This window comes from Atractosteus spatula, chromosome 11 (assembly GCF_055471065.1).
Source record: "Atractosteus spatula isolate fAtrSpa1 chromosome 11, fAtrSpa1.hap1, whole genome shotgun sequence".
Classification (NCBI taxonomy): Eukaryota; Metazoa; Chordata; class Actinopteri; order Semionotiformes; family Lepisosteidae; genus Atractosteus; species Atractosteus spatula.
In genome coordinates, this window is record NC_142716.1 from 38,893,863 (window position 1) to 39,470,578 (window position 576,716).

A 576,716-nucleotide genomic window follows, 5' to 3' on the forward strand; every position below is an offset into this window, starting at 1 on the left:
AGTACATAAATAATTATTTTGAAATCAAAATTTAAAATTAGTTCATTTTTCTATTTTACTTCAGTATGAAAACCAATTAAATTCTGTACTGTTTGTTAAACGGGTTTTCTGAAGTAGTGGTGGTAGCTGAGTATATCCAGTTTTGTCGTCTGTTTGTCCAAAACTTTTTTGTATGCGAGTGACTTAGCTCCTGACAATTTTACACTCTTATGCTCTTCCACATAATTGAGCTTGTTTAATAAATAGAACAATTCCACCTTGTGACTAATCATAGATATTACATGTCCAAAACAGTACAGAGCTGATATAGAAATCAATCCCCTGAGTACAAAGTCACTTATTCTACTGAGGGTGAGGGTCTTTGCAGGCTGGAGTGTCTCCAAAAGCGCAGGGTGCACAGCAGGACTGAAAAATGTATGAAAATAAAGAGGAATGAATAAATCAAAGGTGATTTTAGGATTTGGGGTTTCCCGGTCCTGCTGCAAGCTCAAGGTTTTAAGATTCTGTTTCCCATGAACACTTGAACACCAAAAAAGTCTTAAAGCAAGTCCACACAGTAGGTTTCTAGCTAGGTTTCTTTCTATAGTACCCTTTTAACAGGGCTCTAGTTCAAGACTTAATGGTTCTAGTCTGTAAAAAACTGCATGTTATGGCTGCAAGAGTGAATGTCTCTGACTTGGGGTTAGACCGACATTCAATAAATTAGTCCTGCAGAAAAGCCTGCTTACGGATTTCATAAGAAATAGGATATCCCTCACCAACAGTGCAATTATGATCTTTGTCAACCAGCACATGAAGAAAAGACAAGTCTGACAAGCCTACCATTTTTCATCTGTACTTGAAAAAATAAGTTAAATCAAAGTGATTTATACTAACTTATTTACAAGATCAGCTTTAAAATTAATACTTGCTTATAAAAGGAACAGTTCATGACCAACATCCTTTGTTGTACAAACCAATATATATATAATGTACATTCGCATGTGAATTTTTACCCAGCATTTCATCAACTGTGAGAAAATGTGTTCAGATCACACAAGTCTTTTTTAAAAACAATATCCACAAAAGACAGAGCAGTAGAATGAAGGGCGGGGTTTGTAAAGACTATGATATTTAAATCAATGTACTCAAAAAAAACCCAAGTGCAGTGTAAAAGCTGATAGTCAGATCTTTTGTTTTCCAAAAGATAGCCAGATCATAATAAAAACAGTTACCATTTCATCCTGGGCAATACCATTCTGGAACATTGTTCCAGTTATATATCAGATCTGAACATCAGTGTGTCTGGGGAATTTCTGTCTAGCAATAATGCATTAATCTAAACCTACCCGTAGACAGTCAACAACCTGTTTCAGGGAATTCAGTGAATTTTTTATTAAAGTGTATTTACCTTTTCTCAAAACCCAGACAGTTTTTGTCTTAGCTTGGATAATACCTGCTTCAAGTATGAATCATTTACTCAGTGTTGGGAACTGACAGGTGTTTATCTGCTCTGTAATAACGAGGTGAGACAAGATTCACAGTCAAGGTCTTATATTCACAGTTAGACTGTCAGGCTTTTAAAATTGGCTGAAGAAGACCAGGACCCATCTCTCATTCATCAGGGGTCCTGTAAGAATAATGGTTTTGTAAAAGAGCTCAGGTGTTAGACAGGACATTTTGAATAAGCTATATGTCTATATTTGTCTAAAACCTGTGAGAGACCAGAAGATGAACATCTTCATTCACATGAGCTAATGCAATGGGGAGAGAACAATTACAATTGCCATCCATTCAAGTAAAATATAAAAGGGACAAACATAATATTTTAAGCACAACAGTTATAAGGTTGCCTGTACAATGCCAGAAAAATAAATGTAAACTGAGCATGGTCTTAAGAATGTGGCTTGATTACAACATGGGCTGCTTTAAAATAAAATATTCTAACATGAAGTAATAATTTCTACCAGTGTCATGAAGTTTTCATGTTTGTGAATAAATACATCTTCCAAACGTATAAAATCATTCCCCAAAATAAGTGATGCTTGATCAGCTGTACACACATCAGAACACAACAACTTCCATCTGCACAAAGTGAACAAACTAAAATATTAAACAACACTCAGCTTTGAACTGTGTTAATTTATTTTCATCTTACAGGCAACATTGCAAACAGACCTGTCTGGTTTTAGAAGTGTCAGGTTATTGTGGAACAAGCAACAGTTCTTAAACTTGAAATATAGCCTTTTTGGGTATAAAAGAATGGAGCTTAATGATATCCAATTAATCTTTACATGCCAAATACATTCTCCACTATAAGCACTGTAAACAAATTTGAGGAAAACACTAACCTTTTTAGCTGTTTAAAAATCTAAGCCCATTAATTTTAACATAACAGAAAAAGTCACTGGCTTTACCAGTTCATCAGTTATTCCATGAATTTTCACTTTATATTTCTTCCAAAAGTTATTTAACACACAAAAGAAAACCTAACTGCCAACTTAGTAATCCATAAACATGACCTACAAAATAAGGTTGACCTCTGTGCACCATTGCTGCTGTAATGCAGGGCTGCCCAGTCTTGAGTACTGGGGGGTTGCATTCCAGCAGCTTTTATAGGACTCTAAAACCAGAACATCTTGGGAACAGGGAAATATTGTTGAACTGGTCCAATTTAGTTAATCATCAATTGAGCTAGCAGGTTAATAGTCAAATTATCAAGAAATCTTCAAACACCCTCCATTAGCAGTAAAAGATATACCTGCTGTAGTGCACTTAAAGGAAGATCACACAATTTGGTATGGTTTGACATTTTACCGGTGGGGGGAGTCATGGTCATCAAGCTCACCCAAACAGCCCCCTGGTATGGCTAATGATATTCACTTCTTTAGTATTGTCTATCCAGGAGAGGATATTGTTAGGATACAGCAGGAAAAGCTTATTGAAAATGGGAGAGAGAAACCCCAATGTTTTAAAGTGCTTTATTGGACTGGAGTATTAACTCTTTCAATACTGCAAGCCCATGAAATTATATTTCATGCACAGTCCTCTGTGGCTATGAATAACATAATAACAGCAGGTCTTTCTAAGTGGTTTAAAAAGGGAGACATCTAAGAAAATGCACTTGGCAAGTACTGGCTCATCCTTGACAGTGTAATAATAGCCACTGTGAAAACTAGGCTCAGCGCAGGTTGATAACAAATGGATCAGATTCAAGAATTTTCATTCTACACATGCAGGCTGCCACTGAAAATTGTGGATCATTCCGTTAGGTTCATTTTAAGATACAATTCTATATATCAAGTCAGGGATTTAGAAGGATGTCTTATAATTTTCGGCCTCCTGAATAAGTTATGGGTTAGCATGAGCATGTTTCATAGTGAAAGAGTTAAGACTAAACTTGCTGCAGTGGTGCTTACAGTCAGTGTGCACCACAGCAGGACCCTGAGTTTGTGGGCAATCCCCTGCCCTGCGCGACTGATGACCAGCGTTAAGTCCTGCTGTGTCGAGTCACGTCCTGAGCTATGGTCAATTGTGGCTGTCCCCGCAGGGCTGTGGTGTCACCCCGTGCCCTCTGTCCTCCCCGCTGGCCCTCTTCTCACGTGCCAGGGCTCTGCAGGTGGCTCCAGTCTGCCTCGCTCTCACAGCGCTGGACTGTTTTGAAGAACCTGCTGATCAGACGCCTCGCTTCTTCTTTCACTGCAAACCAAAGAAGAGTAGTTTCTGTCACCTTCCCGTGTGGGAGACTCACTCAAGGCTGTTGGCATAATGAAGCATCGTGCTTTCTGGTGTGACAGATGCCCGTATAATCTCAGTTAGCACAATGCTGCGTGCCTGACCAGTTTTAGCTAGGTGGATCACGAAGTGGCTACCCACATGAGCTGCCTTCGCACAGATACGTGGCAGATATGATTCTTATTTTAACGTGTTAAAACATGTCACTGCTTGGCACCTTAGAAAGGGAATTCTTCAAGTTCTAAAACATCACATGTGTGAGAAGATATGACATGAAAGCCCAAAGACACCACAGCTCTCCACAGTCAAGTGAAAAGTACTACTTTATTTGAAAACAGTTCTGCTCGTCATTACTTTAAATCCATGAAAGTCCTAAAAGTTTCCTTCAAATATGTTAAAACTTTGTAATACATTTATTACAAATTATTAAAATGAAGTGCTTATTAAAAAATAATATTTTAACATACTAATTTATTGTGCATAATGCATGACACTTCTATTGAGCATTTACACTACCTTGACTTACTAAAGCACTTGTAAAGACGTCTTAACCATGACATCTCACACACTTTAGATTATGCTGCCAAAAAATAAAAAGAAGTACTACTGTTTTATTCTGTTATTTGAAAAAAAGTTTATGAATTAAATTTAGTTTTGTCTCATTGCCTGAAGGCTTATGTTCAAAAAGAAAGCTAACAGACATTGACCCTCTTACCATTCTTCTTCATTGGAGTCTTGCCTTCTGTCAGAAAGTGAGACAGGAATCGTGCAAATGCTTTGAACAGCTCCTGTAGGAAAAGACAAATTTATAGAATGCAAGAGACAGATACCAGCTAATATTAAAAGAGCATGAGTTGGTAATGAGATGCTTAATTATTTAAAAATAAATTTAGAATTGCTATTTTCTATAAACATGCACTGGGAACAAGGGTCTTGGCTCCAAGTGATCCTCACAGTAACCCCACTCAGCAATCACTGACTGCAAGAGTACTGCAGTGCCATCAATAAGGTTACACCATCATCAGTGACCAGCAAGGGTACAGTCAGCAGTGCAGCCAATCCCGATGGCACCAGGGAACTCCCACAGCTGGATATCCTGGTCACAGGTCGCCAATGCCATACTTTAGGATTTGTAAGGGATCCCAAAACTTAGAATTGGCTTAGAATTGTTTTTTTTAATTAACTTATAAATAAAAGTCAAAACTGCATTATTCTTTTGCGTATGATGTTAATGTGCTCAGGTCCATTGGGAACACAAAGAAATGGACAGCTTTAGTATCTGCTCCTGTATATACAAAGTGACTTTAGTATTAACACAGTCTTCTAAGACTAAAGTCACTACCATGATCTCGATGAACTGTGCTGTGCCACAGCATTTCTCAGAGCTGGAGTCTGTCGCCAGTTGCCATTACACTTCTCTTACCTTGGAGGCGAATTTGCCATCTTTGTAGAAGGGGGTCAGATATTTGACCACGATTTCAGCTGCCTCCTTGAGGGAGACCACAGGCTGTGGGGCCTGAGGCCCCCTCTCCTTTTGGACTATGTTAGGGTCAAAGGTAACCTTCTTCTTCAGGAGAGAGACCTTTGATTCTGGCTGGCCTGGGTCAGAGGGCAGTTCATCGGCACGGGTCCGCTTCGATGCAGGATTCTCAGAGTCCAGGCTTTCCTTAAAAGAAGAACCTGGTTATTTCTCTTCAACTAGGTTACTTCTGAAGTGTTTTTCCCTCAAGATGGGAGACTAAATCAATCCAAATGAAAGAGGATGCCAGCACCATTAGTGCCATGAGTACGAGAAAAGACAATAAGTGAAAACAATAAACTTCTGCCACATAAAAATTAGAAGTCTTAGATAACCAACATTTCTACACCAGTACTTAGCTGATTGTCAAAATTCCTGAGTTCAGATTGTCAAGATTCCAGTTTGGATCTTTTAAAGAATACAACTAAAAGTGGAAAGCTCTGAAACCCTTCACACGGTTAAAGTGTAATATTTGCTCCAATATTTGAGTTAAAAACAGTTTAAAAACAGATTATAATACAATAAGTCCCATATAAAGTTTTAATTTGGATATACATGTAACAATAAAGTGGTGGGTTTGGTTGGATAAGGTCTGAACATTCAAGCACATTTCTGAACACTGACTATCCCAAAAGACTGGTCCTCTGATACATGGGGTGAGAAAGTCCAGAAAAGTGATGCCACTTTAGCATTCTAAAATGTTGTGAGGAGCAAGTGAAGTCCTCAAGTCCCACTGCTGAGAATATCCTGATCCAGTAGTCTGGACCTCTCATACACAATCATACTAAAGTACAGGGTGGTGAGAAAATGAGATAACAAGACCTTGTTTGAGAGTGCTCATTTTAATATAGCCAGCCAACTTCTGTTCGAATCGGATCATGAAATTCATAACTGCACATGTGAAAATAAAAGAGTGCTTTGCAGTGGTGTTGCAAACCAGACCTCTCTAGTGAAGATTACCTTCTGTGAGCGGGACCTCTTCCCGGAGCTGACTGGGCTGCCTGTACTGTCCTCAGACTCTCTGTCACACAGATCACTATGTAGGACACATTACAGAAGAAGAAACAGGTTCATGTTCAGACAGCACTGGAAAAATTAGCAGATGAATTCAGAAAACTACAAACTCTATTACAATCCACAACTATTAAAACAAAAAAAAAACCCAGTTACAATCACACTTTTTTAAAATCAGGATCTGATGAAGATCCTAAAACATTGGAAAATGGAAAATCTAATTTAGCATGGAGTGGGTGGGAGTGGGAGTTTTCCCATAGGGAAAATCTTAAACTTAAAAAAGATATTTTATTGTTAAGATCAGAGTTTCCTTATTTACAGCTAACCGTTGCCGTTCACTGTCTATATGCAAGGACAGTGATGTGTATTCATCAGATCTGTGTATTCAATCACACATCACACATTACCATTAATAGTACTAAATTCCTCCAAACTGAAAAACAATACCTTGGAAAAATGGAAATACAGACAGAACTTTACATTACAGAAGCATGATGTATCCATAAAGCCTGTTAGCATCATGTAAGCCAATTTTTTTGTAATGTATTTTCATCAGTTCCCTAAAACCAACTTTACTTTCTCTTTAGTTGAGCTGTTGCCCAATGAATAAAATTAACCGTTCTGTTTGAATCCTACACCAATAACGTACTTCAGTGCTTGTCAGGTAACAGACATACCCTGATGGCTCCTGTGCTTCAGGGCCCAAGCTGTTCTCAGCTTTACCAGCACTGTCTTTAGATGAGGAGGCGTCTTCCCCATCCTCTTCTCGAGCCATGGTGGCAGGAGTCGTGAGAGATGGAGATGGGAATTGGTCCTCACAGCCACCCTTACTGTCCTGCCCATTCGGAAACTGTATTTGAGGAGGCTCCTCCTCCTCCTCCTTTGGAGCGTTCTCCTTCTTCTTGAAGAACTGGGAGATTTTCCGTGAGTCCTTTGCCGCCTCTGACAGTTTCTGCTGCTTCTTGGACACCTTGCCCTTCTTGGAGGGGCTGCTCACAGCTGGTCTGTCCCGTGGAGTTTTGGGCTGGGACACCTCCTGCCTGTCCCCTTTCCTGCCAGACCTTGATGTTTCTTCACTTCCGGACTCTCCCCGAGTGTCCTCTGGACTACAGAGTGCCTGCAACGTACAAGCTGAGGACTCCTGGGCCTTTTGACCCTCCTCAGCGACGCTGGCTTTCTGGGAGGTTCTCAGCAGCTCCGCAGCACTCTGGAAGGGGTTCGAGGCCCCCCGCACCCCCGCCCCCACACGTTTGGACTTCATCTGCAGAAGGGACACGTGGTTGCAGCTTCAAACAAATGGCACACTGGATGATGCCCAGATATTTTTAAACTTGAGAATTTCATGATCTGAGAATTATTATTAACCACAATTATTTTTTAGAATTTCGAATTGCCAGTTGGTTTGGTTGTATCTACCAAGTTTGAAACAGCGATTAGTGTGCTGTTGTACATCTTGGCTCGCAGGGCATTGACCCTTATTTCATGTGGCTATTACACAGTGTACAAGTACAACAAAATCCATGCTCTTTGTTCCCTGAAGCAGAACTGCAAGGCACATAAACTGTTAAAAACAGAAGCATTTCACACAAGTAAATTGACTTTATGAAGGTCATGCTAAATTCTATTTTTTTCCCCCAAATATTTTAGGGAATGTATGTGATTTGTTTTTCACCATCTTCAGAAGGTTACTACAGCCAGAGTCTATCCACACAGTGGGACTGAGAGCCACGCCTGCTCTCCCCATGAATGGGACACCAGGTCATCACAGGCCCGTGGAGAAAGAGGCCCTTAACTACAGGCACTCAATCATAGCCAGGACATCTTTGCACGCCAACAGGGAACAGGACCACAGGAGCACCTATCAAAAACCTATGCAAAAATGGGATGAACATGCCACCTCCACAACGGCAGCCACCTAAAGCCAGTATCAAACCAAAGACAGTGGAGACAGAAGTGCTGACATACACCATGCTTCCTCTTACTATTAACAGTTTAGTTAGATTAGGTATAATTTTGTTGATAAGGTTAGACATGTATAGCTTATTATCATTAGTATCATTTAATCATGATTCCATGTCCTTTAATGTTATTTTAATTTGTCCCTAATAAGTGATTACATGTCTCCAAACATCACGCAGCGTTTGTCCGTGAAGCTTTTATAAAGAAAACGAATGAAGCATGTCGATGGCTGATAATGTGGGTAAAGTGGGAGAGGGCATGAGTTTTACTCCAGTTTCACTGAAGAAGCATCAATCCCTTGCGATAAAGTGAGTCAGCCGGCATGTCTTACTGAATAGAGCTGGGAGGCCGGCACAAAGTTCTCTGAAGCTGCCACGGACTCTGGATCGTCTCTGGCTGTAGGGCGGTTTCTGTCACTCCCTTCGGCCAAGTCAGCAGGAGCCGTTGTTTTCTCCCCTTTCTTGATCTCTGTCACCTGAAATGACAGCAGAGGTGAGCTCACTGCACCAACACATCATTCCAAAATACCGACTAACAAAGAGGTCGGGTACATAGAATGTTTCAGCACCATAGTATACCACCCACCTTGCATTCAAAACAGTAGCTATTCCAGATCTCACCAACAGCCTCACCTACCTTCTTCAGCATGGTCGCCTTGTACAGATTGGCAGATTTGCTCAGTCTGAAGACTTCATACTCCATGTCGACAGCTGATGACTGGGGGTCGGAGCTGGAGAAGAGGACAGGTGCTGAGTCTCATGCTTCAGCTCAGAAGGGTAATAGTCAGTCTTGTCCAAAATACAGTAGTCACAATGTTAACTTACTGCAAGTTTTATTAGTTTCAAATGTGTATATAATTTATAAACCATTTTCACTGTATCTTGAGATGCGGTCTGAAACAAATAACAAAACAAAAAGGTTTGCACTGGTACTGAGTGCGAATGTGTCTTAGCATGCCAGTCTGATCATTCTTGTACCCACTAATGAATGTGTGCCAGAGTAGTTGCCCATTTATGTGTGAGTTGTATGTGCCATTGCTATGTGATGGGGTGCTTGGGTTACTGATTTGGACCACTATACCCTGAGTGGTGAGTGTCTGTAAACATAGTTTCTGACTGTTTTTGCTTGCCTTTGTATTTGTGTGTTCATGTTTGTGTGTCTCTTTCTGATTGTCATATGGCATGCATAGGACAGTGTATTTTAAATTTTAGCCAGTGTATCTTACAATATTATGTAATTATGTAATATTATGTTATAATCTATTTACATTATAAAATAGATGCACAAATAAAACGAAACAGAATAACTTCCCAGATGAAAAGGACTCAATTTAGTTGATAACAGTAAAGATTTTGTGAAAACATAGCTGGGATTAAGCTACCCAGAAACACTCAGAATCCTTATTCCCTGGAATCCCAGCTTCACAAGGTTCTGGGATAAACAAGCTTCTAGCAATCAATGAAAACGCATGGCCTGAATGACCTCCTCATGTTAGTCACACCTTACCTGCTGCAGGCTGCTGCCCTCTGGTGGCTGCTCAGTGCCTCCTCCAGCATGGCCAGACAGTGTTCCCTTGCCTGAAACACACAAGAGGCCGATGCTCAAACTCCCCTGCTTACACACTTAAACTTTGTAAGAAACGTTATAATGAAAATGGATCTGTGCACTTCTCATAGCATACAGCCTTTTAGCAGCTACTCAGCAGCAGATCAATCAGGGACTTGAAGCCACATATCCATTAAGAAAAATCACATTTATGGTTATAACACCTGCCAGTATGCAAATGTATTAGAATATTGCACTGCTCTGTTTTCTGTTTTTGCGTATGAAGCAAAACCTACTGTCATGAAAACAATTGTCTTCAGACTAGACAATTAAAATAAACATGCAATTCACAGATCTATTCGTGAAAGTAAAAGACAAAAATGCTTAACTAGGCAATACAAAATGTCAACTTTATTGTTCAAAACTTTGATGGAGGCCACTTTCACACCAGAAGATGGAATCAAGTTTCAATATTAGTACTCCAGTTCTGATGACAGGGCACAATTATGCATCAAAAGATGTTAATACCATCAAATATACTTTGAAGGAAGTTGACTGTTTTAAAACTCTCCATCGTTTTGAAGTAAAATGTAACAGTGAAGATCAATGAATGACACATCTTGAAGTGTTGAAGTAATCCTGACTCAGCAGAGCGGGAGGTAGCATGGCAGCTGGAGCTGCCTTCTGTGACCAGTTTACAAGCTCTCCCCATGGCTGTGGGAGTTGGAACCAGGAGGCTTCCTCACACCTTCCTCTTTTTGTCCCACATTGATAACACATCTTCTCAGGAACACTAGATCAGTCTACCTTTCATAGAGGACAACTGAAGTGTCCCTGTAGGTCTGGGTTGGTGCCCTGTGATGGACTGGTGTCATGTTCAAGTACAAGTTCTCAAGCTTGACTTATGGGATCAAAGTAACTCTTAAAACAAACAAATGGTGTTCAATTAATATGAATTACCACTAGATGTCACTCTTCCCAATGTTTACAGCTGTCAATAATTTAAAGTGGCTTACATTAGTTTGACATTAGTGGATCAAAAATATATAAATCTAGAATCTATACAGCTTCAATGATCAAGTATTAGAGTTCAAATCATGCTAATAACACACAGAAGGCACCCTAGGCCCGAATCGAACCCAGGACCTATGTGGCAGCAGCTCTAACCACCATATCATCCACTCTGTAAACTAATCTTAAAGAAAACTAAATGAAAATAAAAAATGGATAGATTTATCCTGCACATGTGTTTTGCGTAATTATCTTCACAAAAATTAAAAATTGTAGTCATATCTGCTCCTTCCAAGTGTGAGTAATATAACAGTGTAGAACACAGAAGGATTACTTTGAACAGACAAAACTTAACAAAAATCCATGTACACCATTTTACTGTTTTTGATTAAGAGTTCCTTTCTTTAATCATGTTTAATTAAGTGCAATAGCTATCGTATTATTCTGGAAATAAAATCAGAATACAAGTGAACCCTCCCTATAGTAGACCAATTCGTAACTACAGAGATAACACTGTGCACTACAATTGCACAGTGATGTGAGCGAATGCAGGGCTGAATCCGTCACTGTGCTGTGGCCTTACCTTCACTGTGAGCCGTGGGATTCTCTGGCAACTGGCTTCTCTCAGAGGGCAGTCTGGATCTGCAGGAGGAAACAGCGATTAGTCAGTCAGCACTTTAGAGCTTTCGCCAACACACACAGCCCGCCCAGCCTTCCCCCTGCATTGGCCTGGTTTCTGGTACAGGTTAAGTGATTCAGTTCATATAAGTGTTCTCTCAAGAGCCTATGTTATACAACTGCCATCTGTACCTCCAGAATTCAGTCTTGAATATGAAATTCACCAACAAGATGCTTTAATGATCCTTTTAGTCCTTTAATTCATTGTCCTATATCCCGGGGTGCAAAGATCATTATTTTAACATTTGCACCAGGTCCTGCATAGAGCCCAACTCACAGCTGCTATGTTCTGCTTTGACTGTGGCTCTTTTCTGCTTGGTGTTGGGTTCCAATTCTCCATAACAATTTCTCCATAACAAGGCTGCTCATTTTTCCATGAAATGTGGAAAAAAGCAAATTATTTTAAGAGACAAATCATGGGTTCAACTATGAGAGATATTAAGACCTGCAGATATTGTCCTCTAGAATGAGCCATTGCCCACCTGTCCCATAGTGTCGTAGAGGAGAGTGAGCACCAAACAGAGAAGCAAGTCAGCTCTTCTCTTACATACATCACTGCAAGCCCATAAGCATCTAAAAAGTCACAGGTGTTGTCTTTATGCTTTGAACTGTAAAGACCCTGCTGGATCAATGCCCACCCAACCCTAGAGTGCTCTGCCAGTTATACTTCGCTGCTTGGCAAACCCCACTCACTGTCAGCTAATGCCAGGATCCTGGGCTCAAACTAGCATCTGGTCTGCCGACTCTCAACCTGCACTATTAACAGGCACTGGCTGAAGCACTCTGGAGCCAGAGGCTGCTTGTTACAAAGCAGGGCAGGTAACAATGGCTGCATTGTGCTAACATGAGTAGGGCACTGACCTGGAGGGGCAAAGACTTCTTTCGTCTCCTTATCCTGAAGAGGAGTGAAAGACAGAGTGAAAAAGACAAGTGAAAAGGACGCTACCAATTATTACTTTTTCAGTCATTAAAGATCAGCCTCTTTGTTGCCAGAGATATAAACTTCCTTGGTATCACCTACAGCATCATTAAGAGCTACTGAAACAAAACACCTAATAAATGTTTTTCTGGAGTCACATTTTGTTTTACCCAATAAACACCAGCAATTTAATTTATTAAGAAGTAAATTCCTTCAGCATGAAAAAAAATGCACCGAGTAACATTTTACTTCAGAGCCCTTGCTGAAGTTAAAAAGTAAAAAAAATAACTTTAAAGTATGACCAGTTTGAGTTTCTTTTGAGGTAGCTGATATGCTGGGTATATATACCACGTGCTGATCCCTCACACCATTAAATGTGTAAAGCAGAATATAGGTCTACAGTGTACCTACCACAGAAACCAATGAGGCAAGTCACTCATACTGCAAAAACACCACCCGGTACTATTTTTTTTATAGCCAATTATTTTAAACAAGTGACAAGCCTTAATGCATATTAAGTGTACATTGTCTACATACAGGAAAGCAACATATTATTAGTGACATTTGTTCCAACACAAGCAAAAAACAACAATAAAGGCACAGCATAAAAAAAAATTTCAAGGTAAACAATACACATTAATACTACTAAGCAAATGAAGAAGTTCCAGTTAATATTTGAGGTTTTGTGACAGGTTAGGTTAGCCTGGGAGGCAGGGTGGCACTAGTTTGCTCACGCTATGCACCAACCAGTACTGACTACAGGGAGTGCAGAACCCATTTCAAGAGCTCAGCACTCGCCCTGCAGGGCTGGGATAGGGAATGAGCTGGAAAAACTCATAAAAGGAATTTAACTGGAAGAAAACTTGAGTCCTGCCAACAAGAAAGTTAACCTGGAAAAATTTGCATGCTCACACATGGAATTCAATTTTTGGATGACCCCTCAAAAAAAACAAAATAATTCTTCAAGGCGAAAGAGAGCTCCACAGGAAAAAAAAAACTTTTAAATGTATTTTTATTTTTCATTGAGGAATAAAACTCTACTTGTTTGGCTTGCTTATGGCAAAGAGTTTGCCTGATCCGTGCCTGATGTCACCATCAGGATGCTGCACATATCATATAACCCCCCCCCTGCCCCCTCTACCTGTGTACCATATAGAACAACAGTGATATCTGACATCTGTGACCCCCCAAAATAATTATCTGTTATTTTTTCTTTCTGGACTCAATACGTAGATCACAATATGCTTATACTTAGCATTTGTGGTGTTTAAAGTGCTGTGCACAGCATTCTGATGATAAAGTCACTAGAGACAAAAGTGTTCTTTTTTTCTTCCTCACATTTTGTGTAATGCGTTTCATTCCAAAGTGTTTAACAAATCAGTATGTCACACATGCAGAAGTCATACTGCACCAGCAGCCCCACTACACAGCAGATTAGGTGCTACTACTACTACTAGTAGTAGTAATACGAACGTGTCATCTCATTGATGACAATCATTGACATTTTTACATTTCATTAAAAACTGAGCTCTATGACATGATGAAGCAGAGAAATGACAGATGACATTTATACTAATAAAGAAATTGAGTGGTTTGAAATTAAATTTAAAGTTTTATAAAATAGCCTTAAGAACATAAGAGAGGCTGTAAACAAGATAATATCATACAGACGTATCTTAAGAGAAGTCAGTGTATTGGCTACAACAACAAGGCTCATTATTGCAACAGAGATCCGCCACAGCCCTATGTATACTCAAGTGCCTCCTGCTCTCTTCTGCATTGCAAGTGTCTGCATGGAACATGGTTCCTCTAAAATGAGTTTCACGGTTGATTTTGAGGAAAATGAAGATTTTTAATATTAAAGACAAGTAAAAACTCTTATTTTTCTCTGTTTAAGACTAGGAGGTTCAGTTCTTTCTATCAGTGTAGGCTATTCTTTTAAGCTCACAATATTTAAACGACTCTTACTAAAGCACTGCACGGCCTGAGCTTCCTTTGAATTGATTTGATGAAGGTCCATGAAAATGGCTGAAGTTCACTGTATAAGTGTAGGCTTTGCTTAATCTTGTCATGTGGGATATTCAAGGGTTTTTTTTTTAGATATACACAATAAATTAAAGCAAAGAATATACCAAAATACACTAATACATATATATATATATTGAGCTAATAAGAACTGGAAAACAGCCTCCTGATCTTGAGCCGCACATACTGTTTTAATATGTTTTTATTAAATATAAATCTGCTCTGCGACTTGATTCAGGTTTGGTATTTTAATACATCTACACTAATGTTATACAGACAATAGCTAGATGCCTAACCTTTTAAAATATGTACTTATAATGCCTTAAACACAGAAGTAAAACTATTTCTCTGAGGATAAAGTATTGAACTTGCATGCCAATAAACTGGTTCCATATCTGTTTTTTAAAGGCTGTTTTCATCCAAACACACAGCTGGCTTCCAGATGTCTTATACTTATAGTATTCAGGAGGTGGAGCCTGTGCTGTGTGTGTTTCATATTGATTGTGTGGTGGAGGCTTGAGACTTTCATAATCCTTCTCTGTTTCGCAACAACTATTTATTTTACTTCCGGTCACAAATGCAAGTCAGATTTACTGGAAAAAGAAGGGAAAACAAAGTGCAGGAGATGATTTTCCTGCTGTCTATCCCGACCCACTGCTAGATAGGACAAGGTGTAACAATTCCTGCAAAAAAACATGTTGATAAGAACCAGACAGTCATGGTAATACCTGGCTGTGTCATCTTCTGGTCTAGCACTACTGGTGTATGCAATTAAACCACCATTACTACATTAAAGAGTTTTCAAAAAGTATAAAACAGGCTTCAGTAATGAGCAGTTGAGAAAACAGAAAAGCTTCAAAGAGCAAATTCTATCCTTTGGTGCAAGGCATGTAACAAAAGAAATAGAAACGCACCAGCTGCATGACGTAGAAGTTTGTAATTTTACAGTAAAGTGATTATGTAATACGCAACTATTAGCTCTTTTGTATATCCACTTGCGTATTCTTCTTTTCTCATGACATACGATAGAATAACAGATTCAATTGATTGTGTTACTCGTTTACTTTTCTTTTGCTTGAATGAATTTGATGCTAAATTGTAATCAGCATTACACTGACTATCATTTTCATATGCATATTTGCAGGTATCCTCTGCTCTCAGTGCCAGTCCAGCCTTATTTCATATGGCATGTAAGGGAATCACAGACACTGTGCAGTGTCTCTCACCTTTCGCATACTCATCTGTTTCTTGAACAGGTCACTGAACTCTTTCTTGCGCCGATCTGATTCATCCTCCCCACTGCCCTCATAATCCTCGTCGTACCTGCCATAGACAGAGGGTCAGAGTTATCATCACATGAGACTCTTGCCAATTTATTAAAAGGCCTTTGCTACAGTAAGTACAGACGAGTCAGTAGTATGAACCAGGGCTTAGAACCGAAGGACTATAAGACAGGGAGACATTACAAGTTAACCAACTCGCAAGTCAAATACCAAATACCTCCCACCTTATTTTCCACACGTGTCCTCTGGAATGTGTTTCACTGTTGATTTTAAGTGTCTAAAGGGTGGATTTTCAGAATTTGGGATAACTAAATAAAAACCCTCATAGACGTCTTTGGTCAAGAATATAGATTTCATTCTTTTATCCAGTCACTGTAACAAATTCCTTTAATTATGGAAATATACCAAATCCCTCTGCTATGGACCAGTGTTAGAGATGCAATATTTTTTTTTATAAAGCTGCAAACAAAAATGTACACAATACTCACAATGTTTACTTAGAATAGTCTAATAAAGTAGGAACATGCAAAGTCTGGTGTTCAGTTTGGACAAATGTACTCACTGTTAAGGATGATCACTTTACCTAGATTACACAGCATTATTACACAGTTTCTAGATTAATCAACCCAGTTTATTTTCACTAGTTTACTTAAAAATTAATACATTCTGGTTAATTTCACAAGCACGTCAAAGGACACGCCCTTGAATTATAAGACTGGAAGCGTATTGTGAGCTGGACACCCTCAGAATGGAGCAATGACCAGTTTTGTTTAGGATGTGACAGCTCCATAAACATTTGAACTTGACGTCAGGCAAAAGTGAACACAGACCTCATCAATGCCTTCTATTTAAGTACAAAGATATGCCCCAAATGTCTGACCACTGAACCAGAAAGTCTTGCTTATCCACAAACAACTTAAGAGACATGGCAATTTAAGAATTTTGTCAGAGGAACATCTCCCTGCGTTCTGTAGACCTCAGGAGGAAACCGAGTTTCCTGCTCACCTCTCGAAGCCATAGCCCCGGCGGCCCCCAGCATAGAGCTCGGCATCAAATCCAAAGGCTCCTTTAGGCTCCCTGGCCTGGATGCAGGTCTTGCTGTTGAAGGTCAGGCTGTGGGCCATTTCCTGCTGCCGTCTCACTGCTGCTGGGTCTCGGCAGAAGTCACAGGACTTGTTGCAGCTGGGTCTCTCGTCCCCGAAGTACTGTGCAATAGAAGCATGGCGACACCTGCGAACAGAAAGCACAGGTAATACCAGGGACCTTAATCTTGCCACCTGTTTGCAACATTGGCTTTTTGGGGTTTCGTTTTCACTGTAGTTCTCATGTACATAATTCACATTGTTTCAGCTAAACAGAGGATCAGTAAAGACCAAGGTTTTTGGTTCGAATGCTTAAACTATACCTTCAAAAAGCTACATTTTTATACTGCATTTACAACAGTTACTCGCTCTAAGGTTGTAAAATAAAGGCATAAATGCCTGTATACAAAGTAAACCAGTATATATTTTACAATAATTAGCTAAAGGTGCTAATTAGTCTGTATTTGGGTCAAATACCTGGCCAGTTTGTGCTCGCGCAGGACAGAACTTTGGCAAACACTGCTTAACTTGCTTTAATTCTTTGCTTCAAAGGTAATTTTTAAGACCCACAAAAAGCAAAAACACAAGAGCTTCCTCTTTAAAAAACACATTTTTTTAAAGAAAAGGTTTAACGTCCTTCATGATACAGCACAAATGGAACCACAGTCGATGATGTGAATGAAAAACATAAAAATGTTCATTTCGGGATGAAAAACATCACACAAATGCAAGGATTCATTGTTTTGTTGCTAATATTGTTACTAGTCTGCCAACACAACCTAAGTTTCTTAAAGGTCCTCCATCCATGTACTGACTAGGCCCACCTTGGTTTTGCTTAACTTAGCAATCTGTTGAGACCAATTAATCTGGCAAGACTTTGATATCTTTAATAAATAACAAATTCCTGGATTACTAGGCAGGGCTGCATACAATGGTGATCACTGCTATTTTACAGCACCATACAGTACACCATACCACACCAGAAGAAGGCTCACGGCCTATTTTTCAGCATGGAATAAACCTATTACTTGTTCCTTTGCATCCTACACATGCTGATGCAGCTATCCACCTGAACTACTACAGCCTACACCTGCTGCAACCCACTATGCCTTCCTCCAAATCTTTTTCTAGATCTCTTCATCATACCTTTTCTTCCTCCCTGGGCCACTTGCCCACTTCTCTTACTAAACCAGCATTCCGTCTCTTCACAGCTATCTTTTCCAAGACCAGGCTTTCTAACCACCTTCTATTCCTTTACAGATGTCATCAACATAATATCATCCCTAAAGGATTTCGCTGACACCAGAAGAAGGCTCCACGGCCGAAACGTTGTGTTTTCTTTCTTCTTTTTTTCAGCATGGAATAAACCCATTACTTGTTCCTTTGCACCATACAGTACTGCCCATTGAGCAGAGCCTCCTACAACAAACCTATATCTCACTACTGTAACACAGCTCTATAAGATAAGATCAATTTATTGGCCATATACAATTTCTTATATTAGGAATATGTCTTTTATCGCATACTCCAACTTGCTCTCCATGAGACACACAGAAAGGGAGTCTAGCTTGGGGTCAGAGCGCAGGGTCAGCCATTTATATGGAACCCCTGGAGCAGTTGGGGTTAAGGGCTTTGCTCAGGAGCCCAACGGAGTAGGATTCCTCTGCCGGCCGCGGGATACGAACCGGCAACCTTCCAGCCACAGGCGCAGATCCTTAGCCACAGAGCTATACAGAAATCAAAAATAAGAAAAAAGTGCTAGATTTGTTATGTGCTGAGAAAATGTGACTCAAGTGTGTCAAAACCTACCTAACTTCATTTGAAATCTTTCACATCAGTTTTGGAGGGTGCTGATTTTTTTAAATTTGCAAAGGCATGTGTCTTGATCATTGTAATAAAGTGATTTGGTCAGTGTGCTTTTTTGTGTTTTATTCTTATAGGCACTCATTCATTGATCAAAAAAGCCAGAGGAGCAGTGACATTCAGAGTTTACTTACATCCCTCAGTAAGGATGTACTTGCTTAAAGTTCTTGATAAATGTGAATTCACTTTTTGTGAAAAGATTGATCATCTTACGTCTCACATTCACAAAGCTGCTCTAACATGTATGGAGTCAGTATCACAGGCACAGTTAATGTAAGACTTTACAGCCAACACTGCCAAACTGTCAGCTGAGAGTGCTTAAGGCGTCAAAGTCCAACGGACTCTGTGCAAAAATACAAATGTTCAAAACACGATCAGCGTAAGATACTGAACTGGATAGTACACATTTCAAAAATGTTTTTACATGAACAAAAGTTCCCAATCATACATTTCAAAGTTTTTCAAAACAAAACTAAGTCAACACTACTGAAAATTATATGCATAATGAAGTGGCAAGTATTCAAATTTAAACTCAACTACTTTTAACCCTTTATGGCCCAGTGAAGTGTTTTTCTCCTTTGCCTACCACAACGACAACAGGGATGGCAATCTCTTTTTGAATGGTACATTGTTCTTAATCACTGTATTGTCTTCTCTATCATCTACCTATTTAACATTTCCATTCCTTAGTCTTTTGAAATGTTCCCCTGTCTCCTAAGGGCCAAATGACAATGCACTTCAAACAGCAGAACTTCCCACAGATGCCCCATATCGCTTAGACTGAGAATGCCTCCCCTCCCACCCCCCAAAGTGTGTTAAAATGGATATCTTTCCCTGTTCCGATCTCAATGCGAAACTGGATAAAAAGCTAGAACCATCTTAATACTGTATTATAATTGTGGGCTTCTGGAACTACTGTTCTAAAGCAGCTTTTGCATATTTCCTTCTTTGCATCCACACCCAGAGAGGCACAAATAACAGACAGGAATGTCTTAGTTTTAACAAGACTGTAAACCTTAACACTGTTTGGAAGATAGTGATCGAGAACAGAGCGCTAGCAGGGGCACATCGTAGTGCAGGGCAACCTGCAATGAAGGGGTGTTTCAAAGTCAGCTGGCTGCAAACCAGTCCACACGAAGCACCCCTCCTTCCCCCCTCCCTCCGCCTCGCTTTCTGTAAAAAGAAACTCAGTCTCCACGGTGACCAGAAACCAAAAAAAAAAGGAAGATCCGGCAGTCTAGAGCAGCTGGCTTCAAGAGACGGAGAGAGAGAGTGAGAGAACGAGAGTAAAAGACAGAGAGAGGCACAGCAATGCACGCGCAAGAGAAGCACACAGAGAAGATAAACAACAAGAGAAAAGCAAGCCACTTTCTAAGAGGTAAGAAACTACTGCTCCTACGGAAAGATAGCTTGCACAGGGGCCCCAGAGTCCTCCTGAAAAGGGGTCTGCAGTCTCTGTGATAAGTTTTTGGACTTTTTAAAATACTGCTTAAAGCTTTGGACAAGTTGATGAAACTCTTAGCAAGACCAAGACTGTAAGAGAAATGCTTGTCTGGGAAATGTCTGTTATTAACGGTACTTCAGCATGCTCGGGTTTTACTTTTAGTAACAGTTGATTCCTGCTCTGCCAGGCTACAGTTAAGGAGGGTGCTGGATTTGTTCTTGCATTGCCTTAAATTTCTCCTGCACAAGCATTATTATTTGAGTCAGATTTGGTATAATTTATATCTCTGTTTTTTTATCCAAAATACTTTGAGATAACCATATATCAAGACATTATATATATTATGTTGCAGGAAGAGGACTTTGGCATTTGCCATCAGTCTTTTCCCCCCTTTAACTCTTAATGGCTGTTTTCTTCTTTAACATTTGTTCTTCCATGCGGCAGTTGTTTAGACGCTAATATCAATAATGTTTTAAGCACATGTCAAAATGTAAAACTTGCATTTGTGTAAGACTGCAATTAATGAAGGAGGGAGAAGCCATACAAAACCAAGCAAAACATATAAAACAGTCCAAAATCAATGTTTTAAAACAGGGATCAATTTAATCTGATGAGCCCTCCCATTGCATTTTCAAAACATTTTGTCCGTAATGTGCAAGTTCCCAAGGAATTAAAAAAAATAGAAGCAGAGGCACTATATTAAGAGTTTTGTTTTGCAATTCCCAGCTCAGGAATGCCTGAAGTGCTCTGCGTGTTTCAGTGACTAACAAAAGAGTCATAGAGGAAAGGCGAGAGTCTTTCTTTCTGGGAGCTGTAGCAAGTTCCTATGGGTCTCAGTGCCCCGTCACTGAACGGAGTGACAGTCAGCTGGGTGAGACCCTGGCACTGTCTGCTCCTCCACAGACACAATGGTACAGCTCACCAATTCACAGACAGGCATAAATCACAGTACACCCTACCCAAAGACCACATTCAGTGTGCAAACAAGCACAAGGCTGAGCTGAAAAAGTTCTAACTGCTTGAGACCAATGCTGAGGCTATTGTTGTAGCACCTATTTATACTCCTTGTTGAGCACAAACTGCCAGCTCAACAGTTTGTTTTGCTGTCTGTATGTCTTACAGAGGTAAACTTCAAAGTATACTTATCCAATATGTGCCATACAATGCACGTTCAAAACCCGTTTAAAAACCCGTTTGGCTCTGACCACAATACTTGATTATTTTAAAACTATTCTGCATGCATGGATGAATACATTAAGAAACAAACCGATGTAGAGGATCACAGAGTGGCTGTTTGAGTGTATTCAGTGTAGACTGTAAACAGATTTAATGGCAATAGTCCTTAGTACTTCCTTTTCTGTTCCCGACAGAACAATCTAAACCACTCTCACATAACAGGGTTCCAGATTTCAGAGCTATTGAAACATTGTGTGCTTGTCTGTACTTCCAAAACACCAGTGCTGATAAAAATGCCTCATGTCCTGCAGACACAGCACAGACTGTAACATGTCACTATTATAATACTAATTACCAATTTATTTGGCTGACATTTTTGTCCAAAGTGACATACACTTGCACCCATTTTTCCATCTGGGTATTTGAAATGGATCAATTTGGGTGAAGTATCTTGCACAAGGATACAACAGCCAGGTTTCACCTGGGATTTGAACCCAGAACCACCAAAGTCCAGCACCTTAACCACTGCTGTGCCAAATGCATCACACACAGACATACAGCAATGGGAGCTATCCACAACTCTACGGGCTCCTGCTTAAAGTGCATTCTGTGCAGAAGTAAGCAAAATCAGTGCAGCAAGAACCGGGCACAGTAATATAGATATTTAAAACAGTATACGTGAGAGGAAGGAAGGATCTGTTATCAAACTGTGGTGATGCATTAGGATTCCAATAAAGAGTGCACTGATTATGGTTAATGTCTAATTGTCTGGAGGTAACACTGCTGGGGTAAAAATGTGATTTACTGTAGAATTTACAGTGATTTACTGTAATTCAGACTTGTGGATACTCAATGGTCTCATCAAGCTGTGAGAGGATCTCCGACTTTAAGCAGAAAATAGTTAATCCAACTTCAACTCAAGCAGCTTTTTTCTGAAATGTATTAGCTACTGGTACAGGATGTAGTAAAATTAAGTATGGCTACTGTGAGTTCCCATGGGTTTTTACTATGTATAGTTATACTTCTTCAATGTATGGTACAAACTCATTTGTAAGGAATTGTCAATATGTAAATAAAATCAAGAACCTTGCAACTGAAAGATGTCAGAAGAGACGTGAAGACAATGGCACATGGGAACTTAATTGAAAAGCTGGTGTAAATAAAATAAGGGTTAAAGGTGCCTGTTGTTCAAAAAACAATAGTTTATAAATTCTAAATAGTAAGGGGGGGAGAAATTTTAAACCACCACTCTGTTGACTTAAAATTTAAGTCTCATTGTATCAGATTCTGGAATGTGACAACCAAGCCCTTCTCAAACATCTGCCACTATTGTGTTAAAAACTTCTTCCAGATCTGTCTGCCAAATCAACAAGGCCGCCTTTTCTGTCGGTGAAGCCCTTCTTAACCCAGCACTAATCAATCACACCACTACTTCAAATCACATCAAACTGACATAGAGCAGGAAATCTAATTCATGTAACCACAACTAGGCAGTTGAGGAAGCTTCATATAAAATACTCAAGCAGAAAACAATATTGACAAAGTCAATCCAACAAACTTCTAAATGTATTATTGAGAATAGGAAACACTAGGAGACTACCCACTATGTTTTTAAGGCATACACTACTTTAAATCAATATGAACCTATATAGATATAGCACACAAATCTATCTACATTTGGTTATAAGTAAAAATGGATAATTATTATCCTGCCCAGCACAAGAAGAAATTGTGATATATCTTTCTAAATATCAGAAAAAATAAATTACATAAATGGGCTATTATACATAATATATACAATTATTATTTTAAGATTATTTTGATCGCATGATGTCTTGGTCAATAGATTGCAGGCTTTTGAGAAATGAATGAGGGAATGCCTGTATCAAGGGTTCCAGTATAATGGATTGCAGTCTAACACGGTCTGCTGAACTGCTACCATCAGAGCAGCCCTCCACCTCTCTGCGCACAAGGGTGGCCCACTGTTGACCTGAACATTTCCTGAAATTCACTCCCAAACCCCCGCCAAGCCATTGTTTGCTGTTTGCTATAGATTAACCACCAGGGTTAATCTGGCAAGGCCTCCCACATTCTGTATTGGAGACAAAAGTGAAAAAGGTATTCTTTCAGCAGCAGTACAAAGGGAGGAAAGTTGGTCAACGGTCTACATTAGTTCAAAAGGACATAAGCATTCTCCAAATGCTCTACAACGTAACTTTCTGTGAAAGTCCTACAAATATGTTCCAATAATATGCAGATGCTGTATCTCACTTTCAAGGCAAAACAGTTTAAAGTTCAGTCTGATAAAATGAGTGGGACGTATTCGTTTTTAAACCGGAATAAAGGCACAAATGCTAAGGGTGACAAAGCAGTCCATCTTATTTGTAACATTACACTACTGGCTGTCAGCTATCAGGTTAGTTTATAATTTATTCATTGCAATGTGAGACATTGTGCCAATTGTTACAGACAGCTACGTATAGAGCTGGACAGGTACTACTCCTTGGCACTGAATAAGTACACCATATGAATGTCTTAAGTACAAATATATCATCAAAAATAACACTTAATTGCATAAAGCTAACAAGCTGTACATGTGTGAGGATCAACATGTGACCCATAGGCTACAACACTGCATCTTCCTGCCGAATATAAAGGAGTCAAGTCAAAGTGACTTATAATAATAAATAATAATACTTCTGTTCAAATGTCCGGAAAGCTGAAGACATCTAGGCAATCTCTTAAAATATTAAAACAGAATAAATTATGGACAATGTAAAGGCATCAGCAGTTATTGATAAGAGACATAGCCAACAACAAAGCTGTGGCACTGCATTCCCCATATGCTTTATATAGGACCAAGAAATTGTAGTTCATTTCTTATGGCAAAATCCAACAGCAACATCTACATTTAAAGCAAGAAAAACACACTATAAATAGAGCCACTTATTTGCTGCATTAATATACATCACCCTTTAATATTGCATTTTCTTTAAATAAGCACAAAATGTACTACAAACAGGAGTTAAAATCCATTTCTTCTCTTATCAGCAACTGAACCACACACTCATGCACAAATGCATGAAAAAAACATTAAAAACAGCTGAAGATATGTTGGTGGGATGTGTTCCAAACACTACAAACTGCGATTGGAAAACAGACATGCTGTGCTGAACTCTAATACAGGAAGGAAACTTGAGCTTAGCAAGTCTCTGCCCTCAACCAACTATTGCCAGTAAACTGGTTGTGAATATAGTGGCATCCATTTTAAGAAACAAACAAAGTTCACCTAAGAGTACATCAGAGCAGCTTTTTAGGAAAAGTTTAAGATGATTTCTGTGAGTAAATAATGCAGTCCTAGAAATGTTTTCTTATTTCTTGAATAGCCAGGCTATTTGAAGACCTAACCACTAAAGCTTTGCTGGTGAAGAAAAATTAGAGAACAAAGTAAAGATAAGACTTTAGAAGTGGGTTTGGGGCTACAAAAGTAGAGCTTGGTATTTACTGTAAAGCTGTAAGCACACAGTAGGAAAACAATGAGGAAGATACATCTGTGAGACTAATTTTTTCTTGCCTTGTACTAGAAGACTAGAAAACTAAAAGATCCTGGCTAGTGGCGACTTGGCACCCTGAACTGTCACAATATAAAAGAGAAAAATTGGATGCCAATTTTGGATCCTATTCCAATTTATTCAACTATTCCTCCATAATCTTACCACTTCTTCCAATTCAGGGTTGCCGGGGCCTATCAGGGCCAAAGCCTATCCCATGAAGCAACATGCACAAGGCACGGGTACACCCTGAACAGGACACTAGTCCAGCTCAGTCTAATCCAATTTAGAGACATTAGACAACATGAAGTTGGTCTGTGCTTGTATGCGAGATATTTTTGGCTTTTTTTTGGTGGACTTTGTAGCTCACAGCAGTAAAGATAAAACACGAGACAAACCCAAAGAAAAAGGCACATGTCAGCCTGGTAAATGTTATCTTCCTGTAATGACACAAGCAGTTACAGCAAAGACACATTAAGAGACAGGCATTGTACCCGCAGCTCTCTCAAGCCTAACCCCAAGCACTAGAGGGCCAGGAAACTGCTCTTCTCAAGCACAGATAAGTAACCCACAACTAACGGCACGTCTATTGCACTGCAGTGCCAAATTTTGAAAGCCTCAACTCCCAAGGCTCAGCGAGGCTTGGCTTCCCAACACAACTGTGGTCAGTTTATCACTTTAACTCTTTTCTACCACCAGTGATGCCCAGAATAGGCATTCAAGTTTGATTCTGTGAGGTACTCCGTGTGTGGTTCATTGGAAAGTGATGCACATGTGCACTGAAGCTTTCTGTTTTACCACAAAGGGAAAAATAATATTGACAGTGGTGTAGGGCCTGCAATGAAATTAAATAAAACCTAGCTAAAGGACACCACAAGCTAATAAAATGTTAGCTGGTTTCTTCTGCTAGAAGCCCAGAGATTGGAACAGCACAGACAGAAGGTACAATTGTCTTTTACTAACTGTTCATGTTAACAGTGCAGAACAGACGTCTACGGGGTTTTACATTAAAATATTAATAATTTAATATTATATTAAGATTGTACATACATTTTAGTATGGTCTCCTTTATACTACTGTTTACACTACGGTGTACAGTATTATAAACTGTTCACAATTTTGGGCACCATACTATAAAAAGACACTGTGGCTTTGTTGTGTGTTCAAAGACCGATCAGGATTGTCCCTAGGTTTAAAGAAAGGTCCTAAACTGACAGACGGAAGGAAATTAGTTGCTTTAGTCTCAACTATTAGCTACTCTCAACAATTGAAATGAAAATAACTTATTACACATGAGAGTTTGAAAAAACAAACACAATAGTACAAGCAACACAGAAACAGTTAAAATGAACATCCAGATCTCAAAATTACTATTACTATGAACTATTCACCCCCTGGTTTGCTCACACGAAGAATGAGTGCCTGAGAATTTCCCATAACAAGTATTATGAAACAGTCCGGTCTTACTCAGTAAAGACTTAAAGCACAGCAACAACTTTTCCAAAAGTGAAACAGGACACCAATGTAGAAAAGCTTCTCCATCCCAAAAAAAAGTAGACATAAAAAAAAACCCAATACAATTATCTGATTAAAAGACCCAGATCGTGTCAAGAGCAGCTCCCTTCATAACATTTCCCAGATCAGAAGCTGGTCTGTTAAGACCACTTGCTTACCTATGTGGTTCTTTAGTTTTTTTACATGTTTTTTTGTGTATTTTCACCTTTTTCAATCTGAATGTTCCTGCATAGTTAGACAAACCAAGGTATAGTGGACAAGCTATTCTGTTCTGGTTGGAAGTTGGAAATTGGTAAGCAAAAGCAGGAAGGGGCATGTATTGTTTTAATTATCGTACACTATCAAGCCCAGCCCCTAAAACAAAAGGTTTTTCTTCAGCAATTAAAAACACAGAATGTCTGAGATAAATGATTTGAAGAAAAATTTTTCTGGGGAAAAACACAATCTTTCAGTGTTTTAAGAGTCAGGCCAAAATTGAAATGATTGGAAAAAAAAGATCATGTAGGATAAAAAGTGGGAATACTGTACTCGTGTCAGGGACAGAAGATAAATGAGTAGTTTGACATTTCAAATGTGTATTTCAAGATAAATCACCTCGCCATTTCCAGCTGAGATGACAAAACCTGCCAACATTTCAGTGCAGTCGCAGATGGGGGTGGGAAAGTGACAGACACTCAGTGATGTCTCAGTGAGTTAGTTTCTGATTCAGTACCGGAGACACAAGTGTGAAAGTCAGCATAACACCAACGGCCACACAGGATCTATGGTCATAGTTACCATTAGGAACAGCAATACTGTACTTCAGATTTTGTTTGTTTCTGAAGTCTGAACCAGAACAAAGTCTGATATATTTATTTTGCTGTGACTTTTATAAGGAATATGCAGATTTCTGATAATGAATCACCATTTTATGAATTAAATCATCCAAATATATTTTATGTATTTTTGTTATATGTTTAACTGCATTATTTTCATATTATATAAAAACTTTCATGAAGATCTACCCAAATTTAAAATATTAGAATATGCACCAGCCTAGGAGATTTGCAAATTATTTCTCAGCACCATGTTGCTTGTCAAGTTTTGTTTAAAAATATCAAAGGTTGAGCAAAGTGAAATCCTGGTGGTTAAAATGTCGGATCAGCAACAAGGATTTTTTTCAAATGAAAACAGTCAATCCATCCTTGCAGCAGGACGTTTCTGATGGCTCTGATCAGGCAGTTAAGGCCACAATGTCCCTCATTTACATGAGTCGTGTTTCAGGTGACCAAAGTTGTCTGCATACACTGGGTAACCTGTATTCACACCTTCAGATGAAAAAATCAAATGAAAAAAAGTTCTGTAGACTGTCTGACAGTAACTGAATATAGTCCCAAATGTTTATAAATTGTTTTGCAGCTTTCTCTAGACTGATGAGCATCAACTACTCCTTTTTTCTGAGGTCTTCCACATCCTATTGGAACATTGCATAAAATGTTTTCAATATTCTGTGTGGTAACAACCAAACTCCAAGTTTATGATTATCACACAGGACAGGGTTTCCCAAACCCAGTCTTTGTCAACTTGTTTCCCCAAATATTGAACCACCTGATTGTAATTACCTTCTTAATTGTATTAAGAACAATATACTAAGAGCTCACATATTTCACATGCACAGATCACCTGATCATTTATCATTATTCTTTTTACTTAACATAACACTGTGGCTCAAAAAACTTTCAATTGGCAAATATTAACCCTTTTGGCTATTTCAAAAAATATTAAACAAGAGTATCTTGATAAGAAATTGTCAGCCATTCTACCTCTTTGTACAGTATCCATAAATAAAAGGGTGTTTTTAGTTCTTTATAGAATTATGAAATAAAGCAGGATTTTTCAGTCCAAGCAATTTAAAAAATCTTCAAGAACCAGATCCTTAAGTGTTTATGTAGTAAACACTACTGATCAATGCAGCAAATAAGGTGCAGCAGTAATAAAACACTACTGTGGAGTGGACTAGGAGGGCCACAAGTTGAGCAGACCTGGTTATAATCACAGAAGATATTATGCTACGTACATCATCTAACCAAACCATGTATGATTATCAGCATTCTATGTTTACCTTTGATCACCCCCTTAAGCTTTTGTATAGGGTACAAAATGCAGTCCCGATGCATACTTGCCACTGTCATTTCACACTCTGTGAATACGTACAGTAAACTACATATCAGTGTAGAGTGTCCCTCATGTTTGCTGAGATTTAAACATGTTGCTTCAAACCATTGAATTGCTAGATGGGGGAGCCAGCACTGAGGAACATACTGCAAACCTCAGCCTGTAATTTGTCCTGTAATAAGAAGGGAGAAAGGGAGGGGAACACTAGATGAACTGCTTGCATTTAGGAAGTTATTCAGGAAACCCGCACCATCAGTTCAGTCACACAGCTACACCCAAAGCCTATAAAGAAGTTTCATACATGAGTTGCATCCATGTGCTTTTCTGTAAGACCAGTAAACAATTTTATTAGCTGAAAACTGAAAAGTTTTAAACTGGTACTTGTATTTGTACCATACAGTAAAATGACCATGTAGCTCTAATTGACATCTTGGGTTCACAGACAATCATTCCATTGTTAATTGAATAGCCACAGCAGACCACTATTCAAATTTCCACAAATTTTCAACATTCCTGTGTAGGTTTAGCCATTAATACTGAATATAATAATAGCCTTAATTTTATATAGTAACTTCTGTGGTACTATACCAGTCTCAAGTTTCTTTACAATAAAACAAAACAAAACAGATGGGCATGCATAAAACAAAACAGTAAATAAACAAAATTAAATGTTAGAATATAAAGTTTTAAGTTTTAAGCTAAAGTTTTAAGATAATCAACTAAATAGAATGGAGGATAAGAGGATACATGTGGAAACTTTACAACTGATCACTTCATTGTCAGATTTGTGACACTGATATTTTACTGAAATTAAAAGGTTAGATCAGACGTTCCTGGTCAGTGAATTGAGACTCTGCTCCCCAGGAATTCCATGATTCTCCAGCAGACTGTATTCTGCTATGGCCAGTTATTCAAGCCTGTTTTTAACTTCACAACTATTTTTAACACAGAAATAACAGATCTCTTTTAAGCAATGCTCAGCCTCAGCATTTACTTAAAATAAACACTATGTTAGCATTAAAGAACAGCAAAGAGTGAGTGGAGAGAAGATAACTTCATTCAAATACACAGGTACTCATCCATCCATCCATTTTCTAACCACTTCAACCAGTTCAGTGTCGCGGGGGAGCTGCAGCCTATCCTATCCAGTCAAGCAACAGGCACTAGAAAGAGTACAGTATACCCTGGATCAGATGTCGGGCCATCACAGGGCAGACAGACACACATGCACTCACACCAGGGCCAATTTTCACAGAGGCCAATTAACCTACTCTATGTATATGTTTTTGGACTGTGGGAGCAAACCCATGCAAACAAAGAAAAACATACACACAGATTTGAGAATTGAGCCCAGGGCCCCACCGCTGTGACTTAGCAATGCTAAATACCTTTCTGCTGTGCTGCTATATTGGTACTCATTACAGGCCTAAATGATCTAATGAACCAGTTATTCTGCTTAAGTAAAAAGGCAGCTGCTGACTGCAGCTGTAGACTGAATGATCACTAAACACTGGGTAACTAATTTCTGAAACCTTGGTGCCACGAACATATGAAAATGAACTCAAATAAGGACATAAAGTTGTCAGCAGCAAATTTATCTGAAGCCATTTTTTCAGAGAAGCCTGAATATCACCTTTGAAAGAATGGCTGGGTAGTTTGTGCCAAACTACCAGAACCCTTTGTGAAAGGAAAGTTTCAAACCCACTACCCAGTAGTTTCCACTTGTGTTTCTGGCTTGTGTTTCACAGTTGAGTCTGAAGAAGTCTACCAGGCTGAATTTGCCAGCTCTTTTGAAGACTGAAAATTTAAAATACAGTAGGTTCCTGAACGTGTTATCTGTTCAAGACTAAAAAGTTATTTTAGCCTGTCAGTACACAACATTCTTGGGAACATACCCGACTGCTCTTTTTCCACAGCAACAATATATTTTTTATATTTTTACATTTATTTAGCTGACTTATCCACAGCAACATATATTTGCACCCATTTATACAGACAGGTACTTTACTGGAACGATTTGTGTGAAGTTCCTTGCTCAAGAGCACAACAGCAGGGATTCTGCTCTCACCTGGGATTTCATCCCACAACCTTCAAGGTACGAGTCCAGAACCAGAACTACAGTATGAGCTGCATGAGCATTTTAAATCCACCATGGAGAGCAAATATGGGATGGGTGGGGGTTCTCACAGTACGTTCACTCTATGCAATTATACCAAAAGGGGACATTTTTTATTATTTTATATTACTAGGTAATTCATGTCAGTTAAGAGCAAAATCCCATTATATTCTCAATAACATGCTACTACATATCTGGACACTGGCAATTTCCTATTCTTTTACCTGATTGTAGTGCACTATCGGAATGCTACTGTAGTGGTTATTCTTCCTCTGTGATACAGTATATCCACAGAGTCAAACGATATGAGGATTAGGTGACAGTAAAACAGGCCAGTCAAGCTGGAAATAGAAGTAGAGTGTCTGCTGTTTATGCAGCTGTGCTACAAGCTATATTTATAACCTTTTAGTGACCCTGTTGGGGTGACTTGTGCATTCTGGGGGCAGTTATCTGAATTCTCCTGGACTTTCCACAAGTGTTCTGGGAACCAGGCACTGCTGGTACATAAGAAAGACATTTTTAAAGAGAAAAATATTGCCCTCTCCGTCTTGCAGGTTTAGATCACAAATGACCCAAGATGCCACTGTTCATTTTAAACAAATGACTTTAGACTTCTAACTTGTCTAACTCCCCAGGGGCCAGGTTCAAACAGCATTTCAAGGTTGCAGCCTCTTGAACTAATTTTAAAAGCACTGAAAACATTAAATTAAAAAATATATATAATTTAATTTTCTGAACAGCTGAGCTGATGTTTAGAAGCAATATTGTCATAAAAAGCATTCAAAGAAGCTAATGTATTAAATTGGAGTTTTCCAGTAGTTGCAATCTATTTCTTTGACAGTGGATCCAGAAAAGCACCTTATCTTGCCAAGGCAGGAATGTCACTAACAGGCTGGAGGGGTGGTGTTAGGATAAGCAGGATAATTGCCGATTACTGCATTAACAGGTGGATTTTCTTCTAGTTTGCAGCCCGCAAGTGACAAGTGACAAGAACCAGAGGAATCCTGCTCTCCTGTCCAACGCTAGATCACCTATTTCCCTGTGAGGAGGGGTGTGGGTAGTCTGTCTAGCTGACTTATCAAGGCCCTGACAGCTGACAGCTCTGCCAGCATGTCTTGGAAAGAGGAGGTTGTCACCATGGCTCAGCGGGTGTGGACCAAGTTGCAGGGCCTACCTGAGGCCAATCCCTTGGATCTGGGAGCTTTCTTCATCCTGCTCCTCTTCATCCGTAAGGATAAACGAAAGGGCAAGGGGGGTAGCAGATGCTCACAATATTTAGGCATTGACAGTCAAGACACACTAGGAATGATGCCAGGCATTCACTATATTAGAGCAATTACCAGAGATTCCATAAAACATGTTTTCAAACAATCCCACTGGCTTTGGGTGGATGCTGCACATTGGTGGTGGTGGAGGGGAGTCCCCATTACCTGTAAAGCGCTTTGAGTGGAGTGTCCAGAAAAGCGCTATATAAGTGTAAGCAATTATTAATTATTATTATTATTTGCTTGAAAGCTGAGATTTATGATACAACAGCAGTGTCTAAATGATTATTATCATGATGTAGTTTCTAATATCAGAACGGGTTTGCTTCTGTTGTCATCAAAAACAGTTAGACAGAAAAACCTGGGGGTGTGAACAAGCCCTCCAGCACACGCTGTGCACACATGATGTGCAAACTTGAGAGAACACAACTCCTAAGATATTTTAAGGAGTAGTAACTGCAAACACAGTAGTGTCACATGTGCTAATCTATTTACTCCCTCATCTTAATTACCACAATTTAAAGCAGCATTATTATGGCTTATTTTAGATATCCACATAACTCCTACAATGCTTATAATAGTGGATAAGAAAAACAGATGTGGAGTTTGGAGACCCTGGACAATAATTCTGGACATCCTACATCCCTGCTGGGAATGTACATAGGCACAGATTAAATTATCCCAATGTACTTAAGAATAAGAAGCAGTTCATTGCTGACTTGCACTTGTATTCTTAATAAATATACTTTTTAACAAGTATCATTAGACTATGTAATAGTGCTGTCCTCACCTATCTTTTCAAAATTGAGACTCAGCCCGTTCTGTGAAATGAGTCCCTTGAATTATAACATATATTGGTTTCACAAAGGTTTTCTCAAGGAAAACAAAGAGACCCCAAAGACACCCCTAATACCATCTGATGTCTATAGATGATAAATTTAAATTAGTGTGAAACTTAAATACATTAATACTAATGATCAATGGCACAGGCCTTTACCTTCTTCCAGCTTAAGTGATGCACTTGATCAGCTTGTCCTCCTAGTTGTCAATATAAGAAGGTAAACTGTTCTCCAGCCATGCCAGCCATACTGAATCTGCAATGTTTTTTTTTCCCCAGTCACATTCATCATGATGTTTGTCCTGGCCTGCACGTACTGCTGCTGTGCCAAGCCCAAGCACCACGTCGCCAGAGTCAACCCCCTGCATGCCACCTGAGGACACCATTCACCTCCGCACTGCCCCTCCCGCAGCACAGCAGCCACACTGTACAGAGCCGCCTTCAGGTCAAAATGATCGCCTTACTTCCAGACGTCTGGCACCAGACAGAATAAAGCCACGTGGCATCCTCTACAACACTGTAGCTGGCTGCACTACAGTACTGCTAAAACAGCACCTTTCATCCCACTGCAATGTGGCCTAGAGACCACCCTGTACAGGCCGACCTACTGCAATCATCTTAACGCTCTGGCTCACCAAAAATATGGCAGAGCATACAGGGCAATAGGATTCTAGATATAATGTGGGAAAAATGCAACAAATCATAGTATTATGCATTATGCAAGCAGACAACAGCAGCAGGCTGACAAGAAGATACTGAGGGTATAAAGAGAAAATTGAAGAAACAATGCTGCAGATTTAGTAATGCACAAAAATGAATAAATGGTCTGAAAAAAGACCACGAGGACGAGCTGAATGGACGTATTATATGTTTGCAACTGTCCGAACATTCACTGCACTTGTCCACAATGATCATGGAGGGCCGCACCTGTTGTTTGACAATGTAGTGCACTGTGGCACGTTTATCAATGGACACGGTCCAAAGGGAATGGCCTATACTGTAACTCTCCAGCAAGCCACTGAGAAGACACTGTATTTTTAAGAATAGGTAGGAAAGCCTTTATAAGGATCCAAAAGGTTCTAAAGTTTAAAGTCCGGGCCCTCGTAAATGACAGTTTCATAATTTTCCCACAAAACAACACAGTTCTGTCAACAATCATGGTCACTTTTTCAAGATCTTGAACATGTCACTCTTTAGCACAACTATGTGTTCAATGTGAATTTGAAGGCACTGTCACTACAGTAAAAAACGGTTGCTGTCCTTCTGTAGTATGTTTTTAAAAGGCGTTTTCTGAACATGGATTTCATCTTCTATTTTCAAAGACTTTTCAAAGCTTGAAACTTTTCAGGACTCATGGGATACCTACCATTCTAAATACAAGCTAAGACACAAAATATTACTCCAACAGCATCTAAATCCTGGATACAAAGTCAATTATGCCTGCCATTACAAACAATAAGGAAGTGAGAAGCATAGGAATATTCTTCCATTTCTAGATTTTCAGTGACAGTGTCATCATTTAAATCAGATGCCACACAGCACTGTGCCCTTCAATTGTGCTGACTGCACTGCTGCCAGAAAATGGTCAGGCTCTTTTGGAAACTGGATCACAACAAAGTGTGGTGGATTTTTCAGCTTTCTGGAGGTACAAGATAAAATAAAAGTCCTTCTGTTCTGTTGTACTGAGGTCTTCAGTTTCTTCTGCCAGAAACCTTTAACAACTAAAACATACAGTATTGTCATGGAGCACAGCTTAATAGTGATGGACATATTCTGCTCCAACTGTGCACAGTAGGTCTCTTTACTCACCAGTGTGGATACAGCCAAGGCTTTCATCCAAGGACTAGGCATATCCTGGACTATAGCTGCCAGGACTCGCTGGATATGAAGGTAGCTCGGTAGTCCACAGTCCACACTTAAACACATCTAATGCATTCTCCTGGGTTTGTGAACAACACCTTTCAATACCCAGTTCCTGAATGCCACACCAGAATAAAATATACAAATTGCAGGAGTGACATGAATCAGACACATGGTTCACCCTTCACCACGCATCTCAGAGGAATAACAGAGACATGGGGCTTCACTGCTGTCTTACTGTATTTAACACAATAAGCTCTCCCATACGAGAATACTTTCATTACTTTATTGACTGAATGAGCAGCTCCACGAGCAGGAAATGTCAATCCAAAAGAATGCCGGGTTAATGATTACCATTACTGTATGTTGAACAGAACATAGAACAGTTTAAATTCACACAGACTCATGACCTTTGTGGCTCATCACTGTTCTGCTACACATGAAAATTATTTATAAAGCCCAAGAGTGCCTTATAGAGTGGAATTTATTTTAAAGAACTGAACCCCAGTTATAGCATCTTCCAATTTTTTGCTAGCTACTTTTACAACCAGCCCCAACGGTAATGACATTAATATTTAATCAATGAAATTGCTAAACCACTGCCATAAATTCACGGTTCAACAGATTATAAGGTACACTCGCTGAAACTGCCACCTGTAGATATTTTTTTAATGTGAAGTCACTGAATTTAAAACTGCCATAGTGCCTCTATGTTTCCCATTTAGGAGGGTTTCAGAAGAGGGATAATGTTGAACTGTCTCCTGTTTCAATAGCTTGTAATGCAGAGCAAAACAGGGCTGGACTGCCCTCTGCTGCCTATGAGTATGATTTCAGGCCTGTAAACCAGTAGCTTGCAGATGAAATGAACCGAGTGATTGCAGATTCCAAGTCTGTGAAGGGATTTTCATTCCAAATGGCCTGTTTTCACCAGTGTATTTAAATATAATGTAACTGCAGCACAGTATATTTATAACCAGAGCAGTTGTTACCTAGTACCCTTTAAGCACTTGCATAGGATTGCTTTTAAAGGTACTACATAAAAAAGGTTTTATTATCGTAGTAATAGTATGAGTAAACTGTTAGATTACACAGTGCAAATTACTGCACTTTTTAATTTGTGGTGCAATAAAGGATTTATTAACAGTTCTCATACATATTAAATATGTATTTTCAAAGTATTCTATGTCACTCAAACCAAAATCTCAGACAAAGTCTATCTCCATAAACCAAGTTGAATTAGTAAAAATGTACAATTATGGGACTTGAAAGGAAAATCAATGACAACAACCACAGAGCTAATAGGTACTATTAGCTAACAGATACCTAACAGGTACCTGGAGTGTCTTTGTGGACCTTACAAAATACATATCATCATGACAGGCAAACTGTGTGAAACAAGCCCCCTAGCCATATTGCTGAAACTGGATCCCTGGCTTCCTTCAAGAGCCCGCTGGATGAGATCCTCAGATCAGATAGCCACTAACAACCCAACGTGCTGGAGGGATTCCTTCTTTGTTACCTCTCTTTTGTTCTCACCAGCATTAATTTAACTCAGAGCTCAAGATAACCTGCTAAAGACAGTGTGCATGGATGACACTAGAATATTAGCAGGATGAACATAATATTATGCATACCTGCATATTTATCTATGGAATAGCTAAATCTCAAATACAGAATGCAAATAAAGTGTACAGCACCATGATGTTTCCCGTGTGTGAAAAGAACCAGGATCATTGGAATCTAAGTAGTGCCTTAATCATCTGAACCTTTTTCTCTTCTTGTACACTTTTTGATTAATAATCATAGATTACTTTAATGTTTTATTTGCTTTGTATTTAGCAAAAGAATACTGCATAAGAAAAGGTTTGTGGGAAATGAGAAAATACACATGTGAGAACCACTTTATACAACAATGTGCTAATAAAATTGGTAGTACGATGAGCATCAAGCTTTGTCTCAATGTTCCATTTTCTTTTACGTTCTTGCAATAAAGGTTAGATCCAAAAACTGTCTGAGCTTAAAGGAATAACAGAAATGATTGAAATCAGACTAGCAAAAACGCTCAGGTTAATAGATCTAGTTGAACTATTTTGGAACATAGAGGTTCAGGATCACCGGTATCACAACATGCAGACGATACAAGGGTCTGATTCATTTCTAACTGTACATTGTACAAAGCAGATCTGCACACAAGCAAGCCAACCTCCATACAACACAATCATTTCTCACAGTATTTTACAAGTTGTATAGAAAAAAACGATGGCATCTGCCTAGACACTATTAGAGTTTCAAAAACATTTAAAATCAGCAATGATGGGTCTGCTAAAGAGTGGCACAGTGGTTAGCACTGCGGGGCTCCATGGGGTGTTATCTGGCAGAGTTTGTATGTTCTCCCCATGTTATTGTGGGTTTCTTCCGGGTGTTCCAATTTTCTCCCAGAGTCCAAAGACATACTGGTAGGTTCATTGGCTTCTTGGAAAAATCGGAATGAGTATGTGTGAGTTTATTTTTGAGTGTGCCGTGTGATGGACAGGCATCCCGCCCAAGGTGTTGGTCTGCTTTGCACCTGTTTCATTTCCTGGAGAGGCCAATCCATAAATGTGAACTGTATTCCCTAAATGCGTGTGCGCAGTTGTCTAAATGCCGCACAGGGAGGGTTGAAGTCCACTGCCGTGTGGCTCTGAGGGCTGGTTTGTTCTGAAGAATTTAGATTGAAGAAGGTTAGAGCCAGAGCTGCACACGTCACATCATCAGCTCAGTGCATCATACTGAACTGTGTGACAATGTAAAAAATCCATAATGCTCAAATTGATTGAATCAACACTATTCAGCAGAACCTCCTGCAGCAACTGCTACACACATGCCAAGAAATTGTGTTGTATACTTCTGCATGCCAAGAAATTGTGTTGTATACTTCTGCAAGAGCTCTCTCTGAATCATGTGCCTTAGGTGGAGCTGTTTTCTGTACCATATCTCCTGCTTATCAACTTCTGATAAGGCAGCCCATACCTAACCACTGTTACAATACTTCCATTAACATAACACCCAGGTGCTTTTAGAGAAAAACTGCTGCCATCTCAGGTTTTCCCAGGATATACAAGATCAAAGACAACCAGACTTCATTAAGGAATCCCAAGAAGACATTCTGACAATTTAATGTTCTAGTCTGCATTTTACAGTAATTGTACATTACAAACTTGTGTAACTGCTGAGAAAACAGATCTATACTGATATATCAGTCTCCCAAAAAACAGACGAGAATTTTTACTTTCACCTTCATATTCAAAAAAGAGATCGCGTCAGCAATAGCAACTGGCCATAAAAAGGTAAGTACCCTGAAGCAGATTTAGCATTGTACATGGATTCAAACAACTGTAATAAGAATTCAAGGCAAAACCTTTGTAAAGAGATTCTGAATCACTGATAAAATACAATCCGGCATTGGACGAAGTTTAAAATCTAACAGTAAGCAAAGGCTTTATGTTTATATTTCTTATACTGCAATAAGTAAGTTTATCATCAAGTTTTTCTCATTCAAATACTGCACTTGGATTAGGTTGTTGCTTCAATTAATATTAATTGGTTAATACCAAAACTACAACACATGGATGATCAGGAGTGTGGGTTCATGAAAATATTAACCTGTGGTGTGAAATCTGTAACTGAAACCATGTTTTTCCAGATAAATAATATAGAATATTTTGGGTTCAGCAACAATTTCTTAAGCAACATTCAGCCATCCGGTTTCTCATATTGTGAACCACACAATTCCTGCAACTGAATTATTCTGTAGCAGAGGTGTGATGCAGCACTCCCTAAGAAAGCTCACAGGCAGGGCACAATCTAAAACATTTTAGACTGCTGTCCTACACTGTTGCATTAACTGGTGTAAAACAAAACTCAAGCCTGTTTGTGTCAGTATTTCATTCTCCCATGTTAGAACTCTTTTGCAGTGCCTACCTCTGTCAAAGCTTTGCGTCTTTGTGTCACTCTAGTACTCTCCTGCTGTGCCTGTGTCAGAGCCCTGTGCTCTTCTCCTGCTGTGCCTGTCTGTCACTTCGTGTGTCACGAGTCCTGAGCTCTGCCGCAGTGCCCATGTGTCATTTCCCAAAGTCAGCTCTGTGCTGTCCTGTGTCCTTGTGTCACTTCCATGTGCTCTCATGCTGTGCCTGTGTAACACTCCTGTGTCAGGGCCCTGTGCTCCGCTGCTATGCCTGCGTCACTCCTCTCCCCGTGCTCTCCTGTGTTCTGCAGTATGTTGGAGGACCATGTTCAGGAGGCCAAGACTCTGCTGGACAGGGTGTGGGAGCGTGTGCAGAGAGAGCCATGGGCAGCTGGAGGCTTGGCTGTCATTGCTGCCTTCATGGTGCTTTTCCTGGCTCTTGTGCTTTTCGCCTTCATATATGGCTGCTGCACCAAGCCACCCAAGAGGAGGAGGAGGAACAGGGATCTCTAACCATCCCACACAGATTATTCAGTACAAGCCTCTGCTATGGACAGAAGCACGTCTCTAAGGCTAAAGACCACTGACGGAGCTGCAAGAAGATGCAATTTCAAGATACCTCAGCAAAACTACATTTTCATTTCAACTACAATTCATTTCAATACAGGTTGCAGCAACTGGTGTCACAAAAGTGGATTTAGACTCCAATGTTTCAAAAATAGTGTTTAAATGTTGAATTAAACTGTTTAAGAATTTGATTTCATATAAATACTACTGCACAAAAGAAATCCTTTTCCAGACTGCCACAGTACGATAGAGCTGCTCATGAAACATAAACACTGCCACAAAGCTAAGGAAGATGAAACCCATCTCCAACAACAAGGCACACACATCACAAAAGTTGATCTACCCTGTTCTGTCACCAGTATTGCTAAACAACGATGGCTATTATTTGAGGAACTAGAAACATATTTCTAATGTTACTGGCAAGTACGGCATCACTCTAAAATCACAGACCTGTTGTAAACACTTCTTATTTGTCTTTCAGTTATTTAATAATAAATCAACATACCCATGAAATCAGGGTACGAGAATGCTTTGCTCCTTACATTCATCTTGTTTTGTTAAAGTATTTGGGAAACCCTCTGCCTTAATTTGATTTACTTATTTGTGGGGTTTACCCATTTTGTGCTTTGCCTGTCATTAATGAACCATATTGATGGTGTATACTATCAAATACAAATAGTTATCAGTTCAGAATGCAAATATACAGTATTAGTTAACCTAAGAATTACTGAGAAGACAATACTGTTCTCCAATTATCCTCTCTCTGTGGTGTTTCAAAACTTAATTTGTACAGTATACACATCATAAAATCATTTCACATTCAGCTTTAGGAAGCCCTTTCAAAAAGAGTTTGTTGTCTGGCACTAGTCCCAGACTAAAAAAAACATAGTCCACGTACTTGGATTTCCAATTAGCAATAAAATCTACAGAAGGGAAATAAGTTTGAGCCAAACATTTCCTTTGTCAAATTCAGGAAGCCCTTACTGAAGTGGCATCACTTACCCTGCCTGCTCACAGAAAGCCACCATGGCCTCAAAGTCCTTGATACTGGCATTATCATGTTCCTTCTTTGAGCCACGCACCTTCTACAGAAACAGGGAGAGAAGGACAATATCCTCAGACACCTACAATGTCTATTGCTCCTACAGGCCCACAGGACATTTTTCCCAGGTTTCGATTTTCATGATCCTCTCCAGCCATGTCATCATTCTATCTTGCACCACTGAATTCATAAACCCCCTTTCAGTTTTCCAATATTTGATTTGAAGGCAGGAGATTAAAAGAGTTAATACAGAGCAGAAATTAAATGAACCCCTGAGACAGTACATTAAGATTATAGTGATAAGACAGCTTGACTGCTGATGCACACCAGCTACTGCCATGCACACACAATAACCTCAATAACCCACCACATCTTGTGACACTGCCACGTTTAAAAAAACAATTCCACAGAGAAGACTAGAATTGCTCTGTTCCATTCAGGTACTCTTTATGAAAGATCAGGACCAGCTCTGAGTTACCTGGGTGCGAGCAATTTCTTTACTGATGAGGAAGGTCATCTTGTCTCGGTCTGAGGGGGAATAATAAATCCGGCAGCTGGAAGGTGCACCATCTCTGCCTGCGCGCCCCGACTCCTGGTAGTAGCCTGCCAGTGACTTGGCAATGTTCCAGTGGGCTACAAATCTAAAAACACACATGGCCTTTTCAAATCATATCAAACATGAAAATGTACATTTTTTTAAGCACTGAAAGGTTGTTACATCTCATCTGTGTTTGACACAATAGTAACACAAAGACTTGGCAACATGAACCATCTCTCTCATTCAGGGGCAGAGACCAAATGATGGGTGTCCAAAACCTCCAGAAGGTCGGTCTGCACTGACACTCACACACTTATGCTGGCCAGAGTGCATATGATGTTGAGCATTCTAACAATTCATCTCTCAGTAGAGGTGTGCTTGATTGTCATTCTCGAGACAGACATGAGACCGATGCATATTTGTACATACTTCAAAACTGCAAGGTTAAAAAAGCTTTACTAAAATATAGTAATACAAAAAGCCACAGGAAAACTGACATGCTAAGTATGAAGTATTTAACTTTTTCAAATGCAAAATCAATGGACATTTAAAGGGCTAATTAATAGGTTGACAAGAAGAATAGTCACACTGACCTGACATTGGCCTTGTCCACACCCATGCCAAAGCTGACGGTAGCCACAATGACTGGCACTTTGCCCTCCATCCACTCGTTTTGCACAGTTGTGCGGTCATCAGGTTTCAGGCCTGAAAATAATAATAATTCAATTCAATTAATTTTTATATAGCTCCTTTCACAACAAGATTGCCCCAAGGCTCTTAACAATGCAAGTAACCATACATTTTGTGAATACAGAAGAGCAGAAGACAACAGAGGAGAAGAACCAAAAACTCCTTAGTAATGAGAAAAAAAAACCTCTAGGGGTCCAAGGTCAACTGGCTGTCCAACCCCTTTGGGCAGGCTAACATTATAAAATTTAAAAAAAAGGAAATAAATTAATGAGAGTATTAATCCATCCATTATGTCTTCTTTATGTCAGTATGTCAGTGTTAGTAATTCCCTACACTTATAGAGCTTTTCTGGACACTCTGCTCAAATCACATTACAGGTAATGGGGACTCAACCTTCAGCCTAAGTGCACTAATACACTCATCACACATCAGCTATCAGTGGGGAAGACAACAGAGTAATGAAGGGAAATTTGGCCAGGACACCTGAGTAATACCCCTACTCATTTTGAAAATTGCCCTGGGATTTTTTAATGACCAAGGAGAGTCAGGACCTCAGTTTTATATCTCACCCGAAGGACAGCGCCTTTTTACAGAATAGTGTCCACTTCACTACAATATAGTGACCTACAAAGACCACAGGGTAAGCCCTCCCTGCTGGCCCGACTGACACCTCTTCCAGCAGCACCGTTAGCTTTTCCAGGAGGTCTCCCATGCAGGTACTGGCCAGGCTCACTCCTGCTTAGCTTCAGTGGGTTGCCAGTTGTGAGTTGCAGGGTGGGCGATATAGCTGCTGGCTGGCTTTTAGGCCTGATGAAAAGATCATCAGTTTTTTACGTTTTACTAAATTACCAGAATCCAACAAAAAAATCATAAGGACTATGGAAAATTAAAGTTGCTTCCATACCATTCCATTCATTTTTTCCAATAAAGTGGAAAATATTGTGCAGAATGGAGGAAAGAGATCTTGGTGGGAATCATGTGAAAACATGTACTGTATGTCTTTAAATAGTTTAGATACAAAACTCTTCTGTACTTCTTTGGGGAGATCCCCTAAATTTGAGCCCCTCGTACTGAGAAAGAGCAAATCATGAAACGATTACAATCAATGTTGAACAAAAGCCTTTTCTGTCGTAGAAATAACAAGTAGTTTGTTCTGTAACAGGCAAGGTCACTGATTTGGTAAATACCAGTAATAACTAAGTGTTACGGATAATCCACAGCTGAAACTATGAGCTTGTGAAAATGCAGATCCCACGCAGCTCTTGTGGACAGCCTCCTCACACATAACTAAGCCCAGGGATTTAGCCAAACAAAGGAACTTTGTACCGCACCTGCATGGTAAGGCTTAGCAGAGATTCCCTGGCAAGTGAGCTTGTAAGCCACTTCCTCACAACTCTCTCTGGTCCGACAATAAATAATTCCACAACCCTGAGGAGAAGAGAGACACACACAGATGGATTGGGAGTTGTGTTAGAGCTCACATCTCCAATTATAGAATGAAAAAGACAAAATCCAAAAAGCATGTCTAGGATGCTGATGAAAAAAGCCATAAAAACTGTTGTTTTCACATGGCAGACCAAATCAAATATCAAAGGCAATACACTGATTAGAATTCCTGGAGCTTTTCTGTGGTTTTAGGTTCCTGTTAACTGGACACTACTCACATCTCAACACTGAACAAAACCATTGCTCCACAAATCTTTCTTAGAGGACAAGCGCCTGCCTCTTAGCACCCGTGACGGAATTACCAACATTTTTTTCCACAATATTTTACAGTTAACACTACATTTATACTGAGCATCACAGGAAACTTATAATTTTGTGCATGTGCTGTATATTTTTAGGAAAATGAAGTCTATGGATTTTTACATGGATTTTGTATATTGATCATATTTGTCACAACATTTTGATTAACTGATAAAACTGATCAATGAGTCTGCATCTGTGTTACTGCCATTCAGAAGAATATGTTAATTTTTGCATATAAAAAGATCATATGATGGAGAGATCCAGGTGTGACAGTCTACGCAAGAGTCCCTAGTAATGTGTGGATAACTGCTCTCCAGACATGATTAATACTGAACATGAGTGGGCTGGCAAGACAGAAAAGGTGGTAAAGACACTGGATTTTAGGATTAAATGGAAGAGAGAGCGAGAGTGGGAGTAAAAATGAGAGAGCACGTCGGAGACAGAGGATGGAGAGGGGCTGAATTAGTGGACGAGAACAACTGAAAGGGATTGAGAAAATTAAGGAGTGATAGAATGATCGAATGATAATTACCCCAGCTGCAGTCTGGCATCCCAGGGCATTAGTACAGAAGACATGCAGGTGGGCAAAGGGGTCAGGGAGCAGGTCCCGGAAGATGACATCGTAGAACAGGTTGCTCCGGAAGACAGAGGTCTTGAAGGTGAGGGGTTGGCGCAGACAAAGGGAGTGTGCAATATCCTCCTGTACCCTCTGGTTCGCTGTGGCTGTGAGGGCCACGCAAGGCACCCCTGGCAAACGGTTGCGTAGTTCACCCAGCTTCAGGAAGCTGGGGCGGAAGTCGTGGCCCCACTGGGAGACACAGTGAGCCTCGTCCACCACCAGGTAGGACAGGAGGCCGCGGGAGAGCAGCGAGGCCAGGCAGGGCTGGAAGGATGGGGATGCTGCCATTTCCGGGGTGATGTACAGGAGCTTGAGGCGAGGGCTGTCACTCTCGAGGTCTGCCAGGACCTTCTTCCGCTCCTGCACTGAGGTTTTGGAGTTCATTGTGCAGCTAGCCACTTTCAGAGCCAGCAGGTGGTCTATCTGATCCTGTAAGAGAAGCAAGATAATAATATAGAAACAAACGTGTAATGGAGAAAGACGATATTGCTGGGTTTCTAAAAAAAAGAATATCTAACACTTGAAATGATGTGGATTTTGAAGTTAGGATCCTGGAAGGGACTGAGAAAGAAACAGCAAGCTCATTCCTCTCAATCAGTGCACCAGGACAAACGCTACACAGTGTTATTATTGTGCACAGCGTGATATTCTTAATTTTGGAAAGAAAATGTGCCTTTACAACGAAAGTAGTAATTGTTCATATCTCTGCCGTGTAGTTCTATCAAACTGGAAGTCAACATCATTACCTACGTCTAGTTAGGGCTAGTTACTATGTAGGACTATCTCTAGTTAATTTGATAGTAGCTGAAAGATCCAAGTATCTCTTCCAGTCACTTCTTAAAAGAAGCCAGGGCAGCTTGATCCAGACCTCCATAACCTTTTGTGTAAAGTGCTTTGTGTACTCGGTTACAAACATCCTTCCCAATAATGTCCACTTGTATCCTATGATTTGTGTTTCATCATTGATTCTGAAGATTTATAATGGATTAATTTTGTCAACACCTTTCAAGATTTTGAATACCTAAACCAGGCCCTCTAGAAATCTTCCACATTTAAGATTAAAACATTTTTAATCTTTCAGCCTGTCAGTACCGAACGTTCCTTTTAGTATATGAATGTATGTATTTGCCCTTCTCTGTACTGATTGAAGTGTAATAATATTTTTTGTAATGTGGTGACTTCAATTGTCCACACTATTCTAAATGAGGTCTTACTGTTAGGTACATTGTACAATGATGTAAAATGTATACTTTTAACTCTATATCCTAACATTTTGTTTGGCTCTTTATTCTTTCCCACAGAATCATTTTAGGATTCAGACAAATACATCAAGGTCAGTTCAGGGATTCCAGTTTGTTCATTTGTATGTTTTTGCTTAGATACAGATGAAGATTCCCAGGGTGTCAGCCATCTAGTTACCTGAATGAGTGCAATAAGAGGGGAGATGACCATGGTGATCCCTTTGGTCAGGACAGCTGGCAGCTGGTAGCAGAGGGACTTCCCAGCACCAGTGGGCATGCAAACAAACACATCCTTCTCTCCTGCAGAGCCAGAGTACAAAGTAAAGGATAAGTCACTACAGCACCCTTGAACCACTAAGAAGACCAAATTAAGTCCAACTGCTTTTTCACAACACTGCCACAAGGCCACTGTCAAGCCACCTCCTTTATAGTACAAGGTAACAGATACTTTCTCTGCATATGACTATATGTAGTCTCCAGTCTGACTACATATAGATCTGCATTTCAAAGTTTTCTACATCACACTTCATCTTCCATCTTAGTAATTATAATAAATGAAAGAAAAATGATTTCCAATTGAACTGCCAGAACAGAAGACTGCTTTTACAGAAGAGCTGTCTTGAATGCAAATAATAACATTGCAGTCAGCACCAATCCTGCTCAAAATGTGGTCTATCCCATCCATGCCTATATAGTTACACAAATAGCACACAGTTATATTTATCAGAATAATTGTCAATTGAAATAATTATTAGTTGGAGAAAATGTGAGCAGACTGGATTTGAAGGACCCTTACATTATTTCAGAAATTTTAATTATATTGCTAGGTATACAGTACTTGTGTTACGTTTTTAAATACACTTATTCACTTCTTGTCATATATGCTGCACTCATTACATTACAGCTAGCATTTAATACATTGAAAGATATTCTGGCCGTTCGTACATCTGCAGAGTCCTGTACAAACTGTACGGATTCTTCACTTCATATTGGCCTATATACAAGATCTTTTCTCTAGATAAACCTGAAAAGTCTCAAAACACTATAGAACGTGTATTTTACCTTCAGTACATCTTAATAAAATTAGTATGAAACATCTACTGACTAATGCTGACATAAAGGCAACAACCTGATTTAAAATTTAATATTTAAGAACCTGAATTAGCTGCTTAAATAATAATAGTCTTGTTTCAATCCCATACAGACCTTTCCAGTACAATTCACCAACTACAGTTTAGCTTTTATAATCACTGGATTACCCTGCAGCACCGCCCTGGTTGCCTTCTCCTGTAGCGATGATCGGAACGAGTCGAACCCAAACACATCCTTCAGAGTCCGGAGGATTTTGCAATTCGGGTTGATAGTGGGAGGGGCCGATGAGCTCTTCTTTTTAGCAGGATCCATTTCAAATTCCTTTGCATGCAATATTTGTTTTGGTTTATTTCTTATTCAATACATAAAGTTCTCCTTTCCCAAGTTAGATCATGTCTTTTCAAATGATAATACTTATCTGCCACAGCGAAATCATCGCCAGATAAAATGTATATTTGTCCCTCCAAAGGATTTTCTTATTTTTGTTAGAGGAACCAGATGACACAAAATACTGAAACTGATAGTACTGTAAGCTACCTTCACCATTTCACGGCCTACATTAGCTAAACACCTGTAGTTTTCGGAAACGAAACGAGAATGGTGGTTATCCCGTTACACTTTAAGCAAGAACTGACGTAACGACGGTATAAAAATGAATGAAAACCATACAAGCTATTTGCAGTGTGTTTTTTGTAAGTAATTATTAATTATAACAACAAACATTTCAAGCTATTGCAGTGTCAACAATTTAGAAAAAGTATAAAAATCTCCATTCATCACACACGCCGCGTCCAACTTTTTGTTTTCCAAACTTCTTAGGCGCTTTTAGATGACATCACGCCACGTAACCTGATGAAAAATCATCTCTCTCCCGCTTAATTTAATGTACGATAAACCATAGACATTTTAAAATATTTCTGATGTGCTTAGCCTACATTTATGTGACCCTTCACCTACTGAATCGTATTTAATCGTATCTAATTTAATACATTGTCTGGTGTTGCACATGCGCGAAGGACAACCTGTGTGACAGAGCAACTTGTGAGCTGTAGACTGTATTTGACAAAGCTTCCTTCTTGTGTCTTGATTTGAATCGATTCCGTGTTGAATGATTTGGGAAACCACGACCTCCTTCGCAACAAAATGATACAGCCTTGCAACTAGGTCAAGCCCTGGATTGCCTTTCCAGAGGCTTGCATTACTAAGTCTTTGTGCATCCACCCACTCACAGTCCTCGTTTTTTATGACACATACGTAAATTAATTTTACCGTAGAGGTAAATTAAGGAATAACCAAGGTGGTGAATGTGATAAATAGTTAATGTTTTGTAGGGACCTTTTCATTAATAATTCCTTACAAAATAAAAAAAATATTGATTATGTTATGTAGAAATTATGTAGTTCTTACAAATTTGGCATATCGCAAGGATTATTTGATAACAACAGCTATAGCAAACGTAATGTCTGCTAATGGTGATATTTTTTACCAGTTATTAATAATAATAATTGTCCTAGCATACATAAATGATTAAGTACAAAAGATCATATTTATTTACAACAAGCACACAGTAAAACAAGGGCCACGCACAAACTGGAAAAGCAACGCAATAGCTCCAGACTAAACGCAATAGGACAGACTGTACAGCATGTATAGTGGACTCCTGATACCAAGCAGAGACTAAGGCAGACTAAGGCTTTTTTTTGTCCGCATGGACTGGGAGCAGCATACAAACAACACTGCCAGCCTCACAGTCAAGGTCTAAATACTATGCCAAGCTAAGTGTATTTTGCTATAGACGAGCACAACCACTAACGTCCAGTCATTTACTGGTTGCTAGGAGCGAAGAAGCTAAGGTTTGCGAGTCCATACTGCAGATAGATGACGTTAACCAATGAGAAAAGTCTTATTTTTTAAGGCCAGCGGGGTGGCGCACAGTGATGACGCCTTTGGGGCGACCGGGAAGAACTGTGGTAAAGGCAATGGCGAGTGGAAAGAAAAGCACATTACTGTCGTCCTTAGCGGCTTACGAATCGGAACAGGAGTCAGATACAGAGAATGAGGAACCTGGTAAGGATCGAACTTCAGTGTGTCGGTGTTTTGGATCTGTTTGTGCGCTGCACTTTGAGGTTAACGTTTGTGATGTAGACGTAGCTGTGGCAATCGATTCACTTCGGTAGACAACACTGCAGCATGCTTCTTTTGTTTTTTCATTTATTCACTGTATGTATACCCCAAATAGGTTCTTAAACAGTGTAGAAAGCTGTACGAATTATTAAGAATTTAAATTTATTTGGAATTTCTGTTTTCAAGGAGTTAATTTTTTAGGATTCCAGAATTTATCTGGCCGACATACGGTAGTTTTCTTAAGGCCAAAACAGAAAAAAAACGTGATAATGAGATAATATATCTTAATATAACTTAAAAACGTCAAGACCTGAAAGCTGTTACAACATTTATATATTAGGCCTATGATCAGTGCAGTTTTTGCAACAGTGGAGAGTATGTTTATAAATAGCCTTCTACCAATTGTACGCAACCTCCTGAAAAAGTTATTATTCGTTTTGACATGAAGAAATTGTTTCAGAGACGTTACACCGGTGAGGTGTAGAATGTTCCAGCCTGCTGTTCTGGAATTTGAAAGTACCAAAAATAGCTTCTCTGTTCGAAAACCAACGTTGATTATGTCAGCGTAACTTACTTCCCAGATATGTTTCTACGACGCATCCCGTGTATAATTTTAGCATATACAGCACCTGTTCTGTTCCACACTGGAAAAAGATAGGTATGTTTAATAATAAAAACAGGAAATTTATATTAATAGCCAATGCATTTTCAAATGTAGTTCCGATTGCAAGTCAAGCTTCCTGGTTTCATGACACAAAGATAAAACCATTTTAGATTTAACAGTCCGCAGCGAATCCTGTCTGTTGTATGTCCTAGTTTGTTTGTGGTTGTCAGCAGTTATCTCAGGTTTTAGGCTAAAGCATACCTGGGAGAAACACAAATCTGACAGGACAGTTAGCATGCGAAGGAGGAGAAGCACATCTCCTGATAATCTTTCCACAAGCCTGCAGGTGCCCTGGAAGTAAGGAGAACAGGGGTCACTGCTGAAGAGATAGAGAGGCTTTACTAATCCCAGCCCCTCTTGTCACTTGGGAATCCTTATATTTCCTTACCCACTGTTATTAACTTGACATGGGTCTGAACCTGTGGCATCTGAGCTGTAGACTTCAGCCTGTGCTTGGAGCGGTCACCTTTTCCTGGTTTACCCATCTGGAGTGACTGTTCAAATTCTTTTCAGCCAGTTAATTACCACTTTTAAGATTTTAGAATTGCTTCCTAAATTATTCTGTATTTTAAACACAGCAGCTCTCTCAATTGTGATGTTTAATCCATTGTGTTTTACCTTATCCAAGATCTTAACTAACTGTACTTCAGGAGTTATTGCCTTAATGCTTTAGAATTGTAATTAAGCTTTAGATCTGCAGTTGGTGGTCCCTAGATGTCCTTCCAGTTAATTATGTCAGCGTTACTTACTTCCCAGAAATGTTTCTACAACACATCCCACCGTGTAATTTTAACCTTTACAGCACCTGTTCAGTTCCACACCAGAACACACCATTATTGAAAAAGATAGGTTAAATAAAAAACAAATCAGCCGTCTTCCTTTATGGTGAGAGAAAGACCTCTGTAGCTGGCAGTTCCAGAGCCTGAGTGCTTGTCTGTGTTTTCCAGACAGTCGCAAAGGACTCGTCTCAGCAGGATATGGAAAAAACAATGCCAGTTATATGGATGAAGAGGATCGGAGGGACTCTGGTGACGAGGACAGTGGAGACAGCTCCAGAAATTCGGTGAGTTAGCGGGAAGCACTGAAAATGCATGAAACCTTCAAACATCTGAGCAAAGAAAAAAAAATAATTTTCCTGAGGAAATAATTTAAAAAGATTAAAAACTAGCATGGGCGGAATGATTATGCTGTGCTATTGGATTGCTGTTGCATGACACAGGCTGAAGAAGTTGTGAATGTTTGCCATGAAATTAGCCTCAGTTACATGGTAACAACTATGTGATGGTAAATGATAGAAATTTGAGATAAGGAGAGCCGTCCCATTGGTAGTGAGGGATAATTACAAGCTTGGGTAATGTCATTAAAAACGGCTGAGAGTTTGAGGGAAATTGTGATTCAATGATCATTTGAACATTGAAAAGATAAACAAATGCAGCTTTTATAACCATCTCCTCCGAAAAGGAAAGAGGTAATATCTCTTGGATGCGTATATATCCTATATTCCAACCTTCTTTTACACTGTATTGATTTCCAAAACATGGGGATAGGTGGTGCATACCATCAGCAACCATAGACACTGGTTTCTCCTTTTAACAAGGGGTTTTCAAAGTATTCTATTTTTGCATTCCAAGAACCTTGTCTAAATGATAAAATATCCAGGGGTAATAATACTTTGTTCTGAATGTAGATGTATTGTTCACTTTCCTCTTAACCTTAAGAGAGTAAAAGATCAGTAGGAAGAATAAGAGTTTATTTTATAGAACTATCAGTTTATAGAAGAATCCTTTGGATCCTTCAAATTATAGAAAATGTTAGTTGAGGAATTCATGGCTTTTAGGTCTGTTCCGTTAAATCTTCATTATTATGCAATATATGATAGCAAAATAAGTTACTGGGGCAGATAGTTGAAGGTGGCTGTTCTCAGCCTGGGAGGGGGGCACTGTGAAAGTCTGGAGGAGAATGGGTTGGCAAGTAGTTGGGACAGAGATGTGGCAGCGCTTGAAACGTGACCTTGTCCAGCTCCTTTACAAGCAAAGCAGGTACCTCATAAAGAATGTGTGGTGGTTGCTAGGCGACCAAGTGAATCCTGTCTAGCCGTTCGCGTGAGAGATACGCTCTGTCCTTCGACTTGGGGCACAATCGGTGCAAGATGTGAACAAGTAGCCACATGCGCCTTTTTCATCTTATTTCAGGGCTACAGCTAAAATATTGGGCAGGGTGAAAGCAAAAACGCATTGCAGAAATGGGGCAGGAGTTGAAAAGGGCTCCGTCTCTGGTTTCAGGTAATTGAATCATAGGTGAGGGTGCTGTGGCCATGTCATCCTTCCTGTCACATCCTGCTGTGCTAAATAAACATTGATGACTGCCTCCACCAAGCTGAGTTGTCGTACCCTTGAGCGGGGCTTATGCTGGAATAGTCTGGTCATTGTAAACAACAATCTGTTCTTCATTGACATGGGTAAGGAAAGGATTACATTAAAATTAGAGGAAGCTGTGGTCAGAGTGCAAGGGCGAGCTGTTGAAAGACTGCTGAGAGTTGAGCAGGTACTTCTTCACTCTGGGGAAAGAGGGAATATGCTCGTTACTGCTACGTGATGTAAGGCAGAGAAATAGAACATGACATGAGGACCATCCCCATCACGCAGGGAGTCTCACAAGCAGCACACAGATCACATATGCTGAAATTGCAGCTGCTTAACATTTTGAAATGGCTGGTGGAACAGGTTTCCTCTTGCAGTCCCAAGACATTCTGGTTGGTTGATTGACTTCTGGGGAAATTAATCCTTGTGTGTGAATATGTTTGTGTCTGTCTATGAGTGCTTGCCTTATGCATTTAAAAGTGAAAGAAAGACTGAACATGAGCACTCAAAATCTTAGTTCTGAGTGTTTCCTCCTGCTCTCAGCTGTTGTTGATCATTCTCTATGCATCTTAGAACTAAGTCTTTTTCCAGCTTCTTAAGTCACCTGGTTTTAATGTTATGTAAAGTTTGAAGTATTCCACCAGTACTGATGCTCTAGACTCTGCATTTCAAACAAGCAGAAGAACAGCTGATTGTTCACTGCAGTGTTCAGGCTTGTCACTGACTGGGATATTGGATCCTAGGAGACAGCACTGGACACAAGTGTGTCAGTTAAGCACCAGCCTGAATGACATATTCTGTTCTGCTCTGTGCTGAACATTACAAACCATTCTGTGTGAGATTACATCACCTGAGACTTTTAATTAGAAAACTAATCCCCCATCCCCCTAACAACTCATTAAGAAAAGTTTTTAGTTGTGTTTTATTCTTCTCCTGTTCGTCCTCCAACTCTTTCATATATGATTAACTTAACTAGTGCAAAACCAAGACAGAATTTTAAAAAAAGATTCATATTATAAGCGCAAAAATGAACATGATGGGAGTACAGTGCTAAACACAGCAAAATCCCGCTCCCAGTGCCGAATTCCATGATTACAGCATGAAGGAAATTGGCAGCCCTGCATTTGTTTTGCCTTTGAAGAATTCAACTGAAGAACATGTTTCTGCCTCCAGCGCTGCTGGCATGATGCGCCCTCCCCTCCCACCCTGATGCCAGCACCCTCCCCTCCTTTAACCCTTTGCATTCTTGTCTTTATAGGAAGAGGACGATTCAGACCTCGATGGCCTTGACGCAGATGATGCAAAGGTATTTCAGCCCCCACCCCCTTGGAGTTTGCTGGGGTGGGGGAACTGTAGGAAGCTTATGGTCAGCTATAAAGAAAGAAAATATCGAATGTTGTCATTTACACAACAGGCTTCTTATTTGTTTTAGTATGCTATAACCATGGATAAGTCTATTCATTGTCCATTAGTCATTACACTATAAAGTTGTGGCATTGCACTGGTCTTCTGCTAATGTGGACTTTAATCCATTCATCCATTTTATAAGAGCTGATTGAGTGCAGAAACCAGTTAACCTAACAGTATGTCTTTGGACTGTGACAGGAAACCTACATGAACATACATAATCCATGCAGATAGCACCCCAGTAGCCAAACAAGTCTTTTCTTGAACAAAAAATCCATCTCCATTACATCGGTAGTGTTCCTTAATTATAGTACAGAAAAGGATACTGTTAATGCTTTATCTTTCTAGAAATACTGCCTTCTGAATGTTGTACACAATCTGACCGATAGGCGTTGCAGCAGCCAGTCTTGTGTTGCAAAGAGTTTAGAGTCAACAGGTGTGTCATTTGCAGTATGTGAAAGGAACAAGAACTAAGAACTTCTAATAGTTTTGATGACTTCAGATTATGGGCACAAATTAAATCACTTTGGCAGGCTGCTGTTGAGTATTGGTTTTATTAATGAGTAAACATTTCTGACCAAAAGAGATTGATCAGTCATCTCTGTTCCTATTGAGTCACAATTGCTTGATTTGATATCTGATTGTGTATCCTTGTGTCAGATCTCCACTGTGTTAACCCTGGCTGTAAACCTATTGTCCCAGCAGATGCACATCTTTGCAATAGACTGCTAGGGACGTGGTAATCTTTTTGCAATCGCCGTGATATGCCTATCCTTTGAACCAGCTGTCAAAACACATTTTAACTCTGAAGCAACACTTGACAACCCTCTATGCTGATATACAAGCTAATTAGTTATGCAAATTAAGCTGCAAGTGTTGAATATAAAATCAGTTACATGTTTAGCCTGTCAGCTAGGATAACCTTGAGCCTGTGTGGGTGGACAGTCATTATAATGATTTTTGTTAATTTGATTTAATGTTTTTATCTTTATAGCTGTTATAAATATATTTGCCAACATCCTCGTAGGTGAATCAAAGTAATACAAACAATTAACAGCAAATGAATTAAGTTATTTATTGCATGCAACTTAAAGTATTGGAGAGAGTTACAAATAGAAACTGGTGGTACATACTGTGTATATACAGAAGAAAATTTATTCTAAGGAATATACTAAGGGAAATATTTACATACTGTTAACTTGCAGTACATATAGTAGTACACCAGTTTGCTCTAGTAACAACCTAAAAGCGTCATGACCGATTATGGCTGGAATGAAGTCGGCCGTGTTTGTGGCAACCTGGCCGTTCCCTTGGGGAGCAGCAGGTTAAAGAAGCTGGTGGTGGTGAAGTGGATAATTGGACAGAGGAAGGAGGTGGTCATGTTTTTTTTTTTTAAAAAAGCTGGAATCCAGTTAATTTTGACCTAACACCATCCATTGGTTATTTTAATTTGTGACTTGGTTCACCTCTGTAACCTGGTAGCAATACATCAGCCCCCTGTTTCACTCTGCAAGCTGTTTTCAGTTCCCCCAAAGAGCAGTTCGCAAGACTCCCCAAACTTTGGGACTTAACATTTCCTTTTGTTGGATGCAGGTGGTTTTCATTGTTGACAACCTGCCGACATTCTGCACCTTTGCTTGTAACTTATCAATAGCACTACTTTCTCACATCAGCAAAATGGAAGACTCTCCTGCTTGCTTGTGAAGCTTAGAAAACTGCCAGCTGTCTTCTTTGAACCCACACAAGTACAGATATCTCGTCCTGCAACTCACCACTGGCAGCCCACTGAAGCTCACCAGGGGTGAGCATGGCCAGTTCCTGGATGGGAGACCTCCTGGGAAAAACTAAGGTTGCTGCTGGAAGGGGTGTTAGTGGGACCAGTAGGGGGTACTCATCCTGTGGCCTATGTGGGTCCTAATGCCCCAGTATAGTGATGGGGACACTATACTGTGAAAGGCGACATAGAACCAAGGTCCTGCAACACCATGGTCATTAAAAAGGTTTCTCAGATTGAGTAGGGGTATTAACCTTGGCATCCTGGACAAATTTTCCCCTGGCCTTTACCAATCATGCCTAATCCCCATCTATGAACTGGCTTCATCATTCTGTTCTCCTCCCCACTGATAATTGGTGTGTGGTGAGCGTAATGGCGCACTATGGCTGCTGTTTCATCATCCAGATGGGGACTACACATTGATGGTGGACTGGAGCCCCCATTACCTATAATGCACTTTGAATGGAGTGTCCAGAAAATATTATTATTATTATTATTATTATTATAACAAGTGAAGTTGCGTGGATTAATTGGTCACTTAAATGCAGCATCGTCACCTGTTCAAGAGCTAAAAACAATTATAAAGGTCTGGTAATTCAATTATTAGTTTAATTAAGAGTAGGAATGAGTAAATGGAGAAATCCGCACTGGAAGAGTCTTTGAAGATCAGGGTCAAGAATCACTGTTCTACCATCATTGCACAGTTCCTGATGCCTGGGCACAGCCTGTGTTCTGAGCAGAGACCTTTACCACTTGAGGCGCTTGAGAGCCCCGCCCGGCTTCTGTTGAAACATGCAGATCTTTTCTATTTTATCAGGGGATTAGGCACGAGCAGACACACAAAAAACAAATCGGTCGCCTAGAGAATCAGGTTTCCTGAGTGGGAGATTTCATTGCTCCCTCCCTGTGCAGGAAATGTATCAGGAAGTTGAGTGCCTAAAACAACAGGGAGGTGGCAGAGCGGGGCTGGGTGGGGGGCTAGAGGCAGTCCAATTGATACGCAAGGTCTTCTGTTGGCTTGAGTCCTATCTGGAGCCTGTTTTCTCAGACTGGGGATCTGCCTGTTAGCAGTTGGTGTCCTTGCCACCAAAATACAGAGGCTCTTCAGAACTGTAAAACATTCCCTAGGGTCAGTTTATAGATGAGATCAGTGTCTTCCTGATTTTTCTCTGTCACACTCATGATTGAATTAACCATTAGGTACTCCTCTCTCATTAATATTATACCTGTGTGAAGGTAGTGTTTAAAAGCTTATAGGTTTCACATCATAAAAGGCTCCTTCACAGGTATTGATCATTCAAACGCACCATTAAAAAAAAATGGTAAAAAAAGGTACTGTTCCTAATAAACTCCTACTGTCTTAACTAGTAAATACCAGCTTTTAAGTGGTTTGTAGTCCAATGGGATTGCCAAAGGTGGTCTTGCACGAGTTCAGACTGTCCATTAGTTTGTTCACGTTGCAAGTGTCCAGGAATCTATGAACGTCAGCTGAGAGTCCCCTGCTCAGGGCCTTTCCCAGCATTATTGCATGTCCTGTGTGCTCATGGTGTGTAAGGATGTTCTGAAGATGCATCTGTAATGGGTCCAGTTATACCGTGGTATGCTAAGGCCTTTGCCCCGTGGCTACGCACAGCAAAGAAAGGCACTTCTCTTTGGAATGTGCTTTGAAGAAATCAGCAGCCTGAGGCTGACCACATCTGTGCCTCTTCACCTTGCAGTGCACAAGGAGGTCAGGCTAAGTTAAAGTTGAGAAGCAACATGAGTTTCTACACAGCCAGACCTGCAGGCACATCTTTAGCCCAGGCAGGTGACATTACAGGGCAGCCTTTCATATTACAAGGTACAGTACTGAGGGGCGGAGCGGTGGCTCTGTGGCTGGAAGGTTTCTGGTTCGAATCCCGCAGCCGGCAGAGGAATCCTACTCCGTTGGGCCCCTGGGCAAGGCCCTTAACCCCAACTGCTCCAGGGGCGCTATACAATGGCTGACCCTGCGCTCAGACCCCAAGCTTCTCTCCCTGTCTGTGTGTCTGTGTCTCATGGAGCGCAAGCTGGGGTATGCGAAAAGATGAATTCCTAATGCAAGAAATTATATAGGGCTAATAAAGTGATGTTATGATGATGGGCCTGTCAGTTGGGATAAGACAAGGGACACAAGGGGGAGACAATGTGCAGTTTGTAACACACTGGCAAAACTGCTCAAATTGTAGCAGTGCAAGTATTCTCACTTTCTGGGCACAAACACGCAACAAACCAAATTCTACATCTGACATCGCAGTCAAATGCAATGATTTTGAGCTGATAAAGTGAAATTCAAATTTGAGGTTCTTAGCTACTGAAGATTGAAATATGCGTATTATTCAGGTTTGTTACTTCAAGGATGTCCTTATAATTTGTCACATCTTTGTAACAGGTTAAACTGTCGATCTCAGTATAATGTTATTTTCTAAAGAAATTGGGCTTGACGAAATAAACTGTCTGCAAGCAAGATTGATTTTAATTACCTTTTTTTTATTAAGTCAGCCTTGGGGAAAACATGCACAATGTGACAAGGTCAGTGCTACAACTAATTCATCAAGCTCCATCGCCTGATTCTCATTTTAAAAGTCTATTTGTATTTGCTAAGGTTACCAAGGTTATATGGGTTTATAGTCATTTGATTAATTTAAATGGAAAAAATTAGAAAAAGCAATTCTCCTAATTCTTTACATTCTGGGAACAGAATCACAGTATATTTATATAGCCCTGTAGTACGTAGATCAGTTTGCGGTTGAGAATATATTGAATCGATTTTCATTCTGCTTACTTCGGCATTATCTGCCTGTTAAAACCTATAAAGGAATAAGTAATAGGTTTATTCCATGCTGAAAAAAGAAGTAAGAGAACACAACGTTTCGGCTGTGGAGCCTTCTTCAGGTGTGAGCAGCTTCTTTTTACTAGGCAGGGCGGAATACAATGGTGATCGCTGCTATTTTACAGCACCATACAGTACACCATACCACACCATAAGAAGGCTCCACGGCCGAAACGTTGTTTTCTTTCTTCTTTTTTTCAGCATGGAATAAACCTATTACTTGTTCCTTTGCAGCCTTCACATGCCAACGCAGCTATCCACCTGTTAAAACCTATTGCCATCTAAGCAAAGTGAAATTAGCTGAGCTAACCACTAGAGGGAGACAGCATTCAGGGCAGCTTGACCTGTTGGTTAAGTGAAAAGGAAAGTTTTTTTTCTTAGTTAAGTCCTGAGAAACTTCTCACATCCGATATTCTTGATCAATTGTTTATTTTGACATATTAACTGATGTAAATTGTATAGCACAGATTTTCAGAAGACTTTCATATGGTTGAGTGGAACACTGCGCTTCAAGAGCTCTTGCACAAACTTGACTGAGAAATGCAGGACTGTTAGGTGCCCACATCATATCTCCAAGTACTGCCTGGCATTCTGGGCTCTCTGCTCTGCCCTGCCCTAGACTCCTGGCTGCAGTCCATTCAGTCCTGCCAGTACCACATTCTCATCTGCTGGCTTTTCCTGTGATAGGTTTCCTTGTGCAGAGCTGGAGCGGCAAATAAATCCTTTTCCCAGCCCTGCTGTCGTCTTAATGCCTCCACGCCGACATTAACCCTCTCCTGCACCCTGAGAGGCACATGGGGGCAGCAAAAAGATGCAGTTCAGTTCAGTAAGTGGGCAAGTGTTTCGTTTTCCTTGCATTTAAGCAGCCTAGCTATTCCAATCATGCGAAGACCTGCACTTCATTGCTGTATATCTGAAAAACAAAGCATGGATGTTGAAACATTTACCGTCCTGTTTTAAAAGACAAAATCAAGATTCCAGTACTTCCCCGTCGTGCTGATCTGTTGCGCCTGTTCTTCAGTTTTCAATGTGAATTTCCTCCGTCAGTGACATTTGAACCTTCTCCCAGGAGGCCCCATGTGTGTAACACTTAAAGCTTTTATGGTGAACTTTGCTGTATTTTAATCACAAAATGAACAGCTTGCAGTCTTTACACAACACGTTTTTAAGAAAATATATGCTGTTCAAAGTAATGACCTCAACCTTTCTGTATTAGTCCCCCACAACGCTGTCATTGCACCCAAATATGTATTGCTGTTTTTATCATGGTTCTATTTAGAGTATGGTATGTAACTGTGTTCCTTGTGATTCAGTCTCCCTGGATGTTTTATAGGAAATTATTTAATTTCTGCCAACCTCAGTGGTAAAGTAACAGCCAGCAGAAGATGCTTTAGTGTCAGCACTTTGCACAGTGCAGTAATCCCACAGTAGCAGATCTCTTAAATCTAAATCTTAATGCCAGCAGCACTGTACCAGTGAACCTAAGGCTAATTCTGCAGTTCTTTATGATGCAGGACATTGCTTGTTAGAATTGTGGCACTGGATAAATGGTTCTTTAAGAATGATTGGTGTTTTTGTAGCAATTTTTTCAGAGTTTTTGGGAGGTTTCTGAAAAACTGCTTCTTTCATGACGTTCTGGCAATGGGACCGCAGCCAATAGAAAATGTTGCATTTGTGCTTTTGGATATAGATTTTCTTGAGCAGTTTTTGGCAAAAAAATGTTATGCATACTTCCATCTTAAAAAAAAAAAAAGCTTTGTATTTGGCCAAACAACCAAGGGTTTTAAGAACTCATAGAACATGCATCAGTATCCATACATTGTTAATCTTCATTTACATGTATGTTACTAGTTATTTGTAAGGCTTTTATAAAAGTTTTTTAAAAGTCAGTGATGTTTTAATTCAACCTATCAACTCTTCATAGAGTGCAGTTTGTCCATTGTATAACACCTTATAGATAAAAACTATGAGACTGTGAGACTATTGATAACATGGGTAATTGTTCAATTTTCATTTGAGGTCAAAATATCACCTTTTTGAATTATCACTTTTAAAATTAGAAATAAATTTCCCTTCCCTTGATTGCTTTGGGTCGAAACAAGTGTTTTTACTGGGTAGAGGACAACAGCAAACTGGATTTTTAAAAATTAATAACAAGCCAATTAATAAACGCTTGTTTAAAACCTACAGCGTTTCTAGTTTGATGTACACATTAATATTGATTTGTTCCGAATTTTTTAAATACATTGTCACTCGGTAATAAACAAAAGCAACTCAAATGATTTTGTTACGTCACTGTCTGTATTTGTTCTCCAGTCGGGGCTTATCAAACATTTTTGCAGCCAGTTTGCTATTCCAGATATGTGCCACTCCTAGCTCACCATCTGATCTTCAGGATGAAGAAAAAAAGCAATCGACTTTGGAATTGTTGAAGGTTGCAGTGGTTGTGGAGGCAGCGCAATAGACAGATCTGTCTCTTCAGTCTCTTTAGCAGATTACATCTTCTAGCAGAAATTGGCTTGCAAAGCATTGGAGGTTTAGTGACCAAGCCTCTGTGGTCAGTATCAGAAGCCCTCTAAACATTTGTTGTTTCATTGCATGTTTTAACCTTTGTTCTATGACAATCCTCACACTTTTAAATATATTTTAATATGCATTGCATCTCCTAACTTAGGTGAGGATATTGTTTTCTTGTTTCACTCTGCTTAAATGTGGAGCCTTTAAGGGTGATATAATTATCATATAGAAAGTCTTTGTATTTTAATAGGTTATTTAATTCTAAAGTACATCAAGTGAAGTGAGCACAAATGTAGTGCCTATGAGCCATAAATTATTACATTTTGTTCTTTTGTCACCTAAAATCTTAATTGCTTTGCAGTTCATAAAGTCCTTTGTGGATCCTTGGTTCCTATTCAGAAATGTATTCTTAAATGTTTTTTTTTCTTTTCTTGTTATCTCTGTTTTTAAGAAAAATAGTTTATGGCACATTGTACCTCTTTCTAAATGTCTAACACACTGCATACGTCCCAAAGGTTAACAGAATTTCCAATTCTGCAATGGCTGCTGAGAACGAAAGTCTTGTTAAAAGTTAAACCACATTATATCCTCTAAAAAGGCAGTATTCTAGGACCCCTGTTCCTTAAGGGGTGCTGACATGGTGCACTTGTTGTTTCTTAAGAAAGTGTCAGTGTTGTTGTGTAGCTTTATTACAGCCACATTTACTCTTCTAATGCATTTGGTGTGAAGGACAACCCTTTCCAAACAATACTTGGACATGCTTGTTTGGTTGCTAGGTGACACAGGCAGCACTGGCATTGTGTACCGGTCAGGGTGTGTGAATGGGCAAACTGTTCCTCAGAGCTGTGCTCTTTGGTGCCCAGGGTCTTGGCAAGGAGTACCTTTTTAAAAGAGCACTTTGTGTAACTTAAAAAAAACACTGCCTGCTGCTATGAGATATATTCCTTCGGAAGAAGGTTTACAACAGGCTTTTTTTTTTGTTCTGGGGGGGGGTTGGCCCAGTAGAGGCTCTTGGGATCAAAGTCCTGCCTCAGAAAATGAAGTCTGTGTTTTCTTTTCACTGGCTAGGGGCTTTGACTCAGTCTTGATGACAAAGTAAGCTGGGTTCTCAGTGTCATGTACTTGTAGGCAATGCTGTTTTCCCCTCCCTGGTTTTAACCCTGCTGGGGAAAGAGGCCTCTTTGCCCTTCTGCTTCTGTAAACTTCAGACATGCTGACGCAGTCCTGTGCAGCCATGTGTGGGCTTGCCTAGAGGTAGTCCCATTCCCCAGGCCCAGCAGATTGGCGTCTGTGCAACAGGACACCTGGGAAGAGGCAATGAGGTTGATCCCAGGATGATGTTGGGAAAGGCACATCAGGTTGTTAATCAGGTTATTGTGCTGGCTGAGACGTGGACAAGTGTAACCACTTAAATATGATAAGGGATTTCTGTTACTGTGACAGTTTGCATTACCTAATCCACTTTTAATTAAAAAAACAAATATTTAGTCAGCAGATATAACACCGGTGTAATTTTAGGTTTTGTTACCTTATGGTATTGTCCGTTCATTTTAAGAGTATTCCAAACATTTTGCAGGATGGAGAAAAAAGTGTATTAAGTTGGCAAATTTTGATCATTAACCTTTCTACCTTTGCTGGGCTGAGAGGTTTCATGACTTGTGAAATTGTGTGCATTCTGCCTGTTTTGCTTACTGTAGGTTTATTGTAAAAGAAGGGCATCACACTTGATTTTCTTATAAATAATGAGGATTTTAGTGAACAGAATAACTGTGAAACACTTGTAATAAGAAAATATTATGTATCGCCCTACGGGTACCTTTAGCTTATCGAAAAGAAACTGTTAAGGTAAAGAAGAAAAAGGCCGATGTAAAACATGAGGCTTCAAAGTAATAAAACCAGTGCCATCCAGGTTCTGGATTCTCCTTGTTTTATATATTATTCCATGGAATTGTAGGAAAACCTAACTTCTCTTCATTTCGCTGTCTTCCAGGAGATTTCAGAAGGTGAAAAAAGGGACCCAAATGAGCTGGTTGGTGAGTCATCTTTAGTGAAGTTTATAAAGCTTAGTCGCAAACCTTTGGAGTTGCAATCTGTCGTTTTTAATCTGCCATCTGATGTCTGTTGTGTGAGACCTCTCTTTTTTCCTATTTGTTTTGGAGACGTATCCAAGCTCACTAGCTCTTGCTTCTTGTGAGATTTTCTGCAGGAGAGAAGATGAGTTGTAGTTGCTTAAAATTTGGCAATGTCTTTCAGCATGAAGTAGCTCACTTTTTTGTCATTCATCATAGACAACCTGAAAAAAACTCCTTCCAAAATGAGTGTCAACCTTCCTCACAATCTTTAGTTTTAATAGATTAAGGCAAATATTTGTTTTGACGCCACATGCCTTTAGTTCATGGCATGTCACGACTACCCATTGCTAGGATCATTAATCGACAAACAAAAAGACATTGTCTAGTGAGTATAATGTATTGGTATATATTACACTTAATAAATTATTGGGGGAGATGGAGGGTGTACATGCACTAGCACTACAAGAAACATCTGTGTTAAACTCATGCTCATCAAAAAACACGTGCCACCATAGTCCTGGTCAGGGAATAAAGTCAGACTTACATTAACTGCCTTATAGAACAATAATTGTGTTTTAAATGACCCAAGTCCAGTTGGCCATTGCGCTAGGTTTCTAGAAGGTAATTGGTCTGTGGATGTCATTCACGTAATTTCTTAAAAGCAGCGAGGGTACAACCTTCACCAATATGGCTGGATAATGTTTCAGACTCCCTCCACTCTTTGTGTAAAGAAGCGCTCTCTTTATTTTAAATTAACTATTTTTCTCCGCACATTTTGCCGAGTTGCCTGTTGTGCTACTGAGTGTGTTTGGCTTAACGCAGCCTTCTGTGCCAGGCCCTGCTTGCCAGAGAAAACCTAGCTGCCAGATACTTCCCATGTATACTGGATCAGATTTTCCCTGTTGGCATATTGCCCAGTGGGTGGTTTTCCTTCAGAAGATCATGCTGCTCACTGCATTACAATGTTGCTTTACAAGTGAGACAGACATCAGTTAAGCACTGTGAAGATTTAGGCGATTTTGATCTTGGTTCTTGGTCCAATATTGCGTCTTACATGTAACCTGATCCGGGGAATTTTCACAGTGAGTGAAGGTGAACAATCCAAGCCAGAGGTGCCATGAATTATTAGACTGTTGTCGTGAACCTCCTCCTCTTGCCTCCACATGTGCATGTGGGCAGTGGAGCTTACCTGTACCAGGTGGGGTCTGGCACTCCCCTTTTCTTGGCAGAGATCATGGATCAGCTTGAGGCTGGCATCTCTCCAGCATGCTGAAAGAGCGCAGACACAGACACCTATTGCTAAACCCAGGGAAAAAATATTTTTTAAAAGGGTCATTGGCACTCCAAAGAGCGATGCGTTTCAGATGCGTTCTAACATTTAATTCTGTTTTGTAGATTGTACTTGAACAATTGCACACTTGCTGCCTCTACCTGCTTTTTTAGTTAAAGCAGGATAAGGCTGCTGGGTCTTACGTATGAGAGAAGGAGAGGAAATACAAATGCAGCCTCCCCTAGTCTCCTCAGCAGTTTGAGATACAAAGCAGTACAGTCAAAAAGGTATCTCGGGTGAAGAGGAGTAGAGAGAGGAGCAGTACAGTCAAGCAGGCGTCCCGGGTGAAGAGGAGTAGAGAGAGGAGCAGTACAGTCAAGCAGGCGTCCCGGGTGAAGATTTCTATCTTTATCCTTTGACTTTGCCCTGGGTAACCTTATCTGTACCCTGGTACATGGAGTGAAATAGTGAAAACCAATTTTAGCCATAAAAACATCCTGATCCTTATGAGTTATCTTACTAACCAGTATTAAGTCCAATATATATGAATGTTTAGATAATTAACCAGGGCAGGAAAAGATGGAGGAGCCATGCCTGCAACATCACAGGAGAGATCCTAACAATGTGGAAGAATGATGGCTGCCAGACACCCTTGCAGCATTCTTTTTTCTAAATTCTGCACAGCGTCTCTCATACAGTGAGGTGCCTTGTTGGACAGCCTACTCTCGGTATCAAACCTGACAATCAAGAGAGAGAAAGCAGGAGAATTGGGCTGCACTTTGGATAAGGTTATATTACGCTACTTATCCTTCCAGCGATATGTTGTTTGTAATGGCCCACACAATTGGATCACTTCAAATCACAACAAAAAAAGAAAATTTTATTGGGTGCTGTCTGTTTACTTCAGCATTACATCAGTGTTGTGAACACATACCAGAAACTGGAATGTTTTAGATGCTGAACAGCTTTTTGAAGAAAAAAAAATTGGAATTCCTTTGCAAAGGTCTTAAGCAAAAGCCTGAAGATGTGCTTTGTTCGGCCAGACAAAGACTATGCTGAGTGCAGCGTTTTTTTTGCTGGGGTGTAATTGGTGCCTGCAGTCAGTCTTGTGGTCCACCATGTATGGGATCATTGTTTGGGGCACCAAGAAAGCAGGGCCCTGCCCAGACCACAGCACCCTAGGCTGGTCCTGTCACTGACTCATGCTAAATCCCAGATGATTTATTGTTTGGGAAAGGTATGGGATGGTATGGGGACTGCAGTCCTTACTCTTACTAATTCATGAGGTTGTTTTGCCCCTCAATGCCTTGCTAATTCACCTTTTTTAAATACAATTTCCCACCTCCTCATGACCAGGTGGCTGCCTGGTGTTTAATATATGTGAGAAATGTGTAGCTTTTTGGAATAAACTACTAATAATGCATACTTTAAGGCTGATTCAGGACTGCTGCCGAATGCGACTACATAATTCTCAAATTAAGCATACGTTTTTAAGGGCTGTGTTGGGAACTAATTTACAATAAAAATATTAATTATGAAGGAAATGAAAACTCTAGTTATGTAGTAACCTGTACTTGCTGCTGTCAACAGGAAAGGGAGTTGAGAAAACATTTCTTTAGCCTGTGTTAATGTGGTCCATGATGTTATGTGTAAGAGGTGCCCAGGTGAATACAAGCTTAAGCTTTAAGGTTTATGATGTAAGTAAACAAAACAGCACCTGAAATTGATTGTTTTTTTGAAGAGATAATGATGTGAATGTCGATGAATAGATAAAATTGCTTGGTAAATGTGATGGATATTTATTACAACGCTTCATATTAGCGTGGCTGACCTTGATATTGATATTTCTGATCAGTATGAATTTAAAATTAAATGGCCAGGTCTGGTTTCTTCTGTTGTTTCTTGTTTGTTCTAATACAACCCAATCTAAGTTGAATTAGCATGAAAGTTGTTGCAACATTAGAAAACACTTATTAAGCTTTGGATAAATTGTTCATTTACGGTACATACAGTATACAGCTTATATTTCTAAGAGATGTATGAGGTTACAAAGCAGTGTGTTGCTGTAGACACTATAGCAACACTCCTGGGAATACAACATATTTAAGAAACCCAGTACACATTCCTTTAACTTATAAATGCTGAACCCTTCTGAAGACGTGAGGACACCTGCTTCTTTATTCCACTAAGATATGCTTTACTTGAAAAACCCAACCAGAAGTTTTAGCCTTTTTGTAACTTCTGATGTGGAACATTTTTCTCTGAAAAACTGGTGTCTGACTTGCCTGGTCAAGAGAGGAGCAGTTTCCTGGCCCCTTGGGCTGCATTTCTCTTGCACAGCAGCGTTGAGTGCCGTTGCGGTTTTTGGGCATGTTTCAGAGATCTAGCATGAGCAGGGCTGTGCTCATCACAGAGTACGATGAAGCATAGCTGCAGGGCTCTGAGTCAGGCAAGGTGAGGCCTGACGCGGTCCTGCGAACACATCAGTCACGTCGCAGGGAGGGGCCCACAGGATGTTAATGCAATGTTTACCTGCGCAGCTGAGGAAGCTCCTTTGAGAGCCTGAGGGAACAGCAGTCCTGTCTGGACTGGTGCAGGGACAGCAGATGCGTACAAGCTGCGTTCGTCTCTTTCGGGAAAACAAACCAACCAGTGTAGCGCCCCGTGATGTCTACCAAGTCACGATGATCGCAGCACGAGAGGAAGCTGTTCACACAGAACATCCTTGTTTCCATATCTAATCTGTTCACCTTACCTCACCACCACACCCTAACTCTTGTGTTTGTAGCTTTGCCCTTATCTGAGTCTCCAGTACCTCATGATAAACTAGTTATTTAAAATGGATTTTCATTATATAACATGTATTATTACTGGTTACTGTGCTTCAGAGATTGAAATACTGAATTGCTTCCCTTCTTATTAGTCCTATGCAACTGTGAAAAAGGTTTAAAGTACAAAAACACCAGTAGCTCCATCAATGTGGCAGAAACGCTCTTGTCAATGGATGTTTGTGCTACACTTGAACTGTTAGGTTCAAGTTTTCTAACAGCAGCAGCTTCTCAAAGATGTGTATCTGTCAATTGGAAGCTGCAGTCAAAACCATCAGGGTCAGGGGGCCTTTCTTGATAAGGCGCCTTGGTGCATTATGTACTTAGATGTGTGCGTTTTTTAAATACAAGGGGCGTCTGCCACGCATCTAGATGTTTTATCCTGAGCCGTCCTTCTAAAGGGGCAGTCAGTGTTAGTTGCACGTGAGCTGAAGGAACAAGAGTACGACAAAGCACAGCTTTATCACAGCTGTACATGGTCCATTCTTGGTGGAAGAGAGTGTCACTGCTGAATAGTAAAAGCCCTGGAATTATGATAGCTCAGAAGAGCAAAGTCAATGTTTATCAATCTAAAGATACACTTGCACATTTCTAAGTCTTTAAAACTGAGATTAAGAACACTGTTTTGTAAAGGCAACATAAGAAATAGGATACTGGAATAAGATACCTGATTGAAATGGGCTTTTAGTTTACTAGCGTTGAGTAGCCACTGACCTTTAATTTCACAAGGAATTCAGTAAGTCTTAAGTCTGCTCCATGCTGTAGTACACAGTTATGTCATGCTTCTCACAATTAGGCTGGGAGAGAGGGGGTGATTCCTAACAATTGGATCAACGAATGCACATTCACTCGTTCTGGGTACCCAGATGCCCCGGGGATATCTGCCAGATCCCTGTCTTGTGGCGTCTGGATAAAAAGATTGGGACTGATGAAGTCATTTCTGTGCAAACTGTACAAAAGCCTTCTTGAGAGATATAATGACACGCAAAAATGTGAGGCCTTCAGTCACAAAGAGCTTGCTCCAGAGACAAGTCCCAACACTCCCTGGCAGCTCAGATTCAGTGCGGGGCAGATCAGTTGAAACACGTTTGCACAGCAGATTCCTCAGGCAGGAGCTCCACTCTGCTTTGCTTAGCTAGCTCCCGATGTTGTACCTTGTTCAGGAGAAATTCCAAATCCCAAATTTTCATTACCGCTTCAGCATCTGCTTTTATGTCTCAGAACTGGCTGCTACACACCTCCTTCTAAAGACGTGCAATTAGGCTACAGTTCTGTCTTTATTCATAGACTGTATTCACTTCATTTCCTGACCTGTGTCAGAACTGTAGCCTAATTGCACTTTTAGAAACAGTTTGAATTCACTCACCTCTATCCCAAGGCCTTTCTCTCTCCATTTGGCCACCTTCCTCTCCAGTGCTAACAGAGAGATTCTACTTTACTGTGATCCTTATTACTAAACAGTGCCTACCCTACCCAGGCAGCACTCTGCCAATTGTGCTTCTGCACTTCAGGGTTTCCCCTCACTGTCGGCTAGTGACCTGACCGAGCTGCAACCAGTGAGCGTAGCCTGCACTTGGAGGGAACACCTTTACTCGTAGCACCTCTCGGGAGCCCCCTAAAGGTCACCGATTTGTCGCTGATAGGATTTTATCCTGGTTGCTTCGGCAACGGCAACGTCCTCGGCAGTGGCAGAACTTTCCTTCTGTAACTCACCCAGCCCTCAGATCCCTGTTATAGTGAATTTCATATTCAGCTTGAAGTTTATGCCAGTGACTGTAGATGAATCCAATTATAAGTGTAGGTGGAGGTGTCTGATGTGGAAGCTATTCGTTGTATGTAAACCACTTCAAAACTTGCACTGCCCTAGATCCCACTGGCACGGTCCTCCGGATGTTTAGAAAGCGTCTACAGTGAAGCCTTGCTGCTTCCTCGATGAGCACGTAGCTCCCTAGTTTCAAAATTTCCAACCTGCACACCTGTAAATCTGTTTTCTAGGTTAAAAACACTTTGACGTTGTCGAGATAACGCCTTGTATTAACTCGGTCTCCCCTGGGTTTTTTTAAAATGTGTCGTACAAAAGTTTTAGATTCAGAAGTTACAATATACAATACATGTAGAAGTATCAACAGTGTATTTGTGTCTTTACTATTTCTACACCTTTGATTGTTGTAATACAGATTAGTGTGGTTGAGCAGAAATCAGGCTGATCACGTAATGAATGAATGTTCATATTGACGGCTTTTATCCGCACAACATAAATGATAATTAAATAGCCAGTTTGAAGTGTTGCATTAGCTAATCTATTACAGTTATTAAATGTAATACACTCATTGTCATGTTGAGTGAAAAGAGAAGAATAATACAGAGGAGTGGTTTCATTCCCAGTCTACTTTCCTTAAATGACTCCGCCCGACTGTCTCTCCCTCTCTGTGCCCTCCTCTGGCGAAGTGGATTCTGTTTCACAGTCCTGCACACAACAGCACCCCCAGGCAGGCAGAGAAAGAGAGGCTTTCCTCATTACACGCCACTGAGTAGAGCACAGGACCCCCCAACTCATTCCCAGACCTTCAAGGGCTTCATTCCCCTTCTCAATGTGTCTGTCTCTTTTTCCACTGTTGTAAAAGCACCTTTGATCGGTATTAATTCATTAACATTCTATCAGCTTCTGCTTAGATCACCCTGCGGAGAAATATTTTGGCATTTACTGACGTACATTAAGAAATAAATCACTTGGTATCGCCACATTTCCAGAATGTCCGCTTGTGTTAACCTAATTCAGACTTTCACTCCCTTAATTGCCGTAATTACTGACTCAAAATTACCGTCTGTAGGCAGTGATTGCAAAAACCCATAAAACTGAAAGGATCAGGGCATTGCAAACCATGATGGAGACCAATTGTGTAAATCATAGAAGAAAATAAGGAAAATACTTCAAGCTCCGTTTATAACTTCCTCACTCCTAAATAACCCGAAGGTCAGAAACTACATTAACCCAAAAGACTGACTGCAAGCCGTTTACTGCATGTACTGCATTGTAGAAATGATGTATTCGTGAAGCTTTTTCATGAACCATGTTAAAGACATTTGCCATTTTTTTTAATTTTACACACATTTTTTTCATACTTTGATTTTAATATACCAGTGATACATGAGTTGTGATCACTCATTAGAAGATTTCTTTTTTTCCCAGCATCCTTTTATCAGCCGAGGACTTCGGTTTAGCCAAAAAAGCCTCTCGCCAGATTGCGGACATCATCACAATGATCCTCATTTTTGTTGTTGTTTTGGCTCCGTTTTGCAGCTCAGTTCTCGGAGCGGGTGCGTAACATGTCCCCCGACGAAATCCGGATCCCCCCTGAGCCTCCAGGACGGTGCTCGAGCCACCTGCAGGTCAGTACGGAGCACCCATTGTTTCTGCACCTACCGAATTTGAAATCGCCTATTTTGTGTTTCCCGTATCTTGGCTCACGGCTGGTAACCCTGTTGACCACACGTGGGGGAGAAAGAGGAAGTGCTGGCAGACTCCTCTGACACTCCCACCTTCCAGCCAATTGCTTTTTAACACCTCACTGGCAACATGGCCCGCAACCAGAGGGGCAGTGCTGATTGGAGGTCTCTGATTGTTTTATGACATGGTACCTATCAAGATCTCAACTCCTCCTAGAACCAGTGTAGGGCACAAAGAAAGTCTCTGATCTTGGAGTCTTCTGTGCACCAGGCAGAGCAATCTGGAGAATTCTGCTCAGGCCTGTGCTTATCAGGCACAGTCTGCTTGTTGAGAATTTCCCATTGAGAAATCAGGTTTTCTTCCTTTAAATTGAGGTATAGAAGCTACACGGGAACTATTATTGTACCAGTTAACTATGTAAAATTTAGATTCTGAATGTGTTTTATCTGATTTGTGTTATTGTATGCCCATGTATCCTTTTGAGTCAAGTGATTTCAATGCTGTGAAAATCTTAAATGTTTTAAATCGGTTTCATTTGTTGAATAAATTAACTTATAAGCCTACTCTCCCATAACATTCCTGCATGATTGCTAAATTGTTTCATACTTTTTGTAATGCCAGCAGTAAGGACTATTATTTGAAGACTGATATGCTGTTATGACACATAACTAAAAATGATATCTCCCCCACAGCGGTGCAGAACATTTTCTAAACCGCTGTCACATAATTTTAAAGCTTCCTGCTTGTTTTATTGTCAGTGATGACTTAGTTTTATAAACATGGGTAATGTGAAGTGAATTTATATAGTTCAGGTGGGTAAAAAACACAACGTTTCGGCTGTGGAGCCTTCTTTAGGTGTCGGCTCACACCTGAAGAAGGCTCCACGGCCTAAACGTTGGTTTTTTTTCTTCTTTTTTTCAGCATGGAATAAACCTATTGCTTGTTCCTGTGAATTTATATAGTCTGTAAGAAAATGTCATGTAGGAATAATTTAAATTATTTATACATTTTCAAATATTTATTGAAATGTCATAACTGATTCTTAATGCATAGATAAAAAGTGAAACATTATAGCTGAATATTAATCATAGAATGGAAGACAAGTTTGATGTGCACACTCCGTTTCACACCTTCCTGTATGATATTTTGAAATATCAGCACGGTGGTTTGAAAGTTTTCTATATTATGTTAAATTATCTATATTAATGGTACTACACAGGTTTCATGAATTAGGGGTAATGTACAGAATCATAGAATGCTTGAAAAAAGCAGGAAGTTTAAATGTGTACAAGTATGCAAAAAAGATCTTAACAGCGGTTGATGAATATTCCATTCTGAGGTTCTGTATCATAGCCCTTAAGTTTCATTCAGTTTCAACAAGTCTATATCAAGAAAGCTATAATCAGATTGTTTTTCTAGGAAACTGCTTGTAGGCAAATATGTTTCCTTAGTTTGCTTTTTGAAAGTACGTGAATGCCTTAATGTTGTGTGGTCTGTAATTTACAAGTTTTAACGTGACTCAGAGCTACAGAAATACTGAAGTGCTTAGTCCAACAGAACAGTTCTGATCTTAATATTGATTTTTTTTTTTGTTCAACAGTTGATTCATTTCTGATTCATTAAATAAACAACTGTATCCTGTTTTGCGCAATATTAAAGCTTATGAAATATACTCTGATTATGCATAGTCATCAGATATTTGCATATCTTCCTGTTTTCAGAAAGCAAAAGACTAATACATACCAGAATTTATCACCTAGATTTGTTTTTTGAGTACAGCTATAGTTTTTAATTAATGGAAAGTGATGTTGTGCCAAATATTTGAATTCAGTGTTAGGATGTAAAACATCTGTTTTAAATGTTTTATTTAATAATGTGATAGCACTGTAAAATTATTGCCACAACTGTAGGATATCTTCAAGGTGCAAATTAATCTGTTACTGTTATTACAAAAGCATTAGTAATTACCAGGTAAAATTTTACTGTAAAATTTCTGCAAATTCTAAGGAAAAATAAATAATTGTAATACTTCACTATCGCATTAACAAATTACATAATGCTAATTTTGGTTTTATCAAAAACTTTAGTTTTTTTAAATTTCTAAAAAAATTTTGACATTGTACACAGTTTATTACTGTAATGGACAAATGTGTTAAAAACACTTTTACATACTCTATATAAAAAAAAATGTAATCTTTGTAGAGGTGGTAATAACTAACTACACTGTTTTTTCTACATTATACGTTTTCTAATCTTTGTTTTGCATTGAGAAGACAGAGGAGTGTGCCGACATCTGCATGAATCCTTGAGATCAGTACACTTGGCGTGCGATGTGTGTTCCGCCGCAGATGTACCCAGGCCAGACTAGCAGATTCCTCAGGATACAGCCATGATCTTAAGTGTGAGAAATTCAGATTGCACTGAGCTTTAAACTACCACAGCACAGATAAGCAAGAAGCAATAATGTGCGTCTGGCTGGCGGTGCCAAAGTGAGATTTACAGGCGCACTTTGTTCTAGAAACCAGGAATGCTATCAGGATTAGGCAATCTTTGATCTCTTTGCTATTCAGTTAAAGTCAGTGGTAAAGTCAGTCACTTCATATGTTATACTACTGAGGTGGTTGTGCTGAAGATCATAAATGTTTCATTAAAGGTGCTGATTTGGGATGGGTATTTACAGACCTGGTGACATCCAATGTTACGTTCTGCAGGATGGATTTTGTTTCTTACCTGCCTTTTAACAGAATTTTATCCAAATTCTAGTTGTAGGTCTTTTTAAATTGCACTGGTGCAGTGCCTGTACACTAAGTTTGAAGATAATTATTGCAGCTACCTATGTTTCACCAGTTATGGTTTTATGTCATAAAGACAATAAAATCAGTTTTTTTTAAGCATTGTTAAAAATATATATATAAGCTGCTGTTCTTATCTTTTGAGCAGCCACCTCTCTGTTGGGGTATTATTAATGTGTTTGTAGAATTCTGTAAAGACTAGTGTTCTTGATCTGTCACTAAATACATGCCATTACTGTGCCATTTGTCATAGCTCTGTTTTCTCCCCTAATCTCTGCAGAACTCAATTCTGTTTGAATCAATCAATCAAAGTTTTTTTTTATCAAATGCAAAACAATACAGCTTGCAGCAGTAGTTGCTGGCAATGACTTGTCTTTTCTGCGAGCTCACTGGGGGGTGTAAAAATCACAAAATAAAAGTGACAAAATAAGGTTACATAATAATACATAAGAGTGCAATAGAAATTGAATAAAAGAATCTCAGACAGAGCTCAGTATAGAGCTGCTACAGTATGTGTCCAGGGTGTATGCAACCAAGTAGTGCAGTATGCTGAATACAATGAAAACTGTATGTCCATGTAGCCATTACGGGTGATTTGCTGAAGTAACTGCAGCTTGGTTGTTTAGCAGTCTTATTGCCTGGAGGTAGAAGCTGTTCTGAAATCTGTTAGTCTTTGGCCGAATGCTTCGATACCGTCCACCGGACGGTAGGAGAGACTGGGGTCCTTGAGAATGGACCTGAACTTCTTAAGACATCTAGCTGAGTACGTATCCTGGATGTTTGGTAGCTCACAGTCGGTAATGAACTGCGCTTCCTAGGGAGCTTCTGCGAGAGCAGTATAGGAGAACACCTCAGTGTTATGACTTGGCGTAGCAATCTAATCTTTATGACTAATATCCTGTCAAAGATGAACAGGAACACCCATACAGAAAGGAAGGGCGGGTATAGGAATTGTTTTCGGAGTTTTGCAGTACAGAACTAGCAACTCCAAATTGTCATGGTTACCCTTCTAGCGGAGAAGTGTGCAGCAATTGAAATTTCCTGTTTTTTCAGTTCCCTGATGTTTTTGTTTCTATTGCTCCATATATATTCTTGAGTGATTCTTCTTCTGATCTATGTGCGCCTCTGATTAACTTCCCCTTCCACCCCGAGAGAGATCTTTCCATAGCTGAAGTCAGATCTTAAAGGAAGACGTTTGTTTGTTTTGATTAAATTTAGAATCAGCAATTGCTATTAGTCTCTTTCCGCTGCTGTTTGGCATCTCCATTTATATGCTGCGCTGCATCCTTCGTTCTGACACATGGGCACATGGCCCATTTTCTGAAGCTACACTGTGATTCACACTCATGCGAGTGCTGAGGTATCAGGGGGCAGACTGGACATTCCTTCTTATAGCAATGCAAACATGCAGGCGCCTGGCCAATGACTCTGGCCAAATGTGAGTCAAGCATGGCCAGTTCAGATCACAGTTGTGTGGTAATAACCTAGCTGAAGTTAAAGCCACTGCTCTGGTGTGCTGGTTATACCTTGCTCTGAACAAGAAGCTTGTGCAAATTGAGCTTCACAGGTGCCTGCAAAGGGTTTCAGTTTTAAATGATGCTGATCACTGCTTTAAATGTGCGTTATGTGTGTACTGTATGACAATTCTGGACCTTTCAGTTCAACTGTTGTAGATTTCCCTTTATGAATAAGAGGGAGAGCATTCCTTATCAAAGTGGGTACACATGGCTTTAAACCCAGTTAACCCCATTCATATTGCTCTTTTTAAAGATCACATAATCAGTCCATCTAGTATAGGTGCCTTTAAATTCAGTAAAGATTTTATTTTCATGTCCTCTGTTGCTCAGCCTAATGGAAGAGTGTAAAGGTACGAACCCTTTTCCTGTGGTCTGGAGGCATAAGACACGTGCACATTTTCGTCTTTGAAACTGTTTTGCCGACAAATACGACTTATTTGTTAACTCTGCAGGCAGATCACATTGGAACATTTCTGCAGTGAAATATCTGCTGCACAGCCTGTACTTATTTGCCCATACATCGTATCACATTAGTCATTACAGTCACTAGTGAGCAGGAAGGTACTGCATCACTTCATAATTCGCACAAATGCTTGCCCATGGTGACACCAGGGGATTGCACAAATGTTCATGATTTTGTGCTTAATTGGAAATTGGAAAATGTTTCTATACCATCAATGAATTTATTTTGTTACCAAGATTTACTAACCAGTCTGAGAAATTAGGACAGCAGTTCCCCTTTAACAAGGGAAGGAAGCTTTCTGTTCTTATATTTGGAAATATAAACTATTTAAAAGCTGGTAACGTTTAAAATTTGAGTGTTCCTGAGTGCTCAGAAGACAAAAATGCTGTTTTTAAAGCTAGCTTTTGAGGATAGTATTTCATATTTCTTAAAGAGGAGAATATTACGTATACCTAGAGATCTCTTGAGCTTGGCTGTCAAATATTGCCCTCGGGTATTAAAATCAGTGGAAGCACAATAGCCTCTTTCACAGCACCCTACCCAGAATGCAGTACCATGTTTGGGGTCAGCCTAGTGCAAACACTAACCTTGAAACTGCTGAAAGTTTTCTGCAGAAAACAAGAAGGTACCTAGCAATCTGGCATCTGTGTTGGGGGATCATGTCTGTAAGAAACCAAAAAAGCTGATTGTCCTGAAACAAATCCCTATCACAAGGGTGTGAATAGTCCAAAATACATGCTTTAGAGAGATGATGTCTCATTTTGTAAGGGGAACAAATTTAAATGATGAGGCATTAGTCCAGGAAACAGAGCAAGAAAATAATTCAAGCATAAGCTTTATGGCTTTATATGTATATACACAGGATGCCAGTAGACCTATCAGTCAAGAGAAAAGGCCACTGACTGTCATATAGATATAATTACAAACCAAAATCCTTCTAAAAATAACTGTTCAGTCATAGTTGTTGATATGTAGTTAATTTATTTATCTTATTGTCTTGCCCAGTTTGGATAGGAATGCCTACTAAACAACTTATTGTACGAATGTTTTTTAGTACAACACCGTTCCTCTCACAAGTATTAGGAACAAGGCAGCACAGCTTGTGAGGCTTGTCATGACCTCCGTGAAGGAGCTGCCAGTCCTCCAATCTCTGTAAATGTCTGCAGAGTAGTCTATCAAAACGAATGAATGGCTCACTGGGTGGGTGTCAGAGCAGCCTGTCATCAGCCTTGTAACGTAAAGGCTTCATGTAGACCTAAAGACACAAGTGGTGATACCAGTTTGGCTGGGTATGGAATAGAAAAATTGAGATTATACTTTTTTTAGAGATGTCTCAAGACTTTCTGATCATTTTAAAATTTGAATTGGTTATGAGTTTGAATTGGTGAGTTTCCTGCAGTGGTAAGTATTGCTGGCTTGCAGCACTTGGGCCCTGGGTTTAATTCTGGACCTGGGGTGCTGTCTGCGTGGAGTTTGTATGTTCTCCCTGTGTCTGCAGGGGTTTTCTCTGGGTACTCCCATTTCCTCCCACAATCAAGAAAACATACTGGTAGGTTAATTGGCTTCAAGGAAAATAGACATATGCACGCTCACACCAGGGTCGGTTTGCCTTGTGATGGACTCGTGTCATGTCCAGGGTGTATCCCGCCTTGCGATCATTGCTGGCCAATATAGGCTCCGGCTTCCCAGCAACCCTGAATTGGAAGAAGCGTGAGAAAATTGAACTCGCAGCAGAATGAAAGTGATGGTCTGCAGAGTCAGTGAGTCTCAGAACTGACCCTACATAAAATACAGTTCCTGAGATGTGAACACGAATACTGTGAGAATAAGTCTATAAAATTGTACTTCACAACTCACGGTTCAGCTGGTGCAGATAAACAGAAATGGGGGAGCAAAGATCTGGATTTATGATTTTGGCATTATGTGACTGTTTCTTTTTATGAGGAGATGTTTGCTGTAGATATCGGACCAAGCGTGGATTGTCGATTTTCTCCCTTCTTCAGTTGGCGGGCTTATAACTGCTCCCTATCTTCCAGGAGAAGATCCAGAAGCTGTATGAGCGGAAGCTTCATGGTGACTTCGACACCAATAGCCACATCCAGAATAAGAAGGAGTTCCGGAACCCCAGGTACCTGCTAATTACCATCTCTGCCAGCCCGTTTCCCAGCATGCCCTAGAAACCACATCATGTGAGACTGCTGCCCACTGATACAAGCACTGCATACACTATGTATTACTTGATCCGTTTTCATCTGAAAAGAAGTTTTGCACTTAATCAGAAACAGGATATTTGGCCTGAAGATACTTACATTGCCCTCTCTGTTGATTTTTGCCACCAAAGGGCTCATAATTCAGGGAAACATCCAGCAGCAGTTCTTCAGGTTTACATTCCAGTCGGGTCCCCACCCAGAACACACCACATGAGGAGGATTACAAACAATAGGTTGTCAGTTCACATCATCTTGCTGTCATGTTTTTGACAAAACTGCTTTTTAAAGTCTCTCCGGTAAAGGAAAAATCTAATTCTGATTCAATACAAACAGTTGTCAGAGACATTGTGTATTGCAGTATATACTTAAATACTCATGTTAGCAACATCTGATGTGCATCTTTCCTCATGGTCAAGGGCCTGGTTTCTGCTTTGTATTTGCAGTATTTATGAGAAGCTGATCCAGTACTGTGGCATTGATGAACTGGGCACAAACTACCCTAAGGTGAGGCATGTGGAGGTGATGCTGTCTCACTGTCAGCCCTTTCAAATCAGTTTTTTTTTTTATTTTGGCAACTCCTGCCACTTGTGAAGCAATGAAGAAAAAGTTTGGTCATTTGAGGTTGTGTGATGTGCTTAGAGTTTGGAGCTTTTTCATTCACAAGTGAATAATGTTTAATTGGCACTCCTTGTAATCTTGTAATGTGTTTGATTAAAATGAGTGTTGGATTGCTCATCTATTTTAGATGTTACATTTATCACAGAAAAATGTGGAAATGGGTTGTTCACCCATAGAAATGTGATGTTTTGTCATGGCTCTAATTTCAAACACAAACTTACATAGGCACGTATTCCTGACTTCATGGGGGCATTCAGTTTACTGTTCTACACTCCACTGAAACCAAACTCCCACACAGGGTGATGGACTTGAAACAAATAGTTCTTGCACTATTTAATGGTGTGTGGTTTCTAAAAAATAATCATTTACATTGTGAAGAAATCCCCACTTTGTCTCTCTGTCAGGAGTAGCAGTCTTTGAGGGGACATTCTCTCAGGTTTTCCACCAAAAACAAGGTGGTTTTCCAAAGCTGAGTAACTATATTATGTAAAAATTTTGACCTATTGAACTGACTGATAAGGTTTCAGGGTGAGCAATACTGTGTCTGTAGCTACACAAACTGTGCCAGATTCGTCATGTTCGTCTGGAGACTGTCGTTAAATGTCTTATCAGATCTGTGATATTCTGTTGAAATCAGTTGTACCACACATGACTCTGCAATGAGACCAACATTCAAGCATGTGCAGCCCCATGGTATCTGCAATTTTTTATTCTTCTCAAGTGTAGGTTTGTTATAAAGCTAATCCTCTGTAAAAAGTCAAGTGGGAGGTGGTTTATTTTGTGAACCTGTAAAACTATAGTTTTTTTTTGTTCTAAACGTTTTGCCATCTTAAAATGAGTTTTATGTCACTGGTTAGTGGTTTGGTTTGTGGTCAGTCTGAAACATTCACACGAGTACAGTATTACAAAAGTGCTTTTCTTTGGCTTTTCCTGTAATGGTTTCTCTTCTCACACAGGACATGTTTGACCCCCATGGTTGGTCAGAAGACTCTTACTATGAGGCTTTAGGTACAGTGTAACCTGTCCTATTTCTTGTTATTGTAGTGGTAAATTCAGATCTTTTCAGAGCAGTTATCTATTAATAGAGCAATTCCCTTCTCCCTGATTTTCAGGTATTTTTTTACAGTACCATTCAAGTTTAAATTAGTTTTGTGTCTGATTATACCTAATGCATAACACCTTAGTACCTGGGTATGTCTGAGTCTGTTGTTCCAGGTGAATTTCATTCTTATACTTCCATCACAAGCAAATTTAATCAATCCTTGCAGCTTGTTTATCTTGTTAGTGTTTTGGGACACTATTGCAAGACGTTTCATTAATCTTTTGATTATTGATTATAACGTTTCATTAATCCTTATTCTTTTTTAAAGGTCCTTATTTTATTTAAGGTGTTACAGTCTTGTTGATGCTCTGTCTCTCTTACCTGCAGCTAAAGCCCAGAAGGTTGAGATGGACAAGCTGGAAAAGGCCAAGAAGGAGCGCACAAAGGTGGGTGTCTCTCCTTCCCACCGCCTCTGTCCCTTGTGAGCATTTTTGGACCGGAATGTTTTCTGTTGTATGCACAGCAAAATCAGCCATCTTGTTCAATGACATGATCTCTCGCCAGCAGCCATATCACCCTGCAACTCACAACTGGCAGCCAACTGAAGCTCAGCAGGTGTGAGCCTGGGTACCTGGATGGGAGACCTGCTGGGAAAAACTAAGGTTGCTGCTGGAAGAGGTGTTAGTGGGGCCAGCAGGGGGCACTCACCCTGCGGTGTATGTGGGTCCTAAAGCCCCAGTATAGTGACGGGGACACTATACTGTAAAAAAGGTGCCGTCCTTCGGATGAGATGTAAAACCGAGGTCCTGATTCTCTGTGGTCATTAAAAATCCCAGGGTGTTTCTTGAAAAGAGTAGGGGTGTAACCCCGGTGTCCTGGCCAAATTTCCCATTGGCCTTTACCAATCATTGCTTCCTAATAATTCCCATTTATGAATTGGTTTCATTACTCTTTTCTCCTCCCCACTGATAGCTGATGTGTGGTGAGCGTTCTGGCGCACTATGGCTGCCGTCGCATCATCAAGGTGGGGCTGCACATTGGTGGTGGTGGAGGGGAGTCTCCATTACCTGTAAAATGCTTTGAGTGGAGTGTCCAGAAAAGTGCTATATAAGTGTAAGCAATTATTGTTAATTATTATTATCTGAAAATTGAGGAGAAATATTTGGATTACAAGAAACTTTTTCTTTTAAGTAGAAATGAATACTGAAGCTAGCATGTATCATTAAACTCTAAATTAAATTTAAAAAGTTCATATTCTGCCTTTTATTCATTAAATCGTTTAGAGAATCTCACAGCTTATCCTAGAATTTAAAAAAAACAAATAGGTTATGATCTTCAATATTCACCAAATTCAACTGGTTTAGTAATAGCTAGTAATAGCATTTTGTTATTTGTATATGTTGCCATGCTAAGTTTCTTCAAGCTGGAAATGTGCTAGTATGGCCTCTTATCCTCTTTATCTTTGGAATTTAGTGTAAAGCTGGTATTTGTGTCATAACTCACGCCTCCTGGGACTGCAGACTGACCGATTGTTCTGAGGCCCACTCTCCTCTTGGAGTGGCCAGTGCAGTGTAGTGCCCTGAAGCCCAACCCATGAATATCTCCCTGGAGCTTCTCACGAAACTGCCAAGCCTTTAGGAAAATCAAGTGTCCGTTATGTGTCATAATTGGAGCAGTGGGACTGACGATGACTAATCGCCTCAGAATGCTCTTGATCCGAAGCCTGCCCTTGTGAATTAGACTGTTGCAGTGAAGTACTAAACTGCGGTTTTCCCTCTTGCTGGTCACATCGGCCCAGATAAAAACAAAACTCATCTCCTTGGCCCATTAGGTGAATCTTGTATGAATCAAGTAATGCTCTCTTTATTGCCAAGTAAGTAGTTGTTGCTCAAAGACTGGCATGTACAAGCCCGTATTTATCACACCCTATTACCAGTTACACAGCAGTATCTCCTGATCTCCTGGAATTGGGATCATGGGTTTTAAAGGCAAAACGGTTGTGCTTGAAGAGGAGTTAATTGTAATTTGTATATGCATTGGATATTTGCATGGACCAGTTTGTTTTCTGTAAAAACAGAGCATTGAGCAGTTTTGCGAGCTTTAACAGCTTCCATATGCAATAAACAAAACTGATTAAAGCGATGCATGTATCAGAACAGAGAACATTAGTCTTCTGCTGGACATAGCTGTGATCTGCGAGCAATGTAGCAGCTATTCACGTGATAATTAATAGCAGCTCAGAGTATGGTATAGTAGGTTGAAAACTGCAGCCTCGCATTTAACTAGTTTTCATTTTCAAAAGTGGACTGAAAATTAACGGAAAGTCTCTTATCCTGCTGAGAGTTGCTGCCATTCAGGTAGAAGCATAGTTCATAAGACAGGACGCAGGACACAGCGTACATGTCAGTCCATTGGATGTCCATGGAGATACCATGGAAATAAAGGGCAAATCAGAGCAGCCAGTCAAACTCAGCCCAAATGTCTTTAATTGAAAGGAAAACACCACTTCACCGTGCTATCCCACTGCTTAAAATAATTTAAGTGTTTGTCCATTATTTTTTGCTATTAAACTATACTTAATTTTCAGTAATGTTTTAATTCAGTGAAGGGTAAGGTATTCCGGTTAATTCGTGTAAGAGACAGAGGGTGTCTGCGGAAGGTGGCTGGTGTTTAGTGCAGGTCTTGGACAGACTAGAATGGGTGAGAAATATGCCCTTTCATTTTCTGTTCGATAACTGTAATCTGGAATCTTAAGAAAGCACAGGGCTGCTTTCACCTGAGCCATGTCATTACCAGACTGTGACTGGGAATTCCCAAGTATCAGCCAAGTGCAGCCCAGACTGGCAGGCACAGGCCTTGGGCTGGTCAGGGTGTGCTCAGCTTTCTGCACAGCAGCAATCTTCAGGACCTGGCCAAGCACCTGAAAGCTTGTGGTGTTGTCTGTAAGAATCCCATCGCATCTATCACTGCTAGCCTTCTTGTAAATCACTATTCATGTGTCAAATGACAGGTCGACTAGAGAGCGAGCACAGGATCCCATCCTTCTCACACATATGGGAGTTACTGTGCTAAGCTGAGCAGCACATTTACACATTAGCAGTTTTTGAACTGTTCCCCTAAAATGTTGTGCTTCCGTGATTAAAGAGAATTAGATCAAGCTAGGCAGGATAACTAATTATTCAGTTCCATTTATGCTTTTCTTTCCTGAAAGATAGTGCTTGTGAACTGGCTTGGCAGGAACCAATCGCAAGTACAGAGTAAGAAAGTGCAGGTGAAAACAAAGGCTGGAGGTGTTCTGTGGGTAGCTCAGGCTGCACGCTCCATGCAGCGGAGTACTGACTTGGGTTCCAGGACAGTTTAGAAACTTCCTCTGCAAAACAGCCGTGAGGAGACAACTGCTTTGTTCATGAAGTCCGTAAAGTCATCTGCTTTACTCTTTACTCTCATTAAACGTGATGGGGCATGAGAGGACTTGTATCCATTAATCTGCTTTGAAACTCACTGGAATGACGGGACTTTTAGCACCACATTTAGACATATTAAGACTTTCTATATTGACACCAGGGTATCAGACTTTATTTTGTTGTCTGAGGGAAAGGCACAGGTCTCAGCAGGTTCCTAGTAACTGTTTTATATCAATACGATGTCATCCAAATTAAATGATAAACCCTGCCGCAGCAGGTTTCAACAGTTCCCCTATTAATGACATGCTGAGTCATCAGTTTGCTCACAGAGCTGTATAAGAGGGTGTTTAAACACCAGAGAACATTCCAGTTGATTAGTGATTAAAGCTTACATCTTCGGGTTAATAAAAGTGAACAGACTTCAAACCATGGGTGTGTCCTCACAAACAGAAGCACTTTATCTGATCCAAGGGATGCAAAAGATAATTGTTTGCAGAGTGTAAAATTCACCTCTTGGATGTCTTGTTGAACCACACTGAGAAAAGGGCGCTTGGCTGCAAGGCCTCTCGGCTTCTGCCCAGTCCATCAGCCACTGGCTGCAATAAATGTCCACTGGCTGCAGTATGTCTGACTGTGGGGAAAAATCATTTGGCAGTGGGACCTACAGATGTACACATGAAGCGGCTGAGTGTCTGCAGTGACAACAGTGAATTTTACAGATGTACGTATGACACAGCTGAGTGTCTGTAGTGATGACAGTGAATCTTACAGCTGTACAGGTGACACTCCTGAGTGTCTGCAGTGATGACAGTGAATCTTACAGATGTGACACCTGAGTGCCTACAGTGATGACAGTGAGTCCTACAGATATGACAGCTGAGTTTCTGTAGTGAAGACAGCGGGTTTTACAGATGAGACATAGCTGAGTGTCTACAGTGGCGACAGCGAGTCTTGCAGTTGTGTCTGCAGTGATGGCAATGGCTGTCTTTCAGATTGAGTTTGTGACGGGCACCAAGAAGGGAACCACCACCAGCTCCGCCTCCAGCACCACCAGCACTGCCAGCACCACCGCTGCAGGTACACGACTTTCTACATTATCACAAAAACATCTGTGATTCCTAAAATTTAACTTCAGTTTAAGGTTTCTGATGTATTGTTGATTGAGTAGCTGGATTAGATCCCTTGACTAGTTAGCAAGATAATGGGCTATGTTAGTCTGAAATAACCGAGTTTATATGCCTTAAAATCAATCCAGCATTATTGAGCCTTCCCTAGGAACCACAAACAAAATAATAGCAGCCACTTTAAGGTTGGTAGACTGTACTTGTTATGTAATTTCAGAAAAGGTGGTGAATGAAGTTTACAATTTAATACATAAACCAAGAGGTTTATTGTGGGGTACTGTCCTTGAATACAGATTTCCTTCACTCCTTTTACTACAGGATGTAGTGTCCTTTCAGTAGTGCTAGTTTTATGGATGGGTGTGAATTGATCACACTGTGTCATTATCTCAGATAACATTAATATCACCTTAAGATTATGCACAATGCCTTCCTCTCTTAACCCTTCCATTCGACACTTTTGTGAAAGTGATTTTTCTGTGCTGGCAAAAACGCAGGCTGATAACTGCTCCTCACCATTCTTTCTTTACAAGGAAGAAAAAATTCTCAATTTGATCTGCATTAAAAACTAAACAAATTGCATATATACATAATACATAACACAATAAATATGATACAATAAAAGTGAACTGCCTAATAAAATCGTCATAAAATTTTCCCATTTTAAAGAAGTGATTGCCATTCTGAAAAGGACATTCAAGTGTCTTTTTTGGATAATGATAAAGTAGGCCATAAGGCTTAACTAGCATGTTCCTGTAGAAATTCTCCCAGACCACAATCACACACACATTCTCCAGCAGCACAGCTGGTACCTTGGGTTTACATTAAATCAGTGGTGTCACTCGTCATCAGCATCAGCCTCCGACAACAGCAGTTTGTGTGCCAGTAGGATTTGTGCTTCTTTTAGGATTGTCTTTTGTGGGTCCCATTTCTGTAGAACATTTTTGTAATTATATCCATATATTTATTTTCTATAAATCCATCTTGTAAGTGTCTTTATCCCTCTCTTTCACTCTCTACAGAGGCCCAGAAGCGAAAGAGCAAGTGGGACTCGGCTGTGCCAGTGACCATCGCCCAGCCCACCATCCTCACCACCACTGCCACCCTCCCTGGCGTCGTCTCCGTCACCACCACCGCCAGTGGCACCAAGACCACGGTCATCTCTGCCGTGGGAACCATCCTCAAGAAGGCCAAGCAGTAAGGGGGCCTGAATCCCAGAGCGTTGGTGCGGACTAGCTTGCTGCTGATCCTGGTGAAAACTAAAGGAAATGTTCCCGTTCTTTCCCCTGTTCCCAGCTGGAGCACTGTGACAATCTGGAATCTTAACTCTGAACCTGCGCATGTCCTGAACTCCCATGGGAAAACTTCACGCTTTTTGCCTGATCTAGCTGCTGTGGTAGCAAGTCTTGATGGAAGTCGTAAAATAAAGGAAGTCTAAAGAGAAGGTCCGTGCTCTAGCTTCCACTGGTAGATCTGTGCCCTATTGCATAAAACACCTTAAACCTGAGGTCCCCAATGCGGCCACTGCATTCCAGCAGAATTTCAGAATCACTGGATCAAACTGTCTTGAGCCAGAGGAATGGGTAAATCGGTCCTGTTGAATCTGAAGCAGACCAATCTAACCTTTTCACTCAAGACTTCTGGAAAATCTGCTGGATTTCAGCCCTTGAGGAAAGAATAAGGGAACACCTGCAGTAATTTATTCCTCTTTAGGAAACATAAGTTTCCAGGTGTTGCACAGAGCAGTTGATGTCAAATTACCACAGGAATCCAGTTCATGAATCAACCAGATTAGTCTCAGTTGTTCTAGTAGGAAGTAGGGTGTAGACTATTAAGAGGAACTTAAAAGGTTTAGCTCCATATGTACATTAAAATTCTTTGTATTACCCCCAAAATATTTTTGTAGCATTCTACAACTTCAATTGCCAAGGCAAAATGGCAGTTGAACCTCTGCAGACCCAGGTAGACTGTTCGCGCTGTGATGTCTGATAGCTTCCATCGCCAGCTGTAATTTTTTCTGCTCTGCATTTGATGCTGTAATTTCTAAAGAACTGACAGAGAACTTCAGGTGACCACAGACACTGCGACAGCACTTTCCTGCTCTTGGGAACTTTTTATGACACAACTGTGAATCAGTCTTTTTATTCTTGTGTATATATATTGGGCTAAGTGGGAATAAAAGAGGAATCCTCATCAGTCTCACTCATCTTTTTCTTTTTGTATCTGTTTAGCTCTAGAAATATTCTGTGGTTTATTGAATTTGTTAACCTGGGTCTGATGGGTTTATGCTGATGCAGTAATGCTCTGTCATATCCCATTGTGTTTCTGTGGAGCATTCTTAGCTTTTCATGGGCTCAATTCCCTAAATCCTAGATATATAGTAATTATAACATTGCTGTGGAATTCTGAAACCCAATATTTATTACAGGGATGGTGCTAATTTCCAGCCCTGTCTTTCTTTTAAGAGCTAAAGAAACATCCAATTGCAGAAATGTCTAAATTGAGGGGTTCAGTTCGCTAAGCAATTAAAATCTCAGCGGGACTGGGGTTTAGAACAGGCATGATGCTCCAGGCCTAGTTGAAGGTGAGAATGTTATTAATACTACCATTTAACAGGACATGTTTTGTTACCAATAAGCAGAAAAGACAGACAAAATGCACTAGTAGATGGAATGTTTCCTCCTTTAAAAAGTCTTTCTGCTAAATTAAAAGGTATCCCCTTGTTTTTTATGTGTCCTGATTTGGTTAGTAGTGTGTTGATTCTCACCTGCTTGTCACTTCAGGTTGCCTATATTCTAGTGTGCTTGTTCACAAAGCCTGATCTTAGCCTGATGTGCCAGTGCTTGTGCCCCCTACAATCAAGAGCTTAGCATAAGATGTTTTTCCAGCTGTCTGACAGCCATGCAAAGTGCTGTTTTTGTGGTAAGAGATTGCCTAGATGCTGAGGCAGTGGGAACAGCATACACTAAGACCGTATTTGTAAATATAATACACATATACTGAAAGGTATGCTATTGTTGTGACAGGGGTACTGCTGTCAGTCAAATAAATACCCCCCTAAATCACCATCTTTTTTTTTCCTCCCAGTTAGGAGGTTTTATTCTAAGTATCACTGGGTTATTCACTTTTGTTACTATAGTTCATTTATAAAGTGGAACTTCGAGTTGAGAATTCCAAACTGGACGTGCAGAATGTATTGGCAAACTGCAGTGTTCAAAGCGACCAATGTGCAAGTGTTGGTTAATCATCAGCCTTTGAACCTCAGTGTTCTGAACTGCCTGTATCCAGTTTCATGATATTAAGGCTTTTCTGCCTTGTGGTCATGGAAATGTACTTGTCATGCCTGTACTCTTGTCTTTAGTGTACGTGCCCAAACCCTACCTCTGTTGAATGGCAACACATGCCTGGAATTTGCAGCATTTTAGCTGTAGGCATCATCTTTGACAAAGTAACAAATCCATGAGAAATCCTATCTCTATAAAACCTAAATCACAGGGTCCATTAAAACAAAACAGTTTTTCTGATTATGAGCTAACTAACAGCTGTGAAACTAGTGTCTGAAATCAGCCGGCCCTGTTGGAGTAAACCTTTGTGTTAAGTTACCTAGTTCAAATGAGAAAATGCTTGACTGAGACAAGTTAGTTTTATTTTTAAACCCTGAAGTAACTTCTCGAGAGGCTTTCAACAATGTACTTGATACATTTGTGATGTGATGTGATTTTATTTTGTTCTTCATACAGTAAGGAGCGTTCAAAACTGTGATGTTAGGAGCACAGGCATCTGCGAAGAGGGGAAAAAGGGACCTAGAGCCTAATGTAACAGCCAGTCAGCTCTATGACAGAAGGTGGGTAGAATTAGCACGGTGGGAGTTCTTTTCTCACTAATTACAACCTTTTGGTGAGAGTGTGGCTTGTGGAATGCATAGATATTTCTGCATAAGTTTTGTGACCCACCACAAAGAGAAAAGGCACAAGGGACCCTCCCCAAGAAGCAAAAAGTACGCAACAGGTGGGGTGAAGAAGATACAAGCAGCCCGCCCCCTCCCCTCCCTACTGCCAAAAAATCCCAGCTGGTAGATGCAGATGTTGCCACAATACTCCACCCATCTGACTGCAGGTGAGTTGTCTAGATATGATCTGACGTATTCCTGCCAGCCTGCACTCCACTCCACTGAGCACAAGCTCAGCCATATGCTGTCCAGGTGGACACTTGATTTACTCTGTCTCCCCTGCAGCTCCTGCTCACATCTGCTTCCCTTTAACGGGGTGTAAGAGACGCCGGGTTCTGAGGCAGCGAGGGTCGAGAGGCCATTTCGGCTGGAATCGGAGAGAAAGGCTCCTTCCCAGACTGCGTTGCAATTTTTTTTCTCCGTTTTATTGCTCGGAACATTAGGTTTTGATCTGAATTTTTCTTTTTTAATTCAGCATGATGTTGTTGAGCAATTAAAAAGTTCTTATTACTCCTCTGCAGTTTAGACTGGTCATGTCTTGCTGCTGCAGCCGCTGTGCTGCACTGGGAGAAGGAGGAACTTTGCATGCAGTCATCTGATGCCCAGATGTCCAAGCCGGTTTATCCTTTGACACTCTCCACAATGCCTTCGAGGAGAGTGAGCACTGATTACAGGTGATGCATCTTTCACTGATGACACTGCATGCTTGCAGGCTTTTTCCAAGGACTGTTATGCACAGCAGATCCAACAAAGACCTGGCTAACATTGTGGCCAGTGTAAGCCCACTTTTACATTGCTGCCTGTGGAATCCCAGCAGACATTGACTAATGCCTTAGCACAGGTTTGAACTGATGACATCCAGATAACAGAGCTAATATTGCACCCTTGCTGAGGGCCTTTAATCACTGGTCTCCAATTAATACATCAATAAGGGAAGAGGAACAACATCAGTGCAGTCTTCCTTTGGGTCTAGAAGGAATGTAAGAGTTTGGCTCTTTAAGTAGCATTGCCTGTATTTCTTTCCTTATGAATATGCTGGTCATTTTCTTCATTGTAAACTCTTGTACTGTAAGTCTCACATTAAGTTTAGAAATATTTATGTTTAAGAACATGTAGAGAAGTAAAATTTTATATTTTTCAGAATGCCACTCTGCCCTTTTAAAATCTACCTCTGTGGGGGGGGGGGAGGGCATAGGTGATAAAACCTGAACTCTTTAATTATTGAGCAATGCTAAAAGTCACTTGGAGGTTTAGTTTCTTAGTAATTCCTGTTAAGAACTGTAAACATATTAAAACAAGGTCATTAAGGGATTTGAGGACTTGTCCACTGATAAGGAAGAGAGATCACAGCGTATGGGAATGTCAGTAAACTTTGTGTACTGATGTGCCAGTGCATGAGCTGTTTTTTCACAGTGAAGCCATTGAGCAGAATTTTCAAATCCACTTTGACATTGAGTTCCCCAATATATTACAAAATTTGCACCCACCTATTACAATATTTGCACCAGAGCCCTTGCTGGTAGGTAATGGGGTTTAAGTCTTAAGTGAGGAAATTGTTCTTGTACAACCCAGAATGTTCAAGTATATCTGGTTTTATAAGTAGATACCACAATGTCTATAAAAGTTACGGGGTAAATGCAACACCTGTACATTACTGTGGCAAAAGCATTATCCCAAAATGATATCTTGATATCTACATCTCAGTTCCATTCCATTATTGCACTAGTATTACCTCCAGCTGAGACTGTGACTAAATGGTGGTGGTGGAGGGGAGTCCCCATTACCTGTAAAGCGCTTAGAGTGGAGTGTCCAGAAAAGCGCTATATAAGTGTAAGCAATTATTAATTATTATTATTATAAATACTTTCCTCCAGTTCCAACAATTTTCCATAGGATTGAGATGTAGGGATTGTTCTGGATTGGGCAATGGAAATTTGTTTCCTGCTCCCCAGATCAGTCAGGTATCACCATCATTGAAAGAGTCCATTCATTGGAAATATGAACAATCACCTGGCCAGTAGGTCACGGGACAAAGAAGCAAAGTCTGAGAGTTCATTAATGAATAAGCTGTTTCTAGAACCTAAAGATCCACCACAGCCACACTGTGTATTGGTGTGACGCACTGACACAGAGGAGCTGTGAGCTGCAGGCAACATGCCTGTTGTCACTGCCCTTGATCTGGTCCTACCCAGGAAATGTTACGTATGCAGTGCAATGCCAGACACATGGAGCAGACACGAACACATCATTATCTGATAAGCTGGCCTCGAGGCAGGATCTGCATCAGGTGAGCATACAGAAGACTGATATTTATGGTATTGAGGCTCACATACTACAGAAGTGCTGGATGATTGCTCTGTTTCAGTGAGTTTTAACAGGACATGTAATTTCAACATTGTGAGCTGCACTGCCCAATTTAGAAGGTACTGAGCAGACACATGGATTGGCGTGGGTGTACTGGGCAGTACAGTGGAATGGTGGGCAACACTACTGCTTTAAAAATTCTAGGGTCCTGGATTTGAGTCCAGCTTGAAGTGCCTGTCTGTCTGGAATCTGTTTCCCAAGTTATCCAGCGCTTATGCTGGTTAGTTTTGTAAATGTAGCATGTTTGCTGGCAATGAATAGTACACTATATGTCTCATAAACGTTGTCCCTTTCCACTGGGGGGTGGGGGTTCGAGTGGATGTCTCACTTGGGAGTTGTGTTTCTATTTTAACCAATGGTGGCTATGAGACTATCGAGAAATACAACCAGGTGACCGCAATGGGCTGAATGACCTCCTCCTGTTTGTGGTCAACCTGATTTATGGGCAAAGGCCAGCCCAGGCAGTGATTGATGACTGTGACTAGTCCTTCAGAGGATGAAAAGGATCAAGTACTTGATAAAAGTCAGTGACTTTCTAGTCCATTTTACTGCTGGTATTCCATATTGAGAAGAACTGAAGTGGAGCCACAGAGTGTGTTCCTTCCAGGCTGGGAGATGCCAGGTGACGCTTTACAATCACATGAACTGGAAGGCAATCAGCAGAAGCTGCATGATGATGGGCACCTCTGGCAAGGACTGTGCCATGCTTTGCTGTGATGGGAGAGTTTAGGATTGCCCTTTCACCTCTACCCGATGCTAATCTAATGCTATCTCTGCTTACAGTTGCCTCTTTACCCTCCATTCCTATATTCCTTCTTTGAAAGCAATGGGTTGTCGATGGCCACAGGCTTCAACACACATCTTCTCTATGTGGAATGGGATTTTTATTGGAGACGGCTGTTTGGCTTTGAGCTCTGCAAAACATTTTTAGATGGTAACTTTCCACTGGCCTCGTGCCAGATCAGATCCACCCTACGCCCAGCCCCTTGCCATTCCTGCACAATGGATAGCAGAAAAGAAATGTAGGGAAAAAATGGCACTTGAACAAACGGAACCTTTCTCCAGCAATGCCTGTCTTATCTGCTGCTCTCGGTTTTGTTGCACATTTTTTTCTCTCTGTTTTCCTTATTAGTTGGTTCCTCCCCATCATTTCTCTCTCTCCTCCTCCTCCATTCCTCCGTCTGTGCCCCAAGGTTCTGTACAAATGAAGATCTCTTGATATTTATCTGATAAAAAGGAGTGTTTTAATTTTTTATTTTCCCATTTTGCAAGCTGATGTTTTGAAGAGTTAGATAAGCCTATTTACTCCAAAATAATAGGATTCACATTTTTTGATGTAACACTCCAATATATTACTTAAATCTAATTTTTATTGCGGGACTAAAACAATTTGCTAACTTAAAAAATAAACAAGAAATGTGATACCATCAGAAATAATCATAAAATAATAATAAATCATCTGAAACCATCTTTTCAGTCTGTGGTACTTTTCATGGTTTAGGACTTCTAACTCTGGTAGAAAAAACTTGCTTTTCCTTTGAGTTTTTCCAGATGAATTAATTTAGAAGAACTTCTGACTTATAATGATGACCAGGAGACCCATTTATATAGCAGGGCATATAATAGAGGCTGTGGGTTCAAGTCTCCATTGAGAACTCTGTTGCTGTATGTTGAGTGAAGTGCTGTAGCCCAGTTGTCCCAGTCCACCCAGCTGTGTAAGTGGAGACCAGCATTGCTGGAGGTAATCCCTGTGATGGACCAATCTTGGTGGGTGTGTGGGGGGCTATGTACTCTCTAGTCTACTTAACACTACAGAGACCAAGATGAGCTCTTGTATGGATTTAACCTTTGACCTTATTACTTTGCTTGACGGTACCATAGCAATGTACCACCTTTCATCCACAGTCCTCTGATGTGGACTCCTCATCCTTAACTGCTACGGCTGTTGCCTTTAGTTAGTTTCCTTGGTTGCACAATGACAAAGATGGTGAACAGATGCTGAAACCAAGCTGAGATCCACCAGGTTTAAGCTCTTGAGATTGTGTTCTGCTTGGTTCATGCAAAGGATTTGGCTAGATCGTTGGGTGACATCCATCTGTCGCCAGGCCTCCTGTCTCACTACTGGCGTGGAAGCAGTTTGGGGAGTTTCCAGTTGGACATTTCAAACTGGGCTAAAAACTATAATGCAGATACTTGACTTTTGAATTAAAGAACACTAAAGAATTTAAAAAAAGACTTTTGGGCTTTCTTTTTTCATTTGCATGGTTTGATCTTACAATTAATTCTTCCAACTTGCATTCATCCAACTATCCATTCTTCATCTCAGAGCTTCAGATAACACCTTTTCTTCTCCGTTTCTTGCCTTTTCTGTTCTGTACTCCCGCCTCTCTCCAAAATGCCGCTGCGAGGGGCGCCTATTGCACTTGCAGTTTTTTTGGGAGTTGAACTCCAGCGCAGAAACAAAGCCTCACGAAGACCATTGAATGAGTTCAGTGATCTAAGAACGTGTCCGATTGTCATGGAAATTGTACTTCGGTTGCCCAGCGCAGAGGCCGGAGAGAGAGAGTGAGGGATTCAGGGAGAGCGCAGGCAGAGAGAGGCTGCAAACTTCAAACCGGTTTTGACCTTCCCCGAAGACAGGGCCATAATTCACGCTGACACAATGTAGATCCATCTTCCCCGCGGAAAGAATGCGTTTCCAGTGCCCCAGACACTTTAACTGGACGATTAGAATCGGGGTTTGTGAAAAACAGGACATCCTCCTGTGCAAGCCGTGAAGTAAGTTAATTTTTAAATATGCTAAACTGTAATCTCGACAACATTTGTTAATACCTTTGATTAAAAGTACGTTTTTTTTTAATCATGTCTTGAGAATTTCATGAGCTTTTAAAAATGCTAGCACTGCGTTATGTGATGCGCGCACTCTTCTGGAGAACGGTGTCAGAACTTTACCGCACAGGAGCGAAAGACGAATTGCATGATCACTTATTGTTTTTCTTGTTAAAAATGAAGAAGAAACTATTTTTCTGTTTTCTTTTTGTTTTCGAATACCGGGGAGGCTGGTGCAGCCGAATCCAATGTCAGCGCCAGGCGCACTATTCGAGCTGTTGTTCTTTAACGCACTGGAGTGAAACAAGTGGTTTTGAAAAATCTCACAGCATTGCCGCCTGTTTGCGTTTTTCTTCTAACGGTATTTACACCAATAATTTAACGATACAGTTCCATATTGCAAAGACATCATGTGTTTGCACGTTGCTGAATTGAAATGAATTGGTTTTGTGCCACTTGTGTATTATTTGTAGACATTATTATTATATTATTTTGTTGGTTTGTTGCTGCTGCTGCTATTCCTGCTGCCGTTACTTGGCTTATTACGATTAATAGCAACAATTTTTGCAGTTACACAGGAAAAAAATTAAATAGTCGTTCTATAATTATTAACAATTATTTGTCCTTTTAAAGTGTGTAGGACACAAGGGAGTGTGTAATAAAATACAGCACCGTCACAAAGCAAACCATGTAGATAGTGCTGTAGTTCTCTTAATGTTGGTCTTCTATTCTAAAATCCCCTAACGTTCGTTTAATGCTCAGTAGTCTCTATAATTTGAATTATTTACTACTGTGGCATTGAAAGTCTTGACGTCATTATTTTCTTCCTACGTAAACTGCAACATAATTCTTGCAATATTGTGCAATACCACCCTCCGCTAATTGTTAGGAGATTCGTGAATAATGATCTGATTTTATTTGAATAATACGCTCTGCGACTGGGTAGGGTGTGCTTCGCGCAATTTTAATGCTTTTGGTAGGTTTACATTATAAAGTCAAGCAATCACATTAAAACGGAGAAAACAAGTGTGAAAAGCTGAAATACCGAGGCACGGAAAGTGATTTGTAAAGAAGCCACTTGCAGAGAAACTTCGCTTGCTTGGGCTGAATGGCGATGGCTGAATCCGTACGTGTCTACAGTGCAGAAGTGTATTCCGCGCGCAGTCAGGGGAACTCTTCCGGAGAGCCTTTTAGACAAGCACTCAAGAACTGTGCGTGTGGTGTGCAGATTGAGATAAACAGAGTTGTGCACATAAAATGCGGTAGGATAATACGGGGGGAGATAACGAGCTACCTTAAAACAAATAAATAGGAAAGCGCGTGAATTTAATATTTTATCTAACATTTGGGGCAAGCATGGTGCCTCAGTGGTTAGCATTGCTACCGACCTTGCAATGGGTTCAGCTTCCCACCTGGGGTGCTATCTGCATGGGGTTTGTATGTTCTCCCAGGTAGCCCTGGAAGAGGACAAGGAAATTCATTAGAACACAGCCTGAAATGTGAGAGTCACTTGAGTCTGCAGGGAAGTGTGATGGGCTGTAGTTAATAAGACAAAGGCCCTGTTTGGGGAAATAAAACAAGTGCCTCACAGGGCTTTATTTAGGGAAGGATTGGTACTTCACTGCCTCGGGGGAGGGGGGCAGGGCTCTAGCTTTTATTTGTCTTGGAAAAAGAAATCCTTTCCCTTTCCAGTGTTTTTGATAAAAGCCCCCCTTTCCAGATTCCTCCATGTTGTTTGTGTTCCGTGCTGTAAAGCACTAGAATCTATCCTGCAGTTCGGTCACACTCGGAAGGTAACGTTTCCGTTACAGAAAGCCATTGTGTGCCATGAATAGAAATAGGGATTCTCGGTCCAACTCAAAGGCCCTAACAGCAATGACAAAGCATGGCTTTAAACATGACCTTTCTTATTCACGATGGTCTGGCCTTTTTCAATTTCTGTCCACCTAGTTTGTGTGGCGTCTTTGTGTTGCTCCAGAAATGAAACCAACTCCTGAGGCAGAGAGTTAAGCCATCACTATCACAGAAATAGACACCCGTCTGGAAACACTGTAGTGCATCATCCAGCTAGCCAGCACGGTAGTGACTTTCCAAGAGGACAGCTCCATCCATGCATTATCAGAAAACTTCTCAGTCTGGTGAGGGTGGCAGCTAGCCAGCGCCTATCATAGAAGCATAGGTCGCAAAGCAAACCTGAGAGCACACAAGAGCTCCACCCCTGGACGGACACCAGGGGCCAAAGAAAGGGACAATTTACATACTGTATACCAAATTGAAGCTAGCCAGCATGTCTAGGGAGGTGGGAGAGAATTGGAACACCTGGCAAAAACTCTATGTGAACACAGGGAGAACATGCAAACTCCACACACACAGATGACTGAAACCAGACTCTAACCCTGGACATTGAAGCTATGGGGCAGCAGTGCTCACCATCATGCCTAAGTCAGCAGCATGTTTGAATCGCAGGAGAGCCCTGAGATTGTTCTTGTCATTTCTGTTTCACAGATGAATAAGAATGTCAGAAGTGCTCGACAGGCAGTCTGATGTCTCTGCTTCTTGAGACCGTTACAGCTGCATGTTTTTAAAATGTCGAAAACTGTCATAACAATACACATGCAGCCACAGTGGGACAGTACATTGTTTTCTCTGTAAAGTACAGCACCAAAATGAATCAGTAGTGAGAAAATGTGATTTCACATTATGTGTATCAATAAACAATACTGTTTGCTGTCAGAGAAGAATCATTATCCATTGAGTCTGCACAACAACAGTACAGTTTTTTTCAGACCTTTTAAATCCATTCGGGGTTTCAAAAACAACCTTGAACAATTAAATAAGCCCCGTCATCCTCAAAGGTATTAAATCTAGAAGAGCTTTGGCTCACTACAGCAGAAGTGCGCAACAGGGAAGAAAGGATTACTGATTTGCACGGCTGTACCCTGTTCTCTGGGAATGAGTACGCTCCGCGTGCAAGTTTTCTGCCTCAGCGGCTGTGTGTGTTTTTGGCCGGGTGTGAGCAAGTGCATGTGTGTTAGTTTACCTCGCGGGCACGGTTTGTTCTGCCACTCCTTTTGGGTGTGGGGGGCAGGGCCACTGCCTGCTCCGGTCAAGCCCATGCAGGTGTGTCTCTCCGGGAGGAATGTGGACGCCCACTTCTTATCCTTTTTTTTTACGCAGAAGAGAGAGAGAGGCACCGGCAACTACTTGGGGGCTGCAGGTAAAAGCAGGCTGCGAGTTCAGGCCAAGGGAAGGATCAAATCGCCATGCTCTGCTGTCCAGGCCCTCTCCCTCTCTCTCTGTCTTTCTCACTCACGCAGCTCAGCGAGAAGGCAAAAAATCAATATTTGATGTGAGGGGCTGCTTAGAAAAGGAAAAAAAAGGACACAAAAAGAAAAAAATCAGACAAGTTTGTCTCAGGAGAAGAACTGGGAAGTTTTGACACTTGAGAGCAGGTGGATAAGCTGTTCTCCGGATAGCAAGGGAACAACTTCAGAGGAGATTCTTTCCTTTATCACTTCTCTTCCCCTGTGTACTGGACTTTGGGACAAGGATTGGGAAGCAGGACACTAAGAGGTTTGTGAGTTATTTAATCTGTAACCACGGTCACACTCTTCGGCTTCTTTCTTGTGTCTGTGCCCGGCCATGTGAGTGAGCACACCACCCTTCGCTGTGCCCTGCAGAGGTAGATTATGGCTTGCTATCTTTGGACTGTTCTAATGGCCCAAAGTTCTAAGCTGTATCCCCAACAAAGCCAGCATTGTTCACCTGATTAAGTGTTTGGCTTTGACAAGCTGTCCTCTGCTATTTTTCTTCCACTTCTCCCCCACCCTGCTGTTGATAGTTAGGTGTGTGCGCGAGAACAGTTTAGGACAGAAAGCATTAACTCTTTTCCACCCTCCAGCTCCCGTGCTGTGTGGTGGAATTTCATGTCCAAGGAGGCAGCTTATTATGGGAAGCACAGAGCATAGCATCTCCAAACACTGATGGTGTGATCATAAGCATACTAAAAATTAAGTTCTGCAGTCATTTGGGAATAATACTTGCTTTTGGCTGATGCTTTCGACTTTGGTGACTGACTGTTTAATAACATAATTGCTTTATTCATGTATGTGAAAAGGAGTATTAGATGCTTGAATGTAACTTCTCTTAAGCATATTGCTTAGTAATTTGCAATTAGTGTGATTAATAGGAACAGACTGTTATACATATTTTTGGCAGTATTTTACATACAGTATTTGTAGTGCTTTTCCGAGTACGAGTAATTTATATTATCTGAGGCTAAAAAGTGTGAAAATATATTAAACTGTATATACACTTTACTGGGAATGGAAGAACAAAAAGCTGAAATTAGAGACAAACATGCTTACACAAATTGTGGATGTATCATTCCTGTTGATATATGGTTTCAAAAGAGCAGGTAAACACACATATTTTGCTTGATATGTAGAGGTACATTTTCAATCTTTGAAACAAATAACTAATATTTACTTAAGCATGTTTCACTAAAGAGCTTTGCAGCAGTATCAGGGCTAATGAATGCTTACAGCTTACTGTATATGCAAGACTGAAAAACTTTATAATAGGTTAATGAAGGCTTTCCCTTGGAAAATGGGCAAACTCATTTACGCACTGGCTGTCTCAGGAATCAAAGGTTTGTAAATTGATCTGGAGCAGGAATTGTGCTGTGAGGCTCTAGTTTTAAGTTGGCAGCTGTGTTCAGTTAGATTTCTGCTTGTGGCTAAATCATACAGAGAGCAGATTAGAAACGGAAAATAGATTCTCCAAATTTGGGACCTCCTTGACATAGGATGCTTCATTTTTGATGACCTTTTCTAGGTTTTGCATAGCAAAACTCAGATGCTTTTCTTTTGAAGGTTCACTGTGATCAGGTAATCTGGAGTCCACAGTTGTCTCACATTCTGCCTATCCCTTTATTTCAGAGTTCGGCTGTAGATGTACTGTTCGTAGAACAGTATTGAAGAAAAATAGGATATCAACTTTCGAAATGGCAATATGGGCATATAACCAAGTTCAGTGTTCACATTTTGTCTTTAAGACGGCAACAACCAAATTAGTCAAATCTACTCTGTGTTTGTAAAAGCATCTTGGCTGTCTCATTTAGTAAGTTTGCAACCTGTGATTTTATAACTCAGTGAAAGGGAGTAGGCCAACTGCGCAGTAGATCCAGCGTTCATTACACAACGCTAGAAAGGTAGAAAGGTGAACCTGGAGAGGTAAAGGAGGTAAATGAGGTAGATATGGACAGTGGTAAAATGACCCTAATCTTATTCTTCATGAGTGTTAATCAACCAGTTGAGGTTCCCTTTCTGACCACAGGGTGGGCCTATAGTCCAGACACCCTGTGATGGAATATGGGTCATGTTATTAGAAGACTGAGATAGAATTGGTCAAGCACAGGACGGATAGCTTTCAGCTGCCCAGAGTATTCTGGGCTTTGCTGTGCTCAGAAGGCAGATGTTGTGAAGGGCAGAGAGGCACAGTGCCTTCACTTCCCCTGTGGACAGTTGGTTTACGAGCAATTAGCAATTCCAAGAATGGCCATCTTATAATTGTCAATGTAAAACAAAAAAAAGCTCAGATTACATCGAGGGTTCCTCTTGGATAACAATAGCACAGTGCTCGTGTTAATAATATATTGAAACTTCTAAAATGGAGGTGAATACTTTTTTCTGACATATCAATGCTCAGATTCAAGCTTGATTTAACAGAAAGTTTGTTTTAACGAAATTAAGATAACTTTGTTCAGTTCTGGTCCTGGGGTGCTATCTGTGTGGAGTTTGTATTTTGTCCCTGTGTTCTTGTGGGTTTCCTCTGGGGGCTCTGGTTTCCCCTCGCAGTCCTAAAACATACTGGTAGGTAAATTGGCTCCAGGGAAAATTGACCCTAGTGTGAGTGTGTGAGTGGCTCCCCCACAACCTTGAATTGGAAGAAGCAGTTAAAAAATTGATCGTTGAATGGAAGAACAGTTTTGTGAGCGGTCAAATAGCGAGCACATGACATTTCAGTTATTTGTGCATGTACATAGCTTAAATATTTCTGGTGTTAACCACAATGATTTGGCCTTGTTTGATGAGAAAACAAACATGACAAACTGCAGCTGGTTGAGTTTTCCTGATGTGCCACTCAATATATAAAAGAAATGCACCCACATCAGTGTAGGAAGATGCGTTTTCTGTAAGTTTTTAATTTCATCTGTGGTTTGCCTATCTTACAACAAGCATTAAATAAATAAAAATAATAAAAACTATAATAATCCAGCGATATCTTTTTACTATTTGACTAACGCCTTCTTCAAAGGCAGCTTTTGGGTGCCACAATAAAGGTTTTTTTAATTTTATTTGCACAATTAAAAGAATATAAATTCAGTTTGGGCATTCAGTAATAAAAAAAATCAGCTGCATTGTACACATTGCAGAATAAAAAAGATCACTACAGTACGCGAAGCTCAATAGGAACTACACTGAAATAAGAATAACACAGCACTAAATACACAGGGGTGGAGACACTAATCAGGCAGGGTCCAAGAAGAGCAGCAGAGCGGGAGTCTGATCTGTCACATTCCCACCACGGTCATTGCCAGACCACAGCACTGCATTACCACCCAGCCTGACACAATATCAGTGTTGTTCATCACAGAAGAGACAGGGCTGCGACCCTGCCCACCTCAGGATTGCTCTGCTCACAGGGGAATTCTATCTGCTCACTTGAAAGTCACATCCCAGTGCTGCCACATGATTCAGTTCCCTGGGGTCTCCCAGCAGAACATTATTTAAAATGAGTCATCGCGGTCTTTGAAACCAGACCCAAGGTGTTTTTTTTTGTGTGTGATGGCTGTTTATGTACCATTTCAAGGTGGAGCTGGTGTTTAGCTTAGTGTGGCACTGAACTCTGGGTTTCCTTTCATTGTGTGCTGCTTTCCCCCCTTTTCTCTCTTGATAAAAAAAGCAGGCTGACTGCTGGAAGAGAGAAAGTGAGTAACTGCTTATGTGATGCACAGTATAGAACAGTAAGGAAAACAGCAAGGGCCCTGTTAACTGTAGAAGAACGGCCCAATGACACAGTAATAGGGCTGAATTAAATCATATATGTTCTCAATTCCAAACTTCCTTCTTCAGCCAGACATTGAATAGGCTGTTATTCCTTGTTTTGTGATCATTTGTAAAGCACTGTAGAACAGGGGGTTCCAAACACTACTACATGGGGGACCCCTTTTTTGAATCCATTTTTATTACTTTGGGTGCCCATAGTTTATTAAAAACATTAAAAGTGGTACTGTAGGGAAATGCATAAATAAGCCTCAGTTTCCCTTAGTTTTGACCTAAGTGTTCTTTGAGATTAAGACAGATGCAGCTCAACACTGTATTCAATACTATAGATGAGGGAAAGAGTACTCATGTACATGATAGGATGTATAGGATTAACAGTAAGAAAATGGATGGAATTATATTATTTAATGTGTTTTACTCAACCTGACCTGCTATGAACAGTCTACATATTCCTGTATCTAAGAACAAACCTGATCACTGAGTGAGAGTTTTGGATTGGCTGGCATATCTGAGGACACAATGGGCTCTCCAGACCCCAGCTTAGTAACGACTACTGCAGGGGATTTTACTGTGATTCACAGTGCTGTCAGTGGTGCAGCCCAGCAGTAAATACACCTGTAATGGTTTGTGTGATATTTTGCAAAGCTTTGAAAAGTTTAGGAGGACGATCATTTTTTTTCTCTTCCAGTTTTTGTATCCTTTTGTTTGATGAGAAATTTTGAAAAACAAAATTGAATTTATTTGTAGACGCATTAAATTAATTTTATTGGATACATGCGCTACATTTTCTCTTTTCCTTGACTTCTATTTGAAAGGGAAGGCTATTATATAAATTCCACTGCTGTGTTAGAGTTGACCACTCTTGCCCTCTTGCACTCGTGTCTAATTTCTAGTCACACAGACTTTGATTAGCGAGAGTTTTGGGTTTCCACCAGTAATGACTGTTTGCGTAAAAAGTTTCGGTAATGAACAGGTTCCCTGTAAGAGTCTGCTGACAGTGTTGTTTATCATTTCCCAGCCACAGTTGAGTGTGACAAGCAGCCGCAAGTGTAGAATGCAGCTCAGTTTTATTGGTTTTGGTACCAGAACAATAACTTAGACACCTTAGAGAGGTGCCCTTGTTATCAATGCAGAAAAACAGTCATTCAAATCCGCCACAGTTTTGCATTCACACATTTCATCATTGCTTTGCCGAACCTGTGTACGTGCTTTGTGATAACCTGGTGTTGTTTCTGCTGAGGTTGTGAGTTGCTCTTCTGTGCAACTTATTATTTCAGCAAAAGAACATTTGAAAAAAAGCTTCTTCTCTTACTGACATGCTGAATAACAATAGGAATAATAATAAGAAAAAAATCTTTATATATACAGTAGTAACTTCATCCACCACTTAATTGTGAAAAATAATGATTACACAGAAATGGTGCTTTAAGCCATGTTTCATCTTAAAAGTGTAGAATAAGATGTTTACACTTACAAAGTCAATCCTTAATAATGGAAACAAAATCAGTCTGTGGCTCTTCCTCTTTCGTTATCTGTGGGTGCTGTTGGCAAGATTATTCCTAAGTCTGGGCCCCTACAGACAAACCAGCTTTCTACACCACGCAAGGAAATACAGGAAATTCATCAGCAAGTTATTTTCAGGCATCTCCTCCTATCACAGGGTCCTCGAAATTTCCAGGTGTAAATCCCACCCAGGTGTGAGTCGACAATGTGCTTTCATTGCTGACAAAATTGTAATGAAGTAGCAAAGAGTAATAATCAGCAATGAGACATTGCCAGGGGTAGCACTATGTGCAATATGATCAGGGATGGGTGATACTTGCTTTAATCAAGTTAAAGCAGCCTGTGATTAAAATGGGAGTGGGTGTGAACTTCCCGGTAATTGATAGATAAAAGTGGTTTCAAAAATGAATTGCTTATATTTATGGGTAACAAGTTTTGATTAGTGCTGAGTACCAAGTGCAAAAGCACCCTAAAAAAATTGAATGAAGCTGGTACAATTCAGAGGTAGATTTCCTTTTTACTGTTGGTCATGCCCTACTGGTAGAATCTGTACCCCCACATCCTGAGTCAGTGTTGAAGTTGTGTATCATCTCGGTGTTACAAAGATAAAGATAAAGCTGTAATGAACATGAATAAAAGGGAGTTCAGAGTCAGAGATCAGAAATGTCCTTGGTTGAGGTTTACACATCAAGGTACAGAGACAAATATTAGTGTTTTGTGTTTCCACACAGTGTGCCCAACTTGAAGGAGGTCTCTTAGTTACTGTAGGGTGTGGACCATAGTATAAACTATCTCTTTGCCCGTCTTCATGGGGTTAATGCTCCACACACAAAGGACATGTTAACTGATCAAATTCTTCCTATTTGGGTTGTTACAAATGTGTATAATGTGTATAACGTCTTTTTTTTGGGAATACAGTCATTTTGTCTGGACTGATCTCTTTATATAACTTTTAAAATAAAGACTTGGGTTTATGAGGGATTTGCTGTCCACTTGTCTTTGAGAAAACATGGTATTTTCCGATATTGCAAATTTAATTTCCTGTCCAAACCTGCAGCAGTCCTTTCTAATGTTTCTGTTTTCAAGCTCAAATTTGTCTTCCTGCCCTGGGCACCACATTGGCATTTTTTGCCAATGTGTTACAAATGTTGAGTTTCTGAAGTACTAAAAAGAATCTGAAAGGATCTCTTTACCACCTTAAAAAGTGAAGTTGAAAAATCTCGGCCACTAAATATGCATACTCTGTGTCTTAGGAAATAAAAGCAAATGTGCATAGCAAATGAAAGACTTGGAAAAGTATCCGTTGGCTGCAAGGCACACAGCAGTTATACAGTATTTCTCAAAATGTAATTAACCTGCAAGTTCATACAACCAACAGTGCTTTACATGCAAACCTCCAAAATGTGTGCTTCCTCTACCTCATTCAGATTTTTTAGGGTTCTGTTTCTCTCATTCTGGCATTCTTTCTTTATCTGAAACTCTGATGCTCTGCCAAGGGAAGGTTCTCGTGCTTCAAGAGTCCCTTTGTTTCAGTAACGAACGGCAGTACGAAGGAGCTCCTGCTGAGGTGGTGCTGAATGATAATCATCCATTATCAGAAAGTCACTTGCTCCTGGTAAGAGTCAGGGTAACTGGGTTGCTATAATACAACAACAAACTTTTCTACGACTTCTAATACAAAACATACGAATTATGTTGGTATGATAATAACTGCTAATAATAGTAGATGTTACAGTGGGGAGCTGTGTCAGCATGCACTGGCTGCAAAGGAACAAGTAAAGGTTAATTCCACGCTGAAAAACAGAACGAAAACAACACATCGACTGCCTTCTTTAGGTGTCACACCAGCTGAAACATTGTGTTTCTTCGCAACAATAATAGAAGTAGTGTAACTGAACATTTAATTCTCTCTCTCTTCCCTGTGTGTTGTAAATTACCGTATATAGTCAATTTTTTAAATACATTTTTTCAATGCCAATTTGCCAATTTTCACCCCATTAACACTTTAAACTTTTTGAACAGCTAATCCAAGAGCTTCTGCCTACTGTATGATTGCACTAACAAGTGCAGTTCTCTTAAATCTGTCATTGAGGGCTCACCTATTGGGGTGGAGCGGTGGCTTTGTGGCTAAGGATCTGCACCTGTGGCTGGAAGGTTGCTGGTTCAAATTCTGCAGCTGGCAGAGGAATCCTACTCTGTTGGGCTCCTGAGCAAGGCCCTTAACCCCAACTGCTCCAGGGGTGCTGTACAATGGCAGACTCTGTGTGCTGACCCCAGGCTCTCTCCCTTTCTGTCTGTCTTTGTCTCATGGAGAGCAAGCTGGGGTAAGTGAAAAGATCATTCCTACTGCAAGAAATTGTAAAGGGTTAATAGAGTGATGTTATTATTATTACCTCCAGACTAGATTAACATTTTATTGGCACTTCACCATGATACCCAGTTGCCATTCAGGGCTGGGCAGCCTGCTTCTCTGATGCCGGGGTAGCATGTGGATTTTCTGAAATGAAATACGAGCGAACAGCTTGTTTTTCTGCCTGGGAATTTGATTTCAGTGTTGATGCATGCCAGGTCACTCTCGCCCTCCAAAGACATTCCAGTCGGGTTGCTCAGGCCTGTGGGCACTTCCCTGCTTCATTTCAGACCTGTTATAATTGACACCTGACCTCCAAAAAAATGGTGCCTTTGCTTCAGGTGCTTTGAGCAATAAACTTGCAATGGAAAGCAGACAAGTAATAAAAGCAAAGAAAAAAAGGCATACCTTTTATGACACTGCAGTTCAAAAGGTCACGCTGCATCTCCATGTTGAAAAGTCTTTTTTACCTAACCCCCCATAATAGTGAGATTATAGCCTGTATTCTTATCAAAATGAGTGAAAAAGAGCTCCAGAACTGATGTGTGAAATTACCATTATTGCTGCGCCCCTCCTGTCTGATGACTGCGCGGTTTCTCTTTCAACTGGAGAGATGAAAGCAACCCGCTCCAACAGCACAGGTGGTTTAGATTTCATTGTAGTTTACAGAAGAATAGCAAGGTGTTTATGTAATGCAATGCAATCCGCGATTCTTCATTTGGTAAGACAATGGCAGAGGCAAGGTATTCGCTTGCTATTTCCCCATGAGAAAATCGTTTTACTGAGTTATCTGTGGTTATCTGCAACAAATTAAAAGAAACAAACTTTGATCACTGGTGAAAGGGCAGCCAATTGAATATGGGTGACTGTATAACAATATATTTCTCTCTACACATTTCCAGTAGAAAATAGTTTGGAAGTATTCTAAAATCTTTTAGAGTGCCAAAATAACAGCTAACATGAAGAAGTGGTTTTACAGACGTTTGTAAATCATGCATGGCACAGACTTTGTTATTCATTAACAACATAGACTTTAATTCTGAAACATGGGCACAGGAGCTGGGTTTGATAAAGAAAACCTTTTTTAGTCATTTGACATCAGTGATTGGAGAGATTAACATGCTATACTCTCGCCATGATGCTCCGTCTGCCAGTGCTTGAAGGCCCTGGCAGAACAGCCCCATTATACGAAAACATTCCAGCAGGATGGGGCAGAAATGAGTCTGAATATCAGAGTATCAAGGGGAAAGAAACTAAGAACACCTGATCTTAATGTAGCCAAAACAAAGTGAGAGCACCAGCCACCCCAGGGCATTCTTAGTGGAGGTGAGAGTGGCATTTATAGGGGCAGATTCATTCATTGTATTTCTTTTCGCTAGGCCACAAGACTTTACAGGCACTGTGTATGTCACTCTGTTATAGACCCATTTTACATTTTGAACTACAAGCAGCCGTTCATGACCTGACTCGCTTGAAGTGTGCTTGATGTTATGGAATGCAATCTACCCATTTTGAAAGAAAACATGTCCTTTTTAAAAATCATACACAGACCTGGAGGAACACGAGCATTGTGAACGTTCTGGTGGCCTATATCTGCACTGGTGTTTACGTGACTAAATAATACAGAGCTGATATATTTAAATAACTCCCTGATCTTGGTATTTTATTGCGCAAACTTTACTTTACTGAAATATCAATGTCTAATGCTCTGTTTAGAGTTCCAAATATACAGTGTACATTTTAACAATCTGCATCAATGGGCATTAGGCTTAAAGCAATTGTTTATATTTCAAAAGAGAGTTTAGCTAAAATTTCCTTTTTGCTGGTCTGCATTCTAAGGAAATTTTGGTGGGGAACATTTTGAGCTCTCAGCATGGAAAAGGGTTCTGTGGATGAGCAGCTGGCATTTTTACCTCATGTTTCAAAGCTGATCAGGCTTTGATTCCCTGGCTCTTACTGTCAGCAGAAACTGCCTTTTTTGTTTTCAGTGCTTATGCACTTGTTTCTAGTTAATTAGATAAGTAGTCCAATTAAGTAAGTGATAAGTGGGAAAGAATGAAAGTTAGGAGTCCCTGATGTTTGGCAGGAGCTTAGCTTTTCTCCCCAACAGTTTCAAGTGACCATTCCTGCAGGCTCCTGTTCTCCTTTCAGAACTGAGGAAATTAGCCACCTCCCTGATCTGCACGTACCCATCCGCCAGAGGCTGAATCAGGAAAATTGTAGACTGGTGGTGGACTTTAAAAAGGTCACACAATTTTAAAAAGCAGTATACTGTGTACTATGTTAGAATGAGAAGGTAGAATAATTCTTTACAAAGCTATATTTAAAAGACTCAAAGAGGGAGCTCGGGAGCTCCTGTATGTTGTGACACACTGTGAAAAACTTGCTGTGCTCTGGCATTAGTGGGCGAAACTGGCAAACCTGTATGAGTGTCTGTTCTTAACTGCAGGAGAGAGATGGAGAGATGGATTCTGCATCTCTCTGTGGGGATGGTCCTCCTCGCACTGCTCTGGACCACCAGTCACGCCAGCAGAGGTAAGACACAGCATTATACCCCTTCAATAAACTTGCACTATGTGTTTCTTAATGTTTCTGCAGCTTTTGGTACACACAAAATCTGTTCTGGTACAAGAACTCTGTAATATCTGCACCTGATATCGTATATTTCATATTTTTATGTGGTTTTGCCAGTTTTGCAATGATTTTAACATGCATTGTTCTGCGCTGGGCTCTGGGAATGTGGTAAAACTTTCTAAGGCATGTTTGCTATAGTACTGTACATCAAAACCAGTTAGTAGTTCTAAAGTCCTATATTAAATTTACCAAGAGAAACTTTCACAAAGGATTGCAAAGGAAAAGAAGCTATTCTATATTTCAAAATCTACTCCTTTTCTGCAATGCTTATAATACCAGCAGGGGCCCTCAGACTCAGGTTTCAATGTTTCTGACCTCTGACTGTCCTGGATCTTGTCTCTCCAGTCAATCACTGCCTGGCAGCTCGGGCCACCACCTGCACTCAGTGTATCCAGTCTGGGAAGGACTGCTCTTACTGTGCTGACGAGGTAGGACCTTCTGTCTCTGTGCTCTTGCAGCCTTCTCATTTCAACTGTCTCTATCGCTGCAGCTTAAACAGTTTTTAAGTGCTATAGACATGTTTGTGTTTGCATTTGGAATACAGCTTGCCTAAGCAGCTCAATAATTGCCACACTTTTCTAACACCTGAATCCATCAGAGCTCTGGCCAACTCATCATAGCGGGAGTTGATCTTTTTCAGTCTGATCGCTCAGTGCTTGAGAGCTCAGCTGTGTCTGTGTGTCAGGCCTGGGATACATGCGCACGCACCACTTTTTTCTCCAAGAATTCCCAAAAGGCAGGGTTGATACTTCCAAACTTTCCTTCCTTCTGCTATTTTTCCTTCACGTGCAACTCACATGATTCTGTGACTCACACCTCAACAGTGACCCCAGTGAGTCCATGGCATTGTGAACAGGAGCTCCAAAAGGTTCTATACCTGATACCTTAATGCTATTTTTGCCCTGTGGGCCTGCAGGCAGTGTGAAGCAAGCTCATCCTCACCCTGTGATCAGACTCGTACAAGGGAAGGGTTCATTAACATTTGTTGTTTTCAAATTGCCATCTAAAAAGGACAGAAATTCTCACATTCCACACAATATTGAAAGGACCTTTGATTTTAAATATATCTAAAAGCTTTTGTGCTAATGAGCATAAAAGCAAAGGCAAGAGATTAAAACAAAAACAAATTAAACATAAACCATCTTGTCAATTTTGCAGATTCTTTTCAAAAGGGCATTCCATAGCCTTGCTTCATAGTTACCAAAGGCCCTTCAATGATTTGATGTTAATGGTTTAATGTAATTTGATTTGATTGTAATGATTACTCACTTGAGACTGTTTTTGGCCTGTCTTGAGTGGGTCTAGAGTACCTACAGGTAATTCAGTACTGGAACCAATAGGCTAGTGCATGCTTGTGCACTTGCTTGTTACTGACTGTCCTTCTGTGTGTCTAGGAATTTAAACAGCCAAGATGTGATCTTTACAATAACCTGGATGCAGCAAGATGCCAGATGATTATGAGAGCTGAGAGTGAGATATCCGTCCAGAGAGTAAGTAAATACTCTTCCTGTCATTCAGTCTGTGCATCTAACACAAGATGTCTAGATCATTCACACTTCACTTCATAGCCTTCAATATCATATTACCAGACTGATTGCAATGCATGTTTCACAAGGAGTATTTATACCTGTTTCCATGGCCCTTTCTACTTTATTTGGTTTTTAGGGGTATGCTAATTCAGAAATAACAGAAAAAGACAAAATGAGGTGAACAAAATGCTCCAAATAGAGTGCTTGGCTTTTACAAAGACCAAGGAGAGCAAGGATTTTCCAAAGCATTATGACTCATTGAGCATTTGATAGTCTTGCTTTCTTTTGAAGGCTCCTTAGTTTTTCTTAGAAGCCCACGTACCCTTTTCAAAACGACAGGCTGTTTTAATGTGAATATCTAGAATTCTTTGTCAGTTCTCAGTATGTTAGTCTCTCCATTAATGTGTAGGGAAATGTTTCAGAATGCTGTAATGTTTGCCCTTGAACAATGTTTCAAATGCTCAGTCATGTAAAATATTCCACTGGGCTTTCTTCTGTTCACATCCTGATTTATTCAGTGTTTTCCATTTTCACTGCAGTGTATCCTTGTGAGCTGTGTGCTGCTCACTGTGTGCTGTAGTAGGTCTTATATAAATGTTTGGAACAAAAAATTAGCTGCTTAATCTATGTTTTACATGTAAACCATAAATAAACATACCCGTTTATGTAAACTGTTATAAGCTAGTCGTTCCTTACACATTACACATGTATTTCTAAACTTAATGTATTTTAAAAAAAAAGTGCTATTTTTATTTCTAATTTATGCGTTGACCATCTGTTTAGAATTGTCTTCTGCATCCTTATTTTAAGAGTCAAGGTAAATAGAAAGCTAATGCTCTCCAGACAAAAGGATATATGTGTGCTTGCCTACAGCTGTTGCCCATTTTCTGTCTTTTTATATACTGAGGTTTTATTCAAATTCCGTTTGACCTTGGTTTCAGCTGTAGTCAACATTATTCAAGTCATTGAACTGTATCCTGTGGAGTTCTTGTGGAGTCCGAATGTGAATGGGATTAAGCCATAGCTCTTAGATTTGTCAGAGTTCTAGCTAAGGAGCCTGGGCCCTGGCCCTGCCTGTCTCCTGGCAGAACATGAAGATCCAGACCAGCCTGAAGCAGTCCCAGGTGGCCCCCCAGCTCATGTCAATGCGGCTGCAACCTGGCGAGGAGCAGGAGGTGGAGCTGCACGTCTTCGAGCCCCTGCAGGCCCCCCTGGACCTCTACATCCTCATGGACTTCTCCAACTCCATGTCGGATGATCTGGACAACCTGAAGAAAATGGGAGACAGCCTGGGTGAGTGAGACTGTCAGGAAAGGCCCAGATAGCCCCAGGAATTCTCTGGAGTGTAACGACAATCCGTATAGGAATACATCTCATTTATGGCTTTCATTTGATCAACAGCAGCTTTAATGTCATCATTAACACCAACAATAAAAAAATAATAACATTGGATAGCAAAATACTTCAATTAAAGATAATAACATTTCATACCTGTCCTTTTCCATGGCAAAGTAATAGTTTGTGAAAGGGGTTTGTGATTTTTATGTATAATTTTGACTGTCCTCATTATGTATGAGAATGAGCTTTAAAATCCTGATAGTCTTGCTTCACTGCGTCCTTAACATTTTTAATGGTTACCTAATGGCAGATATTTTCTTTCTCAGCTAACGTGGTGAGGAACTTGTCTGAAGACTTTACCATTGGCTTTGGGAAGTTTGTAGACAAAGTCACAGAGCCCCAGACTGACATGAGACCCCAAAAGTAAGTACAACTCTGTACAGTTTGCAATGAGGACATACTGTATGGTTCACATTTGAATGCCAGCAATTAATCGAAAGATTTTGAGATGAATTCAAAACCAATGACAGCCATCACAAAGGAATTATCACATGATTTTCAGACACAAGTTTTGATCAGAAACGTTAGATTGTTTCAGTTTTGGGATGTTGAGATTTTGCAGTTTTCACATTATTTGCAATGGGCAAAATTGTATCGCACGCTATTTGATGCAAATGTCTGCCTGTGCTCTCCAGACTGAAGGAGCCTTGGCCGAACAGCGACCCTCCCTTCTCTTTCAAGAATGTCATTCGCCTGACGGGTTCTTCCGAAACGTTCAGGAAAGAGCTGCAGAAGGAGCGCATCTCTGGCAATCTGGATGCTCCAGAGGGAGGCTTTGATGCCATTCTGCAAACTGCTGTCTGCAAGGTACACTCACCAGGCTGGGCAATCCTATCATTATAATGAGAGTGAGCCCCTTCCAAACTGCTTAAGGGCTAGAAATGGAAAAGGCTTTATACCGAGTGATAATTTGGTTTTAATAATTGTGGTGAAATTATAGGGCCTCTCAGACCTCATTTGCTTATAATGATTTGGGTCTTACTTTTTTGTCTGAAAACAATCTTCCGATGATTAGATGATCAGATATTATCAGAGCACTTCAATTCTCAGTTCACAGGCAGGTTTCAAAGGAAGAGCTGGGAAAAGTGAGGTTAATCTGTTTGACCTCTTAAATCGAGCTGAGATTTAATTCTCTGTTTATTTCATGTCTGTCTGGCTGCCTGCCCAATTATTAGTGTCCCCATGTGCAGCTCTTCAGAAGCTGTTCTTCTTGGAAACAGCATTTAACAAGAAACTTAAAATGATAGACGCTTATTAACAGCATCAAGAATGCAATAATGGGAAAAACTCAGAAAGCCCAGTAATGATGATTTCTTACCTCTCATAGAACCATGAGCTTTGAACATTTTCCATGTTATTAGGAAAACAAAAGACATTTGTTTTGCAAACAGGAGGTGCACAATGGAGAATTCTCAGATTCCAGACTTTGTGCTTTAGCTGCAATGCAAGTCTCAATTACAGGTCGATAGATATAAAAGCTGGACTGATACTTGGTCCACAGATGGAGAGATGAGAGATACTGATGTAAGCTGAGACAGACACGTCAGTCATAACTCCTTCCTCTGCTTACATAGCACTGCTTTGCAAGATTAGGTAGCTTCTGGTAAACTATACCCCTCTAACCCCACAGAACCAGATTGGCTGGCGTGACAACAGTACCCACTTGCTGGTCTTCTCCACTGAGTCAGCCTTCCACTACGAGGCGGATGGCGGCAATGTCTTGGCTGGCATCCTTCCGCGGAATGATGAGGCCTGCCACCTTGATCGCTTTGGCTCTTACACCCACGACACCCTGCAGGACTACCCTTCTGTGCCCACGCTGGTGCGCCTGCTGGGAAAGCACAACATCATCCCCATCTTCGCTGTCACCAACTACTCATACTCCTACTATGATGTAAGTGGGACCATGTGTGTGATCCACATTAGAACAGAGTCAGGACCTATAGGGATGCTCCTAGGAATTCCACTCCCTAGCTACTAGATGGTGTGTGAGATTATAGACCCTTGCATAAGAGCCAACACTCCTATAAAAGAGGAGTGGATTGGGCAGTTCATGATTCTTATCTTATTCAGAATAAATGTGCATAGACAACAGTCAGGAGATGGCCATGTCGCTGCACCCTGACTTTGCAGACTGTGCACTGTGCAAGTAGAACTCCAGACACCTCAGGATTAATCTCTCCTCCCCTGCTTGCTAGTTTTAATGGTCTTTGGAGCTCTGCAGCTGAGTATGTGTTTGTGCACTCACACGGGTCATGTTTGTGCATATGGGCTGCTGCCGTGTCAAAAATTTTTGTACACACAGTACCCTAAACGGGCACATGTCTGGACACACCTGTACATTAGTTAATCTCTCAGGTGATGGCTTTTAGCTCAGGCACTAGCACAGTTGTTCATGACTTTTCACCCTCCTAGACTGGACTGGCCTCTTTAACATGTCGATTGCTGTCTTTGTTGTTTGCCTTACACAGAAGTTACATCGCTACTTTCCTGTGTCAGAAATTGGGGAGCTCAAGGAGGATTCCAGTAATATCCTTGATCTGTTACGGAATGCCTTTCAGGTAATGATTCAGTCTTTTGCTGACAGATGCTGTGTATGGCATTTGCACACATAGCTGAACCATTTCTCTAGTACATAAGATGAAAAGTTTTGGATTTACCATGCCATGGATTGCTGCCCATGATAGATGTTTTCAAAGTGCAGTGACATTCTTGCTTGCCTGCCTTGCTTACAATTCTTGCGCAATAACTTTGTGACACCTCTGTGCTGCTCCCTAGAATATTCGTTCCAAGATCAGCATCCGAGCAGAAGATGTGCCTAGAGCCTTGAGCACAGAAATCCTGTCCCAGAAGGCTCAAATCACAGAAACTGGCACCTTCAGGATCACACCCGGGGAAGAGGTAGGTTGGAAAGATCATACAATGGTTCTGGGGACACCATGCATAACATTTAACTGAGGTCACCCAATATACAATAACAAAGAGTAAACAAGTATCTCTCGGTGTTAATGGCCCTGCTAATATTGAGTCAAGCTGCAAGTGAGATGCCTGGATCACTCCCTCCAGCAGGACTGCTGAAGTTCAACTTTTCAGTGGGCATTTCTGCTATGTGTTATCCACAGGGCATCTTCAAGGTCCGTGTGAGGGCACAGCAGGAGGTGGAAGGTACCCACGTGTGTCAGCTTGCCCAGCAGGAGAGGGAGGGCAGCCTGCGTGTCAAACCCACCACCTTCAACACTGCTCTCAACATCAATGCAGGCATCGTGTGCAAGAAATGCAACTGTGAAGAGGTAATGGGGACAGGGACACTGTAAACAGAGGATTTTGGTATGAGGCTGGGGTTGGGGAGGGTGACACAACAGAAATTTAACACTGGCGTCATTTCGTCTTTCCAGACTCCTATAAAAAAAGCAGTGCGGTGCAACAGGAATGGGGATCTGGTGTGTGGAGTGTGCACATGTAACCCGGGCTGGTAAGAGCTCACATTACGTTGTGCTTTTGAAATCCCACGCTGCTTGTTCTCTGCCGTGTCCTGATTCGCTGCTTGTCTGGCATGTCCCCGACAGGAAGGGCCCGTACTGTAACTGCTCTGAGAGCAGCACCTCAGACGCCAGCAGCTGCATCAATCCCAAGACCAACAGGACGTGTTCTGACCGTGGGACATGTGTGTGCGGTGTCTGCATATGCTTCAACTCTGAGAAGAACCCCCTGGAGACCTACGAGGGCAATTTCTGCGAGTTTGACAGCTCCCAGTGCCCGCGGTTTGGAGGGTTCCTCTGCAACGGTGCGTGTGCCAGGCTGCGAGATGGGCAGTAGTGCAAAATTGCTACCTCAGTGAAGTTACTGCCTTCTCCCTTATACCCCTTCTAGTCTGGGGATACTTTTGTTTTTGTAAACCTGAAAAAAACAAGCTTTTTTTTTTCAAAACTCCATTCACAGATTTGCTTCCACTGTCAAAGAAGGAAACAAAAAAGTGTTTTTACTGCTGGGTTAACTCTTAAAAATTCTTGGCTTCATACACATGGAATTTCTTTATCGTATATAGTTCTGGTCAACACAACAAATACAGAAAATATTGATGCCTTAGCAAGGAAGTCTTTCCATAAGGTTTATTCTATAAATGTTAAAATATATCTAGATTATATCAACAGAGTGATGTCAGGACACTTACATGCCTAATTATGTTGATTTCAGATGTCAGAGTGCAGTCTTTGTTTATTTTTGATGAAGCACTTTTTTGTTTTGGGTTTTCAGTTATCACTCATTTTCCTGTGCTCAGGATCCTGAATGCTGATGCTATCTTGTGGGCTGTGCTTTTTTCGGCAGCGCAAGGCTCATTTTCCCTCCTTTGTCTCTGCAGGCCTTGGACGCTGTTTCATGGGTCAGTGTGCCTGTGATGAGGGCTGGGAAGGCTCGGCCTGCGAGTGTCCCAAGAGCAATGAAACCTGCATCGACAGCAAAGGAGTAAGAGCTCTGTCCCACTGCGTTACTGCAGCATGCAGAATCATTACAATATCGTTCTTGTCACACCTCAGAACTGTTTGTTTACTGAGTTTTGCATAAATAGGCGCAACACTTTATAATAAGTGGCTGCTTATGTTTGACTAAGAGTGAATGATGTTGAACAAAATCAGTAACTGGGGAATATATGAGCACTGCATTCTGGTGTGCTTTCCATTCATTTACATAACCGTTATATTACTAGTCCCCACCCCATTTTATCATCGTTTACTCCTGGTGAGGGTCACGGTGGTAACAGACTGAGCAGAGCACACCGGACTTCCCTTTGTCCAGCTACAGTCTTCAGCTCCTCCTGAGGGATTCTCAGGAGCTCCTGGGCAAACGAGAGATATAATCCCTCCAGCCTGTCTTGGGTCTGCCCCAGGTTCTCTTCCTGCTGGACCGTACCCAGTACACCTCCAGCCGGAGGTGCCCATGGGAGATCCTCACCAGATCCCCAATGAATTTCAAACTGTCTCCTCTTGATCTGGAGGAACAGTTACTCTACTCCAAGGTCCCCCCGGAATGCTGAGCTCCTAACTCTGTCACAAAGAGTAAGCCAGCTACCCTGCAGTGAAACCTCAGTTTTGCCACTTGTACCCACTATCTCATTGTTTTGGTCCCTACCAAAAGTGTATGACCGCAGGTGAGGTTAGGGACGTGGATCGATCATTGCTTGCCAAAATATGCTCTGGCTCCCCTGCAACCCTGAATTGGAAGAAGTGGTTCGACAGTGGGTTGATGAATTCACCCTTTTTTGTCCCACTATTATATTTTTACAAAGGCTCTGTCCAAAAGGTCTTTGGGCTCTGCCCAGCTATCCAGGGCAGGGAGTGATCGCATGTCTTGCACTCTCACCTCTCTCTGTACCAGGGGATCTGTAATGGCAGAGGAACGTGTCAGTGTGGCCGCTGCATATGTGACGATCCAGAGACATTCCCTGGTGCTACATGTGAGGCCAACTTTCAGGTAAGTGTTTGAAAATTACTTGCAAAGTGAAGAAATGATGGGGTCTATCGCGCCTGTCCTGTTCACCACATAGCCAGAAGCAGTTAAACCATATTTTGACACTCATCTTGGTTGGTCTTGGTTGGCGTGACTCAGGCAGGCCTTGCACGAGTAGTGGGCATAACAGACAGGTCATCATTTTTATCTGTGCAAAAAATCAGCAAAACATACCTTATTCTCTCAGAATTTTGGAATTCTGAGCAAGATGACCATTTCACTTACTGCTCTAACAAAGGAGCTTCTTCCATCACAGGGCTTTGTTGTACGGGACTTGGAAGATGTATATTAAGCTATTTTTCCATAACACAAACAAAAACTACCACAAAGTTGAAATGTGTGAACAGAAGAAAGCTATATATATTTGTACTGTGTAGGTACAGCTCTGTGAAGAACATAATCAAAAGAGACATTTCAGATGTGGTTCACATCAGATTTATTGAAATACCATATTATAAGAACATAAGAAGGGTTTCAAATGACAGTGGGCCAATCTGCCCTTCTCGCACTTTCAGTAGTTAGTAGTTACTAGAGATCCAAGTATCTCATGCAGCCATTTCCTGAAAGAAGCCAGAGTGCTGGGTAGCTTGTTCCCCACTCCCACCACCCTTTGGGTAAACCCTAGTTCCATAGTTTGAACTGGATCAAGACATGCTGTGTGATGTTAGTGAGAAACCTGAGGGGTGTGCCACTGTCCGCAGGCGCGCCTGGGGCTGTGTGAGAACAAGCGGAGCTGCGTCCAGTGCCAGGCCTGGAAAACCGGCGAGCTGAAGGGAAAGAAGTGCGAAGGCTGTCCCTTCAAGATCACCATGGTGGACGAGCTGAAGAAAAGTAAGGCCTCTTCACCCGTCTGTCTGGTCCTGTTGAGGATGAGTTGTTATTTCATAGCAGAACCATAGCAAGCATTAGGTTTTTTTGCACACTGGGTTTCAAGGTTTTGTGTACCTTTGTGTTGAATTACTGGGTGGTTAAAAGCAATAACAGTCAAATGTTTGTCATTTGGATTTAAAAACTCAGTTCTTTCAATGGAAAGGATTAGGGATATCTGAGGAGAACCATAGGGCTGATGGTCAGACAGTCTCACACCCATGCTCTGAAAAGGCTAGTTTTACAAATACGGTATGTGTCACAGTGAAACTGAAAATAACACCTGGGCCTAGATTATTCAATATTTTGCAAGCCATCAGGGGTCCATGGTGCAGCTGTAGGTCATTTACTGTGGCCCAGAACCCGAGTCTGGAGTGTAGAGGACTATGCCGTGTTCTCATGGTGGGGCTGGGAGGGAGAGAGCAGGCTTGACTGTGCTGTGTTTACAGAAGAGGAAGTGATTGAGACCTGCAGTTTCCGAGATGAGGATGATGACTGTACCTATGAATACACTGTGGACTATCTCCCCAACTCGAAAAACCTCAGCGATGTCCAGGTGCTGAAGAAAAAAGGTGAGGATCCTTCCCCTCACAGAGAGCACAACAGCAGCCATAAAGGACTGTTCAAAACTTTGGAGCTCCAAACTCAATTCCTCAAAACGATCAAAATCATATTCATGTTAGAAAATAAATTTATTCAATAAAGGAAAAGAGAAATTCAGTATGATCTTATTTTGAAAAAAACACCAGAAATCAATGGAAAATAAAATGCATTATTATGTCACACCAAAATTGAATTAAATGGTGGAGTAATGTTTCACCTCCGAGATGAGAAGGATGCTAGTGTCAGCTTTTTTAATTGGAGATTAATTGTGAGGCCAAGAGAGTGTCACCAAAATGTTATTAAGATCAGATGTCTGTTTTTTCGAAAAGTCTCTTAACCAAGATATCTTCAGTTTGCAATACAACACAAAACGGGTAAACTGAAGCATTTGGCACACATTTTTTCTCCTGTTCACAATATCTACCAGGGTAGATATTCCAGGTGGATTTATAGGTGCTGACACAATGTTTACCCTGAAGAATCCAACAGTCTTGTGGCTGGGGAGGTTGTCTACAGGGTTGCTGCTTGGATATCATTTAAACTGCCAGATTGTAGGGAATACTTCTTTGGATTTTGGAAATAAAACTTCATAATGCTTCAGATTTCTGAAACGAGGACAGCCCCCTCTGGGGAAAACCCAACTTCCTCTCCATGTGCTGTAGCTCCAGCCTGTATCAGATGGTTTTAGGGAGGCCTGAGACAGGGGTGGGTGATTGGGACGCTGCCCTGATGATGTGCCCAGTTGACAGATCTCGTTCTTGTTGTTGTGCGCAGAGTGTCCCCCTGGAGGCTTCCTCTGGCTCATCCCCCTCATCATGTTCCTCATGCTGCTCCTGGGTCTGCTGCTCCTCTGCTGCTGGAAGTACTGTGCCTGCTGCAAGGTAAAGAATGGACGCCGAGCGGGTACCTCCCTTCCCCTTTGAGTGTCTTCAGCTTGCTGTGCAATGATTGTACAGTATGTGTTACATCTGAGAGGTGCATCAGTCCTCCATCAGATAGATGCCTTAGCTCTGGTGCTTGCAGTGTGTGAGGAAGCCAGTAGCCGGACGCACCTCTTCTCACACTAACAGGGCACTGTAGCACTGAGCCAAGTGGAGTCCTAGAAATTGCAAAAAGGAATGAAGAGATTGTTTCAAACATTTTGTGTTTTTTGTCTCATTAAGGATAATTACACGAATTATTTAAAATACACATGAAATTGTATCAATTAATTCAGATCAAATACAGTGCTTCTTCTTTGTTTTCACACACTGATCTGCATATACTAAGCTGATAGTTATATCAGTGTGATTAAATGTATTTAATGTCGAAAAAAATAGGAAGATCTCTAGTCTCGTACTAATTTGTCTCTTTTTCTCTCAGGCATGCCTGGCTATGCTTCCATGCTGTGGGCGAGGTGAGTCTATTTGATGTGTCTATGAGTCTATTCTGATGAATTGTGCTACACTATGGAAAATCCCAATTCAGGATTCGAGAGTCTATTTTGGCAAACAACAGGCGTATGGGAAGCCAGTCCATTACAGACAGACACGAACATGGATGCACACACTCACACCAGGGTCAACTTTCCCAGAACTCAATTAACCTACCTAGTATGTTAACATACCTTCTGTAGTATGTTTTGGACTGTGGAAAGTAACTGGAGTACCTGGTGGAAACCCACATGAACACAGGGGGAGCATATAAACTCCTCGCATAGAGTGCCCCAGGTTCAGAACCCAGAGCCTCAGAGCTGCGAGGCAGCAATGTTGACCACTGTGAATTGTTTGGAAAGTGTCTAACAGGTGTTAATTTTTTTAAAGATGCATTTGTGATTTGTTTACAGTATATGTAATATGCCTATCCATTAAACTGGGATAATGTTCCTTAATTGTGGTGAGTTTCTTTCCCCAGTAAAGATCTTTGCACGTTGTGCAAATTACACTGTTTAACTTCTGCTTCTGATCAAGGACGCATGGTGGGCTTCAAAGAAGACCAATACATGTTGCGACAGAGTCTCCTGACCTCTGACCACCTGGACACCCCACTGGTGCGAACTGGACCCCCCAAGAGCACTGATGTGGTGCGCTGGAAAATCATGGATAATGTGCACCGCAGTGCCACTGCGCTCACACAGACCCTCAACTCCAAAGAGACCAGTGAGTCTAAGCCAGCTCTTTCAGCACCTCACCTGCTGCACAGCCTGGAGTGTCTGTGTGCCTACAGCGACTGTGGTCCCATATGGCTTAGTGGGAGTATACTGACTCATCAATGACAATAAATCGAACAAACAAGCACAAATAGGTCGAGCACCAGGGGGTCACTAAATGTTTTTGGAGGTTCCATTAATTAGCAGTTCAAATATTACACAGAATAAGTGGCACAAAATAAAGCAGAGTGGCAACAAAGTAATCCTGGAACTGGCACTCTGTCTTTCTTCAGCAGTCTTGTCTCTCTCTCTCTCCTTCTCTGTCCCTCACTCTCTGGCCAGCTCAGGGCAGTGTTAATGTGGTACAGTGTCTAATAACCCTTGCATCTGTATTGACCACTCTCCCTCCTACTTTATCTCTCTCCAGTCCAGTATCTTCTGTCCCTGCGCCTGACTCGTCTCTTCACAGAGAGCCTGTCTAGGCCTGACGCCAGAGACACGGACATGCTGCGTAGGGAGGTGGAGGAGAATGTGAGTAGCACCCCTGATATTAGTAAATCTGGCACTGTTGGACATTTTTTCATAAATATGGCTGATACTTGGCCAAGGTCTAGTACGTCCGGCTCCATCCCGCTCATGCCCATCACCCGGAGAAGAGTCACTGCTCCTCTGGATAGAGAACAGCCAGTTGTGCCCCTGGTGAGGATGCCCCTTGGGCGCCTCCTGCTGGGGGTGTACAGGGCACGACCCACCTTGAAGAGCCAGGGACATGCTGGAGGGACTCTATCTCTCAGCTGGTCTGGAAGGGCCTGGGAGTCTCCCAGGAGGATCTGGAGACTGTTGCTGGGGAAAGGGATGTCTAGTCTGCCCTGCTTGGCCTGTTACCACCACAACCTTCACCAGAAGATAGTGATAAGAAAGTGAATGGATAGCTAATTCATAGATAAATTTTGCTTAACAATCAAGCCAATCCAACACTGTGTCCTTCTATTAAAAAAAAGGCAATTAAAAAAGTCATCCTGGAGTCACACACTGATGCTTGAGTTTCTAACATGCTGTTAAACCCCCCAGACACAGAGGGTGTGGTTTGTGAGACTTGTCCATGAGTACTTAGTGGATGCCAACATCTCCCACTCAAAAGAAACATTTGCTACACAGACAGAAAAGGAGAATATAGGCCATGAAAGGAAGAGCATAGCTTTGTAATTTCACAGTTTGTAAAAAAATGTTGAGTTTATGCATTTTGGTTGTAGACCTACATCCAGATTTACCCTTGTAAAAAGGTGGACTTATAATACACAAACATCTATATTTGAAATAGCACTTATTCAAAATGGAACAATTTGGCAGCCAAGTTCAAACTAATATTTGGGGATCCCATCTGGATTTTATATTTACATCTTAACTAGGATGCTGATATTTGGATTCAGACACACATAAGACTGGCCTGTTGCAGACGTGATGTTTTTGGTAAAGGCGATTGGAGGGAATCATCCTGCGGCATTGGGATCGTGACGAGAGAAGAGGGGAGGGGATCAGAAATATGACGGATTCCCATGCCATCGTTTGCAGAAATCGCCAATAATTCTATTGGAACTTGTAGAGGCTGGCTATGGATGTTCCGCCCTCTGACATCTTACTTTGGTTCATTCACAGCTTAATGATGTCTACAAGCAGATTCCTGGAGTACAGAGGGTCCAAAAGACAAAATTCAGGTACAGCAGATAGTGCATGCAGTTACATCGAGTGGAAGTTCTCAACACGGGAAACCTCAACACATTGGTTTATGAGAAATTTATGTGAAATTCTCTTCAGCAGATCATGTGCCTCTGTTCTATGAGACTGGGGAACTGGTTGAAACAGACATCAAACTCATGCATTAGAAATTAGTGTTCGTGTACAGTATGTGTTCATCCTATTCTAAACATGATTATAGTAGGTTTACTGTATGTATAGAAATGCATAAATATTGCAAGGGATGGGGGCTGTGTTGGCTCAGAGCGCACAAGCAGCTGGAATTAAATACTGGCAAGGGAAAAGAGAGCTGTACTCATTACATCTGCATAAACCATCATTTAAACAGTTTAGGCTGAATGGGACTTAGCATCAGATATGTTCCATTGTCTTGCTGGTTGTAATACCACTTTCATTACAATAAGAGTCATAAAAGACAAACAAAAGTTTGATTTGCCTATTTCTTTGACACCTGGGACATGAAAGGCTGCAGAATGCCAGTCATGATGGAATAGGTTTTGCTACCAGGGGGTGTTTTTCTTATTTTTGAAAATGATGCATGCAACACTTTGAGGTTATCCGAATTGACACAGTAACCAGTCTGCTGTTGTCTTCAGTGATGCGCCTCTGCCGCAAGCACCAATGATCATCTTCTTTTGCATGGCATCCTGAGGAAAACACCTGTTCTAGCATTACGTTAAAGTCTGGTTCAATCATTATCCCTTCCGGTGCCATTTCCACTACTTCAGGGAGAAGGGCCCTGTACTGTGCTATAAACATAACGCTATTTTGATGGTGTAGTCTTAATATACGGTGAACAAAACAACTTCATGCACTTTTATCTTTCATCACAGAGTTATTCAGAATCCTATCTCACTTTCAAAGGTACATCTACCTGGAATAGGACACTGTGAAAGCTGTTATTTTTAATTACTTTCAGTTCTTTGAAATAACAGTGTGCATTTTGACCAAGACAAGGCTTTTATGGACTAATGTTTTCTCTGTGTTTTATGTTTCAGACTCCAACCAAATGCTGGTAAAAGGTAACCATTTTTTCTACTATCCATTTTACATATTTCCACTTGTTGTGGATGAGGTAGTGTACCATTAGCGACCTTCTAAATGCTGTTTTAGATAAATACAGATCTGACTGATCGTTAGATATTTTGTATGTAATTGTAACAGAAAGCTGTCATTGTCATTGTCATTAGACATATTAAAACCAGCTCCATAATTACTACATATAATTAATTAATCAAATAGTTGAAAAATCCAATAAAACACATTAGAAGTTCTACAATTTGAATATATAATTTTTCAGTGGTCCCAAGCAAAATCATTTAAAACCCTCTATTATGTCTTTTTAACTTAAAAAGAAGTAATCTTCACTTTCTACAATTTAAACAATTTCAGCATAGTAGGAGTCTGTAAAAGTGTGCAATTCAGCATGAGGTCGATCACTATGTCATGTGCCTTGTGTCTGATCCAGGCAGGACCACACTGTTGTGGATACAGTGCTCTCCGCACCACGGTCTGCCCAGCCTGAAATCGTCAGGCTCACGGAAAGACAGGTGCAGTTGGGCAGGTTCAGCGACTTGAAGGTGGTGCCCAATTACTACACCGTGGCTTCAGACAGAGGTGAGAGAGAGGATGCACACAGTTGTCAGTCCCACTGTTCTTGTGAATCTCTTTGGGTACTTGACAGTGATGAAAAAGACAAGTGAAAGAAGTTGTTGTTGCTGTGAGCCATGGGCTAGGTTTTGAATGGTTTTTGGTTTGTTCATTTTGTGTTGCTGTTCAATTTAAATAGTATATAAAATTATGAATTTACATAAAGTGCATGAGTTTAGTCCTCTTAATCTTAAGGCCTGCTGTTTGTGATGACTCTGTGGGTGTGTCTATTCTCAGACGCAACAGGATTGGTGGAGCTGCAGGAAGGGGTGGAGTCAGTGGATGTGCGCGTGCCGCTCTTTGTCAAGGATGAGGACGATGACAAGAAACAGCTGAGGGTGGAGGCGCTAGAGGTGCCATTGGGAATTGCTGAGATTGGACGCCGATTTGTCAATATCACCATCATCAAGGAACAGGGTACCTAGCATATTTCTGTGTTGTACTTTCCAGTCATGTAGTTTTCTTCATCATTTCCCAGATTCTCTCTTTTTTTCATTGTTTTTTTTATTTTCCTCTCTCCCTTTTCAGCTTACTTTGCTTTACCAAGTTTCTTTTTCTTTGCACTTGTCCCTCAACTAACCTTTCACCATCTTTCATTCTGTCCTACAATAATCGGTATGGTTTGTGATCTGCATCATGGTGTGACTTAATTTTAAGTCTTCTTAAATGACTCCCACTCTCTAAGAAGCCACAGCTGGGCACAAAACCTGACATGAGAGAAAAACAAAGGTTAAGGACAATTCCTGTTACTGCATTCTTAAAATCATGAACAGCTTTGCATAGCCGTAATGATTAAGAATTGATGGAAGTGGATATCGAACACGATTTGGATTTTCAGTCGAGACCTGAGCCAATCACATCAGTGATTTTGTGCCATCCAAAGTGTTGCAATGACGACGCGAGTCATTTCTCAGTCCAGCTGTGCTGCGGTGGTACAAGTTCAAACACAGCTGTCGTGTCTCCCCTGCAGCCAAGAGCATCTTCACCTTCCTGCAGCCGTCCTACACCTACAGTCGTCAGGACAAGGTGGCCAATATCCCTGTGAGCCGTGAGATCATTGAGGACGGGCACACCCAGGTCACCTACCGCACCCGGGACCTCACCGCCAAGGACCAGCGGGTAAGGGGCCTTGTGAGCTCAGTTAGCGCCTCTCGCCCATCTCGGGTGACGTTCTCATTGCTACCCCACGAGGGGAAAAGAAACCACTTATAGGAGCATAGTTTAGAAAAGTTTGAATCTTTACAAATAGATATTAAGAAAGATGTTAAAAATAGTAAATCACACATTGAAATTAAATTAGATTTTGAACACAGATGTGACAAAATAACATGTTTTAGAGACTTTTTCTGTCATCATTGCTACTGGCAACACAGTAACTGTTGTCATTGCCGTTAAAATAGTACGTAAGAATACCATCTGGCAGCATTCACTCATGTTGCTAACATAATTGAGGACCCCCCACTACACCAGAGAGCCAAGAATGAGTGACACCCCTTAACGCACTTGAGATGACATCAGAATTCTCTCCCCCTAAAAAAATGTTTTCGTCTATAGCTCTTTGTACAGTAGAAACCATTCATTTGGAGCCCTGATTGCATACATCATTTGGGATGTATTAGTTTTAGCTCTGTATGGATAGCATGTCTCAGCAGGCACTTCAACAGATGTGTTGAATTAGTTTGCAAATATGGTCAATTAGGTATCTCAATGGAGCAATAACTAAACAGCTGATGATTTCTTTTGTGTGCAGCTCTTCATGCTCTTGTGTTCTTCTGAAATGGACCCAGAAGTGGGAATAGTCCATACAAAGCCTAACTGTAAAATGTTTCTGTCTTAAACACCAGCCTGATTTGAAGTGTTGAAGGTCTTCCTGTGACCTGTTATTCCAGGATTATGTATTCACGGAGGGCGAGCTGACCTACAGGCCTGGAGAGACTCAAAAGACTGTGCCAGTGAAGCTGCTGGAGCTGACAGAGGCCGACTCCCTCCTGGGCGAGAAGCAGATCAAGCAGTTTGTCATGGACCTCAGCAATCCCCGGCAGGGCGCCAAACTGGGCCGCTACCCACGTACCACTGTAACCATCTCCGATGACCCCGGTAGGGCTTGCTGTACACCTGACTACCTGAGCCCACTTGTATTTTAGAGTGACAGTGCACATTGGGAACATTCCAGACATATCATAAGACTGCAGTACTCATTAGTGTGATAATGTTAAAATACTTATTGAGCGTAATATGTAGTGTAATATACAGTATAAGACTGCACACTGCACTAGGCAGTTCCAGTCTGTAGCCCATGATAAAGAATGAGGAAAGAGTTTATTAGCTGGTCAAGACCCAGAAAGGCTGGAGAGTAATCATTGTCATTCAGTTGTTATCTGCTTTTTCTAACTCTTACTGCTATCTGCTGAGTTACTGCTATCAAATTGAGAGTGATATTTTAATCACACTGCACAAAATCTAAAACTAGGTTTTTGCACAAAAACCTTTTTCAAAGTTAATCCAGGTACATATTTTCATATTTTCTCTCAATTTTAAACCTTCAGTTGAAGGCGTTTGAACTTGCTCTTTATGTGTTTATGGATGTCCCAAAACTGGAAGAAAATACTCATTTAGTGTAATATGTTTTCATTGTGTGTATACAAGGTAGCTCATAAAAACACACTGAAGAAAAATAATAAAGGTTTATTTAGTATTGAAGTCTATTCTAAAATATTTGAACCACCGATTGCTTTTAATTTTATATCTACCTAATTTGGGAGCCCAAATTGTTGACTTGATTCAGCTCGCTGCTACAAACCTGTTACTCTGAGACATGTGCTGTCAGGCCACTGGCTTCCTCACACACTGCAAAACCCGGAAACACCAGAGCTAAGGCATCTGATGGAGGACTGACGCAGCTCTCGCAGATAACACAATGCAAGCTGACAAGCTCCTGGCAGTCTGGCACTGCACCTGGCAATCTCTGCAACTGGCAATCATTGCACAGCAGGCTGAAGACACTCTGCCTTGGAAACTACGCCTCTCTTCGGGAGTCCCCATCAAAGACAGCTAAAATCAAAGCACTCCCTTGAATCACTCATCACTCAACCGCATCTTGATCTGCGACCAGATGCCTTTTCCACTTGAGTCGAAAACTGACTTTCGACTCACAGAAGCCCAGGCTGGTACGTTCAGCCCTGAAAATGTGTTTCCCCTTTGCAGAGCCCAGTGTGATGATGTTCAAGAAGAGCACCCAGGGCTTCACGACAGCTGACCAACTCTACACTATCCCTGTGATTCGAACGAGCAACCAAGAGGGCCCTGCCACGGTGTACTGGCGGACCCGCAAGGCTTCACGCTTTGAAATGTCCAGCCCCCTAAAGTTTGGCCCTGGAGAAACGGAGAAGAACGTTGTGATTGACCCGTGTATGCACCCCGGACCCATTAAACCTGAGATCTTCCAGCTAGAACTGTTTGACCCCAGCGCCAATGCGGTCATCGGGGAGAGGAAGACTACTCTTGTGTCCGTCGTGGAGCCGAGTAAGGCCAAACTGTCGACCAGCTCCATTTTCTTATTAGAGTCTAAGCTCACCTTAAGACGTGATTAAGAAGTACCGGGCAGTGATGATCAATAAAGACTGGAACAAACAGCCAAAACAGAGTGAACAGCCAGTTAAAGGGCATCTCTGAATGACTCATCTTCTATACAGTATATGCTTTATCAATTAAACTGGAGTAAAGCTTGTTGAACATGTCAATTTCAATATTGGATTCCCTGCAGCCCTGGAGTCTATGGATTTCTGAGCAACTGGGATTTTTAATTGGGGGGCATGACTTTGTCAACAGGGGCTGTTTCAGTCCCACCTCAGAATTAGGTCTAATTTACAAAATACCATTGTAGTGGTGATTTTCAGCCAACAGGACCAAGTGTCTGGAATTTCACATGTCGCTATAGCTTTTAAATCTGAGCCCAACGGAGTGTAGTGCAATGTGTTACCTTGTGTTTCTGTTGATACTAGCCTTAAACCACACAAATGAAAGTGGAAATGAGGGAACATAACTGCTTTTACCAGGTTAATTTTTTTAAAAAGTCATCCAGGAAGTGATAGAATATGTAACACATCAATTTCCCTACGGGATTAATAAAGTATTATCTATCTATCTAATATGTTCTGTGAGTGTATGTTAATTGCTGAGAGTTTGCGGTCAGTTCTTTTTCATGCAGGCCTGTTTGTTTCTCCAGGTGATGGTAGGCCCAGTGAGGTTCAGTTTTTCTCTCAGAATCTCCAGTCTCCAGGAGGACGCCTTGGTGCCCCCACCAAAGTTACTGCCAAGGCCACTAGTGCCAAGAGTATCCATCTGAACTGGACCCCTCCTCCTGGCAAGCCCAGCGGCTACAAGGTGAGATGCTCAGGATTGCAGGCTGTCTTCATGGAAGTGATCTCACTTTCTGGATGGATTGATCAGCCCTGTTAGTTCTTCCTGTTGTCAATGCTTTGGCAAAGTTTGGCTGTTGTTGTAATGGTGCCACTGTGTCCGTGTGTGCTGTCCAGGTGAAGTACTGGATCCAGGGTGACCCAGAGTCTGATGCCCAGGTCATTGATTGCAAGAGCCCGCAGGCAGATCTGACCGGCCTGTACCCCTACTGCGACTATGAGATGCGAGTGTGCGGCTACAACACTCTGGGCGAGGGGCGTTACTCTGATGTGGTGCAGTGCCAGACACTGGAGGACGGTGAGCATAAGAATGGAATCATGACCCTGTGGCTAAATGTTAAACCGCTCCCTGAAAAAATATTTGAATGAGGTTGCTCCCCACCAACCCTTAGTTTATTGCAATGCAGAAACACAGCCAACAAATAGCCTTACATTCCCTCTTAAGTATACATGCATGTTGTGTTTATCCCTTTTCTTATTGGAAGGGATCACAAAAGATTGATCTACAGGTCTTAGTTTGAGTCTCCCGTTTGACTAACAGCTGTTTCTGTTCTCTTCTCACAGTGCCGAGTGAGCCAGGTCGCCTGGCCTTCAATGTCATCAACCCGACTGTCACCCAGCTCAGCTGGGCAGAGCCTGCTGAGACCAATGGTGACATCACTGCCTATGAGGTCACCTACACGCCCATCAACGAGGACAGCAGTAAGACATAGTCACTCAGGCCAGCTCACTCACACAGACAGCAGAGTGGTGGAATCATTCAGCTGTTTATGAGAACAGCATCCAAAAGTGTTATGGAGATCTTGTGGAATGTTGCCCAGAAACATTTCTTCTTCTTCTTCTTTTCATCTTTATTTCTTTCCTGCTCTTATTCGTGGTATTGGTCCATTTAATATACTAACAACACTGTGTAGTAGGGATTTTATATAACAAAACACATTGTGCCGTAGTAAGGAGACTAGTTTAAGATCAAAGCTTCAGTTTATATATCATACAATTCAAAATAAAAATTCTGTGAAATTGAATTCTTATATCCAATAATATCTAAAAACATACACGGTTGCCTGTTTTTGAGCATTGCAGAGTGACTAATGTACATGAGCAGTCTGGTGTGACACCTGAGAACTGCAGAGTAACTCCTGAACAACTGTGGAGTGACTTTTGCAGTGTCATCACTGTAACTCCTGTTCCCACGCACTGCAGAGTGACTTTGACACTGTGGAATGACTCCTATACAGTAAGTACTGCGGAGTGACTCCTTGCCTTGTCTTGTAGAGCCCATGGGCCCCACAAAGAAGGTGAAGATCGACAGCCCCAAGAAGCGCATGTTACTTATCGAGAACCTGCAGAAGTGCCAGACCTACTGCTACACTGTCAAGGCCCGCAACAAGGCTGGCTGGGGCCCCACCAGGGAGGCCACCATTAACCTGGCCACGCAGCCCCCCAGACCCCTGTCCAGTGAGTCTGAAGCAGCAATGGGATTTTGTGTTTGTTAACTTTAAATTCTCTTTGTTCTATATGTCTATACAGAACAAAAAGTGTTAAATCCTCTTAAATTCTGGTGAAACCACACATATCTATTGTCAAAGGAACATAGCATTTTTTGCTGTAAAGAAAACTACTTTTTTTTGTCACTGTCAGGAGGATGGGCTTTGTTGTTTTCTTGTTTTGTCATTAAACAGTAGTACTCTATACCTCAGCCCACCTGTTATTAAAATAAATAAATGAACAAAAAAAGGCAGATGCCAAAGCCAAAAATGGCTTGAAAAACACAAGCACTAATGATGACTGAGTGACATTTTTTCTGAGGAAGGCCTGTTTTTTAGGGTTGTCAGCCTTAGTTGTTTGATCAAACTGTTGCTTATCCTCTCTCTCCGTCTCTCAGTCCCGATCATCCCAGACATCCCCATTGTCGACGCTGAAGCGGGCGAAGGTTATGATAGCTTCCTGATGTACAGCTCTGACGTCATGCGCTCTCCCGGGGGCAGCAAGCGCCCCAGCGTGTCCGACGAAGGTGGGTCCCTTGGATTTCCTCTCGGCTGGGTTGGGCGGGGTGCTGTACGCTGGTGAGTGATGGGGAAAGGCATTCAGTCTGAAGATGATCTGGAAAACAGGCTGGAAGCATTAAGAAATTTCTGTAAACAGTTCTTATGGTATTTACTCCATACTGTACCTTTTTTCGACAAACCAGCCTGTTTCTCATGGCTTGAGAGAGTTATCGCTTGTTTTTTAAGAAACTGCCCGGGTCTTCAAGATCAGATCATTCATAATCATGGTGAAGGAGGCTGATGATTACATCCATACACCCATTTTGTTAGCCACTTCTTCCACATCAGGGTGACAGGGAAGTAAGCAAAATGTACACATTGGATGGGACAGCAGACACACACACACCAGGGCCAGTTAACCTACAGTACCAGCATGCTTTTGAACAGTGAGAGGGACCCTATGAGAACACAGGGCGAACATACAAACTCCACATTGTTAACAGGTCTGGAATTGAACCCAGGGCCACATTGCTGCAAGGTAGCACTGCTATTCACTGCACCACAGTGCCTCCCCAATTGTTACATTGGACTTGGTCATCTAAAATCAGAAGATAGAGCCTAGAGTAAACAACATAAAAGCCAGATGATTATTACCAATATGGCTTGAATTTTTATACCCTGCTTTTTTTTAATGAATTGCAGAGACCTCTGAGCTTAATGACATGTGAGACATGTGAGACTCTTTACGGTGAATCTGAATTTGCTGCCAGGATGTTTATGAATGCAGTTTTGATTGAGCGAGAGGGGTTATGGATTTTTCATGAACATGAAAAATGATGATTAAAGTAAACTATCATTTAGTGATTTAGATCCCTAGAGGCTGTTAAAGAGTCCTCAATTAAAAAAAAAACATCAGTTATATTGTGTAATACTAGCTTCCTTGCATCATAATTGGTATTGATCAGTGTGGAGATGCCTAAAACAGGTTACAGTGGGTTTGCAATATTTTGTTACTGTAGCAGAGGTTAATGTCCATTTATGTAGGCAGTTATCCTTATTAAAAGAGCTACATTAAGAACTGGTTCCACCAACGTGAAAAAGCTTTTGCGGCACTGTACTGCTATATGAGAGTGTTTTTTCCCTGGGATATATAAAGCTTCTCTCTGGTTTGTGCTAGAATCTGTTTTTTAACGAATGTTTGCTTTGGTGCTCAACTGCTCCACAGAATGAAAATGCACTTCTATTTATAGGTATTTATGGACACATATCTTTTTCTTTTAGTCTCGTCCTACAATGGCAGTATGATTAGTCTGTCATGGTGGGCACTTCCTTGCCATGTTATTGAGACTGGTAACCTCTTTCTACTGGGCATTGCTAAGATTATTATAAAGGGGATCACAAAATGGGTCCCACAGACCACAGCATGGGTGTGAAGTCAAACGTCAGAGTGAAGTACCTGATGCAATAGCAAGGGGAGTCAGGTGGGCATGCTGCTTTAGGGCTCTGCAACAGTGGTGAGATGAAGGGGCACAGAATTGGCACAGAAAGCGAAAGAACCCATAAACTCAATGAGCATCCATGCACAACCGCACAATCCAACGAAGTGGTGGTGAAATTGTGATGCTGCATTTGATTTCCTGTACGTTGGTTGCAAAGTGTTTTTTCATTGTCCACCTTCCTGGGCCTGTCTGTAAGTACGGTTCACGTCCTGTCTGTCTGCCGGAATCTCCCACGTTTTGCTTTTATCTCTAATCTTCGGCTTGCACCTGCTTTACAGGGATCTGGATGATTAAGGTGCTGACAGTTCAGGAGAGCAGGAGAGAGGGCCAGCTGGGCTTTCCGCTCCCTCTTTGCATTTACGAGAGTTCCGGGATCTGGAATTCCGAAATCCCTCTTTTCCAAAAGCTTCGCTTTTCAGCATACAGCCAGCAAAGCTTGGCAAACTGCTTGTTGTGGGCACAATACGGGCATCACGTCACACCAGGCCAGCCCCCTCCCTCCCCCCACATCGTGAGCAGGGTATTCTCCTCTTTGGATGAAGGGAGGTGCTTCCATTGCCTTCCCCAACCACTGCCCCTTCCAGTCAGGAGTCCGCTTCCCCAGTTCTTGAGCTCAGCGACCAATCGCAGTGCTTGCATTGTCCCGAAAGGCTCGCGGTGGAAGTTTGTCCAGCTGGTTGGCGAGGACTTGGACCTGCGCAAGGTGTCCTGGAGGCTGCCAGCTGATGTCATCCCCCAGCGGTACAGCTCTGGCACAGAGGGCAGCACCGGTGACGAGCTTCCGCGCCCCTGCCGGGCCAGGACCCCGCTCCCACTGCAAGGTGAAGACCTGCACGCTAGACGCATGCCCACCTTCGCCCCCACCAGCCCTGTTGTCTGAAGCCTTGCAGAGCTCTGGTCCACTGTAGGTCCATTGTCATCCTGCACTCTGCACTTCCGGGATCTTCCCCTCTGCTCGTGCCTGCCACTGTAGGACGCTCTGCTGACATCAACTGACGATCCAGTTGATGATCTAGCTGCATACAGTACGTGCCAGTTCTGTGCCTACATCCCTGTTGTGTGCCCTTGCAGCAATGCCCAGAGAGGAATGAAGGTGGTTCTACTGCTTAATCCCTGACTGCAGCACACCAAACCCTGCAACCCCAAGCTGTGAGGCTTAGCGCAGGTGTAGTGGTGCTCTGCAAGAGGGCTCCCTTTGGCCTTCCATGTGATGGCTGTTCTCCTCTGATCAGACAGGGGATCATGTATTTTATTTAATTTCTGCAGAGTTTGTCAATGGAAAATGGGATCAGAGCTTCCTCTATCCCGGAGGAGCGGGCTCTCTGACACGCAACATCAGCACCACCAGCTACAACCAGAGCTCCCTGAGCCCCGGTTTCCGCAGTCCGGGCGGCACTATGACCATGGAGACCACAACCACCTACCTGCCCGGTCAAGGTGCGCATGCCTCCAGGGCTCTTTTGTTTCATGTTCTGTCTTTTTTACTTCGCAGGAGGATTGAGGCCTGTGTTCAGGGGAGGAGACTTCTCTCTTCATTAGCCAGTGAATTGCAGCCCTAATTCCAGGATAATGCTAGTCTTTCAACAATCAAAACCTCCATGACTTTGACCTTTTGTTTTCTCCATAGGTGTAAGGATAGATCTAACCTTAATTTAAAAAAAAAACAGTGAGGCTACACTGATTTCATTCATTTCAATGAAACTCAGCCCCGTGGGATCTGAGAAGAGCTTTTATATGCAGTGCATGCGGATTCACAAGTCCAATGGTCTGTTCAAACCAGTTAAAAGTGTGTTGCATTGGAACAATGAGGGAGGCATCAAGTCTTTGTCCTCATTTCTAATAAGTAATAACAGGATGAAGTAAAATTAGTCCCTAGACCAGGGTGTCTGAGGGTTTTAATTCCAACACAGCTCTTAATCAGATAATCTGACTTAACAGGACTACTTTAATATTGTCTCACAGCACATCAGGTGCTGCTGCTTAATAGAGGACCAGGACTGGACGTCTCTGCCCTAGACTGTATGCCTGCAGTACTGCAGCACTTCATAGCAATAGAGCCTAACAGACAACTCTGCAGCATTTTTTTAGAACAATTTCTTATAATTTAGCAGTACCACTGGTTTAGTCAGCAGTAGTGTGCAAATGTATTGAGCACTCCACTGCCTCTGTGTTTCATTTCATAGAAGAAAGCAAAGGAACATGAAGCAAAGATACAAATTGGAAAATCCATTTGACCTTTAACTGATTTATTTTGTCTAATTACGACAAGAAAAAAATCAAGTCCAGCAAAAATACTCAAATCAATATTTAGGTGCCTTAGGTGGCCATACTAAATATCACCATTTAAAGTAATTTGGGGCGCAGCTGTTTTTGGCTTTGAATTAGTGCTATATTAGAAGGATGAGTAAAAAGGTATTAATTTTTTGGTGATAATGAATAGTTATTATATCAATAAATGACATATTTTGTGGGTTTGTAATACATTTGCACCCATCTGTAATTGACACTTCAGGCATGTTAATTGGTACCCACTCTATGGTGTACACCCCACCGGTGGGTGTTGGTCATCGTCATGCTGTCTAAGAAAGCCACAAATCCCTGCAGTGACCAGTTTTGACCTGCTTTGCAATGAGAGAATTATAGGTGCATAAACCACAATACAGTCGCATGCAGCATTAACTCACGTAAAGAAAAAACTTTAATGAAGCTCTTGCTCAAAAAGAGTATGTGCAGTCACTGTAGGCACCCTCAGACTGGTGTCATAAACATGAATCACGAATCTATACTGTGCTTTGCTCATAACTGTGTTGTAACGTGTTTCTTGGCACGTGCTGCTTTTCCAGTGGGTTTTGCAGTGACATAAGCTTGTCTAGTGTCTATCAGTGTTTATGACAGCAAGTTTGACCTGATCCTTAGGTGAGCTTAAGAAAAGCTGTCCAGTACTGCTTAAAAACAGGAAGAGGTTAACCTATTAATCCCAAGATGACATTCCCTGCCTTTTTCCTCCATTTTGTTTTTAAATACCAATCATTAATAACAGGGAAAGCATCTGATAACCCAAATCATAAACTTAGGAGAAAGTCTGTGACTGCTAACTGTAATCACTCGTACTGTATGGCAGTGCTGTAGGAACTGAATCTCCATGTTTATGAGATATAAGAAAGTCTTCTCCATGGACACATATAGTATATCGGACAAACTACATACATTTAAGCTATAAGCAAAGAGATTCAGATTTTAGAGTCACTGTTTGCCAAATGGCCTAGAGAGTCCAGACTGAATAAGTCCAACCCTGGGCCCAACAGCACTCAAATAATAATATGGTGCCATTTGGGAAATCCCAGTCAAAGTGTGGCTAGTGACATGACCCAGGCTCAGTCCAGGCCATAGTGCTCAGCCTGTGCCCCGAAATGAACACCTTTAGTGGTTGAGGAACTCATTAACAACTTCTTAACTTATTACATGTCATTTTACTTGTTTTGACTTAGAATGTATATAAATGGAGTTTATAACGACAGTTCGGGAGGGATGACAACAACCAAGCTCAATCAGACTCAGCTGTCAGTAATTACCAATCGCTCCTGACAATCCATTCCTCTCCCAGTCGCTATAAATACCTACGAGATCTCTATCTCTCTCTCTTGCACATCTCTTGCATCCCACCTCCACCCCATCTCCACCTCTGCATGAAATTCTGTTTTATTTACAATATACAATCTGTTTTATTTACAAATTAATTATGAAAAATTGGCATGCCAATGATAGAGACTTAAATGCAAATCATCAAGGGAAACGCAGATCTGAACCTTAATAACTCTGCATCTGGTCACCCTGCATGGGGGTCCTGGTCTCCTTGTCCTGTGGCCGGGAGGCCAGTCCTCAGCCAAGCAGGTTAAGCCACAATTTCGCTCCAGGATGCTTTCATCTTGGGTGTTTGTCATTCCTCGTGAAATTGCAGAAGTCTCCTTGGAGGAGTGTGCGCCTCACCTGATAAGCTGCTGTGTGTTTCTACTGCTTGCTGGCTTTACCCTGAACAGTTCTGCTGGTCGTTCGTCTGCTACTGTTCTTAAAGTCTGCACAGGGCAGTCAGTCGTATCAGTCAGCAGTGTCAAGCTTGACTGTGCACTGTGCAATGCTACTGTAGTTGGCTTGGCACCACCACTCTCTCATGTCTCATCGTCTCACCTATAATTCTTAGGGGGTTCGCTCACGCGTAGACACGACGGGATGGTCCATGGAGGGGTCCGCACAGAGGAGGTGGTCCTCAGGAAGCGCTCCGAGATGAAGGGTTACTATGACAACGATGGTGTGCGAGACTCTATTGTCATGGTGGATGAGCCTGGCGGATTCTCAGACAGTCTAGGTACCAGTCCATTAATGACCCAAAGGGGAAGATTGCATGCAGGCTTTCTTTACTCTGCAGAGCCAGTCTGTGGACATCAGTGGGGTTAAAACAAAAGATTTCACAAACTGAGCCTCCAACATTTGTCGCTGACGTTCTGTTCCTGAAAGAAGACTTTCACAATATTGCCTTTAAGTTATTGTCTTCCAATTAACTGAGACATAACTAAACATTTTTTCAGAGAAAGGGTTCTTGTATTGTTATTTTGTGTGTAAGATAGCAGGTGTCTATTGGTTGAAGAAGATCTGCTATATTCTCTCTCTACTGTGTGAAATGGCTGCTTAGGGTCCACTCTGACCCTGTAGCAAGCATGCTTTTCTTTTCCTAAATGCATGGGATGTCCTGGCCTGTGGAACCCGCTGACCAAGCTGTGGGGTTATGGTGGCTTTTCTGGGGGGTACCCCTTGGATGTTAGCTCTTTAATATCTGACATTTTTACCTTTCCTGTGCAGGCATTTCTGGGTACAGCAAGAAGGTGGTAAACTACAACATCTCTCACAGCATGAGAGGTCGGACCCAGTCTGAAGATGTCAATGATGTCCTGCAGAATCTGGACATGGTGCTGCAAGGTGAGTCACTGTCACTGTCCAGTGCTTTCCAACACAAATGTACGCTTAAAGACAAATCTAGGCAAGGAGAGCTTTGTTGGTTTTGGCAATCCTATTTATACATTTTGTTTTCAGATTTGTTATCCTGGACTGGTTCTGAAGAACCACAGTGTGTGTAAATTTGTGTTGCACCAAAGCTCTCAATTAACTAGTTTAACATAATGGCTTTATTAATATAACAGAGGATATCTTTAGTGTGAAGATACCCAGAGAACTTTAAGTTTTCTATATGCTTCTCAGCCCTTCACCTCCATTCAGGGTTTTACTTATCCTGGCCTTGATAATGTGCCTTGCAATCTAAAGTGGATAGGGTTTTAAAATAACTGATCAGGGCCTCTGTGGATCAAAATGGTGATAAGTTAGGGAAACACTGTGCTACATACTGTATTGAAGAACACTGTGATTCATATTGTGTGTTGTCTTTGTCCAATTGAGGATGATTTCAAATAAAGGTTGTCAGTCTGGGGACAATGCATGTGACTCTCTCCACTGTATCTCTGCACAGACTCTAGGCTGCCCCCTGGTGTTCCTGACACGCCCACACGCCTGGTGTTCTCAGCTCTGGGCCCCACTGCCCTGAAGGTGAGCTGGCAGGAGCCGCATTGCGAGAAGGAAGTGCTGGGCTACTGCGTGCTGTACCAGCTGCTTAATGGAGGTAAGTGTAGGATGTCTCCTCAGTACATACAGTACAGGTAGAGTACACCCAGAATTACTGCACTTTCAAATAACATGTGGCAGAGTACCGTTATACAATACAGATTTACTAATCAAGTGTCATACACTTACAAGGCTCACTTGGAACTACAGCACACTAGTGTTCACAACAGCAGTTTAGCACTTACTGTGACCCATAACAACGGACATACTGTAGCAATGAAAAATAAGTAATATTGTGCAGGCCCACTAGTACACAAGTAAGACACATGCACATGCCACTTGCTTGTACACTCACTCTCCAACTGCTTACAGACACACCCCTCAGAGCTTTCAGATGACAGTGTTTTCAGATATGCAAGTCACTGACAGAGTCACCTAGCCATCATCCTCCACAGACCGATGCAACATATTCACGAAGAGTAAGATCACAGAAACTCACAGAAATGAGAAGAGGCTATCCAAACAAAAAAACATGTCCATGTGATCCAGGAGATGCATTGTTTGTGGCTTATTTTGTAGTGTTACAGTGAAGGCAGAATAAGAACTATTCAGTCACAATGGCAATATGTTAGGACCCAGCAATGCATATTTAAGCACTAGAAGGTAAATACCTTAATAGTACTTCAGTATGGATTCCTGGGTGTATTTCATAGAAGAGTGTAGTGAAAGATGCTGCAATCATAATAAAAGAACTGTGTATCATTTAATAGAATAGTGTAGTGAAACTATTGTATGATAAAATTATACATTCTTTTGTAGACCTTTAAAAAAGATAATCTTTTAAACAGCATAATATAGAAATAGGAAAATCAAATGAAAAGCAAATTCAGTGCAAATTTAATATAGTGAATTAGTGCAGGAGCCATTATGCCATTTCTTCAGTGCTCCAGTTCTTGGTAACTTGTTCTCCAGCCTGACTGCTGTCTCGGTGCACTGTGGCTGAAGCAGTGCTGTAGCTGGTGCTGGGTCTCACTGCGTCTATGTCTATGCTCCAGGGGACGTGAAGAGGATTGATGTGCCTAACCCGGCAGAGAACTCAGTGGTGGTGAAAGACCTGCTCCCCAACCACTCATACATCTTCAAAGTGAAGGCCCATAGTGAGGAGGGCTGGGGACCCGAGAGGGAGGGCGTCATCACCATTGAGTCTGCGGTCGACCCCAAGAGTCCATTAAGTCCTGTACCAGGTAATGACCAAACACAAACCCTGTGGAAACCCCCTAGTCCTGCCCAAGGGAATTACTGCATTCACAGTCACATGTCCAGTGACCCTAGACTTTAGAGGCCCTTAGGCTGAGATTGGCCCACCCTAGTCCTCAACACCTGGTAGTGGCAGGTGGTATAGGTCTCTTCAGATCATGTCTTGCTAGCAGTTCTGTTGATGAATTAAGACCTCAACTGAAACCCAAGACAGAAGACACTGTGGTCTTCAAAAATTGTATATGACCTTTCTAACACCAGTATTCCCAGTCTCTTGTTAAAGTTTTCTTCACTGCTTTATCAAAATATTAGAGAATACCCCTAAAAGCTTGTCCATCTCCGTTGCCAATTGCCGCAACAACGTCGCACCATTCATTTTTCTGGATGTTCATTCATAAACTGCTCAATGGGTTTCTCACAAGATGTGACATATGCCATCTGTCCTTTTGGTTGGTGCCAACAGCCACTGATGCTTGATTAGACACTTGATGCTTCTCAGAACTGGCACTAGAGGCACATGCAGTTATTCCACCCCTGAAGTCACTTATTGTACTGTACATAAACCCTGGTAAAAAGACCTGGTATGATGCTGTTTTCCTGTTATCATGGGACATGTGAGGACATGCAATGTCCCCCCCTGCATTGGACAGGATGGATTACTCACATGCCATTCTCTAATATTTTGGAGACTCATTTCCATGTTTCAACATGGCTGTAAATGCAGCCTATAACCCAGTTTAATTTCTTCTGTCTCTTTTGGAGTCAGAGGCCCGAACACACACTTTTGTTAATCCGTGTTGTCTGTATTTCCCAGGCTCCCCCTTCACATTGAGCACCCCAAGTGCCCCAGGCCCCCTGGTTTTCACAGCACTCAGCCCCGAGTCTCTGCAGCTGAGCTGGGAGAAGCCACGCAAGCCCAATGGAAGCATCCTTGGCTACATGGTGACCTGCGAACAACTGCATGGAGGGGGTGAGTTTCGTTTTGCCAAGGTTTTGTAGAGACTGTATCTCTCCACAACACCATAAAATGAATTTGCCCACTGTGGGTCATCAGGCTTGTATGATAATATTTACTCAGCTGCATATCAAGAAAGCTTTTTTCTATTAAAGTCTAAAGCACTGTGATTTTCCCTTTGATCTGCTTAACTGTTTCTAGGTTGTGCTGTTTAGTGTTTATTGACAAAGTTGTTTTCCTTCTCTCTGCCAGGAGACGTTCGGACTTTCCAGGTGAACGGTGACACTGCTGAGACCAGTCTGACGGTGCCCAACCTCAGTGAGAACGTGCCCTACAAGTTCAAAGTGCAGGCCAGAACCACGCAGGGCTTTGGTCCAGAAAGAGAAGGCATCATCACCATCGAATCGCAGGATGGAGGTACCTACTGCTCCTCAATGTCTTTTAGAAGACCCCCCTATATAGTAGATACCCAGTATTAGATTGGCGAGTTCTCTTTTTCAAGATTGATCTCTTTCAGATGTTTTCAACCCAAACGATTTTGTTGAAAAGAGTCTTTAGAAAACACATTAATACTTCTACATGGCTCGGTTTCTGCCAGGCATCCCAGGACACAGTCCTCATAGGTTCCAGAATTTTGCATCGATGGGTCATTCATTGCTACAGGCCTCTTCTGGTTTTGAACAGTATCTGGGAATATCAACGACTCCAGAATTCATTGAGTTCAGGGTATATCCAGTGATGTGATTAAAATCTAGTTGACAGCCTAGGGGTGGAGTGGTGGCTCTATGGCTAAGGATATGCACCTGTGGCTGGAAGGTTGCCAGTTCAAATCCCACAGCTGGGCCCCTGAGCAAGGCCCTTAACCTCAACTGCTCCAGGGGTGCTATACAATGGCTGACCCTGCACTCTGACCCCCAGCTTCTCTCCCTGTCTGTGTGTCTCAAGGAGAGCAAGCTGGGGTAAGCGAAAAGACAAACTCCTAATGCAATAAATTGTATATGGCTAATAAAGTGATCTTATCTTTTACATTTTCTTTTATTCTTTGTGCACAGACTGTATTCTTTTTCTTTCCAATCTTTGCTTACGCAGCAGTCTGGTAGTATTTTATTAACTTACATTGGTATTGTATTTAACTAACATTGGTAGTTTATTAACTTACATTGGTACCAAGCCATTCATTTACAGCGCCGTTAATGGCACAGTGGAAAAGATGACAACCTTCAAGGCCTAGAAACACTGAATAAGGTTGACCCTTACCCTAGTGAAGGCTTTATTATTGTAAATTTACAGAATATTTTGCAGCTTTTTATAGCCTAGTTCTCAATGATATATTGGGATTTTACCGTGCTTTGATGGTACTTTCCAACTTTTTTATTTGGTACATGGGTACAAGGGTAATCATATATCTAAAGAAAGAAATCTGCAGGAAGCTGAGAAGCTTGTGGATCTCTGTAGCAAAACAGATGGTTGATTGTCTGCCAAATAGTGATTATTAAAGTCTGCCCTGCAGTGCTGTGCCTGACCTGTCTCTCCCTCTACCTCCCAGGTAACTTCTCTCAGTTCAACAGCCAGCAGGTAATGAGGAGAGATGTCTTCAACATGCCTGGGGAAGTCACCACCAGGACCACCCACACAATGCTCAATGACCCCTACTTCTCAGGTGCGCACCTCTCAAATCCCAGTAGTGCTCCAAGGCAGATCTTGGGGTCTTGGTAATGGAGTAGTATGGAATAGTGAAGTCAGTGTGGTCCACACACCACACAGTATAGGGCTGGTTCTCCTGAATTAAGCATTATTTTCGGAGATGTTCAGTAAATTAATGAACCGCTGTGTTTTCTGTCCAGACGGCATGATGATGACCACGCAGCGCATGGAGACCAGTGGCACAGTGACCAGACAGATGACCAAAGAGGTGGTGAGCAGGAGCATGGTCTCTGGGACCAGCATGACCAAGAGAGTGGAGAACTTCTATGAGGCTTGAAGCCAGATTGGACAAACAGCTGAGGAACCACAGATTCACTCTGCCCTAAAGACATTACAGTAATGCGGCCTTCTTAAAGCTATTCTCCTAATCTTTTACATGCTATTACCATGACTTTGGACACGGCTCAGCAATGGGAGATTTGTGTCCCCCAACTTTTTTTTCCTCCCCTCCTTTTAAACTAGGAAGGTAATGGTTTTGACAGTGGCCTGGAAGAGCTACACCAAAACAAATCTGCAACCTCGTGTCTAGCCTTGGTTTCTTTGAATTGCACTGGACCTGCATGGGAAACGGAGAAAAAGTTCCAAGTTTCTTTAAGTGTAGCTGCATACGAGTGTAGCGTGAGCTCATGTTTGGTGGAAGTGGGCCTGTGAATCTGGTCAGGCTTTGTGCCAATGAACTCACAGGTTGGGGGCTTCTACTAATTGGTTCACAAAATGCCTACTTTCGATTGTTTGCTCTGACATGCAAGCTTCCCTGGCTACAGTTCACTGCTAATTGCAGCACCAGTATGTTGAACTCACATATATCTTACCATTGCTGATCTTGATAGACACGCTAAAGCACTTGGTATTAAAAGCAAAAGTACAGCACAGCACTTAATCCTCTTTTGAGATACCCTTGAATGAAACATTCACCATCAACCCCAATCAAAAGACAACAGTTAGGAAATATCATGTGTATGGCCAAACATTCCAAAGGTTTTTTGCGTGAAGGCCGAATTCTCAAATTGAGAATTTTACATCATGAAAGATAAGAGTTATATACATAAAATAATTTAACAGGATTGTTTATTAAAGTATTGATGATAGGGCTAATAATTACAAGATTGTAGTGCAAAGGTCTAAGATCAGTTATTATAACGATCAAGAGATCTTTTATTACAGTTAATCCTGAGATGTTAGAATAAGAATAATCCAAACAAAACAATTTTTAGCTATGTCTTTTTTTTAGACATCCAATGCATCAGATGTCTGTAACTTTGAATAAACCTTTTTATTAAAAGGGGAATCCTTCCTAGGATGTGGTATTATATAAGTCTGATTTTATTTTAGGCTTCCAGGTTTTTTTCAGAGTAACTTTTATATTTCCAAACAGAATTCAAAAAGTGCCTTTCAAAAACTAGAACTGAAAATAATGACAAAATAAAATTATTCCTGCATTTGTTTCCCTTTGTATATAAGGTCAAATGCTTCTATACCAATGTACAGCAAAATGCGAAGGCCAAAAATCTTTTTTGTAATATACATTTGCTTTGGTCGATTTCTTATTTTTATATATCTTTGGGTGCTTGGATTGTGTTCTTAATAGAGTAGGATTTAACTTATTTTTTACCATCATTTTGTACTAACACCTTTTATACGCTGTTCCGATTCTGTAGTCTGTCAGTTGTGTTGTGTCCAATATTAACAATCAATATATAAATGTGCCATTTATATAGACCTGGACTCTAATGTAACATTCAGCTTGCATGGTACTTGAAAACAGTAACTTTGGCAAACATGTTTCAGACGTAAGATTGTATACTTTTTTGTTGCTTTTATAACATTGGTTTTTGGTACCTCACAAAAATTTGGTAGTGATGCATGACAGTGTGGAGACATCAGTGGTATAGATTCATAACTTTAGAATAAGAAGACCACTTTCATTGCAAACATAAGGCAAAGTCCAGCTTCTAGTTTTCAATGGAAGGATTCAGGCTCCTCATTTGAATTTCCATTTAAACAAATATTTATAGCCATACCAACATTTTATAGGTGCCAAAACTAATGCAACATTTTTTTACAATAAGATTTATATATTCTACCCTATTACCTTAGTTCGATACACACTGGCTTTGGTTTTCATTAAATATATCTTATGTACTGCACTTAATAAAAATGATTATACACATCAGAGTTGAAGGACAAATTATTTTTCACATGAAACATGAAAAGTAAGAGAGTTTACCTGATCATGAGACAGAGGGCAATTGAAAACAAAGGTAAGGAGGCTTCCCAGTGACTCAACCAGTAAAGGTAATTGGGCTGAACCTTGTGAGCAGATGTGGTCAGTCGGAATGGTGCACAGCTGGCTGAGTGCCTTTTGGGTTTGGTTGGTTAGGCAGAAGGGCAGGGTTTCCTCTGCCCACTGCTCACAACACCCCCTGAGAGTGGCGTCTGTGACATATTTAGTAATATTTAGTGGGTGTCTGATTATAGAAAGTCTATGGGGGACAACATTCTCAAAATCTATAAAACCCTGTTAGTCTACCAACAGCCCAGTGTCAGAGATCTGATTCAATTCCTGATGTCTCTTGTTTACATTTTTAATGTACTATCCTAAGGACTTCACTGTTCTGAGTAATCAATTTCTTACAGGGTTTCCTGGATTTCTGCGTGAATGGTTTCTAAAAAGTGCTGCAAGCTTCATCTAAATCATAATAATAAATAAAGACAGTCTTATTTAACAAACACACATTTTACATTGTCATATCTTTATTGAACAAATGGTTTAAACAATCAAGGTCATTGATGGAAAAAGTATGTGAACCTCTAGGATAATGACATCTTGAAACGAGGGTAACTGGAGTCAGGTGTTCCAATCAATTCAGGTGTGGGTTTGACCTGCCCTGCCGTATTAAAAAAAATCACACAGGTTTGGTTACCTGCTCTTCACAACAGAATTCTGTAGAAGTACAATATGGCCCGGTCAAAAGATTTCAGAGGACGTCAAAAGAAGAGTTGTTGAAGCTCATAAGACTGGAAAGGGTTACAAAAGGATTTCTAAAGACTTCGGCCTCCATCAGTCCACAGTCAGGCAGACAGTTTACAAATGGAAGAAATTCACCACCGTTGCCACTCTCCCTAGGACAGGGCGTCCTACAAAGTTCAGTGCAAGGGCACGATCCTCAAACAGGTGACAAAGAACCCTAGGGTGACAGATAAGGATCGGCAGGCATCTCTTGCACTTGATAACGTCTGTGTTCATGAGTCTACCATAAGAAAAGCACTGAACAAGTATGGTGTTCATGGGAGGTTAGAACGGAGGTAACTACTGCTCTCCAAAAAAAACATTGCTGCCCATCTCAAGTTTGCTAAAGCCCACCTGCATGTTCCACAGCACTACTGGAACAATGTTCTGTGGACAGATAAGACAAAAGTTTAACTTTTTGGTATATGTACACAGTGTTATGTTTGGAGAAAAAACACAGCATACCAACACCAAAACCTCATCCCAACTGTGAAGCATGAAATTCTACAGCAGAATGTCACAGTGTCTGTCTGTGATCTAAAACTCAAAAGAAGTTGGGTCAGGCAACACGACAATGTTTCAAAACACAGGAGAAATCAACAACAGAGTGGCTGAAACAGAAGAAATTCCGTTTTAGTCAAGAGTCCTGACCTCAATCCCATTGAAATGCTGTGGCGTGATCTGAAGCAGGCCATTCAAGCAAAACATCCCAAAAATATACAGTACACAAACTGAAACAGTTTTGTATAGAGGAATGGGCCAAAATACCTCCTAACCACTGTGCAGGTCTGATCAGCAGCTACAGAAAGCGTTTGGTTGAGGTTATTGCCAATAAAGGAGGTTCCACTAGTTACCAAATATAACGGTTCACATACCTTTCTTCAATGACCTTGATTGTTTAAACCATTTGTTCAATAAAGATATGGCAATGTAAAATGTTGTGTGTGATGTTTGCTAAATAAGACTGTCTTTATTTATTGTTATGACTTAGATGAAGATCAGATCACATTTTAAGAGCCATTCATGCAGAAATCCAATTCCTAAGGGTTCACAAACATTTTCTCACAACTGTACTTGATCTCTGTTGTTTAACTATAATAAGTTCCAAACAGACCTAAAATTTTTACAGCTAACAAACCTTGAATATAATATTCTTTAAATTAGCTTTCGAACACCTTAAAAAATCCCTTGAAAATATAAGAGTACTTACTTTCCTGTTAAATTCTGGTTGGAGAACTAATCTTAAAAAAAACACAGGAAAAAAGGGACACAGCTTTAATTTCCTATATTTATTAATCACATAATGTGCATCATTATTGCAAGTTCCGGATTGTACAAGTCAGCAACAACATGACAATATTTTATTTCATTATAAGATAATACACAGCACAAGCTAATAGCACATTCTAGCTTGCGGGAATGAAGAATCATTCAGTAGCAGCAACAGTACAGGCAGTTAGCTGAAAGCATACTGGTTTTACAGTGGTCGATTATCAGTCTACTCTCAACAGATGCGTTTTCTTTTTCAATTCTTATCTGTAACAGGTGTTACAGCTCAGCCCCACAGACACTGGCCAGGGCAGAAGCAGTGTTCTTTTATGCCCGCAGACCTAATCACCAGGTCCTTTACCACCTCCACAGTGCCAAAGAGAGGGTAGAGTTTCTCTGTGAACGGCTCACTGTAGGTGTAGATGTGAGACCTGGTCTCCACATTGTAGAAGGAAAGCTGACCCTCCTTGTAGTCGAGATACATGCCCACCTTGCGGGGGATAAGGCTTGGAGGGAGAGGGGTGAAGGGCACCGTGAGGGCTTTTAGCTCGCTGCCTCTCTCCAGGCGGAGAGTGAGGTAGCCCGTGTCAGTGTTGAGGGACTTGAAGCCCTTCCTCAGGGCCGACTCCTTGGCCACCCCCAGCCTCCAGTCGCTCTCTCCCACCTCTACCTCCCAGTAGTGCCTCCCGGAGGTGAAGCCCTCCATCCCCACGGCACACCACCAGCCATCGAAGCGCTGGTGGTAGTTGGGCAGGTCCTTCCGCTCAAAGCCACACCTCATCCTCTTGTCATCCTGCGACAGGACAAGGTCTGGGTTTGCGGTATCAGGATCCAGAGTCACCTCAACTGGGGTGGATCAAGGGAGCTCATGTCAGTACCAAACCAACAGTGATGCACACTAAAGACTTCCATCTATCCATTTTCTAACCTCTTTAGTCAGTTCGTTCTTGAGGGGTAGCTGGAGCCTATCCCAGCAAGCAAGGGGCACAAGGCAGGATACACATTGGATGGGCGCCAGTCCATTGCAGGGTAGACATGCAGACATAAAGAGAGACATGCACACAGGGACAGTTTTCCCAGCAGCCATTTAAACTACGAGTTTGTTTTTGGACTGTGGGAGGAAACCAGAGAACCCACAGGAAACCCATACAAAGAGGAGGGGAGAACATAACACAAAGTATAAAACATAAAAACAGTATTAAGCAACTGATGTGCTCAGAGACATTTGGACAACAATAAACTGACACGACGAAGCCTAAGCTTTAATTAATAAGTGAAAATCTATTTAAACCATGTTATGCCTTTTGAAAATTTTAAAGACACATCACTATTAGGTACTTAAAATAAACTTGCCTAGGGTATTCAGAATAAACTCATTTAGATATTAAATATGTACCTGAAGCATCACAGATCCAGTTCCACACTGCAAGAGAAGACAAAGTCTGAATTAAATACTTGTTTAGTAAACATGATGTTGTCTGGCGCTAGGCAACACCACCTCCTGAAATGTGGATGGTCGGTTTTGACTGGTTAACCACATACCTGAGTGAGGAATGTATCTTGCAGCATCTATAAAGAGACAAGAGGCATACAGTTACTTCATTTTAAATGAGTTCCTTTTGATTCCTTTCCTAATTTTCACGTTCCATTTTTGTCTTTTCTCAGACGTTTATCTGTGCCGGCACATAAGACAAAATAAGACTGCTGGAATTCTACTGCATCACCCTTAAACTTTACAAACAATTCTGACCATGAAAAGAGTGTATTTCTGCAGGATGAAGTACACTGCTGAACCTTTGCACTAGAATATCTCAAATTATATTGCACAAGCAGTTTGATGAATAAGCAGTTTTGCATCCCAGCAAGAAATAAATTCAATAGTGATCTGGATCGTCAGTTTACAGCTATGAATGGGCTCAGATTTTAAAGAACACAGATTAAACAGATCTGTCTTGACAGTCATTAGGGAGATTACAAGCCAGTGTTTATGACTGTCATGAAGACTAATACAGCCACAGGGGAAAATAATGTTAAGGTTATTGAAACCTCTTTTTCAGAAATATTGCACCTGTAGTATAACTGGTTTTGGGACATTTTTTTATCTCTGTAACAGTCCATCCCCATTTCAGAATTTTGCCATGAACCCCCTTTCCAGAAATTCCCCTGACATTCACAGGGTCAGTATAGCAGCAAAGGTGCCATTTACTGCAGTGCTGTTAGCAGCTCTGTTGAAGTAGTGCAAAGGAATGGAAGGAACACATGATCTAGCGTCAGTCACTTTTGCGGAGAACAAGTTAAGAAGCATTTTAATACCAAGCCCTGTCAAATAAGGTCTACTATCACAACAATTCTTCCTTGTCAGGGATATAAATACTGCATCAACCATTTAAGTATAAATATTAGACCCCAAGAAAACTGCAAAAAGTCAAGGCAGTAGCACCATACTGCTACTCTTATCTGCATCATTCTGTAACAAGTGTTGCGTCTTAGGTCTATTAACTCTGTGTCATACAGCAGGCATCAGAATCTCGAATGGCCTTAGACAGAGGATTGTAGGCACCTGAAAAATGTGGTCTTGCGAAGAGACACACACAGTAGGACACACTTCTGGTCTTATGCTGCTTTACATTATGGTGGTAGATGTCTGGAACATGTTGTTAAAGCCTATTCCCTGGTCATCAAAGACTTGGTTTTGATGACATCCATTCATCCCTGATCTATCAGCAATTACTAGAGCGATCTCCACTCATTTGTAACCAATCAGCAGTGCACAGATGTTTAGTCACTTACCAATTTTTTGTGATCTCTGCTTCTTAGAAAGCCACAGCTGGGGAATTGATCCCTACAATACAATGTAGAGTGTCATTTATGCTTCTTTTATACATTACAAAATAAGCAGAATATGTATGAGTTACACTCTAGAACTGTTATATGTAGTAGAACCCTCACACCCAAAGAAGGCTCCACAGCCAAAAGGTTTTGTGTTTTCTTTCTTCTCTTTTCAGCATGGAATAAACCTATTACTTGTTCCTTTGCAGCCTGCGCATGCTGACACAGCTACCCACCTGTTATATGTAGACTGTGGATCTTATCATTTGTCTTAAAGTATTACATCAGAAGGAGTATACTACTAATTAAACATGATACAAGCAGATTTATATGGCAGGAGGATGAAAGGAAGCTTTTAGTGCAAAAGATGACTTGGACTTGACCAGGGGTAGGCAACCTAAGCTCCTCCATCCCTTTACTGCCAATCAATTGAAGATGCTGGAAGCAGTGATAGTCCTGAGTGGCTCATAGTTCTGCTAAAGACAGGAGAGGTCAGAGCTACCTACACCTGACTCAAGAACCACTGGTTACCGATTAACTTCCTTGATTTAGATCAGGGGTACAGAGACCCCCATGGATCCTCAAAGACCATCCAGGAGGTCCTCAGAAACATGGGGGAGCTTTCTACCTGGAAACTAGTAGGGTGAGAAATCAACACTCTTTAAAGAAACTATCTTAATTTTATTTCAGTGACACTTGCATGCAAATCCCAGATTCACTGTCAATGAGTTTGGGGTACAGTCGCCAGGGATATATCCTACCTTGTCCGTGCCCTCTCCCATCACAGCCCACAGCAGGAGCTCCATAGCCGACAACAGGCTGGGCAAGCGGCCACGTTTCCATTGAGTCTCCAGGTCTTCCAAAATCAGGAGCACTGGCTCACCTGGCCACATGCTCCGCTGCAGGGAGAGACAGGGAGACAGCTGGCTCAATCCAGACACACTGAGGTACAGAGTGACAGGGAGACAGTTGGACTCACAAAGACTGTTAGTTTTACACAGACTATCACAAACACACCACGCTGCAGGATAACAGAGAGAGAGAGCTAGCTATAATCACATCCCACGCTGTACTGCAAAGAAAAACCAGAGCAGTCAAAATCTCAAAGTCTCCAGGCACAATGTATAAGAGAAAATCTCAGCCCTGATCACATCTCAATTTGTCACCACTGAGAGAAATAAAGACAGTCACTTTAAACAATGAAGTGCCAAGAGAAAGAGAGTGAGTCACCCCCTTCCAATACCAGACTCCCACACAAACTGCACAACAGGGAGAGAGAACAGAGAAAGTGGGTCAGGCAATCACCCTTAATCAAAGGCTTTCACAACGCATTTCATAGACAGAACAGCCAGGGATAAGAAGGTTTAATCAGATTCACATACGGCTGCTGAAAGCAAACCTCAGCAACTGTTAGTAAATGACATGTACACCCTGCTTCAGATAGAAACAGAGATGTTTTTTATTTCAATCCATGTCAAAATACAAATTTCAGAAGAAATCAAAAATAGACACATTACATTTGCCATAAATATTTGGTAGCAGACACTCACATCCTGTAGATACAAGCCATGACAATACTGCCATAAATATGAATAGGTGCATTCCTATCTCTCAATGCCGTTCGTGTAGCATAAAATATCCTACGACTTCCCAGGGTACTGCTGACAACTTAATTTTATCTAGTAGTTGACTGGGAAGTATGCAGGATCAAATAGTGGTGCCCTTTAGCACTAACCTCCTCGGCTATAATAACATAAGATTCTGGTCATGAAGACAGAACAGCTGGCGCTGGAGAGATGTAAAGTATAATTGGATTAACTTTCTGTATATTATTGTGGATGAACAGTGAGGTTGGTGGTTTGAAGTTGAGTTTTGTTCTCATATATGAGACAAATTTCTTAAAATACACTCTGTGAATTATTTTCTTGAATCTACAGCTGCTTCCCTCAGCTGCCAGAATCCTCTTAACCTCCAACTTGGACGGAAAGCTAAACAGACATTTTCAACTTTCGTTCTGAAAGGGTTACATTTTTCATCTTCAGATCCGGCAAATTTTATTTTTATTAAGAGAAACTAACAGACTTTGTTTGCTTAATTATTTTCCTAGAACAGTGATTTGTGGGAGGAAAAAAAAATCACAGATAGTGAGGTTTATAGGGATGCTGAAGATAAGAAAAGGTTGCCGGAAACATGGGATCTACCTCAGGCTTTGCCTTCAGCTCTCTCATCCAGTCTAGGATGACTCTCTTGGCCGCCTCCATCTTGCACTCCTGCTGCTCCCACATCTGACGCTGGGGGTCGCCCTTCTCCGGCCAGCCATCTGTCTGCATTGGCCTCTGCTGCAACTCCACAGGCACAGAGACAAATCAGCACTGACTCCCCTCTCAGCTTCTCTACACTTTCGCCAAGTACCCGCTGGAGGTGTTTCAGAAACCAGACTGTAATCACCTCTTTCCTTAGTGACTTTTAACACCTTGACTTTTCTCCATTTCTTTATAAATCTACCAATCCAGTTTAGCTCTCCTGTACCCACTCTAGAGAGAATGACATGAGTGGGCATGGGGTCAAACTCTATAGATATGCCCACCTGCCAAGTCGTTCTATATACTACAGACTGGTCAGTGCCTGGAAGGACAGGCAACACTGATTGGAGGAGCAGCACGTCTCTCTCTGACATCAGTGCAAGGCTGCAAGCACGTGACATCGGACAGAAGTCTGTTTTACCTAGAAAGCTGAAAGGCTGGCTGCTTAATCCCTAGCAGCACTCTAATAGGGGAATCCTGGCCACAGCTGACCAGCGACATGACCCAGGCTTAAACACAAGATGTCTGGTCCATAGAATTCTGCCTGCATGGCTGCTGACAGAGAGCACCTTTACTCGTTGAACCCGTCAAGATCACTGTTATTTTGTTAAACACAGAAAGAACTCTCATTTCATTCCAAATTAAATACATATTCTCATGCAAGATGCTTCCTGTAAGATGCAGTTGGCCCCTCTTACCCATCTGAAATCACCGTCTGATTCAACAAGACACTGGACTTGCTACTTTTTACTGATACCCCATTCACGATTTAGGTAGCAATATATCACAGCCCCTAACACAGTTTTTACTGTTCTTCCAGAAGGAGTGTATGCCACACTCCTGTCTGAAAAGCACAGACCAGGGGAGCCCACATCCTGAAAATACTGAGAGACTGCAATTCACTGCTTTAGGTTTATTCTGTCAATTGGACTGTTCTGTATTCTAATCTGTTATGGAACTTTACAGTTATTCTCATCTCGAGCTATGTAGCTTGTAATATTAAATTTAAGTCTCTCTGGACAAAGACATCGGCCAAAGGATTGACATCACAGAATATACAATATCTCACCTAATCAGCCTCTACCCAGTCTGATTGTCCCACAGTACCTTGTTCTCCAGTACGGCAGCCCAGTCCAGGATGAATTTCTGGCACTCTGTGGGGGTCCAGATGTCCTCGCTCATCCAGATGTGCTTCAGCACATCTGAGCCCTGCATAGTGGATGCACAAAGACAATGACCAACAGTACGTAAAGCAGGCTTTTCTCTGGCCCCTTTCCTGTCTCAGCACCTGCTCTCCTGAAGTAGCCCACCAAGCTGAACTGAGAAAACAGACTGGTTCAATTACATAAATAAGTAGTTACATTATCTAATTAAGATCTAAGATAGAATAAAAGCTAACAGACTACTGTGACTCCAGAGGACTGGAATTGAAGAAAACTGCTCTAGCCCTAGATTACATATAAATCAATGTACCTATGAATAACCTAAAGGCAAGCGAGAATGCACATTTTTGGACTTGAAGAACAACATCATATAGTTTTTCTTTGTTCCACCTCAGCTCCTAATTATGTGAGGGAGCCAATAATTTATTTAATTGAACACACTTTAGCTTGGGCCACAGGAAGGTTTTGTACTAGCGCCAATAGCGAGCAATAGTGACAATAAACAAATTCCCTTGTGTGGCCCTGTACGAAACTGCACTGTTTCTGAGAGAAGCTGCTATTTGTGTTTTCACCGTTATATTTCTCCTTACTGTTTTCTGTGGCATCAACAAAAATCAAGCGAAAACACTCCCAAGCTGAACTGCTGTGGAATTGCTGGCATGGCTAAGTGTACATTAGAAAAATGTGTGCAGGCCACTGCTATTGATTCTTGACAAGTGCAGCAAGAAATCAGGGCAAAGCTGAAAGCAAACTTTAATTCATCTCCAGCTTAAAGAGGCCTTGAAAGAGTGCTGGCCTATGGACAGGAGCTCTGCCCCACTGCACCCCTGCATGGGAATCAGGGTGCGAAAGAACCTGCCTGCAGTGGCTGAGCACTGAGTGTGAGTGTGAGTGGCAAAAGGGCTGGCGCTGCCCTGGGTTTACCTGGCACACTCGGTTCAGCTCCCTGGCCAGCTCCATGACGAAGAGCTGGCACTCCACCAGCGGCTCTTTCTTCTCATGCCTTGCTTTCTTTCGAGAGTCCTGAGAAAAAGGGGGGGAGAAGAAAAGGAGTTCTGTTTTCTCGTGTTCAAAATGGGCCACACGTTCCACACCTCAGTGCGCAAACCAGAAGAAGAGTCTGGAAAAGACGGTGCCTTTGGATATCGGGTCTCTCTTGGCTCCTACAGTCCAGGAGAACCTAACTTAGCACCTCATTTACTCCTGAAGGACCACTGGCCTGGATTTCTCCATCCAAAATTTACTTCTCTCTTAGCAAACACATTTTTACTAATTCTACATTTTTCAAAATACTGTGTAAGAAATAAAAAATATCTGAACAACATGATCCCACACCCCTAGAAATAAAGAACCTCCAGATTCTTGTAAGGATGTTTTTTTTTTATAAATTCCAAACCCAGCTGCACTTTTAACTTCACCAATGCTGTACGACCGATGAGCTGAATCATGTAATGTACTGTAGACACTTATATTTGTACTGTGTATACCGTAAACAGAAATATTTTCTTACCTGTATCCACAAAATGGGCTCACCCAGACAGTAGACCATGGTGCAAAAAGGTTTGCTATTATGCTTCTTCAATGAACTTAAGTGAGTTTGTGCTTCACTTCATTGAATGCTTAATTAACATAATCAACTGCTCAAGCCAGATACTGTACGTACCTCTGCTTGTGTCCTGGAGCGAGGCTGTCTAAGATCCTTGCTCCTCTTGTTCACAACTATGAGCAGTTCCTTTTGTGCAAATACATGCAATGTAACAACAGCTCATTTATGCAATAAAATCTTGGTACATTGTCACATACTAAATACAGACACTTAAAAGACCCATGATGAATAGGACAAACATTCTAAAATAACAAACAGCTTCATCCAATTCAGGGTTGCAGCAAAGCCGGTTCCTATCCTGGCAAGCAAAGAGGGAAAGGCAGGATACACCATAAAATGGGATGTTAGTTCACTACAGGGTACACACAGACATAAGCACGCACACATATGCATACCAGGACCAAATTTCCCAGAAGCTAATTTTTCCAGAAGAACCCGAAAATCTGAAACCATGAGAACATACAAACTGCATGCAGATAGCACCCCGGGACTTGAACCCAAGGCACCAGCACTGGAGGCACCATGCCACCCACTGAAAGGAAATGATGTTAATCATTGCTGATTGAAAAACATCAGTAAAACCACTTGCTGCATTTATTTTCTCCCCCAATCCAAATATTAGAAATGAATCTGTAGCTTTCAATGCCTATTGAGTTTTCCCATGTGCTGTATTGCATGTATTTCACTTAATGAAGAGCAGTACGGCGCCCCTGGAGCAGTTGGGGTTAAGGGCCTTGCTCAGGGGCCCTACAGAGTAGGATTCCTCTGCCGGCCGTGGGATACGAACTGGTAACCTTTCAGCCACAGGCGCAGATCCTTAGCCACAGAGCCACCGCACCGCCCCAAAGGGGAATCATGCACTGAAGCCACTAGAAATATTTGGCAGCAGTGGGATTCGAACCCACATCCCCAAGGAGGCTGGAGCCTAATTCCAGTGCCTTAGACCACTCGACCATGTATCGGATGTTCATTTGGTATAGGTTGCCTGGCTGGGACAAGTTGGACCAGGCTCCCCTCTCACTTTCATGAGGAATGACCAAGGGTGCCACCACAAGGATGATGGGGTGGAGAACAGGCATGTGAGAATGTTTGGGGGGCGGGGGGGCTCAGAAGGTGAGATATTTATACACAGCAGAGCGGAAGTGGGCGCAATTAGGAATGTGATGTTTTCCCAAACTTCTCCTGTTTTATGAAATGCCATGAAGTGAAAATTTCAATGCAAAACTCCAGCGTTGCGTACCTTGAAGCGGGTCTTGAGGTTCTTGGCGGGCTCGATGAAGAACTGCAGGCACTCTTTCATCATCTTTGCGGGCCCGTGAGCTTCCTGGAGATAGAGAGGAGAAAACACACCACTCAGCAAAACCTCTCTTTACAAACCTTACAGAATTCAGTGCACTGGCGTCGAGTGCTGAACAGGCACCTAGAGCCTTCTCCACAGGCATGTAGCAAACTCCCCGCTGCATGTACTGTATCGTGGGTTATTCTGACACTGGAAAACTTGATGCAGTGTTTAGTTTTTGATTACATTCTAAACCAAAGTGTTCTGTAGAAGCACTTTGAGAAATCTGATCCATTTCTGTACAATTCTTATTACAAATCCATGCTTGGTTAATTATGATATTGACCAAAAGACTAATAATTGCGTGTAATATCCGTAACTTCTATTCCTCATTTAGTTTACACTTTATACCATCTATTTATACATTTTATTTAGACTTTTAATCTTGTTGTTCTTTTTCAAAATTGCCCCCCCCCAACACAGTCTTGTTTAGGTCATTGCATATCAAGTCAGTTTGAGATAGCTTACCCTGAATTTGTATCAAACCTCTGCCACATACTGTGGTCCCCAGCTTACCGTTTATGTTCATGGGAAAGTGTTTTGATCTTGTTATCTCTGCCCTCTGTTTTGATAATGTCATGATTACACTGACAGCATAGTGGCTGTGCATACCAGTACAAATAGTGGATAGAAAACATGATTTTTTAAGACTTCAGATCAAATGTGATGTATTTCACAGTGAAAAGAAATCACTAGATGAAGATATGGACATACATTTTCACAGGAACCTTCATGACAGACACACCGCTGAAGTCCTTGTTTGTCTACAGCAATTGCATGTATTGAGGACATGAACAGTCTGTAAAGACACCCAGGGCTCCCCAAAATCTTCTGATAAATCCCAAATCAGGGTTATTTTTCAAATTTCCTATTTTTATTATGTGATTATTCCATCATTCTACAGTATTTACGGATGATTTTAGGTAACAGGTAATAGCAATAGCTATATAATAAGGTTTGTTTCTGCTTCATCTATCCACTTAGAAATCTGGGTTTTAAGTTACAGCCAAGCCCCTTTGATGTGCTTGGAAACCGTTCATTTCATAATGCATTTGTGTGATACTAGCATGGCATGACTCCTGAGAAACTCAGTCTTGTTTCATGCAGATGTCTGAGTCACAGTGGCAGAGATTCAACCACTGTGAATGGCAATACTGACAGGTTCTTATGTTCTGATACAGCTCAGTCCCCTTGGCCAGAAAGCAAACAGCTTGCTTCTGCACAGCCAAGCTAGAGAGAAATCGACTCTCTTGAAAACACACGGGCACCGAGGGATCTGACACAGCAGCAGGCCATAATTTTTTTAACAGTGTCATCCTAACGTTCCACACCACTGAGTTGACTCAGCACAGCCAGCACAGAGCTCCTGGGACAGGCAGAATCTCTCAGCACAGTGTCGATCTCTTCTCTCCCGCACATCATGGAAAGATGAATGAGGGGGTAACTGGATGATAAGGATACACCCCCAAGTCCACCAGACCACACTGCCATTCCTCCACATGCTAAGAGTGACCCTTCACTCTGAAAGATGACAATTTAACAGCATGCACAATGGGTATTGGTAATGTTATTCCATACAAAAATTCATTTTCTGTACTCATGCACTATCTCCTTTTATATCCTTACACTCTACGTGTTGGTATCAAACCTACCCATTAAGTTTAAATTTCAAAACCTCATGCCTTTAGTTGTGTTTCCCTCTGCCCTCTGGTCACCAAGGCTAAAAAGACTTTTTCCCTTTGGTCTGACCTCATATCGTAGGAGTCCTGACCTTGAGACCTGGACTGACTCTGGCCGTTCAGTGATCAAACCATTCAACGCATCACTGCTTGCTTATGGAAGCAAAAAAGTAAATACGAATTCTTTGTCAACATATTTTACCTCTCTCATTTTCCATAGCAAAACAAATAAAAATATGGGTGATCACCTTGACATTCTGATTATGTCTCAAGGCCGGACAACTAACCAGACACCAAAAGTCTGGATAAGCACCTTTGGCCTGTTACATACAAGCCCTTATGGAAAATTTCCTCTTTGTTTTCCCCTTAATTGTTGCTGTCACGCAAAGAACTCAAACATACTGCGTCCAGAAAAGAAATGAAGGGAAAAGATGTCCATATTTAACACGTAATGAATTCAGTAGTTAGGTTCCTCTGTTTACCCTAAGTATTCTGAAACCACACACTGCACAGGTCAAATAGCAGTGTGATTAACAAAGGTCACGACCTTGGACTTGTGCAAGGAAGCAACTTCCTTACAGGTGGTGTGGACAAAAACTGCAAATCTTGGACTCCACCATCGGCATGAGCAACTTCCATCAAGTGGAAGTGGGATTCTTTCTGTTGTTCTGATGAGTGGGCAGCCCACGCCAGTGTCATGACACTCATGGCGTTCTGGTACATTCAGTACGGCCGACAGATGTCAAATCTTGAAATATGGAAGCTTTCAATAAATAGCCAGATGAGACCCTTGGATCAATTAGTCACTAGTAACCACCACAACCAAATGGATGTACTCATTGCTGAGATTTGAGTGATCTGAATAATTTGGATTGGTGCACAAGTCATGATTTGTTTCATTCCTGATGCAGTCTTTTACTGTGGGCTGTTGTGGACTTTTGTGGGCTTGGACACCAAGTGTATAGATAATATAGAAAAGTCGCATCTGTGACCTTGTGACAACCACACATATCCCTTATTTGAGAAAGGTGAGGTTGTTACAAGGCCACAGATGCAATGCACTGCAAAACCATGAGCATCCTCAATTCTTCCCTTATATTTAAATTCCTTTACTCCATATATTCCTTATGGGTACTCCTACTTGAAAACATCTCTAACATAAGGAAAATGGACAAAATTGTAACTATGAGGGACAAGTTTGGACTAGCTTGGAACACAGGTTAATCACCACCAACCCAATATAGAGGATTCCTGCAGGGCTGGAATTGCAGCAGTTTGTGAAGCTCATAGATAGCTCTCCTATATGTCTAAGCAGGAGATACCCCCCTGGGGATTGCAAATGCTGCTGTGTGGAAAGACCACCTGCTGACAGGGAAACACCTCTTAAGGTATTCAACTGGAAAGCAGGAGACTAGGAGATTAGAATTCCCATCCTGGGTAGGAAGCACACAAATTCTCAACAACAAGTCACAACTATTTTCATTATGGGTGCATATTGTATGTACAGTGTTAGAGAAATCTCCCTTGGCCTGGACTAACACTTAAGCCACTTAACATGCAACGTGTAACAAAACCATTCAATTAGCCTTAAAGTAAAGCTCTGCGGTATAAGATCTTTTCAGAACTGAAACATGTTCAGTTCAACAAAGGAAACGTTGTAAGCTTAATACTGGGTAGCTACTCTTAACAATACTTGCCTTCAGTAATTCCTAGCAAGTAACAGCCAGCAATTTTCCAACTATACGCTTGTCAATTCACTGCTGCTGGCTAATTTCATGGCAATTCAAGTTGGGGTTTTTTAACTGTGAAAACAATAGATTCCCAGATTTTCCACCAAGCAAATAAGATTTACAGTGAAAAATAAATATTTATAACATTTTCAGTTATCTCTACAATCCTGTTGATCAGAGCTCAGTTTTAATCAAACTGTTGAGTCGCCTTCCAGAATCAATTCACAATCTTAGCCAGAACCATTTGGTAAAAACCGGTCTGCTATCAATTACCAGGTTTCTACTGTTCACATACAAAGGTAAATATTTTTTTTTCAGCATTTAACCATCCATAGCAGACAACCTAAGCTCAGAAGAATGAAAAGCTAGCAGATATTATAGGTTGCCATTAAATCACAAATTTCTAAAAACCTGGAACTATTTGGTTGTGATCACCTGAATGGCTCATTTGTTAAGTAATTTACAGATCACTTGGAAGACATATCTGAATATCCTTAAAAGGACTGGAGTTCTTTTAATTGAACAAATCACTAGGCATACTTCAGATATCCTATTAGTTCCCAGCCTATCTTCAACAGATGAAAATTTCCAGAATTTCCACCACCAATTTAAAAACTCCACCTGTTCAGGAAACCAACTCCAGCCCAAGAAAGGATTTGCAAGCAATGCTCAATATTCCCCATTTCAAATAGGCAAAACCCCAAATTGATGTGCTGGTGCAAGGTGGTATGTAGAAAAACATTGCGTTTGTTATTTAAGTCACTTGAGAACACATTCTCACTTACAGTGTCAACCTGGACAGCCACTTGTACAGCAGGCACTTTACCGAAACAACTTGAGCAAAGTGCCTCAGACAAGAGTACAACAGCAGTGTCCCACCAGGGACAGAAAGCCACAACTTTCCACTCTGAAGTCCACAATCGCAACCGCTCCTCCACCATTTTTTAACCACTTCATCCAATTCAAGTTCATGGGAGACCTGGATCATATCCCAGCAAGTAACGGGCGGAAGGCAGGATAAACTTCAGTCCATCACAGGGCACATACAGTGCAGGCACAAACATTCACAGACTCACTCCAGGGCCAAATTTCCCAGAAGCCAATTAACCAACCAGTATGTCTTTGGAGAAGATAGTTCCTTGACCTCTGGGTTACGGGCCAAGCTCTCACTGTGCCACTCTGCTGTATGTCTTTGGATTGTGGGAAGAAACCTGAGCACTTAGAGAAAACCCAAGCAAACATGGGGAGAACATACAAAACACCATGCAGACAGCAACCCAGGGCACCAGCACTGCAGGCAGCAATGCTAACCACTGCACCACCAACACACCCTACACTACTGCCATGTTGGCTAATCACACAAACACAAACGTGTGATGCACTGAGATGCAAAGGTGTTAAATATCAATTCTCTGAACTTTGCTGCATTGTCATCAGAGTCCTAACCCAAGTGGGATATCACTATCTTAATTAATCCAAATTGTTAATTAACTGTAGGATTTTTAATATTTCTTTCAAGGTTCCCAAATGGTTTTTCTAATATTGTACTTTGCAGCAATGGTGCCTTTAAAAGTAACGAATAAGTAAAGGACTTTGCAGATCAAACACGTTCAGCTGAGGAAATAACTGACTATTCGAGTCAGAAAAGTCCAAAGAGTGAGAACACCCCTGCTCTTGGGAAAGAGTCTCTTTCATCAAAGAATGGGTTAAATTATTTGCACTATTTTGAAACAGAACATCAAAAATCGTTACATTTCAAAATAATAACAACCTTTAACTGCCAGTCTTTCAACGTTTGTCCGCAATCACACTTTGGCATAGTCTGCGTTAGCTTATAATGTCATGTTCAAATATTACCTCTTCCTCTAGGATAATCAATAACCCCTCACTCTTTCAATACCGCTGTTTATTAAACAGTGCGCTGAACTCAATCTCCCGCATACGAAACGGAATTAAGTGCAATGGAGAACTATGATTCGATTTCTCTTTAGTAAAAAAAAGCTTCACCTACTCCACCCGCTCAATTGTGTGGGTATGTGTCGGGAAAGGCGGTAGTGTCACAGTTTTAACTGTGAAATCATAAAGCGCAGGACTGTTGTTAATTTCAACATAATACATTTACAGTACTAAGGAATAGGAAGATATTCATTATGCCGGGGGTAGTAAATCAATTATATTTAGGTCAAAGAAAAACCGTGTTCACGCATTCCTTTTAATAATGCACTGATTTCTAAAATGACAAGACCCAGGTTAATACAAACCAGAAGGAATGCGTTTTTCAGCAATATCAGCACGAAGGCACGCGTCCAAAAGAAAATCAGCAAAGCGATACATCAGCCTGTTTCCTAATTCAGATCATATTATTTGGCGACATAGCACCCCTCACCAAAATGTCTAGACTGACAAAAGCAAGCATGCTTGTCTCCTGTAAAAACAGGAAAATATAAATACCTTTTTGTGACGCACCTTGAATCTAACACGACTATATAAACTCAACTCATTCGAACCCAGTTTTGGATTTTGGTTTGAAATCATTACAATATGCTACCGGGGAAACGGACTTCTAATCCGTAAATCAATCAAAATTAATCGTTATCATATGTGCGGCAGCTCTGCCCTCGCTATGGTGAAGTGATTATATGAGGTGACAAAATATTTTACAGTCACCGACTGATCTTGTTGGGCTGAAAATGAATTACTGCATTTTAAATGTCATCATAATGACTTGTAATTACTGTATCAATATTGCATGCAAAACACAGAACATACCTATATTAAGGAAAATGGAGAAAGTTCACGCACGACAAATTGCCGTGTTTAACTTACTTCAGCAACAGCTGTTTGGACCTGTACTTTGCAGTCCACAGGTGTTTCAAAAAGGCTGGTGAGATGCCTTCACCCGATGTCAAGCGCTGTGTGTATCTTTCTGCAGAATTCCTCTCTCTGACCTTGTTTACAAAGCAGCTCTACCGGAAAACCTGCCGAGCTTCGTGTAATTTCGTGCACGGGCGAAAATGGTCGAGGCGTGCGGCCATCTTTGTAGAGTATATCTCTACCAGCGAAAGGCAATGGTTGTCAGTACCTAAGCGGATATTTCTTAGCTTTAAATATGTTTTCCTAAATAAACTTATATTATAAAGCATTGTTTTACGTTTGAGGCCAGTATATTGAAATGAATTACCTTTCAGTAAAAAATAAGTCTCTATGGCATAGAATATGACTGCAGCTTTTCCACATTGTTGGTTTATTTTGGAAACTAAGTAGCATTTGGGTCGGGTTAGTAAGAGATCTCTAAAGTCATCCTTTTCGAGTGTATGGACCAGGGGCGTAGCCAGGAATTGATTTTTGGGTGGGCCTGTGCAAAAGTAATCAAACAGTAGAATTACCGGAAACATACATATATACTCTCTCTCTCTCTCTCACACACACACACAGAGGTTACGTAACAATTACGTAGGCTACCGAACGCTACTGTGCCACGGCGGACACACACAAAAAAACAATCAGTACCTACCTTTGTTGTGAGGTTTTGGCCTTCTAGACCAGAATTGAATATGGCAATAATCTTGTCACTGTCTAGAGAGTCGACAAATTCACGTTCAAATGACAGCTAGTTTGCAAAGATCTCTCATACGAGGACTTTGTCTTTAGCTAAAGAAAAGCTCATTTTCACTTGTTGCTTGTAACAGTTCTAAGTATTTCGTATGCATGTTTTTAGATTGTTCAGTAGTTTTACGATTTATTCTGAAGTTAATATTTTATTGCAAAAGACAAGATTCAAAATACGTCCGAAATATTGTATTTAAAATGCCATGCAGGGTTTACCTTGAGCTCCGTGAAGTTGGCCCCCCTTTCAGTTGTGGTCTTTTAATCAGTTGACCCCATATTTTGCAGCCTTTACGCGAATAAACACTTACATTTAGGGAGGAGTTACTATGTTAGTTCATTGGGTTAGGTGTTTTCTTTTAATTCTTAACCATGTTCTCGAAAATATATTGCTTGTGTACTCCTTTCATTGGTGAAGAGACACCAGTTTCCAAATTACCGCTGGTACAACACGAGAGCCCATATTCACGTTTTTAGGTATTAGTTTAAAGATCGATATAATTTAACATAAAAAAACAAAATTGAAAGCACGAGAATAATAATATAATGATCATAGACTTTACATTTCTATTCATTTTTTAAGTACAAAGCAGGAGGTGCTTCCCCTACCTGAAATATACGATTAAAATTGAATTGTTCCAATACCATGTATTCATTACAGAAAGCAACGGAGACAGTTATATTGCAAATAAAAATGTATTTATTTCGAAGAGTAACGGACATTGTGAATAAAAAAAGACGTTAAAAAATAAGCCGATGTAGTTAAAAGTAGAGCATTTGAAAAATAGATTATCATTGACTGTAAACAAGCAGATCCACCTGGCGCTGCTAGCTTGAACAGCTCTCAGACCTGTGAGTGGCTAAACCCCCGAACAGCTCGGGCCGCGATTGGGTGAAGAGTGAGAATCGATACTCTGATTGGGTAAAGCGCCACAGCGGAAGTTCCGAGAACATGTAGATACATATGTGATAGCTACCCACCTGAACTACTATGTGATAGATGTTCTTCTTGGTCCAAATACTGTAGCCCCGGTTTAACCGTGTGTGCTGTATGAGAACACTGGATATACAGTAACACATCCATTGGTTTCCCATTACTAATCAATCTAAGAGAAGTCGCACTGAGGTCAAAACTGAATAGCAGACAAAGAATGTCATGGCATCCACAGCGCGTTCACGACTCCGATAGCATGTCACGATTGGAGTGAGAGCATCACGATCACGTCGCGATACCCATTGCGACATTAAGTCTTATATATCGCGATATGACATACCCCGAAAAAACGCCCCGCGCCCATGTCGCGACATGAAGCCCGTATGTCGCGATATGACATACCCCGAAAAAAACGTCCCGCGTCCATGTCGCGACATGGAGTCCATATATCGCGATATGACAGAACCGGTCACGCCCATGTCGCGACATGAAGCCCGTATATCGCGATATGACATACCCCGAAAAAAACTCCCCGCGCCCATGTCGCGACATGGAGTCCATATATCGCGATATGACAGAACCGGTCACCCCCATGTCGCGACACAAAGCCCGTATATCGCGATATGACATACCCCGATAAAATGCCCCACCCCTATGTCGCAACATGGAGTCCCTATGTTGCGATAGGACATACCTTGACAGGATATGCTGACCCCATGTCACGACAAAGTCCATATATTGCGACACGTCCTATCTGGGTATATCATGTTCTGATATGAGACCTTTGTTGCGACAGCGGTGCCAGGGTGGCATGGAAGCAAGACGTGATATACACTGCCGCGATAAACGTGAGATATACATGGGGTCCCTATCATGACATGCTGCGGTGGTCTTGTTGCGATGGTATCTCACTGTTACGCGTTTGGCAACAGCGTGTCACGGTAGGGAAAGAAAAGGAAAACGTGCCTTACAAAATATAAACCATAGATCTTATAATCACGATGATTTTACATACATTACAACCATAGTTTTATGTCATAGATGGTTAACTTGTTGGCATGCGTCATGTCTTAGTATTATTCACATCTAAGGAGACTCATACGTTTATGGATATTGATCGTCTTTAAAATGTTAAGGGTAGAAGCTAAACTGTAACAGAGCGCTTGAACTCGGCAGACGGGGTCACTGCAGAGTCACGCGTTTACTGGTAAAACCGGTTTGGTTTTCCTACGACGTTGTAGGGGTTCGGAGTGACTTCACGACCCCGAAAAAACAAGGCGCTATATCTCGGAAACGAAAGCAACACAAACACTAATTTCAACAGCACAAACGTAGCACTTACGAATGAGGTGGGTTTAATGGTTTGTGCTGTCTATAGGGGTGCTAACTTCGCGAAGCTTTTACCTTGCCTTAAATATTCAGCGGACTTGCGCATAACATACCAGAAGAACGTGCATGCACGTATAGGTTTCAGAGGCTGGAGTAAATGCATTGCCACAAGGGTAATATCGAGTGAGGCGCCATGAGAATAAAAACTGCGAAGATATTAAAATATTAAGTTTGAAGATCTTGTTTGATCGTTCATGATGCTGTTAAACTTGTATGAAACCCACGTAATTAGTATTCTATTTTTGATGCCAAAAGACACCTAATTTGGAAATTCATAACTTCCCAGAAGACCTAACACTGAACTGTTATAATCGCATTACAGTGCTAAGCAATTCATCGTACCTTTAATTGCAAGAATAGTCTGCTAATAAAAGCGTCAAATACATACTTTGGATGTATTTTAGATCTGTAACGTCGTTCACTTAAATATTCTGCAGGGCATTTAGAGGCGATCTGAATAGTTATCTGTAAAATGCACACGCGCATCTATCCGTCAATATTATCTTAATGTTATTCATGCATTCCAAAACTTGTAATTTGTTTACAGGAGAAATTTTAGAACCTCTTCGTGCTTGACTCCTACAAGTCTAGCATGTATCGAGCTGCTACAAGCAAACGCGTGCACGTTGTATTCGGGAAGCCAGGCTGTACTCCTTAAAGCCCAAGATGCCTGTAGCATCTCATTTGTCTTATTTGTTTCGGGACTGGTCTGGTCATCTACAGGCGGCTTTTTGAAAATCTTAAATTACTTTGGACTGATTGGGTAGGTGGCTACGCCCCTGGTGTGGACCATTCAATTTCCAAACTATTCACAGACCACAACACACTAACTAGTTGTTTTTTTTCATTCTCATTTTCATTTAATTAAATATGGAAATTTAATGTAATTAATAATCAGCACTCAGTAAATACCCGTAATTTAAAGTCTTTAAACTGGGAAATACTTATTCACTACCTTAATAAACATATCCGAGAAATTGTCAGAAGTAAATCTGTGTTGAGTAACTTTCCTAATGAGATGGCTGGTGCTGTTCTCGCTGACCTTAGGTGTGAGTTAGAGCAGCGATCATTTGCACATCATATTTCCGCAGGTTGTGGTGCGGCTAAAAGTGGTGATGTGAGCCGGTAGGTGGCGCTCCTCCCCCTGTACCACAATTACTAAAGCAGTTCTCAGTGTGGTGGTAGGGGACACAAGACTGTAAGAGGTGGTGTGCTTCAGATTGTCACGGATGTCGGAAGGGACGAACCGTGGAGCGGCAGGAGAGCGGAAAAGGACCCTATGCGAAGCGTCGGAATGGGGAGTTAGCAGTGCAAAGAGTTCTGGAATAGCCGTACAGAAACCTATGCCCTCAGGCCACGGACTTAAATATATAGCCCCAAAGAAAGAGACACAGGAAGGACAGCAAAGCACAGGAAACTAGGGACAGGACAGGGTAGGAGTGCCCTCTGGCTGCAGAGGGTGTGACACAGATATAACTTCAACCTGTGATCATCACTTTGTTGTCTTTGCTGTTGCTTCAGAATGGCTGCCCTGCATCTCCCAAATGACTAACTCACTTTATTCGATTAGGCAAACAGATTATTTTCATATGAACAATTTAATTCTTCTTCTCAAGTTCTTTAGCTGTTGATTTTTGACAGATATTACACAAAACCACAGATATTGTAAGCTACCACAGAATATATATTTACTCCTAAAAGATTGTAAGTAAGTAGCTCAAATGACTCAAGTAGATACTGGTGATGTGACACAGATACATGTGGAAAACAATTTATTCCATCCATCTGTCTAAAACATTGGATAATCACATTCCATTTTAGCCTACACATTGGATTCTTAAAAATGGCTTGCTGTATTCTATAAAAAAAACATCTTAAAATTAAGATATTTTATCTTTTGTGGGGTTTTTTTTTGTGGAAGCTAAACGTTATGATCTCCCTGGAATTCTTATTCAAATGTCAGAATTAGTGGTGGACAGAGAATAATAATTTTATATATTTTCTTTTCAATCATCAAGGGCTTAACGTTTCAGTGTATGTGAGAATGGTAAGATTTCAAGTTATTTCGCATCCGCTTCCACAAGGGGGCGTTTCCTAGCACACAAAATTGAGATTGTAACTGCGTCTACTTTTCCGAAGCAGTCAGTCCGTCAATCATTTTCACCTTTTCGCGATGGATGAATATGAATATGATTGATTAAATTTTAAAATATATATATATTAAGCGAGCAGAGATGATGCTACTGGAACAATCTCGATTTGAAAGGTGTTTCCTCGGCTCTCTCCGCTCATGTCGGATTCTTCATCTCTCTCCCTGGTGTGCGACAGAGATGGTGTGTCCCGGTATGTAAACGGAGTTTGCGGAAGTGCGCCGGATAGTTGGCAAGAGTGACGGGCTGTGTGTTGGAGCGCATCTGGAAAGAGACCTTGCACACCGGTAGAGATGTCGCCGAAGGACCCCCTGCTCGGCACTCTCAAAGGTGGGGAATTCAGTGGACGTCGGAGAACGGTGGGAGAGACGTCATACTCCAGGGTCCGATTGTCCGGGTAGTGTAACCCCGTACTTCTTAACTACAGAATTCGATTTCTTTTTCTTTTCACCATGCGGGATCATTCTACTTGATTGCAGTTGAACTAGTATTAGATGGGTGTAAAGGATGCGCGTTTATAGAGAGACGTAAGAGAAGTAGCGCAAGCGGGTTGAGTTGAAAGAAGCACGGGAAGGCACAGGCTCAGGACCAAGATAACTACGGACTGGTACGGATAGACAGATGTGGTGTGTTGCGGGAAAACAGTCTTTCATATATAGACACCTGCAATTACGTGGCGTGGAAGAAAAAACTTAACTGATCAATGCGATTTTATAACACTTGGGGAAAAGCACTTACTTGTGTGCAGCAGTTCGCCTGGTGATTCACTCTGAACACCACAGCCCCTCCGCCCAGCTATCGCGGATCGGCTCTCGGACCTGTTGCGTTCCTACAGTTCCCAGCTCAATACCCGCATTTTTAATATGCGACTTTAGCCCGCATTTTAAGTGGCATTATAAGAAGTGCCGTTATAAATAGAGAACATAATAAAATTCCATTCAATTCAATTATATCATCGAAACATTCGGGACTTCTTTATCTTAGCGATTTTCAAGCTCTCAGCTGTACAGTAGCTGAATAATAGGGTACAGTATAATTAATTATTGCTGAAACACCGTGAAGTACTAGCATGTATTGCACTTATTTTCAAGCGAATGTGTTTGAGATAATATACGCAGATGTTGGTAATTACCGCTTTGGTGCCAATTCTACAGTGGCTGCGTTCAAAGATTTAAAGCATTTCTTCTGCTCGTCTTACTTAAGAACCCCCTGATGACGCATCGCAATAATACAGTTTGTCAAACTGGGGACCCAGGTGTCGATGCAGAGAGGCGTGAAACAAATATTAGACTGATGGAGTGTCTCTGTTTAGAACTATTTCCTCCTGCTGGTCGGTATTCTTAAAACTTTTATTCTTTAAGGCTTTAAGGCATACGGGAAGCAGAATCAGGCTGGCTTGGTAACAATACCAAAGAAAATCTTCTCCAGTTCCAGGTTTTCTCTAAACGGTGTTTGAGCTGAACATTACATAACAGCTTTCTTGTCTGTTCGAATCCAAATTGTTTCTTGAACATGATCATTCCACCAATATTGCCAGTACTAAATGGTTACTATTACTACAGTATAACTACAGCATGAATGTTGCAATGTCATTCTTTTGATTCTGTATTTGAGGAGTATAGCTTCAAAATTAGTGGAGATCTGGTGTGGGTGATAGTTTTCACCATGCTTTTCAGTTTTCAAAGAAAAGGCAACTTTGTTTGTCCTGAGTAGCATAAGGCCGTGAGGCATATGAGATGCAGGTGTAATGTGATGCAATAATTTTCTATTTAACTATCAAATTCCAAAGCTCAATAGTCATGTAAATAAGGTATGGGTGTAAATACATTATGCATTTGCTAAATGGTTTAGTGTCAAGTGCTGTACTAATGTACTGTTTATCTTGAGTTCCTGTCATCTCTCTTGAGAGCTGGGTTTGTATATATTGCAGTCTATGACATTGTTCTTGGCATTTTAAATAAATCTAATTCAAGTTAATGTCAAGTAGTAATTGACATTGGAGAAAAGCACAACTTCACATGTAACATGACATTGGGGTCAAACATCTCTATCTGTCCATTTTTAACCACTTATCCAGTATAGGGTTGAGGGGAGCAGGAGTCTATCCTGGCAAGCAACTGGCGCAAGATGGGATACACCCTGGATGGTTCACCAGTCCATTGGAGGGCATACACAGACACAGACAAACTCACCAGGATCAGTTTGACTAGAAGCCAGTTAACCTTCCAGTATGTCTTTGGACAGTGGGAGGAAACCAGAGCACCTGAAGGAAACCCACATGAACATGGAGAACATGCAAACTCCATGCTTATAGCACCCCAGGAATTGAACCCAAGGCTCCAGCTCTGCAAGGACGCAAAGCTAACTAGTATGCCACCATAAACTCTATTTCCCTCTCAATTCAATACTCCTGTTGTCCAGTCATTTTTCACAACAACATTGCCATGTGAAAAGGTTGCTTTTTCTTTCAGTCTTGTAGAGGAAATGATGACAAAAGATGGGTGAAAAAATATGGCATTATTCCTTCACTGTATGTTTGGGTAATCAATAACCCCTGCTCCAGACTGAGGTATTTTACAGACTGAAAAATCTGATATTTGTACCAGAGCCTGCTGTTGGTAAAACCTGAAATTTAAAAGAATTTTGTTTAGTGGGAATCCTTTCTCCATTCTGGTTGTGGATGTACATTATCCTTCTTCAACCAATTTCTGACGTTCATTTCTGAAATATGACTAACCAAGTCTTTGGTCTTGAAAGATCACGTGTCGGTGGCCTAATCAAAATCTCTATATATATTTTTACCTCAAAGCCCTCCTCTTTCTGTTGCAGAACAAATGCACATTTTGGATTCATCCCACAAAATTGCAGCACAGCTCAGCAGTTGTGACACCAAAAGACATTTAGCCTCCCTCAAGGGCATCACAGTAAAATCTTGCAACTACTTAAGCATGCAGTGCTTAGATAATTAGCTTTTATGTGGGGGAAAACACATGAATGGTACGTTCTTGCCAGCTGTGTTTCTATATGAGTGCTCCTCAGTGGCTATTGTCCAACAGGTTTTTCCAGACCTTGTTAAATCATCGAGACCTGGAGAGGGTTAAGCTTGTTTGGTTACAAGCAAATGTCAACCCATAAGAAAAAGTTGAAATCATTAGGTATCGGTGAGACAGTGGTGCAGTGGTTAGCGTTGCTGCTTCACAGTGCTGGGGCTTGGGTCAATTTCTGTTCCACAGGTATTATCTTAGTGTAATTTGTATGCTCTCCCTGTGTTTCCATGGGTTTCTTCTGGGTACCCTGGTTTCTTTCCACAGTCTTAAGACATGCCAGTACTTTAATTGCCTTCTGGCAAAATTGGCCCAGCTGTGAGGATGTGTGTATTTGTGTTTGGGTCTGTTTATGCTCTGAAATGGACTGGCATCCCATCCAGGGTGTATCCCATTGCTGGACAGAATCGACTCCAACCCCTTGCGACCCTGAATTGGATATAACGGTTATAAATTGGGAGGATGGATGGATCAATGCTTTGAAATATATTGCTCTAGGTTGCATCTTAAAGGGTTGATAAATATGCAACATCTTCTCTCTTGAGAGCTACTGTCAAGTTTGACACTATTGACTGCTGTCAAAAATGTGCACGTAAAGTATAACTTCAAGGCAGTGTAGAAAAAACGTCCGTATAGATTTAGATTTTGCAAACAAATGATTAGCTAACTAGCAACTCTAGTGGAAGAATGACAGGAAAGACCAGAGAGGGAAACTGCTTCATAATTGCTTTGATTCTAGATTTTATTAAGGAAATCTTAAATGTTTCAATTATAATAGTAATCTGCAAACTAAACTCTAAAATGTTTTTTTCTGAAGAAAGTACGAAATTGATTAAGCAAAGGTCTGGTATTGTCAGTGTGTTAGTGACTATTTAGTCAAAGACTAGTGTCAAGCTGTGGTAAAAATCCACAGGAACGTACTATATGTATGCGTTTGTTTCAGAGTATGCAATGGAGTAGGCTGAATTCTGGTTGTAGATGTACATAATGCTTCTTCAACCAATTCCTGACATTCATTTTTGTTAAGTGAGTTTAGTGTGTGTTGTGTGTGTTGCTTTTAGTGTGCATCCTGAACCTGCAGTCAGAGGGAGGAGCTGTGACAGACGAGAGCCCCCACCTGTCTTCCTGCTGCCAGCTGCTCGAGATCATCCTGCGCAAGGGCCTGCAACGTGAGTATGGACAGATAGGCCATCTGACCTCCTGACTCGTGGGATACATGATGGAATGATAAGCTGATGAACTTAAAGACTGCTAGCTGGCTGACTGGCTCTGACTGACACTATACCTGACTGACACTGGGTAACTGACACTATAACTGACTGACACTACAGTATATCTGACTGACACTGGTTGACGGACACTGGATGACTAACTGACACTGTGACTGACCAACACTGTTAGACTGACACTGACTGCTACTGGTTGATAGTGAAGGACAGCCTAACTGATAAAATGGACTGACTGACACCCTGGAAGAAAGTCTCATGGACTTATATTTCTTTTAAGAACATAATATTTGTTACAAACAAGAGGAAACCCTGTGTGTTAAGAGAGCCAGTGCTCTGTTGGTGATGTGCTGTTTCCGGTGTGTCCTCAGAGACAGTGCTGGGCCTAATCAGGAAAGACTACTGGCACTGGTTGGAGCAACTGCCCCAGCAGGATTCCTGTGGCAGGTAAACCCTGTTCTAATAAGACTAACTGCACACAGTCCACCTTTCCTCTAGCACTGCTACCTGTTGGAATTTACAGCATCAGATAACACAGAAGGTGTGCCCCCCACCCAATGTTTTTCTAATATTTCTTAGTGTATTTCAAATAAAAAAGACGCAGATCACTTTCTCTGTGAAGAGCAGTGAGAGAACAAATAGTTACTTAAACTGCTAAAGAAGTGCCTGAGTGTAGAGCAGGATTAACACCTCAGACTTGAAGGCCCAGATGGAGTAATGTACAAGTTTAATGTTTTAGTGCCCCAAAATATTATTGAGCTACTGTACATAAGACCACTTTTTTAGCTAACAGCCACTGTAAAACATCAGGAAACATCAGAGGGAGACTAGGGCATTTGGAATATCAGAAGATCTCTAAGACCTACCTTTTCAAGAGAGTCAGAGAAAGACAACACCCCAGTGTTTAAAGTATTTCAATGGTTGATTGGTAAGAAAGGAAGAATATTTAAGTTGGTTAAGAGAGACAGGTTGTCAGGTCCAGGTTTGCCTTTCTCCTTCCTCACAGCTCTAAACTTCAGGCTGTCGCATTGGATGTGCTTAATGCTGAGTCTTTGGTCTTAGTTTTTTGCTCATTTCCCCCAATATCCTTCTTTTCCTCCCTCTCACTTCAAGCCTGAGTGGCAAACAAGCAACAACACGACAGCAAGCACCTGAGAAAGTCATGAATGTGAGATGCATGTGTGGTGAGAACCACAGATCCACACTCTCTCTCTGTTGTTCCTAGACTGAGCCAACTCTCCATGGCCATAGAGAAGACGATCACCTGCAAAAAGGTCATAACCTCCCAGGGTAGGGGGCGGTATTTTCTGCGTCTGGCCTTAAACAGAAGGATTCTTGGAAATGTGGTTCAGCATCTCCTACACACTCCAAAGCTCTTAGAGGTGAGAACTACAGTTTGTGTGAGGATAGACTGTTAACAAACATATAAATCTCCTTGTCGGGGATCTTGTTTAGTTCTGTATTCCTTCATACTCAATGAATCTTTAAGAGGATTAGCATCTTCAAGTAGGGGGTTGAATCAGGAGCATAGCTTCACAGGTATATTATATTACTTTGCCTCTCAAAGTGTTCTCCTTCCCTTGGAGCTTTTTAACAGAATTTTCTAGAGCATAGCACAGTGCCAGTCAAATTCCAAGTTCCCTTTTTTTGATTTGTGTCCTTGAGATGTCTTCCTACGCTTGACCTGCATTAAATCAAAGCTTCACCTTTCTTTGAAATTGCACATTCCTAGTGCAGTCCCTGATGTAAGCTTTCAATTGGTTCCCTCACTAAAATGGTCCTTCAACAACCAGGACATGGGTTTGCAATTGCTGGACTTCAACATCTTCTGTTGCTATTTTTCCTTTCAAGGTTACATGCCAGACCTCTCTCCAGCTGTAGCAGAAACAGCTTGGTGTCAGGGAGTCTGCAGGCATTTCCAGCTGTTAAATTAAAACCCCGGCTTTTGTATTTGCCTGACTGGTCAAATTAAAGTGAGTCGATCTCCAACATGGCGTGATTCAAAGAAAAGACTTTGGCCTGCCTTGGTGAAGCTGAGCTCTCCCAGAAATTCAGAAATCTGTTTAATTTTAAACCAAGCTCTTAAGAAATGTGAAGGCTCATTTACTGTTTAGTTAAGTTACCACTTGTACTGGGTGTTTAGTGATTGGTGATTAAAACAAGTTTTTACTCAAAGACTGATGTTTTGCTCGCCTTCTTGGTACAGTGGTATGATCCTGCGGTATCCATCCTGAGGAATGAGGAGTTTATGGGTAAGTCTTTCTTCTTCTCTTCTACAATCCTGCAATCTTTAAACACCCTTCAAATCTGCTCACACTGTGTTTGTTCTTTCCAAGGGTTTTCCATTGACCCTAGTGTCTGAATCTGCTGGTTAACCATATTGGAGCCTTCTCTTGCGTAGTACAGGAATTTCAGCTAGAACATCCCAATCCTGATTATTCTGACCCCAGCTTCTCAGCTGGGTGTTGTGTGGATCTGGGAGGCTGTCTGACCTTGCAACCTGTCTTCCTAGAGCCCTTCTTGTCTCTGCTGCTGGTCCTGTCTGAGATGGAATTCTCTTTAAACATCCAGGTGAGTGTGGAGGAAATGTTGCAGTTTAGCTTTTGCCCCAAAAGTATTTTGATTGTGTCCATATATAATGAAAGATTATTGGCTTAGCAAGATGCCCTTATCCAGGGCAACATATAATGTATATGAAGTTTTACCTTAAAGTGAAATATAGTGACATGCAAGGAAAATAAAATGAATAGTCACAATTAAATCACAGGGCAACCACAATAATGTTTGGAGTGAAAAGCATGTGCCATGCAATCCTATAAAATGTAATGCTTAGAACTAAACAACCAGCACATACAGGCAGTTTGAGTACAAAGCAATAGGCACCCCTGTCACGACTTGTACATTCTCCCACAAGCGCCCTGGCATTCCCACGTGTACTAAATTCCACACACGCTCATCCAGGAACTAATTATCCAACCACGTCTCTCTCCCTTCAATATTTAAACACTCTTCACCGGCTTACCTACGCTCACTATTAAGAAGTCTTCCACAGCTTTCTCTTGTGCGAGCTACTATTCTCGTCCTGACTCCTTTGACTACACGACCTGGTTCTCCTACTTTTGACTTCACTCTTGCCTAATGACTTGGATTTGGAATCTTGGATTTACTTTTGCTCGAACTCCCTTCCTCATGGCTTCGCACAGGGGTCCAACAACTCACCCCTTTCAGAAATCCTGACAACCCCATGGTGTTGGGGTTGTTGGGGTTCCATGTTTCCAGTGAAGGTTATTGAAGGATGTGGTGAGAGCAGATAGGACACAGGAGCTGTCTTGTTCTGATTTGATTCCGAAAGCCATCCTGTCACTGAGGGCAGTGGGGAGAGAATGCATGGGCTCTGACTGTGGGTGAACAGAGAAATAGAGGGATACAGAAAAATCTAGTTAGAGAGGAGCAGCGAGAGGACCCATAGGGTGAGATAAGAGACAGGAGGTGGACAGGAGCAGTGCAGTTAAAGCAGGGAGCCAGGGGAGGGGCTGCAGTAATAGAGTGGCAGACAAAAACAGAGGAAGAGAAAAAGCAAAGTGAGCTAGTTCTGGTGCTAGTAGTCTAGGTGGAAGACTCCTGGGGCCTGGATTAGACACAGTGGAATGGCTGGTAGGGAAAAATGTAATTCTTCAACTATTGCTTGAGAAGAAGTGACAGGTGGATGACAGGGAAGTCCCGTAGTGTGATACAGGGGGTTTGGGCAGAGTAGGAAAGGAGCAGAGTGATTGATTCACGAGGAAAAGAGATGGAGAGGTCTGAAACGGGGACAGGAGGAAAGGAGGAAAAACAGGACGGGATGTCAGTTATATGATAAAAATGTGTCAACAGGCAACACACAAAGGAAGTGGGAAAGAACGCTTTTTTGATCAGAGCATTACATATCACTGAAACTCAGAGGTCCCAACCTGTGCAGTATGCCTGACACCAACACATTATAGCGATGCACTTTGTAGGCAAGATCAGAATTCTTCTAGACAGGATTTCAGATCATTCCTGGCTTGAAAAATGTAGGAGCCCCTGAGAGATTAGACACACTGGGATTCAAGTTTCTTCACTGTCCAGGATGCAGCAGATATATATCTAAATGTGTCATCGTTGCTCTGAGACCAAAACAACAATCTAAAATCTATTTAAAACCATTCAAAAATACTTGGACTGAATTTCTTACTATCATCTTTATTCACAAAACACACATGGCTTTGTAAGTGTTGATTACTGAAACTGTAGTCTTCCTTTTTTGTTTTTAACGTGTGTGAAGTGATGTATCCTCTTGTGATTACAGAATTCCAGTTTCCTAGATGAAAGCTGGATGTTGCCGGTAAGTTGAATTAAGAACATAGATTTCTGCACAAAGCTCTGCAGACATTGCTTGGGGTCTTGAATAAAGAAAAGGGAACGGCTTTGTAAATCACTGGGTTCTGCTATTTACATGGCATTAATCGTTTCTGGCTGTTTTATATCTTACAAAAATGTCATTTCCTTTTGCAATGTTACATTTCCAATGAAATGTGAAGGAATTACTAATGTGTAAGAATTTCCTTCTCCTAGTTTAAGTAAATAAGAATGGAGCCAATCTTCTAACCTGTGTCACATCAAATACCATGAAACACATTATATCATTTGTGAAGAGCAGATAAGAGACAATATGTATGTTGGCATCGAATCTGTATTGTCCTTGGCTTGACTTGGTGACTAAATAGCTGGTATATTTTGAAACAAAGTGTGGTGCTATGTTGATGAGGAGAAATGGGAGTTCCTTTGCTCTTAGACAGCCCACTCATCCTCCACCACACCCCACAAACTGATCTCTCAGCTTACTGCCTTTGCTGCTGACATTTTCTTACAAATCAGTCACGGTAGCTTGGCAAGTTGTCACTCAAGTGCCCTGGTGAACATGCTCAGTAAACCTGCCCCAGCGTATCTGACCAGTGATCTTGGCCCATTTCTGTCCAGTGAACCTGCCCTGTTTCTTCCTTCTGCTCACCAGTGAGAAAAGTGAGAGTCCAAGAAACATTCTGTTCCTTTTCCATAATGCTGTTTAAAATGGGGTGTAGCGTTGCTGTTAACAGCTGCTGTTAGGTGTGAGCGCGCGGTCGAAAGAGTGAGCTGCGGTCTCTTTGCCTTGCAGGTGTATGAAACGTATGAGACTGTGCCCTGTAGAGAGCTGGGGATGGTTTTGAGGTGAGTCTTTGCTCTCTGGAGTTAAAGCTTAAGTCACTTGTCATGCAACAGCCATGAGCATTAAAATTTCATCATGACAAAATGCCAAACTCGGTGAGCCCACACCTCATTAGCTGTTTCAACCCCTTTCTCTGATCCCAAAATCACATTGGAGCACAAATAACAATTGTGTCCTAATCTCCAGCTTCAGGATGCTAACATCTTTGCCCTAGTGTTAGCACTTTAGCTGGTGATCAAAATGTGTCCCCCAGAGTCGGCTTCTTAGTTAGCTGCAAGGTTGTTAAACCCAAAGTTTTTGATCAGTAAGGAATATGAAGAGTCCCAGGAATGTGACAGATTACTGATAGTAATATTAAAGGTGTGGACATACAGCTGGAAAATCAGGCAACTCGAAGCGATGAGGAAAGGCTTAGCTTTTGCTGCGCTGTTCTGTGCTTGGTGTTTTGCACTGACTGTTAGTACTTTGTCGAGGCAATTGCAAATAAGAGTTTGCTGAACATACACTACATTTTTCTTGCTCTATGATGCACCCAAGAAGGAAGAGAGCTAGTCAGATGCTGTCCTGCCCTAGGGATTTGCCTGGGACACACATGGGGCTCAAAGCAGTACAGTCAAATTTTGATTCCTGTCTTTCTTGCTCAACTTTGGATAGCAAATAAGGCTTCTGCTAGGGGGCATTAATGGGACACAAACAGGGTGTATAGAGGTGACATTTAAGGCTTTAAACCTATTAGGGAGATAGACAGCATGTACACCTGTGTGCCAGTGCCAACGTCATGACTCCCTCCTAAAATAAACTGAAAGAATGACAAAACCAGCAATAAAGGAGTAAAGGAGAGAAAGGTCCTGGAGCTTACATTTAAACTATGTCCATTGAAAATGTTAATGTTCTAATGTGGAAGTGTTCTGGGCTGTGGTTCACATAGCCACACATAGGTTTTTGTAGCAAGTACAAATACAAGTAACCATGCTAAACTGATTCTAGTGGCTAGTTGCTCTAGTCTCACCTGAAGAAGGCTCCACGGCCGAAACGTTGTGTGTTTTCTTTCTTCTTTTTTCAGCATGGAATAAACTTATTACTTGTTCCTAAACTGATTCTAATTGGGTTGGTTTTCTCCAGGCTTGGGGAATGGAACAAGGAGAACTGCCGTCTCTCATTGGAATTTACAGTTTGGCTGATCTAATCATCTGGACTCTCTCCACAGGGGGCGAAGTCTTTTTGTGCATAACTTTCTTCTCTAAATGAGTACCCTCTCAATTGCCTTTTTATGGGACAGAGATCTGGGCAGGGTGGATGTGTAGCACTGATTGGGGTTTAGTATGGAGTAATACTTCCTGTAGCTTTCTATAAATTTAGCTATCTGTTAATCATGTTGTTCATGTATGCAACAGCAATCCAGTGGTTCCAGATGCAGCGGCTCTGTCACTCATGGTGTATATGGTACTTACTGTACCTACACATGCTATGGGAGTGTGACAGATTGTTCTACAGGATGTGATTGTGCCTTAAGCTCCAGAATGGTTCTTCTCAACAAGAACTGAGTTCTTGCATGACAATTGGTCTCATTAGCAGAAAATATTTTTATGGAAAGACATATACCTTGTAGTCTATAGGCTAGTTTCCTATTGCAAAATGTTAGCCCTTTTATTGCATTAACTTCCTTTCCTATTTTTCAAGCATGCTTTTAACAACTCTAAAATGAAATCCCTTCAAAAATGTTTACTTTGTTACAATATACAATTAGTTGGTTGACTGAGATGGGTGTATACCTGCTGTACACTGCAGAGCAACATAAGCTGTAGCGCAAGCAGCAATGTGAGTAAGATCCTCAAACCCACCAAGGCTGTATGCACAGACCTGGCACAGCTGCTTGACTCCCCATCTTGGTGTGCTCTAGTATGTAGCACAGATGTGAGCATTGTTCTTTTCGCATGAAGATAAGGTGTCAACATAATCGTTTCCATAGAGAACTTGTTTCCGAGTTATTCAGAATTTCCTAAGGAGCAGCAAAGACATTGCAACAGAATTTGCTGAGCACTGAGGGAATCAAAGAGATGGATCTTTAAGAAACCCGTTAAAGAAATTGGTTACCTGTGATCCGTACATTGGGGGTGGGCAATGCCCTGATTCTGAACCTGCTCTTTAAGCTGTGACAATTAAAATGTGAAACCTCTTATTAAGACAGTCTAGCTGTATGGAGGTGGCTTGAGCACACAGTGTGATGCAGGCTGACATAAGTATTGTACTGTCCCTGTCCCTCTCTTTGTGGTCCAGGTACCTGGGGAAGCGAGTATTTGTTCTGGAGTTAGTGGAGGGCAGTCAGGCCCATGCGGATCATTTTGTGCGGCCTGGTGACATCATTGATGAGATCAATGGGGTTTCATTGCGGAACGCCTGTAATGGACAGGTAGGGTAGGAGCAGCCTCTGACGCAAATTCACCTTGTGTTTCACGTACCGCTGGTCTCACTTCAAGAGCGGTTCCATGGCAACTTATGTTAAATGAGCTAATTCAGTTTGGTGATATCTCATGTCACTGTATTTAGTAAATTATCTTTCAAACGTACTAAGTAATCAAGCATCTTCAGTCTTCCTAGACTGCCATTGTTGCAACAGCAGTTAGCGTGGTGTTAACCAAGAGGTTTCTTTTCATTTTTTTCTTTCACTTAGAATGTTCTTTCTCCCATTCCTTAAATATTTAACACAGTCTCACCCTGCCCTTCTCTTTCTCCTAACCCACAGAGCGTCTCTCCAAGGACCTCAATTCTAACTACTAACCCACAGAGCCACACTCCAGTCCCTCAGCTCTAAACCAGCACACTCTGCTTTCCTTCATTTCTCTCCCAGTCTGTCTGTCCTAATCATTAGTCCACATGTGCAGCCCCACAGACTGGCACACTTCTCCTTCCTCAGTCAGGTCATGTGTCCAGACCGCTCTGACTGTTGTGCCCCCTCTCTGTAGGCTGGCATTGTGTTACAGAGGCTGAAGGGCAAGCCCCTAACCCTTAAGCTGATCCGGTGGCTCAACTCCGATGGCACAGTGTACCGGCCCATGGTCAAGCTGCTGAAGGCCCTGCAGCAGGAGAACCCCAAATTCCAGTTGTACCCCAAATCGCAGGTTTCAATGGAGGAGGGGGCAACACAGTGCCTTCGGGATGGACGGTAAGGGAATGGGTGTTCTTTTGACTTTGTTATGTGATCAGATGTAAAAAAATTAAGAGTATTTCAGTGGCTGCTCAGGGACTATCTTGGCTGAAAGGGAGACTTTAATCAAAGCAGTTGATAGGTTTTGGAGAAATGAGCTGAATAAAGGACACAATCACAGCTTTCATTTTTCTCCCCCATTCTCAGGATTGTGTACATCGTGAAGTACCTGGGAAAAGCAGATGTAGGAGTGGTAACTATGTTTTTTTTCCTTCTTTTTTCTTTTTGAAGTAGCCATGTGCCACTAGCTTTTTACGTCTGCAGTAGGACCCCAGGTTAAGGTTGATGGAGTTTTGAGTAACTACCTTTTTTTGTTAATATCTATGTTGTTTATTTTTATAATCAATCAAAAAAGCAATTAGAAACAATAACATAACAAAACAATCCCACCTACAATGGCAACCCACAGAGGAGAAAAAAAAGCATTTAATCAAAAAGCCTACAGCTGCAAAAGTGATAGGAATAGAACATTTTAAGCCTCTTTAGAATGGATAAAACCATATTTTTGAAGCACATTTGTAAATAAATAATAATTGTAGCTTTTATAGCTTTTTTCATTCCAAATGATAACACTTTACTTATAACCAGGGAAACACATTATCTGCCACTAAAGTGCTGCCCCACCTGGGTGATACTGCTCAGCCATTGTGCAACAGCAGCCCCACTACACAGTACATCAGGAGGAGTGAGAAATTGTTTCACTGGTTGATTTATGAGGGAACTTTAGTAAGAGCAGATTGTGCATGCTCAGAGTAGAATTTAGCCTGAGGTTAGCCCCTCTGACCTTCTGAAAATAATTGTGGAATCTTTAATAAACCAGGAGATTCAGCAAAGCATCATAGTATGGTTTCCATAGAGGGTGGCTTAGAATTCTGTACTGTAGTTCATCATTTGACATGATTGTTGTGATCCATGGTTATTCATTCGTGACTCATTCCAACTGCCCCTGCACTAACACAAGGGCAGCGAGAACTATGCTTACACTCCTCCAACACGCCCACTGACTGTGCCAGTTGACACACTGCAAATTCTGGAGTGCCAGGAGAGTGCACACAGATTGGATGGGTAGTGTTATTACTCACTGATGTCACTGCAAGTTCACAGGTGCTCAAGAGTCAGGACTCGCTGTTGCATGATAAGCCAGGGAAGCCTGAGACTGTCTTGAGTCCATCCAAGCCTGGCTGTGCTCTTGTCAGCTAATGGCTCATAGAGGGCTCAACTTGTACTCTGAGTGAGCTCTTTTACCTGTGGAACTCTTGGCAGATCCAAGATAAGTGAGGTGATTTAAAGTAATATAATGCAACTGTATTACAGTACAGCCTATAAAGAAAAATACATTATGGTTGGTGTTTACCTAGCTATTGATTAAAATAAGAGGTGTGCACAGACGTACATGAAAAATACTGTACCCAAATACAAGACAGTATAAAGTTACTATGGGACTTACATTGAGAAATCACAGCAAATAAGTTGTTATTTGAATGGGTTATTGAATTTTGATTTAATATAATAAGAAACATTCAGTAAAACAAAGACTGCAAGTGAAGGCTCTTATTGTTCTCTGGTCTTGTGTAGTGTTAAGTAGTGCTGTGCTAGTGCTAGCTTTTCATAGGATACAAGACAGGCCGGTAGTGAAATCAGGAGATATAGTCAGGATAGTTTGTTTTGAGGTGGTGCTCAGAGATGAGGATTGGTTTATTGACACGGGGTGCTTTTTGGAGCCACTGTAGGTTTGATACAGAGTTGAAATCTGAAATCTCACCAGCTTGCAGGCACAACGGAGACAGGAGTGGTGAGAGGGGGACCGTGTGACATGACTTCTGTTTTTCAGTTTGGGGGGAAAGAAGTTCTGCAGCAAGGAATCCCTCTGGTCCTGGATCAGAAATTGCCAGGAAAGGTAAGGGCAGAGGGCAGAGGAACCAAACTACAGCCTCAATGGATCTCCACCATTTCTGAACGCTGCTCGATGCTGGGTTGCAGATTTTGGTTAGCAGAAAGGGGGCAGTGTGTGGATACATAGAGTGGCTGGATGGCAAACTCATGTATGCTGCTGTCAAGAGATGCCATTGATAAATAGGGGAGGACACGTGATTGTATTTTATGAAGATACCTGCTCTAAACCCTAGCATGCCTTAAGCATCAGAAGACAGGGAGAAGACAGATCTTGTGTTGTTGCTCTTTAAGAGCCATCTGCATTTTGAAGAGCAGCACAGTGAGCAGCAGGGATGGAAGGCGAACAACTCCTGCCCCCCTAAGACAGAGGAGCGTCCTGTCAGTGTGAGTCTTTTCTGGCACCATCATTTAGGGTGTGCACTTCAGTCCTCAGCTAGCCACAGCGCTGCTAACCAGGCACTGTGTCTGAGGACTTCAGTTCTCATTTGTGTTTTTTTTCCCTCTCTTTCTCATGCGCGATTAAAGAAGAGACTCTGGGTGTTAATTGGTAAGAAGTAATGGAAAGTAAAATCCAAAACCAGTTTCCACTAGAAAATTTCAGGAACAGAGAGTGAGAAAGTGGTAGTAAAGAAGAAACATAAGAAGAAATCCCACAAGAGCATCAGCTAATTTTCCCAATTTATTTTGGAATCCTAGCCTCTGGGGGGGGGGAAGGAATGGTGATGGAAGAGGAGGATAGATCTGGGTTTGGGATAGCCCAACACTGCCCCCTAGGGGGACATAGCTGTCATTGTCTTCTCTCCTTCCTTTTTCAGACCGTGCTGTTCGATTTGAAGGAGACCCACGTCATCTGCATAGAGAAGTCCTCCAAACAGGTGAGTGTCTCTGTGATCTCTCTGATCTTCAGTCCACTGACACACTGAGCTTTCCTCGCTGCAGCTGGTCACCATTTACCAAACTACAGTCACCTTCTCCTGATACAGACAGGACAGAAGAAATATTACTGACACAGGTCAGCACAGAAGTAATTTCTGCACATCATTGTTCTTTCCCAGCTCAGAAAATCTGTCTTGTGTGACATTCTTAGAACAACAGCAGTATTGTTGTAACATCTTGCGTAGGAAACAGAATCAAAGATTAGAAGAAGGAACAGAAAAAATGCTGAAAAGTAGACTGACCTTTGCCTGTGTCACTTAACCCTTAGTTGTCTAACTTACTTTTGCTACTCTTGGAGTGGTATCCTCAAGTAATATTTTAGTGCAGTCTGTATGGGTTCCTTTTGGCCGGTGCCAAACCATCTTTTAGATATAGTATACTACCATACCTGGCGTTTCTTGTGGCCTGTTAAAAGGAGTTTTCAAGTTATCATTCACTCATTCTAGACTCTGACTTTTCCCCTTCTTTGAAAAATTGAAAACTCAATTTACTTCCCTATCACAATTCTACCACATATTTTGCAGTGAAGTTACTATAGGACGTTTCATGTCCACATTTGGGATAAATATATGATCTGTCCAAAGATAAAAAAGTGCCAGAATGTCCATCTATGTCAGCAAACAAGCACACCCACTCCCCACCTCTAACAAACTCACTGCTACCTGCTGCCAATTCTTCATTTTACTTATTGGTTCCCTATAGCTTCTATTCATTTCTAACACATGCTCTTTTTTTGCAAGAACTCTATGGAGAGGCCTTTATAAATAAGTCCCAATGCTCTGCATCTTTCAATAACCTTGCCTACACTTAAGTCATCAAATATTTCCAGTCTGGAAACCCTTGTACTATTCCATTTCCAGGGTACAATTGGATGGTCTTTCTACAGCTTATCAAAATGACACGTCTTTATCCAGAATGCCTCTTCTGCATGTCCTGGTCATGTTGGTTTTGGTAGCTTTGGATCTGACTGGATGGCTATTGATCATGGCCCTGCATGAGCTGCACTACCTAAATGTTTTGATAACATTAATTTGTTCTGCACTATATAGTAAAATGTACAGAAAAAAGGTACATTTCTTTGTTATTTTTATCCATTATCTGAAAGTTTATTCAGAGTACCTTTTGTGTGCAGTATAGCTTTATGGCTGTTTGTGATGAGTTAAATTTTATCTATAGCTCCTGTAAAAAACCTAACCTAAATTTACCCCATTTATTTTTCCATGTTTAGAAAAACCTTAACTATTAAAGCGCTTTGAGAAGCTACCTTTAAAGGTTCTATATAAAATAAAGTTTGTTATTATTATAATATTACATCATATGTTCTATATCCCTTAGTCTTTGTTCATATGATTTCCTATCCTATTTCCAATCACAATATGGAATATTGTGCCAGGGGCCTGGGCACTCACTGCCACTGCTGGCCAAAGTAGGATTGACGTCTCCCAATAGCAACATGCTTGAATATATTTTCCAAGACAGTTTTTTAAATCCCCGGAAATTCAATTTCAATCCCCTGATATTCAAACTGTAAAGCTTGCAGAAGGAATATAGGATATGAAAGCACACAGAAATTGAAGTTAGGATAACTGTTCATTTGTTAAGGTTTCCTTGCTGTAGCCATTTCACTTTTAAGGATTGCTGAATTAGGTGTATTTATTAAAAATACAATACACCTGCTGGCCATTACAGCACACATAATATCCCTCATGGTGTGTTTACTGGAACATCCCTCTTGTCTTTAGAGAAACCAGTACAGTGTGCACACATACATTCAACTGTGTGGCCTAATTTAGGATTAGAGATGGGGGTACAATTCTTCAGTGTTCTGGTGCACAAAAGGTCATCCCAGTGGTCACAATGTCACACACATAAATAAATCCTTTTGCCTGTATAAAACCTGTTGAGTTACCTTAGCAAACTGTCTTCATCCTCTCTCTGCTCCCCCCAAACCCCCTCCACCACATCTGTCAGGAGCTCTTCCAGCACCATTACCCAGAGATCTCCTGCGTGGGGCGCTACAGTCGCTCGGACCAAACCATCTTCGCCTTCTGCGTGGCGTGAGTACTGACACTGCTCCTTCTGTTGGTCTTAAAAATCACTTCCTGTGATTTAATGTCTTGCTGTTCAACCAGCAGGATTGCACACGTGCTGCCAAGAAAATCGCAGTGCTGTTTACACTGTTATACAGTGCAAGAAGAGTGTTATGTGCCAGGGAAAAAAATGGTGCTCCTCAGTTTCAGGTCCTTAGGTACAAAAATGCCTCTTGAATGAGGCTATAAACACCAAATAAATTCCGTCACAAGCACTACAGAACAAGGTATAATGACATGAATACTCCTTTACAACCAGTCTATAACAAGACATAGTTTCAGCTGAAGGCAAGAGCAGAACTCTCTGGTAGAGATAAGTCTGAAAATTATGGACGACACGATTAAGGACTTCAGAACAGACAGGGACTTTCTACAGATACAGCTTAGTGTTTCTTGTGTGTTTTATAAGTTGCTATAGGGCTTTTATACAGTACACATTGCTTTATTGTGTTGTGTAGTCTGGATGAAAGAATTATGACAGCGTTTTTTCACCCCTTGAAGTAAGGATTTGCTGAGCTATTAGACGAGTGAAAAGCTTCCATGAGGTACTGCATTTGTCACTTGGGATCAGAGAATAGACTGACTCTTTCAATTAAGCATATATAATATATAATAGCTATATGATAGATGAGGATATGTGAAGCTTTTTTACCCTGAAACAAATCCAGTGTGAAAGAAATGAGAGAGAAATAAGTGCCTGCATATCTTTTTCAGGGTTTGAAGATAAACTCCACTGGGTTTCATTACAGGCTGGGGAGTACTTGTCTGTGTGGAATTTGAATGTTCTCCTTGTGTTTTTGTGGCTTTTCACTATCTGCTCTATTTTCCTCCTATCTCCCAGAGATATGCAGGGTTAGGTTGACTGTTTACTGAAAACGCCTTTTCCTATCGCAATGTTATACTTCTTGGAATGTGTTCCTAGGTCACTCAGTACTGGTTATGAGATAAGAATGAAATAGAATCAGATGAGATGGGTGGTCCAAACAGCCTTTTCTCTTATTTGGCCTTTCTAACATTCATTCATACTAAATCTTGGGGTAACCAATTTTCCTGAGTATCTAGGGACCCCTGGAGTGTCTCAAGGATTTGTGACCTTGGGCACATATCATTGGGGACCCCTGATGTAGAATGTATAAGTGTGAGGAACTATATGTAACATACATTCACCTTTTGATTGTAAACTTTAATCCTCCTGTTAGCAGTTCAGTTGTTGGCCATTTTTTATTTCACTATTCAGCTTTGTTACAGGAATGTGCATTCTGCATTCCTGGAACCAATACTTTTTTTTTGTTTTGAAGCAGCGTGGATACGTTCTTATTTGTTTCAGTCTTTATTAGTGTCTACAGACAGGCAAAGATACAAAGGGTCTTAGAACACAAGCCTTTGGAACATTTCACATACTACACTACTGAATTGTACCTCAGTTTTCCACTGTGCTTCACTGTGAATTAGACTTTCCAAATCTCCCTTTAGAAGGGGATCTGAAGGAATCCCACACAGTGATGCAAGTGTTGTTTCTGTCTGTGTGGTTGTCCTGAAGTGTGTCCAGCAGGCTGCAGTAGTAGCACACATTTGTGATTGGTTGAAAGCAGGTGCTGGCACATGTTGCAATTGGCTTCAGCCCGTGGCAGCTCAGCTCTGTGATTGGCTGTGTTGCAGAGATTGCCCAGAGACCCCAGAGGCCTGCTCTTTCAGCTGTGTGGTGATGCGGGCCAGTTCTGCCCAGGAGTGCGAGGAGATTGTAAATAGAATTGGTGAGTGCTAGTCTAACCTCCTACCAGTGTGCCATTGTAAGCCTGCCATACTATTTTGTACTTTTTACTACATTTACTGCACATTTACATTGCTTTTACAAAACTAAGCTGTTATTGCATTTTTTCTTTGTATCTTCAACCCAATGTCTTTCCTTTGCCTTATATTCAGTGGAGCATTTAGAAACCTCAGAGAAATAATAAAAATGTAGTAAAACTTGTTCATGAAAAACCAAACTACAAGATACAGTATGGTAAACCATAACAAGCATGGCTCTGTATTATAAAGCAATATGTGTTAAAAATGCGAAAGTAGTAGAAACAAAGAATCTGTAGGCAACAGGGTCAGGCTATGCACTGATAACATTTTGTAAACTGTCAAGGCAAAGAGAGATTGTGGGATGTAGTCTGTTTGCAGTCTTGAGTAAGTATAGTAGGAGAAAATGCTGTATAAAAAGTGCTTTTTATCTGATCATCTGAATGTTATTCAGAGTACCGTTTGTGTGCGGTATAGGTTTGTGGTTGTGTAAAATGCTGTATAAAAAGTGCTTCGCTATGATTTAACTTGTTTTCCCCGCTGACTAAATAAGTCTCACTGAGCTTCACCACACAGCATGATTTTAATATTTTAGTTTTACACAGATAACTCTCACACTTATTGGCAACCCGAAATTTACCATCATCACTCATTACAGTCTTACTACAAAGTACAAACAAGCCATCTAGCCTCTTCTGACTCAACCTGATGCATAAGAATTTAAGTATTTGCATCTGAGAGCAACATTTGTTTCTTGTCTTTATGCCTATGTAAGAGTATCGCACATACATCCTTTTGTAAGCACAAATTTATTGGTCACCATTCCTAAGACACTGTAGCATTTTGCACTTTTGTCAGACTTTTAAAACATTTTTCTGTATTTCTTTCTTATTTCTTCAGCTGCAGGTTTCAAGCACACAGAGTGGTTTGTGTGAGAGCAATCCATCACAACACACTGCTGGTCCAGCGCACTGCAGTGCAGGTGACAGGCATGACAATGACATTGGCCAGATGACAGTGGGCCTGGGTCCTCAATTCCAGTCCAACCTGGTCTCTCTCTGGTCTTTTGCTTCCTATGCAAAAGAAACCAAATGGTTTGACCATGTGTGTTATGGAAAATGTGTACATTGTCTTCACCTCTCCTGGTTCCTGTGGTAAAATTATGGGTTTTGTAGGAACTGGGAATTAATTATTACATGATAGCTCTAAATGGGGACAGGAAAATTAAAAACAAATGTTCTCTCTGATTAATTAACTTTCCTGATCTGTGTGTGTGAAAAAACATCAGGGCTGAGCTTTGAGTAATGGAGCCTGAACCTAGAACCAGTGCGCTAGCCCCAGTGACTGAAGGCAGACTTGAAATAGGAGGCTTCACTGTGGGCTTCTGTGGTTGGCCCAATGAAGTTCAATGGCTCAAATCTTGTTTTGTGGATCGATCTGCTGGAACCACCTGAAGAAAATGAGATTCTGTGGAGAACCAAGATCTACCCTTACAGTTTTTTTCCTGCAGGTTTTACCAGAAGATTGATGTATATTTAGGTGGTAGATTGAGATTAACCTATCCAGGTGGATTTTGTCTGGGAAAGAACGTGTCAGTGTAGTGACATCAAAAGTCACAAGGAGATAAAGGCTTCCACAATCCTCACTGTTTCCCTCAGTCAGTTATATATAACAAATAAATGTCTAAGGTGTTGATTAATGGTTATTATTCATCTTCACAGGGTACTGTTCTTAAAAACATCAGAGTATAGAACATCAGAGACATTTTAGCCAAGATGCAGTAAAATTTCAACTTTCAGCAACTCTTGTCTGTGAGTCAACATGAGATATTCATTTGTCCTCTTGTTTTGAAATATCCGCAGAAGACCATGAAATTCTTTAACCAAATGTACAACCAGCCTCAGAGAAGCTGATCGACAGAAAGCCTGGGTGCCCTTGGATTGTTCCATCTCATTTTGGGGGTGGTGGCTATATATGGACTTTTCTAAGTTTTCTAAATACTGTCACTGAGTGTTTGGTTATAAATGCTTCTAAAAATTAAACAGGTATCTTCATCTCTTCTAAATTTGGTCTCAAAACCCCCCTTTTTATTTTCAATAATTCATTACAGCAAGAAAAGCAGGGGTGATATCCGACATGCCTTGGCTGAATTTCAGGTGGGAGGATGGAATAGTGGTTTGGGGTCTGGACTTCAACCTAAAGTGTTGTGCATTCATATTCCAGGTGGGGTTACTGGTTCTGTGCCCGTGAACAAGGTACTTTACCAAGATTGCTCCAGCAACCCCAGCTATATAAACTTAAACTAAAGTTGATGCAAAAAAGGGACATTTTAAATTCCAGTTGTATTTGTTCTCAGCCTAAATGAATAATTTGCTTCACCTGGTGTGTTGTTGTGAGATGTTGGCTAGGTCTTGCTGTTGATGGTTTACCTTTTGCAGTATTTTTGGTTTGTGGGAGTATGATTGCTTACCTTGACACTTATTTGGAGATCATCATTGCCTAAGTATGGACACAAATGATGACACTGAGTTGGGATGGGTATTGCGGTATTTAACAGGAGATTCCAATTAGGCTGCACAGAGCGTGCTTATATATATAACAAAATTGGATAGAAGCACGTGTTCATAGGAGAGTAATGACACTCATTCCACAATTTTCTTAAGAACCAGTAAAGTAGTAAAGGTCCTAGCTGTATACAGTATAAGACGATGTTTGTGTAATTAATATTAGAAAAGCATTTGGCACATTATCCATGTAGCTCCTTTTTGTTGACCTGTTTCTGTAACATGTAGGTGTAACACTGTGTGCAAGAGGTCCTTCTGTTTATAACAGCATGTGCATTTAGGGAAGATGTTACTTTTAAACAGAAAACTGCAGGGACTATAACAGAGCCATGCCTTAACTGTTTCTTATTAAAATTCAGTTCCAACTGACAAAATTGTGAAACAAAAACAAGCCAGTAAATGGGTTTAATGCACTCAAATTATGTAGTCGTACATGCTAATTCATCCATAGAAATGTACATGTACCAAAACAGCAAAGCTCAAACATATTAATAAAGATAGAACAAACTAAACTCTACAGAGAGGCAATAAAAAAGCAACAGATAAGTATTGGAACCAATAAAATATTTTCCCTTATTAATGCCAGTCAGTATATGTTCTTTATTCAAAGGATTGAAGGATTGGTTGGTCTGCTATCAATAGCCATTTTAATGTCTAGCATACCCATGAACTCTGGCTAGGGGTGGAATTCTCTCTTAAAAACAGTTTACCACAGTATTGCTCCAGGCTGTATTCTCATTACACTCGATTTCCTTCTTAAATACAGGATCACTGTAGTGTTACTCCAGAATGTGTTCTTATTGGACTTGAGTTCTGTCCTAGATACAGAGGCATTGTTGTGTTACACCAGACTCTATTCTTCTTTGGCTGAAGATCATTGACTCTGCATCTTGGAGTGAACTGCAACACAGTTTTTACATTTCAGGTTTATAATGAATCGGCAATGATGAGTCCATTTTAAACCACAATGAATCCACCAAGGACACTAGAATGTGTACCACCTTCAATTTACATCACAAAAAAAGACGGAGTTTCAATATATACGTCATGCCATATTGCCATCATTGTCTGTCATTCAGAACAAAACTACCAGTGATGCAAAAGCATTGTAAACATGCTTTAGACCAAGCAAACTTGGCTACTATATTAGTTTTTTAAATGTTCATGAAACTAACACAGACAAGGCAACATGTTTTTTCAGATATTATTAAAGTATTGGAAAAAAGCCAACTAACTAAAATACACTCATATATTCAATTTCAAGTTTTGCATTCACTATTCACTATCATTTACATAGGTGGTTATTTTATGGTAAATCATACCTAAAAGAAAATTTTGAACAGGGCTTATATAATTGGAGGACTTACCGTGCCATAGTCCATGTCGTTGCCTGAACAGCTGATTTGACTAAGTACAATTGAATTGAATTTACCATATTTACTTTGAGATGGTTTTGGTGACAAATACTAATTAGTTGTTAGCTCTGCATGCAGATCATGTCGGAACATTTCTGGGGTGAAATGTCTGTGCACAACCTGTACTTATTTGATTGTACTTATTGAATCTCAACCAGAAATTTGTCAGTGGGACCAACATCAGTGTTTATTACCCATCTCTTGCCTAGTTGAATATCCCTTGGAAAGCAAACAGTTTGACTTGCTGCTGATCCTCTGTTTTGTGTGCGACCACTGTGTTCAGAACAATCAAATGCTCGACAGTGAGACATCCTTTAAAAAATGTACGCAAATTCAAAAAGACAAAAAAGGGTTCATTTTCTGAGGAAACTATGTTTTTCATCTGCTTCCAGTGACTAGTGAGCAGGAAGGGCCACTTTTATTTCACAATCTGTGCAAATTCTCACTCTCGCCTGTGGTGAAACCTGTGATTTGCGACAACATGGCGGCGATACTTTCACAAAGTTCACAATTTTGCACCTAGTTTGAAAGTTGCAAAATTTTGAAACTGTCAATGTATTTTGTCTTAGAAACAGATTCTTTAAAATTAGTCCACAGACAATATAAGGTTTCAGATACCGCTCATCTTTGCTTCACCAATTACTGCACTTCTAGGGACCTGATTCTGCCACTAAAGGAGTTGTGTGTCCATTAACTTTATGAAAAAGTGTTGTTGTTAAAATGCTGATCCAGCAGAAAACCTCTTCCCCGTGGGTCTAGAATGGCTGTACTGTGTTATACACCTGAGCCATTACAGTAACGAGCAGCAGTGAAAATGAGCAACTGCAGAGCACTAGACTGCAGATGGGGTGTTAGAGATCAAGCTGAACCCTGAAGGTCCTGTAAATTACTAATCATGAAAGAATTACTGTGAAAAGTCATTTCACCAAATTTTAATTGCTTATTGTGCAAAGTACGTGTTCCACAGACACACACAGTATTGAATGGCTGCTCGGATGCTTATCTATACAGAGAAAGCTCCCTTTCCCCTTTCTGTATGCATTGAGAGAATTCAAATTCAAAGATGTCCATTTCTGTTCTCGGTCTTGAGCTTTGGACTGAAGTTCCATCTAAGCTTCAACACTGACCAGTCCTTCAGTGTCATCCTCTTCTATGTGGTCAGGCTCAGTGCTGTTGCCCTGGCTTTCTGGTCTAGAACGGTTGCTCGGATATTCTTGCTTTCTGTTCTCATGGTCATTGCTGTCCGGTTCGGGCAGCTGGGCAGGTTGGCCGTAAGTCCTCTCAATTTCGTCCATTAGCTTCTCAAGGTCTTGGTCTGTGTCATTTGTGTCATCTGTGTCATCTGTCATTGCAGTTTCCTTCATCTGAGGAGCAGCCCTACTCCCATCCTTGCTGGGGCTGCCACCTTCATCCCAGGGGTCTTCATCAAGCTGCATAGGGAAAACACACAAATACATTCCTATAATTTCAATCCTTTTCAAAATCTAATCCTTGACACATAACTCAAAGTCCTGTCACCACAGGAAATCAGCATAATGATCTGTGCCTGCACTTAATCATTATAAATGGGATTGTATACAATACATGCTTGTGGTAAATGAAAAAACAGTTCTGCGACACCAGTGCTGTACCTTAATGAAATTCATAACCAATGTTTGGGAGGAAGATTAAATCCTAATCTTGCACATGTCACATGTCAGCTTGTCTACATATATAAGTCACACCCAGGTCTTCCCTTTGCGTATCTCTTTTGCATTCCCCTTACTTCCCCATCTACACCTTTGCAGCATCACCCTAGCTCAATCCTCAAATTAATGAGGGAGGTTGGGGATGCTTACTGTATCTTCACGGCTTGACTGCCATTTCCTCAGCTAAGCGAGTCACATTAATTATGTCAAAACTAATTCAGACCACAAAATATTAAATCCAAACCTTTGAAGGCACTTAGTTTAAAGACGCCAAAACATAATTAGTATTGTTAGCTAAAAATTTCAAAAAGGAACAAAAACACACAGGGTTAATAAGGTGTTCTCCAATGTATGTTGAATGAAATGTGGACTTCAACTATATTATAATATACTCGGCTCTAAAAATGTTTCATTACAAAAAAATCTCAGTTCAGGACATAAACGCTTGCCTCAACAGAGGTCCAATACTTATATGATCTGCATATTTTATAGCAGCACTTGATAAACTGTCAGTAGTTAATAAAGCATCAAGACCTCTAGGCTTTGCTTAAATTTTTGATTTGGTAAAAATCAAATGATATTTAATTCACTACTTTTGGGAAATGGTCTAATTAGAATGTCCATTTCCCATGCTTACAGAAGGTATTTTTGTGCATTAAACATTGACAGGATTTACTAAATTCTAACAAAGCTAAGAGTGTGTACCCTTCTTTTTTATATGTTTTGCATCCTCTATAAATAACAAGGAATTATACTCCAAAGAAGAGTCACCTAATATATTTCCTAGCTTAACAGGAATGCCTTACAGAAACTGGATAAAAGAGTCTTGATCTGAGAAAACCAGGAGGAGACGTATTGGAAAATCTCATAGGTTTTAACAAAATCAGTTCAATCGACCCTTTCATAATCATCAGTGAAACATAAGTCAGAGGACACCATTGGAAACTAAAGGAAAACACTTTTAAGACTGAGATCAGGAATCACATTTTTACAGTTATGTTGTTGAAACTTCTGCCCTGGTTTCCTACAAGAATTGGCCAGAATCAGCTACAAGCAGCCCGATGGCCCTAGATGGGCTAAGACCTCCCATTTGTAACCTTATGTTTTGCTAATTCACCTCATCCAGCAGCTGATCCAGCTCTTTGAGGAATTCCTCATTCTCTCTCTTTCTCTGTGCTGCTGTCATTTTGCTGCACAGGGCAATACCCCCACCGTCTCTGGCATCTGCGGCCCTCTGCTCTCTTTTCAATAAAGCGTCTGCCTGGACAGTGACAAAATACACTTCCTCAATCTACTCTGAACCCTGAGAAAAAAGATGAATCCAAAATCCAGCACTTGTAGGGGATGAGCAAATTATCCATGCATGTTCGCATTATTAACGTAGGTACATCAAAACTCAAATGCTATGACCATGATAATGTTTCTTTGTTCTTAGCTTTGATGCCAATGTCAGAAATTTGTCTACTGTCAATATTATTTTCTTCATGGCACTGGGGAACATTTCTTAATACTGGATGCTGAGACATTTGTACTTTAGTACTTTTTCTAAAAACATGAGTTTTTTTCATTCTTAATTAGAGTACAATAACCTGAAAAGTGTAAAGAAGAAATGTGACATATTTAACTAGAAGGCACAACTAAATTTAGAGAATGAGGGTCAGCATTTCTGTGATGGACTGGTCCGTTCAGGGTGGACCCTGCCTTGTGCCCATTATTTTATACACTCCAGCTAACCACAAGCCTGTATTGGATGAAGCGGTTACAAAATGGATGGATGGATGGATGTTGCATTTTTTCAGTGATGTCTGCTGTCAGCCTAAGCCTTTATACAGCAGTGGTGTCCTACAGACAAACAGCTTTGCTTGGTCTCCTGTATGTTTTTAGTTCTTTAAGACTTGGAAAGAAAACTATCCTATTGGTTGAGTAAGCTTTGGAGGGTCAGTCAGAAAAGGGCTGTGGATCTGATCCCTACAGAGCCATAGGGTTTCATCATCATGTATTTAATACCAAGACTATTTCTTTACTCAAAGGGTTGGGGAGTATGGGAAAAGCTACTCAGCCATGTTGGTGAAGATGATACCCTAGTTTTTTAAAAACAGCTGCATGAGATCCTTGAAATAGATTATCTACTAACTACCAAACAAGTTAGATGGGCCAAACGCCCTCCTCTCATAACCATTCTTATGTTCTTATTGGGGCTCTCATGGCCTTAATTAAACTGATTACTGGGTTATTGTGGGGCCAAGGCTAATTGGCTGGGGTGGAGATTTTTCCATGTTTTCTACAGCCAAGGAGGTAAAGAAAACACGAGTATTTGTTTGTGAATTTTGAGTTCTGGCTATCACTGTCACGAGCAATCACATTTCCATGAATTCCATTTTGATTCCATGCCAGGATGGTAAACAGGTCACAGAGTAAGAAGGCCTGCTAAGATGTATCCATTGTAATGGTACAACTTGTGAGTAACTGGATACAACATAGAACATTTACCAGGATTTCTGACTCTACGTCTCTAAATGGAGGTTCTGTGTTGTTTTATGTCTTTTAGCAAGGATTTTCCATTTGATGTTATGGAAAATCGAAATAGAAAATTGTTTGATGACAAGTCGTAGGTGAAGCCCTGCCTTAGGTAACATCATGCCACTAACAGACCCACAGGGAACTCTGGGATAGTATAGTTCTGGCCCTGGGCGGCTTTTTGTAAGAATAATGCAGTGTGGCATGTCTTCACAATAGTAACAGTACAATGGCTGCAGTGTGCTCACCAGGTAGAGAGAGTCCTCTCACCTCTTCCAATAGCTGGTCCATATCCGCAAGGAATTTCTCATCCTCCTGTGTCTCTTTCCCCTCTCGGTGGGTAACAGTCCTGATCCCTTCCTCTCTCACACTAACGTCTCTACCCCAGTGTTCAGTGTTAGCCTGGACAGTGAGAAAACTCACTTCTAACTGTTCAAATGCAGAAGTAGTGAGGCAGAGAACTGTAGTGAGGCAGATGGGGCACATTGACTTCATCTACAGTGTGTACTCTTTTAGAGAAGACTTTAGTTTTAGGTCTGCGAAATGTGCATTTTATAATAATTGTAAATGTAAAGTCACAGGGTCTCTTTAAACTTTGCTCATTCATTTCCACTGAACCACCCTCTATGGTTCAACCTTTGTAGTGCTGTAACTGTAATGTAGTGCTAAGAGTCCAGTAGCAGCTATGATGCAGAACTGTGCAATTTAGAATACCTTTGAGTAAGTGTGATTAATGCAGAGGCCAGTATTAAATTTCCGTGTGCAGCAAAAACTTTTTTCTTACTCTGAAAATGTATTGTTGGAAGTTAATTTCACTGTTTCGTACAAGAGGGTAGTCACAGGTTTTTTGCGGTCCAAATACAAATTCGTAAGGCAAATCATAGTATTTGTACGGACCGTCGTATACCGTGTATTTTCAATGTTCTGACTGTTCTGGCATTTCCAGTTTCTGACTCAGGACAAGGAAACAATATTAACAGCTCAGCTCGCCCTGCACTTTAGCTTGTAAGTCAAATCACAGCAGGTCTGGAAACACGTATTGAAGTCCGACAAATATCGAAGTTACGCCTCCAATTTTCAAAAAACAAGCGATCGAAGCAAAACACCACAGCCATCTATTACTTGTTGCAACAATTGTGGTATGTGTGTAATATACGGTATCTGTATATACATTCAATGTACGCAATATATCCATCCATGTTTGGATGAGGATCTTATCAACTCACTACCAAGCTAGATGTTTCGAAATACCTTTTGTTTGTAGCCTATTTACGTTAATTTTGTGTATGTGTGGGTAATATACGGTACAACGTTAGATACCTTCTTGATACCTTGAACCCCAATGCAACTTCTCCCATTTATATCTAGTTTAGTGGTATTGACAGGCTATGCGAAACCGTCATTTTTCTTAATTATCAGTTGCAATAAGCATTTTCTAAGAATAAGCTGTGCATTGGTTTAATTGTATTTGTTAGACTGTTGACTGTTGTTTTAAAAAATAATATAGTTTACTTCACAATGTCCCGTGTAGTTCACTGTCGCACATCAATTCGTGTTTATTAAAAACGAGAAGTTAACAGATTGAGCGGCGCTTTTGACTTTGAAGCAATCGCACCAGAGGTTAAAACCCGATACAATCTATACGTTTTTATATTAGTACTTCGGGGAGACAGGAAAACGTATTCTAAGCGCACATCTTTTGTTCAAATGTATGTGCTATTAACTTTTGACTGCTTGTATTGGTCACTAATATGGATGTTTATTCACAGTAAGGTCACTAAGTGGCGGTTTGCTCTTCGGTCCTGGTTTCGTTTCTTTGGCGGGACACCCAGAGTGGAGTTTCAATTCTCTCCCCATGGACGTCTTGGGTACTCCGGTTCCCTTCCCCATTTCAAAAACCCGCTTATATGGTAATGAACATCTCCAAATTGTGCTCTGCTTATGCAGGGATCGTTTCAAAATGCTACAACCTTGTATTCGATTAATTCTAGACCGTTATGGAAAACGATGGGTAAGGTAAAATTACTTACCCCAGTAGTTGAAATCGAATATTTTTTGTTGAACTTCCTCTCCATGTCTGTCAGAAGTATCCTTAGTTACATTCTTGTCAATACTATGAAATTGTTTACATTTGATCACGAAGATCACTTTTACAGGCTGACGTCACAGTACCTGCATGTCTGAACGTCATAATGGGCCAGCGTCTGCGTTTTAGCCTGTTTTGTAGGAAAATGTCATTTATCCAACATGCTACTGTGCGTTCAGGATAAACAAAACCTTTTGCAATTTAAAAAAAAGACATTAGTTTTGGAAAAAGAACGATCTTAATTAAGGATAAATTTCACCCTAGGCAAAAAAGGATTCTAGAACTTTTGTTCTGCAGATAATTACATTGTTCTTCCTGACATTGTACCATGACTTTAAATATAGAGTTAAGGTCAAGCTTAAAACTTAGGGACATCCCATCAGAGACCACTCAGCCCATCTTGGACCTTTGAACTGTGGGGAAGTGGTCACTATTGCTCCCTTGCAGTAGTGGTAACCACACTTCAATTCTAAAGCAGGGGCACTATGTGTGTGGAGTTCCTACATTTGCCCATGTTTTATCCAAGTGCATCAGCTTCCTCCTGCATTCCAAAACAGACTGGTAGGTGAACTGGCCCCCCATCTCTTGATGTATGCCCTGCAATAGGCTGGCATGGTGTCCAGGGTTTACTCACCCTTCTGGGTGAAGTTCCAGCTCCCTGTAACCCTGAACTGGATGAAGTATTAAAAAAAAGTTCCCCCCACAATATTTCAGATGGCCACAACAGTGCTTTATAGTATTAAAAAGACACCAGGCTACCATTCTAGCTCTTGGTCTCACTCTTAGCAAGTTGTGTACTGCAAACCATGTATACCAGCCCAGCAAAAGTGTCAAGGGAAGCCATATTGGTACAAGGAATTAAGACCAGAGCAATTCCCAGAAAATGGTCCCAATGCCAGCAACATCAGTTGCAATTGCAAAACCAGTTTGACTTCAAACACTGTGCCTGCCTTTCAAACTGGTTAGGTGTTACTCCAAGAAAAAGCAGAAAGACACCAAAATTCGCAAAGTCATTTAATACAAAGACTACTACAATGTGACAACAGAACATCATAAATAGTGTTAAACTGTAGCTGCCAAGGTTTACATAAAAAAAAAGAATACAAAAAGCAGGCTGGACTATTCAAGGTGCCTGCTTGCACACAATAACCATCTCAGTGACACAAGTAACCAGCCTCCCATTCTGTACAGGGAGGAACTAACTGGTCAGAGTGGGATTATTGCAAGTGAAAGGAGCTCGGCCATCAGGGATTAGAAGATCCAGCGTGTGCCGACAGCACCCACCACACACCAGCAGTACTCAATTCCTACCAAGCTCTTAAGATAGTGGAAGTTGCCACATTGGAAACTTTGCAATGTTTGAAAATCAACATAACTTTGGAGTTACATATTAAACTCAACAGATGAAAAAGGCAACAGCCAAAACTTCTTTAATACCAAAAATACAAATTCTGCCGATCTTGCTGCAGGTTCGACATGATCCAACAGCTCAGCTGCAACAAAAAAAAAAAAACAAAACAGCAGGGGGTTGATCCCCAGATCTGGGAGCCCCTCAATGACATCAATGCTGTTTATATTGCATATGAAAACTTCCAGCCTGTCACCAAGATCAGAACACCAAGAACCCAATAGAGCTCAGGGCATAAGTGGGCTCATGAGTTGTGGGGCTAGAACTGCTGGTTCTTGAGCAATTAACACAGTGGCACCCCTGAGCCAGGATAACCGCAATACTACAGCTTACAAGAAAAACCCAAAAGAAAAACCAAGCCCTCTGCTTCACAATCTAAGCAGTTTCATAGGAAAATAACTGAACTATGAAAATAATAGCACGGTTCTGTAATACAAATACCCAGTCAATTGAAACATTTACATGCCAATTAGTGTTACATGTTGGAACTTATGTAACCAACTGTAGCTGCCATATTCTCTTTAGGTGAGCAGGATATGCTGCCACACTGACCTAAACATTACAGGAACCAATCTGCCCAGAAGGCATCTGTGGAAAGTCATCTCACTGGTCTTAGGCGAGAATGCAGCATACTCCCCACTCCAAGATATCCCTACTAGTGCCAGAGCCACAGGCTGTACGCTCTCATCCTGAGTTAGATTTGTGGAATGACTTGACAATTAGTAAAAATCTTAAATTACTCCTTAAAAACTGGAAGGATAAAATAAGTGTCCACAAAAAGTGGTAAATAAGGTATGATACATGTTTCAGAGGCTAGGCATGAGGCTCTTCTCTAAGCCCTCTCGCCCCTTATCCTGCGGGCCAGCTGGATGTCTTTGGGCATGATGGTGACCCTCTTGGCATGGATGGCACACAGGTTGGTATCTTCAAACAGACCCACCAGGTATGCCTCACTGGCCTCCTGCAAAAAGCAAAAAGTTAATGCCAATTAACAGCTACAACAAGGGGAACCTTTTAGAAAGAGGACTACCCAAGGGCAGGGTTAACAATATCTCAAAGCACACTTATTGACAAGTAGCAGAGGTCTCCTTGCTACTAGTTAAAATGTGAAAATACCAGCATCTTAAATCTGCTCCTCAATAAAATAACTGGCAACTGTTGTCAGTATCGATAAACTGGCCTTTAAAAGATAGCAACAATGCACCCTAAATTCCTGAAGGTTCCCCCCCCCCCCCCCCATCACTACCAAATATGGTCATAAACCCTACCTGCAGGGCACCAATGGCAGCACTTTGGAAGCGCAGATCAGTCTTGAAGTCCTGAGCAATTTCTCTCACCAGACGCTGGAAAGGCAGTTTGCGGATCAGCAGCTCAGTGGATTTCTGGTAACGGCGGATCTCTCTCAGAGCCACGGTTCCTGGCCTGGGCAGAAAGGGGGGAAAAAATTGGCACAGAAGCTGGGCTTCCACAGAAATGGCAGTCAGTCCAAGTCAAAATCAAATCCTAGAATTAACTACTCCCCAGTCAGGCACAAAGCCAACCCACATGCCTGGTAGTCACAGCATCTGCCTGAATTTACATCTAGACGGACTGTCCTATTTGAAACTGGGAAGGGAGGGCCACTTTTTTTGTTCCCTTTAAAAAAAGGTTTAGCAATTCCTTTAGGGCTGGCAATTATTGATTTAGCAGCAGTGGTGGTGGTGTTTTTAAAAGATGAAATATTATAAACAGAGCACAACCGCTAATCTCGATATGGTTGAAAGGCTACATAACATATTTACCTTCCGTTATGAACAAGTTAACTTCAGTTGACAAAGCCTGAGGTAAAATAAAAAAACCTGTATAACCACTTTAATAATACTGAACAACAGGGGTGTGTGGAAGTTTTACCTGTAACGATGGGGTTTCTTCACTCCGCCAGTAGAGGGCGCACTCTTCCTAGCGGCCTTGGTGGCCAACTGTTTCCTCGGCGCCTTCCCTCCGGTGGATTTACGGGCGGTCTGCTTAGTACGGGCCATCTTCACTCACCTGGAAACGCGAACGTTACAACAGGTCACAAGAGTCTCCCGCGACCCATACAGGCATCCCCGGTTTTACACGTTTTTAAAAAAAAAACAAAAACGAGCAGCAGTTTTCAAAGCCACCGAACCTGTGGGAACTCGGCATACAAAGACGGTCAGCTCCCCCGTCTCCCCAGGGAGAGCTCCGCGCGGAAGTGTCGCTCGCTGGCTAGTCTAAAATGGATTCTTTCCAACGAGGGCAACAAGAGCCCGAATCGCAACAGCTGTAAAACGTGAAATCGTCCTCCCACGGCGGAGCGGGCTGCGGCTCCGGCAGGCGGCCGTGACCGCTGGGAGGCAACGCGCTCGAACAGCCCACATCCCCGCTTCCTCCCCGCCAGGCCTAGCTGCCGAGACCGCCCGCTTACATAATCGCACTGCGGTCTTTTGTCTCTCCCCATCCCCGCCTGAAGAGTTTTCTTCCTGCAAGTCTCCCTAACCGACTCGCTTAAAGCGTCGATTCCCCCCCCGGTAACTCCTCGTTATCGCGCAGACCTTGAGCCACCAAGCGGCGACACACTTCAGGCTCCGGGCATAGACCACCGTCCCTCCTTGTGCGTTATGAGGCCAAAGACCGTTGGCCAAAGCCTCGCTCCCGATCACCTTGTGGAGACCGAAAGAGACCGAGGGACCGGGATAGAGCCAGGTAGTGGAGATAATATCACCCCAATATTAACTACGGGGAACAACGACCTTCTCGACAGCAACATCTCGAGATCAAAATATCTGTTAAAAAATACGGAAAAACAGTACCTTTTCGCTGTACGATCCGCGACGTCTGTGCTGGGGAATTACTCCGAAAGCTCCACCTAAACTCTCCCACCCCGCGCTTCACAACACTGTCCTACCCCCCTCCTTCACTTTTGCCATTTATAGATCCAATGACGTCGTATCAAAAGTTTTTTTCTTCGCATTAGTCTTTCGCCGATTGGACGAAGGTGTGGAGACTCACAAGCAGATTGGATGAACTGATGACATCTGATTGGTTGTTCACGCTAATGTCCCATTGGCTTCCTGAATGAGGAACTGTGACCAATAAGAGCGTTCGCTACTGGAGCCTCACAGTTGTCATTTGGTTAATTTTATTCCTCTCCCATGTGGCTAAGCTAAACATAAACATTTTAGTTAATTTTGTTTCATCTGTAAAAAATAGACTGCTCCACACTTATTAATACGAAATCCTGCATCTTAGATTTGTATTTTGGGGATACAGTTTTTTAACATGCTCACCAAGATGGTTTCACTTATGGCACAACTAGTTTTTTAGCTATTCAAAACGACTGAAACAAAATGGCCAGTTTTAATGTTTTGTCCTTTAAAAATAGAGCTCCTGTTCCTGAGCGATGCAGCTTTAATCATTACTGCTTTATATCGTTACACGTGCAGTTAATACACTGTGCGTGGTAATTTGGAAAGATTCTCCTAAAAGAAACCAGACCTCTGCTTTTGAGAACAAAACCACAATGTTTCTAAAACGTGAACAATAAACATGGCTTCCAGACTTAAGCTTACACAGCACCAGACTGACCGCCATTCATTATTAAACGAAAATAGCTTTATATGTCACGTAAAAAGACAAAAGCTTTACAAATAACATGTTTTCTATTTTTAAATGCATTTAAATATAAAAAAACACAATTAAAGTTATGCAAATGCATTTTACATTAAAAGCTCATAACTCGTATAACAAAACGAACTGTGGAGCAGCGGATGGCTTGTCTGCGCCTGCTGTGCTTTAGTTTTGCCCGGTACACACATTACCCTCATCGCAAGACAATCCTGTCGGTGTTAAAGCTGCACTTGTGGGGTCTCCTTCCGTATTTTACTCCAGTATAGAACTAATAGAGGTCTTGAGAATTACTTTACAGACGTTAAAACGTTAACTGTGAAGGGGGGGGGGGGGAGCGACTGTTTGTTGACTGCTAAGATAAGGTGGGTTTAGTTTGGCTCTGTATGTCTCATCAACATCGTGAGGTGAGGGGAAGATGTTTTTGCACTTGGGCAAGATGCTTTCAATACATGTATATAGGAGTAAAAAACAACTAAATTGCATTACGTTTTCCTTCTCAGACATGTATAAATACAGTAAAATAAAGCCTGATTTAGACATTACCAAACCTATACAGTTGTAAAATGCAATATTCGCGCACTAAATTAAAGCAGCCTTCGTTTCTTTATCGATTGATTTCAGTTATTAACAAATATTCTTCCTGTAGTCCATACGAGCGAACGCTTGGACCCGGACACTACATCTCCCAAGGTCCCCAGCGGTAGCCCCCCGGTCTGTTTCCCGTTCCCCGTGCCAGGCGCAAGCGCACTTCGAGTAAGAATGCGGACCTCGACGTGTAGACAACAATAATAAAGGAAGAGTGGCGCTGAGAGAGAAGGGAATATGTCGAAAGGCCCCGCGCCAGCGAGCTCCTCCTCGGGGGCTATCGCCGCAGCTGGATCCGCCGCACCCACGACCTCCGCCTCCTCTGCAGCCGCAGGCTCGGCGTCTCCCGCCAGCGTGCTGCACGCACAACCCGAGAAACCGCAGCACTACACGTACGTAACACACCCTCACGTGCACGGACACGCGCAGGCCTCTCGCACCTGACGTGGCGCGGGGTGGGAGGGCTCGCGCGGGCGGTTCTATCCGGTTCGAACCGGTCCGGACCGAACCCGACTAGAACCGATTTGTTCTGAGTTCCCGGAGGTACCAGTTCCAGCCGGTGTGGTTCGGGAATGGGCGGGGAAACGATCTTAAAACGAATCTCATCAAGACGCCTTCCTTGAATTCGACATTGTTGTCATCTTTGTGCCCGTCTAGGTCTTTTTTAGCTGAAGGTTATGCTTATACCTAGTCAACACCGCGAACATATTTGCCGATTTGTTTCGGCGCTATTCTGTTTTTAACCGGTACTCTTTAGTGGGAGCAGTTGCAGAAATGTATTGATTTAAAACAGGCGTATGCTTATTACAATAAAATGTTTACCGTGAATTACCTATAATATATAGCATAATAATTCTGGGTCTTTATGTAAAATGCTGCTTTTTTCAAGCCCAGAGATACAACATAGTTCTGTACACCTGCACACCCGTAATCACTTATAGATTTCGTGAGTTTTTTGGTGCCCATTATTTTGAAGTTTGTTTTGTTTTCTCTCGACGTGCCTTATACGTCGAGAGAAATATACGTATATACGAGAGGAAATATTAAATATTTCAGAAGAAACGATGTTCACACTTAAGGGTATATACAGGAATTTAGTTTCATTCTCTTGTACCCCAATCTCCGGGTAAAGCAATCAAAGCACTTTCATCATGCTCCGTATTTAACGTCTCTGGTTTTCTTTAACTTGTGGGGATGGCTTCCATCGTTAGTATTAGTTTGTTACAGCCGGGTGACCAGTTCCTGCAGCACACTCACACCTGGGTACAGGTGCGCGCGCCCCCTCCTTCCCGCTTGCCCACATCAGTCGCGAGAGCCCCGGGCTACCAGGGTGCATCCGGGTTTCACAGCCTGACCTGGACCCAGAGGGGTGGTTTTGCTTAAGGTGGCACCTTACCGAAGCAGGCCTTTTGAGGGAAGGTATCAGTTTCGGCTCGACGTTTGTATCCATCGTGGCATCTCTTGAGTTGTTCAAAAAAAGAAGACCTATGCCCCACTTACTGTGCCACTGGAGAGAAGTTTGTACGCGTTTTTGTACGTGGTCTGGTCTCGCACACTGGTATCAATTTCAAAAGAGCTCAAATGCAGAGCCGTGTTTGTGGCTTGATTTGATTTTGAGCTGATATTGCTAGCGTCTTTGTTAATACTTGATTACTGTAATCGTCTATATTATCAGGTGTAATTATGTTTTTGTGTCTCCATGCCAAATATGTATTTATGCCATTTCTACAGCTCTTTTTTAAAAAAAACATCTTCCTTTCCAAAAAGATTGTCTTCAGTTAGAGTTTCCAGTATCGATGGAAATGCTGATATTTTGTAAAATTGTCCTGCCGAATTATATAGTTAAATAAACACAGTATAATGATAACAACAATAAAAAAAACATTATTATATATAAAGTCTTTCTTGGAACATCATTTTAAAGTGCAATTCAACATTTAAAAGAGATATAAACACATAACATGACAGTAAATTCAACATTTAAAAGCTGGATCATAAAATAGAGCAGTTCACCAATGCAGTCAGTAGCCAAACTACAGTATTCATACCATTAAAGGGGAGCAGCAACATTTAGGAATCATATTCTGAAATCCATAGGGAGCCAATGCAAAGAACACAAAATAGATGCTAATAGATGTTCAAATATTATAGGCCTTAAAAACTCAAGAATCTGAATTCTGAACCTGCATCAACATTTTAAGCACATTTGGATACACTAGACATACTGGTAGTTTAACTGCCTTCAGGTTAAATTGGCCCTGATGTGAGTGTCTGTCCTGTGATGGACTGGCATCCTGTCCAGGGTGTATCCTGCCTTGTGCCTGTTGCTTGCCAGGATAGGCTCTGGCTCCCCCAATTCACTGTACTGGATAAAAAATGGATGGGTGGATATGCCAGTATGTGCTGCATTGCAATAATCCAGCTTGATTTTGTCCAAACAAGTTTTGTGTGTGCACCACTGAACTTCTAGATCCTGATTTCACGGGCGCATTGCTGTTGCCGTTTCCCTCCTCCCATCTTTGCCCTCCTTGCTATTTCTCCCCTTCTCTGCCTGTCCCACTCTGTCCACCCCTCTGTCCCTCTCTCTCAGGTACCTGAAGGAGTTTCGGACAGAGCAGTGCCCCCTGTTTGTGCAGCACAAGTGCTCTCAGCACCGGCCCTTCACCTGCTTCAACTGGCACTTTGTCAACCAGCGCCGGCGCCGGCCGGTGCGCCGCCGCGACGGCACCTTCAGCTACAGCCCCGACATCTACTGCACCAAGTACGAGGAGAGCTCGGGGACCTGCCCCGAGGGGGACGAGTAAGTCTCCGTGCGGCTGCGGGCTCAGAGTCTCACGTTCTCTCGTGCATGAGGTCCTCATGTCTAGTTGAGTAACACGCCTGTGAGTTTTGTCTTTAGTGCTCCCGTCAGGAGGAGCTGTTAAACGTGTCTTAAGTGATCAGTGCAGCACAATCAGTTTCAAGCTGCTTAGCTCCTGGAGACACATTTTTTTAGAACCTGGATGCAACAAATTTGCCCTTAGTCTTGGTGTTTCAGTGGGAGCGGACTTTGGAGCAGGTTCATCCATGCAGTATTTCTTTAGAATTTAGAATTCTAAATAGAATAGTTTAGAATCATCAGTTGTTATCATCCCAGATGATGATTGGTGTAAATCCCAAAGAGGAAAGACTTAAGTGACCCTCACGCTTGGCTCAGAAATGCCACAAGTCAGCACTGTTCTCTGAAACTTGTGCTGCGTAGAAACATTCCCCCTTGCTAAATTGGTTGTTTATATAGCTGCAGAAGATTGCATGTTTGGAAAAATGTTTTTTTTTTATGAACTGAATATAGAAACTCATGTATTTAAAACAATAAACAAACAGGATTTATGTTCCTGCTCTCCCTTGGGTCTTAGTTGCCCCTTCCTGCACCGCACAGCGGGCGACACGGAGAGGCGCTACCACCTGCGCTACTACAAGACCGGCACCTGCATCCACGAGACCGACGCCAAGGGTCACTGCAGCAAGAACGGCCCCCACTGTGCCTTCGCTCACGGGCCGCAGGACCTGCGCACTCCTGTCTATGATATTAGGTACAGCGTACAGCAGATCCAGCACTGCGTGCAGCTCTGAAACTTCCAGATTCAGTGTCACACTGGACCCTTACTCTTTCACACGTTCAGCACCCCCCTATAGCCGTAGACAAAAAGCCTTGTGTCGTGTGTGCACACCAGTATAAAACTTGTGTCCATGTAAAGTTTCGGCATCTCTTAACTGCCCCAAATAGGATTATAACATAAAAACACAGAAACTAAATTAGGATTGTAAATCAGAGGTTTTCAGCCTCAGATCTGGAGACCGCCAGTCCAGCTGGTTTTATAGGTAACCATGATGTCAGTAATTTCTTAACATGTAGAAAGATTTTTGATCAATTAAACTTAAATGATGTAGAGATCATTTAGGTTGCAAATCTTAAAAAAAAACATACCTTTCAGTCCTCATGGATCAGAGTTTCTTTAAATTATAGTATCAGTGCTGTATGTAAAGACATTTAAACTGTCTGAAAGTTATGCAAAATTAAATAGCTAAAGCACAGAAGGGCTTATCTCTTGGCACCTCTTTTACGCAGAACCTCTCCAGCTTTTCCAGGTTGTGCTGGCTCTTTTTTATTCTGCGTGCTCCCTTCAGAACACTTGAATTTAATTGGCAGCTGGGTGCACCTAGGAATAGTACCTGCTATCTTTATGGACTTACTGGGCTTTAGCGAGCACAAGCTGTCAAAATCTTGGTTAGCCATCGTGTCCACAATCACCTAGACTGCAGGGGCTCTTGTGTTCAGAGTGCAGGTCCACTCAGGGACTGAAAAGTGAACGCAGTACTTTAGACAGTGTGTTGAGGTATATTGCTGGAACTTATGCCCTTAGTAGCCTCCCAGAAAAGGCCATGTGAGGTTCTGGAACAAATGAGTAGGGTTGAACGACCTTCTGCCTCTGCTCTTTCCCATGCTGCTACTCATTCTCTTGTTGTTCCCTCAGAGAGCTGCAAGCTATGGAGGCAGTGCAGAACGGGCAGGGCACCTCTGAAGGGGGCGGGGAGGGACAGCCTGGCATCGCTACCAGTTACGCCCTCATCGAGAAGATCCTGAGCGAGGAGCCTCGGTGGCAGGGTAAGACTGCTGCTCGACTGGAAAAGTCGAGGAGCCCAGAAGAGCTGTGCCTGGCACCTAAGTTCAGGCAAAAAAACCATTATAGTCCGTCATGACCATCGTCTGATCTAGGTTATATTTCTGATCACTTCTTACTGTCAAAGCTACTAGATAAGAACTATCTTTCTGTCCATAATTGCCTCAAATTAGAAATCTAAGCTGCAGAGAGTTTCAAAGCAGTGTTATAACAAAGGGGCAGACAGGTTGTCTTTCTCCACAGAGAACACCTACGTCCTCTCCCATTACAAGACGGAGCTGTGCAAGAAGCCCCCCCGCCTCTGTCGCCAAGGTTATGCCTGCCCCTACTACCACAACAGCAAGGACCGCCGCCGCAGCCCCCGCAAGCACAAGTACAGGTACTGCACAGGGGGGTCCTTTCAGAACTGTCTAGCCCTGTGTATCGCAAGATCTGCAGCCAGGCTACCAGACAGCCACAGTGTCTCCCGCTCCAGCTCCTGCTGAGCTCCTAATGACTGAATTGCAGTGTGTTTGTTAACTCATGTAGACTAATACAGTGTGTTTGGCGTGCCTTTACTCACTCATCCATTTCATGCTGTCTCTCTGTTAAACCTGCAGTACTGTGATTGTGTAAGACTAAGCTGGCAGACCCCAGGCCTGCACATAAGAAGGGTTTATTGTGGAATAGACTGCTACACCCACTGGCTCCCTGACTAAGGAGGATAAAAATCAAGCCATGAGTGCCTGCGGTGGTAATTGTGCTGGTGTCGTGGTATGTTTCAGAGTGCTGAGAGAGCTCTTTGTTTTCTCCCAGGTCCTTGCCCTGCCCTTCTGTGAAGCACAGTGACGAGTGGGGCGACCCCAGCAAGTGCGAGAGCGGCGACGGCTGCCAGTACTGCCACACGCGCACCGAGCAGCAGTTCCACCCCGAGGTAACGGCATGCCATCTGGACAGGGGGCATCGCGGGAGGGAGGGCAGCCCCAGAGACACAAACAGCAGCTGTGGTTTCCTTCCTACTTCCTGTTTATTCATGTGGCTGGGGCCTTTGTCAGGCGTGAATTATCGGGGCTACAACTGTAGAAAATGCAAAACATTTACATACACATATGTGTGTGTGATATGTACTTACACGTCTTTGTGTTAAGTTGGGAGTCCTCTCTTTAGTCCAATCTGTTCGTCTGTCCCTAAAGATTCCTTTTGCGGTTGTGTAGTGCTTTTTATCCCAGAGGATCTCAAAATTCCTTACATGTCGGAGTGGAACCACTTCATCTACCACTGAAGTACAGTACCCACCAGCCCCATTATGCAGCCGATCAGGTGGAGAAGTGAGAGATTTTTCAAGGGGGAATTACATGAAAACCAGGTTGCGCAAACCCACATGGGAATTTAGGCAAGACACTGTGGTTAACGGCACTGCTCTTGTAGACAGTGTCATGGGGAATTTAATGACCAAGCAATATGGATCTCTTTTTCACATCACATCTGACCAACCTGGTTTTCCCACGCAGATGGGAACACAAGAACTCTCAGGGACGTGTATTGATATTGAAACTTGTTTTTTTTCAAACTCATGTTACATTAAACTAACTGAAGACAGATTCACATTTTCATGCAAGTGCCATTGGGTTTGGTATCTTCTTGCAACATAAACTTTCGTAATGGAACAGCATGACAAATTAATATTACATATTTATTCTGATCAGGTACTCCATCTTTATAACATAATTAAACTACCGGCAACATTGATAAAACACTCAGGTCACCATTTGTGAGAATGTTTTCTTTTGTATATTTTTGTAATGCAATTTTAAATGTTTTAGTGAATTCAGACAATCAAGTATTTTGACACGGGGCAGGTGCAGCGGTGATGATTATGATGTCCCAGCTGCAGCAGGAGTGTCCTTGCCGAGGAGGGGATAACGGTTTTGTCTCTCCACAGATCTACAAGTCCACTAAGTGCAACGACATCCAGCAGTCTGGCAGCTGTCCTCGTGGGCCCTTCTGTGCCTTTGCCCATGTTGACCGTAGGTGGTTCTCTGCCCTCCTCCCCCACTGCCACATGTTACAGTTTGCAGAGTTGTAGCTCCATGAACTACCATCACTCCGGTTTCAGCTTGTCGCTGGGATACAGACCCGACTCCCGTAACGTAATGCTGGGCTTCACATTCCCATGACTCGGGACCTTGTTTCCTCTGCAGTTCGTTGCATCTGAACTCCATGCTTTTAATCTGGCTTTTGAAAACCTCAATTGAGCTGTTCTCTAAATTTAATTTTATATTCTTTTTCTGTTGTCCATGTTTTAAGAAACTCTGCTTTAATTATAATGTTTCCAAGATATTTGTCAATCAGAACTGCTGTTGAGAACTGCTGTGCTGGTGTATCCCACAGAGCCTAACTGCAGTGAGGAGGCCCAGCTGTCTTGCCCATCGCCCAGCTCCATGCCGGGCTCTGTGCCCCTCTTCCCCACTGGGGCAGTGGAGGAGTCAGGCCCGGGCAGTCCCAGCAGCGCCCACAGCACAGAGCTCCACGCTGTAAGATCTGTCACTTTGTCATTGTGGTGTTCACACAGGCTGTCGGGGATAAGATGGCAGTATCCTGAAGAGAACCCATTCGCAGGCTGTTCATTGTGTGAATATAGTCTGACTCTAGTTCCACACAGCCTTTGGAAGACATTTGATAAAATTATAAATACTTAACATGTAAAAAGCTACTAGTCCACTTTCACACTTCAGACTCAGTACTTGTGCTTGTTTAGGAAAAGGGATGTCCTTGTTTTCTGCAGATACTGTTTCCTTTTGTCCACTGAATGCAATATAGAGATAGTTGTTTCAGATCTGATTTGAGACTGCTTTGATTGAATGAGAGGTATCTTGAAAAATGTGAAACGCGTGCTGTAGGGCCCGTGGAGATGAAAGCCTGTTGGATTTTTTCTTTCAGGTCCTATCCAGTAGCTGTGGCACCATGAGCTCCTCTGTACTTTCTGCCTCAGAGCACAGTATGCTGGGAAGAGTGCTGTACCCAGAGTCTAGTAGCCTGGAGGCCCCTCTGTCCTGCTGGATGGGCAGCGGATATGGCAGAGCACCAGGGTTCGAGCGCGAAGACCAGGTCAGAAAAGACTAACGTGTAAAAAATGCTTGCAATCCCCAAACTTATTTATTATACTATTTATGCTTATTTATTTATGGCATTCCAGTGAACTGTTGCTCCAAGATAATCTGGCAGCATGCAGAAACATGAGTTTAGTAATTGACTAACTCAAGGAAGAATTGAAAGGGATTTTATATAGTAAGTGGCATTAATAACCAGTGTTTTTACTTCCAGTACTCATTTGTTGAATTTGTTTAATGCCTCTTAGTATATTTATTAATGTTAAGGTATATAGTGTAAAAAACACCTAGGATTTACTGTGCAAAGCTGAAGAGCCTTGCAATTGAATTCTAGCTCTTTATATTTTAGCACTGCAGTATTGTTGTAAGCAGAGTCTACTATAGAAGATTTAAAGAGCATTAGATGAGAATTCCAAACTAGAAAAGTATCAAAACTACACAGGTAGTTATATGCCTTTCCTTAGTTTTTGAAATGTCCTCAGTCATCCGGGTTGCTCTGGCAGTGTCTCATGTGTTTCCCTGCAGGCAAAGCAGAAACCTCATTCACTGGAACAGCGCAGCAGGGAGTCAATACAGGCACAAGGCAAACAGGTACTGATCACCCTCTCTCTCTTTTCCTGGTGTTCGCCTTCACCTACAGCTAAATTCATGCATTTGTCTTGAGTGAAACAGTTTCAAAGGCAGAATGATGCTGTTTCCTAGTTAACTGTTCTAAGTACTATAATATACCAAGTCGGTAGATTAAATTGTTGCTGTCTAGTGCATCCTGGTGTGGATTCATTCCCATCATTCAGTGTTCTTAGTCTTCAGCTAATTTACAGTAGTTGTGGTGAGTGGGTCAAGAACACATGAACAGGAGCACTGTAAAAGCTGTAGAGATCTTACAGATCCTCAAGGCAGTTTAAAGCTGAACATTCAAGATCATTTTCCTAGACAACTCTGAACCCATCACATATAAGACTGGGAAATGAGGAGAGTTCAGGTTCTTCTTTGATTTAATAATTTTCTCACAAGGCTCCCCTGTCAGTGCAACAGAAACAATCTGGGTTGGCCAGCTTTAACTTGCTCTTCAAGAGCACCCTTTATGAGGTTTGGACAAACTGGCTCCAAACCAGAGATGTACTCTTACACTATTTGACACAGGAAAATGTCATTCGTTGTTTTTCACTGGTTATTAAATTAGCTTCCAGCACACTGGCCTAACCATTTTCCATGCTAGAAGAGGGCAGTAGAATGTGGGATCAGTGTTTCAGATCAAAGCCTCCTCCTTTTTCTTTAAGCACAGCACAGCCCTGCCTTTCCACTGTAGTTGAAGTGGACAGTTGTGTTTGAACACAGCATGGTTCAATGTCAAGTATGAGAAAGAGCATACTGTAGTAATGTGTGTTGTCTCTCTCCCTACCCAGGACTTCATGGGGCTCCTCCCTGTGGGCAGCCCCCTCACTTCTAGTATCTCCTCCAGCATGACGTCCAGTCTGGCCACCACCCCACCAAGCCCTGCTCCCCCAGGCATCTCCTCAGGCATGAACGCCAATGCCTTGCCCTTCTACCCCACCAGCGATACTGTGGAGTCGGTCGTGGGTGAGCAGCACGTTCTCATGGGAGGAGCATGAGTTTGATAGGGTGGGCATGAACCTGACTACAGCAAGCTTGTCCTGGGGGCAGAGAGCAGGAGGAGAGGCCGGGTGTGGGGTGTCTGGTTTGGGTTTTGCTGTTTCCACTCCCCCAGTTTTCCCTTCATCATCCCCATATTTCAGGTGTTACAGTGAGGTTTGTCACGCTGCTTCAAGCTTTCATTTCATTCTCAGATCCACTTATTGATTTAACTCCTATATACAGCTAGGCAGGCATTACTTTAAAAGATTAAACTAAACTTAAGATAAGCGAAACAAAACTTTTTCCTCTAGAAGTTCCTACATCATACTACCTTGCTAAGCTGTTGCAGACTGGTCTAACTTTATTCACCCACTGAACAAAAAGAAAGCCGTTTCATGCTTACCATGTGAAAGATTCACTCCTCATTTAGTGGATTGTGACTGAACTACACAAATAGAGGAGTGCAGACTTGGGTGGTCCTGTTCACGCAAAAGCTCACAATGGTAGACAGGTGAGGTGCAGGAGACTTTATTGCAGAGTTCTTGCATTTGAAAGACTCCGTAGAATCCCTTTCTTTCTATATGCATTAGCTCTATCAGTGTGCCTTGATAGCTTATTAAGCCATCCATCACAACCCAGCCAGAATTAATACTGTGCTAGCCCTTTATAGAACGCAATTCACACAATGCACAATTAATTATATCCTTGCCAAAATGTGGACATTAACCCTTCAGTAATTTAAAAATTATCACACTGTGTGCCGAACTACAACTGTAAAAGGCCTTTTGGCGGCCTCTACTGTAATTCGGCTGCTATTACAGTACCTATATAGACCTGCCTGCTACACTCAAATATTGTTTTGCCATGCTTGTTCAGTTTGCTAACTAGCTGTGGTTAACTTTAAAACTGTAGTGTCCAGATGTTGTTTTTTATGTCACGCTTTGTAAAATAACTGAAATGTAGTCCTTATTTTATGATGATGCTCTGATGCTTTGTAAAATTCCCCATGTGTTCTACTGTATGTTTTATTCTCCCAATGTTTCTTGCTCTCCCATGAAGCTGCTTCTTTTGTAGGATACATCAATTGGAGTGGCAATAGATTTCAACATTTCATTAAAAGCTATGTGCGTCAGAGCCAAAGAAAGCTTCCTAATCAAGCAAACCCTTGTAACTTCATTAGGAAAATTGACCATAAATTCACAGAACACTTGGCAGTAAATACTAGGGAAACTGCTGATGTCTAAAAAGCAGTGCTTTCCTAAGGGTGTAAGGTATGCCCCCTTCCTGTTGCAGAATCAGCTCTGGATGACCTGGACCTGAATGACTTTGGCATGGCAGCACTGGAGAAGAGCCTGGACAGCGGTACTACAGTGCCCAGCGCAGGCATCATGCTCGGTAAGGTTGCATCCTGGGGAATTTGTTATATTCATCTTCGCACTGTGGCCGGCCTCCTAATAGGCGCTTACCAGTTTGTGAATCAGTTTTTCTTTCCAAATGTTTTTTATTAGACCCAATTTCAAAATATTTGTATAAAGAAAGCCATGCAAAATCTTATTTTATGATGATTTCTAAAGCTGTTAACTGTATCAGTTATTAAAAGAGTGTAGGGGAACTAGGACAAGGAACAGATTATCTACAATAGACATTGTTGTACACTATATTCAGTATAGTCGCTGCAGCCTTTTTTCTATCTTTTCCGATTCCTGAGTAACACGTTCTGCCATTTCTGTCCTGCAGGAGGCAGCTTGCTGCAGAGCTCAGCGCCGGTCAACATACCGGGCTCCCTCAGCAGCTCTGCCTCTTTCCACTCCACCTCTCCATCACCACCAATCGGAGCGCTTTCTTCCCACTTCCTGTCTTCCCACCTCCCACAGCCAGGTCAATCAGAGAGCACCTTCCTGGGAGCGTCACACAGCTCTCTGGGTAAGTGTTCTGTTCAGATGCAGAGGTGTGATTGGATCGATTGGCCTGCACCCCACTGTGGTGAATTCCTGCCATCATTAAAGGGTAGTCGGGGAAAACAGGATGCTTACACACTTCCCTAGAAGACAACAACTTCAGGCTAATTCTGAACTGTTATGAAATAGTTGATTGAGCCTCACAAAATAATAAGATTTTTTAAACTTTTGCCATTTTAAAGTGTAAAATGAATAAGAGCGTGTGCTAAGCAAACATGTATTAAAATTGTGGACTTTGGGGCAATAAAGTACATACAGAGTGACAGTAAAAATGCATTTATATAATGAGACATTACAAATTTAACAAATGGTATTGGTTCCAATTCCTAAGCATGCATCTGATATTGTTTTCACATGTGTCAGGAGCATTTCTGTCTAATTTTTTTCTAAAAAAACATGCCAAACTGAGTCCTGGGAGGCATGGTGACATGGTTGTTAGCACTGACCCATTCACAGCTCATGAGTCCTGGGTTTTTATTTGCAGTTCCATGTACTCCACATGGCCGTGTGGGTTTCCTTTTAATCCACTGATTTCTAAATTATTCTCTGTCTGCATTTGCGCGTGTGTTTGGTCTGTGATGGCCCGACGCCCTGTCCAGGGTTGGTCCTGTGGCTGTTGCCTGTCAATCTGGGCTCCAGCTCACCACAAAGTGTATTGGTCTAAGTGGGTATTAAAAATGGATGGATAACTGAGACCAATTGATAACAACAGGATTCACTTAGGTGTGCTAACTTGGCCCAGTAGGATCAGGATTTGCATTCATGATAATTTTCGTTTATCTCTTGTGGATAGGACTGATGTTAACACTCCCAGCTGTTGTGCAAGTTCTGTGTTCTCTATGTTTTCAGTGATTTTATCAATTTAATTGCTCCACTGTGCTCATTTTCTCCATATAATGGTCTGAATAGGTGCACTAACTTTCTGAGGTCCATATTAATTCATTATAAGGGGCTTAAAAAAGTTAAATTAATTCAGAGTGTCTGGATAATCCATGGACCGTTTTGAGGTGCCAAGAGGTGTTCTTTTTGATTTCCTGAACTTTGGTTGTAAAAATATCCACACAAGCTATAGATAAACTGCCTGATCCATTGACCTGAGGCCCTCATTCAGACATTTCTTGAAAAACAAGTGATATCAGCTTCAACTAAATATCTGGGTAGCCCATGCACCCAGTATGTAACAGTGTGCAACAACAGTCTTCTTTTTTGCGATTCCAAATGTTTCTTAGTTTCCATGTCTTCAGACCATGCTTTTTGAAGAAATGTGGTTCACATCTTTAACATTTTAGAAATGTTTTTTATGCAGGCACGGTGTACAGCGTAAAAACAGGGTGTATAATTTAATCTGATGGAATCCGTTTTTTTATCATCATAAACATGGGAATAAATCTTTCAGAGAAACTGATTAAGGGAACTACTAACATTGTTGTGTCTCCTGGACAGTTCAGTTAGGATTATTTTGTTGACTGGCCTAGAGTTCCATTGCTTATGTGAGTGAGAGGGGCCTGCTCTGGTTGTTGTCATCCCCACACTCGCAGTGAAGCAGCAACCCACTCAGGATGTCGCTCTCCCTGCAGGGCTGAATGGGATGAGCAGCAGTATCTGGGAGCACTTCCCACCAGGGCAGGGCTCGCCTGGCACCCCCCCAGCCTTGCTTTCGGGAGGGGGAGAGCTGGCCCGCCTGCGGCATGAGCTGGACGAGGCCCATGGTGCACTCAAACAGTGGCAGGAATCATGGAGGCAGGCCACCCAGGTAGGCACCGACTTTCCAGTGTGGAAGTGTGGGCATGCTGCTTCACTTGAATCAAAGGGTATCTCCCCAAGTGCTGCATTCTTTTCAATCATCTTGCAGTTCAGTTTCTTTTTGCCTTCTTCTGTCCTTCAGAGGGGAAGTCAACTTTCAGACACACATGCTTCTGATGTGGAGTACCCTCCTGATGTGACTCACTACTATTTTTACAGTCTTGCTAGTGCAGGGTTACATACTTCTGCATTGCTGAAGAACTCCAATAAGTCTTCTTAAAAGAAGCTGCAAGAATGACATTTCTGTTTCAGCTGTTGGTGTGTTCACCATCTACCCTGTTTCTTTGCAATGGGCAAAAGTATTGCACATGCTTTTAGATAATAGATAAATGTGAATTTTCTTAAAGTGCCCCATTATTCCACTTCTTCCACTTTTCCCCAAACGTTTTTCTGCCACCCCCTTCCTCCTGGCCTTTCTGCCTGTTCCAACGTCTGCCTCTCTCTGGCCCCCACCTCCCTCTGTCCCTCTGTCCCTCTGTCCCTCTGTCCCTCTGTCCCTCTGTCCCTCTGTCCCTCTGTCCCTCTGCTTCAGGCGTGTGAGATGTGGAAGAGCGAGGTGGGGGAGGCTCGGGAAGCGGCCCTTCGACTGGGACGGGAGGGGGCCCTGGCGCAGGAGCAGAGGGAGGCTGCCGAGCGGCAGTCCCAGCAGCTGGAGGAGGAGCTGGGGCGGATAGCAGGTGGGCAAGAGCCCCTGGCGCTGCATGGCTACTCGGGACTCAACAGCCTGCCCCTGGCCGCGCTCTACAGCCTGCAGGCGCAGCTGCTCAGCGCTTTGGAACGAGTGGAGCAGGTAATGTCAGCCTGATTACTGCATTGCCATGTTCTGTACATTTTGCTGTGGTCATGTTGTATAGTATACAGTAGCTGGCATCATTGGACAGTTCTGCACTGTATTGTGTCATGTTATTCAGCAGCTTATTCAGTTCTGTTGTACTAGAACATACATGGATCATGAACCAACCTTTTTTAGGACACTGCATGCGCTATTCAGTACAGCACCGAGCTGGGATTACAACACTGGATTATTGTGGTGCCTCTGTCCTAATGTGTATTTATATTTGCCTTGCAGGCTGTATTCCAGCAACAGAAGATGAAATGTCTGCGGTGCCAGGAGGGGGGACGGGTGACATTGCCGTGCCAGCATGGGGCATTGTGTGAGGCTTGCTCCTGCACTCAGGAATGCCCAGTGTGTGCCCCTCCCCGAACTCTGAGCCTGCAGTCCTGACTGCTCCTAAGACAGCCGGCTCCATGCTGGGCCGGAGAGTGACTGTCCTGTCATACTCCGGCCAGCGCAGATTCCAGCTGTGCAGTGGCACATCCTGTCACAAGCAGCGGCCAGCATTCCCTTTCTCACTGCAAAACCAACAAACATTTTCGTCTTTGTATTCTTTTTTCAGAATTTTTAATGGGTCTAAACGCAGACACATAATATCACCAGATTCATTGAAAGGAGATTGCATGAGAAGAATTGTGCTTTACCTCAAAATCATTAAATCTCAACATATCCACAGTATTGAACTGGTAGTAATCTGGATCCATTTGGTCAATCATTTTTCTGTGTAATGCATTGTTGCATTTTGTTATGTTTCATATTTTGTGAAAAGATCTGAGCATGAGAACAAGATTTCTAGATTAACTTGTTAAAAACTTTGTAAATATTTTTTTTCTGGTAACTTAAAGGTTTGAATTTATTGAAGTTCACACCTATGGAGATCAGTTGGTGTTCATCCTTTTGTCCATAGGGACATTTCTCATTGATTTGATCACTTTTACTGTTTTTTAGAATTACTTCTTTTTTTTCTTCCTCCATCCTCAATACTGGAATCTACAGTTCTTATTCAGATTCTTGTGGCTGCCTGAGTTTTGTTCTGCCTGAAGTGGTTAGGATAATTGAACCCTTTAATTGAACATTTTTTCTGGAAAAGGTGTGGGTGAACAAATCTTGTTCAAAGCACAGGCGTATTCCTGTATTCCAGCAAACGTACACCATAACGGCACATTCAAACCCACCTGCTTCAGGAAGACAGATAGCATGTATTCACCGTGTGACATTGCAACAGTGAAGCACTGAAAGGAGTTTAGGGAGCCCATCCAACAGCTGCAGCAACAGGGGGGCTGAAGTGAAGACTGACTGTAGTCCATTCAGACTTCTGAAGGTGTGGCAGATTTCTAACAAACATCTCTGAGGTCTCAGAGCAACAAGACTGCATTCCAGTCTGAGTTGTGGCCTTTACAGAGTGAGGCAGACAGCAGGCTTCTCTCCTGTGTGGCTAAGAATAATTAGTTTTAGAAGGATCTCTTATAAAATTGATATTGTTACCAGCTCCACTTAAAACCATTATGCTTGAATCATTTCATTCAGTACTGTTTCAGAGGTTCTCTTCTGGCACATGCTTCCTGACAGTGCAGCCCAGAGCTGAAGTGACCGAGTGTTCACTTGACCTCTAGATTGTAGCTCTCAAGACAGATCTGCATATTTACATCTCCTTACATGTTTTTATGCTTACTTCATATGGCAGATTTGCCTGTCTGGATTGTGAATGTGCCTGTATGTGAATGTCATTTTGTAGACAGGTCTTTACAGGGAGATAAAATAGGGACATTTAAGCCCTATGTAAACACTTCAAGATCTAGAATTAAAAGAGCTGTAACTTTCAGTCCTAGTTATACTTGTGTGTATGTGTCCACCTTTGCTAGGATGAGTGTATGACTTGATTCGTCAGGACGTTTTGAAAAAGGATAGGATTTTAAATTTTCCTTAAACTGAAAAAAAATTAAACTTAAAGTTTAATTAAAGTTAAAAATTAACCTTTACACATTCAATGAAATGAAAATTGGTGCTGAATTATTGCAGCAAAATTGTAACTGATTGTTGACTTTTTTGTGCCATGGATAGGACAGAGTGAGCAGATCTGCAAAGTTAGAGATCTGTTTTGGAGAGGCATTGTAAATTAGCTTTTTTTATAAAATGTATTTATAGTAAATAACCTTTTAACTGCGAAAAATAGTGAAACATAAAATATACTTTAGGAATGTTTTTTATCATTAATTATTTGCTGGTAATTAAGCAATAGGGCTCATTTAAGAGGTATAACGCTTAATATAAAAGTTAATTTCAATTGAATAAGTAATTTTAAAATCCTGTCCTATCTCAGTATCCAAGTATCCATTTGAATCATATGGTCACACCCATATGGTGTGATGCTCATATGCAAAGCTGCACTGATAGGTAATTGTGAGTTTTCTGAGAAGGGTGTAAGCAACTATGGAATTTGCACCTGGATGAATATGTAATGCAGAAGCACTTAATTAAAAAATGACGAAGGAGGAAGGGACATTTGAAAACGTGCTTTTTGCTCTCAGGTCTTAATTTGCTGGTTCTAATTAAATGCAAAATTGCATTTAATTAAAATAGTAATGGTCTTCTAATTAGACAGCCAACGTTTACACATCAATGTACAAGTTCTAGGACTGGCCTCAGCAGTTGATTATTTACAGCTCCACTTTGTAGACCAAATCCATATTTTTTCCTATGTAGCTCTAGGCCTAGGATTTTCACAACTTCACCCCACAACTGACCAGTTTCTGTTACCCAATGCCTTCTGACTCTAGTATAACTGAAAGCTGCCATCTGGTGTGGGTAGTGGGATTTACAGGTAGTGGGCGGTAGGTTTAACTTGATTTAATCAGTCATAGGAGGGTGCACTAAGCATGTAATCAGACGTCTTTGTTCTTTACTGCAGTCGTGCTGCAGTTTGCAAGATGGCTCGTCTTCTATTGAAAGACACAAATCAGAAAATCAGTAGGAAGTGCCCTTAACACTGTCTGGAGGAGACAAGATACTCCACTTGAATCTAGAAGAACCAGAGGCATTCTTTTCATTACTGAGCATGAGGTTATGTAGCTATGTATGAAATACTCTGCTTTACTTTACTTTAGCTAAACACTCTGTTGTTAAGAAGACCTATCAGTCTATGTCTATTTTTATTCCTCCCCAAACCTTTATACATGCTAATCTGTGATCTTTTTCTAATCTGTGTGTTTGTCCAGATGTTCATTAGACACACATATATTTCCTCTTTATGCAGGGAGTTTGAAAACTCTTTGCTGAGCAGTGCTAGAAACAAAATGGGCTCCAAGAGCAGAACTTGTTCAGAAATGGTTGGACTTTTTTGTAGAAGAAAATAAAATATATTTTTTGCTAATAAGCTTCTTCTGGGTCACGAGTGATATTTGAATCATTGTATTATCGATTGATGTTTGAATCCTTGTATTATCAGGTGATGAAACACCTTATGGTTTGCAGTCTAGCTAAATTAACCCTTGAACAGCCTGCTGGTGAATTGTTCTTTTTACAAAACTCTACATTTCTGCATTTTGATGTAAAGTAGAATTGCACATACTGACCCTAAAACCAGGGGCCAATGGATCAAAGTCTGTCCTCTGCTAGAGGTTTTACAGTCATGTTGTCTTATAAGATCCTCAGATCACTTTGCTACAAACACTTAAACTGCCAGGAAAAGGTTTCTGTATGCTTTTCACAAACCTACAAGAGATCTGTAGCTTGCAACAAACATTCCATGTATAGCACATATTTGATGTATGTTAGACTGAAATGCATTTTTGGATCTTTCCAAATGAATGTGGAGATAGTTTTGTTTACTGCCATTTGACCCCAATCCTAGACATTAAATTGGACTTCCAGATACAGTCAAATAAACCTTCTTTTGTACAGTCTGGAAATATAATTAACACTTCACTTCACACTTTTTTCAAAACTCACACCTGAGACCGGGGGGGGTGCTACTTTAAGAGTGGACAACCATTTTTTTTAATTTGCAAATTTGAAAATAAACGCAACCCTACCAATTACTAGAAATATTACTGTCTCAGCTTCTCAGACATGATGCCTGACTTCAAATGTAGTTTATCTGTCATTGCTTTTATTTAAATGTTACAGTAGGTTCTGCTACTTAAACCAATTTACAGCTTTTACAATTGTATCCCCTCAAGACCCTGATGCAGTGAAGAGATATTGCAAATGGTTGTGTATTTCTCACAGAACTCTAGTGAGCACAGAAGATCCAAGCCTTACGGACGTAACATGTCTGTAGTGCTGCGGTGCAAACATTTTCTTGGTGGGACACCTTTGTGACCTCACCTTAGCAACCTTTTCACACAAGAAATAACGACATCCAAGAATTAGATGCCTTTGTGAATTTTTAATTCGGGTATTTAGTTGTTGAGATTTTTGGTTCAAGCTGCTTAGCTAAGGGTCAGCCCCCTGACCAAAGGACAAATAGGCTGTTCAGGGGAACTCCAAAAGTGGAGATCAGTTGGAGGAGGGATATGAAAAATAAGATTTACTTAATATATATCTATAGCCTCAGGAAATGACGGTAGGAAAGATTATTATTTACAACAGCAGGCATGAAAGAGACCTGGTTGTCGTCATTCCTTCTGAACTTCAGTTAATATATCATAGCTTGTGTAGAGCAGTAATTTATTGTGGAGATACATCATCCTGATTTTTGCTATCAATGCATTTCGTTACCACTTAAAAATGGGGTTGGGATCCACTGTGTGAGGCATATACGTATGCTTTCCGTAAAAATTCAACAATAAACCCCAAAGATAACCTTTAGAGGTTTAAGAGATTTTGTGTTCTGTGGTGTGTACAATTTGGAGTAATAAATGAACAAGACTTTTCCGTACTTCAGCAGACATGTACAGTATCCATGAGTCTTGGTGGGTGGCTCACTTGCATGGCTGTAACACTAACACTAAGAAAACAAATACTTCACTGCATGAACAAATACACAGTAGCAACTGTATTACAACTGAGAAAATAATAAGTGAAGGATAATCTTCAGCTATTTTCATAAATCTAGCCTTTGTCTTAAAAAGTTGTTTTGTTCAGAAAATATACCCAGAATTATAAACTCAGCTGCAACTATCCCACTCCTATGCTATGTGGTCATGTATGATATTTGTGTACTCTTGTCCTGTAGCAACCTGGAGATCAGAGTATCATTACTAACCCACAGTGTGGCAGTATTAATGAAAAAAATTAATTGGATTTTTCACCTGACATGTAATCTTCCTTACACCCTTTTGCACAACTAAATTTGTCTTGTCATGGTCTTTTGGTCTGACTTTCAGAAAGCCTGAGATTTTTGTGAGGATAGAACAAACAGTGCTTTGGGCTTTTGATGGAAAACACAAAAATAAGGATCTTGCGGCCATACACAGTAAAGAATGTAGCAGCAGCCGCATAATGGGATATTATGCAGTTCAGATTAAATGGAAATCACTGCTTTAGGCTACCCTTACAGCACACATCCTGCCACTTAACAAAGCAGAAGTTTGATGATCACAGGAAAAAAAAAACATTTAAAGAATCATTATTAATAATTTCTCAGTACATTTTTGTTTGAAGGGGAAGGTGTACAGAATTCAATTTGCCTGACTGCTTTATTAGGTCAACCTGTGGGGGTTCTGGTTCTTTGGTTGAAAACTGCTAGGAGTTGTTGTAGTAGAAGAGACTTTCAGAAGCACCATCTGTGCAGCTGAAACTTGCAAGGATTTCCAAGTACAAGAACTGCAACAGGAATGGAGAGAACATGCTGATATATACTTCATCGCTGCAGATCAAGTCCACTTGGAAATCTCTGACATCGATGATTGCTTTGATAGTAAGTTGCTCCTCTGTTTTGGCTGAATTGGGAACCAGGGTACTGCTGCAGACGTAGAGGATCACTGAAGGTAGCATAGCTAGAGAAGAGATTTTGTACAGGGTTTGAACTGGACGACTTTCACTACAGGCATTGTTATATTTTTCAAAATCAGACAACAGTATACAATGCTTTACCTAGTTGAGGGAAATGTGTTTTTTGGAAAGATCTTTTGTCATTGAGAGTCTTGTATGTGGAGGGCAGGTCAGGGTGGTAGTCAAGTGAAAAGAGTAACAGGTTTTTTTTAGCAAAGGTTTTTTAACAGGACGAGCAGAAATCCATCTTACCTTTAAGTAGTTATAACACGGGAATCTACTCTTTGATGATTATTCCAACCACATGTTCTGGAATTATCCATAGTTTCAAGGTACTCTTTGGCCTATTAGTGTTTCTTACATGGTACAGGCATATTGTACATAAAGGCAACTGATATAGTCTCAGGACCAGGGTGTTATAGTCCATGGACCTCAGTAAAATGTTTTACCACTATAATATTAGAGTGTGCCATATATTGAAGAAACCTCACTAATTTTTTTTCTTTGCTTCTCATTGCAATGGGAAGAGTTGACTTTGTGTCCCTGCAAGTTTTGATCAATGTCCCTGAGCACACCCAATCTGAGAACCGCACTGGCAATTGGCTACTGATAGCACACAAGGCATCATCAATTTGATATCATTACTTTTCATAATGAACTAGGAAGGTTCTGTTTTAAGTTTGTGTTTTGCAACTGAAATTAAACATTGCTTAGTTGTAAACTAGCGAGTATCAAACAGTATGGGGGAGCATTTACAATATATCTTAGGAATGGAACTGTGCACAGCTGGTGCAGCCCAGACAGGATAAATGAGTTAGTATAGAGAAGGTTTGGTTGTGACAGGCATCAGAGTAAGGGCTTGGGTAGAACAATCTGGGTTATTAGATATGATAAAGCCTTTGATTTAAAAGAATTACAGTGTGACGGGAATGTAACACAAAGGAAATAATTAGAACAGGCAAGTAACTACCAATAAGACTCCTCTTCTGTAGATTCCCTAAGCCTACAGCAATATCTCTTCCAAACAAACCATGGGTCAATGCAGCACCAGGGTATCAGTCCTCTCAGAATCAGTGTTTTGTAATCCATCAGGTCAAATGGTGGAGAGTTGGGTCCAGGCCCTAATAAAGTGGTCAGGCAGTGAAAATGCAAAGTGTCCATTTTCAAGGGTCCAGTTCATTCAGTTGAATGTCTTGAAAATTACAGTGAAAAGAAAAAAAAAAGTGCCATGAAATAGTATTCAGTTGCTAAGTAATTGCATATTGAATTAAATTCCAGACATAAAGACATGTTCCATTTAATGACTAACAAAGGACAAGATTCATAGGATGACAACATTAACAATTTAAAATAGCTCTTACAATTTTGTCTGTGGAAATGGACTGAATTAGAGCTTGGAGCTAGGCCTATGTGAAGGTATATAAAGTAATGAAAAAAACTGGCTTAAGGAAGACGTGTCATTTCATGTGGTTTCTGTCTCCTTAGTGGAAACATCATTAATTTTGTTGAAATGGCAATTAAAAGCAGTAATTTGCCATTTATCCTGAAATTAGTAGTGGCAGATGAATTGAAGGTTAATTAATGTCACACCCGCCGAAAACACAGGCACCCCAGAAAAAAAGACAACAGATCTGGTGTTGTCGTGGGGTCCGTTCCTCCAGCAGCTCCTCACCTCTGCTCACACCTCCTTGGATTTCTTTTCTCTTTGCTTCCGTAGCTTCACGAAAGCCTGGGCATCTCGCTCTGACTTCCTCACCTCGAGCAGGCGCAGGATCTTATCTACTTTGGATCCGGAGAAATGAAACAGGAACACAGTAAAAAATGTGACGATGGCAGTAAAGGAAAAACAAGAGGTATAGGTACTTGGTCTATCTGTTGCCAAAGGCATGTTATTAGTGAATCAGAAATCTTAATGTCCGTGCTAAAATCTGTGTGTGATCTCTAGAAGCACATAACTATTATTCTAAAAATTTCTTTTTTGTCTTCACACATCTAGTGGTGGTGGAAAATTCCTCTTTCGTGGTCATTGCTAGGTTGTTGAGTGTAGGAGTTTAGAAGCTGAGCTGGAGACAATCAGTTTCAATAGAGCACTTGAAAGGGCAGGTGAAGTACTGCTCTGTGTTACTAGAATAATAACATCAACAACTTAAAACAATTTGTGAAAACAAATGCAATCATAAGATAATGATTTAAAAAAAAAAGATTTAAGCCTTGCAGTGAGCTAGCATTCAGGATTGTTTCCTAACCACAGTGGGTTCATTGAGATCAACACTCAATCAGGATGAACATCTAGCTTGACTTATACATTACACTGTAGAGCTCAGTAGGTTTGGGAACCTTGAAATTTGCTTTTGGGTGGTGCTGTTATTAATATGCTGAGGCAGCTGTCTGGGTAGGTTGAAAAGTGGAATGCCCTGTAGCCCTAAGAGTAGGAACAAGACCACTGGGAAACGCTGGGACAAGGTACCATTTGGTTTGGGGTGCATGAGTGGTAGTCGGATCTGAGGGGTGCCTGTCTGGTCCTGGGCACTCCCTATACCCGGAATCGCCCGTAGTGACAGGAAAGCCTCTCCCTCAAAGTCATCAGCACGCAGGGTGTCATGGTCCAGGACAGTGATTACAAGGCAGGCCCCTGCAGTGTGGCACTGCTCCACAGACACCAGGCTGGCACACAGAGAGAGAAGTGAGGAAGGAGGGTCATTAATCTAGCACCAGTTCAAAAACTAGAAATGCACCTGAGATCAGGCTGGTCTGATGGTCATCTTTTCTTTAATACAATCATTTCTAAATTTTCTGGTCAGTCCAGCATTTCTGGTGGAGCTTCATTGTCACATGCATTACAGGTTTTTTTAGAACAGTTCTCCAGCACTCTTAATGAACACATTGTGCCCAACACTTTCATTGTCATTATCATTAACTTCTCTGCTGGTGTGTGTTTGCGTTTCAGGGCTTCAGACAAACATTTCTAAATTATCTTGGATGAGAGCTCATACATATTGCTGAATGGTTTAATTCAGGAAATCAAGTTAAAGAAGAGATTCAGGCACAAACTTGACATGGTTTTGCTACAGTAACTCAGCACCATTCACACCCTTATGCAAAAGTATTTCTTCTACAGTCATCATATTGTAAATTAAATTAACACTCTTCATACTATCACCATTTTTCTGTTCAACATAATTTATCTTAGAATTAATCACGTCATAAGGAAATGGTCTATATTTCACATGGGCAAAATCTAAATTAATTAGATTAATTAGATCTCATGGTCCAAGAAACAGAGCACACTCAGATATTTTCTTGTCTGTTTGAGCAGGATTGGAACTGACTGTAAGAAGCTTCACCATTAATGATATCTGATTTTCCCGCTTTCCAAACCACTTATATTATGGTCCAGGTCCCTCTACACCTTGAATTCAGCATTGACTATTTGTAATAATAGTTTTCACCAATGATACAAAATGCAATGTGGTCTCAAAAAATGAAAAAAGGCTTATTTTACAACATGTTGAAATAGAAATGGGACTCGTACAATTCAAATGCCTCCTCGAAGAGCGGGTTGAGGTCACTCTTCTTGATCTTTGTACTCCTGGCCTCCACTTCTGGGAAGAGGTGCCGGGGTTCAAGGGACAGATGTACGAATGGGTCACTGGAGCCTGTCATTGGGAGGAAGGGACAATGTTTACGATTATTTGTTTGTCTGACGCACTTATCCAGAGCGATATACTTTAATACCCATCTACAGCACTTCTGAACATCTAAGTGAAACAATGTGCCGAAGAGCACATCAGGAGGGTCTCACCTGGAACCCACAACCTTCCAGTTATAAAAGTCCAGAGTACTAACAGCTACTCCTCACTCCTGCCTTAACCCATCCTGAAAATGGTCATACCATTGGAATCAAGGGGGATAAGGTTGACGGCGTTGAGGACCTCGATGTGAAGTCTCTGGTCTGATTTCTTGTAGGATCCTATCAGCGTCACAGCTCCATACTTCTCATTGGTGTAACTCTTCTGCAAAGAATCAGGAGAACATTTGTCATCCCACCCTGTGCTCCGCCTGTTAAATCTCAAGGCTTACTTGTGAAACGTGTAACAATTGTTGTAATATCATATGCATGTAATGATGGATTCTCCTAGATACTCAGTTTACCGGGGCTGACGTTTCAGAGAAGGGAGACTCTACCTCCCTGGACTTAACTGTTACACTAGGTGGTCTGTCTCGGAAGGATAACTGTGTCACTGGGATGAACCCTCAGATGTTGAATCAGGTGAATTAGGTGTATGCTTACACCTTCAAAAGTGCTCTGCAACTGTATATACCCTGCACTACATTCTGCATAAAAAACACTTGCATAAAATTGTGTACAGTAGCATAATTATTACACTCATTTACTGTGTTAGATACTTTGAGACCATAAGCCTGTATGATGGGCTGAGGACTAAGCTGTACTTTCACAGAGTAAATGATATCACTCACCTGCTCCCAGACCTTCTGCTCCAAGAATTTCTCTATGAGCTGCTGGGTACTTAAAGAGTGTAATGTAAGATGAGCCTTCAGTTCCTGAAGTAGAGAAAAAAGGTTGGTGAAATCCCACCACAGAATAGTGACCACCTGAGGCAGATGTACATCACAGATGTAGGAGTATGGTCCGCTAGAAAATGATACACTAGAATAGAACGGGGCTCACTGGAGACCACTCAGCCAGAATCTACAGTATATTGTTAATTCATCTCTTACAACCCATTTTTAGGAAATGGTCCAGTGGGTTATTTACCGCTGGGAGTTTTCTCCTTCCTAATACATCACACATTCAGGGGCAAAGTGCAGAGTACAGTTCCAAACACTTAACTAGAAGGACGTGGGTTGGAGTTCCTGCTACAGAGGCTGCTATTGCAGTCATGAGATATTTTACACTAAGATTGTTCCAGTTCATCCAGGTCATCAGATAAATGTGTACCAGTGGTCCTGGATATAACCTTTAGATGGAGGAAAGGAGAAATGCAAACTCTCGGTCTGCTTAATGCAACTGTAACGTGGATAAACACGGGCCAGATATACCTCAAGTAGAGAGTGAATATACTGGTGCTCAGACAGGTATAATGTCTGTGCAGGAACCTTACCTTGTATTCTGCAGTATGCAGGGTTCCAAGAGGCAGGCCGTTTCCTTCTGCATGAAAGCACTGCTCCAAGCACTGAAACACAGGCAAGCCAGTCACACATAGGCTGGAGCTCCTCAAATCAACACATCATAGCATATTTTTACAGCAGACACCTGATGGTTTGTACAATTCAATTGAAAATACTTTATTCATGCCCAAGGGGGGTAATTTAAGCAGCAAGCTATGCAACATACAAAACATAACAAATGAAACAACATTAATAAGAAATATATATATGAAAAACAAATGGACTATGAAAATGATTATGAACGTAACAGTGTGAAATATTTAAGAAGGTATTAAAGAAAATGCACATTGGTAGAGGGGCCTCTATCCAACAGGCATTGTAGTGATGAAGCTTATTTACATTAATTAGTGCAAGCTTGGTGGCCTCTGGAACAAAGCTATTTTTTCTTTCTATTTGTCTTGCACTTTGGACAGTGAAAACATTTTCATGAGGGAAAAAGGTTAAAAGACCGATGTAGGACGTTCGATGGGTCTTCAGTGATGGCATAGACCTTCCTCAGGGTCTGCTGGGCATACAGCTGTGCTGGGAGTCTTAAAGACTCACCAATGATTTAGGTGCTGAGGTTTACAACATTGTGAAGGTTTTTTTTTTTTGTCTTTTTACTGAATTAAGTCAACCAAAAGATAAATGAAATGATACTTTCAGTAAAAATATAAACATTGATAGAATTACTTTTGTACTCCAAAGGAAGTCCTCAGTTTTCAGTAAACATAGGTTTAACATTAAACACAGTGCCCAGATATTAATACAAGGCAAAGTACACCATGTTAGCCCCAGATATAGAGTATTTAGGATACAACTGAATGGTTCATTAACTGAATTTAATCTCATAAAAGACCAATCACACAACAAAATATTTCTGAAGCATTTGTTGTGGGTTTTGACATACAGTAAAGACATACAGTAAAAGCAGTCACTAAATTTGTAAGTGCAGTAACAAACTATTTACTGGTTCACGTCTAAGCCATCTTGAAACCTAATCTCGTGAAATATCATGAGTAACCTTACTTCTGGTTAGTAACTGATACAAGAGTTAGTACCACTATGGGTCTCCCACCCATTGGCAGTTTAACCATGATTTTCACTCAGAGTATCTAGCTAGGGGCTCCTGTGTGACTCACTATGTCCTGGAACTTAGACAGAGTGCAGTCTGAGCCTCTGGGCAATAACGCAACCTGACCGTGACTGGGATTTTCCTATCTGCAGCAGTGCACAATTGACCAAGCCTACTCAGCTCTGAGGTGTGTTTGTGATCCCTGTGGCAGGGACAGGTGCTTGTGAACATGAACTGTTTTCAGTGAGAGCTGCATGAGCCCTCTGCTCTATGCCTGGTCTTCTGCTACTCTACTCTGCACATTGCTTTTCATCCTTGCAGTGATGAGGGTCCCTGTGGGAGTTGTGCAGTAATTAGCCAGTAGACCCAAATAATTGCCATGTCCAGAAGAACAAAAGAAAGGTCATAAATGACAAGAAACCTAAAAAAATAATTCAGTCCATTAACTCTTTGGTTACTAGTAGCTAAGTAATATTAATGACCTCCTCCAGATGTATCTTTAAATAAGCCAGTGTATCAGCTATTAATTCTGAACATATATACATATATTCCAATTTCAGTTTTGCCAATGATTGTATCCACGGCTACTTCAATTAAAAAATACAACTGAATTATAACAATGGGAGGAGCAATTAATACGTTACACAGTCCAAACAAAGTAAACAGTCCAAAAAAACACAAAAAACAGTATTAATCTAGTGCAGTACAGTCACAGCATGAAATTGAATTTGTAGCCCATCTCATGAAATGCAGAGTTTACCTGCAGAGTATAATGTAGACGCTGGTAGAACTCCATCACACTATTCTGCTGCTGAGACACTTTGTCAATGATCTTGACAGAGTTGGCCCACAGAGGAGCCAGGAGGCTACAGGGAAGAGGACAGTGAGCAGCATTAGGTGGAAAGATTAATTGGTTCTGCAAGCACGGATTAATTTGCTCACTCCCAAAACTGATTTAGATAGCAGCAGAGGCTAATGCTTATGTATTCTGGTTATGCTCATAGCAGAGGCACAACACAAGTGGAGTTAATGCTTTGCATTAACACATTTTCATGACTGCATCAGAAATCCTGGCCTGTGGGGTCACTACACATTCATGACACAGAATCCATATGAATAGATCCCAGTAAGACAGTTTGTTTGAAATAACCTTTTTAAACATCAGCAATGAAGAATACGGATTCTGGATACTGGTTTAAAATAAACAAGTCTTTCTTTCAGACTTGCGGTTGTTTATTAAGTTACTTTGGAGTATTTTCTGTTTCCTCATCGCCCATGTGTTCATTCACAAGAATGAGCTTGTGAAAATATTCTAAATTCTCTTTGGTGTTGCATCATTTCAAAAAGCCCCATTGAAGGAGCACAAGGTTCTACTACTCATTTCCTCTTATTCAGGCTTTTAGTCTGTAGGAGAATAACATTTCATAAAAAGCAAGGCAGATAACATGAAAGAGCAAAGAATACAAGCCAATGTTTACCAAACCTAAACCTTCCCTCAGAGTCATGGATTTAGATACTAAAGCGTCCTCATGCGTTAACGTTTACCTCATGGTGTAAGCCATAAATTACATGCATATATTAAATGGATTATAAAGTCATATTATTTTCAAAATGCACAATTAAGTGCTGGATGGATCAGAAGCTTATACTCTTGCGGAGAAGGGCAAGGATTCTTATGAGCCCTACACTGGGTAAAGTCCATATAAAATCATGCAATATTCACATGCTGTTCAATTTTAATGAATTGTTGATGAATCTTAATACAGCATGCTCATAGTAGCCAGTACAAGCAGCTGTGTGATACTTCAGTGTGACTCCTGTACCTATTGAAGTTCTCCTGCACCAGGTTCTCATTCATGTAATGCAGCTCTTTCTCCAGATACCTCATCAGGGGCACAACAGCCTGTGGGACACAGAGCAAGAGAGTCACTCCCAGCCTTCCTGCTATAGTTGGTAGATCAGGAAAACAGTCACCGTTTTACAATTGAGAGGCAGGACACACTGTTAACATTCAGTGGCCTACTCTATGAGGCCCTCTAAAAAAATATAGAAGAGCAAGCAGATTAATGATGATCTGAAAGTTCCATAAAACACACAATAAAGGAACTGAAATTGTTTTCATAGTGAATTAAGATGTTTTAAACAAAGAAGTGAACTGCAGAGAACTGGTTCAAGATCAGAAATGAAATCAGTGTTTTCTGTTTATGTAATGCTATAAAAAGGCCTTACATCTTCTGTGCTTGATGAATATCTGCGGTGGGCAGCCATGTTGAGGATATGTTTCTCAATGTCTGCACGGAGCTGAAACAGAGAGAGGCGTGTGGAGGGCAAATAATGGGTGAGAAATCACAGAGGACCCTGATTTTACTGATGCACAAAGAATGGCGATAAAACAAATTGTATTGCATTCAAAATACATGACTGGTCACAACCCACACAGCCCACAATCACAGGTTTGTGACCCACCCAGCACCTAACAGTTTACATTAAAATATATACTGCCTTAAAATACATATAAAGAGGTATCTATTTTTATTTTACAGGAAAAAGGGAGAGGTCTGATGATATTAGATTTATTGGTTGAAATATTTTTTTTACTGTATCATTTTCACCATGAAGTAAGTATCTGTATATTTCTACTTGCAATCTGCGCAGATCTTTCATGTGGGCAAGGTGTATGCAAGTCCTTTCATGCATGTCTATTTATAATGCAGGCTGCTATAGGTTTTTAAGTTTTTTTTTTAGGTTTTTTGGACCCTCAGCTGTGAACTCAAGTGGGTGTGGCACCTGCTGCCCCAGCGTCTCCACGGCGGTGCGGATCTGCTTGCCCAGCACGCCCTGCGCGTGCTGCAGCTGGGAGGGCAGCGTGTTGTGGAACTGCTCCTCCCTGATCACGTGCTTCGTGGTCTCCCGCAGCCCGGCCCAGTTCAGCTGCTCGGGGAGCCTGTTCAGGATGGTCCTCAGGTGCTCCATGTTGTTGACCACCACACAGAGCTGCACCCAGTGTCCAGCGGCAGGGAGAGAAGGAGAAGGGAGGAAGACAGAAAGAGCATGGATTCCACAGATCAGATCGGTGCCATGTTTTTCAACACAAACAACGTAGTAATGTGTTTTACATCTCAACATCTGAAATATTCTTGCAGCCTAGCGAATCTAATTTAGTAGTATATAGTCTAATTGTCAACACTCTAGTCAGTAGGAAATCTTAGCTGTTTCAGTGGGTGATGCGATAGAACCCTAATCAGAAACAATTGTTAAGAAAAAAGACTGAGGACCACAATTCAAGTTTAGCTTATCAGAATGTTTAAAAACTACTGTACACCTGAAAACTGCACCCCCACAATCTTTCATGCAGCATGTTACAGCACACAGGATACTCAATCATTTTTAGACTGCACAGATTAACTGCCAATGGAATGTGACATGCTGATACTATTCTATTGAGCATGGCTCTTTGGAAAAGATATTCCAATGAGTTTACCCCTTTCAACATACTGGCACTTCTTTTTAACCACTTTGAAAACTGTATTCAATGCATATCTGCATACTGTATGTCCAAAACACAGCCAGCTAGAGCTTAACAGACCACCCCACTTGTTGCAGGCTATCTACTGTATGCACAACTGGATAAAAGCTATGAACAGCAGTAAGGCCACAGCTGCCATTAACAGCCTGACTACGCACAGCCAGTCAATACAGTTATGTCTGTAAAGGAAGGATTAAGGGGAAAACAGGAGACACTGGAGCCTTAGGCTGGCTCATACCTTGTTCACCGCATGGCTATGGTCTGACTTGTCAGAGAGCTCCTCAGCCCGTTGCTTGACCATCCTACAATATGTCAGTGCAATCTTGCATATGTCCTGGATTTAGAAACACAGACACATGGCACCCAGCCATCAGTCCACAAAAAGCTCACACAGATGAGTGTCTGCCACATTCAAAATTACAAAACTAATTTATACATGATTCATTTCCTTATCGCTCTTTTAAAATTATTTGGAATTCACGTTGTAGTTTTAGCCTTTACAGTATTACAGTAGCATTCACAATAAATTAGCATATTCTCATATAAAAGAGAATTTAGCTTGATAATAAAATGTACTCTCATCTTTCTTAAAACCATGACAAAAAACATAAAGGTGCAAAACTACCAGAGGACAACCTAGGAAATAGTTTTTTGTGTGCTTAAATAGTTTTAGCCCACTCTTGTGTTCCACATTTCTAGTGTAGGGGGACCTTGAGCACTAGTTTTTAGTTTATCACTGGTCTTATTTTACAGATTAACCTTTTATTTAGGATTGTTGATGACATATCTGAGAAAGAAACATCTGCGTAAGAGAGTCAGGTTCCTTATTTTGATCATCTAACTGGCAGTTACCTCAGTCAGTTTAACCATCAACATGAAGGCTTCTTCAGGATCTGGCCAGCTCAGATCATTCCACATCTGACTGATGGGTTGAAGACAGGCGGCCAAGTCCACTGCTGAGGAACTGTGTTTGATGGGGACAGAGCCATCCAGTAGGGGTTGGAGCTATAAGAGACACAGCAGCAAAACCTGCACTCAGAAAGCCACATAAATTGCAGTCATAGAGCAATTATCCGTCACACAATGCAGACCAGTTTGTGTTTTGGTAAAAAAGAAAGACATCAAGCTCAAGTCTGACACGCTCCATGGCTTCATTAACAGAGTGATAAGAGAGAAAGGAGCACGGAGTATACCAGTCTGAGGTTGTCAGTGAAGGGGAGAGTTGTCAGGTTATCAGAGAAGGGTGGAGTTGGAGTCTGGTGGAGGGATGGAGGTGAGAGGGTACCTGATCCACCTGTACTGCCCTCTGCACTCTCTCCAGTGTGGTGTTGTAGGCCTTGTTGAGCCAGTGAGGCAGTGCATCCCGGAACCTCACATGGAATTCTGTCAGAGCCAGCAGCTTCTCTCTGCAACAAAGTCAGATACACGTCTTACTTTACTCCAGATTTTACTTCAATTTTCTTTGCTTTATTTCTCCCCTTGGTTGGTTTTCTTTTTCTTCCTTGTCCCTGTTTGTCTGTCAGACTGAATGTGTTATTTTCAAGAGTGGATAAGGATGAAGGGAAACACCATTTACAGGGAGCTCCAGCTCCAGGTTGACTAACCTCTTCTGCAGAAAGGCCTTCTCTTTGTGGATGGCCTTGAGACTCAGGTAGAGGGGGTACAGTGTGTTGGCTAGCTGCTGGTCGATTTGACTTCCCAGACTGCTCAGCGTGTAATCGATCTCTGCTGCAATCTGCTCGTACAGAGGCACAAATATCATCACCAGGGCTTCATTTAAGTGCACTTTTCACAGAGGGCTCTTGTTTTGAAAAATAATTGATTTTAAAACACAAAAGCAAACACAGATAAACCACATTTAACCTGACCCATAGGGTCTGGGACCTATAGCATGGGATTTTTAACTAAAGACATTTGTGAAATTAAGTCAAAAGAGAGAGAAAAAAAACACTTCTACTTACCAAGGTGTCCTGTTCTATATAGACCACTGTAAAGACATCAAGTTGAACTGCGCTGTGAAAAGTGCAAGAGATTGTTTACACCCTGATGAGTTTTCATATTTATAAAATCTAATGTCTAGTGTACTCACTTTTGTTAGCTTATAGCTAGTGCAACAGAGTCATGTTCTGCAGGCTGCTGTCTGTCTGATATCACTCACAGCTGCTGTCACTGCTGTACAAATTACAGGCACTTCCATATAATTGCATTTTGCAACTGTGCTGCTCTTTTTTAACCTTTAAATGAACTATCTGCTGTTGTGAAATTAATGCCATTGGGGAAATAAGACTTTCAGATATGTTTTTTTGAATTGACGTCAGCTACAGGAAACTACAAAAGCAGCGAGGCATTCTCATGCACTTGCACAGATCAGATCATTGGTGTGATGACAAAATTCTGGCCATTGAAGCACCAGAACTGAAAGAAAACACATAAATAATGGACTTAAATAGGTCTTAAAAGCCTTACCATGAGGTAAATTCCAAAGGCCATATTAATAAAACACAGTTCACCAGCATGAACTTGATCCTGTTTTTGATTGGACTAAACGATCATAATGGTGCTGACAAAGCTTTTTGGTTTGTCTTTTTCAACTTACATTTAAGTTTTGTTTTTAATTATTATAGTAATTTTGTAATAGTACATGCATTGACCTGCAGTGCTTAAAATACATCTAACTTTTAGCTATATACATCTCATTTGCAATACCAATGAGTTTTCTTAAATATAAATAACAGAAAAGTGATAACTCTTCTCCACTTGCCAGTGACACAGTCATACCAATTTACATTACATGTGTAATTCTTTTTTATGTACTCGCTATTGTATTTGAGTGTAAAGTTTGGCATCCCTTGTAATTTAGGGATAAATTAAGCAAGACATTTATCTGAGTTGTTTATAAAGTAGTTTGTATGATGGAAACAACTCTGATCTTTGGGGGGTGAATGAATTCAAATGTTTATTTTGAATGGTTTGTAAGTAATTTTATTTTAACAAGTCATCAGATTCATTGATCGAAAATAAATTGCTCCATGTCTTTTGAGATGGATGATTCAATAGTTACTGGTCAGGTAAGCTTTGAAACCAGGAGTGGACACCTCTGCATTGGGTTATTTTGTGTCAAATCTGTCACATGTGCAGACATGTCAGACACACTGACAGCCCCACAAAACCAAACATCGCACAGGCAAGAGAGCAAATCTGCTGTGCAGATGTGTGACCTTGCAGCACCTTTCAAAGTCCAGAGAGTTACTTTTCCATAGCAGGTTCACTGCAAATCACCCGTTACACAAAAGTTGAAGGTCTTTATTTGTAGTGGTGGCTTCTTGCAGCACCCATCCGGATTGGGCAGACTGTGAACTTACATGTGAAAAAGTAATGGGAACGCTACCAGCTGCATGAATAATCACCTGATAAAGACTTTGTTCCACACATCTTTGTTGAGTTTCACATCTTCCTGCAGCTCGTTAACAAGGCCAGCTAGAGCTTTGATTGTCTCTCCAACATCCTGCAGAAAAAAGGCAAAGAGATGGAGAGATGGAGGGAGAGATGAACAAAGGGAAAAAAATGAGGACCTGGGTGAAGAGAAGGATAGTCACAGACAATGATGCTGGATAGAGGGTTTTGTACCGGATGAAGTTTGTGTTTTAGATTTTGTCCTTGGTCTGTTCCATAATCACCTGGTTTGGAATTAAATTCCTCACTGTGGCTTCCATGGTCTCATGGAAAGAAGACTGGACACTGCTTCTTATACTAGTTTCTGCAGGTACCAATATGTAAACAGTCACAGCATGGTTAAGTACAGTATATTGTATTATCTTGGAGACGTACACGGGTCTTTGCTGGACATCAAGGTCTTAAAAACTACTGGTAATTCCAAAATTGTGGTTAAAAATCAGCCAAAATTCCTGCCCTCTTCTCTTGTTCTTACCTTCATCATTGGCTGGTGCAAACCCTTCTTGATGATGAACCATTCCTGAGTACCCACCTACAAATAAGGAATAAATGCATTAGCGCCAGTGAGAAAAGATGCTGTCTATCAAGGGTGATATTAAAAAGTCTGGCACTTATGAGGCCCATTCATTCCTGTCTCATCACCGGTTGGGGACAGAGGATGAGTGTGGGTTAGCTTCTTCTCCCCCAAGATGGTATGAAAGCTATAGCTCCAAGGTGAGCTGATTGAAGCTCAGAATTGGAGGAAATCTGGCTTGACTAATCATCATTTTTTTCCCTCAAACATGTACTTTTCCCTAAGAACCTAAAAACACAAATATAAACATGATAAAAAATCTAAAGATTACCTGAACAGCTTTTGTCACCTCTTGCTGAAGATCAAAGGTGGATGGGTTAAGTTTCTGAAAGGCCTTGGTTTTGCATATCTGCACCATCACCCTGAAATAGGCAATATAAACTATCAGATGTTACCACATCTAATCTTCATACACCACTACTAATGTAATTGACTCTCCTCGCAGCTAAAATCTGTACCAGAATTGGTACTGTGCTATGTGTGGTCATGGAAAATGAAGCGGTCCAGATTCTGTGAATTACAATGTTGGAGGACAGTCCACAATGGGCCAGAGACATGTGGACATCACTTGTCCACAGGAGCCCCTCTCTCGAAGCCTACCTGAGCAGCGTGTGCAAGCGCTTGGTTGCTGTCGGTAGAAAGACGTCTCGGTATTTGGAGACAAGCGACAGTCCATACTGCAGGAAGTCATGGAGGGAGGCAGCCAGCTCCTGTTTCTATAGGAAACCATCACACACAATGAGATGACTGCTAAGATTGTAAAAAAGTTTGGAATTATACACATCTCAAAAGTGTGTGAAAGATAAAATCATCTTGTACTGTGCATGTAATGTCATCTACTTGCAAATGATGAGACCAGTCCGAACATAATAAAGGTTACAAATGTGAGGAGGCCTTTTGGCTTACTTGGTTGTTTTGTAACTCATTAATCTAAGCACCAGACCCAGACATTTCTTAAAGGATCCCAAGGAACCATGGTCAACATCGTGACTAGGAAGGTTTTTGTACTCGGAAGAACTTTCCAAATTCGGTCCTTCTCTCCTAGTGTCACTGTAGTCATTTCCTGGGTTAATCTTGAATGTTTTTAAGCTCTTGTATCAAGTCCCCATTTTAAGGACAACAGCGACCCAGAGATAAAAATCTCATTTGAAATTCACATTGCATAGCACAGTAACCTCATTACAGTTAGCTGTGACTTTCTTATGCAATTGTGTGATTGAAAGTAAGTCATCATCAATGTTCCCTCTAATTTCGAATGCCCTGTGGTTGCAAAAATATCAAGTTGTGCAATTGTTTTCCCCAGTGACAAAGACTTGTGCGCACTAAATGGAGTGTATATAAAATTGTAAACCTGAAATTATTTTATGTTAATATTTCTCGCAACGGAACATATATCAAATGATGACTTGTCGGAGTAGCAGTTGCTACCATTTCATCAAGCTTTTCCACTTTAAACGAACTTGCAGTTCTTTTGCGCTTAACGCCCTTCACCTCTTTCGACATAGTGAATCAATATTTTTAGTTTTTTAATAAAATATATTTGAAGTGAGTAGTACAAATTTGAAAACAATTAGTCTACGTTTCGACGATATCAACGTTCGACGATGCACACTGTGCAAACCGGAAAAGGAAAAGGCTGTTTATTGTGAAGCATAGAGATTCAAAAGACCGGGACAGCGACTCAACGAGTCTAGTCATGGAGATTGAGTGTGGACCGAGCATGAGAGGTGAGGTATGAGATTACGAGAGCATAGATATCGATGATATTGAGTAGCAATAATAATGCACACAGCCAAGTCTTCAGCCGGTCTCATGTGGTCAATTTCGCACTTTTCACTTGATGACCGTTTGTTTCATTATTATCATTTTTTAATTATGTTTTTTGTGCGCAGTTCAATTTCCTGTGTGCGGGCGCACACCCGCACATCTTAGAGGGAACATTGGTCATTATGGAATAAGGTAGATGACTGTAACAGCAGTTAAAGGTTCTCAGTGTTTTTTATATTTAAGGATTTTGATATTTAATTGTACTGTTTAATAGAAAATTTGGAAAAAGACCACTTATTTATAGTAAATTTATTAGTCATTCTGGGTAAATTTCACATCCATAAATCAAAATGGTCTAATAATACTCCCCTTTTTAGTACTTTTGAGGTGGAGCTGAAACACTATTTAAATTCTATAAAAAAAATGAGAAATAATAAAGCAAGGAAAACGTATGATATATGTAAAAATTACAATTTGATCACATCATTTACTTCATTTCCTCTGGTGGTTAAATGTTTTTTTTTCTGTTTGTGTTTTTTCTCTTGTACCTGTTTTTGATCCTCTGGTTATAGTTGTATTTGTAAATTCTTTATACGTTAAATAATTTTATTTTTTTAAAAAAAGGTTCTCAGTGGTGCTACCTGTAGAAAGGGAAGCTCCTGCTGCCCCCAGTGGTACTCAATGCTGGTGAGCTGCTGGAACAGCACTGTGGGGTCCAGCTCCAGTTTCTGATTGAGCTTGCTGTACGCCACCCACTTCCTGCAGAGAGAGGTGAGCTGCTGAAAAAGAGGCAGGTGCAGGAGATCGCGGAAATATATTGTGACTACATAAATAATTTTAAAAATGACAACAGAATTGATTTTCCGAATCTCCCCCAAATGGAAGCCTTTCAATGGAAAAAATAAACCGAGTAAAAACAAACAAACGGGTATATACTGCATGTGGTCATTAAGCATGAACTTTTAGCATTCCATAAAAAATAAAATATTTATTTTTGGTAGTACTTACGGAGAACTGATGAAGTTTTTTTTATTTGAAATACTTCATATAAATTTGTGGGTTAAGAATAAATTATTTTGATTTGAAATACATTTCTTTGATGCATTTTATTTGGTCTCTTTTTTTAATTGTCAGATATCTTTGCTTCAATATCATCTTCAGAAGCCAAGTGATGCCTTCCCAATTTAGCCCACTTTTACATGACTTTAAGTCAGTTACTGAATCTCCATACGCATTAGTACAAAAACTGACACCTTGTTGCAAGTTTTTATGTAGCAAATGACACAATTTAACCGTGCTGTTTGGTAAATGTCTCTTTCAGATCACTAATGTTGTGTTAACACCTAGGTTATTAACACTACTTCAAAATCCCTGGCTACGACCTCTGCCCAACACAAGATCTGAAGGTTGGTCGTTGCCTGTTGGTGATACTCACGCCAAGTCCTGCAAGAAGGGAGACAGATCGTTTTGAGTGGCATGGAGGTCCAGCAGCGTCTGTGCTGCCTTGCTGAGCTCTCCCTTCCATGTGGCACTGCCATCCTGTGTACCAAGAGACAAGTGAGAATAAGAAAAGGCTCCACTTCCAGAATAAACAGCTGGTCCTTCCCGTGGAAGCACTAAATGCTCTGCAGTTTTCTTCTTCAGCATCCCAGAAGACAGCTTGAGAAAAGCAAGGCACATTTGCAAATAGGAGTTAATGGGAATGAGACAGCGAGTGTTCAGCTTCCTTCAACCCTTCATGTGCCAGACTTCACAAGACTCATTTCCATTGCACTTTCCTCAAGGGCATTTTAAGGGCATTTTAAGGGCATTTTAAGTATAAGCATAACAAATACAGGTATTCCAGTGGCTATTGAATTTTTGCTTTTGCAGCTTCTTCCAGTCCATATAAACAATTTGCAACATTCTAAATCACTTTAGTATGTGTGTAAGCTCTAATTTTACAAGTTGGGTCCTAATGGGTCCTGAAATTTAAAACAACAATAATACCTGTGCTGTTATTAAACTAAGAGAACACTGAAGTTGAGGAAGCATTATTTGGTTCAGAAGTTCTCAAACCCCTGCCTGATTGAACTGCTGGGTTTCCTACATTGCAGCTGATCTGTTCCCTAGGTGCTGCAAGGAACAGCCACTTCTCAGCTCCACAAGAATAAAGGTAATCCACACAGCTCAGTCTGTGATTCTTTTGAGGATGGGTGAGCTCTGTAAACATCACAGTGAGCTTGGTGCCTACCTGTTTCTGGGAGATGTCATACTGGACAAACTGCTGAAGTATCCCACAGTAGTTGACATAGGCACTCCTCCCGGCGCTCAGTGCTCCATCTCTCTGTGAAGAACACAGCTGTTTAAAATGGATCTTAAGATGGACCAACGAGTTCCTTGTGGGAAATTTTTAGAACATCAATTCTTCATGGTTTTGCCAATCTTTGACTAGCTATTGCTTCCTACTCTTTCTATCATACTTTCCCAATCCTCTCTCTACTGTACTTTGGGTAAATGTGGTTGGTTCACAGTTTTTCTCTATACTTGACTTTGAATTAATCACAGTTGTGGCATTACGCTTGGGCATGTCCAGTGTGGAGGCAGGGCCCTGGATGAAGGGCGACGCCTCTCCTTTGTAGTCAAAGCTGTTCCGCTTACTGGACGATGAGCCACAGCTGTGAAGATCCTATAAGGGCACACTGGACACGCCCCGAAGGGACGAGCAGGGATACCCTTAGAAGGGGAGCATCTTTTTACCAGCAGTCCCGGAGGAGATTGTACTACGCGTAACGCGTCGTCATTTTTCTTTTTCTTTCATTTTTCCCTGTCCCGTCACGTATCTTCACCGGGGCAGGCAGACCTTTTTTACACACTGACTTTTTACTTTTGTTTTTGGCCTTACGCACTCTGCTATTCCAGACTGGACCCCGTTAAAGTCCAGTCTGGTCACCGCTGTGCTAGCGGTTCTTCTTTTTCCCAGGCTGGACCCCGTTGAACAGAGTAAGCCCAGCCCGTATATCGAAAGGCACATCTTTCTTTTTGCTTTCAGTTCTATTTTCCACCTTTTTAATGTTACTTTTTTATTCCTGCTAATCTCACACCGGCGCTTTTGTCCCTTAGTTAGGGGCGTCGACTTTTAGTGGTGTTCTTCACGGCTCCGCCCACTCCCACCCTGTTACCCGGTATATAAGTTAAAACCTTCTGAGGCATTTAAAATAACATCTAATAATATCCTAACCCAGCCATTGCATCTTTATTAGGAGCAGACATTTGAACTAATACATACTAATAACTATTAATGGCACAAAGAAAATAATGTGGGTTTGTTCATTGATGTGCAAAACGTTAATAATCCAAATGTAACTAATCAAAAGTGAAGCAATCCCATTGATCTGCTCATCTTGTGGAAGCAGAAAATGCTTCTTCTAGTATTTCAGGCAGCTATAAATCAGAAGAATCCTGAAAAAATCATTAAGAATGGCTTACTTCTTTGTGAATGAATTTGAGCTGCATATGGCACTTTCCTCTGTCAGGGTAAGTCTCTGTCCTGGGCTCCAGTGTGTACCATTCATCCTCAGTGTAGTGCAGGTTCTGAAGCAAAAGCATTATAGTGGTATTCTACATATCCTCTCATCCATCATTTTGATCATAATAGAGCATAGAAACACTTAAGAAAAAAACTGATGCAATCACTGGACTTTATAAAAGTAATTATTTGTTGTTCATAAATGTATAGATTTCAATATATTCTAGAAATGTTTCAACTAGTTAAAATCTAATTTACTTTTATATGTTCTAGGACAAATAGCTTTAATGCAGTTTTTGCTTTAAGATGTTTGGATTAAACACAAAAATGCATAATTCTAGCATAAACAGTGTCATTAAAAGGATGGCTACAGCACTTTGAGATGAATGACACTCATTAGGAGAAATGAAACACTCAATTTTTGATCTCTCACCTGCAGACTGAGCGCTACATTCCCCAGAAAATCATCTTGGCCCTTCTCTTTCTTTACTTCTTTAAGCATTCTGTACAGAGAGCAAGAGATCAGTCAACAACACCAGCTCAGGTATAACTTGTTACTAAGCTTGTTTGATGAGGGTTGGAGAATGTTCCACGGCACCTTTTAAATCCTTGAAAGTTGGTCCTGAACTCTTCCAGTTTCTGCCCCAATGTCACATCTTCATCTTTGTCCCTGTAGAATCAGCACACCTCTGTCAAATCCCTGCATTTAGATCCATCTCCTTCGACTACACACCCCGCTGCTGTTTTTCCAAAAACATTTCTCTGGTTTTATCCCATCTGGACTTTAAAGTCTATTATTAAATATCAGTAGAGGGAAGTAACATGATGTAAATGTTTCACTAATTGTTATTGCTTTGGCAACTCACAAATGCATCAGTCATGACAATCAAGCTATTTTATTTCAGAAGAGAGGGCAGAGAGAATAAAGACAGAGAAAAAGGAGAGATAGCTGAGTGAGGAGACAACTGAGTGGGATAAGAGATTAGAATGGACAGAGAAAAAAAGGCAATGGGACTTGGAAAGGTAGAGAAAAAAAGAAGAACAGAGAGGAAACTAAATAAACATAAGAGGGGTGAAAAAGGACTAGACTACAGGTTAGAGGGGATGTACAGTATGAAGACAAGGACCAGAAACAGAGGAGATGACATGAGATGGGTGAAGGGGGAAGAGAGATTGAGAAAGCTTTGAGGCTCACCACATTTCCATATGAAAGCTGGCTCTAGCAGCATCTGTGAATTCCCTAACAGACATTAAAGAAAACAGACATTAATGAAAGCTAAAAAGTCCTGCAAGTGTAAGCAGTGGAACCAATGTCTATCTCAGACATTCAAAAAATGTTGTTTTTACAAGTGGACATATTATTCAGATGCACCTTTAAGTTTACTGTAAGTAGTATTTGTGAGTTAGCTAATTTAAGGGTTTGAAGGTGATGTCTCCAATTCTTAGCCCTTTTGGGAACCTGGATGTTAAATGAGTTAGTTCAAAGCAGAGAAAGAGCCATATTGATTTACAGTGATCTCCTCCATACTCAATTGTCACATTTTCACTAAGGAAAGGTAGGCTCTCAATTTGACAAACTGACAAAGACTCCTAAACTAACAATTTAAAAGATTTCTCTGATGCTTTAAAATGTAACTTTTAAACACTTTTTTCCATTGATGACTGATACTGCATTGCCACCTGCTCCAGGAGTCAATGCCTCTAGTGGATGGGAGTTGTATTTCTTTGGATATTTTGCCCTCTATACAAAAGTGGAAAAGAGGAAAGAGTCTTGCTGTCTTTTTAGACTTTGCACCTGGAGCTGGTCACAAAGTATTGTCAGCCACAGTGAGTGGTCTTCTTTAAGGCTAACACGTTCTGTGTTTCTTTTCCAGAAAGAAAGAAAGAGGATTCAGAAGACATCAATAACTATATGGGAGGGTTCGTACAGGATGAAGGTCTCGTTCCAGTTGGGATTGAGAGTCTGTTTCTTGACCTCGGTTTGGTAGATCTCCTCATCTGGGATTGCATTTTTCACCACAGCTTTCTTGGGCTTGTGTAGGGTGGTGGTGTCCCCTTTTTTCTTGTTGTCAGATGCAACATCCTCAGTGCACATGATAGCCAGCATGCAGTATGGATCACTGAAGCCTGTAGAGAAAAGAAGAGTTTGGATGACTTCTGAGGCTAGAAACTCTTCCATTAAAGATTTGAGATTGAAAGGAGGAAGATTGGATAAATGGATCATCAATATAACAGTACTGATGTAAGAAATTTTATAAGATATTATCTTATAAAATGCACTGTTTTCATAGACATACACTGCCTTATCAAGATATTAGTGGTCCCAATCCTAGACCTGGAAACTCACACACCTGCTGGTTTTCATTCCATCCAATCTTAATGAGATAATTGAAGATGTATTTGATCTAAGAAGTTGCTTCAATTGAATATTTTCATTTTGTTTCTAGTCACAAGTTTGGGTTTTTATTTCACTTACAAAATGTAAGTTAAAGCTACCAACATGTTTAAGAGCTGGAAAAAAAACAGTTCATGTTAATCTTATTGCTATTAAGTCAATGAAGGGTTTGATCATGTACTTGAAGGCTCGGCTGGAACAAAAATCAAAAGGTGTGTGAGTCATTAGCTCACAAAAATGAACACCTTTCTTTTCTGGCACAATTTAAAATGGCTGTTTTGCTGATTTCAGAATTGCTTACCACTGACATCTTTTCCCAGAATGCCTTTAGCTTCCTTCACTGTGACCATAAGGCAGTTTACTGGAGGCTGTGGAAGGCATAGAAGGAATGATTGATACCTTGGAATAGATAATAAATTCCATACAAACAAATCATGCTTTTCAGTTTGGATTACAGGAGAGACAAAAACAAGACTCACTGCAAAAGTGCTTTGTCACTTTCTGCTTCTTCTTCATTCTTCAAAGAAAAGTGAACTTACATGAGGCAGCTACCATAATGCCAAAGGCAATCAGAAAGTTCAGCACTGCCATTGGAGAAATCCTATGTGTGGTCAGATAATGACGGAAACCAGCGATTTCTCTAAGTCCCAGCCTGAATTTACTGTGGAGATTGTAAAACTGTTAAAACCCCCAGGTGACATGTTTTAGTTTCTGAGGTGGCTCCTATCGACTTTTATTATGCTATTGCATTATGTGTTATGAGCAAAAAGCAATGCTTTTTGAGAACATGTGAACAAAAAAAAATCAGCCCTGTTAGATTGCCACCAAAGTTTTTTGGCACTTCTGGCAAGATGTTAAAAAGTCCACATTTAGCACACATTTTCTAAGTTCTGTTTTTTCATCATTCTTTACCTCTAGGCTCTCGACTTTTTGGAGCAGGCGATTATGTTCATCCTCTGTCATAGAAAAGGCCTAGATGGGGAGAAAACATTTTTCCAGTCAGTCTCACAGAGAGTTCTCACTGAATACTATGTCCAACATCAGATCCAAACATCCCCACTTTGGGAATTCAGGTAATGTTTGACAGACTTTTTAAATGTAGTACCACAACATCTCTCACTTTTGATAAAAGCAATTATTTTTCAATCCAGCATAATGTTAGAACTCTCATTCTACACTTTGAACATGAGGACAGCAGACACTCTCCTTATAACTATAATCTTTCTCTTGTCCTTAGAACATGTAGCTGAAATGTGATTGTGATAAGCTGGATGTGATGGCTCTCTAACACAACCCAAGACATCATAAATCAGTTTGATCTTGACACTTCCATGATGAAGTGCCTACAATGATGCTCCATAGTCCACCACTCCAAGAGAAAGACAGATCTGGATTTGAACACCAGATGGAGGTCACATGTCACAAATCCACTGACAGGACCAGAATGATCCACCAATGAGGAGTATGCCATATGGGAATAGTAACTTCACTTGGTGATGTGACAACCAAGGACTACCCCTGATAGCTTTAAACATATTTATACTTAAAAAGCATCTGCACAGCAGTCTGCAATGCTCTCTGAAATCCTGGCACATTGACTACAAAAAAAATAATTTTACTGCAACCATTGCTGTCTGACCTTGAACTGAAACAAACTTAACCGAAAGGAACTGCCGGGTTGACAAACTGTTTATAAACCACAATTCTGCCCAAGACTTCCTCTGCAACAAGAGAAGTTTTGTGACAAGCTCCAAATAGTAATTTTTCCCAATTAACAAAATTATATAGTGGGACACCACTGAATATCAATGACTTTTCAGTGCAGAAGCTACAAATATGGGCAAGCAGACTAAATTTCTAGGTTTTTTCACATTTACGTTTCAATCTGTGGCTGTGTTCCGAAATCTTGAAGCGAAGTGTATATTCCATTTAAGAAGCTGTCTTTAGCATGGGGCTAAGTGGAACTCTTCTCTCTTCTTCTCCTGTGCCAGCCAGACATTCTTTAGCACAGGCCCAGAGGCCATATAGTACTATCCATCCATCCATTTTCTAACTGCTTCTTCCAATTCAGGGTCATAGGCGAGCCAGAGCCTATCTCTTAAAACAACAAGAGCAAGGCAGGGTACAATCTAGATGGGACACCAGTCCAACGGAGGGCAGACATACTATACAGGCACGTACAGACTCAAGCTCAAGGGCCAGTTTTTTCTAGAAGCCAATTAATCTACCACTGTGCTTTTGGACTGTGGGGAGAACATATGAACTATTCTCAGGTAATTTGTATATCAGCAGAGTAATATACTGTATATTATATAATGTATATTCACTCTTGTATTGGTTTATTTGGCATGATTTACTATTGCATTAATTAAAGCATATATTGTATTTTTGTTCTGATTGACTGCAAGCCCAACAGGTTTCCACTGTTCCACTGAACACCCAAGCTCCCTGCAATCAACCAAGACAACAACTTGGCCTCTGCTCAACAAATTGCCTCTGAAACACATTTCTAGAATGGAGTGAACATTTCTTCTTACAGTGATCAAAACTCAGGACCTGCCACTAAACAGAGGTATTTGAACAGTGATGGTTCTTGAAGTGAGGAGAAGCAAGCTGTGCTTTATTACTTGGATTTAAGTGGGGGATTTTGCTACAATTAGGTGTGTGCTTAAAGAGGGTCAAGTGAGGATGAAGAAGTAATGTGGATTGTTCAGGAAACAGATATTCCCGTCTGATGCCAGGAATCTCATTTCGCCTGACTTGAAGCTCACATTGCTGTGGTTTTTGCAGCGTAGAATTGAAACTCCTACTGAAAGGCCCTTGTGTCTGCTCACCTGCTTGATGTACTGGACGAGGTCAGCTTCGTCCGAGACATGATGAGGCCTGGGTTTGCCCACTCTGTAGAGGATGGTGTACAACAGTTCTCTGTACAGGGGCTTCAGCTATGAAAAAGAGAGAATGGAGGAATAACAGATATAACTGAAAGGATATAATTGTCTTTATCATCAGCACAAATACTTGCAGATTTTTAGAAACCTTGTGTTAGAAATACTCTAAAACTACAGTATGTCCTGGTTACAGTATTTTGCAAAATCACCATGGGTTACAGAAACGGAATAGGAAACTGACAAGTAATTAATATCTTAATATGTTGCATATGGCAGTCAATGCCTTAAGGATTATTTGCAGTGCCACCGGACTGCAAAAATGCCAGTTAGGACCCACTTCTACAACCCTTGTTTGTGTGAGCCTTTACCTCCTGCTCTCTGTGTCTGCGTTCTGTCTCCTCAGGGTTCTCATCCTCCTTGTAGGCCTGAAGTGAACAGACAGAGTGATCATTTCAAAAAGGTATTGATATTAGGTCAGATTATAGTTTCAGGGTCGTGTGGGGATTATCTGGACCTGGAGTGTTATCTGCATGAAGTTCAACCCTGTATTCACAAGCATTTCCTCTAGTTACTCCAAGATTCCTCCCACACTCCAAAGACATACTGGCAGGTTAATTGGCTTCTGTGAAAATTGGCCTTGGTGTGAGTGTGTGTGTGTCTGAGTCTGTGTGTGCCCTGTGATAGATTGGCGTCCCATCCAGGGTGTATCCTGCCTAGTCTCCATTGCTTGCTGGGATAGGCTCCAGTCCCCCTTCAACCCTGTATTGGATGAACCGGTTAAAAATGAATAGACTGAAGTACCCCAGTATAAAGACCACTCCTTACAATGTAATTTGAGTCTCGGATGTGTCACTAGCCCTTTAAGGAAGGCATACCATTGACATAGCACTGCTAGGACTTGGTGTTTGGAGGTTTCTGTATCAATATGCTTTATTTTACATTGTAGTGTGTTCCACAGCATACTCCAAAATAAATGGAAATACTGCAGATTGCAAAATGTATCTTGACCAATATCTACAAATATCTTAGACATTTCAAAATGTATGATAACATTCACGGTTATTTTTGAATATAATATGTGTGACAGTAAATGCTAATATGTTTTGAAGAGACCAGAATGCTTCCTTGGTCTCCTGTTATTAGCTGTTTACAGAAAAAATATTTGCCAGAGGCATCAGTCTTGAGTTCATTGAAGCATTGATCTGCTCCTGATCCTGATCCTGAATGAGTATGGACTCTGAACATTAAAATCTACTTCTGATCTATCATCCTTAATGTGCTGGAGAAGACTTTGAGGTAGTCCAAAATTTGACTGTGTCCAGATGTGCACAAAAATGAATTACTTAACTCACAGCCCCATGTAAAGCATGTGTTATACAGTCAGTATGATTTAAAACGGACATAAATCCTCTAGATTGGTTGTTCTGCCATGGATGAAGTAACTGTGGTATATATAATATACCACAATATAGTCGCATTGGGATGGATTAGAAGGTCTGGTATTTGAATAGCCCTGTTTTAAAGTGTTATTATTTGGGTGACTTTTTCAACTTCCTGCTCAGGTGCTTCTAGACTTCCGCCTGCTGTGAAAGTATGTACCAGGGCTGCATTGCCATACAGGATTGACATCATCTGTTTTGAGCTTTTATGCTTACTTTCAGTTTCCTGGTCCTCCCTAATTTGCGGACATGGACTGGTGATCCTTGCTGGGGAGAGAGCAGATTGCAACTGGTCAATGGTTCAGATCTGACATCTTCTTTACTTCATATCTTTAAAGCAGGGCTCCTGCTTAAGGGCAATGTCCAGCAGCTACCACAGCTCTCCTTAAATCATAAATCTCACAAATCTCACAAATTCTCAAGGAGGGGGTTAATTGCACTAATTACAGGATAATGTGACCTATGTGACTGAAAACTAATTAAAACTATGTAAAAGCTGGACATTTACAATAGACACATTACTTCAGTGACTGGCTGGCTGAATTTTAAGCAGCTGCACCCATGAAGAGATGGGAAGACATGCAACTTGGAGTGTTTGGGACACTCTGATTCCTGGCATCTCCCCACCACACTGAAAGATCAAGCTCACCTCTTGCTTGCTGAGCCTGACAGCAGCTCGGTCCCTTTGTGGGGCCTGAAAGAAAACACCAAAAATATTTAAATTGGGCTGTATCCCACCATGAGCAGTAGTTGGCTTCTAATCTATGGTGGTGCCTTACATCTAGTAACTCTGAGAGAATATTTTAGCATCAACATCAGGATTACAACATTAGATGAAAGAAATAACATAATAAAGAATATGGTGTCCCGAGATCCATTAATGTGGATACAACCAGTTTTTCTGGTTGTATTCCGAGACGTGTAAACTTTTTCACATCAACTGAAGTACAAGAAGAACATAAAGATTGCAGGAGTGTTCAGGATTCGGAGAAAGTTTTATGAGAAATTCAAGCGATATTTCAGTCAAAATCTACAGGTACATAACTGTAAAGTGTGATGTAGCTTTCATGATGTAGCGTAGTGTGTTTATCGATGTAGCGTGATGCATTTTCACTTTCATGTACCTGTCGATCTCTCGGTTACATTTGCTATTACGTCTTATTTATTATAAGGCCTGTTGCCGTCTATAACGACAAACACCAATCCATCAATTAAGAATGATTTTAACACATGACAGATCATAACAAATTAATCCAGTCATCTGACTGTCATTGGGTACCCCGTTTACCCACTTGTGGTTTGCCTCTGTGCACGATTCAATCCTCCGTATTTTGATATCATTATCAGATGAACAATCAGGAGCTGAAAATCACTTTGGCACCACAGTACTGGAAATCCACACCTAAGTATTGGAAATAATGTGATTTCAGTAAATTTTTAAAAATGTTATTAAATTGTGTTTATACTTCTTTCCTTTGTACCTTTACCCTTCCTTCAATGTAGTTTACAGAGTAACACCTATAGTTTGTGGCACTATTTTGGCCCATTTAAAGGTACATAAGCACTTGGGAATTGTGCAGTTCATGGCATTTTCAACTGCACCTCAACCAAACACTTCAGAAATAGCGTAAAAACGTAACACACCACAGAATCTGTGCCTAGATTTTGAATATGAATCACCAACACACTGGTTTTACTAAATATTTCTTTCCAAGATTTTCAACACCGTCACAAGTGCAAAAACAAAATAAAAAACACAAAGTCAAGCAGCGTTCCACCACAACAGCTAAAATGACAAATGAATAATGTTTTTTCAGGTTCTCAAGGAAATTGATAGTGTAAACACAAAAGCCACACTGTAATTCTGGGCTGTTGGAAGGCCAAGGTCTGTGACCTTAAGACTCCTACTCTAATGTTTGTAAAACCACCACTATATAATTTTAATGTCAGGACTCTCATGTCATACATAACAGCACCACAATGTTTCTTCCCATTCATTACACAACATCCTATTGATTATTTTTGACCTGCATTATTTGTATTGAAATCTATGAATTACATCTTCTGACATGTACTATAGAGAGGACATTGTACAAAACAGGAATTACAACTACAGCATTCTTTTTTCAGGAGGTTACCTTGGCAACAGCATAGTTCAGGACTGGAGCACTGTGGAGCACTTTTATAGATCAGGGAAATAAAATAGCCTGTTGAGCAGCAATATCTTTTCTTTTAAGGTTTTCAATTGCTTTTGTGTGTCAATAAATAAAATGAAAAAGGCTGATGATGGCAGTGGCAAGCAGCTCCACTAGAATGAGACACACTCCAAGTCTCCTGTCAAAGTGCACTTTGGTATACATGTCACAGGATTCTGACATTGTCACCTTGGATTGACACACAGTAATTGTCTAGTGGTTACCTATGATTTGAATACACCTCCACTGTGTTCTACTACACTAGACTGAAATGCAATTTGGTACATTTGCCAGGGTGAGTGTAGATGTGGCGGGAAATATAACTTCCTATTCTCCTTGGTCTTTGTATAGGGTTTTTATTTTTGACAATACTTGTTGTCATTTTCATGGGAAATTGCCCCTGTTCCCATTTCCCCACAAACAGCCTCCTCCCTGCAGTGATGCTTGGCAAAAGCCCCATGCTGTGGTATGTCAAAAGCACAGGGTCAAGTCAAACCTTCACAAAACGTCTGGGAACATTGATCATCAGTGAGAATGTGGTGAGGGGCAACAAGCTCTGCTATTGATTCGGAAATGGGTTCCTGAAAAGACCCTGTTTTTTGAAGGTTTTGTCTGTCCGTTATGACAAAATACAAATTTACTTGCATTCTTTTTTTAATTGTTGAATTACAAATTAGTATTTCATTCATTTTCACCCTGCCATTTATTCACAGCTAAATGATCGTTCTGTTTTAAGAACTGTTGTCTGGCAATGGGATTACTGGTTTGTATAAGCATGTGTATGTAGATTTAATGTGCCCTTGGGGAACAGGATTTGCTATTGCATTATGTTTAATTTAGAAAGATCATATTTCTTAACCAATTCAGGATCACAGGGGAGCCAGAGTCTATCCTGGCAAGCAACAGGTGAAAGGCAGGATATACCCTGGACAGGATGCTGGTCCATTGCAGGGCACACACAGACATGTGCACACTCAAACCAGGGCCAATTTTCCCAGAAGCTAATTAACCTACCACTGTGGTTTTGGACCTGAAAGGAAATCAGAGCACCTGGAGGAAACCCATATGAACATGAGAAGAACATCCAGTGGCCCCAGTGCTGTGAGGAAGCAATGCAAATACTGTGTTGCCATGCTGCCCTAATTCAGGAACAAATGATATGTGTGATAGTTTATGTGTGTTTTCGCTGTAGGTCAAGTGACAGTTGCAATTGCAGACTCAGTGAAGAAAGCCCTAACGTCTTCTGCACCAGGATTGTAATACATCTGTGATTGTGTCCAAAAGACCAATGCCAGTCTATTTAGGTCCTCTGTGTGGTGTCTTCTTCAGCAAATCTGCAGTTTTGTTTGCTTTGTGGATTTGTATTGGAAATATGAGGTTGCCTGCAATATTGCTATGCATATATACTGTAGTATTATATTATTCATATAACATAGACAATGCATAAATTATATGAATAACATACCAAACTGGACTTAAGACTTTTCAGTTCCAGTTTAAAAGCAGAATAGCTGTGAATGTTATCTTCACCAAAACTCTAAAAGCTGTAAATATTAATTTCTCTTATTTACATTGATATCTGAATCTCTTTTTCTCAGAAACGTTTTTCTTGAAGTTATTCTTACCTGCAGTAAAGTGGCAATTGCTCCATCTGGAATACTTGAAATAAGGATGGCTAACTAAACAACCCCAAAAAGTGCAATGGGTTTTAACAAATCAGTTTTCATTCTCTGACACAGACCTATCAAAGAAGCCGTTACTGCTTTGCCAGAGCTCAGACTCGAGGACCTCATAGGAATATAAGTACTTTTCAGAGTCAAAGCAGATAGAAATGTCAGCAGCTCGTGTTTAGGAAGCTGAGAAGGGGAGATTCAGGGATGAATAGGAATTATAATCCACCATCCAGATTTTTCATGCAAACCTGTGAATTGTGTTTCAAGAGGCATATATTGTAGGAAAGACAACCTCTACAGAAAACATCCTCCACTGGCCTTTGACTGGCTATGAATTAATCAACATGTGCCTTATATTATTTGAATCTGCGAGTCTAGCAAAGCCATTTTCAGAGTCCACACTGAAACCATCAAGAGCTTTTGTCCAGCCTCAGTTGAAAAATATTATGTAAATATCTAAAGACAAATTGTTTGAGTTCTATTACAAGTATTTTGTAATCAGGGTTATTTTTCATACAGGGGTATGTGTAAACACCGGAATATGAGAAAGATTACAGACAAAAGGCAGCCATTTGGCTAATCTCACACATTTGGTTTCTGGTAGCTAAATGAGCTTCAACAGCATAGCAGAGCACCCTGTTCCATCGCACCTCATGTTTACCACCAAGAACACCATACAACATTGGCACAGACTTGATTGAAATGATGACCGAAGTAAAGCAAAACGGAAAACAAAGCTTGAGATGCCTTTGACCCTGGGAGGCTTCGAGTTCAAATGCTGTTTACATGCAAATTTTCCATGATTCACAAGGGAACACTTTCCTCTGCTGTATGAGTCTCTGATATCTGGTAATTTACCCACAAAAAAGTTGCTTTCAGAGGGATTACCACATGAGGAGACCATGTGATTCAAGACCTTGCAGCCTGATACACTCACCACATCCAGGTATTGGCTCTGTGTCATGAAAGTAGTTAAAGATCCCCACAGAAACAGGCCCAGTTTCCACTGATAACACAGCAGCGCAGGAGTGTATGAATGGATATAAGGAAAGGAACAATGTCAGCAATAAAATATAATTCTGGAAAAACTTAAACCTTGGATGGCCATGGGGCCTCTGTCTTTTTCCAGACAGGTGTTTCTTTAATTGGTTTAGTGACTTAGATAACTGGAGAAATATAAAACTTCTATTTGGCATACAATTTTTGTACCTTAAATCAAATGTTTTTCCTTGGATCATTAATAGAGTTATTTGTCCTAAGTGAGACAATATTTGCTTAATTTAAGGTGGGATCTTTTGTTGTAATAGATAAACAGAAAACTTGAGATGACAAAATATAAGTATGACTATCATATAAACTCATCAAGGGCAGTTCCATTTTCTTAAATGGGCTTTCAAAGGCAAGAATAAATATCTCTTGCTAGAGCGCATTTGTTAAATTAACAGAAGGTATGGCGAGCTATACATGAGAATGGATTTGTTAAAAACTACAACGTCATATGAAAAAATGCCGATACCGTATATATGCATTGTAGTAATGTATTGGGGCTTCAAAGCTAACATTTCTCAGCTGCCATTGCGTCTTCCTTTAACAACCACAACACCAGGGCAGCACCAGAAGAAAAAGCACACAAGCTTAAACAAATATAACACCATACAACAAACACACATACCTCAGTGTGAGACTGGATGTCGTGCGGCTGCTCCACTGCATCTTCAGACGGTTCCATCATTTTAATGATGGCCAGACCGCCGGTACAGGCACTTAGTTCTTGCGTCTCTTCAGAAAGTTCTGTAGTTACACAGCCTGTGAAGAACCGGAAGTCACTACTTCCTGTGCAACAAGTAGTGAAAATTAAACAGCGGAGCTTCTTTATTTGACTGTAAAGCAACTGTCTCTCCAACAGGGTGGGCAAATGATGGGTCTTCAGTCACCTACTGCACTCAGGGCTGCAAGACGGCTCTTTAGAACTGTGATGAGAGATGAAACTCATGCTTGATAACAGTGCTTTTTATCCATAATTCACTACAGAGAAATTTGTATGAATCTTGTTTTTCTAAAACAATGGCGTATATCTATAGGTGCAAGACAATATGCTAGCAGGAATTCCTTTTCACTGCAATTTGGGGTGTCATTGGTTTATATCTGCCGATGAAGCAAATGAGATCTAAATGTGTGCTGGGAAAAATTATTTAAAAGTTCCTATTGGTCATAGGAAAGATGTCTGCATGACTTAGACACCTTTGTGGAAAAGTGATGGAACATATTGTGGTAATACACAATGTACTACAACAAACTCATAAAGGCAACCATTCATAGTGCTGGTTAGGTCCAGTGGGCACTGTAGGTTCAAATCTGGGCTGCTGTTGATTTGAATCAGTCAGCTGTGACAGGAACATTTGGAATAGTGCCAATATCTTAACTAAACAGGCCAGGTGTCACTGCTGCTGGCTAGGTTTGGAGTTGGCTGGCATATCACCTTGATGGTCACCATGGTGACTTGGAAAGTGTTTAAGAGGTTGCAGCTCTGTGTGTGCTATTCATTACATCATTATGTCTGCCTTCCACATGTCAGGTCTGTGGTTCAAGGACAAAGCAGAATCTTTTTGACAGATTGCACCCTGGATGCATGTGTCTTCATCTCTCTTTGCACTTTCACACTGGGTATAACACTTAACACACACAGCTTATGTTTCTCATTTTTTTCTTAGCTGGCACCTTTATCTATGGTCTATATAGTCCATCCAACCATTCATTTTCTAACCACTTTATAGGTTGCTGGGGAGCCAGGGCCTATCCCAGAAATAATGGGTTCAAGGCAGGATATACCCTGAATAGGATGCCAATCCATTGCAGGGCACACACGGACAGAGACACGAACACAGTCATAATTGGCCAACACCCGGGCCAATTTTCCCAGAAGCCAAATAACCTACCAATTTACTGTCAATTAACTACCAAAAAAGCCATGCAGACACAAGGAGAAAATTCAAACTCCATGCAGATAGCACTGTTGGTGCAGAATTGAACCCAGAGCCCTAGCTCTGCGAAGCAGCAATGCTAACCACTGCTATTATCCCTGACAATCCCTGCCCATTACACACCATTGCTTGGGTAATCCTGATCAGCAGTCTCTGGACCACTTGTGATCAATCTGTGCTTGAAGACACTGTTGAGATTTTGATACTCTCAATATATACATATTCACTTTGGTTCCCTCTTGTATAATGTTTTTTTCAACACCACATTTTAGTCTATCTGCAAAACACAAAGCAAAAGAAGGAACAACTCAATCTAGAACTTTGTGATCTGGCTTCTTAATTGCACCCACTTGGGCACTGTGTGACTTTAATATTAATGATGTGATCGGAAGAGAGTATGCTGTGATATAATCAGGACTTTTGAAACCTCATTTATATATTTCTGTGGGATGCATTTATCTTACATCTGCCCATTTGTGTTGCTCATGAGTAATTCTGGGAACTCCAAAACTCTTGTGTGAGGCTCATATAGCAGTGGAAAAAGTGAGTGCAAAAAAACTGTTTTTCTGTGGTATAAGAGAGGCAAACAACAAAAACCATTCTTAGTACACGCTATTGCAAGATCCACTTTATGTGTATCACATCTTATATGACTCAAAAAATAAAGATTAATCCAAGAATCAATACAAGTTCATGACAGAGCTACCGACGCTGAAGCACAGTCTAAGATCTCTGGCAAGATGTCTCTTTAATATGAAAGGAATGGTCACAAAAAGCAAAATCCACTTTGCCCCGTCTTGAGCAGTGTGTTTTTATAGAACATTGCTTGAATCTGATCAAGCTACTTTCCACTTATCCATCAGTTATTGTTCTCTTCCTTCCAAGGTTTCATGAGGTCAGCTCAAATAAATGCAGGGGAAGGCTGACCTGTACACGGTCTCCTTCAGAAACAGGTCAGAGGCAACCACCATATTTTACAGTATGAGCAGCACCACACCTGCAGTGAAGTTAGGATTAAGTAGAAGAGGTTTTTTTGTTGTTTTCTTGAAAGGGTCAAAGGGCACAACAACAAATGATCACGCCTTCCAGGTACAACAAAAAAGGAAAGAGATACACTTCAACTGATGTCCTGAAAGGATTCTGGGTGTTAATTACACAAGGAAAACAAACAGGCAAGCTAAATCTGTCTGTGTGGCACATGTGACATACTCTGCTATTTGTCCTATGCAGGACCAACACCTGTAACACAAAAGTTTTGCCATCTGAAGATTATTTCTGCCAAATAAGATAGCCCTTTATCATAAGAAATTTAGACGACGTACGCATTTTTAAAGTCTGAAAACAGGAAACCAGTAAAGCCTTTCCAACACCCAAGTGATGTGAATAGATGATATAGTGCGGGGTAATACTAACTGTAGTACTGACTGAAGAAATTTAGGTAGCTCACTGAATTGAGAAAGTATGGAGCAAGATAAAAGCTTGGACATGACCCTCACTAGAACAAACAGATTGAAAGTGGATGGAAAAAAGTATACACTAAAATTTCGGCTAAAGTCAGATTATCTCTGTTCATCTGGTTAATGCTTTATCTATGAAAATTTACAGTTAAGATGCAATTGATTTATATCAGTATCTGAAACAATACAATACATAGTAGAATGACCACACTCGGGATACAAAATCAACCAAATGCAATTTACACACTCATTTATACTACTATTGTCAAATCAGTGCAGGCACAGAAACAGAATGTGAAGATTGCAGTGCTACATGCCAGAGAAGTTCAACAAAGAATGCGTGTGATGTGATCAAGAATGCATGTGATGTGATCTTCAGTTTGTTTAAAATACAGCTGCTAGAATTTTAATCAGTGCTTGTACTACAAGCACACCACTCTTTTTTGGCCTCCCTGCACTTACTGTAAAGTGTAAGATTGATTTTAAAATTATTTTTTTCATATACTGTACAAAGTCCTAAACAATATGACATACTGCTGTCTCAGTATTGAGTTATTCAACTCCATGCAAACAGCGTCACTCATTGAAATCTGCTTTACTGTGGGTCCCCATACACTGGGTGAGAAGACTTTTGCATTTACACAGCTAAACTGCAGAATGCTGTACTATGGCTGCACAAAACTCTCAGTCTCTTGTCCTTTTTGAAAAGCTTTTTAAAACCATATCTACATTATGTGCAAGTACATAGGAAAACAAACATGCAAACACAATAAAAAAAAACAAAATGATGATAAAGCTAGCTCACAGCTGGAGGGCAATGCAGATGTTGTCCAAAACAAAATGTATTCATATTAACCAGATATAGAGAGATCATACACGGTGCAGAAAATACGGTATATATAAAGTAAATAAGCGCAATTAGCAAATAACACTTAGTAGGTATAATAGATATGCTTTTATGAAGATATTTGAGTAGGGAGCTGTATCAGTGTCCAGGCAGCAAAATTGCAGCAAAAAGGGATTAATTCCACATTCAAAAACAGGAAGAAAAATGCTGTTGAACCTTTGTCAGGTGTCAACCATTGTGTTTTATCTTCCTTCCCACTCCTCACTATGGAATTAACCACTCGTGGTTACTCACAGAATTATCACTGAAATGACAAAATCTGTGTGTAGCAGGCACACTAACATTTCTGACACAGGCTACTTCATGACACGGATGACTATTTGCCATCTACAGAGTTGATGAACAGGGCATCTGCTGTGAAAGTTACAGGCTAGGAGTGTGTGTGGCCACCATGGGAAGCAATATTAGGGATGTATCTTTAACACCAGGTTGCACTTGGGTGTATCAGTCATGAATGATCAATTAATCAATATGATGACAAAAATAATTAAATCAATATCCAAAATTCATATACACTATTGATCTGAAACCATTCATGCATAAATAGAATTATGTTTCTTTTGATTCTCAGTACAGTATGTCTGATTTTCATGAGAGAGTGGGATCATTAGGGAAGTGGTATTTCCCAAAATAGCATTCTTTCTCAGACACAACAGTTCAGTGCTCAATTGTGTGTGATCTGCTACCAACCTCCTCTGACGAGTGGGTCTTCTCTGTCCTGATGCTTAAGAGTTGTCTGTCTGCTGGATTCAGTTCCAACTGGGCTTTTAATTACCAAGGCTTTTTGAATTGCTCACTTAACTACTTTCCTAACTGCTGACTTGTTTACATTATAATGGCCTAAAAAAGAAACTTTTAATTAACAAATCAACCTTCGCATTACCTGCACTGTACTAAGTTGGTATATATCTCACCTGAGGACGGTCCTACCAAGTGTTATGGAAAGTTATAGTTTCTGCATCATGGAGCTTGCCAAGAGATCCCATAGGACTCTGTGCTGGGCCCACTCCTCTCCTCTCTGGATACCTGCTCATTTTGCATCATCATACCCTCACATAGCTTCTCATATCTTTGCTCAGTTATTTCTGTACCAAACTCGATCAGTCTTTCCCACCCTCTGGCACACAGGTCTTCTCCTAGATCACAGTACATCTAGCAGACAATTCTTCCTGGATGACTCTGTTGAATTAGACTGATCTAATTCAAATTTAAGCTATGCCTTCACTTAATTGTGAGCTGTCTATAATATATCCTAAGCACAGCTCACCTGAATTGCAAGACTGCTAAGAAACCTGGTGCTGATGTAGTTCACACACTACATCTCATTCGTGATTCAGTCCTGCAGATTCCTCCTGTACAACATCCGGAGGATCAGTGCATAGCTAATCACTTACTCAACGCATCTCGTCCAGGTATGTTTCATACCAGGGCAAGACTGCAGCAGGCCATTCCCGCTCATACAGAATGCTGCAGCCTACCTAATGTTTAAGTCTTACCTTTCTGACAACAGTTTGTTAGCCTTGATGATTTTAAATCAGTTCAATTGTATTGTATATCTTCAAGACATTTGCTTAGTGTTGAATGAGCAGCTTGAGGTTTTGGTGATGTATGCAGGTAGATCTGAGTATCATCAGCATAACAGCAGAAGTCAACACCATATTTTCCGATAACCTAGCCTAAATGCAGCATGCAAATATTTAACATGTAAGGGTTTAAGATTGAGCCCTAAGGAACTCCAGACAGCATTAAGCTAGTGCAACATCCTAACACTCCATTAATGCAGTGGTTAGTGTTCTTTTGTTTTTGATTGATTGATACTTTACGCTAATGTTGCATATGCCCTTTGCATCTTGACCAGATGCAATTGTACGTCTCTTTTAAATTAAAGCATTCCCGATTGAACGTGACCAACTCCGCAAATTCCAGACGGCTGGCCATTGACTACAATATTACCACAGGAAAGCAATTTTAAAACCTGACTTCTGGTGTAGGGTTAATGTTCATTTCAAACCTCATGAATGGAGCTCCAAAGGAGATTAGTTGAGAAATGACTCCAATCAGAGAAAAGACTGGGTCATAGTGGACTGTGCCCAGAAAATCCTGTTGATCTTAAGGGCAAGAGAAATGTGCTGTTATTGCTGTGCAATGATGTTCCATGCAAATGTTTGCAGTAAGTAGCACATGCAAGATTATAATCTATCGAACCAGTCTCATTATCGCCCACTATGGCTGTGTGGTTGTGTAACCTCTATTCATTAGACATGTATGGGTGAAACACCAGCTTGCAAAACTCCTGTTTTTTGCCTACTTTGATATTGCACCTTCTTCTTGTGCAGCACATTCCCACTAAAATAGAACAGAATATCAAGCTGCTTCTGGTTTTGTACCTCATGTACACAGCATGGTGTGGTTGAAGCTTCTCAGTAAACAGAGTACTCTAGATGCTGGCTGATGAGGCAATGTACACTGTGTGATGCAGCTGACAGATGACTGGGAAAACACAGCTTTCGATTAAAGTAATCATCCTTTTTCCCCCCACTGTCACATGAAATTCTACCATCAGAAGGAATAAAAAAAGAGGTCCTGGTTCTCCTGCTTAAAGCAGTTTAACTTTGACCTTGGGATTGACTCTTGAGTGCACTAACCTTTCAAATGAAATGTAAAGACTTCAAGATGTAAAAGAGAAGTTTCCAAGCCACTCAAACAACAGGGGCCTTTATCCAGAGTGCAGTGTGAGTGTGATAAGGGGTGTAAGGGTAGTGTGACCTCGTGCCCTTACCCTGCTTTTTGGACGGAGGAAATGCAGTGGAAACAGAGGAGCAAAGCTGAACCACGAGTGCTATAGAGGACAAGATATTTCCTGTGCCAATAAGCCAAGCTGAATATCAACTGCCAACTGTCTGTTTTTAACAGTTTAATGCCCTGTCCTGGCTGGAGGTTTCCAGTGATGCACACATATCTAGCTTCTCATACGGTCAATTCCTACATCTTCCCTCGCAATTCAGTTAAAGGACGTGAGGTTAAGGAGAAAAAAAATATTAAATATCACAGCCTACCCATTTGTTTTAAAAACCCTTGGCAAAAAGTCCACAGGTTCTAAAGCGACTCTGCAAGCACTCGCGCTTTAACTTGCACTGTAGAACTGATCAGCTCATGTCACAGATCTTGATCTACAGCCTCAACTCGCCCATATTTCAGATAGCATGCTTTGGAGAGAGATATGTGAGTAAAAAAAGAAAATCCACATTCTGGCTTAGACACTTCATGCTTTTGAATCCTTCGATCAGGTCTCCAGCAAACTGGCACTAATATGGTGCCAAGGAGGACCTGGCCTTATCTACAGTACAGTCTACAGTTGTTGAAGAAATATGAAAGTAGGTCCCCCCACATGGTGTTGGAAATTAACTTGCAAAATGTAATAAATGTAAACTCTAATAAGTGCAACTCCCCCCCAAAATATTTTATGGTCTCACCCATCACCAAAATATCATGCTGGTCCTGCTACAGTGCCCTAACTAATGCCTGTAAGATCTGTGATAAGAGCAGCTGACATTCTCTCGAAGCAATTTTTAATCTTCTCACAACATGAAGACCAGATGTGAACACAGCCCACTGCTCTGTCCTCCTTCCTCAGCTCAGTGCTTCTGTATCCTGTCAGTTGTGTGTTTCAACACCTCCCAGGGCACTTCTGCTTTTAGGGTCAGCTGAGAGCAGGAGGCAGGGCCCAGTCACAAGTTTATAGTTGAAAGAGTAGACAGTCAAGCGCAGTCACTGCTCCAGAGCAGGCTGCCCGCACAATTCCAGCAGCACTCCAGGTGAATCTAGACTACGGATCTGAACAAGCTCCTTTCTTGGATGAGCCACTTGGTTATTCCATCTATCCATCTTTTAAAAGTTTCTTCCAAGTCACGGTCATAGGGGAGCCAGAACCTATAACAACAAGTAATAGGCAAAAGGCGGGATACACCCTGGAAGGGACGCCAGTCCATCGTTGGGAACACACACGGACACGCACACACTCAGACCTATGGCCAAGTTTCCTAGGAGCCACTTAATCATCCAGTATTTTTTTTGAGCACCGGAAGGAAACACACGTGAACACCGGGAGAATAAACAAACTCCACACAGACAGCAGATAGCACCCCAGGCCTGGAATTGAACCCTGGGTCCCAATACTGCGAGACAGCAATGCGATTCTGTTAGCTGCTCAGTTATCCCAATACTGCTCAATTTAAAGTGTGAATAACTTCAAGACATGTCATTCTAACCTGGCCTGAGAAAACACATACAGAAGCACAACCCTTTTAAGCCATACTTAAATTCCATTTCTGAAAACCCAGGCATACTGAAAAAAACATTGTTAATGAATATCCAACACAAATTTACAACAAATTTAAGTTTAATCTGTAGTATTTTCTGCACCTATTTCTAAACGAAAATCTACAAAATGTACATTGGTGTCCTCTGGTGGTCAAACATTAATTTGGGTCTTTGCTTCTGTGATACTGTATCAATGTTCTCATGACTGTCACTTCTTCTGATGATGCAGAGCTTCAGATGGTCACTTGGGCAAAGTGAATGACAAAAGATTTCCCGTGCCTAATAATTTTAACTTCTTTAACCATGACCATTTTTATGGCTTTTTTAATTCTCAATGCCTATGTACTTTAAATGTAAAGCTTTAAACCAGTTTTAAACAGCACAGTTGGGACCAAGAGTTTCACAATACCCCAGAATTTCCTTCTCCTGGCAACTACCATAGAAGAATGTGTCTTTATAAACAGTGCTGTTACTTTTCCAAAACACCTTTTCAAATAAATCCATTCTATAACACTTGCTTCAGAATAATACATTAAACTTTAAGAGTTCTGTAAATGCAGGAAACCATTTTGTATTAACGCAACCTCTGCAAGTGCAGTTGTTTTCCAGGTCCTTATGCCAATACTTGAGCTTTCCACCCACTTCACCAGAGCTTTTGCCCTTATGTTCAGTGTTACACCCACAGGCTAATATCTCCTGAAAGATTTGCTTTGGATTTAGTCTCTAGAGCCCAGGAGGACTGAAGTACTGCTGTGAATTCCAGCTTAGTGCGCCTAAAACAGGTTTTGCTGCTCAGCTTGCTTCTTTGTTGGAATCTGCTTTGAGGAGGCCATCGTGACCATTTGTCTTATTCAATAAAGCCTCTCCCATGGCTATAGCACTGGTCAAGTGATCACAGAGCGCATTAAGCGCCTCAGTGGATATGTCTTCCTTTGTCATGTCCACAATGATCTGAACTTGCTGCAGAATTTTTTCACGGATTCTCTCTCTTTCGTGAGCGCTGTGAGTGGCGTCTATCTTGCTAGGCTTGATTAAATGCGACGTGTGTCCCAAACAGCACTCAACACTCACTGTTTCATCAGCCCTCTTTACAGACACTTTCATGTAGGCGCTACACCGGCCTCCAATTTTGCAAGATCCCCGTAATTTCCTTAGCTGTTCGCCTTCTCCTTTTGCTTTGTAGTGGCCTGATCGATTGCAGTGAAACCACTGGATCTTCGCTTCCTGTGTGTGTTTCAAGCCCTTCACGGACTTCACAAATGAGGCACTGTCATTGACTTCCACATTGGCCTTCCACTGAAGAAAATCCTCATAGTCAGAAAAGCTCTTGATTTCAACTTTAAGTGCCTTTTGGTGAGTCTCATTCAGGTGTCGAATCAGCTCCTGTTGCCCGCTGCATCTAAGACAGTGGAGTAAACTGATGTGAGGTTACAAGTCTATCTTGGGAAACATTGTGGCTGTACAATGCAGATTTTGCATGAATCATATGCGGACAGAAGTCATGTCGCTGACGTCACTACCAAAGCTATGGGGGAGATGACAGTATTTTCATAAGCACAAAAGCTATATCTGCTGATCTTCAGTAATCTATAAGGTATAATAGGACATGTAAACCATTATGACTTGCTATTCCTGCACACAGTTTACCACTCCATGCATATAGCTAGAAGGTGCATGAATGTCTTGTGTAAGTTATCTTATCTAATGGAGACAATATTATCCTCCAATAAAAGAAGCAGTGTGGGGCAGTGGTTAGGGTGCTGGACTTAAACTAAAAGGTTTTGGATTTGAAGAGGGGACAGTAATTCTTAATGAAGGTAACTTCATTCATTCAGAGTGCTTCAATAAAAATACCCAGCTGTATAAATGTTAAGCAGCTTTAGATAAAATCCAAATAATATCATAACAGAATGGCTGCTCCTTCTGTTTATGTGAAAATACTATTGTTTTAACTCCAAATTTACAAGCAACAGGGACTAAAGACGTGAAGACCTAACTTCTGTCTGCAAGCTTAAATATGATGAAAAATTAAAACCTGGATTTTGATATTATTGAAAATAAAAAAACACCCTCACCCTTTTCAATTTCTTTAATTCCACATATACTTTAATAGACACTAAAATCAGACAATTGCTACTGGGTTGATTCAAATATAATTATTTTTTGCACCTGTGTAAAGTTTTTCTTCCCAAAGGATCTGAAAGTGGTTTTGTGGGAGGGGACTCGAATTATCCACCCCTGAACTGTAGCACCCACCTGGGTCATACCACGACAAGGCAGTTCATATGGGGAAATGAGAAACTGCTCATCTAATTGACATGAGGAGAGCCAGAATGTACAAACCCCAGAACCACGTTAACACCACCTGCTCTTCCCAGAAAGACCACGGAACATTAAATGGCCAAGAAATAAAGATTTCGGTTTAACGTCTCATCAAACAGACATCACCTCCTACAGCAATGCTTTGGAAATTCCAATTCAGAGAGAAGAACACCACCTAATGGTTAACAACACCAACTGCAACAGCAACCTGCTGTTCTCTGGGGGTTTTCCATCCCAGTTCTGACAAGCCCAAGTGAGGTTGGAGAGATTATGCATGGATTTCTGTGTGGCCAAGTAATCAAAGTCACTTCAATTTTGCTATCAAGTAAAAGTCATTGCTTTTTATTAAATATTTAATTAAAGAATTTCTTCCTCACCAATGAAATACATTACATTTCCTCCCGTGTACTGCTCATTAATTAATACCAAGTCTTGAAGCTGTTCTCTGCCTTCCCGAAATGACCACATCTATTAAGACCATTACTGCAAGCCAGTCCGTACTGCTGCAGCTGAAACGTGTTTCTAAATTACTCATAAAAAATAAATTCAGCAGTAACAATATTTCAAGTTTCTTGCAAAAGCTCATCATGTTACTCAAAGCACTGGATGGCCCTTGAGCAGTTATTTGCCTTTCAAGTTTTTTTTTTGTTTCCCCCCACAAACCTCTCAAATTTTCTGAATGTCTTAGAAACTCCACCTGTAATTGCTGCACTCTAGACATGCGATAGCACTCTTCTTCTCCCCATGAGCCCTGTCAGGGTGCTTCCGAAGCTTGTGTTTATAGAGGCAGTTGCGTGAACTCAGACAGACATGGCAGTAAGGACACAGGTATTCTTTCTTCCCTCCCTGAAATGAAATCACAGTACAATGTTACATGCGCATGCGTTGTGTGGCCAATTCCTTCCACGCCACAGCCAGTCTTGGACGATACAGGGGATGCAAGGGCCTCTGCACCCTGGACCTTATCCTTCAGGTACCAGCTGTCATCTGAGATATTGTGAGGCAAGTTTATTGCACATTAGATACATAAAACCTGCCATGGAATATGGGTGCTTTCCTAATGCTTCAAAAGTGAAGAATACATAATGCTACATGAGGAAAGTTCCAGATAAGGTGATAATGGGTGCATTTAATGTTACAGAAAGATAAGAACTTACCAAACACCTGAAAAACCTCCTAAATGCTCTACAGTGGCTTACCCACTTTGCCAGGATCCTATATGATTGGTTACAGTTTTAAAATCTTGCTCCCCACTACAGAAAATGTGAATGACTTTCTTGGATTAAAGCAATTCGCATTTTGTTCAAAGGCATCACCGTCTAATGGGAATTCTCAATGTGCTAAGAATGAATTGAAATGTGCATACTTTTAAAATTAATTTCCTATCGGCAAACATCCAATTTCTAACTGGTTTTCCACTGCAGGGTTGCCAGAGCCTATCCCGACAATTAACAGGCACAAGGCAGGGCACAGCCTGGAGGGGACGCTGGTCCATCACAGGGCACATAGAGACAAAAATGCACACAATCACACCAGGGCCAATGGTTCCAGAACCAATTAATCTACCATTATGTTTTCAGACTGTGGAACCAAACCAGATCAACAGGAGAAAACCCATGCGAACATACAAACTCAACACAGGTAGCAACCCATGTCCAGAATTGAACCCAGGGCCCCAATGCTGCAAGGCAGTAATGCTAACCAATGCAGCATCGTACTGCCGTATTGGCAATTATGTGCATTTTTTTGTATTAAGGGTCATTTAAGATGGTTCCAAGTAGCTCCATGACTGCTAAGAAATTTATGCTCCAATGTCAATAAAAGCTGGGGATCAACATTTCATTAGGATTTGACATATTTTTCATTGTAGTGAATGACAACATACAGATATCAGATGATCAAGACTGGAGCTGTGCTCATTAAATGGGTATAAATGAAATAACCCCCATACTAAGTCACTGGTGAGAATTAATCTAAAAACTGGATTAGAGCAGTCCACAATATCCTAAATAGAATGAGGTGATTCATGGAAAGAGATGATAGAGGCTTACCTGTGCTTTCTGAAAGGAAGCAGGTTTGGAAATCTCTGAGCCCGTGGATGCAACCAGAACAGCAGACCCAGAGGTCCCCGAGTCTGAGGATGAAGAGGAATTAAAGGAGCTACACATGAAGACACCACATAAACCACACCACACATAAAGGCATCAATATACCGGCTAGAGTAAAAATAGCGAATACATCCTCAGAGATTTTCTTCAGTGATTAAACGTTTTGTACTAATCTACAATTCATTCAGCTTGCCTCGACTTTAAGTCGTATTGTAGCAAAATTTCTAGCTCCTAGTGTGCCTTTATTATTTTCAACTACGATTCTCCCTCTTTCCCGGAGAAAAACTTGGAGCTGTCAGACATTTAGAGACGATTTCAACCCTTTTTGAAGGAAAGCAGAGAGGTAATACAATAAATGCATTGACTGACGTAACACAAACATGCACTTCTAATATTTCTATTCTAAGAGGGCAGCTTTACTATGCAAGGACCCTCCAGGACTGCAAAACTGCAAAACTTTGTTGTCTTTTATCGCTCTTGCCCGCCTCGATGGCTGGGAGCCAGAAAGCTGTATTGCAAACGCAAAACGTTTAACTATGCAAAGTAATTTAACATGACAAAAATAATCCAGAAGTCCATGGATTATGCAACGCACCTTCCTGCAATCCACTCGAAACAAATTGCAACATGTTGCAACCACAGTGTACCACTCTCTAGCCCTTTGAAACGAAGCGGCTTATCTTCCTTCATGCATTTACGGAACGTAAGACAGCCCGAGTGCTGACGTCAACAGTTAAAACCACGGATGCCAATCGGTAATGGGGTAATGCGCATGTTAGTTGCGCCAGCGCAGCAGCAACCGGAAGTATTGTTGTTGCGTCAAATTCGTCAGTGCTGCAGTAGTTCAGAGAGCGATCGAAAGTGGGACAGACACCCGAAAAGCGTAGAGAGGAGTTACACAAAATAGTGATCGCCGATATTAATGACAAGGCAGCGCCATGGCGCTAAACAAGAATAATTCAGACTCGGGGGGGGTGATCATCAACAACAGCGAAAGGTAACGGTGGAATGGATTTTATAGTTTAAAATAGATCAGTGAAGTGATGGTTTCAAACTACAGACCTGTTATTTGTTTTTACCTATCCTGTGTTGTCGCTAGCATTTTTGCAGCTTGTTTTTTTAATAGAAGTCTTCCTAGCATATTAAGGAATTGTCCGTAACACAATGACAGTTACGAAGTGCGGTTTAACATTGACTGGTTTAGCTGTAAATTCAGTTTCTTCCTCTGCCGGCGCCAGAATGTTTATCACTGCTGTTAATTATCTTAGTAGGTTCAGTTGTCCAAAATACAGGGGCCTTCCGTCGTGTGCCAGATGGGAAATCTTTCATTTTAAAGACTGAGTTTCGGGTTTTGCTGGAATGTTCCCTTACGGTTCAGTTTGGGTTAAACCCATTGTATTAATCTCCTTAGATCCTACGGAGATCGCTGGCAGGCAGACGGTTTCTCACGGTCGAACTTTGTTCGTCAGAATGGTGGCATACATTTTCGGTCATTTGGCAGGCATTCGCCACCAGGTTTTGTCATGAATACGCTTTAGGAGGATGACGTGATGTATATAACACGCCAGAAACAATACTTCCAAATGAGAAGAACTAATTTGCTCGCTTCTCCGTGTTATCCCACCAGAAAAGCGCTCTATCGGTTAACCAGTTAACCATATCTTTATGAACCGTATAATATTACCATCGCGTTGCGCTTTTAGATGTTCCGTAACAAACAATGTGTGTAGCAGACATTTTAAAGAATGGACAGTTTAACAATATGGTTTTACTGAGGTGTTTGCAGTAGTTACCTACTGTTATTGCTGTCAGGAAAAAAAAAACTGCTATGCAGGCAAAATACTGCCTTCATAATTTTGTTTTTTTAACATGCTTTCTTGCCAAATTCCTTATTACTCTAACTTCACTCTTTTACCCGTTCAGGATTAAAAATGACCAATAAAGTATTGTAATATGTTACCAGAATATCCCATTACAGAAGCCTAAGTGCTTCACCATGGAGAGTATTGAAGCTTACTTTTCTATGTGTTTTTGAGGAAGTAGTTAAAGAGTGTTAAATTGCTTCTATTTCTGTAGTTTAACATGCATGGTTACAGGTTACTCCATGGTTACAGTTTCACATAATTTGCTTGCTTTAAGTCTTCTTTCAAGAATGCTTTCCTTCTGAGACACAGAAGCACTTTGAGGCATTCTCTGTTTTGAGAGTGATACATTTAATCTCTGCTCTTCTGCTGTTTTCCCTTGGTTCACAGTGTCCTGATGACCTATGACCATGTGGAGCTGTCCTTCACTGACGCAGAAACATTGCCAGAGCCTTTTAGGAAGAGCAAAAAGGGAAGCATCTATCTGACCCCATACCGGGTGAGAGAGAGACTGTTAATCTCAGTAATCAATAATCACCATGGTGTAATAGCATTACAACTAATCACTCTTATAAGCATCCATTGAAGTGATGCAGAACTTTTTCAGGAGCTGTGAATATTGTTTAAGGTACACAGACTGCGTCTTCACGATTACTTTCCCTCTTGCAAATTTTCATAGTGGTTGCCTAAAATAGTTCCTTTCTCCTAACACTGCCTTTGGCCAGTGAAGGAGTGAAAAAGCAAGGGTGGCAGTCCATTGGCGTGACTATAGAATCTGTAGCCTCATTGGTAAATCAGTAGCTGAGTGAAGCAGTGCCCTTCTTCGACCATTGTTAACTCTGCACACCAACAGGAAAACCAAAAGCTTCAAGGCGTAGTGTGACGAAGGGGCTTGGGAAAGTGTATTATTGTATATAAAACAACTGCTCGACTTTCTTACATTCCTTTTAGAATCCGAATTTTGCTCCCCCCCCCCACAGAATCATTCTGCATAATCTTACAGAAGCAGTTAGATAGTGGTAGATCACAGGACTCCCTGAGTCATTGTTTCAAGGAAAGCCAAGAGAGTGTAAGGTAACTTAATCCCCCTGCTTGGGAAACCCCAGTCGCAGTCCGCTAGTGACATGACCTTGAACTTGTCTCATTCTGATCATAGCGCCCAACCTGTGCTCTTGGTTGAGCAACACCTACAACCTCTGGGATGGAGTGTCCTCATTAAAAATGCAAGAATACAGACTAATACTGAATGCTGGTGTGTCATAGGTGATCTTCCTGACCAAAGGCAAGGATCCCATGCAGTCCTTCATGATGCCATTTTATCTGATGAAGGGCTGTGAGGTGAAACAGCCAGTCCTGGGGGCCAACTACATCAAGGGCAATGTGAGCTCTGAGTCCGAAGGTAAGATGCTTGGGGAGGGCTCAGTCTGTAGGCTGTCTTGGCATTTGGCTGGACAGGAAAACCTCTAAAGTGTGAGCTACATCAGCAAGGCGCATTTCCTTGACACGCATGTCTGCTGTTGCATGCTGGTCTCTTCCTGCACTGGACTAGCCGGTTTCAAAGCCAGATTCATGATTGAAGTTAAAACAATAATGGAACACGTTTCAGCTGTAACCTCCATTGCTCTTTTGATGCCACCATATTATAAAAATATGATCCCGCACTCAGTTTTCTACCCAAGAAAATGCTAAACACAAAGACACAAAGTATGTTTCAAACTTCTCGATACAAAGGGTCTTCTCATGACAACATCATCACGGGTATACATGTGCGTGACCAACAAATAGTTTTCAACAAGATAGCTAATTGATTCACTTCAGAAATATTTTTAAAATGTTGCTAACAATTCTAATGGAATAAAACATGCCCTGATCTATAACAAATTACTTTCCAGTGCTGTACACAGGGCTAAAATGAGGATCAGCAATTTGCAATGCAAAAGAGAATATGATCTCTGAAAAGACTGTGTCTCTCCTGCAGGAGGCTGGGAGGGTTCTTGCAACTTTAAACTGACCTTCACTTCAGGGGGGGCCATTGAGTTTGGACAGTACATGCTACAGGTGGCATCACAAGGTAGGAGATTTTTCCTTTACCTTTGGAACTCTGTCTGTGTCTGAGGTGCTGTTTCACCCCTGTTTGAGTCAGTCCAGTCTGTCTCTCACTTTGATTGAGCTTGCTAGGGGCTGTTGTGTTGATGATGCTATTTCCCCCTCCCCCAGGTGAACCTGTGGGGTGTGACTTTGAAGTACTCTTACACCATATGCTGTCTCACCTTGGATTGAGCTATTATGTATCAATGATGCTGTCTTGCCTCTGGCTGAGCCTTTCCAGTATGACTGTGAAGCTATCTCACCCTTGATTAAGCCTTGTGGGTTGTCGGTGTTGACACTGCTGTCTCTCCACTGTTCTTCTCAGCTTCTAGAGGTCAGCCTGTGAGTGGTGCCTTTGGGTGCCCCTACATGCCCAATGGAGCCTACTCCTATCCCCCACCCCCCGCCAATGGAATGTATGCTGGACCCCCACCAGGTTACGTCTATCCCCCTCCTCCAGGTCAGTGCCCACACCCCTGTCTCTGTGGTCAGGTTGCATGCTTTTTTTAAATTTCGATTTCTCACGCAGACATTTTGATGTCTTTGTTTTGATGTTTGCAGTCAGAGTTTTTGTCTCTTTTCTTCCTCAGCTGGATTTTACCCTGGGCCCCCAGCTTTTGACAGTGCTGCTAGTTACATGCCTCCTCCCCCCTATTCTGGACCAATGGAACAGCCCCCTCAAGACCCAGGCCTGCCCAACACTCCAGCAGGTAGTGGGATAGAACACTCCTTTCAGTAGTAAGGGACAAGAGCATGAGCGAGTTTACTGGTCCATATTGAGCTGCACTCTTCAGGTGCAAAGGCCAGCACTGCAGCATGTTGACCTTGCCCGTGCCGTGTGTTTCCAGAATTAAGAAGCTGTCTTTTCTAAATGTTGGCATCTGCCAGCTTATTTTAAGAACCTGCTTAGTTAAGTACCTGCATAGTGTTTCCTACTTAGCTTTTGAGACCACTTTATGATGCTCAGAGTATTAGCACTTGCCGATTTGCTTCACATTGCCTGAAATTAATACCCAGTTTCCTTTTCACTAACACAGCGCAAGCAAAAGCTGCAGAGGCAGCAGCCAGCACCAGCTACTCATCTCCTGGCCCTCCTGTCTACATGCCCGAGGTGAGCACCAGGTTTCACCTGCAGACCATTTCTGATCTGAGACACTAACTCAGGAATGGGAATCCTAAATTAGCTGAGCTGCATACCTGACTACCAAACTACTGTAGATCCTACTGTGTGACAACAGTGTGTTGAAAGCATTGCAGCAAGTGCATATTTTTATCAAGTCTATTTGAAAAAACATACTTGTTTAAAAATGTAATTAGAAAGAATGCATCATTTCATTCAGCATTCTCAAGTTGATTTGTGACTCGCACAATACTTCACACAATCTAGAATATGGTGACTTGGCTATTGGGAGCTGCAGTGTACGTTATGGGCATCAATGATTTACTTAAGACCTCCTCTGTTATTTTCTACTGTTACGACTTCTACTTTTATTAATACGGCTTAGTCTGTGTGATAAGAAACCAAGCTGTTTAAAAAACTTTTCAAGTCATATCAAAATCTTTTTTAAACCTTATCACAACTTATGAGCAGTCAGCGTGTTGTAGCAGCGTATCAAATGTACCAGTCAAATCTAATTAACGTATTATTGTCAGATGCTTAACATTAACGTCACTTGGTCCTCTCTACGTATCCATAAGGCTACTTTTTGTTCTACAGAAGATGGGTCTGCCAGGACTGACTGTTTAGCCCCGTTGCTCAAAACATTAAAGTTTAAAATGTAGTAGAAGCTCATCATAGAATTGTATATCTGCATGAAGGCAGAAGATATGGAAGGGTTAAAAGTAAGAGAACGGTTCAGCAGTGTATATCATCCTCACAGCAGCTCCATAAATGTCCGATAATCTCAAGGCACCTGGATTCACTGGTGCTGAATAGTATACAGTATGACAGTGACTTATTAGATGTTTTGTGTTTGCAGGACAAACCTCCTCCCTACTCCCCACCAGAGGACAAGAAATCCAAGTAAAAGAAGCAGATGGTGGCACTCAGTGATCACTCTTCCCATTCTCCCCTATCCTGTCTAGATGACAGGCACCCCAAACCCTCCCCTGCAAACCCTGGACCCATGATAGAACTGGAGCATGTGCCTGTAGTATTAATGCTGCACGAACAAACTCTTTTACTACATTTAGGACTTTGTCCATTACACTCCCATGTATACATCACCTGATAATCCTGCTGTCTCCACCCCAAAGATGAATAATTTTAATCCACATTTGATTGGCAATCACACTGCTCTTTGGACCTTCATATAGTGTCACTTCAAGCAGTGAATTCTGTCTAAATAAACTACAGCTTTCCAGGGTTTCAGTGGGATGATCTGTCTCTGTATGATGAACTGCACATTAAAAGGCATATAACTGTTATAATCAGAAAATACTAAATACAAGTTAATAACTAAAAACCATAGGAAGACCTGGAAGAAGTCGGGCAATTGCATGAATGGATACAATTACCTGCTTTTTATACTCCTGTCATTCCTTAAAAATTAAAGATGGTGAGAGGACCGATTTGAACATGGGTACAATTGTAAGCATTCTCTCATGTTTTAATGAAGAAACTTAAATCCGTTAAAAAATCTGTTGAAAGGCACAGTTAGATTACGGTGAAGGGTCTTAGCTTGGGTTCTAGAACTCTCATCTTTTTTCAAAGCAAAAAAGAGTATCTTAGTAATATATACATTAACTTTGTAATATCCTAAACAGCTCATTCCTAGTAATCAACCATTCTGTTCTTGCAGTATTAACAGATGGTACGATGAAGGCACTTTCCAGTGCAGCACCTTACTTTTCATTCATTACCTGTGGCTTCTCCTGTGGCACAAAGCAGATGGCTGTTTTTCTTCGCAAAGCTTGCACTTTTAAATGGCTATGCATTATGTGCCCCCTCCTCCCCGTGTGTATAAAGGTGAAAGTTTATTTAAAAATCGTACTAATTTATTCATTAATTTATTAAGTTGAAAAGGCATGGTTACTTATGTGTGACTCTTCTAAACTGTGAATTAACTCAGTTTTAATAAATTGAATTTGTGTGAACAGACTCTTTTGCAGTTTTCTTTAATAGTGGGAGTAATACATTCAGGGCTGTGCTTGGGTAGCTATCAATTATGTTCAGTAACTTTGATTAATTAGATTTTGGGAAGACACTTAACTGGCCAAAATATTTGGAACCCTTACTCTGCAACTACCTTGAAGCACCCATTTTACATACAGTATGTCTCTGAGAGATTTTCAGCCAAATTTGATCCTATTCCTGTACATGAATGGTTTCAGTTGAGGTTCTGATTAAGAATGAGAGCAGCAAGTTTCACTGGTTTTTGACCTGGGAAGAAGATACAAATCTGTTCACGTAATGCATGGGATCCCTAAATGTTTGGCTCATTTAGCTCTGACAGATACAGTTCATTCAACTCATTCAAGCCTCCACCCAGAATGCAGGATGAATCCTCAGAAATGGAGGTTCCTGGTTTTAATCCATCTGGCTATACCTTGCAGCTGTTACCAAAAGTCCAAGAATGTATAGAAGGAAGACGGATTGCTCATGAGATCCCAAATTCAGATAGAGCAGCTGTCCCCGTCATTGGACTTGAACCCTCAGGCACTGTGCCTTTATGGCACAGTCTCTGCAAGACCGTCTCTAGGACTGTACTTAAAGAATGAGACAGGTTTGACTGTTCTCTCTAGGAACGGTCTCCTACTAGTTTCCATTTCTTTTCATTCATACATATGCAATTTTATTTTAGAATCTTCAGTAATTTACATTCTTTACAATACATAAAAAATGAACCAAGCATTTGAGTATGTTCATAGAATACACACAATCCTATAATTTTTAAACCAAGAATGTAAACCAGTAAACTTTCAAGACACCTTCAATATAATACTATAAAGCATTCAAATATGTGCAAATGCTGTGTAAACATTATTTTTTATACAAACAGCTGTAATTTAGAAGTAGCATTAAAATGTTTTAGTTCTGTAAATGTAATATGCCACATGAAAGCATGTATAATCTGTAATAGCGGACACTCAACAATTTGAATGAATGCATTTTTTCTGAACCACTATAAAAAGAGTCTGAGAAATACCCTGTTTTTACTGGGGCAAGGAAGTGCTGGAAATAGTTAATAGTACTAAAGAACTCAGAAAATCATGAAATAAGATTCTTAATTTTACTTGCTTGAGAATTGCTTGATATTTTTCACTATACTAAAAGAACATATGACATGTCTCATTCATGACATGAATACGTTTCATGCTTTTCTATCAGTTCTTCAGAGTTTGTAAACAGCTTGCCAATGTGGCCCAGACTGTAAGGACACACTGGAAGCAGACAGTTGCTTTACCAAGAGAATTTATATTTGTTCGAAGGTAGCTATAGTTTTAAAGAAGGAGGATTCACTAGACACTTTCTAGGTAGGTTATTGTATTTATGTAAAGGTTTATTCCATGCTGAAAAGAAATACAATATCCTGTTTTATAGCTCTATACACAACTCTCCATCTGTCAGCTCAATCTCCATTCTCCTTATTATATGGGTGACCGCAATATATACTGTATGTAGCAACACCAAATGTGATTCCATTATCCACTTTGTGGATCCCAACACACCCCCTCCCATTTTAGCATACTGGTAACATTGATTAGCAGTATGGGAAGCAACAGATGACAGGATTTAATCTGAGACGTATAGCCAAGCAATTGCTTCTTCATCGTCAGCTAAAATACATCACTATAAATTTATAAAAATAAAAATACTGATATATTCTACTTACATCATTACAAAACATCTCAAGGTGCTTTCCAGGTAGGAGAGTGCTCACTTGTTTTGCCACTGAAATGCATCCCCCTCTCAGGTGGCAGGCCACTCGCTACACGTTAAGATAAAGTGGGGAACAGAGAAATTACACTTGCCTGAGGTATGCAATGGGGTTTACCAAGGATGCCTGAGTTAGCACGCATTCTTGAACACTCACAAGCACAAGCTTGTCTCCATACAAGGATTTTCATTTAACATTTCACTCAAAATGGCACAGTATCCCTGCCACTACCTGAAATACACTCACTCAGGTAATGGTCCACAGATGCAACAAAAAACTCACATTTGTAGATGTCATATTCAAACACCTGTTTTACCTTCTGAGCTTAGACAATTTCAAGTGTGATGGTTGTATATGTGCTGGCTGAAATATAGTAACTCTTACTACAGGAAATTTGTACGTCCCAAATTTAAGTCCAGCATCAAGGTAGGCACATATGTCAGCTATTTAATTCTGACCTTCATTTTTCTTACAATTAGCAAAGAGAAATAACCCTTCTATTTTTAATTAAATAGTGCACATTTTAAACAGGATTTAAAAAGATGAACAGCAAAAGAACAGAATGCATGAAAACAAGAAATTACACCAAGACACAAGCCATATTAAACCGAGCACGGCTAACAGAAATATTCCAAATGCGACACGACAACAAGCACCCAGCTTGTTTTAATCTTGTGTAAAAACAGTGGTACAACATCCAGTGGCCTGATGCAGAAGGTCATATACAGAACAGTCATTGGAAGTTGATTGGAAGTAGTGAGAGTTACATTAACACTGCAAGCCTTGATACAAGAACTGGCCAATGACAAGAGCTGTTCCTGCAGTCAAGGCATGCACAGTGTGACACTCACACCTTCGCCAATCCAGAAGGCTGGGTACAGCTCCTGGGAGAAGGCATTGTAGAAGGTATGCAGGATGGTCTGCCCTTCCCCATAGTAGGTGAGTGTACCAGCATGGCAGTTCAGCAGGAGACCGATCCTCCTATAATGGGGCCTGATCTGGACTGCCTCCTTCCTGCCTGCATGCCAGGCACAGAGTTCTTTCTCAGACAGATGAAGGCTCCAGGAAAACTCATTCAATCCCAGGATCAAGCCCTTGCCTTTCCCCTTCCTGGGTATCGAATCATAAGCCACCCCTATGTAGGCCCAGGGTTTGGTTATCTCTACCTCCCAGTAGTGCTGCCCCCCCGACAACCCCTCAGTGCACAACACCTGCCAGACGTGCTCAAAACGGGCTTTATTGGGGGGGTAGTTCTGTGGGTCTGAAGTCTTGTGCTTTGCCTGGCGGTTGTCCTTAGACAGCCAGATGTTGGCATTGGCTGTGTCAGGGTTAAACGAGAGCTTCCTGTAATCTGTTGTGGGAGGAAGATACAGAGAAGATTACTGCATGGAAATCCCTCAGAAAGCATGAGTGTAGAGAATTCAGTGTGCCTGTCACAGTACCTGTTCTGCTTCTCTCTGCTCTATATTATAGTCTGACATAAATTCCACATACAATTTCAATCCAAGCTCCAACTAAGGAAGACACCTCAGTTTTTCACTCATTGATTGAATCATTGATTCAAGCAAGATATAAAAGCACCCAGCTTGTTTTAATCTTGTTATTTCCTACTTGTTACAGTGTCAATGATTGAACTGATACACCAAATACATCTATGATTTTTTTTCAAAAAGCCAACATAGCCTTTTTGCTATAATACTATGACACCGCACACCAACAACAACAGAACTTTTCTCCACTTGTACATGTTCCGTGATAAAAGGAATACATGGCTGTATATAAGAATCAGAAATGGCAACATCAACAGTGAAGTAGAAATTTCTTGTACAGTTGGCTCCTGTGAAATCCTAACGGAGAGAATGGAACAGGAAAAGTATTGTACAGAAGTCAGCATTGGAGAGAGAAAAATTTAACAGTATTTTAGGATATAAAAAAACAACTTAAAGATTCTGCTGGAGTTAGACAAGTTCTGTCAATCAGTACCACTATTTGTCAAGAACACAAACAAAATATAAAAAAATAAATGGTCAATATATAATACATTACTTTTCTGAAATTATACTTTCTGCTCTGCACAAAGAGAAAATTAAGCAATGAACCTTGTCACTGTCACGTACTACTAACCCTTTTCTGATTCAGTGTTTTAAAGCACCAGGTCAGTTTCAGACTGAAGTCCAGTTGAAAACAGCATGAGGAAATTCAACAGGAGTAGCATTAGGAGATAAACCTGTTTAGACACAAACCTCATTTGGTTGTACATTAAAATAGTACAGTGGTAAGTGCTTTTTTATTCACCGCAGAAAGCAATATGAAAGTTGATTCAAGCAAATTTATTTTGCCACGTCAGAATTAGTGCCATGTGGCAGTTTGACCAACAGTGGAAGATAAGATAGTGACTATAATTTTCTGAAAACCACCCACTTGCACGGAAGCCTTCTCTAACAGGTGAACAGCTTGAGTCAATGGGATCTGGAATACTAGCCACCACAATCTGCTTATCTTCTGGAGAACCTGATGGTATGGAGACAAAAGAGAAAAAGATGGATTGATATTTGAGTTTAAAAGTCCTAGTGTTGTGAAGTTTGAGTACAAATAGATATTTGTCATATGGGACCAATTTATGAGAAAAGAAGCACTAAACTTCTTGTACAAGCAACACATAACTGCACAATAACTGCACTCCCGCCCAAATAGGGAAATGTGCCTGTGGCATTTTGTGAGGGACAACGGCATTGCTGTTACTGATTCCACACCTACTGACAATGTACAGAAAAACCTAGTCCATAATACCAAGTAATAGTAGCCTGTTGCGTGATCGATACATTTAGGTTAACTGCAAATCAAAACATTTCAAATCATAATGGGACTATGTGTAGCATAGTCCCATTATGGGTAGCAACCTGATCCCTGGTTTAGTAGTTTCTTTGCTCCACTAAACAGCCGACTGCCTCCTTTTAAATAACAGAATACACATACAATACATGTTATACGCATTGAACAATTATTCCTGATATATCATCTTGCAGCTTTGCCTGAACTCTTTATCATTTGTTTATATTAATTTTACATCCTCTTGACAACTTCACTCCCCCATAATGCCATTCCAGAATGCTCATTATTTAAAAAATCTATTAACAATTACAGTAAATACATGCTAAGATTTTATCTTTAAAAATTAAAACATGAAAGTGAATACAGGTAGAGAAGATATAATATCATAAATGAAACTATAAAAAGAAAAACATGAAAAAATAAAACTTTCAACAGAAATGGTTTAATACACATGATTAACACCCATCCACTAACAGCTGCCCATTCTCACAATAAGAATACCCAGGCAGTTCTGCTGGTGCTCTTACCTTGGCTCTCCTGGCCACTGGCCGCACTTATTGCTTTCTCCAGATCCTCCAGCAGAAGCTTGGAGATCTTGGACAAGATGCCAGTCACCCCGGTTAATATGTCTTGAAGATCTGAGGAAACATTCAGGGGCACATTCCTAATGCCTGGCAGTGCAACAAACTGAGCCTCCTGTGGATGATTGAGAAAACAGAGATGGGTCATATTGCATACTTTGGGTGTTAACTTACAGAGGAGGCCTGTCTTAATGTACAAAATATCAGTGGTTGTCGGGCTGAAAACCTAATAGGCCAATAATGAATGGTCAATGAAAGACATCTATTTGACCAATTCTTAAATAATTCGAATATTTTACATACTGTAACTTACTTTCCTTAAACATCAAGACCCTAAGGAACAGGGAAATATTTCAATTTATAAAGCACCTTTAAATGAGGAATCCTAAGGCAAAGTCCATGTCTGATCTCAGGACCAGATTAAAAAAAACCAACAACATTATCCTCACTATAGGGTATTACTGAATGTTAATCAACCTGACTTGCCACTTCAACCATGACCCAACATGAGCAAGCATGCTTCCCTCTGATGTCCACTGATGAGGCTCTTGCTCATCACATGCCATTAACTCCACCGCACCATATGGAAGTGTCGGTGCTGACAGGAGAAGGGATGTTGCTGCAAGCTTGAAGGTGCATCATAATTCTCTGGGACACAGCATTAGCTGGTATCAACAGGATACCAAGGAGTAAGAATGGAGGCCATGCAATGCAGTGCCACTGGTCACTTCAAATGTATGGACTGCAGACAGAAGCCACAACATTATGGTCTCGTAAAAAAAGGATCTGCAGCCTCTTTACCCGGAGAAAGTGAATATCTGGTAGAGTATGAATGGTTTCAATCTGTTTCTGGTTTTCCCTCAGCTTCTCAGCTTGTTCTTCCAGAGTGGTGAGTCTCCCCTCAGCCTCGGTCAGAACCACCTCCATCTCCTGCTGCATGAACTGCTGGACTGCCTCCTGCTTCTCCGTCACGCTCTTCAACAGCTGGCAGAACTTCACATTCACCCACTCGGATGTCTGCTGCAAGAAAACCTGGATCAGAAAAGAAGAAGAATTAGAAGGTGCCCCAGACCAGAATTAAATCTAGAAACCAAGAGCTGCATGTAAGCAGCATTAATTGTCATGCCACCATGCCTGCCTCCTATACATAGTCCATATCTTCTGTCAAGAGACTTATCATAGTGGGCATCGTAGTGTGTTAAATGCACACATCCAGCACAACTGTGACTTTTTTGATATTGTAAGTCACATGTACTGGGACACAGGGCCAAAACAGAATTCTACACTGTTTCTGCTATAAATTTTAAAGCAATAAAACAAATCAAGAATTATGCTGTAGTATTATACTTCTGAAAGCTCAGTGCTAATGAAGATCTTTGTTACTGCTATAGCAGATCCTAGGTCATGAGATGTTGTGCAGAGGGCATTGTGTGCTTTTCTGGGTATGGTGGCAGTGGTTGCAGTGGTGTTGCAGGGTTCAATTCCAGATCAAGGGCTATCTGTCTTAGAATTTGTATTTTGTGTGGGTTTCCTCCCACAGTCCAAACTATACTGGTAGGTTAATTGACTTTGGGGACTATTGGCTTCGGTGTGAGTGTGGCTCTGTGAGCCCGCTGTTTGGTGGGACAAGCTGCGGTTTCCCCCGAGACATGTAATTGGAGGAAGTGGTTAGAAAATGAATGGATGAATGAGAATTGCACTGGATGTTAAAACAATTAGAAATATTATTTTTATTTCTATTGATAGTGTTCTTTAACCTTGGTGATGTCAATGGTTGCACTTCCCTTTTCTCCTGAACCTGGACTGGCCATTGCTGTTGACCACAAGAAGTGTCTTCACAAGAAGCAAGGTTCACCTGATACATGGTGCTACAAAGGACAAGCACTGTGATTTAAATTAGGACCAGCCTAAAAAAAGGGTTAATTACAAACTGATTGCCAATTACCACAGCAAGCATACCTTGGTCTTGGCAATGTTGTCCTTTAGTTCTTCAATGCTCTTTGTCGTGCCCTCGATGTATCTGACCAACTCTTGATTCTTTTTGCTGAGTGTTACCTGTCAAAGCAAACTGCAGTGTTAAAGTCTAATTTCTCAGCTGTCTCCTTTGCATTCCATATGGTGTCACACTCAAATGTGGTTTCAGCATAGATTCACCTAAGAAACTTATGACACTACCAGAGGCTAAGAAAGAGAGGTTAAGAAAAAAAGGAAGGGGGTCTGGCAGCTGGTTCAATCAGTAAAGGTGCTCACTCCAGGTGCAGGTTGAAGAGGGCAAGCCTAGGTTAACCTACAGCACCAATGGGACTGAAATTCTATGTGTTCACCATTAGCAGAATATAACCAGGGCAGAGCTCTGGGGTTGACTAGACAGGGCTCTTTGGCTCTCAGCAAAACAGAGACTCCTGTACCTGTAGACTTGCAGTGAAATCAGTGAATAACACCCTAAGCACAAGGAAGCTTTCAGCACACCCTATGGCTCTGAGCAGTGTGCAGGTTGGTGGAACATGTCAGCCATTCTTCAATCTCCATGTGCAATACAGGGGTTATTGCTGTGTACCAACACAGAAAGAAACAACTGTCGATTCCAAGCTGAGTAGGACTAAAATGAAAAACACAAAAAAAACATTGTTCAAACTGAAGCAAAAATTCCATTTTGGTCAAGTTCACTGCTTGAGTGATTCTTGAGCTTGAATTGACAGCATCTCCACAGTATTGGATAAGGGTATTGCACCTCTATCATTTTTACTGCCAGATAGTGTGGAGACACAGCTCCCTGGGCCACAGGTATTTCCTTTTCTGTGCACTGGTACAAAGCAGTGAGAGGGATGTGGTTCTGCTTACCTCTTGGGTTTTCCTCTCTTCCTGTATGAGCACGATGTCATGGGGCTTGCACTCTTGAATGGCACATTGGCAACATATGCACATGCGGTCAGTTCTGCAGTAGAGCTCAAGGGATTTATTGTGCTGCCTGCAGGTCCCCACCTCCCTCTTGCTGCATACATTGCCCAGAGCACCTTCAGCACATTCATGATTCTCCAGCAGATCGGACAAGTTCACATTTTTGTTGAGGGGGGGCTTTTCATTGAAGGACATCCGACAAGATGGACAGCATATTCCATTCCCCCTCTCCCAATGCTTGCTGATGCAGTCGTGACAGAAGTTGTGCCCGCAAGGGATGGTGACCGGGACTTTGAAGGGCTCAAGACAGATGGCACAAGACAGATTCGCATGGTCCATTTCTGTCACCTAAAGATATAAAAACGAATTAATATCGCCACAGTAAAAATCAATTCTGTCTTTGAAATTACTTTAGCTAAAAAAATACAGTAGTAGGCAGACTGCAGTGAGTGTAGCTCTTCCTCCCACTACACTGAAGGCACGCACAGCTATCACAAAATTAGCACAACTTCCTATTTAAATTGTTGATTTCATGTGGATTAAGGTGCCAACATTACTCACATAAAAAGCCTGAAATTTAGAATAGCCCTGCTGGACAACAGATAAGCAAAGGGGTGCACAAGTTTAGAAAGATTTTATTACAGCCTTTATAACATATAACATTAGCAGTAGTATCGATGGGTTTAATTAGAGCATAATACCCCCAGTGTGAAAGAAAGCAGTATCAAAAGGATGGTATGCAGATCCTGCATACAGATCCTGTTATCGAGAGTAAGGAAACCCTGTCCCTTTTTTCAGTTTTAGGCGAAAAACCAAACCCCAAGTTTTCGAAAACCATTTACAAATTCAACCAATAAACAATTAAATACGAACAATGCACATTTTTTGAATGAGCAACAATAAAACGTTATGGAAGGTAAAAGTCAGACTTAGGGACTTACCTCTAGACTTCAGCAGGCAAGTACTTTATGCCAATACTGTATCTTTTTTTAATGTCAACACCACTTCTCTTCCGCAATGTTTTCCGGAAACACGTTCTTCTTTACATACACAATATGGTAACTGTTTCCAGAAAATGCGTGTGACGTCACGTAGACTGCAAGAACGCAGCCAAATCTTTGTGCGGATAGTGCACAGTTTTGGAAAGTGAGGCATATATTCTTTTTCTAACGATATCACAATATTCCTAAAACAAATATAGTCCTAAGAAATTAACGACCTTCTAGCACGCTTAAATAAAAATAAAAAACTGCTTTTACGGACTTTGATTAATTGGTATGCTTTTGAAAATGTTTTGAAAAGCTGCTTGCTGTTAGACTGCTGCAATCTCACCGGCAGGCGCAGAAATCCCATAAGACTCTACTGCCTTATGCTAAGGGCAACATGGCGGCGCGCATGGTGTGCGGAGTTGTGCTGCGGACAGGGACGGATTTGGGCGTCTTCCGAAAATTCGGAACGTCAGGTAAATCGTGGTTTAAGCTCTGAAACAGCACCTTAGACAGCTTTCGAGTTGTCCGACTTCAAGGGTTGTGAACTGCATATATCGATGGCTTTCAGCGCGGTTACGGTATCACTCTAATGTCAGTTTTTGCTGTCACTGAAAATGTGTGTCATATCTTAGTATATTCATCATATGGTGTCTTTAGTTGTAGTACAGCAAGAATTAGAGCTGTCCTACATTCAAATTGGTCTTTTACATTTTCCCGAGAAATGAGAATGGAGGCAATATAGTGTATGTAAATACAGAGGTGTGTATTGTGCATTGAGGTTTGTCCAAGTATGTAGGTCTGTCTACTCTATTTTATGCTTCGTCCTAAAATATTTTTTAATAGAAACTCACGTCCATATAGCATATGCAAAACAAGGAAAGCAAGTTCAAAAAGGTAAATGCGTTAAAGTAATAAAAAGACTAAACCCAGCACTAACTAAAGGTGCAAAGCAAGCAAGAAAGAAATAGTATAACCAGTGTACAGAAATTCTGGATATAAAAATGGTTCCTGTATAAAATAGGTTTCTTTTGTTGGAAGGGCTTGTTTTATAGTCACTCGTTGCATTTGCATTTTACCCACATATTTAATTTAACATATTAATGCAAAGGCCATAATTTAAACAGTTATGTCTTTCTTATTTCTGGTGGCTCCATGGGAATATGGACATCTAGACTTTTTTGTCTTTATTACAGAATCTGTAGTGTAGACCAGAGTTGATTTGTCTCACCTGGAGAGAACATACAGTACATAGTTTTGTTTACTCACTTCTTTTTCTCTGAGAATGCTCACAAAAGAAATGAGTTGAAGTGTTCTTTGAGAGCCAGGTGCCAGAAGACACTTCTGTGTGGATTGAAGCTGAATCACTCCTGCATGGTGTGCATTGTCTAACTTGGATATTTTGCCTGAAAATTCAGCTGCTGCGTGCCGGCGAGCAGCTCCACTGGGACCCATGCCCAACGAAGACATTGATGCCCGAAACCTGGAATCTCTGGAGAAGTACCGCAGTTACACACGTTACCTGAAGGTGGCGGAAGAGGAGAGCAGGAAACCCCACTGGTGGAAAACCTACAGACAGTACGTCGTGCAGGAGGAGGGTGAGGAGGCTTCTCAATGGGAAGGAGGGCAAGGGTGTCTGGCAAGGTGTCCGAGTAGGGTTTTGTAAAAAAAAGGGTCGAGTCAGAGCGTACCCCAATTTCTGTAGTGTAGAGCAGCCAGAGAGTACTGGAGTACCTCCCTGGATGGGATGGGTGTGTTTCCCATTTCTATACCTCACGGGAGTCTTGAAAATCTCCATGTAGGAGGCTGTACTTTTAAGACTAGCTGAAGGTCTGAGTACATGTCATGGGAATGCATCAAGCTGTATTAGTTTGTGTTCTTTAGGATGTGCATATTTCATTTTTAAGAGACATGAAAAAGCATGCTGTTGTTTTCCTCCTGAAGGTGCTGAGAAGATTGACATTGGCCTGCCTCATCTGCGACCGTCTCGAAGCCAAGAGGTGAAGGAGAGGAGGAAATTGTGCAGAGAGAACCGCAGAAGCAGCGAACTAGAGAGGGCGACACGCCTGCAGACCTGTATGTAGTGAGTGTGTCGTGTTGGTTTAGTGGGCACATTTGTGGGATTAGTGAATGTTTTATTACAAAATCATATGATACTCGGGATTCTAAAGTCTTTCCTTTGTAATTCTTGTTACTGACATAGTTACATGCACACAACTGTAATATATTCTGTAATATATATATATATTCTTGCACCCAAATATATTCTTGTGATGAACCTTTATGCATGAAAGAGGGGGAGTGGGAAAAATCACAGCATGTACAAGATGTTGTAATGCTCAGCAGCCTTGGAAAGTGTAATGATGTGATGTGTCCAGACCAATCCTCTACTGTGTAGTCAGGATGGGGGCTACTTCAGACACTTGTTAAATACTAGTGTAACCTAAGTGCATAAAAGGGTTGCCTCTAGAGTAATACCAATGATTCAGTTAGGAAAATACAGGGAGAGTGCTACCAAAGCTTTGTATGTAAGGTATCTCTCATGAGGCCTATATGCATGTCTGTTGGTCTTTTCTTCCAGTGCGAATACCTCTGGATGAGGTGAAGGCAGAGTGGGAGAGGACAAACGGTCCCTATGAGGTTCAGAGAGTAGCTGAGTACTATGGCATATATCGGGATCTCTTCCCTCATGCCACCTTTGTGCCAAGGGTGGTGTTGCGTGTCGTGTATGGCACAGAGGGGGAGCACAGTTCACCAGTGCATTGTGGGAATGTGCTAACTCCCAGCGAGGTATGTTCTTTTTCATTATATGTAAACCTGGGCTTTTGTACAAAATCTCAAAATATCTGTCCACTCTGCTTTCTCTTTGTACTGAGAAAGACAGGGCTTGTGGACGCTTTCAGTTTTTTTCCTGGTTTGTGCCAACAACATATTAACCTGTCTTTGACCCCCTTGTTTGCTTTCAGGCAGCCAGTGCTCCTCACGTGACATTTGGAGCAGAGGATGGCTCCCTGTGGACGCTGCTTCTTACCAGCCCGGGTGAGTTTCAGGGGAACCTCAGTGATGAGGTGTGTTAGTAATTGACTCTTACTCAGAGCTTCACCCAAAACATTATTTGATGAGGCCGGTTTAATGTGAGGAGTTAAAAACTCAATTATGTGTTGAAGAGTTTACATCAGCATCTGCTAATTTAATGTTAATTTAGTTTATTAATGAACCTGTATTGCTCTGAGGATCTATTGTGAATCTTTTGTGTGTTCTTTTATTGCAAAACAGTGTATGTAATACATTCTTGTATCTGTAGACTTAATAAAATCTCTGTTTGTGTACAGATATAAATTTGTTCTCATACTTTTCACAGATGAACACCTTAGAGACAATGAGTCCGAATATGTTCACTGGCTCGTGTGAGTACTTTTTTTCTTTGACTGCCACAAGGTGGCATAGTTTGGTGCCGTTCAGTTCAGTTTATTGTCATTGCTCAGTTTATTGTCATTATTTCATTGCTCAAGTGCAATGAAATGCTTATTTACATGTATGCTCCAATACAGAGACATTAAGGAAACACCAAAAACATAAACAGAACAGCAGCAGCAACGAGTTAAATAACATACAAAAAAAAAATCACTGTGAGCCAGTGGTAGGGGTAGAGTTCAGTAATCTGACGGCTTGTGGGAGGAAACTCTCTCTGAACCTGGAACACTTTGTCGTAAAATATTCACTGCTTGCCTTGGTCTTGTCCTTATACTTTTTGATTTCTATAAATCATATCAAGAGAATTCCAAATGGTTTCTGTTAAAATGTCTCTTTAAACCTGGTAACTGTCCAATATGTTTCAGTGCTTAGTAATATAAATCCACTTTTTACCAGCTAAAAATTAACTAGACTGCTGAAAGTCAATTACATATCATAATTAGTATTCTGATCGCTTCCAGTTTGTCTTAATATAACAAAACAAAAAAATGTGGACTTGTTTCTCCATTTGACTAGATAGACAATTGGATGCTATATTTGTTTTGGTATTAAATGGTTTTGAAAGGCTGGATTCAAAAATAAAAAAAAATCCAGTATATAATACTGTGAATTTTAACTCTATATCTCTGAGCTTAACCCTGAATTGTCAGCTTTAATTAAGCAAAAAAATGGAGCCTTGGTAACTGCAAGAGTCTCTAGATAGACTATGTAGTCAACATGTATCTTTTTTTTCTCCCCCATTTTGCCATTGAAAAGATTTGTTTCCTGTATTCCAGAGGTAATATTCCTGGGAACATGGTCCATTCTGGAGAGGAAGTTTGTCATTATTTCCCACCTTTCCCAGCCAAAGGCACAGGATTCCACAGGTTTGTCTTCATTCTGTTCAAGCAGGAAGGGCCCATCAATTTCAAGGAAGATTACAGACAGTCTCCCTGGTGAGTAGGAGGAAAATGTTTGTGCACACTGCCTGCTGACAGATGAGTGCTGAGTAACCATTCCATTGTGATTTGGGTAACCAAGGACACTTGCTGGGATAATAATAATTGCTTACACTTATATAGCGCTTTTCTGGACACACCACTCAAAGCACTTTACAGGTAATGGGGACTCCTCTCCACCACCAATGTGCAGCCCCACCTGGATGATGTGACGGCAACCATAGTGCAACGGAACGCTCACCACACATCAGCTATCAGTGGGGAGGAGAACATAATCCCCCATTCATAGATGGGGATTATTAGGAGGTCATGATTGGTAACGGCCAATGGGAAATTTGGCCAGGGTTGGGGTTAGGGTTTGGGAAATTTGGCCAGGATGTCGGGGTTACACCCCTACTCTTTTCGAGAAACACCCTGGGATTTTTAATGACCACAAGTTTTACATCTCATCTGAAGGACAGCGCCTGTTTACAGTACAATGTCCCCGTCACTATACTGGGGCATTAGGACCCACATAGACCACAGGGTGAGTGCCCCCTGCTGGCCCCACTAACACCTCTTCCAGCAGCAACCTTAGTTTTTCCCAGGAGGTCTCCCATCTAGGTACTGACCAGGCTCACACCTGCTTAGCTTCAGTGGGTTGCCAGTTGTGAGTTGCAGGGTGATATAGCTTCTGGCCAAATAAAAAAGACAAGGACTAGAATTTATTTTTGTTAGAATTGTGGAGGTGGGATTTCTTGGTATCTTGGGTAACTAGTTAGGACTTAGAAGTAATGTTTTTTAGAAGGATGTTATTCTATTAAATTAAGGAGCCCATCCAATGTGCTGTGCCAGTCCTGGCTGCTGTATAGTACTTGTAAAATCGAGGAATTAACAGGGCGCTTGATAACCAAGTCCTATTTTTTCTCTAGTCACAGTTTAACAATGAGGACGTTCAGAACTTTGGATTTCTACAGAAAGCATCAGGATGCAATGACTCCAGCTGGGCTGGCCTTCTTCCAGTGCCAGTGGGATGACTCCGTCACACACACTTTCCACGAGCTGCTCAGTGAGTTTGGCATCTCTGATTTCCATTGAGCAGATGAGCCTGATTGATACTCCCAATCCTAAGCCATAATAAGGTTAAATGTCAAACATTTTGGCTGTGGCATGTACGCACAGTAAAGCAAGCAATTTCAGGACCTTCTAACAATTACCTGCACCCAAAACCATCCTTAATCATACCAGAGTTCTGTTGAAAATGCTAGAATGAAAATGTTTAAATGGCATTGGGTGTCATTGCTGCCTTCTAAATAATTTTCAGGGCAGGCTATACTAAAATTGCCAAAGGCTCCCCATAACAATTTGTGTTACCCTTCCAAAACTGCCTTTAAGCACCAAATTCAGGTTTTGTGACTCTTCTTTCATTTCATTCCGGTACCAGAGCCCTGCCATAATGGTTTGGTATGGATTGTAGTAGGTCTTGGGTTCTGTAAAAATACATTATTATACCTTATTTTGTATTAACAGTTACAGAGTTTAACTATGCATTGTATCTCATTTTACTTATCTATGCCTTTTCTCCTCAGGTATGAAGGAACCTGTGTTTGAGTATGACAGACCACCGGTGTATCATCCTCCACAGAAAAAGTACCCTCATGGGCAACCCCTCAGATACCTGGACAGATACAGAGACAGCCAGGAACCCAGCTATGGCATCTACTGATCTGATTTGAACGGCTTCTGCTGCATGTAATGAACTGGGTGACCTCTGCCAAGCCTAGCAAAAGCCTGGCAAGGCTGTGAAGACATTAACCAAGAGTTCCTGAGGCTGGAGACAAATTTTCTACTGAGACTCCTTTTTTGTTTGTTGTTCATTGTTAAGATAAAATAGTCCCAAACACAGTCCTGGATTAATCTTTTATTAATCATGGCACCATCATGTTCATATGGTAAAATCAGTGGATGTTAATGAAAAAGGACAGCAGATTTAATCAGCTGCCACATTAATACTGTTTTTTTGTGTGAAAAGGCTTGGTCTTATGTATTTGAACTTACTACCAAGTACAAACTAAGGTGAACCATGAAAACAAAACTTTATCTTCTGGAGCAAGAGTTCTTTCCATGCTTAAATGGTGCATCTTGTTATCCTTAATATTCAGGCTGGTACTGCTATATTTGTTATAGGGGGAAGGAGAATTCAAGTCAAGCAAACTGAGTTGGTCAGGGAAAATCAGGTCTGGGAATAGTTCGGTAGTGATTCAGGTACAGACATACAGTTGAATGGTGTTTGAGACATGGGAATATGTATTCTATTAACGTGCAATTTTCCAAGATTCTCATATCTGATGTTATGAATAATGGAAATAATTATCATTGTAATTATTAATAATTTTCACCTTTCAATAATACCACACTTCTAAAACTTTTTTTAAATTAATGATCCCGGGGCCAAGAGATAATTGAAATTAATATTGTACGCAATGACCTTCAAAAGTGTCAGTAGAAACTGTGTGCAAGAGAAGGTATCTTTCCCACCCCTTTTGTAAACCTAATGCTTAAGGGTATGTTCACAGCTGCAGTTTGTTTTATTAGTTTGGAATGCTATTATGACCTTAAGGTTCGTAAACCTTTTCACATTTGGTTTTTGCCATTAAATTACTTCACAACACTGCTGCTTTTTTTCCCCCCACAGCAACCCAGCATCTCTAGGAAAAGGACAGATATTTATAAAATCATTCAAACATTATCTCTGATGTAACCCAACAGCAGATTTGGAATTGTTTTTCATAATTACTTCTCAAGATTTGTCCAAGACTAAGGAAACAAATAACATTCAATACTATCAGTTGTGTTTACAATCTTTTCTTGTGATTGTAAGACCATGCTCTGTAGAAAACATGGAAACTAAGAAGGCTAGAAGTCTTTCTTTCCTTGACCTTCAGGAGGCAAGAACAGTTTCTTTCCAAAAATTTTCATTGCAAGAGTCATTTGACATCGTATACCAGTGACATTTACAGGCTCCCCCACAGCCAACTGAAGGTCTTCTTGAGTGTCAGGAAACATCTGCCATATGAAAGAAGAGAGATCAGGATCTGCTGGGATAAAATTAACTGGTTGGACCGAATGATACCATTTTCAATGTGCTAAGCGTTCCTTTTTTATTCATGTTTTAAGGCCAGAACTTTAAGTCCTTATTATTTTATCCCATTTACTTTGTTTTAATCGGAACACAATTTTATATGCATTTTGCAGAACCATAATCTCCCTTTGACAGATGGCTGCCAGTATCGTTTTGTATTTTTGAAAGACCTAAATTATTAATAAGGGTGTCAAAATCAGTGATGTAATCCTTTTCTGGATTTATCATTTTGATTTAAAAATACAGTGAATTTATCTTTAACTCTGCTTAATGCCATGGAATGGAAAATAAAGTCCAGCCCTTTAATATTTATAGAAATACATTAGTGCAAGCAGCTGTTAATAGTGTTTAAGAACGTGTTCTTGTACAGCACTTGGCAAAAAGCAATAGTACGCTGTAGCCCATTACTTTAGCGTACTAAACTAAAATAATGCATCACTGTATTATAGAAATATGTCGATATACAAACAATATAACTAGTATGTAATATAGCACATCACTATCACATTACTGTGGTGTACTATAATATATCATCACTGCAATGCATTAATGTAGTGTAGTACAGTAAAATAACATCACTGTCTACACGATTAGTGTACTACAGCAATATTGTACATCACTGAATTGCTACAATGTATTATAGTAACAGCACACCACACATAATACATTATTATAGTATAGTGTACTCCAATCATATACAGTAACACATCACTGCAGCCCATTACTATAGTGTTCTATAATGTACCACATCACTGCACCACATTATTATACTTTTCTTTAATATAACATCACTGCATCACATTTTTACAGTGCACTATAATATGGCACATTACTGCATTGCATTATTATAGTGTACTATAGCACATCACTGTAACATTATTGTAGTGTAATTTAGCACATGAAAGCATCAAATTACTGTAGTAATATAAAATACAACTGCTTCACAGTATTTGTACTATAGTAAGCATTTAAGGAAACCTACTTTTCATGCAGTAGATCAAACTATAGTTTAGTGATAGTTGTAAACCACCACAAAGAAGTACAATATCTATAGGAAAACATAGAATAAAAGTCTTTAATGTTCATTTAAAAATAAACAGTAAGAAATGGAGACTCATTTTAACCGTTTTCAAGTTACTCAAGCCATATAAAGAGATCTTCATGTGATTTGAAAAGATTAACCTTTTTATACCAGCTACAGTATATAGTGTAAAATGCAAAGGAATAATTACCAAAACGAGGATGTAGGTGAGTAAACAGCAAGCAGTCCAGCTCTCATCTGTTTCAGAGAATGCTGACAGCAGTTTATAGATATTAATTATGGATTTGGCGTTATTGCTACTGGTCTCATTTCTATAAACATACATGCAATCATTACAAACTATTTTTAAACTCCTGTGGCACAACATCAATACCAACTGTAACCACCCAGATTACAACATAATAAAATCAAGCTTAATTTATTTTAGGGATACAAAATGGAGATTGACCTCATTAGTGAGACATCAGAACAAAATCTCATGACCAAATAGAGTAGACAAGTATTTGCTGGGCTGGCAAAAACCTCTTAATAAAAGCAGCACTGGAGGGTTTATTCCACCTGTGATCGACAGCTTCAAGTGGTAGGTTGTTTAAGTTTAAATACTGATCACATTCAAGGTACTGAAGATAGGTCCCTGCAGGACTAATTTCACTATGATTAAGAATCTTAATCAGACAAGTTTACAAAAACACATTTATCACGTTCTATCTGGATAAAAACAGAAGAATTCCATTAAAATCTTTTAGATATTGTTGGGCAGAATTTTTTTTTTAAAAGTCTGTTCTAAAAAATAAGTTCTAAAATTTTAAAAACATTCAGAATGCACAGGAGAAGTCTGTATTTTATGTCCTTTGTATACATTTTAAACCTAGACTAAAGTTTCCCCAAACTAGCACATTAAAATGAAAAACAATGTTTTGTCTTCTCTTTTTCTAGTGTCAAGAGTTGCTTTACCATCTGATTCCTGCACTTGGAGACAAGGTAAGGATTCTTCATGACAAAATAGATCTATAGAAGCACACTTGCATCTTACAGTGAGAAACAAAATGAAAACCACCTTTTGAAGTCAATGCAGAGTGACTAATGGGTTATAAAGCATTTTCTTTGTTATCTATAGGGATAATGAATATGGAAAATGGAATTTTAAAACACAAAATTTAGTTCTATCAAAATAATACAAAAACATTTATTTTCAGACCCAGCTCACTTCTACAGCCTAATCCTCTTTCCAAACACTCTCAGCTGCAGACAGTAGGTGAATTAAATGCCTTGAGAGCAGCAAGACTAGTGGAAAAATGGATAGCTTTCTATGATTAATTCTCAAAAAGCCTGAATGAGATTTTAGAGCAGCCCTTTCCCACATCCTTATACAGTATGTTGTGATGCTGCTGATCTTGGCTGAAGAAAATGTTGGAAATCATTCTCAGTTGCTGTGTGCACATTAATGAGGGAGACAGCTAACGTTAGTCTATGTATGACACGGTTCCCCATACTCTCTAATGATATTCAGAAATTATTATAATTGGGCTACAGCTTACTGGGACAATGTCTGCTGGTGAATGTCCTCCGATTTCAAGGGTTATAAAAAACGATAGAGTGCAAGATAAACCATCCTGCCTGGCATAATTTTAAACAGGTTCCAGCATCCATAAATATGTTTCCCTTAAATGTTTTCAGTCACACTGTAACTTGAGGAGACTTTTTATGTTGTATTGTTTTTCTCCAGCAAACCGCCATCATGAGTACCGATGCGGAGATGGCGGTGTTTGGCCCAGCCGCCATATTCCTCCGGAAGCCAGAGAGGGAGAGAATTGAGGCACAAAACAAACCCTTTGATGCCAAAACCGCCGTGTTCGTGTCTGAACCAAAGGAGCTGTTCGTCAAAGGCGTCCTCCAGAGTAAGGAAGGGGGCAAAGCCACCGTCAAAACTGAGGGTGGGCAAGTAAGTAACACCTCTGAAGTGCAACAAAAATGTTATTTCACAAATAATAAGACAAATAAAACACATATCTGACTACAGCCATGAACATGAGCCTATTTATCTCTGAAATTTTGCTTACAGACTCTAACAGTAAAGGAGGATGAAATCTTCCCAATGAACCCTCCCAAATTCGATAAAATTGAGGACATGGCAATGATGACCCATCTCAATGAACCCTCTGTGCTGTATAACCTCAAAGAGCGTTATGCAGCCTGGATGATTTATGTAAGTGTTTGAATAGGTCTCAAAGTAATTTCCATTCATTAATAATGAATTACTTGTGGTTTAATGTTGACTCCCACTATTTCAGACCTACTCTGGGCTGTTCTGTGTGACTGTGAACCCCTACAAGTGGCTCCCAGTGTACAACCCTGAGGTGGTGACAGCCTACAGAGGCAAAAAGCGTGTAGAGGCTCCGCCACACATCTTCTCTGTCTCTGATAACTCCTATCAGAACATGCTCACAGGTATGAATCCTGTCTCATCATGATATTGTACTATGCTAGTTTTTCAATAAGGACCCTCAAAGAAAAATTGCAGAAATTAAACACTGTACATTTTGTCAAATATTTAAAAAAATATTTACTTTAACCACATTTTGCCTCATCTGATATAATGGGATTATATTGCAAAACATTACTGTTTGTGTAGGGTTTCCAAGATTTATACAGATACCTGGAGTATTCCGGTATCCTTTCAGTGCATCACAAAGCTCTAGGATGACAACTGGTTTATTGCATTACTGCAACCAAGTTAGCTCACTGAGATTTGGGATAGAGAAACCAAATGACATTACGACATTATTGTTATTACTTGTATGCAGTTACTTCGTAACTGCAATTACAATTACAAATGCAATTACTTTGTAAAATTACTTGTATGCAAGACAGCCTTGATTGGATGTACAGTGATAACATTACTGCTGTAACACTTACCTTTTGACTGCACCTATTGAACTAGAAAAGAAAACCCTCATCTATTAAGATACGGAAATGTAGTTAAAGGAAGGCTCCAGTGTAAATATGAGAATATATTCTAGACAAGTTAAAAGTCTTGTATAATCTGGAACAACTATCTTTAATGAAGTTTCCAAAAATGAAAGAAATGCTATTTTGTTTATTTATATCAGGTGCAACACAACTTGTTAACATCTGCATTCATGTTTAATCTTTATTTCATTCTGTTCGCAGATCGTGAGAACCAGTCTATCTTAATCACGTACGTACTATTGATTTTAAATAAAGCAAACCAATGCCTCTAAATGTCTATTCACATGATAAGTCTTTAGGTTTTAATAAGATAAAATCAAACCGAATATTGCACATACTGTATGGGGAGGAAGACAAAATTTGAAAATTTATTAGCCTTGTTACTAGAATTTCTGGTGTAGGCTCAAACATGTTCATTTAAATCACAGTAAAATTTCCAAATTTAATTTAATTGTCTTAGCAAAATTCAAATTACCTTAAATCACAACCTTTCAGAAATCCAGCAACAGAGTGTAAAACTTTCACAAAATTCACTGGTCTGCTTAGATCTTATCTTCCTCTTCTTACCCCTCAGTGGAGAATCCGGTGCTGGAAAGACTGTCAACACGAAACGTGTCATCCAGTATTTTGCGACAATCGCAGCTGTTGGTGACAGGAAAAAAGAGCAAACTCCAGGCAAAATAAAGGTAGGAAGTGTTCACAATATTCCTCGATGGGCTCATAGGTATTTGGATAAGTTACTTCCTACCTCAACCTGTTAATATTTGTCAGCTCAGTTCCATTCAGCCTTCTGTTCTTAACACCCTTTTAACTCTCCTCTGTAGGGAACCTTGGAGGATCAAATCATTTCAGCCAACCCTCTGCTGGAGGCTTTTGGAAATGCCAAAACAGTGAGGAATGACAACTCCTCTCGCTTTGTGAGTTATTCTTCTATTAGTCTCACACGGTGCTGGTATACAGTATACAGTATGTTGTCTATGCTGGAACTGTTTTAGTTGTCTAATTTGAATTATTTTGTTTTAATTAAATTTGTTGTGTATTCAAGGGGAAGTTCATCAGAATTCATTTTGGAACCACAGGAAAACTGGCTTCAGCAGATATTGAAACATGTAAGTTTGCGTCAATATGCCTGTGTATGTTTCTCAATATTTAAATTCAGCTGACAGAATAGACGGTCCGATTGATTACTTTTTAACCAATTTCAACAGATTTACTGGAAAAATCCAGAGTAACATTCCAGCTGTCAGCTGAAAGAAGCTACCACATCTTTTATCAAATTATGACCAACCACAAACCAGAACTTATAGGTAGGAAAATAAGATTTATTAATTTGTAGAATTCTATTTTGATTGCAAATTTAATATATTAATGCAACAATCATATTTCTTACAGAGGCATTGCTTATCACCACCAACCCCTATGACTATCCTATGGTGAGCCACGGGGAAATTACTGTCGCCAGCATTAATGATGTTGAGGAGCTGATAGCCACGGATGTGAGCTGAATTGATTTCATTCATTTTTAAAAACACTCAGATGTTGTTTTAATGCAACAGTATTGGTATAATTAATTCAAGTGTTTCTGTGATTCAGAGTGCCATTGATATCCTGGGGTTCACTTCAGAGGAGAAGATGAGCATCTACAAGCTGACAGGAGCTGTGATGCACCATGGCAACATGAAGTTCAAGCAGAAGCAACGAGAGGAGCAGGCCGAGCCTGATGGCACTGAGGGTGAATAAGAAAGATGATTTAGCAAACATTTTGAAAAAAATTTAAAATGATATGATGAGTGTTTTGTTTTCATGGACCAAAAATGTAAGTTTTGTTAAACCGGCAAATAACCCTAGTATTACATATAAAGAAAACTTATAGTGCATGATTGAAAAGACTGATGTAATTATAAGCTTATTTTTGTTTTCTGCTTTAGTGGCTGACAAAATTGCTTATCTCATCGGCCTGAACTCATCAGACCTGCTCAAAGCCCTGTGCTACCCCAGAGTGAAAGTGGGGAATGAGTTTGTGACCAAGGGACAGACTGTTCAACAGGTATAATTTTAACTTCAGCGCATGCCATCATATTCAATAGCTGTAATTTAATTCTTATAATGTAATCATTTATTAGGTCAACAATTCAGTTGGTGCCCTGGCTAAGTCTATCTATGAGAAGATGTTCTTGTGGATGGTTGTCCGCATTAACCAGATGTTGGACACTAAGCAGTCAAGACAGTTCTTCGTTGGTGTCCTGGATATTGCAGGGTTTGAGATATTTGAAGTGAGTAGAAAGGCTTTTTTATGTCTTATAAAATATTTCTCTTTTCCTATATCTTACTTCACATTGCTTGCTTCAATGATAATTTATTTCCTTTTGCTAGTTCACTCATCATCTTTTGTTCTTTTTCAGTTCAACAGCTTTGAACAGCTGTGCATCAACTTCACCAATGAGAAGCTGCAACAGTTCTTCAATCACCACATGTTTGTACTGGAACAAGAAGAGTACAAGAAAGAGGGAATTGAGTGGGTGTTCATTGACTTCGGCATGGACTTGGCTGCCTGCATTGAGCTCATTGAGAAGGTAATCAGTTACATTTAAATATATATATATGTTTAAAACAGTTGTACATACTGTACATGTCTTTTCCGTCACCTGTTCATTTTCACATTAATTATCCAACAGCCAATGGGAATTTTCTCCATTCTTGAAGAAGAGTGTATGTTCCCCAAGGCCACAGACACAACCTTCAAGAATAAGCTACATGATCAACATCTAGGCAAATCCACCTGCTTCCAAAAACCCAGGCCTTCCAAAGGGAAGACTGAAGCCCACTTCTCCCTGATGCACTACGCAGGCACAGTGGACTACAACATCAGTGGCTGGCTGGACAAGAACAAGGACCCCCTGAATGAGTCTGTTGTGCAGCTGTACCAGAAGTCAAGTCTTAAACTTCTTGCTCATCTGTATGCCTCTTACTCATCTGGAGATGGTATGTCTTCCACTAATTTAACATAAAAAATGACTTAGTATTGTATTTGTCTGATGTTTTCACATTAACTTCTGAGATAGAGAAAACATGTTTCTGTGAACAAATTGAATTTAGTAAATTAAATTTTATAGAGTAGATTGCATTTTCGGATTTTACTGTACATGATGTTACACGTCACAGATTAATTCATGCAGTTTACACAGATCCTTACTGAGATTTCTGTTCTTTGATTTGAAGACTCTGGTGGTGGAAAGAGGGGAAAGAAAAAGGGTGCTTCTTTCCAGACTGTCTCTGCACTCTTTAGGGTAGGTACATTGGCTTCTAAGCCCTACTGTAATTACATAATTCTTTGACAGCCAGAATCTACTTATTAGTCTGTTCTGCGCTTTAAAATAAAGATTGTAAAAATAAAATATCTCATGCCACAGGAGAACTTAAACAAGCTGATGTCCACCTTGAGGAGCACCCATCCTCACTTTGTGCGCTGCCTTATTCCCAATGAAACAAAGACTCCAGGTATTAAGCACAGAATGTTAGGAACTTTTGCAATTTATAAGTGTTTGTACTTTCTGTTTTAAAAAGGTGTAGCATGTGTTTCTAAAAACAACAAATTCTCTCTTTAGGTCTTATGGAGAACTACCTAGTTATCCACCAGCTGAGGTGTAATGGTGTGCTGGAAGGTATCAGAATTTGCAGGAAGGGATTCCCAAGTAGAATCCTGTATGGAGACTTCAAGCAAAGGTAAAAACTTTACTTCTTAGAATGATAAGCATTTTTTACAGCTGTATAATATTTTGAAACTGTTTAATTTGGTCACTACCTCTCCCGCAGATACAAACTATTAAATGCCAGTGCAATCCCAGAAGGTCAGTTCATTGACAGCAAGAAAGCGTCAGAGAAGCTCTTGGGATCAATTGATGTTGACCACACTCAGTATAAATTTGGACACACCAAGGTTGGTACTTGAAAGTAGACTATTGAAAAACTGTTGAAATTCACAAATGAAAGAATAAATAATATGATTTTTTGGGGGATTTGGTTAACTATTATTTGCCTAAGAAAGTTCTAACTGTATTACTATTAATTAGTCAAAAAAGAAGACCATAAATTAAGTTGGAATTAGTTCACAAGTGGCAGCCGTGGTGCATTATTCTGCAGTATTGCACAAGGTCTTCATTGAATCATCGTCATTATTTCTTTACTTATTTAACAGGTGTTCTTCAAAGCTGGTCTGCTGGGTACTCTAGAGGAGATGAGAGATGAGACGCTAGCCAAGCTTATCACTTCTATTCAGGCTGTCAGCCGTGGCTATGTAATGAGAGTGGAGTTTCAAAAAATGATGGAAAGGAGGTAATATGGAAATTGATGGAAACATTTAAATTAACAGTTGACCACTGCAGAACAATTTTGAAAAAGAAAAGGGACACCGTAGAAAAAATTATATAGTGTGATTGATTCACAAGTTCAAATGTAGGAAACATAACATGAAATTTTAATCTGGCATTGACGAACCATACTTTATATACTGTATTATGATATCACTTACCTATCATCACTACCCCTCATGCAGGGAGTCAATTTTTACCATCCAGTACAACATCCGCTCATTCATGAATGTGAAACACTGGCCATGGATGAAGCTGTACTTCAAGATCAAGCCTCTTCTAAAGAGTGCAGAGGCTGAGAAGGAGATGGCCAACATGAAGGAAGAGTTTGCCAAGTGCAAGGAAGACCTGGCCAAATCAGAAGCCAGAAGAAAGGAGCTTGAGGAGAAGATGGTTACACTTTTACAAGAAAAGAATGACCTGCAGTTACAAGTGCAGTCTGTTAGTACAATTTTATTACTGTGGTATCCTTAATTCTTTGCAAGAGATACATTGGGGTTAAAAAGGAATCTGATTAGACTGAGTTTTACAGATGTCAATGTTTTATCAGCGTACTTGTTATGGTACTCTCTGAAAACATATTTGAAAGTAATATACATCACGATAAATAATATTTTTATCCTGTTCATTCTTACATAATTTGGAAGCTTTAAGAAAATCATTTTGCCTTATTTCATTGTCTTATCTATCCCTGTCCACTGTAAATGCCTAATGGTCACTAATGTATAAACAGGAAATGGAGAGTCTCTCAGATGCTGAAGAAAGGTGCGAGCAGCTGATCAAAAACAAGATCCAGCTTGAGGCCAAAGTGAAGGAGATAACAGAGAGACTGGAGGATGAAGAGGAAAGTAATGCTGAGCTGACAGCCAAGAAGAGGAAACTGGAGGATGAGTGCTCTGAGCTCAAGAAAGACATCGATGACCTAGAGCTCACATTGGCCAAAGTAGAGAAGGAGAAACATGCCACAGAGAACAAGGTTTACTTTTAAAATGTCTAAACCAGGATATAGTTTTAAAATATCTCAGTGTCACTTCAGCATAAAGAAATGCTAAACCCTTTAACTCCTCTAGGTTAAAAACCTGATTGAAGAGATGGCCGCGCAGGATGAGGCCATTGCCAAGCTAACTAAGGAGAAGAAAGGCCTCCAAGAGGCTCATCAACAGACCCTTGATGATCTGCAGGCAGAGGAGGACAAAGTCAACACTCTGACTAAAGCCAAGGCAAAGCTTGAACAACAAGTTGATGATGTATGTGGCAGATCCAAACTACACATACTATCTGTCTTTTCAAACAGCTTGAACTAAAGTTAATAATGTGTCAATTGTTCTAGCTTGAAGGTTCACTGGAGCAAGAAAAGAAACTCCGAATGGACCTGGAGAGAGCCAAGAGGAAGCTGGAAGGTGATTTGAAACTTGCTCAGGAATCCATAATGGATTTGGAAAATGACAGACAGCAGTCTGAGGAGAAGATAAAGAAGTAAGAAGCATTTACCTGAAAGATAAAGTTTCTTTGTCTTATATAACTGAATTTGAAAATTTAAACATTTCTTTAATGTTTGCAGGAAGGACTTCGAATTAAGCCAGCTCCTCAGCAAAATTGAAGATGAACAAGTATTGGGTGCCCAGCTGCAGAAGAAAATTAAGGAACTTCAGGTAATGTTTCAATATAAAATTTATACTCTGATAGATGACTTCGATTCTGTGATTTAATCTTTATTTATGTTTTTATTTCAGGCTCGTATTGAAGAACTGGAGGAAGAGATTGAGGCTGAACGTACTGCTCGGGCCAAGGTTGAAAAGCAAAGGTCTGATCTCTCCAGGGAACTTGAAGAGATCAGTGAAAGACTTGAAGAAGCTGGAGGTGCAACTTCTGTTCAAATTGAGATGAACAAAAAGCGTGAAGCTGAGTTCCAGAAGCTCCGCCGTGACCTTGAAGAGGCCACTCTGCAGCATGAAGCCACAGCGGCAGCTCTTCGCAAGAAGCAGGCGGACAGTGTGGCAGAATTAGGGGAGCAGATTGACAACCTGCAGCGAGTCAAACAGAAGCTGGAGAAGGAGAAGAGCGAGTACAAAATGGAAATTGATGACCTCTCCAGCAACATGGAAGCAGTTGCCAAATCCAAGGTACACAAATGGTGTGTCTTTTCTTCTTTAAGGACTTAATCTGTATTTTCCTGAAAAAACTTGACATTTCCTCCTTAATGACAGGCCAATTTGGAGAAGATGTGCCGCACCCTGGAGGACCAACTCAGCGAGATGAAGACTAAATATGAGGAGAATATACGGCAGATGAATGACACTAATGCTAAAAATGCAAGACTTCAGATAGAAAATGGTGTGTACTAAACTTATTTTAAGTTATAAATATTTTGTAAAATGAAGGACTGATCATCCATTTGGTGTTATTATTTCTTAAGGTGAATATTCCCGTCAGTTGGAAGAGAAAGAAGTTCTGGTTTCCCAGCTCACAAGAGGCAAACAGGCCTTCATTCAGCAAACTGAGGAGATGAAGAGGCAGCTGGAGGAAGAAGTAAAAGTAAGTTTTTTGTTGGTATAAAGGAGACTTATATAAATAAAAGAACAAATATGAATCTGATTTATTAAATACTATTACACCTCAAGGCCAAGAACGCTCTGGCTCATGGTCTCCAGTCTGCCCGCCATGACTGCGACCTGCTCCGGGAGCAATATGAGGAGGAGCAGGAGGCCAAGGCAGAGCTGCAGCGCTCATTGTCCAAGGCCAACAGTGAAGTGGCTCAGTGGAGGACAAAATACGAGACTGACGCCATCCAGCGCACTGAGGAGCTTGAAGAGGCCAAGTAAGATACATTTGCTGTATTTATACAGATTACTATTATCAAAATATCATTCCTTCCCTGATCATGATCACTTTCCACAGGAAAAAGCTTGCCCAGCGCCTCCAAGATGCTGAGGAACAAATTGAGGCTGTGAACTCCAAGTGTGCCTCTCTGGAAAAGACCAAGCAGAGACTTCAGGGTGAAGTGGAAGACTTTATGATCGATGTGGAGAGAGCAAATGCTCTAGCAGCTGCCCTTGATAAGAAACAGAGGAACTTTGACAAGGTATTGTTCCAAGTTTTTGCTGTGTTGTACATGTACTAAAATTGTAAAGGAACACCTTTTAGCAATGTTTTAAAGAAAGCACAACTTGGTTTTATACATATACAGTAGTTTACAATTGTAATCTGTCCCTACCAAAATAATAGAAAGTGGTATATTTCATTAACGTGACCCATTCTGTGGAAAATAGTGGAAATAGTCATGCCTATAATATGTACCATGATGCATTAAATAACTACTTTCTTGGGACATTAGAGTAGCAGCAGACCAGGTCTTTTGTGTTATGTTTTTTCTCTTTTTATCTTGCAGCGTCTTGTCTTTTTCCATCATGCTTAAGCATGTGAAAACATTTTTCAGTTAGACTTTCAAAACAATTAAGTTGTTTAGGAAGGATTACATGCACAATTCTTTGTACACACTTCAGGTTTTGGCGGAATGGAAGCAGAAGTTTGAGGAAAGCCAGGCTGAGCTGGAATCTGCTCAGAAAGAGGCTCGCTCACTCAGCACTGAGCTCTTCAAGATGAAGAACTCCTATGAAGAGGCTCTGGATCATCTTGAGACCCTGAAACGGGAGAACAAGAACTTGCAGCGTATGTTTTGGAAGATAAAGTAGTCAGAATAACATGATTAATATGGCTGTTTAATCATTTTTGTCACATCTGACTGCTTTTATGGAACTTAATCAGATAGTAAATTTTAATTCCTTTAGGGGTGCTATTAAGACGCTTTAAGCTACACATTTTTTAAGTAATCAGGTTAAGGTGCTTAATCTAAAATAAAAACTGCATTTTATCACTGGCTTTATTATTCCAGAGGAGATCTCAGACCTGACAGAACAGATTGGTGCAACTGGAAAGATAATTCATGAGCTGGAGAAGGCAAAGAAACAGGCAGAGACTGAGAAGATAGAAATCCAGGCTGCTCTGGAGGAAGCTGAGGTATATTTAATTACATGTAGAAAACTGGAATATTTAAAATGTAAAAAGCTGTGATATTTAATCTGTGTATAACTATAATGAATTAATGCATATTGGCAAACAGGCAGCATTAGAACATGAGGAGTCCAAGATTCTTCGTATCCAGCTTGAATTGACCCAGGTGAAATCTGAAGTGGACAGAAAGATTGCAGAAAAGGATGAAGAAATAGATCAGATGAAAAGAAACCACCAGAGGATTGTGGACACCATGCAGTCTGCCCTTGATGCAGAAATCAGGAGCAGAAATGATGCCCTAAGAATTAAGAAGAAGATGGAAGGAGATCTCAATGAGATGGAAATTCAGCTGAGCCATGCCAACCGCCAGGCTGCTGAAGCCCAGAAACAACTGAGGAATGTCCAAGGACAACTCAAGGTACTGAAGAAACTATCAATCTACTCTGAGCCATAAAGATTCACATCCTTTTATTTATCCTGTGATGGTTCTGGTGGCTTTCTGCATTTACCAGGATGCCCAACTGCACCTGGATGATGCCCTTAGAGGACAGGAGGATCTGAAGGAACAGGTTGCCATTGTGGAGCGCAGGAACAACCTGATGCAGGCTGAGATTGAGGAACTGAGGGTTTCCCTGGAACAGACTGAGAGAGGCCGCAAAGTGGCTGAGCAGGAACTGCTTGATGCCAGCGAGCGTGTGCAGCTGCTGCACTCCCAGGTTGATAACTGACTTTTCCTATTCTTTTTTACAATTTATTTTATTTTTAATTTAAATATATTGCTTAACAACTAAAATCCTTGAATTCTTCCAGAACACTAGCCTGATCAACAACAAGAAGAAGCTTGAGAGTGACATTGTTCAGCTTCAAGGGGAAGTTGATGATGCCATTCAGGAAGCAAGAAATGCAGAAGAGAAGGCCAAGAAAGCGATCACTGATGTGGGTCACATTATGTACATTACAATTTTAACTACTTACTGAAACATGCATACAGTATAACCTGATATAAAGCCAGACCACATTCCCACAGCAACAAATATCTATCCATTCATTTTCTAGCCACTTTATCCAAGACAGGGTCACAGGAGAGCCAGAGCCTATCCCAGCAAGCAATGGGTGCAAGGCAAGATATACCCTGGATGGGACACCAGCCCATTGTAGGACATACATAGACACAAACACAGACACAAATGTACACACTAACACCATGGCCAATTTTCCCAGAATCCAGTTAACTTACCAGCATGTATTTGGAGTGTGAGAAAACCAGAACACTCAGAGGAAACCCACATGTACATGAGGAAAACATACAAACTCCACACAGGTAGCACCCTAGGAATTGAACCCAGGGCCCCAACTCTACAAGGCAGCAATACTAACCACTGCGCCACATGATACCCAACAAAAAACATCTTCTTTCTAAATGAAAGGCATATAATTACTTTGACATTCATGTGAATACATTTCAGGCTGCCATGATGGCAGAGGAGCTGAAGAAGGAGCAGGACACCAGCGCTCACCTGGAGAGAATGAAGAAGAACCTGGACATCACAGTGAAGGACCTGCAGCACCGTCTGGATGAGGCTGAGCAGCTGGCAATGAAGGGTGGAAAGAAACAGCTCCAGAAGCTGGAGGCCAGGGTAATGTTCCATTCACAAAAACTATTCCATTACTATTTTTAAAGATGTACCATAAAATATAAGAACTAACAAAAATTGTGTTTTTAGGTCAGAGAGCTGGAGAATGAGCTGGATGCAGAACAAAAACGTTGTGCTGAAGCCATTAAAGGTGTCCGTAAATATGAGAGAAGAGTCAAGGAGCTCACTTATCAGGTAACAAAAGAGGTTTTTGTACAGTACATCTTGATCATAAATAAACATGTATACTAGCTGTAGGTCTTAATCACTTCTATTCTCCACAGTCTGAAGAGGACAGGAAGAATGTGAACCGACTCCAGGACCTGGTGGACAAGCTGCAACTGAAAGTGAAGTCTTACAAGAGACAGGCTGAGGAAGCTGTAAGTACTATCGTGCAAAAACCTTTACTACTTTATCTCAGACAGCCATTTTTAAATAATTCCTTCAATGTTGAGTTAAAGCTGTAAAACATCTAGAATTCAGCACTTTTGTTTCCTATTGTTTTCTGCAATGTAGCACTCAGTTTTTCCTTTGCAAGTCACTACTAAAATGACAACTTTTTGCAAGATGGTTTTGATAAAGACAATTACATGACTTCATTTTAGAAACATATGGAAGGAAACTACAAACTAAAACTGAACATTTATGGAAAACCAATTAAGAATATATTGCTTTGTGCTTTATTACTTTCAGGACGAACAGGCCAATACCCATCTATCCAAGTTCAGGAAGGTGCAGCATGAGCTGGAAGAAGCTGAGGAGCGTGCTGACATCGCTGAGTCCCAGGTCAACAAGCTGAGGGCAAAGAGTCGCGAAATCGGCAAGGTATTTACAACAGCAGCTTATCTCATAACCGAATGTATGTGGTTTTGACATGGCTTATCTATTCTTTTATCCAGCATGAATCACAAAGAGCCGCTTGTTGTTTATATATTATTCAGTTTTGTACTATCAGGAAGTAACTGCCAGGGAAGCCACTAAATCTCTGTCCATCCATTTTCTAACTGCTTATCCAATTAAGAGTCCCAGAGGATCTATCCCAGCAAGCAATGGGTACACCATAGATGGGACACCTCTCCATCACAGGGCACAGCCACAGACATGCGCACACTTACACTGAGACCAATTTTCCCAGAAGCCAATTAGCCTACCAGTATGTGTTTGGACTGTGAGAGGAAACAGGAGCAGCCAGAGGAAACCCATGCGAACATGGGAGAACATACAAACTCCACGCAGCTAGCAGCCCAGGAATTGAATTCAGGATCCCAGTGCTGGGAGGCAACAAATTTACCTACTGTGCTACTGTGTCACCCAATAAATCTGTATCCTAAAGAGAAAACGCATTGCCAATGCAATTTAATAAACTGAAACTAACTTGCAACTATAATGAAATCCAAAAATTCTTACCATTAATCTTCTTCACATGACTATTTAAAAATTAAAAAAGCAGAAAATCTGCAGCATTTTATTTAACAAAGTCTTCACCAAATCATTGTAAATTCAAGATCTGAAGTGTCCATTTATTGTGGTATGGTAAGTATGACTAGATATTGTAGCTTGATATCAGACAAAAACGTTTTTCATTACTCCCATTATCAAGTAATTCTACTGTTTCTGAAACACCACACCACTTTAAATCTGCCTCAGCCTTTTAATGCCATTTGTGAACTTTCTTTAATACATTACAAAAATTCATTAGAAATGACAATGTACAGAGCTATTACTGTTGTGAAAATGTGTTAATTGTTTGTTTTTCCTTTCTGTCTTTTTTTAAGAGCAAGGAGGCTGAAGAGTAAGGGAAGGTGACCAGGTGGTGGAAATTCCCACAATGTGAATTTCCCTGAGACCTGTCCTTCTGCTATGAACAGTAGTTGCATGAATAAAGAATTGCTTATGCTGCATTTTCTCATTGGCTTGGTTGCATTTTTATTCTTTTCAATATTTTTAACATTATCCTTAACAAAGCATAAAAGGGTTCTTGTCAAACACCAATGTACACCAACCTAGATTCATAACAATCTGATGTAGAGGTGTTAGCCTGGTGTAAGGAATTATTATGATGTTCAAATCAATTAAAACCTATCAAAAGGTGTTTGTGTACCATACTGTTAGCCAGTATTAATCTGAAAAGATACTGTACTTTTTTGCCAGTCGATTGTCGATTGTTCTTCGCCACACGTTGCAGTTTTCAATCTAGTATTACAATCTCTCCTCTGTCTCAAATTGTACACTTTCTTCATATGATTGATGCATTAAATGTTTTGCATTTCATTCTTCAGGGTCAAAAAGTATCCTTAGCAACATGATGAAGGGTGTTTTTAACAGGGTAATGACCCTAAACATACGGCCAAACTAAACCAAACTACAGGAGAAATAATTTTTTGAGAACTATTTACTTGTGTTACTTTGTACCTGTAAAACAAAAAAAATCTGCAGATTCTAGCTTCCTTTATCACGGTTTCTATATATAATGAGGTATGTTTGATATCCGTGACAAGATTCCTCTTCTCTTTGAAGAAGCAGGTCCAGAAGAGCTTTCTTAATTTTAACCAGGTTAACCTTTCAGACTATACAGCTGATGGGACATCCTGTAGTTCAAGAACTATTCAACAGAATAATGGAAGAATCTTCCTGTACCTGAGGGATACAGATCAACAGAATGTTTTTTAGATTTAAATACAGTTGAGTATTTTCTCTTCTTGCATGTTCTATCACAGCCAGCAGAGGGAGGCATAAAGACACTTCCAAGCCTGACAAATATTCAGATCAAATGCAGGACAAAGTAGTTAAAGATACAGTACATCACATTTTAAGTGAAGGATTTTGTTTTTTTAACGACAGTTTTTAAATCTTTGTGTGCAAGTATCACCATTAAAGCAAACCCAAAGGGATCAGTTGGATGAATAAAGACCCTAAGCACATACTGTATCTGAAAACTAAAGTACACTGATCTAACAACTATAAAATAATGGCATATGCAAAAGAATTGACAAATCCTGTCCATAGTGAGAATAGCCAGTCACAGGGTATGGACCATAATTCTTTATCTGTAAAGCAACAGATAGCAGACCAGGCCTAGTTTTTTGGCATACTGCAGTAATGGGAAATGAGCTTATCTTATGCAGGTGAGGTAATAAGAAGCATGATTGTACAAGCTTGTCCCTGGTGCTTTACCGGAGGCACCAAGACACTTGGCTAATGTGTTACTTCAGAACAGGGACTGAAGAGCATATAGGTTTCCCATGTCTGAACCCTACTGAGCATGTGCAGGGTACTGTTGGAATGCAGTTCACTGCTTTCAACTACCTATGACGCATGCATGGCTTTTTCCTGTATGAGTGGTTCCATTTTTTTACACAAAGGCCTGTGATTGTCTACTGAGTCAGTGACATGACATATTACAGATGTAACAAATTACCAGGAAAAGTTTTAAACGACTAAACAAGTTATTAATTTCATGTACCGTTAGGGTTTTCTTTTTGCTTTAATTCTGGGAAAACTCTTTGGATTGAATCACAAGAATTGAACTCACAAACTCCGGGTCGTAAGACAAAAATCCTAACCACTTCCCTATTACATGCTTGTTTTAGGGAGAATGAGACTAATAGGTGTTATTCTTAGTGCATGAACTGCCATATTATTATAGGTATGTTCTAATATTTTGATAGAAATTGAAAAGGAAAAACAGATGTTTTTGACATGGACTGGACTCCCCTGTACCCTGGACATAGCTGGCAGTGAAAAAGCAGATTACAATCTTAAAAGTGCTTTAAGGGCCCTCAAAGGTTAGGCTACATGACTTGGGAATTGTATCCAAGTTATCACAATCTTATTCTTCATGAAGAATGATCTTCTGTTTCTTTATGTTGAAAAGTCCTCAATTTAATTTCCACAATTCTGCATTTGTGTTTGAAAAATTCTACATTCTTCAGTCAGTTAAATTTTTTTACCAGAGCAGAAACATGAATTCTCTCCTTTCTCACACTGTGTCTTGCTTTTTCAAATGGTATATACAGTAGTCTGGATTGAGATTATCTGAATATCTAGATCACAGGGGTCTGGAATATCATTTGCTCTCTAAACCCCCCAAAAATGACAACCATCAAAAGCTACAGTCATGGAAGGAAGGAAACGTTTCAGATTAATTGTTGTTTATAAACTTTATTAATGCACATATGTAGTTTAATAAGCAATATTTATTAAACTAATCAGTGTAAACAGTGTAAAACATCAATTCAGAAGTCCAGTCAATTTGTCTTAACATGCAGACAGCCAGTGGGATATACCCACTATAAACCTGATCTCTTCATATTTGAGAAGCTTATCAAGTAAAGGCTTGGTTGGTACCTGGATGAAGGACAGGCATTCTTCATTTGAAGTGCCAGGTTTCTCTCTACAGTTATCAGTTAAGCCATCTCGCAGGTCACTGGTAGAGCTCACGAATGTGTTATTTTTGTGCCAAATCATCCAAGGCATTATGTTATCCCAGCCGAACACATTCATTATTGTGCATTCTTTCTTTATCATATAATAACATAGAATGGCCCCATATATTTATTTGCTTGGTCATACGCAAAGATATTTATGGATTCCACACTCAAAAAGCATATCAATAAGCCAGGTCTTGGAACTGTGGAAATCACAACAATTCTTGAAGTTAAGAAGAGCAGAAGTTTTCTTTAGCTGCAACATGGTTAAAAAATATATGTTAAGGGTGAAAGTAAAACAACCAGCTTCCTCTGGGTAGAATGGGAGATCAGACTGAATCTGTGCCAAGCTGGATGTGGAAATTCCAGTTCCAAATCAAAGATTTTATGTCTGAGGCATGTGCATAATTGTATTCTCTATGCTTCATTGCAAAGAAAACAGTGATAAGGGAATTTCCAAATGAAATGGAGTTAAAGTTGGGCACATGATAGTTTGAGGGGATTCACAATGATTTTTCCCCCTGAAAGGCATTTCAGACTACGGTATAAAGAATGTTTAGAAATCCTGCTATTAGAATATTCCCTTCCTTTACTTTCACTCTCAATCTGTCTTATTAATATTTCTATATCTAAACCACATCAGATTATGTGGCCAGAGCTTATTCTGGTTTCCATGATGTGAAGCAGACTAGGAGAACCCATGACTTCGCCCATCACAGGGATCACCCCCCAGCAACGCTGCACCCCACTTATACAACTGGGTGAACTGGTGTACTGGGATACCTGGAAGTACCTCACTTAATGTACAACAGCAGCACCTGCAGTGCAGACTCAAATTCACAACCCATCCCTATATTCAAACTCCTTGTTATCAGTTTGCTTCCTTAAAATACTCAGAAGACTATCTATATTTGAGATTAACAAACTGCTTCCAATAAACAGTGACTGAAATAAACTAGTTTAAAAAATGCAACAGGATAGCAATATATTCTATACATATGCAGGTTTTTCATAGGCTCATTACCATTTTAAGTGATATCTGACAGATAATATTTTGCAGAGATTCATCTGAACCTGTGTCTAACCATCTCCATGGGTGTGTCTTTTTTCTTACAAGTACTGTGCTCAGAAAAAAGGGATTAATGACATATTAATGTGAGTCTTTGTTTCAAAATATTGTCTACTTCAATCAAATACTAGAAAACACATAGTTTCACTGCAATGAGTGCATACATGTGTATATAATCCATCATGCATGTTTGTTTAGTTTGTATTTTACCTGATAAACCTTAAAGGTTACCATAGTTAAAGTGTGCTTCTAAATGTCTATAGTAGGAATACTCATTTTTGTTTTTATTTTTTCTCTTATTTTCAATGGAAATGAAGTGGTACATATTTGTATCACAAACTTTTATTTGAGTCACAAACTTTTAGTGATTATGTTTAGTCAATACTTTGAAATATTACTTGGATTAAAAAAAAAACAACTTAATGTACCCAATTCCAACATAATGACAGTTAGTCCTTATCTAATAATAGGTAAATTAAATACCTTTTTTATTTTTAACGTTTTCATATGTTGTTTCATGGTTCTTGTTGACTCTAGGTTTTCCACCTCACATTCCACATAAGCATAAGCTTCTGAATGGGAATGTCTAGAAGTCAGTGCTAGGTGACAAACATTGGCAGAATCACTAAAACAAATGTTTTACTAAGACAAGCCAAAGTCTCAGCTGTTTTCATGTAACAGTTACGTTGTATACCAGTTCTTTTCTTTAGAAACCTTTTCACATTCAAAAGAAACATATAGACTTAGTTTTGAGCAATATCTCTTAAATTAGCATCCTCAAAGACATTTTGTGAATTATTTTTGTTGTGCTTACCAAGAAACAAACATTTGGCAAGGTGGTAAAACATTTTTTTGAAACATAGCAACTTTTACAGAAATGTGCTGTTTCACTGAATGTCTTTAGCTATTGTAAGTATTGTGGTGTTTAATCCAGAAAATGGTAGGACTGGCTAAAGAACTCAACTGAATGACCTCTAGCTTACATTAGGATCTGTATCGGCAGTCTCAGTCTCTTGAGAAACAATGCAGACTTCAACAGGGTCTCTGGGCTGGACTCTGACTCCAGTGTCAACAGTTGTGTAGGGTAGGGTGGTCTTCTCCAGCAGGAATACCTCATGCCCTGGCTAGTTTCAGCATCTCTGCAACATCCAACAGTTTCTCTCGGGGCTTGCCAGCTTCCTTCCCCTTCATTATCTCTGCAGCATCTATCTTTTCCCATCCGGTGAATGACACTGGAGACACACCTGAAATCGAGATTCACCTAACTTAGTAAAACAGTGGAAGAAACCTCCAAGGATTAAAATACTGTGTGGTGTTGCAGAAATCCGAACTTATTGTTTCCATTAATCCATTTAATTAACTTGTCTATTATCCTCTCTCCAGTTAATCCCCACTTCCACTGTTTTTGCCCCAGAAGCAGCTGAGATGGACAGTGTGGTCAAAGTGTACAAGGAGAGTGTTTCCACTGTAGCTCAGACATAATATTCTGCTGGTGCAGTTGAATCATCTCTTGTACCCATGAAGGATAAAACAGTACTGGCTAGACATGTAAATGTCAAAATTCTTAAAAATACCCAGTTACAGTACATAGAATGAAGCAAGACAGGAAACTAAAGCAATCCTGAATCTCAAAAGATAATTGAAACCATAGGCAGTTAGAAAGCTTGTAAGCAATTACATTTTTAAAAAGTTGAATCTCATTGTACGAGAGGTGAAAGGTCATCTCTGGACTTAAAGAGTTAGTTACCTACACCATTTTTAAACAGTGGCAGAAATCTAAGTGCAAAATGATATTCTAGAGTCCCGAAGCCCTGTGTTTGATACTATTACCAGATCAAAACAGGTGAAGAAAGGAAAGAAAAAAACTAGAACTGCCAGCAGTTCTGAAGGTTTTCAAGCAAGTACCATGGTTATGAAATACTGAAGCAATGTGGCAGTAAGATTGCTATTGAATATATGTTATTTTCAAAGACAGAATTTTACCAGAACAATAATAATTATTTGCAAGTAAAGAATGTGTCATACTTAAATCATAGGAAACAGAGTTTTCCGGCTTCTGCTAATTTTCTGGATAAGCACGGCAGGGCCATTAAAAAAATATAATTATGTGGCATTACACTTTGGGTTTTGCTGAAAAGAAATAACAGTAACTTTTAAATGACAGCACAAAATTAATATTCTTTTACCAACTAAACTTTTACCATCCCTAAGCCATACATTAAATCTTATGTTCAGTGTTATGGAAATCACATTGAGTTTTACAAAGTTTATTATAATGCAGTTTTTAAAGTGCATTAAGATACATAATGCTTCTGTGTAATACCTTGCTGCTCCAACACGACTTTTACAGACACGTAACCAGGCTTGGCACTGGTGGTGTCCAGCTGCCCAGACTCTAAGTCCTGCAACACAGAGCGCGCTGTGTCAAAGCTGTCATTCATGGTGGTGGCGATCACACCTGTAGGGCCCCTCTTTACCCAACCGCTGCAGTAAAGACCTTGAGGAGAAAGTTTCAAGTTGTTAGAAGCAACGTGGGGTGACCACAAATCCTATTAAACACACAGACCCGAGAAAAAGTCTACACTCTGTTAGCCAATCTATCTTCCTCATGCTTAAGGAGACACCATTTATATTATATTACAGGTTTACGTCCTGATCACTCCTGTAACCGTCAGCCTTCATGGCCTGATTTCTCTCCAGCACTGTTCTACAGTATATCTCCTCAAGATTGCATCAGGAAAGACAGAAATAAAATAAAGACAGCAGTGTAAAAATGAAAATGTAATATAAAATAACTGAAACACAGCTGCCTTAGATATTTGAATGATGATATAAATAAAAATCATTTTTTGTCTAAGTTCAACTTTGCTGAAAATAGTTAATTTCACAAAACAATCAGCGGCACTTGCTGACTTCTGTCCTCTTAGGCAAACAGATAATAATCATCTAATCCACTCCCCTTATCCAGCAACATCTCTCAGGAGTTTTAACAGGAACTGTCTTGAAAGCTTGATCTTGTGAGACCACAGTACACGATGCAAGGATTATCCTATCCTGTGTTTGAGGGAAAGATTAACTAAATTAACTAAATTCAGATTCCTAGAGTGAAGTAGAGCTGGGATGCCAGTAGGTGACATACTTTCCTCTGGGCCAAAAAAAAACACCTATTACTGAAACCACAGGTATAGAAGACACTGCCTTATGGGAAATTTCATGCATGAGTAATAAACTAAGATACACAATATTTGGTATCTTGAGTGGTCTCTTGGAAATATTCAAGACAATAAGTATAAGCATCAACCACAGTGCCCTGTCTTAATTGTTTCTCATGTGGTCCACCTACATGTAAATCTCTCCGAACTTAAATGAGATCCAATCTATCACTATTCTGCCTTATCTAACCAGAAGTTTGCATGGTATGCAAAGAAGATAGAAAGGCTAGGCAACCCTCATTTTCAAACACCAGGTTCCAGCAGGTTTTAGAAACATCTTTCAGATAAAATCTGAGAAACACCTGGAGAAAATACTGTAGGTTATTTGACTTCCTTGCCCTCCCTCACCTGGTGCCTGGTTCACTCTCCCCATTGTGTTAGGTATCACTGCCTGCTTGTAGTCAAAGGGCACAGCTGGGTCAATAGGAAGGCTCTGGTAACCAATGCTGTTGATAATTAGGCCGCAGTTAACATCTTCCCGCCCTTCTGTGGGTGTTACCCTGGCACTGTCTCCTGAGCCCTGTAGAGAGGAAAAAATAACAGTGAGGAACGAGCCCAGGGAGGATGTTTTCAAGTCTTCCTGAGGTGAATAATATTCTTCTGATCTACTTGACTGCAGCATTTCACTATAGCCACTACCTAAACCCCCCCACATGGATCCTGTTAATTACCAATGAAATAGAGAACCTGGCTGCAACCCTCCTTTCAAAATGAGTTTTCTCAACCAGACATACACAGACTGCTTATTTTTGAGTTGCATTTAATCCTTTAATTTAAAGCTAAAGTTAAATTTGCTGCTTGTTATATATTTAAGGCAAACACTTTGAGACTTTGAAAAGATGAAGTGCCTGTTGGATCACAAACTTAGAATGTAACTTGTAACTTATTGTCGTCTCACAAAAAAATAGTAAACACGTGAAAATATCCTAATTCTGCTTTCCTTGCACAATTACGTATACATGACTAAAACAATCTTCACGTTTTCAGATATATATAATTCACACAATGAAATTAATCCATGAAATGCTCAAGTCTGTAGCAGTCTAGTGCCTGGCTCTTGCTTGCAAACTTTCGCTTTTTCAGTGCACTGCAGGTTCTTTTATCCTTGCACATTAATTTCCTGCTGAACTTCTGTTTAAAAAAAAAAGGACTCTGCTATGCAAAAGCTCAGGCACACTCAGCCATTTAACAATCTCTAATCCACATTAATCTAAATCTTCTAAAACTGGATCACAACAACTTAACTGTGCATGGAGTGATGCAGCTATTCCTTCACATTTACCAATCAAATCTAAGTGACCCATTGTCTGTTGTTCCTCATTATTTTTGTGGCAGAAGGCACTCCTAAACACAACATTTCAGGAATTATTTAAAAGAGTAAGAGGACTGACATTTTACGACTTCATTAAAGTAATAGTAAAATAAAGTAATACTATAAAATCTCCTATGTAATGCTATTCTCACTTGACAAAACTATTCGTACATTTTCTGTAACAGAAAGGAAGATTTTTTAAAACAAAAAGTGTGGCTACCATTTGGAAAACTTTGAAATAAAATATCAATAGCTACACTCCTGTTAGCTGTTTTTATATATCCAGTGTTAATTTTCAATCATTGACAATAAGGTAGCCGAAGTTCCTTAATTGCTGATCAATCAGCTCAGAATTTCTCCTGAAGTATCAGAATATAAAATCAGTTGTATATAAAATAATTAACTGTCTGATTCTCTGACTCTTCAGTGACATCCTGCCATTTGACACAATCACATAAATTTGGTATACTATAAGTTTAATTCACTTAAACATGCACATGCATACCTGTGAAAAATAACAAAACACTTTACAGACAGTAACTTCACCTTCTAACCTTTTAATCTGAACCTTGAATGCCTTGTGAAATTGAAATTTTTACTGGTGTTTAAAAAAGTTTTGACTGTCCCGTTTGGTATAACAAATCCTCTGTTGAGATTACCATGTGTAAAACTGATGAAAATACAGAATTAGTGCATGAAGTTCTATTGTTATACTGCATAAAATGTGGATTATGTAGTTCTTCAATGTTATGATGCAACTCAATGTTTACCCTTTTTTGAATGAAATGAATGCATTCGCATGTCATTGTCTAATTCATGCAGGAGGTTTCGTGGTTTCTTCAACATTAACACATTTACATAAAACCCAAACCTAACTCTCACCTAGTCTGCAACCTGCATGTGAAAAGACTTTCATATATGCACCTAAGCTGCTACTTGCTGAGTGTGCAATGCAGCTTAGCTGCTCTTGTTATAGCCAGATAACGCTGATCTCACCTCCAGCCTGTTGACAGCCAGGCGGATGCCTACTGCTCTTGCACCATCCGCCTTGGCCAGGATCTCCACAGGGCTGCGCAGGAACTTGAACCCCCAGCAACGGGAGGCCGCGGCCTGTCTCTCTGCCTCCTTCCCCACAGGCTTCTCCATGGCTGCCTTCAGCAACAGTTCACTCAGTCTCTTTCTGGGCCTGGGCAAGTCTGCAGGAAAAACAGGAGAGTCAGAAGCCCATCCAGAATTAAGACCAAGATTTAGCCGGCAGCCATATCACCATGCAACTCACAACTGACAACCCACTGAAGCTAATCAGGTGTGAGCCTGGTTAGTACCTGGATGTGGGACATCCTGGGAAAAACTAAGGTTGCTGCTGGAAGAGGTGTCAGTGGGGCCAGATGATGGCACTCACCCTGCGGTCTGTGTGGGTCCTAAAGTCCCAGTAGAGTGACGGGGACATTATACTGTATATTGCCATTATTATCCCTTGAAGCTAGATCTCTTCCTTTCTCAGAAAATACACAAGACAAGTTTCTGTCAGCACTTGAGAGACCTCACAAAAAACAAGGTTGTGGATTTGGTGCTGATGGACCAGTAGCTGGAATTATCCCTCTTCACCAGTGTTTCCCAGTCCTGGTGCTGGAGCATCCCTGCATCTTCTAATTTTCATTCCAACTGAGCTCTCAATCAATTAAGGTTATGAAGCCCTTAACTGAACCAATTAAATAGATTTTAACTTTCAGCACTTAGGACTCTGTTTGTCATGTTTAAAAATTAAGCAAGTGCTGCATGAGCCCATTGGTTAAACTCAAACTAGTCATTGGAACTATAAACCTGACAGAAGAGCTCAAGTCCTGCATTTTGCACAGGTTTCATGATGATTTCTAACACCAAATAACTCTGTAAGAACTGAAATAGTTTTAAAACTACAGATAACTACAGTTCAACCTTAAGTTTTAATGTGCTAAACTAAGAGAGCTCATTTGAAACACAAACTAAAAGATACATTGATCTATGGCTAGGAGTAGGAAACACTGATCTATACCAAATATTCTGAATTAATGTTTGGTATAAATCAGTGAATTAAGTTAAGATCTCACAAACGATATGGTAAATGAAAGACAGTTAACTAAAGTGATGTTTTGTGCATTTACTGGGACAATTATTAATTGTAGCAGTAAGTCACAAAATGATTCTTTGATGGCTATCAGAAAACCGACCTTGTGGGATAACTCAGCAACGCACACACACAGATACTAATACATGACAATACGTTTATTAATATATAAAATGTGCAAATAACAACATATCAGATCTTAAGACTGAGGGTTATTCAATAACGAAGAGTAACAAACCAAGAGGGACATACATTCAATATACCATTCATTTATACAATTTTGTAAATGAACTTTGATTACAACTTCTGCTCTAGATACTCAAAGGCAAGTACATCACTCATAGGAATTAAATTGATATCAACTGGGGTTGAGGTAACAAATGAATTCTCGAGCTGTAATGCAGAATGTTGAAGATTCATCCAATCTGTGTGAATTCAGATCTCCCGCGGACACAAGGGAACAGCGACAGGCTGTTGCTGTGTCCAATCGGACACAGTGGGAGAAGGAGGGAGAGATTTCTGCTGCAACGCGCTGGCAGTGGGCTCTCTGAAGACTGGCTAGTTAGTTCTGGCTTAACTAGCAGAGATTGTGCACATGGAAAGTGACTGCATGTCCAAGCAAGTCACACTCTTTAGATGGGAAGACCGGTTCGTTCCCGATGTACGCTAGTCCTGAATCCTGAGATTCAGCTGTCGACAATTGGGGTTAACCTGCCCTACCAGTTCCTGATTGGCTGATCGAAGTGGAGGATGGGTAACCATGCTCTCTGACATTAGGGTTGTAAACAACCTGGGATGAGACTCTCCCTTGGAATCTCCCAGACAGTAAGGCGCTAGAGATGACCATTTATTAGGGTGGCTGGAGAATCTCAGCCTTGGGAGTTGTTCCTTATCAGGAAACTCTATCAGATAGAAAAACACCTTAAATCTGAACCAGATGGAATGGCCTCTCTGTGTCCAGCACCACTGAGATGAGGGAGAGAGGGACTGGCAAGGGAGCAGCAAACTTAATGCCTGTATTATTAATAAGCCTTGACGCTACAGTGACATGGGCAAACCAAAAACACAGGCTGTGAAGTTTAGCAGAGTTAAAGTCACCATCAGACTCCCCTACAAAATAAGATATTGATGCCATTTAAACTTAATGAGTATAGTTACACAATAAAGGTCAAATAAATTAAGGCTAAAATTTAAACCTTAAGAGTCAATTTAAATAAGTTTAGAAGCAAGATTTAAAAACAGCAGATATACTAATTTTTCTTGAATATTGTGTAAAAAATACCTTACTGGCATACAATAGCTTACTATTGCATTTTTGTAGAAACATTGGCTTTAACATGCCATTTTTTCTTCCAGGTTAACTTGCCAAATACCACTGTCTTTCTGCTTTCTGGTACCAGATTAGTCCGTTGGCAGGCAATTTGGGCTCTTATCCATGTGAGTGGAATTAATATCTCAACCTGTACAGTACTGTGTATATGAACAGAGCTTTTACATTTGCCCTAGTTTTCATAAATATTTTTTAAATATTTCCTAACTACTGAAATTCAATGTAATTTGAACCTCAGCAATAATAGGCTTGAATTTCCACTCTGACCAAATACTTTATTAACAGCACTACTCTTCCAGCAATTGTTACCATTTCTGATAAGCCCATCATGATAGCTTTCATCACTTTTTTGTGTTTTTTCCTTTAGAAATTCAAACAGAAGAGAAACTTTAAAGTTCTAAAATGAAAGTAACCAAGAACAGCTGCACATTCCTTGCAAGCAGATAAATGAAAAGTGGATATAGAAACACAGTAAAATACTGGCTCAGGAAAAGATTTTCAGATCATATGGGAAACCTTATCAACAAAAAACAGAGTAAAAAAAGTACAGAAATTCCTTTATCGCTTCAGAGGTATTGCAGTTTGTGTGAACTTGCATTTCCCAAGCAATCTATTAACATCTGAATTTGAATATGATCATCTACAAACAGTATTTTCATTTCATACTCTCTCTCTCTCATCCTAGCGTTAATCCCACATCAGCAGGGTCCGCTTGTCTCCATTTGGTGGTTTGAACCAAATCTTTGAGCTGACGTTGCCATTAAATGTGACTGAGAATACTCCGCCTGCTGTCGGAGTGGGGGGGGGGGGGGGGGGGGGGAGGAGAACAAAGTAATGTAGCCAATTCATAGAGGGGGATTATTAGGAGGCATAGGAAATTTGGCCAGGACACCGGGGTTACACCCCTTCTCTTTTCGAGAAACACCCTGGGATTTTTAATGACCACAGAGAGTCAGGACCTCGGTTTTACATCTCATCCGAAAGACGGCGCTTGTTTACAGTATAGTGTCCCCGTCACTATACTGGGGCATTAGGACCCACATGGATCGCAGGATGAGTGCCCTCTGCTCTGCCTCACTAACACCTCTTCCAGCAGCAACCTTAGTGTTTCCCAGGAGGTCTCCCATCCAGGTACTGACCAGGCTCATACATGCTTAGCTTCAGTGGGCTGCCAAATGTAAATTGCAGGGTGACATGGCTGCTGGCTCTATTTTCATTTCATACTATGCTTGGCAATTCTGATCAATAAAGGGAAAAACTGAATTTTGTAATGACTAAGTTCAAAACTGCACAAAGCCACATACAGCTAAACCTGTCCTGTTATTGTAATCTATCACAAAATCAGGAATAAAAATAAAAATAATGGTGTCCTGTCCAGGGAGTATCTTGTATCGTTGCTGCCAGAATAGGCTCTGGCTCTCTTGTGACTGTGAACTGGATGAAGCAGTTATAAAATGAATGGATGAAGTTCCAGACATTTTAATCGTGCATATTTGAGGTTATTGCTCTCTGGAATGCCCATCAGAAATGCCCATCTGCAAGAAACTGTCCCACTTACATTTAAGTTACTTACTTTAAAGTACTCTGACATTTAAAGGTAAAACTGTCACTATCAGTACAACCCACAAGTAGCAGAAGTACAATCTAGCAATTTACAATAAAAACAACTGATGTTGACTTTGTTACACGTCACAACAGGAAATTTACAACAGGAAAAATGCTTTCTGAGCTTTAAGTAAATCTGTATGTGTTTCTCCTTTGGCGAAAAATAAAAGTGAGAATTAACACCGATGACACAAGCCAGGCATAAGCAGAGCAGCCCCCTCACCCACAGCCTGGTGTGTACGTGAGGATATCTAGGGCATAAGTAAGTCTAAGACGAGAATCTATAGGCATTGTGCCTTTAACATAACCAAAAAGTTGGGGTAAGAGGTTACGCACTGGGATAGCATCTCTTTACCATACTATCATGTTGATCACATGCTTAACATTTTTGTCGCACCTTCAATGACATCTTTGAGCCCTTCGAAATCTGCAGGATCCAGCTGTGGTTTGGAGCCTGGCAACTTAATCATCTCTCTGAGTTCCTGAATAAAACAGTTCCGATTCATCAGTCTATGAGCGAGTGGAAAGATAAAAAACTCAGACACGCAGGCATAGTAAAATTTCTTATAACTGTATGTCATTGTTGTAATTAGCACAATAATTTCACGCAAACAATGGCTCTGCTATTAGAACAACACAAATTACTCTGAATATAACATTAAAATGAATAAAGAGATTTTCAAATCCTATCAGGGATCTCCATGATATGATTTAGTCATCTTTACAACACCCGAGGTACATAAAAGTAACGAAAAACCAACAGGATATACATTTTAGTGTGTAGGCTCTACATCAGTTAGAGTATCCTTCAAAGAGTGGATTGTAAATTGAGTTACTCTGAGAAAAAACACTGGTTGCTACAAATATTAATTGAGCATATGGACCTTATGTTTGGGGGTATCTCTAGTAAACATGATGAGATGAAAAACAGCACTGGTTCATGTGAGGCTCTTTTGTTTCCTCCAATTATAAAATTGAGCTAACACACAGTAATTACATCTGGTAACAAGCCTGAGATGAACCATGTTTCTGCTGTGTAGGAATCCACTGAAGCAAATACTAATCCTGTAGTACAAGGCTTTAATCCATTTTTGGCACTAGGAGCTGTGGGTTGTAATAAAAATCAGCACTGGAGACACAGAAAGGCAATGAATTTTAATATCTCAAAGCCTGAAATATGTAGTATGCGCCTGATCCAACAGTAAATCGTTAGCCCATAACAGCCAAAATTTTGCTTTGTCAAAACAGCCTAAACCGATTCCTTGAAATCTGGTGAGGTTGTCGCACAGCAACAATGTAACAGCCCAACTTACCTTGATTGTGCAGGCTACCTGTAGGGGGCCCCTTCTTCCCACAATCAGCACCCTCTGTATTTTACTGGCTGCAATTGCCTCCAGGGAGCTCTCTGTGATGTCAGTTTTCTGCACAGAGATCACACTGTCAGTCAGTGGAGGAGAGATGCCTTCAACCCAGGAAAAAAAAAGTATGGTGATCTGATGAAGTGACAGCTATCCTACAGGGCAACAGTAGTCTCGTTTATCACAGTTGCAAAATAACTGAAATAGAAACACAAGGAACTTCAACAAATGTGTATAGTCATTAATATAAAAATATTAATAATTAACAAATGAAACAATTGTCAGATTGTTAAAAAAGATATAAATAAAAGTTATATTCCTCTGATGAGAAAACATTTTCAGCTCTCTCCTTCACTTCTGTATAGATCTGAAGGAAGTTCCAATTTACTTTTTTCTACTTTTCAGTGTAAAATTTAATTCTAGTTTTTATTTATGAAGATGTGACCTTATTTTCTTCTCTAAAGCGAAAGTAAAGCCAATCGTCTGCTCAAGTTAAAAAAAAACTTTGAAAGAAAGTACATTTGACGTTTTGTTCAGGCAATCCTTATACTTCTACTACGGTTTCTGCATGATAAAACAAGTCTGTCTAAGAATGTGTCTGAATGTGACCATGTGTAACTGCACCACAAGGCTTTCGCCCCCCTCTCAGTTTCCTCTGACGGCACCTGGGCAGATGGTATCAGTAGGTGTATGGACCACTAAGTGCTTTACATTAGTAAACAGAATTTGAAAAATTATCTTGCTTGTGATACAAGTCTTCCATTCTTATACGGCTGTGATATCAGATACATCATACATCAAAAGCATATTTATGCACCCACATAGAATGTTGCATTGCACAATGTATGGTTGGCCTCTAGGCAAAGGCGGTTTATGGTGGTTTTATGGGGAATTTCACAAGTTTCAAAAGGAAATCAGACAGTTGCTGCAGATAAATCATATCAGGAGTAACTCTGACAAACGAGGGTGCACAGAATTCCTCACAGGTCATTTCCCAAAACATCCTGTGCTGCTTTTAATGGTTTTCCATGACACTACAGAGATTTCACGTCCCGTCTTACAACACATTATCTGTCATCCATCTTAGGTTAATAATTTAATTGTCTGATCAGGCTGGAACAAAAGTTCAGGAAATGAGGGCCCTGCTGTAACCTAACAGGAAACTAACTGCTGTCCTGCTATGCAAAACTGACAATCTTCATGAGAATACCCATAAAATAAGTCTCATGTCAACCAACAGGTTCTTACAACAAAGCCTTTTTCATAAAAAGCAGACAAGCATTACAGAATGTAAAGCGTTATGGCATAATCAGCTAAGATAAAAACATCATCCTTGTAAATAAAAAGTGACCTTGGTCACCAATAGTTTACAAAGCACAATTACAATCTAGATCAGAGGTCAAAGGCCTTTCAGAAGGGGCCTGCCAAGAGTTAGCGCCTGCAACTTGTTTTTTTAAAAGTCAATAACAGTCTTATTTTATTAATCTAAATGTAAGTCTTATATTAAGATATAAAATTAATAATTTATACCCACAATACACATTAATATTCTTATCATTTAGTGTCATCCCTGCCTTGCTTTCCCTTGCTGAGTTCTCCTATATCTGGCTCATATCTTGACATTTTAACCTCACAGTGCTCAGTTGTTAATTATTAAAGAACTGGGATCGCATGTGAAAATACTTGTTCACAGAAGTATGTTGATCCAAATGTTGAGAGCAGTGAAAATGCCACTTTCTTCAAAGTCAAATTTCACTGGCAGGGACTTCCAACAGGTCATGACAGACACTGTGATCCCAAACCTAAGTTCCATAAGCCTGAGCAATGTAATTCAATTAGCTGCATTTCAAAATCCTCAACAGCCATCCCCAGAAACACTGAAAAAACCATAGGTATCAAAGCAGTCTGGTTTAATCACATAAGAATATGTTGGGCCAAAATGTTACAAAATCCTGAAATCTCATATAAAATTCTGTTGCCAGTTCTCACATGTACAGGGTACATGCCAAAATCACACAATGGAACAAATCCATATTCACCTCCCCAAAAGGGCTGAAATGAGCAAACATCTAATTTTGCTTTCTTTGTGATCACCATTTCATGCTAAATGTTTGACTTTACACTTGAGTGTGAAAAATGTTATCAGTGGTGTGGATTGGGAGCTTTTCTGTGAAAAAATAGGCAAGCCTTGCTAAAAATAATGCAGCAAATAAACCAAATGAATGTTTTTTTCTCCACCAAAGATCTTTCACTGGGAAGCATGACGTAGAGAATTACAGAATAGCCAAGCATAGTTTTTATATTTTACTTAATTTCTTATTATATGTCTACTTATTAGACATTTATTCCACGTTCTGTTAAAAACTCTCTTTGCGTACAAATAATGGCATGCATGCTGTAGATTGCTGACCTCTGATCTAGACGATAATCTCACAAGGAAATGAGAGTTGACCTATAAAGAGCTGATGTAATTACAGGTATATAAAGATAATAGGAATACTTTTACTTAATGGTCTAGACATGGTCCTTTTGACAAATGGTATGTTCAATAAAGCGCATCAATCTATACAAATCACTAGATAGTAATGAAGATGTCAGTGCTTTCTATCATGTGTGCCGGACAGACTGTTACATCAAAGTCATGTCCTGTGATACATTTGGTCCTTTCAGGATGAGAATGTATAATTCATCTCCTAAAACCAAAGGAGCACAGAACTTAAAAACTGTCCAAAAATGTTGTGCAAAATGTAAGTTTCTGGAAGAACAATTACATTAAAGCATTTGGGGATCCTCACTAATAAGTAAAGACATTTCGTATTATAATAATTGTCTTATAAAAGTTCTTAAATATGTAAGATTTCCTAAAGACCTCAAGGTCACATTTTTAGGGAAATATATAGTACTGTACCACACTTAAATGTTGTCTTAGAGAACCAAACAAACTTGATGAACTGATTTTAATTCTTGCCACCTCACATTATTTCAGACTTCATTGCCACTGAGCTGGTGAAACCTGATTGTATCAGCTGAAAGCATTTCAGTTTCAAGTACAGCAGCAGCTGTCCTAAAGAAGGAAACTCAGAAAAACTAAATTACAGCACTATATGTTTAGGAACATGTAACAAAATAGCTCTTTAGACCTTAGTGCAATAAATATATAATAATTAACACATTCCTTTTTAATAGCTATTTGCTCTTATCGTTGAACATAACCTTTAACCGAGTTTCACCGAGTGTCTGAAGTCTCCAGTCTTCATCAGCATTATTAAATCTTGAAAGATTATGAATTGCTGGGTACTACGGAACGGGAGTCTATTGATAATAAAAATGTAACAGCAGTAGTGCAATCTTTGTTTTTAAAACAGCTGTTTATTAAATATTGTAGGTCCACTTGAGAAATATTTTACACAGAAAATCCCTAGTGACCGTAATTTGTAATATTCTAACTGCTTATAGTTTGAAAGATATAGTACTATTTATTCATCTCCATTTTTAAATAAGGTGCGTATAATTGTTTTTCATTGTTTACAATTTGATAAGGTTTTAGTTTTGAGTTGAAGCAGCAGTTAAATGTAAGAGTATCTTCAGTCTGCCATTACTCAAAACTGCATGTAATGCTTTTTAATTGGAATCTGCTCTTTCTCTTATTAAGATGTACCAATTTGATTATATCAATTTATAAGTTACTTGGTTCAGTGTTACATCACTGTTAGGGGCTGTGCATGAATTCCTGTAGATGTAGACTTACAGAACCATCTTCCATTTTTCACACGTGATACACACATCATCTACAAATATCTTGCTCTCTCATTGAGAATTTCACTGAACAATTCCCCTGCTGATACACCCCGACTGTCTGTTGGGAGGCCCAGTAAGAGCTCTGTTCGGGCATTAAAAGAAAAAGAGTCACCTTGAGAAGCTCCACGGGAGACAGCAGTATCCGAGCCACATCCAGAGCTACGTTTCCTTGCCCCAGAATTACGGCTGTCTCACTGCTGAGGTCAGGCTCCAGCTGAAAAGACCCACAAAAAATCACCAACAAAGATAAGGCTCAAGGATGAAAGGTCTTTCCATCACTGACAAATCCAGAGATCTTTCTGTCAAGGCTGAGGAAAAAAAAAATGTGCCTGCAGGTTAAGAAGCAAAATAACTCAGCCTAAAATCAAACATATTGAGGAAACATTAAAGCACTCACTCAGTATAGAAAACAGTAGTGTACATTATTAGTAATCAATAGACCTATACCTAAGGCTTCACCTTACACATCTAGTACACATTTTGAAGTTTTACAGGGAGAGAAATTGTTTAAAACAATGATTGGAGCAAGTATTGAACCAGACTCACAGATTTATTTTCGGGTAGCCCATTGTACCAGCCCACAAAATCCTTAGCAGAGTAAACCCCAGGCAGGCCTTCTCCTGGTATCCCCAGACTCCTGTTTCCTTCAGCTCCATAGCTCTGTGGAGACACATACAGTCACAAGCACCAGCACAGCAAAAGAACAGAGGCTTACTTACTGACCACCTTATCCACATAATATGAAAAACAAAAAAGGAGGACACTTAAATAAACCCTTTGAGTTAAAAAAATTGCTTTCAGAGAAATTAATTTCTACACAATTTAGTACAGAAAGACTGAGTGGACCTCTTCTGTCTTGAGCACTAGGTATGACTATCCCTGTTCTCTAATTTATTTTTGAATAATACACCCATCTATTTTCTAGATGCTTCTTCCAATTCAGGGTCAAGTGGGAGCTGAAGCCTATCCCAGCAAGCAACGGGGACAAGGTGGGATACATCCTGGGTAAGATGCCTGTCCATTACAGGGCAGACAGACACAGACACAGAATCACACACACTCATATCAGGTTCAGCTCTCCCAGAAGCTAATTAACCTACCAGTATGTTTTTGGACTTTGGGAAGAAACCTGAGCACCTGGAGGAAACCCAAGTGAACACAGGGAGACCATAATTATTAAATTAAAAAAAAAACTATTTCCTTAAAATTGTCAAATATGTCAGATGTATTCTTTAGCCACCCAACTGTATTTGAAGTGTGATTTTACAAATTTGTCAGTGCCGTATTTTAAAAATTTTCTGTTGACTTTTTATAAGCATCAGCTCTATCGGCATGCTATGGTGACCCTCTATCCTCCTACCATACACTACAAAGTTGCTGCTTTATCAAACTAAACTGCTTTCACTGGAAAATAGAAAACAGAATGAAATAAAACCCTCTGTCGATTCACAAAGCAGCACTGACAGCACAGAGCCAAAGCAGCAGTCATGTCGACTGGGCGAAACTGGGTTGGGTTACGTGGGAAAACATTTTATGACAGTCTGCAGTATGGTAAATGGGAATATCACAAAATGGGAGATTCACTTAACAAGATAGTTACAGAAGACCAAGGAAAGCGAAGGAGAGCAGTGAGTAGTGCAAGTGGGCGGCCAGATGTCAAGAATTTGGTAAGAACCACCAATCACACATGCATGCGTTTGAGAGTTTGGATTTCTTTGTGCAGGCAGAGAGGATTCACATGTTCAGTGCAGCATCTGTAAAAGCAAGATTAAATCCCCTCACAGAACTACCACTTTGCCTTAACATCTAAAAATGGACAGCAGTCAACCATGTTTCTGAACAGGGCACAGTTAGACAGAGTGGAGTTAAGATAGGAAGAGAAATCCTATAATTAATATAATATAATTGTTTGTTAACAAAATAAGTTCTGCACTGGCCATCTCTAACAATCAATTTCATATATGTTATAAAAACAACAGGAAAATTGTAGTACATTTTTTGTGCCTTAGACAGAAAGAGGTGAAACAACAGAGAAAGTGTAGGCTTGATCAAAAAATTATATTGTGAAAGAATCGAAACACTATGAAATAAGTAATTGTTGACTGATTTCAGTTGCACAGCTGTGAATTAAATGCTTTGTAGGCTGCAATATACAATGCTAGGCACAAAATAAAAAATAATAGTACAGCAGCTTTAGATGTTTCAGATGCAAATATACTAAAAATAAAGCAAACCAGCTTTAAAAAATGTAGCATAGTTCTAGCTTGCATAAATGCCTGCAGGTCATAAGACATTCAAATGGACCAAACTGCAATGTAATGAGTCTTCTCCTTTTTCCCCACGGAATGAAAATGGACTCACCAGTATGACAGCATGATATGCCCGTTTCAGTAAGTCCACTGTGATATCAGAGCCCACGGTCACATTCCCATAGAAACTGCAGCGCTCATGATGGGCTGTCTGAGTGAAGGTGTTGATCACATTCTGTATGACAAAGTGTAGAAAGTACAGTTCATGGGTTGCAGAAACAAGCATAAAACCCAGGCAAATAATCTTGCCAAAAGTGACAAATGTCACAGATTTCTTTCCAAGATCAGTTCAGTCGGGTGCTGTAGAAAATGACAAAACATGTATGAAGCTGTATTGTACAACAGACCTTTTCAAACCTCTGCGATAAACACAAACAATGGTTTCCAAACACTTTTCCATGCTTTTAAGCACAAAACCACAGCTAACCAATCCTTTTATCATTTAAAAAGAAGACAATTTGACTAGTAAAATATGTCATGATACCGATTAAAAAACCACCCACTTTTTCCTCTGCACAAGGCCACAGAACAAGCAATGGAGAAACTGCACAATAATTACTGGTAACAGGAAGATATGGCTCACTATGGATTCCCTACCCGATTTCATTACTCTAACTAGAGGTTAGCTATGCAAAACTGCAAGTAGTTACAGTTACTAATTAATTTCAAAGAATGCAAATGACTACAGTTACAATTTTTGGAAATGAATGGAGTGTGAAGCTTTTCCCCTTTAGGCACACAAGTCCTGCTGATTCATATCTCCCTCTGCAAGAGCTACCATTTTAATGTAAAACAGTGAATCTGCAACACTTCCTTCTTGCATTTGTATCAAATAAAAAAAAAAACTGCTTAATTTACAGAACTTCATATTCCTCAAACAAAATGTGATCTGTTAATATTTCCCTTCAGTACCTGTCTAAACAGAGCTACTATAGTTCCATACTACTGAAAAAATAATATTTGGGATATAATAAGACTTCATTTTTTGGCAAATAATCAGTTTGTGGCATAACCTGGACCAGAAATCTATAGGATGTTTAGCATATCCTGCAATGTATGCAGCATTTTGCTACATAAACAAATCAGCATTGCTGGAAATCGATTATACCTGGTTTTTAACCTTTGCAAAAACTCTGGGATTACAAAACACTTACAAATCCATATTTGCTACAGACATGACTTATTGAGATATCTGGGCAACATTTAACAGATTCTCTTAGTGATTAATTTATGACCAGCTGAGGTTCTACAGAACATTAGCAAAACCACCTAACCAGAAAGATCTATAAGTTACCAGTAACATTCTTAAAATAGGAATTGAAAAAAATCAACTAAATAAATTTATAAATAAATAAAACAGCATTAAGCACAGATCAAGCATTCATATACAGTGCCGTGAAAATGTATTTGCTCTATTATTGCATATTTGTCACACTGGATGTTTTCAAAATAAGTGAGGTTTATATCGAGCAGGTCTGGCTGTAATCAAGCCTGGCTGTGTTCAATCAGCTGGCTCTAAATTATCTCTTAAATTGGGTCGATTTAACTAGGGGGCAATTACTTTTTGCCGGTTGGTGTTGGATAACTTTGTTCATTAAATAAATTAAATAAGCCAAAAATAAAGGTATTATTTATTCACTCAGCTTCCCTTTATCTAATATTAGATTTTAGTTAACAACCAGAAAACAGTGTTAAACATTTGCATTAACAGAGGAAATCAGTAAGGGGGGCAAATACTTTTTCAGGGCACTGTATAATGCTTGGTACTTTGTGTAAGAAGGCCACGGTATTGCTGTCTCGGCTTGTATTTGTATTTGTATTTTTTTACTTCTAAATAGGGTGGCACGGAGGCATAGCTGTAAGCATTGCTGTTTCGAAGCGTTGGAGGCCTGGTCTTGCATAGGTTTCCTCAGGGTGCCCCGGTTTCCTCCCATAGCCCAAAGACATGCTTTTAGGCTAACTTATTTCCAGGAAAATTGACCCTGTGTGAGTGCGTGTTGTGTCTGTACAGTATGTGTCACGGTGTTTCCTGCCCGTTGCTTGCCAGGAGAGGCTCCGGCTCCCCTGCGACGCTGAATTGGAATAAAGCAGTTAGCTAATCATAACTTTTTAAACATCTTGTTTTCAGCACCAGTTGAATAGCTAGTTTGATCATTTATTTTAATCCTGTTACTAAAGCCATCATTGCTTCAGATTAGTATTTTCAGATGTGCAAGATTTACAGAAAGAGGATTTGCACATTCCTTTATTTATGGAACAAGTATAGGTTTTTTCCATGCTGAAAAGAGAAGAAAAGAAATGCAACGTTTTGGCTGTGGAGCCTTCTCTTTGTGTTTTTTTCTTTTCAGCATGGAATAAATCTTTACTTGTTCCTTTGCAGGCTATGCATGCTGACACAGCAACCTGCTTGAACTCCTTTATAACTGGTTTCACAGAATCCTCTTTATTCGAATCTGTACCGAGTGTTAAATTTGTCTGATAAAAAAACAAAAGCAAAACATTAGAAAATAATCCAAGAACTATTTGGATCAGGTCCTGTGACAACAGATGTGCTTTGTGATTTTGCAACATCCTTATTTCTTTTATACAGGGAAAAAATATCAATCACCTCTGTGATTTAGCTCTTTAAACTTTAGAATGTTACACCGTGCCAGAAAAACTCAGTCCTATTCCTGTTTCTGCCATATCTTATCCAAAATGGACAAAAGTAGAAGAACAGAATGTGACAATTTTAATACCCAAATGACGTGCTGTGAAGCATCTGCAGATTTCAGAGATGAGTTCTGTGGGAATGCAACACTTCAGAGAGAAATGACAGATGGTATGAGTTATATTTAATCCCACAGCATAACAATGGTAACGTTGGCTAATTTTCCATCTGCTGACTCAAACAATGTTAAGAAACTAGACATATTTAGAATGAAAGGTACTTACTATAGAAGACCTTTCTAAAAAAACACTACACTCTTCTGAGTAAATGCCTATGAGGCAAAGAGCTGGCATTTAACCAATGGTAAGAGGCATTTAAACACTCAGGTAGACTAACAAACAGGTGACAGGTAACAAAAAGCGTGTGAGAGGGAAAAAAAAAGATTACACAACATGTTACTTTTCTATTGTTTGAATGCACAACATCAGTGCTTTTAAAAGTTTATTATTCTAAAAATTGTTAAACTGACAAAGATCCTTATTTTCTTAAAAACATTTTCATGTTTTTCATGTTTCATGTTTTTCATTTCCCAAATTTATTACTGTCCATTGATCTTGTATATTATAAACAATACCACATGCATCAAGAATGCACTGTGCTGTAATGTCCTGTGGGGTAAAGTATTTATACCAACATGGATTATTATGACACAGCTATATTAACATTTTGGACCAGCTAATGACTAGATAAGATAAGATCACTTTACTGGCCATATACAATTTCTTGTATTAGGAATTTGTCTTTTTCGCATACCCCAACTTGCTCTCCATGAGACACACAGACAGGGAGAGAAGCTTGGGGTCAGAGTGCAGGGTCAGCCATTTATACAGCACCCCTGGAGCAGTTGGGGTTAAGGGCCTTGCTCAGGGGCCCAACGGAGTAGGATTCCTCTGCCGGCTATGCGGGATATGAACCGGCAACCTTCCAGCCTTAGCCACAGAGCCACCGCACTGTCACTACAGCAAGATGTCTCGCTCAAGTCAACTGCTTAGTGGCTCCACTATGCTTAGAGATCTATGCAGTTAACAGACGATAGGTTAGGTTGGGGGGTTCTGTAGAGTGTCCTCTACAACTATGCACCAATAAGAATTTTGTCGCAAAAGCTGACCTGGGGCACTGAGGTGGCCCAAGTTGTCTATAACAGAAGCTAGGAACAGAAATCTGGTACCAACCACAGCTCTAGAGCCCTATATACTGAACCTCTTCCCTTGAAGAAACATCTATAAAAGACACCCAATCAAGGTAATGAAATACTGTAGCAAGGTAAGAAGCGAGTGGTTGTCTCAACTAACAACAGGTTAGTATTCCAGGTGTCTGGTCAACGATAACCCTCAATTTCTGGAGTGGAAGAAGCAAGTCTATAGGAGCGAGTTCCACTCTCCTCGAGTCAGGGTAGCTTTGGACTGTAGCAGGCCTGGACTCAGGGAGTCTCTGTCTTTGTTAACGATAGTAAATAGTAGTTTATATTTTCTATGCTCTTTTATAATTGTGTCTGTTCATTGTGCCACCATTTCACTTCCAGGAAAACAAACCACGCCATGTCAATTTTTATTGCCGATGCAGGTATTTTACATTTGTGTCAGTTACTATTCGTTCACTAATTCAACAACTATGTGCATACCCTTATTTTTATATTATACATATTAAATATTATATATTTATCCTTTATGTTTTCTTATGTCCTGAATTTATTGTCAAAACCTATGTCCTTAGTGTTTTACAAATGAAGGCCTTTAATCAGCCTTGAAACTGATAAGGGTGTTTATTCAGCCTTCCCCTCTCTATCATGATGGAACATTTCAGAAATATTCCAATATTAAAAAAATATATATTCCTGTTCCTTTCAAGGAAAAATCTATAACTTTAAAGCACATTGGTCCCATGTCCAATCTATCCAAGATGAATTCAGTACAGTAGTATCGTCCCGGGAATTTGATAAAATGTTGATATGAATACCAGAAAAGGGAAGTTGCATTACTATAGGTATAGGACAACTCAACATACAGAATCTAATCAAAGTTTAAGATTCTAATAGTTTGCTAGCCAGTTACTGTCTTCAAATTGCAATGAATTTCTTTAATTGAAATTAAAGCAACAAGAAAAAACTTTGATTTTATTCTAGTTGGATTCCTACAAAATCTACTTACTGTAGCTTGAAGTAAGTTTTTGACATTTAGTAGCTTTCATATTAAATAAATTAAGGTCAATGCCCTACGTGGAAATACAGGTTTTCATATGAAAAATGGTAAGCTCCAATTTGACAATAACTCCTTAACCACACAGTCAAACCTGTTCTGCAAAGTGAAACGCAGAGGAGTGCTATTTGGCTATTTCATCATTGTTCCAAAGCTTCCAGCTATGACTTAAAACATAAAATGTTTTGTGGTGCATAAGAAGGGGAATTCACTAACCTTATCCCTAGACTTCTGTTCAAGAGATTTGGGGTTTTTTGTTTTAAATGGAAAAAAAAACACATCTTAATGATTAAATGCAGCATTAAAAACACCAGCTTTCTGCACAGTTTCTATAAAGTTAATCATGAATGCGTGACTCTCTAAATGTGGAACAGTTATAAGAATTTCTATTTTCCTGACTATGGTGTTTAGATCTACAGATGAGTGCAATCTTCAATTTTAAACCTTTAAAGGAGCAGCTGATGTCATTAGTTCCAACGTTTTTTTTTAAATTGTTAATAATCTAAAGAATGTATATTTGGAAAAAAATGTGAGTGTAGTCTTTTACCTTGGAAATAAAATACTGTATATACTACACCTGACCCAGAGCAGCACTGAAAAGATTAATAGAAAAAGCACAAAACAGTAACATATTACACTTATAGTAAGTGAGGAGACAAAATTTCACACCACATAAAATTAAGTTTTCAGACTTTCAGCATTCAGGACTGTGGCTGTTGAAAATGAAGCTGCATTTGTGTTTTCATCTACTACTATGTGGAATGAAGTCTTTAGGTTTAAATAGTCAATGACTATATTGCTGGAAAGGGTGATGAATACTGTAATAACAAACACTGTAACTGGTTCCATTAAGAAATGTAGTGCTCAGTTGAAACCAAAATAAGAAGATGCTGCCTATATTCAAGACACAGGTTGCAGATTTCTGCCTCTCCTCGTCATTAACAAACCACACTAATGCACCTGCAGGACTGACAGAGAGGTGGACAGACTGACCTTTACTTCAGGATGGTCAGGTGCCACTCCAAAGCGCACAAGACCAAATGGTACAGGCAGCTTCTCATAAATATCCACTTGGAGGCTCTGGTGATTCTGCAGCATAAGGAGGACATTACATCAGTATAGTCTTCTTTTTTCCCCAAAACTATTTATTCTAGTAGTTCTTCTGGTATAGAAATATATTTAAAAATATAGAAATATATTTGCTTCTAAGCAAAACCTTCTTTTGCAGCCTACATTACATATAGAATCTTGCTGCTCCGCTCTGCAAAAAACCTTAGGGAAATTATTACAGTTCTGCCCTTCTTGCTTTTGGTATTATCAATATTAAAACAATAATTATGGTAGTAATAAATTGCCAACATTGCCAAAAAGCAAGGGCAACTCCTGGAGGACTTGTGTGTCTACAGGTTTTCATTTCAACTCAGGTTTTAACTAACTCAACCAACTGGTTTTTGGCTTAAGAGGATCAATATAAGAGCTCCTTCCAGTTCTCCAGGTACTGCTATTTTAAGCAGACCTTGAATACCTGCAAAAACACAGTAGATAGCACACTCTGCAGATGTTTGGTAATGGTCCTCATTAAAAAACAGAATAAACTGATCTCCCATCTGAAGTCAATCTGACACAGGATCTGGCCCAATTTCATCCCTCCTGTGCTTGGGGCTGTACAATTAAAATCTGTTTGTATAAAATTACTTTAATAAGATAATTATCCACCAATCATGAAACAAACTAGGGGGTTAAAAATCGAATCAATATAAAAATCAAATATCCGGTCTGGTCAAAAATCTGCTGTACAAGCAAATTTATGAACGTTAACTACTATACACCTACCACTGTCAGGGAGTACTGAGCATAATATGGCATGTGTTTTCTTTGCATCTTGGTGATGGTGGTAAAGTTGTAAACTAAGTGGCAGACTTCAAAAGGAGAAATATTTACAATAAATGACATGAAACGCAAAGACACAAGTACTATTACAGATATCTATAGAAGTTTCTTCATTGAGCCATCGAGTTTCAGGTGGGTGGAGTATTAGTTCACAGTGTCAATTCTCAATACATAGCCCGGTAACTGTCACCATGGCTGTCCCGTTGCCAAATGATGACCTTCACCACCCACTGAAGCTAAGCAGGTGTGAGCCTGGTCAGTACCTGGATGGGAGACCTCCTGGGAAAAACTAAGGTTGCTGCTGGAAGAGGTGTTAGTGGGGCCAGCAGGGGGCGCTCACCCTGTGGTCCATGTGGGTCCTAACGCCCCAGTATAGTGACGGGGACTCTATACTGTAAACAGGCGCCGTCCTTCAGATGAGACGTAAAACCGAGGTCCTGACTCTCTGTGGTCATTAAAAATCCCAGGGCGTTTCTCGAAAAGAGTAGGGGTGTAACCCTGGCGTCCTGGCCAAATTTCCCATTGGCCCTTACCAATCATGGCCTCCTAATAATCCCCATCTAGGAATTGGCTACATTACTCTGCTCTCCTCCCCACTGATAGCTGATGTGTGGTGAGCATTCTGGCGCACTATGGCTGCCGTCGCATCATCCAGGTGGATGCTGCATATTGGTGGTGGTGGAGGGGAGTCCCCATTACCTGTAAAAGCGCTTTGAGTGGAGTGTCCAGAAAAGCGCTATATAAGTGTAAGCAATTATTATTATTATTATTCACCTCCTAGAGCTGCCTTCCTCCTCAGTGCAGCAAAATGAAGTTCTCTGAGGTTAGTGAAGACAACAAGGTTCAAGAGGCTTTGCAGGAATGGCCCCAGCACTAACATTATCTTACTACAAGGACATCCACGTACCATTAGAATGGAACACTTTTGAAACATAATTGGTGGACAATGCTCTATTTATTGATTAATTATGAAGAATATAAATAATTTTGCTGTGTTTTCCACATTTCTATTTTTGTTGACTAACAGCAACTTGGTTTTTCCACTTGTCCTTGAGCTTCACATTTAGCTGATACATCTTACACTTTCATTCTTATGCAAAAGAACAAGCAAAGGTTAATTCCACACTGAAAAGAAGAAACACTATTTTTGTGCATAAAAATAATCTAAAGAGTTTTAGTTTTGCACCTACTAAGCCTGTTTTGGAAAATACCATTTTCATGTCTTGCTCCGAACTGGCTTGTGTGTTTACAGGTTATGGTACAGTTTCCTATTGTTTTTTCTGTAGCTTTCCAAACTTCTAATGAAGGGGCTGGTTTTGGAGAATCAGCCATAGGAAACAACACATTTCAAAAAATTCTAATAGTACTTCTGAAATGACTTTAATAAAAAAAAAAAGGTGCAGTGTAGGATTCAAGAATGTGGTTTTAGAGATAAAAGCTTTAATAAACTTGCATAAGGAAACGCTAACTGAAGAGTTCCTGTAACATTAAACCAGTGAGAAGCTTTACAGCGCTTCATGTGTGCATTTCACACGTAATGAGTAAGTACTGTTCCTGTTGAGGTGAGATTAGCTGAGTCCAGCAAAACAGCAACCCACAAGAAGCAAAAAAAAATGAAATTACCACTTTCTGTACATTTCTGTAGCCTCTGGGATAGTGAAATGATCATATCTAAAGCAGAAGAGCTTTTGTACCTGCACTGGTTGATATCACATAAATGTGCTGCTATTTCCTGTCTGAGGTGTCTGTTCTGCAGCACCAGGTCAAGTAAGTATTTTTAACTTGAGAAGAATGTCTCAAAGGTCATAGCAAACAAGCTTTTCTCTAGAGCTCATATCAATTATAAAACAAAAAAGAGCCTGTATCATATATTTAAAGCAGCAAAGGATAGTTGTAGTTGATATAGTTGTGATAGATGCCCTCCGGTAGTTTTCAAGTATTTGTACAAAAACACTTAAATAAGCCACTCATAAGATTCTTGCAGTATATGCAGCACTTGTTTTTCGCAAAAGATTTGGTCAGGAGTGTATGATATTAAAAAATCTGAAAATCTAGAAGAGATCTGTCTGGTTTCTTCAAAAGAACACAGCATTGACCTCAGATGTACCGTGGTGCACGGTGAAGGATTGTAAAACTAATTTTACTGTATGTCAACTGGTAGAAAAATGGCTGCTCTAAAATAAAAGCAGGTGCTTAAAAACATAACCCTGTGCTACTGGAGAATGATTACCTTGTAAAAGCAGCAGCTAAATGAAGGCTGAATAAAAGATAAAGACAGAATTCTACAAACTTATTTTATTTACTTTATTTTACTTAATTTATCAAATGAAAAATTGAATTAATAATAATTAATGACAACTACTGTATATAGCGTTTATCATTCCAAAAGATCTCAAAGTGCTTTCCACATATAGGAGAGGACACATTTTATCCAACACTGAAATCCACCTGCAAAAAAACTTTATAAAAAAACTACCTGTGTAATTTACTTTCTGACTTGTTATTTAGTGTTTAATCAATTACTAGAAAACTAATAAAGCCCCCACAGCACAGCAGTTAAAAACATTTCAGGTTATTATAACCTGCATACTTGGGGTCAGAATCTAATGAAAAAGACTAAATGATGCCATATTTTCAATACCATCTTTATCTTTACACCTATGTGTATTATCATTTTTTCAAAGTTGTCCAAAATGTAGACTGCATGAGACATAATGGCCTGTAAAGCCTGAAATATACTACTATATGCTAGTAGTTTTCTTATCTAAAATCAGTGGTTCACTTCGCTGTTATGTGACATGTAACAGCACATAAAAACTGTCACCATGGTAACACTCACCTTGAGCAGGTGCTGCGCAGTGTAAAATCCGGCAGGCCCACTGCCCACTATACAAACCTTGGGCTGATGAACAGCTGTGGAGGCCACTCTTCGAGTACCTAGATAACCGAGAGAACAAACAGAAACAATTCTTAAGTATCCTCTTCCAAAAACAATCCTTGGTCTCATTCAAAATAAAACGAGCCACTCTGTCCTTTGGAGGGCAGGGCGAGGTGAAGGTGGAAGCAATGCAGTGTGTAGTATGTGAAGATCCCACTGCAAGTGTTTGGGGGACACCTTCCCAATGAAGCTGCAAAGCTGTACACAACCTTGCAATAATCAGTGGTAGAGTACAACAACCTAGCTCACCCTACGAGTGTTGAATTGGGATCATACGGGGTAAACATGAAAGCCGCACAGTGGAAGGAGGACTGGGTGCAAGATGTTATCTCCCAAGCACTGCGCAACAGGAAAATTGCTTCAATTTGACGATTGAAACTCACAAGAAGTATTACCTGCACCGCACACCATCATCCCTCCTCTACCACCTGACCTTGTTCAAAAATATCTGTGCACACAATTTTCCCAGCCATTGACAGACAAGGAATCGGCCATCAATAAAGCTGAAACTAACACTGGATTCATCAGAGAAAGAGAGAAAATGAACAGGCTCGGACTGGCAAGTGAGGATGCCCTATTTCACCAGCAGGCTGGGTTTCAAGCCAATAAATGCCCGCATATTGGTAATCAATTATGGGTCAGTTCACTCGTGCATTCTTGATTTATGCGGAATCATCAAGTTAAAACATTTGTATACTTATTGAGAGTGTGCACAAAACGGATTCCAACGCGGTTTCTCCCAGTACCTTCAAGATTCTCCCTTTCCTTACCGGACCCATGAACATTTGTCACTTCCACTTCATAAACCCAAATCTCAACTGTGTCACAGCAACCACTAATACCGCAGCATTAAATATTTAAATGGATCATGGTACCGCGAAAGAACAGTCGTTCCAATACAAGGCTTTTACAGGTGATCCCTCCCAATTCATCTATCGTTAATCTCGCTGACAACGTCTAAAAAGATCTATAAACAGCCACAGTCAACATGTTTACTGCTTTTGCAATCGTGGCCTTAAAATATTAAAAAAATGCAATGACAAACTCGTGGAAAGAATAACCTTGAAGAGACTGGGAGAATGGAGACACACATTATTTGGGGAGAGTCGAAACTGATGATTAGTTAAAATCATTTGTTCCCAGCTGAGAGAACAAATGGGAAAAAAAAGGAATCGCACTTTTTCCAGAATTACTAAACGTAATTTCAACCTACTAACATCAATAATCAGATGTCTGAGACCTAATGTTGCACAATTCACACTGAAGTCCTGCTTCAAATACTTGATCTTCTCATGTTATTTTTTCCTGCAACGTCACTAATTACACGATATAAAACGAAAGTAAAACGACATTCATCAGTTACTTTAAACTTAAATATTGATTCAGAGTTTTTCACGTCTCTATACAGGACTACAGGCTTCCAGTAAACGATTAAAGTAAACTTTTTATAAAGGATGCTTAAAAAACAAATCGACTCATGAATTTGACACTTACTGTGAAAACGGGACCTTCCATGAAGAAATTTACACGCCTTCAGGAACGATACTCTTCTGCAGGTGTTCATAATGGACTCCCAATGATGCACTGTTCTTTATTATTTATATTGTGAAATATCACTTTTTATATCGGTAAACTTGAAGAAAACCCTAAATACACGTCCGCTGTTTTAGCTGGTGCATTCCAGTTCAAAGACTGCAAAAATAATTGGATTTCGTGAATCAAAACACAAATCTTCTAACGTTAATCTTCTTTCAAAAATCCACCTTTGTACTTCGGCATTAGTTCGCTGCGGTCCGGACAGCAGTCCACTGTTCAGTATGGTACATTTCAATGACTTGTTTCATTTAGTTCAAATGAAAAAAAAAAGCATTAGCATTGCATGTTATGCTTACACCTCCTATGAACGGAAAGGTAGCATATTCTTGTTAAAAAAAAGCTGTCAGTGCAATTTATTGTGCTTATACATTGTTAAAAAATGAGGAACTGTTTAATAACATTTTAATAATGTAAACCTTTGGCTGTATTCAAGACTAAGGTGCAATACTATTTACATGGAAAAATGCTTAAATTGTTCTCGAGATATTATGCATCCTATTCGCAAAATGTTTTAAAATCGAATAAATTAAAATTCATCTGGCATCCCAAGACACAACATGCAAACTTTGCGTGGGTAAAGACCACTCTAGCTACACTACACACGTTACTTCCTACACGATAATTTGTCCCCAACAACAAGCCAAACATTAACAATGGTTCCGCTCTCCTATTTCGATGTCTGCGAGGAAAGGACTCACATTTTCTTTCTCTCCCACCCCCACTTTTTTTCTCTCCTCCTCCTGTTTCACCAGACGAATACTACTAGGTTATTTAAACACGACAATACTGTAGCGTGTTTAACACATACATTCTAGTTGTGCGCGTGTTCTCTTTTTATGTAGCCACTTTTAAAATGTTAGTATTATATAAATTGTATAATACAAAATAAAAATGATATAAATACCAAAATATAATTCAAGATTTTCTATCAAAAAGCCACCTGAAGTGTGTAAAATATTTACTTTAAAAAATCAGCTTCTTTTACAAACAAGCAGCTAGTTAGATTCCATAAAAATAGTACATCAGAACAAAACAGACTGCAGCTTGTTTGGTCAAAAGTAATGTACGGTAGTTCCGAACTAATTAATTCCCTTGTAAAACAGAAAAATAAATCTCAAGAGGTCCCGGTACTGACATTACAATGAATGTCAAGCTTAAATTTTAAACAGTATGGCCTATTAAGAACATTTTTTCTTGAGTCTGTATTACATTTAAATAAGCAAATTTATTTTTGAATACATTTCATTATGTTTTCAGTAACTGGTGACACTTCCTCGAGCAGCACCAGGGGAGGTCCAGCACCAGGGAAATATGCAAAGTGTGTATTTTGTTTTATTTCTTTAAAATGACAACTTGTTACATTTAGAGCTTTGCAGTTTTCTGAAATTCTGTGTAAAATAATTCTTTATAGCTCAATGTAATTGAGGTTTCAGGTATTTAACCAATGCAGTAATCTTTAAATTTAAAAGAAATCAAAGAGGAAACAGTGAAGTCAATCAAACACACGAAACCTTTACCATTCACTTAAATGAGTTTTTTAATACAACAGAATTAACAGCTATGAAAGAATATTGCACATTGATGTAAGATACTACATTTGTAATTATCTTTCAAAAGAATTGATTTGGATTACTTTAGAATATTACAAAACAAAAAAATGAGGTAATAATTTAACAATATAAAGCACTTGGCAGAAAGAAACATTGTTGTATAGAACACAGCAAGCTGTACCTAACAGTACTAAGTAAAAGTGGCCGAACATCCCACAGTAGTCTATCCAGAGGCTGTGTGTGTAGCTGCCAGGATTGTATCAAGGCTCATAATAGATGCTAACTTGGTAAATTGCAGTTATGTCATATTCCATATTGAAATATGTTATGATTAATTGATTTGTATTTTTGTTCACATTTTCTTAGATTTTATTTGACTAAATTAGACTAAATCCATATATCTGAATTTTGTATTTTTTGCACATCAGTATATTTGAAGCTAGCATGTCTGTAAATCTACTAGTTTAATGTATTGAACAATATCAGCACCATGGATACAGTGAAGAAGCTTCTGTCGTTAAACAGAGGTGGTATCACAAGAACAACTCTCTTTCCATGTCTGTTTTGGGCATTAACAGGCTTTGAAATTTAACTATATTCCAATGTTCCAAATGCTAGTTAACTGGTTAAACGAGGCCCATTTATTGATTTAATTCTGAACAATTACCAATCAGCTATTTTTAAAGCTGACATTGTAAACTTACATGTAAATTTAATTACGTAGGCTATTTGTTATATTAAGTTACTTTATTTACAGATTTCTGATATGATACAGTATCTACAGTAGGAATTCCATATTGAAAGGCTCTCAGCAATTATGAAACCAACTTTTAAGTTTCATTTTCACTTGTTGTTTCTGTTGTGAACACAATAATATATTATTGGAAATTGTACAATATAAACAAGAAGCAACTCACTGTGAAACTATTGCCCATTAAAAAAAAAATCTGTTTTTGCTCATAATAAAAATCTAGACTGAAAAGATTAAGGCATGGGGGTTGTGCATTTGTGCAATATTGTGTATTTTGTGTACTGTAATGTCAGATATTTAAGCCATAACCATTAATTTAATAAGAGTTTTAGAACCTCAGATTTATAGCACAAATGCCACAATATAGCAATATTTTTTAATATTTCTTAGAGCCATAAAAACAATAGCAAATGGGGTAATGGGGGGAAAATGGTTTTGCTGACATTTTGAAGTTTAAGAATTCTTTGATGTGAATTTATTTATATTTTTCTACTTTCTACTTTTTGACAGATCTTTTGTAAGTCTCATTTTGAAGCTTAAATCTTCATTAACCTAATTTTAGTTTAGACTCTGATACACCAGATACTGTACAAAGCTGTGCTTTGATTGGCCTCTTTTTTGTATTTAACATTTGTATTGCTCAGTCCTGTTCTTTAAATTTCTGCAGTTGTATATATCACTTTAGGTAAGATGCAGTTAATTTAAATCACATCGCAGTATCCAGGTAGTTTAATTGGAACATCAGTAAAATTATTTGTGTACTCCGTTCCTTTTGTATACTTTATGTACTGGTTTCTTTGGTGAGCTCTTGCAGGTTTGTAAGTGTCCCTTTTCTGTAAATCAGAAAGAAAGAAATGTTAAAGACAATCAAATTATTTTGTTTTACTGCAAATATATCAGAAGCGATCTGGGTTTGGAATGTCGGAGCCTCACAGCCAAAAATAAAAATCACCCCAAAAGTAGCTCTGAAGATGAAGCTCTGGGAAAGAAGAGAAAGGGCATTTCAAATATTAACCTCTTTAAACATGATTTAACCTGGATATCATGCAAAAAAAGAAACCTATTGGAAGACTTGTTCATTACAAGATAAAGGACCCAAGCTTTTTCATTGTTAGTCTGTATTTTGTTTACTGTAAATTAAGTCACTGATGAAAAAATAAAAGCAGTCAGAAACTAGATAGTGTTGGATCAAATGTCAATAAGAAAAGAAATTAACCTGCCATTACATTACCAAAAGCTGGTTTTCCTATTACCTGGCAGATTGAAAACAAAGAAAATGGAGTGCTAAGTTTTTCTAATTTTCTAATTAACACGTTTTCAGCAGGTTTCTCACTTCAATTGACATCTGACATATTAAAACATGTTAGAAGGGAAGTGTAATTGGAAATCTCCTTAGTTCAGTATCTTCCCTCACCTACCCCCAGCAGACCGCTTTCCTGTATTGAGGGGAATTTAAAAAAATATAATATTGTATTAAAGTCGACGTTTTGATACTAGAGAACATGTTCTTAAATTTGGTTTGGTTTAACATTCCCTGGATTGACCAAAATTAGTAAAACGTTTAGGATTTTCAACATTAATTAAGAATTAATAATAAATAACAACCTATAGTCCTGTAACCCATGTAGAATACAGGGAGAAAGTACAGTTCTTCGGTTTTTCTTGGTATTAGGACTTCCTGAACAAATCACACAAACTACATGCTTCGTCACTTAGGTATAGTATATGGTTATCAAAGAAGAGAAGAGTTTAGACAAAAGCAATACAGAATAAAATCCAACCACCATCATAACATCACTATTACAATATTAAATAGCAAATGGCAGACTTATATATTGGTTTAAATCTACTTTCCTAAATTAAAATGCCATAGCAATTGTCAGACAATAGCAATAGCCCGGCTCTGCACCCATAGTAAAGACTAATGACATGGGCATTATTCCATTAAAGGTATTTCATAACCTTGAATTATTTTTCTGTGTGTACTGTTCTCTCCTATTCTAGAACATGACCATAACTCCCTGAGCAAAGATCAAAATTGATTATCTAGTTCAGCTCACTGGAGTTTATCTGTGTTGTTTCTTCATTCTTTTAATTATGAACAGCCTTCAGATGTCTTGACATGCGAGATACCACATAAAATCAGATTCTTTTTAATGTTATTATTATATTATATTTATCTCAACAAAGGGTCCTGGAACTTAATATTTCAAACACGTGGGCACATTGGAAACACACCCATGTGGGATGCAAACACTATTATAATTTAACTTACCCCTGTGCACCACCAGATAAAGGTGCATGTAAAGACAGTAATTACAAGGACAGCCATAGACACACTGATGATGAATAAAATCTGATTGATGTTTTTTCTTCTGTGGCACTCTTCCATTGGGTCTTTTTCTACAAGGAGACAGCAGGAAGGTGTTAAATGTATCCATGTTTAAAAGTTCATGCCTGAAGTAGCTAACCAAGTACATGGCTTGTAACACTTACTCTTGTACTCCTGAACAGTCTATTTATTGTACTCTTCACACCCCATTTTTTGCTTGTCTAGATATTGCTTTTCTGTATCTCCTTGACTCGTGATTTACACAGTGCAGTGCAAGCATTACTTTTTCATTCTGTTCTCTTTTCCTGGAACTTAACAAAAATGTCTTTTAACTACTACTGCTACTCCTGTTAATATAAACATACCTTTCATATCCTTTCACAATGTTAGAGTTTTTTATGTAAGTTAATTTCACAGTGTTAGTTAATTTCTGTAATTAAAAGCTTTACTTATGTACAAGTCATATGCAATAACAGACATCAGCATTGATGCTTCCTGTCAGCAAAAATCAGCAAATGTCTTTTCTCACTTCCACTTCCTCTCTCTTTTAAAGCCAAAACGTCATTACTTTATCTAGTTCACAGTTTCCGAATACTGGTCCTTGTGGACAAGTCTGTCTCCTAATTATGGAGGGTAACTGTACCCATAATTAAACAATTTTGAATTGCCTGGACACAGCTGAAAGTAATATTCAGTCACATATTATTTACAATAACCTTTAAATACAATATACAATCTCTATTGAGCTTAAATATTTGCGAGTAATGTCTGATTCAGGTACTTGTAGAAATTAAATCAAAGCAAATCGGGCTCTGAGACTAGTGATTAGCGGTTTACGTCTCCTCAGAGAAACATGGAGCAAAGAGCACAGCTGAAATGTTAAATGTGTTAAATGTAATGTAAAAGTTCATCTCACTTTAATTTGAACTTCACTAAATAATAAACTGCCAAAAGTAATTTAAAAAGGATATTTGAAAGCCTGAAACACAGAAATCTGTTAATTCCCAGCAAGACAACCAGTTACTGGGAAAAGAAAATTAGGAACTTGGTAGAGGGTTCCCCTAAAGGGTTCAATTAGCTTCAGTAATTCTTCTTCTGATGTAGGTTAAAACTCTTCAACAGAGCCTGCAATTATTAAGTGATGTATAACAGCCGTCAGTGAGGCAGTCTTCCTTTTGAAACCTCTGAAACATATCAAAACGCAGTCACTATCAAAACCTCGGCTCTACAATTTATGCTTGTGAAGAAGAAAACTGCTGTGTTGTGGTGATACACCACACAAGACCCAGTGGCACTGACTGGGTTTGCTGGCAAAACTAGAAGTTATGCCTGGCTTGAACAAGGAGTCAGACCACTGGTTCTCAATCCTGACCTTCAGGGGACCACTATGTCTGCTAGGTTTTGTTCCAACTGATCCCTAAATCACTGGTGCTTATTAATGATGGCAATCCACCTGCCTGCTTGTTTAGACTTATTTTCTTCACACAAGTCTTGGTTTCACTAATACGCTAGCTAAAGTATATTTCCAACCACTTCAGCACACAGTACTTTATGCTGTCTTCCCTCAAATTCTTCAATTAAATGTGCTTCCTTATTTCTGATTAAAAGAAATAACACGATCAGTTAATGATATACAGACACAGGAATGATATTGTGTCTAGCATCCTCAGAATGAGTGTTTATTTTTCTTTTTGTTTATTTATTAAGTGGAATTTATTCCATTTTAGCTGACAAACCCAAATAAGGGTATCATGCATGTCTGTGGCGACTTGCTGTTATTGGGATTAGAAGGACTGTGTGTGGGAAAACAATTAAGAATTTTTGGGTTGTATTCTTGTGGGCATATGTTGTTTGTTAAAATAACAGTAGGCTGAGTTTTGCACTCACCTCTGGTTCATGTCTGATTCTTGAGCTTGAATAAACAAGATTTCCCACAAGAGAATACAACAGAGGGGGGCTCTGAAACTCAATAGCAGGCATAGGGTTGATTCCATTTCCAAATCTCATATAATTTTTTAACAGTGCAAAACAAATGTAAAAAGTTGTCTCAAAAAGTAAATCTAAAATAATTTCCCTGTTATTAAAATAAGGCTGGAACAAAAACCAGAAGATACAGTGTTCCTCCAATACTACGGGGTGACTTAAAATCATACTCAAATCTAATGGTAGGGCAGAATGACACCAGCACTCCTGTAAGAGCAGAGCACCAGACTAGAACACTCAGCCCCTGTCCTCAGTGAGACCAGACAGGGATCAAACTTGAACCCTGATGTTACAAGATACACGCTAAAACCACCTGAGTCAGTCAAAGAAGCACATAGTGAAATTAAAATAATGACCAAACAATGAAACAAGTCAGTAGTATATGACTTTGATGCCTGCAGCTTAGTTTCTGGTGAACATTTAAACACATCTCATATTTAATTGCATTTAGCAGCTCACAGGCACATGGGTTATACTATAATTTCAGTCTCATAAGAAACCTAAACTATGGTGACCACTTTTTAAAGCAATTACATTTTATGATAGTGTTGCTTTCTGTTTACATACAAAACTGATTCCTGTGGGGCGATCTATGTCTATTACTAGTCTAAAGTCTATTACTTTAGAGTCTTCAGTTGTATTATTAACAACTGCTTTATTTCTCTTCACTGAAAGAGAAACATCCAGACTCAAACTGTACTTATTTCATCAATGTCTTTCAGATGACTGGCTGAGGACAGTAGTAGGTGTTGTGTGTCAAGTAGAAGATTACCCATAAATCCATTCATGCATCTTCTAACAGCTTTATCCGAATCAGGGTCGTGGGAGAGCCAGAGCCTTTCCCAGCAAGCAATGGGCACAAGGCAGGGCACACCCTGGACGGGATGCCAGTCTATCACAGGGCACATCTAGACAAAAACACACACTAACACCAGGGCCAATTTTTCCAGAACCCAATTAACCTGTCAGTATGTTTTGGGATTTTGGGAGAAAACCAGAGTACCCAGAAGAAACGTATGTGAACACGAGCAGAACAGATGAAATACCCAGATGAACAGGGGGAACACATACAAATTCCATGCAGATAGCACCCCCGGAACAGAACTGGGCCACAGTGCTGTGAGGCAGCGATGCTAACCACTGCACCAGCATGCTGTTCAGAACTCTAAGCAGAGTGTTTCTGCTAGATGAGCACCAGACTTGAATCCCTGCTGCAACCATCCCTTGATGTTTTCAAGTTGCTTGTGTCTGCTTAATATGTAATCTACTAAGCACAATTGTTTAGCATGGTTTTTGAGATTGTGTCATTTGTCTGTTCTATGTCAGATGAAATAAAGATTACCATGGTGGCTTTCAAAGCTGCTTCATGCAGCTGAGCAGAACGTGATGAGATAAGACAAAACTGATAAGAAAGGCTGCAAAGCAGAGGAGGCTGTTCAGTCCGTCTTGCTCATTTGAAGAAATGCAGAAAGACAGCAATACAGAAATGGAAAAGGGAATTAAATTCAAGTAGTTTTGTTCACAAAACTTTAAGAAATAAGATCAACTATTTTTAAGGTGACAAAATTAGAGCATGTGCTGCACTGGAGAAGAAAGTAATAAAGATATTGTAAACTAAAAACATTTTTCAGAAACGCACACTTACAGTTCTACAATGATGTAGCAGGTCCTCCTAGCAGGCATGTAAGCTCATTTCCGACATGGTAGTCTTGGCTTTTGCTCTTGCTTGATCTTTCATGTAGCTTTGTTAATCTAACCTCAGGATAAATTGGACTAATTTAATTATTTGATGGACAGGTTTTTAATCTAAAAATCTAAAAAATAATTAGTGCTTTTAAAAGAGATACATCATTTGTGGAATGTATATTAGGATGTAAGTCTGACGCACTTATCCAAATGCACTAGCATTTCTTCCTTCTGTGACTGTACCTTTCACAATGATCATCGTGCCGTTGCTGTCGTAGTGTATCATCTGGGCTTTCTCCATGTCCAGTTTGCTCCAGGTGCAGTAGTATGCGTCACTGTCCCTGACTGTCAGCTGGGAGATAAGGAACACAAAATCACAACACTGGCCTTTCACAGACAGCCGGTGTTGATACTGATTAACTACAGTGCTCGTCATGTTTGAAAGAAACACGTAGAGGACATCCATTTCTTTGGCATAGCGACGCCTCAGATACAGGCCATCCATTTCCTTCAAAGATGTTGCACATCGGATTTCGGCTGAGGAATTTTCCTTTTGGGATATTAGACCTGGCATTTGGGAGACAAGGGGTCCTACAGAGAAAACAAACATCAATATGGAATAGGTTAACATGCAGTCTAAAAACTGGAAATACTCTTGCTGCTAACACTAGGAAGTAATCAGAAGACGTATGTATTCTTATTCTATACGATGGATGTTGGTAGATCCCAGCTATGAACAGCTATGGTATTTCACAAAGCTGTTTCAGAATGTTCATAATTTGTTCATTTTTGTTAAGTCAATAAAAAATAATTTTTGCAAAAAGAGATTTTGTTTATTGTCTTTGCTTACCAAAGCACTGTGTTTGTGCAAACATTTTGTTAACAGTTTTTTATAATACGAGTAGCCATTAATACCTTTAAGATAGTTATCTGTATGAAGCACAGCATTTTGAGTCTGTTAAACTTTTAAGAGTTTTTACTAATTAAATAAATTTTAATGAGTGTTATTAATATTATTGCTGTACTATTACTGTGCTCAAAATACTAAAGTACAGTATTACAACATTACTACAGCTGCTTTTTTAAAATATATATTTATAAAAGGAATTCAATCACTAAAAACATCATATAAGCCCAAATACTGTATATAGAAACCAATGTAAATCTTTCCTAAGTACAGCCTTAACTTTGAGTTGTCCTGCAAAAAGTTTAGTTCACAAAACAGGAAACAGAATTAAAACATAGTCCAAAAACAAAATAAGCGTTTAGAAGCTGTTCCCATACAGAAAGAAACCTGGCAAGTTTTATTTTTCACTTAAAGTGCATTGCTTATGAAAGGCTGCTCGTAGACTGTGGGAGGATGTGGACCTCACATCTAGGTACGTAGGCTCTAGATGTGAATTTCACATTACTGACACAACCCTGAAAAGCGAATGTGTAAGAATACAGCAAAAGAAAAAAGAAAATACAAATACAGTATAACATTGTTTAGTGTGAGTTCATTAATAAAGCCAAAAAAGAAACTATGAAAAAAACAATTTATAAATACAAGAAGCGATTCGATGTAGACTCTGTATAACAAGAAGGCAAAATGATTTAAACAGAAATAATCCTCCAGCCAAGTCAGAGTAAGTCAATTAATTCTAAATTCTTAATTCAAGTTGTAACTATTCATTACTAAACAACAAATCCTAATTTCAATTTTTTGACAAAAACAGAGCTCCTAACCATGTTACTAACAAATTTCACAAAATCAGATTTAAAAAAATCAAATAAAAGCCTGATTAGGTTTATCATTATTTTCTTTAATGGATGAAGTTTAAGCTTTGTTCAAATGAAAACAAGAAGATACAGTATTGTGGCTACCTGTGCTCTGCTCTTTTATTCTTATTAGTCTCATTTCCTGGTCTTGTTGTTCTTTGGTTCACTACAGCTTTAAGAAAGAACATCTTGCTGTGCCATTTTAAGTGCCTGTTTTATATTGGGGGGCCCTGTTGGTATGCAGGATATTCAGAAAGGTGTGATGAGTCTGAGCAAGCTGTAGAGCAGAGGCTCACAACTCTGACTAACCACACAATTAACACCCAGGTATCACGACAGGAAGTGCGCCTTGTTGCTGAAGACAGCTGGGGACACAGGTATCAGTGCTGTTTGTCAGTTTCCTGAACTCTAAATTCCTTGTCCTCGTTTCTCTGCTCTTAAAACCACTGACACTTTCCATTAACCCAGTTTATTTTTCCTTAGAGTTTCAACAAATACGATTACCACCTTTCATTCAAAACATTTGTGTTGTACACTGTGAATGACTGGGCATCTATTCCTTGCCAGGATTTTCTGCGATACCTTTTAGTTACATGACAGCATTGAAATGCTTGTGTGTTATTTTCTTAGTGGAAATTAATGCATATGAAAAAATAATAATTCTGCAATGATAAAATTTTATCTGTTAATGCATTAATAAACTGCCCATGAAATACCTATAGGATTTAAATCTTCTGTACCTTTATAGAGATCAGCAGATAAACGAACAGATATAAGTTGTCAGGATATTTCTTCTGCAATACAGTAATTACTGTCACCTGTCTGTGTCATTCATAACTTAACTAATAACGGAACAAGAATATGCTGCATATGCTGGAGATGCTGCAGAATTAGGTCATTCTGTGCAGTGACAGACTGTTTTAATAAAGTATTTCTCGGAATGTAGAGTAAAGCTATTTAAAAAACTAAAGAAACGGAAGGAAACGTGCCACATTGGTAAGTTTAGCTGTGTTTTTTTAGATATTCAGCTAATTTTGTCTGCAAATTGACGTAAGTGAAACATCTTTTGTTGCTCCACATTAAAGTCTTCCTAATTTTTAACATTTACTGTAGGAATATATCCCACGAATAGAACAGCTGCAATTTTTTTCTTACAAAACAGTTGTCACATTACTAGGATTTTCGCTATTCTTGTGTATTTGACACAATACCTGTGTATTTGACTAATTCCTAATTTTTAAAAATGTTTTTTTTTATGGCAAAGTGCATGAGAGAAGTACTTCAGTTCCCTTTGCCTTCTAATTCTTTGTTGTATGTAAGCTTCAATTACTTCATCAAACCTTTCCCACCCTCTCACAGTATTCTTTCCACTCCTGGTCAGCCTAGGTTGCGTTGGGCAGACTCAGCCCTGTTACCATTTCCATTTGTTATTTGTAAAAAATAATAATATATGTACAGTATATTTGTACAAAAATACAGGGAGACGTCTGCCCTGAGCTTGAACACAGTCTTTCATGCTATATCCATTCCACTTGTGCATGGTTGCTCACCTTAGTTGTATGACTAAGATTTTTGATGTTGTGGACCAACCTCTTCTAATGGTTTTGGACTCAATGTGAACTCCCTGGCAAAGTTCAGAATTCATTCATAAACTGTGTATGAAAAGTTAAAACCAGGCAGAGTTGTTTTATAACCACTTCCAGTTATTAAGGGAGTTCCACTAAGTTCTGTCTTGATCTTGTTTTTTTTTCCATTTGAGCTGCTTCCTGAAACAAGGCATTGGACTTATTGCCTTAAACATTAGTTCAGATGCCCATATTCCCCATCATGGACCATGGGGAAATTTAATGTTGCCATTATAAACAAAACTGCATGTGGAAGAAGAATTGATTGACTGGCCCTTTCTCCATACAAGACAATAACTTTCTTGTTTAAAATTAATTTAATAATAATAACTGAAATGCAATTATCTGTGACATTTTACTTTGGCACTGTCAGTGGCTGGAACAATCTGCAGATTGAGCATCATACAGTATCTGAGCTTGATCTAAGTTGTGTGACTAAGACTTTTCTGCTTGAAACATACACTTGTCCACCGTCACTTCCTGTTTTCTTATGTCCTGTTGTGGTATTATTTTTTTAATTAATTGTTCTTTCCTTTCTTTCATGATTTTGATTTCTGTGCAACCGAGGTGTGATCTTAGCCAGATCTATATAGTTCATTAAGAAATTAATGCTTTTTTGTCAAACATTTACACAGAAGTAGCAGTTAAAAGTCACTGTCTGGTATGGTGTGTTTCCCTGCATGTTTAACGGAATGCATTTTCATTTCATTTTTTAAAATGAAGGCTATTTTCACTGAAAGAAGAAGCAGACATCAAAGCTAAAAAGGATCAGCTCTGCTTGCATGAGCTTCTACCCAGTTCAGAGCTTTGTTCGTGGTTGGCAATGACCTTGTACATGCTCTTACATTCTGCACCCAGGTTGAAAGGGTCTTTGTGCTCTTTAGCTGTTTCAGATTATGAGGTGAAGAGAGATCAAATTTGAACATATTTCTTGCCTATAAAACATTACAGGTTACACCAAAGCACAACATTGTGGTTAACTTTATTTTCTCTAGATTTCCTCAGTTATCTTTTGCCCATTGCACCATATGCAGCAATGGATCTTAAAAAGTCGAAGATCAAACAGTGGTGCTGTTGTTTTCATACTAGACAGACAGGAGTTTTGTCAATACCTGTTGAAGTCTTCTCCCCTGTAAAGCATAAATACGGACCTTAGCTGTTAGCTGTTTCAATGCAATCATGACCACAGCTGTAACAGTATGGTTCTACAGGTATTTTAGCTATAATAGGCTCAGAAATGTCAATTTAGTTGTCTTGTATATGCCATGCAAAATTACATTTAAGGAGACAGTACTAACCTTCTTGAGACTGTGCTGTGAGTAAGGTGAGGAAAAACATCCACAGGACAGTCATCATTCTTTTCATCTTGAAGATGTCTCTGTCACCTTGGTTGCAAATCAACTACCACAGATCAGTTCACATTAGCTCTTTAAGTGTGACAGAGGCTGCTTTGAATAAAAAAAAAGTGTAATGAAAGAAAACAAGGTGGGTGGTGTGGTGTGAGAGCCCTTTAACTCTCAGGAAGTAGAGTCTCTGTTCTCCCATGATGTCTTTGCTTGAGGTTTTTTTTTGCTCATGCAGATCTGGTGCTTGTAAGCACTTAGAGATTCTCCACAAAGGTGTCAATTCAGATGTCAGATTCAGTTCCTGGAGATGTGCAGTATCTGCTGGTTTTGAGTCAGGCCAAATTCTTTTTGGCCTAATTCTAATTGGTTTAACCTTATTTTTTTTAGATTTGAACCACACAAAAATTACAGCATTTACCATAAGCTTACTGTAAGTACAAATGCAATTAGATGAATTAATCCTTTAATAATTTCCTGGATATGTCTCTAGCCTTAAACAAATAGCTAATAGCAAACCCAACTAACTTCTCATACTATCCATCCATCAGTTTTTTAAGCACTTCATTCAATTCAGGGTTGTGAGGCAGCCAGAGCCTATCCTGGCAAGCAACAAACACAAGGCAGTGTGATCGTCGCGGTTCCGCAGGGTGTCGTGCCCCCCGCCACCCGTTTCGTCCCACACCACCTGGGGCGCGAACTTGGGTCTCCGGCATAACGCAACAGGGCACCAACCATGTGAGCTAAAGGAGACCTCCCTCAGCCCAGGCAGCTGAGGTCCCTGCTACGCGCAGTGAGGGCGCTGACGTCACCGCACTAGCTCCGCTACACCAGGATACACCCTGGATGGGATGCCAGTCTATCACAGGGCACACATAGATACTAAAACATGCACACACTAACATAAAAGCTAACATTCCCAGGAGCCAGTTAACTTACCAGTATGTTTTTGGATTGTGGGAGGAAACCGGAGTACACAGAGGAAACCTATGCGAATACGGGCAAAACACACAAACTGCACACAGACAGTACCACAGATCTGTAATTGGACCCAATGCCCCAGTGCTGCAAAGCATAAATGCTAACCACTGTACCACTGTACTGCCCACAGCTTTTCATACTAATTGAATTCTGAAAAACGTTGGTCATTTCTTTTTAAATTACACAGGACCTATGATGCTAAAAACTCATAACAGCTTGTGGCTGCCCTGTGTATAATTAAGCAATTAAGTTGAAAAACATTTCTTATTGAATACCCTCTTGGCAGAGCATGTCAGAAGCTCATGCTATCAAGTTGTAAATGAAGTCAGGTCAGTATCTAAATCTCATTACAGAGGTAATCAATCTGTACTATTCTGTAATATTTTATTAACGCTTTTTAATCTCTGATACCCTTAAAAGACCAGAAGGCTTAATATTGTTAACAAAAACTTTTCTTTGACATGACTCTTCAGTATCATCCTGACACTCCTATGGGTTATTATAATAACTGTTTTATGCTCAAGAGAAATGAAAAGAAGAGCACAGGAACCACTAATTTAGAACGTAGGAAAAGACAGAATAAAGGGGAACTATTGTTGTGTCTTACTTGTTTGAGTATTAGTAGGTAGGTCTGAAAATATGTATCCTACTTTTGGATAAATCTGATGACTTTTGGATGTGACTCTCTAGTTTGACCCAGACACTCATAATTCTTTGTGTAATTCTGAAGTTGTACAGTTGTAGGTAGACTCTGTGAAGACATTTAGGATTTTGAAACACTGTACAGTATATCTTGTATATATGACTGTCCTCCCTATATTGTTCTCAACACTAAACAAATTCAACAAAATTCACAGACTTTTCTATTCATTGGTTTTAATAATCAATTCAGCACAGTCAGCCATCATAGGTTATCTGCCCAAACTGTGCTGACGTCAACATGTTCTTTTTCTGTGATGAACAGTTATTTAAGAGTTTTGTCACCTTTTATGGGCATTCTGTGTTCCATTGCGAAGTCTGTGGTTTTTGTCAGAAAATCACTCACCTTTTTGACACCTCCAAAAATAATCTGATCACTAGTGGTACTCATTACTCAATAATACAACAGTATCTGATCACATGACTCCTTGATAACTGTCTCTCACAAGTATGGTTCCTAAGTAGAATTTCTTAAAAATTAAGAAATATTGCCAGTATGGTTTTAGAATTTACTGAAGTCAGTGAGGTTAGCAATTCAAGGCTATTTCAGTATAAAATGTTTCGAGATGTTTTTTTACATGGCTTTAAGTGGTTTAACCACTTTATCTAATCCAGGGCCGTAGGGGACCATGGACCGGACACATACACTCACTGCAGGGTCAGCTTTTACAGAAGTCAACTAACATCCCAGTATGGAAAGGAACAAGTAAAGGTTTATTCAAGTAAAGGCAGCTCCTGAAGAAGGCTCCACAGCCAAAACGTTGAGTTTCTTTTCTTCTCTGAAATAAAATATTTATGAAATAAACCTTTACTTGTTTCTTTGCAGCCTACGCTTGCTGACGCAGCTACCTTCTTGAACTGTAACATCCCAGAGTGTCTTTGGAATGTGGACGAAAACCAGAGCACACTTAGGAAATGCAAATTTCACTTAGGAAATAGGAAATTTCCTGCCAACACAGGGAGAATATACAAGCTCCATGCAGGACAGGTCCAGGTTCAGAATTGATCCCAGGACCCCAGGACAAAGCAAAGCTAACCTCTGCACCACTACTGTAAGCCGCCCTCTTGCATATATACTAAATTCAAATTTGAAAGCCCACTACTAGGTGGATTTGTATTTGTAGGAGAAGGAAGCTTCCATAAAAGGATTTATAATTTCTCATGGTAGCAGAGTTGAAATTATCACTTATTGCAGGTCCTAGTTACAAAGGCTGTTTTCAGTTAAAAGATGGATCGAAGGATGAAAGAGTCGATAGCAATATAAATATAAATTAGATCAGCGACAGTATAAATAGCATAATGTTTTTACTGTGCTACACTTACTTGATATTCCTATATTAGAAGCTGTATTTATCTGTTGCCAAGCAAGCAGAAGAAAGCACTCTAGAGTTTGCATGTGCATGTGGAAGAAGAAATACACTTACTGCTAATAGTTCAATTAAACAATTACAAACGCTGGTGCAATGAAAACAAATCAGCTTTGCTGTACAATCATAATAATAATAATAATAATAATAATAATAACACTGAGTAGAGAATCGGACCTAAGAAGTTGCAGGACAGTCTCTTACTCTCACTTTATTGGTATTTACAGAATTAATGAGATTATCCATTTGAAAGAAGTCACAAATATCAGAAATATTACAATTACCACCAATATTATACGTAATATTTTAGCATCTAGACCATTTGTTAAATTTTATTCCTACTGCACTTTTTTGGGCATCTCTACTGCCCTCTTCAGATTAAACAGACTAAAACAAGAATTCAAGGGACAATGAACAGTCAATATGTTTGCATATTTTTAATATTCCATTTTACTTTATAAAAATATTAAAGTCAAAGTTTAAAGCCACACACAGCAACATTAATCATGATTGTTTGATACTTCTACAAAATCATCAAAAATAAAAGTACAGTTTGAGAGGCTTTCAGCTGAAGAAGGATCCACGGCCGAAACGTGTTTTCTTTCTTCTTTTTTTCAGCATGGAATAAACCTATTACTTTTTCCTATACGGTGTTAATGTAACACAACTAATTTTTTAAGCAAATAGATGTTGCAAAAGGCAAGCAAATGCACCTTAAGTGCTAACAGACTGTCAAAACTGTATAGCCAGTTCTTTTTCTTTGGGCACTTAATTGAACTGAAGATCTGTAGAGTACTCATTTCTAATTTCTTTAAATACATCAGAAATCAAGCTCAAACAAATGTATTAATTTAACAAACAGAAAAGCTGAAGCCATCTTAGGATGTAGTTCAACTACTCTAGTTGAATCAAAGGATGCTGTATATTAAGTCTATACAAATGATCTATTACTTCCTGAGCAATAAATCATTACGTATTAAAGATTAGACAGAGATAATTACCAAGACTAAATTAAAAAAAGAGAGACAAGTTTACACACATTCATTCTGTAGCTAAATTATGACTGATCACTGATTTATGATTTTTGAAGACAGTCAAAAATTTTTTTTTGACAAAAGTCCAAGACAGATGTGTCAGGAGAGCTGTGTGAGAAGCCAGGCATCACTGCTGTAATAACACCCTGGTAGTGTGTCTCATTGTTTTTGGATGCATTTGAACTTGATGGACATGGTTAATTGGGTCACAACTGATGATACCTTGACAGAATCCATAATTGACCTTATATGATTAAACCATTTCTGATTGTCACATGCTGAACATTTGTACTATGTTTTTCCAAAGATATACAGTAGTAATGGTACTGGTAACGTCTGCAGTACAGAACTTCACAGTGACCCAGCAATTTTATAACACTGTACCAATGTGGAAGCTCTTGCGATATTAAATTAAAAATCCAAATTGATTTGGATGGTCTTGCATCTCTTTAATTAACATTATACAACAGATAAGAACAAAATGAAAAAATGAAAAGGAGATTTAAAAACAATAAAAAGAAGATGCTAATTTCAAAAGTGAACCATCTGTTAACCTGTGATGTCCAGTTTCTAGGATCTAGGTGCTTCATTCAAGATCCTCCAACAATGCTGTTGTTTAGCATTTGTCTTAATGATCATCCAGTGATAACATTTAGCCCTAAATGAATGAAAAGCATTAAAGAGAAATTAGAATTACTGTTATTGTCACCTTCTGGTTGAACTGCTTTTCTGCATTAACTATATAAATTGGTTAATTTATTCTTCAAATGGTTAGCTTATTTTCCCTATATTTAAGAAAAAAAGTATTATTTTCTAATGACATACAGTATGAAATACATGTACTGTATAGATTTGGTATATCCCAGTGGCCCTGATTCCCTCATCAATCATGGTTAAATATATTTTCTTTAAAAAAGGAAAACTTTAGACTTGCTTTCAACACAGCTATACACTGCACCTACATCAGTATTGCGCTGAATTCTTTTGAAGATCTTATACAGCAAAAAACTGGCAGACGTTGCAAGTGAGGATACAGTCAGGATCAGCGGCCATCTTGTGCGGTCTGGTTTTGGTACTGGGGTAAATTCCTGTCTTTCTTTTGAATCACCAGAACCTGGCAATACTGTTTCAGAAAAATACAATAAAACCAAAACAATTTTAAGTTACAGTATCTTAACATGAGAATTGCTGTGTCTTCTCCTGCAATTTCCCTCACGGGATCAATAAAGTATCTATCTATCTATCTTCTTTATTGTTTAACATAAAATAATCTTCCCAACAGTAGTTTCTGTAAAGACTGCCAGGAGTCATAGCAATACTGTAATTCTCTAGCATTATGAATAACTAGCACTATGCAATACAAAAATGTTCAGTTACCCCATACACTTGAAAGTAAAACATTTGTTTCCAAGTGGAACAAATGACAGGAAATGTCAATTTGTTCTGTATAAAATTCCATATATTTATATTTGCTCTATTGAGCAAATCAGATATCTTAACAAAATAGATTTTACAGAGCTTAATAATCATTATGTCAGTAATATTTTCACCACATGCATTCATTTTTAGACCTCTTTTTGAGTTCATAGCTAGTTGTTCATCATTAACACCATGATAAGGTTCAGGAGGAGTATTGTCTTTGATGACTCTGCATAGCATTTACGGAGAACAATTTCAATAATGCTTACAAAATTACAGATCAGATCAGGTTCTCACATGATTGTGTTAAAAGCAGAAATGCCTCATCTCTGCAATGTGATTCTGGCTAGTGAGAAATTGCAAATCAGAAAAAGTCCGAAGTAACTATTACTAACTCAACTGTTTATAGCAATATACATAACACTGGCTCGCATCTCTGTTTGTAAGTGACTATGCTGTTTGTTATCTGTTTTGAAATCTACTTTTAAAAATCCTTTACATTCAAGGTCTGTTTTTGCTATGGATAAATAAAGAACAAGATCAAATATGCACCACACATACAGTATGTAACATCTTATACTGGTTACTGCAGTTGTATACCATTGCGTTTCTGTAGTTAAATCCAGAATTTTAGCAGCTTTTGGGTATTATTTTTACTATTTGAATGTTTTGATCTCTGTATATCACATTGGTAAGGATGGGGGAGCTCACCAGAAGTTAATACAGCTGTTCCTTCAGTCACTCCTTGTTTTATCACAGAGCAGGTGTAATTGTGGTTAAGCTCCCTGCTGATAGTCAAGGTGTTGTTCAGGAAGTAGCGGCCGTCAGAGGCCTGTGTGACTTGAAGGTCTGATCCTTCAGTCACAACAGTGCCCCTCTCATCATACCACTGGATCTGCCCCTTGGGGTAACCTCCTTCAGAGATACAGGACACAGAGCTGATAGCGACCCCGCTATTAGCCCAAGGGTGTACTATTACAGGTGTGCTGTAGGGAGCTGCCATGAAAAATGAAATGCAGTAGAATTAGCTGTCACCTTAGTGAAATCCTCATTGTCTTCATATTTGTAGCAACCTTAAACTAGAAGGCATTCCCAAATATCTTTGATCCACAGAACAGAACATATTCAGAATGGAGAAATAAAACTAATGTTTTATGACCGTCAAATTTATCCTTCCTTTGTGAATTGAATTGTGGAACTGATTTTTTTTGCTGAAATCTTTCCAAATGAAACAGTAATGCATTGACACTCAAAGGCTTGCAGTCATGCAGGCAGGAGTGTCAGTTTTAACCTTTCACACCAGTATGGTTTCTTTTCCTAATTTAAAGGACAAGTTCTAACTTTTCTTAACATACATTTTGCATCTAAATCATATTAAAATAATTCGTCATACTGTATGCAACTATTTCCTCAGAACATCTCTCCACAAATGTAGAAAAAAACGTTTTCAATGGCCTGAATCCAGGGTTTCCTGTTAATTCTTAATATATCAGGGTAACTAGTGTGGTAAATGAAATGGTAACCATATTTACCTTGGAGTTTTAATTTCACAAATGTATAATCATAACCCCCGTCTGTTACTACCACACATTTATAATTGCCCTCGTCCTGGGATTTTGCTCTTTTTATCAGTAGGGATACATCCTTCCTCTTGCTATCCCAGGGCTGGTGGAATAATCGGACACGACTATCCATTTCCACAAAGTACGACTGTGTAATGTTTAAAATCATCAGGTCCTCACGCATCCATAGCAGTTTTGTGACAAAAATGTCATCTCTCACACTTTTTAGAGTGCAGTTAATTACAGTGTCGTCATTGTATTCTCCAGTAGAATCAGCACAGATGAGCTCCAATAACTCTAAAATTCAGAAAACAAAACAAAAAAAATGATTTTATGCAAACAGCCATACAGATGCTTGGATTTTTAAGGTAAAAAAGTTTTATTATATTTAAAACAAACACCTACAATACACTTGTCGCAGGTACCTACAGTATACTGTAGATATCCTTTTTTCTTAATAACACCTCTATTGCAAGGATTCTATATTAATTATATTTTTGAGATGAAAGGTTATATCACAGGCTCTTACGGGGCTTAGAATTAATTGGAACACAGATATTTGATATTTACAGTAATTGTAAGTAGTAATTTGTTATTTTACTATAAAGCATTTTTGCTTTGATTATTATTATTCAATGAACAGATCCAAAATGACAGAAATCCCTTTCTCTGTGGTTTTATCATTTTTAGCTGTCAAAACGCTGGTCCCCATTACATGTAGACCTACAATAGGTTTTTGTGAGATGAAGGCTGCTAAACAAAATGTTCTGAAAATGTAGAAGGACAAATATTAACATAATATACTGCATACATATTAATATAAATAATAATATTTAATATTGTTCTGAATGCCATGCAGGTGATATCTATACAAGTCTACTCAACTTTAACCAAACCTGCATAAATTCTGCAGAATCTGCTGATGTCTTTCAGATATAAGCCTATATACAGCACACATATTTGAAATAGCTCAAGCTGATATTTCCTCAGTTGTAACCACTTGAGTTTTTGTGCACTACAGCAATACAGAGTCACAGCGAGCCAGAGCCAGAATCTAACCCAGCATACAATGAGTGTGAAGCAGGATACACCCAGGACAGGACACCGGACAGTCAAAGGACACACATTCCGATGCTGGGGACAATTAAGAGAGCTAATTAAGCATGCATTTTGCAATGTGGGAGAAATGTGGTCACAGGAGGAGTATGCAAATTGGTAAAAGAAACAGATGGATAATAACTCAGAAAGCAATGCTGAAACAAATTAGAAAATAAACTATTTCTACTGGAAGCTCTGTTTCAAGACAGCTCATCCTGGTTTTATGGTTTTGGTTTCATAACAAACTGTTCTAGTATATGGTATGTTCTAGGGGTTCTACTGGGTGTCCAAGCTCTGATGTACAGTACCAACTTTAGAACCTTACTGTTACTTCCATAGTCTGGATTTATGATACACTGACAAAGTAAACTATTCATTGAGTGATGCCTCAATCAATTATAAACATTTTCCAGTAAATACATAGAAATAATTTTATTCAAAAAGACGTTCATAAAATAAAATATTCAGCACTTTCAGAACTAATACTTCAGCAATAACAGTGAGACATACTGTACAGACCGTTGTTCTTACTCAGAGACAGGACAGAATTGGAATATTGTACTGGAACACTCACTTCCTGAAGAGGATGCTTGGGGTAATACACACAAAAACAGGGAAGCAAAGAAGAAAAAATACTTCATCTTGTCAGCAGATTCAGTCATCATCTTTCCTGTTCTGAAAGAATAAATACAGAAATATAACAATACACACTTCTAATCCTGGTGGAAATTCCTTACGTACATTCCTGTTTTTTAACCTCTAAAATTAGAAGGTAAGCCAAATGGCCAAAGTTCATTAGGTTTGATAAAATAATAACTCAGGGTCACAAAGTGTTGCGATAGTTAGAACTTATGCCTGACAGCTCTTGGTTACTGAGTTTCGAAATGGCCTTGCCTCTGTATGATGTTTACATGCTCTACACTGCAAAATGCAGTACATGCTTTCTAGCTTTATTAGTCCTTTAGATTGCCCCATTGGAGACTATGCCCTATGACTGGCCAGTGTACTGTACAGGATGTACTGTATCCTGCTTTGCTCTCATCTTGTGCTGGGTTAGATTGTGACTATGGCTTACTCTGACCCAGTAATGGATTAAGTGGTTATTGAAAACAGATGGATAATAACTCAGAAACTAATAATCAGAAAATGAAACGTGCCTAATGGAAGCTTTTTTTCTTAACAAGACAGGTCAAGCAGGTTTTGAGTAGGAAGATGTGCTCTAGTAAGATAAGATACCGGCTGGCTAAACAAAAAGTGTTGAGACAGTTTAGAGACTCCAATTAAACTAGCCAGCACATTTTTGTGAGGCTGGAGAATTTCCCCCCAAAACCCAGCAATTTCCACAGTGATGGCAGCACAAATTCCACACTGAAGGCAGCCCCATCCAGAAGCACAATCAGGATCACTCTCCCATGCTGTCCTGCAGAGGCGGTGTTATGGGACATTTTCAAGTGGAATTAATGTGGGCAGGCTTTCACTATCTGCAAGATTCTTGAACTCCTTCCAGGGAAAATCCAGTCAAACTACAATATTACATTTGATGTTGCAGATGTAACAAATTCTAGAACGAAAATAGTTAACAATATGTGATGTTTGAGTCCCAGTGCTAGGTGTAGCTTGCTCTCTCTTAGCTATGATGACAAATGTCATTTCAGTCTTAGTCTCTTAAAACTGTTTTCTGTAGTCAACAATTTCAGAAACAATCTGTTTCAGGTAAACAAAAGAAGTCTGAATCAATGTGTTCTGTCAGTCCTCAGCTAATGCATAATTACGTTAAAATTGATTATTAATTAATTACACAGAATTTAATCTTCAACAAACTATGATTATGATAAACATTCTTAGTTTTTCAATGACCCAAATGTTTAAACTCCAGACATATCCAAGGATACATGGTAGCCTACTAATTTATTTAGTAACTTTTACAAAAACAACCTTGTTATTATCGCTTAAAAGCACTTAATGGTTATAAACCTAAGTTGACCTATTAAGACAACTGCATGATGAAATGGAAACTGGGGAAGAACTAAATTTGGTCCACTGTATGCATAAGGGAAAGACAAGTCCAGGACCACATCTTAAAAAAGTGTGTACTACATTTTTGGACTACATACAGTATTAATATTCTTTGCATTTTCACACTAGTGTCCACTTTTTTTGTTTACCTGGACTATGACCAACGTAAAGGATCATTGCAATAGACTGAAATCTTCATCCTGTTTTTTTTAGATTTAATTTCCAATGTGTGTCCATGACAGCATCATTACAATTGTCAGTCTTTTTTCTCAGGTCAGTTTCCTAGCATTTGTGTATATCTAATAAGTAAATAAACTCAGATTTTGTACAGTGAGTGCCAAGAAACAAAAATCAACAATTCAAAGTTTATATCTTTGCAAATACAATTTACATACTAAATAAGATATACTGTTGATAAATATTAAAGTTCAAATTGAAAGTTTGGGAGTAGGACAAATTGCAGTTCCCAACAATCCCCAGCTGTTCAGGTGTAAACATGCTTTTAGACCATGATTTCCCAGCATTAATCACACTAGCAAGCCTCCATTATGCAAGTGCCACCACCAACACAGCAATCCGCTGTTTTTCTAAGGTGTTCTAACTTGGTTCATATAGCCAGGCAATGTTTCCTCATACCAAGACAATAAATTAATAAATAAGAAGTGCTCTTTCTTTATCCATCATGATCTTTAGCAAACATGCTATTGAGGCCTTATGGTATCTTCTAAATTAGGCTAGTTGCAATGAACCTTAGCATACAGTACTTCAGTTAAGTACTGTAACAGAAGAGACTTCACAAGCTAGAGTTTATTTGAGCCAGATTTATTCCCCTATGTGACGAAAGGAGATGGTGTACAGTATAAAACATTATAAAACATAAACTGTTTTGGAAAAGACAGAAAGTGGTGACAAGAAATTCTATTTCGCAGTACAAAGTCTACATTGTTTGACAGAGCCTAATAAAGTACTTTAACCCAAGATAACGGCCTGTAAAACAGTGAAATATATTATATAATACCCAGTTGGCATTCCCCATGCACAGGTGTTTTCCCAGGAATGTCTTGGAACATCTATCTCTATGTGCTTAATTCAGTGTATTGTCCATTGTTACATACCAAATACTGAATCGATAGCTGTTCTTCACGGGTACTGGAAAGAAGGGCAGGGATGAAGAGAAAAACTATTGAATGGCTCAAAATATTTATTGTTAGAATCCTATATCTACAGTACATCTTATAAGTAAATTGATCATTTAAGTAGTGGAAGAATGATTGTGCTCAAAAGTAGCTTATACAAACGTACTAAGTAAACTACACTCCTGTTCTGTTATTGAAAGCTGGTTATTCCTAGTGAGGGTTGTGGCAGAGCCTATCCAGAAATCATAAGATACAAAGAGGGATGTCACCATGTACACCCTGGACAGGACACCAGTTCATCACAGGATATAGTACATACAGGGGCAATTTAGAGACACCAATAAACTAAGCCAGCAAGTGCTTGGGAGACGGGAAGAAATTGAAACACACAGGAAAAATCCACAATGTCTCAAGGTGAAAGTGCATACTCCACACAGAAGGTAACCCCACACAGTATGGACCCCTCAGCACTAATTCCCACACCACTGTGCGGCCCAACAACACTGTAAAACTGAAAATAAAAGGCAGCAATTCAAGTATTTACAAGGCTCAGCAGTCTTCAGTACTGTTACAACTCTCTTGACATCTCTTCTTTCACACAAGCTCTTGAAAATGAAAGAGTATATAATCGAATTAACAAGAAAGCTTAAGCTTAAATTTAAAAATTAAATTCCCTGGTTTCATTTTAGAGGCTTCACAATGATAGGTTGGGTGATTTTTAGTTTGTATCAGATATTGTATATTTTTGCATATGTATATTTAATGCCTTATTATTCATTTAAATGTCTGCAATAATCTTCAGTTGTATTTAATCATTATTTATATCAGTTTTAATAATAGATTATAAAAAAATATTTTTATGGGTACTTAGTAAGTCTACTTTTAGTTCTCCAATACAGTCTACAATGATCATTTTACTCCCCTGCATCAGAAATCAATGATAACAGTTAGCAGGAGTGGTTGGAGTTATGTAGAATACAATTTTAATGAATTGTTATTAGAATTTAATATAGTTCTGAAAACCTACTGTATGTATCTGTAGGATCATGATTATAAAATAACTACAATGGTTTTTTGGTCTGACAATGTCTTTTGATGTCAAAATTGTCATAAATTGTATTTTGGAGATATCATAAAATATTGGTATTCCAAAGCTAAAGTACAGAAGCACAGTTAAAGAGGAAACTTTGGGGATCTAGGAATTTTCATCATCATCAACAACAACAACCATTCACCAGGGGGTTCCAGTACTGTATATTGAACCAAAAGGCATTAGTTCTAAACTTTATAAGTGGAAAGCTACATCATGAAATTAAAATTGTGCTCATTTTGAGCCAGACATTTGAGACCATAAGTATTTATTTTGATGCATTATTAATTAGTGGAGATTAAATGCTTCATTTACGGTAACAAAGTCTATTAAATATTTCATTTGCAGTAAAAGAAATTCTAAGGCACATGTTAAAATAATTAAAGTAGCACATGATTGTATTAGCCTCATTTCTTTAACTCCATTTAACCTTTGTGCTGTGGAAAGGGGATTTGTTCTGCACACCGTTTTATACACTGTTAATTACAGTCTAAGTTAATTGAATACTGGTATTTGCGCTCACTTGGTAAGACTTAGAGAAATTGCCTACTTACCATAGTACGTCCAGAAATTTATGAGTGAAACAAAACAGCTTTTTTTACACAGAAAAACAAAGAAATCTACGTCTGTTTAGTCCATTCCGTGCTCATAGTGTTTTGTTGTAGTGCAGCGACTTTCACTACGGTAGTGTAAATAAAGAAGTTTCACTTTGACTCAACAAATGCCACAAGCGAAACAGACGTCAAATAAATGAGATCCAAAGCACTACAGTGGCCGAATTGGTCGGCTTTTGTTGGACTGGGAAATTCCAGGCGTCGCCCAAATGGCATACCAAATTAATCAAATAAGGTTATAATAATAAAAATAATAAGGTTAATATAATAAAATTCAACCCCCCAACACACACACAAGCAAAACTGATTTTTTATTTGTCTATCACGTACTGTATTACTTCGTGCTGAACGAGTTGACGGGTAACTGGGCATTGATTAAACATACTGCAGACTACATTTGCACCATGAATGAAAACGCTCACAGACTTCCTCAGTTCATGCTACTGTAGATCATACACAAATGTTTGGTTTCTTTTTTAGTCTAAGCAACATACAGTATGTACAGTAGCCATTGTACTGTATTTCTGTGCACCCAGCGGATTGCTGTGTAATTTTCAATTTGATTGAGCAGCGTAGGTGTAACAGAATAACCGGACGAAATGTGCGGTACATTGAAATTAGATAATATTTAAAGACCGATTTAGATCAGTCATTGTAGAAAGAGGAAACAACGAGACTGCCTTTTTCCTTTTTCTCTTCACATTTTTTTCTTTTTCGGTCCGTACTGCACCTAACCCTGGCCGCCCAGGAGGTCTAAATGGATTTGCATTAATTAATTTGTCGAGTTACAGTATGTGCTTTACTCGACACTGGGAACAGGAGAATTCCAACAAATAATCAATTTTGTAAAATGCAAAAATCATAATTGCTAGGAAAACAATGTCTTTGGCATCATTTCTGTGACCAGTTCAGGTTCCACAACTTCAGACAAACTGACAGTTAAAGGAATGTTAAGTATTAAATGTGAACTGTATTTTCTAATAAAGAGCAAAATTCGAATGGAGAGAGCATGGAAATATAATGATAAAATTTATCTTCCCCTATAATTAAATGCTTTCTCAAACATTGTATCGAAATATGTATTGTAGACATTTAATGTAGTAAAACTGGCCTTAAACAATGCCATCAAAAATTATATTTCTAAGCATGGCAAACAGTACTGTATATCCAGAAGGCCTCTCCAATGCATATACAGTACATACTGTTCCTGGTCTCCAGTCTCTATCATATAAAGTACTAATACCTTTTTTTTCTTGCTTCACCGAACTTTCATATCGTTAAGTTTGTGAGCTTATCTAGACACTCACACATAATTATGTTAATTATGTTCAAAGAAGGGCTATTAGATACTGTAGCTACAAAACTGAAAGCTGACTTGAGATAACTCCATAGTTATCTCAAGTCAGCTTTCAGTTTTGTAGCTATCTAATGTTGCTGTCCTGGTACCAAAATAGAATACGAACCATAAATGTATAGAGAGCTTTGCAAAAGTATTCAGACCCTTGCACAATTATCACATTTTGGTGCTTTAAACCTGGACGTTATGACACTTTGATGTAGCAATGAATATGTTATATACACAACATACTCCACACATTCAAAGCACAAAACAAAAAGATTAGATAATTAATATGAAAGAATGATTGAAAAGATGATCTCTGTAAGGTCATCAGACAGGTAATGAATTTCAAGGAAAGGATTCAGCAATGAAGACCAAGGAGCTTTCAAAACAACTTGGCACAGATTTTCTACACGTTGTAGACCAACACAGATCACAGGACACAGGAGAAAGATAGAAAACAATTTCTAAGACATTTAATATCTATGAGCATGGTGAAGTAAATCATTAAGAAGTAGAAGACATACAGACGCTGTCTAGATAAGGCAGTCAGTCCACATGGATTAACCAGGAAATGAGTAAACAGTGACTTTGAAAGAGCTTCTGAGTTCAGTGGCCGAGAAGGGAGAATATGTGCAGAAGTCAAAAAACCTCCAATCACTCCACAAAGCTGGCCTGTAATGCACTGTGGAAAACTCATTTTAACTGCCACATGGATTTTGCCACAAAGTATTTAAGTAACACTGCGATGATGTGGTAAAAATATATGTGGTCTGACAAGAAAAAATCGGAACATTTGGGGATAAATGCAAAATATAATATCTGATGCAAACACACAACAGCACATCATGCAGTCAACACCATCCCTACTGTCAGGAAGAAGGGGCGGCATTGCTGTATGTTATACTGTAGCTCTGGTTCTCATTAGCAGGGTCTGGAAAGCTTGTCAAGACTGAAGGGAATACAGATGGAGCAAAGTTCAGGCACATCAGACCTAAAACTGGGACAAAAATTCCCCTTTCAGGAGGATAATGAGTTTTTGGTTGCGGACAATCCACCAGACCAAAGCTACACTGGAGTGGCTTACAAATAAGAAAGTAATGTCCTTCAGGTCCAGTTAAAGTCCCGATTTGAATTAAGAATTAAGTATTATGAATGTGTGGAAAACTTGAAAGCTACTGTCCGTAAGTGATCTCCAAGGAATGTTACGATCCCTGCCTCCTGCAAGTGGGTTCACTCACTGGTTTCGGTCCCTCTTACCGAATCCTTAACAGAATACTGAGCCACTTAACATGGACCCAGCGGAGCAAGAGGAGATTCGCTCGGCTTTGGACCAGCACGGGCAAGCCTTACTCCAGCTACAGGCTTCCGTCCAACAGATCTCTGCGCACCTGTCTGCAATGCCGCCCATCGGCAATCGAGGAAGCAACGCTGGAGCTGCCGCTTCGGCTCCGCCCCCGCCAGCTCCTACACCTGCCCCTCGACCTCTTCCACTAACTCCACCTGACAGGTTTGATGGCAACCCTACGAAATGTCGGGGCTTCTAAGCACAGTGTGCGCTGGTTTTCAGGCTCCATCCGGAAACTTTTTTTTCTCCTCAGGACAAGATCGCCTTCATAGTTTCACTGCTAACTGGCCGCGCTTTGGAATGGGCTACTGCTCTGCTTGATCGCGGGGCTCCTGAAATTCAGGATTATGATCTTTTTTTAGGAAAATTTAAGGGGGTTTTTTGTCGTCCAGTAGTTGGCCAAGACTCTGCCTTCCGCCTCTCCTCCATCCACCAAGGCCGCCGGTCTGTACATGATTATGCTATAGATTTTCGAGTAGCAGCAGCAGAGAGTCACTGGGACGATGAGGTCCTTATTTTTCTTTTCCGTCAAGGACTCAGTGAAGAAATAAAGGACCATCTGGTAAATATGCCACAATTGGGCAATACCTTGGAGGAAGTTATTTCACAGGTATTGGAATTAGAACTCAGAATTCGTCATAGGAGTCCTGAGAGATCTCGGTCCCCAATACTAGAGGCTCCTCGGCTATCACCTTCCAGATCTGTCGACTCAGAACAACCTATGGAAGTGGCCCGCACCCGGTTAACCCCTGAAGAACGAGAGAGGCGCCAACGAGAGGGTCGCTGCATGTACTGTGGGAAATTTGGACACTTTAAAGCAGCCTGCCCTGCTTCATACTCATCCTTGAGGCGCCGCCCACCTTCTCAAAATCCTAAGGTGAGTGAAAATACTCAATTCCCTCAGCTCTCCTCAGAATTTTTTATTCGTTCTACACTATTCTGGGGTAATGAAAGGAGACCTCTTCTTGCTTTTATAGACTCGGGAGCGGCAGGAAACTTTATAGACGCCTCCATCGCTCGAGCTTGGAAATTACCCTTGACCCTGGTGACTACCCCTCTTCATGTTCAGTCTATTGATGGCTCCCCCGTATCTCCAGGACTTATTAGGTGGCAAACTGAAATTATAAGCCTGCAGATTGGCACCACCCATGTGGAAGACATCTGGTTTTATCTCCTTGAGACCCCAACACATCCTCTGGTGCTAGGCTTTCCTTGGCTACAGCAGCATGACCCTAACATTTCTTGGTCCCGTAAAGAAATTGTAGCTTGGGGACCCAGATGTATTAGAAATTGCTGTCGTCTACCAGTGAAAATTGCACTCACGGCGACGTCCCCTTCAGGGGTTCCTACCATACCCCCTCAATATTCTGATCTACAGGAAGCCTTTAATGAGCAGGAGGCCTTGGCCCTCCCCCCTCATCGACCATACGATTGTGCCATTGACCTTTTGCCAGGTACTATCCCTCCGAAAGGTCGTATTTTTCCACTCTCCAATTCTGAGTCTGAGGCCCTGAAAGTCTATATACAAGATTCTCTGAAGGCTGGACTTATACGTCCATCCACTTCACCAGCATGTGCCAGTTTTTTTTTTGTGGAAAAGAAGGATGGTGGGCTCCGTCCCTGCATCGACTATCGTGGCCTCAATGAGATCACAATCAAGAATCAGTACCCTTTGCCTCTAATTCCAGCAGCACTTGAGTCTGTGCATGGAGCCAAGATCTTTACCAAACTGGATTTACGAGGGGCCTATAACCTAATCCGCATTCCGGAGGGGGATGAGTGGAAGACGGCATTCATGACAACCCATGGACATTACGAATATTTGGTAATTAATTTTGGCACATAAACATACAGTATATGGCTGGTCTCGGTACTTTAAAGAAAACATACACGAAACATGGTTTCATTATGACCAGAATCTGTCTTGAGATATTTTTAACTTGATTTACAGTATTTGAGAGGTATGTCTTAACACCGATACTACAGTGCTTAAGTACTGCTCACGTATATGTTTCTAGGTTTATATTATGCATTTCATACGGTCAAATTACTTTTGAGCAACTAATAAGAAGCGCGAAACGGTATGCGTTTTAGTTTCGTTTCGTGCTGGGACTGTGCTGTTAGTTTCCTGACTCCCATGTCACATGGTCTGTGATTGAAACCTGTAATACCGGTTTAATTCGTCACAGCCAGCACTCCGGTTGTAAAGTAGAAGCAGGCGAGATTTCCAGCGAAAAACACCTCCCCCTTCTTCAGGTGTGAGGGTCTTCTGCTCAGAATGAAACGCTAAAATGTAATGTAGGCTCTGAATGGGTTCAATTGTGATTTGGGCTTGATTAAGGTCGCTGCCTTTCATCTAAAACCCTACTTGAATCCTTCTAAACTAAAAATCAGTGTTTGTGAGTTCTAAATAAAGAGGTATCCAGGTAACAGTGAAACGGGCGGACAGTCTGGGGAGATCGCCCGTTTTCCATGTAAATAGTTCCCTGGTTCCGCACCCCTTGGTGTTTCTCTCGCTCTCTCTCGGGTCACCTGATCATTAGCTCGAAAGATTTGAGTGCTTTGTGTATATTCTAATGGTAGTGGGGGCAGGGTGTGTGGGAACAGGTTTGGTTGAAATTGCATTGGAGATCTATGTTCTTCACACCTGAAACATTTTCTCTGAAAGCATTTTCTTCGCAGTTTAACCGATCTTGTTACAGCATGTTACAGTTTACTATTATTAACCATATTAATTTTAAGTGCTTAATGTAAAATCTTGTAAAAATATATTTTCATTGTTCAAATATACATTAAGTCTGACTATCATATAATAAGTTAAATACAAAACTAAAGAAAAAATAGGGTTAAATATAATTCAAAATATTTTGCTAACAATGTTAACTGTTTATGAATAATAAAATGTATTAGCTAAGGAGTAGGATGGCACAGTTGTTAGTATGTTTTTTGTTTTGTTTCTTTTTCATAAATACAACAGTAGTACCTGATGTCTCAGTGGCTTTCAAAATTAAATTATGCATGCAAACCTGTGAACTAGAAAGATAACTAAGATATCCATCCATTTATAATGGTGGCAAAGTGGTTAGCATTGCTATCTTGCAGCACTGGGGTCCTAGGTTCAATTCCTGCCATCCTGTGTGTGTGGGGTTTACATGTTCTCTCTGGGTTACATGGTTTTTCTCCATATGTGTGATATGACTCCCTCTCGCACTCCAAAACATACTGGTAAGTTAATTGGTTTATGGGAAAACTGGCCCTGGTGTGTGTGTGTTTGTGTCTGTCTGTCCTGTGATGGACTGGCGCTATGTCCAGGGTGTATTCTGCCTTGTGTCTGTTGCTTACTGGGATAGGCTCCAAATCCTCTGTACTGGATAAAGAGATTAGAAATGGAAGTAAAGGCACTGTGTGGATGGAACTATACACAGTGTTAGAAACCCACTATGAAATGGCAGCATCTCACTGAGAATAAAATATTTTATACTGCTGGCTTAAGGAAACAGCCTTTCCACCTCTCTTGCACATCAGTATCCATACCTAGTTATTTAAACAACTTGCCTCTAATTATAAACATCTTAATATGCTGGCTCTGTGGATCCGCATCAGCTATGTTTGCCCATTCCTTCAATTCATGTGCATCCAACACACAGTTCAATGCCAGCAACTACACAAAATCTAAAATATGAGCTCTACGCTCCCCGCCACATGCTCCAACGATCAGCTTGAGTTCTTCCTGCACCATTTCACCAACTTCCACCCGTCCCTCAAATATACGATTAACATATCTTCCACTACTCTTCCGTTTCTAGACATCCACTTGTCTATCAACTACCCCCGACTGTCCACTTCAGTTTATTACAAACCCACGGATTCACACAGCTACCTCCTGTACAGCTCATTTCACCCCAACCACACTAAAAACTCTCTTCCCTTTTCACAGTTCCTTAGGTTACGACGATTATGCAGCGACGACATCGACTTCGAGAACCAAGCCCTCGAAATGTACTCATTTTTCATCAACAGAGGATACCCCAGCAGTGTGATTGACAGGGCCCTTGCCCGAGCCAAAAACACCCCCCGGACCATCAACCCGATCAGGAACTCCCGCCGTAACAACCGCATTCCTCTGGTGCTTCCTTACCACCCTAACACACTTCCTATCCCCAGGACCATTAACCACAACTTTTCCATCCTACAGGATGATCCCTCCATTGGGGCCCTCTTTTCTGATCGCCCTATTATCTCATATCGCCGACCACCTAATCTGCGTAACCTCCTTGTTCACAGCTCCCTTGACCGCCCTCAACAACCATCCACACCAGGCACTTTCCCTTGCAACAGAGCTCGCTGTATCACCTGCAAATACACAGCCACCACCACACTCATTCAAGGCCCCTCAGGACAATTCCGGATCACCCAGACAGCATCTTGTACCTCCAGCAACCTTGTTTACTGTATCTCTTGCAGTAAATGCCCAGCCATCTACATTGGAGAAACAGGAAGGAGACTCGGAGACCGTTTCAGAGAACACGTCAGGGCTGTAAAGATTAAAGATCTCTCCAAGCCCATTGTTTCTCATTTCACCTCTGACGGCCACGACCACTCTAATCTCTCCGTCTGTGTTCTCAAAGACGGTTTTCCAAACTCATACATCAGAAAGACCACCGAAACTAAAATTATTCTGCAGCTAGGATCACACCTTCTCCCTTCCCTTAACGACAGACTAATGTTCTTTTAAATTTTCTCCATTCATTGGAAGTTTCATTTCACACCTCTCTGCACCCATTCTGACTTCACACCTCTTGATTGGCCTCTCTTTCTGTCCCCTGCTCCCGCCTCTCACTCCTCCTCCCTCCCAACCTTTGTTCTCCCGCTACTTTACCTTTGCCTACTGCCCTGCCTCTCTCACACCTGAAGAAGGCTCCACGGCCGAAACGTTGTGTTCTCTTTCTTCTTTTTTTCAGCATGGAATAAACCTATTACTTGTTCCATGGATACTGATGTGCAAGAGAGGTGGAAAGGCTGTTTCCTTAAGCCAGCAGTATAAAATGTTTTATTCTCAGTGAGATGCTGCCATTTCATAGTGGGTTTCTAACACTGTGTATAGTTCCATCCACACAGTGCCTTTACTTCCATCCATTTCTAATCTCTTTATCCAGTACAGAGGATTTGGAGCCTATCCCAGTAAGCGACGGACACAAGGCAGAATACACCCTGGACATAGCGCCAGTCCATCACAGGACAGACAGACACAAACACACACACACCAAGGCCAGTTTAAATCTAACCTCAGAACCTTTCTTTTCAGAAGACTTAGTGTCTGTATCTGCTTCATTTTCTAATTTTGGTAGCACCTCTAACTGCTTGTCTTTCTTATATGCATTTACTTTGTAATCTGTGGTCCTTTTATCTGTTTTTACATCTACTGTATTGCTTTGAGATGCCACCTTTAATGGTGATATATCAAATAAAGTTTTTTATTATTGTTATAGGGAAACATGATCAGATTGTCCCTGGTTCAGAAAAAAAGATCTAAAGTATACTAGTTTGTCACTCTTCTAATTCCCTTTGCTAAATGACTTTTCATACTAATCTGATCAATCTAACTGCCAGTTTTCTGTGCTTTCTCTATCCTGCTAGATTTGCAATTATTCTGAAAATTTTCATTTTGAAATAACTCATTTCTAAATACCTTTTTCATTGTTAACATCTTGCAGCAACTCTGTGACAAAATATACACTCTGACAGTTCATCCTGCTACCAACATTAAATAGAACAAATCTTAAGATTTCTATATTTATGTCTTTATTTAGTGGTTTCATTAGTGACAAAGGCTAAACTTTCTTGGAAAAATGTCTTTTATGTGTTGTGGAAAAAACTGACTTGCTTTAACAAAATATGTTTACAAATCCTTTCACCTGGCATTTTCGTAGTTAGAAATTATGGAACGCTCTGTTAAAAGCAAGGGATTTTTTATGTCCGTTGCAGTTCTTTTGCAACATGAATATAATTATATCGTTATTAATTTCTTGAGATGTTCTGAAATGTTTATATTGTAACGCATACTGTCCAGCCTCCATTTCTCTATAAAAATTTACTGTTGCACACACACACACAATAGAAGCAGGAACCGCTGTCAGAAGGGAAGATATGTTCAAAATATCGCAAATATCGATCATGTTGCGATATTTTGAAATATAAAAGTCAACTGATTGTCCATAATATCGCTTACCTATTTTTTCGAAGAAATGTTTGTTAAAATAAAAGTTCAGCACCAGCTGGATTCGAACACACCTAGACCAGTAGGCTACAAGAGAGCTCGCATGATTAGGCAGGCGAAACAGCCCTACACAGCCCTGCCGCAGTACACGGATATAATCATACCGTTATTAAATTCTTTAGATACGCGATTCCATATTATATTCCCTTTTAATCAAATTCTAAAAGTATGCTTGTTGACTCCGGTATCACGTTAGTTAAAGACTTCGAAGCTTACAATGTTTAGGGAGAAATGGAATACCGGTGTGTATTTTTTTCTTTAAAGTACCAAGACCAGCTATATACTGTATGTTTACGTTCCAAAATTAATATCGTTTATGGCCTTCACACGCGTTACAGTATGCTCCTATTCTTTTTATGCTCAGCTACTAAGATTTCCCTTCAGTGGTAAAATTCAATATCTACAACGGGCACAGTAAAGACGTTTACAGTAAGTCTTTCTACGACAGACCAACGGACCACGAGTGCCCTTGTCGGTCAACCAATCACGCACCGCGGTATCCCGTGTCATCATACCTGCGGTATCTGTACCGCGGTGTCTGTACCGCGCACTTTGAATGGCTGCATCTGTACCTTCGGTTCAGGACTACATCACTAACCTGCAGACCTTCTGGAGGAAGGCCAAAGCCACCCTTCTTCGCACCTCAGCTCAGCAGAAGAAGGTAACTGATCGGCGCCGTCGTATCCCACCCAGACTTCGATGTGGTCAGTTTGTTTGGTTGTCTACCCGTAACCTTCCTCTTAAGCAACCTTCTGGCAAGCTTGCTCCCAGGTACATTGGTCCTTTTCGTGTCCTCGCCCAGATTACCCCAGTAACTTACCGGCTGGCCTTGCCTCCTACCCTTCGGATCCACCCTACTTTCCATGTTTCCCTCCTTAAACCCTTTCACAGATCCACCCTGTCTAAACCGCAACAAAGACCCCCACCGCCTCGAGTAATTGATGGACTCCCTGCTTACACGGTCAATAAAATCCTGGATTCCCGATGGTCTCGTGGATCCCTACAATATCTAGTTGATTGAGAAGGTTACGGTCCGGAGGAGCGCTCGTGGGTTCCGGAGAAGGATATTCTGGACCCCAACCTCATCCAAGACTTCCACCTTAACTTCCCTGATCGTCCCGCTAGGGCGTCAGGAGCCGCCCGTAGAGGGGGGGGGTAATGTTACGATCCCTGCCTCCCGGCAACGGACGAGGCAGAAGTAGGCGTAGCCCCTATCCATCAGTTCACCTATCAGTTTTCCTATTCACCACCACACCCCCGTCTCATCCTACTTAAACACCTGTCTTTCCCTACCTCTTTGCTCAGTATTGGTTTTTCCTTTCAAGCTTCCTGGTTGCGCTACTCCTACTTCTACCCTGTGTTCGTCTTGGCTTTTGGTTTTCGGTTTTTCCCTTTGGACTTCGGCTTTTCGGATCTTGGCTTGGCTTGGTTACTTACGCTCTGTTTCGGATCACTGGCTACCCCTGGACTATCGGATTGCTCTACCGTCTACGACTTCGGATCACGCTTCGGCTTCGGTACTCGTTCCCTTTCGGATATCTGGCTTCCCCTGGACTCTCGGCTCGTTCCTTTGATTACGGATTGCTTTTGGATTACGGCTTGGCTTTGTTCGCTCCTGCAAGTGGGTTCACTCACTGGTTTCGGTCCCTCTTACCGAATCCTTAACAAGGAACTTGAGAGAGCTTGGCAAAAATTGCGCTGAGCCAGTGTGCAAAGTTGGTTGGGACTTACCCAAACAGACTTGTAGCTGTAATTACTACGAAAGGTTCTTCTGGCACAAATATTATTCAATCAGCATATTTCTTCTTCTTCTCTTTAGTTATGCTGACATTTACTGCAATTTATAATTCCATTAGAAGTTTTAAGTTTTAACATTCAGGTTTATTAAAAATCATAAGTTAAAAAAAGTTTGCATCATTGTGTTACTGCACATTTCATTGAATGTTGAATTAAAAAAATAATCAGCACATTTCTGAGGAAAGCATTGCAAAATATACTGTATTAGTTATGGCATTTTTACAACTGACTATATCATAACTATTCTTTAACTTTTTCTTATTGTGTATTTATCTGATAGAATCTTTTTCCAGCTTGCTTGGCTTTGCACATTTCACACAGTATGTAGTTCAGGATGTTGCAATTGCTATAGTGCTAGTCAACACTGTCCTTGTATAAACTAAAAACACATCCGACATTGTAAGGCCTCCTATCATCAGAGTGTTCATGTCACACAATCAGACACAAGCCTCCTCTAATTCCCACAAATGCAGACTCATTAATCAATCATCCAATCAGTCACCACCGCACCAGAGTACTTAAGGACTCCTTCCCAACATCTCAGTGCTCAGTATTGAGTTTCCCACTGAGACTCCAGGCTTTAGAGTTTCCTTGCTACCTGTCTGCTGTTTGCTTCCTGATCCTCCGGGTTACTGACTAGTGTTTACTACAACTACGACTTCAGATACTCCCTTTGGATAAGTACACCCGGCTTTTGCTAAAAATCTGTTCCCCTGTTTAAACCGTTCACCGCATAGGGTCCAACCATAATTTTGGCTTTTACAACGTTACAGTTCACCCAATAAAAGCATCCTGTTGAAACTTTATGGAGGTGTTAACAAACATTTGGAAGGGATGATATCTCCCAAGGTCTTATTCACTTCTTCTGCTTCCACTCCTAATTCTTCTCAGAGACACTTCCCATGAAAAAGTGTGAATACCAAAGTAACCCCCTCTCTCTTGCATCATTCTGCATCCCTCCTTAACCCATCCCTCCTGGGGTGTTTCTTGAAAAGTCTTGGGGGGGGAACCCCGGCGTCCTGACCAAATTTCCCATTGGCCTTTATCAATCACGGCCTCCTAATAATTCCCATCTATGAATCTCTGTTCTCTTCCCCACTAATAGCTTATGTGTGGTGAGCATTCTGGTGCACTATGGCTGCTGGCACATCATCCAGTTGGATTCTGCACATCGGTGGTGGTGGAGGGAAGTCCCCATTACCTGTAAAGCACTTTGAGTGGAGTGTCCAAAAAAGTGCTATATACAGTGCCTTGCAAAATATTCACCCCCCTTGGACTTTTTCACATTTTATTGTGTTACAGCATGGAACCATGATGTATTTAACTGAGACCTTTTGCCACTCATCAACAAAAAGTACTTATTCATTCAATTATTTTCCGTTTTTTATTTTTAATTAATTTAGTAAAATGTGTGGATTTTTTTTCACTTTGACATTATAGAGTACTTTGTGAATACAGTTCAGAATGCTATTTCGTTTTCTGCCCATGCACAACATGAGTATTTTATATTGAATCCTGTATGACAGTAATAGAATGGAATTAAAATGTTATTTATTTAATTAATAAGTATGGTATAAAAATTGCTATGTGAGTGGAATGCACATGTGTTGAATGCTGTAAAGATTGTCCTGAAGAGGTGTTTTTTATAGGAGGTAACATCATTCACCCACCCCCACCCATCAAGATTAGGCCTCATAGTGTAACTCTCTGTGAGAAACAACAGCAACAAACAACAGTACAGATTAGGGGTGGATGATGTAATTTAATGCAGTACCAGGAGGATCAGTACTACAGTAGGACCACTGCTTCTGATTTGCTCTAGATTCTGGTTTAGCTTGTAGAACTCATCAAGATTTCAGATTATATCAAATTAGTAGGATTACCAAACTATCTGGAAGCAGCAAAAGAAATTAGAAAAGGTAAAATCCTAGACTGGGCTAACATCTGACAGATGACGTTTAATGCACTGTAGGTAGGAAAAAAATGAAATATTATCACAAAATTGGAAAGACAGAGCTAGAAGAGGCTACTTATGAAAAAAGACTTAGGTGTTTAACATCAATTATATCTTGACAAAGGTGGGAAGCAATTCAAAAGGCAAAAAATGTTAGCATACATTGATACAATTTTAGAATTTAAATCAAGATATGTTATGTTTAAGTAGAATAACTTACTGCTAAGGTCTTATTTAGAATAATGTGTAGAATTCTGGTCACCACATTAGAGAAAATATATTGTTGCTCTGGAATCAGTCCAGAGAAGACCAAATGAATACTTTCTGGGGCTTCAAGAAATGTCTGGCATTGACAGGCTGAAGGAACAGAACCATACATATCTATATATTATAGTCTTGAACTGAGAAAAAGAATTCAGAACTCTATAAGGCATTGACAAAGTCACTCATGTGCAACAGTATGTGGCACATATTTAAAATTGAGAGCAGGAGGCTCTTCTTTACCTAAAGTATTGTGGCAGTATGGAGCAAGCTACAGTATCTAGCCATGTTGTTGAAGCTTATGTTTTCTTTCAGGAAATGGCTCAATGACATGCTTGGAGAAATTATTTACTAACTAGCAAGATGGGCTGAATAGTTTCCTCTTGTGTGTAACAACAGCGCAATGGAACAATAACTTTGTTTTTAGATGTCATTGACTCTTCAAAAAAATATATAAAGCTTCAAAATAAATTATTTAATTATATTGTATCCAGTTTTGTTGCTTTTGTTGCATTCATTTTTTTCTGGTTGAAATCTCTAGGTGAGGGAGAGCACTTTGTGTATGAGAACAAAAACTCAAAGGTTTTATTGGAATTTTACCAAACTGATACCTAAGAATGAAGAATGAAGAAGAGGGCACTGACATGCAAATCAGGTAAGATTATCCCCTTCTGTTTTGGTGTGATTAAACTATAAATACAGTCTTTACTTGTAAGTATGGCTCAACCCAAAGCAGAGAAGTGATATGTGGATCCAAGTCGGACATTAGTCTCATGTAGGGAAGCCAATTTGAGCTAATGTTCCACGATAAGCCTTTGACTTTGAAAGTTCTGAGTGTAATTTAAAGAAGCAAACTCAAAGTAAGACATTATAATAATAATTAATAATTGCTTATACTTATATAGTGATTTTCTTCACACTCCACTCAAAGCGCTTTACAGGTAATGTAACCACCTGCATCCACCTTATAAGAGAAATCCAGGCTTAGAGCGGAAAGTACTCTTTATTTCCAGCACAGCAGCAAAGACACCGGCACACAAATACACCGTCATCGGGCTATAACACACTCAGGTCACTAGGGGTACAGGTACTATAGGGTGATTCAGTGGGAACAAGTATAAAAGGCTATAAACCGGCGATAACTATTTACATGGCAGCCCAACAGCCAACAATAATGTGCAACCGCAACAGATGGTCAACCCGCGCTGGCCGGTAGCCCTCAGTCCCCCCTTTGGCTCCTCCTCCTATCCTGCCCTTCGCCCAGCATCTCAGCCGGGCGCTCTTCGGCCGCAATGCCAGGCGGGGGCACCACAATATTCAAAAGTAAGAGCAAAACGGTATGAACAATAAGTGCAACGGTCGAGCCACACTCGCATATCAAAACGTAAACAGCGTAACCACGCATTCATGACAACTAGTGATGCGCGGGTTGACTCGGGTTAAAAAAAAGATTTTAGATCGGGTTGGGCGGGTGCGGGTAAAAAAAAGCCGACCCGTGCATCACTAACGACAATAGACTGCTGCATGGCGGCAAGGACGTCGCCGCCAAACTGACCGTCTCGTTTTCCATGTGTGACATCGTTTCATTCGTGGTGCATAAAATTAAAACACTGAAGCGATAAGCGCTGATGGGGAGAATGAAGAGGCGAGGTCGTCCGCCATAACTCAAGCTTCATTAAAACACAAAGGCAACAGAAGGGTATAGCCAAGGAGAATGAATGGAAACTTTGTCCTTTCGGCAGACCTCAAGCCAGCCAAGCCGACTAGGCTGGTGCTCGCCCCAGTACTGACACATACAGTCCCCTTAACGGCTGGTGAAACCCCAAAACCTAGCATCAACACACAAGTCCCTCCTCCCACTTTTTACAGCTTACAGTTCTTAACAGTGCTCATAGGGGGAGCACTCTCCTCTGACTTAAACAGGTCCCTCATTGAGACCATTTAGTCTAAAAGTCTTGAAAATGTAGAAAGTCTAAACAGACCACTAATAAGACAGCTAGAAGTCCATAACATAATACTATTATATTGTAACGCATACGGCCTCCATTGCTTGTGAGAGCCGGCTTACCAGCCCGGTGACGTCACCGCCCTTCCCTATGTTTAGCAGGGACCGCTGCCGCCGGGCTGGCGGAGATTTCCCTTTGGCTCAAGAGTCTCAGTCCCTGTTGAGTGATGCCGGAGGCCTGGGTTTGAGTCCCTGATGGTTGGGGGCTGACCTGAGGTGGCAGCGGTGAGGGTGCCCACATGAACCCTGGAGCATTACAATATCATTACATAAGAACTCAAGTGGCACATGCAATACTACATTCATTTAATGAATCTGATGTTTATAAACATTATGACGTTTTATGCAAGCTGTACAGTATGAACCTTTATCAAATCTAAGCATTGTTAAATATTTCAAAATATAACCAACTCAGAAATGCAATTGGCAAAATCTTTTCTTCACATTCAAAATTTGTGTTTTTTATGACAGTATTTCCCTGAGAATAATATTACAGTAATTACATGTTCTACCTTTACTATACTGTACAGTATGTGCCATTGAGTTCTCAGATGAATGGTTTAGTCTCCAGAACGAGTGTGTTGATGGAGGTATATTGTGGATCTGAATGTTGGCCCACTGTGGGTCTATTTTGTAGAAATATGGCTAATCTAGTTTTTTTTATCTACTGGGAGTGCCAATTGTCAAAAAACAATCATTAGAAAACCAACACTGGGATAAAATCCTTTTGTAAGTGAGCCTTCAAGAATACATACTGTACAGTATGTCAAGAAGAATAATGTGCTAAATCATCTTACAATCTGATCACAAAAGGCTCAGCTTTGAGTTAAAGAACACATATTGTATAGGTAAATATGTTTTATTGGTTATCTTATCTCTTTGGAGCTTACTCACAGTGTTGCCCATATTATTTTTTATACTTTTGTTTCTGGATAATTTGTGGGAAAGTATTGCATTTTCATGGGTCATGCTTTGCATTTTAATTTATTATGTTTAAAACTTTCCTAAAATCAGGCTAACTATTCAATATAAGGCAATTCAAATTTTGGGAACTAAAAATAAATATTTCTAAAGCAATAGAGGTTGTGTCCTTTCTACTATATTATTCATACAATGTTATTCTGCTGCAGTGTAAGTGCTGCAATTTGATCCTGTTTTCCCCAGGTTTACACTGATCATAATCCATCTATAGTTCCACTCAATCCCCACTGCTACCTCAAGAAAGAAAAACAAAATAGTCAAACAACATAACCAGAGGAGCAAGAACACAAACTAAAATACTGTCCATTTCTGGTCACTAACAGGAATCAGAGACCACTAGCTTTGAATTATTTCAGGTCAATCACCTTTTCCCATTTCAAACCCTGCAAGTTATTCTATTGCACTGAAATCATCTGATCTATGAAAAGATTGTATCAGCTTTATTCTGATTGAGTTTTCTACAACATAGTGTAAATGGGGAATGTCTGTAACGCTGTTGACTGTATTTAGTATGACAATCACAATTTGTATTTTATCATTAGGGATGTATTTTACATTTATATCCACACATAAAAAATATCAGACAAATAAACTTCAAAGAAGATGAGTCCACTGAAGATACTGAATAACATTAGTAATACATGTTACAATGATTGCACTCACTCCACTACACTCCCCCAGTTCTCTTGAATACAGTAGCAAGGAATTCTTCATTTAAAAAAAAAATAGGATGAATTAAACAGCATATGCAGTAGGTATCAATCAAGAGAACACATGAAACATACTATCCACTGGGGTATGCACAGTACTTTACATGGTTTAATCATTATTTAATATTATATGACTCTGTTGTCACGGATGTCGGAAAGGATGAACCGTGGAATGGCAGGAGAGCGAAAAAGACCCTATGCGTAGCGGCGAGACGGGGGTTTGCCCGGGCTCAGCTGTTCAATGCCGTACAGAAACCTATGCCCTCAGGTAGCGGACGTGGGGCGACCTGGTGCTAGGCGGGTTTCAGGACATCCGAACGTCAATGCTGAGCGAAGGCAGAATGAAAGACCCAGAAATATAAAGCCCCAGAGAGAGAGAGAAACACCGGAAGGCCAGCCAAGAACCTGAAATGAAAGACAGGACAGAGAAGGAGCGCCCTCTGGCTGCAGAGGGCGTGACACCTGTATGATTTGGCCTTGGTCTTAAAGGTTGAAGATGCTTTGCAAATAACTATTATCACTGGCCATTGATAATCAAGCCCTAAGCAGAAAAGCTAAGATCAAGAGTGTACTGGAACCCCCATCATTTACAGTAGTAAAACAATCAGCATGAGTAAAAATAATTTTTGGCATATTAAAATAATAGAAAAAAACAGTTATCTTTTGGTTGTGGACTGCAAACATGGTGAAATGTTCCTGTGACCGATCAAAGGTTAGGAAAATGAGAAACTTTGAGGGCAAAAAATCAAAGCCAGATGAGGCTGCTCCATTTGGCAGATCAAGAAGTTGACATAGCTTTAATATTTTAAGTCATTAAAAAAAAAGTATTGGGATAAAAACAATATCCTAATAAAGGAATACATTCTTAATTGTGTTAGTGATGATGATTCCTCTTCCTGCAGTCTTACTCTGCTCATGCTTTTTCTTGCTGGCTAAAATTAGGGATGATTTTCAGTTAGAGAATTGCACTACACTGTAATGCATTGTATAGCACTACTTTGGAGGGTATTCTTGTGTTTTCTCCTGACCTGGTGCCAGGTCCTCTCATTGTGATTCAGATACTGTAAATTCATAAATTACTGCTGCATAAAAACATTATTGTACAACTATACATACTGTGCTGCGAGGTACAGTAGCAATGCTAAACACTGCTCCAGTGTACTGCCCAAAATGAACACTCCTAAATACATTTTCTTGTTGGTTGATGCAATTTCTAGTGAAATATCCTGCATAGAAACCACAATGTAAATTGCTCCAATGAAGCAGAACATGGTTCACATTTTATTCAATATGAAATTAGCTTCTGTACCACAGTAATGTTTAAATCTGGGTTTAGGTCCCCATCTAGTGGTTGATTGAGCAGTGACAGATGGGCTCTAACATCATTTGTGTTTTGTGAGTTTCACACTTCAATGTTGGGTTCTGCTTGTGAAAAGGTTGAGAACAAAGCTTTATCCTTTGATTCATGACTGTAATCACAACCACTTCTCAAGGAATTAAGCTGCTGCCACAATAAAATTTAGTAAAATAATTAATCATAATGTTTCTCTGTAGAATGCATTTACTTTTGTGTGGTTTTGTTTTTCTTATTATCCTCACTGTGAGGGGGGATATCTGTTCCGTTACATTAAGCTTCAAAATTCATTATAATGTTCTGATTATCTACTCCAAGCTTTTCTACTCCATTTTTTATAAAATGTTCAATCAGATATTTTAGATGATAAAACAGTTTTCTGCAAACAGAGAGTTTGTGGTGAACTCCTTGAAAAACCATTTAATCCCCAAACAGCCTAATGAGACAGAAGAAGGGTAAACGAATTTCCTCTGGATAGAATAATTATTTAACTTATATGCATTAAACAGGTTGTATGAAATGTTCCTTTTATCTAAAAATAATAAGAGCATTTTAAATTTGAGGGTGTCCACAATTTGAAAGAACAAAGTCTGTGACGGCCCAGGGAGTAGTGTAATGCAAGAATATTATTTTCCGAACCCCTTATTGCCCTTCATTCCAACTTTCCATTGCAGAGGATGAAGATAAACTGTAGGATTTTATTAATCCTTTGTAAAGGACTTGAAGGACTTTTTGAAGAGATCTTTTATATCAAACCTTTTTGGAATGCATAGCCAATAATAGTTCAGGTGGGTAGCTGCGTCAGCATGCGTAGGCTGCAAAGGAACAAGTAATAGGTTTATTCCATGCTGAAAAAAGAAGAAATATTTTCTCCATTCTTTGGAAGTTTCATTTCACACCTCTTTGCACCCATTCTGACTTCACACCTCTTGATTGGACTCTCTTTCTGTCCCCTGCTCCCGCCTCTCACTCCTCCTCCCTCCCAACCTTTGTTCTCCCGCTACTTTACCTTTGCCTACTGCCCTATCTCTCTCACACCTGAAGAAGGCTCCACGGCCGAAACGTTGTGTTCTCTTTCTTCTTTTTTCAGCATGGAATAAACCTATTATTTGTTCCTTTATATCCAATAATACCCTGTCTGTTGTACAGCCTGTCATGCTAGCCTATTAAAAGAGCACCAAACGATGGATGATCATCCGCTATTAAGGGCCAAACCACTACTGGTGTCTGAGACAGATACCAAGAGAGTGAAAATGAAAGAAGAATACTGCTGACATACTGTAGCTAAAAGCAGAATTTGCAGAGAGCCTGTGAGAAAACAATTAAACACCCTGGTAAATACCCTAAACGATGGATTGTTCGCGAGTGGAAAATGAAAGTGAGTGAAACAACGACACTATGGGAGCCTGCGAAAGGCGTCTTAATATCAGTGAGCAAGTGCTATGTTGTTAACATGATTAAAGAAGTCCAGTGTAACTATCAGGTAAACTACGTTAAAAAGGAATTGCATTTTTAACTAGGAGTTGGGTTGTGAAAATAATTCAGGCGCCAGAAATAAACAGCAGTTTTTTTTGCAAGGGATTCTGTTTTTGTCTTTTCTTCTGTCGAGGGAAACCTAGCTTCTAGGCATCTAGCTACAGTATCTACACAGGGATGTTTTTCAGTTTAGACAGTTGCTCCACCCACAAGCTAGGGCTTTATTTTCCCACTGCTGTTTTGTGTTTTTTTTTTAAGAAAGCATTTTCCGTTTGGTCTTGAACTGTTTGGTCTGTCTTGAGCCCTGCCTTTTCAAGGCCCAAAATGTGTTCAAACCCCCCTGTAACATCACAAATGTCACCTATGTTTTGTATAATTACGGTACGTCAGCTTACTTTGTCAGTAAGGAGAGGAGTTAATGAGCCTTGAAGATCTTTCCAAGAATTTCTGTTTACATGACATTCTGTATGATAAGAACATATTGATTCTTGGGAAGAAACAGGATCTAAACTGGTGAAAAGCAAACCTATATCCTGTATTTTTTCAGTTCTAGACTGACATTGATTTACATCAGTACAATATGGACTTCAATGTTCAGGGAAAATGTCATTTTAATGCATATTACCTGCTGACCACACTTTAATTTTTTTCTGAAAGTACCAACTCCGATCAATGCAATGCAACTTCCTCTCAAATTATTTATTGTACTTGTTTAAAATTGTCAATCAGCTGGAATGAGGTCATTAGTGGAGTGCCACATGGATTAGTTCTAGGACTGCTAATTCTAGAATTCTTTTTTCACGTCATTGATTCTTCAGCAGAAAGACATAAAGAGAGCCTTAGAGTAAATGCTTCTACTGCTTCATTTATAAATGCTATAAACCGAATAGCTAAACAGCCTTGGAGTAAATGCTTATACTACTTCATCAGTTTCGTCAATCTTTATTTTCTTGACTTTCTTTGCCTTAAACCACACTGGCTGAAGGATAGCACCTTGTCAAATGCTTTTACAGGAAATTAGCCTCACAACACCAGAGAATGTAGTCAAGTTGAAAGCACTAATATGCAAATGCTAATCCACCCAGATTGTGTAACTTTCTTGGGAAATAAGCATTTTCATGCCACTTGGCTACACCTCCACTCACCTGTCACTTAGCAGTGGTTGTTTTTGGATACCAATTATACAAGAGACTTGAACCACCTGGAGGCAGTTAAAAATTATGCCTGCTTCAGGAGGTTCATGATATTTAAGGGCTACTCGGACAGTATTCTTTGGCTCTGGAGCCGCCCAACCTGAAGTCTCTAGCTTCTGTGTTCCCTTGTCTTTATTTCATTTGGATTCCCTGTTCCTGTTATGCTTCTGTGTTTACTCAACTTGGATCCAGCTTTTTTTATTTCAACAACACCTTTGTGTTACTTCACCCAACCCAGCACCACGGGGTTGGCAAAAGGGGGCATTGCCCCATCAACTGAACTGTCCTGCCCGTTCAGTTTTGAACAAAAGGATTTTTGAACACTTTCGCTTACTTAGCTTGTGCCCTGAAAAATAGTTGTACTTTGTCAGATAACTACACTAACCCTGAATTCACAGTTACTACAGTACATTGGACTGTTTGATCTGCAGGAGGGCTATCTGTCCAGGAACGAAACATATTACATAGTGTCTACGTTATTTTGGGTGTCAACATTATTATGATTTTGTTTGCTCAGGTGGAGTGATTCCTTGGAGTGCTGTAGTTTATCCTTATTCTTAAAATCGTTATATAACTAGGACTGTAGTTATAGAAGTTTGTGCTTTTTATTGGTTTTACAACTATTTTTTCTTAATGATTCAGAACCTCGTTACTGTCAATGTATCTTCAAAAACAAATGCATATGGTATTTTGTCGCTCCAGGCAATAATAATCGCGAGAGTGCTGATGAACATGAAACTGTACTTCATCGCTAAAAATACCAGTTTGCTCGACGTTATCTTCTACCAGCACTAGCACTAGTAGTTGCATGGGTAGTTGCAATGGCTCCGTTTCAACCGAAATTTCACAGCCCTGCCGCCAGCCCTGTGCTTCACCCTTACTCTGTCTCTTGAATTCTCCTTGTGCTTTGTACAGTCTACAAGTTTATGAACTTAACTTTGGTTCTGACCTTGATTCTGAACTGCGTTGCCTGTTTCTCTTGCCTGCCTGCACCATGCTTATCTGTGTGTGGCTTCACCACCGTACATGTTCAATGCTACCTGTTTCCCTAGCCAGCTGACTTCCCCCCTACACAAGGGTTCACAGATCTGTCGCTTCAGTCCACCTTAAACAGCAGATTATTACATCTTATATTAGAGAAGTGACCCAAGAAATTCAGTTGCATTGTTGTGTTTGGTGGGGAAATTATTATATTTTCTGAAATAGGGTCTTTGTTGCTACTACTAGTTCGATGTTATTGTTCTTCCAGGGGGTAGTAACTGTAAGGGGAACTATATGAACAGTTGGTACACAGTGAGTACAGAGGGAGGCAAAGCCCTCCAGGTGTTCTGTGACATGGAGAAGGATGGGGCGGCTGGCTTGTGAGTGAGCTCATCTTAATTCTAAGAGTTAGAACATTTCTAGACAGATATATCAATTTTACAATATATTGTTTGTTCATTATAATAAAAAAGTTTATGCACATATACAAAGGTTATTTAAATTTATGTGGTGAAAGATGTCACAATGCTCTCACACACCAATGAATCTCACACCCACTTTGGGATGATAATGTTAATAGGTTAACATTTTGTACTCTGAAACAGATGGAATATTGTCCTGATTATCTGTTTGGACATAAGGATTTAGATTTTTAGTTTAACAACATGAACAAATCTACCTTATTGGAACAAAATGTATCACAATATAAATGGTAAGTTAATAGAAAAATAACAGGAAATCTGTTCCATTAAAAATTCTTGCTGGAGGTACAACCTTATTTACTGTATCTCTTGCAGTAAATGCCCAGCCATCTACATTGGAGAAACAGGAAGGAGACTCGGAGACTGCTTCAGAGAACACGTCAGGGCTGTGAAGATTAAAGATCTCTCCAAGCCCATTGTTTCTCATTTCACCTCTGACGGCCATGATCACACTAATCTCTCTGTCTGTGTTCTCAAAGATGGTTTCCTGAACTCATACATCAGAAAGACTACCGAAACCAAAATCATTCTGCAGCTAGGATCACACATTCTCCCTTCTCTTAACGACAGACTACTGTTCTTTTAAATTTTCTCCATTCATTGGAAGTTTCATTTCACACCTCTCTACACCCATTCTGACTTCACACCTCTTGATTGGCCTCTCTTTCTGTCCCCTGCTCCCGCCTCTCACTCCTCCTCTCTCCCAGCCTTTGTTCTCCCACTACAGTACATTTCTTTTGCCTACGGCCTTGTCTCTCTCACACCTGAGAACCACTGCACGGAAGAAACGTTGTGTTTTCTTTCTTCTTTTTTTCAGCATGGAATAAACCTATTACTTGTTCCTTTGCAGCCTACGCATGCTGACGCAGCTACCCACCTGAACTAATAAAAAAATATTCCTGAATAATGGCACAAATCACATTTATAGACAAAATATTGTGAAAAGGCATGTGAGAAATAGTCTATGCTTACCCATTGAAATTTTGTAGAAGTAATTTCATTCATTTTCTGAAGTTTTGTTTTGTCTGTCTTGTATTAAAGGGAACTTCTAATTAAGGATGTAGACAAAATATGACTTCTTTAAAATTCTGGGAGAATAGCAGTCACCTTCTGGTAAACTTCGTGGGCAATACTGCAGGTAAATTCACATGTTTTATTCATACACTGACCTCCTAGGATGTACTGTAATTCATGTCTTTCATGATCAATTCAAATATTTAATTATATTACAGAATATAAAGTAAACTAACTATCTTTGTTTACTTTAATACTTGAAATATATCTTGGAAATAAACAGTAATGATTTGCATAACTTTCTTTACATGTAACTACATTAAATGGCTACAGCATCACCTGAAAGGTTTTTCTTTTCCTTATAAGGTAACTAAGGTCTTACTGTGAAATTCCTTAACAAATAATTTGGTTCCTTAACAAATTCTTTAACAAACTGTGTGCAGTGGTATGCAGTTGTCTTCCTAAATTTTAACAGTTTTGCAATATCACGTTTGTTTTCATTTTGTTTGTAAAACAACTTCTACAGTATTTAATGTATAATGTCTTTGAAATGTTTTGTAATTCATAAGTGATGCTTATATTGCTGTTAACTGTCCCACCCTGTATGCAGTTACCTGGTGGTACTGTATAACAACTGTTGTATGGCCAACATTAAAAGTCCGTACCTGAAGGGACATCATGACAGTTTTTCCAATTAAATCAACTGTTACCCTATAAAAGATTCAACTATTTCTCTAAGTACAGCAATATGAAAATTAGACCAAAGTAACAACCTTCAGTAAGTATGTACTGTATGTACAGTAATACAAATCAGTATTTTCGGATTGTTGATGCCTCCTCTCCTGTGCAAAGAGGTGTTCTATATTTAATCACTAAGGTGCTGGATTTCCAAAGCCTGTATTAAATTTATATTAAATAGAAAAGTAAAGGATCTTATTCAGTCTCAACTAAATAGTAGTGATGAATATTTCTAAAATGGCAATATGGGTTCTGCTTGGTTCTCCTCAGGTTATATGTGAATTTTTCAAACTCCAGAGATATTATAAATGCAATACTTGTATTGTCTGTTTACAAAGGAAACAAGACAGATTCAGAACACTCTTAAATTCAGATGCCTGATGTATGTGTGATTGACTTTCTAAAGACAAGTTCAAAGTTTAATCTGTAACTTCTGCACCATTTACACAGTTTTTTCACACAGAGATTGGGCTGAACTAGTGTACTTCAAAAAACATTCTGTTTCCAACCAGCGTGGAGATGACTTTGTCTGGGGAAAGTGAAGTGAATAAAGGCCTACTAATGTAACAGATTTATTTAACTTACAGTTTATGGACCATGCAGGTTGTATCATACTATTAATTTGTTAATTTCTCTCTAGGTGCTTATTAAATTTAAGGCCATTCTAATCTTGAAAGAATACAGTATAACCAATCTTTTTAATACTTACTGTACAAACATTTGCAATTTATGTTGGCAGTGTTGGGAGGAATTAATGGAGCACTCACGAAAAGAGAATTTACATGTACTGTGCTGTATACTAAGAAAATACTGAGAAAATATTGATTCTTTGTAAGAAACAGGATCTAAATAAGCTAAGACATCTGGTGAATTTCCCAGTATTTTACCAACTTTGTTTAACATCAAATAACAATGTGCTCAGCTATGTATCTTTTGATTCATATGACTTTCTCTGTTGTTGAATAATTATTTTTTTCCGAGTACTAACACAGTTCACTGAAATACAAATTATTATCAAACTGTTTTTATGTACACAAAAACCATATCAGTAAAGTGTTTCTGAGAATATTATGAATACTTAAAATATATATGTTAAATATTTGGTCTTTATACTTTTATAAAGTATAAAAATCCCTACAAATAGAATAATATATGTTATGCCCTGGACACTAGTTTTTCAATCAGGTTGACCTTCCCAATCTCAATCATGTAATTGAGCAGACTATTTAAGGCTTTTCCCCATTTATTTAGTGCTCTGACATTACTAAGCTTCGCAGTACTGAGATGCTCACCTAACAATGCCTTTTCCACTCGAATCCTTAGCAAATCAGCGGGGTCATTCTACTGTACCTTAATAGTTTTTCTCTAATTATACCAATTGCTCAGGTATATTCTCGAGAAATCACTTAAAAATTGGGGGTTATGAATAATTATTTTACTTATTGACTAACTGCTCGGTCAATTCGTGATTTTCACCATTTTCATAATCCCCCATTTGTAACTATACTGTATGTAAAACCATAGATTCTTAAAAGGGTGTACTGTACTTTCTTTTTCGCATCACTGCACACGTTTGGAGACTAACAAAGCTGATAAAATAGGGTGGTCTATGACATGTCTGCCACCAACAAACAACACAATCAGTGACTCCCACAGCATTCATTTGTGAAGTGTTTTTGCCAGTTTGTGTCATTAAAAGTTAAATTTGGAGACATTTTTGAATCTGTCTGACATCCATCTGCAGCTCCAGTTTTGCGGCCATTGTAGCGAGTGTGGCAAACTGCACTCGCAGCATGTGCAGAGCAGAAAGAGAGGAGCCACATCACATTACAGTTTATTACATCTAAAGTCTATTTTCTCGTGGACTGTAAAAACACATGAGTATGCCATATAATGCAATATACAGCAGATATTTTATTTTTTTATCATACCAAACCAGTATCTTCTCCCAATCTTCTCCAGCAGTGCTGGAAACTCCAATGCCACTAATTTCCTTGTGCTGTTATTAGTGTAAATATTTATTCAGGTTTGTCACTCTTTTTGTGTAAATGCCCTTTGGCTGAACACAATCTGGGTGGGGGACAGCACCTCGTGTATGAGAACAAACAGTCAAAAGGTTTTATTGGAATTTAAAGAACATTGAAAATTGTAAATTATAATGACACTGAATTGCAAATTAGGGAATATTATCCTAATGAGTTTTGGTGTGACTTCACTTCCTTCACTCGTGCAGTAGGTATTCATCAACCTAGAGCAAACAGAATAAGACCAGCAGAATGATGGTTCTTAGAACAGCCATCACTCTTTTCCTGTGTCAGACTGTCGTGGCTTATGAAAAAAACACCTGTCCCGGTAAGTGTGATTGATACATTTTTTAGAAAGCTCACAGTTCTGTGAAGATTTTTCCCTGTAGTAATGAAATGACAGCAGTGCTTTTCTTATGAGCTTTTTTGTCGTTTAATGTATTGAGGGCCTCATTCAGTTAACACCAATAATGACCTCTCATTACTATGATATACAGTAGGTGGAACAAAAAATATAGAGTGTTTTGCTTATTGTAATTAACTTAAAGTTTGCTGATATGCAGATAATATCTAGAAAGGCAGTCAATGTAATAAACATCCTTTTTATCTTGGAGAGCTGCAGTCTGAAATGCATTTCAGAGTACTTCCAGTGTAGACCAAGACCACATAAAAAGAGATATCACACATTTGCTAAAACATTGGCCAGAGTCTTTCCAGAAGATAAATGAGAGCCTGAGCATTCAAAGCATTATGTCAGCTTTCAAATTATGGACAGACCTGAAAAAATACCTAAATAAGTCAGTCACTTGCTTTTTGGCGTTAATTCCGATTGAAAAGTACCTTTGACTCTAGCAGGATTCTGGTCCTGCAAGGTTTGTATTGCTATGTGAATTTAAACACCTACTGCAGTACGCATCCTTAACAGCTAACTACAGTACAATGCCTCAGACTCAATGCACGTTTGCACTATGCACTTTTTACAGTACATGGAAAAAAACATGGTCTATCATGCTTTTTTTCCCAGTACTACATATTTATTGCTCTGTTGTGATTATTTATTATGTTTGTAATGTACCGTCTACATTGTGTGGTGTTCTCTTGTCCGATGTATTGTATATGTCCCAAGAAATCAGCGCAAGAATTCCAATGTACATGTACATATGGCAATAAACTCCTCTACTACTACTCTACAGTGGAGCGCACAGTATCTCCACTAGTTCTGGCACTGCATAGCTCATGTGATTGTACTGTAGATCACAATTCTTTTCTTTTCTTTCTAAGCTCTAATGTTCTAAGCTCTAATCTTATCCTCAGCGTCCATGTTATTTCAGCATCCGGTCCATCTTTTATTTAATTACTTTGTGACACTACAGCTCCACTTGTCATAGAGAAGGTTCCAACTATGTGCCTTCACATATCAAGTGATCTTAAGCCAACATGGAATTCAAGACCCCTTTCTTCAAAGGTAGCTCCCCAGAAATGCCATGTGTATTAAAAGAATCAGGGTTAAGCATCTTATTTAAGGACAAACCAATAGTATCTGAGCTGGGAGAGTATGATTGTTTGCTCACCGAAGTGAAGAAAAATATAAAATATAGCAAAATAAAATAAAAAAGGATTTATTTCAGTGCTCATGTACACCAGCATTGTTTGGGGGGGCATTTTACAGGATTTACAAACAAAAAGGAGAAACAAAAGAGAAACGATATCAATGTAATATTGAACAAAAAGAAAAAAAGTAAATAAGGCAAACACTGATTAAAAGCATGAATAAAAAGATAAGACTTTAGTCTATAGCTAAAAATTGTAAAAGAGTTAACAGCTAAAAATTGTAAGAGTGGCAGGGAGTGAGTTCTAGAGCTGAAAGAGTGCACCACATGACATTTGTACTTACTGTACCTCTGCAGAGCATAAAGCTATGCTCGTACATACAGTAGATAGATAGATAATACTTTATTAATCCCGTGGGGAAATTGATGAGTAATGAGTAATGTCCTAGTGCAGACAGAAGAGAGAGAAAGAGCTTTCCAGTGTTGCCCAGCAGCTTGCGTTTGGGCCCAGGCAGCTCTCCCTAAGTAGTGTCTTGCTGACTTTGGTCTTTATAACCAGTCTGTACACAGTTTGTCTTCTTGGGGTCCCCATGTTAGACAAAAGGTGAATTTAGTTCATTCCATGCTATAGCTTTGCTCAGAATATGCTCAGATTAAAAGACAAAGTGTCCAACTAATTTCATTGATCAGACAAAAATAACAGTGGGCTCTTTCATCTTCATACTATTCTTTTGCTGAGTCATTCTTCTAGGTTGAGTGACAGTGAGGCCCTCTTCTAGGATGAACAACATCTGATGTCACTCCATTAGCTACTCAGGGAACATCAGATCTGTAACAAATTAAACTCCAACAGATGCAGAAACCTCTTCCCACTTTTTCCACATACTTAGCTCTCTAAAATACATATAAAGTAAAATTTTAGTCAAAATTCATGCTGTATAACACTTTAAAATCAATGAAATATGTTAGCTCATAGCTACAATACATCCACACGAAAAAATCCTTTGACTACATTTGTTTATTTCATCCTTTCAAGGCTAACTTGTTATCTTCTGTGTTTCAGATGTGAAGATTATTGGCCTGAATGACAATGAGAGACTGACCCTGCTTCAGGGGTGCCCAGGAATCCCTGGAAGCCCAGGAACAGCAGGTGCTCCTGGATCTCCAGGCTTGCAGGGACCACAAGGCCCTCCAGGTAGATCCAGACTATTCTGGATTCTTCTTCCGTAATCACAAGTTGCTTTACTGTGATCACCACAATTTACCCAGATTGACACAAATCTGCTGTTTTTGACATTATTAAAGAGGATACCAAATGCTTAATTCAAATTTCTTTAAGTCTGTCTTCACAAAGCCTTTTCATACCTAATGAATGAATTGAGGTCTTCAATAGAGGACTGCAGTACAGACCATTGGACTTTGTTAGCAATAGTCAAATATCTTTTAAGGTCTTATAGCCATTTTTGCCATGTGCCCAAGACATTAAAATAACATTACAAATGTACAGATTCTCTGCTGTTAGTATGAAAAGGTACACGGTCTCAGAAGTATATGCGTACAGTTAATCTAATCACCTCCATGCTGGTCTTAGCTGTCCATGAAGAAGTTGGATCTTCCATTTTAACTGTACTTCTATGTTGTAGGTCCTAAAGGACCACAAGGCGAGCCTGGCAACATGGGACCCAAAGGTAAGTAAATGCTTTTCTATTATTTATGATATTATATACAGTAGGAGCCCAAGATGAGTGATGGATCCCCACCCCAACCATGGATATTGTGACAAGAAGATGCGTTGTATACTGCAAATATAATTTCTGGTTACAGTTTTACAGTACAGTTTGTCTTCCCTAAATATCCCCCATAACTTTTAACCATTGAGGCCATTTTGTCACCTCTCCACCTGAACTGCTGTGTAGTGGTGCTGCTTGCATGTATTGTATAAAGGTTTACTGAGGATGAATCCACTAAGTCAGACTCAGAGCCTCAAGCATCACAACAATGAATGTGTTAGACTTAATGTACTTCTTGTATCTCTGTATGAGACAAAGGAGGTCCCGTGGTCCAAGGTGACAAAGGTGAGTAAAAAATGTGAATTTTACCCACATAATTAAGAGAATAACCATGAACAAAATATATCAATATATATTATTTCTGTTAATTTACAGTACAACTAATGATGGATGGGAAACCAAAATAAAATGACCACAGTGAACCAAAATTATTATGCATATTAATAACAGAAAAGCATCATTTTGTGTCTTAGGTTATAGAAAAATCTCAAGAAATTTAGTTGCATTGCTGAGATTGGTGTGGAAAGAATTGCTGCCAGCATGATGTCATCGTTCTTCCAGGGGCTCAGAACTGTAAGGAGCTGCTGGACCAGGGGAACTACATCAGCGGCTGGTACACAGTGAGGACACAGGGAGACAAAGACATCAGGGTGTTCTGTGACATGGACACCGACGGGGGCGGCTGGCTTGTGAGTGAACTCATCTCACTTCTAAGAGTTAGAACATTTGAATGCGTAGCACCTCATTTCTGGGCAGATTCATTCACTAAGTAATATATTGTGTGTTCACAAATAAAGTAATTTTTGAAGATAAATTACTACTTTCAAAACATACAAGTCAACAAATCTCATACACATTATGATATAATTTCATGCCCTTGCTATGTATCAGTTTTCCTCACTGAAAGTAATGGAATGTTGTCACAATTATGTATCTGAACAGAAATATTTAAATTTTTGGTTTTAATAACACAAAAGCCTAATAGGTTTTTAATATATGTATTAAGATATTATTATAAGGAAATATAAGACTTAATAAACACATATACTGTACTTTAGGGGAACAATATGTATTAAAATATAAATATTAAAATAACTGGAAAATAACAGGAAATTTAGTTCTCCAAAAAGACTTAGAACTAAAGAAAATCAATAGCCATGCAGCCACAAGGAGAGCATGCAAACTCCACAAAGACAGTGCCTTGCTCCAGAATTAAACCCATGACTGAAGTGTGACAGCTGCACTACACACTACATAACCAAGCTGGCATACAACCAGATGTATAAAATCATATTTTTAGGAAATGTGATTGTTGTCCTTTAACCTACTGCTACAGTATACTGTGTGAAGCTATGAAAAACCAGTGTCCAGTCAAAATAAATTTGATTCAAATTTATTTTATGGACTATTTCTCATTGACTTCATTTTTCTTAAACATTTGTATTTGTGAATTTAAGTGGTGTAGTGGCACAGTGGTTAGCATTGCTGCTTTGCAGCACTGGAGCCCTGGGTTCAATTCTGGACCTGGAGTGCAATCTGCACAGAGTTTGTATGTTTCTCTGTGTTCAAGTGTTTCTCCTGTTTCCCTTGTGTGCTACAGTATCCTCCCACAGCCAAAAGACATACTAAAGGTTCATTGGCTTCTGGAAAAACATGTCTTTAGGTGTGAGTATGTGTTAGCATCATGTCCAGGGTGTACCCTGCTTTGTGCCTGTTGCTTGCTGGGATAGGCTCCAGTGGCCTCCTAATACCAAATTAGAAGAAGTATTAAGACAATGGGTGCATGGATTTGTACATTTAATTTACTTCCACACTTATTCTTATATTTCTTATAAAATTCTCTTATCTAATACTATTGTTTTGACTTTGCTGCCTTATTTATAATATAATCCAAGCCAAAATATAATCATGTTTTCACTGTCAGGCACTTATCATAGAATCCACTCACTCCATTAAAATCTTTTTTTTTTCATCTTTACCAAATGCTCCCACTTCTGCTTTGTTTCTAATATTACTTACACTATTGTTAGGGTAAAGGATAATAAGAAAACTCCCATTTGTGTGCATAATTCTAACAATCTTTAAAGAGAACTACGCTAATATTTCCTTTATAACCATGGTATTGTGGTGGTAGGTGATCCAGAGGCGAATGGACGGATCTGTAGATTTCTACCGAGACTGGAATGCCTACAAGAGAGGGTTTGGTAACCAGCAAACAGAGTTCTGGCTGGGGAACGACAATATTAATGCTCTGACGGCCTCAGGTGAGTCTTATACTTCAGTGGTGTTTGGTGTCTGATGTTCATTGTAATTTTTAATCACTGATGTGAATATGTATCTTCTATCTTAGTAAAAACTAAGCTCTGACACTGAATAGGAATAGTGGAAGAAAGAGATCCATACAGTAGGATTCAAAGACATAAAGATTGAAATGAATAATGAATTCAATTCATATTAAGTCTACTAATGTTATTTTGTAACTTTAGTAGTAACTGAACAAGAAATATCAGAAACAGGAGAATATCATCTACATAGGATTAAAAGTCATGACACCTGAGTATCAATGGGAGTAGTGTTGACATTTAGTTGAGTCCACAAATTTACAGCCCCGCTGAACACCTCTGAACAGTGAGACATAGTAGATGTCATTGACACAGTCTCAAAAGAATCATGAATTTAATAGAGTGCACAGTCAAACTATTGTAGAGTAGGCCAATGGTAGTTCCATCCATGTCAATGAATTCAAATCCTCTCTCTCTAAAAAAAAGATACCAATTATGAGGACAACATTTTTTTTAAGTTGTGCAAAAGATAACAATAACATATGCCCATCCACTGAATTTTTGTAGAAGTAAAACACATAATTAATTTTCTGATTTTTTGTTTTGCATTAAAGGGAATTTCCAATTAAGGATAGATTTGAAGGATTTCGATGATGTTGCTACTTTTGCCAAATACCAGTCCTTCAAAATTCTGGGAGAATCAGACAAGTACAAGCTCCTTCTGGGAAGTTTCATGGGTGGTACTGCAGGTAAGTTCTCACTTTGATTTGTTCACCACCTGACTTCCTAAGAGGTAATTCAAGAATAAAAACTTATTAATTATTCATTTGAAATATGTCTTGGTAATATTATGATTTTGCGTTGCTTCCTTTACACATAACTGACATTGAAAGCCTCTACACTTAACCTTCAGTTTTTCTTTTCACTTGAAATCCTTTCACTTTTCATTTTGAAATCCCTTATATAATGACCTGGTTCAAAAGTTGTTTCTAGCACAGTTATATACTGTCATTTTTCCAAATGTTATGTTAATCATGTTTCACATTATCATCTGTTTGTTTAGTAATAAATGTAATATATAAACTTTTGTAAATGTTTTGTGGTTGTAAAGGGATTTAGTGTAGGAGAATTAAAATGACAAAAAATGGCTTGAGAAAGTTGGTGTTTTATTTTGCTAATTGATAATGAGATGAGAAATGTTGGTTTCTAAACCTGCAATTTCATTAGGCATCATGAATGTTGCTAAACTCCCAATCAGTTTAGGAAAAAAAGAATGTTTTAATTCAGCATACAGGTCATCATTGTCTTTTGCATATTCAAAAACAAAACTGCAAATGTACATGTTAACTCTTGGTGGAAAACATGACTATAACAGTAAAATAGAAAATACAGTAGCTGCTACAATACTTTAAAACATACAGGAAAGGCAGGAAAGGTTAAATGAATTGCTCATTACAGTGTTCAATTTGCTAAAATAACAAGTTAGCCTGTTGCATGGGATACGTTTCTCTAATTCAAATGTGCAAACTGAATAATAATCAAATAGAAAAATAAGTGCAAATTCCACATTTACACATTTCACACTTGAAAATTGACCACAAAATATGATGCTTAACATGAAAAAAACTGTCAGGCAGAAATGGCAGTTTCTGGAATCACGTAAACCCCAGATATTTTTCCCAGTGACGGAAATATTGTGTCAAAATTAATAACTTTTAGCGGGTTTTTCTTTCAATAAATAGACCATTTAGTCTTAAATACATATAAAGTAAATGTAGAAAAATGAAAGTAATAGCAGACCATTAATAAAACTACAAGAACGTTATTCTACCAGTACTATTATATAATTTCATAAGATCTCATATGGCAAACATATTGCTAGGTTCAGTTAATGAATGTGATGTTTTTAAATATTATGCTGTTATATGTAAGATGTGTGAAGCTCACATTAAGCAGTGCTGCATTTGTTGCAAAAATATAACCAGCTAAAAAGAAGAAACATCTGATGGCTCCAGACTGTGCAATTTTTCTAAAAATGTCTTCACGTTCTCCCCACAGGAGATTCCTTGACAAGCCACAACAACCAAGCCTTTTCTACCAAAGAGAAAGACAATGATAGTTATGGTGGTGGTAACTGTGCCACTGCATATTCAGGAGCCTGGTGGTATAATGTGTGCCATGATTCCAACCTTAATGGTCTTTATCTGAAGGGACATCATGACAGTTTTGCCAATGGAATTAACTGGCACAGTGGAAAAGGATACAATTATTCCTATAAGTACAGTGATATGAAAATAAGACCTCAGTAAGTTTGTACAAGGAAGCAGCACAGGGGGAAATTTCTGATTCTTCTCAATGATTGTCACAAGAAAATATGTTTAATAATATTTTGTTTCAGAAACTTGAAGACATATTTCTCTATATATTTGTTCCTGACTGCTATACCTGAAACTCTTTGAATTCGGAACAACCATCAGTGCTCAGACCTCAACTCTGTAATTCATCCACACAAACACAATACGGTTATACTACAGTATATTTTGTAGAAATATAGCTTTAATGTAAGTTTTACCTATTAGGAGTGTCATTAGACATCAGTCATTAGAAAATTAAAACTGGGAATAAAATGCTTTGGTAAGTAAACCTTCACGGATACAGTATGTACCTCAAGAAGGGTAATGTGCTAAATCATTTTACTATTGGATTATAAAAATCCCTGTATTGAGCTACACATATATGATTTACTCCACAAATTTGTTCACTATTCCTTTTTGTGCTTGTTTTTGTAACTGCTTGCTTATATAAATGGGAAATGTTCCAGCTGGTACTCTGACTTGCCTGTTGTTCCCTTGGCTGAACAATTCCTGTATGCATACATAATAAACTTACTGCGCCTTTCTCAGCAAACTGACTAAGAATTTCTTTTCTACAATAGTATGACAATTTTAATAAAATGTTTTGTATTAGCTGTGTTTCACATTCACATTAGTGGTTATTCATAAACTGTCCACTATTCACCCATCCATTTTCTAACTGCTTTATCCACAACTTAGGCAAGCAATGGGCACATACTATGATACATCCTCGATAGGATTACAGTCCATTGAAGGACTCATACAGATGCTAACACGCACACACTCATACCAGAACCATAGTAGAAAATGGAACAGGGTTGGAATCCATGAATCACAAGGTGGGGAACACAGGAGCAAGAGAACAAATCCTTTAAAGAGGGACTGAGCAAAACACTCCACCAGAATATAGTCAGCATGAGCCTTCAATAACCTGAACCACCTGAGGCAAGCATGGTCATAAATTGCTTTCAGGTGATACATGTCTCCTGTATGATTAAATATCCATAGCAAACAACATTGACTGACAGGTGGGTAGAAGCATAGCCCACTGTCATGGTAATGCTGACTCACTCCGTATCTCTCCAGAGAAAGCGAAAATGACAAATACAATATATCATTTTCATGATATAATAATAGAACAATACAAGAGAGAATATATATGAATGACTGTTGTTATACAAATAGCTTTTCAATGACTCATGGATTGCAAATACAATAGCAATAATACTATATACTATCTATAATACTTGTTGGGGCTAGCCTCATAAATAGTCATACACTCATACAATTATATCAACATTCGTATGCTCAAAAAATGTTATTAGAAAACAAGGATTTCAATTATTTTCCAGAATTTATTATCAGACAGAAAAGTATTTAGAATAATAGGTTAATTCAATATTGTTATAAAATTAACATTTAATATTTACTAATCAAAAACAGATCCAAAGGCTTGTCTAGACTGTTCTGAGGAGGCTTTTAAAAGTTTTGCAGGGAGAATCAGAAAAGAAGAGATAAGGATTTTGCTTAGCATTGTACTGAAGACACCTTCTGAACATACACCTCATCTTTAAGGCTTGGAAACATGGCCACAAGTCAAGACTTAGTTGGGAAGAAACTTGGAAATTAATAAATAAATATTCAGTGGTGTCAACAAAAGTGGTGTCTTGCATTATGTTGTTGATATGACAAAATTACAGTTAGGAACTCATCACAAAATTACACTTGCCACAAAAGAAAATTTGGGTGGAATTGTGGATTATGAACAATCTTCCACCCAGGTAGTTACTTTCAGCTAAGTTTGTTCCTGTTACAGGTCAGTTAGTAGTGATCACAGTCATGTGATTTTATTTTTGTTACTACCAGGATTTCAAAGAGGATTGGAAACTGTTTTAAAGGTTCTATCAAGTTGTGCTGTCAAGGGTGATAATTAGTTGTTACATCACTAAGTCTAGTGACAATTCCCTAACTACGATAGCCCTCACTGGAAGTTCACTCTGGCCCTGTGAGTGGATTTATGATACATGACTTCCATCTGGTGTTCAGGCCCAGATGTGTTTTTCTCTTGGAGTTGGAGACTATTTGTCATCCATGTGGGCACTTCATCACTGGATATGTGAAGAATATTTTTATGGTTGGTTATCCAGATTAACAGCATCATTTTAGCTGCAAGAAATGTCTAAAGTGACAAAAATTGACTTAAAGGAGTTAAACAGTCCAGGTTTATTTTCTGTTCAAGGCAATAAAAAAATTATTATTGTCTTTCTGAGGACTTTAATAATAAAAATCACACATCTAATGTTCTTCTTTCTCCTTGTTGGCAATCTCTGGCTGCTCTCTCTTGTTCTGTTCAACCCCTCTTTTCAAAACTCTCAATCTAAGAACCCATGTCTTCCAACTTCCTTCATGTTGTAAAATTTAATATGTGTTCTATTTTTGCCCCATCTCTGGCAACATGCCTGGCTCTGAATCAACATTTTATTGCCTCAATCTAATCTCCAATTATAGAGCATACATTCATGCATTATAGTTTTATTTATGTCACTAAGCACTGAGCCTCACATGAGATCAACCACACTGCACACATGCCGTGGCTCCCTTCTACACCTGCTCAAAAAAGTCATACTAAAGTGCTCTTGCAGACAAGACAAGATTGAGTACTGAACTCTTCATATCTTTCACTGCCTTCCTCTTTGCCTTCTCATTCAATACCTGTGAAAACTTATTCTAGATTAATAAATATTACATGACACTTCTTGATTTTCACAGAGACATAAAATCCATATCAAATTGAAAACTATCAGATGCAGAAACTCTTCCACCTACTGCATACAGTTTTCACAAAGGCTTGTATCCTTGTTTTATGTGCCCTTGGTGCCGGGATTCTGTTTCACATTGAACAATCATTAATCCCCTTCAGTCACTTTTTGTAGTATTTTTCATTGAAACTAATAATAATTTAGTCCTTTTACATGGACAGAATTTCAGAGCACATAAATATAAATAAATTTTATTTGCAGGGCTTGCTATGAAATGCACCTGACAATCAAAAATGTTCAAAAATCATAAGTTTGAATACATACTTTCTACATAATACACTCTAATATTTTGCATTTTGAAACCCGAAATAAATGAACAATTTAGCTAAACGTGAGTGACAATTGTAATCCTTACATGTAGACAGCACAAAACTTTAATTTTTTCTGACATTACTGCAGCAGGTAATGCGAAAAAGAAATACTGCAAAATTAAAGCAGAATCAAAAAAGATACAATAAAAAAAATTCTGGAAAACTACTACTGTTTAAGTTAAGTTAAGAGTCATTTGGGTAAGCTTCGGAATGCAACATTTTAAGACAAGATATTTGATATTTTCTGGAAGTGCCCGAGCTAGGGTTAGGGTTAGGGTTTGAACAACACTTAGAGATTCTGTAATGCACTTCCTTTGTTCTAGGATGAAAAGCAGGAAAAGTGTTGTGATGATTCCTCAAAAAATAAATTTGGCCCAATTTTGCAGGCTTTGCAAAGCTATGTACCTGTCAATCAAATATAGAAAAAAATGACAAGTTAAAAGATAAAACATCTAAATGCTAAACTTTTGGAGCATGTAAAACCCCCGAAAACTAATCAGTTAAGAAAAACATGAGTGATAATTGTAATCCTAAACTTTAGTCCAAAATGCTTAATGTGGCAGTTTAACGACCTTTTCAAAGTATCTGCTGTGAATCTGATTTCATTTTCCAGTACTTCTTTTTCACCTTACCTGCTGCTAGAATGGCAAACACAAATCAATGTGTTTGGGGCCATCTGCAGGTCAGAAGTACAAATATCACTCATGTTTAGCTAAGCTTTTGGTATCAGGTTTAATGTAAGAAACAAGTCAAATTAGCCCGTAGAAGGGGTTTTATAAAACTTCTGATGCTTGACCCGTTTTGATCGACAGGCGCGCGGCTTAGCAAAAACGGCAAATTTGGGTCAAATTAATTTTTCCTGGAAATAACAAAACAACACTTTTCCTGCTTTTCACTTGTGTCCTAGAGCACAGCAAATGCATCTCAAAACGTCTAGGTGTTGTTCAAACCCTAACCCTAACCCTAGCTCGGGCACTTCCGCAACATTTATCAAAAACCTTGCCTTGAAAACCTGTGTTCAAAAAGTTACCCAAATGACTCCAAAGTAGTCCAACATGCTTAAAGTGGCAGTTTGATGACCTTTTAAAAGTAACTGCTGTGAATCTGCTTTAATTTTCCAGTATTTCTTTCATGCATTATCTGCTGCTAGAATGGCAAATAGAAAGTAACATGACTGGGGCAGTCTGCAGGTCAGGAGTACAAATAACACTCACGTTTAGCTAAACTTATGGGTTTTCTCAGGTTGAAATGCAAGAAACAAGACAATTTAGCATGCAGAATGATTGTTTTCAAACTTTTGATTTTTGAGCCGTTTTGATCGAAAGGCGCCCAGCGGCTTAGCAAAAACGGCAAATTTGGGTCAAATTAATTTTTCTTGGAAATAACAAAACAACACTTTTCCTGCTTTTCACTTGTGTCCTAGAGCACGGAAAATGCATCACAAAATGTCTAGGTGTTGTTCAAACCCTAACCCTAGCTCGGGCACTTCCGCAACATTTATCAAAAACCTTGCCTTGAAAAGCTGTGATCAAAAACTTACCTAGATGACTCCAACGTAGTGCAACAGGCTTAAATTAGCAGTTTGATGACTCTTTAAAAGTAACTGCTGTGAATCTGCTTTCATTTTCCATTATTTCTTTTATGCCTTATATGCCTTTTATGCCTTGAATGGCAAACAGAAATCAACATGTTTGGGGCCGTCTGTAGGTCAGGAGTACAAATAACACTCACGTTTAGCTAATCTTATGGTTTAGTAATAATATCTGCTTTGAGAATATTTTTATTTTACTTTGATGCTTGATGACAATGATTTTCCTTATCATTTTTCATTTTTATGATTCCTAAATGTTGGTAATTCTCTAATCATACTCTTAAGGTTTGATAACAAAATATATTCAAATAAAATCAGTACAGAGAAAAATTACTAATTTCAATTTAAGTACAAAAATTTGAACTTTGTGAAAAAAGTAATGTGATGTTCAAGCGAATCAGTGATTTGTGTAGCAGAGATTTCATCGCAGGAATGATCCAATGTGAACTGCATGTAGAGTTACAGTATCAAGTAGTATTCGTTGGCAAAACCATTTCGAAATCGAGAGCAATATTGTATTGAATTAAAAGAGATGTACAGTATACTCAACCCGGCTTGTTTACAGTGTAATAGTGCCACTTCACATCACCGGAAGCTTTGTTGCCTCATTCTTATTGCAGAAAATAGTGTAGCAAATTACTTGAAAATGTTATCTATTTTATTATATAAATTGGAGGTTTTACAAGTTACTGTGTACATTTTACTTTTATTGTGGTTTGAAATGTACTTATAAATGCTAATTAAAAAATCAGCATTTTTGTCTTTTGCATACTCAACAAGAAAACTGTTCTGGGACTTGCATTATTATACAAAAGACAAACATACACGTACATCCTTACCTGTTCACACCTTTGGAAACCAGAGCACTTGGAGGAACCCCACATGTACACAGGGATGACATACAGTACAAACTCCATGCAGGTAGCACTCCAGGAATTGAGCACAGGGCCCTAGCACAGCAAGGCAGGCATTCTAACCACTGCACCAAAATGCTGTCCGGCAAACTTCCCACTGCTACAGTATGATTATTCTACTTTTAAGCAAAAACAAGAAAACATGGACTGGGTTATCACAGATTTGCTGAATCACTTGTCTGGATCTTTCCAGGAGATAAATCAAGGATGAACAATTCCAGTCATTGTGGCACTGATCATCTTCTGGTTTTCATTTCTGCCTTCAACTTGCAGACAGACTTACTGTAAAAACATTATCTGAAATGTCAAACTAATTAGTTTTTTTAGAAGTTAATAATTTCTCATTAAAAAGTACCTCTGAATCTTGCAATTGACTACAATTGACATGGGAATTAAACAGTGGTGTCCACAGCATCTTCACCAGGCCTAGGGCTACATGGCTCATGCTGCCTCACAGTGCTGGGGACCCAGATTCAATTCCAGACCGAGGTCCTACCTGCGTAGACCTTGTACAGTATGTTCTCTCCGTCTTCATGTGGGTTTCCTCCAAGGGCTCTGCTCTCCTTCCAAAGTCCATAAATATGGTAGTGGGTTAAGTGGCTTCTGGGAAAATTAGCCCTAGGTTAGAGTATGTGTTTGTATTTACCCAGCAATGACCTACTGTAGCATCCTGTCCATAGTGTACCCTGCCTTACACCCATTGCTTGCCAAAGGCTCCAGCTCCCCTGCAAAACTGAATTAGAAGATGCAGTTAGAAAATGGATGGATGGATCTCTGTTTGGGCTTAATATCATCTTCAGCTTCAAATTCAATACGGTTTCAATTTCATTATCCACTTCACGTTATATTTGATTACTATGTGGCACTCCAGGTCTACTTGTCAGAGAGAAGGTTAAAACTGTCATCCTTCACACATCAGTTGGTGTTAAAATAACGTAGTACAAGTTTATTTGAATGGCTTATTTCTTAAAGGTAACTCCTCGGCAGTATCATATGGTTATGTCATAGCAGAAAGTTCATGGTCATTCACTCTCCAATATGAAAGAACATACAAAATATTCTTAAATATATGATGTACGGTAAATTAACTAAATGTGTAGAATGTTTAGAATAGCATAGTAAATATACCCTAATGTGCAGCACAAGTAATATAAAGCCTTTTTTAAATTCTAAATTATAATAACATCTGTCTTAAGTATGTACTGTATATAGTACTGAAGTAAGCTTCATATCAAATCAATAATATAAAAACCATCTATTCATCCTCCAGTTCATAAAGTACTTATAAAGTTTACCAGACATACAACCATGAACATGCTGATTTGCAGACCAACTCACAGTGCAGGAGAATGTATTAGAGCTTTATGTCTTATATTAGAGAACTGTCCCAAGAAATGTATTTGAATTGCTGAGTTTGCTTTATTATAAATTCATTTTCTAACCACTTTATCCAAAAGAGTCAAGAGGGAGCTGTAGTCTATTCTGGCAAGCAATGGGGACAAGGTGGAATACATCAAGTATGGGATGCCAGTCCAAGGCAGGGCACATACAGACATGCACACACTCACACTATGTACAATTTTACCAGAATCCACTTAACTTTCCAGTATGTCTTGGGACCATGGGGGGAGGGGGGGGGACATCGGAGCAACTGGAAAAAAACCCACACAGGGGAGAACACACAAAATTTCATGCAAATAACACACCAGGTCCAGAACTGAATCCAAGGTCTTAGCTGGACTGTGAGTCAACAATGCTAACCACTGTGCCATTTTTCCACTGTATACCAAAAAAAATGGGGAAAGGTCCAAACCATATGCTTGTAGAATGTCTAACACTTATCAATGTATTTATCAATATACAGCATATGAATGGTGTCCTAGTGGTGTTGATTTTTTGGCTTCAGATTTCCTAAATAGGTAAACATGACAGTATATTTTAAAGGCTCTAATGGTTAATCAAAGAAGAATTATTAAATATGAACACTTTTAGAGCCATCAGCTATAGTAATAGTAAAGAATGATTCAACTCATAGATGCGAGTAATTTTGAAAATTCTTGAAAAATTGTTTCAAAGTATTGATTTTCATCACAGCTTCACACAGTACCCAAAATATATTATAAGTCATGTTAATGAATAATATTAAGAATACTGTATATGAATAATGGCATGATATTCTACTACAAACATTATTAAAAGTAACTTTTTATTTGCATAAATAATTGGTTTACAAGTGATTTAAAATAAATTGGGGCAGATTACACTGACCACTGTGAGATTTAAGTTTTCAATCCTTTGACACACTATTTCTTAAAATTCCAGTTAAGATAGCATTGTTCTTCTTTACAGACATAAGGCAGACTCAAAAGCAAAATAGAAAATTGAAATTCAAGAAACTGATTAAGCAACATGACCAGAGACACTCAAATTCATCTTCTGATATGTTTATTATAATTTCAAGATTATAGGCAATTAATGAAGCACCAAGTTTAAGATGAACAAACATTGTATTTTTGGACTGTTTTGGCTCACATGTGCAGTATTTGAGTCAGAATTCAGACATGATAAAAGGGATAAATAATACCAAGTTTCAGGTAAAATTCTGCTTCACAAAAATCTTTAAGTTTAAACATTGTAAGAAATATCTGTCATCGCGATCCGTTTTTCAAAGATTCCTATAAAGTATGCTTAGGCAACAATTTTAAATTTATGGGAGGACTTTGACGTTTAGAAATGCTGAACATTCCAGGGAGCACCCAATCCAGACATATTAAAATATTAGCTGTGCTCAAATGAGGACATTTTAAAAATCCTTGCTACCACTTCTAAAATATTTATTTCTTCCTGTTATTTGTATGGTTCACATCCATCTGGACCTCATTGTTGTAATGGATTATTCAAGGGAAAAGGAAAAACAAATGTCCCTGTCCAGTCTGGTCCTCTTCTGGCAACACAAACCAAATTAAATGGGAGTTACTGAGGACAGCTGTGCTATTCAACTTGGATTGTGTTGCAAGATTGTGAGATCAACACTGACAAAAGGGATTTACTGCTGATTAAATCTGAATAACTTGCAAGGCATTTCAGTAATTTAATCATCAAATCATGGGAAGAAATTCTTTTAAAATCCTTGCTCTGACTTCTAAAATATTTGTATTTTGTATTTGTATTTGTAAGGTTCATGTCAAACTGGACCCCACTGCTGTGCTGTATTATTCAAGGGGAAAGGAAAGCATGGGTTGAGAATGTGTTAAACATTTTGTGGGAAGAAATTAAATAAACTGATGTGCCTCCTAACTAATAAACAAGGACATCTATCCACCCATCCACTTCAGGGTCACGGGGGATTCAGAACCAATCTAGGCAAGCAACAGGTGTAAGGCAGGATACACCCTGGACAGGACTCCAGTCCATCATAGGTGACACAGTAAACAGACATGCACACACTCACACCAAGCGAAAACAGGTGAAATACTAATAGGTGTGAGCACAGCAGCACTGTTTCCACATATGTTTAAGCCTCCTTTTTGCTTTCTGGTGTATTCAGCCAGCCGACAGCTGATCGAAGAGAAAGTCAATTCGAGAACATGATGTCAGTGCAGATGTTCTATTTAGTTTTGTGGTTGGGGTTTTGCAAAATTTGTTGACATTACAGTAACTATTTTAAAGACCAACAGATGTAAAAAAAAACAATGTTTATCACAGAGGATTGGACATCCTTACTTTCCACCTTTCCCCATGCAGGTACAATGCACATGTTTGATGAAGTCAGAAATATGCATAATTCTGTTTTATGAAATCAATAAAGAGAGTATCCAGGTCTTAATTTTGACACTGTGCCCATCTACATAGAAAAAGATCTGGAATATTAGTATACTCTGGTACTTTCATGTGAGTGTCCACTGCACACAGTGACCATCAGAAGGACAGAGATGGAAAAGCACTTTGTGAATTTATTAAACTTACCAAAACGTTCTGAGGTTTGTATCACAGCAGGACAAGATTTTGTATTTAACATTTTAATGTCTAAACCATTGACACTTCTTATTCTGTATCAACTAGCAATCCATTTGTAATATGAAGAAAGGGCTCTGATGACAAAGGTTAAGACAGGATAATCATATTTTTTCCAGTTTTCTTTTTGTTATAATAATATACAGTACATACCCAAATTTAGACCTAAAGGTTGTGTGATTTCAAGCCTTACCACTAACCCTTCTGCCACCCACAGCGAGAATAAGGGTACAGACAGAATCCTCTGAGCCACCTGCCTTCACTGTAGACCATGCAGCCCAGTACGAGATGATCAATGCTTATATGGCTCATTCCTCCATATAAGATCAAAATAATCCCTCAAGCTCAATGGTGATATCAAATGTATTCAAATACAGCTGTCGTGAAAGCTATGGTTAAGTTCTTTGCTGCTGAAGACATCTATGCAATGCTAAGCATGGTGTCTGCTTCTGTCTGCACTTGAACTGAGTGGCAGAATGGGTCTAACAAAACTACTAGTACAGGGAAAATGTAAAGCAGAGCAAACTTAATGGCAGCTGTTTCACTGTGTTCTCTCTGTAGTGTGACAATCGATCATAGCACCAAAAGGTTATTTCTAAATCATTCACGCACGACTAAATATTTTGCAGAAATGGTAGAGAGTATGGATAGCCATACACAAAATATTCATGAATTAGTTGTTAAAATTTTCCATTGGATTTTCACTTTTAAAGAACACTCTAAAACGGCAGCCATTAAGTCAAGTTTCAGAAAGGAAAAGATATGAGGAAGGCAGCTTGAGCACATTGTTGCTACAGCTGTCAAGATGCAACAAGCAGTTTAAAACTACCTAAAACATTTAAAACAAAGGTCTAGTAAATAGAAAGAACGTCTACTGCTCTACTTTTTTGGAACATTATTTAAAACAAAAACAAAACAAAACACAAAATAGGTTTGCTTCCCTAAAACTGCTTAACAAAAAAGGCCCAAATATTACACCTCAGGCAGAAGGCTGTCCAGTGTAGAGGAGTCAGCTGGTTCATGCAAGACCACAAAGCCTTCTGGCTCCTCACTCCCTTTTAACCTTCAGTTCACTTCCAGTAAAAATGCACTAGAATTTCCCTTAAATGAATTTCACTAGAACGTCAAACTAAATTAAATAATGCACTGGATTATGGGATCATTAGCCGTAAAATATTTTCAAGAATTGATGCAAGTGTCTGGAAATTTCTTTCAATTAACCAAAGCATGAAATGAGGGTTCCACTGCACTAATTTGGATCTGGCAACCCTGACGCACCTGTTCTAATCTACATTTTATTTCCTTTCATCGACCCTCAAGTGTTTAAGCAATCCTCAGCACCAGGATCATTGGAACAATTAAGGGTAAATTAAAGGGATGAAACACAAGCTAGGTCAAAGCCCTGTAGCAGAACACAATGGAAGTGCCAAGATCTCCCACACCAGTCTCAGAGAACGTGTGTGTGTGTGTGTGTGTGTGTGTGTGTGTGTGTGTGTGAGTGATTTTCTAAGCCCCGTGCACTGCTGCCGGGACAAATCATATTAATATATATGAATATAAAAATGTATAAATGGGGGCATAATTGGCGAGTGTGAATTAAAGAAAGAAGAATCCAAATTAAATTCCCTCATATCTGGATGGAGAAGCTGCGCGGCTGTGTCAAGAAAGTCGGAGATTTACTGATCAGGGAGAGAGGGCCAGGCTACCACTTGTAGTCCGGCGAGCTGGCCGCCTGGTTCTCTGGCCTGTATTGCGTGTGAAGGACCTGGCGAGCCCTGGGGGAGTCAGCTCCCTCTAGCCAGTCCTGGTAGAGCCTGTGCACCTGGGGGCTAGTCTCTGGTAACCTCATTGGCAGGCTGGTGTACACCTCCTCCATCTGCTGCAGCAATGCCCGGTCCGGCTTCCCGCTTTCCAGCTGCGCCTGGCCTTTCCCATTCAGACAGCCTGGCAGACCAAGATACGCAGAACGTTAACTGCAGCTCCACTAACGTAACCCAAGACAAGCATGACTGCTTATGGAACAGATTAAGGTTTATTCCATGCTGAAAGGAAAAGAAAACAGACAACTTTTTGGCAGTGGAGCCTTCTTCAGGTGTGTGAATGCTTCCTCAGGTTTGACTGGTTATAAACATCAAACCAGGGAGCATCTGCATTTCACTTTAATATTCTTCTATACAAGTCCCTTTCACTTCTGTTGAGATTAATACTATCTCTGAACCTGCAAATACTGCAGCAAAAGTGCAGAGTGTGCAGCAAAAATTTGCATTTTCTCTCCTAAGTGCAGACACAAAATGAAGAGGCAAACATAATATTCTGCAATGGACTGATTATTTTCTATTGCATACATATTTCTATGTAAGGGAGTTATACAGTACATCTATAAAATATGTTGGCCTTATTGATACATATGACTTGACAGCACATGGTGTTACAAAAGTGTCTGCTGTCTCAGTCAGTTTGGAAGGCCTCTAACCAAAAGAGAAAGCCTGCTGTCACTGAGTAATAGAAATAGTTTAACCTATAAGAGAAGCCAAATGTACCTTCTCTTTTGAACTTCTGAGGTTACTCTGTTACTGTTGAACTACAGGGAGGTTAATGGTACATATTCCTAGTGTGTACCTTACATTTTAGCCATTTTCGATATTTCTATGAAAACTGATGATTCAACAAATAACCTGCTCCTTCAAACGTCAGCTTGATAATCCATAGCAGTTATTATTCAAATAGAAACTGTGCACCTTTATCTTATGACCACATCCAACTTACTTAAAGATGGAAATTTAAAAATACTGAGTTAAACCTAAAGTTAAATAAAATGATGTTATAAACCTAAGAATTTACAAATTAATCACAGTAATCTTGTAAGAATAACAGCTGAGACAATGGAAGACTGTGGACCAGACCTGTGAAAACCCATACTCTTTGAAACCTTAGGTTTGAATGACTTGCCTCCTGGACAGGAAAGCACCTCCACCAACTGGTAAGGGAACTTTCCCTTCTTGAGCTTTTGAATCATGTTCTGTATATTTCTGAAGCCATACACAGCAGCAAACTGTAAGAGTGTTTCTCCATCCTTCTCCAGTGTCACCTCCTGGAAGTCCCGGTTCCTGAGAGGCAAGAGAGAAGCAGAGCATGAGGAATTCATTCACACATTTTAGAAAGACTGTTCAATGTTCTGTTGTGTTACTGTTGTACAGATTATTGTGTAAAAGTTCAAATTAATATACAGAGTACCTGCAATGGTAAGGCTTATTTATCTATGTCAGACTTCCCTCACTTTCATAAATAAAAACAACAAAACCCTGATATACATTCACAGTTTAACCTGAATTCAACACACATTTTTTGTTTTAAAGGCTTTTAATTTTGGGAACTAAATAATTTATATTCCAAAAAAAATAGTTCACTTTCATTGCTGCATACAATATGCTTAAAAAATAATTTTTAATGCTTATATACAATAGGCAAACAAGTCTCTTCTAGTTGATCTGAAGATATTTTTTAGTTTAGTTTAGTTTTTAGATAGTTTTTAGAAGGTATGTATGTAACCCACTTAATAAATCGCAACCAGAGAACGACAGTTTGTAAAAACCATTTGATGATGAGTGTCACATACAGATTTGGTAAATGTAGCCAACAACTTTATCCCTTAGTACAGGGAGTCTTTATACGGTGAGCATTTCAGAAGACCCCAGCAGACGCAGACTGAGCGTCCCTAAGCACTCACTTCAGAGTCTTATAAACTATTTCCTCGACATCCAGTCCAAAGAGCTCTTTGGCTGCATATTTGAAGATGTGTTCCAGAAATCCCTCTGCTCCCCTCCCTTCATGCCGAACAATATCAACTTCCTCTGTCTCCCCAAACCTGGAAACAAAGAGCAGATTTCATCACACACTAAAATCTTATCTTGATTTATAAACTAATTTCGGATTACTTTCTTCCTCACTTGGCTCTGAATAGCACAAAAGGGTGTTTGCCAATCCTCTTTATATAAAAGAAAGGTGACAGGGCAGGATCTGTGCAGAGTTCACCCTCAGCAGAAACTTTCTGGTTTCTATCAACTTCTTAAATACCAGGGCTCAAATAGTTGAGCTATGGAACACTGGGGGAGACCACAATACATTTTAGAAAGCCTGGATTAATTACCCTTTCCCATTCACCACTTCATTTACACCACTTAAATTAACTTCAAGCAAAATGAAGAACAATTACACCGATCTCTGCTATTACCTGAGTTTCTAAAACGCGAACTGGCTCATACGCGAATGGTAAATAGGGGACAGTTGTCTGTATAATACGAAACTCGTGTTGGTTTATATGCGATTTCATCCCCGACACGTTTACGTTTTGCATGGTGGAGTAACACAACCGAACGCATCGATCCGCGGAGGAATACACATGATGCTCAGCTGTCCCACTTGCTTTGTTTTGGAAGTGCCAATTGGGAGTTGCTCCTCAATTCTCATGCTATTTTTACTACATCTTCTGCATTGCTGTAAACATGAGTGGACAAGGTGACACGAATGTGTCTAAGAGGCGTGCTGGTGATAAAATTTCAGGTGGTGAACTTTTTTTCAAAGTAAAGTCCTACATTTACTGTAGTATTTCATTATTGTAGCGCCCTCACCTGGTGTCTTGGCAGAAGCACACCTGGATAATTAGTACCACTGTCGGGTACTGTCAGGAGATGGTCTTAGGGCCCGAAGGCTGACCGCTAGCTAACCTTAGCTATGGACTGTAAATAGTGTTTTTTTAGGCAATTGTACTTGGTTGGTTGACGTTTACCCCTGTTTTCTTCCCGAGACCCATATCCAACCTAACTTGTGTACATGTTCCCTTTGCTGCCCTTGTGTGTTTAAGTTTTGTTCGAGGGGTTTACAGTCTTTGTTTCCTGGTAACAGGCTAATGGAGGCCTGTAATAAAGAATGCCTGTGCTATCTTAATGTCTCCTTGCCCACATGAATCGTTCCATAAATACTACACTATAAATTTAATGTGTTTAAACTGTGTAAACATTTTTTTAATAGGATAACTAACAAATGTGGTCAAGCTTTGGTTAGGCATTCGGTTAAGTTTTGAGTGGTCTGCCCCTAACCCTATTTTTCCCATAAGCCCTGTTATTTTTATTGCGTGATTTTGCATAACGTGCGGTTTTACAGGAATGCATCTATTGCGCTAAAGCAGAGATGCCTGTACGTTGTTTTTATTTAGGGTTTTCTTTTGTTGTGCTGCTGCACAGAAAAGTTGGGGAAAATGACAATTCTTTGGTAACTTAGTGATATATAACACTGCAGGTCTGATTTGTCTGCTTTCTAGTTGTGATCAAAATGTAGTGAATTTAAATAAAGTCTTAACATTCTGCAGCATTTGTAGTTATATAATTAGCAAAATACTGTATGTTGAAATAAAATATAAATGTATTTAAAACACTTGTTATTGAGTGCATAAATTAATTTCAATGTACAAGGTATACATTTAGCAATGGGTTGGTATCGGAAGGCTATTGTAGTGTCCATTGAAAAGTAAAGTTTGAAATCTTCCATTAAAGCAAATATTAATTTTTAGCATTTTAACTAAATGACAGGATGCCAGTCCACCACCAGGCACACACAGACTCAGACATTCACACACTCACACCAGGGCTAATTTTACCAGGAGCCAAGTAAATTACTATTTTGTTTTTGGCCTGTGGGAGAAAACTCGTATAAAAAACGGGAGAACATATAAATTCAATGAACACAGCACCCCAGGTCTGGAATTTAACTCAGGGCCCAAGTGCTGCAAGGCAGCAATGCTAACCACTGCACCACCATGCCACCCCTTATGCACCTACTATTATTAAAAAAAACTACTGTCAATAATGTCACCTGTATGACAAAGTTGACTTGGCTCAGGTTACTCTCCACTGGGTTCAACACATTATTCAGTATTAAAAGAATCATAGGTTTATGGGCTAGTCAAACAGTTAAACAATGAGCAATTTAACACTGAGAACAGTATTGATTTGTAACTGTTTAACCAAAAAATAATTTAACAAAAGACAAACTCAGTTTTTCATTGCATATGCTGTTTGGCATGCTACAGATGCAGCCATTCAAAGTACGCGGCACAGACACGTACCGCGGGTAATTGGCTGCGGCCTCGCGCATCGTGACGCAAAATACTGCGGTACATGATTGGTTGACCGACAGGGGCACTCGTGGTGCATTGGTCGGTCGTAGAAAGATTTAAATGTCTTTACTGTGCCCGTTTTAGTATTGAATATTTATATGGAATTTTACCACTGAAGGGAAATCTTAGTAGCTGAGCATAAAAAGAATAGGAGCATACTGTAACGTGTGTGAAGGCCATAAACGATATTAATTTTGGAACATAAACATACATTATATGGCTGGTCTCGGTACTTTAAAGAAAAAATACTGTACACACCAGTATTCCATTTCTCCCTAAACATTGTAAGCATCAAAGTCTTTAACTAATGTGATACCTGAGTCAACAAGCATACTTTTAGAATTTGATTAAAAGGGAATATAATATGGAATCGCGTATCTAAAGAAATTAATAATGATATAATTATATTCAAACAAAAAGCATACTAATAACTGTGCCATCGTACTCCTTAGTTAATACAATTGATTATTTATAAACAGTTAACATTGTTAGCAAAATATTTTGAATTATATTTTACCCTGTTTTTTCTTTGGTTTTGTATTTAACTTATTATATGATAGTCAGATTTAATGTATATTTGAACAATGAAAATATATTTTTACAAGATGCGGGGGAAAGTGCAACAACTTATTACAGTGCTAAATTTAATATTATTGATTACTAATAGTTTATGCTTACACCTAACTTTCTTAATTTGATGTATTTAAAACAGTGAACTACTGTAAGTGTAACATAACATTCAGAAATACAATCGAGAATAGTTTTGTGGTGTTTGTATAGATGAAACGTTCCTAAAATGTATAACGTAACAAAATTAAAGACGATTAAAATCTGTAATCTTTCCACTTGTATGTCATCGGAAAATACAAGAAGTTTCTGCTTTGTCTAAGGATGGTATCAAAAAGTAATCTTAGTGGTGAGAACAGTGAAGTGGGCGTACAGTCTGGGGAGGTATCTGTTTCCTTGTAAATAGTTCCCTGCTTCTGCACCCCTGGGTCTTACTCTCACTCTCTTTTCTCTCTCTCTCTCGGGTGCGCGGGCGGTGTGTTGGCTCGCGCTGTTGGCGGGCGGGGGTGCGGGAGAGCCGGGCTAGCAGGTGGTGACGGAGAAGAAAAATAAAGGCTTTCACTTCCTTTAACTCCACAAGTCTGAGTTCTTGTGTCCGTCCTATCCAAACCTGAAAGTATTACAATATGTATCTATATAGCAGGTGGTGTACAGCTTTTTAGTATAGATTACACTTTTCTAAAACGTATTTAAAAAATAAAAACGATTACAAACTAATCTTTCCACGTTTGATCCCAAAATCCCAAGAAAATTAAATCTAAACGGGGAGAAAGCTATGCTGAAAGTTTATTAAGATACTTAGAAGACAAAGATACTGTATCACTTTATGTTGCATTTGTCTGATTATGATTCAAAAAACACATATAATTAAGCATGCGTTTGCAATTTAAATCAAAACGCGATTTAAATCAATATAAATGTTTATATTGTAACGCATACTGTACAGCCTACATTTCTCTATAAAAATTTAAAAGATCGTGTGTGCAGCCTAAGAGGGGGGGTCTACTGTCAGTGACAGCTGACAGTCCTCCATACACCCATGTGAAAAATTAATAATGCCAATGTAAACGTCGTATTTACAATTTGTTGATAATAGAAATGTTAAGTTCTCTAAAGCTTTGTGATAGTTGACCCAGGCAGCAAAAGATCAGCTGCACTGGTAAGATGCGACACCAAAGATATGATTAATAACCTTTTAAATCTGAAGGGAGATCTAAAGGGATCCCCCCCCCACACACACACAATAGAAGCAGGAAGCAGAAGCAGAGACCGTTGTCAGAAGGGAAGAAGGTGACTATTCATTGTTATTAAAAATGACTTAAATTCGATCATGTTGTGATATTTAGAAATATAAAAGTCAATTAATTGCCCATAATACTGCTATTCTATTTTTATATTCTATTGTTAAAAGAAAAGTCGCAGCGCCGGCTGGATTTGAACACACAACCTGTAGGTTAGTAATCAGGCACGTAGACTTGTGGGCTACTGGGAAAGTCACATGAAGAGAGAGCCGAAACAGCCCTACACAGCCCTGTCGCAGTACGTGAATATAATCATATCGTTATTAATTTCTTTAGATACGCGATTCCATATTATATTAGCAGAAAAGCTTAAAACTACCACTTTTTTACACGTTATTTCACATGTTAGTTAAAGACTTCGATGCTTAAAATGCTTAGGGAGAAATGGAATACTGGTGTGTATTTTTTCTTTAAAGTACCGATTCCTGGAATCTGACTGGATGACACCCTTCTGAAGTGGTTCCATAATATCTGGTATAGGGAAAAGAAAGCGTAGATAAAAAAGCCTGGATTCTCATGTATCTGATACAAGTATCTTTTAATACAGTCTTTGATGTGCCCTTGAGGATCCTTGTGATATTTTGAGCTCTGGTTGAATGATAAGTGTCGCAGTTTAAATAATTTTCGTAGTTAGAAATTATGAAACGCTCTGTTAAAAGCAAGGGAGTTTTTATGTCCGTTGCAGTAAAAGAAAATGCCTGACAAAGTAGGGCTTGGACAGATTCCAAGTGCTTGTACAAATGTGCTAAAGAAATTAGCAAAAAAAGTCATTCCTTTATCGTATTGGCTAGCTAATGTCCTGTCCTCGTTAGTTAGATCAACGAAATGCTGTGGTGTTTGTCAAAGAAAAAACTAAAAGTATTTTCGTTTAAAATGACGGTTAGAAAGAATGTGGACCAGCGTAATACTTTGAGTTTACAGCTTGTCCAAAGTCATTCATTATTAATACTATTAGTAATATCTTCGGTAAAGGCTTTGATGCATAAAATATTTCTGCATAATTAAAATATTTCTGATAAAGGTAGGTTGTGTACTTTTGTCCAACTGAGCAATCTTGCTTCCATAAAATATACCAACTTTTTAATGACTGATGATTAACATGCTGTAATACACAGTTTAAATTTAAAAGCTCAAATTCTCCTCCTTGCGGTTTTACAAGGTGATTCCGGATACTTTCCGGCATGACGTCAAATGACGCGATATACCGCGTGATACTGCGTTTTCATGCGACACGCCCACCGCGGTGTACCGCGAAATACCCCACGCGTTTTGAATGGCTGCATCTGTAGTAATTTGACATAGCTAATGCTTACATTTGGGTAATAATTTAAGTAGAGACAATATACTGTTTTCAGTTTAACTAACTACTTTTCACAGAGCTGCAAGAACTTACACATGATCTAAAGGAATGGAATCCAAGCTCTCAATTGAAACCTTTTGCTCCTCCATCATGAGCATGATTTCCCCTGAAACACAAAAAAGCGCTGTTATAATATTCCGAGTACCTCAGATAGAACAGTTAGATTTCATATAGATGAATAATGAATTTCTGTATTAACCATGGGAAAGATGGCTTAATTATGTTAATTTCACAATGTTAGGCAGAACAATCATTTCAGTCTGCTTTTTATACATTTAATCAAGACAAACAGCCACAAAAAGCCATTTCACTCTATTAAGGTTCTTTAAACATGGTATACTGTACATGTACTTTGCCTGGTGAAGCAGACTTAAAGAGTGAAATACTTTCTCACACCTACTGTAAGAATTCAAATACAGCAAAACCAATTTTTAACACCTCCTGTTCAACATATGTGTGGTTATAAGACATCTGCATTACAGAACTGAATACAATGGTGTCAATGCCTCCTAAGATGTGCTCCTTTTATTATCTACTTGACTATTATGTATTTAATATATATTAACATATATACAGTACTAAAGGCATAGGCACTATAGGCATGAAACTAAACAGAAGTCTCCAGTCTCTTTTCAGTGTTTGCATAGTAAATTACAAATAATAGTTAAAAGCTTACAATATGTAAAGTCAGCCACTCAACACTTCAGCCACCACCCCTTGATCGTGTGTCTGGTGAGTATCCTGAAGTGTGTTAAGGGGTCAATCTCAGGGGAGTAGCACTGACCTGAGGTGACAACACAGTCTACATCTTGGCTTTCCAGCAGGCTGTTGTAGAACTCCTCCCGCAAAGCCTCCAACTTCTTATCAAAGCAGGGTGCCACCACCACATGGTACACTTTATCTGGGGAGAGCTTCTGAAACACAGCATCAAACACTCCCTTGTCAAGAGACAGATAAAGCCTTGAAGCCTTTTTACAGAAGAAGCAGGAGGTTTAAGTTCTGTGGCTGCAATTTAGGGTTTTCAGGATTTCCACTAAAGAAGACTCACTTCAATCCATAAGGTTCTTGTTTCCTTTAAAAACTAGTTTACCAACCCATTTGTCTCCTTAATTAGATAATGTGAACATCTTTTCTAATTCTGAGGCTACTGTTTGTAATTTTACTGGTCAAAGACACGTGGATGTTCCCACAGAAACTGAGAACTTAGAACTCCAACTTGGGTCCACTACAGTCCAGAAGCATTTCAAATAGGTTGACAGTGAAACCAGTCAGCAAAGTATTTGCTTTATAGTATTTGCAAAGTATTTGTCTTCATTATGTTCACTATGAATGTGAACTATTCACAAACTGAAAAAAAACCTTAATATCAATTGAGAAATATATTTTACGAACTGAGAATAGTCCTGTAGTTGGGGTAGCACTCAAGTAGTTTACTGAATGTTAACAATACTAGCTAGTTTAGTAAATATGTTAAAACAAAAGCTTGAAAAGTCATCCAATCACTTTTTGTGCTAATGCAAAATGCATGATGCATCTATTTTTCTCTGACGATTTATTAAATAAAATGTAAACCTAGGTTTTAGATGAAACAAACACTTGGGAAAGCTGAAGAACTTATTAATTGATTTACTGAGGACTAATGTAAAACGCATAGAAGCTAGAACACTCCCCAAATTTTAAAAATTCAACAAAAGAAGGTTTTAAGGCTAACCAGTTAATTAGCCAAGACAGACCCTTGAGTGATAATATTAACATGGGAAACAGTATCCTCAATTCTATGTGCTTTTTTTGACATGATGAATCTCCTAATGGCCAGAGTACTCTGTCATGATTAATATTTTTTGACGACGTATGCAGATACATTATATTAACAATGGTAAAAATATTTATACACTTCCTCTTTAATTAAATTAATATTTAAAACCAAATTTAACAGATTACATTAATTCACTTACAAACTTTATTGATTGCACTCATCCTTAAGGCTGAAAAAAAAGAAGCTAGCTATTATGATTGTGATGATGCTCACCTGCTGTTTGGTGAAATAGTCCTTGACCAGAGAGCCCATTATCTGCTGGGGGGATTTGGAGGTGCAGATGTGTGGGGTCACAAGGCTACCCAAAACACGCTCTGCATAGCGGATCCACCCTGGGAACAAAAGGTCACCGTCAGTCTGGTCTCAGAACACTTCACACAGCACCTCATTCATGCCGTTTCCACGAAAATCAAAGCAATGGCTTGAGCTTATTATCCCCTATAATCTGGCTGCACTGGTGTTCATTTTAATTAGAATGTCCTTTAACTCTATGACTAAGTCAGATCACATGAATCTCCTGCTAAACATTGAAAGCCCTCTTTGTATAATGTTCTGACTGCATTATTTCATTTGAAATGCTACTGTATACTGTCATGAGATTTTAGGGTTTTCCTAAGCTAACTGAGTCTTCACTCGGCTTTAAACAATCGCTCCCAGATTAATTGTGTCGGCAGGTTATCAAATGGGACACATACTTACAAGTTTAATGTTTCCATGGATCTTACAACTAAATAGATAAGTTATTACAGACAGTATAATGATTAGCATCGTTATTACCAATACTAGTCATAATACTTTATTTTATAATGTATCGCAGCTTTGCAGAAGCAACAATTCTAGTATATGTTTTGACAAGACTACTGATTATTTGAGCAATACAACTTCAAGGCACAACACATTTCAAAGCACAGAGATCAACTGCATGTTAGAAACTGATATTTATAGTTATATTTATATTATTACTATGGGACATTGACTCCTCCATCAGTATTCTTTCTTAAAATAATTTAGATGACTGAAGAAGTTCTACACATAAATGCGTGCAGCCTATGATCCACAACACTCTGTATCCAGAAAATTTTATCCTATACAACATTAAAGACTTAAACACTGTGTAAAATGTTCTTTATATTTAGAATATATTTTTTATAACTGTACTGTAAAATAATTTTACAAATAAAGTTGTAAATCTTGTACAAAGCTTAATTTGTACTGCTTTACTGTATGTACTTGTATTACATACAAATGAACAAATGTGTACAAAGCACAGTTTTAGAAAGAAGGAAGAGAAGATAAAAATCAGTACCAAGTTCACAAGTGGTTTAAAAGCTGGGACTTTACATAGCTAAATTTATAAGCAGTAATCAGGATATATCTCCACAGAATACTTACTTGTGATCTGGTACTCTTTCATATTACATACCTACCATTCCAATATCCCACCAAGAGAGACTTTCCCTTCTCTCACTCTGTGAGTGAGGTAAAAAAGGAGTCATGAGCTGCCGTGTATGGGAGGACGGGACAGAGGGACTCTCACCTGGGCAGGCAGAGGTGAACATAGGCAGAGCCTGCTGGTCTTGGTTCCTCCTCCGGTACCGCTGGACAAACTCCCTCTGGCTCTCCAAGAGGCTGAAGTCAGCAGCCAGGGTGGCATCAAACACATGGTGCACCCCTGGCAGAGAACACAGGCTTTGACTGAAGATGCACAAGCACCTCTGGGTAACACTTTAGTGTGAGTCTGTGTGACATTAATCTTTAAAAAACTCTATCAACATGCCGGATAAGCTACAAGAACAATGACATGGAATATCCCGTGCTGTAGGTAAAGAAAGAAAAAATTAACTAAAACAAAGTTAATCTATACGAATTCAGTTTATGGGTGTAGGTAGTAAACAAAAAGTCACTGGACTGCATTTTCCTGCCCTGTCAGAAAAACAGGCCAATATTCCTCATATTCTTAGATAGGACAGGCAAGTGCAGTTAGAATATTACTTAGATGTACCTTGACTCTTCAAAAATCCACAAAGCTTCCTGGTGGAATCAGGAATGCCGAGGTTGAATTTGGCAGCAAAGAAAGGCAGAGACTGAGGGCAAAGGGAGACCACCAGCACTTTGTGTTTTGAGGTATCACATTTCTGTAGGAAAAACAAATAAAAAAATATTAAATTAATGGTTCACTGATGCAAAAGCTTATACAGCACCTGTATTTCTATCCTATATTTCTTCATAAGTAATAATGAACATTTTCTACTAACAACAAATGTATGCTAGTCACAGCAGAAAAGTGTCGACAACAGAATGGACATGAAATCTGGATTTCAACATGGTTTCAGAGTTGCCTTTAGGAACACATTTAGACTGGTTATCACTCAACTTTGGTCCCTAACTATGAGATCCTGCATTTTTCATTTAGATGTTCACAATCAGAGAAAGTAGAAAATCCATGTACATGTATATAGCTAGTTGTTGGAGTACTATGCTATTCAACGCTTTGCTCATGAGTAGCAGGTCAATTGTCAGCCATATACTGTAGGATGCTCCTATAAAATCAGTGACACAGGAGAGAGGTGTGCATGTTTTGGGGCTTTTCTCCGACTATGAGCAGAGTTCTATACATTACATCTTCAGTATTCTGTAATTGATAGATTGGTAAGAAAAGACAACACTACAAATTATACAATACCTGCACCATTTTAAAAAAAACATAATAACTGCACCATGGTACAGACCTCACGCTCAACATTAAATCATATACTTTGACAAGGCAGTATATTCCACAAATTTATCCTTTCCGTGATCAAGAGAAATTCCTGCTTAATTTCAGCTTCTAAATGCCACCTTATTGATAGATATGAGGAGGCACATTTTATATTACTGCCAAGTAAAGAAAAAGTAAGAAGTATGTATGTAAGTATGTAGTAGAAGTAAAATGCGACACTCCTGGTGTGATATTAAGGCAAGTACTCACCCAGGAAAGTTCTGCACCCCCAGAATCTTGTTAATGAGTTGCAATATGTTAATCAAGTTAGGATAAGAAACTTTATTTACAGTATTAAAGTCACATTACTACATCACTTTAAGACATGTCAGTTGTATGATGAAAGCACTTCAAAAATCCACTTAATGGACAATCAACTTTCTCAAAGTGTAAAAATCTTCTTTAAGTGTTTAAAAAGGTGAAAATTCCCAAAATTGTAAATAAGTAGTGTTACAAACAAATAGCATGCCTACTACTTTTCTTCTCTTTCACATCCAGAAAAAACAGGAAATGTACTTTTGATATGTCAAAATCTTAGGAGCTGCAATTTAATACTGGGTTTGTCCTTGGAGGTTTTGTTTGTATGACATCACTCATACTTGGCAAGGAAATTCCCTTTTCCAAAACCTGTTCCACCTGAAGCTTCGGAGTTTGCATATGTCTCAACAATGGACACATCTAAAGCAAGCCTTTAGTATCTCTGTGTGCCATCAGACAATGAGCAGTCTTGCTGAAAAATATTTTATTAAGAACTGAAACCTGATGTGTTTTTCATCTTCAGTGTGCTGGACTTTAAACTTACAGGTGTCAAGATATAAGCAATAGACATCATACTACATTGTTGTTTCTTCCTGTGAATAACATGTTGTATTACTTACTTCACATAACCTGGAGTATAACACCCTGAATGTATTAACTGAACAAAAGGTTAACTAAAATCCTTGAGGCCCTACGTCAACATACTGTATATATTAATAGACAGCAAAGAGGAATGTAGTTCCTGCACTAAAATCCTAAATCTTCTTGGTTCAGAGCTGCTCCTATGCCATCCTCCTTTAAAGTGAAAAACACAATACCTTGTTAAGGCCTAGAACCCGGGAGAATTCCTTAAGGTTCTGCTGAGATATCCTGTGGCGCTCCTGTTCTGTAATGCACCGATCACAAGCCAGACAGTCACTAAGAAACACTCCCTCGCTGACTAGTTTGTGGAACTCACTCAGCTGCAAACAAAGGCAGGCACAGTGAGTAGGCAGTCTTTTTAGGAGGTAAAAAATACATTTTAACCAAAAGAGAACTTATAAAACTGATTTTCACGTTAACTTATAAAACAATGAAATGTAAGGTATAGGAGGAAGAGAGACAACTCTCCTAGCAAATACAGTACATATGCCATAAAGACACAGTGGAGTGTGAGATGAAAGGATCCTGCCTGGACTGCAATCCAGGGATACTTCTTTCTTCTACAGTATATACTGTACTATTATATACACTATATACTATTTATTTATTTTCTTTATACTTCTTTACTTCTATAAGTCTTTAAAACATTTATACAATAAGTTCACAATTCTATTCAAATTATCTTTTGTTGTTCGTAGAAATCCTTTTATATTTAAAACTACTGCATGTTACATCATGGATAGAAGCAGAGCTGTGAATAATACGGTATTTCCATTAGAATAAGATGACATTAGGACTAAAAGAAATCAATACATCAGTTAGCTGTTTCACAAAAGCTCACTATCACCAAGTACAATAAGTATCCCATTTGCTTCACACAACCTGCTATCAAAGCCCATGATCACAAAGCATAATGCTAAAATATCAGCCTCAGGGTGCTCAAGTAAAAAGGCATGGGTTAAACCACTTAGACTTTAGGAACTTTTGCTTTCTCCTCCCAAACCCCAGACTCTTAAAAGATCCCTACCATAACTAATTAGTGGGACATTAAAAAGAAAGTCAGCTGCTTGCTAGTGATCTCACACACGTCACAAACTTTGACTTACGTAATGATTTTCGTCTGAGGCCTGGCTTTTAGCTTTTCACCCTCTTATCATCCTCCTCAAGTAATATTCACACTATGAGAATCTGAGACTAAGCACTAAATAGACAAGCTTTTGAAAGGCAGTTTCTGCTGGAAAAAAAGCATCAATGTAATTTTGTTCTCTGTTCTATTTAGTTCTCTTCTTGAACATTTAAAATTAAGAAAAAAACAGCTTCACAAAAAAGGTCCCTTTAAGCATTACCTCCCCATTTTCTTCTGTCTTCCCCACAGAGTTGCTTGATGAACTTTGGTATTCACCACCTGGCTGTTTCTTGCTGCATTCCTGTACAATATTTAACAAACAAAATCATTAGCCACTTAGGTTTTCCCCTTTTTATCCTCTTTTTTGAAAATATGACAAGAGCACTGCACAACAGCACACCAGGCATTTGGATGTCAAATGACCTTCACAAGAGGTTTTATTTTCATAAAATTATATGCAAAATACTGTGGAATGTAGCAAGGAAATTTTTAATTTCTTATGTTTTTAAAGGTAGAAAAGCAAGGTAGGATAAAGAAAAACCTCACACTGATACAAAGGTTGCACTGACACGATCTAAAACATCACAAATCAAAGTATTCTCCAAAATACTGACAGCAGTAGACTATCCAACAAAAAAGATTATCAGAGTGTCTAGGTTGGATGTCATTGGGTCCTTCAGTGTTGCAGTTCTGCGATTCCTACATTTTATTCAATCCTTTGGTACACTATCAACTTCAACTATTTTATACTAAAATACTGTATATACCTTCACATTTTGAAATGTCCATTGCTACAGTACTTTTCAATGTTTGTGTATTATTGAAACTGCAGTTTTGCTATTTGTGATTTAAATGTACTATTAATATGGGAGACACAGCGGCGCAGTGGTAAGCATCGCTGTCTTGCACTCTTGAGGCCTGGGTTCAAGTTTGTACGTTCTCCCTCTTTTCGTCTTAATTGGCTCCTGGGAAAAATTTTCTCTGGTGTGAGTGTGTGGGTCTCGGTCTGCCTTGTGATGTACTGGCATACTGTCCAGCATGTACCCTGCTTTGCATCCATTGCTTGCCAGGATTGGCTTAGGCTCCCCTGTTACCCTGGATTGGACGAAGCAGTTAGAAAATGTATGGATGGATATTCTGTCAATGTGGTGGTTTCTTCAATTGGACATATATTGTTGTGAAATGTGATGTTAAAAATGTGAACATTTTTGTTAAGATACTGATGAACCACATGTTTTCACATACACACTCAAAATAAACACAAATTTGGTCAATTTAAACTGATGCTGTGTCTCATTTGTTCTTTAAAAGAAAATTAAAATCCAAGAACCATGTAAGCAAAAATGTATGAGATTTACTTTGCTGCATTACCCTATTTATGCAAGATGAGAAAATGACAAGTAATAGGTTAATTCCATGCTGAAAGAAGAAAGAAAACAACGTTTCGGCTGTGGAGCCTTCTTCGGGTGTAAGCACAATTGTTTTCTTTAAAAAAAAATCCTTCTTCCACAAGCTATGACTTCACAGAATTCCCATAAATATGTTATTCAGTGTAGAACCCAAAGGAATACACGTTTCTACATGTTTATGAGTTACAGGGTAAGGCATTTACTGGGTATTCTTAATCCAAAATTACAGAAAAATCAACAAAGTCATATTTATCCTCTATAAACAATCATTAGAAACCTCAAAAGAAAAATATTGAGGTTACTAAATCCAACACAAGATGCAATTTTAATGCTTTCACAGAAATAAGTGAACTGAAGAAGAATTTGAAGTCGTAATGGAAGGTTAGTAAATTATTAATCAAAAGGGTGAAAAATATGTCAATAGCAGAAAAAAGTGAAAACAATTTTTGGCAGACAACAGAATCAAAAATGGAGGAGAGGATGACAAACTTTTTTTTGGAGGTGAAGATCAAAACATGCCACAGGACTGAAACATTCATGTATTTTGCATTTGTGTTTATAACTTTATAACAAAGTAACCACATATGTTTTGTGTTGAAAAACATCACATAACGAAACTTTGGAAGGTGAAGGCAGCTACTTCCCCTGCCTTCCCTAAATGGCGTACCCGGGCATTATAAAAAAGTCACAATCTTCAAATGAAGCACCACCACAGAAACAAAAGGATATTGAAAAATGCAAAACTAATAACATCACTTAGAGCAGGAAGTATTTTTTTATTATCTACACAGCAAACACTAACATCATCCATGATATTCAGTTTTGAACTCCTGCTCACTGAAGCATTACAGGCACTGACGAATCACAGGCTAGTCAGATGTAGATTTAACAAATAAATCTGCAGGTGATTCGGCTAAGCCTGATCACTGACAGAACTGAGTGAATGCAATCCAGGCTACCTTATGTCTCAAACAATGTGAAAAAAAACAGGTCCTTCATCATGATTCACTGTTGAGAAAAACAACATGACAAGATAGGGGCTCTAAGCAACTGAAGGGAGGAAGGGTGAACCAAAGTGCTGTGAGGTCATATTACAAATTCTTCAAACTTATTCCTAGTTATGATTTAAATGTGTGGGGCCATAAACCCACAACAATAAGGAAATCAGAACCTGAAAGAACAGAAGCAAAACTCCCACATGTTAACGATAAAAAAACCCATTTGGAAAGACCCAGTGTTTGCATCTTGCCCTCCAAAAAAAAAGTAAAACTGTCAAACTGTTTAGAACAGGAAACAGTGGAGTTGGTTTTCATCACGAAGAGGTAATGATTTTCGTTAAATCAAAAAAAGCTGACAATCAAGAGACCAAAGCAATCTGCTAGGCAGACATGAAGTACAACCCAGTGATCAATCAACTAAAATATCAGAAACATACAGCTTGAATCCAAACTCACAACCTGATAGCTGAGGAGAGTTAAGTCATACACTTCTCAAACCCACACAAGCAAAGACCTGCTTTGTTTGGCTGGGTGTAACAGGAACTCAAATCAAGCCTAGTTCATGAAACTGACAGCTGATGGAATTTTTCAGGGATCATACATTCCATATAAAAGCTGTATACAAATATTCTGTTAATGTGTGCTATAATAAAGCATATATGTGCTTTCCAATTTTGTAGTGCTGAAATGGTGGAGAAAATATACAAAGCAATTTCTGCAAAGCTACACATACAAGTATTGAGTGTAAACAGGGGTACCCTGTTAAACAGTAAGTTAATGGAGAGGTGGTCACACAGACATTTTATGCCACTCAGTTTACAGCCTCTGTGTTAAGATAACTGAACAATACATAAAACCAATGTCATATTACAAAAGGAGAAGGTTTATCTTCCGCTAGAATGACATCAGCACTAGAGGGTTAAACGACATGCTCAGCAAAACACAGTGAAACAGTGACAGAGCTTTTGCTCAAACCTGCAACCTCCTGACAAACCTAAAACAATAGTCCACATTTACTCCACTATTTAGTTCACTATTACTCGTCAGCAGAACAAATATTTAAAAATAAATATATATATATATGTTAAAGCTTCTATTTTGTTGAAACAGCCAGGATCTTGCCTATTTTTCACATTACTTTCATATTACTACATGTAACATTATTTAGAACAACCATGTGTCCACGTTTAGAATAACTGAACTGTTTGAAAATGAATAATCAGTTAATAATAAACCTCGATCATTTATAGGTTTGGACACCCAAACAAAATGTTAACGACCCAACCACTAAGCTGACAAGCGCATAAACAGGACTAGTAGAATACAGGCCAATTTCTTACCTTCTTTGTGCAGTTCTCACACTTCATTTGTGACTATTTTCCGCCCTCCAACTCGGGTCCCCTCTCGCACCGAATATTTGTGTGCAGTATAAAGGCTAAAAGCCCGTGTTATGTCTGTTAAAAATAAAAACAACTTTCACGTGAAAATTAAAGTCCTTCACCTCTACCCTTAAATATGCAAGACGTCTCTTGTCATGTTTAACTACAGTATCATCTCAGCTTTCCTCAATACAGAACGCCTGAGTCGGACGAATGGTAAAGCGTGCCGATGTAAATGACACTCATTCTGTCCTATCGTTTGACTTGCAATAACCCTCCAATCAACAACGAGACTGGGTTATTTTCCGTCTTGCACCCTCTGCAAATAGGACAAAGACACTATTTCTGTAGCCTGTTAACACACAAAATAACTTTCACTGCGTATTGGCAAGGCCAGTTGTATACCCCAAGTTATGAATAGCTTACCTATATAGACCCTACGCTACAAATACCAATAATTATTGGACTCTCACTGCTTTAATTAAGAGATTTACTACACTCTAGTTTTCCGCAAACTACCACCTGAAAGTACCCATTTAACAAAACGCATAATAACTCGACTTTAAAAAACTTTAATCCATTCAGCGTTGACAGAATAAACACGGACATCATGCAGAAACAATGAGTAATGATAGTCCTTCACTGGATGTTTTGACATAATTGCTTTGTGTTTAATGCTTGAAAATGCCCGAAAGCTGTTCATGGGGCATAAACGTGTCTTTACAGGTAATGCCATTTCAAAACCACCAAAACATAAATTAACCCACTCACCTGCTTATATTCGCATTAAAATGTCGTTTGTCAAAATCCCTGAAACACATAATGTAGTCTGCACGAAAGACCTGGGTGGTCATACGCATGTGCCTGTGCCTTCACCAATCCAGCGTGCAAGCCAAGACGCCCTTCACAAACTGGATATTTTTGAAGCTTATCCGTGTCTTTCTATTCTCTCAGGTAAAACACTTTCGTAACAGACTCCCGACAACTGCACAGGGAGAAAAAAAAACTCCTCTGCAAAACCAACGGCGCATGTGTGCAAGTCATGGTCCAAATCGCACTGTGTACGTCACCATGCTTTTTAAAGAGACCATACCACACTGTGGGTGGCATTAATAATATGTACAGGCGCTATTGTCCTCCAATACAGTACATCTCAGACTCCGCGTGAGTAATATTAGTTACTAAAGCCGAGTTAAAGCAGCTGATCTATGATCATAGGATTTTCGTGCGGTACTTGCGGTTTCCTTTCAATCCTAGCTACAGTAGCATTATAGCACTTTGCCTTTATTGCAATAGATTGCATTTGTTATTATAGTTCTCGTATCAGAATTATTTTTCTGTCTGTACCTGCAGTTCAGTGACACGCTAAGCAAACAACTACAAAACAATAAAACTGATAGTAATAACAAAAATAACAGGCCGGCAAAGGCGTGTTAGTTACAGTAGCTCTGCAATAGTACCTCACAGTTCTTGGATCTCTAAATTGTCCTAGTCTGTTTACAGACAGCCGTTCATCCAGGAGGTGCAGTAGTCCTATCTTGAACCTTATCTCTCTAGACGAGAGACGGGTTGTCGCGTACCTTACCAGGAATAAACTGCTTTCTGAGAATGTATAGTTAAATAAAGCTTAAATTAGCCAGCTCGCAAATACTGTAAATGTGTATTATTTTGTCTATACAACAGTAGCTTATGCCCTTTTGTCTTTTTCTCTTAAATTTACAACCCAGGATACAAACAGTGGCAGCACGTTCAAACGCACAGATACAAAAATGTGTAATGATTACCGCATACTGTATGTGTAAATACAGTATACAGTATGTGTAATAAATACTGCATCCAGCATGTTAATTCTAAAAGCATGTTTTTGTCTTTTTAACTAATGTTATATATGAATGGATGCCTTATTGTATGACCATCTGCCAGGTTGTAAAGATGTTAATGATCTGGAAATACACTATGGGGAATATGGAAACAGAAGTTCATGGGGTGTAACAGAATGGAATTTGAGGGGGGCCAAATTGTGTGAAAGACCACGCACAACAAACAGTGAAACAAATAGTGGAAAAAAATCTGACCTGAAAGATATCACCTCCCAAAAAGCAATAACGGTATAGATGTGCCAACAACTGTGTGTAAGAAATTTCATCAACAAGGACTTTGTTGCAGGGTAGCTATCCATATTCCAATGAATGCAGATAAGCAAGGGTACAGATTTTGCTGCAGTGGTCTCCAAACCATAGAAACTATAGAAATGAGACCACTAGAGGAATGTCTCTTAACCTTTCGTTCTCTAAATATGTTCTTGCACACATTACAAAAAATTGTTGGAGTAGCCCAGTTCTTTAAACCTACGATATATCATAATTATTGAAAGAAAGAGATAGAATTATATATTTAGTTTAATTTCACAGTAAAATTGAGAATACATGAAAAAATACACACTTTTTTACAATAATATATTTATTTTGATTTCTCTCTAAATTGAAGAAAACATGAAGAACTACACTTGCACTTTGTCTAAATATACCTTAAAATTCCTGAGACTCATGAAAAAAAGCAGTTGTACTTACTGTATGTGTCTGTGCTTAATTTTTGTTTTTGATGAAACATTGCTCTAGTGTAGGCATAAAACATTAGGGGTTGTGTGGGCTGTTGAACCCAGGTACATGCTGCTTGCTTTCCAAAGGGAGGGTCTGACATTCTGAGGTGATTTTCTCTGGCCACACACTGTGGAGGTATTAATGTAAAGGATGGGAATGTGTCTCATGGTTTGGATTACAGCTAGATAATAAATCCAGGACTGTGTTGAATTTTGTGAAAAGGGATCTGTCTCTACAAGACAAGAATGCACTATTTTACTGTGGTTAAAGAAGAGCATTAACGAAACCATTTCACACACTACTCAGAATCCTAATCATAGTGCCATACAGAACAGCTGAAATAAAATGGAATGGTAAACCACTTAGTTCTTTAAGGTCTCCTATGATGGATATGCTTCATAATCAGATATACTTCGCTAATTTATATTTTTTACTACATAACAGGAGGCAGGGGTGGCACAATAGCACATTGGTTAGCATTGTTTCCTCGGAGCACTTGGGCCCTTACTTAAATTCTGGACCTGGGTACTATGTGCGTGGAGTTCACCCACAACCTTGGACTAGATGGAGCAGTTAGAAAATGGATGGATGGTAACAGGAAGCTTTATGAGAATGTAGTGGTTTATGTTAAACTCAGCGGCATCACATGACATGACTTTTAAATCTTTATTTTTCATTTCTTGCTTTTATTTTTCCTTTAATGATGTCGGACACATTATAAATGTATATTCTTTGTTAATAGAAGATGGTTGCACAGAAAGAAAAGCTGCCACATTTAAATAAAAAAAACACCTTAGCAGGACAGGTAAACATAGAAGCTGTAAGATATCACTTTCTCATATGTTGTTGACAAGTTTCAAAATATTCCTATGGACCTCTGCAACAATTATTCAACAAAGATATTTTGACCGAGAAAAAATGTGGGACATTACTTTGCGTGTGACCTTGATACTGTCCTCACTGCCATACTCATCATGATCTACTAAGTGATAAGGGCAGAAAAAGAAATCATGTGTGAACTATTCAATGGGGGAAGTGTGCAAAACAAAAGGTTAGTGTGTATTAAGTTTTAAAAGTCAAATGGAAAATGTGAAATTCTGTCAACTATGGAAAAATAAGATATTTATTGTGTATTTTATTTTTTGAAAATGATTAGTAAGTACAGTATATTATGAGATATCCCAATAATATACAGTAAAAAAATAACTTTGCAAAAGTTAAATCTTTGATCTTATTTTCATTTTTATGGCAAATTTAAAATTGTATAACTAAGTGTCCAGGTGACTACCCTAGATAAGACTTATCATTTCTAGACAGGGCAGCAATTAGGCTTTAGTGCAACATGCAACATGGCACTTTGAGTCACAAGAAAAGTCTGCCAAAGCCACTTTCTCTGCCCCACTGTCAAACTGAACAGTGACTGTAACTCTGTAGGCAAACATATTTGCCATTTTGCTCCTATTTGTCCTGTTCAGTGAAAAATAAAAGTTTGACCTTTATAGGTCAGTTTCATGGAATGCATTCAAAACATTAACACCACATTGTGATACCACACGTCCTTAATACAACTTTCAGGGCTGTGTACAGTAAATGTGCTTTAGCTGAGTAGAGGCTATGTAATTATGTATTGCTTAATCTACTTCATTTCTTGGTTTAATATACTGAACTTATTTTGGCATATTATTTTCAACAAACAAGACGAAAATTTCACACAATGGGTATTCATAGTTATTATAGTCTGCAGTCATATTAATAATAATAATTGCCTACACTTACTGTACCTACTGTAGCACTTTTCTGGTGCTTTACAGGTAATGGGAACTCCCCTCAACCACAATCAATGTGCAGTCCCACCTGGATGATGCAACGGCAGCCATAGTGCACCAGAATGCTCACCACACACCAGCTATCAGTGGGGAGAACAGAGTAAATGAAGCCAATTCATTGATGGGGATTATTAGGAGGCCATGATTGATAAGGGCCAATGGGAAATTTGGCAGGACCTCGGTTTTACGTCTCATCTGAAGGACAGTGCCTTTTTACAGTATAGCTTCCCCGTCACTATCCTGGGCCATTAGGACCCACATAGACTGCAGGTGAGCACCCACCGTTGGCCACATTAACACCTCTTCCAGCAGCAACCTTAGTTTTTACCAGGAGGTCTCCATCCAGGTACTGACCAGGATCATACCTGCTTAGCTTCAGTGAGTTGCCAGTTGTGAGTTGCAGGGTGACATGGCTGCTGGCATATTATCCTCCATCTCACAACTGGTGAACCTGGCCAGTACCTGGATGGGAGGCCTCCTGGAAAAGCTTAGGTTGCTGCTGGAAAAGGTTTTAGTGGGACCTGTTAGGCATGCTCACCCTGTGGTCTGTGTTGGTCCTAATGTCTCAGCATAGTGACAGGGACACTGTACTGTAAAAAATGTGCTGTCTTTTGGATGAGATGTAAAACCGAGGCCCTTTTTTTCCGTGGTCATTAAAAATTCTAGGGTGTTAATCCTGATGTCATGGCCAAAGTTCCCCCAGGTCTTTACCAATCATGGCCTCCTAGTATTCCCAATTTATGAATTGGCTGCATTACTCTGTTCTCCTTCCCACTGACAGCTGATGTGTGGTGAGCATACTTTGCGCACTTTGGCTGCCTTTTCAACTTCCAGGGTAGTCTCCATTAACTGTAAAGAGCTCTGAGTGGAATGTCCAGAAAAGTGCTATATAATAATAATCATCATCATCATCATTATCACCATCATCATCATCTGTAATAAGAGAGTACTCTGATAAATTCTAAAATCTGATAATAAGATTACTGTAAATGTAATAGAAGGTCAAAAACGAGAGAAGGCTTTTCGGAACATTTAGTTTGTTATGTTACTAGTTGCTCTTGGATGCGAGGATCACATCCAGACGTTACTTGAAAGAAGCTAGGGTATCAGCTTCAACAACATGGTTATGAGATCGCACCTACTGTACGAAAAACAAATGTTAGCATAATCTACAGTATACAGTGAGGGGAGGGCCCATTTTCTTAGTGGCCAATCAGAAGCCAGCGCAATGAGGAAGGAAGCAGGACGTGCTTATTTTTTTCGTTTTCTCCTTACTTCCCCATTCATGAAAGTACTATAAATTGTACACGTCGAATTGCTAATAATAAAAGTATCTTTGTCATTTAAAGACCCTAACCTGGTTAAAGGTAAGAGTAAAATAACTATTTTGTTACAGATCACTGTTTCCCTATGTCAAGCCTCTGTGTATTTGTTTTTAGCAACATTGTAACGGCTATAAATTAAACAACCTCGTGTTCAGATACCAGCGCCCTGTTTGAAAATCTAACGCATTTTCAGGAAATAGACAGTGTTCAAAGCTAGCTGGTCTCTGATACAAACTTTGATTAAGTGTGTTGAGAGAAAAAAAGTGATGTGTAAACTACAACACTTCCGTTGGAAAAATACCGATCCCGCCCAACAGCAAGAAGCACTCAAATGTGATGAGTTCGAGAAATACAATTCAAGGAGAAATGTGTTATTTGAATCGAAGCTCAAAACTTGGCGACTGAAGCCATGGTGTATTTACGAGCACTACTGTAATGTAACCACTTGCGGGTTGCTGAATGTGCTGTAACAAATACTATTTTGTGTATTTGCTTACATTTCGTACTGTATGATCCAGAAATACCCCTCTTTTACCGGCCAAAACAAAAAAATCATAAATGAACATTTGACATAGATATCTATTTTTATTGTCTTCAACGAATCAATAATTATTCGAAGTCCCCTGTAGACAAATTATACATTAAATAATTATGTGTTGCACGTTTGCTCCTAAAACATGATCAATTTAATTTTTATTGTTAACAACATTTTTAACAGCGTTAAGGCATGTTCAATAAACAGCTCAAGGTCTGAAAAGTAATGTTAAAATCAATACGTTTAACTTTTATGTTTCTTCTCGCTTTGTTAGGGCTCCTATTTTTAAGGCTGCAGTTATAAAAGGATTGATATTACTGCCTCCATCCTTGACTGATTTCTAATTCATGCAAGTTAGACTAAGTTCCCTGTTCCATTTTATAAAAATATTAAAAATATGATGGAAAACTATTATATCTCACTTGGGGAGTTGTATAAATCAGTGGTCCCCAACCTTGGTTCTGGGGAACCCCGTTGTTTTCTAGTCTTTGTTCCAGCCAAACTCTTAATCATGGGCTGATGTGATGTCAGTTTTCTCTTTGAAGCATGCTTTTAAATGCTTTAAAATTTTCAATGGGATATTTTAGGGTTTAGTACCCTGTAGCAATGGCTGGATTTTACAAACATCCCTTATTTCATCTTGTTAGCTGAAATGTAATCACTGTAGAAAGAAAATAGTCTCATTATGGGAGTGGGGTCATAAGGGGCTTATATTATAAATTTAAAGTGACTGTTTCTTGCAGTATGTTTTAAATTAAAATGTATGCATCTCCAATCTCCAGCAAGATTACAGAAGAAATGTCAGAGTCGCTTCTGGGCTTATGACAACTGTGACAGGAGAAGAGGTGACATAGTAGCAAATGTCTAATGCATTCAGCATTTTCCTTTTGGTAGATGGGGTACATGACAGTGGAGACTCACACCCAGAATCTTCTCCACTTGAAGAGGCTGCCTGGTTTGCGTTCCTGGTCTTTGCTTGTTGGTATGTTATTTACTTACTTGTGCCATTGAGATGGGATAGCATTTTATTTCAATAAAAAGATTATAAAAAATAATAACAATATAATAGGAATAAGAACATGGTGACACTGGGACCCTGTCCTCTGCATTAGATATTAAATTGAGGTCCTTACTACACTCTTTGAGAGAAAACGGGTGGTATTTAGGGTTTCCTGGATGAATTCTACTTCAAGTTTACTCAATCTAGTCTGTCTGTTATCTCCCCCTTAATTCAGTTAATGAAGTAATTTCCTGCTGAGCTGGTGGAGTGTAGTGGTTATTTCAGTGGTGGATGAAGCTAGTTTCCTCTGAAATAAGAAGTATTTGGGGATTCTTCTAAATGAGAAGTGCTGTATGAGGCACTACAGTGTGTTTTGGGAAAATGCTGTTGTTCAAGTATGGGACCAAAAATGGACTGATAGGCCTTTAATACTACAATATTATTGTTTAAACCAGAAGTCTTTGATTCTGGTTTCCGGTAATTGCAGTGAATGAACTATTATACTGTAGTTTTCTTTCATTAGAGCTATCTGTTTTAAGACCTGGGGGCAGCATTAAATGTGCCTAATTATGCAATTAATTGGTACACTTGGATACAGTAAATGAAAAGTCAAATGGCAGAATACATTTAAGAAAAGTGGGCCCCTGAATGATTAAAGTTACCAACCCCTAGTTTTAAAAATTAAAGATGATGTAAGATCTTGTTTTACATCATTCCTTGTCATAAAACTCATTTTTTGCTTTGGATATGTATCTGGTGAAGGCCTTTGTTTGAGGGTCAGGGTGAAACAAGCCATTACCAATTCATTTTCAGAATTTCCAGACACTGTCACTCATCTGAAAGCAGGGAGGTGGTGCAGGCAGCCCTGTGCCACAGCAGGATGAAGCCGACACTGGTACTGAAGCTGTTTGTTGCTCATTGGCTGGCTGTCCGGTCTTCAGCATAGAGTGGTGTAGCTGTGAAATTTCTATTCTCCAGCTGACAAATTAGGACTTCTCCTTCCTAATCATCAAAGCCCTGTTGCCTTTTGGTCTTCAGTACAGTGGAGGTCTCAGTTAAATTTAACGTAGTGAATAAAGATATTTGGTAGCTGAATTAATTTATTTTTTTTCTAAATTGTTTTAATCCCAAGAAGCGTCTTATAAATATACAAGTTTTAATTTGTTTGGTGAATTTAAGCATCTCTGCAAGTGAATAAAGGTAGTTCTGAAACTCAGAAATTAGTACACTATTGATGCCAATTACAATTACCATTTGGCATTTTAAGAACTGAAAGAAAGCACATTTACAAATAAGTTTCAAATGGGAAAACAATTAGCCTATAACTCAGAACTCAGCTCAAGCAAAACAATTCCAGAAGACAGTTTTCCTCTAGGAACATGGTTGGGAATCACTGTAGTAGATTTCAGTCTGGCACCTTGCAAATGAAATGCTTTTAGTATGAATATGTTTTCCTTTTTTAACTCTTTCTGTTTTGCTTTACTATAGGAATAACTTCTGTTGGCCTTGCAGCAGCATATTACAGCTCAGGTAAACATTTTTTTTGTATTATATCCTTTGAGCTCTGTGCTTGGAATGTAATGAGAAAGATTAACACAACTTTCTCTCCAACCTGTTGTGCCTTTATTAAGTTTGTCACAGGACATTGACTAACACCACAAATGACATAATTAGCCATATATATTGGAGCAGGAATGAATTTATTCTTCTCCTTTGGCTTATACTCACATCTGCCAAAACTGTGCTTTTGTCCCCCTGCCATTCATCTATCCTAAAGGGGAACCACAAGCTATTTTTTATATTTCAGGGTTAGAAAGAATCGGCACTGATAAGTGCATTTCAAACTACAATAAAAGTAAAATTGGCGGATTTAGAAGTTTGTGTACATCACAAAATAGATTAAATTACCAGGTATGTGCAGCACCATGTTCGGTGATTCAGAATGAGGCAGTAAAACTTCTAGTGATGTGAAGTGGCCCTATTTATAGCTGGTTCTACCGACAATTACAACTTACTTGTTAACTCTGTATGCAGGTCATCATCATTACAGTAACTAGTGAGCAGAATGGGGCCACATCACATCGCAATTTGTATGAACTCTCGTTCTCACCCGTGGTGAGACCAGGGGTTTGCAATAACATGGTAACTTACAGGACTTTCACAAAATCAACAATTTTGTGCTTAACTTGAAATTTGTACAATTTTTCTGTGGACTTATTTTGTTACCGAGATTTAATAACCAGTCTGAGAAACTGGGACTGCAGTTCCCCTTGAGTCCCATAGCTCTCAAGTACTTCTTGTTATTCAGCATCAGATCTGTTTATTACGTGCTGTATCAGTGTTATAAATTACCTGTATTTTTGGATACAAAATGATAGCTGAAAAAAGTTTCCTTTGCTGTCTTTTGAAAGTGTAGTCCCTAACAAGTTGTAGCCTGTGGCCGAGTGTTAATTTTGTGCTCTGTGATTTACAGATAGCTGGCTGTGGAAACTTTTCTATGTGACTGGATGCTTGTTTGTGGCAATACAGAACCTGGATGAGTGGGAGGTAGGAAAGTAGACCCAATTAGTGGCATGTTCTTAATTCAGCTACTTAAAAAGTCTCCAGGAGGATCCGCAAATCTCTATACACAACTCTTTTCTAACCCCAAGTCACAATGCCTGGGTAGTAGTGTTCCAGAAATGATGACACAAACTGCTACAGTTGTTCATGTGACTTGCCTGTAATTTTTCTGTTAATTGTTCACATATTATGATTATGTGGTATAAATTCAGGACCCATGTTGTCACTATTAGGATGTTTCATGGTTTTTCATTTGCTGAAGAAACACATTTTTTTTAAACCTGGCTGTAAGAGACGTGCCAATAGATGATGTTTCTTCAGTTGATGAAAGAGACCTCGCACAGACACCAAGCTATGCTTTGGTATCAAAGCAAGCCAACACCCTCACAGGGACCGGTTTACATTTTTTGCTTAGACGTATAAAACCATGTAAATACAAAGGACAAGAAAGGAATCGATGTTCTATTGAAACATCTCTAGCAACATGTAGCAATTCATAATTCCTATTATATATTTTTTTTCTTGTTTACTTGTACTTACTAACTGTATCTGTAACCCAAAGCTATTGTCAGATCCCTAACCAACGCTAAACACAGTGGATATATACAGAGTCTAGGATCTTCATGCTATGCAGTATTATTAGCAGTCTTTTAAAAAAGATTCCTTAAAAGACAGTGCCATCAATGGGAGACCATCCTTTCCAGTCAGTTATTCACAGTAATTATCATTTATATTGCTCCAGTCTCAATCCTATTAATAAAATAATTAATTATTAAATCTAATTATCTGAAAATATTTTTCTTCTCTGTTAGAAAAGTGGTCACTCAATGCCCTTTTCTACAGACAGGAATATACCTGTTAAATGATTGCAGCAGTTTCCACTGATGATGCTGATGCCTAGTTACGGAAAAATTGTTTAAGTAATGTTTTTGTTATTCTATCACCAGGCTAAAAGGCAAATGAGTGCTGTGTACATTACAATTTCAGAATGAGGAGAGAACCATTCACTTTTAAATCTTCCAATGCACTTTGTTTTTGCTCAGGAAGCCACTTTTGACAAAACTAGCGGCCAGGTGATGCTGAAGTCCTTAAATCTCTATACTAAAGTCCTAACCCTATGGAAGAAGGGTCAAGAACAAGGTAAAAAAAATACACATCTCTCTGTGCTTGCTGATTTTTCTTTTCCTTTTTCATGATGAGATTTAGCTTATCCTTGAAAGTGATTTCACTGGGACAGCTTCTATTTATTCATGAAAGATGCAGAGGTTTTGTAAATGTATTTGTATTCTATATTTTCACCACCTAAGGTAACTGGGCACATTGTAAATGTTTTTGTAACATCTTGCTGTCTAAGAAAATGTGTTGCATAAATTCATAAAGCCAGGGCTTCATTTCACTTTTAGAAAAGCATTGGGTCATAGATGAGGTATTCCATTCAGGAATACACTTGTTTCTGAATAGGTAGACAAGAGAATTAATTCTGCTGTTTTTATGCTACAAACATATACCAGAAAGCATTTTGAAATACATCCTATTATCCTTTCACATTTTAAGACCGACACAACTATAATACTTGTTAATACAAACCGATTCATATGAGAACATTCTTTGGACCAGATGCAGAAAATTATGTCCTGTCAACATGTATCAGCCCAAAGTAAAAGGCACCATTCTGGAAGAATGTCCCAGAAGCACATTGGTACAATTCCTCAACATAGATGTAAACACACCAATGGGTTAATAACCATTCTTTCTCCTGCTTTTCTGCTGGCAGTGGTTGCCGAGCTCAAGCACATACGTGATGTCAGCGTGGAGGAGGAGAAGGTGCGGTATCTAGGAACAGGGTACATGGTGGTTCTACGCTTTGCCACGGGCTTCTCACATCCCCTAACACAGAATGCCACCCTCGGAGGGCGCAGGTAGGTATTGCAAGCAGCACTCCACCACTTGACTGCTTGAGACTTGATAACCAGATCTACCCTCACGTTTGCTTCAAAATGAGCTATAACACTGACTATAGTTATCTGCTCATAATTTCCTTGACCTTCTGTATAATCCTGTCATCAAGAACTTTGCTAAAACATCTCTAATGAGCTGGAATTCAAACCACTAGGAAAGTGGAAAACTTTAATGGCCTTCTAATCTAAAAATCTAGATTGATACATTAGCATGTTTGTATGAATTTCTGTGTACTACTGTGAAACAACATAAACCATTTCAGTACATTCTACTGCACCATTTCAGATAATTCTGCCCACTATCCCTTAAGAAAAAATGAGCAAAATTGTAACGGGAACAACCTACAGTAGTTCAGGAGCTCCATACAGTCCTTTTGAGTAGTTCCTCATATAGTCTTGGCCTAGACCAGAGTTAGAGCTGCTGAATCTTGAATGCTAAGAAAAGAGTTTTAATTGCTTGCTTTCATAGTTATGGGGAATGTGATTGGGAGGTTGTATCTTTTCTCTTGTGAGTTTCGAGCTGCAAAACAAATCTCATGACTCTGCATATAACACTAATGGTAAAACAAAACAAGTCAGAAAACGTATGTATTGCCATTAGCCTTGGTCTTTTTGTTTTCACTATCTCTTCTAGAAAATCTGGTCGTTTCGTTTTCTGATGACCCTTCTATTTGTTCTTTCCCTTAGTGATGCAGATGCTATAGCTGGGCTTCTGAAACAGTTCTTGGGGCTGGATAAGCTGAAACAGTGGGATGATGACCTAGAGAGTATTGAGAGTGAAGGGACAGACCCAGAGGAAGAAGGGGAACACTGATCTACACGTGCTCTCCAGCTCTAAAGTTGTCATCAGGGCAAAATACAGTGGCTTGTGACCACAGTTTCACGGGGACTGCCAGCCTGCCAACGAGGTGCCAGTCTTTGATACGTAGATCTGAAACACTCCATCAACACTGGTGTGGTCACTTGTACTTTATGGTATTAATACAAATATTAATATCGCACGAAATCATTTTCCATTTTCCTAGCATTTGTATGGGAGGTGTCCAAGTACAGTATACTTCTCACTTTCTTTTCTCCTTGTTTAAAATCTGATAGCCCCTGCACTCAGCCTGTGATTGGTTTAAATGGCTATAAAAATGACACTTTTTTCCCAGCCTGTTTGTATTGTTTTGTGCTGACCTCCCAGGTTTGATCCTGTCCTGTAATTTCCTCTTTGAATGAAAAGCATAGAGAGTGATCACATTGCCCAGCAGCTCTCTCAATGACATCAAGGGAAGAGGAAGCAATTTGAGATATAGTACTGCAAACTACTCACTCCAGTGTCCAACTGAAGAGGGAAGGAATGGAAATTGTGCCTGCTACAGAATGCGTGCTTGCTATGTAATTACCACAGGCTAACATTGTTTATTTGTGCTTGTGAGGCGATAGGCTGGCTCTATTGCCAAATATGAGAAAACACATTTTGTTACCTTTTGGTTTGAAGTCTAATTTAAACCTACAAGGTCAGTATTTTTAATTATTTGAAACACAATTTATTTCAAATGAAGTATTTAGTTTTTAGATAAATTTGTACAATAGTCTGTGGGGACTGGCATCCCATCTAAGGTGTGTCCTGCCTTGCTTGCTTGGATAGGCTCCGGCTCCCCAGCAAATTGGATGAAGCACCTAGGAAGTGGATGGTTGGTTTCGTACAATACATCTGGTGTAGCAAAATGCAGAAAATTCATTTTGTTCAGACTTGGAAAATTAGGTCGGATTTCTGTACTTACTTTTTATTTGTAGTTTTTCTATAATATGTGATCTAACAAAAAAATAAAAGTGTAGATTTAAAACGCATATTCAACGTTTGTCATTATATTTGGAGAAAGAACAGTGCCACTTGCTGTTGACTATTTAGACCAGGAGCCTTGAACTCCTGGAGGGGCACGGCCTCTTGTGGTTTCTGTTCCTCCTGGGTTTTTCTGAGTAATTGGTTTACATCATATATTGGATACATACTGTAATCCTCTTGAGGTCTTGTTAGCTGTTTTTTTAGGTGATCAGCTCAGGATAAAGACATTTTTGTTTAAGTCAGGGAAAAAAAATAGACCCCTGGTTTAAATACCATGGATTAAGTTTTGCTGACTTCTACAAGTGATTTGCAAACTTTCCTCACAAGATTGAAAAGTGTATAAAACTTGTCATAGGTTGACAAGAAGCTACTCATACAGTAAATTAATTATAGTACAGCACAGTTTAATTTCAGAATTTTACATAGAAAATGTGAAACCCTTCTTTTAAAAAAATGCTGCTTTGTAAAATATGCATTGTTTTCCTTCAACAGTAAGTTTAAAAGAGAACCAAACATCAGTATGTAGATTAATACTTACAACAACGCTGAGCTGTGTTGGGCCACTAAAGTTACTTTTATGTTTTATCCATAGTTGCAGAACCTGCCCTTTCCAGAGCTAATAACTGAAGTAAAAATAAAAACTGATTCAGATGACAATAGAATGCTTGTTATCTATTCTAACTGGGGAGCAATACCCTGTTTTCCAAAGAAATTATAAAGTTGTTTATGCATTCTAGGATTCATATATACAATGTAAAACAAAAATAGTTAATATAATTCAAAATCCACTGTCATGTTTCTTAAAAAAAGATCCCCTTATGTACTATTTGGTGTTTGCTTAATGTTTGTTTTCAGGCTGCATATTGCTGCATCAACTTAACATTACAGCAAAAAACATGTTCAATATTGCTGACGTGGATCTGATTTATTACTTCATATTAGTCATATAGAGAAAATCATACAGTACATAGCTTGAAAATGTGAATTAAGATTATGGGAAGGAAATTAAGAATCTAAATCTAAGAAGTTTGGGATTGCGATAAAGGCTGTCCTTGTGATTCTCATTAATATTTCAAAAACCAAAATGGTCAGAGACGGGGAAGCAGTGTGGAAACTAAAAATAAAAGGTTACAGTATACAAATCCTTAAACAAATGCTAGCTGTACAGAATGGATTGGTCTTTTAATTCAAAATGACTAAGTACATATTATCCTCTTTAAAAAAATCTAAATTATTTGCTTAAATAAGTACTAAATCTCTATAATGTAAAATTACATTGCAATTTACAAGAAGGTAAGGATGTTTGCAAATAAGAGGAGGGCATTCATCCCATGTACTGTAGGTCATTTGGTTGCATACGTTGTATAACTACAGTATATGATCTGAGGATCTCATCCAGCTATGATTTGAAAGAAACCAGTATGCCATTTTGTGAAAATGGCAGGACAGTTTGTTCCAGTGTACCACAATGCTTTGTATAAAAATAATGGCTCCTATTCTCCTTCCTGCAATGTGTGCCTTATACACCAGATCTGAGCCCTACTGAAGACTTGTAAGATGGCCTGGAATCACATGGCATCTAGGGTTCTGACACCAGTGAAAAGGCCTATCCAGGGTCTATGAGGGGAATGGGTCACAATCAAATAAGAAAGCATCTGCAATCTGGTGCAAAACATGTGTCACAGATGTAAAGCTTGTATTGCTTCCAACGATGGACACACATTCTGTTAGCCTGTTACTTTTTCTATTGATTAACAATTAAAATAGTTTTATTATTAAAAATATTAATTGCCTAATTAATTTTCCTGTGTTAAATATGTATAATATTAGTGCACTTGCTACAACAATTCATGTTTTTTTTTATAACTTTGTGAGTTTGTTGCAGTTAAAAAGTTCAACTTATCTAGATTCTGAAATCAAAAGACAATTCATTTCAAATCAGATGTGTGTGTGATCTGGTGCAGCTGAAGTTGGTGTCCTACTGCAGCAGCTCGACTGTCTCCTGTAGATCTCTGAGGAAGCTCCGCAGGCAGTCCAGGACTGGATTGGCATACTCCTCTAGCCATTCCTCCACAGTGTCAGGATAATATAGGAACCCCATCACTACCCTCAGCTCTTCAATCATTGATTCCCACTTTAACAGCAGCCTAGAAGAAAAACAGATAAACCATGGATCCCAACCCTGTGTCTGTGTGTAGTAGCAAGACATTTGACTCAACTCTTTACTACTCATATGGGACAACTGGGCCAGTCAGAGCTGAAATTTCAAATGAATCATACAATTGTGCAACACTTAATCAAGTGTTAAGACTAAATGTTAAGACTAAAATATACATTGCTAGACATTTGTCTTAATGGTTATGGCCATAATATATGACTTCATCATTAATGGATGATGCCAATAAAACTCAAAAGCTCGAGACTGTCCAGGTGACTGAAGATAAAGATTTGAGGTATGCTATTGGGAATCACTAAAAATGAGAGCATACATTTTTATGGTAAAGCCCATAATGGCTTTTAAAGTGCTACAAATTAAAATTCTAACTGCAATAAATGAAATAAATATTAGGCTGTTTTTTCCCCACTTACCCCCTAGCCTCAGGCTCAAACTGCTGAACCATTACAGGATGGACAAACTTGTTCTTTCTGTGATATGGACTGAACCATCCAGCTGCATATCTGCAAAGAAATCCAGAAGTTTGAATTCAGTATACATCTGTCATCAGGAAATTCCTATTAATTCTGTGGCAACCTAAAATTTATCCTGAAAATATAGAATAAGAAGGGACTATACCCTGAAAGGGATGCTTGTCGCGGGGGGCACACAAACTCTGGCTCACATGGGCAAATCAGATACATCAATTATCTTATCCAGCGCTTTGGAGTTTAGAAGTTAAATGGGTCACACAGAGAACACCCAAATATACATGGAGAAACCTTGCAAATATCACAGAGTATCTCAGTCCAAAAGTGAACCTAGTGCTAAGAGCTAACAGGAAGCAGTGTTTGCTGCCATGCTCCTTAAGTCAAGAAGTCAGTGTAATTCATTGTAGGCATGTCCTTAAAACAGTTGTCTCTCATCATTCCCATCTGGTGCTGTAATGGTAGCTACAGGGATATTAATTAAGAAGGAAATTTCTATTGCACTTGTGTTGTTAAGCAGAAAGCAGTCTCAGAGACATACAGTATGCATGCACTAAAGTAAGCTGACAATTTGATAATGACTGAACAGCAATGAGAAGAACAATGAACATTACAGCCCTGTTATTTATTCAGTCGTCACAGCATGTGGCCATATACAGTACTACATATTTATAACTCTGTTACTTTGAAAAATATGAAATAAATAGTTGAGAGGGTAAGTTGACTGCTCAACAAGCAGAAAACAAGTAGAAGAGCTGTGTCCCTCCAGAAACTGCATGCTTTAAAGCAACTTGCATGTTTCACTGATTACTGAATAATGCAAAATTAATAATGCTGTATTCACACACTCCTCTGCACTAGATGACAATTTTACCTGTTTCCCTCCAGCACTCTGTCCACGGATGGCTTCAGGTAGGCAGTGATCTGGGTTACTAGCTGGGCCACGTTACTGCCAGGGAAACTGCCAAAGTCTTGCCTGCACCAAAAGAGCCAAGCATACTGCACACCCATTCACTTGGCAACAATAGCTGGAATGGATGGCTTGTGGGTTTTATGAGTATTTTTAAATTTACTTTAAATCAACAAAGAATATTAAAACAAACATTTAGTTTTGTTAAGTTATTAAGTGCATAGTTAGAACAAAGGTATGCTAAAATAATTGACACTAAATCCATCTGAAGTTGGAACGGGGCAGTGTCTCATCCTGGGGGAGAACAGTTAAGTGTTCTCAATCCTAACCTGCGGCTCTATGGCTGCAGGATAAGCTCCTGCTTAACATGAACTTCAGAAGGGTAAGTGTTTTTTTTATAAAGGAAGAATGGAAGATTGGAATGAAAATGCTGTAAAGCTCTCCTCAACAATAGCCGCAGATCATGAACTAAAACCAACAGTTATCCTGCTGAGCTACAAGATTATTCAGTATGAAATCAATAAAAAAGGCATTCTGTGACTTGATCGCCTCTGAGCCTAAGTTATATTTTGCAAATATTTTTACAATTATAAGAAATGGGTACAGTGTGCTTACACTGTACCTTACCAAATTCCCAGATGTTTTTTTGTAAATTCCATATCCACAGCATTTTGAAACATCTGAATTTCATAGTAAAAACATACAGCATACATCATAAATGCCACGGTGTTATATAGAAACATGAACAAATACCAGAAAATAGAAAAAAACAATAAAAGACAAAATGTTAATGAAAGAAAAGCACTTTTAAGTTCTTGATCCAATAGTCATGTATACAGCAGAAACCATAATTTAATTTCTCCAGATGTCAGTTTTGAGCCAGCACAGCATCCTGAAATGGAATTGACTGCACTAAACTAGTCTTTCAAGATGGGGATTTTACCATCCACAACGCGGGTTGAGCGGTAGCTCTGTGGTTAAGGATCTGCGCCTGTGGCTGGAAGGTTGCCAGTTCAAATCCTGCAGCTGGCAGAGGAATCCTACTCCGTTGGGCCCCTGAGCAAGGCCCTTAACCCCAAGTGCTCAAGGGGCGCCGTATAAATGGCTGACCCTGCGCTCTGACCCCAAGTTTCTCTCTCCCTGTGGGTCCCATGGAAAGCAAGCTGGGGTATGCGAAAAGACTAATTCCTAATGCAAGAAATTGTATGTGGCTAATAAAGTGATCTTATTTTATCTTACAGCAAAGCAACTTCTTCTACTGTTTTCCAAAAACACTGCAAATTCTCCAGCTAGGTTTTGTTTTCTAAAAAATACAGATTGTATTAAATATCACCATCATATGTGTTAAACCATCAAGTTATTATCATTCACATTCACAAACAGTTAGGAAGGATTTTGATACTACAGACAGTTTTGGGGTGGTTCTGCCTTTTTTGCCCCCATGGGATTACTGTCTGCCCCTGGAGAGCAAATAGTGAGAAAGCTGGATTATTAGTTTTACCTTTGTGCCACTGATACCACCAGATTTCATGGTAGCCACAAGATTTCAGTGTCAAGTTTTTTACAGGTGCTTTGCAGTGCTCAGTTCTGTCTCATCCTAGACTTACAATGCAACTGACCCACTGCTAGGTACTGTACCTGCACTGTATTATATTTATATTATGATGATATAATTTAATTTATTATGTTGTTTTACAAGTTACTTTGATTACTTTTATAATTTTGATCGTAATCAGCTGGAGGTCACCCTGGTGTTGTGCCGTGAACAATGCATAAACAAGACCTCACTTTTAATAATGTGCACAATTTTGCCTATTCAAGAAAATTGAATTTCTAGTTTCAGAAACTCATCAGACATGAATAGAATATGTTATTTTGGGCAAAGAAATTTACATGAATTTTACAATCAGATATTCAAGGCACTACAAACAAAACTGTCAAAAGAATCTCTCATTTGGAACCTATTGAATGTTTTATGTTAAACCAAATACTATCCAAATATTTTTCATTAAAGAATACTGAGCATACAGAAAATGCATTGTTCCAGAAGCACTCTCACCGTACAAATGTGTCAGTTTCCAGACTGGATATTCCTAGGCATTGCCGAAATGTCTCCTGTGCATTGTCTGTGAAAACACCTGTCACAAAAGAGCAGAAAAGACAATTAGGAAACTACTGTCCTCTACTGTCCTGTAGAGTTAATCCTTAGGGATTAACTGTATTTTAGAGTTAATTCTACAAGTGATTGTTATCTATCATTATACAGATTTTCAGCCAATGGTTAAACATACAAAATATTAAATTTATCTTATAAAAGTACTTGGACAAAGGGCATTTGGTTTAAGTGTTAAGAATTGTGCCTGTATTGAACAAAGCCACTTGTGCAATTGTCTACACTATGTAAGCTCCCCGTATTATAAATCTTTTTCCAAAACATTTGGAAATGTCCAGAAAAACCTGAATGTTACATTCAAAAGCTACTGCTCAAAGAGTAAAATGAACCTTTCTATATCCATCCATCAATCCACTTTCTAACCACTTCTTCCAGTTCAGGGTCTCATGGAAGCCAAAGTCTATTCCAATAAACAATGGGTGCTATGCAGGAAAGACCTTGGATGGGATGCTACTCTACTGCAGAGACCTTGCTGTATCCCCTCAGAAATATCTGAACTACAATCGCTATTAACAGATCACAGCCCTAAAAAAAGAAGAAATGAAGATGACTTAGTGACTGAAACTTGCAGCTTTTCAGGCAAGAATACGGTCCAGGAAATGTTGGAAAAGAAAAATGTGCAATAACATACTGGATTTGTGAGGACTGACAGAAGCATTTTTTTAAATAAGGTATAAAATAAACTTTACATTAAATTAACTAGAGCACATTTTGTCAAACAATCAGAATGTTTAAATCTAAAGTAATTAAAATCTTAAATTCAAGGTAAAAGAAAACATTAATCCTTATTGAAAAACAATACTGGAAGTCAGCACAATGTGTTTTATAACAAATTTACATACAACACTACACATTTCCTTTTATATAACTTAATTGAATTGTTTTATGAATAACTATATTTCTTACAGAGAAGGACCAGGTGCTATTCATATAGAATGGTCAGCTGTTCAATGTGGAATAATACTTTCATGAAGCCACTGCTTTAATAAGCTGCATAGAGGCCTATTTATCAAAAGCATATTCTACCAAAAAATATGCACATGAATTCTTAAAGGTTTACTTCTATGTGTGCTTTTAAATCTTAAGCAAGTTTAGAGAAAATGTATTCCAGTTTGAAAGAATTTTCTAACTACAGTATATACTGCATGTGCATCTGTCCTGAGTCGTGTTCCACAGAGTCCTGTGTTCTGAGTTCAAGTCTCCTGCTAGTTGACTCAGGTTTGGCAAGAACGGTCTGTGAGTGAGAGCTCATATGGCACTTCCACGCTATATGAATGGCACCGGAACAAAAAAAACAGAACAGAAATGATAGTATTATTGATACCTTCACAACCTACTGACACCTCTCAGCAAAGGTACTGTATGCTATAGACTGTAGATATCATAAGACATGCAAATTTACAGATCCTTAGGAACCACAACCAAAAGCACAATAATTTGCAAAAGAAAAATCCATCATTTATATTAAAATATTCTCTCCTGCTGAGGGTCACAGCAACCCGGACCCTTTCCCAGAAGCACAGAACATAAGGCAGGGCTGAAAGTACATGAATGTTTTCAACCTGGATGGGAATCCAGTGCACTGCAGGTCAACATTGTAAGGGCAAAAGCCAATGTAAAGAAAGTCAAAGAAAGTCTCACCCTCAGAACTAAACTAACACAGGATCTAAGAGCTGTGACGTGTCAGTGCTAACTGTCAAGTCATTGTAATGTTGTAGTTACCATCATATATACTGTATATGCTGTATAGTTATAATATACAAATCAACTGAAAAATAGTCCAATAATCTTTTCAATAGGGTAGCCATTTATCCTTTAGGTCCAGATGAGATTATACATTTCTGTTGTTCATTGCATGGGCAGCACAGTGGCACAGTGGTTAGAATTTCTCCAACGCAGTAATGAGTCCCTGGATTCAATTCCTGAGGTGCTATCTGCATGGAATTTGTATAATATATACTCTCTCTGTTCACGTGGGTTTCCTCTGGGTGCACTGGTTTCTTCCCATAGTCCAAAGACTGGTAGGTTAATTGGTTTCTCAAAACTGCCAATGATGAGAATGCATGCATTATTGTGTTTGTCAGCCCTACAATGGACTGGTGTTCCAACCAGGAAGTATCCTGCCCTGTGCCGTTGCTTGCCTGGATAGGCTGTAGCACCCCTGTGACCTTGTATTGGATAAGGTAGTTAGAAAATGCGTGGAGACTTTAATAGCTTTTCCTCCTAACTTTCAGCATGTTGAAAAGCAGAGGTCTGGGTTTCATGTGAGCAGATTTGTTCATCACACAGAAGACAAAGACATATAACCCACAAGTGTCACAGTCTAATTGGAGAATGAGAAGCTGTGTGCTGGTCTCACCATGATGCAGTGTCTGCAGACAGGCTGCCAGTGAAGGCAGACCCACAGGAAGCAGCTCACATAACACAGAGAAATGGTCATACCTGTGAGACACAAACGCACAGTCATTCACTGTCAAACTGCTTGCTTTCAGGACAAAACAACTCCCACAAAACTGCAGATGGTTAAAACTTCATTGATGTCTATGAAAATCTAGTAAAAAAAATATTTAAAAAACAGGCTTTTTTGTATATCAAACATTTATATAAAATATATAACCCTTGGAAAACCCAAGTAATAACTACGTGTCTTTAATAAAGGCAACTGCATTCTCTCACCTTTGCCAGCCTGTGACCGCGATACCCTGGATCTCCACCATCCCTTCGGGCAATGCACTGACTACCTTTAGCCACTGCATGTGATTGGCCACATGGTTGTCAATGCAGGTGAGACACTGGTTGACCTCTGTTGACCCTTTAAAGGAACTAGCCACCCAAAGCTTGGAGAGCCCGCTCTGCTGGTACTTCTCGATCAGATGCACTAAAGCAAAAGCACAAAATAATATATTGAATTTAACAGTCGGACATCAGTGCATAACCATTGATCTCATGTACTAGTTTCTTTCATTACCGTTATGTGAAAAAAAATTCTACATTGTCCTAGTCATCTGCTGAACAGTAATAAGCTTCAAGATAAATCCTTGCAATACTGAAGATCTCATGAGGCCTATATAAAATCTGTCAACATCAGATATTAATATCAAGACATCCCTTATTAGTGGGGGTAGGGGGTAGGGTTACCTCCTATTCATTTTTAAAAATCCTAGACTTATTGCATTTGTAGGCAGAAGGGAGGAGGGAGTCCCCTTGCAAATTGTCAACTTCTGTTGGCAGTCCAACTCCATTCTCAGTTCTCAGACATTGCAGGCATTTAATCCAGATACTGTACATTGGGGTAGAGGAAGGATTTACTCAATGGACTGGACAAAAGTTATGAGCTATTATTGTACAAGTGTTCTGGTTTCCTTGCACAGCCCAAAAAAAACATACTGGTACTTTAAGTGGCTTTTGTGTCTGTCTGCAATGGACTGACATGCTATCCAGGGAGTATCCAGAGTATCCTGCCTTGTGTCTGTTGCTTGCCAGGATATGCTCCTTGCAACCTTGAAATGGAAGAAGCAATTAGAAAATGGATGAATGGATAGATAGTTCATACCTGTTTTCTCCACGTTAAGTGCTGGGTTATAGTCCCAGATCATTGGCTGGACAAGCCCTGCAATCCCACTCTCTGTCACAAATGGGGTGAACAATGATCACATTACAGCAGCAGCAGCAACAATGTATTATAGTACATGCGCAAAACCTATGCAAAGAAAATCATCGGTAAAGGCTCGAAAATTGCTTGACACAACAAATTATTTCAAATGCATTTGCTAATTGCAGCAGGGCTGGAATGGACAGGAGGCTGAAGGACTTTGTTCCGACAATATGTTTTGATTATTTTTGTAAATAAAAACAGACGTGCAATGTAAAGTGAGGAAAAAAAAGCTCAGGGGCTCACAAACTCAGAATCAAACTGAGGTGGAGAATATACTCTTTTAGAAAAAGAAAGGGCCAACTCAGAATAGGTGAAGACTCACAAAGCCAAACATTTGAAACAACAAACTGTGAAAGCAGACTGTCCTTCAATGTCTGGTATCTGCCTTTGATTACCCAGCATGTGAGAACAGGGCTGATGCCTGCATTCTCATGCTGTTCAATCAACCCAATCAGCTCAAACAAACCAGCACTCCAGTCCAGCCAGGAAAAGGGGGGAGAATATACTAAGTAATTGTAAGTACTCTTTAGAGAAAGTTCATTAATACAAATGTTGGTCATGGCACTGGCCATAGCATTTTAAGTGCAGGCAGATCATAAAAGGTCCCTCTGTGCGTATCACGTATACCGTAACCTTCAAAATGCATATCAGATGTTTTCATATCAGAATATTGTGCTGTAGAGTGCAGTGCTTTATGCAAATAGAAATACTGTATGTAAATGCCTCCGTCTCAATCACTATATATAGATCAAAGTCACTTCTGGGGCACATTATTCAGACTTGCCACTTCTGCACCAGCAATCTGACAGCACATCTGCATGCTGACAATCTAGTCATGAGAAAAGGTGACACTAAGGTTCAGTTAGGTTTTTCAATAGTGATACTGCTATATTTGTGAATCTTCAGAATAAACGTTTACATTTTATATGCTATTCAAAAATTGTAACCTAAAACAGAACATTTTCCAGAACTAGGATATGAAAACAAGTTAGGAAAGTAAGGCTATTCAATAGTATTTCACTGTTTTTCATGGAGGTGCAATTAAATGGTTAGAACACAACCAGGAAAGTATATGTAGTGGTATCATAAGCTGACAAACATATCGCCTTCTTTCTTACCCCTGAGGAAATCCTGGCTCATGCCCCTGAGCATGTCATCCCACATAATGAGGGTAAGATTGGGGTGTGCAGACAGCACTTGTTCTGCCACGTTCTTCATATGACTCAAGTAGAGTCCATCCACATTGTTTCCCTGGAGACTGAGCCACTGTTGAGACTCTTCCCCTTGCCCTAGGAGATGGACCTGCAGGGAGGAAGATCAGACTTTTTAATTGTTTTTGTTTCTGATATCAACGCTGCTTCACAACACCTGGCGATCTCTTTGCCCAAATCACCTTCAGTGCCATGTTGGATAAGGTGCTACAGAAAGGCAAATTTGCCCAATATAATAAAATAGAAAACAAAAACAAGGAACCGTATCTAATAAACAAATCTATAAATAAAATGACTAAATGTGAAGTTTCATGTTTTATGTTCAATTACAATGTTCTAAATTGATGTGCATTTCCAAAATATTTTCTTTCCTTTATGAAAAACAATCCATGAACTATGAAAATTGCGTATTAAAGCACGTTTTATTGTAATTTTGTCTTTTATTAGTGATGGGTCATATACTGTAACTTACTGAATAGACGAACGTCCTTATAAAGATTATAAGATCCTACTGAAGAAGCAAAAGCTCAAGAGGTCTCCTGCTTTACTTTCATCATCTCTCTCATAATGCCACATCTCTTGATGGTTCACAGCCCTTATACAAATAGTCATCTATTCACAATATTGTATTTGTACTAATAACAGGCAGGGTTATTAGATTGTAAGATCACAAGACTGTAGATACTCTTTCATGTTCTCACTCTCTGGCTACCATTCTTCTTCCTCAGGATTAAGACAGTTTCTACTTTATAAAGAAAAATGTACAGCATTTGGCAACCATAAACAGCTGAAAAATATAGCAAATGATCAGATTAAAAACAGTCTAGGTTTCAGAAAAATATAAAATCTGGATTCTTTTTAAAGTTTAATAAACACTTAAACGATGATCTTAGAGTCATTTTTTTAATTTAAGTCTTACATGGCATTAAGCTAGAAGTGTTAATTTCAGGAAATATACTCCCTGCTTTCTTTATGTGCTCTTTGTGCTTTTACACTTTCCTGCTGTGGCTGGCATATTGCTCCCGACCAGATAGAGAGTAATCTCCCAAGGTCTTGCTTAGAATTTTAAAGAAAGAAAGTATGTAACCTAAACAGTTACAGTATATAGATGTTGTATGTAGATTTTCAACTGCACTGTTCTCCACTAATGCAGAAGTTGTCCCAACCCCATGCCACTCCATACCTCATCTGCCCCAATGTGCAGGCACTGCGCCTCAGGGTGCAGTGCCATCACCTGGTCAGTAATGGCCTGCAGCAGCTCCAGAGACTGTTGCCTGTGGGGGTTGATAGCACTGGGGTAAAAGCTGACTTCTCGCAGGTCAGAGAACTGCCGGTGCTTCAGAACAAACTGAGAGGAAGAGGCAATCACTGGCAGGGGAACATATACAGAGACTCATGCTACATTGTACAAACACAACCATAACATGGGTCGCATTTCTCAACTCTCGTCAGCACAGTATGTTCACTGCAATTTTATTTTTAAACAAAACTAACAAGGTTAAGACATCAGAAAGAATTGTTTTAATCACCCATAATATTATCATCTTGAAAGACTTATGGGACACATTGTTATTTCACAAATATATGAGAGAAGATTCTTTTCATGAGCACAGGACAGTCACAGTCAGAGAATTTTCCAATTCACGGTCATGGACAGAGCCTATTTTGACAAGCAATAAAGCAGGGCACACACTGAATAGGATGCCAGGCCATCACAGGGTAGACAAAGACATGCATACAACCAAACCTAGGCCCAAATTTCCAAGAGGCCAATTAACCTACCAGTAGGTTTTTGGATTTTGAAGCACCCAGAGTTAACCCACGTGAACATGGAGAGAACATATGAACTCCAAGCAAATAACACTCCAGAGCCAGAATTAAATCAGCGAGGCAGCAATGCTAACTACAGAGCCACTGTGCCATCTGTTTCAATAATGATTGTCTTAAAAATACGTTCTGACAAACACACCCACCTCCATGTGTCCAAACGTCTGTATCAAAGGGATCACCTCTAACCCACTGGATTTGGCTAGATGTTGGATTTGCTTGATCTCATCTGGGCTGGAAATTAGAGGTCAGCAGTGAAAGTCAAGTCTTTATCTTATACGAATTTCAGTTCAACAAAGCCACAATCTGTGTTTGTTATGACTTGACCCACTGTTATGACTGAATCTTGTGCTGAAAAGGAATGTTTATGTGAATAATAAGAGACCATGTTAACAATTAACACTAATACTGGCATTTCACCATGGCCAAGGCTACAGTGTAGGAACAACAATTTTCAATATAACAAAGCAGTTATGTATAAAGAATGTTTTATGTTTCTATATGGCCAAGTCCTTTTAGTAAAAAAAAACGTTCTAAAAACAAAATTTACTGAAAAATACACTAAGATATTCCAAAAAAACAGAGGGATCTCTGTCTGGTAGGAATGATGCTGATGGCTACTTCAATGAAATTGTAAAATACTAATGATGACATCAATGCATATCATTTGCTTTCTCAATTATTACATACATAATTCAGAGAGTGTTTCTCAACTATGCTCATGAAATATCCTCAGTAGCTGTTTCTCCATGCTCACAAACCATTCCACCAAAAATCTGAAATCCACAACTATAATGAAGAATTCTTAACCACTTAGCTTTAGCATAGGAATATTTAATGCACTTTTTCCAGAGCTACTGTACAGTATATTCCAGATTTCTTTACCAAAGTAATTTAATTGGTCCAATAAGTTGACTACTTCCAAAATGTTTTTCATTTTGTCAAAAAGCTTCATGGATACTGAACCCAGAATCAAATGTGTATTTTAACTTAAATCACTGAAATAACCCAGATAAAAGGGGTCAGATTTATCCAATAATTTGGTCAATTAAGTTAATTTCAATCTAAAGAAATAAAACACAAAAACAAGTGACCCAATAATGGCTCACAACTCTGATGAGGCGGTAAACTTGTCTTGCTCCCTAGGCTCCTTGAATAGGCTCTGGGTTGCTGCCAGCCTTATCAGGAGAAGTGGCTTTCTGATAATGACTAAAAATTAACTCACATCTCACCTGTATGCATGTTTAGCCCGCAGGACCTCCAGGATACCTCCATAAGGAAACATGTCTTCGTACTCCACAAGCAATCCATCAGCGCCAAGTTTAGAAAACAAGGGGAAGAGCTACACAAGAAATAAAATATAAAAGTGATGAAAACATTGTGGTCTCTCTGCTTTTTTTAATCAATGTTGTTGGGTTCTCAGCTTTTTAGGATCCTCTTTCCATTATGCTACCTTCAACCTGTGTGGCTGTGGCTGCCCAGCACTATGAGTGCAAGACACTGATTTATTTGTACAGGTACTGTATGTACAGTAGTAAGTATACTGCACTTAGTCAACTGTTCTTTCACTCAACATCCTGACACAAATTTACTAAAATCCAGATGTACTCTTTTTTTTCTGGTCTTCAAAAGCAGCAGTGCCTTTAGTCTATTCATACAATTACAGTATATACAGTACATCTGTCCCTCCATTTTCTAACCACTTCATGCAATTCAGGTCCACAGAGAAGCCATAGCTTTGGCAAGCAATTGGCGCAAGGCAGGGTACTCCCTGGACATGAGGTTAGTCCATCACAGGGCACACACTCAAAACAGGACCAATTTTCCCATAGTTAACCCACAGTATGTCTTAGACTGCGGGAGGAAACAGGAGCACCTTGAGGTGTTCATACAATAATATGTGCATATGTACAGTATGTTACACCCAAATAGCTCACAGACCACTTCTAATTTCTGGATATTTATCCTATCTTTGAAATGATGTTTGAACAGTGTCAGTAAAAGATATACACAGATCTATAATAAATACAAAGCACGGCAGCAATATGCATTTATGAATTAGTAATGAAATGATAGTTACCTGTGCCAGGTATGATATTCTAGGAGGGGCCCCCTTCAGATCAAGGTGAACTAATTTCTTTCCGATTGACGTAGAGGTCATGGCTTCCTTGTAGTCACAAAGCTCAGCAATACAAAAGAATCAAGGGATGTAAATATACAGAGTAAAACGGCTCTCTTTGCGGTATCTATTTATTGTGCCTCAAATATTCCTGTATTTTTATTGTAAGTAAGGCCTGTCCTGTGCGAAACTGTTTAATTCTAAGTAGATTTTTACAGTTTGCTCATAAGTACAGACACTATGTAGTATTATACTGGTTACAAAGTGTTGTCTAAAAACAATTATTCATATACGAACTATTATTTTTTACCCTGCGATGTTTATTACAAAAACGTCCGACCGTTTGCAACAGTAGTCAAATAGTGAAGGATATATAAAATATGGAATAAACACCAGTGATTTCTAAATAATATATATATATATTTCTTCGGCTATTCAAGATAAAGTAAAAAAGATCTTCAAGATAAAATAAGTACATTGTACCAGCAAATCCGTAGAAATAGTAATGCTCACAATTCCAGCGAAATATTTGAAATACTAAATACACGCTTATAAATGTAGTTGCAATTAATATAGTGAAGAAAAGTCTAACTTTAACAGAAAAGGCGTAAATATTACAGCTCTAGCGACACAATTAGGCGTGTAACAATAATTCTGTCCGCAAATCTACCTGGAACCAGCCTGCACACAACTGCAATTCAATGTGGACGATAATAAACAGAACACTCCGATACTCTCGACATTCTACTGCTTTTGTCTTCTTGGCTTGTCTCCAAAGTTACGTGTTTCTTCCAGCGCCAGACCCGATTGTATCGAAGTGATTCTAGACAATGGTGGTTGCAAAGTAGTAGTGTTTAGTGCAAGTATATAAAGTCAGCTTTGTCTGCATAACCTGGAAAACACATCATGGCTATGCAGCGGCGCAGCAATAAGAAGATAACAGACAACAATGGTATTGAGAAAAAAATTAAAAGGTAAGACACAGATAAACATGTCCTAGAATTTGTGCAAGAACATCTGTCCAGGAAAGGCATACGAAAAAAAGTTATTTGTGCAACAGAAATGTCTTAATTCATTTTGCGTTTCGAAATAGCATGCACACAACTTTCAGCATTAAAGGGATGAAATCACACATGCAGAAATAAAGCGTATTAAGTTACCAGCATTGGTTTATATACAGTAAATTCCTATAGCTAATGTGTACTGCATATACAGTACGTTGGTTATAGTGTTTGCACGTTAAGTACAGTAGTTGCATCGAACATAGTGCTGGCAGAGTGAATATTGTTCAACCACTGTGGGCTAATTCCTGTCAGGATACTAGGTTCACTTCATTAAATGTTACTTCCGAGTGATAATTGTACTTCCTGGATTTGAAAAGAAAGCGGATTAATGCACAGTTTTGAATTTGCTTTGGTTGGAGCGATTTTGGAATACAGTCGCAGAGATTACGGAACCAGCCTTTATTCACTGAACATCTGAGTGAGACTGTACACTGTAGGTGTGGAGAAACTTTATAAGATATAAAGTAAATACAGTGCTGTTCATTAAGGCGTGTTCCAGGTTTGATCACCAGGTAAGCAAAGGGTGCAAAGCAAGTACAAGTTGGGCATGTCAGTCCGTTGTAGGGCACACAGACACACGCTCACACCAGGGTCAGTTTTTCCAGAAGCCAGTTAACCTAATAATAATAATATGTAATAATATATAATATTAATAATATGTCTTTTGACTGTGGGAGGAAATTGGAGCATCTGGAGGAAAGACATGCTTACACAGGGAGACAAATTCAATGGAGATAACACCTGAGTTCTGGAACTGATCCCAGGGTCCTACAGTAGCTGTGCAAGGCAGCAATGCTAACTTCTGCGCCACTGTGTCACCCAGTGTAAATTATGAAGAAGGTACTATTCATTTACATCAAGGGCAAACTGCTTGTTAATTTCATATGCGTACTGTACAACACACATGGATAAATGGACAGCTTGTTATTCAGCTACACTGTATACCATCCCTGGTATGCTGTGGGCTCCATTTGAATTATGGGAAAGAAAGCAGAATCATGGGATTGACTTTTCAATACTTCCCTTCTTATACAGTATGTTTAAACTCTCTTGTTATGCACTCTTCCACTCACTGTTTTTTGCTTTCATTTACTTCCACATTTTTTCTCTTGCTCTTTCACTTGTCTCATTTTGTGGCCTTTTCTGACACTGTGAAGTGATGCTGCCTCCCTTCCTATGTTCCAGGGGAAACGCTCAGAGACAGGCTGTGTGGTGGAAGAGGCCCCAGGGTGCCCTGTTCTTCTTGTGTTTGCTGTCTATCTTAGGATGCCTAGCTTGGCTCCTCCTCAGCGTGGAAGATGGTACCATGGAGATCCTCATCAGACAGAGTGAAGTTGTGGCTGAGAGGGTGTTCCTGGTGTCATGCTCTGAGGACTACAAAAACTACAAACAATACCCTGGTACTGTACATCTGTTGCCTCACGTTTACCAGTGTGCTCTGTTATTTTATCTCCTTGCTTAAATGTCATGACATAGAGGTCTCATTTAGGGGGTGCGTGGGTGAGCATATCCTTAGTGGACAGAGAGATATTAGATAAATGTGTCCTGGTGATATTAGGGTGTTGTGTTATCGACATAGTTGTTTATTTTTAGAGCTGCATAATTTGGAATCAGTGATAATATGCTCAGGCAGGACGTTGGCACAGTGGTTAGTGTTGCTGTCTCAGTTCTGGGGCTTTTTGTTCAGTTCCTGGGATGCTATGTTCATGGAGTTTGTGTGTTCTCCTGATGTTCACAAGGGTTTCCTCTTGGTATTCTAGTTGTCTCCCATGTCCCAAAGACACATTGGTAGCTAATTGACTTCTGAGAAAGCTGGCTCTGGTCCGAGTGTGTGTACGTTCATGTCTGTGTGTGCCCTGCAATGGAGTGGCATCCCGTCCAAGGTGTATACTGTTTTGCTCCAATTGCTTGCCAGGATTGGCTCTGGTGTCCCCTGCAACTCTTTATTGGATAAAGCAGTTAGAAAATAGATGTATGGATAATATGCTCTCATAAACGTGGAAGTGGTTAAAATAGAATTATAATCTGCAATGATACAGTCTTCAGACCATGAACAATATCCTAGTAAATGGAAACATACAGCTGTTCTTCACGTCTCTGATTTGAGCTCATACTAGATTTGTCAAATTCCATTTATATATCTTAAATACTCCTTATCCACAGTAATCCTAAAGTGCAGTGTGGTTGTGTGCTTGCCACAAGAGGGCACTTCAGCATCAGCGTATTGCATTGTAGTCTGGAGTAAACCATTAACTTCCTTTTCTTGCGTTTTCAACATTTTTGACTTCTAGCAGTATTATCAGTCATCTCCAAATGCTGATGTTGTCCCTTTACAAACAGAGGTACCTGTTTTGGATGGTTTAATATAACAAAAAAGTTAATTTTAGTATAAATGATATTGTTTGTTTTTTATTCTCAAATAATTCTCAAAACTATTCCATGGGCATTGCATGATCATTATTACTCTTCTTTTCTGTCGTGCATTATTGTTGTTGGACCTGTGTCAGAGGATTGGGTACAAAGTTCATCTAGAGCTGCTGATGTACTTTTTCTTGTCATTTGTATTTATATATATCCCAATCAGGACTATCATCAGACAAGTAATCTCATCCCATTTAAAGTTACAGTAAAGAAACTGATTTTATCTGTGAGCAAAAAAAGTCATTTGCAGAAGAAAGGAGACATCTTGTAGTGTCTGTTGAAATGAAATCGATCACTGGATGAGAGATGAAAACACCAACCTATATCGCCAAATAAGTGTAAAGGGCTGATGGAGCCTAAGATATATAATACAGAAAAATAAAAACCCTTTTAATGAGATTCCTCATTTGCATTTTTTGAATGAAATTAACTCATTGTGGTGAAAGAGTTGATACTGCCAAACATTTCATACATACACTGAGAGGTTTAAAAAAAACAATAAAATGCTATTGGTTCCAAAATGCTTCTCCAAAAGTGTCTCTGGTTGGTTGAGGAGCCTGGTTTTGTTCTTGAATTGAAGTTCTTTTGTAAACGAAGCTGGTAGAGTACATATACAGTAATTAAGATAAAACATCTTACTATTGTAAGTTTGCACAAAGTACATAAATAGGTGTTTAATGTTTTTTTGGGGAGTGAAACAGACCTTTATTGCTACTAACTTTTTGAGAATTATAATTTTTCCATTTTGCTGGTGAAAGCTAGTACACTAGGTAAGCAAAAATATTGAAACATGATCTGCTGTACAAAACTTTATAGCTCACCAACAATAAAATATTTTATATGAAAGAGTTTTAATAATATGCTGGTATAAATCATGTAAGATGACTTACAAGTAATAAAATAAAGCAAAACGGAGCGTTTGATGACTCAAAAAGTCTCGGCTCTCTGGGCTGATGGACTGAATCCATCTCCTTCAGGCTAGTAACATCTGGGTTCTGTTATACTAAGTCAACTTCAAAAGCAAAGCTCATAAACAAGAAGTGCTTCTGAATTAACAAGTATTTGTTTGGTGCCTTTTCAACTTGCACATTTTCCATTGTCTGTAAATCAGCAGAACATTCTGGAATGAGATAGTCTGAAAACTCCCTGAATTTTAAGTCATGTTCTCAGAATTTGTGGTGCCTTAAGCAGTGATATGTAAAATGCAGGTTTATCCTATTAGCTCGTCTTGTTGTTTTTATGAAGGAAGCATTCTTGTTTGCTTTGCTCTTTTAAAAGGAAGACACAAATGCAGAACCTGAGTGCTACCATATGTCACCTAGATTTCTGTCTGTGACTCCCCACCCCCTACTCCATGTCTATGAACAGAGTTTTACTGATATTTAAGTTGTTATGCAAAAGAAGCTAGTTCTTTGTTTTCAATTAAACAATCTTGCAGTTTTAATTTTTGTATGTAACTTGGCATTAAAAGGGTGAAGTAAAATAAATCTTGACAGCTTTGCACTTGAAGCTTTGAAGCTTTTTCATTTTTCCATCCCACAGACATAACTTGATTTGCTTGGCTCTTCTAAATTGTTCCTAAGTTAAGATGAAACAGCTCTTTGTGAGTTCTCTCCCATTCACCGCTGATTAGGTTTCACTTTACCGCTATTTGCCTACTGTATGTAACTGTCTGTATGATGCATGAATGGCTCATATTGGGGAATGTAGATTCCATCTTCAAATCAGTGTCTTTCAATAGATGAGTTGAATATCTTGAATAAAATTGCATTCTCTATAAATGTTTCAGAGTTGAGTCAATTTGCTGTCACAGTTTCTTGATCAGTCTAAATCACACTGGAAAATACTGTAAATGGACTGTGTGCCTCAGTAGGACTGTTCCTAATAAGTCAGATATTCAATTATAAATCTGGGGCCTTCCAGCTGTATTTTCAAAGCTTATAAACAGCATGGGGTACAGTTTGTTCCCTAATGCTTCTCTCACCTCCATTTTCCTCTCTGTGTCTTGATTAGATCAGTGCAGATCAATAAAATCAATTTTCTGCAAACTGTGTCGGTGACGCAGTCATTTTAAATTAATCCTATATGTTGTGCATATTTCAGGCCTGTATCTGTTTTTTGGAAAGAAGAGTGTTGCTTGTACTTTTGGTTTGATTAAAATAATGTTGTTGAAGTTGATTTTCCTGAACCTTGCTTGCTACGGATTCAATTCCAATCAGGCATTCACGGCCATTGAATTGGCTTCAGGACTAAAGCTGTCCTTTTGTGTGTTATGTCCATATTGACTTTGTTCCACATTACCCAGGGTCCATGGCAATGATGATGGGTTTGATTTTAGAACTCAAATGAATTATCCTTACAACATTATTCAATATTTAAGTAGTGATTTAATTTTTGAAGGGATTTTAATTATATGCTGCAATAATTGCCCAAGAAGTGCAAATGTATTAAAAAAAACTAAATGGTAATATTAATAAATAAATGCGAAAAAAACTTACGTATAGTCACAAAATGTGAGTCAATAATAGGGTTACAACCTATGAAAACCTGTCACTTTATGAAGAAAAAATATCATGTAAAGCTTTCATCTAATGATTGTCACAGGGTGTTAAATGGTGCCCTTACAAGGCTTTTGGATTTCATAAGAAAGGAATTCTACTTAAGTGTAGTTCCTCTAATGAATGACATGCATAGAAATTTAGGGCACTTATTAAGCTAAATGGTCAATTAAAGCAACTGCATCACTGTGCTCTGTGAAAAATCCAAATTAGAACATACACAAAAGCTACTTTGGGGAACAATTTCCCCATGGCCACGAACAACAAACAAATTCCTGCTCCATAAATTACACTATTCTGTCTCTTGGTTATTGCCATAGCAACGGGCAGACTTTAATAACTTCAATAACACCAACTTCATAATTCCAACAGCAAATGTGGACATTGCAGCCCATACCAAAAAGTAACACTCAGTTCCAGCTCTCACAAAATAGTTGTAATTATATCAATATGTAACGTTTGTGTTTTTAAGATTTGTAACTCTTGCAAGATTCCTTGGCAGGAGTTGTCAGCCAAGCAAAAAGGTAATAAATATTGTGGTTCACAAGATTGCCTCTTGTTATTTATGACTAGAAGAGGCACCTTTGGTAGTAAGAGAAAAGAGTATCGTGACCCTAATCCTGTGTGCTTTTCATTCCCAGACTGCACCCCTCAGAGATGTGGCCGGGCAGTGACAGACTCTGTAGTGAATAGGGAGGAGTCGGCAAAGTTGAAAAGGTAACTTTTAAAGGACCAGCTTGTCTGTAGGATTTCATATATTTATGTTTGACAACCAGACTGATGGATTTTGAAAATAAGTTAGTATAACAATGGTACTAGTTTTGCGTAGGTGTTACTTGGCAAATAATGATTGAACTATTTTTGTTAAATTTTCATAATTTTCTACTCTGCCACTGCATGTCTGACGTTGGGGTGCATTTTCAAACACTATACTTCTCTTATCCGCATTGTACAATAGAAAATGCACTTGGGACCACCCCTTAAGTTATGGTATAAGTAATGGTTATTCAGAAGTTTAACATTTGGTTGACATTTACAGGTGAAACATTTTATAAATAATTTATAAATAATAATTTCTAGGAATTCATTAGCTGAACAATTCAGCGCTCTTTAAAATGGAATCATACCACATAAATTAATTTCTGATTGCTACCTTCACTATTGATCAAGGTCAAAACACTTGCTTCTCATGGGCACCAGAGTATTCAACATTCTACAAAGCCTTGACAAATCAACCCAGTGGATGGTTTCAGAATCAACAATGAAACATGGACCAACAAGTAGAAAGTGCATTTAAAATTGAGAAAATGAGACAGTTCTAAAATCCTTTGCGTTAGTAAGTGCAGATCAAGCTACTCTTTTGTGTTCTTAAAGCGGCTCAAGTTGCTGAAGCTGATACTCTGGCTTCTTTTGAGAAATGGCTGAATAACATTTTCAGTTCAGTTAGCTTTTAACTAACAAACAGGTTAGATGATTTGAATGGTTTCTTATTTGTAACAGTTCTTACAGTATGTTCTAATTGTGCTCTTTGCTATTGAGCCTGGCTCTGAATTCAAGTCTTTGAAGTTCTTTTAATCTGATCTGTCTTCTTCTGTAGGCTGGCAGAGAGAGGTCTCTCATTAGGAGGCTCAGATGGGGGTGTGAGTATTCATTTTTGTATTATCACTTAAAGTACTGTATGTGAATAAAGTACAGTATAAGAACCATACTCTAATCTTCACACACCAGATAAAAATAAAGCTACAAATTAAAAATACCAGCATGAACTGCTGATGACAATATCAGTGCTTACATAGCAGTTGTGCTTTAGAAGCGATCTTAAGGCTAATATCTTGAATACCTTCAGGAGACTAAGTCCAGAGATTATGAGTATGGCCAATTGCTGTAAATTAGAGATCCCCTGGTGTGTGAGTGGAGGCAAAAACATTGTGCAGCTAAGATGGAAACAAAGACAGGGGGAGCTTGTAAGCCTTCAGCATCTGCCCCGTCTCTCTCCTACCTGAAACACACAAAGTTCAATTAAAATAATTACTTCAGACGCAGCAGCCTCATGCAGGTTTATTTTTAGGAGAGGTGTAATTTTGATCAATTTCCACTAGATGGCAGTATAGTGATCATAGAAGTGATTTCTGAGTTGCAGGAAACTATACCTGAAAGAGATCTGGTTAGCTGTGATTTGTTAATGTTCTAATAAAGACAGTGAGAGAAATCCATAAAAAAACAAAGCGAATGCTTGGATCTGTAGCAAAAAGTGTGGCATTTAAATCTTGTTTTGCTCAAGCATAATAATGGATTAGAAAAATTTCATTTAGAGTATTTAGTTTTAGTCACTATACCTCAAAAAGGACATTTTATCCTTAGAGTTTAGAGAAGAGTGAATAGTCTATATCTCTGGAGATTGTCACATAATCACAGACTAAAAGAAATAAATCTCTTTAAGTCTACAACAAAAGACATGGAGAGGAGATTTAATCGAAGTATGTACATTTCTAAGTAGTATTGAAGGGTTAACCCAAGGGACCTCAGATTCATAGGAGAACAAGGACACAGGTTAGTGCATTACATTATTGTCCTCTTCAGTTGTCAATCTGGTAAGACTACTGACAGTTAAAGACTTAGCCGCCTTTTGCTGTTGATTTCTTAGAGGAAAGCTGGAACAGCTGCTGTGTGAGATAAAATGTTTCATATGATACATTTTAAACTGCTATTATTTCTTGCCTTTTTGTTAAGCATTTAAGATGTTAAAGGTTTGAGCTTTATCACGTTTCATGTAGTGGTTTTGAAAATAAACTTTAAAGTTTCAGAATTCATCATATTTAACTTTCTTATTTAGCTGGCAATTGCACGCTTGATAATCTGTTACCTTGAATTTACCTTTTATTTTATTTAACATACTGTAGATCTTTATTAAGAAAAAAATAAAGTTGTAGGATTAGCATATATGATGCAGGATCGGTTTTTCTGTGCACTAATCCCACTTTATCCTTGAGGATTATCCTGTATATTTATCTTTAAATGTGAGTCTTAAAAAAACACACAAGACAATAACCTGACACACATAACAAGGTATACAACAGTATACCTCATAAGAATACTTGGGTGATCTTTCTAAAGAGTTGAAGTGTGAAATTTACTTTTTGAGCACTGAGGCCCTAGGTTCAATTCTGAACCTGGAGTGCTATCAGTGTGGATTTTGTATGTTCTCCCCATATTTGTATGGGTTTCTTCTGGGTGCTTCAGTTTCCTCCCTACAGTCCAAATACCATAGGTTAATTGGCTTTTGAGAAAACTGGTTCTGGTATGAGTGTGTGTGTACCCTGCAACTGGAGTCCTGTCCAGGGTTTAACCCACGTTGTGCCCATTGCTTGGATAAAATAGTTCCAAAATGGATAGATGGATGATTTATGCCAATTCAAAATATTTGGCTCTTAGATTAAATTGTTGACCACAGCAATTGGTTAACCGTAAAACGGGAATTGATTTATTGTAATTGGCTGCTTGCAGTGTTACTGTACAGGTCTTTTGCCACATTAAGGAAAAATAAAACAACTTTCAAACTCATGAAGTTTATATGGCAGGCCAGCAGTAATTACTCTAGCAGTTTCACCTGACTGCCACTAGAGGTCATTTTGGATAATTTGTGTAGGGCTGAGAGTCACATTCTCTCTCACATGGGGTTAATCTAAACTAGTTTGGTATATAAAGGTATTCATAGTAGTAGATGGTGTTGGGTTAAGTAGGTGTTTTGTTTGTACAGTATTTAGACTGTATCTTTACTTTACTGACATAAAACCTCTTTGCATAGTATTCTTCCATCATGGTTTGTCCTCACTAACCACCTGAGGAGAGGGTGTCCAGTGGCACTAATAATCAGTATTTCGTCACATAACTTCTGTGGTCTAATACAGGGTCCAACACTTCAGTAGTGGGCAAGCCCCCACCTTTGCACAGCTTTTGCCTTTGCCCTGTATGAAGCACTGGCAAGGGACTGTTAATATCTGGCATGTTTTAAATCTGGCTGATTTTCTCACTCTCTGCCAGAGCAAGCTCTGGATTACCAGGCTGTTTTATGTAAACAGCAACTAAAAGGGAGATGGGGAGTGTGGTGGGATTAGAGGGTTATTTTTGGGTTTGTGCTAGATAACAAAAGTCACTGTGAAAGCAGATAAAATGTGAATACCAGTGCTGTCATGTCTACCAGTTTGCACACTGGTTAGTAGTTATGTTATTCCTCTTGGCAGATTTGCTCCAGCTCATTCAAGTTTTTTGGAAAGAGCTTGTGGATTGCAGTTTTCAAATCACGCCATAGATTTTCGATAGGGTTGAATTTGGGACTTTGACTAGGCCAGTAAAGGGCATTCACACTTTTATTCTAAAGCAGTTCCAATATTGCTTTGGTTCTGTGCTTGGGATCATTGAACTGCTGAATGGTGGATATTCTCCCAAGCTTCGTTTTTAGAAGACTGAAACAAGTTCCTTTGCATGATTTCCCTGTATTTTGCTCCATCTATCTTTCTTTCAATTCTAACAAGATTCCCAGTCCCTGCTGACGAGTAGCAACCCCAAAGCATGATGCTGCTACTGCTGTACTTCACTGTAGGAATAGTGTTTCTTGGGGTATGGGCAGTTAGGTTTGCACCACACACAGCTTTGAATTTTGACCAAAAAGCCCAATCTTAGTCTCATATGACCACAACACCTTTTCCCCAATCTTAGCTGGATCACTCTTATGCTGTTTGGCAAATTTTAAATGGACTTATGGATGGTTCATTTTGAGCAACAGCTTCTTTTTTGCCACCCTCCGACACAGGCCAGTGTTATGCAGAGCTCTTGACATAGTTGACTGGTGCACTGTTACTCCGCTCTCAGCCACTGAATTTGTCTGTTTCAAAGTGATTGTTGGCCTGTCAGTGGCTTCCTTCGCAAGTCTCCTTGTTCAGATGCTGATTTTTCAATGAAAGCCTTTTCTGGGCAATGTCGGGTGGTGTGGTGCAGTTTCCAGTTCTTCATTATTGAGCCATCAGTGCTCACTGGGATAATCTATGCCTGTTTATCACTTTCTCTCCTATTTTCTTAGAAATCTTTTTAGTGTTCATTTTTGTGCCTTTCCTTTAGATTCACTGCCTAACCAATAATCTCTAAACAGTCTGGGGTTTTAATCCAGTAAATATGAACGTCACTTCAATTGTGCATAGGCAGAGGGCAATGATAAGATAATTATATCCTCGTTAGAGCAATACATTTAATCAAGCAGCATATTTCAGTTTTTGACTTTCTTTAAGATATCTGCTGACAAATAACAAATTTTGTCTTTAAAAATTTTCCTTTTGAGGATGTGGGTTTGCAATAAAAATATTTATTGGAGATGAGTAGCTATCGTTTCTGAATACTTTTGAAAGACACTGTACATTGCTATTATCCATGTAACTCAACTCAATTTTGGGCCAGGAATGTGTGTTGTCAGAACATTTATTCTAGAATAATACTTAATTTGCCATTAAATGACACGTGGTCATTTGCTGTATGTGTATGCAGAAATCTGTATGTGATATACAGTAACTGTGTATGTGTAGCTAGTTATTTGTGCTGCATGACTGTGTTTAGTAGGAGAAAAAAACACACAGACATAAATTTGTTATTGACATTAGTAAACACTATTTACTCTACTGCTCTCTCTAAAATCTTGTTCCTATTCTGCCACAGTTTCTATTAAATTAATAGATGATAAAGAGGTCATGAGTTTCAGTGTTGGCAAATATATTCTTATTGAAGAAAATAACTTATAACAGAGCACTGTATTGCATAGCATCACAATGGGATCATATGAGTCTTCTTGAAATTACACAGACAGCACCAGAATACCTTAGCCCAAGCCCTTTTAATTAATAAGCCCCAAATATTAATTATTATTAATAAGAAGAGTGTTTGTTTCAGCAAACAATCATTTGATTTAGATAGAGCTGCAAAGATGTCTGAAATACCATCTGATTTTGATACTTTTGAGCAATATCTAAAATATTTATCTAGAGGTCAGATTCAGAATGTAAGAGTGCACAAAAACAAAGAATCAAAAAATCCATGTCCTATTTAATGCATTATTATTTATTTTTTTCATAAAGGTTTCAAAAATATCTTGAGGAAGCAGCAACAAGTATGACAAAACCATTTTGTTAAAGTTTTAATTTTAAGATCTCTTTGCTTGTTGAAACACTGCTCAGTTTTACTGGTAGTAAGATAGTTGCTGTGCAGAAATATTAAATTAAAGCTAACAGTAAAGGGGTAAATTGAAAAATCAGTGTTTGAATATACACCCATACCTCTTTTTATTAATGTTCTTTTTATGAAAATTTGATACTACGAAGCATGTGAATTGTAACCCACATTTCAAATAATGAAAGCCCACTTCAAAACTATGAAGAAGCGATACAAAAGAATATGAACGTTTATCGTGTTTGTGTGCACTCTTACTTATTACTTATTATCTAAGAAAATTTGTGGTCTAGACTTTATCATGGATGCTAAAGGTGTTAATAAAATGAAAAGTGTGAGTATGTGGAATTACACAGAAAGCAAATGAAGTGATTACTGTACAGTACAGAACTGTACTTAAAGTAGGTATGTTTAATGATGTTTATCTAGGTAAACAGTGTTTTTGTATTCTAAAAAAACACAAACCACAATATGAATATTAGTTATTATTGATTCTTTTGTAAATTTTTTGGTGAAAAAGTAAAAATAGGGGTGAAGTTCTTGGGGTCTGGTATGTAGGGATTTTATTTTTTTAAGTATGTGAACCTCTAGGATAATGGAGTCAGGTATTCCAATCAATGAGTCAGGTGTTCCAATCAATTCAGGTGTGGGTTTGACCTGCCCTGCCGTATAAAAAAATCACACAGGTTTGGTTACCTGCTCTTCACAACAGAATTCTGTTGAAGTGCAATATGGCCTGATCAAAAGAGATTTTGTAGGACCTCAGAAGAAGAGTTGTTGAAGTTGCTGTGTCACCAAGAAACATGAAGGTCTTGAATGACTAATGTTGACTCTACCCCTGTAGTACTGTAATAAATTGTGCAGATTAATTGATTTTTAATTTAAAAAAAATGTTTTGTATTTGTGTTGTTAGGCATCAATTCTTGATCTGCATTCAGGGGCCTTATCCATGGGGAAGCAGTTTGTCAATATTTACAGGTAAGAGTGATTGAAAACAGTGACCATAACAGATCATGAAAAGCTAAGGAGTAAGACACAGTAGTGATTTAAGGCAGCACTGTGGAGCAGGGATTAGGGCTCTGGACTCATAACTAGAAGGTTGTGGGTTCAAATTCCAGTTGAAGCATTGCTGTCATAGTGAGCGATACACTTTACCCATTTTGGTCCAGTAAAATACCCTGCTGTATAAATGGGTGCAAATGTAAGTTGCATTGGATACAAATAAAATTAGACATTAGTTAAAAAAAACAGTCATCTTGAAATGAATTATTTTTCTACTTGCAAAAATGTGTGGTTTCAATTTTCTTTCTGTATTTTAATTAAGTATAAAAGTACTTTACAGTACATTGAGGTAGGTAGCATCAAGAACGCTTAAAGAATTAAAACATTCATTGTAAATAGACCTGTTTTATGAGGCTTGCATGGACCACCTGGACATTAATCAAGACTACAAGTACAACCAACTGTGTCATTTTAACAGTTTTACCTTCCGAAGGCTAATAAAAATCATCCTGAAATGAAAGGAAAGCACCAAATGTAAAAATGTCTGTCACTTTACTATAGTTGCTTGTGGAGGTGACAAAAGATAATGAGTGAAGACCTGACTCTTAATCCTTAAAACATCTGGTTTTCTAAACCCAGGAATGTAACATGCTGATTGTAGAGAAATTACTAACCTAAAACTAAGTAACCTGGGATGCTTTTTGAAAAGTGCTAGATGAGGTAGGGGCGTTAAAAGAGCATTAATAATCTAAACATTGAATTTGAGTAAAATCTTTACATCAACGTTCTGTATTCTTTTTCAGTGTTGACATTGGGAAGCCATGGGCATATTAACATGTGATCTCTTTAAGGATAACAACCTTAAGAGTTTTTCAGAGATCGCAGTATTACTGACTGATGGGTAGCCATTCTGTCAATCTGTGTATAGTCCAGTGGGAACCACCTTCTGCCTAAAGAAGTCAGGGTAGAGGGACACTATAACTTCTAGATGTTTCACTCTGTCTTCTGTCTCCCTTCACTAACAACAACACACAACAACTTCTCTTTGTTGTTTCAGATATTTTGGAGAGCAGATCAAAGAAGTCTTTTCCAAAGAGGATTTTGAGCTTTATCGGTAGGAAGATCATGATCACGGTGGGGGGGTGGGGGGGGGATGCTGTAATCCCTTGGCCTCTTTTTCTGTGTTCATTGTCAGTTCTTCTCTGTAATGTGGGAGATGAGGAAAATACTCGTTCCAGCAGCAGAGGTTAACATAATAATACATACTTTTTTTATGAGGCATTACCATAATGGGTTTAATTGCTATGTCTGGAATTAAGCCCAGATCTAAGCAACAGCTGTTATACTTCTGGCACTTTGAACTTTCTCTCTGCTTCTATCCTGTGATGTCATTAAACTGTGCAACTCATTATTCCAAAGAGAAGACATTTTTTTGTGGTGCAGGGGAGTGATAGTTATTCAGTGTGATGCTAAACAGATTGAAATGAATATTAATAATTACTTGAGAAAGGTGTATGCTACCCTCATTAGGTGGCTGGCCCCATGTCCCTTAGCAGGCTACTGATTGGCTGGTGGAAAAGTTGACCTTCCAGTCATCACCAGACAAAGTGGGAAAACCAAAGCAATCTCTTTTCCCGCAGAACAGTACGACAGAAAATACAAGAAGTGATTGCCCAGACATTCAGCCTGGACCCTTCTCGTTTGTACCTCACCAAGCCCACTTTCTTCTCCCGGATCAACAGCACCTTGGCCAAGACCACTCATGATGAGTACTGGCACCCCCACATTGACAAGGTACTGCAAAGGCATCACCTGAGTCTGAATTTCCAATAATCCCCATGAATTAAATCATACCTTGAATTAAAATTTTGATTTGTAACTTATTACAGTATTTTTTTACAATATGTTCAGTAGTTGATTACATTTTAAAATAAAATTAAATTACACATGCAATAAAGTGACATTTGGGAAATTTCTTAAAATATAAAAACCCCTTAATCTTCCCTCGATCTTTGTCAAAAATATGTCAAATTTGTAATGTTCAAACTCCATACTGGTAGGGATAGCTAAGGTATTTACTAGCTGGAAATATTGTATGCATGCCAGTGCACACTTTGGAAATATAGGCCATTGACCAAAGAGACAAAATTTGGTATAACAGCTCTATTCATGCCTGTTCCTAAATAACACCATCAATATGTACATTAATGACATTGGTGTCTCCTCTGTCCCATAATTCAGTGCAGTAAGTTAATTATGATGCGAATATGTGCAGAGTCTGTGCTAGTTTCAACCTAAGCATTATAATAGGAAAATAAAGTGAGAATAAAAAAAATATGTGGCTTCTAGATTTATTTTTTAGTGATTTTAATTTTTGGTCACCTTCTATTTTCACCTTTTTTGTTATTTTTCTTATCACTGTTTCTATATTTTGCCCCTCCTTCCAAAACCATGCTAGAATCTAGCTGTATTTCTCAGACTGGAGGACAAATTAAAAAGGAAGGAAACCGCCTTCTTTTGCAGTGCTATTACCTTCCGTCTAATTGCTCCAAGCCAATTCCATTTAAATGTAAATGGTTTTACACATGCAAGGCCCAGTTGAAGCCTTCTTTGATTAAAATTGATATTGGAGGCTTTAATGTCATCAGTCTGAATGATGTTACTACTGGTTTGCTTTGTTGATGAGAACGATTGGAATATGTGAGTGGTATATTTGTGCATGCATGTGAGGATGTGCATGTTTTGTATTTTGCACCCAGTGTACAATACCGATTGAGCAATTTACATTTTGTGTGGCATGTCTGCATTTCCCTCAGTTATGGGCCCATTTTCATTAGTTTGAAAGAGATTTCTCTGTTTGGAAGCTTTTTTGTTCTTCATGATATTTATTTCCTCTTATGTTCCTGTGATAAGTTGGCATCCGATTTTCTCATCAGTATACGGTGACACAGAAGTACTTGAATTGACATGTTCACTTTTTAACTGTCAGTCATATAATTTTGACAAGAAATGATTTAAAATAATAAAATAAATAAAAATAAAATAAGCATATTTTCTCAAACAATGGTACTTTACACCTCTGTTAATTAATACTTTATTCCAAGCTAGGTTTACAAAATCATGTTGCATTCCTTTGTACTTTCCCTTCTCAGGAAACTTCACTGTTACCATGTCAGGATTAAAACAACATTATGAGAGGCTATATTTTCAATATATCTGCTAATTGGTATGGTACTGGTATGTAAAGTATGAATGGCATCATTATTTCTAGGAATTTTAAAGTGTATCCATTCATCATAATTCCACTTCGATTTATGTGAAACCAAAAAAAAATATTTCAGGTAGTTCTCGATTTATGCACTCAATTTGCACTGTTTGGTTTAACGTGCCTCAGGAATACATCTCACTTCTTAATTTAGGATGCATTCGTTCTCACTCCAACTAAAAAAACTGTTAAGGATTTTAACAGTATAAGAATAGAACATGCCTCCACTATTTTAAACAAGCTGAATCAGTCAAATTCCTTTACTATGGAATAGGCATTTTGAATACTTTTTGTTCATCGGGGAAATCAGCAACACAAAAATGTACCCCAAAACACTTTCCTAGTACATTTATTAGTTTGATTGTTATTCAACAAGTGAAAATGGATTAATTATGTATTTATGTAGTAACATGAAATACATTTGCGTGTTACTGGAAATAACTGTGAACTGTGATATTTTAGGGTGCTTTATGACCTTTTTAATAAAAAAAGGATTAGGACATATATATTTTTTAAAAAGATCTAGAACTCCCGGAACAAGCCTTTAGTGAACAATGTGTGTTGTGCTCTCTCTAGGTAACTTATGGCTCCTTTGATTACACCTCTCTGCTCTACCTGTCAGATTATGGGACAGATTTTGGTGGTGGCAGATTCATCTTCATGGATACAATGGTGAACAGGACTGTAGAACCCCGTGCAGGTAAGAGCTCAGAGGTCACTCCTAATTGCTTTTTTCCAACAGCTCAGTTCAAATGAGAAAGCAAAAGGAGGTAGTGCAGATTTCAAATTAAAACATAAATGAGTAAATAGAATCTACACTGGGGCAGCTTCTGACCAAGATCATGTCAGAAGGTGAGTGTTTATTCACTTAACATATTGAATGTTTTTACCGAGTGTTACCTATTAGTGGGCTTGGTGTAATATAAAATGACATGAAAAATGGAAATTTAAACCACAATGACATGGCTTTGTGGTTGGGAATATACAGAGCCCTTCCAGGTTAAAAAACTCTTCCATACATTTTTTCACGGTAGTTCAATTTTCCTGACATAAATATTAGTCTTTATTTTTAGTCTTTATTTTCACCTCCTACATCCCAATGTATGTGCTTTATTTCGTCTGTATCCTTTTCATTATTTATGGGTTTATTCTAGGTATCTTATTTTATTATAAGAAATATAAGAAAGGTTAAATGGAATTCACCTTCCAGGTCAGAAATGAATCTGGTGGCTCAGCTTTCTAGAACAGTAATATCCTTTCTTTAGCATGGTAGAACAAAACAGAACATACTATTCTAAATGAGGTTGGTACGTGTGTTGTTTATAATCATGATATTATTAAGCCCATGATTGCATGTGAGGTTTGGTTCCTGGAGGAAATATATACTAATAACTCCTACAGTATATTGTATTTACATAGGCCTTATGGAGTATGGTTTCCAGCCAGCCCAAAAAACTTGTAAACAACATTAATGTTGAAATATGAGATACAACAGGCCTCTTATTATCTTCATTCTCCATTGCAAGCAATAAAATGGTGTATTGAAAAAGCCTAGTATTGACTTACTGACAGCAACTTAAAAAAACAAAACATTTATAGTACTTTTGTGAAGGCCATTAGTACGCTTTGTAGTTTAATAAGAGCAGAAATTGAAGTCGTCAATGAATGACTGCACTGCCTTGGTATTAAACTGTACATGAGCCAGTGTGCTTTCACTGATCTGTCTGTGATGTTGCTAGAGCAAATGTTGCCATGCAGAATGTCAGTTTTATTTGTACTTTCTTGCAGTATCTGTGGGACTTTAATGCTGCCCACAATCACTGAACTGAATAAGCAAGTTATAAAAATCTAATTAAAAAAATATAAGGCTGAAAAGAAGAACAAGAACAGGAGATAAGATAATCAACAAAATGCATTCTAAAGTTTTCAGGCTGTATGCAAAAGCACCAAATGTGGCTGAGACCTTGATATCTTTAGGGCTGGTGTGGAAAACAGCAATGGTCACCCAGAGAGTGTTTTTAAAATCATCTCTAAGCCTTGTAGGAAGCCACTGCAATCATTTGATCACTTGCACTTGACTTAGTCAGGATTCCAGCTACTAAATGTTGAATATACTGTTTTTTTCCCCTATAGATTGCATAGAATGCAACCTGACAATATCTCTAAGGTATTAAAAACATGTCTGTATAGAATTCTGCACTTGAAGTTCAGAGGTTAATCCAAGATCACAAATCACCTACAAGCTGAATTTTAGGAAACTCAAGCAACATGCCATCAACTCAGGTTACAGACTTCATTTTTGTGATGGATTACACTCAATAATGTAACCTCAGTCTTATCACAATTATTATGCAAATGTTGTCATCTGTACTTTATCAGAAATGCAATCACAGTGCAATAAAACAATTATCAAGTTTAGTTTGGAGATAATGATCGTTTAGACCATTTAATTTTAGTATTTGTCTAAGAGGATACTAATTATTTACTTATTAGATAATTATGACTTATTTTCCTAAGACTGAAGAATAACATACATTTGAACATTTTTTGTAGTATTTTGTAATTTTGTAACAGATATTTAATAATTGATCTCATTTATGAACCCTGTTCAACAACAGGTAGTTTGTTCATGTCTTCTGAGTTGTTGATTCTTCTTAGATTTCTAGGTAGTTACTATACATTTGACATTTGTAACTACATTAATATTGCCTGCATGAAATAAAATATTTGGTGGGTTTCCCTGCAGATCTGTATAGTGTCTACATCCAAATTATAGTGCTTTCTTAGGCTCTACCATTATTGATTTATCTTGATTTAAAAGAATAACTTAAACTATTCTAGAAAAGAGCACTTCATCTTGGCTGAACATTTTCTTAAAGATAATTTGAAAAGGGCGTGAATTATGTGAGTCATGCTTGGCTGGGTATCATGGTATGTATGAGATCTGGCAATGGAGAATTTTGTTTTTATGCTGACATTTTATACTGACGTTCACAGAGTTTGAAGTCAAGCTGTTGTTTTTCCATTCCTAATCAAAGCACCTTTTGCTTTTTCACCAAAATATTTTCTTTTAGAACGGTTGTTTTTTCTGAATTAAAGTGCATGACAATGTATTATCAAATCAAAATATGCTGCTTAGAGTATTTAAGAACCTCCTGTTGTGTTTTCTCTGGCTGTCTCACAGTGGGATTTCTTCATTTTCGCTCTGTAAAAAGAAAGCAAAAGAAGCACTGGAAGAGACATTTACACCTACTGTACTACTGCAAGAACAGTTGGACTGAACAGTGGGAGACCCAATCAGTTTCAGCAGTAGTGATATTAAATTAATTGAATTTAAGCACCTTTTGAGGTGTTATGAATCAGGTGTATCTGTCCCAGAGAAATTATAAGTGCTTCCTCTTGTCAGTTTGTCCCAGGTAATGTTGAGTTCATTTGCAATAACAGTAAGTTTATTGCATCTCTCTTCCCTTATCATGCCTTCAATGCACTAAACATTCCTGTTCACAAAGGAAGTACTTGGATACCCTGTCTGCAACTCTTCTTGAATGTTCATTTTCCCATTATCAAAGGCATTGAACCATACCCATACCTGTCGTGTGACATGATGTACAGTAACTGTATACACCCATGATTTGGTAGTGAATGCCAGCCAGTGACACATGAGGTGTCACGTTTGTTTTTGCTAAATCCTGTAGATGTAGCACCTTACATTTAAAAAGCTAAAAACCATTGTTATAGCTTGTATAATTTGGATTTTATTTCAACGTAAAGGGAAACTGCAGTCTCAGTTTCTCAGATTGGGAATTAAATCTCAGTAACAAAATGAATTAATTGATGTTATAGCAAAATTATACAAATTCCAAATTATCATAAAATCCTGAATTTTGTATAAGTACTGTATAGTCACCAACCCCTGGTTCATGTTGAATTGGCTCTTCCTATTTACTAGTTACTGTAATGTGATGTACGAGCAAATAAGTACAGGTTGTGCAGCAGACATTTCATGTCAGAAATGTCCCATTGTGATCTGTATGCAGAAGTAAGAAGTAAGTTGTATTTGTCAGCAAAACCATCTTGAAGTCGAAAGCAATATTTCTATTGGATTAAAAGTGATGTATTCACAAGCCTTACAATGTGGAAGTTTGGTTGCCTTGTTCTGAATCACAGTACATGATGCTACACATATCTGGGAATTTTGTCTATCTTTGGATACATGCCCCAAATCAGGGGTTAGGACATGGTGTTACTAATGTTAACGTCCCAATACATGCTTCTTAAAAGCAGGAACCTTAATTGTAGCTCCATGATGTGAAATCAGATGCAACACAAGTTAATAGGAATTAGATTTGCCCCCATTACTCTCAATGTGGTATTTGCTGCTTTTACATTAAGTATAAACAATGGAGGACAGACACTCAAGTCATAATTCTCGAGTGTTATACAAATAGTCCTGGGACCATCAGCAACATTGCTTTCACACACTCTACTGCAGCTCTACAGGCCTGAATGCTGGCTTCATTTCTGTTTGTTAATGTCAACTATCTTTTGCCTTATAGGATGAGTCAACGTAGAATTTTAGTTTCTTTTCAGTCTTAACTGTGGAGCTTTTTCTTGATGTATGTGAGCCTGAAATCACTGTGGAGCATTTTCTTGATGTAATGTGAGCCTGAAATAAAAAAAGTTGTGCAGCCTGCCTTTGTTAGGTTTAGAAAAAAAATCTATTGAATTATTATTATTGAATGTGTTTTCTGGAAAAGGTCATACACAAACAATATTCTCTGCACTTATTTTTTTTAAACAACTAGTTTATATCCTTTTCATATGTTCATATTGTTCCTCGGCATTGAAAGTAACCAGAAATACAGACTTACTGTATGAAGTCTTGCACCAATAGTCCGAAAAATTCTCCAATTAAACAATTAGCAAGATGCTAAATTTCCACCTGCTTTTTTTTTCTTGTACCAATAGGATTTTATATTCCCCTTTTCCAAAACATTTGAGGTCTTTAGCAAATGTTTAAGCCTGTCCTGAAAATCCTGGTATATTTCAGTGCCGCCCAATAAGTATAATAATATCTTCAGATGTTTGTCAAAATAATTTAACTTTCATTAAGATATAATTTAGCTTCGAACATTGATATAGTATTTTAGTGATCTTTTCCACCTTGCTGTGAAAAAAAAAAATTCATGTGATAAAATGCACCAGTCTGCGGACTAGGTTCCTGGAGATAATAAGGAGCATGTGTACGGGTGCAGTGAAAATGTGAACAGTATTATGATATCAGTCCTAAGTTAGAACTGTAAATCATTGTAGCATATACTTGTACACAGTTCTGTCTGGAAAAGCTGAAGAATGGTATGCCCATATAGTAAGAGAAATATCTTGTGGGCTGAATCCAGTTCTCTGTTCCACAGATTTGCTTCCTTTTCTGTGAAAACATTCCATTGTCCCTTAGGTCTGGCTTTGCCCCTGACACTCGCAGAAGATAATGCTGAACTTTTAACAGTTTACAGCCACTCTAAACTTTAAATATTAAGCTCATTTAATGTGTTTTTATGTGATATTTTCTTCTGGTCCTTGTATTAATCTTTTTTTTTATTTTCTGGGGACCAAAACTGCTACCAATGATTCATCCAATTAATTAAAGCTTAGCACCCTGTTAGCATTATTATAACTTTTCTACACTGTCCAGTTGACTCAAGACCATGTCCAAGCCTTGGGTGAGATTAAATTGGTTAAATTGTTATTGCAAAAGAACATACCCAGCCCAGGCATATTTAACACAGGTCACCTCTAACCTAATTATAATCTAAGTGTGCTGTGACCTTAAGTCAAGTGACCGATAATATAGGAAATTCTAAAGTGACCCAGGTCAAATGAGAGAGAATATAGGAAATCTGACTATGATCCCTGTCAAGTGACAGTTAATAGAGGAAATTCTACTATGACCTGTGTCAAGTGACAATGAATATACTGTAGGAAATCCAACTGCGACCAGAGTCAAGTGACAGAGAATATAGGAGATTTTGCTGTGACCAATGTCATTTAACAAAGGATACAGGAACTGCTACTGTGACCCTAGTCAAGTGAAAGAGAATATAGGAAATTCTACTGTGACCCAAGTCAAGTGATGGACAATATTAGATTAGATTAGATTATTCTTTATTGCCACACAACAGTAGTTGGTGGAATTTGCTATCGGTACAGCAAAAACACAGATGAGACATACATACAACATATACAGTACAAATTTAAATAGGACAGAAGACAGACAAATATCGTCACATACATATGTAAAGAACTTTCTGTGTAGCACCATAAATTATACAATGGAATTCAGAGTTCAACGTGAATTCAGAGTTCGTATGGCAGTGGGAAAGAAGCTGAGGTTGAAGTGGGCAGTCCTTGAGAGGAAGAATTTGAAATGTATTAATATAAGTAGGAAATTCTACTGTGACCCAAGTCAAGTGATGGAGAATATAGGAAAAAGTCAAGTGAAACAGAATATACTGTAGGAAATTGTACTGCGAACCAGGTCAAGTCACTGAGAATCTAAAAATTTACTGTGACCAAGGTCAAGTGATAGAGAATATAGAAAATGTCAAAATAGAAATAAAAAAACATGCTGAAGATATTTTCACAGAGCTCAAAGTTAAGAGCATGAATACTACAATTACCCTTTCATTGTCTTTTAAGATTTGGTGATCATCTATGTGAATTTAAACAGAAACAAGTGCTGTATTGTGATATAGATGCTAGTGAATTTGAGGCCACAATTTGGTGTTGTCTCTAACAGAAAAAAGACTCTTCCCCCTTCAGTGTTTCTTGAATTTTTTCCCCTTGAGTTTTCCTTTAAAAGATCAGACACCAGCATTAAATTTGCTTTCAGTATCAGGGCTCATCTATGGAAATAAGACAGTGTTCCTGTATTAAACTGAACCCTATTTAAACACTCTGCCATGACATTTTATATAAATTTTAACAGAAACAAATTGCAAAGCAAATTACTATTATAATTGCATGACACATCTGCCTTTATTAATTTTTGCAGCAGCTATTCAGTTAGACGTTTGAACGGAAAAATACATGACAAAAAATTGCTGTCAGGCTTTAAAAAGTGGGTCAACTTGTTTAAAATGCAGTGTGAACCTGTTTTCACCAGGTTGCAGTTTAAATAGGGCCCGAGCTAGGCTGTGAAAGTCAGTGTGAAAGTAACGTCTGTGTTCTATTTAACCTCTGAATCTTATTTTTGTAAACATTTTCCTTCACTTCACTTTTTTGGCCACGGTATGCTTGTGTGATGGGTGGCACAGTGGCCAAAGTCTTGCAGTACTGGGACCATGGGTTCATTTCCAGACCTGGGGTGCTCTCTGCGTGAGTTTGTTCTATCTGTGTTTGTATGGGTTTCATCCGTGTGCTACTATTTCCTCTCACAGTCCAAAATATACTGGTTGGTTAAAGGGGGACTGCAATGCTATTTTCATTTTTCTGGGTTAGGAAGAATCAACATTGATGAGTGCATTTCAAACCGCAATAATAGTAAAATGTTCACAGTAACTTGTTAATCCTCCAATTTACATAAAAAAATACCAGAATTTTCAGGTATGTGTACTGCCATGTTCTGTGATTCAGAATGAGGCAACAAAACCTACGGTGACGTGTGTGGCCCTATGACATCCTAAACAGGCAGGCTTGTGAATACATATCTTTTAATCCAATAGAAATATTGCTCTCGACTTCGAGATGGTTTTGCTGACAAATACTACGTACTTGTTAACTCTGCATGCAGATCACATTGGAATATTTTTGCGATGAAATGTCTGCTGCATAACTTGTATTTATACATTCATACATCCCATTACATTATTCATTACAGAGACTAGCGAGCAGGAAGGGTCGCATTACATTATTCATTACAGAGACTAGTGAGCAGGAAGGGCCACATCACATGGCAATTTGTTTGAACTTGAATATGAGTTGTGTCAACATGGTAACCTAAAGAACTTTCTCAGAGTTCACGATTTGTGCTTAATTCATTCAAAATTTGTAATTTCTTTTCTATAACGTCGATGAATTAATTTTGTTACTGAGATTTAATAACCGGTCTGAGAAATTAGGACTGCAGTTCCCCTTTAATTGGCTTATGGGAAAACAGTCTCTGGTGTGCCAGTGTCCCTTTCAGGGTGTATATTGGTTGCTTACCAGGACTGGCATCATTCTACTCATCTTGGTTTTGTATTACCCACAAACACAAATAGTGTTGATAGCAATTACTGGCCTGCAAAGGTGGAATTTCAGAACATAATCACCAGTATTGAACTCTGGACTGTACAGATCTAGATCCTAGAATGGCATCTTTCAGGGAACTGCCAATTCAAAAGGTAAAATGAAGTAATTGCATTGATGTTTAGAAACATTAAGAATATTGAAAAGTTATTTTTATTTTTAAATAAATTATTTATTTTCAAGTGGAAGACTTTTTGAAAATCTTGTTAAAAGAAAAAATGCAAAACGGTGGGAGCAGAACAAAAATAATGTCATAGTTTACATTGCCAAGGCTGCGATAACACACACTTTATTTAGAGATCTCTGAGTGAGAGCAGGATGGAACCATTTTCTAAAAGGCCAACGTGAATGTTCCAATTATTGCAAATTTCTCATCAGTCATCTTTTCACTATGGTTTAAAACTTGTAATTGTCAGATCTGCCAAAATTTCTGTTTAACTGTGGGGTTCTGCTACACAGAGAAGAATAACCAGGGAAATGATAATTTATTGGTGCAGAGCAGAGATTTTGGAAAAGTATATTGGTTCAGTCAGATGATAGAGGTTTACAGGCTCCTTCCACCCTGTAATAGTGAATAAGAAAGGACTAACAGTTGTTCCTGATTTGATGAAAGACATCCTATTAATCTACTCAGAATACAGTGTTTGATCTAATTAATTTCTCAATGGTCATCCAAACACTGCCTCATGAGCACCGTCAGTTGTATTGTGTCACTGTTAGGTTATTACATTTCCCAGCTATTAAATTGACTAATTTTAAGATGCTACAGATGTACTGTATTAAGTACAGTGAGAACTGGAGAGATGGTAATTACAGTGAAAAGATCTGCAATTTCTGCAGAGATTGTTCTGTCAGTGCCACTCATTTATTAGTATAATTGCTGTGTGATGCATCTAGCTGTAAATTAAAAGTCATTATTGTCTCGACAGCTGCAATCTATTAGTAATTTGGCAGGATGATAAGTGTTTTGACACTTAAAACTTCCCAACTGTTATCTTTTGACCTTCGTAAGCTTTTTTGAAAAGTAGAAGAAAAAAATAACTCTTACACATAGTAGAAAAAGAGTCTTGAAACGGGGTGAAATGAGCATAAGAGGAAAGAAGACGAAGAACTTTGGAGGTTTGAGGTTTGAGGTTCGTAAAGTCAACTGTTTTCACCACTAGTCCCAGACACTTCTCTGTATCCTGGTTTGGGTCCAGCCATACCTTAATCACTGAAATATTTTCTTAATTCCATTATTCACTAACTACTTTTTACTCCTGACTAAGTTAAATACTTTGCTTTTCTTGAATTGTTACCAGTCACAAATTACAGTAAATGCCTAAAAAGGTTCCAACAATAGGCAGGTGAGAATTAAACTCCCAGAATAAATAATCCTACTTTTTCCAGTGTAAAAAATTCCAGTTCCAGTTGAGCAAAATTCCCATTTACTAAATCAATATGCACAACTGAATTATGAAGCCCACCTGCTATATGTTTAGTAGTTATTTGTTATTCCATTAAAATTTTTAGAGAGGTAGACAGTTAAGAAAAGTCTTAAGTATTCTTTAATGACATATCACTGGAAGATGCAGATAAGATAAGATCACTTTATTAGCCATATACAATTTCTTACATTAGGAATTCGTCTTTTCGCATACCCCAGCTTGCTCTCCGTGAGACACACAGACAGGGAAAGAGGCTTGGGGTCAGAGCGCAGGGTCAGCCATTGTACAGCACTCCTGGAGTAGTTGGGGTTAAGGGCCTTGCTCAGGGACCCAACGGAGTAGGATTCCTCTGCCGGCCGCTGGATACAAAAAATCGTCTGGTCCTTACCAGGTCCTAAGATTCCACTATGTCATTATTTATTTAGCACAAAATAAGCCAACATGTAGAAGCCATGTGTGAAAAACTAAGTACACCCCATGATTCAGTAGGTTGTAGAACCACCTTTAGCAGCAATAACATGAAATAATCTGTATGAGTTTATCAGTCTCTCACATTGTTTTGGAGGAATTATGGCCCACTCTACATTCTTTACAACATTGCTTCAGTTCATTGATGTTTGAGGGCATTCTTTTATGTATAGCTCTCTTAAGATCCCACCACAGCATCTCAATGGGGTTGAGGTCTGGACTTTGACTTGGCCATTTCAACACATTGATTCTTTTGTTTTTCAGCCATTCAGCTGTAGATTTGCTGGTGTGCTTGGGATCATTGTCCTGTTGCATGACCCAATTTCGGCCAAGCTTTAGCTGTCAGACAGATGACCTCACATTTTTCTCTAGAATACTTTGGTATAAAGAGGAGTTCATGGTCGACTCGATGACTGCAAGGTGTCCAGGTCCTGTGGCTACAAAACAAGTCCAAATCATCACCCCTCCAACACCGTGCTTGACGGCTGGTATGAGGTGTTTGTGGTGATACGCTGTGTTTGGTTTTCGCCAAACATGGCGTTGTGCAAAATGACCAAACATCTCCACTTTGGTCTCATCTGTCCAAAGGACATTGTTCCAGAAATCTTGTGGTTTGTTCTGATGCAACTTTGCAAACCTAAGCCGTGCTGCCATGTTCTTTTTGGAGAGAAGGGGCTTTCTCCTGGCTACTTTCCATGTAAGCCATACTTGTTCAGTCGTTTTTTTGATCGTACTATCATGAACTTTAACATTTAACATGTTAATGAGGCCTGTAGATCCCTAGATGTAGAATGGCAACTTCTCCAATTACAAACGGAGAATGTTCTCCATTTGTAAATAATCCTTCTCACTATAGAAGGATGGATTTTAAATTGTTTTGGAAATGGCCTTATAACCCTTCCCACATTGATGAGCAGCATTAATTGCTTCTCTGAGTTCATTGCTGAGGTCTTTTCTCCTTGGCATGGTGTTAACACACACCTGAATGCTCCAGACCACCAAAGTGCCAAAAGCTCTGCTTTTATAGAGGTGGTCATACAGTACTTCCTGATGATCAACTAATCAAGTGCATTTGATCAGCAGCACCTGACTGCTAATTACAGTACCTTCTTAATTCCTATGGAAGCAGTAGGGGGTGTACTTAATGTTCCCACATGGTTTCTGCATTTTGGCTTACTTTTTGTTGAATAAACAATGACATAATGAAATCTGTTATGTGTTGTCTGCTATCTGAGGCTAGATTTGTCTAATTATAGAAGTTGGTGAGGACCAGTCAATTGTTATTTATGCCCTGATATGTAAAACCATTGAATTGAAAGAGGGTGTACTTTCTTTTTCACATGACTGTATTTCCTGAAAGATTTGGTCTTAGTTGGGGAAACCCTCAAATGCTTTGGCAATGTTAACTGTATAGATCTGTAAAAATAATCTCCATTAGTTAAAGCCAGATCTTTTATGAGCAAACTCTAAAAAGCTTGTAAAACTAAATTTAAGCTTCCATCTTTTTGCCATGCCAATAGTTTGTTTTGCTCATTCAGAATTTGTAGCTCTTAACTCTTAATTATTCTCACTTTCTGGATTGGAAGAATGCTGGACACAAGGACTATTATGTAATTCTATACTGTATTATATAGGAATGCGTGCTACGAACCTGAGTAACCAATTGCATTAAAAGAAGTTATCTTTGGCAAATAGGGAAGAGTAAGATGTGGGTGATTCTGGAATACTGCCGATCTGATAAGCATTATCAGATTAATTACTTTTGGTTTGCTGCAACACTAAACCAAACAGTTTTGAAACCATTCTCTAAATTTCCATAGTGTCAGTCTCACTAGGACATAAAGGTTGCTGAACCTTGCTTTATGTTATTTTTATATTACATCTGCCTTTTTTTCTTAACTATTCATCTTCCTTTCTGGAGAGTGTCACCTATGCAGTAACCATGACGACCAAAATACCTACACCACAAATAATCTCAAAGAATTGTTGATTTCATAGCAGAAATTCAAGTGCACCTTTAAAGAAAAACCTAAACTAGACATACTGTACACATTTTATATAATAACAAAGCTTTAATTGACTATATAACCGGGTTGGTTGTGTTCAGGCTGGGCTACAAATCAAATGATATTTTTATAAATATCACAATTATAACCAAAGGTTTTAATAGTGTGACACTGAAGAGTAGACATTTGGTTTGTGAGTGATCTTACATAGTGTTGAATCTAATTATTATTATTAATATTATTATTATTATTGTTATTGTTATTATTGTTATTTATTCACTTTTTAACGTTACATTCAATATTACTTTAAGTAAGTGATTCAGTTGTCTGAGTTACAGAATGCAGGTTGAAAATACTCATTTTTAGTATTGTAGCATTAAAATGTTAAAGACCCATCACAACAGCTAGGGGAAGACAGTAAATGTGAGATAATGGATGCAGTTTATGTGATCTACAAGACTTTTTGTGTTTAGAACATTTTAATTGTCCCGTCATTACCATTCTGGTGAAACTCCCCTAAAAATTACCACTTAATTTATTCACATTTCTCTCAAGCAATATTAATCCTTAGAATACTGGAATTACATTCACAGATTTTTTTCTTATTTATTTGGAAAATAGATGCAGGTTTGCATGTTTTAAATGTTTTAAAGATCTTTGATATTCTTCCCCTCTACATACATTAGAATGGAGCTGGAGCTAGTGTTTGCTTTCCAGTTTGTGATCCAACCAGCATGTAATCGTGTATTTTGTCATCTCTCATCTTGTTTTTAAACACTAACAAGTTCATTTTTTTGTAAGGTGTGTGAGTTTACAAGGAACAACACAGATTTTAAATTAAATAATCAGATGATATTTCCATCAATGTGGACTAGCTGGGAGGGCCCAATACAAGTTTAGTAAGTAGTGTTATTACTGTCTTTGTATTGACAATTTGGTGTGTAATGATTTAAAAGTTTCAGTTTACACTTTCAATTAGCATTGACCATCTAGCATTTAGTGCTGTCCTTGCATCTTAGTTGTGTGATTGATTATGATTGGTCTCGGACCAGGTATGCCGTTCCTCTTTTAGGAGAAATGGTAAATTGTAATATTTTACATGCTAATTGAATTATATGGCAGTTTTCATCCAATAGTATACTAAAGTTGTTTACACAGAGGAGGGGACCCAGTTCACCTACCACTAAAGAGTAATGCCCATCTCCATGACACCGGGCAGCCATTATACAGTAGCAGCAGCTCTGTACAGCAGATCAGGTAGAGAAGTGAGAAATTACATCACCACTTGAATTAAGTAGGGAACCTGAGGAATGTCAGATTGTACAAGCCTCGAATGAATGTTTATCAGGACGAGGGCAATAATCTCGCTAGTCTCTCTAAATATTTAATTAGATCTTTAATGGGCAATTAGTGAGGACCTTGGTTTAACATCTCATCTGAAGGACAGCACATCCTACAGCATAGTGTCCCTGGTCAACATACTGTGGCATTGTTTGGAAATTGTGGTCTGCAGGGAAGAGCATTACCTACTGGTCCACCAAGACCACTTGCCAGTACTAACCAGCCTCAGCTCAACTCAACAGCTTTTGAGATCTGACAAGAGCAGGCTATGGAGTGATAACTCTGCTGCTTACTTGGCTAACAAATAAGGCAAACATTTAAAAATAAGTAACTGTTGCTCTGGACCATGGTGTTGCACCAGGAATAACTGAATTTATTTAAAACTATATATTTATATAAAAGGTTTTGTTTGTCCTTTCTGCCTTTATGTATAAGGAACAGTTAGTCAAGCAGGTTAAAGGTTGAATATTACTAGCATGCACGCAGTTTTGCTTTTTTTATTCTATAAATAAAATGTAATCGAGGCTACAGTGTAGAGATGGATAGAAATTTATTTTATTAAATCTGTTTGGAAAAATACATGTCTTTGAAGTTACATTTGCTATAATCCAGTTTTCCCTTTGTCAATTTATGGTCTGTAAAGGCTTGTTTGCTAATTTTGTCCTCACTAAAGCTTAATAAACATGTCAGATGCTGTTCCTCTGTACTTTTCTTTGATCTTATAATTGACAAGTAGGGCTGGTATCCTGTATAATTCAACTCCCTGTTGCTGTTGCTGTTGAAAGAGCCATGTTTGGTAGAAAAGCCTGGGGATACAGTTCCAGACTCTTTGACTTTTGTGGAGAGAGTAAGAAATACACATTCAAATTGAAGGAACATTCAAATGTTTGAGGACAGAACCTGTCAAGCAGTAATACATTTCAATTTATTGTTATATTTCATCATATAACATTATAATATGTTTTTAGTAGTGAGTAGCAAGTTTTAGAATCTTATGCCAGATATGATGGGATATGCCACTTGATTTTTTTATATGAAAAGATTTATAGGCTTGCAATTAATAGAATCTACTAAAATTGGATTTTATTTTTTTCTAAGGTTTGTATTTTCTATAACATTCCACAAATGGAATCTAAATTAGAAGTAACTTACATTCATGCCAGTAAGAAAATACAAGATTTTTAATAAGTCTGATAAGATACTGTGTCATAAACCCTTGAGAATCTGCTCCTGTGAAAGTCAAGGAGAAAACAGTGTTAAAAACAGTCTTGAAAAGGGCCTGGTAGATTTTGTCGTGGAAGAGAAAAGATATTGAATTAAAACTTGAAGAATTACACATCTGAACAATATTAAAATATTTGAAATTTGAACAGGTAGAACAAACATAAAAACAAGAGAGAGGATGACAGGAAATCGATTGCGGAGATCAAACAGAGCTCTGACAAGAGTCCCCCCTGGGTAATCCCAGTTTCTTCTAAATGTAATTGTATCGAGTTGGTATCATTGTCCTAATGATTCGTTTCTAAATCTAAAAAGTGTCACACATGCACATAGTCAGCAGTAGTTTGCAGAACATCCTGCATGTTAAATAGAGGTCAGTGTCAATCAAGACCGGGATAAAAAGCTAATGAAGAAATGGAGGGAAAACAGTACAACAGTAATTATAATTACAAATACAGCCCTCCTCAGTGCTAGAGGGGGAGAAGTTAAAAATATTGAAAAGATAACATGCTCACAATCAATTTTTTTTTAATAGAATCCCACCACCACCCCCTCCCTTAGGCATAGTGCATACAGTACATTAACATAGTGGACATATCTTGTACCTTCTGCTTCCATAATTAAATGCTGATGGGGAAAAAAGGTAGCGGTGGTATTATTAGTTAAAAGAATAAAAATAATGACAAATAAGGAATGGGGAAGAGATGTAAGTACTATTTAAGTGTAGGACTACAGAATCAGAAGAATTTTGTGTTTCTGATTGTTACAATCTGGCCTTGTGTATCTTCAGTCTCTTCGGAGTCGTGTGGCAGTGATCTCTGAGTTGGTGGGGTAGTAGAAAAAGCATTGTTCATCTGAATTCTTTGCCCTTCAGTTTTACATTTAGTAAATATAAAATATTACTTATATTGAGGTCAACTGAAGGGTCTCTATTGCATTACTGATTATTTTTACAAAATAATAAATTTGTCATGCTCATTTACATATAGTAATGTATGTATTATGTATGCAGACAACAACAAAAAATAAAAACACCATTGTAGAACAAAAGAATTGGACAATTATATAAACAGAAAGTTTACAAATCTAACAACAAATGTAAATGGTGTTTTAGCATAATAATTTCCTTGCCCTCTCCTGGGTTGAACCCTTCCTTTTGCTGTTTGAAAATTATGCAAAATGTGTACTTGAGCTTCATGCTGAAAAAAAGAGCAAATGTTTTTTTTAATATTATGTACAGTACCTAAGCACGCTGTACTGTATGTTAAGTTGAAGCTTGTTGTTATACTTTACCTGCTTACTGCTGCTTTTTAATGCTGTACTTCCATGAGAGGAATACCTCAGCAGAGCAGATTAATGATGGCTCTGGTTTGTTTCGAACATTCCAAAATTAAAAATATTAGAAGAGCATAAAAAAAAACATAATTAAAAGAAAGCCTCACACATTTTTTTAATCTTGTATTTCTTTTTCCAATATTTTATTTTAATTTCACACTCAGAGGGCAAGCGGCAGATACAAATAAAGTCCAATAGCACAACTACTCACATTCTGAAACACCACATCATTGAAAAGCTTTAAGTCTTTATCAGTGATCCAACCAACATTTCATAATATATTAAACGGCAGAAACAACTAGAGTTCACGGTAAAGCTTAGTAGACTTCATATTGGCAGGGATATATCTATTTATACTGTACATCTGTTTATACCCCTGAGCAATTAGATATACAACTATGTACTTTACTGTAGTTACTAAGTGGTTAATTCTCAGTGACAAAGACAACAAGGACAATGTACAAAATACTTCTTAAGGCACTTAATGAAAAAGCCCATCTATTGTCTCTATTTAAAAGAAGTTCAGAAAAGGGTACTTTATTTAAAAATAAAGGTTTTAAAAACAGGTGCTTTTTTCTTATACTGTATTAAAACAAAGAACTATATACTATCTGTAAAATGTAAATACTGTATGATGTAGACTCACAGAAACAAGGAAAAAGTTACTTTACTAAGGATGATTTTAAAAGCATTCTTCTCCACAATGCACCATGTTTTCCCCATGTAATTATAAAAGCTTAAGAGTATCAGCCTTGTAAGAAATGGAGAGGAACTAAAGATTGTCCAGAACCTCATAGTATTCCTGTTGTGCATCACGTGAGCTGCAATATGAATGCAATTTCAGTCACATGAAAGTCTCACAGTTCTTAAATCACTGGGATCTAAGATACTCAAGGGCTTCTTTTATTTCATAACAAAAGTAGCCCATCTTATCAAGTACCAGCTATCAGTCTAAGTAATATTTTAAGAACAGAACATTAAAATAAGATGTAAAATTCATTGCAGGCCAACATAGTGCATTAACACTAAAATGGAAGTAATTCTTCCATGCATTTCAATTTTTATCAGAGCTGTTTAATATATTTTGGAATGCCTACGTAAATAAAAAATGTGAAGCCTCTCAAATTGGCCTTGAGACCAAATGGATCCCATTGTAGAGCATGTACCCGTCTGTCTGTTGAGTTAAATTGCACTGGAACGTATCAGTTCAAGTAATGACTGAGGGATGTTTTTCTTCAACCTTTCCTCCTGCCGGGGGTATTATTATACACAGCCTGTCTGAAACTCCCAGTTCTGAAAATGTAGAAAATATACTTTGATGTTTCTAATGGTAATTGAGGTAATTAAGGCTCTGGGTGTGCTGCTTTCATTAAGATACCAAATTTAATCTAACTGAGGAAGAAATGAAGATGTTATTCTGTTCAAAACAGCTGGATTGTTGTAATTCAGTAGTTTTTGTCAGATAGTGGTTGTTTAAGTGGTTATGCTGAACTGCAATGAACCTACAGTATGGACTGAACTTTCAAAAAGCAGTTTATCAGTTTTGATCATCAACCCACTCCCTTTTTAAGCATAGCTGCTGCATTGGATTAGTTTTTTTAATAGATCACATTTTGTTGTTTTCAGCTAACAATAGGCATCATGCTGTGCTTCAATACGTCTAATTCTGGTACAGTATATCTGAAACACAGCACTAGAATAAATAGAACAGGTTACACTGCACTTATGGAACCATCTGAAATGTTATGTAATGTTATGTAATGTATGTATGTTTGTTTGTTTTGTTCCTCTTAAATGAAAATCATGAAAAGGAATAATTGACTTTTAGTTTTTTAACTGTTATTGAAAACTGTTTTTGTTTTTTCAGCCTCTCTCTTCACTGAGAATATGGTATTATAGAAGACAGATATTGTTATAAACAGGAGTTTAACTTGCATAACTGTGGTTACTCTGTAACTCCCTACCAAACTCCTACTTGTACTCATTTACATTAGGTGTTCAACAAAATTGTATTATTCTTAATTCTCACACAGCCTAAATTTGGCCTTGTTAGACCAGAGCCACACTGGTAATCAATCATGCCAATCATGAAATATAGCCCTTTTCTTTTAGTTCAATCTTTCTTATCCAGGCCTAGACTATCTCAATGTGCCAGTACATACCAGCTATCAACCATGTTTTTCAGCTTTTAAGAGTAAGGAATGTGGTTCATAAAAAATATGGAGTTTTTTTTTTTGCATATTTACTGTATATGGTCACAATCTTTTCAGGTTTTTGAGCTTTAAAGTTCACCTCACTAAATTTCCAAATGTCCACTTACATTTGTGAAGCTGTTGTCTTTTTGTGAGACATTATTCATCTTTGTCAACACAATATTCACTGTATCATTTTGGTATACACACAAAAATGTTGATTACAAAGAAAACAAAATTTAACAAATTCATATTAAAAGCTTCAGCAGTTCAATTGTTCTTTTCAGCAATTTCAATGATTTTTAGTTATAGTGGCTTAGTTCTGATTCTTAGGTCTTTGGAGAGATTATAAATAAAAAGAGATATTGACTCAGTATTGCTAGCCGTTGCTCAATAATTCATTTGGAAAATATTGCCCCCAATAACTAACTGTCAACCAAAAATTATGGTCTGTTACTTTTTCCATGTATCTCTTACTCTATCCCACTTTATTTTTATTTTTTACTGACACTTTATCTCCTTTGTAGACATCACTTTTTGTGGTGTTTATCCTTCTTTTTCACACTGTTTTAAAAGATATCTTTGAGCTTTGTCATATTTATGTTTCCCTTTGGTCGGGTGTATGTTTTTCTGTGGCATACCAAAGCAACTTAATAGTAAGTGCAGTCAGACCAGTCAACATACGACTTACCATATCTGATGAAGGAATGTTTAAACCTGTCTTGTTACACCTCTTTTTTCCCCCTGTCACTCAAAGTTGATCTTTTTTTTCTCTTTCTGCACTCCAGGACGTGTATCGTTCTTCACCTCTGGCTCAGAAAATCTCCACCGTGTGGAGAAGGTCAGCTGGGGCACACGATTCGCCATCACTGTATCTTTCACCTGCAACCCTGACTATGCCATTTCTGACCCTGCCCTGCCCTAGAAAAGAATTCCTGGAGAGCAGCACCGCCCCCTGCAGCTCGGAGGACTCCTGGAACACAAACAAAGGATGTGGGGTGGGGTGGGAGGGAGAGAGAAAGGAAAACAGTAAGTGACAGCCTTAACAGTGCTTTGTCTGTTTTTTCTTTTTTGTAAGGTATACATGCCTTTAAAGAACATTGTGAAGGTTTGTTTAGCCCAATATTGTAACTGCAAAGCACACAGAGAAGATGATAGGTTAATGCATTAAACACATGTGAAATCACTGCACCAGTTTCACTTTAAAGCCTGATTTAAAGTCTAATTTTGCCTGCAGTTGTTCACTTGTGTTAATGTGTTTATCCCAATAAGAGTGTTCTTTTTTGCTCCATTGTTTCTCATGTAAATCCTAAAAAAGCTGTCATCAATAATGTCTATAGATTATCTGCAGTTTATATATAGGCAGAAAAGTATCCCAAAACAAACACATTTCGCATTTAGTTTACTGAGGATAAGATGCCAACTCCTGCACATGAATCAGTTTTAATCTCAATTGCTAAAAATAGTTACCTTCTAGATTTAATGATTTAATTAACATATTGATTTTTATTAATGATTTCTAAAAAAACATATTTTATGGTCAGCACCATAAGATATTAAGGTAATCAAAAGGGGGGTTCGCAAGATACAAAAATTGTTCAAAATGTTTAGAAAATTAGACAAAAAAAATCTGGTTCTTGCCTAAAGTTTCACCTTGTCTTCTGATTTAAAGGCTTTTTTGTTATGTTTTGGCTTTTTTTTCTTCATTTTTTACCATAGTCCTTTATTTTTCTCATATTTGTGTTTTTTAAATATGGGATTTATCTGTATATCTAGTAGAGAAGAATAGAAGTAGTATTTCTGTAACAGGATGGGAGTTTAGTGTTACCTCTAAAGACAAAGAATGTCAGAGAACTGAGACTTCAAAATTAAGTATGAAATACTATACCACCCTGTCCAAAAAAAACACTGTTACTTTTTCTACAATGGAAGTTTTTTGCAACCTATTTACTTTAAAAATACTGGTATATACAGTACAAAAATGGTAAAGTAAAACAACTGATGTAAGGTGTTATGGGAAATACAGTATGCTCACTTCCAATTGTCTTGATTTTGCTTTTAATTTATAATTCTGTATTGATATGTGACTTCTGTGTTATATTATTTATAACAATGTTAATTATTTTTCACTGTTTGTTTCACTGGTGCAGTTGTGTCACCTGGACTGTTGTTTTCTGAGGGAATGTGCTGATCGGAGGGTCATCACAGATCAGGTTTCTGGGTCCTCCAATAAAACTGGGACATGTTTGATCTAACACAAAATCAACATTCCCACTCAACAATCAGGTGTATTATTTTTTAGCTAATCATAATAGACTGGATAATGTTAAGATTCAGACTATTTTTTTACAGATATGACTGAAAAGCTTAATCAAATCATATTATTTGTTTCTGTATTTTTATTGAAAATATGAATAAATAAACACTTTATGTTCAGCCAAAAGAGAGCATAAAGTACTTCTGGTCACGTTTTGTTGGCTTTCATTTTGGGGGGACTTTACTGAAAATGGTACCTAAAAATATATGAACACATACTGGTCTGAAAAGGGTTTTGAAAAGCTCTGGAAGTGCTTTCAGTGGATTTAAAGGTGCTTTTTTGAAAGGATCTTCCTGGTATCCCAAAAAGTTAAAATCAGTTTATTTTCACATGTACAGTCACATTCAACAGGTGGCATGTAGCACATCGATTAACATGTCTACACTGGAGCCATGGGTTCAATTCCAGACCTTGGGTGCTGCCTGCATGGAGTTTTTATGTTCTCCCCATGTTTGTGTGTATCCTCCAGATGCTCAGTTTTCCTACCACAAACCAAAGACATACTGGTAGATGAATTGGCTTCTGGGAGAACTGGCCCTGGTGTGAGTTTGAGCATGTCTGTATTTGTGTCTGTGTGCCCTGTGCTGTACTGGCGTCATGCCTTGTCATGCCTTATTCCTGTTGCTTGTAGGGATAAACACCGTCTTCCCTGCCACCCCGAATTGGATGAAGCAGTTAAAAAAAATGGATGGGTGGATATAACATAGAATATATGGGATTTCTATAATGAATTGTAATGTTAATTTACTTTACTTAATTAAATGTTAATTGTGATTGTTTTCTTTATAATAATCACTGTGACCCTCACAGCATCGGGGGAAAGATGGGGCCTACTAGCCGGCTTCCACTGAAACATGCACTGCCATAAGTTTGTTTTTGCACAGCCCACAAAATTAAAAGTATCCTTTAATGGTTTATATTCTTAAACCTAAAGGCTTTAGTAACAAGATAAGACAGTTCCAACTCGAGGTAGAGAATTTAACGTACTATACTTTTTTCAAATCATTTTACTTATTATTACTTTATATTCTCCACACTTAAAATTATTGTAAATGAAAAAAGTTACAGAGAATAATTCATGCCAAATTGGTGTCACCTTCAGTGATCAATGTATTCTTAACTGGCTGCTTCTGTTTTCATTGCTATTTTCCATACAAAAAAATGTAAGACTCAAAAGGAAAGATAAGACTGTGCAAGCTGACTTTTTTGCTTTGAGCAGTGCTAATTTGCATTGCAAATAGAAATCCTAGATGTTCACTCAATAAGTCGTATTAGAATCCGTTTCATTGCAGTCGTTGGATAGCATGCAAGTGGCCATCAAATACATACAACAAAAGAGACATAAAGAGCAATGACAGAATAGGAAGCACATTATGTAATAGAAAAGTCCAGATGAAAGAAGCTACTGTATATTTGTAATGAACAAAAATGTTTTGTGATCACTTCATGTCAAAAAAGGTCTTCTTCCAAATTACTTTGAGACACACTGTAGGTGGAGTCTCAGGAATATGTGTGCTGTGTCTTTGCTCTTTGTTTAATCCTGTTGGAAATCTGAAAGCTAGAAACATTTTAAAAACTTCTGTAAAAGTGCTTCCAATGAAGAGATGGGAGATTGCTTAGCAATTTAGAAGTCACTTAGCATAAACACCAACAGATGATTGATATCAAGGTTCAGGACTGGGAAACTGGAGCAGAGATATATTACTCTGTCTCACCAACTTACAAGTCATTTAGCAAATAAGCAGTTTATTTAAGTCACCTTCCATGTGAAGTATACAAATCCACAAATATCTTAGTCCAGAATGGTGTGAAACAGGATTGATAAAACAGACTCAGTTTTGTAAGGAGTGGGGTAGGACACAGTGGTCTTACTGAGAAGCAATCAGTATGCTAGAACAATGAGACACATTTGCACAGAACAGGAATTACATTGATTGAACTTCAGTTTTTCGCATCCCTAGAGACTGATAATAAGTGGTGGGAATGCAAGTGAGGATGAGACCTTTTCTTATCAGCAAGAACCAGATAAACTGTCCATATCAGCAGAAGTCAATTAGAATCTGCTCCAAATGCCTGTATTATACATTTGTCTATTATTATTTGAAAACATTACTTTATTTCAGTGTAAGGAGAAAATGGTGCTTAGATAATTATGAGTTTTAAGATCATGGTAAAACCTCTGTGCTGTGAATGTCATTTAGTATTTAAACCACAAAGATTGAACTATGTCTTGCCAGCTCTTGCTGGGATATGAAAAGCTCTCATGAGTTTTCAGGGCTGAACAAGCTTTCTGTATAAGCACACCATGAATAAATTAGTACATAATAAGGTGTGATGTGTCTTTATGGGAATTACTCATGATCAGGTCTGAACAATTTTGTATTAAGTTATTACTTTTAAATGGTACACAGGCAACTCACACATAAAGTTGCTTTGTTGAAACAGAAAAAAATCATTGTAATAAATTTTACACATTTGATATAGTCTTTCATGAAAAATCTATCTGTTCATGGTCCTTTCCTACTGATACTGCCATAATCTGAAAGTGCTATAATTGAGCTGAGAAGCTGTGAACAGGAGTAGAAATATGTCGATTTTCTAAGATTCCAATTTACAATGTGCTGTACTAAGTCCCCTGTGATGATGATGGATTACAGCAGAATTAACTGCTCACCATGGAACCAAGGCGTACACTGGGTCCTCTTAGTTCTTTTGCACAAAATCTCAAATTCAGTGAACAAATTAAGGTGTGGAAGCCTGCACCCACCTAAACAAAATTTCACACCACATCACAAGTGCTATAAAGACGATGGTGACTAACTGTAGCCCCAACAGGAGAGCATTGTAAAAAACTCCATTGAAATGTGTGGTGAGGGGGGAAGTACAGTATCAACGAGTATTTGAGATTTAAGAGAGGTTCTTAAAAATTGATACTGAGAAAGGACTACAGTCAGAATGGATTCCTGAATGTAATTTGTAAGGTTCTGTTACTATAATGTTTTGAATACAGACAATAGATTGAAGAACAATGTCATGACAGTATAATATTATAAATAATATTCTAAGATTTAGAACTAACACCCCTATATCCAATCTTAAGTTTTGTTAGTGAATCACTGATGGATTTTGTATGTTGCAGAAGAAATTGAGCAACAGCATCTTACAGAAGGTTCTGGATTTTAAAATAGTCATATTATATTATTCTTATGGACATGTTTTATGTACATTAGATTATTTGTTATGCATAGTTACTGTTGTGACATTAGGCAGCAGTGTGTTTGTGCAAAAAGTGTAATTGGCTTTAGAGATAGAGGAAAGCTAATTCCTTTAATAATAATAATAATAATAATAATAATAATTAGTATAATTATTATTATTTCTTACACTTATACAGCACTTTTTCTGGACACTCCTCTCAAAGCACTTTACAGGTAATGAGAATTACCTCCCCACCTCCACCAATGTGCAGCATCCACCTGGATGATGCAATGGTAGATATACAGTTGTGTGCTTTCAGTGGGGAGGAGAACAGAATGATGAAGCCAATTCATAGATGGAGATTATTAGAAGGGCATGATTGGTGAAGGCCAACGGGAAATTTTGTCAGGACACCAGCATAACTCCCCAACTGTTGTCGAGAAACACCCTGATTTTTAATGACCACAGTTAGTCAGGACCGCAGTTTTACATCCCATCCAAAGGGCAGTGCCTTAGGATCCACACAAGCTGCAGGGTGAGCTCCCCCTACTGGCCCCTATAATATCTCTCGTAGTTTTTCCCAGCAGGTCTCGCATCCAGGTACTATCCAGACTCACACCTGCTTAGCTTCAGTGGGTTGCCAGTTGTGAGTTACAGGTGATATGGCTGCTGGCTTTCTCCTCTGTAAATTCTCGTAATCCATTTTAAGAATATTCCTGCCAGACAATGCAAGACCACACAGTGAAAGGCTTATAATGACATGGCGTCAAGAAAAACTTGAGTCATGTAGAACATTTGTGGGACCAAGTCACCAGTGTCATCAACAGGAGGTGACTGTGACCAGCCACCCTTCAGCTAGGTACAGTGCACAGGTGTCCACATCTGTTTGTTTAGAGGCTCAACAGGCCTGTGCCACAGCACTTCTAAGGTTGTGTTAAATTAGGTCATTCTTATGCTAATTTTAAAATGTTTCCATTTCATTATCTTGTGAAATTTCATACTGATTACTTACCGTGATTTCGTGATGTATAGTTCTGTTCCCAGTTTCATACATTTATATAAAATAATCCCACCTACAGTACATTCCTTTTGTGTCTCAATATTTCACAGGTGCAGAGCTCTCTCTTTCTCTCTCACTATCTCTCTCTGGATGAGTGTCTGTGACCACCAATATGTAATAACATATTTCTACAGTTCTACAAAGATGGTTATTTGGTTCATACTTAGTTTTATAGTCACACGTTTGAGATAAGTTTATCAAGCACTCTAAAGTACCTATGCTCTCCTTAAGTCATAACCTGACTGTTGCAAACAGAGAGTAATAGTGAGATTCTAAAAAATGAATAATTTCACTTTTTGTGGTTCTAATCCTGACAAATCCTTAAACACTTTTAAACTCCTCAAACTGTCCTATTATATGCTATTTAAGATATGAGCATAAAACTCTGAATGATAGCAATTTGGTATTTTGAAAGAGTAGGCATAAACCTGGTAAGAATTAAAACTCATTCGATGATGAGAAAACAGAGGTAAATAATTTAATTGTAGAATGACATGGATGATTCATAACCTACTGTCACTTGAGACATGATTCGGAGATTGAAGTCAGAACAAAAGTAAAATTCTGATTAAAGCACAACATTTCTTGGTCCTTCTTTGGCTTAAATGTGAGACATTTCTTCAAGGTAAGCTTGCAACAAATGCCCAGGATTGCCAAGGAGCAGTGTGGAAATTGAACTGATTTTGAAATGCAGTTGTGTGGAAATGGAAGTCTTCCAGTCACTGGGTTCTTAGGGAATAAAAGTGGTGCTGACTAGGTCTGGGATGGTTTATCCTAGGCCTGAAGACCCATAATGCTGTAGGTTTTATACATTATCCTTAAAGTCACATTTAAATTAACTTAAGAAAGATTGTCAACCAGAGGAGACCATTCAGCCCATCTAGCCTGTTTGGTATTAAGCATGACTTCAGTCAAGTTTGAAAATAATTAGTTCAGTTATACCAGAAGTGGGCAACTGAAGAAAGGTGAAGAATATTTACATCTTCATTCCAGATAATCTTTGAATAAGCTAATTGAAAAACAATACCTCATTTGATTTGTCTACATTAAATTGTTCTATGAGATTATAAAACCTGCTGGTTTTGTAACCAAAGGCTAGATCATGTGATTAGAGGAATAAGATGTTCAGTCTGAGCATTACAAATTTTCAGAAGCAAGATGTTTGCATTCTGAATACTGCATACCAGCATTACCTGTAAATACTTTTAAAAAGTCATTGTGTGATGGAATGATTCTAAAAGCAGTCACTAGGGGGTGGTGTGATTGCCTTTTTTTTTGCTGTCCATGCAGACTTATTTGTAATTCCTAAACAAATTTTTAGTGGGGGAAAAATGTATCCCTTGTGATGAATTTCTACAGTATCCTCCAGAAATACCTAGTTTCGCAGTCTTATTGAAGCAACTTGAAGTAACTGCGCTGAATAAAGAACGTAAATCCTTTGCAAAAAAAATATAAAAGAATCAGCTAAATTCACAATTAATAATAGTTACGGAACATGAACATTTGGGATTTATCAGCTAATCAAACAAGAAGAAAGAGCTAAAGAGCACCGCAAACACAGAAATGCCTGCCTCTATAAATTAATTCTGGAACAATTTCAATATACATACTAGGTTATGAATGTGTCAGCAAATGTAAATATGAATTCTGTTTGGACAGAAAGTCAAAGAAAACAGAGTGAGTTAGAAGCTGTTTTGTTTTTTTGCTTCATTATAGAAATGAATATTCATTTAAAAGAAGTATCATATTTTAAATATAGTCTTTCCCTTCATTCAGAATCCTGCCTGCAGAAGAAATAAAAAATATCTCCAAGATTCTAAATCACATTACCACAACTGAGTTTAAAAGAAAATTTTCTAGGATATTAACGCCCAAGTTGCTTACAGTTCTTAATTATTCTACTGGCATAGTAAAATGTCTTTGCTCTATCTTAAATGTAGAATCTGTTTACAATAGTGATGTCCAATAAAAAAGTGATATCTAGGTTTTGATACAAGATTGAGGTTTGTTTTTTGTTTGCTTAAACTTTTTTTCATAGCAGTGACTGGAAAATCAAAAGCAAAAAATGTACCATCAAAATGAATGGAGAAAGAGGTTCTTAGATGTCGATTTTCTGGTTTTACACCTTTTATCCAAGGGCAGGATAAAAGGGTTTTTGAAATAAGTTTAATTTGCATCCAACTCAATTTTGCCTGAAGTGCATCTTGAATATAAACGCACAAGAAAGCCCATCTGGGGACTTAACCTTTGGCATGAAAAAAGTGGTTTGAAGTATTTTTTTCAATGATAGGGGCTCCTCTTGTGATAGCAATCCTCCTCATTTACAGAATGCAAGTTATGGGTACCTGAAAAGCAACCATCTCACTCTTCTACGTTACCATGCTCTCCTTGGTTTTGCATTTTCCCAAGAAACACCTCTTTCAAAGTTTTTTTTTCAAGAAGCCCACAGCGGGAAGGTTAGTAAAGAACTTACACTATGTCCCTTGATTGTCCTCAGTGCAGTACATCCCATTGGCTTGTGCATTCTGTGCCATTCCTAGGTGTGTTCCGCCTTCTACATGATTTTTCTTGCTTAGGTTGAGTTTTACTTTTATTTTAGTCATTCTGTCTTACATATTTTCCCTTTTACTAATCCATCCATTTGTAATGTTGAAAAAGTAGATTGGAAGACAACAGGTGTGTAACTATTTACTGATTCTGCATGAAACCGCTACAGGGAATAATCAGTGTACTGTATCTGCTTTCAGTCCCTCCTTGCTTTAAGGTTGGTCTCCCCCTAGCCACAATCCTCCCAGGGTTAATGGATTGATAAATGGCGTCCATCTCAGTAAAAACAAGCAGAATTTAAGAAGAATAAATTATTACAAGTGATATGTACACACAACAAATTGATCTTTCAAACAACACCTAAGAAGCAGCATTGCTGCCTTGTAGTGCTGGGGTCCTGTGCTATCTACATGAAGTTTGTATGTTCTTCCCCTGTGCACATGCATTTTCTCTTAGTGCTCCGGTTTCCTTTCACAGACCAAAGACATACTGGTAGGGTAATTGGCCTTTGGGAAAATATGACCTGGTTTGATTGTGTGTCTTTGTGTGTTCCCTGTTATGGACTGGCATCCCGTCCTTTTGCCCATTGTTTACTGGGATAGACTGCAGCTTTCCCATGACCCTGTATAAGATAAAGCACTTAGATAATGGATGGATGGATTTATCAATACACATCATTTCTAGCTATGGTTTTCTGTCATACTGAAACAAAGTGCTAACCAAGAAATTTCATATTAATTACTAAATCCTTACACATACAGTATATAATGGTTTTCTAGTAATAGGGACTTCCCTTCACAACTACCAATGAGTAGCACCCACCTGGATGATGTGATGGTAGCCAGAGTGCGCCAGTACACTCACCACATATCAGCTATCAGCGGGGAGGAAAATACAGTAATGAAGCCGATTCTCTGACAGGGATTGTAAGGAGGCCATGACTGGTAAAGGCCAGGGAGACATTTGGCCAGAACACTGGGGTAACACCCCTACTCTTTTCGAGATTTTTAATGACCACAGTCAAGACCTCGGTTTTACATCTCATCTGAAGCACAGCACCTTTTTACAGTATAATATATTTTACTTACTGTATGAGAATAATAACGATACTAAGCCAGCAATTACAAAATTTAAAAAAAGGTTGTTTTGTATTTTGTTTTACAATATTCATTGAAAATTAAAAATGAGAATGAAACTGACCATAACAAAATCAACTACATACAGTAAATTAATTACATTAAAGAGTCTCATTACAAAGTATGTATACAACAGACTTTTCTTAAACTAAACAGTGACACAGTTGGGTTTATACTCGTGCTCCGTGTGTTGCCATTTTTGAAGCGCATTGTTTGAAGATCTCATGGGTATCTTTCATCTACTGTACCTATTTAACACTGTTCAGTTAAGATCCTTGCACTCCCTCTCTGTTGCTGACATATTGTTATATTCATTTATTTAACCAGGAAAAACCTATTGTAGCACCTTACTTATTGAGCTATCTTCCGAGGTACTAGTCTTCAGTTTGTCCAGAATCCTGAGTTAAAGGGGACCCAATTTCTCAGACCAGTTATTAAATCTCGGTAGCAAGTCGCCATTGACAGTATAGAAAAAAATCACAAAACTTCGAATTAAGCAAAAAATCGTGAACTTTGTGAAAGTACTGTAAGTCGCCATGTTGTCACAAACCCCTGGTCTTGCTACGGGTGAGAGAGAGTTCCCACGAATTGTAATGTGATGTGAACTATCCTGCTTGCTAGTCACTGTAATCATTAATGTAATGAAATGTACAGTATGAGTGAATAAGTACAAGATTTATAACACACATTTCAAAGCCGAAGTGTTCCAACATGATCTGCTTGCAGAGTTAACAAGTAAGTTCCATTTATCGGCAAACTGTTTTGACGTCGAGAGCAGTATTCCTATTGGATTAAAAGAGAGGTACAGTATCCACAAGCCTGCTTCTTTACAGTGTAATGAGGTCAATTTACGTCTCTGGGAATTCTGCTGCTCGTTCTGAATCGCAGAATATGGTGCTGCGCACGGAAAGTTTGTCTATTTCGTGTTGTACTGTAAATTGGAGGTTTTACAATTTTACTTTTAATTTAGTTTGAAATGCACTTATCAATGATTATTCTTTCTAACCTCGAAATATAAAAATAGCGTTACAGTTCCCCTATCAATAAACATAGTCTGACTCAATAAACATTCTATCCATCCTATGTAAATTGCTCTGGCTCCCCTGCGAAGTTAAGGTGGACTTTAAAGTTCTCCTGCTCATGTATAAAACACCGAATGATTTTTCACCAGATTATTTTAAGGTTTTAATATGAGTATAGTTCAGCTCTTAATCAGCAATCTATTAATTCAGGCCATTTTACTCTGCAGAAGACTGGGCTCCACACAATGAGCAATAGAGTCTTCCTATGTGCAGTACTGCTCTTTACCAAATAAACTAGAGACTCTGTCAACATTTCTAAATCTTTTTAAATACACATATTTTTACTAAAGCTTTTAATGTGTACTTTAGTTTTACTTGTGAGTTTTTAACTAGGCCAATGTGCTGTGTTTTTCTGATTTTCTTTTTACTTCTGTTACATGCATTACATGTGTGCTGTTCTTATTATTGTTATAAACTAATGTATGCTGCTGTCCCGTAATTGTCCTCATAAAAAACAGATGCTGAATTTTTCAAAGTCATTTCAATTGGCATTCTTTAAATAATTAAATCCGCACACTGTCAAGGTGACTTTTTGAAAGACGATTAGATGGTCTACATGGAAAATGCCAGCAAAATCAACGTGAAATGTCAGTTATCAACATGTATTGTGGAGTCAGAAAACAAATTGAGATATTGTTAATATAAATTACTTAAAAAATAAATAAAAAGCAGGGGGTACAGTAGATGTATCTTTGGTTATCATTACTTACATTTGATATATTAGACACTTTCTCCCAATGTGATAACAATTCAATGGATACATAGTAAAAATTCAACTTGAGCTGTGCTCTTCTCGTTACGCTCTGCCCTTCTAATATAAGTTGTAATGCTTATAATATGAGTGGGTGTGTCTACTCACAATTAAAATAAAATGTATAAATAGCAATATACTATTTTAGCAGTACGATCTACCAGCAGTGAAGTCACTATTGCATTATGTAAGACTACACTTAAGGTATATACTATTTTAGAAATAAATTCTAAAATGAGGATTTGACATGAAAAATAAAAAAGATATTGAAATAAAACAATTTATATTTGAGACATCATTCGAGTTTTTTAAATTTTCTTTAACCACTGCACTTGCAAAAGTGATTGCATTGAAATGGCAGAGGAAGTGACTCCTCTCCAAGCTGTTAAGCACTTTTTTTTAGTTCTTCAGCATGAATAACACTGCATATATACAAGGCTTTGAGTGGGAATCTGCGTCACCATGTGTTGGCTGCCAAGGGACAGGTAAAGGTTATTTCCACCCTGTGAAGTATAAAGAAGAATCAATGGACCTTCTTTTCACCTGTTCCAATATACAACGCATTATTGTTATCATCATCATTAGTGACTTTTATTTCTTGTAGAAAAAAAATATAGGACTAAGAGGTTTTATGTGTGTTTAAACAAATCACACTTAGTGGTGTTAAATCTTGAGGGTATGAAGAAGTGGTTAGAATTCAGGACTCCTTGCAGTAGGATTATTGTTTCAAAACTCAGGTGGCGACATTACTGCTGTGTTTTTAACAAGGTACAGTACTCAACCTACTGTAGATTTCTCCAGAAAGTAAAGTGTTATAAAGGGTTACCAAAACCTGTATGAAAAGTAAAGAATTGTAATCCTTATAAGGCAATTTAAATAAAGGCTTTGGCAAAAAAAAACCTAACAGGTTTTGTAATATATTGAGTGCTTCTCTTTTTGTGAAGGACATAGACTTTTAAGACCCTCAGTGGGACTAATAAAAAGTCTAAATGCAAAAGAATTATCTAAAAATGACAGGTTATTATTTGATAGCACAAGGTCTTTTGTACATAACTGCATAGGAGTAACAGATTTTAAGCTTCTTATACCAATCCCGGTAGTAGGATTTGGGAGGGGGGGGGGATTGTCTGATTCAACTAATTTATTTGTAGTCTCTCAGAAGAAAAGGGACCAAGCTTTGTTTTCCCTTGGAGCTCTGAGGAACGTGAAGCATGTTGTATTGAGGAGTCACAATCTCCATTGAGAGCACAGGATTCCTTAATTGATTCGAATTTAGGGTTAATTGGGATAGCCTGGATAATGAAGACAAAGTACTGTACATCAAATACAGAAAACAATTGCATGGGGAGGAGGGTGGGGAGAAGGAACATGAAGCATGGATTACAAAGTAGGACAAGAAGCTTCACACTGCTTTTGAGAAAGCATCTCTCCAAGAACCAATTTAAGTCATTTTTAATTTCTGTTTGTATTTGACATTGTGTTGCACAGTGAAAAGTATGTTGAGATAGTATGCCTTTTTTCTGTTGATGCTGTGGCTGTGCTAAATACAGAGCCCTGTTGTTTCTGAGAGAGTCTCTCCCTAGGCACAGTGTAATTGCTTAACAGCTCTTCCACACTACTGTTACAAATGTAATCTCCCTGTATGAGCATGAGTCAGACTGCGTGATGCACAGTCAAGGTTACCTGATACTTCTGTGTGTGTCGGTTCCACTGTTTGCTAAATGTTGCCTCACATAACAAGACTGCTCTTTTATTTTGTAGAACTACATGTTTCTGCTGGCATAGATGCTTCTAGGAAGGCTTCTGTCTTGCATTTAACAAGGAGAAACATTAACTGTTAAAGAAGTGTTGGTAGATACCTAATGGTGAAATGGTGATAAATGGTGATACATGCTTTCAAAACACATTGATTACAACACATTCTTTTTCCTCTTATTGACACCATCTTATTTATCTGACTGTGATATTATGAATGTGTGAAATATGCATGTAGAGCTCAGGTGTCATGCTGTTCTTATTGTATCCACAATTTGATATAACAAAGCTGTGACAATAGATGAAGTGTGTGTTTCTGAGTACAAAGGTACGAAGGTGATGTGTGTGGATTTGTGTGGCATTGTTAAGTCAGGATGAGTCCACTGGAAAGGAACAGGTGACAGATCCAGGATGTGACAAATATTGTGCTGTTGCCATCAATCACTACAACTGGAGCTCTGTAGTGACTACACACTCCTGCCAATAATGATGTTACAAAAGGGCATGTTGGTTTTCCTTCTAAATTTTAAAAAGGCTTAACATTCAATAGGATATCCTTATTCCCTCTATTTTAAAGCGTTTTTGTTCCACCACTTTAATAGTGCAGCTTGCAGAAGGTGGTTAGTCCTGGCATATAAAACTAGCATGAAACTATAGTGCAGGGATTGTTGCAGTCTAAGCTAAAGTGTTGGAGAGTGAGCATTTGTTAGGAAACAGTAAAACAGTCAGCATGTGTGAGAAGATGGAAGGCAGCTGTTTGGTTTAAATAGATTATGTAACAAAAGTTTTAATATTTTTAAGCATATGTTCACATTTTATAGTTATTATTTTTCTGCTTTAACATATCATAGATAGAAAATTATTATAGTAGATACTAGTAAATAGGATGAGTAGATACATACTGTATATATATATATTTAGTTTCCATAAATAAAACCATCTGCAAGTTGAGTATTAATGTGGATAAAGCCATACAGTAGGGCATTCACTCTGCACAAATGCACTCTAAAAACATATTCCTGCAGCAAAAACATTTAGGACTAGGGTACCACAACATTAATCATAAACAATACACAGGATTCTCCTTCTTAGCAGCTTATGATGTCGGTTTCATTTTACAGGAGAGTTCTCTTTTATTATTAGCAACATTATTAGTGTTGTTGCTTCGTTACCTCTCAAGGCTGATTAGGACTCCAGTGACTTCCAGTGATCAGACAGAACTAAAATAAAATAAATTTGAATTACAAAAGATCAATAAATACTTTTTCATGAACTTATGAACATAACAAAGGTTATAAACGACGCACAAACTTTCAGTCCATCTTGCTCTTTTGCTCAGCCTGCTTATTATTTACAGATATGTTTTGACTGCATTGTGATTACTACCTACAGTATAGAAACATAGCCCTATTGTTTCATGCAATAAATTAAAAAATACGGAAAAAATACTTCCATTACTTGAAATTTCAAAACAGTTGTGCACAACATTACAATTTTGCAAAATTGCATAAATGTGGCAAGAAAATAAAATTTAAACTAATCTATAAAGTGAAAAAACACATTGCAACAATTTGGACTAGCTTTGAAAAATCAGTTTCACAGAACTATCCTGAATGGATATTCTGAAAAAAACCCATTTAAAGTCAGTCACTCTAAACAGTTCTGGGTTCTTTGATAAGGACAAACCTAAACTTTGGTCAGCTACAGTTTAATGCATCATAAAATCCGTTGCTTATGAAAGATAGAATCAAGGTTGAACTACCTCATTCTAGCTTGGAGAGCAAATGTGAGCTTCTCCCAGAAGCTGAAGTACCAACTGTGACCGATTGGTTCCCAGTGCAGGAGTAAAATGATAAACTCATGCTCCACAAAGTGGAAATAAAAATGTTGGGATACTGGAGAGATTTAGAGCTCCACTGATTATATAAAATCAGCTTTCATTTTTATTTTCCACAATTGAAAGAATCTCTGACTTTTTCATTGCCAGTACTTTACCCATGCTTAACTTCATGATGCCTCTGTTTCATTTTATACTGACCTATTGCATAGACCTGGTAGATATCTTGGATATTATTTTTTCTTCTCAATTAATTTCAATTAAAAACTGGAGGGAAAGTTCTTTCGAGATTTGAATTAACTCCAAAATGCAGGTAGAGATCCTGGGATCAATTAATTCCAACTAAAATGATGTCTCTTCTCCTTTATACTTCTTATGTTCGTGTTCTCAGCTGAGAAGTCCCATATCGTACATCCCTTATTGTCAGTTGAAAGGTCATCTGACTCATCATTCCCTGTCTGAAGGTTCATATCTTGCCCTCTTTCAATTAAAGTGCTAGGAGTTATGCTGTTCTACAAAAGCACTTTCTTCCAAAGTTTTACATGATTTGATTGCCTGGACCCTAAAACAGTGCCCGTGTCTTGGGCATTTCTCTGTCATCTGTGCAAGACATCAGAAAGATGCACACCATTAACCAGACTGCTGATTCTTGTAAGCTGAAGACTAGAAGATTAGTGTAGTAGTTTCTAAACTTAAAAATCATAAAACAGACACATTATATAATTAGTTGTAATTATGTTTTATATAATGCCCTGTACCTGAGGTTAAAGTCCAAGGTAGCTTAAAATAATTATGTCATTAAACAGGTGACAGGAAAAACTTCAGATATTATTTCCAGACAACATCAGTGAAGCTTGTTTAAAGAGGAATTCAAAACAAGATATTTAAATGTTGCTGGTCTCCTCGTGTGTCATGGGCAGATATTGACTTATTTTTCTTAACGATTAAATTGTTCTAAATTATTAGTGTTGCCAATGTCTTTACTATTGACATTTTTCATTTTCCTATACAATAAACACAGCAAATCTTAAAGTCATAAAAACGTCTAGCAATTTATCTCTGTTTAAATAATAATAATAATAATAAACTTCATTTTATATAGCGCCTTTAAAGGTGGCTTCTCAAAGTGCTTTACAGGATGACAATAACAATAAATAAGAAGAATACAACAATAAATAAGAAGAATACACAAGATAAGACACAATTATAATATACAATTACAACAATACAACAATTACGATAGAGGAGACCGGGGATGGTGGTACTAAGAAGAGCAGAGGGGTGAAGAATGGAACCAGTTAAGTAAAGGCTTTTCTGAAGAAGAGGGTTTTGAGTCTGGATTTGAAGGAGTTTAGAGAAGGTGACTCTCTGATATCCTTGGGCAAAGAGTTCCAGAGCTTGGGGGCATAACAGGAGAAGGCCCTGTCACCCATACAATGTAGACGGGCTTGGGGGACAGTAAGGAGGGCAAAACAAAATTTGAAGAGTGGAGGTTGCGAGGTGGGGAGTAGGGCGATAATAGTTCAGACAGGTACTGAGGTGCCAAGCCATGCAGAGCCTTATAGGTGAGCATGAGGATTTTAAAGTCTACACGGAATTTGACCGGAAGCCAGTGCAAGGACTCCAGGATAGGAGTAATGTGAACACTTGCACTAGACCTGGTCAGGATTCTGGCTGCTGAATTTTGGACATACTGCAGTTTTTTCAGAGTAGATTTAGATACCCCAGCGAGTAGAGCATTACAGTAGTCAATTCGAGAGAATACAAATGAGTTGATCAGCTTTTCAGCCACAGTTAATGATAGCATAGGGCATAGTCTTGCGATATTTCTAAGGTGAAAAAAAGATGTTTTGACAGTATGCTGCACATGTGGGTCGAATGTTAAGCCAGAATCGAATATAACCCCAAGGATTTTCAATTATGATTGAAGCTCAAGTACAGAGCCATCTACAGATAGGGTTACAGGACTGGCTTTACGAAGTTGATGGGGGGAACCAATAAGCATGACTTCAGTCTTGTCGCAGTTAAGATGAAGGAAGTTTTGAGTCATCCAAATTTTTATGTCAGAGATGCAATCAGATAGAATAGAGACAGCCACATCAGTGTCAGTTTTGGTATGGATGTATATTTGAGTATCGTCAGCGTAAAAATGAAAGCTGAGGCCATGTGATCTTAAAAGCTGACCAAGTTGGAACATGTAAATGCTGAAGAGCAAGGGGCCCAGTATTGAGCCCTGAGGGACACCAGACTTAACAAGACCAATTTCAGACCTGTACCCATTAAGAGAGACAAAGTGACAGCGATCAGTGAGGTAAGATTTGAACCATTTGAGGGCAGTGTCAGAAACTCCAAACACAGTCTCAAGACGAGAAAGTAAGATGTTATGGTCAACAGTGTCAAAAGCAGCACTAAGATCAAGAAGGATGAGTATAGAAAGAGAACCAGAATCAGAAGCTATTAGAAGATCGTTGGTGACTTTGACCAGGGCAGTTTCTGTGCTGTGAAGTTGACGGAAGCCAGATTGGAGGGGTTCGAAAAGGTTGTTTGTCATGAGGTGGTTATGTAACTGAAGTGTGACAGCACGTTCTAGAATTTTAGAAAGAAAGAAATACTATTTACTATTTACTATATAAATACTATACTATAAGAAAGAAATACTATTTAACTTAAATAAGTACAATATTATTACAGTTCAATATGTTTAAATTTAAGGTCAAAGTTTGTTTTAAGCAGCAGTTGTTAATATGTGTAAATATTAATACTGTCTCAAGGAAGTAATCTATGTTACCTGTATTTTCCAATAGTTAATTAATTTGATATTTTCTCTGTTTCTTTTTAGATGAATATTATAAAATTTAACTATCCTCAAATAAATTTGAACAATCTTCAAAAAGAATGTTAAATGTTAAATGTGAGGAACATATTGTATTAGGAAGATTTAGAAAAATGCTGAAGTTAATCGACTGCAGAAACGTTTACAAAATGTGAGTGCATCTTCTGATCCATACGAGATTCACAAGCTTAAACCAGATATGCTGCTTGCAAAGGCCTTAGAAACAAACCTGATGTAAGAAGTCTTTACATTTTAGCCATCAACACCTTACTCAAAGCCACTACTGGGGTATTCAACTATTGTAAGCTTTTGATTGTTATAAATACAAGTAATAAGTCAACGAGTTTATTTTTGGTGATAAGAAACCATGCTTTTTTTATTTTATTCCATTTGGGGAATTCCTGGCACAGTCTGCTTTTGATGCAGTCCAGACCTGGACCAGCAATATGTGGATTATATGGCTTATCCAGGTTTCCCATAAAGTAGCATTACTGGCTGAGCTCCCTAAGAGCCTCTTCTTTAAAATGAATGTGCACAAATAGCTGAAGGCTTAATGCATCTGCCCCCTATACCCCAATTCTAACTGCTGAACATTTTATTATTTCCTTTTTACAGGGCCACACAAGTGATTAGTGTTACTTAACTCCAGTGAACCTTTCTTTCTTCTTAATTATTTCATTTACATGTACATGATAGTTCAGAATGTCTGAGCTTTCAGTGTGTGGAACTGACTTGATGGTTTTCATCATCTCTAATTTACTTAATTTTGTCAAGTTTCAGTGTGCTCTATCTTTTGATCTGGAGACATCTTTTCATAAGCCCCTTATTGATATAGCTAATTTTAGGGATGACTACAAATAGCAAGAGATACTGTGCGAAAATACCTACCAAGACATGCAAGAGATTGAAATTGAAATAGGGATAACAGATGAAAGCTGGCAACATAAGATACTTCATTAAACTGCTTGCATGAACATGTGTACCTTACCATAAATTGCTTTTTAGCAGATGAATCCCTAATTAGATGTTAATTTTACAATTTAAACACATCAGTTTTTCATGAAGCAATCACATTTATAAAAGGATGTACTGTACTAAAGGCATAATCACTTGTTCATTTTAAAAATTAGGTCAAATGCCTGTTGAGTAGAGATTTCATTTCAGCTGTGAAGATTTGGCAGTACATCCAAGCCACTGAAATTAGATTGGACTGCCATAGGACTGGGTAAGACTTCTAAAGCAAAAAATAATCTAAAAGTGCCTGTGGAAGGTTAAATGTGTGCATTTGCACCATTGATGCAGGTAGTTACCTACTTGAGTGCAATGCAGCTGTGTATGATTAGGGGTTTCTTGAAATAAACCAAAATCCGAAAGGGATGGGGTCTTTGTGAAGAATGTAGTCATACAGGAAACTCCAAGAAAACTTGTTTACTTTCAAATCTTTGTTTTTTCTTGAGTTGAATTAAAAAAGATAAAAAACTAACATTTATAATTAAGACTTGGAGGGAACAGGAAAGCACAGTCTGCTTCCCTGAGTTACAGATTAAGGAAATGGTTAGTTTGAAGGTGAGGACACTGTGTTCTGTCTTCATTAGGAAGGAGGTGACAGCTTCCTGGTAGGTGGGATGATTTTGCCCAATGAGAAAAAGCTGAGAAATCACACTCCTTTTGAAGCCCCAGTAATTCCTTCCATCTGCTTGTAAGTTTTTTACTTGTCTCACTCAACAGATGTGTCAATGTGGAGAAATCTCATGTTAGTACTTGCCAGTCCTTATAATTTGCTGTTGAGTGTAATGACAAAGGATAAATAAAGTTGTAACTGATTTGTCTATTCATTGTATGTAAATTAGTCATACAGATATATACTGTATGTATAAGATCAATTGTATAACAAAGGTATTAAAAATGTAATTATAATTGTAGAAACTACCCCATGTTGTGACAGTAACATCTGAGCATTCCTGTGGGTTAGCTGCTTTATATGGGCGTACAGCATGTTGAGTGTCCTTGACTGATCCTATTATAAGCACACAAATAAAGCCACTTACTTGGACTCCTGTGCTCAGATAAGGGATAGGAATAGACTGGAACTGAAAAGACTAAGATGGCTGATCTTGTTCAAATGATACGTCAGCACATTTGTATTTTTCATTAAGCCCTTTAGTGTTTCCTGCATTTACAGTTTACTAATGCTCTTTCAATTAAAGCGAAAGGAGTTATGTTGTTTTACGGAAACACTTTCTTCCAATGTTTGATGTTATATGATTGCCTGCTCTCTGAAATAGTGCCCGTGTCTTGGGCATTTCTCTGTCATCTGCACAAGACATCAGATAGTAGCCTTTAGGATGCACACCATTAACCAGACTGCGGATTCATGTAAGCTGAAGACTAGAATATTAGTGTGGTTGTTTCTAAACTTAAAAATCAGAAAACAGTTCTAAATGTAAAATAAGAAAGATTACAGATACTTTGTTATTAGTTGTAATTGTTTTACATAATGCCCTGTAGTTCATCCTGCCTAGCAGTTGAGATTAAAATCCAAATTATTTTTAAGAAATGTCATCAAACAGGTGACAGGAATAACTTAAGATATTATTTCGAGACAACATCAGTGAAGCCTGTTTAAAGAGGAATGCAAAACAAGTTCTTGTTCTCCTTGTGTGTCATGGGCAGATATTTATTTATTTTTTAAATTATTAAATTGTTCTAAATTATCAGTGTTGCCAATGTCTTTACCATTGGCATTTTTATAAAAGTGCAAAATTATAAAAGTTTAAAATGTGTAAATTTAAGTTTGTTTTAAGCATTAATTGTTAATATTTGTAAATATGATATATCGTCTTAAGGAAATAATCTACTGTATGTTGTCTATTTTTCTATTGTTAATTTTATATTTTCTCCTTCTGTGTCTTTTTAGATGAATATTATAATATCTAACTATCTTCGGTCAAAATCGGTCAAAATCTGAACAACCTTAACAAAGAATAATGTGAGGAACATATTTTACAAGGAACATTTAGAAAAATGCTGAAGTTAATCAACAGCAGAAACATTTACAAAATGTGAGTGCATCTTCTGATCCAGATGAGATTCACAAGCTTCAGCCAGATATGCTCTGTGCAAAAGCCATAGACACAAACCTGATGATATAAAATATTTATGTTTTAACCATTAATACCTTACACAAAGGCACCACTTGGGGTATTCAACTATTGCAAGCTTTTGATTGTTATAAAAACAATCATTTATTTATTAACCTCCAACTTCTATGTTTCTATAATACTGTAAATATTTAAAAAAACAATTCAGTGAAATCCTGGTATTATATGATGGCACAACTAAATTACATTTCAGTAATACATTTAAAGAATTGTCATAATTTGGGATTTAACTGAGTTAGCAACTTTGCTGTGATGAACACACTTTAAAGTACCACTTATGCTGAATCAAGTTTAATAAACACAAGGACTGTAGTGCTTGGTATACTGCAAGGACTACATAATGCTGAAGTCATACATTTAGTCTCTTTTATTACTTCATTACTTATTCATTTTGCCATACAAACTAAAATTGGTGCATATGAATTAGAATTATTTAAAACAATCAATTGAAGAGCACAATTCACAAAGAAATGAATTGCTTAAAGCGATTCATTCTTTACATTACACACTTCATGTAAACCCCAATGGACCCTGTTGTAGATCCTGCCTTGCAGCTCAATTATGTAAATGATAAGCTCAATCTATACCTGATCCCAGCGCTACCTATGTTGCTTATTCAAAATTAATGGAATACAATGAACTGTAGCCTTTACAGTGAGACAATATATGCCATAGTCTGTTGTGGTCCTGCATGTAAATGGTTTTGCCTTAGTGTACAATAGCTGACTGGAAATCAAAGCAGCACTCAGAGGTTCAATTTATCAAAGCCAATTGTCTTTATTTCATATTAGTACTGTAGATTGCACACCTTGCAACAGACATATCTATACATGGAATTGTGTAAAGCAGAAAGTGAGAGAACAATCCCTTCAGCCTCACCCTACTAAATACAAACACAAGTAAGAAGCACAACTTCCAGAGATCCCACTTTTACCTCATTGTGCTTCTGGGAACTATTTCATTTCACTGAATGATATGATTCCACTACCATCCTCATCATTGCCAGGTTATTTCAATACTAAATTATCTTCTATACCAAATTGCTGACTTACTAAACTACACAATACTGTGAGCGTGTGATGGGGTTGTTGGTATTAAAATGGGGAATTAGAGAATGAAGTCTTAGAAGACTCTCCATATCTATTAATTTTTCTGCTAAGTGTATCAGTGACTGTTCTTAACCAAATAAAACCACGGATTTACATTTTGTCGAGGGTGTATGACCAGACTAGACTTCACTGTTCAGATCCCAGCAGGAAGCATACATGTACAGTATGCATACAGGGCTAATTTAGATCACTGACATTCTTCTCCTGGTCCTGGAGGGGCTAACATGTCCTCTGCTTTTTACTCCACCCTAGACTCTTAAAAACTGTATTTCAATCAATTGTTCACTTCATTGGTTTAGATTATATATAGAACTCCAAATTACCTATGAAATCTGTTGGACTATGACACCCCAGGACCAAGAGTGAATATCACTGATTTAGAGACTTCTGCTAACCTAGCCAACATATCTTTGAAAGGTAGCAGGTACCTATTGTTGGAGCACCCAACTCCACACAGAAGGATCCCATCTCCAAATCAAACCCAGGATCCACAAGACCACTTGGAATTACTTCTTATTCAGGAGAATTAAGGAGCATTCATCATTTATGCAATTGAAGATTCTCTATACAATAATTAAAATGTTACACCCGCCGTCCTGTGGTGTCTCTCAGCCCATGGCTGTCCTGCCTGGGAAACAGAACATTCTCATGAGGGCTCACGGTTTCCCATGGCTTACTGCTGCCAATGGATCCTCTTTTGGTCCATGCTTCTTTATCACTTTTTTAGACCACCAATTATTCAATTACCTATTTCCCTTTATATTCCAAAAGTGCTTCTCCTATAATTTACCTACTCCCTCCGGCAGCACTGCTTTTTGCTCACTCCTTTCCATTTCCATATTTCCATAGCAGAAATATTCTGCCCTGATGCTGGGATGCATATTATGTTACTGTATTAAAAAATAAATCTCTGCACTTTTTTAACAGACACAAAAATAGAATTAACTGAGGTCTCAATTCAGCAAGAAGATAGAAATGTATAAACAGTATATAAAAATAAGGATGACATACATATATACTGCTGGAAAAAATAAACACAATATTTTTGGAATGAGAAGACTAGAGATAGAGCTTACGTACGTTCACAAAAAGTTGTCAATTTGTTTTAAGCCCTCTGACCAGCAATACAGCTTGTGGAGTGAGGCATTGCAACTTGCCAATCACAAGAAAGCTTGTTAGGTGCACTTTTACCCAACGAGTTCTAGGGGAACAATGCCTGATCATGTCACCTTTAAAAATGCCTTAATTCAAAGCTTACAGTAGGTCACTACAAGAAAACGGCCACACTTAATCAGTTTTCTGTGCATTCCATAACGCCTCGAATGTCACCAGAAGCAAGGGAGAGGGCCATTGGCATACTGCAGGCAGGCATGTCATGTGCCAGCGTTGCCAGACACTATGGAGTAAGCCGCTCCACTGTGTCCTGACTGTAGACCTGCAGGACAGATGACTGTCCAAGATCCGGTCGCCCTCGAGTGACTACACCAGAGCAGGACTGACACATCAGACTGGTCCATCTGAGAGATCATTTCAGATCTGCCACCCATACTGCTGCTGAAACTGCCGACAGACACAATGCCTGCATCAGTGACAGGACAGTGAGACTCCATGCCGCTGGCCTTAGAGCAAGGCGACCTGTCAGAGGTCCTCTGCTCACACCTTCTAGACATCACACACAACTGGCTTGGGCCAGACAGAGGCTGCAATGGACCTCTTCATTGATGAGTCACTCTTCAGCCTGTTCCATGCAGATGGGAGGGCCAGAGTATGGAGGAGGTGTTGTGTTTCTTTTTTCCATCAGTATACAGTATATTCAATTAAATTGCATATTCTATATACTGTATACCTGTTTACTGTATACATCCAAAATAAATTTAGTCCAAATTACCTGACAAATACACTGTTTGCCAAAGAAACCTCCTAGTGAACCTTCAACTCAACCTTGTACTCATAAGGGTAGAGGGTCTTAAAGCCAACAACTATACTAAAAGCAATGAATGATTTATACTTTTATTTTCTTTGTTTTGAATGTCACTGTGAAGGGCAAACAAATTGAAACTTGCTGTTGGATTACAAACAATTTAAGAACACAAACAAAAAAAAAGAAAACTGACAAGATGGCACAGTAGTCAGCATAGCCTTGCAGTCCTGAGTCCCAGGGTTCAGTTCTGGAACTGGGGTGCTATCTGTGTGGAGCTTGTACTGTATGTTCTCCCTGTGTTCATGTGGGTTTCCTCTGGGTGCACCCTTGGAGCACTGGTAACAGGCAGGTTAATTGGCTTCTAGGAAAATTAGCCCTTGGTGTGTGTATCAGTCATATGCTGGACTGGTGTCCTCCAGGATGGATTGTGCCTTGTGCCCATTGCTTACTGGGATAGGCCCCAGCTGTGTTTGATAAAGCAGATAATAAATGGATAGAAGAACAACACATTGATTTTGAATTCATTTTTTAGTAAGACATTTCTTGTGCCACCCCGTCCTGGATCTTCTACTTTAAGATGCTGGGTTGCAATGAAATAATTCAGTAGCATTTCAAACTATCTTGTTATTGCAATTTGATGTCAAATACTACAGTAAGTGCTGATGTTCAAAACAAAGTAAACTACTAGTGTGAATTAGATTTACAGAAGGTCTCTTGTACAGATTTCAGTTGTATTTACTCTTGCGAGGAAGATGGACAAAGCCTGTATAAGTGATCATAGTACTTTAGTTTTTAGCCTGCATCCTCTGCTGTTAGGGTATGAGCAGGAATGAGCTTTTACCGGTTCATTCTTGAGCAGGTAATGCAAAGAAAAGGGAGCCATTTGGCATTGCTGTGCTAATTTGCATCATTACTCTTGAGACATCTACACTGCTGTTACTAGAATTAATTCAAAATGAATCTCCAGAACATCAAAATGCACACAAAGTATACACATATCAAATGTAACAAGGAAATGGAGATGAAAACAATAATATTAATTTGTTTGGTTCTGCACTTTTGGGCGGATAAAGTGGGGATACAAATTCAATATTAAGTTTGCAGAGCTATGTCTGGTGTAATTGAAATCTTCTGAAAGCTGCTTTTAAACCTGCCACTATACTAAGTGCTCCTCTTGGAGTCTTTAAAGTAATGAAAACAAAAATTAACAGCAAACCCCTCTTGAAATGTGTAAAACTGAACGTAACTTTATGCTTATTTTGAAAAATAAAAAAAACTCCTGAAACTATTTATATTGCTTGACATTCTTTTGGAAGCCATCTAAAAATAAATATATTGTATTATCATTATTGGTTCACAATTCATAAAGACCACACAATTCACTGTAATGGCAGTCATGTGCAATGTGTACTTACTGTATAAATACTTCATGAATGTAAGAATGCTTATAAGACTTCTTAGGGATTAATACAGTGTGATTAATACTCAACTCCTGATGTTTGTTTAGTTATTAAAATACGATTGATTAATTGGATTAATGTTTTCCTTACATTTGTGCTTATGAAATGTCTGCTGTGTAATTTTCACTACAAGAGATAATTATTTTATCGTCAGTTAAATGGAAAACACAAATCCCAGTCAGGACATAAATTATTTATGGACAAACATTCCGGAGAAGGACAAGGAGGAAGAAATATAAGATGATTACCATAATGATTCGATACACTTGGATGGTGAAGCTAATTTATCTTGATAGCAGACCAAAACGCGTTTCTTCGATAAGCAGGAGAGAATTAATGAGCTTACTTGTAAAGGCAGCTATCACCACCCAAGCCACCTGTAGCGGAGTTCACTAATGCGCCTTCAGTTGTCCCATTACAAAGGTCTCGGATGGGAAGTCGAACTGGTTACTAGAGGAGACAGATTTTCCCCACGAGGAGTGCAAGCTGGGAGGTCGTTTTTTGAAAGCGGACGTGTAGCGGTAGAAACTCCGGTGTCTGTTTTTCAAGTATTCCCGGTAGTTCTTGGTCAACAGCGTGTACAAAAAGGGGTTAATGCAGCTATTGCTGTAAGTCAGACATGCAACCAAGTAATTAATACAGGTCTGGGTGTGAGAGGGTAGTCGCAGCGGTTTGTGGTAAAGAGGCAGCAGCTGCCATATCCAAAAAGGCAGAAAGCAAGCCCAGAACACGAGCACAATGGTGAAGATCATAATTAGCACCTTCTGCTTCGGTGAGCGCTTTATATGTCCCTTGTTTGTAACAGAGTTTCTCTGGGACTCCAGGTAGGTGCGGGCGAGCTTGGTATATAGGTAGCCTATAATTACACCTGGTGCCATTATGCTTGTACTGAAAAGAACTGTAAGGTAAATTTTGTAAGCTTCGGGACCCCAGGTCGGAGCGCACATTCTTTTCACCCCGTCGTCCTTCTTGGTCGTCTGTAGGTTAACCATGATCATCATTGGCAATGTCAGGAGTAGAGAAAGCAGCCACACACCACCAGCGGTAGCTTTCCGATAACCTTTTGAGCGCTTAACAGTGTCCAGAGGCTTGGTAACAGCCAAATAACGCTCAGTGCACATCACAGTCAGGGTGAAAATGCTGGCGTGCATGGTCAGTAAGTCTAAGCTTAGAAGAATGCGGCAGCCGACGTCCCCAAAGTACCAGTCCTTCAGAAAGTAGGTACACACCACAAAGGGAATAGTGGACAGGTAAAGCAAGTCGGCGAGGGCAAGGTTGATAATTGAAATGTACATGGAAGCGGCGAAACGAATGGAATGACACATCACCACCAGTGTGTAGACATTGCCGGACACCCCCACCACGTACACCAGAGACAGCAGGGTCCCGAATGTGGAGGTTATGATCAGCTCGTCCACGGATCCGGGGTGAGGACTACTGAGGTTTCCCGAGTTGGTCTGATTCATGTTCGAGTTTGGCAGCGGTTTCTGAAGTCGAGCAGGGATCCATAAGGCTATACACAATGTGTGCGAGTCTGCGAAACTGACAAGACACCGGCTCTGCATCTGACGTCACCTCCAACTCTTCATTGCCAGTTTCAGACAGAACAGTAACTGAAAAACATAAATAGCTTACCTGTTTATTCTCATTAGCTATAGACAAGTCGACAGCATACTGTACACGTACTGTATCTGCTGAGTTATTTGCAAAAAAGGATAACGTTTAAATTAATAATGCTACCCTCTTCTGAATATTGTCTGTCAAATGGAATTATTCGTATACAGTGTGCGTACGTTTTGCAAGTTTAAAATAATGCATTATTATGCATTATGGGCAAATAACTTTTAAGAATATTCCATGTCTTTCCTTACTTGTGACTCGAAGTACTGAATCTTTATAATGATTTTTTATGGTTTTCTGTTTCATTTATTTTCGATTTGTGCAGTATTCAATCAATTGCGCTGCTCTGTTAAAGCAATGTTGTTACAACAGATATTATATCTAATCATTTTTCACGCTAAATAGAAAAGATTGCAGGTTGCATGTAGGCAAAATAGTGTAATAGTTAACGAGTAACCTACTATTGCAATTACTTTGATCAATAAATATGCATGTTAAAGTAAGACCGTGAAACCATACTTTCAAAAAATCGTGTTTTACGTTTTTATATCTGCTTTATACTATGTTAAAGGGTATATTTTTACAATTTTTCTTTAATTGTAATCCCTTTTTATTTTTAAAATTGAATACCATTGTCTGACCAGAATGCTACTGAATACAGTTTATGAAGTGCGTCCTTTGTTAAATATTGATATTTTAATAAAATAATCCGCTAACTATCCGTTAGTAGTGATTGTATTTTGTAAGATTAATTTAGCCGACAGACAAACGAGAATCTGCTTACTCATGGGAAGTTTGCTGCATTATCCTTCTGCCATAAGGGTAATTGCGAGTAGTCCCTGGTTACGATAAGGTATCCATCAATGACCTCTACATTCTCATGGATTTGCTATCCTACTAAAATATTTTTAACACCTTGGACTGGCTTGGATTTATTCTCATATAGTGACTTTGGCAGAAGGCCCCTTATCCGTCAGATTAAAAGTCTTGCAGATTTCTTTGTGATAATTTAAGATCAAGTTAATTTATTAAACTAGATTTCGACAAACGACAGTATTTGTCTTTGTGCGCAACTCTTTTCAAATGACTGCGCCTAATCATGGAGTAAATTATTGCTTTATCCCGGCATCCCGTTAATTATAGGATTGTACGGGTAATTACATATTCAGTTCATTAAATTATTTGTCTTATTTTGTTCTGTTTTTAACGTCCCGCTAAGGTTTAAGCTTCTTTGTATCATTGTAAATTGATAACACGTAAACATATGTGCGGCATAGGATTTTTTTAATGAAAGGTAACCTCCATGCAATAGTAAAAAGAAAAAGAGAACACTGATAAATTCCCTGTATATACAATGTGTATATATACAGTACGCTTAAAATAGTAACTAAAACCTCTTTAGAATGAAAACATAAAATTCCACAATGGCATCAAAATCTCAAAATGTAAGCTACTAAATCGATTAACGCTTTTTATAATAAAAGTCCCGAAAGTGGCTTAAATTAATATCTGAAATGCATGATTATGATGGAAATTCATAAAAATATCTGAAATGCATACAGTAAACGTGCATTTCTCAAGTTAGCCTTCAACAGCTAAGCTTAAGGTCCGAGTAGAGTAAACCCGCAGCTTTTTTATTAAAAATAAAAGTGGAAAAGAAGATATTGATATTGATTTCTCCGTGTCAGTCTCTGCACCTTCTAGAAAGTCAGGTTCCTATCTTCGTAATAAAAAAAAACAGACAAACAAGGCCTGACAGAATGATTGTTTCATGATGGTTCGGGTTTTTCAATAACCCAATGAATTAGCTGTCAGCTGCGCTATTTAATGATCCTAAGTGGGCAAGCATCTTTTAAATCCAGATCACCGTTAATAAAAACATGCACAACTCAAACAAGGGTATATAACAAAAAAAAAAAGCCAAAAACAAGTAATACGTGTGACACCATATATTTTAATATATATTTTTTAGGCAGGGTCAAGAGAATTCTTGTTACAGTCCCAGCATCCCACCAGCAGAGGGCATTTCAACCTCTAGAGCTTATGTCTTCTGTACAGCAGAGACGCAGATCAGCTAAACGGCAATAGCCAATCCCTGCTTGCCTAGTGTCCCTTCGTGACCACACCCCCTCTTCCCAAACCTATTTAAACCTCTCTCCCTTCTGACTCTTTGTTCACTATTGTTACAACATTTAGAGCTCTGGATCTTATGTGTGATGAATACTCCCTGGACTCCTTGCCAGGCTTCTGGTTTTTGGCCTGTTTCCTGATCTTGATTTCTAATCTGACTTTTGGTTCTGGACTTTTGCTTGGCTCTTGGCCTGGCCTTGGATTTCCCTTACCACCTGAATTAGGATATTTGTGATCTTTTGTGACCACAAAACATTGTTTGCAGTGTCACTTAAATGTATTGTTGCAAACTCCATGTGGAGGTGTATTTTCCACTCTGCCATATAAGCTAGTTTGCTAAGTTACTTTTGGTGTACAGTCAAACATCAACTATTCAGAGGAGGTTGTGTGAAGCTGGCCTCAAAGGTCCAGGTTCTGTGTCTTCTGGCCCAGGCAAGTCTCTTATTCTGTGCTCTTAACAATGGTTTATTTGCAGCAATTCTTCCTGGTAGGCCAGCTTCATGCAACCTGCTCTGAACAGTTGATGTTGAAACATCTGTACTTCTAGTTGCATTGAGCTCAGCTTGTATTTCAGGGGCAGTTAGTTGCTGGTTTTGCAGACTTGTGACTCTAATGAATGTATTCTCTGATCCTGAGGTCACCTTTGGCTTGCCTGACCTTTTTTGTTCCTCATGAGTGCCAGTTTCTTCATGTTGTTTTGATAGTCTTGGCTACAGCAGTTACTGACACTTGCAAAGGTCTTGCAATTTTGTCTTAAAGATTGACCTTCATTTCTTAAAGTTATTATCGATGGTCTTTTTTCCTTGCTTGCTGAGTAAATGTTGCCATGTTCATTAAGGAATTACAAACTTTTGCCCATGCTCCCTATATTTATAGTAATTGTGGACCCTCATCTGTTTACCAATTGGTGACAAAATATAAATGAGGTAACATGCTAGTTAACTGAGAACATCTAACAAAGACCATTTTAAACTTCTTTCAGTGTTCTAACACCATGTTATTATAAAAGTCATTTCTGACTTTTATTGTAATTAAACCTGGGGTTCAGACTGAAATCTGCTTTCTTTGGGTGTTCATTTTATTGAAAATGGAAAAAAAACATTTTTAATACAGTTAATGTAAGTTTATAAGTACACCATGTAATTAAATAAGTATTCATAGATACGTTTATACAGTTATACAGATAATCATGGGGGGAAAAACCTGGTTTCAAGCAGGTATACTCAACCTTTTGACTGGTACTGCACGCACACTCAACTCTGTAGCTCCTTTAAAGTCAATGTTGACCTCAATTTGCATCCCTAATTTCCTCCTTGCCTGACTTCCTTAAAAGCTCTTTTCTTACCTGATGGTTGTTGAGGTGTTTTATTCCCTTGTTCTGATCTGTGCGTTTATATCCCTTTATCCCTATGTTTTCCCTAAAGCTCCTTGGTCTCGGTTGAATCTGTTTGAAATTCACTACCTGACTGAGAGACCTTAGAGAGATATATTTATTCTAAAACGCTATTGATGCATGCAGAGACCACTCAAATAATTGTATGTCTTGTTAAAGTAACAAGTAATTGCATGTCTTGTTAAAGTAACTTTGTAAACTTAAATAATTTTAGTACTTATACAATCATGACTTTTCTTTCATTATCTATTTATAGTACTGCTTTCTTTGTTTTGAATGTGTGGAGTAGTTTGTGTATACGGGTATAACAAATTGTCATGATTGCAAGCTTTAAGTGAAAAATGCAAAAACTGCAAAGATCTGAATACTTCTGCAATGCACTAAATGGGAAATATAGAAATCCTTTCTATTCACAGTATTGTTAACACTTTGGGTGCATTTAGTTCATATGTAGTCTGTTGTCTTGGGCTGTGCAGGACTGCTTTCTTTTCCAAGAAAGTGTGGTGTGACGTTTTTCCAGAAGCATTCTACACACTGCTGGGTAAAATGTAATCCAATTTCATCTAATTTCCATGCTGCTGTTCCCAAGATATGCAGTACCAACTTAAATGGAACAAAGTAAATCCCTGCTTTGTATGCACAGTGTTTTCCAGGGAATACAAATCTCCAAATGATTAAGGAAAAGTAGGCAAAAATCCAATCCGTAATGGGTTCTTATGCTGAAATAAAGATGCAAAGTGTTTCTATAAACTGGCCATGTCTTATTGTATCCTGTCAGACTGTTGATGGTCCTGAGTGCTCAAGCTCAAAGCAAGGTAAGAATTGACAAGCACAATCAATTAACATTTTTTAAAATGTTCTCCAGAAAAACTCAGTCCCAATATTTCTTTCTTGAAAGATCATAAAAATTCAGCTTTAGCAAGAAAAGTTACTGTATTGTTCCATGCACTCACTCCTGTACACTTTTGTGCAATGAGCTACCCAGTACAATATTCCCAGGTATGAAAGCCTTGAATTCGGGAACCTATGAATTATTCACTTGGGACCTCAGGTACTTGCTTATAATGTTGGGCTTGAACTGGTTCCAACTTAAATTAAGAATAAGACGAGTCCTTTAAGGGTGACACGGTGGCACAGCAGTGAGCTTTGCTGCCTCACTTTGCTGGAGCCCTGGGTTAAATTCCAGACCTAGGGAGCTATCTGCAAGTAGTTTATATGTTCCCCCCCCATGTTTGTTTGGGGGGTTTTGCCTGGTGATCTAGTTTCCTCCCACAGTCCAAAGACATTTTTACATATAGGTTATTTGGCTTCTGGGAAAACTGGCCCTGGTGTGAGTATGTATGTGCCCTGTGATGAATTGGTTTCCTTTCCAGGTTGTACCCTGCCTTGAGCCCTTTGCTTGCGGGAATAGGTTCTGTATCCCCTGCGACCTGGAACTGGATAGTGTGGTTAGAAAATGGATGGATGGAGTCCATTATCCTAGCTTTTGTGTTTAATAGAAGATAATTAAATCTCCTGCACACATCTCTAAGTGATGCCCTGGTTTTGGTAACCTACTCCGCAGTGGGTTCATCCTATAATTCTTTTGTTTTCTCGGGTCTGAAATTTACTGTTGATCATAAAGCTGTCCAATAGGCTGACTTTAACATCTCTCAGAATTTTGAATGCTTGCAACAAGTGTTCTGTTTTCAGGAAAATAAAATTCAGTTCAATTAATGTGTGAGAGTAAGGCATTTAACTTAATTGCTTTGTAAAATACTCATAGAGTAATAATGTTTTTATTATAATCAAGACCTTATGACATGTACAAAATATATTCTTAGCAATTGATTGTTCAATATAAACATATTTACATTCTACACCATTTACTACACAGTATGTTGAATCTTCCTCTTCTAATCAAGATTGAACTCATGCATAACTAGTGTAATAGTGGATTGTATGATTTATTTGTTTTTAATTCAACACGTTCCACTTTTTAACACTGTTTGCAGAATATGATTTGCTTGTCTTATCTAGATGATGTTAAATTACATTTGGCATATATTCATTCCATCCTGAATTTATTTGTATCACCCTCCCTCTCCAAGCATCCATGTGTGTAATTTGCACAACAAAAGAAATATATAAAATATTACAAATCCTAGGTCATCAGTATTAGTTAGGAAATGCAGAAAGTTATACGGTTCCCTCTATAATTCAGCCAGTACAGGTCATCCTAATGAGGTTAAATTTAACAATAAAATTATGATTTTGGCACGTTTGCTATCAATCCATGTAAATAATAATAACGTACCTTGGTTTGTGTTGCTTAGTTTTGAAATTTGATCTACTGTATACAGATGATTATCTGTAAACAGTACATTTACGGCCTTCTGTAAATTTAAAAATCTGCAAAACTTCAGTCCATTCAGACCAATCTCACATACAATGTACTGTACAGTGTACTGTATATGCACTTAACTGCAGCTTTTTATAGTGTTCTTTGTCTGTGGCAACGACTTGCTGCTTGCAGAGTATTGGTGAAGTCAAGATGCCTAATGTGAAAGAGACAAATAGTAATTATTTCCATCTAGAAGGAGACAAATGTTTATTATAAATTTATAGATTATTCCTATGTAAACCAGCAATGTTTAAAACCAATACGTGCAGTAATAGGGCTCAGCCTAGTGCTCGGATATGTTTACAGTATATGAAAAGTCTTTAATGCAAACTTTAGGGATAATAGAACATCATTGTATGAAACAAATACCTGAAATGGATATAAATGGATATAAATTTTGCCAACAATAAGATATTTTTAAATAAGATGGAAATTAAACTGTGTGAGAGTGTGACATATACTAGTCTTTCAACGTTCTGTTATTTAGCTTTTCTTAATTAGAAATTAATGAAGCATGACAGATGATGATACTAGCTTGAGTATAAATAATCTGAAATCGTTAATGCAAACCAAATAACTTTTGGGAAGAAAAATGTTTCCTTTCACTTCTTCTGACTCCTAATTAATCTTGTTCTCAAGGCAAATCTCCCTCTTTTCAGGTTTTGATCTGAATCTTAAGATGGAAACATCCGTCCATTTTCTAACCACTTATCCAATATAGGTGCAGAGGAGCCGGAGCCAGAGCCTATCCCAGCAAGCTACAGGCATAAGGTAGGATATGCCCTGGTTGGGATACTTGCCCATTGCAGGGTACACCCACAGACACTCACACCAGGGCCAATTTTCCTGGAAGCTAATTAACCTACCAGTACGTCTTTGGACTGTGTGAAGAAACCAGAGCATCCAGTGGAAACCCATGAGAGCACAGTGAGAACAGAAACTCCTGATCTGCATTTGAACCCAGGGTCTCAGTTCTGAGAGGCAGCAATGGTAATGACTGTCACCGTGCCACCCAATGTATAATAAATGAGACAAAATTAACTAGAACTGCCAGAGCAGCTAATTTTGATTGTCTTTTAAAATTTATATTGCACTGCATCTGTTGAAGCTTTTCATTTGTCCACCTACTGTAAATACATGAGTTTATTTCCCTGATGGGATTTGAAAGGGAGAACCACAAAAATAAAATTAGAATCCCCTCTAGCTAAAACCTTCACTTTGACTGCCTTTAAAAACTTTTGTGTATTATTCATCCTCCAGTCAAAAAATTTTTATATATTACAAGTAGTTTAGTTGCTTAATAGATGCTTGCTACCTGTATTTCTCATTACTATGAGAATATGATTAGATTTTGGCTCTTGATGTCTCAAAGCACTTGCTTTTGCTTATGTTTAATATGTGAATGTTACCTTTAACTGTTATTATAGTGGAGGCACGGTTAATACAAAATGTGGAATGTATCACCCAAAGAATTGCTTGCATTCATTGCAGTCCTGTTTATCCACAGATTATATTGTGGTTGAGCCATTTACTTATAAAGCTTTGGCCTGTGCAATGATGAATTCATTTTTTACTGAAACAATGCCATGGAATTGATTTAGAGAAATTCTACGTAAAAAAAAAGCAAATGAGCAAAACCATTATATCATTAGGCACAGTGCATGAGAAACACATCCGAAAAATTTAAAATTAACTTTTGGTTTGAAGCAGTTTGCAGATGGTTTCTTCCACCTTGGAAAAAATTAAAGTCACTCAACATTTCAGAGACTGGATGAAGTATTAAAGCTGATCGCACCATACTTCTGGGAAAAGGGAGGATTGTGAATACTGACAATTTTTCTTAATTTACTGGCATTGATTGGAACCCTTATTGGATCAGTCAACAAAGCAGGGAGATTGCTTCCATTACCTTTACAAATCTTGCAGCTAATGATTCCCTCCAGGGCAATTTTTAAACTCAGTGGCTGTACAACACTAACTGTTTACAAGTGCCTGCTAAGGAGAAATGCTTGTTTTCTCTGGTTAGTTACTATTGGGACTGGTGGTGAGAGCAAAATAGAGACTGAGTTTTTATTGGCGCAAGGAACAGAGTGGATGTTTTAATACAGATGGACACTTGGTGAAAGCCAATTTTTGGCAGTGGGAAGTTTTTGTACTTTGCAATGTGTCGCACATGGCAGCCACAAATTCCTTCTTTTTATGTAAGAAGTGCACTGGGGAAAATATTGTTTCTGTAAAGAACCTACTTTAGTAAAAGTGGAAAGCGCAAAGCAGAATAGAGGTCAGTATGGATTCAGTATTGCACACAAAAAGAGAAGAATGCTAGGATGCTAAAGGCTCTAAAATAAAACCATGTGAAAAACATGAATCTGGTAAAACCCCAACAAATGCTGAAAAGGATGTGGTATTTAGAGAACTGACGTCTACAGTATGTCCATGCAAATGCATTTACAGTACATGATTTAATGAAAATTTAGTTTTCCTTAAAAATCTACAAAAAGCACGTTTGTTTCAACATTTGAAGTTTTTTAAAAAAGATTTTACAAACCACATTTACACCTGCTTTCTTAATTTCTTTTCGTATTATTTCAGAATTTGATTTGAAGTCATTCTTTGGGATGCCAAAATATTTTGGCAGTGTGTATGGTTGATATGACACTGTACTTGCATAAACCGTTCATTTTTCTGTTTACAGTGTACTGTTTATTTAGCAATTACATTTTTATTTGTGTAGGGGACATATCCATCGATCCAGTCATTTTCTTTTGTTTTTATAATGTGCAGGGTCAGAGTGGACACTTACTGTAGGTGCAAGGCAGTCAATATGTACCTGGAGGAAACCCACACAGGAAGAAAATACTAACACCCCGGGCATTAAACCCAGGGCCCCAGCATTGCAAGGCAGCTAACCACTGCAGCACTGTGGTGCCCCAAAGGCATTTTGAGTGCTAAAATGCTGATAGACTGAAGCATAATGCTGCCTCTGATTTACATGGTATATTTAAGCGATGATAAGCATGAAAAAGCTTGAGATTGACACTTTTAAGTCATGCAGTCTAAAAACCACTCTTGTTCTTTAGTGTAAAAACTGGATGTGATATGTACATGTTAGCACACAAAATCCATACTTTAGGTAATTTCAAGAGCCAAATCCCATCCTAGGAATGCAGTGTAACATTTAAGGATTAAGCTACTAGCAATCAAGCCAACACGATGGGCCTGTTCTGGTTTGTAACTTTTTATTTCTTAGTTTTAATAACTGTCTTATGACCACATTTTTCATTTTCATTTTTCCTTTAGGATAAAGTATAGAAATGTATATAATTCTTCTTGTAGCACAGTTTTTTTTGTTTCTTTATTTATATAGCCCCACCTTTTTGTCAAAGTAAGGAATGCAAGTGGGTGGCACCAATTGTACATGAAAAGAATAAGAATTATGAAGAATGTAAGTAAGTTACAAATAAGAGGATGTCTTTTGGCCCATCTGGCACATTTGGTAGTGAGTAGCTTTATTTAGTAATTTCACCTAGGCATTACTTGAAAGAAGATAAAGTATTGGCTACAGCCACATGGCGAGGTAACTTATTCCACACTACCACATCCCTTTGGGTAAAGAAGTACCTCCTCCTCTTTGTTTTAAATGTACTTCCACGAAATACAAAAAATGTTGGGATTGATATCCAAAATAATTGGGATTAGTGTAAAGGAAATAAAGTGATTCTGTGTATTTATTGGGTCATTGACACAGCGTAAACATTGGTTTTGCTGAATTTGGCTTGCATGCACACAAACCCTTGGTGTGCTGTCTTAGTGAAAAGACAGAGTCTGTTTTATGTCCCTTGTCCTGCCGTCAGTCTGGGGGTACTTAATCTAAACCATAGACCAAAATGACAGGAACACCATGCACATACAGCAAGGTAAGTTAATGAAATGTAAAATAAGGCTTGGATATGATAGATGTGTAATCTAAGAACTACGCTAATAAATCCAGTGTAGGCAATACATGGCTTAGTGAAGGAGCATGATAGTCACCTTCCCTGACCAGAACAATCCCAAACTTTCTCAAGCCTATTGAAAGTTAGTGGAATGTTCAGTTCTATCCCACACACCGTTACTTTCATCACAAATGCTAGATCTTAATAGAAGAAACGCACTGAGCAAGAAAAAATTCAAACTATGAAATAATGCATGTACCACAGCCTGCTCAAGCTTTTCTTTTAATTTGCGTAGGTACAACGTGTTACTTTTTGCAAGCAGCCATATCACTCTGCAACTCGCAATTGGCAACCCACTGAAGCTAAGCAAGTGTGAGCCTGGTCAGTACCTGGATGGGAGACCTCCTGGATAAAACTAAGGTTGCTACTGGAAGAGGTGTTAGTGGGGCCAGCAGGGGGCGCTCACCCTGTGGTCCATGTGGGTTCTAATGTCCCAGTATAGTGATGGGGACACTATACTGTAAACAGGCGCCGTCCTTCGGATGAGACGTAAAACCAATGTCCTGACTCTTTCTGGCCAGGACACCAGGGTTACACCCCTACTCTTTTCAAGAAAGGCCCTAGGATTTTTAATGACCCCAGAGAGTCAGGACTTCGGTTTTACATCTCATCCGAAGGACAGTGCCTGTTTACAGTATAGTGTCCCCATCACTATACTGGGGCATTAGGACCCACATGGACCGCAGGGTGAGCGCCCCCTGCTGGCCCCACTAACACCTCTTCCAGCAGCAACCTTAGTTTTTCCCAGGAGATCTCCCATCCAGGTACTGACCAGGCTCACACCTGCTTAGCTTCAGTGGGTTGCCAGTTGTTGCAGGGTGATATGGCTGCTGGCATTAGTAAAGTTAGTAAAGAACTGAAAGAAGTGAGAACAATAGTGGTTTATATAAGTCTTTCAGTATAGAATGCCAAGGTTGCCTACACTTTAGTCTGCATTAACGTATACAGTAGTGTCAAAATATATCCTAATGATTACAATGGAGGCCTCGGTGCATTCCTGTTCTTACAATATCATTACCTGTCTAGTCTAGATTTCCCTTTCTGCAAAAAGAGCTTTATTGGATACAGTATTACAATGAGCAAGGCTGCACAGGACATACGTCAGAAATATGTCAGACTGACTGCAAAAAAACCTCAAGTGAACTCAATAAAAGCTGTACAATTGGCTTGCGTCTGTGTGCTCCTCTATGAGCCAGGAAAGCCTGAGTTTAATTATAACTCAGTCTCACCATGTGTATAAGTATATTCAATATGTTGTGATTGCTTGGAGAATCGTAATCTTGTTTGACACAGGCCCTACAAACATGAAGCTATAGGTGTAATAATTTAACTCGCATCCTCATTTCCTTCAGCATTAATGTGATTTGGAGCAAGCTTGCAGTGAAAAAACAAAGGGCATTTTATGTAACTTCCCCCACATTCCACCCACCTGCCTCCCACATGTTTGTTGCAGAGGCTGGTGTCTGACTGCAGAGACTCATTACTTTCAACAAGTTTTTGTCTTATCTCTTGAACTTTTGACTTCACTTGACCTAAAAAGTGTTCTTAATTGTGGCACCCACAGTGGAAGAGACTATTAGTCAAATTAAGTTAACTGTCTATTCATTTTAACCAGTCTTCTCCAGCAGAGGTTGATAGGATCTGTTAGATCTAAATGAATGCAAGTCTATGCATTTTTATTTTACAAAAAAACACAAATTTATAGCTAGGCAAAACATTAAGGGGCAACATTTCCTACTATCCTTAATTTGGTATGGTGCTCTGCTTCCTTTTCACATCTAATGCATTATATGTGGATGTACCTGTATGTACAGAATGCAGATCATCTATTCATCCATGTTTTAAAAGACCATTTATAAATATTTGAGGCACCCATCCATCTACTGTCAAAATGGAAAATATCCAAGATGATGGTTATTTGTTTGAGAAATAACAACATGGTAATTCCATCAATGCAAACATTTAAAATAAGACCTTTGACAGCTTTGCATGCAACTAATATTTATCAAGAGGCTGAATCTGACCCTGAGAAAATGTTCCTGAGAGTTTGAGGCTAGATTATTGTGGAATTCAAATCCCCTCTGTCCAGCTCCTGGAAAAGGCCACTAGTAATGCAAATAAAAAGTGAGTGATGACATATCTAAATTTTAAAATATCCAACATTTACATTTTAAAAGCAATGCATGAATTAGAAATAAAAATATATTATTTCTTTGTTGAGCTAGCTTGAAGAATTGGAGAAAAGCCACTTATAATCTGTCTCACTCTTTCACAAGGTGTGAGAAGATACATTAACTAAAAAGGTATATTCACGAGACTTACAGTATTCATAAATGTTATTATATGGATGAACAGCTAATTGTGATGTTAAGAGGGAGTTACAGTTCAGTAAGAACATACAGTAATTATATTTACTCGTAAGTTATTTTATTTATTTACATAATCAACATATATGATTAGAATTAATATAATGTCAGTAATATAATACAATTAGTTTATCATATGAGATTCAGGTAATCAAAATTTAAGCAAGCATAATAATCAGCATAATAATAATTTACTGTATTTTTATCAGGGACATGCAAGTCTTTTGATTCATTTTTGTATGTAATTGATCTAAAGACATAAACCCCTGATTGACTACATTGAATCAATGCTACAAAGAAATGTACAAAGCTCAGTGAGCAACATGAATCTGAGGTGCTGATGTTCTCTGCATTTTGCATGTGCATTTGTAATATTAAGACATGGATACAACAACATTTCTTAAATTAAACTCTGATAGACAGAGCTTATGCTTTTCAACACCAGATTTGCAGAGTTGGTGAGTTAGTGTTATGACAGTGTTGAATTCTAGCCTTGGTTGGAATTTGGAAAACCAGGTGTTACTGTTGACCCTGTGCTGTCACTTCATGTTAAGTATGTTGTGTTACATTGTGTTTAGGTACAAGGCATTTTTCTTGCACTTTATTACATTGCTCCATTAAGATCCTTATACTGCCAAACAGATGCTGAAAATGTTTTAAAACTTTTATTTAATCATGTTAAGAATTATCTAATGCTGTTCTTACTGGGTTATCTTTGAAAAAATGAAATTACCTTTACTATGTCTAGAAATCTGTGGCCCATGTACTAAATCTAAATGTCCTCTGCTTTAGCCCATAACTCCTGTTATCTATAAAATGTACTGGCTCACCATGGACCTTAAGGATGTCCTGCTTACTTGCAGAGCACTGAACAATCTAGCACCAAGCAAACTTAAGGACTTACTGCATGGGTACAGTTCATTTGCAGTGCCTTTTGCTTTTCCTCTTTCTGTTGTCTATTACATGTGTGATATTGTGCCATACCTAGTTTATTAAATATGACTTCTAAATAACATTGTATTATTTTCATACAAAGTTCACATTCATCCATTCAGATAAAATGGAGGTGAATGATTCTGTCAAAAGGTGAGAGAAACTAATGTGATAATCAAAAACAGTGTGACCACATTGCAAATTGAATTTGGTTCAAAAGGAAGGTAAAGAACTGAGAGTGGATTCCTGGTTCTTTTCCTTTATTCTTTAATAATTACAACATGTAGTGTCTGCCTCTAAGGCCAAAGAGACACGCCAATTACTTGACCCTCTGCAATGGGACTGAGCAGTGACTGTAACTGACACAAGTACTTTGATCATAATCACAGGTCACAGACTCTTTTATCAGACAAGTAATCATGAGCAGCGCATAGTCTCTGAGGAAAGAGAGGACAGCATGAAAAGAATTTCTGACAAGATGTGCCTTTCTTTAAATTTGATTTATTTCCAAATGGTTTCATTTCAGTTTTTTGAAGCATGGTGACTCATGGTTTCAGAGAGGCAGAGGCCAACAGCTTTCTTATGTTTACTAAAGTAAGAGGCTGCACGTTTGAAGAGCCAAAAAAAGATCTTGTTCTTATCACACACTAACGGCTGCAGTGGTGTCTTTTGCCCTAGGAGACTACAAAGACTGCATGTTGGTGCACAATGGATTGACTTTTTTGGTATTACACTTTCAAGGAAAGTTTACTTAAAAAAGCATTACAGGCAAGAAGCCCAGTCCTGTTTTAATTGCTGGTGTAGGCTTGTGATCATCATTATTATGAGTTAAAACAAGGCCTTTCCATAAGTAAAATAAAAATGTATATACAAAATATGCAGTATATATGAATAATATACTTATCCTATATTGACTTCATTCTGGATCTCTTCAGGCAATACTTTGATGACTTGGTGTTGGTGTTGTCACTTGCTCAAACAACCTGCTACCGCAATTTGTACATCACTTCACCATCTTCCATCCTTCTTACTGTTGATCCATTCTCAACTGCTCTTCCCTTTCTAGACATAACACTCTGTATACACCCGGAACTGAAAATATCTGTGTATTACAAACCCACAGATTCCCACAGTTATCTAATTTACAACTTCTTCCATTCCACATAGTCTAAAACCCCTGAGCTTCAGGAGAGAAAAAAAAGGTTTGTAATGACCCATCAATCATCTCATTCCATCCTCCACCGAATCTATGCAGTCTTGTTGTCCACAACTCCTTTAAACCCCTATTGCCATACTCCCTGTCCGGCATCTTTTCATGCAACAGAAGCCAATGCATCACCTGCACATACAGTACAGTATATACAGTAATATATCAAGGTACAAGCAAATACATGGACCTCTGGGACAAGATGAGCCACAGAGTACCATGTTCATCCAGTATTCCTATTTACAGCCTTCTTTGCAGAAAGTAAACTGCTATATACAGTATTTTGGTAAAACAGTAAGAAGAATGGATGACACTTTCAGAGAACACCTCACAGAAAGAAAGATTTCTCCAAGTTAAGTTTCCCATAGTATCTCTCTTAGTGACTGACCTTTCTGTCAGATTTCTTTTATAGGGTTTCAAAGACTCTAATTCTAGAGAGATAAAAGAAGACAAGATTATCCTTAAACTAGTGTCCTGCTTTCCACCAACTCTCTATGAGAATAATGTCTTTTTTAAAACTCCTCCATTCATGTACAGAATTCAGAATTCATGAATTTTCACACATCTAGAATTTGTTCCCTTGATTTCCATTAGTTTTTACACTGTTTCTCACCTGCAGTGTCCATTCACACGTGCTCTTTTATTTACTCTTGAGTCATAACCCTACACTTTCTCTCACTTTCATACCTGAGGAAGCTAAGCAAAAATGTTGTATTTTTTCTTTCTACTTTTAGGCATGGAAATTAACCTCAACCTGTTCCCTATATGTGTGTGCAAAACTGTAACTTGAAAGAGGTGTGCAAATATGTGCATTATGGAAAGAGGAAACAGAGTGGAGTTTTATGGTCTCCAAAATATTTTTATTATAAAGAGCTGTGTACTAACACCTGAAATTAATTTACTATTTCACCAACCTACCCTGTACTAATATAAGATAGTTAAGATCACTTTATTGGCCATGTACAATTTCTTGTATTAGGAATTTGTCCCCACCTTGCTCTCCATGAGACACAAACAGAGAGAGAAGCTTGGGGTCAGAACACAAGGTCAGCCATTTATACAGCACAGTGCCCCTGGGGTAGTTGGGGTTAAGGGGCTTGCCCAGGGGCCCAACGGAGTAGGATTCCTCTGCTGGCTGCAGGATACGAATCTGCAACCTTCCAGCCGCAGATCCTTAACCACAGAGCCACCACACCACACAGTAACCAATATACAAAGTCCTTCAAAAAGTGTTATACATGTTCTATGTTCACTACACATGTGAACACGAGCTCTTTTCTTATGTGGCACCTTGCAAAGCCTTGGATATTTTGAAAGTGTGGCCACAAAATTAATCTTTGGAATAAATGGAAATCTCAAGGGTCTGAGCCGTCTACCTCATTGACTTTTCTATGGCTTTTACGTGTAATCGTATTTTAGAGGGGAGACTTTTCCATTAAAACATTCACTAGAAAGAGACCTCTGCATTTGACAATAGCTATACTTTACTTAAAGACCTATTGATGTTGTATGGTGTGCTCTGTGATCAGAAACAAATAATAGCTCCTCTAGGTACTGTACTCAAGGCAAATTGTACTTTTAGCTTAAGGATGTTACTCAAGAATTTTGTGTTGTTTATTCACATGAGACTTGAAGTTTCTGTTTTCATTTTGCTGTAGCAGTCATGAACGAGCAGTTTAAGACCTTTAAACTATTTTGGATAAAGGTCTGTTGAGTAACCAATTTAAATTTTTAATAACACACTATACAGTAGTATTCAATAATAAACGATACCTGTAATAAATGACATACAGTACATTAGATTATGTTCCTTTTCATTGTCCCCCAGCCAGGCTGGAACCAGGAAACATAGGAAATGCCACTCTGTCCTGCTAGACAGTGCATATACAATTAAGTTAAGAAAGAAGACAATTTCCTGGCATAACTACTGTAGATCTAATCTTATGTTTTGTCCCTTTAATACATTATAATCCAGGGGTATTCTGGAGGGTTCATGTGTTTGTAGAATTTAATGGTCTCTTTAAAGCTGCAGTACTTAAAGAGCTGGGAGAAGCTGTTGAATTTGGTTCAGCTAAGCCAGAAACAAACTGGTTTAGCTTGATAAAATCTTAGTTGGAATTAAAACCAAGAAGACACACTGATTCTCCACAACTAGGACTGGACACCTCTCATGTAGATGTACAAATGCAACAATCTAGAATGCAGAAAGTGTCAGTAGGTATACCGGCAGACACCACAGTATACCACATTATCAAAGACTGTAGTGAAACAATGTTTTTTATATATTTTCAAAAAACCTGATGTAAGACTACATTACTCTGTACAATTGCCAGATGGTGCAGTGAATTCTTAAACTTAATACACTATTAATGTTTATTTACCCATTGCATCTTTCAGATGCTAATCACACTAGTATACATACTAGCAACAATTTAAATTTTAATTAATACAATAGAATTATTGTTTTTTTATAAATTACATACTGTATGTAGTAATTAGAAAATATAATTTTATTTTAGATTTTAAATGTAAAAAATATATTAATACATAGTGGCTTTAAAAACATATTATACTTAAAAGAAAATGAACATGTAAAAGACAAAAAGAGGACAGATTAAAATAAAAGTTTTGAGAAGTAATTTGAATGACTTTGCCATGTACTATAAGCTGCGTGGTAGCCGATACAAGTGTTCACTTTGTTGAAGTCTGCACAATTTTTTATATCAATACTGAATATTTAATTTACATATTGTGTTTAGTCAAACTGTTTTATTGTTTCATCAAAGCCACAGACGTTGCACAGGTAAATAACATTATTTTAGATAATTTAAAACACGAAAACATTCACAACAACACAAATCATTTTTATGACAAATTAACCGATTTACTCTCTTTTCTTTTCCTACTGTAAGTTCTGTTGTGCGAGCCATTAATACAATCACAAAGCAAAATTATGAGGGATCAGCATCTTGTGTCCAAAGAAAAAAAATCCTGTGGGAAATCGTTTGTGTGACCTAATGAAAGTATAAACACACAGGTTAAAGACAAGAAGGATGTGGGGAGTGTGATAAAGGCTACTAATACTCAGCACAGTCCCGCCCTGATTACCCTTGCGTGTACTTGCTTATTCATGCACCTCTTTGTTATTTCCTGGGATGTAATGTGTTCAATTAAAAGAATCAACCTCAGACATTCACTCTTCTGTATAAGTTCATCTGTGCAGAATGTCAGAACAGGACCACACTTTCAAAATGGTATGGGTTTGCTTATAAGACAATGGCAAAAATGAACAAAACACACTTTGACGTTTATTATCTTTATAATGTGACATTGAAGTGCAATGGAAAATTAAACTAATAGTCAATGAAACCGCTGCTAAGCCAACTAGAGAGTAACAAACCAAAAGCTATTTTCAAACACAAAAGTTTCCCCAGGTGACTGTCTATATGGAGTTTATATGTTTTGCCTGTCCTCCTTCCCACAAGCAACACACTGTAGATATATGATGAATTTGATTAAAAAAATGTTAATCTCAGTTTAATATCTGATTCTTCGCAAGTAAAAATTATGATGCATAATTTTGTAAAAACTTTCTTTGAGTCGGGCAGATGCCAATCAATTGCTAATAATCTAGCTAGGTTTTTGGTAGCAGATAGTGACAAGGATGTTTTTTCTTAATTTTCAGAAAATATTCCATAGTGTTTCACACAGAATTACTGTGCTGCAGGTCCCAACCAGGTTTTATTATATATTTTGACTGCTAGCTCTGACATAAGGAGACAAAGACAATTATTTGGATACTTTCGTGAGCTGGATTTTGACCTTTCTAAAATAAGTTTTCTTTTATTTTTAAAGGGTCAATTTAAAATGGAAGTAAAGTATATCCCTCATGACGAACAGCTTGTTTTTTGCACGAGAGCAGAATACATGGACAAAAAACTACATTTCCTATTTCCTACATGTCCCACACATGCTAAAGAATTCCGCAAAATAATATCCACAGATATCCACACACCAACTACTTAACTGCTGTTCTTATAGACTGCTTTCATCTGCAGTCCTTTACACCACTGTTTTGAAAACATTTATTAAAATGATATTTTTAAATGCTTTAAGTGGTGCATACTTCTAAAATATAATGGCAAATAACTACTAACAATTTCAGTTGTTTTGATGACTTTATAGCTTCTTCATGAAATTACTTGTTTTCCAACAATTTCTGTGCAACAAGGCACAAAAAAACAAGGTCTGATCCAGGCTCCATTCATCACCCCATTAATCACATGTAATTCCCCTTTTAATAAAAAAAAAACATACAGCCACATTACATTTTATAACATAGGCTACATTTTATACATTTAAAGTCATATAAAATATATTTTTAAAGAAATATGATTATTCTACAAAGAAAAAAAAGATTACCGCTGTTGTGAGTTTTGATGCATATTCTAGATGGTTGAATCTGTATGTGCTATTTACTGCTTTGTACTGTACATATCGAAAGCCAATATACAGTATGCAATATCTGGTTGGTGATACCAAATCTCCAAAGGCACTTGACAAGATTCTTGTGATCAAATGAGATGCCTTTACATTTCTAGTTAGAAACCCTATCAGCATGCCTTCTGAAGTAATGACTTTTATTTATCGTCAAATTAGTTCAAAGACTTAGAAAAATGTAAATTCTCGATTTTGAATTTTGTTGATAAACATTTCTCTATTAGCTTCCGATGAAGTGCAGCATATTGTTGTCATGTGCTTGTGATTTTAACGTAGAACAAAAACTTGACCAAACTCTTATTATCCAGGATAATTAAATTTTTAGCTACACTCTTGTACTTAGATCTTCATAATTAAGAAACACAAGTATCTTCTCTTTCCAAATAGGATTCTTTCTTTCTAGACAGTTCCAAATAGGCTGGTTAGTCACTGTGGGTGGTGTTAAAAAAACAATATATTAATTCACTAGCTAACCATGAAATTAACAAAAATAGTGTGAAATACCCACTCAGTGCTTTTGATATGTTCCCCACACAGGATTAGCAGATTATTCACAGCCAGCCAAGACAACCTGTTGTATTTTTACTGACTCCGGTAGTAGGATAACTTCTGTGTGGCATTAACTCCTCTGGGTATTGGTTGCCATTTGTTGCACAATCTTTATCAGATATTCCCATGATGATACTGGACTGTGCCTGGGGTTAGAGATACTGTAGGCGAGTGTGTGAGGTAGCGTGGCTTTGATAAGCTAAAAAGATGACGGCTCAGAAACTTGAGGCTATATCTGACTTCCTGCTGCCTTGATAAGGTGCCAGGTTTCTTTATAGAGCTCTTTTTAAAGATGAACCTTTTGCCCTGTGGCACAATTTTTGCATTAATGAAGATGAAATCCTCTGAATGTCACTAAGGAGAAAACATTTGTAATTTGGAAGCTAATTTCATTTTTACTTCATGTGGTTGGCTGCAACTATGAAATTGATCCCGTACCTCCCTCGTTGCAATTATATTTTTCAAAGGCCAAACTTCTGCTTTAAGACAACTGTCAGTATTACACTCTTGTCCTGCCTTGCATTCTTAATAAAACCTTTCCTGCATCTGAGAGTGTGACAAAGCTATCAAATGTATGCTATCCTAAAGTAAACAAAGGGAAAATAACATCTGATTACTTAAAACAGTAACTTACCTTTATATGATTACCACCTCAACTGGTTCTTTTACTTTTGCTATGTATGGGTGTTTGAGCTCTCTTTTTTGCCTCAGAGTATTTATAAACAACCCATTACCATTAGCAACATATCAAGCATTTCTAAAATTACATTATTATAAATACTTCAGTTTGTGACATCACACAACAATATATCTGATAAATCAATGATTCCATAGAAATGTTAAAGATATTATAATCCAATAATACATAAAAAAAAATTCTGATTGTGTCTAAGATCTTTATAAAGATGTGCATCAAAACTTGAACAATGTGTTTGACAAAAACTGATGTCAGATATACAGTATGAAATAATTACTGTTAGGGGCAAGTTGATAGATTCTAAAAAATCTTCCTGTGTGTTGTAATAACTGTTTAAGAAAGGTGTCTGCAATCTGTTTTTTTTAATTGTTTAAATGCTGATGTTTCTTAACATGGTGGGAGCACAGTTAATAAATCAAACTGCTTCATTGAGGATATTAGTTCATGATTGGTGAACCAGGGGTGTTTTTGAGGCTTCTGTCTGTCAGATGTCTGTCACATTTGCTGAGTCTTCCGTCACTACAAGGACATAGGTTTTTCTTTAGTAAATGGATATCAGACAGACAGCACACTTTTGATGACACACTCTTTTAACAGAATACAATATAATTTACTACTGTAAATTACCTGGTTATATTCCTCATAGCACCACTAAAATTAGTAATCCTGAGTTTAAAGGCTTTTGTCTGTGTAACATCCTCTGTTTATTTTGTACTAGGAAACGTAAGCACGTTCTGTGTTTCAACTTTATGTTTTTAGTATTACATTGAGCAATTTGACATGCTTTTGATTTGAACATTCCAAATAAGGGGTCGATAAGAATTTTGAGAAAACACTAAATGTATTACAGCCTGCACAAAAAAGGACTGTTTCATCTCACTGTCATTATCCTCTTCCCGGGCAATCAATTACATCTTCAAGTAGAGCAAACAATCAAGGAATTGTCTCTCAGCAAATCATCTCCTGAATGAGTAACAGGGTTATTTGCAAAACTTTTTACTTCACTTTTGCCAGTGTTTTAATGTTGAAATACATAGTAGCAAGAAACAACTTCACTGAAGTGCAATTATGGAAAATTACCAAGCATTTATTTCCACTAAAAATAGAACATACAGTATTTTGTTCTGCAGTTGCTGCTGCTTGTTTTCCTCAACTTTTATCCAAGGTAACCGACATACATTAATTACAATTTCAAAGGCAGCTGTAACTAAGACACAATAAGTGAAATAATTATGCAACAATTATGCTTGGAATAAAAAGTAAAAAGTAACTAGAATTATGTGGTGAATGCTGTGATGAGGATTTTAGCTTTTAGAATAGATAAGACACAGGAATCACTGGTACATACTGAGAAGATCAATTTCTAAATGGAGCTGTATTGGTATTAAGGACGGTGCAGTCCTCATGTTCACAGATAACTGGTTCCACCATATGGGCGGTAGAAAAGAGAAAAGACAAGAGATAGTATAGTGAGGTGCCACTAGGAGGGTAGTCCCATTTGGAGGTGCAACACTTGTTGTTTCATCAGGTGTAGTTTTTTAAATAATCACCAGATTTCTCTGGAGCTTTTTTTTTATGTTCCACTTGACCAGCACTTGAACTCTTAATCGGACTGTACCTTCTGTCGGCCCTCCTGCTAATTACCAATTAGCACTCTATTTATTTGATCATCTCCCTTTTTCCCTTAAATTCCAAAATCACCCCTGTTGTGGTACTGTACTTCATCATTCTTCTTAAATTTACCGGCAGTATTGCCCACACTCTCTTCCATCCCACTCTCCCTCTGTTTCTCTCGGACTTACTACTCAGCGGCTTTTACCCTAAGCAGTTTTCACTGTGAGCAATCCAGTTCTGCCCGAGACACCAGACTTCTCTCCAGCTGTCTCACTCTTGTAATTGGCCTGGCTTCATCTCCAAGCAGCTTCTTCCATCCAGGACTGCAGAGTTTGTCACAGACTGCTTTCACTCAGCTGCCATAGCAGCTTTCTCTGGAAGCATTCTACTATCGCCGGAAACTCTGGACTTCTTCCAGCTGTCTCGCTCTTGTAAACTGGCTTCATCTCCAAGCATCATCTCACCATGCACAATATCAGGCTATTCTAGTGGTCTATTAGTTCTGTGTGGCCTGGACTTAGGAATCTGTTCTGCAGCCAAGAGAGTGACACCCCAGTAGTCCAAGCTCCCTGACTCCAGTCAGCAGACTTTAGTGGACAGATTAACTTCAGGCTGGGGCTGCACTATGCCAGACTCATTTTTCCACCTGAGGTGGTCATGCACAGCTTTTTTTTTCTGCTGACCTGCCAGGGTTATCCAAGCTCTGCCAGCTAGTATGTAATTATTTAGTTATCACTTTCCCTCCATCATTCCGGAATGCTCGATCCCCCTACAGTCAGGTCTCTTCAGGCTTCTCCGGGACTCTCCTGTCTCTTGCACTTCTAATGAATCACTCCCACAGCTGTGTGTTTGTGCATGGCCATTGCATATGATGAATAATCTAAATGTTTTTTCTTTGATTAGGAAGCTTGATCGTAAATCCACATTGTTACCTCTCACCACTAATTTAATACAATTTCTTATGTGGATACAAAGTTCATACAATTGAGCATACACTTTTTATACAAACAAATTATTTAATTCTATGTTATAACACACAAGTAACAATTAATTTAAAACATTATTTTTTATTTTGTAAGGCTGTCTGTATTCCATTCTAATACTTATAGGCTAAAAACCTGATCTTATGTGCAACATGCCTTTTACTTGTATTTATAAAAGTACAGCAGATAGTACTTTATTTTGTGCATAGTTAGAAAATAAATTAGATATCAGAATCATAACCATCTTGGAGACTAATATATCATATCAAAAAGAAAATTTATAATAGTATTCTGTGTCAATACGTATACAGCCCCTGATCTCACAGCCTTCATCTGCCACAGAACAGATCCCATGGTGTTGAAATAAGAGCTTATTTTATCACATACTGTGAATCTCCTTCCTGACTAGATGTTTTAGGGATTTCTTTTTTGAGCTGAAAAATGAATGGGAGGTTGGTGTTTTTTTAACCTGAGTGAGAAAGGGAGCTGACACTTGGGTTTTGATGCATTGATGTGGTTTGTGCCATCTTGTGTGTATGAAAAGAAGAAGCAACGTGATCCATCTGTGTGCCTGTAACCTTAGAATGAAGCAGCAGGAGTGTGTCAGGGAAAAGATGTGCTGAGAGTAAAGGAAGGATGGATCAAAGAAAAAACAGAGGGTTTTGGCAGAGTTTGAAGGTGAGAAAATAAGAGAATTAAGGGAAACAGATCAGTAGAAGGAGAAGTGGAGGAAGGGGTTTAGAACCTTAGTTTAAACTTATTTATGGAATATACAGCATGTTAAATAAATCAAACTCTATTATTAACAAATGCACCAGATTATATAGTTAAGAACTATCAACTTGAAATGTTGTTAAAAGACAACATGTTTGGTTGAGGTTTTGAAGACATCAAGTTTAGAAATGCTTAGGTTGTTTACCAGCAAGATCATTATCATATTCTGCAAGGACTTGTGTTAAAGTCAAACAGAACTCCTGTTTCTCTGTACTGCCAAATGGCAAAGTATGCTGATTTAAGGAACTATGTATGTCATGGCATTGAATTTGACTTCATCCTCAATGCTAAATGTTTTCAAAGGACCAGTAATTACTGCAGAAAGTCTTCTCCCCTGCAGTGTAAAAAAACCTAATTAAGGTGAAATTGTTGCCCTACTTAGGTTAAAAACTGTAACTAATTCAATCAGGTAGTAGGTACCACTCACTGGTGGATAGAACTCAAATCAAATTGTTTTCTTGAATGCATGTTTATTTAGCGAGCTATAATTACAGTGAGACATTGAACTACAGCAATTATTAAACCCCCTGTAAAAGTATGTGTCAAACTGAGAAAGTCAAAAGCACACAAGTTCACACTGTTAACACTTCTCTGCTTAATTTATTGCAATGGAAAAACAAATCATCATGATGAATCATTTGACTTTTTTTGAGGCAGTTCAGAGTTACAGTAGTATAATACTTTTCTTCATACAGTATGTTATTCTTGCATACTAAGATTTTCATATTCCTTACAAACAATGTGAGTGTGCAACCTTATCCTTGTACAATTGTAAACATTGTAAACCACATAGTTTACAGAGTCACCAAACAGAATTAGAATTTGTATTTTTTCATAAGGTATATTCAAAACAAGTCTTCTCCAAACCAACACTCAGCCTGAGCTGACATAGGGACTTTATAGAGTAACAGGCAGCATAATATACAGTGGTTCAGAGTTTTAAGAATGATTAAAAACTGTCACATGGTGGTGATATGATTAGCACAGCCGCTCTACAACACATGGGCCCTGGGGTGCTAACTACATGGAGTTTGTATGTTCTCCCTGTGTTCACGTGGGTTTCCTCTGGGTGCTCAATTTTCCTCCCACAGTTCAAAGACATACTGTATTGGTAGGCTAACTGGCTTCTAGGAAAACTGACCCTGGTGTCAGTGTGTGTGTGTCTGTGTCTGTCTGTGCTCTGCGACTGGGTAGTGTCCTATCCAGGGTGTATCCCGCCTTGTGCCTGATTTCTTTGCCGGGAAAGGAGACCCTTATTGGATGGATGAAGTGGTTAGAAAATGGATGAATTGAATTGCCACATCAGCAAAAAAATGGCAGCTGACCTTAAAGGAAAAGGTTACTATAAGTGATAGATATAATTTAGAACAAAAATTGTTTGAATGGTTTTAATGCTTTATTTGTAGTGTTAATAATGAAGCTAGCAATTAAATTGATTTCTTATATTCTTTGTTTTAATACTTTGATAATGTTTCTTTTGTTTTCAAATTATGGTATAAATGGGAATTGCTCTTTTAAGGGAAAATAGGAGAGGGTTGCTTTATACAGTATAAGGGCTGGAAAAGCTCAGTATGGATTGAAGATCTCTAGAAGGAAAGCTGGATACTGGAGGAGTGCAAAATTATTTTTGAAATAAAATTGCAGTATGAAATCTGGAGTGCAGAACAATTTTCCTACTGAGCATATCTTTGAAAGATGGAAGGAAAAGTCAGATCTTTTGCTTGTTTCTAATATTTAGCAATTCAAGCATATTAAAAGTTGACTAAGACTGGTAGCATCAGTAGCCCTTACAGGGGAAACTGTTTAGCCCCTTTGTCTTAATATAATAATATGCTTCTTTGCGCTGATTAGTTTGTCAACTTCATACAGTACTTACAATAGGAGAATTGTAAAGCATGCAGGTTGTTGTAGACTCTTATCAGATATTTGCATCAGAGTTTTCACAGGGGTTTGAGAACATCTTTATTTTTTTAGACCTGCTGTCACACTGCCCCAGGCACAATAATGCAACTCCCAGTCTCCTCGAGGACCCAGATTCTGAGATTTGTTTCTCATTTTTTAAGCTGTCGGGCACATGCATGGCTAAATAAAATGTAGTTTTGTGAAATCTATTAGAGAGGTGAAACATAGGAAGTGTTAACATGGACATTGACAACTCTAAAAATAAAAACATACAAATTTATATTACAAAATGAAATCCTGGTTGAACATTTACCTGTGTTCAGTTAGAACTGCAATAATACAATTTTTTTGTGGAGTGTGTTGCTGCCTATCATTCAAGTGAAAGTAATATTGTGGTATACACTTCCTTAAGATTCAAGGCAATTGCCAGAGGGCAAAGAGGAACTTACACTTGGACTCAGGACCACAAATGAGCATGTTTCTGATGTTAAGAATAGGATAAGTCTATGTATTCACCTTTACTGCCTACAACTGGTGATACATTTACATAAGGGTGGGAGGGCTTCTAAGGTCTGGATGCAGTTGTATCCATTATGTAGACCTTAATGGCAACACTGTTACTGCCCTACATACAGTACAGTACATCATTCATATCATATTACATTCCCTGTTATTCTTGTTAGAACAAATAGTGTCTGAATGGTTCTTTTGGGCCATCAAAAGCTTGCTTGATATTCCCAGTATTGATAAATGCCAATCAGCACTTTAACCTACAACAAAATGAGCAGGAGATTGCACACAGGAGAGAGCCTTTCCTGGTGAACATATAGGCTAGGGGTCATGAACAGACAACCCACAGGCCAACAGCAGCCAATAAGCCATTTCACAATGAACTTGAAGCTGTTTCTGAAATAATATACATACTGTAAGTTGCATAGTTTTGATATTTTATAACATACTATCAGACTTGTCATGGATAAAGAGGCCATGAATGAAATAATTGCTGTTTAGGATTTTTTTCAGAATTTACTGTTTCATTGAGAATGGCTTTGGAATGTGCGTGGTGTGAAACTACACTAGATGGTGTGAAATGTGCCTTACTCAGTTTTGGTGTTTGGTATTTTAGAAGTCATGGTGAAAATAGCTTGTTTTGCATTTTGCTTTTGCACTAGCAATTGTATGGATAAAATGTGAAAATTTGTTAGGCATATTCTGGTTTATTGACCTGTTATTGAAGTTTTGGATGACATTTCTGTTAGTGAAGAAGTACATCTATCGGTGCCATGCAGGACTGGTGTTGCCATGTGATATGTGATATCCATAAGGTTTGACTGTGTGTATTTCTACTGGTTTACAGTTTCTTCCCTCTACGTGTTCGAATGGGTTTCCTTGGGGTGATCCAGTTTTCTCCCACAGTCCAAAGACATGCTGTAAGGTTAATTGGTTTCTGTAATTTGGCCCTGGTGTGAGTATGTACAGTATGTGTTTGTGTCTGTGCATGCCTTGTGATGGACTGGAGTTCCATCTAGGATGTATCTCACTTTCCACCTGATGCTTCCCGGGGTAGGCTCTGGACCACCATGGCCCTGGATAAGCAGTTATTGAACGTGATTAGATGATGATGTGTGTCCATTCTGCAAACAGTGGGTGGTGCTCCAGACCAGAGAGGGAGATATAGCTGTGTGGTATTTGGCAGCTGCTGCAGGAAAGGGCATACCCAACACAGGGTAGTCTACAGTCTACAGTGGTCTTTTCAGGAATTCTAATGTTGTAATGTGTAAAATGAAATATGGAGATGTAACATGTGATCAGTGTTACTTTAATAGAATTGAAAATAGGAATTTGAGGGTCAGGAAGCTTGCAACAGGTCTGGTGGGATAAAAAAATCCCAAGGCAAAACTAGAAACAAACTTGACACAAATAGACTATCAATACTATAAATCCATTATTTAAGGTTTGCCTCAATGCTAGAAGCATTTGGATTAAAATGCAACATTTTAAGGTTACTGCATTAACAGATTACTATGATGTTATTGGTATAACTGAAAAGGGCTGGGGAAGAACAGTAGGAATGAATATTAAATGAATGGGAATGCAAGTCCATCTGAAGAAAGGTATTTAATAGCCAAGAGATGGAAATGAATTACTACAGCAGATGTTAAAATATTGAAAAGAACATTTTTCATGATCATAAAAGAATTTTAAGAGTTGAAGTAATTTTGAGTGGTTTCTGGGATAATATGGGATTAGTACTCGAAGATTAAAAATAAAATACAGTACCTGATGGAAATACTATACATTGTAATGCTGTTTCATACAGTTTCTCAGTAAAATTGCTTATATACAAAGTATGTAAAACCTGATGTGGGGCAGATATAATTTTTCCACAGCCTTATATCTTAAATCTGAGAGTACTTTAGTATGGATATTGGGCCACAATAGCATGTTTTCTGTTCAGCCACCTGTTCTATAACTTACTCCTATTAATTAATTCTTTGAATGTTTCTTCACTAGTCTAAAAATAAAATCCAAATGTCCCTGTCCTACCCCCCATCTTCTAAAATCTCCTATCCAATATCCCCCCTTTAAAACTTAAAGGAAAAAATAATTTGGAAGACACTGCCAATTATCACTGTTCTTCAGGATTCTCCCTAAAAGCCTTGCTGCAATCTGGCAGAGTAATTGCCTATTAGATAGGGGACATTGGTTTGCAAGAAAATTGGACTCATATTATATGAGTTACACACAGGCACTATTGCCAGTACTCACTGGTCAAAATATTAGGAAATTAAACTCAAATGAATTAACTGTCGGGCAATCTATAGTGAGCCTGAGAAGTCTACATCCATCACCTTCCCTGGCAAGAACAATCCCCATGTCTCAAAGCTCTTTAAATATGATGATTAAAATATAAACCTATTGAAGTTCAAAGTCAGTCCCACACACCATCACCAACATCAGAGCCTCAAATGAAGGTGATCCTGCAAGAAGGAATAAATAGAATTGGGCAGAAAATCTTTCAAAACCTTACAACATATACAGTATCATGCCTTACAGTATGCAGTACATGCATATATACAGTAGTATACATGTTGCCATATATGTTGAACTTATTTTTACTGTGCTCAGAGACCAGACATGCTGCTCTATTATTGTTGTTAATATTTCAGTCTTGCTGCATACAGTACAGTATATTTGCTGCAATATTAAGTAGTTTATGAAACCACATCTGAGTAAATACAGCATGGACAGCATTTTGACAGTAGACATTGTCCTGAAATATTTTTGTCTACAAAATAGATATGGTATAACCAGACTTGTCATGTGTCATGATGACAGTGGGATGACATTTTCCCTCTGGTAAAACTAAGAACAGATGGAGGTAGAAATGAAAGTGAACTCCGAAGTTCAACTCTGCACCTTTTGAAGTTTGACATGTTAATTTTTTTCAGAAGGTTATTTTACTGCAAAATGTCACTAGGAATTTAATCATTCCTGAACTATTTCTACTTTTGACAGTTTTTCTTACTAAATATAAACATAATTTAGCAAAATTATAAGTGCAAAAATGTTATTCCTACATTAGAATTAATTTCAGGGATTTTTCTGGAGTGAAAAACTATAAAAATCACCCTATATTTCTTTTATTACTGGTACACTGTAGGTTTTTCTTTTTCATAACCACAGTATTTAGTAAATTATACATTGTTGATTATGCTGAGGTCTGGTTGACTTCCATTTTATTTCGGAGTCCTCTCTGACATGCAGTGATAATCAAATGTATTTGCCTGAGATAAAATGTTCTTATTTTTTTGCGTGGGAAGTTTGAACTTGAGTTCATGGTATAAAAAATGCAAAGGATCTTTTTAAAAAAGATAATTAAAATCAGTTAAATCCTTACATAAAAGCAAATGAAATAGCAGCAAACAAAATAATAAAAACAAATTTCTAAGAAGATAATCACAAGCAATTTTCTTGATTTCAGTTCATTTTGAGTTTTTATAGTGAGCATAATTTATAAGAAACATATCATTCATAAATACAATAAATTATCAAAGATATTATCATGGACATTAATTATTTCTTGAAAATCTAGTTTAGGTAGACATGACTCAGGTTATAATTAATTACTCTCATTAACATTTAACAGTGTGGCAGGCTAGCTGCCGTAAGGATTATAATAGAGATGACCTGCCAGTAGAGGTCGGTAAGACCTCTAATATTTCTTATTAGTCACACCTGAATTGGGTTTGATTATTAATAAATTAAATAGTTGGTGAAGGGCAAACACATATTTTCACACAGGGGGAATTAGTTTTGTGTAATATATAATTATTTGTAGGGAAGCCTGTTGCAGTCGCCTACAGGATTGATGAACGTAAAGTCTACTGTGAAAGTCACAGACTAGTAGTGTGGTTGGCCTCTGTTGGAAGCAATACATGTTGTGCATCTGTTTTGGAAGCTTTGCACCAAGTTGCAGATGCTGTCTTGTGGGATTCTGCCTAATTCTTCTTAGACTGGGCAAGTTTGTTCCTGTTCTAGAGTAAGAGTTTGACCAAGCAGTTCACATCCAGTACAGTACCTAGAGCCTGGCTAAAGCCTCATAACCTTAATGATGCTCTAAAACAGTTGCTGCTCTGTTGTTTATTTACAACATGGCAAGAACCTGCAAATGAAATATAATTAAGGCAATAGTGTTCTGCTAAGGGTTTGAACTCCCCCCCCCCAACAACCAGCCAACTCGCTGTTGAAGTGCAGGAAGTACTCATGTTTGTCTGCACTCATGCACAAACACAATTTTGGCCATCTTGTCATTTTGCTAAATGGAAACCAACAATGCAGGACAAAACAATGCCACAGGACAACAGCCAAAACAAATACAACAACTGTGGTGCCTACGTATTCCTTGGGCTATGTACAGTACATTATACAAAATAAACCACAGGCAGGTCCAACAGACAAGATTATTTCACCAGCTGATGGCAACACTGATGCAAAATAAATTTGAAAACAATATCTTAGCCCCTGATTGAAGCATCCAGATTTATTTATCACACATTCTGCTGGCAACTACTAGGCCCTCAAGGCACAATCATAAACACAATGACAATTAATTAGTCTACACACTAAACAATAAATCACACTTACAAGCATTCTATTTTGTAATGTTAGGCAACATTTGATAATAAACCATAACTCACACACCACAACTCTCATGCTTTCCCTGTCTGGCTAATAGTAAGGGCTGGTGTTGATCGACTGCACTGAACGAGACTTAATTTATCATTGAATGATAGCCTTGGAAAAGATTTTGCAATGGAACCTGCTACAATATTGTCTATATCTATACCACCAAAACACCATTTTCACAATTGAAAAAGAAAGAAAACTGGCAGGACAGACATAACTGGAAAGCCACAGAAGGTGCATGGAGCCACGGCTAGCTACAGTAGTTTCTCTCTGTGTCCGTGCCATTCAGAGACAACACACTGAGTTGACGCTCACTTGCTGAAAGTCTGTAAATCTTTTTGTCACAAAAACAGGTGATACTGTTTAAATGTTTGTTTGGGTTGTTGAATTAATGGCAATATAGCACATTAGTATCTGTAATTATTAGATCATTTATTGAAAATGACTGACTATTGTTTAAGCATGCTGCATGAGGCATGCTGCTTCTTAGCCAATGACTACTTCAGAAATCTCTGCTTAGTGTGAAGATGACCTAAGGACATTGAGACTGCCACCTTGCTCAGAGACAATTGTGCCAGCTGCTGTTTCAAAACATGACTGCAGTACAGTCTTAGAGTATTAGAATTAAGGTATGACATTGGCTATGCCTGTTTTTCAGAACAAGCATCTAAGGCCAACCTTGTAAAAGAAATTTCACTGCAGAAATGTTCCAACATGAATCTGTATGCAGAGTTAACAAGTAAGTTGGATATGTTGGCAAAACCATATTGAAGTCGAGAGCAATATTTCTATTGGATTAAAAGAGATGTATTCATTAGCCTTTTTGTTTACAATGTAATAGTACTGCTTCACCTCACTGGAAGTTTCCTTGCCTTGTTCTGAATCACAGAATATGGGGCTGGACATTTTGTCTATCTTCTGACATAAATTGGAGATTTCACACTTTAGTGCGCATATTTTATTTTCATTGTGGTTTGAAATGCAATTATCAATGCTAATTATTTCTAACCCTGAAATATAAAAATAGCATTGCAGTTTCCCTTTAAATACAAGTGTGTCAGCACTCTATTTCAAGCTTTTTGATATTCTGTTCCACATTGTATTTTATGTCTTTCTGTGATAATTGTTCAAGTGAACAACAGGTTACTGGGGTTTAGCGATGACTGTGACTTTCAACAGTTATTTTATGAGCATTAGCGCCGGTAACTCCCTACCTGTGTTGAGCTTGCATTATGCAACCAACTCACGCCAAGGGTTAATTAGAATTCCTTTCTTGCTTTTTATTGAGTGAACTGGACTGACATATTTTGAAAAAAGCACTGCTCTTTAAGAGCTAAGTGTTAAATGACTCGTCAGAAAAGACAAAGATCACAGATGAGAAGCTCACAGCCTTTTGAACTCAATTTTTTATGAACAGATGTGGTATAAAGCTTTTTAACACACAAACTACTTGAAAAACTACTTGGATTAAATCTTTTTGATGGGGATATTTTCTTGATTTACTTTTCTCAATTGAGATAATCTTGCTTTGTTGGATAATATTAGATCTGCTTAGTTAATTTACCTACAGTATATCAAAGGGAACAATTATAAACTGTTTAAAATGTAGGTCATCTTTGGCAAAAGAATGAAAGTTCTTATAAAGTAATAACTGATGCAGTACCACCTAGGGTGAGAATAGAATCTACAACAATGGGTTATTTTGTAAACTGGATTCTTCTATAAGCAGGGCAACAAGCTTCAGTAATGGGATAGCCACCTATGGAAGGAAGGTCAGAGAGCTTTTGAGGATTTTTGGCTCATACCATACCTTGCTGGGGTCAAAACACTAATAACATTCCAATTACACAGAACCATAACAAAGCAAATAACACCTTGTACAGCACTATTCTAAAGTTACATCCATACACATTGTTGTACCCTTTTATCTAGAAATTCGGTAACATTGGGATATCAAAAGCAGGTTGCAGGATAACAAGAGCCCACTATCAGTTACAGTTTTTACTATTAGTAAAATGAAAATGAATATGGAAAATGAATACAGTACATTAGAAAAACTTGAAATGTTGGGAGGTCATTCACCATGCATAGCTTGTTTGGTTGCTAGTGGCTAATTTAGTAGTTCAGTCAGATCCTAATTAATTAATTAGATTAAATATGTTGAGAATATTTGGCCTGACTCCCATAGCTGAGGGAATGGCAGCTTAACTGAGAGGATAGGGTTTCCCTAACCCCACTCACTATTGTGAAGAGTGAGCTAGGGAGTAGCTGCAAGGGTGTAGATGAAGTGGTGGAAGGGAGGCGAGAGAGATACATGAAGGTACTGTATGTCCTGAGTGAGATACTTACAGTACACACGTACAGTACACATAAGTGAGGAAGATCGGGATCTAAACTTCCTCCTGATCTGTTATAAATGTCATGTGATTCAAGGATTTTTCAGCCATTCAGCAGAAAAAAACAATACAATTATCTTTGAAAAAATGGCTGGGTAACTTGTTCAAGAAGTTCAGTACCCATTTATAAAGAAGTGTCTCTGGTTCTCAATTTTAAATGGACTGTATGTCTTGATAGTTTTGTCTGATACATGGTTGGCTAGTGAATCAGAAGAAACCAAGAAAAAAACAATCCAAAGTTGAGTTTGTCAATGCCTTTGAATATTTGGATCAAGTCTCTTCATGGTCTTCTGTCAAAGACAGGAATAACCAACCTATTACTTAGGAGATTAAAGTCACAATGCTTGGCTGTTTTACACAGATATTTGTTGTGATTTGGGTTATATACAATTGTCCATACAGTACATTGAATTATACCATTGCACACATTTTTAACCTCTTAAAATTACATTTACAAACTATTTAAATGTAATGTAAATGTGAAAATAATAGTATTGTATTGATTAAACAGACCAGCTTATAAAAATACAGTTTTGACTTGATTTATTTTGATAAGACGGTAGTAGTTAGACACTTTACCTGATTTTTGATGGGAGATCAAAGTTATTGTGCATGTGAATGTTTTAATAGGAAAATGAGTTTGACAGTATAGGGGACAAATAAAACAAAGTATAGGGGACAAATTATTAAAAAGAGCAGATCTGGCCTTTCAAGGCTGACTAGGTATAGTCTTCATGTGCAACAGCTAGTGCATATACAGTATGTGAGGCAAATAATTGAAAAGAGATTGGCAATAGGTTTTGTATCTCTGATAAGAGTTGGAGAGTTGGTTGTTACTTTGGGAAGACAAGCGAGTCTCTGCTGGGTAACTCTTATTAACTTCTAGTAATAGAGTTCAGGAAGCTCAAGAGTGGCAGTGATCACCCACCCTAAAGCTATTCCTATTTGAGAGAAGCGAGTATCTATACTGTACTTTGATATTGTTTTCTGAATTTTTATGTGCTGTTATGAGCTTTTTGGCAAACCAATTTTAAAATTAGACCAGAAATCTGGACCTTGATTGCTAATAGAGTTTAAAGTAGTGTATATGTAAAGATTCACATAGCCACATTATAACAAGCAGGGAACTTTCAAATCTACAGTATAGTGTAAATGTATTAAATCAGAACAAAATACATTTAAATTGAAAAATACCTGTGCATGTTGCCAATGTTTTCCTCAGTATCTACAAAAACAATGCCTTTATTTTAAGGACCCTGTTCTTTCCAACCTGGGCCCAACAGAACTTAAAACCGTATATTTAAATCCACCAACTTATTGCAAAATGAAGCAGATATTGTTACGTCCAAATATATATGGAGTCTTGGAAGATGAGCAGGATTGCAATTCAGTGTACTTCTTAGGTCAACAAGATGTATTCAGATTGTCCAGCCTGAGAAATGAACAGTCATCAGATCTGATGAAACTGCAGGTTAGAAATGTGTTTTCTTTTTAGAGTTGTAGCAGTAAGTGTAAGGCATATAGCTCTTCACCTGCAGAAATTTGATCACAGTTCGTAGGAACATTCCACCCCTCAGAGTGTCTCAGTGCCACTCTCCAGATAACAGAAAATTCCTCAATACTAAATAACAAGGATTACTGGTAAAAGAGAATTCCTATTCCAGCTCCATAGATGACTGTCACAATGGCAGTCTCAAAAAATCCTTGTTATTCAAGCAGCATTACACCTAAAAACCGGAGAAAAAGAACATTCAAAATCATTTTCAGAACATGAAATGCAGCATCAGCTGTTAGTTTAAGCAACACTTGCTCATTGTAAATGTAAAAGTTCTTCATTCAAACAATGCTTTATTGTTGTCTAAGTTTGTTTTAGATATTTTATTTTAGATTTTCTCTTTTTCTAGTACCTAAGGCATAATGTAGCTATGAACGTTTGAAGGAGTCAGTGAAGGGCTCTGGAGCTTTTCAGAAGTCATTTATTTATTAGTTTTCTGGTAAGGTGCCGAAAGGAAGCCAGATGTCTCTGGCAAAGCTCTGATAATCTGGCTAAGCTTCAAAATCCTATGTGACGATGACTGTGTGAGGACTGAGACTTGAAGGCACTGACTCAGATATATCACTTTTCTAACCATTAAATAAAAAAATATAAACTGACTTCTCTGCAAAACCGAAGTGTGGAATGCATCTAAAAGAAGCATATTTAGTCTTCTTTGTTCTGTTCACTGACGGTCTCAACAACATCTCTTTTTTTGCTCCTCAAAACATACTCCAACAATGGGAATATTATGAATTTTTTATTTCTTGCATTTTTGAAATATTGAAGCTCAGTTCCTTCATATCCCATACCATTCCAGGCATTGCTGAATGCCAGACAGTTTAACATTTGTGGGTGTCTTGTAGAACTGTAGTTGTAAACCATTCATTGTTAACTTTTGGTTGTGGTAATAATACTGCAGCAATTTTTAAATATTTCATTTATTTGTTATTAAATAAGCAGAGATTATTCTAGCAGTGGAAGTATGCTCAGAATAATGTTAACCGGTGTTGTACTTTTAGTATTGTAGTGTTTACAGGTTCTTCTCAGAACAAAGGACCAGTGAAGACGCGATTAACAAACCAAGCGATAGCTTTATTCATTAACAACCACAGGATATACACGCACATGAGGAGACTAACGGAACACGTACACATTGTTAGGGTGGTAATTACTTAACAACATGCTATACACTTATAAGACTACACAGGACACTAGAACTACTATGACATTATTTACACAGGTAGGGTCAGCCGCTGGTCATCGTGCTGACCCTCAGACTCTCCCCGGCTACAACTCCCGGCGTGCCCAGCGGTACTATGAGCGCCTAGGGGCGCTTCCTCCTCACCACCAGGCGAGGGCGTTACAGTATATTTCTTTCACTAATAAAACAGCTCCATTTATCTCTATGTATTATTATAGGATCCTGTATCACATCCACTAACCTTCATCTATCACGTAATATACAGTACAGTACAGTATGTGTATGTACGATTGTGATGAAAAGAACCTCATAATGATTGTTTTAACATTTGTGTCTTCACAAATCCTCAAACTGTCATTTTCAACCTAAAAATATCTCTTACGCTAATTTTCCATTTAATTTTAAGCGTCTCCAAAGCTGCTTCTGCAGAGCCCCAATCCAATAATTTTATAGGCTTCCCCAAATCATGTATTTCTAAAATTGGGGAACACATGCATATCATCAATCAATGAAGCAAGTAATTTGCTCAGTAGAGGAGTTTGATTCTTGAAGGATGATAATTTCTGTTTGAATGATGTCTAAATAACTTAATTTAACAAATAACCTGCAGAATTGATTATATAATGGTTACCTACGGAACCTGCTGGATTTGGGTAGACTGCTGGATTGCAGTAGCACGGATAGAGATGACTTAATCATTTCAATTCCATTGAGCTACTGTGACTCAAGGTTATTTTTAAGGACAAGAGTGAAACACTAAGTTTATTCATTATGTGACCAAAACATTTTAATGTCTGAAAAATGTTATGCCATTTATTTCAGTTTGTTTAAAATGGATCTGAATTGTTCCTATTCATTAACTGTATCAATTAAATTATGCATAGATATACAGTAAACAATATATAGAAATGAAAGGGGAAAACATGGTTAATTGCATTGTAATTGTATTTATGCATTACTGACACATTTATTGTTTTTAATTATGTATTCTGTCATGATTCCATAAATATTATGAAGACTCATTTTGCACACAGTCCAATGAAGATAATCCCCAGTTGAAAATAGGTTTAAGTCAACTGCATAGTCTTTTCCTTATTGTTTTAGTAACATTTATTATATTTACATTAAATCATAAGGAGTTAATAAACAATACTTTATTTAAAGAATCCTTGGATATAACATTAAGAATCATGTCATGTTTAAAACAATTCCATGAATTCTAGAAACATTACTGTTGGCTGAGTGCTGATTTTGGTTTACCGACACTGATGAAAACTGCTATTTTCCATAAAGTGTTGCATTTTAAAACCTGCTTAATGATTAAAAGATTTCATACTGACCACATTTTGAATTATCTGCCAGAACTTATGCCTATTCTTAAAGTTGGGTAATTCCAAAGAAGGTGACTTCAGGGCTAAGATCAGAAACTGCATAAAACCTCATGGCAGAATTGTCTGGTGGTTCTCTGCTAAAATGAAGACTTAGTTAAAAGGTCTGTATGCAATAGAATACATTTCTTTTAAAATTTGTGTGGTTTGTGTTCTATGACTGAAGTAAATGAATGAACATCTTCCGGACAGTGTCGCTAGAGAACAACAACAGCATTAGACGATTGGAGAAGCAAACACTGTATCTCTGCTTATGCAGTCTGGTTGAAAAGAAGGATAAACCTCCTAACCTTGTCCTGTGGCCTGTGGCCTGCCAGAAGAGAGTAATCAAAGTTATCTTATTTATCTTGGAATTGTGGGAACCCTTTTTGGCCACCGCCAGACAAGATGTCTTGGTTCTGATTTTTCAAAGGATAGGTCTCACGTACGCTACACCTGATAAGATTTTAGCGATGATCTTGGGAAGTGGACTACAGTATGTCTACTATGGTGGTCCTGATGAGAGTTGATGAAGCAACTCAGAACCTATCTTTAGGGATATTTTATTTTGAAATTGGAAAATATCCAAATGAAATTATGTACTGTAGACAAACATCCTATTTACCTGCGAAGCAAAACCCTACTTTAATTATGTAATCTTTAAACAAATGCAGCTAGGTTATGGACAACACATGGAAAAACACAGAGGTGCCTTTATTAAAATCAGTTGTTTTCAAAAACCAGAGTACCGTAGATCAATTTTATTAAAAAAGAACAGTGCTAGAATGATATACTGTAAACACTATTACAGTATATAATATACATTAATTATTATATTTAATAATTTGTTTGATAACTTAATGTTTTGATGAAAAAAGTGAAAAAAAATAAATCTATTAAAAAAGTGAAAGTTTTATTTCCAGAATACCTAAAGGACTGCATCTGTTTTAAAAGTTGTAAACCTATTGCAAGGTCAGGTGATGCACTTAACAAGTGCAATGATAGTTATGATTTAAATCCACATTTTGCAGAGGTAATTCGATTCTGATCCCTGCAACTGAACAAGGGATTTAATTAACTTGCAAACACATCTACCTATATGGCTGCCCCTGTTGTCCATCACCAATCCAAATTAAATTGTTGGCCTCGGCATTTATTACTACTTTGGTACATCTATTGCAACTTCAACAAAAATAAAATGTGGTATTCAGCACTTCAAGTCTACATTTCAGAAGCTGACAGACATACCCACGCTGCCTTAGCTGACATCTGCACTGAGCTTTGAGAAACTTTGCAAAAGGCATCTGTTTAATTCAACCAAAAACATCAAAACCACTTGCGCAAATGGCTAAAGCTGCTCAGGCAATGTGCGACCAAGTCAACAACTTAGTATTAACTTTTATACATTTGTATTGATTACTGCCCCTTTTCATAGGGACCACAAATAAGCTTTAATTTCACCCCGTTCATAAAAAAGGTAAAGACCTACAGTACACTGTATGTTACTTAACTCTAATGTAACCCTTCTGTTTACAGAAGTCCCTGTCAAGTGAAAGTCATCTAATACAGTACTGTACACAATGAAGAGAGGCTTTTTGGAAGGTTGCTCTGTATCTGATAACATGTGACATTATTTCCACATTCTAGGTCAAAAGCTTGATCAATTGACTTCCTGACCTGTGCTTTTTGTACAGTACATGCAAAAAAAAACCATGGATTGACTAAAATAGAACTGTTGATTTTCAGGAAATTGTAAACAGACAACAAGAAATTAAGAAATATGGTGATACTTCATTATCTGTGCTTCTTGCACAGCATTTTCCTAGTTAATGAGGGCATATTGTCTGGCGGATGTTATGCAAATCAGGTCATTTATGAGGTAGATGAAGCGACCTGTGACTGAACAATTAGCTAAGTGAAGGAATGCAATTTATTTTAACTTGATTAGAAAGACTCCTGTAAGTGACAGAAACAAATGTTTTTTTTTAAATTGGTAGGGATTTTGGGAAGAACTTGCATGAATTAAATTGATCAAGCAATCAGGCTGCTTCTTTCTAGTTTATTTTTTTTCCAAGTGTTTTCAGTGTTTTTCAGTGTTTTCAAGAAATAAGAATGAAAAAAATAAAATAAAGAGGAACAAATAATACCACATACAGAAATGGGAGATCATCAATGAAGGGAAATGTTGAATTGGACATAATTAAACAGGTTCTTAAGATAAGAGGATACATTTTCTACTGCAGTCAAATGTTTTTTTCCCGTAGTGAAATATAACCATATCACTACGGACATTTTGGTGTCCTGCACCTGCTTTGCTTACACTCCTTTCCTGTGTTGCAATCCCTCAGCCTGCCTGCCTGCAACCTGGGTGATCCTGGCAGACTGTCCTTCACCTTGAGGCGTCCCCTGCTCCTGGACCCCAGCCACAAATTTCCTGGACAGTCTTGCTTCAGGCTAGCTGTGTACCAACCCTTCTTGTACCCAAGGTGCTGTGATGCCGAAGCTCTTGGGTCATTACATCATTCGTTGCCTTCCTGGTGCTCTGGGGGTTGGTGTCTGGTGGTAAGATCACCTTATTGGCCATATACAATTTCTTGCATTAGGAATTTGTCTTTTCGCATACTCCAGCTTGCTCTCCATGAGACACACAGACAGGGAGAGAAGCTTGGGGTCAGAGTGCAGGGTCAGGATTCCTCTGCTGGCCACGGGATACGAACCGGCAACCTTCTAGCCACAGGCACAGATCGTTAGGCACAGAGCCACAGCTCTGCCCTAAACATGCATAAAATGTAGTAAAATAGAAAGCTAGATCTAAATCAAGAGTATAACAATAAACTCAAGGGGGACAAAAATCCACTTATCTGGATGATCTCACTTGTCAATAGTACAAAAACAACTTACCGTAGCTCTTCTGTATTCAGAAGTAACAGGACACAATAGACCAGTTTATATAATAGCCTAATCTGATGCTGCAGTTCACATGGAGTGTAAACTCCACCTGGACCTCGTTGGGTAAAAGTGCACCTAATGAGCTTTCGTGTGATTGGCAAGTTGCAATGCCTCACTGCACAAACTGTATTGGTGGTCAGAGGGCTTAAAAGAAATTGACAACTTTTTGTGAAAGTACATAAGCTATAACTATAGTATTCTAATTACAGAAAATGTTGCGTTTCTTTTTTCCATCAGTATACTGTACTTTACCGGACTCTAAAAAATTATATCACTTTCACTTGGAGTTTCATCTGAGGTATTTCTTAATTTCTTCATTTAGGTGTGATATTCTGAGATGTGCTCATTTTAGGATTGAGCCTTCTACATTATGTTTTGATATATTCCATCCTTCTCCTGGTGACTTTGTATCAATGTGCTCCCACTTCATTGTCTGATGGCTCTTGTTGCTAAATTCTTGATAGATTCCTATGATGTAAACATTATGTTCACACGTCTCAACTGGTTCTACCAGCACTATTGTCTTTAATTCTATCGTTGTTGTTTAAAAAGTTTGTCAATAAGAGCATTACGTCTTATGGATACTTAAACTGGGTTAAGAAGCCATCATTAACCTTAACAGTTTCAGTTTCTGTATTTTCCTTCACAATCCCAATAAACTGTATGTGTGGGAGATTAAAGTTTTCCAGCAATATCATATCATCTGTGCAATATACCTTTGTACATCAGTGCAAAGTAAGCAACTTGCATCCATATCTGCATAAGATAGTCTATAGCATGGCTGTTATGAACTTTTATTTTACGTTTTTAACCATATTGATTCTAAACTACCTGCACCCTGGAGGTCAAACTACTTAGCTTGCAGATTATTTTTAATACATTATAACCACCACTTGGTGGCTCAGTAGTATAGTGGTTAGCGCCATTGGCTCACAGCTCTTGGATTCTGGGGTGCTTTATATTTTAAGGTTTGTATTCTCCCCATAACAATGTGAGTTTTCTTTGGGTGCAGGATAATCAGCTTCTCTAAGTTGTCAACTTATGATTTATGTACATCATGCATGTGTATGTTAATTTTTGTGTGCCCTGCGATAGACTGCTGACACGATCAGTGTGTATCTTGACTTACACCCATTGTTTACCGAGTTAGTTTGTGGCTTATCGAAACCCTTACTTGACTAAGCAGTAACTGAAACTAGTAATTTAATCATCCTTTCTCTTAAATATACCAAGTAGTGAGCTCAGACTACAATTTATGTGGTTACAAAGAATATGTATTCCTTCCTCAAACATTATTCAAAAACCGTCAGACTTAAATTGGCATGTTAATATTGGTACAGATTCTTCACAAAATTACAGAACAATTAGTAGTGTTATTCAGGTAACGTAAACTTCAATCTGTATGAGGTCTTCTATTTGCCTATAGCTTTTTTCATGTAGTCTATGATTAAACTGAAACTCCTAGCTAGGCAATGTCTTTAGTTTCTCCATATCATATTATGAGAACAGTTTCATGGCTCAGTAATCCAACAATGTTACTTTAGTAGTACAAGTAGGTTTCAAGTTAGAGCCTCAGAAAAGTGAGAGTGATGAACTGAATTTCAATATCCAGCACACTTTCTAACATGATGTAGATATGATAGTGGTCAATAACTCAATTTTTATTCTTCTTCTACACATAAGTATATTTATTATATAATTATATGATATAATTATACTCTGCCACCAAGGAACTGTGTATTAGAAATGATTGGGGATAACAAATATGACTTCTTCAGTCTGCCTAACCTGCTTGCAGAGATTTGGTTAGGATTGTGTTAGGAAGTGAAAAAACAGAAAAAAATAGGATAAGTGGGAAACAAAAACCCGGTGAATTCCTTCTTGGTCATAAGCAACCAAAAATAAGTTCAATGAGCATATCCAATTTATTTTTAGGTGAAAGTGAAACCAAGAAAAATATGATCCATACTAGATACGATCTGGATATTACTTGCTTTTAAACAACGATCTGAAGGTCAGAAAGTCTATTTTTAGTTGAGTCACTGAATTATTTGTGCCTGCCTTCTTCTTTTTTGGGGGTGTATTTGAAGAGCTATGAAATTGGGAGCCAGGCAATTCGTTCAAGGGCTAGTCCTTTCCAATTTCTTTTTCTCTGTACACAGCACTTCTATTTAGTTTTTGTTTAATACCCTCTTTAAAATAGGCAATCTTCAAAAGTATATTAGTTTCCTGAGTTCCCTGTGCACTGCTCTGCACACAGGCAAAATGATTTTTTTAGACAACTTCATGTATTTCTGACACTCAGTTCAGAGAGTGAGCCTGCAATTAGGAAACTTATTGATATTTCATAGTTTTCAGATTACATTTTTTATACACGGTGGCTGCTGAGTACGTGTTGTCAAACCAGTTTTTGCCTGTAGCACAGTCTTAATTCAATATGGGTCTTCTAGCTTCTGCCCCTGTAAAAAAATATCATTCTAAATCTGCAAAATACTTTTGCAGTTTTCCACATGCTTATATTATGATTACCACACTTACACCACTTACAGTACTTTGATATTATAAATCTTTGCCTCTTATTATTTCTTATCATCATCATTATTGCTTTCCTATTTTAGATTTTTAGTTTAGATTGTTCGTTCTCAACTGTTATTGAATGTACTGCAATCTCATGTGCCTGCGCTGACCTGGGAAAATGGAAGATGAATGTATGCTATGCTCATATGCTATGAGGTGTCACATTTAGCACAGTTTGACTACCACCATAGATGAAAGCTTACTGTCATACCACTGGCCACATTTCAGACACATTACAGTAGCTTTAATGATCCATCTCACTTTTATGATTTAAGTCTTAAAGAAAAAAGTCAATTCTTATATTTTTGAGCTTATCTCTTTAGATAAAAATAAATTACAAATCAATTACTTTCTTTAAGACTCCAGTCATCATATAGTACCGCTGCAAGATCATGCTGAAAACAGAGCTGAACAAATAACTTCACTAGAATCATCCTTCCATCCATCTTTTTTCTAACCATTTTATCAAACACAGGGTTGTGAGAGGAAGAAAGAGGTGTGAGGTAGGATACGCCTTAGGTAGGATGCCAATCCATCATAGGACACACATAGAAACAGAAATCTACACACTCACACCAGGACCAGTTTACCCAGAAGCCAATTAACTTACCAGTACGTCTTTAGATTGTGAGAGGAAACCTGAGCACCCAGAGGAAACTCACTCAAACACTGGAAGAACATGCAATCTCCCATTGGAGTCATATGAAAACATTTTTTTTCCATGGGGAAGATGTAGCACAGATGGTTTAAAGGTGAGCTTTTGTTATGAATGCCACCCTAGAGGGATCATCTGCCAAGTGGATTGAGGTGGTGAGATAATTCTCCAAGCATAATGAATTCCTAAATTCTCATCTTGAGTGTTCTTCAGAAAGATGTCCAGATGTCTTTAGCTTTAATTAAGATGGTCCAAATATCAGTGGTGGTACTCCACTCCTACTATTTGTCAGATGTATTTAGAGGGTTATCAGTGGTATGAGCATAGATCTGATAGAGCTTAATTAACCCTCATTGTCACAAGTGTGTGTCTTTTCAGAGCCACCAATTATATAAGAGTGAAGAATGATTAATATTGTTTTTTACTTCCTTGCTCTGGAAGTGCTTGAAATGTAATTTCAAACAAATTGTTTGAAACCATATTGAGTTACATCAAACTAAATACATTAAAATAATTTAATTTTTGAGTCATTATAAACAAGGATAACATTCAAAGTACAGGGATATTGTCAATAATGTTCTCTTTTCCTTATAATAAAACAAGTAACCTTTGTGTTAAGTTTCAGTAATACTACCTTCATAGATATTTATACATAGATTCTTTATGACACAAGATAAAAAGTTGTTAGAAAATTTATTCGAGTGGGTAAACTCTTTTAATTTTTCCATTTCAAGTGCAACTAGAAGTGTATGTGCAGTAAACATTTCATGATTCTTGTAAACCTAACCCGTAATAAATCATGACACATTTTATTACACATATTAGGAATGTATAGTATTTATGTTTGAAATAAAATTTATCAAATAACAAATGTAAATATTTGAATTTTTACATCAGTTAAAAGTCTTTAGCAGACTGAAACAGGATGTAATGTGATATTTTGCCATACATCATTAAGGTTGTTTTGTACATATTTAAATTAGGGTTTGAATACTTTAATACTTGAATATTTATACATTCACAGTCTTTTCTTTCATATGATCTATTTACTTTTTGTATTTTGCTTTGAATGAGTAGATTGTATTAAACAAATATTAATGTCTACTTAAATTTACTGCAACAAACTCTGAAAACTCTCAAAGGGTCTGATTACTTTTGCAAAGCACTGTAGCTCTTACATGTAAGACATTGTTTTGCTCTCAGGTCATTAAGACCTGTTGTACCAAATACTCCCCATCCAAAAAAGACCAAAACAAATAACCCCCAAAATGACAACTGATTTTTGTTTACTTTGTATTTAGTAAATTTCCCTTCTGACAATTATCTGACAAACATCTGAAATTATTACAATTATAAACCTTATGATAATTTTCTTTCTGATAAGAATAGTCATGTTCTGGCACTCAACAACATGAGAAGATAGCTAGTCTGTTTTATATTTATTAACATGTCATTTTCTTTGTCTCTTTTTACTTTCTGCTGTTGCTGAGTACTTTGTTCTACCTAAAGAATTTCATTTATTACCCTCAAATAAACAACAAGTGTATTATCCCTTTGAAATAAGGTAATACCAAAAAATCACAGAATTTGCCCCCCCTCCCCAATTTTGGTCTCTTAAAGTTTGGGAATCAAATAGGTGAGTCCCTGCTCTTGAAACTGGATTTCTAGTGCATGATAAGTATGCAAATACAGTCTTAAATGTTCCCAACTGGGGATTCACACTGATACAGTACTTCTAGATACTTATGCCTTTTCTTCAGTCACTCTAATCTGCCATGTGTCTGAGGTATATTGTTTTCAGCAAGACCCAAAGGAGGTCTGGTGTTGTTTCAGCAACGTGAGAGCACTCCTGTCTCCTCAGAGTGGCTAGCAGCCTCAGAGCTAATAATGACAGGTATGTTAATGAGACATTTCACAGCCATCTCCGGCTATCGTCTCTTGTTTTCAGGGATGTTCATCTAGTGAAACAGCTGTCTTCTGGCATTTTGCTTTCTTGCACAGAATTCTGCAGTCCTTTCAAAGTTATAGCAATCTTGGACTTTCTGATGAAGTAAGTTACATAAGATATGCTACATACTACAGATGCAAAGGACATACATATGTTCTAGTTGTAGAAAAAAGGCTCTTTGGGGGAATAAATACAAAACTAAATTAATATTTAAATCCAATCCAAGTTCATAACAAAAAAGAATTAGATAAAATGTGAATTATCAATTTTCCAGTTTCTCTTTTGAACGTTGAAATTATTTTTTATTTTGTTATTAAAGTGGGAAGAGTATTGACAAGCAACAATAAAACAAAACAGTTTTATTATTGCATCTGGATTAAATATAATTATGAAATCACTTTTTCTAAGTATGTCTTTAGAAGCAATGGGTTAATCACATCCTTTCCTTCCACACAATGTGTCTCCACATACTGTAATTAAGGACAATTTACAATCCTAAGTCCTGAAAGTCCTGAAAGTTTTCAGTTCTTGAACAGCTAAGTAAAACTGCAGTATTCAAATAAAAATAAAAATAAATAGGTCTATAAACCACAATAAGTATACACTTACCTGTTATTTCTTACTTACTCAATGAATTGGTAGCATGTTTACTTCCTTTATTTCTATCTCCATTCCAAACTCCTAAAATCAAATCTATCTATCCCGCACAAACATGACAAAGACAGGCATGTGGCCATCTCATATTAACAATATTAAGATACAAAAATATGCAGTTATTAGTTTAAACTCATTAGTTAACAACTAAGCATTATTCAAGGTATCTGAGCAGAAAAGGAATTATTAAGTAATAAAGTACTGTACTGTATATTACAAATCAAACTAATAGAAACAATAAAAAAATTGTTGAATACTCTGAAATATAAAGTTACTTTGGACTCTTCCAGATTATTTCATCCTGCCAATTAAAAGAAAATACCTTTGTGTGAACGAGTCTACATTTTTTCAAAAAAAGATTTTAAAGATTTCAAAATCTTTAGCTTTACCTATGCTATGATGTATAATAAACAAATGGATTTCACTGTATAGTCATTTTAACATTACAGAATAAACAAAAAACAATACAGTGAACACTATCTGGTCAAGATTCCTCCCTTATGGCTTTTATTAACCAGGGGAACATGCCACCTTTTGTCTTACCATCTGGTATCAATTAATCTTACTTGCCCTTGAAAACTTGGAAAAAGTGACAGCAAGGGAAAAAATAAACGGTTATTTCCTAGGTTCCCACTGTCTCTGCATTGTGGTTTTAGGGTCTCAAATATTTCTGAACTCCACCCACACATACAGTATACTGTAACAAAGACAAAAGCTTGTGTTAATTTGGCCATTTTAAATTAATCACCAACAAGAATATCTATATAATGCTCAGTAGAGTGTAAACTGTTTCAGACAATTATTAGACTCTGGAGTGCAATAATCTGAGCAATAAGACTCTTTAGCTCACTGCTTATTTGTACGACATTGCACAGAAATACTGTAGGGTTGTGGGGTGGGGGTTCTATACATTAAAAGATGTCAATTCAGGTATTCACATAAGATGTGTAAAGCCCAATGTGCATACAATACCTCATTTTCAAAGCTTTATTTTAAAGATATAATAATAATAATTGCTTACACTTATATAGCGCTTTTTCTGGACACTCCACTCAAAGCGCTTTACAGGTAATGGGGACTCCCCTCCACCACCACCAATGTGCAGCATCCACCTGGCAATAGTGCGCCAGAATGCTCACCACACATCTGCTATCATTTGGGAGGAGAGCAGAGTAATGAAGCCAATTCATAGATGGGAATTATAAGGAGGCCATGATTGGTAAAGGCCAATGGTAAAGGCCGGGGTTACCCCCTTACTGTTTTCTAGAAACGCCCTGGGATGTTTAATGACCACAGAGAGTCAGGACCTCGGTTTTATGTCTCATCCGAAGGACGGCGCCTGTTTACAGTATAGTGTCCCCCTCACTATACTGGGGCATTAGGACCCACATGGACTGCAGGGTGAGCGCCCCCTGCTGGCCCCACTAACACCTCTTGCAGCAGCAACCTTAACTTTCCCAGGAGGTCTCTCATCCAGGTACTGACCAGGCTCACACCTGCTTAGCTCCAGTGGGTTGCCAGTTGTGAATTGCAGAGTGATATGGCTGCTGGCTGCTGATATACCTGTACTGTATATCTCAGGATGCTTTCCCTAATCTGTTGAATGAGGTAATTGTTTTACTACAGATTCTTATGGAAGAATCCTCCTCATTTGTTCAAAACCAATTCTGTTCACAATACTTTTCATTTTGTGTCCACTTATTTTGCGATAGTTTTTGTAGTGGTCTGTCAGTCTACTTTCAGTTTGCTTCTTAACTGGAACAACATTACAGAAGCTTCCTTGCCTACCACCTGATCACACTGTCTTTAAGTATTCTTTAAAAAGATGTTTCATGGTGTATTATGCTTGCCAAGTGCACTGCTGTGATTCTCAGAACAGAGATGTATTACTCTTAAAAGGGACTAGGCAATTTGCATGCAATCTAAAAATAAGTAGGATATACTGTAAACACCTTAAACAGGAAAATAACTTCCTTTTGAAAATTTCCTGATACCACCGTATGGCAAATCTAGAGTCCAAAAGTTATTTTCACTTAATGTTAATTTTTCAATAGCTGGAATAAATAAAATTCTCAAGGTCTGGTATAATACATCACAAATAATTTTAGTTTCTGACAAGACTGTAGGTTTAAATCCAGGTGTCACCGCTTGCAGACATGATACGAAACTGGAAGTGAACCTCTGAGCGTGACTGGTAAGGTAAAGTAGCCTGGGAACTGGAAATCTTTGTAAATTTTAAAACTATAAAATAGAAATAAAACTTTTACCAAACACCAGGCCCTTGAAAGATCTTAGAAGAAGAAGAGATACATTTAGCATAGCTTGATTTATTGTTGTTGTCTGATGTGTCAAATGCACATTGTACTTAGAATGTTGCATGCACTTCTCTTTATAAGGACCTATTTGACCCTTATATGGCGAGGGTAGATAACTAGTGACAACAGCCAGACAGCAACAGAGGCACATTTCATATCTATGATTCTCTGTCAGACTGTGTACTCTAGGGGAGATGTAATTCCTGAGAGAAGAGTTGTGACCTTGTATGCCTTCTTTCTTAAAAAAAAGAACAACAAAATGCTGAAAAACAATTGAGCTTTACTTTTGAATTAGGTGCAAAATCTTTCTGAATGAGCTAAACAATTAAATGTGTTCTGCATTGCAATCTAATTCTGTTCCTACAGAGCTGCAGTCCAATTTCCCACCTCTTCTTCACAGTCTTTCTGTGACAATACTGAAATAGATTCTACCATAAAAGGGTATTTTCTTTTTTTCTCTATGAAAACTCTCTGTAGACTTGGACAACTGCAAAGCTTTCTTTGTAGTAGAGTAAAAAGGAAACATCTTCTACTAGTATCACATATTTCTAAGCCTCTTCACTGTCATTAAACAGAACCATGGTGTTCATTGTGTTTCTCTGTTCTCTTTTTACACAGGATATACACAACTGATAGAAATATCTTTTAAGTTCTGTATCACATTGATTCTGAGCTGGAATATGTTTAGATATCTGCTTCTGGATCAAAGATCACTGAGTTAGAATTTTGTGGGCCTTAAAAATAGTATTAAAGCTATCAAGGTAGATAGATATGGGTTGTGCAGTCTTTCCATAAACTTTTAACAGCTGAAGACTGCAAAAGCAAGAGTACAAGCCCAGTCAACAAATGTTGGGACATCACTGGTGCTGGCCGGTTGCCATACCATGACAAGGTGATACTGTAGCATGACTACAAAGTTATCAACATGTATCTAAATGATTAAAAATGAGCTCTACAGTGTGAAATATATATGTTAATTTTTTCCAGGATACTAGTTTCTCCTTTGAAGATTCCATGGAACTTGAGCAGGTTCAGAAAATTTAGCCTGCATTTTTATGAAGAATTAAAATCAACCAGAGAATTTTGTATTGCTATACTGTACACCCTTAAGATATACAGTACATGGTGATTAAACTGAGGCTTTGTTGCAAAATGTTTTTGGATTACTGCTTCTGAAAAAATATCTTATATACAGTATCTGGATTATAAACCAAAGTGCATGCATGAGCACTGCCACAGCACACCACATATGACTGACTCAAGAAAAGAATGCCAGAGGGTGATTTCTTTTAGGTATTAGGCTCAAGTGCCAGTTCTCTTGTACAGAGCTGATTTCTAGTCCAGAGAGGGATGTTATCATAAGATATCTTGGTGCATTAGGTGATAAATCCATCAATCCTAGAATATAATCTGTATGTGTAAAACATGCTTTATGTTGGACTCAACCAGTAGTGAAGCTATCTGTAATAAGACGTGCTATTGACTTTATGTGAAATGAAACTTAATGGGGCTAACCATCACCGAGAGATCTGGTTTCATAGAGTTACTGAATGTTGACCCATTTGTAAACTTGATAAAGGGTAAAGGGGAATGCCTGAGCTCTCATATGAAATGTAATTAAGAATTATGTTAATTAATATACTGAACTATATTATAAATACATATTTCAAACTTAATGAAAGGGCTAGGAAATTAATTAAAAAACAAATTATATATTATTTTAACTGTAAGTAATGTAGTCATTAATGTCAGAAGAACTTATATATATTTCACACACCTAACAGTGAAAGTTCTCTTCCTGAAATGGGTTTTAATATGTTTTTCCTGCCATTTTTAGTCCTGCTGGACTTCCTATTTGAGCTTTTTCTGTATGGGAAGTCATGCAGAGACTTCAATGTTATAATCTGATGACTGCAGGCAAACATTGTGGATAAAATCATTGCTTTCACAACAGACAGCCAGAAGAACCCTGGTAGGATTCCTCCTTGATGTTGCTGCACTGCTGGCTATGGCTGAACCTGTGGCCTCCCCTTCTGTACTCTTTGGTTGCTATCAGGAGAGTCTGCATCAGCATACCTGCTTCTTCCATGCCAGATGCTGCAATTATATGAAGCCTTATATTAGTTATTATAAGAATTGCTTACTGCAGTGTGCTCATGCTGTAGGTCCTTAAGATACCCTTGAGCTGTACCACTTAATGCCTTGTATGTAAACAAAATAAAATCAACTCTATATTTAAAGGAAGCCAGCACAATTTACACAAGTCAAAACCTTTGGGCAGAGATTTAGATTAATATCCTAACAGATATCCCAATACATAAGGAATTATAGTTTATGTTGATGACTGATAAGGTGTCAGACAGTTACAGCAAAAATCTTAACTGGATTGCATTGCAAACTGTGGATTGTAAAATTAAACCCTGGTGAATTTATTAACACATCCTTCAGATCACATCCAAGTGTCAAAAATTACACCATGATTTCTAACTTTTGTTAAGAGTTTAATCTTAGCACTATCAATAATCACAAAATGCAGATACTGCAGCAGTCGCTTCTGATGTAGTTGCACACATGGCATCAGCAAAGGAAAGGCTTAAACAACTCATTTGAAATTTCATGTGCCATGAAAAATGGCATTGCACTTGGGCAGAAACTACCCATTCCATAGTTTTTGGAGCAAACCAAGAAAAAAAATCAAATGATTTTACCAGGGTCAAGAATGAGAAAACCAAACAAGCAGAGTACTCTAGGAAAACAAACTGAGTTAAAGTAAGTAAGGGTTTTGTCATTTCCTTCACCAAACTGATGGTTTTCACAGAATTCAGTCTATGGAAGGTCGTAACCTATTCAATATTAGCACGGGGTAGTGGAAGGACTGCCACATCACATAAAGCAGATTCATAGTTAGAGATGCCCATCTGAGATGTCTGATTCATCTCACAAGGCACAGGAATTTCCAAGTCTAACAAATATAAAAAAATGTATGTGTTGAGGAAACTAAAATCATAACAATCAGAAATTGCTAAGAAATTGGAAGGAACAGAGCAGTCAGGGGAATCCACTCATACAGGTATGCTAAAATCATAAAGACATACAGTAGGATAGAATAGGAGGTTGGATATAAGAGTAGTAGCAGCTCAAATAGATAACAAAACACAATAGCTTGGCAAGGGTGCAAATATACCAGAATTACAGCAGAAACAAAGATTCTTTCATACTGAAAATGATTAAATCAAATAATATAGCATTCAACATAAAAAAAACATGACATCTAAGCAATGCTAAGCCTCCACCTCCACCAGATCTGAAAGATTTTTTAATATATAACCAAATAATCCACAGCTATCTCAGGTCAACAGCACAGACTGCCAGTGCAATTAAACTGATAGCAGGAAGTCCACACCATCCACAGCCAACAGGAAGACTAGGGCAATGGTAATGAGGCTGAAAACAAGCCACAGCATCATGACAACAGGCATGAGAGGAGCCACAGCAGCAATGTGCAGCAGCAGAGACAAAAGAAGTCAGGATGGAAGAAATGCAGGCAGGACAGAACACAAAACTGCACAACAGGCAGGAGCAGCAGGTGCAGCAGAGCAATAGGCATGCAAGCAGTAAAGCAGGCCACAACAAAAACAGCAGCAAAAAAAGAAACCATGGATATGAAAAATGTAGCAGGTCACAAAGGACAAAAAAACCCCAATAAACATACATTCATTCATTTTATAATCTACTTATTCAGTATAGGTTCACAGAGAAAGCCACAGCCTAACCCAGCAAGCACTGGACACAAGGCAGAATACAGCTTGTCCCATGATAAAGTTCGTCCATGGCAGGGCACACACATACTGTACACAAACATGCACACACTCACACCAGGGCCAATTTTACAGAAGCCAATTAATACTGTACCAGTATGTCTTTGGACTGTGGGAGGAAATCAGAGCTCCAGCAAGAAACCCATACAAACAAGGGGAGTACAGTACATACAAACTCCACACAGATAACATGGGAGGAAATGTTATCCAGGACCCAGTCATTTGAGGTAGAATTGCTAAACACTGCACCACCCACCAATGAACATGAAACAGTAAAATTAGATTCAAATTAAGTAACTAAAGAAAAACATGATCAAGAAAAGGTTAAATCAAGACAAAAGAATAAAATATGTGAGTTGGGAATTGATTGTCTGCTATCTGTTAACCACAGATAAGCATGCGATCACAGCCCACAGCAACCAGACCTTGTTCTGATGCTAAGTCAAACACCTCTTGGTGCCGTGAGAACTCATTTGAGGTGTCTGTCCCAGCCACCTGCCCCCACTTAATGGCTAATTCTCTCATTATCTTCTGGATACTTAAGCTCTGACCTACTCACAATGGACAGGACAAGAAACCTCAGCCTGTCCAACAGATGCAGCACTTTTCAGCTCATCATGGTGTCGTCACACTAACATCCTAGCATCATATCAATCAGGAATCGATAAAAAGAATGAAAGGCCTTTTTAGTGATGATTTTTATGTGCGGTCATGTCTTAATTTATTCTAAAGCATGTATGAAATCATTCATTGCTAGTTTGTTATAAAAGACAAATGAGATCATAATTTGAGTGTTGCAAGGTCATAGACAACAGATTTATATGTTTCTATCCGGTGATGCTTAAAATAAAATGTAGACAATTGTAGTAATAATGTCATTACAATAAAAACAGATGAGGAATGTGGCTGCACAGTGTATACAAAAACACAGTCACTCATTTTAAATTTCTTATTTTCTTTTTTGGAATCTAGGACTTACCCTGATTCTGAACTTTCCTATTGTTTCTAAAGTGTCACAGGGATTTATTATAAGAATGTCTGTTTCTTTAACTACCGTACCATTGGGAAGGCTGTTGTACTGGAGTATTAAATAACTGCAGCCTCCCATGCTGCTAAAGTTCTACACAGAAATGTAGAACCTGACAGACAACCATGGATGCATATACAGTATATATTCAGATGCAGACCAGACTCACAAAGTTTCATTAGTACATTGCAAATATTCTGTTATGTTATGGGCAGCATGGTGGCACAGTGTTTAGCATTGTTGTCTCGCAGCACTGGCCCTGGGTTCAATTCTGTATCTGGGGTGCTATCTACAGTACAGGGAGTATGTTTGTATGTTCTCTCCATGTTCGCCTGGGATTCCTCCAGGTATTCCGGCTTCCTCCCACTAACCTTTCTCACTGGTATGTTAATTTGCTTCTGGGACTAGAAGTGTGAATATGTGCGTGCTTGTGTCTCTATGTTCCCTGTGATGGACTAGGGTCCCATCCGTGTATTCCTCCTTGCACCTGTTGCTTGCAGGGATTGGACCAGGCTTCCCCTGCTCTGTATTTGCTAAAAGGTGTGAAGGAAATGATGGCTGGATGTTGTTTTGTATATTTACAGCGTAGTCACAGCGTATTTCTCTGCTTTTTAAGTAGAAGATTAATTGTCTTGTGTAGCTTCTTCAAAACTTGATAAATGTAGAATAATATGGCTTAAAAGCTTTTGTGGATGGGTTTGTAACTGTGTCTCTGTCCACATTTTAGACACCAGCCTTGGTCTGGATCCTGTTCTACATCAGGTTTCACCCAGCAGCATCAGTCAATGCCAATGACAGCCCCATAGAATCAGCGTGCCTTTTTTAATCATCTTATGTTGTTCTGCCAACTCTTTTGACACTTCAAGATACTTCATTTTATGGCAGAGATAACACTTACATAGTGAGTAATCTGTGTTCCAATTTGTTTTCTCTCTTTCACACATACAATTTTCATCCTTCACTTAGAATCAGATCTTATGAATTTAATCTTTTCTTGTTTCTCTTTTAAACTATTTGGAATGGCACAAGCTTTCACCATGGCACATACTGTATATAACATCAGATCCCTTTTAAGACCTGGACAACCTCATTTGCACACAATTATTTTATTGGTTGGTGGAACATTTACAGAAACTACATTACCTGACTCCTGCCAGTACTAAATAACCATCATTTAATTTATTCCACTGATGGTTTCATGAATAAGATAAAAAAAGCTGTCACAGCATACAAACAACATGAAGTCAGAAAACTGTCTATTTTTAGCAATAACACTCAAAATAGGACTGGAAAAATACAGAGGTTCACAGATGAAGAAAATCAGTTTAAAAGCCTACAAAAATATATGCAGAAAATCCTATACATTACAAATTATTCTAAGTTATGAACAGCCCTGGAACTGCCTGCTTAAGAAGGCTTTCTTCAAGCTGCTCTTGTACAATTCTGTAGTGGATAGTTTAATTTTGCTCAGCAGTAGTTCTTTTTTATTCTTATTTGATGACTGATAATGTTCAGGGGACACAGAATGGCTCACCTTACTGAATACTCAATCCAATTTACAGACTTAAAAATTCCAGTTTAATCTTCAACATTATTATCTGTCTTGATTTGTTTCAATCAGGGATTTGCTACAGCAAAGTAGCTCCAATATCTCATGCCTCAAAGGAATATGTTTTCTCAAAACATTCTCAGACTGGCAAGCACTGATAAAGCATTGTGATTACATGAATTAATTTGTTAAGCTCACTTGGATGAAAATCAATTAATACTTGTCTGTGAGGACTTTTTGCTCTCTTTTGTTGTCTCTGATGGGAAGTACAATCGCTCTGAACCATCACTTGGGTCTGTCAAAAGCTAGAGACTTAAACAGCCCTTCACTTGCTAGAGTACTTAATTAATTACAGACCCACTGTGGTTAACAACGTTTCTAAATGTGTAATGATTCTGCCTTCACAGCCTAAAAACAACTGAGACATCCAGTGATATAACAGAATAATATTTAATTCCTGCATAGAAATGTTCATAGAAAATGTTGCATAAAAGCTTTGCATGAAAATCTTTACCAAAGCTCGATCTCCTAAGAATAGTTTCTGTTTTATGTTATATTTGTACTATACAACTACTTTAGATGTTAGTCAGTTTAGTGGTACAAGAGTTAGGGCTTCTGAAAATGTTATTGTATCATATAAATGTGACATTGAACATGAAGAAAATGATCATGACTAACTGCTTGATCCAATGCAAGGAGTCTATCCTAGTAAGCGAAGGGCATACACTCTGGATACAGTCTAGAAAGAAGGCCTGTCCATTGAAGAGTACACACATTCACAAATTAAGTCCAATTTTCTCAGACGCCAACTACCTACCATTCCAGTATGTCTTTGGACTTTGGGAGGAAAAGGAGTACCTACAGGAAATCCAAGCAAACACGGAGAGAACATAGAAACTCCATGTAGATACAGTACCTCCCCAAGTCCACTTACTGTACAGTAGTTCTACACTATAGACTTCATATTAAATATTCACATGTTTAGCAAAACATTCAGGGAGTTTTTTGTGCTTGCTTTTCTTTTAAAACTTACCAATATCCCACATCTAATATTGCTAGCCTAATTTCTACATCTGACTTCCTGCTGCATTGTGCTTCAGTTGTACATTTCCTTTTATTAAACTGGCAAGGAACAATGCATGGCTGGCTAAAGCCATTATTTCAAATGCCTTCAGAGTTATGCCTCTTGAGCACATCCTACTGTATTTGTGTGTGTGCAGTCAGTTGCTGAGCATTTAACAGCATTTGGTAGTCAAAGTAGCCCTAAAGGTTTTGATTCTTTATCTGAGGCACTTAGTTGAAAACTTAAATTATTCTAGACTTGCCTTTCCAATTAGAGACATAACTTTGCCTCTGGCAGGTATTCCTTTAGCACTAGTAAAGAAACTTATTTCCACACAGAGTCTACTATCGACTGAAGAAGTGGAACTTCAGTTGCCACAGTCCCGTCCGTAACCTTTGTAGGTTATCGTAGGAAGCAGCCTTTAGCAGCATGGTTAGATGATATTGCTTGCCTTTTCTCCTTCTAGCTTCTTTTACATGTTATTTGAGCTTTAACGAATCACTGTTGCAGCGTACATTACAGTATATTTGCAGTTTTAAACAGAAACTCATCCATGCAGTAAGTATCCACTCATAATCTCACCAAAGTTAACATGTATACAATTATTAAACATTATTAAAAAAAAAAGATTGCTTGTACTCTTTCCATTGGACTTACAATAAAAGCCAAATCCCTCTTTATTGAGAACTGATATTCAGCTAGTTCACCTTTTAAAGAGCTTTACTTAAAACAATAACAGGACTTTTCATACTGTCTAATCATCGTAGGTGGTAAAATAAACTTTTCCAACTAACATTCAACATTTTCCTCCCAGCCTTATTTGGTTCCACTTCTACTACATAAAAGCATAACCAAGTTATATGAACCCAATTATCAAAGCGATGATTTTATGTATAACTCAGAATTCAATATGATGAATTTATAAAAAATACAAATGACAATATAATCCTCACCAATGTTCATTACATTCTATGAATTAAAGCTCTGTTATCACATGATTATAATCTATTTTTTATATGCAAGTCTTGGATCTCCATTTTCTTCTGTTTTTTTAATATTAAAGCAGAAAAAAGTGTTTTAACCATCTTCATTAATAATGGTTGGTATTTTTATTGGATTGCATTGCACTGCATCGCTAACTTGATGTGGTCTGTAATGATTTTTCAGACCACCGAAACATTTTTACATTTTGTTTTTGCATGATGTAGTTTCTACATCTTTCATATATGTAACATCTTATTTCTTTTTTGGGCAAATTGTCCAAATATGGATTTACACTGCACACCTTCATTCAAAACTTTGCTGCTTAGAACAGTACTGTAATATACTGTACATGATTATCTTTTATTTTGCATTAGAACATACATTGCAGACTAAGTAAAATGGATAATACATATCACAGACAGGTTTTAATTTGCAACTTTATAGAAAATGCTTCCTCGGTGCATCTTGGTGCTTATTCACAGTTTCCACATTGTCATAGTGAGGACACCATGGTACAGGACAACGATTCCCTTGTTAAAAAAGGGAAACTAAGAATTCCTCATGTTATTAGAAGCAGTGAAATTTATACATACAGTAGATGTGTACTTTTCTAAAAGTCTCTGTGAAGATGCTGTTCCCCTTAAAAAAGGATAACAGCAATAATTTCATACATAAAGCAGAACTGAAGCCCCCCAACACTGGCAATGATTTAACAAAACTTCATGCCACACCCCAGGGACAGGCGGTGACGTCACCCAGGCCTTGATCCTCTCGTTTTTATTTTACGGCTACAGTACTGCCCATAGAGTTTTCCTAGACCTGACAGAAGATTTTGGACAATTGGCAGTTTTGGGCATTTTATCCATTCGTTTCATTTCAGTAGTCCATTTAAATTTTAATCTAATTTGAAATGGCATGATGAAAATAAAGGGATGGCATACGTAATACCCTGTCCAAAAACTTTACCTTGAGACTGGAAATCTGTGGTGGGCAATGTAAGACAATGTAGCAACCAGGAAATAGTAGTCTGAGGTAAACTACACTCATGTAGAAGCAGGATAGGAACAGGAAGTCAGCTGTCACTAGTTGCTGGAACTCAATGATCAGAATAGATTTCAAGTGGAACCTTCAAAAGAAGGAGAAATATCAGGCACATTAGCTGGTGTAAGTTTGGGATAGGGAAAGAGTCTGACACTGCACTAGTTGAATGCTGAAGGAGGGTGGATGGGAGCAAAAACCTTCTCTGTAGCTGCCTGGGCTGTAACCTGGGTGTGGGTATGCAGGATCTTGAGGGCTGTAAACAATGTAGCCCTCAGACCCAGTGTAGACTAATGCCATGAGCTTTTCTGGCAGAGAGAGTGTCAGCAAACCACATATCTCCTACATGAACAGAGAAGAGGAAAACTGGGAAGAGGGGACAGACAAAACAATGAAGATAAGTACAAGTACAAGTACATAAGATGTTGTAGGCTGGACAATAGGTGCAGTATGTTGGATACTCAATAATAAATGGAGAGAAAAAGGCGATAGAGACGTAGAGGAACAGTGGGATTAGATGAACAGAGAAGGGAGGAGAAATAGAGAAGAAGTGTCTGCAGTTGACTGGAGTTCCAGGGAGGTTTGATTACATCAGGAGAACTGAAAGGAAAAAGTAGAAAGCATGGCAAATGTAGAGCCAGTTGTTTTCCATGGACAATTTGAGGTTGAAGAGCTGCCTGTTTGAAAAGAGGCAAGAAAGCGAATCTAGTCTTAGCTTGGAGCAGGCAAACTTGATAAACAATAGGTCTTAGGCAATCTTAAGTGGTAGGAAAAATAACATATGCGGAGTTGTGGGCAGCCATCAAATATTTATAAGAGGGAGAAAGGAAGTGTGAGATTAGAATTTGACTTCTTCCTGAACTTCTGTTACACAGCACAATTTCATGCCAATTCAAATTTTCTCATTATTCACAAAGACAGTCACTTATTCCCACTGCACACATTATATGCTCTGCGAATTCTTGTTTTTTTTTAAATTGTGACTATATCTTGTTCAGTTTTCAGAATGTTTCTCTGTCCTAGAAAATTTCTCACATATTTTTGCAGTTTGTTTCCAAAACGTGAAGAAGCCTTGTTTGTATTGTTATTCAGACTGAATGGATTCATTTTCTGACCATTTACACTATGTCAAGCAGTTCAATGCCTTATCCTTCTTTGTCCGGGTGTTTTCAATATACAGTATGTGCTTTAGGAAAAATGATGGCTGTGCAGACAATGTGTCATTTTTAAATCATCTGTGAGACTGGAAATGACATTTATCATTTTATTTTGATGGCAGTAAATCACTGGTCATTCCCTAGGCAAGAGGACTGTCATTGTGCATTGTTTGTTTAACAAATTTGTTGTGGAAGTAAATGAAAGACCCACCTTTGCAGTAGGAGGAATGTTAGAGGGAGGTGGAAGTTCATCACGTAAGAAACATCAATTTTGTCTTCAGCTGTACTAAAAGGCCTTAGATCAAGGGTAATCATTTTGGCAGTCTTCTTTGTTATTTTTCACTGCTTTGGATCACCCAGTAGAAACCTTACATGGGTCAGGAAACTGCCAATATTAGGTCGAGCTTCTTCTGCTCAGATGTCCTTTGGGATTGAGGAAAGGGCTTTCTTTGATTCTTGATTTCTCTTCAAGCTCCCTCAACAATTTTAGATATTTTGCTCTAGGATGATTCATTTGTATTTCACAGCAGGAATTCGATTTCACTTTTGCATATTGCAATTCTTGCACAAAGCTGGATATACTGTACAAAGTAATATGTAATGCAATAAAAAATCAAATTGACATTACACTCCGTTTTAAGGAATCTAAAAGAACATAGCAATAAAATATATAATTTATAGTTTTATCAAAACTACAGTATATTGCAAAAAAACAATATAATACAGCACTCCTGCTATAATTGACTGTATGCTGATTGATTAACTAAGGCAAACATATACTTTTTATTGAACCAATTGTATTTTTTAAGTTTATTTATATATTTATTTTTCTTTCTCATCATACATGTATATTTCTTATTCATTAATGGGTTGATGTTGTGTCAAATGTATTTTGTTGTTTCTTACCAGCCTGCAAAGCAAATTTCTTATTTGGGACAATAAAAGTAAGTAAGTATGGTTGGGCAAAGATCTAGCATGCCCTCTGTGTGAATAACAGGCCTATGTACCTACAGTACGTAACACCAGACTTGGTACTGTGGTCCAATTCTTTATGTCTTGCCTATTTCATGGAACTGACAGTGGTGTATGGAACTGAAACAATGTGGTGTATGAGGTATATGAGAGGAAGAATCTACAATATGACAAGTTAGCAACTGACACAGAACAATGAGGCTGGAAAGTGATCGTATCCCAATGGAGGCTGGGTGCCATGGATTTGTGGCAACATCTACCACCAGGCTGTTGAAGGAACTTGAAATCCATAGCAAGTACTTTTGTTTAACTATCAGATCTGCTTTAGACTGCAGAAAAAGATAGCCAATAGCTCTGGCTGAAGAGGAGACATCCATGGTGGGCAAAAATGCTGTGCAGGAATAGATGAGGGTGGTTCTGCGAGGCCAGAACTACTGTTTAGCCTTCTGTTCATGGGCTCATCAACAAAACATTGATGATGGAAGGTATCCACTTGAAAACCTCAATGATATGTTAGACCCCAAGTCCCCCCCCTTTTAGAGTCAACATTACAGCATGAATGAGGGACGTGTTCACCATCTCCAAGGGATTGTACCATCAAGTCCTACAGTACATGTCAGAATATGTATTAAAAAGGACAAATGGGAAGAATATGCAATGCCTTTTAACCTTTGGAGTTTAAAATGTAAATTGGGGAGAAAGACAGACTCAAATCCCTGCAATCTCTGGTATAAATATACTGAACTGTAGGCATCTATTATTTTCCACTGTGTTCAAAACAATTGATGCAGTAACCAGGGTAACCTTGGTCACAGTTGGGGGACTGTCTGTCAACCCTTTGACCAAATGGTAAAACCTGAACTGCTGTGTCCAATGTATCCAAAAGCATTCAGCCATAATACCAATTATATTATTTTGTGTTGTTATTTTTATAATTTTTCTCTGTTAATTTGTGTTAATGTGATTATTGATGGCTTAAGCTTTGTATTCTGCATTTGTGCACGAGGTGCATGCCCCTCAGCTACAGTAGGCAGCTAAACCACAAATGCCATCATTATCTTATTAATAAATACTCTGACTCTTTTGCATTTCATGTCACAAATTCAAGTATTAAAACATATCCAAACTATTCTCTTTTTAAAGGGTAACGTCTGCGTTACAGCACATTTTATACATTTTCCAAATATTAGTAAGAGACCAGAATTAATGCATGTTTGAGAGAAATGGGAACATACACAATAATTCATTTTTACCCTGTTCGTTAAGGAAATAAACATGTACTGTACATTATCAACTTGTTAAACGTACCCAGACAAAAAATGTATGACTCCGCAGCAGATTTAGTAGTTCAAGTACTGCGTAACCCCTGAATGTTAAGTGGTACTAGATCAGCTCTGATCTCTACATATAAACTTGTGAATCCTGTATGCATTCTGTGCTTTGTAATGACTTCCTGCGCCACACACACAATTCTGATTATATCTGTCTGATTATAAAATGCCTTTTCCTTAATCCTTTTCCTTGTTATCCTGTGCAGCTTATTTCCTTTAGTTTGCAGTTGCATCCTTGCCATAGACATATTGTCATAGAGTTATGCCTTCATATTTGCCAAGGACTAACCCAGGTTGTCTGAACTGTTTGTGCTGTGACTTTGTAACCATTTCCCCTGCTTTGTACATATGCTAATTTCAAGCTACAGTATGCAAAAAGGTCTCTGTGAAGCCATCATCTGCTAGTAAATATGGTTTGCATATTAAACATTTCATTAGCCGATTGGCAGACTCATTTGAATACATGCATCAATAAAGACTACATACTGTATAATGTTCTTTTATATACTTATGAATTATATGCAGGGCTTCTACATTTTAGTGTTAGTCTGTATAAAAAATGTGTGTTTGGTGTTTATGTTTAAGTGTTTCTTGTGGGTTTTTTTTGGGTGGATTAGCTGTAGATGCTATCACTTTTAAAACACCAAAAAGAGTCCAAATTGATCTTGTTGTCATTTCTTAAAAGTTATACAATGTGATAATATGATAAATAATATCTTATTGTAAGATTGTAAAAATGTTTTACACATGTAGAAACAGAACATACAAATTATCATTACATTACATAGCAGACATGTACCCATCCATATTCATTTCACACCACTCCTATAAGAATCCACACAACATAATCAGAATCTGTAAATTTACGTCCCCCATAATTAGATTGAGCTCATATACTGTAATTACAGATAATCTCTTCACTTTTGCACATAATCTACTGATTGCACTTGCCCATAAATCATTACTCCTTTATTGTTAACTTGATTATTGATTGAAACATTTGATTGGCTATGGGACAATTCCTAATTTTGTTAGGTCATTGAGGAACTCTAAAATGTCTCTTTAAAAGCATGTGTTGATATTCTTCATCAGAGAAGATACTAACAGCTAGTCTCAACATACTCAATGTATGAGTTTGAAAGCTCTGCTGAAATGTCTGCTGCACTATCTTAGAACACATCTTCAAATGTCTGTATCTTTTAGCTTTTTGTTGCACACAAAAACTGATATAGAAGACAGTTATTCCATACTGCATTACACTTTATATCACAGAACTGGAAAACATGGACAAATCTAATTACTAGCACCAAAAACCTTTAGCCTGTGAAGAAAGTAAATTTGCTGTCAACAAAAAAAAGTCAGTATCTGCCTTCCAAGACAGACTAAAACTATGTATATTCTCACATTTATAGACTGTAACCTGCTTAATAGACTCATTTTGAATTATGGCTGGGGAAGCATATTCCCCATGTTCAATATCAAAGACAATTTCTTCCATTTTTCTAGTGTTTATTATCAAGCCATTCTGGTCACACCATACAACCAAACTGTATACAACATTCTGATATATGTAGGTTGAGGTCATCATCATCATTCCAATAGGTAAAGTAAGCTGGATTCATCTGAAAATGTGATTAGGAATTGTTTTGCACAAGTGGCAACATACAGTAATCCACTCATCTATATAATGAAGAGCAGTGGTGAACTCACACATCTTTGGTTTGTTAAATTATTAAATTTAACTTGCTAAGGAATTAATTTGACCAAAATATCAGATACTGTATGGATTGATCTGTAATTGGATCATTTTGATAATAAAATATCCTTTTGGATAGTGTTAAAAGCCAACACAAAGCCAAGGAAAAGTACAGTTGCATATG

General features: G+C 39.0%; 23 protein-coding genes across 37 annotated transcripts; 10 read left to right on the top strand and 13 right to left on the bottom strand.

The window, feature by feature from the left end:
• Positions 1 to 2,122: 2,122 nt before the first annotated feature.
• recql5 (RecQ helicase-like 5) lies at positions 2,123 to 46,809 on the bottom strand. Of its 3 annotated transcripts, none has more exons than XM_088927564.1 (19): positions 46,180 to 46,809; positions 45,099 to 45,220; positions 43,593 to 44,108; positions 42,643 to 42,739; positions 41,215 to 41,326; positions 40,562 to 40,724; positions 40,044 to 40,126; positions 16,673 to 16,897; positions 15,611 to 15,707; positions 12,302 to 12,335; positions 11,346 to 11,404; positions 9,713 to 9,783; positions 8,843 to 8,936; positions 8,538 to 8,681; positions 6,925 to 7,508; positions 6,194 to 6,269; positions 5,138 to 5,380; positions 4,430 to 4,502; positions 2,123 to 3,678 (listed from the first exon to the last, which is right to left on the bottom strand). In XM_088927564.1, the coding sequence occupies exons 1-19, from the start codon at positions 46,322 to 46,324 to the stop codon at positions 3,578 to 3,580; spliced, it is 3,039 nt and encodes a 1,012-aa protein (XP_088783690.1). In that variant the 5' UTR covers positions 46,325 to 46,809; the 3' UTR covers positions 2,123 to 3,577. The 3 variants fall into 3 exon arrangements, with proteins under 3 accessions (XP_088783690.1, XP_088783691.1, XP_088783692.1); XM_088927565.1 differs by lacking the exon at positions 46,180 to 46,809 and adding an exon at positions 46,127 to 46,172; XM_088927566.1 differs by lacking the exons at positions 2,123 to 3,678; positions 4,430 to 4,502 and having other exon boundaries at positions 5,283 to 5,375.
• A 1,140-nt stretch (positions 46,810 to 47,949) lies between these two features.
• On the top strand, positions 47,950 to 86,956 carry sap30bp (SAP30 binding protein). Of its 5 annotated transcripts, none has more exons than XR_016093750.1 (14): positions 47,956 to 48,079; positions 49,748 to 49,863; positions 52,419 to 52,466; positions 61,700 to 61,742; positions 69,181 to 69,269; positions 76,136 to 76,227; positions 76,753 to 76,813; positions 77,884 to 77,935; positions 78,357 to 78,415; positions 78,534 to 78,584; positions 82,366 to 82,450; positions 83,517 to 83,691; positions 86,235 to 86,338; positions 86,729 to 86,956. XR_016093750.1 is itself a non-coding variant. In XM_088927557.1 (12 exons), exons 1-12 carry the CDS (start codon positions 47,950 to 47,952, stop codon positions 83,693 to 83,695), a joined length of 1,005 nt encoding a protein of 334 aa, XP_088783683.1. In that variant the 3' UTR covers positions 83,696 to 84,687. The 5 variants fall into 5 exon arrangements, 2 of the variants coding, with proteins under 2 accessions (XP_088783683.1, XP_088783684.1); XR_016093751.1 differs by having other exon boundaries at positions 78,537 to 78,584; XR_016093752.1 differs by lacking the exon at positions 78,534 to 78,584.
• Positions 86,957 to 91,499: 4,543 nt separating this feature from the next.
• Positions 91,500 to 140,220, top strand: itgb4 (integrin, beta 4). Of its 3 annotated transcripts, XM_088926590.1 has the most exons (42): positions 94,916 to 95,209; positions 105,006 to 105,091; positions 105,536 to 105,618; positions 106,585 to 106,680; positions 107,808 to 108,012; positions 108,384 to 108,480; positions 108,753 to 108,924; positions 109,748 to 110,011; positions 110,589 to 110,678; positions 110,896 to 111,018; positions 111,240 to 111,407; positions 111,513 to 111,589; positions 111,684 to 111,901; positions 112,478 to 112,581; positions 113,491 to 113,586; positions 114,324 to 114,453; positions 114,939 to 115,061; positions 115,867 to 115,973; positions 116,455 to 116,488; positions 117,042 to 117,230; positions 117,648 to 117,751; positions 118,877 to 118,935; positions 119,974 to 119,997; positions 120,444 to 120,592; positions 120,863 to 121,042; positions 121,596 to 121,744; positions 122,515 to 122,722; positions 123,830 to 124,147; positions 124,851 to 125,008; positions 125,161 to 125,341; positions 125,608 to 125,745; positions 126,319 to 126,501; positions 126,929 to 127,057; positions 129,797 to 129,967; positions 132,729 to 132,893; positions 133,385 to 133,501; positions 134,046 to 134,195; positions 135,193 to 135,381; positions 136,209 to 136,364; positions 136,602 to 136,766; positions 137,896 to 138,009; positions 138,194 to 140,220. In XM_088926590.1, the coding sequence occupies exons 2-42, from the start codon at positions 105,013 to 105,015 to the stop codon at positions 138,328 to 138,330; spliced, it is 5,799 nt and encodes a 1,932-aa protein (XP_088782716.1). In that variant the 5' UTR covers positions 94,916 to 95,209; positions 105,006 to 105,012; the 3' UTR covers positions 138,331 to 140,220. The 3 variants fall into 3 exon arrangements, with proteins under 3 accessions (XP_088782715.1, XP_088782716.1, XP_088782713.1); XM_088926589.1 differs by lacking the exons at positions 94,916 to 95,209; positions 123,830 to 124,147 and adding an exon at positions 91,500 to 91,585; XM_088926587.1 differs by lacking the exon at positions 123,830 to 124,147.
• A 2,113-nt stretch (positions 140,221 to 142,333) lies between these two features.
• LOC148824015 (butyrophilin subfamily 1 member A1) lies at positions 142,334 to 157,954 on the bottom strand. 2 transcript variants are annotated; one of them, XM_088926591.1, is made up of 11 exons: positions 157,808 to 157,949; positions 151,474 to 151,557; positions 150,291 to 150,359; positions 149,552 to 149,650; positions 148,572 to 148,673; positions 147,363 to 147,500; positions 145,923 to 146,060; positions 145,123 to 145,174; positions 143,875 to 143,901; positions 143,729 to 143,755; positions 142,334 to 143,178 (listed from the first exon to the last, which is right to left on the bottom strand). In XM_088926591.1, the coding sequence occupies exons 2-11, from the start codon at positions 151,534 to 151,536 to the stop codon at positions 142,619 to 142,621; spliced, it is 1,275 nt and encodes a 424-aa protein (XP_088782717.1). In that variant the 5' UTR covers positions 151,537 to 151,557; positions 157,808 to 157,949; the 3' UTR covers positions 142,334 to 142,618. The 2 variants fall into 2 exon arrangements, with proteins under 2 accessions (XP_088782717.1, XP_088782718.1); XM_088926592.1 differs by lacking the exon at positions 150,291 to 150,359 and having other exon boundaries at positions 157,808 to 157,954.
• Positions 157,955 to 162,989: 5,035 nt separating this feature from the next.
• On the top strand, positions 162,990 to 184,535 carry LOC148824016 (uncharacterized). Its single transcript, XM_088926593.1, has 16 exons — positions 162,990 to 163,390; positions 167,166 to 167,273; positions 167,702 to 167,777; positions 168,556 to 168,712; positions 169,537 to 169,582; positions 169,843 to 169,901; positions 171,658 to 171,693; positions 172,504 to 172,556; positions 174,832 to 174,964; positions 175,518 to 175,717; positions 175,907 to 175,952; positions 177,591 to 177,656; positions 178,468 to 178,527; positions 180,560 to 180,645; positions 182,338 to 182,432; positions 183,367 to 184,535. The coding sequence occupies exons 1-16, from the start codon at positions 163,354 to 163,356 to the stop codon at positions 183,399 to 183,401; spliced, it is 1,293 nt and encodes a 430-aa protein (XP_088782719.1). The 5' UTR covers positions 162,990 to 163,353; the 3' UTR covers positions 183,402 to 184,535.
• A 2,996-nt stretch (positions 184,536 to 187,531) lies between these two features.
• Positions 187,532 to 192,725, bottom strand: LOC148824017 (uncharacterized). The gene is made up of 4 exons (XM_088926594.1): positions 192,681 to 192,725; positions 190,921 to 191,079; positions 189,251 to 189,394; positions 187,532 to 187,875 (listed from the first exon to the last, which is right to left on the bottom strand). The coding sequence occupies exons 1-4, from the start codon at positions 192,723 to 192,725 to the stop codon at positions 187,555 to 187,557; spliced, it is 669 nt and encodes a 222-aa protein (XP_088782720.1). The 3' UTR covers positions 187,532 to 187,554.
• A 1,012-nt stretch (positions 192,726 to 193,737) lies between these two features.
• Positions 193,738 to 197,079, bottom strand: LOC148824018 (histone H3.3A). The gene is made up of 4 exons (XM_088926595.1): positions 196,958 to 197,079; positions 196,035 to 196,172; positions 195,413 to 195,566; positions 193,738 to 195,105 (listed from the first exon to the last, which is right to left on the bottom strand). The coding sequence occupies exons 2-4, from the start codon at positions 196,160 to 196,162 to the stop codon at positions 194,977 to 194,979; spliced, it is 411 nt and encodes a 136-aa protein (XP_088782721.1). The 5' UTR covers positions 196,163 to 196,172; positions 196,958 to 197,079; the 3' UTR covers positions 193,738 to 194,976.
• Positions 197,080 to 198,541: 1,462 nt separating this feature from the next.
• Positions 198,542 to 215,672, top strand: unk (unk zinc finger). The gene is made up of 16 exons (XM_088926596.1): positions 198,542 to 198,751; positions 200,950 to 201,159; positions 201,755 to 201,931; positions 202,874 to 203,004; positions 203,264 to 203,399; positions 203,816 to 203,933; positions 204,942 to 205,026; positions 205,391 to 205,533; positions 205,940 to 206,107; positions 206,635 to 206,700; positions 207,516 to 207,690; positions 208,999 to 209,100; positions 209,443 to 209,628; positions 211,241 to 211,416; positions 211,999 to 212,256; positions 212,536 to 215,672. Exons 1-16 carry the CDS (start codon positions 198,597 to 198,599, stop codon positions 212,689 to 212,691), a joined length of 2,442 nt encoding a protein of 813 aa, XP_088782722.1. The 5' UTR covers positions 198,542 to 198,596; the 3' UTR covers positions 212,692 to 215,672.
• Positions 215,673 to 219,516: 3,844 nt separating this feature from the next.
• On the bottom strand, positions 219,517 to 249,701 carry unc13d (unc-13 homolog D (C. elegans)). Of its 2 annotated transcripts, none has more exons than XM_088926598.1 (34): positions 249,570 to 249,701; positions 244,679 to 244,723; positions 244,246 to 244,296; positions 242,959 to 243,015; positions 242,537 to 242,644; positions 240,615 to 240,674; positions 240,004 to 240,070; positions 239,236 to 239,434; positions 238,503 to 238,547; positions 237,906 to 237,977; positions 237,741 to 237,810; positions 237,268 to 237,372; positions 236,033 to 236,125; positions 235,235 to 235,338; positions 234,441 to 234,558; positions 232,633 to 232,748; positions 232,304 to 232,394; positions 231,934 to 231,990; positions 231,413 to 231,510; positions 229,967 to 230,018; positions 229,610 to 229,740; positions 229,291 to 229,411; positions 228,858 to 229,010; positions 228,244 to 228,339; positions 227,267 to 227,473; positions 226,709 to 226,780; positions 226,303 to 226,382; positions 225,240 to 225,345; positions 223,359 to 223,430; positions 222,715 to 222,798; positions 222,128 to 222,248; positions 221,768 to 221,891; positions 220,703 to 220,899; positions 219,517 to 220,014 (listed from the first exon to the last, which is right to left on the bottom strand). In XM_088926598.1, exons 1-34 carry the CDS (start codon positions 249,627 to 249,629, stop codon positions 219,914 to 219,916), a joined length of 3,333 nt encoding a protein of 1,110 aa, XP_088782724.1. In that variant the 5' UTR covers positions 249,630 to 249,701; the 3' UTR covers positions 219,517 to 219,913. The 2 variants fall into 2 exon arrangements, with proteins under 2 accessions (XP_088782724.1, XP_088782723.1); XM_088926597.1 differs by having other exon boundaries at positions 219,517 to 220,017.
• A 7,922-nt stretch (positions 249,702 to 257,623) lies between these two features.
• On the bottom strand, positions 257,624 to 262,671 carry LOC148824021 (zinc finger transcription factor family protein 17-like). The gene is made up of 4 exons (XM_088927530.1): positions 262,588 to 262,671; positions 261,936 to 262,018; positions 260,582 to 260,730; positions 257,624 to 258,961 (listed from the first exon to the last, which is right to left on the bottom strand). The coding sequence occupies exons 1-4, from the start codon at positions 262,619 to 262,621 to the stop codon at positions 258,355 to 258,357; spliced, it is 873 nt and encodes a 290-aa protein (XP_088783656.1). The 5' UTR covers positions 262,622 to 262,671; the 3' UTR covers positions 257,624 to 258,354.
• Positions 262,672 to 262,792: 121 nt separating this feature from the next.
• Positions 262,793 to 269,038, top strand: wbp2 (WW domain binding protein 2). The gene is made up of 8 exons (XM_088928076.1): positions 262,793 to 262,989; positions 264,245 to 264,353; positions 265,118 to 265,253; positions 265,833 to 265,925; positions 266,268 to 266,402; positions 266,533 to 266,652; positions 266,980 to 267,053; positions 267,922 to 269,038. Exons 1-8 carry the CDS (start codon positions 262,931 to 262,933, stop codon positions 267,967 to 267,969), a joined length of 774 nt encoding a protein of 257 aa, XP_088784202.1. The 5' UTR covers positions 262,793 to 262,930; the 3' UTR covers positions 267,970 to 269,038.
• A 671-nt stretch (positions 269,039 to 269,709) lies between these two features.
• Positions 269,710 to 278,180, bottom strand: trim65 (tripartite motif containing 65). Its single transcript, XM_088928078.1, has 7 exons — positions 278,075 to 278,180; positions 277,077 to 277,481; positions 276,195 to 276,290; positions 275,037 to 275,267; positions 274,182 to 274,350; positions 273,244 to 273,333; positions 269,710 to 272,173 (listed from the first exon to the last, which is right to left on the bottom strand). The coding sequence occupies exons 2-7, from the start codon at positions 277,470 to 277,472 to the stop codon at positions 271,647 to 271,649; spliced, it is 1,509 nt and encodes a 502-aa protein (XP_088784204.1). The 5' UTR covers positions 277,473 to 277,481; positions 278,075 to 278,180; the 3' UTR covers positions 269,710 to 271,646.
• A 63-nt stretch (positions 278,181 to 278,243) lies between these two features.
• Positions 278,244 to 284,921, top strand: mrpl38 (mitochondrial ribosomal protein L38). The gene is made up of 10 exons (XM_088928079.1): positions 278,244 to 278,279; positions 278,472 to 278,595; positions 279,538 to 279,717; positions 280,064 to 280,195; positions 280,701 to 280,909; positions 281,086 to 281,158; positions 281,481 to 281,526; positions 282,370 to 282,528; positions 283,443 to 283,579; positions 284,100 to 284,921. Exons 2-10 carry the CDS (start codon positions 278,517 to 278,519, stop codon positions 284,234 to 284,236), a joined length of 1,152 nt encoding a protein of 383 aa, XP_088784205.1. The 5' UTR covers positions 278,244 to 278,279; positions 278,472 to 278,516; the 3' UTR covers positions 284,237 to 284,921.
• Positions 284,922 to 287,262: 2,341 nt separating this feature from the next.
• LOC148824025 (myosin heavy chain, fast skeletal muscle-like) lies at positions 287,263 to 301,581 on the top strand. The gene is made up of 41 exons (XM_088927128.1): positions 287,263 to 287,274; positions 287,631 to 287,675; positions 288,421 to 288,636; positions 288,757 to 288,900; positions 288,986 to 289,142; positions 289,866 to 289,893; positions 290,239 to 290,350; positions 290,489 to 290,581; positions 290,710 to 290,773; positions 290,873 to 290,971; positions 291,057 to 291,160; positions 291,258 to 291,396; positions 291,593 to 291,711; positions 291,788 to 291,937; positions 292,067 to 292,237; positions 292,340 to 292,646; positions 292,884 to 292,951; positions 293,075 to 293,162; positions 293,270 to 293,387; positions 293,478 to 293,601; positions 293,860 to 293,996; positions 294,217 to 294,472; positions 294,765 to 295,007; positions 295,102 to 295,278; positions 295,362 to 295,507; positions 295,593 to 295,683; positions 295,765 to 296,154; positions 296,239 to 296,365; positions 296,448 to 296,566; positions 296,653 to 296,849; positions 296,930 to 297,113; positions 297,535 to 297,700; positions 297,924 to 298,048; positions 298,152 to 298,460; positions 298,555 to 298,758; positions 298,853 to 298,978; positions 299,509 to 299,679; positions 299,767 to 299,871; positions 299,961 to 300,056; positions 300,370 to 300,501; positions 301,452 to 301,581. The coding sequence occupies exons 3-41, from the start codon at positions 288,433 to 288,435 to the stop codon at positions 301,470 to 301,472; spliced, it is 5,811 nt and encodes a 1,936-aa protein (XP_088783254.1). The 5' UTR covers positions 287,263 to 287,274; positions 287,631 to 287,675; positions 288,421 to 288,432; the 3' UTR covers positions 301,473 to 301,581.
• A 2,240-nt stretch (positions 301,582 to 303,821) lies between these two features.
• fdxr (ferredoxin reductase) lies at positions 303,822 to 334,150 on the bottom strand. Of its 2 annotated transcripts, XM_088928287.1 has the most exons (12): positions 333,431 to 334,150; positions 331,838 to 331,935; positions 328,102 to 328,197; positions 322,256 to 322,378; positions 320,441 to 320,554; positions 320,007 to 320,108; positions 316,052 to 316,159; positions 315,136 to 315,220; positions 310,693 to 310,892; positions 308,733 to 308,904; positions 307,496 to 307,669; positions 303,822 to 306,416 (listed from the first exon to the last, which is right to left on the bottom strand). In XM_088928287.1, exons 1-12 carry the CDS (start codon positions 333,498 to 333,500, stop codon positions 306,286 to 306,288), a joined length of 1,473 nt encoding a protein of 490 aa, XP_088784413.1. In that variant the 5' UTR covers positions 333,501 to 334,150; the 3' UTR covers positions 303,822 to 306,285. The 2 variants fall into 2 exon arrangements, with proteins under 2 accessions (XP_088784413.1, XP_088784414.1); XM_088928288.1 differs by lacking the exon at positions 328,102 to 328,197 and having other exon boundaries at positions 333,431 to 334,147.
• Positions 334,151 to 335,051: 901 nt separating this feature from the next.
• LOC148824027 (uncharacterized) lies at positions 335,052 to 346,692 on the bottom strand. Its single transcript, XM_088928395.1, has 4 exons — positions 346,519 to 346,692; positions 342,078 to 342,425; positions 338,109 to 338,236; positions 335,052 to 336,666 (listed from the first exon to the last, which is right to left on the bottom strand). Exons 1-4 carry the CDS (start codon positions 346,583 to 346,585, stop codon positions 336,535 to 336,537), a joined length of 675 nt encoding a protein of 224 aa, XP_088784521.1. The 5' UTR covers positions 346,586 to 346,692; the 3' UTR covers positions 335,052 to 336,534.
• A 4,386-nt stretch (positions 346,693 to 351,078) lies between these two features.
• On the bottom strand, positions 351,079 to 359,631 carry LOC148824028 (programmed cell death 1 ligand 2-like). Of its 2 annotated transcripts, none has more exons than XM_088927505.1 (6): positions 359,520 to 359,631; positions 355,298 to 355,398; positions 353,596 to 353,922; positions 352,775 to 353,059; positions 351,607 to 351,767; positions 351,079 to 351,302 (listed from the first exon to the last, which is right to left on the bottom strand). In XM_088927505.1, the coding sequence occupies exons 2-6, from the start codon at positions 355,386 to 355,388 to the stop codon at positions 351,297 to 351,299; spliced, it is 870 nt and encodes a 289-aa protein (XP_088783631.1). In that variant the 5' UTR covers positions 355,389 to 355,398; positions 359,520 to 359,631; the 3' UTR covers positions 351,079 to 351,296. The 2 variants fall into 2 exon arrangements, with proteins under 2 accessions (XP_088783631.1, XP_088783632.1); XM_088927506.1 differs by lacking the exon at positions 359,520 to 359,631 and adding an exon at positions 357,855 to 357,869.
• Positions 359,632 to 382,841: 23,210 nt separating this feature from the next.
• Positions 382,842 to 394,042, top strand: LOC148824029 (ficolin-2-like). The gene is made up of 9 exons (XM_088927340.1): positions 382,842 to 382,875; positions 385,723 to 385,841; positions 388,127 to 388,258; positions 388,707 to 388,751; positions 389,106 to 389,138; positions 389,415 to 389,542; positions 390,988 to 391,117; positions 391,750 to 391,884; positions 393,194 to 394,042. The coding sequence occupies exons 2-9, from the start codon at positions 385,766 to 385,768 to the stop codon at positions 393,442 to 393,444; spliced, it is 930 nt and encodes a 309-aa protein (XP_088783466.1). The 5' UTR covers positions 382,842 to 382,875; positions 385,723 to 385,765; the 3' UTR covers positions 393,445 to 394,042.
• Positions 394,043 to 401,552: 7,510 nt separating this feature from the next.
• narf (nuclear prelamin A recognition factor) lies at positions 401,553 to 423,983 on the bottom strand. The gene is made up of 12 exons (XM_088926925.1): positions 423,696 to 423,983; positions 422,886 to 422,999; positions 419,359 to 419,439; positions 418,189 to 418,332; positions 416,357 to 416,489; positions 415,892 to 416,026; positions 414,568 to 414,686; positions 413,323 to 413,452; positions 412,572 to 412,644; positions 406,866 to 407,003; positions 406,088 to 406,245; positions 401,553 to 405,082 (listed from the first exon to the last, which is right to left on the bottom strand). Exons 2-12 carry the CDS (start codon positions 422,910 to 422,912, stop codon positions 404,841 to 404,843), a joined length of 1,380 nt encoding a protein of 459 aa, XP_088783051.1. The 5' UTR covers positions 422,913 to 422,999; positions 423,696 to 423,983; the 3' UTR covers positions 401,553 to 404,840.
• A 4,600-nt stretch (positions 423,984 to 428,583) lies between these two features.
• On the top strand, positions 428,584 to 436,566 carry cybc1 (cytochrome b-245 chaperone 1). Its single transcript, XM_088928271.1, has 7 exons — positions 428,584 to 428,717; positions 430,105 to 430,192; positions 431,699 to 431,740; positions 432,684 to 432,757; positions 433,816 to 433,912; positions 434,547 to 434,691; positions 435,418 to 436,566. The coding sequence occupies exons 2-7, from the start codon at positions 430,105 to 430,107 to the stop codon at positions 435,542 to 435,544; spliced, it is 573 nt and encodes a 190-aa protein (XP_088784397.1). The 5' UTR covers positions 428,584 to 428,717; the 3' UTR covers positions 435,545 to 436,566.
• Positions 436,567 to 436,944: 378 nt separating this feature from the next.
• Positions 436,945 to 451,823, bottom strand: hexd (hexosaminidase d). 2 transcript variants are annotated; one of them, XM_088928268.1, is made up of 13 exons: positions 451,770 to 451,823; positions 451,061 to 451,162; positions 450,213 to 450,322; positions 449,127 to 449,214; positions 448,337 to 448,501; positions 447,061 to 447,244; positions 445,841 to 445,912; positions 444,964 to 445,165; positions 444,647 to 444,729; positions 442,174 to 442,252; positions 440,079 to 440,180; positions 439,151 to 439,240; positions 436,945 to 438,708 (listed from the first exon to the last, which is right to left on the bottom strand). In XM_088928268.1, exons 2-13 carry the CDS (start codon positions 451,139 to 451,141, stop codon positions 438,540 to 438,542), a joined length of 1,425 nt encoding a protein of 474 aa, XP_088784394.1. In that variant the 5' UTR covers positions 451,142 to 451,162; positions 451,770 to 451,823; the 3' UTR covers positions 436,945 to 438,539. The 2 variants fall into 2 exon arrangements, with proteins under 2 accessions (XP_088784394.1, XP_088784395.1); XM_088928269.1 differs by lacking the exon at positions 451,770 to 451,823 and having other exon boundaries at positions 450,206 to 450,322; positions 451,061 to 451,148.
• A 74-nt stretch (positions 451,824 to 451,897) lies between these two features.
• Positions 451,898 to 488,362, top strand: ogfod3 (2-oxoglutarate and iron dependent oxygenase domain containing 3). 2 transcript variants are annotated; one of them, XM_088927765.1, is made up of 9 exons: positions 451,898 to 452,073; positions 453,349 to 453,563; positions 457,784 to 457,859; positions 458,740 to 458,782; positions 464,266 to 464,330; positions 465,412 to 465,468; positions 465,995 to 466,148; positions 468,196 to 468,319; positions 486,684 to 488,362. In XM_088927765.1, exons 1-9 carry the CDS (start codon positions 452,006 to 452,008, stop codon positions 486,818 to 486,820), a joined length of 939 nt encoding a protein of 312 aa, XP_088783891.1. In that variant the 5' UTR covers positions 451,898 to 452,005; the 3' UTR covers positions 486,821 to 488,362. The 2 variants fall into 2 exon arrangements, with proteins under 2 accessions (XP_088783891.1, XP_088783892.1); XM_088927766.1 differs by lacking the exon at positions 468,196 to 468,319 and having other exon boundaries at positions 451,899 to 452,073.
• Positions 488,363 to 512,454: 24,092 nt separating this feature from the next.
• Positions 512,455 to 513,579, bottom strand: LOC148824034 (urotensin-2 receptor). The gene has a single exon (XM_088927767.1). The coding sequence runs from the start codon at positions 513,526 to 513,528 to the stop codon at positions 512,455 to 512,457; it is 1,074 nt and encodes a 357-aa protein (XP_088783893.1). The 5' UTR covers positions 513,529 to 513,579.
• Between the last annotated feature and the right edge of the window lie 63,137 nt (positions 513,580 to 576,716).

Bases quoted from the DNA above. Each gene is read 5' to 3' on its own strand.
- LOC148824025 (XM_088927128.1), top strand. From the start codon at position 288,433: ATGAGTACCGATGCGGAGATGGCGGTGTTTGGCCCAGCCGCCATATTC. The intron at 292,647-292,883 runs GTATGTCTTCCA...TTTGATTTGAAG, and splicing joins CTCTTACTCATCTGGAGATG to ACTCTGGTGGTGGAAAGAGG. The intron at 299,872-299,960 runs GTAACAAAAGAG...TATTCTCCACAG, and splicing joins TCAAGGAGCTCACTTATCAG to TCTGAAGAGGACAGGAAGAA.
- LOC148824034 (XM_088927767.1), bottom strand. From the start codon at position 513,528: ATGAATCAGACCAACTCGGGAAACCTCAGTAGTCCTCACCCCGGATCC.
- LOC148824029 (XM_088927340.1), top strand. From the start codon at position 385,766: ATGATGGTTCTTAGAACAGCCATCACTCTTTTCCTGTGTCAGACTGTC. The intron at 388,752-389,105 runs GTAAGTAAATGC...TCTCTGTATGAG, and splicing joins TGGCAACATGGGACCCAAAG to ACAAAGGAGGTCCCGTGGTC. The intron at 389,139-389,414 runs GTGAGTAAAAAA...TCGTTCTTCCAG, and splicing joins CGTGGTCCAAGGTGACAAAG to GGGCTCAGAACTGTAAGGAG.
- ogfod3 (XM_088927765.1), top strand. From the start codon at position 452,006: ATGGCTATGCAGCGGCGCAGCAATAAGAAGATAACAGACAACAATGGT. The intron at 458,783-464,265 runs GTGAGTATTCAT...TTGTGTTGTTAG, and splicing joins TAGGAGGCTCAGATGGGGGT to GCATCAATTCTTGATCTGCA. The intron at 464,331-465,411 runs GTAAGAGTGATT...TTGTTGTTTCAG, and splicing joins CAGTTTGTCAATATTTACAG to ATATTTTGGAGAGCAGATCA.
- LOC148824016 (XM_088926593.1), top strand. From the start codon at position 163,354: ATGTCGCCGAAGGACCCCCTGCTCGGCACTCTCAAAG. The intron at 163,391-167,165 runs GTGGGGAATTCA...TGTTGCTTTTAG, and splicing joins CCTGCTCGGCACTCTCAAAG to TGTGCATCCTGAACCTGCAG. The intron at 171,694-172,503 runs GTAAGTTGAATT...TTTGCCTTGCAG, and splicing joins ATGAAAGCTGGATGTTGCCG to GTGTATGAAACGTATGAGAC.
- LOC148824017 (XM_088926594.1), bottom strand. From the start codon at position 192,725: ATGGAGAGGAAGTTCAACAAAAAATATTCGATTTCAACTACTGGG. The intron at 189,395-190,920 runs GTGAGAGGACTC...GTCACTGTCCAG, and splicing joins TGGACCAGCTATTGGAAGAG to GCAGACGCTTTATTGAAAAG. The intron at 187,876-189,250 runs GTGAATTAGCAA...TTCCCTATGCAG, and splicing joins TGGATCAGCTGCTGGATGAG to CTTGATGAAGACCCCTGGGA.
- cybc1 (XM_088928271.1), top strand. From the start codon at position 430,105: ATGGGGTACATGACAGTGGAGACTCACACCCAGAATCTTCTCCACTTG. The intron at 430,193-431,698 runs GTATGTTATTTA...GCTTTACTATAG, and splicing joins TTCCTGGTCTTTGCTTGTTG to GAATAACTTCTGTTGGCCTT. The intron at 434,692-435,417 runs GTAGGTATTGCA...TCTTTCCCTTAG, and splicing joins GCCACCCTCGGAGGGCGCAG to TGATGCAGATGCTATAGCTG.
- unc13d (XM_088926597.1), bottom strand. From the start codon at position 249,629: ATGATGGAACCGTCTGAAGATGCAGTGGAGCAGCCGCACGACATCCAG. The intron at 232,749-234,440 runs GTAGCACCACTG...GGTTTCCTATAG, and splicing joins AGGAGCTTCCCTTTCTACAG to AAACAGGAGCTGGCTGCCTC. The intron at 222,799-223,358 runs GTAAGGTTCCTG...TCTCTACTTCAG, and splicing joins TGCATACTGCAGAATACAAG to GAACTGAAGGCTCATCTTAC.
- itgb4 (XM_088926590.1), top strand. From the start codon at position 105,013: ATGGAGAGATGGATTCTGCATCTCTCTGTGGGGATGGTCCTCCTCGCA. The intron at 112,582-113,490 runs GTAAGAGCTCTG...TCTCTGTACCAG, and splicing joins CCTGCATCGACAGCAAAGGA to GGGATCTGTAATGGCAGAGG. The intron at 113,587-114,323 runs GTAAGTGTTTGA...CACTGTCCGCAG, and splicing joins CATGTGAGGCCAACTTTCAG to GCGCGCCTGGGGCTGTGTGA.
- LOC148824021 (XM_088927530.1), bottom strand. From the start codon at position 262,621: ATGTTGCAATTTGTTTCGAGTGGATTGCAGGAAG. The intron at 262,019-262,587 runs GTGCGTTGCATA...CTTCATCCTCAG, and splicing joins TTCGAGTGGATTGCAGGAAG to ACTCGGGGACCTCTGGGTCT. The intron at 258,962-260,581 runs GTGGAGTTTCTA...CCACTGTCTTAG, and splicing joins CTAGAGTGCAGCAATTACAG to ATGCAGCGGGCAACAGGAGC.
- LOC148824027 (XM_088928395.1), bottom strand. From the start codon at position 346,585: ATGAAAAGAATGATGACTGTCCTGTGGATGTTTTTCCTCACCTTACTC. The intron at 342,426-346,518 runs GTTAGTACTGTC...TTTTCTCTGTAG, and splicing joins CACAGCACAGTCTCAAGAAG to GACCCCTTGTCTCCCAAATG. The intron at 338,237-342,077 runs GTACAGTCACAG...GTCTCCTTGTAG, and splicing joins CACGATGATCATTGTGAAAG to AAAAAGACCCAATGGAAGAG.
- recql5 (XM_088927564.1), bottom strand. From the start codon at position 46,324: ATGGATCCTGCTAAAAAGAAGAGCTCATCGGCCCCTCCCACTATCAAC. The intron at 12,336-15,610 runs GTGAGAGACACT...ACTCCTCTTCAG, and splicing joins AACAGATGAGTATGCGAAAG to GATAAGGAGACGAAAGAAGT. The intron at 7,509-8,537 runs GTAAGACATGCC...TCCCTTCTGCAG, and splicing joins CGGCCTCCCAGCTCTATTCA to ATGAAGTCCAAACGTGTGGG.
- mrpl38 (XM_088928079.1), top strand. From the start codon at position 278,517: ATGGCGGCGCGCATGGTGTGCGGAGTTGTGCTGCGGACAGGGACGGAT. The intron at 280,196-280,700 runs GTATGTAGTGAG...CTTTTCTTCCAG, and splicing joins GGCGACACGCCTGCAGACCT to TGCGAATACCTCTGGATGAG. The intron at 281,527-282,369 runs GTGAGTACTTTT...CCTGTATTCCAG, and splicing joins GAATATGTTCACTGGCTCGT to AGGTAATATTCCTGGGAACA.
- fdxr (XM_088928287.1), bottom strand. From the start codon at position 333,500: ATGAACACCTGCAGAAGAGTATCGTTCCTGAAGGCGTGTAAATTTCTT. The intron at 331,936-333,430 runs GTAAGTGTCAAA...TCGGTTATCTAG, and splicing joins TGGAAGGTCCCGTTTTCACA to GTACTCGAAGAGTGGCCTCC. The intron at 308,905-310,692 runs GTGAGATCAGCG...TCCTCTCTACAG, and splicing joins TGGCTGTCAACAGGCTGGAG to GGCTCAGGAGACAGTGCCAG.
- LOC148824028 (XM_088927505.1), bottom strand. From the start codon at position 355,388: ATGATGACTGAATCTGCTGACAAGATGAAGTATTTTTTCTTCTTTGCT. The intron at 353,923-355,297 runs GTGAGTGTTCCA...TCTGAATTTTAG, and splicing joins CCAAGCATCCTCTTCAGGAA to AGTTATTGGAGCTCATCTGT. The intron at 351,768-352,774 runs GTGAGCTCCCCC...TTTCTGAAACAG, and splicing joins AACAGCTGTATTAACTTCTG to TATTGCCAGGTTCTGGTGAT.
- hexd (XM_088928268.1), bottom strand. From the start codon at position 451,141: ATGACCTCTACGTCAATCGGAAAGAAATTAGTTCACCTTGATCTGAAG. The intron at 447,245-448,336 runs GTATGGAGTGGC...TCCTCCCTGCAG, and splicing joins TGCACATTGGGGCAGATGAG to GTCCATCTCCTAGGGCAAGG. The intron at 442,253-444,646 runs GTGAGACCAGCA...CTTTTGTGACAG, and splicing joins TCTGCAGACACTGCATCATG to GTGTTTTCACAGACAATGCA.
- sap30bp (XM_088927557.1), top strand. From the start codon at position 47,950: ATGACGCCTTTGGGGCGACCGGGAAGAACTGTGGTAAAGGCAATGGCG. The intron at 61,743-69,180 runs GTGAGTCATCTT...TCCGTTTTGCAG, and splicing joins GGACCCAAATGAGCTGGTTG to CTCAGTTCTCGGAGCGGGTG. The intron at 76,814-77,883 runs GTGAGGCATGTG...CTTCTCACACAG, and splicing joins TGGGCACAAACTACCCTAAG to GACATGTTTGACCCCCATGG.
- unk (XM_088926596.1), top strand. From the start codon at position 198,597: ATGTCGAAAGGCCCCGCGCCAGCGAGCTCCTCCTCGGGGGCTATCGCC. The intron at 203,934-204,941 runs GTAACGGCATGC...GTCTCTCCACAG, and splicing joins AGCAGCAGTTCCACCCCGAG to ATCTACAAGTCCACTAAGTG. The intron at 207,691-208,998 runs GTGAGCAGCACG...TTCCTGTTGCAG, and splicing joins TACTGTGGAGTCGGTCGTGG to AATCAGCTCTGGATGACCTG.
- trim65 (XM_088928078.1), bottom strand. From the start codon at position 277,472: ATGGACCATGCGAATCTGTCTTGTGCCATCTGTCTTGAGCCCTTCAAA. The intron at 276,291-277,076 runs GTAAGCAGAACC...TTGCTTTGACAG, and splicing joins AAGAGAGGAAAACCCAAGAG to GTAACACTCAGCAAAAAGAA. The intron at 274,351-275,036 runs GTAAAGAGGCTG...AATCATCCACAG, and splicing joins CAGATATTCACTTTCTCCGG to GAGGCTCAGTTTGTTGCACT.
- LOC148824015 (XM_088926591.1), bottom strand. From the start codon at position 151,536: ATGATGAAAGAGTGCCTGCAGTTCTTCATCGAGCCCGCCAAGAACCTC. The intron at 148,674-149,551 runs GTAAACCCAGGG...TCCACTATGCAG, and splicing joins AGCTGAACCGAGTGTGCCAG to GGCTCAGATGTGCTGAAGCA. The intron at 143,902-145,122 runs GTAAGTGACTAA...GTCTCTTTATAG, and splicing joins GCAGAGATCACAAAAAATTG to ATGCTGCAAGATACATTCCT.
- LOC148824018 (XM_088926595.1), bottom strand. From the start codon at position 196,162: ATGGCCCGTACTAAGCAGACCGCCCGTAAATCCACCGGAGGGAAGGCG. The intron at 195,567-196,034 runs GTAAAACTTCCA...CTTTCTGCCCAG, and splicing joins AAGAAACCCCATCGTTACAG to GCCAGGAACCGTGGCTCTGA. The intron at 195,106-195,412 runs GTAGGGTTTATG...TGCTTTTTGCAG, and splicing joins CTGCCATTGGTGCCCTGCAG to GAGGCCAGTGAGGCATACCT.
- wbp2 (XM_088928076.1), top strand. From the start codon at position 262,931: ATGGCGCTAAACAAGAATAATTCAGACTCGGGGGGGGTGATCATCAAC. The intron at 264,354-265,117 runs GTGAGAGAGAGA...GGTGTGTCATAG, and splicing joins TCTATCTGACCCCATACCGG to GTGATCTTCCTGACCAAAGG. The intron at 266,403-266,532 runs GTCAGTGCCCAC...TTTCTTCCTCAG, and splicing joins CGTCTATCCCCCTCCTCCAG to CTGGATTTTACCCTGGGCCC.
- narf (XM_088926925.1), bottom strand. From the start codon at position 422,912: ATGAAGTGTGAGAACTGCACAAAGAAG. The intron at 418,333-419,358 runs GTAATGCTTAAA...CTTTGTTTGCAG, and splicing joins AGACAGAAGAAAATGGGGAG to CTGAGTGAGTTCCACAAACT. The intron at 412,645-413,322 runs GTCAGTGCTACT...TTTGTGTTTCAG, and splicing joins AGACTGTGTTGTCACCTCAG to GGGAAATCATGCTCATGATG.